Source organism: Dendropsophus ebraccatus, chromosome 9, assembly GCF_027789765.1.
Source record: "Dendropsophus ebraccatus isolate aDenEbr1 chromosome 9, aDenEbr1.pat, whole genome shotgun sequence".
Taxonomy (NCBI): Eukaryota; Metazoa; Chordata; class Amphibia; order Anura; family Hylidae; genus Dendropsophus; species Dendropsophus ebraccatus.
Genome location: NC_091462.1, coordinates 26,644,667 through 27,118,988, shown reverse-complemented (window position 1 = coordinate 27,118,988; position 474,322 = coordinate 26,644,667). Strand labels below are relative to the sequence as shown.

General features: G+C 42.0%; 4 protein-coding genes and 1 long non-coding RNA gene across 8 annotated transcripts; 2 read left to right on the top strand and 3 right to left on the bottom strand.

The window, feature by feature from the left end:
- Positions 1-14,539: 14,539 nt before the first annotated feature.
- Positions 14,540-68,205, top strand: LOC138800787 (dipeptidyl peptidase 4-like). 2 transcript variants are annotated; one of them, XM_069982817.1, is made up of 26 exons: positions 14,540-14,860; positions 15,078-15,165; positions 38,212-38,313; positions 39,168-39,262; positions 39,354-39,428; positions 40,167-40,219; positions 41,521-41,593; positions 41,775-41,895; positions 43,195-43,355; positions 45,613-45,716; positions 49,671-49,800; positions 50,494-50,532; positions 54,830-54,928; positions 55,213-55,280; positions 55,383-55,430; positions 56,650-56,771; positions 58,163-58,210; positions 58,309-58,407; positions 60,443-60,512; positions 61,160-61,354; positions 62,280-62,334; positions 62,557-62,656; positions 62,820-62,884; positions 65,547-65,619; positions 66,240-66,313; positions 67,256-68,205. In XM_069982817.1, the coding sequence occupies exons 1-26, from the start codon at positions 14,855-14,857 to the stop codon at positions 67,352-67,354; spliced, it is 2,262 nt and encodes a 753-aa protein (XP_069838918.1). In that variant the 5' UTR covers positions 14,540-14,854; the 3' UTR covers positions 67,355-68,205. The 2 variants fall into 2 exon arrangements, with proteins under 2 accessions (XP_069838918.1, XP_069838917.1); XM_069982816.1 differs by having other exon boundaries at positions 14,541-14,860; positions 55,210-55,280.
- A 9,280-nt stretch (positions 68,206-77,485) lies between these two features.
- SLC4A10 (solute carrier family 4 member 10) lies at positions 77,486-271,565 on the bottom strand. 3 transcript variants are annotated; one of them, XM_069982813.1, is made up of 25 exons: positions 271,369-271,565; positions 199,968-200,049; positions 174,573-174,725; positions 170,058-170,196; positions 169,396-169,556; positions 156,907-157,095; positions 128,286-128,377; positions 123,236-123,393; positions 120,218-120,305; positions 115,912-116,058; positions 114,236-114,336; positions 112,224-112,398; positions 111,982-112,115; positions 110,605-110,850; positions 109,026-109,131; positions 103,835-103,996; positions 102,771-102,884; positions 99,774-99,935; positions 99,387-99,638; positions 95,520-95,588; positions 93,410-93,583; positions 93,006-93,128; positions 92,076-92,143; positions 86,605-86,721; positions 77,486-78,894 (listed from the first exon to the last, which is right to left on the bottom strand). In XM_069982813.1, exons 1-25 carry the CDS (start codon positions 271,414-271,416, stop codon positions 78,828-78,830), a joined length of 3,327 nt encoding a protein of 1,108 aa, XP_069838914.1. In that variant the 5' UTR covers positions 271,417-271,565; the 3' UTR covers positions 77,486-78,827. The 3 variants fall into 3 exon arrangements, with proteins under 3 accessions (XP_069838914.1, XP_069838916.1, XP_069838915.1); XM_069982815.1 differs by lacking the exon at positions 271,369-271,565 and adding an exon at positions 225,171-225,252; XM_069982814.1 differs by lacking the exon at positions 86,605-86,721.
- LOC138800786 (uncharacterized) lies at positions 192,276-219,221 on the top strand. The gene is made up of 3 exons (XR_011364524.1): positions 192,276-192,411; positions 212,649-212,841; positions 217,733-219,221. It is a non-coding gene; the product is annotated as an uncharacterized lncRNA (long non-coding RNA).
- Positions 271,566-351,566: 80,001 nt separating the features above from the next.
- TBR1 (T-box brain transcription factor 1) lies at positions 351,567-358,583 on the bottom strand. Its single transcript, XM_069985110.1, has 6 exons — positions 358,051-358,583; positions 356,229-356,383; positions 355,877-355,998; positions 354,778-354,936; positions 353,778-353,839; positions 351,567-352,401 (listed from the first exon to the last, which is right to left on the bottom strand). The coding sequence occupies exons 1-6, from the start codon at positions 358,566-358,568 to the stop codon at positions 351,567-351,569; spliced, it is 1,851 nt and encodes a 616-aa protein (XP_069841211.1). The 5' UTR covers positions 358,569-358,583.
- Positions 358,584-378,400: 19,817 nt separating this feature from the next.
- PSMD14 (proteasome 26S subunit, non-ATPase 14) lies at positions 378,401-444,592 on the bottom strand. Its single transcript, XM_069985109.1, has 11 exons — positions 444,456-444,592; positions 434,333-434,384; positions 413,110-413,181; positions 410,038-410,157; positions 408,158-408,228; positions 406,255-406,405; positions 389,288-389,395; positions 383,282-383,356; positions 381,336-381,461; positions 379,671-379,733; positions 378,401-379,060 (listed from the first exon to the last, which is right to left on the bottom strand). The coding sequence occupies exons 2-11, from the start codon at positions 434,378-434,380 to the stop codon at positions 378,962-378,964; spliced, it is 933 nt and encodes a 310-aa protein (XP_069841210.1). The 5' UTR covers positions 434,381-434,384; positions 444,456-444,592; the 3' UTR covers positions 378,401-378,961.
- Positions 444,593-474,322: the final 29,730 nt, after the last annotated feature.

Below are 474,322 nucleotides of genomic sequence, written 5' to 3'. Positions count from 1 at the left end.
AGTGCTATAAAGATGGGAATAGAGCAATTTTAAACACATTTTGTTTTTTTTAAAAGGTTTTAATTTTTTAAAAGCCATCAAATAATTTAAAATTTATACAAGTTGCATATGGTTGTAATAGTACTGACTTGAGGAACATAGATAACATGTCAGTTTTACCATAAACACGAAACCCCACAAAATAAAAGGAATTGCACCTTTTTTTTCCAATTTCACTGCACATATAATTATTTTCTGGTTTTGCAGCATATTTTATAGAAAAATTTTGTAGTTGCAAAGTATAATTGTTGTCGCCAAAAATAAGGGCTCATGTGGGTCTGTAGGGGAAAATATGCAAGCGCAGTGGCCTTTTAAAGACTAGGATTGGCTCCGTCCTCAAAGGGTTAATTTAAATATTTCTCCATATACCCCAATAGGGAGAGAGCTATCACCCAATGGGGTGGACATAACTTGCTGGCGACTGCTTTGATGACGTCTCAATTCTTTCGGCGTATGGAGGAATCTGCTCCAGCATCGAATGGAGTCTATGGCACGGGCGGAGAGTCAAGCGAGAGCACACAACATCCGCTGGATGTTCTCTGCGCGGATTTCTCAGTGTGCACTCACCCTTAGGTGGCCTTTCCTGATAGCCTGGATTGAAAGATTTCTCCATATACCCAGACAGGGAGAGAGCTATCACCCAATGGGGTGGAGATAACCTGCTGGGGACTGCTTTGATGACTATGGTTTTGGGCAGCAAGAAAATGATGACAGGTTCCCTTTATGGCACTTCCATCAGTTTGCACCCCAATGGTGGTGGTACCGCAACGGACACACCCAGGGCCAAAGTGCTTGAGATTGCCATATTGAGTTTTGTATTGTGAATAACATATTGTTGCATTTTCATTAGGACCTAAGAGTTGTAATGTTACATTTGTTTATTCTGTGGGCTAAATATTGAGCAAACTTTTTCCATCCTTAAAATGATCAGCACTATCGAGATAAGTGCTTTCTATCTTTGTCCTGTCCCTACTTGACATAAATAGTCGACCTTACATCACGTGACACCCAAGGGACACATTTTTAGGAGTTGCCAACGTTACAAGCTCGGTTTTCTGGGTCATATGCAGATGGTTTACGATTGCTACATTCTTCCCACAAAGGGTGAACCAGTTCACGATGTTCTTTGCTTAAAATGTTTAAACACACACACACACAAAAAAATGGAACTGGAGGAAACTTTTCCCTCGTAATGACTGTTCAGTATATGTGATATCTATATATCAGTCTATGGATGTATCCATGTTTCCCAGGACTCCCTATCGCTCCACCTAACTTCAGCAGCCACCGCTAATCAAACACTCGGGTTCGAACAAACCTCAACATGCTCTACGTTTGCTCAACTCTAGTTATTTTGCACTTACTTTTCATAGCCCTCAGACATATCAAAAGTTACTAATCGCACCATGTCTCTCTCCTGAGACCCCTGCAATCCCAAGATACAACCGGAGGGGGTGCCTGACAGATGTTCCACTCCTCAGCCAGTAGAACATCCAGCTAATTTTCTCCATAGATTATAATGAAGTGATAAAATCAGTATCTTTGGATCGTGGTGAGTCTCAGGATCATCAGACATGTCAAAAGTTGCTGCAACAGTACGTTTTAAGGCATAAGGCAGACATAGTATTTCCCTCAGTCTTTTTTTAACCAAAATCAAGAGTGGAACTGGCAAAATTATAATGGAAAGATTTGCCCAGTTATTGTGATTTCAACCCATTCCTGGTTTTGGTTGGAAAAAATACTGACCAAATGACTGATGGAAATACAAGTTATTTTTTTAGTGGGTGGGTCCAAGGGGTCTGGTCTAGGGTAAGTATACATTCTAGGGGTCTGGTTATGTACAATCAGGGGCGGATTAACTTTATCATAGGCCCCGGGCTGTTCACCAAGCCTGGGCCCCCCCCACCCCACTGTAACTATGGCGGCACTAGCCTGGCGTTCATAGTACAGGACAGATAATGTCATGATGTCCTGATTTGTGCAAAATTGCCATAAAAAAACTGTGATTTTTTGCAAATTATGGCAGAAGTGTAGCCAGGAGACAGTTCACCATTGAAAGTATAAGTCTTTTTGGGTGGTCATGGGCCCCCCAGGAGCTCAGGGCCCCGGGCTGCCGCCCAAAACGCCCCTATTATAATCCACTACTGTGTACAATTAATATGTACAATCTAATGATTGCATTTATAAAGTGTAAAAACAAAACAAAAACAAACTCCCTGATAAAAGTTTAAATCACCCTCTTTCCCGGTATACAATATATATATATATATATATATATATATATATATATATATATATATATAAACAAGTAGACAACCGCAGCACTCGGAGTAGAATCAAAAAAGTGCTGCAGGACTCTCTTATTTATTATATATATATATATATATATATATATATATATATATATATTTGCTATCGTACCGTGCAGCATTGTCCGATCTAGTCAAATATAATAATATTGTTCCCGAAAAACGGTGTGAGCACAAAAACCCATCAAAGTAAAAAAAAAAAAAAAAAAAATACTTCCCAGAAAATATTTTACAAAAAGTGATTAAAAAAAAAGTCACAAACAGTATATGGAAGTATGGTACAGATAAAATGTACAGATTATGGCACAAAAAATTACGCCTCACACAGCTCCATAGACCAAAAAGTAATAAAATTAAATAAAATTGTTGTAATCGTAATGAATGGTTGTAGGAACTTAGATGACATGACAGTTTTACCAGACGGAACCAGTGTAAAGATGAAAAAAAATGCAAAATATTTAGCTTGATCATCAAGGGGTTAAATGAACACTGGTGTGGGGGGGGGGGGGGGGGTTTATCAACCCCCTAAGTTTTCAGTTTGGAGTGAAAAAGTCACACATTTATGCACAATCATTTTCCAATGAGTCTGTGAGGAATGAAAGGTGGAATCTGATTGGTTGCTAGGGGCGACTGAGCCAGTTTCACTTTACACCATGTTTGATAAATCTCCCCCTATATTTTTAAGGTGGCCTTCAGAGTGGAGAGTATGGGGCATATGTATCATTCATTTTGTGTCATTTTTTTGGCATATATTTTTCCGATTTTAATAAGCTTACACCAGCTGTGTTTTTTTTTTTGCTCAGAGGGGGTGTGGTTTTTATCAGTTCTTTTTTTTTTAGCCAGATTTATTGTGCAAAAGTTGTTGCATAGCAGTACTCCAGTCAGACCCTGGCGTAGTGTGTTAACCTTTTTTTTAACCAAAGGAAAAAAAAAAAAAAATATGTATCAAGGCCCATGTTTCTTATGATAATTTTTGTGCGGCAGAGAAAAATTGTGTAAGCAAAAAAAAAAAAAAATACCCCCTATATGTTTAAGGCGTCTGATATGTAGTATGTATTCATTGTAGGATGTGCTAAGGGGGTCAAACGGTATATAAAGTGCCATGCTGGAGGCAAGGAAAAAAGAACAACATACAACAACATACTACACAGGCCTCTTGTGTTCATGTTTGGGAATCTCCCTTATGTCCCTTCTTAAAATTTGGCAAGAGTGCTCTATAGAAAGGATATAGCGAGGCATGATTCACCTGATATAAGCCGCAGAACAGGTTAGGGGAGCTGGGTCAGGTCTTCCTGCAGGTGATGTCTGAGCTCACAGCAGGTGAATACTGTTTTTGTTAGTTTCACTTCAGCTCGTTCCCATTGGTGTTTGCAGCAGAGCTGGTCTAGATCCTAATGTTGTATCACTATGGCATATACACGGCTGGTAAGAGACCCCCTCCGCACGGATGGTAAGTGACATGTCCTATAGCATCCTGAAAACTTCAAGTAGGGGAATGTGAAATCTTTTTATTGTATCACTATATATTGGTGTTGCTGACCATAATAGTGCATAAGGTGAGTGCCTGTAACAAATTATTGTGACTTGCATTGGGGTCTACATGGTACCAAAGTGCTGTTGTACCTTGTGACCAAAAACTGGGCCCCATTCACACAATTGTGATCAGAATGGAGCTAAAGTCAGAACCTATTTTGGCACCAATAACTGACGGATGTTTAAGAAATGGATGATGCATGTTTTTGGATGCATGCTGATAACAAATGTAAGAACGCGCCCTGAAGCTGGGTGCACACCTGGCAGATTTCCAAGAAACATTGACATGCTGAAGGTTTAAACATCTCAAAAGTTCTTTAGGGTACAAACCCACACACTGTATACGCAGCTTATTTACTGCTGCGATACGCAGCAAATACGCAACAAATACGCAGCAGATTAGATCTAAATAACTGAACACAGCATCAAATCTGCACCATCAAATCTGCTTCAAATCTGCTGCGTTTTTGTTGCGTATCTGCTGTGTATACGGTGTGTGGGTTTGTACCCATAACCTGTTTTTTTTTTTTTTTTTTTTTTTTTACCCCATCCATAGAGGGATACAGAAAAAAAAAAAAAGCAAAAACTAACACACACAAAAAAATAAAGTTATGTTATGATCATTGCATAACTGTGTAAGCTTTTTAAAATCTGATCCACATGCTGGGTAATGAAATCCACTGCCGATTTTTGGCTATGTTCCCACATTGTCTTTTTCTGGCCATTTGCTGGACGTCTTTTAGGGTATAAACCCACACACCGTATACGCGGCGTATTTACTGCTACGATACGCAGCAGATTAGATCTGAATAACTGAACACAGCATCAAATCTGCTGTGTATCTGCTGCGTATATTGTGTGTGTGTGTTTGTACCCTTAGGACGGCCATGAGAGATGAAAAAACTCCAGTCTGATGGTTTGACATTTGAATACCAGTACCTGAAGCAAAAGGGTGGGTTCCCACTACGGAATAGGGGCGGATGCCATCACTCATGCGCATCGCTGCCCGTGCCACAGACTCCATTCTATGGTCCGCCAAAAGAATTGACACATCACTCTCTTTTTCGGCACCCAGTCTTAAAGTACAATAATAATACCGGAAGTAACATTCGGAATTTGAACTTTGCTCGGTATCTGAACGTTTTAGCGAGTATGGATGGTGGGTTGTACCTGGTGAGTTTAGCAGAGCTACCACTGTATTCAGTTTCCCTGCAGTGCCTCCACAGGAATAATGGGGCATTACACAGCTATTAATTAATAAATCTATAAGCTGCCTGAATGAGGGAACCTTTCTCAGAGGACATAGATTTTTTTTTCCTAATAGGGTATATAAACATGAATTTTCAATATCAGACAGCCCCTTTAAATTAAAGCTCCGATATATTATTGTCAGTCGTTCCCCGCACAATATGATTTTATATTATGACTTTTTGGCCACAAGTTAACAGACGTTTTTTTGAACTCGTAACTTGTAGGTTAATTCTAACCCTTAGATCCATGAAAGGAGTGGAATTGGAAACATAACGTAATCGACTGTCCAGCCAAGTGGCATTGTGTTTTACTGTGCTGGAAAGGAAAAGATTCTTGGTTTAACCCCATTGCTGCCAGAAACCATTGAATCCATACAGTCAATGTCAACCTTGCCTCCAAAATGAGATTTAGTAATACAATAGGTATCAAATGTGTTTCCTGCTATAATAAGGAAGCGAAGCTGTTAGAATTGGCATGATAGAGGAAACCACCGACTTCCTCACTAACAGTAAAGTAATTTTATTGGTCATAGTCCGAGTAAACTGCCACATGCTAAAAGTCTAATAACTATCGTACAGCCTTTGCAGCTGTGCCATAATGTTTCCAGCAGACTTTCAGTTAGGTTGCCTAGCAACATGCTTCCTTTAAATTTCTGTGACCACCAATTTGGCACACGAACTGATATTCAGAAATAATCTGCTATTCTAGAGACTCCTTCAGGTTACACAGATTTGTTTTAGACATCTTAAAGGGGTACTCCAGCAAAAGTCTTTCCTTCAAATCAACTGGGTATGTAATTTACTTAAAAAAAAAAAGTCTTCCCATACTTATCAGCTGCTGTATGTCCTGCAGGAAGTGGTGTATTCCTTCCAGTCTGACACGGTGCTCTCTGCTGACATCTCTGTCCAATATGGGAATTGTCAGAGCAGCAGCAAATCACCGTAGAAAACCTCTCCTTCTGTGAAAGTTCCGGTCTCGGACAGAGGTGGCAGCAGAGAGCACTGCGTCAGACTGGAAAAAAAGCAACATTTCCTGCAGGACATACAACAGCTGATAAGTATGGGAAGACTTGAGATTTTTAAATAGTAGTAAATTACAAATCTATATAACTTTCTGAAACCAGCTGATTTGAAAGAAAAATATTTTGGCTGGATAATCCCTTTAAATGAAGCCAAATTGGATCCAGTAGATTGTGGTTAGAAATGTAATCCATTGTTTGTTGACATTTGAAAGGCTTAAGACTTGCGGCATTAGTGTTGACATGGTTTATGGACTTTTAGACACTTCCAGGGAATCTAGAATCTGGATCCAATTTGCCGCCTTTGACGTTTTGTAAAGTAATACTAGTGACGGGATCCCTGGCTTTGCGCCAATTGAGGTAGAGGTGAGACGGAGATTATACTTTGTACAGTATTAGTGATGAGCGAATAATGAAATATTTCGAATATTCGATATTCGTACGAATATCTCTCTGATATTCGACTATTCGATCGAATATTTGATCCCACTAAAGTCTATGGGAACAAGTATTCGATTATTGAAAAACATCTATTCGACCACTTGGAGGTCAAGTCCACAATGACACCTCAGGGAAAGGGGATTTGAACGCTTATCGAATATTCGGTGTACTATTCCATAATATTCAATACTATCGAATACCTTACTATTCGATTGGATATCTTTTCGATCGAACAGTATTCGCTCATCACTATACAGTATAGATAGGCGTGCCTTTAAAGAGTTACTGTCACACAGAAATGTCAAAATCTTTTGTGTGTTCCATCCAAACTGAGCTTTTCCACCATTTTTTTTTTTTTTTTAATTATAAATTTTTATAACTTTACCCTCACTGATTAAAAGTTCAATCTACATGTTTTTGATAGATCATGACAGATATCTGAAGAAAAAAATGTAACCTGTTTTTGGGGTGTCTGAAGAGCATGACTCCAGTGATAATGGATCATATGTTTTTTTTGGCTTATTTCCAGCTGACTGTTGTAGTTCTAAAACAATTGGTTTATTGGTCTGAGATTTAGAAGGGAAGTAGACTGAACATTGTTATGACATCTACATATTTTATCTAACTGGAAATTTTATTACTTTCCGTATTATTATACTTCTACTAAACAACCCCAGCTTGTAACACCCGTGACAAAAAAAATACAAAAGTTTATGCTGTGATCTAACAAAACTGTTTTGTACAAAACCCTTTAGTAAAAGTAAGGCTATGGACATGCCAGTAAACAACATTAAATTGTTTAAGGTTTTTAAAATTTCTTTCATGCTTAATTCAGTGTTACACATTTACTGTTACGGGTGTTACCATTCACACTCGTAACACTCGTAACATAAACATGCATATGTTTGAAGCCATTCTACTTTAGCTGGGCTAGTTATTGGCTGAATATTTCTATTTAACACAATCACCATTGTTTTCAGCAGTGGTCATTTATAATTTTTAAAGCACAATGTGATGGCTTTGCGACACAACATTTTCATTCAAACCTAGCAAAATAAAACAAAAAAATTCCTAAGATTTTGCTTGTGGAAAATGCTATGCTAAATTGATGGTTACGCTTGCTAAGGTTAAACTTTAGGTGTCACCCTGAAGTTGGCACCTTAACTGTTTAAAACTAAATTTTTTTTATTTTTTTTAGAAAAATTGGTTTAAGGGTGCCTTCACACCTACCGGATCAGCAGAGGATATCACTTCTGCGAATTTGGAGCGAGATCCACTGCGGATCCGGTACCATTCACCCTAATGATAGCACATAGCCGCAGCGGGATTGACATCCTGCTGTGAGTATGAGCTTTAACCCCCTGGCGCCCGCATCCCCGCTGCATCCCCGCCTCCTGCAGCTCCGCCGCTGCCCCCATCAGCCCCAGCGCCCGCATCCCCAATCGCCGCACGCAGCCCGTCCGCATCCCCCATCATCCCTGCAGCCAGCACGCATCCCCGATCACCGCCCGCCCGCATCCCCCATGATCCCTGCATCCCTGCTGCGGGGATGATGTGGGGGGGGGGCGGCGATCGGGGATGCGTGCCGGCTGGGGTGATGATCGTTAATGCGGACGGGCTGCAGAGATGATGGGGGGGATGCAGGCGGCGATCGGGATGCTTGCTGGCTGCGGGGATGAATGGGGATGCGTGCGGGCGGCGATTGGGGATGCGGGCGCCGGGGCTGATGGGGGCAGCGGCGGAGCTGCAGGAGGCAGGGATGCGGCGGGGCTGCGGGCATCAGGGGGTTAAAGCTCATACTCACAGCGGGATGTCAATCCCGCTGCGGGTATGTGCTATCATTAGGGTGAATGGTACCGGATCTGCAGTGGATCTCGTTGCAAATCCGCAGCGTGAGGATCCACTGCGGATCTGGTAAGTGTGAAGACACCCATAACTAAGTTTCAAAATGCAAATAACATAAGGTCACACAGGACCTTAAAGGGGATATCCAGCGCTACAAAAACATGGCCACTTTCTTCTAGTGACCACACAGTGGTGCTGTCTCTGGAAGAAAGTGGCCATGTTTTTGTAGTGCTGGAAAACTCCAGTAATAAACAGTAAATAAACTTTTTATATTGACCATAAAACAGTTAGAAATGAAAGTCATAAAAATGTACTATAAAAGAGAAAACAAAAATACATAAGAAATATTACTAAGTAAAAAAAAAAATGGTTGCCTGATGATGTAATATAGCGACAAACATCATATAATGGTATTTTCAGGAGCTGTCAGAGTAGTTTATTCACATTTAGAGGAGATGTTGAGCATATGTAATAGTTGAGCATATGTAATAGTAAGTGAAACAATTTAATTACATATATTTTGTTATACAATTCATAAAGAATTACCCAACATACAGATAACCCAATATTCAGACCACGGGGCCCAGTGAGACTTAACTAAGGCATAATGATTAGTTTTCCGTGCATGAAAAAGTTCCATAAGACTGATTGACTAATCTAAGAGTCTGGGAGAGGAGGGAAGTTTCTATGTTTCTGCTATAGTAACCTAGCCGCCAATATTATATGACTGACCACTATTCTTACTGGCGGGGGAATACCTGTGGGATTGAGAAAACACACAGCTAAAACTGTGTCTGGGTCTAAACTGTTTTTGGCTAAGGGTGGTATTGCACCGGCCGATGGGGGCCCGATAATACCTGTAAAGGAACGCCGATCTGCTAGATCGGCGCTCGTTTACTGGGCCTATTACACAGCCCGATAATCGTTTAACAAGGGCTGCAAGGACATAGTTACCGATGTCCTCTCAGCCCTTGCTTAGACTATATACTTTACCTTTGCAAGCTCCAGGGCGGCTCCTGCGTTCCGCTTCTCCCCAGGTCCTGCGCACTCCAGCTTCAGAGCGGCCTGTGATTGGCTGAGCGGCCCTGAAGCTAGAGCGCGCGGGATCGGCACAAAAAGCTTTAAAAATAAAGAAATCACCACTATGTACGGGACCGTATGTTACGCTACGGGCGTAAGTTACGGCATTTTCGTCCTCAAACAATGGTCTGGTTCATTTTTTACGGCGCCACGTACGATCCGGCCGTAAGTTCTTACGTAGTGTGAACTGTGCAGCCGTAAATGGTATACGGCCGGAAACTTACGTAGTGTGAACATAGCTCAAGAGTGATGTAATTCTAATTCTCATTTTCTACAGTAAGGCTATGTTCACACAGCGTAAAAGTACGGCCGTTATTGCAATCAACAACAACGGGCATACGTTGTATGCCTAGAAACGCTGCATGCTCTTCTATAGGATCCCGGCCGCAGCGTATACACATAGTATACGCTCCGGCCGGGATCCCATACGGTGCCTCAAACAACTGACATGTCAGTTTTCTGCGGACGCAGAAAGCTCTGTCAGTTCACACAATGAAGCGAACTTCTCCGGTCGCTTGCCTCATTGTGTGCTGTGAGGTGTTCTGATGCGGGCGCACGCTGATTCGACCGCATCAGAACACTGTGGCCGAAAAGACCATTGCAGTACCGGCTGGGATGATCTTTTCAGAGACCGGCCATTCCGTGACCCGGCCAGGTCACGGAACGGCCGGTCTCATACTCCGTGTGAACATAGCCTGAGAAGGTTTATCCTCGTTATTAAGCGTCATAAGTGCCCCATAGGATTTAGAGATCCTAATATGACATATTTTTTTTATCATTCTGGCCCAGTAAATGGGATTTGTATTGCCTTAACAGTAACTATTTCAAGTTATAATAAACATCTAAGATACAAATGTAAAAAAATTACTTTTTTTTTCCAGTAAATGTGTTAAAAAAAATGTCCCCACTTAAAAACATATAAAGCTAAGGGTGGCCTAAATGTGTCTAAAATTGAGAGTATTACTTTTAGAAATCACAAGAGACTGAAAACATTTGCACTACATTTACATTTCATGTAACACCCATAACAGTTTTTGTAAAAAAAAAAAATTATAATAATTATGAAATAAAAATAAATATCTAATAATATAGTATGGGATATCTAATAATATAGTATGGGATCTTAACTTCAACCAGTAAAAAAAAAACTAAGCATAATTATTATCCAGTTAGCTGAGTTTGGAGCTTTTCTTACTCCTATCAGGATGCTAGGTATTTTTTCGTAACACCCGTATCACCTAGTTAAACATTTTTTAACAGCTAATTAAAAAAAACTGCAATTTAACCACATTAAGTTAAAAAATATACATTAAGATGCATCTGTATATACCATAAAAACAAATGTAAAATATGTCCTTATAATTTATATATACATTTTAACCTGTGAGAATGTAACACCCGTAACAATGGAATGTCCCTGAATGCTTCTGTCCCAGTCTCCCTGCAGTGTTCAGACTCTATAGTCTATGGAGCCTGGACCCTAATTGGAAACAACATATCTATAAGACCAAAGTTAGGGAGAGGGTCCACGCCAAGTCCTTGCATCGGGGACTGTAAACCTGTAGCTTTGCCCCTGCTGACCGGGCATGATGGGAATTGCCGTTTTGCAACAGCCAGAGGGTTGACGGTTTCCCACCCCTGCTATACAGGATGCAATTGTATGGATGGCAGAAAATCAATGTGAATAAAAGTAGGCTTATGGGAGTACAGATTTTGCATTGGGCCGCAGAGATTCAAGGTACTCCAATTATAAGAGTCAGTTCACACATACAGACTCGCAGTGTAATAAATCTCACTGCGAGTCTGTCAGGTCCTGGCAGTTCACTGTCGCTACATACCTGTCTCCTGCACGGGTCCGGCGTCCTGCTCTCCTGCCCCGCCAATCAGTGTGATGCCCAGCCGCAGCCACTGATTGGTTGGGCAGGAGAGCAGGACAGCGGAACCCCGTGCAGCGAGGACAGGTAACGTATATACAGACACAGCGGGGTGACAGAATTACATACTCGCAGCGGTCGTTCAGACTGCTGCGAGTATGTAGTCTCAGGGAACTGCCAGGACCTGACAGACTCGCAGCGAGATTTACGCTGCGAGTCTGTACGTGTGGTCCGACCCTAACAGTCATTCAGTTACATTTCTTATTCCAGTAAATGCCATAATCTCATAGTATAGAACCCTATTAGGTTCTGATAGGTGGGTAACATTGCCACAATACAGATATTAAAGCTGAACTAATAATGAAAATACTGATGTCACACTTGTCAATTCTGTTTTCCAGTTTGACATTTACACAGCTTCCTTGTGGTACCGGGTGTCCGTTTACTTGGTAACCACATCCTATAAAAACATGGTTAATGTTCCTGGTACTCTGATGTGTTGAGCTTTTGTAGATTAATCCACCTACCCCCCCCCCCCCCACACACACACACACAAGCACCACCACCACCACATCACTCCATAATAATATATAGAAACATAAAATGTAATATGTAATTATCAAAGACCATTTATAGTGATGGTCCCCGGCTATCTATTGCCAAGGTACTCAGATTGAATATACCCCATTAAGGTGATTCCACATACATCTAAATGTTTTAATGCAGAAAACATCATGTGGTCTACATGCAGATTTACCGTGGATCTCACTTCAGCATAATGAGAATGCTGCTGACAACCATCTCCAACAGTCGGAGTTGGGGGTAACTTGAATCCTAGTTTGACCCCTTAGATGCCTTTGTCAATAGCAATCATGGCATCTAAGTGGTTAAATAGGAGTAGGAGTTAAGGGGTTAAACGTTAATCAATACATTATATATAATCCAAACTGATGTGCTAGAGAGGACACCATACAACCCTCCTACTGATACACTGCTGCAGATATTACAGATACTCTCTGATTGTGGCGATACAAAAATGAATGAAAATTCCTGCGGTCCTCAGTGCCAACTAGGTTTGGCCCTGAAGGGGTTAAGCAGCAGTGTTTTTGGAGCTACTCAGCAATATATTGTACAAGTGGAATAAGAACAGTAAGTAAATATAATTGATTTTAGAACATTACACTTTATGTGTTCGTTACTTGGGATGGAAAGTAGAAACATGAGATCCGCCCTTGATCCTGTGCCCGATCCTTCATACAAGTAGCAGAATAAAGCACCAGGAGCTGTCAGGAGGTGGTGGAATAGGTCATCCTGATATAAACTGCTCACCCTATGTGCACTTTCATTAAGGGGTTGGCTGAAAACCAGAAACAGCGCCACTCTTGTAGAACTGGTTATGTCAGGCACTACAGCTCATATCAGAACAATCCACGTGTCTGGCCTGCTCGCTCTCTGCCTCTTCTTGGCTACATAGGATTACCAAAGGACAAGGTCCTCCATTGTCCAGGCTGACCGGCATTTTGGACATAAGCACTGCATACAAGACACATATAGGTAATAAATGCCTGCTTTGCATAGAAAAAGAATATCTCTACTCTGAAAATAGCCTGTGGCCTAGAAGTTGAGTGGCAGGGCAGAGAGCCAAGGCTGAAGTACCCTCCATTTAATGTATGGGCACACACACCAGTGCACTGATGCAGAACCTATAGTAGATGGCTCCCTGTGTAGGTCCTACTGTGTAGTCCCCCTTTAGTAGATGACCTCTACTTTAGTTCCCCATTTAGTAGATGGCCCCAGTGTAATTCCCCTTTAGTACATGGCACCCATGATAACAAATATTGGGGAAAAAAGCTCCACTCCCACACACTCCCCGTGACTGCAGCTCTCCTGGCATGGGCACAGCACTTCTCTTCTGGCACAAGCAATGTCTGTGTAAGATGCTGCTTGCTCTGGAAGTCATGGCTACCTGTCAACATTCAGGGATGTTCCTGCAGCTGCAATTCATTAGGGGACCTACCAGAGTAAGTCTGCAGGACAAAAATCAAATGTGTGTGTGTGTGTGTGTGTGTGTGTGTGTGGTGTGTGGGGGGGGGGGGGGCGGGGGGGGGGGGGGGGGGGGGGGGGGGGGGGGGGGGGGGGGGGGGGGGGGGCGGGGGGGGGGGGGGGGTCACCCAAATCACCCAAATCACCCAAATCACCCACATTATAATACACCATTGGTTCTGACACATAAAAAGGGGTTAAGGGCATAGCTAAAAGTTCATGGGCCCCTGTGCAAAAGCTTGGCATCATCTTATAGAAACGCTTTCTCCAATCAGTACACTCGCACATACACGTGTCCTTTTGTTTATCGTGAGAGAAGCTGCCGGAAGAAACAGAATTTGGGGAGAATCAGTGGACCGCTAGGCGTCTGCAACTGTAGGCTTATGTACCCGTGGTCATCCACAAGAAGAAATTGCACCGGCACTACCAGTCCCAGACCGTTATATTGTGTCAGATAACAGATATTCTCACCTAAGTGGTGAATGGTGGTGCTCTATTCATGATAGAAATTACATATATAGAAGAAACAATGGAACGGCACATCACCATAAAACTTCACCTTTATTTTCTACGGACAATACAAAGCAGGAACATCTGAGAGGCGCTCACTCCCCGTCCGCACACGTTTCTCGCCATCGGGTGCTTTCTCAAGGTTTATGTACCTGTGGGGTTGCAGCTGTACCCTTTGCTACCACCATGTAGATATCGCATGTGATGGCCAAGATTCTCGAATAGGAAAGGTTTCATGTATTCCCACCTCTTAACGTTAAGCCATAATAGGGACAGATGATATCCAGATGTGTCAAAAATGTGGTGCACACATGAGCCACATCTGCTCCATACTACTATCTGCAGAACTTTCTATAACTCTGCCCTTTGTTCTTTGCAGCACCGGTCGATCTTTAAGATGATCACCGCTCTTATCAGTCCATCTCCGCCCCTCATTCTCCTGAATCATACCCCCCAACCTCTGAGTATCACTTTATGTAGAGTCTGATAGGACTTTGCATTTGCTCTCATTACTCTCTCATTCTCCCCCCCCCCCCCCTCTCCTCACAGTCCGAAACAGCTGGCAGAAACTTTCTTCTATCTCTTCCCTGTTCTGTTTGAAGCTGATCCTATTACAGGCTGCACTTTTCCCTCTTCTCTATTATATAAGCTGCCTCCAGACCAGAGTTTGTACTGCAAAGATCATGCAGCCGTAGTAGTGGCGCTAATAGTAATAGAGTGCCTGCGAGCGCCCAGGACTATGCCCAGCCTCACATCTGGATTTACTCTACTAATGTTTAACCATTTGGATTGGAGCTGCTGAATGGTCACGGGATAAAGAATACTTAAACTTTTTTTTTTTTCTTTTTTTCTTCACTGCTGTCCTTCACCCTGGATCAGGGGAATACATTCCTCAGAAGGAGCCAAAAAACATGAAGGTAAGTCCATACATTTTTAGACTATTGTTCTACATGCAAACTCCCTATTCCTTGTCATAGTACTGTATATAGTCCAGTTGGGGAGGCAACTAATCCCGACAGATTTAGTCAAATCTTAGAAGTTTGGGCACCTACTACTGACGGGAGTTGCATTAAATTTTCAGGAATTACAAAACCTATAAATGCCAGGCGCTGATTCTGTCCATGTGTTTTGCAGTCATGGGTGAAGTGGTTGATCGGACTGCTGGTGGGAGCAGTGGTTGTGGTTGCCATAGTCGTTCCTGTGGTTCTGCTGGCTAATAAAGGTAAGGACAAGAGATGTGTCTGTAAAAAATAAAACGATCCTCTGTAGTGAGAATCTACAGTGCAATTTTTTGTATTTTTTTTTTTTTTTTTTTTAAACAGTGTTTCCATATAGATTTTTTTTTTTCTCCTATCCTAGTGAGCGCTATGTAGGAGCATGCAATATTGCATCTACCAGAGCAGAAATGATAACTAATACATGTTTAAATCCAATCGCAGTTGAGGATAGAATTGAAACCCGTTGGGGCAATTGGTTGATTTCTGTTGGCTTTCTAGCTTAGCAGCATATGACTTTTTATAAATGGGTAGCTCAGGGATGTAACGGAATCCGTTACAGATTTCATCTTTACCATTTACATAGCAGACATTGTGCCATCCTCTCCAGTCATTACAATAACAAGACAATTATTTTTACATGGCCCGTTACTGTATACGGGTTGTAATTGTGTATATTACTCCCTATCCTCACAATGAGATCTCTCAGGCGTCAGCACACGACATACATCCAGACCAACGTCAGGAAAAGTTAATTAACCTTTAGTTCGGGGTCACGCATTGAATAAGTGACACATTTTTGTGGCCAGAATACCCTTTAAGCTGACAAATGTTAAATGCTATGTGACAGCAAACAATGTTTAGCTATAATAACAATTGTGAAGATGATAAATTCAACCAGATTAAGATTTGTTCTATTGGGCAGAACTGGTACAGGGCTTCCTATGCCCAATAGAATGAAAAACCAAGTAGCTGCTGGTCTGGCATAAATCCTATAGTATTAGCCTTAACTATATAATGCATTTGACCAATCTCCTTTACCAGGGGATAACACAGACAAATACTGTTGAAAGGGATGAAAGCCTGAAACCTTTTGTCTAGTTGAATAATATACAGTGATCCCTCAACTTACAATGGCCTCAGGTTACATTATTTTCAACATACAATAGTTAATTCTGCACAAACGTAACTTCAGACCAGACTCAACATACAATGTTATAAGCAGTCACAATCTGCAACACGTGAATATCTAGATGATCGACCAACAAAAGTGGCAATTGTACTGGTAAAACCCCAGTATTAGTAAATACTCTCACAATACAGTGTGATACTACATGTCATGTACTGCTAAGTGTCTAGGATCTCCTCTGCACAGTACAGTGTGATACTACATGTCCTGTACTGCTGTGTGTCTAGTATGTCCTCTGCACAGTACAGTGTGATACTACATGTCCTGTACTGCTGTGTGTCTAGTATCTCCTCTGCACAGTACAGTGTGATACTACATGTCCTGTACTGCTGTGTGTCTAGTATCTCCTCTGCACAGTACAGTGTGATACTACATGCCCTGTACTGCTGTGTGTCTAGTATCTCCTCTGCACAGTACAGTGTGATACTACATGTCCTGTACTGCTCTTTACCTGTGCCAGGATGAGATGCTCCTTTGGGCACCAGGTGAGGGCGGCTTCATTTTATTTTTCTGGGACCCTGTGTGATCTGTACAGAACTTTAAAAACTTTCTGTTCCTCTACATAGAAAGTAATTTACAGTCTCCGGTAGCTCTTTTGACTGTTGTATATAAGGACTTGCTTTATCTATATTAGTTATCTGCTTTAGTTTTCTTTTTATCTTCATTATTTCTCATTTTTGGATGTCATCTTGAAGGCTTCAGAACTAATTACCAGTTTTCTATAGAGTTTTGGTCTCACCATACCATGGTCCCTCCAGAACCAATTAATATTGTATGTTAAATGACCACTGTATTAGAAATTAGAAGAGATTTGCACTAGACCTGCAGATAGTTTGCTTCCCACAGTACTACCATAGGACCATTCTTCTTTCTCGGGAAGACTTTAAAGCTAAAGTGATCCCATGTACTATGTCCATAACATTGTTTCCAACCCAACCACTCAACCCAAAATGTTGACATTGCCAACAAGCACTATTCTACGAGGCGCTCTACTGGATGCACTTTCTAGTATACTGTATGCCTTTCTTAAAAACGGCTTTCCAGTAGTAAAACACTGGTCAGATTGGGACATCTTGTCGCCTATAGCTACTTATAGGCCGATCACTCAATAACATTGCTTTGACAATATCTGATTGCTTGCTTGCTTGTTATGAACTGTTTTTTTCTCTAATGAACACCTTCAAATAAATGATTTTTGGTAGCAAGGTGTTCATCATCAACCAACCAAAACTGTGATATTGGGTCAGTTTCATTGTTCAAGGTTAAGTGGCTTTTTAAGTGTGCCTGCCATGATGGTCACTTCCCGATCAGCGGTGAGATCCACTGTTGATCTGGAAGTTTGGGTCTCCATGGATACCCAGACACAATTATTGTAATGCTCACGACCCTCATTGGATTTAATGGAAATCACGATTCCATTGGAAACAAGTTGTGAGAAAGCTAGGTGGGGTAAGCATAGTGGGGGAGTGTTCTACCAAGACAGCACAGACGGCCATCCTGAGCACAAACTGACCTTTTGGGGCATACTAGTGTTTTGTATAATGTGTTGGTTAAAGTTGGTGTTACACAGCTGTTCAAGAGCATCACTTGCCACCTGTCTATATGGAACCATCAAGCGTGCTCTATTTCTTTAAGAGAAGATGAACCATTCTAGAGTAGGACCAGCCTCTCACGTGCAGACACAGATGACATCTTGTAATAGATCTGGCGTGTTGCCTTAAGTAATTGCAGGTATTTAATGTAATTTGTGTAATTATAGCTCTGTCAGCTACAATGTTCTGTGGCCAATAAAGTGATAAAGTTTATCACAGGTTGTTATTTAAGAACCCTTCGCTTGGTTATCCATTACATGTACGCAAGGCAAAGCAGATTGCTATACGTCTTCATATTATTACAGTGTGAAGTTTGGTCAAAGTTCAGAAATACTTTGCCGTCCTTCCTTCTCTTTTTGCTTTATAATTGGAAGTATTCTTTTTTTTTTTTTTTTTTACATTACTTTGTTTGAAGGAGAAGTGCGTCAAAAGTTTTTTTTTTTTTTTTATAGTATTGTATTGCCCCCCAAAAATCACCAATATACACTTATAGAAAATGCTCATAAAGTGCTTTTTTCCCTGCACTTACTACTGCATCAAGGCTTCACTTCCTGGATAACATGGTGTTGTCACTTCCTGGATAACATGGTGTTGTCACTTCCTGGATAACATGGTGAAGTCACTTCCTGGATAACATGGTGATGTTACTTCCTGGATAACATGGTGATGTCCCTTTCTGCATAACATGGTGATGTCAATTCCTGGTTACATGGTGATGGCATGACCCGACTCCCAGAGCTGTGCGGGCTGTGGCCGCTGGAGAGGATGATGGCAGAGGGATGCTCAGTGTCCCTCCAGTGCCCTGTGTCCCTCAGTGTCCCCCTGCCATCATCCTCACCAGCAGCCACAGCCCGCACAGCTCTGGGAGTCGGGTCGTGAGATCACCATGTTATCCAGGAAGTGACATCACCATGTTATCCAGGAAGTGACATCACCACGTTATCCAGGAAGTGACATCACCATGTTATCCAGGAAGTGAAGCCTTGATGCAGTAGTAAGTGCAGGGAAAAAAGCACTTTACGTGCATTTCCCATAAGTGTATATTGGGGATTTGTATAATTTTTGGGGGGCCATGCAATACTTTAATAAAAATGTTCTTCTTTAAAATGTTTAAATCTACAGTACAATAAACTTACATTTTGGTTTTCACCTTACCGATAATCAGTAAGTTAGTTTATATGTCTATGCTGCTTAACCATCCCTGTAGAGCTCAACTGTTCCATTGGAGGACTACTCGAGGACTATACCATTCATTATTTGAGGGTCTGAAGGTGGGTGTTAAATTTGGTGGATGTGCCATAAATGTCAAAGATGGGAATACCCCTTTAAAGGAGTTATCCAGCGTTAGAAAAACATGGCCATTTTCTTCCAGAGACGGCACCACGTTTGTCTCCAGCTAAATTGCAAACTGGAGACAAGAGTGGTGCTATCTCTAGAAGAAAGTGGTCACGTTTTTCTAACACTGGATAACCTTCAAGATACTTTCTGTACACTCTCCCATCTTTCATCGCAGGATTTCCCTGATCATTGATCTTACCATCTAATGCTGGGATTACACGGAGCGATAATTCGTCCGATTGTACGATTAACGATTTCGAAGTAGTTTTTTTTATAACGATTAGTGTTTAGACGGAACGATATATCGTACGGAAAAAAATTTTTGCAATCATTTTGCGATCGCTTAAGCCTATCTCACACGTAGGTTAAATCGGTGAACGACTGTTTACACGCAACAATCTGTGAATTTTTTGCGAACGACCAAGGACGATTTGAGAACATGTTCAAAGATCAAAATAAACGATTTCTTGCTCGTCGCTTGATCGTTTGCTGCGTTTACACGTACGATTACACTGGTCAACAACCAAAAAGGTTCCGAGATGAAAACAGTTGGTCTTAGCTAATTTTGGGGTGCTGAGATCGAAAATGATGTTCAGATTTTGAAATTGGCTCTAATTTTCAAGATATAGACGTACTTTCTATACTTCTCACAGCCTGTGATACAATACTGGGAAAAGTTTGCATCATCAGTACTGCATCATCAACTGGTATATTGCATCATCTTAGAATGGCCAATATGGAAAAAAGGTATCAGGGTAAGGCTATGTTCACACTGCGTTTATGCAATCCATTTTTTTTTCATCCTTTTTTTTTTCAAAAAACGGGTGTATTTGTGTGCATCTGTTTTGATCCGTTTTTCCATTGACTTACATTATAAAAAAAAACAATCCTTTTTTTAACGGACACAAAAGTAGTGTCAGCTACGTTTTTTTTGTCCGTCAAAAAAACTAATCTGTTTTGATCCGTTTTTTTTTTTTTTTATAATGGAAGTCAATTGAAAAACGGATGCACACAAATGCATCCGTTTTTCATCCTTTTTTTGCAAAAAAAATGGATTGCAAAAATGCAATGTGAACCCATCAATGCTTGCAGATTACTGTTGGACAGTTATCAGAGACAATCCCATGTATGAATACAAAAGATATGTGTAAATGCACCGAGAAGCCATTGAATAAGGACCTAAATTCCAGAGTTCAATAAACATAATTAATTTGTAAAAATTCTTAGATCTGCCTGTAAATTGTAGTTGATTTCAGATAGAACTAAGTTTCCTATGAATATATTTCAAAAGTTTATGAACAGTAAACTTGCTTCCTTATGATTGCAGAAGTAATAAATATGTCGGCTATTATACTGTATTCTATACAATTCACAAAACAGTTACATGAGAACTCTTCAATATCATAGAGCCAATTAACATTTTTCCTTGTGATATTTGAATTCAGCACATAAAAATCATCAAGAAATGGCTAATTTTATTTCTGGACCAAACAACTTTTGAAAATTTGTTGGCCAGTGTTATCGTTCGAATTCGATAATCGTTCCGTGTAAACGCAGCATTAGTAACCATCATGGTGATAATCTCAGTGGTGATTGAAATGTCCTGTTTGTGGTTTACAAAAAAATTTCAACTGGTGTCCTTCCAATCTACATCAGCACCTTCCTATAATGAAATGTGATGACTTTTGATTTTCTCTGTTATTTTATACTTTATCATTTGTTTACCTTAAGACAGTAGGAGGGAAGGTAGATTACTTTGGAAAGAAACCAAGCACAGACACTACCAGCTGTTCTATAACACTACTTGTACAGAAGAACATATCTGAACGGGTGATGTTTACTAAGATAGGATGGAGTCTGGTGTTCTCATGATATTGTAGGAATTTGTGTTCTGCTTTTTGAGATAAAATTGTATTCGACCAGTTGACCAGGAGATAACAATCCCAGTATAAAACCAGAACAGTAAGGGGAAAAATTCTGTACTATAGCTACACACCTAAAACAAAAAACGAATACTCATGCCCTATTACACCAACAGATTATCTGATTTTTTTTCAGCCAAAGCCAGGAACGAACTATAAATAGAGAACAGGTCATCAAGGAAAGACTGAGATTTCTCCTCTTTTCAAATCCATTCCTGGCTTTGGCAGAAAAATTCTGTCAGATAATCTGTTGGTTTGATAGGGCCGTTAATAGGTATTAAAGAAAAAAACAACTAAATGGTTTAAGGGGAACTATCAGCAGATTAAACAACTCTTACCTGCTGCTTAATGTGCACAGGGTTCGGTGAAGGAAGGTTTGTCTCTTTGCTTCATTCCTGTGCAGTTAGTTGTTGAATCCAAGGCTTGGAGCACTGTTAGGAGCACTGCCCCCTCTTCCATCGCGCCGAGCCGGCCCACGTGATTTAAAGAAGCAGTTCAGTTTTTTTCAGCCCCCTGGGTAGCCGCTGTCATGTATACTTCCAGAAGATGAGCTGTGTCCCGTTCCCGTTGGTCAGTTCCCGTCCCACGGTGCCGTTCAAATCGGGCGTGCTCACTCCCGCCGGCTGCTGCGAGTCCTCTTCTCTGACCAGTGATTATACGCCGGAAGTCACTCGCTTCCATGCATTCTCTATGGAAGCGCGTGACTTCCGGCGTTCAAATTACAAGGCCGAGAAGAGGAGTCACAGGACCGGAGCTACGCCTTGGGACACCGATCATCTTCTGTAAGTATACGTGACAGCAGCTACCCGGGGGGCCGAAAAAAAACAAAACTGAACTGCTTCTTTAACAGTGTTCCAGGCCTTGGATTCAACAACTAACTGCACAGGAATAGCACCAAGGAAGACATTGTTTCCTTCTCCGCACCCCGTGCACATTAAGGGGGCTATCAGCAGGTTAGATTTGTCTAGGTTTCAGCCATAATGCATATTACCTCTAATAACATCATTATTAAAGTTTTGTTAGGCCGCAGATGTAACACTGTGGGGGAGATTTATCAAGTGAAACTGGCTCAGTTGCCCCTAGCAACCAATCAGATTCCACCTTTCATTTTCCAAAGAGTCTGTGAGGAGTGAAAGGTGGAATCTGATTGGTTGCTAGGGGCAACTGAGACAGTTTCACTTTACACCATGTTTGATAAATCTCCCTCTGTATGTCTATAAATCAATTTAAATGAAACCATAGATGTAATTTCATATTGTTAGCAGACTCTATTTCTTTTTAATAGTTTTTTCCCCCCGGGGGTGTATGAAAAGCAGATGCTGTTGGGTTTACAGCTCAAATATTATCATATCTACGTGACTATTGTGCAGATACAAGTTCTTAGAGATGTTTCCCCATTGCCAGAGGAGCGGAAATCTACTGCAAAAGACTACAAACCATCTAATGTTTAATAAAGATCACGTCCGTTCTCAGGGACTTGAACATTTTTCTTTTAAAGGAGAAGTTGTGACGGGAAGTAAAGAATCATTATGGGCAGGGGGTGGGGGGGAAACAAAAAAACAACAAGTTATCTTTCCCGGTGTCGGGTCCCGGTGCCGGGTGGAGCTTCTTTTGAACCCTGCCGGCTGTCTTCTGAGCTCCCCACCTACTAGGTCATGACCTGCCTGATGGAGGCCTCACTCAGCCAGTCAGTGACTGGGGCGGGACACTGCTGCACTCACTGGCTGAGTAAATCTCACCAGTCTGTGATGTGGATCCCGGTCGTGACTAGTGATAAACGAATATCCAGATGTTCAGTTCAGATCCCGAATACAAACATAAAAAAAAATCTTGGTTCTTGTTCGCCAAACATTCACAGACAAATAATCAACATACAGTAGAAGCGTACGTTTTGGTCTATGCACGTGCGTAGCATGTTATTTGCATTAATTTGCATACAGATTGCGTACGTTTCGATCTAGAGTTACACACATGCATACAGATTATTGAGCGCAAATCTTAAATCACGCAGTGGCGTACGTTCGCTATCTGCATTCTGCTCATCAGGTTGCAGGCTTTGAAGTCTGCTCCGCTCTGTGCTGCTCCTCTCCGGGTGCTGGGAAAAGATGGATCCATTCCTGGGAAACTTCTCCCAGATGGCCGCATAATGTACAGTAGATCTATGGGGCCGACTAGGTCGGAAAAGGACACAGAGTAGGGGTGAATGCACAGCGCGTGGACTTCTCCCAACTCACTCTCCTGAACGGGCAGGGTCTGAATACTCATATCACTGCCAATCAAAACTTTGGTTATGTCAGAGGGACATGTAAAATAACATGTCCAATGGCACCAGGAACGTTGCATTCTTTGTACAAGATTCTGTGAAATAAACATCAACTTTTAATTTACTACAGATGCTGTTGGACTTTGTAATTTTTCATGTGTCTCTCTCTTTTTTTTTTTTTTCCATAATAGTGCCCAATGCCCATTTACCCCTAGACGACCAGGTGACTCTGAGTGTACCGGTACATCCAGACTGCATATACCGCTATGAAGTGAGCCCAGAAGCCTAGCTCGCATCATAGTGATGTCCAGAGGGGACAGAATTAGGACAGTTATGGTGCGTTTACACAGACAGATTTATCTGACAGATTTTTTAAGCCAAAGCCAGGAATTGATTAGAAAAGAGGAGAAATCTCAGTGTTTTCTTTATGACCTGTTCCCTGTTTATAGTCTGTTCCTGGTTTTGGCTTTAGCCTTATCCCTGGTGTCTAGTGGCCGGATCTCTCCACCCCCCCCCCCTGATGCGATCGCAGGGGGGGGGGGGGAGATTCGCCAGGGCCGCTGATCCCGGCATGGCATTCTATATATGTGGTCTGCAGCAGACCATCATAATAGAGCACCGATCTCATGGATAAATGGATAAGAGCTCAATCATATACACAGCATTGATTTCAAAGGGAGATCAGTGCTGTGTATATAGAAGTCCCCCAGGGGCCTTTATGTGCAGAACCCTGATAATAACTGGCTAATGCTATGCAAAGTCGTAAACGAAATAGGATTTTTTTTTGTTACATTATATATAAAAAATAAATAAAAAGTGATCAAAATGTCCAATCTACACAAGTATGGTATCAATAAAAACTAGAGGTGCAAAAAATGACACCCCATACAGCCTCATAGGTGAAAAAAAATAAAACAGTTATAAGAGTCACAATACAGCCAATTATATTTAATAATATTAATTTGTAAAAAAAAAAAAAAAAGAAAAATAAATCTGTATAAACCTGCATATGGTTTTGTTCGGACAGACCTATAGAGTAATGGTATCATTTCATTTTTACCGTAAAGTGCATTATGTAGACTCAGAACCCCACAAACGTTACAATATTGCTTTTTCCCCCCCCCCCCAACTTCACCAATCTTTATTTTCCTAAATATTTTTCCCGTCATATATGTTATGGTACACCTGTTTCTAAAAAAAATCTAGCCCTTACATAGCCCTGTAGATAGAAAAATTAAAGCACTACAGCTCTAGGAAGGCGAGGAGGAATAAAAAAAATTAAAATTGGTGTGGTCTTTACGCCATTTTGGGCCCAGTCATGAAGGGATTAAAGGGGTATTTAGCCGGGAAAAAAATTATTTCAGATCAACTGGTTTCAGAAATTTTATATAGATTTAAAAATACCTCTAGTTAAAAATCTCAATTCTTGCAGTACTTATCATCTGCTGTATGTCCTGGACGAAGTGGTGTACTCTTTCTAGTCTGACAGTGCTCTGTGCCGCCACCTCTGTCCGTGACAGAAACTGTCCAGAGCAGGAAAGGTTTTCTATGGGGATTTATTGCTGCTCTGGACAGTTCCTGACATGAAAAGAGGTGGCAGCAGAGAGCACTGTATCAGACTGGAAAGAATACACCACTTCCTGCAGGACATGCAGCAGATGAGAAATACTGGAAGGCTTGAGATTTTTTTAATGGAAGTAAATTACAAATCTATATAACTTTCTGACACCAGTTTGTTTGTTTGTTTGTTTTTGGCTGAAGTACCCCTTTAATGTCTGACATGACTAATGTTGGTTTGCTAAATTAGTTATTAGTTGCTTTTAATTAATGATTAGTCTTCGTGTCTGCATTAGAAGGGAACTTATACAGTAAAAGAGTCTCCAAAAGGTTGATCTCTGAACTTTTCCAGACCAATGATTTTTGACACAAATAACCAGTCCTTGTGGAAGAGAAAATATTGTATATAGCGTGAGTTCATATGAGGACAATGTGCAAAGGTTACAGATAAGCAGTGAGAACAAACAATACATGAATTTGGTAAAAAAAAAAAAAAAAAAAACACTCAAAACACAATTAAGAAAATAATGCAAGCAATGACCTTTTTCTTTAAGGGGTATTCCACGCAAACATAACTTTTTATATGTTTCTGCCCATGGTGAGAACAACAATTCCTTCCATACTTGTTGTTATCTATTCTGTCTCCTTTCCCCAGTTCTGAGCTGCTGCTTTCTGCTGAAGACAGAAAAATCTGTGTAAGCTTTTCTCTCTGTCTCCCCCTCCCCCTCCCCCTCCCTTCTGACAAGTCCCTATCTGCAACTTTGTAATGCTGGGAGGATTAATCACAGTGAGTTCTTCACCAACTTGACCTCAGATTAAGCCTCCCTTGTTTACATCAGCTGTCTCAGAAAGAAGTTTTTGGGTCTTCAGTAGAAAGCAGCAGCTGAGAACTGGGGAAGGAGACCAAATAGATAACAAGTATGGAATGACTAATGGTACTTTTACACGGTGCAATAATTCACCCGATCGCACGATTAACGATTTTGAATGAACAATGTTTTTTTTATAACGATCAGCGTTTAGACGGAACGATACATCGTACGGAAAATTCGCTATGCGATCGCTTAAGCCTATCTCACACATAGGTGAAATCGCTGAAAGAATGTTTACACGGAACGATCTGCGAATTTTTTGCGAACGATCAACGATGATTTGAGAACATGTTCAAAAGTTCAAAATGAACGATTTTTTGCTGGTCGTTTGATCGTTCGCTGCATTTACACGTACGATTATCGTTCGAATTCGACCGCTATCGTGCAAAAACGAACGATCAATCTTCCCGTGTAAAAGGACCATTCGTTTCACCATGGGTAGCAACATGTGAAAATTTGTTTGAGTGGAATACCCCTTTATCCCGTTATCCCCAGCAGCCGTCGTATCACAGGAAACCTCTCATTGATGCCTTAATAAGAGAACTTGAGAAGGTCAGAGTCAAATGTTTTCCTGTGCTGCTTATCTTTATTATGTTCTCCTATAATCCTAATTGGTGCATAGTACAGCGAGCTATGAGACCGTAGATAGTGTAGATGGTGGTCGGCAGTGATTTACTCTTGTTGGCACCGTTAGTCCTCATAGTAAGGCTGGTATTACATGGAGCGATTATCGTTCGAAAAATCGTTAAATCGTTCGGATCTGAGCGATAATCGTTTCATTTAATAGCAGGCAACGATTAAACGACCAATGAGAAATCGTTGATCATTTAATAGGATCCGGACCTATTTTTATCGTTTGTTTGTTCGCACATCGTTCGGTGGAATAAGAATTCGCAGCTGAAATGTACGCAATACCGACGACTAAACGACCGCAAGAACGATCATAAATAATGATCATCGTTCCATGTAATTGGGCAAACAATTTGGGGTCGTTTGCCTTAGCGTTCGTTTTAAGATCGTTTATCGTTAGTCGTCGAAAAATTGCTTGGTGTAATAGTACCCTAAGGGACTGCAGTAGGCACTAGAAATTTCCAAAGAGAAGGAGATCTTACTAGGGAAAACTTCACTTTCTCCTACTGTAAATACTAGACGTCATCACTTAGATATTAAATAAGCTAAGAGGTAGAAACATAACATAAGTACATAATCCTTCCATGTGCAAGTTACAAGACCTATCTCATCACATGGCTTGTGTTAGTCAAAATGTAAACCCTCAGACTTAAAGGAGTACAGCTGAGAAAATAAATGGCTTTTAAATTAACTGGTGTCAGAAAGTTATATAGATTTGTAAATTATTTCTATTTATAATACTCCAGTCTTCCAGTACTTATTATCTGGTGTATGTCCTGCAGGAAGTGGTGTATTCTTTCCAGTCTGACACAGTGCTCTTTGCTGCCACCTCTGTCCATGTCAGGAACTGTCTAGAGCAGTAGCACATCCCCACAGAAAACCTCTCCTGCTCTGGACAGTTCCTGTCACGGACAGAGGTGGCGGCAGAGAGCAATGTGTCAGTCTGGAAAGAATACACCACTTCCTGCAGGACATACAGCAGCTGATAAGGAATCAGATATGTAAATAGAAAGTAATAAAGACTTGTACTTAACTTCTGACACCAGTAAATTTGAAGACTATTTATTTTCTCCGGTGTACCCCCTTTAAAGGTGTTGTCTACAATGAACAATACCTATTAATAAGCAGATTCCCCATATGGTAAACTAAATTTAGGAGGTCCTGTTCCTTAGACCCCAGGAATAAGCTGTACTGTGGAAATTCAGTGCCATAAAGTATTTACTTTCTCTGCAGGAGAAATAAGGCGTTACACATTTCCTATAAAAATTTGTGAGCTGTCCAGGACGGTATTGGATCCTCCATAGAGAGAAAGACTCTATCAGGTCTAGATAATAGATGAAGGTCCTTCACTGAAGCAGCCATATAATAATTCAGCATTTCATGGACCCCATATATGATATGTGTCAGCAAAACCTGTTGATTTAAGCAGGACCAGGTGGCAACCTAAAGAAGATAGGGCCTGCTTATTGATTTTTCCTTTGCCTGATCCTTCCTTTCTTTGGGATTCCTGCAGTGGCTTACCCCTTTCTCTTTAGTCACATGAAAGCTTGGCTTACCCAAGGCAGTATGGTGGAATTGGGAGAGATAGTGACTAATAGCTATTTGTATGTGTTAGCCGGAAAACAGGGGTTTATATAACCCTTTAAAACCCCAAGTGCCCAGGGGGTGTTCCCCAGCACAGCAATAGCCCAGTTAAGTCCAGCTCATATCTTCTTTATCTATTGACTGTAAATCCAACAGATTAGCCAGGTGTAAGCGGATATAGAGGGATAGCAAAGAGGACCTGAGCTGGACTTTCCTGGGCTCTTGCCATGCTGGGCAACACCCTCTGGGCACTCAAGCTTCATTTGCATATTTATAAAAATCTCATCTCGTTAATGGAGAAGACTATTAAAATAATAACGGTTTGTCCAGAATCATGACGACTGGCTCATTCTAGCCATCGGCTTATTTCCATCCCAGTTTGCTTGCTGACAGGTTGGACTTAATAACCAATTTCCTTTAACTTCTAAAGTAAAGAGTAGAGATGAGCGAAGCAGACGGAAATTCATTTTGCAATTTCCGACAATTTTAGGTCAAATTTTTTAATATTTGCGAATCGAACCTTAATGAATTTCAATAAAACAGCCAAACTATAGTAGCTACAATACTGGGACTATTACAGAAGGACAAAAAGTTGTTAACGCATGTTCTTGTAAAAGTGTAAAATATTGGAAAATCACAATTTTAACCCTTAGGCGACCCTGGACGTACTGCATGTGTTCAGAGCGGGGCCATGCAGCGGCCGCGCTCTGAACCTTCGCGGTCCCGGGTGCCGCTCGTAACCCGGGACCGCAGCTATTAGTGGGCACGGTCCGATCGCAGTGCCCGCTAATAAAGTAATCTGATGCAGCTGTCAAAGTTGACAGCTGCATCCGATTACTTGATGGAGCCGTTCCCTGGTGACTAGTGGGGTGGATCGCTCCTCTGGGACGTTGTCCTGGAGGAGCGATCCACACATCTTACTTCTTCCGGGGTCAGCACCTTAATGACTCTGATCCCGGCTCGGCACTCGATTGCCTCCGGCTGCAGCAGCCGGAAGGAATCAATGTGCCTATCTCATCGATCTATGCTGCATATCTATTCAGCATAGATCTCAATGAGAGATCAGTGCAGTAAATAAATAAACATGTTTGGTATCGCTGCGTGTGGAATCGCAAAAACTATTAATTCATCACATTCCTGATCTTGCATGGTGTATGGCGTAAGCGATCAAAAAGTCGCATATGCGCAATCAAGGTACCCATAGAAAGAACAGATCATGGCGCAAAAATTGACACCTCACACAGCCCCATAGACCAAAGGATAAAAGCGTTATAAGCCTGGGAATAGAGCGATTTTAAGGAACATATATTTGTTACATATTGTTGTAATCATAACAACTTGAGGAACATATATTACAAGTCAGTACGGTGTAAAAACGAACCCCCCCCCCCCCCAAATAAAAGAAATGCGGGGGGTTTTTTCAATTCCACCACACATTGAATTTTTTTCTGGTTTTGCAGTGTACTTTATGAAAAAATTCAGCCTGTCATTGGTAAGTACAATTAGTGATGCAAAAAATAAGGGCTCATGTAGGTTTCTAGGTGAAAAAATGCAAGTGCTATGGCCTTTTAAGCACAAGGAGGGAAAAACGAAAACACAAAAATTTAAATTGGCCTGGTCCTCTAAGGGTTAAAAAAAAATGTCAATCAGCCAGTCAATCATTCAATCTAATGAAACCCAACTTGTATAACACAGTAGGAGTGGAGTGTGAGCACTGGTTATGTAACCTGCACGCTCCATTCACTGATCCCAGTAAATTGGTATAACTCTATAGGAGTTTACAGTGCCCAGTGAATGAATAATATGGACTGTCTTCACTGATCCCAGTGAATACCTATAGGCTCCCAGTTACTTAGTAAACTGGACACTTGGTTGGTACAACAAACAATCCCCCACAATCAGCCCTCCTCTCCTCTCTGTCCCTATATCGCTCTGTTAGTCTCTCCCTGCTCTGCTCTAGCTGCCTGCTGCCATCCTGATCTCTCCTCCACAAACAACCGACTGGCCTCCTCCATTACCGAATCTCTTTATATAGAGGGTAAGGGGGAGGTGTTGACATCACAGAGAGGCCTCCAGCTGATTGGACGTGCGCTAGGGATTATGGTCAATCCCTTTCTCCTGTCCAGTGACGCTCCAGACAGCATGTGCGGCACACAATTTAAAAAAAAAGAATTGCGAATTTCCTTAACGAATTGAAGGGAATTTGTTTCACAGAACGAAGTTGACAGCCCGATTTGCAGCGAATTTTGAATTGCCTCGCTCATCTCTGTCATACAGAACCATGTACAGATTCATTACAGCTCTCTTTACTACAGAGGGACAACGGTATCATTAGAAAAGTGTATCTTTTAGATATTAGTCTTGAATTTTCATAGACTAAAACCCTATAGCACAGTTGTAAAATCTGCTGCCCTCCAGCTGTTGCAAAACTACAATTCCCATCATACCTGGACAGCTAAAGCTTTGGCTTTCCAGGCATAATGGGAATTGTACTTTTGCAACAGCTGGTGGGCTGCGTCTTTGATGCCCCTGCCTTACGGTGTCTAAGATTGGGGATGCTTTTTTTTATCTGTCTCTTTACCCCTTCCGCCGCTGCACAGTAAATTAACGTCGCTGCAGCCGTGCCATCCGTGTCCCAGCTATCAGTGATAGACGGGGACCCGCCGCATCTCTCAGCACCGGAGCCGACCGCAGCATCTATAGGGCTCCTGACAGAGAATTCTCCCTCTACAGAGGGAGGCTGGGGGAGGGAGGGAAGGCAGGGCGCTCTGCCCCCTCCCCTCTCTCCCCTGCCGCTGTCACAAGATTGTGACAGCGGCAGGAGACAGAGGAGAGGGGGCAGACATAGGGACATCAGCTTATGGGATCATTATGATCCCAAAAGCTGATGTCCGAAAATGACCTGGGCATTGATGTATCCATGATCCTAGGTCGTGAAAGGGTTAAACTCAACTCGCCTTGACTGATATACTGCAACCCAGAAATATACATTTTTCCACTTACTTTCTGCCATCCTATGCCTCCTATGAATTCAGCCTCTTCTCATTGTACAAAAAAATAATAATAGCATGTTCCCGTTATCCCGATCCTGGGCATTTTCTAAGTTTTTTTTTTTTTTAACAGATGTCTGAACATCTTCTTAATATCTGTCTCTGGAAAGCGTGAGTCACCATAATGAGAGGCAGGTCTGGGTTCAGGGTGCGGCATACAGGCCTATATTTACCAAGGCATAAAATTGGTCCCCTGTTTTTGATTATTTTTGTTTTTTGTTCTTATATATTTCCAGTGTCTTTAGCCTTTGCTATTACATACTAGGCTTATTTATTGGGTTGTTATTCAACTTATGAACCAGATGGGAAATTCTAAGCCTTACTACTTGGTTTTCTTTGAATGATGGGGCACGTGGTTATCATTTTATTAAGCATTGGGGTCTATGAAGGCCTTTTTATCCCGTAAGGGCACATTCAGACTACGAAATCCACGTGAAGAACATCCTGTGGATTTCGACACTCTCCCCTACTTGACTCTCTGCCCCCATCCCATAGACTCCATCCTAGGCTCAGGTAGACTCTGCTGTCCACCCAAAGAATTGACATGTCGATTCTTTGGGCGGATAGCGGAATCTGCCCAAGCCTAAAATGGAATCTATGGCACGGGCAGAGAGTCAAGTGGGGGCGAGTGGCAGAAGCCACGGTATGTTCTTCACTGGATTTCATAGTCGGAATGTGCCCTTAGTATAGAATAATTGTGGATAAAGGACGTTTGAAGGGAAATTACCATTATCAGTAAGACTTATTATATGGCATCTGTACGCTAGTGTGGATCGGGCTCGAATATTACACAGACAGTGCTTGGGGAACCTCCAAGAGAATTCTAATTGACAGGACATGTGAAAGTATAAATCTCATGTGTCCTTGTGTCTGTAACACGGCTCTGGTTTTATTGCCGGAAATTCACAGCTTGGAATGTTGTAGGAATTCAGACGGCTAATGCACTTATATTAAAGGAATTCATGGGAATCTGATCATCTCACTCTCCCGCTTCGTGTAAACTAAACATGATATGGATTTTCTGCCTCCTCCAGCATAGTGTTACATTCATTGGAAACTGATGGGAATAATTACAAGTATATATAAAAAACACCAACTACCAACCCCAGACTAGAATAGATATCAATGATGAAATCGGTATAACCTCTTTTTTTAAAAAACATCTTATTAAAACGACGAATTACAAAAATTCTAACAGCCTGGAACACACACACAAAATGTTTATTGTAGAATCTGATTATTTGATTAATAAAGGGTTATATGCTAGAAACGCGTCAAGATGAACCTTTGTAATCTGCCAACTAAATAAGATCTTTTTAATGTAAAAGATTTTGTTTATTTTGTCTTTAATATTAAATTGCTGGATCCCAGTCCCATTCACTTGCATGGTGCTGAGCTGCAACACCAAACAACATTGCCCAGACACTTTAAAAAAAAAAAAAATGAAAAAAGTTAAAGGCAAACCCCCCCCCCCCCCCCCCCAAGCCCTACAACCCATTTAAATTGGGGTTACTTGGTAAAATTTATTGATGACCTATCCTTAGGATATCAGATTGGTGAGGGCCAACAACCAGCACATCCCAGCTGATCAACTTTTTGCCAGAGCTGTGGCACAATCATACACAGTAAGCCAAAGCAGGAAACAAACAGCGCTGTACATTGTGTAGTGGTCATTCTGGGTTACTGCAGCTCAGCTCTCATTTAGTTCAAAGGTTTCTCAACTGCAGTAACCCAGCTTGTCCATTACACGAAGTATGGAACTGTCTGTTTCCTCCTTTGGTTAACTATCTATGCCAATGGCCAGTGGACTTTCAGCACCACAGCCAACTACTAATTGACTGTCGTGCTGATTTCCAGGCCTCACTAATCTGATATTATTGAGGATATGTCGTCAATAAATTTTAACTGGGAAACCTCTTTTATTCTGCCGTAGATTGTACTATTAGTGCCCATTACTTTTTAATTTCAGTTTTCGATCCAATAGTTTTGGTGCCATAGAGAGACATTATTGGTTGACTTAAAAAAATTGCAGGATTGTTGCACCGTGTTATATGTGAAGTCCTTCTATATTGAACAAAGTCCCTATACTAAGGGTCCTATTACACAGAGCGATTTTTAACAATTAACGACTAACGATAAACAATTGCAAACGAGATTGTTTATCGTTAACCTAAAATCGTTCACCATATTACACAGAACGATAGTCGTTAGTTATGGTGCGTTTACACAGAGATTTATCTGACAGATTTTGGAAGCCAAAACCAGGAATCCATTTAAAAAGAGGAGAAATCTCAGTCTTTCCTTTTTGACCCGTTCCCTGTTTATGGTCTGTTCCTGGCTTTGGCTTAAAAAATCTGTCAGATAAATCTGACTGTGTAAACGCACCATTACGATCGTTACTACGATCCTTACTGCGATCGTTACTATGATCGTTTATTACTTCTGATCCCAGCAAAACAATGAACAATGTGCAATTACACTGAACAATTAGTGAAAAAATGCGGAACTTGAGCGAACGAATGTGGAATTACAGAGAACGATTGACGATAATTTTAGGTTCAGATCTAAATCAATCATCAACGGCATACGAACGATTTTTCGATCGTTGCCTGCAGTTACACAGAATGATTGTTTAATTTTGAACAATATATTGATTTTTGGCACAATAATCGTCCCGTGTAATAGGGCCCTAAGTCTCTATACCAGGGGTACTCAACAACTTTTAGTGAAGGTCCAGTTACCGGGGTCTATTGTCAGGTGAAGGTCTGAGCTGAACGTCAGTAGGGAAAATGTTTTGTTACTTTTCACAAAGGGTGTTGAACTATTTACATACAGAATTGCTGCTTATTAGTGGGAAAACTGGCATTTTCTCTCTCTCACCAGCCCTTAAAGATTAGGTACACAGGGGGTGACTGCATTAGTAGTATATAGCTCCCCCTGTAGTATATAGCCCCCTTGTGTCCTCTCCCCCTCTAGTATATAGCCCCCCTGTGCGCTCTCCCCCAGTCGTATATAGCACCTGTGCGCTCTCCCCCTGTCGTATATAGCTCCCCTGTGCTCTCTCCCCCAGTATATAGCCCCTCTGTGTGCTCTTGCCCTGTATATAGCCCCCCTGTGCGCTCTCCCCCTGTATATAGCCCCCCTGTGCGCTCTCCCCCTGTATATAGCTTCCCTGTGCGCTCTCCCCCTGTATATAGCTTCCCTGTGCGCTCTCCCCCTGTATATAGCTTCCCTGTGCGCTCTCCCCCTGTATATAGCTTCCCTGTGCGCTCTCCCCCTGTATATAGCTTCCCTGTGCGCTCTCCCCCTGTATTTAGCCCACCTGTGCGCTCTCCCCCTGTATATAGTCCCCCTGTGCGCTCTCCCCCTGTATATAGCTTCCCTGTGCGCTCTCCCCCTGTATATAGCTTCCCTGTGCGCTCTCCCCCTGTATATAGCTTCCCTGTGCGCTCTCCCCCTGTATATAGCTTCCCTGTGCGCTCTCCCCCTGTATATAGCTTCCCTGTGCGCTCTCCCCCTGTATATAGTCCCCCTGTGCGCTCTCCCCCTGTATATAGCTTCCCTGTGCGCTCTCCCCCTGTATATAGCCCCCCTGTGCGCTCTCCCCCTGTATATAGTCCCCCTGTGCGCTCTCCCCCTGTATATAGCTTCCCTGTGCGCTCTCCCCCTGTATATAGCTTCCCTGTGCGCTCTCCCCCTGTATATAGCTTCCCTGTGCGCTCTCCCCCTGTATATAGCTTCCCTGTGTGCTCTCCCCCTGTATATAGACTCCCTGTGCGCTCCCCCCCCATATAGCATGAAAAAAAAAACACGTCCTTTTCTCTTCCTCCTGTGGCCCCACTGCAGCGGTCACTAGAGGCCGCTCTCCCCGCCGGCGCAGGAACGTCACTCGGCGCCGACACCAGAGGGGGAGTGCGGCCTCTTGTGACCGCTGCGGCCATTGAGAGGTGACTGACAGGGAGGGAGCCAATGGCTTCCTCTCTGTCAGCGCTGCCGCTCGGTATCTATGAGCGCTCATTACGAGCGCTCATAGATACTTACTGTGCCGGGAGCAGCGCCGCAGCCGGGGTCCGGACAGCTGGCCGCCGCGGTCCGGGTTCGGACTGCGGTCTGCCAGTTGAGGACCCCTGCTCTATACTATATTGGTGAAAGCTTTGCCTATTCCCATATATTGCTATAATGTTAGCATTTAGCTTCTGGTAGCAGTTGTCATGTGTCACACTCTTCCGTGATCTCATTGCATCTTAGGAAAATATATGGCCGCACAGAACAGAGGGACATTCATCTGTTTTTAATGGGCATGTGAGTTTCAGAACAACTAAGAAGCATATGGTATTATTAACAAATCTCCAACTTTATAACTTTCTTAACAAGTTGGATTGTATCCAAAGGCTCTGACAGCTTATACAACACAAGTTGTGTACCCCTAAAGATGCCGTGGATAAACAGAATATTCTACTTCAAATTAATTACTTTCACATTCTCAGCTTCTTATTTTTTGTTGAAGAGGATTTTTTTATTATTACTTTAATGTAAAATACATCCAGACACTGAGATGGCCTCAGTCTTGATTTATTTAAAGGGAATCTGTCACTAGGTTTATTTCACCTTAAATGAGGGCAGCATAAACTAGTGGTAGAAATTTTGAACAGATCGATGTATTACTTACATAATTCTTTTCAGCTGTTCTCCTAATATGCAGGAGAATAGGATTCTTGCCACACCCCTCCCCCCGCCCTCCAGCTGCTGATAAACTGATTGGCAGTTATCTATCCATGCCGTGTATAGGCAGACAATCAGCAGCTGGTGGGCGGAGTTTTTTGCTTCTCATGAATATCCAGGACTACTGAACTCATGCTCATAATGATGAGGCCTACTTATTGTCCATGATATTCAGGAGGATATCTCTGAATCAGCTGCACAGAACAATGTAAGGGATACATCATCCTGTTCAACTTCTCTGCCACTAGTTTATGCTACTTTTAGATAGGACACCATAAAAAGTGGCACTGCTTTTTATGGTATTGCAATTCCACCTTATTAATGGTACAATATCAGACACAACCCATGAACAAGTTTAGCATTGCCTGTGGAGGGAAGCAGGCGGGCTTTTGTAATCCTAACAGTGACTTTAGGTCTCCTAGAATTTCTCATTATTGCCCTTTTACACAGGCTGATTATCTTTAATGAGCATTCCTAGGAGCGCTCATTCACCCGTGGTCTTGGGTGTCAGCCCGCCTACGTGGTCTTGGGTGTCAGCTCGCCTACATGGTCTTGGGTGTCAGCTCGCCTACATGGTCTTGGGTGTCTACCCGCCTACGGAGTTTTGGTTGTCTGCCTGCCTAGGTGGTCCTGGGTGTCTGCCCGCCTAGGTGATCTTGAGTGTCTGCCCGCCTAGGTGGTCTTGTGTGTCTGCTTGTGTACGTGACCTTGGAGGGGTTGGTCATGACATATCTAATCACATGGTATACTAAAAGCATCAGAACTTAAATTTCATAAAGGGAATTGTGGGAGGCAGATATGATTTCGGAGAAATTAACCTTTGTGTTCAGTGAAATGATTAGTCTATTTGTCAATTTCTTCACTATAGCACTATTAATATCTTAGCAACACCATCTAGCTTGGGAACAGGTAAGGAACAAATGTAAATAAAAGTAGGATTTATTTTAACCCCTTGGCGACCCATGACTTATCTGATACATCATGATGCCGCGGGGGGGAGTTCAGAGAGGGGTCCCGCCGGGACCCCGTTTTGGATGACGCCGCTCCCGGCTGATATCCTGCAGCCGGGGAGCACCTCTATTAGCCGGCACGGTTCCCGTTGCCGCATCGGCTAATTAAGCCTCTAAATGCAGCTGTCAAACCTGACAACTTCATTTAGAAGCTTTGCGCCGCGCGTCCCTGGTGTCTTGTGAGTCGGATCGCGCGAGGGGCGACTTTAGGGGGAGGAGGAGGAGATCCGTCCTTCTGCCCGTGCCGGGCCTTAGCGTCGCAATGACGCATTTTTGGTCGCATCAAAAACAGAAAAATGTAATAAAAAGCGATCAAAAAGTCACATACTGTATGCGCAATCAAGGTACGTACATGGAAAGTACATGTCATGGCGCAAAAAATGACACCTCACACAGCCCCATAGACCAAAGGATAAAAGCGCTATAAGCCTGGGAATGGAGCAATGTTAAAGGGGTTATCCAGTGCTACAAAAACATGGCCACTTTCTTTCAGAGACAACACGACTCTTGTCTGCAGTTTAGGTGTGGTTTGCAATTAAGCTCCATTCACTTCAATGGAACTGAGCAGCAAAACCCCGCCCAAGCTGGAGACACGAGACCTGCTGTCTCTGGAAGAAAGTGTCCATGTTTTTGTAGCGCTGGATAACCCCTTTAAGGAACATATATTTGTTAACAATGGTTTGAATTTTTTTAAAAGCCATCACCTTAAATAAAAGTTATACATGTTACATATCGTTGTAATCGTAACAACTTGAGGAACATGCATAACAAGTCAGTTTTACCCCAGGGTTTACGGCGTAAACACGAAACTCCCTGAAATAAAAACAAATTCCTTTATTTTATTTTTTTTTCAATTTGACAGCGCAAATTATTTTCTTCCGGCCTTGCAGCATATTTTATGGGAAAATAAAGTCTTTCACTGCAAAGTACAATTGGTGTCGCAAAAAATAAGGGCTCATGTGGGTCTCTAGGGGAAAAATTGCAAGTGCTATGGACTTTTAAAGATGAAGTGGAAAAAGCAAAAGCACAAAAACAAAAATTGGCTTTGACCCTAAGGGGTTAATTAACATTTTGGAAGCCGATTACCAAGTTTTGTCGGGAACTCCAAAAGTCCAGGCAAATTTTTAAATATTTTTTTATTATAAAGGGTTTAAATATATCGCATACTGTTAGTCTTTATTCCCAGTTGGGCTCTAATTCCATAGTGTAGTAAATCTAAGATTTCAGTAAGAGAAAACTATAGTATTATGCTGCGTTTACACGAAACGATAATTGGCCCGATCGTACGATTAACGATGTCGGAGTAATGATTTTTTTTTTCATAACGGTCAGCGTTTAGACTGTACGGTATGGTTTGACTCAGGTGGCATTGTGTTCCATCAATGTAATGCCATCTAGTGTCTGCAATAAGATAAATTATGTTTCCATGCGGATTACCCTGCTGTGGAAGAGAAATAAATCAAAAATTCATAATATCTATCAAGTATCATACGGTAGAACACGCGTCATCCATAGTTTTAACTCATTGCTTTCTCTGTCTCCAGGAGAGGAAAATGAAGAAATAGACAGTCGACGGACATACACATTGGATGACTATTTTGGTGATCAGTTAAGGTATCGATCCTACGGACTGCAATGGATTTCAGGTAAATGGCTCCGATTTGTGATCATTTTATTTAACTATTACCATATATATTAAAGTGTCATTGTCACTTTAAATTTTTTAAGAAAAAAAGTACCAGCGTTTTAAGAAACTTTGAAATTTGGTTTATTAGCCGAAAAATGCATTTTTATCATGAAAAAGCAGTTTTCTTCATGGTTCTCTTATGGAGAGGGAAGGGAGAGGAGGCACCAAAACAGGACGAGGAGTTAATTTACAGCTACATCACTGGGCTAACTCCTCTGAAGTCAGCACTGACCTCTCTGACCTCTGAATACCGACTTTCACACAGGTCCCCTGTGTAATCCTTTGTTCTCTTCTCTCTGCTGGTGACTAATCTCCCTCCTCCCCTCTCCATAGGTTACACAGGGCTCGACTGATGTAAAAGAGTCAAGATTTCCTGATTATGAGCAGTGGATGAGAGAGAGGAGGGAGGGGGGGGGGACCTGGGGAAAGTGTTTTTGAATGCAGAGAATGGCATATTTGCCTAATAAACCCAATTACAAAGGTTCTTAAAATGGCCTGGACTATTCTGCAAAACAAAATATTATTATTATTATTATTATTATTATTATTACAGTGACACTTTAAGTATGTTTCACTGGATTGCCTAGTTTATATGAACAACCAAACTAAAACCCCACTAAAGAAGCCAACTTTTTTTTTTCCCCCACCAAATGTAAAACTTGATCACCAAAAGTAGATTTGGTGATTTGATATAAACCATTGGACCATGCAGTGTCCATATCACTGGCAGAGTACAGAGAACGGATCATGTTGCTTATACATCTATATAAATGCTCAGTTCCTTCAGTCACTTGAAGTATGATTGCTTTTCAGACAATGAATATCTCCATCGGACTCGGGACTATAATGTGATTGTACATAACGTGGACACTCAGGAGACAACCGTACTTCTGTCAAACACCACAATAGTATGTCCTGGCTGTAATCTGTCTCATGTGCACCAGTCTGGTCATACGTGTTCCTTATTGATTTTTATTTTATTTTTTAATGTATCCCCAGGATAGAAACAATGAATCACTCTACGAGCTGTCACCAGATAGGAATTATGCATTGCTGCAGTACAATTATGAAAAGGTAACAGAATCTTGCATTGCCTTGTATCTTTCTAGACTATTCTGCAATCTGATATTTGTTATATTGGGGCAGATTAAAGGGGTACTCTGGTGAAAAGTTTTTGTCTTTGAAATCAATTGGTTTCAGAAAGTTACATAGATTTGTAATTTACTTCTATTTAAAAATCACATATTCCAGTACTTATCAGCTGCTATATGTCCTGCAAGAAGTGGTGTATTTGTTTCAAGTCTGACACTGTGCTCTCTGCTGACATCTCTGTTCATTTTAGGAACTGTCCAGAGCAGTAGCAAATCCCCATAATAAAACCTTTCCTCCTCTGGACAGTTCCTGTCATGGACAGAGGTGGCAGCAGAGAGCACTGTGCCAGACTAGAAAGAATACACTACTTCCTGCAGGATATAAAACAGCTAATAAGTTCTGAAAGTCTTGAGATTTTTTAATAGAAGTAAATTACAAATCTATATAACTTTCTGACACCAGTTGATTTGAAAGAAAAAAACAATCACTGTGGTACCCCTTTAAAAGGATGCTTGCCCCCCCCCCCATATCAGATAACCCCTTTAAATCCATGCCCACTTGACTATTCAAAATTAAAGCTCAAATCAAATTGTAAAATCTGTGTTATTTATATAGAATACCTTCACCACAATATACTTACACACGCCCCGTGCTACAGTACATTGCTTTAATTGGGTTGTAATTTAATGTTACTTGTCATGTGCCGATATCTCGTTTCAGGTTTGGAGGCATTCATACACAGCTTCATACCGAATCATTGACGTTAATAAGAAGTAAGTAACTTTTAATTATTTTAGGGTTAAAGGGAGATGTAGAATTAACACTAGACATTATACATTTCTTCGAGGAAAAAAAATTGGGTAAATATATCAAGTTGTGGGTAGGCTTTGGTGTAAAATTGTCTCAAATCGCTCATTTGTTTAAAAATAATTGTAATTTTTAATTTTTTTTTTCCATGCCTTGTCTAAAAACTTTAAGAGCATTGTGCAAATTTTTTGACTTTTTTACACAATATTTCTAGTGCAATTATTGATAAATTTGTCTTTCCTCCAATAAAAATTTTCATTTTAAGGCTATGTTCGTGCGCTACATAAACAACGGCTGTTCCCCGTGAATGGTCATTATTAAACACTTCCTTTTGGCCAGAATTAATGATCATGTTTATTAATTCTGGCTGTAGGTAGCGTTAAACAACAGGCGTTCATGTGAAATGGCCGTTGTTTCTACAGCATGTGAACATAGCCTTAAAGAAAAAAAAAAGCTATAAATAATCTATTGAGAACCATCTTACTTGCAATCGATAGAACGTCTACAGGCTACAAAAACATAGGGGGAGATATATCAAACTGGTGTAAAGTAGAATTGTCTTAGTTTCCCGTAACAACCAATCAGATTCCAGCTGGAATCTGGTTGCTAGGGGCAACTAAGACAATACTACTTTACACCTATGTGATAATACTCCCCCATAGTTTATAAAAAAAATAAAAGAAGTGCAATAAACCACAGCAGAAAAACAGTTATCCATGGAATGAATGAAGATGAATGAAACAATTTGGCACAAATTGGATTAACTTCCAATTTCACAAAAATTTAGATTCTTTGGAATCCAATTTTTTTCCTGCTAACAAGCAATAGCTCTTAAGGTAAACTTCTGGGGCAGGAATGGAGCGTTATAACATTATGACCTTATGACTCTGCCTGCAAAAAACGAACAATTATTAGTACAACATAATAACAAATTATAGAAAACAAAGGAACTGCTCCAAGCTTGCTAGGTAATAGATAGTATAACTTTATTGTACATACAGAGGTTAATGATGAGAAATTGTCTATATCCTACATTTTTACAGTCATTTACGATAAAATTTACAGTCGTAATACATCGGAGCCTCCGTAATGAGTTGTCATAAAGACACAAAGAAGGGGCCATAAAGTGCTTATTGCCCGGACAACATCCAATCTTATCCATTAACTGCTTTATGATACTGGTATATTCCATTTTTAGTGGTTTCCATCGTACTGCTACTTTTATCACCCATTGTATGGTTTTATTTTATTTTTTCTTGTATTTTAGAGAGTACGTAACTGCAAATGAACTACCTCAAAGGATCCAGTATATTACGTGGGCTCCTCAGGGTAGTAAACTGGTAAGTCCATTCAGCTGCCTACACAAAAGATCACATTTTAGGTTGATGACCAACAAAACGAATGTGTTGTCATGTCGGTGCTTTATGGTTTGGATGGAAATGCTTAAACAAACCAGCTTGGACGAACCAGATTATACATCTGTTTTTATACAGTATGTTTTATTGTATTTTTCTATTCTAGATATATGTCTGGGAAAATGACATTTACATCCGAGAGTCTCCAGAAAAGCCGAGTGTTAGACTTACATCCAATGGTCAAGAAAATAAAATCTTAAATGGAATACCGGATTGGGTGTATGAAGGTGAAGATCTTTAATTTGACCATGATGTGACCTTCAGTATAAATTTTACTGTAACATTTATATATAGACTTCTTGTGGTGAGGTAGAAACAGGGAGCCTATCATTATAATGTCAGCACGAAATGTAGGTGAGAGGCAAAACCAACATGTAGCCGCAGATGTGAGGGCTGGAGACAAAATAAGTGAAAATCTTCATATTAAAATTGTAATTGTCTATCAATGAATACCATTTAAAGGGGTTCAAAAACATGACCACTATCTTCCAGAGACAGCACCATTCTTGTCCCCAGTTCAGGTGTGGTTTGCAATTATACTTTATTCACTTTGATGGAACTGAGTTACAAAACCTACACCCAAACTGGAGACCAGAGCGGTGCTGTATCTGGAAGAAGTGGCAATGTTTTTCTAACACTGGATAACCCCTTTATCTATAACTTCCCGATGGGCCTGATGGGAGTTGTAGTTGTATGACAGCTGGAGATCCACAGACAGAAGATCTAATGCTCTGTGCACATAAATGTATGCCTAGTGTGTGTAATTATGTAAGTATGTGTGTAATTATGTATGTATGTATTTTATTCAGGATGGCTTCAGACTGAATAGTTATGGAGCTTAATAAAATTTACAACAGACCAGTCGGGTATAGTGCCTCTTACCCTCAATCAGAAGATAAACTCTTATTTCAATCTGTCACTTCAGCGCTCAGCTTTATTCTTTATTTCTATAAAGTAGGAGATAAAGCCCACAAGCATTCCCCTGGACTGAAAATGGAGAGCAATGTTCAGACCCTTCTTTCCCAACATTTAGGTGAACACCCCATGGGATTCATCTTCATTCCAATTTGCATAAAACCTTTAGAGTTTATATCTCAGCGCTGGAGCAACAGATTGGAATAAGAGCTATACAGTATCTCCTGATTCAGGATAAGAAGCCATTTTGTACATTGCCTTTACTTTAGTCAGCAAAAAGCTACTGACTGGTCTGCTATAAAAAAGTACCTGACCCTTATAACCAAATAGCCACATATTAGAGAGTTGACTGAGCCTGCACATGGTCCTCTCCATTGTTTTATTATACGGGAAAGACCTGTGCATGGTTCTGATAAGACACCATAGTTTCCCTAGTTTACCCTAGTTTCAACACTTGGTTTGCATAGACCCATTGTGCCTTTTATTGTGCTGCCTATTGTAGTAGTTTAGTAAGATGCTAGAATAGTGGCCAAATTATAACATTATATGTTAAAATTGACCCATTTTGTATATAAAAAAAAAATAACACAATTTTTTCCCCAACTTTTTAGAGGAAATGTTTTCATCCAATAACGCTATATGGCTGTCACCCAGTGGTATATTCCTGACCTATGTTCAGTTTAATGACACAGAAGTTCCTATTATAGAATACACATTTTATGGAGACGAATCTGAACAGTATCCCCAGACAATTCACATTCCGTATCCAAAGGTATGTAATCTTTATAGTGATACCGTTATACTGTATGATGTACAGGAATAATTATTCTATTCTGTGGTTACATGGAACCTTGGGTAACATTGGCCAATGGACTTGCACAATAATTCAACAAGTGATGTGTTCCTGCTTTTAAAGGGAACCTGTCATCCCCGTGCCGGGGTGAAGGCCGCCCGACCCCCCAATAAAGCCCCATCTCGCCGAGTCCCGTTCCTGGAGCTGGTCCCGGGACGGAGATATCCTTGTCGGAAGGCCGAAGTGCTCGCTGCATAGATGCCCATAGAGAATGAATGGAGCTGTTTAGATATATAGTATGGCAGTAAGAAAGGCTATAGTGTACTCCTTCCTCTACTAGACAACATTTAGCAATATGTTTTACAGCAAGCCTCATGGACATAGAGAACAATAGACATAGTCCGTCCTCTTGATGAATGTAAAGCATTACTGAGTGTCATTCCACAGGGAGCTGCTATTGTCTTCTCTATGTACTGGTGTTGCCTATCACTGTAATGCTGTACAGATCACTTTACAACAGACTCCTCTTATCACAGAAAAAAAACAGGAAATCTCAGCTTAATTTACACCTAGTGGTTGGAAAGAAAACTGAGAGATTTCAGGATTATTTTATAATATAAATAATAAATGGAAAATCAGAAGAAAAAAAAAATCACCAAAAATATGTTTACCATAAAAACTTGATCAAACATGCCTTTCCTTTAAAGTGAATCTGTACCCACAATCTGACCCGCCCCCCCCCCCCCAAAAAAAAAAACCACTTGTACCTTCGAATAGCTGCTTTTAATCCAAGATCTGTCTTGGGGTCCGTTCGGCAGGTGATGCAGTTATCCTAAAAAAAAAAAAACAACTTTTAAACTTGCAGCCTGTGTCAAATTGCTGTGGCCTAGAGTACCCATGCCCTTGCATTGCGACACCCCGCCGACCCTCCTTCTTGCCCTCTTCATCATTAGGAATGCCCCTAGAACAATTTCTTCTATTCATCACCTCTGTGAACGCTGCGCATGAGCCCGATTGTTAAGGCACCTGTGCAGTGTTCAGACAGGTAAGGAATAGAAAAAATACTGCCCGGGGGCTTTCCTAGTGTTGAGGAGGGATGGAAAGGCAGTGTAAGCCTAGGGCATAAACTCTCTAGGCCACGCCAATTTGACACAGGGCTGCAAGTTTAAAAGTTGTTTTTTAGGACAATAACTGCATCACCTGCCGAATGGACAACAGGACAGATCTTGGATTAAAAGCAGCTATCTGAAGGTACAAGTGGTTTTGGGGGGGGGCAGATTGTGGGTACAGAGTCGCTTTAAACAATCATTTCTAAAGTGTTCACTAGCGCTTTCCCATAGGGCACATGTGTTTAAACTTACAGCCCGTTAGCTATTGCAAAACTGCAACTCCCATCATGCTTTGCCTGTCCAGGTATGATGGGGATTTTAGTTCTGCAACAGCTGGAGGGTGACACGTTTGAGACCTCTGCCATAGGCGTTATTAACCCCTTCAACATGCGACATATTTGTACTCCTCTGTATATACAGTAGGGTCAGACCAGTGTTACACCCGTCCTATAAAAACACATCTTTTCTTATAATCCAACTAAATTCCATCCACCCTGAGCCTCTACATCTACAATTATAAGTTGTCAGGAAAAGCGCACGGGTAGCCAGGAAACAACCATAGCACTTTTGATGCCAAGTCAGGCACAAATCCGCCACAGGAATGTTGGCACACGTCCCTCTTGCAGAGGTGATGAAATGTCAGGCATATGCTTAAAGCGTCTGTACAATGAATCTAGAAGCAAATTGGATTGTATATCACTACCCAGAATGCTTTGGTGTCCTTATAGTGTCCAATTCTGCAGCCTGTCACTTGGTTTAGAGTATTCAGAAATCATTGCGGTATGTAACATACTAGTGGCACCCACTAAATGGCCATTAGAATGCCAACCAAGAGACCCTCTCCTCTCTGCTGTCTGGAGTCAGCAGAATAGTGACGACTCCTATATGTCTCTCAGCAATAGTCTTATCATGGGGCTCCCATTGTTTGAGCCCCCTTTGTAATTACAGGACATATGTCGGGGGTAGACCTTATCTCTGTGGGAATAAAACTCCACACAACCTAAATGGTGCACAATAACATGCAGCCGAGACCCTACTCCTTATTGACATACAGTATATAAGAACTGTTATAAAACATTGGCTCCACATTATTATCATTGAACTTTTCTCATATTTTTGCATTTAAGGCAGGAACTAAAAACCCCACGGTGAGGGTGTTTACTGTGAATATAGCGTCTCTGGACAATCTATCACACATGGAAATATTTGCACCAGACGACATAGGATCTGGGTAGGAAATTATTATTATCCCTTATTATTTGCTGTATTATATTATGTGTAGACTGGGGGGGGGGGAGGAATTAATTCATTCAGGTTTCACCTCAGGCAGCAGAAAACCCAGAATCAGCCCGGCCACATGTAGGTTAGACCCCCCGCAAACTCATTCTTGTAAATAGGGCACAAGTAGATTTAAATCTGAAAACCCCTTTAACTAAAGGAAAGGTAAGGATGGACACACCTGTAGGTCTGCAGCACTTGTCGTAAAATGACAACATCTAATAAGCAGAACAGTAGCTGAAATGTATTAATGCTGTTACATAGATTGCATACACTTACTGTGATACCATCATGTAACCACTGTTTTGATTGATTAAGGCCTGGGTGTTCAGACACACCCCGATATCACCAACTTTTTGTTAGAAATGCGACTGAGTTTGTCTGTTGTTTGCACTGAATGTTGTCTGAATTGTGTCTTACTTTCCAGCCACACCTGCCTTGCCTGTCAGACTTCTGGCGGTGCAGGGGTTACTGCACTGCTAGGCATGTTCAGCTGAACTTGGCGCATGAATCAGGGCTGGTCCAATCAGCTGCTGGACCTAATCTCTGATCCTGGTCAAAAAGCAGTCAGTTGCTCACTTCCCTGCTGGCTATTAGTTGTTACTAGTCCCAGCTCCCCTGTCCTAATACCCTTGCTATTGCTCTGCCAGTTTTCTGACCTTTTGCCTGACCTCCGACTATCCGCTCTCTTTCTGATTTTGTACTGCGTTGTCCATTTGGTTTTACTTGGCTAGCTGACTATCCTCCATTTTGTTTGTTTTTCTGTCTACGTTCTGTGTGTTCACCTACTCAGCGTAGGGACCGACTCCGTGGTTGTCCCCGGCCATTTAGGGCCGTGCGTGGCAAGTAGACAGAGACATTGGTTGGGGCAAGTTCAGTGCTTACTGTCTTGTCCGTGTCTCCCCAGCCTAACAGAGTAGCCAGCAGGGAAGTGAGCAACTGACTGCTTTTTAATCAGGATAAGAGACTAGGTCCAGCAGCTGATTGGACCAGCCCTGATCCTAGCACCTAGATCAGCTGAACAGACCTAGCAGTGCAGTAACCCCTGCACTGCCAAAAGTCTGACAGGCAAGGTAGGTGTGGCTGGAAAGTAAGACACAATTCAGACAACATTCAGTGCAAACAACAGACAAACTCAGCTCCTCCTTGGCTGGCCGGCATGGACCAAGGAGCGCAAAGTCACATTCCTAAAACTTTTGCTTCCTATAACAACTTTGACATGTCTGAAGAGCCCATAGGTTCTCTCCTTTCTGGTTTAATGCTAGTCTGGTGTATCAAATACTTGCTAGACAAAAAAAATAAATCACAATGACTATTGGGAACAAAGGGGGAGGAATATTATGGAATGTTCTCAGGTTATATTGGGTCAAGACCTAAATACTTAGGGGACCTCTGTTTAGATTTCAAAATTTTGGTATGCATTTTTCTCTTCTCTATGTATAATAATGATGCATTTTTGCATATGTGTGATAGCTCCAAATCCCAGGCTGATCGCATTTTTGATGACCCAAACTGACAGCAGTCATCATAAACTTGGTCAGGCTGGGATGTTTGGCCATAATACAGTTGCAAAAATAAGGCTTGTGTGATCATACTTTATAATCCTTAATTCTGACCTGAGGGTAGAAATAATAATATAACACGTCAAAAAACAAATAAGGTAATTAATAGAGATGAGCGAACCTCGAACATGCTCGAGTCCATCTGAACCCTAACTTTCGGCATTTGATTAGCGGTGGCTTCTGAAGTTGGATAAAGCCCTAAGGCTATGTGAAAAACATGGATATAGTCATTGGCTGTATCCATGTTTTCCAAACAACCTTAGGGCTTTATCCAAGTTCAGCAGCCCCCGCTAATCAAATGCCAATCGTTCGGGTTTGGATGGACTCGAACTCGAACCCGGTTCGCTCATCTCTAGTAATTAACCCCTTAAAAACGCATGACTGGTATACCCGTGAGCCCTCTCTGCAGCCCGCGGTCCCTGGTTGCTATGTGCAGCCAGGGACCACAGGTATTAGCCGCTGCGGCCAGCTAATTAACTATTCAAATGCAGCTGTCAAAGCTGACAGCTGCATTTAAATAGTGGTGGTGGCCCCTCTCCCTGGTGTCTAGTGGGGGATGTGATCGCGGAGGGGAGATCCGTTGTAATGAGCCCGCTGGGGCTCAGCGTCGGAATGACGCTGATCCCGGCTCTGCAATCCATGTGTATGGTCTGCAGCAGACCATTATAATAGAGCACCGATCTGATGGATCATTGCTCTATTATATACACAGCATTGATCTCAATGGTAGATCAGTGCTGTGTATATAGAAGTCCCCCAGCGGGATCAGTGCTGTGTATATAGAAGTCCCCCAGGGAGATCAGTATGTGTATATAGAAGTCCCCCAGGGGGCTTCTAATTACTGTATGTAAAAAAAAATTAGGTGTTTTTATTAATAAAAAATCCCCTCCCCTAATAAAAGTTTGAATTACCCCCTTTTCCCATTTTATAAATAAAAATAAATAAACATGTTTGATATCGCTGCGGGCGTAATCGCCCAAACGTTTAAAAGATTACATTCCTGATCTTGAACGGTAAATGGCGTAAGAGCAAAAGCCCGCCAAAGTGAAAAATTGTGCATTTTTGTTTACATTAAATCCAGAGAAAATTGTAATAAAAGTGTTTATAAGGATGGGAATAGAGAGATTTTAAACACATTTAGTTTTTTTTTAAAGGTTTACATTTTTTAAAAGCCATCAAATAATATAAAAGTTATACAAGTTACATATCGTTATAATCGTACTGACTTGAGGAACATAAATAACATGTCAGTTTTACCATAAGGCAAATGGCTTAAATATGAAACCCCTCGAAATAAAAGGAATTGTACCTTTTTTAAAAAAAATTAATGAATTTCACAGCACATTTTTTTTTTTTTTTTAAGCATATTTTATAGAAAAATGAAGTCAGTATTTGCAAAGTATAATTGGTGTCGCAAAAATTAGGGCTCATGTGGGTCTGTAGGGGGAAATATTTAAGCGCAGTGGCCTTTTAAAGATGAGGAGGAAAAAACAAAAGCGCAAAAATGAAAACTTGCCCCGTCCTTAAAGGGTTAAAAAAAAATAAACTATAGGCACAAAACCTAAATGAACATGATTATTTATAGTAATGGATGAAGTGGCAGATATGCAAAAAATGAAGTATAAGAAAATTCTACTGTATGTGATTGTATGTATGCAGTTAGTATAGATGCACTGCTCCCTCTGCTGGTTTGTATGATAAACGCAGGAGAAAATTCCTACTGTAGTAATATATTGCTGAATGGGGAGAAATGTTAAATTTGGGCTCACCCCATTGCTATAGGAGCTTAGGAGTAAGACCCAATGCAATCTTTAACTCTTAAAGACATGCCAAATGTTAATTTATTTGACACAGCCACTATATGGTCCCTTTTTATCATGTTTTGGGGTATACATTAGAATACAGATTATTATTTTTTTATGCTATTTTTTTTTAAACCTATTTTACTGTTGACTGCATCTATTATATTTTCTGAACGTATACCATTTTGTGCACTTAAGATCAGAGTCTACTACTCTTTTAAGTCCGGATGTAGTCGATCTATTAAAGTACATGTATTCTCTGCAGGAATGCCATGGTATATCACCTATACTCTTTAAATCCCTTTAGTAAGTAACTTGAAAAAATTCTGTGCTCGAGACGTGTCTTTTGAGGTGTGTGTTTTGGATTGATAGGCAAATGACCCGCTGTTATGTGAGCGTATACATTTTAGTGCACAATACGGCATCCAATGGAACACTTTAAAGACCCACAAGGAAGGTGTTGATCATGTACCCTAAAGATGTTCCCAGTTTTCTTGCACCATATGTTGTTCTCAAACTGATTCTGGACTTTCTTGTGATCAGAGACCACTACGTGAGCGGTGTAACGTGGGCTACAGATCAAAGACTGTCCATTCAGTGGCTCCGAAGGATACAGAACGTTTCGGCTCTTCAGATGTGCACCTATTTAAACCCCAATTGGTCCTGTGAAACAGTACGTCCACTTAAGTATTTTTATCTTTTTTTGTTATTTAGAAACTCGCAACGATGTCTGACCATATAAAGCTTTAAGATGGTTATTGTTAAAAAAAAAAAACCCTTTCACAACATTGCACCAGGAAATGTACCTACAGAATTATGTGTCTTCTGAATAGATCCAATATGACGGCCTCTTATCCTCTATCATTATAGTGGTTGGAGCAAAACTGTCTTGATACAATCATCAAATCTGCTTCTCGATGTAGAAATATAGTTGCAACCTCTTTCTGCCGTAAGATTTATTTTTTGCAATCTTCGTTCCAAAATACGTTCCAAAATAGTTTACTATTTTTGCTGTCGTGGTTAGAGCAACAAACTGGTCCCATTAAAAGGAGCTAGTTGCTGGCCAGCAGTATTCTCAGAATAAGCATTGGAAATAGTGCATATACCCATTGAAATTAATAGGGAGTGCATAGAATCAATTTTTCTGCATATATTTTACAGCATTACACTGCTTTTGGAGTGATAATTTTTTCCCTATCGATAAAGGTTTATTAGGGTTTTTTATTTTTTTATAGATATGTGGTATATATCAGCATATGGTTTGACCATAAGTGTATGTCTAGGTTTAGACTGTGAATGTATTGTAGAATCTGTGAACATAGCCCAACGTAACTGATACAGTCATCTGTGTTTTTTTGTAATGCAGCTTGCACGTGAAGAGAGCACAACCGGCTGGGTCGGAAATGTAAGTATTCGTATTCTGAGGAATCTAGATGCACTCATGCTCTTCTTTTGCATATTCATGTTTCCCAGGGGGCAATGCACCTAGGACTTCACTGCTTTGAGCGCTTTCGCTAGCAGCCGGTAGTGTTGTCGTTTGGCTAGTCTCCCTGAGATCAGCGATCTGTTTCTCTTATGGCTTTACTAGGCATTGCTCCCACTTAACCAGAATCCTGCTCCACACTGATGAGGGGCAACACCCCGAAACGGCTGTCTTTGGATGGAAACCTGGCCTTTGTTTTTCTCTTGTCATTACATTGAGTTACAGGCCACTAAATATTATGGTTATGGTGGTTTCCTTACAGGAGCCACCCCTTGGCTGGGTCCTTCCTGGAGGGACATCTGGCTAGTCCTGTGTTTTGAGACTCTTTGATGAGTCTCCACGGGCTCTTCTTTTGCATATTCATGTTTGCCAGGGGGCAATGCACCTAGGACTTCACTGCATTGAGCGCTTTAACCGGTAGCCGGCAGTGTTGTCATTTGGATGGTCTTGGATGGTAGAAAGTTTGGACTCGCTGGTTAGGCTATCACCAAATGAATAGGAATCGGCAAATGGAAGAATAGGTCATGGCAAATAATTTTCACAATTAGGACCTTTAACACCATGGTGAGCCTATTGTGTCCCCCACCTGCTTATATGATGTCTACTTGGTTCGCTTGCTGCACATCTTTGACTCCTTGCGTTTACAGCACTTTTCTAACCCACTCTTAACCCTCTAAATAAAACATTCTATGACAATAGTTGCTCCAAAAGTATGGCACAGTGGGTGACATGAGTTATGGTTTTCAGCTACCTGATTTTGAAGGTAGTTTTACCTGCAAAACCACAAAGCTTTTAAGGAGGAGGAATAATAATAATCCAGGCTTTGTTCATTTTCATAAACGTCATCCTGTCAGCGCTGTCAGTGGACAGGCGGGTGCGCTTATCAGTGATGATGGCACCAGCTGCACTGAAGATCCGCTCTGAGAACACGCTAGCGGCAGGGCAGGCCAGCACCTCCAAGGTGTAAAGCGCCAGTTGGGGCCACGTATCAAGCTTTGAAACCCAGTAGTTGTAGGTAGCAGAGTGATCGGGAAGGACGGTGGTGTAGTCAGCAAGGTACTCCCTCACCATCTTCCTGAAGGCTTCCCCCCTACTCTGTCTAGACTGGGGACGGTTAACATAGTCTTTCTGGGGTGCCATTAAACTGTCAAAGGCCTTGGAGAGTGTTCCCCTGCCCCTTTACAAGCCGCCTGCTCCACCGCTCCTCTCCCCCGCTCTTTGGCCCACAGAACTAGGTCTTCTGGCGCTAGTGGTGTCAGATGGGAAGTACATTTTCAGCTTCTGTACCAGGGCCTGTTGATATTGATTCATTCTCATACTGCGTTCCTCAGCAGGAATGACAGTGGAAAAGTTCGGTTTCTACCAAGGGTCCAGGAGAGTGAACACCCAGTAATCTGTGTTGTCCAAAACCAGTAGTCAACATGGATGCCAGTTAAGGCCCAGCAGTAGCCAACATGGATGCCAGTTAAGGCCCAGCAGTAGCCAACATGGATGCCAGTTAAGGCCAAGCAGTGGCCAACATGGAGGCAAGGGCAGGCACACCAGTAGTCAACATGGATGCCAGTTGACTTGCGGAAATGCCCACAGATGCAGTGCACCTTGTTGAGCAAGTCAGCCACATCGGGGTAAGTTTTAAGGAACTGCAGCAACATTAGGTTGAAGACGTGGGCCAGGCATGGTACATGTGTGAGGTTGAAGAGCCGCCACCAGGTTCCGCCCCTTGTCACACGCAACCAAGCTCACTGCTAATTACACACGAATCCGGTTGCTGACAGCTAACTGGCTAGGCCAGCTGACAGTCACCATCAAGGGTACACCTGATGCCTCTCGACCGGGGGTGGTGAGGCCCCGACCATGGCTAGACCAAAAAAACTAAAATCAGCTGGCTGGTTGGCGGGGGCGCGACTGGTGCCCCCCGGCAACCAGTCTTGCTCCTCCGCAGACATAGTGTGACGTCAGAGCATGGCAGTGAGGACACAGAGAACAATACAGTCTGCTTAAGAGGCTACGGAATTTGATCAAATACACTTTCAATCCTTTAAAGAGTCTCTAAGAAACGGCAAGTGCGGTAGCCTGTGTATTAAAAAGACCTGGTCGATCCTGCCTTCAAAAAGGCTACTACAACATCCAAGGGAGGAAAGAAGCTTCTGGTAAAAGGCCTGGTCAATCCTGCCTTCAAAACGGCTAAAACATCCACGGAAGGTAGAATGTGCTGCAGCAGTTTGAGCACCGCCTGTTGGCGCTTCCCCACGGCAGTGCTGCTGCGCCTAAAACTAAAATAGTCGTATTATGGCTAGATTTAGCCTCACACCCTCATGCAGTTGTGCGTGATAAGCATCTCTTTGGAGGTAGGGACGAAGAATAACAATACAGTCTTCTTAAGAGGCTCCGAGCTAAAAAATGAAAGGACGGCAGAGAACCCCCGCAAGTTCACATCCACAGATTATATGGTTTGAAATGGATAACACAAGGATGCTAAATTAGGATCCACCATTATCACTGTCTGTTCCTTTGAACAGTGACGTGTATCTTGGAGATACAATAGATGACCAGACAGCCCTGCAAAATTGCACTTGAATTGAAGTCTATTTGATTTTAAAATTTAAATTGAAGGTTAGAAAATGAAAAAACATAAAGTGGCCATTACCGGCCTTTAGATGAGGCAGGCGTGGAACCTCACAAAAATTAGGCCTGACACAGTAGAGTAAGAGTAAAAAAAAATAAATAGCTGGCTGGTTGGCGGGGGCGCGATCGGCAGGCCCCCGACAACCAGTGCAGCTCCTCCGCAGACGTAGTGTGACATCAGAGCATGGCAGTGAGGACACAGAGAACAATAAGAAGTGATACAGAAGCAATACAGTGTAGTGCCCACTAGTTTAGGGGGGGGGGCTTGACGGTGCTATCTGGTATGGGCAACAACTGTACACATTTTGTCACCCCAATACAATATGAGCAGTGAAGTAAGTTCTATGCAGGGTGCACTACAAATCCCAGCTATACAGTGTAGTACACCAGTACCGCCAGCCCCAAAATGAAAAAGGAGTACACTGAGCACTTCTTAGGGTGTGTATGCAACACCTCATGTCTCCTTTCTGCCAGCAGCTGGTCACCACAGTGTGCTGGTTAAATCGCGGTAGCAACTTCCAGCCAGCAGTCTGTATTAATAGTATTAATAAAAGCTTTGAAGCCCTGAAAAGGGCTGTTTGTTTATATTGCTAGTATATACCCTGCCTACTGGAAACCCTACACTGACACTCTCCCTGACACTACACTGACACTCTCCCTGACCAGCAGCAGCTCTGTCCCTAATCTCTCACAGCATGCGTCTGAAGCGAGTACTGCCGGCGCCGAGTTTTATATGGCAGGGTCATCTGATCTGGCCAACCAATAGCTGCTATCGACATGTATGGGTTCCACGTCATCGCAGGATGTACCAAAGAGTCTCCTGCATGTTTATTGGCTGCGAAAGAGCGCCCAAACAGGAAACGGATGATGAGATTTCCTCGAGTATCTCGAGATGCTCGTCCGAGTAACGAGTTCGCTCATCTCTAGTCAAATAGACTAGAGATGAGTGAATTTACAGTAATAACAATGCAAATCGCTTTATCTTGGCTGCCTTTAAACTCGCTGCCGTTCCTCGCCGGGTGCTGGGAAAAGCTGCAGGACTGGATCCAGCTTCTCCCATTACTCGGCAGTAAATTAGAAGGCAGCCGGCTGATACACAGACTTCCAAGATAAAGTGTCTCACTTCATTATTACTGCAAATTCTTTCATCTCTAAAAAAGACTATATTTGAGTCTAGAGGAGAACCAACAAGGGAATCAACGATTGGTCTTTGTGGTGGAAGCTGTATGTCTACTCTCCACTCTTGCAATATTACTCCTTCTCTGAATCTTTTCTCTCACAGATAGCAATGGTTTTACAAAGTGCTGTCGTTCTCTCCATTTACTCAGCGTAATACAGGAAACTGCAGTAAAGGGAGCCAATGGCTCCGAGCTCTGCCATAGTTGTCAATAGTATCAACATCCTGAGGTCATGGAAATACCGGGGCTTGTTGAGAAAGCATTGTTTGTCCTACAGTTAGAATGACCACGTGCAAGCCTCTATCTTTCAACATACTGGGATATAGTGGTCCAAGCTAGGCCCAGAAAGAGGGCCCATTTATATTTTTGCTGTTTGATGCCAATAACCTGGATTAAAAGTTTTTGTCTTTTTCTAGTTTCAGCCCAGTGATCCATATTTCACCTCAGGAGCTAGGTTTTATAAGATAATAAGCAACGGAGATGGTTACAAACATATACACTCCTATATTTCATCGGTAAGTAAATCTAAGTAATCACGTACGGTTTTAATGGGAATATAACATGAAGTGCAATTTTTGTAAAGAAAAAAAAAATTTCCTTATGACTAACCATAGCATAATTGCTATGGAAACATTGCTGGTTTCACACTGGCCACTAGGATCTACAATACAGTACATAATTGCAGCTGCCAAAAAGCGCACACCTCCTGGTATGTTTGATAACAATACATTTATACTACATCGGGGATTACATCTATGTTCAGCTCAGTAATAATAATTTTTTTTTTATTTCTTAGCAGCTCCCAGTTCCAGTAACAAGTGGAAATTTTGAAGTCACCAGCATAGTTACAGTAGCTGGTGATGACCTGTAAGTACTGGAATTGGCTGGTAATATACTGTACTCTATGGTTTATGTGCAAAAGTGACATGACGCAAAAAGATACATCATTTTTTTTAATTGTTCCTTTAGGTATTATATAAGTAATGAAGAAGGTCCGTCAAAAAGACATCTATACAAGTAAGATTTTGTAGTGAATGTTAATATTCAAAAATACATTATGGAAGATGCAAATGAATAAATATCCTAAACAAAGTCCCCCTATTTTGAGTATTTTGAGCTGTCTTCAGTCTTTCTAGCTGCTGCTATTCCTGAGTTACAAGTTTTTCTAAAGTTAAAAAAATCTAAGATAGGAGACAACATTTCCCATCATGCATTTCCCTTATTGGTCCATTTGCGTACTCGCCCCCTTAGCTTTCTTTCCTGCCCACTGCTGCCATTACTATTGCACAGTAAACACAGAACTGTTGTGTTTTTGTTTTTTTTTAACTGATTTTGCATCACATCACCCCAGTATGTATTCTATACTAGCTGATGATGTAGCAGAGCTGCCACATGCATGGTTGCCTCAGTGGAGTACTAAAATGGTTGTATATAAGAATATTGCCTCTTAAATAGAGATGAGCAAACAAAATATTCCAAACAGAGATTATTTGCTGACGTGCCTCTGTCATTGATTGGCTGAGGGGGATTTTGGTGGCTGCACAGCACACCTGTGAAGGACACAGAAGGAGCATGGATAGGTAAGTATAAATGAGCACATTTTGTAAACTGTACTAAAACCACTAAATGTCTACAATCTTTTAGCTGTTTTAATACAGTTCATATATGGTTCAGATAAACCTAAACTTTATGTCAAAGTTTGGCAAACCCGCCAAACCGAACTATTAAAAAGTTTGCTCCTCTCTATTGATGCATATGAGCAAAAAACAATTGTCAAAAGCACATGTTAGTCTGGTGTGTGTGTGTGTGTGTGTGTGTGTGTGTGTGTATATATGTGTGTATATATATATATATATATATATATATATATATATATATATGATTTTTTTTCTTTATTGTTAATGATGAGATGTGTTTATATCATATTGCCTTGTGATAAGCAATGCCACAGTGAGAGGAGCAGACTGGGAATGAATACAGCAGCTGCAGGCTTACTGGCTGTGTAAAGAATTCTTTATTTTGCTCTAGCTCTGTGCAAACAGGCAAGTGTTGTGGAAGAGGAGTTGGCAGGGTGTGAGGGCTGTAATGAAGAGTTGAGTAAAAACAATGCATTCTGGGAATTTTAGTACTAAGAAACTGACATTAGAATATTCCTTTTAATAAGTGTTCAAATGTTTGTACGCTGTCAGCTCTCTGAAACAAATGTAATTTTTTGGAAAAAAAACCTTCCTCACAGGATGAAGCTGGTTTACCCACATACCACACAGTGTGTCACCTGTAACCTGCGTCCTGAAAGATGTCAACATTATTCTGCATATTTTAGCAAAAATGGAAAATACTATACACTAAACTGCAATGGTAAGTTGTAAATGTGTATACCCTCACACTGTTATTAGGGTTATTTGTTTTTAAACTTTAAAAGACAAAAAAAAAATTCTTGTTACACAAGACTGACTGTGTTCCCACATTTGCCTTGTGACTAGCATTACCAGGCTTCATTACTGGTGTTTTTCTTGTCACACACAATCTGATTAAGCCTGGTAATACTGACCACATAATCAATTAGGCTCTTATTATGTAAAAAAGAAATGCAACAAAACTGCAGATGTGAAAACACATGTCACAAGTTTTAATCTGTACAGTCCCGATTCTGAATCCTTTACGGACTAATAAAATGGAAGGGTAGAAGTAGCCATGAAATGCAGTTTAGCCATGACGAGCAGTATGGCAACTGTCTACCAAGTTGCACCAACTTTCCCTTTACACTATTGTGAATATTACTGTTAAAGGAGAACTTTGGCGTTTTTCTTTCAGATCAGCCAGTGTCAGAAAGTTATATTGATTTGTAATTTCCTTCTATTTAAAAATCTCCAGTCTTCCCATACTTATCAATTGTATTTTTTTCCAGTCAGACTCAGTGCTCTCTGCTGCCACCTCTGTCTATGTCAGGAACTGTCCAGAGGAGTAGCAAACTCCCATTGGAAACCTCTCCTGCTCTGGACAGTTCCTATCACTAACACCATGCTCTCTGCAGACACCTCTGTCCGACAAAAAAGAATACACCACATCCTGCGGGACATACAGCAGCTTATAGGTACTGGAAGACTTGAGATTTTTAAATAGAACTAATTTACAAATCTATATAGCTTTCTGACACCAGTTTAGTTTTTTTAGTATAGTTTTTCAAATAGTATTTTTTATATTCAGTTAAAAGTAAAAATATTAGGGGGAAATTTATCAAGGGCTTTGCGCCGATTTTTAGCTGAATAATTGGATTTTTCTCCCAGTTTTGGTCTAAGTTCTATTTATGAACCAGTATTCGACAGGTGAATATTTTTTAGATGCAACTTTTTATTTAATCTGCCTGTATTCACCCAAAAGTTCCCATAATCCGGGATTGGCGTCCAATTTATCATTTGCGACTTTTTAAAAAGTCGCACAAACAGGTGCAGGCCTACGTCTGGTCAGTACCAGGTCAATATACTTGCACAATTATTACATTTTTGAGACTTTTTTTGCAACTTTTTACTTAGATACATTTACTATGGCTGTGCTACATGTCAATAAATCAGTCACAAGATATTGGAACAAAATACACACCAATCCCCATTAGAATAGTGGCACACATTACACTCCTTAGTAAATGTCCCTCTGAATCTTCAATTTTATTTAATTTTTAATTTTTGAAGTTGACCTGTATGTGAAGCCAATTAAGATTATATGCTTACCTATGTCTCCTCATTCAATAGGCCCAGGAATCCCTATCTATACTCTTCACAACAGCACCAACGATGCAGGTAAGCACCCTGTAGCTACCTAGAATAGGCTAGGTAAATGGGGAAACTATTAATAATATAAACAGTAATTATCTTCTTCTTTTTTTTTTTTCTTACAGAATTAAGAATTTTGGAAAGTAATGAAGAATTAGGAGTCTTGCTTAATGACATTCAATTACCGACAAAAGAAATACACAGTGTAACTCATAAGGGATTCAGTAAGTCAGTTAGAGGGGTTGTGCAGGGTTAGAAAAACATGGCTGCCTACTTCCAAAAACAGTGTCACACTATAGCAGACAGCGGGTGCGGACCCACCACCAAAGTACTCCCCAGATTTTCACCATAGAGGGTGTTAAGGGGCCCGCTGCATGAAGGGGACTAGTGGGCTGCTCCTGAAATACAATGGTCTCTGAGCTGAAGGCTGATAAATGAGTGCTGATCATTGAGATCAGTGCTATTAGTTTGCCACTAGAGATGAGCAAATTTGCAGTATAAGGCTACGTTCATGCTGCGTTTTTCCCATCCAACTTATACGTTTTATGTAAAAAAACTGCAATTGGGTGCCATCCGTTTTAGATCTATTTTTCCTTTGACTTTCATTATAAGAAAAAAAAAATTGCTTGGATGCTTTTTATATATTTTTTTCTTTAAACATTCACAAAAAATAGTGTTGACTAAGTTTTCTCTTCGTTAAAAGTAACCAATTAAAAAGGATACGATGAACGGATAGGAAAAAACGCAGTGTGAACTCAGCCTAAGGGCCAGTTCACAGTGAGCAAAATTGTCGGGTTACTGCCGTTTTTGCTAAGTGTGAACTGGCCATAAGTGAAGTGCTTTGTTATCTTGGCAGTCTGCTTATCAGCCGACTGATTTTAAACTCCATGCCGCTCTGCCCTGGGTGCCTGGTAAAGCTGGATCCAGTCCTGGGAAATATTTCCCACTTTCCCTGGACTGGATCCAGCTTTTTCGAGCACCCAGGGCAGAGCGGCATGGAGTTCGAAGTTGAAGACTGATTAGCAGCCTGCCAAGCTAACAAAGCGCTTTGCTTCCTAAAAGAGGTAGTGTGGCGCTAAGAAATTATTCACAAAATAACACTCATTACAAAGTTATAAAACTTTGTGATGTATGTTATGTATGTGAATCGCCCCCTTCCCCGTGTTCCCCCACCCCCGCACGTGGACCTGGAAATGTAGTGTACCATACATACCTGACGCGCGTCGTCCCCGATCTTCTGTCAAGGACGTAATCTTCGGGAGGCCGGTCGAATCGCTGCAGCCATCCCTGATGCCAGCCCCCCTCTGCCGCGTCTTCGGCGATTGGCTGAGCATAACTGTGCGCAGCCAATCGCGGCAGAGCAGCTGATGTCGTGGCAGAGGGGGGCCGGCATCAGGGACGGCTGCAGCGATTCGGCCGGCCTCCCGCGCGTCAGGTATGTATGGTACACTACACTTCCGGGTCCACGTGCAGGGGTGGGGGAGCACGGGGAAGGGGGCGATTCACATACATACCATACATTACAAAGTTGTATAACTTTGTAATGTGTGTTATTTTGTGAATAATTTCTTAGCGCCGCACTACCCCTTTAATACTGTAAATTTGCTCATCTCTATTGCTCACCATCAGGCTATGTTCACATTACGTAAGTTCCACAGAAATCACGGCCATTGTTACAACAGCCGTGATTTCTGCAGTACTTATGTACTGTATGAGGGAATCCCGGCCAGAGTGTATACACATAGTATACACTCCGGCCGGGATCCCTAGCGGCGCCATAGAAAACGGACATGTCAGTTTTCTGCGGCCGCTATTTACTGGAAAACCCCGTCAGTGGACACAATGGAGCGAGCGGCTCCGGCTGCACACTGTGCTGTGGGGAGTTCTCAGTGGCGCTAAAGATCATCTTTTCTGAGACCAGCCATTCCGTGACCTGGCTGGATCACTGAACGGCCGGTCTTATACAGCGTGTGAACATAGCCTCAGCCTGTGTAAAAGGTCCTTAACACTCTGGGCCAGTAAACCTAGAATACAAGCTGTCAGGAGCCGATTTATTATAAGGAAGACTGAGTACAATGTCCTAGCGCTGCATTACGCATATAACTATTATTTTCTACATGTATTTTTACATTTTTGAGCCTTTAACCTTTCATCATGGCTTAGGGAGCAGCCTATATATGTGGATATATTCCTATCCTAAGGTCTAGCCGTGATCTTAATTCATACAGATATATAGAAATGGTTGTTTTCTTCTTTCAGACATGTGGTATATATTGACCCTGCCGCCTCACTTTGATAAGTCAAAGAAGTACCCTTTACTGATTGATGTGTAAGTACTGTGAAAGAACATGAAACATAGCTATACTCCAAAGGGATTTCCCATGTAGAATATTTTTATAGCAAAGGCTGGTGGTGCAGTCCGTAAATATTCACAATGGAAGTCTATGGGAAATTGACTGAGATGCCGGCCGGGGAAGGTCGTGATCTTTCCCCAGGTATATCTTCTGATTAGAGCATGAGTGTCCACCTCAGCACATTTACTGGGGTGGACACAGTAAAATTATAAAAAAAAAAAACAGTGGGATATGTGAGTATAATTATTCTGGAATTTCAGGTAGATCCAAAAATGTTCAGATTTTACATATGTACAAAACAATATTTTTCACTGGAAAACCCTCAGTTAAGACTCGTAACTTGTTTAGAGGACCTGTTACCTTCTGAGCAATGGATGAATAGAAAACTAAAATGTAAAGTTTCGTATTACAATCTATAATAAGGAAAATTAAAGGATTTCCTCTAGAATATAGTCATAAGGCTCTAGCCCTTTAGAAAAACAGAGACTGGAGTCAGCAGGTGTGACGGATCACTAGCCTGACCGCTCTTCCAGACTTCCTGCTTCTAAGCTAGAAAAGTCTATTGTCGGGGGGATTTTCTGGTTATTTGTTATTCTCCTAACAAATGTGTTACTCTCTACAGATATGGAGGTCCCTGCAGTCAGAAAGTTGATCAATATTTTAGACTTAACTGGGCCACCTACCTTGCCAGTACTGAGAAGGTTATTGTGGCCAGCTTTGATGGCCGAGGGAGTGGCTATCAGGGAGACAAACTCTTACACCAGTTATACCGACAGCTCGGAACAGTAGAGGTTGAAGATCAGATCTTTGCTGCCAGGTGAGTTATATTCTGTTAGCAGTAATGATAGGAAAGTAGCTTTACTCCATCTACCAAATTGTTAGAAATCACTATACATAGATATAAAGCCATTGGACAGAAATATCTGTGATCAGAATACAGGGGTGTCTAAAAGGACACTTGCACAGGGTCCACCACCTCCCAATTCCTACCAGCATTTTCCAGACGAAATGTCGAAATTAATTTTTTTTTGTGTCTCCAAAAATGTACATAATAAAGGAGTTATGTAGGGAGCAGAAAAGATGTTGCCTGGTCTACTTTTGGGCGCTTGGAAGTATAGTATATAAAATGATGGGGGGGCTGGGGGATGAAAGTCTTTGTCTTCAAAACCAAGCGCATGGTGTCCAATAGCTGCCTGATGTTACCAATGTCGTAATGGGCATGGTTTCATTTACATGGGATTCTACCTATTGAGAGCGTGGAAGTGGAGCAGGACAGGTACGGCTATTTCTGCTTCCTGGACAACCCTTTTGAGTTTAAGGTAGGCATTCAGTTATCTCTCTCTGCCTCCCCATACACAGGAACATTTGGCTGTTTTTTCTATGGGAAAAGGAAGTTGCTCTGGTGGCAACTTATCTCTTTAAGAACAAAGGGGATAGGGTAGTGAAATTCCATTATGCCTGCCTGACCCCCTACCTACACCAGAGTTGGAGCCACATTTGTGCTGTGAATAAGAAGGTTGAGCCAGTTTTATTTCACCATTGCAATCATGGTCTGGTACTGCGGGAGAGCACCTCTTTACCCTTCAATGCCATTTTACAGTTTGTGGGTGTTGTCCCTTAGAAACAGATACTTAGTCTTATTTATTATTATATTCTTAGGCTGTTCAATTGCTTTGTCTAATTGCGGTATATTATTTATTCTTTAGCCTTTTTCTAATTGCGGTATATTATTTATCCTTTAGTCACTTCAAGTCTCTGGGATTTGTTGATGAAAGTAGAGTAGCTATATGGGGATGGGTAAGTAATAAAATACTTTTATTACTGTACTGAAATTTAGGTTACGATACATTGATGATTTATTGTGTATTTTAGCGTACGGTAACACTATAGATTACTGCCTATTTTAGGGACCATACTAAGTGCGCACTAACTCAACCTCTATTTTTCCATGAACGCCTTTAGTTAATGTTGGTTAGCAATCAGTGTGAGAAGGTCTCATAATATCCTATGTTTTCCCAGTCGTACGGTGGATACGTAACATCGATGGTGCTCGGCAGTGGAAGTGGCCAGTTCAAGTGCGGAATTGCTGTAGCCCCCGTATCAAGCTGGCATTACTATGGTATGTTTAGGATTGCTGATAAATTCACTCTCCATGTGATAGAAATATTGATAAAATTTATCTGGCAAAACGACTCCTTGAGAAAAGTAGCCAATGTAAAGGTCTTAAATGATCCATAGGCGTTAAATGTTCAGCAATGTCATGTTTATTCTTTCCAATCCAGACTCTATTTATACGGAAAGGTACATGAGCCTTCCCACACCTGAAGACAACCTTGCAAATTACGAGGTAAGAGAAACAGAACCAATCCTATGATGATTTATCGATCATATGTCTATAATGAAATATGGTGTAAACCGTAGTCATCCTCACCTGTTGACGAAGATGTATAATAAAGAATGTATACTTACCGTTCCCTGTGCCCCTGCAGTCAACAGGCTCCTGGATTCCTGCCAGATATCATGGTACATCACAACCCGCTTAGCCAATTAGTGACTGCTAAAGGTGTTCCGCCCCAGTCACTGACTGGCTTAGCGGGGAAGCCATCAGCCAGGTTGTGACTGAACAGGAGGATGCCGGTAGGAGTTTTTGTCAGTAAATTGCTGGCCCTATTACAATGGGTCATATTTGCCGGATTTTTAGTTGTAAATCGACCTGTATAAAAGGACCTTTCAAGTCTTTATTACCCAACAATAATAGCTAGTCTTGTTAGCTAATGCATCTGCTACAACTGATTTCAAACATTTAAAGGGAAATGAGGGCAGCATAAACTATGACAGAAATGCTGAACTGATCAGTGCATTACTTACATGGTTCTGTTCAGCCATTCTCCTGATATGCAGGAGAGTGGGCATCGTGCTGCGCCACTCCCTCTGGCCTCCAGATGTTGACTGTCTGCCTATATACAATATAGACAGACAACTGCCAATCAGCAACCAATGATTGGGTTGAGTTTGCTGGTTCTCATAAATATCCAGGAATCATGAGCACATGCACATAATAAAAGCGACTGGTTTGTCAGGCTGTTGTCAGTTGTTGTTATTCAGGGGGTTATCTCCTAATCAACTGTACAGAATAAAATAAATGATACATCAATCTACTCAGCTTCTGTCAGCTTCTAGTTTATGCTCTTCTTATATAGGGCAGCATAAAACTGCTGACAGTTTCTTTAAAATATAATAAAAAAAGATGAACAAATAGCTGGTAGATCCCTCATCTGTGTATACGTACATCCGGGCTACAACATCCTGTTTTGGGACACCAACCTCTCACTATGTTTTGGGGCACCATGTCTTTATGCAGTGAGTCAGACCCATGTGAATCTTTATAGCTTTAATAAAAATTATTTGTTTAGGTGATTAGCCTAAGACAGCTACAATAGAGATATGGATAATCTCACTACTTGCTTAGCTATGTCGTCATGTGAGCACTTTGCAACGTCTTTTGTAGCCGACATTATCCCTTTTAAGGCTGAGTATGTCCTCAATCTTACGTTCATTAGGAGTCCAGGACTCCTCCAGTAAGTGTGGCTGCATGGGTATTGAGCTCATAATGCTGTGGACAGTACACCTTTCTTTATAATTGCGTGATATGTACTGTGCTTGGCTTCATTCACAAAGTGAACACACCTAAAGCTGCTTATGGGCTCATCTCCAGTAAAATAAATATTAATAAACGGCTAGGCAGCTATGAGACACTTAAAGGCGAAATTTTTTATTAAAGTATTGTGGCTGCTGGTGAGGATTATGGCAGGTAGAGATGAGCGCACCTGCCGGATTTCTGGTTCGTACGAACCAGAGATCTCCGCATCTGACTCCCGCTGTCTGCCGACTCCGTGCTTATGGCATGTATCCACCCGCTGCACGGAGCCGGCAGACAGCGGGAGTCAGATGCCGAGATTTCTGGTTCGTATGAACCAGAAATCCGGCAGGTTTGATCATCTCTAATGGTAGGGGGACACCGAGGGACACAGGGCACTGGAGGGACACTGAGCATCCCCCTGCCATCATCCTATCCAGCAGCCACAGCCCGCACAGCTCTGGGAGTCTGGGCATGACATCACCATATTATCCAGGAAGTGACATCACCATGTTATCCAGGAAGTGACATCACCATGTTATCCAGGAAGTGACATCACCATGTTATCCAGGAAGTGACATCACCATGTTATCCAGGAAGTGACATCACCATGTTATCCAGGAAGTGAAGCCTTGATGCAGCAGTGCAGGAAAAAAGCAGTTTATAACTTTATAAGCATTATCCGTAATAAGTGTATATTGGTGATTTGTATAACTTTTTTGGGGCAATACAATACTTTTAATAAAAATTTTCTCCTTTAACTCCAGCTGCCTAGTTGCAATGATGGTTATTCGGGATTAGGGGCTTTTCTCCCCCCAAAAGACAGTGCCACACCAGTGCTCAGTTTGTGTGTGGTATTGCAGCTTAGTGCCATTAAAGCTAAAGTACCACCGGTACATTTTTTTGAATAGACCAGCGCCGGCACGGGAATGCCGAGGTCCGAGGTTTTGAACCACACATGGCGCCAATTTATTACCTAGCCCCGGCCGTACACGAAGCACTGAAGGCCCGACAACGACCTCCAGTGCTTAATGCCCAATCAGTGCTCAGTAATAGATTGGTCTATTAATGTAAAAAACACTGGTCTTACACTTGCTTTAAAGTAAGTTGTAATACCACGCGTGACATGAAAACAGGGGTGGTGCTGTTTTTTTTTTTTGGGAGGGCGGGCGAAGGGGGAAGGAGCTATGTTTTTCTAATCCTGGATAACGTCTTAAAGAATAAAAAAAGAATTTGTGCTGTCAGAATGCAGAAAACAGAGTTTTCAATCTGCTGATATATCTGAGTATATGATTTTACTTCTCAAAAAGGGACACTTTAATTAAATCGCAGCATTGTCAAAATCATTAATTTTTTTTTGTGTGTTTTGCAGAGTTCAACGGTCATGTCTAGAGCAGCGAAGTTTAAGGATGTGGGATACCTTCTCATCCACGGCACAGCAGATGGTGAGCCTCCTCTAATTAGTCTTCTAGTACCCGTGACAGATTTCTAGCATCAAAACTGACAAAACAGAAACTTGATGGCCAAATGTTACATCATGATGACCGAGACAGAACTCTTTATTTTAACACTAATTGTCTGCAAATGTAAATTATTAGCAATGTAATTATTTCATGGGAATCAAAGTCTGGATCCATCGTGATGCGAACACATGTTCACTTTTAACCAGTTTTGCTCCTTCTTTCGTCAAATGTCATTAAAATACAACAAAACCTTTTTTTCAGGAAACCAACCATAATTACAATACAGTAAAACCTCTTCGAGAGGACCCAAAATTGCATGGTTTACTATGAGGGTGGTCTTCTTGAAGAGACTTGCCACTCTAGAAAATGTTTGGGAGACTGAATATCCATAGAACGAAATCTGGTCTGGATAAGAAGATAAAAAAAAAAAAAAAAAAGGTGTTCTTCTGGATTAGTGCCCAATATGTATTGGCTGTAAGGGAACTGACATCAAATCTAAGAGATCTTCAAAAAAAAAAAAAAGTGGGGCAGTTCATACCATAGGATTTTAAATTCTTTCTCTTTCCACCTTTTCACTATGACATTTTTATTTCTTTTCTTAGACAATGTTCACTTCCAACAAGCAGCCCAAATTTCCAAAGCCCTTGTTGATGCCGGCGTGGACTTTGAGACCATGGTAAGTTTATTAGATTTTTTAGAATGTCATGTTAGGCAATGTCATGCTTCATTGAGAATGTATAAAACTGATTTGTTCTTGGATAGTGTTGAGTGGATCTGTCAAAATGTTAAGGTTCGGCAACGTTATTTGAACACTTAGCGTTTGATTCTCCGTGGCTGCAGAAGTTGGGTGCTGCTTTGGGGCTGCCAGGAAAACATGGATACAACCTATGGCCTATGGCTGTATCTATGTTTTCCAGGACTCCCTTAGGTGGCATTCAACTTCTGCAGCCACAGGAGAAGTTTCCCAGGACTGAATCCATCTTTTCCCTGCAGCTGGGGAGGTGCATCACAGAGCGAAGCAGACTTCAAAACTGCAGCCTGATGAGTAGAGATGATCAAACAGCGCTAATTTTCAGGTTCGTTCCAACTTGAACCATCACCATTAGACTCCCGATGCCTTCCCGTTCCGTGGGGAAGGTGGAAACAGCCCGAGTACCGCCTGGAAAACAGGGATACAGCCTAGGTAATAGGCTGTATCCCTGTTTTCCAGGCTGTCTCCACCTTCCCCCCAGAACGGGAAGGCAGCGGGAATCAAATGCCGATGGTTCAAGTTCAAAAGAAACCTGAAAATTAGCGCTGTTTGATCATTTGTACTGATGAGCAGAATCCCGATAGGAATGAAGCACTTGGCTTAGTTCCTACTGTAGACTTGCTCATTTCTAAAAACAACCGCAACACACTAGTCAAACAATATGGATTGTATACTAAAATGTGGTCATTCACCTGACCTTGAACCACAGCCCTGATTGTATTAAGCCCCAATTGTATTAAGGATAAGGAGATGTGGCCCCCAAGACCATGTGTCTCATGTCTGTGATTCTCAGTTGGAGATGTGACAGTGACTAATGTTGACCCCATATAAAAAACCTCTTACAATTTTATACTTTTTCCTTTTTAGTGGTACACCGATAAGGACCATGGAATTGGAGGTCTGGCCAGCAGACACATTTACACCCATATGAGCCATTACATCAAGCAATGTTTTAATCTTCAATAACAGTGGACAAATCCAATATGGGACATTGATCTATACACTGTGACAAATAAAGGGACACTCTTATTCTTGTAAATAACCAAGGATTAATACATTCAGAACCAAAGTCTAAAGCCAAGGACACAACTTTTCTTAATACTGTATCAATAAATATAATAACACAGTCTACTGGACATACAGTACACTCCTTGTAGGATATATGAATTTTAAGAAATGAGATCCTATTACGTAATTTATAGCGGATGAATAATTAGAAGGAAGAAGTATTTGTGTTGATGTAAACTCCTCAAATGACAGGAGGAATTGGCCGCATGAATATACATATTCCTTTATACTGCGAGAGATGTGATCTTCAGGGAATACTCAAACACTTGGAATTGTTCTTCATGTTTATGAATTTTTAACCAGTGTCTAATTAAAACAGAATGTACTCAATAATATTGTCTTAATTAGCAAACCTATTAGGCTTGTCTTAAATTCAAGAAAAATCGAAATGGGTTACGGGCAGATCATTTCAAAGGGAAGTTTAACCCATTACTTTACTATTTGCAAACTTAGAAGTTATAAGGAAGCTGTGCCAGCCAAGTAGGATCCACACAAGTCTAGTTATTGTACGACTGGCAGTCGCTGCTCCTTTATTTTTTATTTTTTTTACTTTGAGATTTTTGAAAGTTAACCTGAAGAAAATCTGTGGAAATGCCAAACCCTTTTGTATGAATATATTTTTGGATGTTCAGTTGTTGCTTTGAACACATCGTTGTCAGTCTTTGGAGGTGGCCATTATTTGTACGGTAAATATTTATAAGTAAAAAAAAAAAAAAGTTGATCAATTAAAAAGAAACCTACAACATCAATTTTTTATGTGATTTATTACCATTGCTTTTGTTAATAAGTAATGCAAAAGTAAGCAGTTTTGCTTTTCATTAGCAGAATTGCCTAATTTTGCAGCCATGCTAGGTCCCCTATCCCCATAGTTGACAGGCCATTACAGAAACGTGGCATTACATATCACCTTTTTAAATTTTAATGAGCATCTCACTATTCTGGGTCATTGATAAGGGGTCCATGACTAGAGATGATCGAACAGCGGAAAATCTTAGGTTCAATAGAACTCGAACCTTGTCGAACCTTCCGTATTTTATTACCGATCTGTGGGGAAGGAGGAGACAGCCCAGGTACCGCCTGGAATTCTGGTATTCAGCCTAGGTAATAGGCTGTATCCCGGAATTCCAGGCGGTACCCGGGCATCGGGAATCAAATGCGGAAGGTACGACAAGGTTCGAGTTCTATAGAACCTAAGATTTTCTACTGTTTGATCATCTCTGTCAATGAAAAGCAATCCCCTGCTTGGATTGGATTCATATCTTGTAAGATATCCCTAAGCCCTTAAAGAGACAAACTTCAACCTTCTAGTTGTCAGAACTGCTGAATTTGAAACATTTCCTGTTTTACTTAACAATAAAACAATATTTATTAGGTCAAAGGGAATGTGTCATCAGAAAATGGCCATCAAATTGACTTTGATTTTCAAGATATTTTTCTAAGAATTTTTTATTTTATTTGTTTCTAATTTTCCATTTTTCTATTTTTTTTTTAAATAAATCCTTAAATGTTGCAGTTTTCATTCTCACCACTATGCCTAATACTATAGCTTTCAGTTCTGTCTGTACTGATGAGCAGGACGCTGCTGTGGGATGACAGCTTCAAAAATGATACAGCATGTTCAGCAATGTTTCCCATTCACGTCAATGGGACAGATCTTACCTGTTGTTGTCTATGCCGATGTAAATCGGATTATTAAACGCTGTCAAAATATCTCAGAAAAGATCACTGCCCCATAATAATGTACGGGAGAAAAATAAAGTAGATTAGTAAAAAAACAACATGTTTCAGTATCTGGCTATTATAAGTTAAAAAAAAATCTAAGCCATATATTATCTTTCAATATATTTTACTGTTCTTTATATAAATAGGGCATCTAGTAATATGAGGGCTTGTCTACATATAAATAGGTCATCTAGTAATATGAGGGCTTGTCTACCGGGGGTAATATATTTTAATGTTGTAATGATGATCAAATACAATACAGGTCTATAATGAGTTGTAGTTAAAACAGGTCACGACACAACCTAGATAGTTCTACTAAATATTTATTGTCACATGACAGAAATGTCTATGCAAAAAGCACACAATACATAAACATTTGTATTAAATTACATCCAAATCTGGGTGATATTGACAAAGTAATAGAAAATTAAAAAGTAATTAAATGTAAAAGTTGCAATCAGCTTCTCTTTTTTGCAATGCAATTTTACACAGCTGAATCTAATGGTGAAAATGTATGTAAAGGGGCTATCCGGAGGGAAAAACAATACAATGCAATGCATGGAACGCAGGAGGAGGCTAAGACTTGTAGTCTTTTCATTTCAAGTCCTATCTCCAAAATAACATTTTTTCACATTAATGAGACATATAAATAATGATTTATTGTGTTTTAAACCTTTTATATCAATTCTCCAGATAACCCCTTTAAACCTCAAACTATTCTAGAAATGAAATAAAGTCAATAAAAAAAAATGCAGTGATACTGTATGCAGTATATTGACCTTCCCAGCAAGTTGGGCTATCTAGATAGAGAAAGTCTAGTCTGATCCTTCAACATGACCACATTTTTCCAGTGTTTTTCAAAAATTACTTCATAACAGATCAGTTGATCAGTGAAGCCAGGCAGATCTAGTCCCTTTTTTGAGTGGACATGTGCAGGAAGTATAAATGCCAAAAAGAGATATTGGCCTTATTCCTGATTTAAAAAAAAAAAAAAAAATACTAGAAGGAAGGGACCCTTTTAAGTCCATAAAAAATAGGTAAAAGTAAAAAAGAAAATTAGGGGCAAAGATTTGGTACAAAGTGGGTCATGTTGGAGGGCCAGGGTATTAAGTGTTTATATATTACAAATAAATTAACATTTAAACTTTTACATAAAGTATCTTAATAACAGAGAGTTCCATGACTATTGTTAAATTATGGTCATCTGATTACATTGTAAGTTACAAAAAAAATGCAAGGTTACACTAAAAAGTCTATTTTGCTGGAGTTGTCCATAGATAAATGCACTTCATTTTCTTGTGGCCCAACAGACACATACAACAATAGTATAAATTAATAACAACATTATAAATTACCTTTTGGAAGCTGGCAAATTTTTCACTGGTTAACCAAGAGAAATTTTTGTTTAGAACTAAAATTAAAGAACTTCCAACCAGATGTAAATTCACAGTTCACATAGGAAAGCTTAAAAAGCATCTCCATCAAAAAGCCAAAAAGTTACCAACAAACTCTAGTACCAATAATCTCCAAAACTGGAACACCATTGTGAATAAATCTACGTCCAACTTCTCTTCCCCTCATTGGTACTGTTCATGTAAACTTTCCCTCTTCCTGTAGAGTAACCAGTACAATTTGATTGCTGAGGAAACAGAGGTCTGGCTATGACATGCGATGATGAAGTCTAAGGCTATGTTCACATGGTGGAAATCCAATAAAAAATCTGTCATTTAAAGAGATGTTCCAGAAAAAAACGAATTCCCACCCCCCATCCACAGGATAGGAGAAAAGTAGGAGATCAAGAGGGTCCAACCTCTGTACCCCCCGCCGTTTTCCATATTGGGTCCCGGCTTCTGTATTATAAATGGAGTCGCAGGTAGGGCACATGACCCGTGGCTTTATTCTTTCCTATGGAGAAGAGTGCAGCGCTCTTCCGGATTACTCGGCTCTCTACGTCGCTCTATAGGAATGAATAGAGCCGCAGGTCACTCGCTGTAACCACGACTCTATTCATTACAAAGAAGCCAGGGCCCAATACCGAGATCAGCAGAGGTACAGAGGTCGGACCCCTTGCAATCTCCTACTTTTCCCCTATCCTATGGATAAGGCTAAGTTCACACTATGTAAGTTCTGCGGAAATAACGACCATTGTTACAATGGCTGATTCCTGCAGCACTTAAGTAGTGCTGCAGCCTGAGTCAATCCTAGACGGAGTGTATACACATAGTATATACTCCGGCCGGGATCCCTAGCGGTGCCATAGAAAACTGACATGTCGGTTTTCGGCAGCTGCTATTCAGTGAATAGTGGCCGCAGAAAACCCTGTCAGTTCACACAATAGAGCGAGCAGCTCTGCATCAGGACTCTGCGGCCTGAAAGATCATCTGGCTGGTAGTTCAGTACAGGCTGGGATGATCTTTTCAGAGACCGTCCGTTCTATGACCCGGCCAGGTAACAGAACGGCCAGTCTCTTAATAAGTGTGAACATAACCTTAAGCTGATTACTAGGACTTCAGCATTCCTTAGTCAACTACCAAAACACTGTTAATAAGAACTCCACTACCCCCTTTCAAAAATAAAAAATAAAAAAATCCATAGGCTGTGTTATTCCTAACATATTTGTAAATCACTTAATTTGCCAAAAATGACTCCTTAACCCAGAAGAATAACTCTTAAAAATAAAATCTTGGCCACTGTTTCCTTTCCCTGCAAGCTGCTGTCCACTGACTGTTATGGGAAATCTGTTTCTAGTAATGGCTAGACCAGGACAGGACACATAATGTGGAGGAGGGCTTACCATGTGCTATGTGCAGGAGAGAATGGAAGAGAGCCTAATAAAGCCAGTCTGCTTGTTGAAGATGGTCTGCACTGTTCCTTAAAGGTAAATCAAGGTCTCCCTCTCATCTCACTATCCACAAAGCAAAGCTCAGGACAGCTCTCTTGTGTAAATATCTGTGCCCCTACTGCTGTTAGTACATAGTGTTGCAAAGTAATACCCCCCTCCCTTTACATTCTCCACAGCAGCTCAGTGATGAGTGTAACCCCTTTTTGTTGTAATCCTGCTGATATTTCTTTGCTTTCTGCTCACATAGCACATTACACAGCAAGTGCATCAGTAACCCCTTCTCCCCCCACCTGACATCGATAGTGCTGTATTGTGTAAATCTTCCTCCAGCACAGTGCCAGTCCGGTGCACTTTCCAGCACTATGTCATGGCCTAGCAGAGAGGACGGTGTGCTGTTCTATGATTGGCCAGAGAAGTAAGAGAAACAGCAGAAAGTGAGAATACAGAGAATGAGAGAGCTCTTATGGCTCAATATCAACAATAAGAGTACTGAAATCCTTCTCCCCAATTTGAATGGTTAATCTAGGAAAACTATGCAGGTGCTTTTAAATCTTTGAAATTACATGTAAGCGTTAAGAAAATTACAAAAATGTTAAATATTTCAAATCTTTAAAATTGTTAAAATTCGGTATAGAAAATAATATATCTTAATCATTTCTCCAGTTTAAGAATCTTCAGATCATTTTCATTATTGGTGGTCCCGGGACCTGGCATGTCCCGGACCACCAATGTCTCTTTTGTAAAGAGATTCTAGTACTTGGGGAATGTTTAGAATCCGATCTTTTCAGCTGCATTGACTGTCATCTCATTTTTGTAGGGTAGTTGGCAGTTGTATACCCTATGCTGCTTATCAAGAAGTGTATGTGTTACTTGGCAGTTGTGGCCCCGTAAAGAACTTTGGTGTTATGTAGTGTTTTATGGTATACACTAAACCAGACCTCAACGGAAAGTCAACAACTTTTTTTATAAGCACCGGCTGCTGGCTGACTCAAGCTACCATATATTACATGGATAACCATTAACATTTGTGGTTATGTAGTACTAAGTGTCCCTTTTGCAGGAGAATTGGCTGGCCATGACTTTCTTATCCACAATCAGCTATTGGAAGAGGAGTACCGGGAGCCAGACTCATGGAGATCCCTGGAGAACCAGCCAATAGAAATCAATAAAAAAAAAGTTCAGGGACTCTACAGATATGACTATACAGATTGTCAAAACCTAAATGGCCCCCAATATTCTTTCTTACCAAATTTCAATGGCATGTCATTTGGGTTGTGATGAACTTCTAGCTTGTAAATCCATTGCCTTGTACTAGAAACATTTATACACTATTTAAATGCCTAATGTTAGGGTATGAGCACACTAAGGAATTCTCGAGGATAACTTGCCGTGGATCTGCCCCCCCCCCCCACCCCCTGCTCCCGCTTCACTCTGTGCCTGTCCCATAGACTCCATTCTATGGTCAGGCAGATTCCGCCATCCGCCCAAAGAATGGCCATTCTAGAAATCGAGAGGTAGGTTAAAGCTGAAGCCCAAATGTCTTCCCTTTCCAGATATATATGATTTATTTGGCTAGTAGAATATTTCCGTGACCAAATTCAACTACTGAGTTACTAACCTTTACTAGCTACTAAGAGGTGTTGCTTTTTATTTATTTGCATTTATTTGAAATTTGGAAACATTTAAAAAAAATAAAGATATAAAAACTGAATCTAAAAAAAGGAACTAATAAATTAGACCTAAAGTTGCTGGTAAACTTATATACATACATATTTATCTGAGCTTAAAGGGGTTGTCCGATAATTAAACCTATTTTCAGTTGTCTATTAAATTAACATATATTGTTTTTTTTTTGGTTTTTTTTTAAGTTCTTTTACTATATTTCTGTGGTCTTTCAAACTTTTCTACTGCTTGACATGCCTACTCTATTGTTTTCAGCTTAACATCCTGTCTAGTATACATTCTGTAACAGACTTCCTGTTCCTGTGTAGGACACTCTAGCCAGGAATTCAGCCAACTCTATCTCCCACTATACTTTTTTCATCATAACTCCTCCCCTATAATGGAAGGCAAAAGAGGTGGCTAAATTCCTGGCTAGCATGTCCTGGACAGAGGTACAGGAAGTCCATTACAGGATGTAGACCAGATAGGAAGTTGGGCTAAAGACAACAGATAAGACAATTTGCATTAAATGCAGTAAGACCACAGGAAGGTAGTAAAATAACCTTATTTAACCTCGTCCCGTCACCACACTGTAAATTAACATTGCTGCAGCCTATGCCTGATGCTGCTGCGATGTTAAGGCGCAGGAGCTGCGCCTGTGTCATCAGCTGCGGGTCCTGCTAGGGCTCCTGACAGAGAATTCTCCCTCTACAGAGGGAGAATTCTCTCTCTGGTGTCTATCGGGGTTCTACGAAGTGATCACAGAGCCTCGAAGGTAGCCATGGAAACCAGAAGCCTCAGGCTTACGGTTTCCTGGCTACAGAGGCCGGCGGGGGGAGGGAGGGAAGTAGGGTGAGCGCCCATGAGCACTGCCCCCTCCCCTCTCCCCCCTGCCGCTGTCACAAGATTGTAACAGCGGCAGGGGACAGAGGACAGGGGGCAGACACAGGGACATCAGCCTATGGGATCATTATGATCCCATAAGCTGATGTCCTAAAACGACCTGGGCATTAAGGAATCGATGACATCACATGAAAGGGTTAACATTATATATGTTCATTTATAAAATTGATTTAATCATGGGACAACTTCTTGAAAGGTTATCCAGCGTTAGAAAAACATTGCCTATTTATTCCAGAGACCGCACCACTCTTGTCTCCAGTTCAGGTGTGGTTTGCAATTAAGCTCCATTCACTTCAATGGAACTAAGTTGCAAAACCTGCACCCAAACTGGAGACAAGAGTCTCTGGAAAATGTCTGATTTACTATTTGTACATGCACTAACAATGTGCAGTTAAATGTGCTAACATAATAGTCTTTCGGTGTATGTCTTGGTTATTCTACAACTATTTACAGACTGTGTTATATTCTGGAAATGTCATATATACTTTTAGAAAAAGTACTTTCTATTATTTCAATTTACAATATATTAATATGGCTGTAAATCGGAACTGCAGTTCCTTTATAGTCTGTAACTTAAGTAATACTGCTATAAATAGATTTTTTTTCAAATAATTCAAATGAAAAACTCTAAGGGTATGCTCATGTGTTTTTGAGGTAGAAATACGTCTGTATTTTCACCTTGGAAAACGTGTGATCACACCCTACATGTAAAAAATGCTTAAAAAGTAATGGTTGTAATTTAATTTTCTGTAAACAACAATTTTTTTAAATCTCAGAACAGAGAAGCGAAAACTGTGCATTAGTATTTAGGAATTATAGGATGAATGGGCCAATAATTTTAGTGTAAAAATTTCAGCCACCATAGATCAGTGATAGGGAGCCTTTGGCCCTCCAGCTGTTGCAAAACTACAATTACCATCATGCCTGGACAGCCAAAGCTTTGTCTCTCTAGACATAATGGGAATTGTAGTTTTGCAACAGCTGTAGGGCCAAAAGTTCCCCATCCCTGATATAGATTGTTCAGCCAAATAAGTCATTGTTTGTAAGCAACACATCTTCATGGGTGGCTCCTCACTCACAATAAGTGGTCTGTATAAGGGCTCCTTTTTAGTATGTGTCAATCGACTCGTCAACTGCTCATTCTGGGGGGGGGGGGGGGGGGTCTGCCTGTGTAAAAGGACCCTTAAAGGGGTTGTCTAAACGCTTTTTTTTCCCCACAAGCAGAGCCTTTTTATGGTCTATGGGCTGTGTCCCAGTTTCAAACTTGCCTATGTGTGAATAATTCTAACTACAAAATCTCATGGTCCATAGTGTTCACAGCACAATTAACTAAACTTATATCATTACAAGTTCTAAACGAGAAGTCCGGCCATTTTTAAAAATGGGCAGCCAGCAGGGGGGAATGTAATAACGAGTCCTAACTTACCTCGCCCTGTGCCCGGGGTCAGTTGCGGGACCCCTGCCAGAAGAGGGGGGGGGGGAGAATGCCTGCCCCGGCTGATGGACTGATGATCAGTTACTGACTGGCTGAGTGGCCAGTGTATCAGCTGGGTTGTGTCATGTGCAGTGTTGGAGTTCCGGGGGGCAATTCAGGGCTAAAGAGGCACATGGGAGGGGTGAGTTAATACTTAATAGGCTGGACTCCTTTAGGGTAAATTCACATGGGCGGATCTGCCAGGAGTCTCACGCACGAAATCCGCAATACACGTATTCATAATAAGAAGAATAATACGTGTATGGCGGATTAGCTGCGTGAGACTCCCGGCGGATCTGCCCGTGTGAATTTACCCTAAAGCTTCCTTCCTTTCTGGTAAAGAAAAGATGCTCACTCCTTATCTTCTCTTCCTCCTTCTGATTTTGAAACTGTAGCTGCATCTCCCTCCTCTCCACCCCTCCTTGAGTTCTATTTACAGTAGATTAATTTTTGGTGCTTGAGGTGGATATTATTATTATTATTATTATTATTTTTAGTAGTATATGTATGGCATGCCTATATATGCCCGTCACAACCTCCCAAGCTTACACATGTACAGGAGATATTTTCACTTATAAAACTGTAGAACACTGGATACCTCTCATCACCAATCAAACCTGGTAACTATTATTGTACTTTTTGGAAAAAATGTCACCATAGAATGCAAGAATGATACAACCAACAATTATATTCTGTGACATAGGGGCAGATTGCATAGGTACGGCATGCTTTGCACTTATAAAATGTAAATTTTTCAGTGTTTCACCTTTAAAAATAAAAAAAGTGGGAGTTGCTTAAGAACAAAATTCCAGGAATCAAAATGAAGCATTGATTTCTGATTTATGACATATTGCAGTAAAGAATCTCGCTTAGCAGCCCACTAATAAACTTGACAACAGTAGACCACCCACATGTTGTTATGAATTATATTCAACACTGGTGTATGGTAGTACAGTACATGGGCAGTCAAAGGTTTCAGACACTTTTCCTTTCCTCGATACATATGGAAAAATAACAGAACATAAAACGCAATCAAAACTATACATTGATCTCTAAATAAATAAAAATAAATTAAGTTTTAGAGCTTACGTAACCGTCACTAGTATAACAAATATATTGTGATAGTTCCCCTTTAATAAATAGACTTTGGGTAAAGTTGATGTGTACAGAAAAGAAGAATGGGTTAGTACATTAAAGATTAAAGAGCGTTGTTTGAGCTGATCTTATTTTACATGATGCTCAGGGGGGTTAAAAAAAAAAAAAAACACCTCCCATTTTTTGCTCCCCTCATTGTGGCCGAAATCCTGTGGTTCTGGTCTCTGCGGTGCCTCTGGGTCTGTACACAGGGTTCCGGGGATGTTGGAGGAGTAGGGAAGGTAAGTAAAGCCCCCCCCCCCCAAACCCACACCTCCCTGAGTATAATTTGTAAAATATGGTCAGCCCAGACAACTCCTTTAAAAACAGAGAGGCAAACTGTTTTTTTGCTAATTATATTTAATCTTTTTTGAAAATTTAAAAGAAGTTCTCCTAGATTTGCTGATGGACAGCTGGTGGATTCTAGGGTGGCTACAGCGTAGCTACAGAGCACACATCCTACTCTAGAGGACCTGGACAGTTATTGATTTTAATAGGGATTGTGTGATGCTTCATTTCCACTGTGGTGGTGCTGGAGAGAAGCTGAAGACTTGCTGCTAAATACCTATCGTAGACATCAGATCACTGGAGATCCCTTTGGAAAGTCACCCTGTGATCTAGGTTTTTTTCTTGTTAAAGAATCCTGAAAACTGCTTTATTAAGGGTCAAGAAAGCAGGACACACAGCAAAGTGGCTGCTGGACATGATTTACTCAAATTTAACAACACTTTTTTTCGGGGTGGTGGTGGGGTTGACTGACTGTCTACAGTGTATAAAGGCCTCCCGGCACTTCCACAAATAATGATGTAAGGGGAAAGAAGGGTCGGACAAGTTAGATTTCAACTGCCTGAGCTGTTTGTTCTCAGAGTGGTAAGCCGCTACTATAGCTGTCTGGCTGTGGCTTATCTCTCCCCTCTCCATAGAGACCACATAAACATTTGACTGTACTAAACAGTCATGTCAGCTATGGCCATCTTTAGGATATGGAGAACCTCCTTTAAATCAATTTCTGAAAATAATATTTCAGTATTGCTCTCGCCGCATACAAATAACATGGAAATGGGATTGAGCAGAATAACAGTAAGACAAATTCCCATTCAACCATTTCCAGAATACTCCAGAAAACTATATCACCTATATACAGGTAAAGCAGGCATTTTATTGAATGTAATATTCATGGAAATCTAATGGAGGAACCTGTGACAACTCTAAGCCAACTGCCTCATTCCTTGGTGATGTCACTGCTCAGAAGAGATCTGATTGGCTCCTCCATTGTCAATATCCATAAAATGGCTGCCTGCACTGGGTATAGGCGTCACATAGAAAACGTTTAATCTTGACTTTGATATGGATGATAAGAACAATGTAAAAGTAAGAACAAGCCTAAGTGTTACAAAGAAATAAAGAACTATGAGATCCATATAGCGGTTTCTGAAAATAAAGATACAGTAATGAGTCTCCCCTTCTGCCGGGAAGTCCTCCGACAGCGAGTGAGCTAATACATTTGTTAAAAAAATATTGCACTGCTATATATTGCACTGCTAATGGATGTGATGATTTACAGTGTAAAGAACCCACATAGAGCGACAAGTATATTCTTTAAATTTGCTTGTAAAAATAGACTGAAGAGCAAGTCAGAGACATGTCTCCCTGTCGACACCTTTCCCTGAGGCAGCTTTCTTCTCTGTCTTGCTTTCAGAACTGGAAAAAAAACAGAAATATAAAAAAAAATTAGTCAAGTAAAATTTTTCTCCCTTTAAATAGTCCATAATGTAGTAGAGGAGGCCATTTTGTGGGCTGTACCGATAGTTATCCATTTCATGCACTAGAAACCAAGGACATCGCTGAGGATTTCAAGGGAGCCATTGGCCATGGTCTTGACTAATATGAAGTCTTAACCATGATGTCACTTGTTCCTAGTCACCAGCCTATGGTTTTCATATCGATTCAAGACCCAAAATGGCTTCATCTATGGTATGTATGACATAAAATTTTAACAGCTTATACCACGATAGGCTTTGATTGAATTTTACAGCAACATATTAGCCATGCCATGCCAGACAATCTGCAAGCAATCAACATGGATGCTGGAAGGAAGGTATAGTAAGCTTTTTGCATAAGAATTAGGTCTTTGTAAGGCAGCGGCGGCGGCATGCAGACAAGCAGATGCATAGATTTCCATTTATGAAAGGCAAGCTGATTGAGTAGTACTCCTGCATGCGTACTGTTAGCGGTTAGATTGGTTTAAGCATTCCAATCATTTTCAGCAATCACGAGACTGGAGATATTCCTCACGTAGATCAGGACTACACGGAAGAACCGATACTGTTGGCGGCACATGGCTCCTGTATATAGTACTGTCAAAGATTTAACTCCACCTATTGTTGCGTAGACTTTTCAACATTCCCAATGCATTTGACTCTTTGGCACATTAATCCATAGCTAAGGTCCGTGTTCTTCAACCTGTGGTTTCCCTGCTGCCACAAAACTTCAAATACATCTGTACTAGAGATGAGTGAACCTCAAGCATGTTCGAACCCGAACTCTTGCAATTTAATTACCGTTGGCTGAAGAAGTTGAATGCAGCCCTAGGGAGTCCGTTAAAACATGGATACAGTATATGGGCTATGTTTTCCTGGCAGCCACCAGTAATCAAATGCCAAGAGTTCAGGTCTGGACTAACCCAAATGTACTAAAGGTTCCCTCATATCTAAACCATACATTGACAGCTGTTGGGTGTCAGGGCAAAATTGGAGTTAAAGTAACATTTTGCAACAGGTAGAAAGCCACAGGTTGAAGACCACTGGTTTAGGCTGGGTTCCCACCTGCATTTTCTTTTTCATTGTTTTGCTCTGTCATTAGAACAGAACAATAGAAAAAAACTAAACATGTGGTCCTAATGCATGCTATACACCAACAGAGTCAGGCACACCCCCATGACTCCATCAAGCCTTTGTCATGGGGTATCACATGTTAATGGACAAAATAGTTCAACATGCTGTGACATTTTGTTCAGTTTTTCTGACAGAATCTACATGAAAGTCCCCAGACTGATCTTCATCTCCAATGCAGGTGTGAACCCAGTCCTAGGCTGTAGTCATCAGTGGCATATAACTTCAACACATGCTGTAACTAGGTCACTTCCTCATTAGCATTTAGAGATTTATGTAAATGTATGTAATGTATGGATATTAAAGAAATCTTACTTTGCTAGAGTTGTAAAATTTAAAGGGGACCTGTCACATTACACACAATGTCCGATCTGCAGACAGCATGTTGTAGAGCATGAAGAGCTAAACAGACTATAGAGAATAGTTTTGAAGGAAAAATTCTGTGGCTTCTAATCAGCAGTCAAGTGGGCGGTCTTATTAGTAAATAGGACGGCCCACTGAAATCTTAAGATCAGAATGAACAGGAATTAAAATGAAAATGAATAAATAGCAGTTAAACTTTTACCACAAAACAATAAATCATTGTTCTCAGTTTCTCCTGCTCTATAACATGAAGCACTCCAGGAATTCCAGGCGGTACTCGTGCTGTCTTCTCCTTCCCCACGTACCGGCAAAGGCATCGGGAATCAAATGCGGATGGTTTGTCAAGGTTCGATTTTTATAGAACCTAAGATTTTTGCTGTAGGATCATCTGTACTCATCTGTCCCACCCTACTGACCAAGGCAAATACACATGTAAATGGAGGCGCTCGCCAATCTGTTTTTTAGCTATACAAAGAGTATGGCTACTTTATTTTTCTTTAGCCTACTCACATTCAAAGATTATTCCACAAATCTAGGGATTTTATTAGTGATTAGTAGCTATGGTGCTGCGTGTTGCCTATCTAATCCTAGGATTATTACTGCAAAAATGTTTTGCTAGTTGTGACAGACAAGTACAGATATATAAAGAAGTAGCATGCCAATTGTGGGACCACAACAAAATGGAAAGCAGATTTTCAGATCCGCAATACATTCTTACCGGTTCAATTATTGAGTCACTGGCACTGAAGGAATTTTTTTTTCTTTCTTTAAGTATCAATTTTTTTATTATGATTTTTTTATGATATGAATTCAATCAGAACCTGATGACACCAAATGTTTCTACAACTGAACTTAGAGTCCCAATTTTGTGCATTTAGCCTGATTTCCTTTTATGTAGTCCCAATGGTAACCCACTGCAGTGTTACGAATGTACATGGAGGTAGCCATCTCATACTCATCTGTTATTATATGGGTTAATTGGATGACAGGGAGATCTTACCTTTAGGGATCAGCTTCTACAGTGATTATGAAGGGGAGCTTATGACAGAAATGTAATATTCAATACATTAAATACAGTAGTTTTGCATGTATACAAGAATTCAGATAATGCTGAGTCTATCAGGTAGCATGCAAATGGAGATTGTGAGTTATATGGGGTGTCTGCCTACTGTATAGTACAGTTAAATTGTATGGATATAATGTGAATATTTGTGAGATGATTTCATTGTAATTGATGAGGCCATATAACATTTAAACATGCCCAGAATAAAGAATAATGGGCCACATTTAACAGAACTGTAAAAAAAAAAAAAATTGAACTTTTTTTTTTGTAAATGCCAATGAATCGGAGCTCGTTTTTTGCAGGGGTTGTCTAGTTAAAAAAATTTCTACATATCCCATTAAAGAATTTTGAGTTAGTAGATGGTGGCCCTCCTTTTATGATTCATAGGTTGGGGCTACACAGTGGCTTTAACCATGACACTGTTTAATGCCAGTGTTGCCACACCGATAGCCAATGGATTGAAATCTGCATGGAAAACTCTTGATGCAAACTTTTATGTGAACGGGGTTGAGGAAACTCGTATTAGAGACAAAGTTGTGTGAATTTTTATAATTGCTGTCCCCCACAGAAGGCAGGTGTTTCTGTCAGTCAGATATTGATCTATCCTGTAGATTGGTTACCAATAGAGATCAAACAGCGCTGATGTTCAGGTTCGTACGAACTTGAACCATTGGCATTTGGCATTGGCATTCCCGTTCCGTGGGGAAGGTGGAGACAGCCCGAGTACCGCCTGGTTCAAACCTGAACATCAATGCTGTTCGATCATCTCTAGTTACCAATACATTTTGCACTGAAATCGCCTTTCTGTCAATACCCTCAAGGTCGGTATATAGAGAAGAGCTCAAACTTTCAAAAATTTTTGTTCACACAAACTGGGACGATCAGCATTTGAATCCCGCTAAACTTTCGGCAGGTCTGCTCATCTCTATTGGTACATCTTTAGTAGTATATATTTATTCTAGGCTTTATTCACACAACGGATTTACACCAGTATTTTAAAGCCCAAACTGGGAGTGGATCCAAAGATGTGAAGTATAACTCTTCTCATTCTATTTCTATAGTAGTTGGCTTTTTTTATACTGTTTCAAAGAACTGAGCAAATCTGCTGCTGATTCCGATGACCTGACTATCGTACTGTGGATGGGCTCGAAATTATCATGACATGGAAATGATCACATCACTATTCACAAGATCAGTAATATGAAAGAACATGCAACTGGGACAATACCACTGACTGGCCCATTTGGCTTTGTATCATTTATGGATTAATATTATCTATAACCTCTAAAAGCTGAATAGAATCAATGGAATCGTGAGCCCATAAGGGAATATTTCTCAAACATGGTGTAAAGTGAAACTGGCTCAGTTGCCCCTAGCAACCAATCAGATTCCACATTTCATTTTCCAAAGAGTCTGTGAGGAATGAAAGGTGGAATCTGATTGGTTGCTAGGGACAACTAAGCCAGTGTCACTTTACACCATGTTTGATAAATCTCCCCCATAGTATCTATATTGATGCTTATAACCAAATTAGACCTTTATCTGGACCCTGGGCCCCTGGTCATGTGGTATTATCTACTATTATTATTGGGATTCAGGGAAGGGGTGTCTCTTAAATGCAATAATCACAAATTGCTTTGTAAAAATAGCAATTTACTTTATTTAAATTTTCACTTTACAATATGTTGATTTAAATTTAGACAGACTATAACTTAACTGCTATGTGATTCGTATTTTACACCAATATCCAACACATAAATGACCACACTTTCTTAAAGGGGTTGTCCAAGATTAGAGTAAATGGGTTAGCTTCCCCCCTGGAACTACACTCTTTATCATGGGCTGTGTGTCATATTGTATCTATTCACATGGATGGGGGTTATACAGTATGTAATGCCATGTACAGTCTACGAATAAGGATGGTGATGGTTCTGGGGGAAAAGCGCATGTACAACCCCTTTAAGAATTGCTCATAGCATGAATAGGCTCAGTGCGACTCATCAGGAGCAATAAAACAGACAAAAATGCAAATAGGTTTCACAACTAGAACAAGGTAAATGATCCTTGGAAATGGAAAAAAAACAGTAATGGAAGAAAATGAACAAGTACAGACAAAGAACATCATGGGTCTAGCCATCGTCTGGGATGAATACAGTGATACTACATGTAATAGGAAAATTATAACTGGACAAAGGACAATGACACTAGCCAAATCCCTACAACTTAGACTAACCTAAAAATATGTCACATCCCACCCTTGGGCCATTTTAATGATTTTATGAAGGAATTGCATGCGTAACAACCCAACATACTTTACTATGGTCAAAATCACTACTTTTATGAAGGGCTTTTTTTTTTCTGTTTATGATGCTTTTTTTTGGAGTTGTCCCGTTTAGAGATGAGTGAAACGGGTTCGGGTTCGAGTCAATCCGAACCCGAATGTTCGGTATTTGATTAGCTGGGGCTGCTGAACTTGGATAAAGCTCTAAGGTCGTCTGGAAAACATGGATACAGCCAATGACTATATCCTTGATTTCCACATAGCCTTAGCGCTTTATCCAACTTCAGCAGCCACCGCTAATCAAATGCCGAAAGTTTGGGTTCGGATCGACTCGAGCATGCTCCAGGTTCGCTCATCTCTAGTCCCATTCTTTCCAATTCCACTTCTGACCTTAGCTTGAGAAGCAGCATCAAAAATGAAGCAGCATCAACTGATTCAACAATAGGCTGCGATCTGAAGAGATTTTTCTATTCCTTGCCTTTTCACGGCATTTGTTGTAAGGTCAATGTTGGAAATACTTATGGCAACCTGTACTTAAAATTGTAATGCATACAAGATCTGCATGGACAGAATTTAGTTATGTATTTTAGACATTGCTAACCAGCACAGATCAATAGCAATGGGGTCGAAACTCCCTGCCGGGTTATTACCCAATTCTGATGATTACACAAATATGCAATTCCTTTGTAAAATCTTAAGTCCAAATCCAAAGATGTAATGTTATGCCCTAGCCACAGGATAAGTCCCAGTGGTCTGACCCCCACCAATAAATTAGTTATCCTGTATCCTGTAGATAGGGAATAACTTTGCATCTTGGGATAACCCTTTTAAGCTTGAAGAGGTTTCCTACCTGATGCATTTATGACTAGTGGTGAACAGACTTGAGGAAACTGTCCGGGTTCATCAACCTCTCTAAACCTGAATGCTCAGCATTTGACTCGGCGTCTTGAGAAGTTGGATGCCCCTCTAGGGATTCCCAAAATACGTGAATACAGCCTATGGCCGTATCTTTGTTTTCTTGAAATATGATCCAACTTCTTTGCATGACGGGAGTCAAATACTGAACATTAAGGTTCAGAGAGGTCGCTGAACCTGGACAGTTTCATCAAGTCTGCTCACTACTATTTATGACATATCCATAGTATGTGCCATGGCTGTCTGGTAGAGATAAGTCACAAGTTTTTAGCTCCCACCTATTGGGAGAACAGAATATTCTGACCCCATTTTGCCAATGCAATTCAGTCACCAACTGGCTTTGGCGTTAGTGGAGAGATAGATATACTGTACTACAAGTTCTATTGTAATTGTGGAGAAAGAAGCACATAAGCATGGTCATGTCTTTACTGAAGTCAACGCAACCAGTGGGTTCTGCAACTACAGATGTGTCTACCCTTATTTAGTTAAAGTGTCACTGTTGTTACAAAAACATTTGGCATCTCAGTCCTGGACTGAACAAAACTTTTGACATGTCTGTCTGAGTGTTCAGATCCTGAGCGATCGTGGGACAAGCTGGGCTCATAGACTTTCATTGTGGGTCCGACTCATCACTTGACACAGAGCTGGGAGAGGAACCTGCACAATTGGTCAGGATTACAGATGATCGAACATCTAAAAATCTTAGGTTCTATAGAACTCGAACCTTGTCGAACCTTCCGCATTTGATTCCCGATGCCTTCCCGGACCGTGGGGAAGGAGGAGACCTAGGCTGAATCCTGGAATTCCAGGCGGTACCCAGGCTGTCTCCTTCTTCCCCACGGACCAGGAAGGCATCGGGAATCAAATGCGGAAGGTTGGAACTCTATAGAACCTAAGATTTTCCGATGTTCGATCATCTCTAGTCACGATCAGAACACTGAAACCTGGACTGATAAAAAACTTTTGACATGTCTTTCCGAGTTTTTTTTTAAAACGAAAGAGGCACTTTAAAGCACTTTTTTTTAAAACTGTCAATCTTTAAGCGACACCGCCCACTGGACTGCTAAGCTCAGAAAGATCAGGGATTTCAAAAAAATTGTAGTAAATATTCCCCCCCCCCCGGAAATTTTTATATATATATATATATATATATATATATATATATATATATATATATATATATATATTCTCAGCTCCCCTTGCTCTATAACCTGATGTAAGTAAATTAAACAGCATTATACTGGTGACGGTTCACTTTAAAGGAGAAGTCCGGCCTTAGGGTTTTTTTTTAAATGGCAGGGAACGAGGGGAAATAACAAACAGCACTAACTTACCTCTCGCCGTACCCACGATCCGCCATCTCCTGTACTGGCGAAGTCACTGATTGCCGCTCCACTAACTCATTGGCTAAGTGGTCTGTCCATAAGCTGGGACAGCCATTCTCCCCAAAGTTGTGACGTCATCAAAAATGCCTTCCGGCGGGGGCCCTGATGCCAGTCGGATGGTGGATTGCGGGCATGGGGAGAGGTAAGTTAGTGCTGTTTGCTGTTTTTACCCTTTGCCCTTCCATTATACAAAAAATAAACCTGAGGCCAAACTTCATTTTTAAGGAAGGGCATATGGGTACTTTGCATTAGCAAATGGGAATCAGAGGGTCGTGGATATCCTGATAGATCAGAGTCCTACAGGGAAGACCCCAACAATCAGATGTTTAGGCCATATTCTGTAGATATGCCACCAATGCTTCAGATTAGAAAAGCCCTCTACTAGATATTTACTGTGAAATGCAACTAAATATAAAAAAAATGATGCTCTGGACGTATTACAGAAAAATGTTCGACTCTACTAGAATTATACAAAACAAGGAATGAAAATACTAAGAAAAAAAAAATTAAAACCTTTTAGAAGAAAAGCTTGATTCCTTAGTCTTTGCATTTTCTGAGGTTATTAGCAGAGTCTTCCACACAGAGGTTTTTGCCATTTCATCAGAAATGTTTATTACTGATGGGTCCTCTCTAGACAGAATTAACACAATAATGCACACAGTGAATAACCGGACTCAGAGTGGCCCAGAGATCCCAGAGTCCCAGAAGTCACCAGGTGAAAAGATAAAAAGATTTGCTAAAGAAAATTCAAGTTTCTGTTTACACACACCCACCGTTTTTACCCGCCTAATGAACAGCAGTTTTTAAGCCAGTTTTTTTGGCTCCTTTGTTAACTATTTTTATGATTATATTATTTTTTCATTTGGGACATATTTTCATTTGGAAAAATTATAGACCATCCATGGCCCAAAATATGCGCTTGAATACAGACATATTTTGGCATTTAAATGGCCCCTCCCACTAAAGGGCTCAATACGCTTATGGTTGTAGCCATGTACAGCTGTAGGAAAAAAATAACAGCCTTTTTTGAGCCTTAAAGGGGTAGAAAAAAATGTTTTCAAATCAACTGGTGTCAGAAAGTTGCAGATTTCTAAATTAATTCTATAAATAAAAAAAAAATATATCAGTACTTATTGTATCAGCTTTAATATGTCCTGCAGGAAGTGGTGTATTCTTTCCAGTCTGACATGGTCTAGAACAGGTGAGGTTTTCTATATTGATTTGCTACTGCTTTGGACAGTTCCTGTCATGGACAGAGGTGGCAGCAAAGAGCACTGTGTCAGACTAGAAGGAATACAACACTTCCTGCTGGGTATACAGCAGCTGATAAGTATTGGAAGACAAGATTTTTAAATAAAAGTAACTTACAAATTAGTATAATTTTCTGACACCAGTTAATTTAAAAATATTTTTACAGGAGGCACATGTATAACAATGCATCATTAGGTCTTATGTGAATGATCAATTTACAGGATGTAGGTTTCCATTAGGCTCAGAGAAATGTTCTAAAACGTCAATGAAAGGAGAAAAAGAGATACACATATTTTCAACATCATTTTATTGTAAGGCGTACAGTAGCCACTGGAGGATATTAGGGTCTTACTGCATGATTTTTTTTTTAAATCCTTTAATGTGAGCTCCCCTAGAGGTTACAGCAGCCAGAATGGTAAATTTACCACTTTGCATGTCTGACAGCATTAGAAAAGTTTTTGACAGACAACAGAGCTCCCACTCATAGGCTATGTTCACACAACGTTTTTTCAGCTCAGTTTAAAATGACATCCGTTATTTTGAGTCTAAAATAACAGACGTTATTTGGCTGTCTGGCCTCCCCTTAGTGCAATGACTGGTGTTTGTACATTATTCTAGTTTGGGGTTACTAATTCGCCTTTGGGTGTGGCTTAAAGGGATTGTCCAGCGAAAAACTTTTTCTTTCAAATGTACTGATATCAGAAAGTTATACAGATTTTTAATTTACTTCTATTAAAAAATCTCAATTCTTCCCATACTTATTAGCTACTGTATGTCATGCAGGAAATGTTGTTTTATTCTCAGTCTGACACAGTGCTCTCTACTGACATCTCTGGCCGAGACAGGAACTGCCCAGAGCAGGAGAGGTTTTCTATGGGGATTCATAGAAAACCGAGACAAAGTTCCTGTCTCGGCCAGAGATGTCAGCAGAGAGCACTGTGTCAGACTGAAAATAAAACAACATTTCCTGCATGACATACAGCAGGTAATAAGTATGGGAAGACTTGAGATTTTTTAATAGAAGTAAATTACAAATCTATAAAACTTTCTGATATCAGTTGATTTGAAAGAAAAAGTTTTTCGCTGGACAACCCCTTTAATTGAAAAGTCCATTGAATTTAACAGTAAAAACAGAGAAGGAACGGTGGAAAAAGAAAAACTGAGAAAAACAACTAATAAAAAACGTCCACTGTTTGCAAAACATATCCAAAAATAATGATCATGTTCATTATTTTGACGTCCGCGGCAAAAACATCCGTTATTCAATACATTGTGTGCATTGGACGTCTGTCTTCCAATGGACTTCAATGCATTGCCATTGCAGTCAGTTAAAACGCGGCAAAAACTTTTTTTCAAATATCAAAATCGACTGCCTTTTCTCTATTTTTGACGTTGTGTGAACATAGCCATGTAAAGATTTCTTACACATAAATAAACAGTATTGTTCACATATTAGGACACAACTTTAGACTTAAAGGGATACCTATCCAAACTTATATAGTTATACTTGTGGGACTTGTCAAGTTAAATAATTTTGCGAATACATTCACTAAGCAAACTTGTCTCCTCCTGGTATGCTGCTCTTCCTTTTCATTATTGACAATTGAATATATATATATATATATATATATATATATATATATTTTTTTTTTTTTTTTTTTTTAGTACCCCATAAGGATGATGTGAGATCAAAATTTAGTAAAAAGGAAAAACTAAAATTCTATGTATATATTCAAGCTCTTTACACTTAAAGATCTGCTCTGACTCCTCCCATTTCTGCTCATTTACTCTAAGATGATTTTGCACCCTGATTGGGGTCACCTGTGGTACAGTCAGCTGAATGGACAGGATTTGGGAGGACAAAGGATAGTGGGTATAACGTCTCACAGCTGACAATGTATATCAGAGCAACAGCCAAGCCATGAGGAGGAGAAAACCACCTGTAGAGCTCAGAGACAAGATTGTATGGAGGCACAGATTTGGAGAAGGGGACAAAACTATTTCTGCAAAACTGAACATTTTTAAGATCACAGTGGCCTCCATAATTCTTAAATGGAAGTTTGTAACATTTAGGACTCTTACTAGAGCTGACTGCCTAACCATACTAAGTAACTGGGGAAAAGGGGCATTGGTGATCAAGAGATGACCAAGGACCCAATGGTCACTTTGGACCCAAAGGATCCAAAGATCCTGTGTGCAGATGGAAGAATATTCCCAAAGGCTACTTATCACTTCACCTTCCACCAATCTGGGATTAATGGGAGGGTGCTCAGAAAGAAGCTGCTCCTTAATAATAGACATGGAAGCCACCTGGAGTTTTGAAGGAAGCTGAATGGAGCAAAGTACGGAGATATCCCTAATGATAACCTAATCCAGAAAGCTCTGGACCTCAGACTGGGCTGAAGCTTCAATTTCCAACATGATGCTGTCATTGACAAATACACAGCCGAGACAACACAGGAGCAGCTTAGGGACAACTCTGTGAATGTTCCTTAGTGGCCCAACCATAGTCCTGACTGAAACCCAAATATCTGACACTGATGGTCCCCATCAAACCTGACAGATCTCAAAAGGGTCTGCAGAGAGGATTGGCAGAAAATTCCCAAATCCAGGTGTAAACCTTGTGACCTCTTACATCAGTGTAATATTTTAGTTTTTCCTTTTTACTAAATTAGCAAAGTTATTTACCATACTGTTATCACTTTGTCACTATGGGATATTGAGAGCAAAATGGTTGGGGATTTTTTAATTTTGGGACACGGCCACAACGTAACAAAATGTAAAAGATTTCGCAAAATTTATATTGTATATAAGACTGTAAGGGCCCTATTACACAGGATGATGATTGAAAAAAAATAAAAATAAACTGTATACATTACCCCTCCATGGTCCCGGGTCCCCCAGAGCTGCTGCTGGAGCTTTAAAGCGGGTCTCTAAACTGACAGGCTGCTCAGCTAATCATTGGCGGTGTCAATCCCTGTCAGGGATTGGCTGAACAGCCTGTCAGTTCAGAGACCCGCTCTAACAGTGGCAGCTCCAGGAAGCAAGCAAAGGACAGAAGACCGGGGGTCATGGAGAGGTAATGTTTAAGGGCAAGGGCTGCACAGACATCGTTAATGATAAGGGATGGTCCGAACCTGCCGAGGTTCGGGTTCGTACGAACCCGGACTCTCGGCAATGATTCCCGCTGTCTTAAACCTCCGTGGAGAGGGTGAATAAAGCAGGAAGACCGCCTGGAAAACTGGGATACAGCCTATGGCTGTGGCTGTATCCCGGTTTTCCAGGCGGTCCTCCCGCTGTATCCAGCCTCTGCACGGAGGTTTAAGACAGCGGGAATCATTGCCCAGAGTCTGGGTTCATACGAACCCATCCTCGGCAGGTTCGGACCATCCCTACTAATGATGTCTGTGCAGCCCTTTCTATATAATTATCAAGACATGTAATAGGCTGGGTAAGTGAGCACCAATATAGCAGATGGGCGCCCACTTACAAGAGGCATTGGGCCATTTAATAGGGCAGTAAGATGGATTGATAAATCTTCACCATTGTTTAAAAAAATTGTAGAAAGGTTTGGGTATTCCTTACTGTAGGTAGGTAGAGAGGAGATAAAACAACTAAGCCTCCGGGCAATCTTTTACTTTAGCTTACAATAAATTACATTGATCTGCTAACAACCGACTACATGTATGTGATCTGTAAGGTGATTCACATAAATGTAGTCAATGGGTGATGCAATGTTGTAGGATACAATGTAGCCATGTGGGGGTGGCTGTACCCCCTGGAATGATTCAGGCTATGGCGGTTCCTTCAGATATTCCTAGGCTTAAAGGGGTTATCCAGCGTTAGAAAAACATGGCTACTTCCAGAGACAGCACCACTCTTGGCTTCAGTTTGGGTGTAGGTTTTGCAACTCGGATTGCAAGTGAACAGAGCTTAATTGGAAACCACAACTGAACTAAAGACAAAAGTTGTTTTGTCTCTGGAAGAAAGTGGCCATGTTTTTCTAATGCTGGATAACCCCTTTAATTAACATGAAGAGATTCCCAACTGTATATGATGAAGCTTAGAAAAATACATAGGGTGTTTTAGTGAATGCTATATCATAACTCACTGATTATAACTGTGGTGTACAGTATATTCCCCGGATTTGTTTTTTTTAGTGGCCCACGATCTAGAAAATCATAGTCTCCTGCTCTTTTCCATAGATAAAAGAAACATTATGGCAAAGCATACCATCCCGAAAGAGACCAAAAGTGTGTTCTTATAACCTCCACCAGATAAATGAAGGACCAGGTAACTTTTTATTATCAAACCTATTGGATAAGGCCATAATAGGACATATGGGCATCCTAGTGAGGAGGTCAGAACTCCCTCTACTCGGCCTCATGTATATTGAGTTATTATCACTCCTTTCTGCATTGAATAGGGGGCATTGAATTCTCTTGTATCTTTGTAAGCCTCTGACTTCATACAAAGGTATAAGCAGGCATCATTTTGGATTTGTATACAGTCACACATTCTATATAAAGATATTAGTCTTCCCTAGAGGCATCAAACACATGAAGGCTTTGTATGGACATTTCTGCCCCTATGGGAGATATTTGTGGTCAGGTATAGTACATAGTGAACACTGCGGGGGTCTACATATACAAATTGGATTCTGCTGTATTAATTGTCTTTGGCGATAAAGTAATAACACATAGTATAAAAGTACCGGAACATCATACGATTACCTGCAATTCCCTTCCATTGGTAATTGAACAGTTGCTTCATCTTCCAGCACAAGCATACTCTGTTCCTCCTAGACGGACACAAGGAAACAGCGTCAGGCAAAATAATCACTTATAAAAGTTATACTACTAAGCAATCCCAGAGAAGAATTTTACAGTGTTCTTCTAGAGTCTTTTATCAGTGTTAACCGGAATAACCGTAACTTCCTCATCACTTGGGAGCATGGGAAAGCCTTGTTGACTCTTTGCACTTAAAGAATCTCACACTAGGTTTATGCTGCATTAAATGGGGGCAGCATAAACTAGTAAAATATTACTTACATCATTTTGTGCATCTGTTCTCCTAATATGCAGGAGAATAAGATTCTTGCTGCCCCTGCCCACCAGCTGCTCATTGACAGGTGACTGCCTATACACAGCATGATAGATAACTGCCAATAAGCAGCTGATGGACAGAGTTTTCTGCTTCTTATGAATATCCAGGACTACTGGGCTCATGCACCTAATGGAGAGGACTACTTATTGTCCATGTTATTCAGGAGGATATCTCTGAATCAGATGCACAGAACAATGTAAGTGATACATCATTCTGTTCAGCTTCTCTCTCACTAGTTTGTGCTACCCTGAGATAGGACACCATAAACCTACTGACAGAGTCTCTTTAAGAATAAATGCATTTTTCTCTGCTATGAGTCACAGATGAAAGGTAGTATGTGAAAATCACTCTATCTAGGATTTACAGTATAAACAATATATAGTCAATACAGTGAGATAGCTCTGAACAGCAAAATAGGACTTTGTGCCTTTGCAGAGTTTGAATATAGAGTCAGTAATTTTTTAGGAATAATTTCTGTTCTATGCGCCCCTCTGGATTATTAACCAAAGGTTTATCAACCCACCATCTTACTACGAGAATGCATATAGCGTACATACCTCTATTTCTGCATCTTCCAATTTCTTTTTCTTACTTTCGGGCATTAAATCATCTAACCAACTCAATTCCCGTTTGGTAAAGAAAAAGTCCATCAGTTTCCTCACAAACACCAATGCCAAGACCTGATCAAGGAAGCAAATAAAGTCATGAAAGTCAAGAAAACTATGGATCAATAAGGGTATAGAGAAACACAATACATCATGTCATTAAATTTATTATGAATATATTTGAAGGGATTTTACAGGTTGTCAAAATTAATAGTTAACTCTTAGGATACCAGATTGGTAGGGCCCATTTCCCAGAACCCCACTGATCAGCTGATTGAGGGGTCATTTGGCTTCACTGTGCGCCACAACCCCTTCAACAGGCACTACCTTTGGATGTAGTCAACACAACTTCTCACCATCATAGGAAACACAATGGCTGCCCGGGATGCCTTGATGACCCACAGCAGTATGAGACAAGTCAGCTGCAACACGGTGAACAGGTGAACCTTGCGTAGGGGAACATGTCTCAGGTAGATGAAGTCTGGCTGATGTTTTGCTGGCATCCAGAACAACAAGATTCGATCAAAGAACTACAAAACAGAATTGGTTTAATTATTTCCATTATTCATCTATATCTATTGTTTCCCATAAACTACTGAACTGAACCAATGAGGATCAAGGTGGAATTTCTGAATTTTAGGGTTCCCCAATTTTCTAGAACACAAGGCAGACTGTCTAGATCAAAGGGAACAATACAATTAGCAGTTCTTAGATATGGATGTTTGGGTTTGCTGATCTATTTTCAATATTTTTGGTACGGTCTACAACATTAAAGTGTCAATGTCGTTTGGAAAATCTTTTGACATGTCATAGAGACATGTTAAAAGTTTTGATCAGTCCAGGTCTGAGTGTTCAGACCCGTACTAATTGAGAGAACGAGGCGGGAGAGGACACGATGCAGCGCAGTCCACTCCCGCTCTGTGTTAAAATTAGAAAGTAATCAGGCTCATAATGTAAGGCTGGGTTTACATATATAAGTTGGCGTCAGTTGCGTTTTTTCTCAAAAAACTGACCACAACTGATGTCACAACTGATGCCAAAAATGCATCAGTTGTCATCAGTTTTCCTATCCTTTTTTTCATTAAAAACCATCAGTTTCCATCAGTTGCCATGAGTTGCCATGAGTTGTCACACTTTGCTCTCATCAGTTGTCATTTTTTCCCCCCTATGTTTTTCTGTCATTTTCAATGGGATTTTAAGGTCCTCGCAGCGTGATGACAATACGCTGCGAGGACCTTGACAACTGATGAGCGCAAAGTGTGACAACTGATGGTATAGTGGCAGCCCCCCCAGACATCAGTGCACACAGGGGGGCTATATACTAATGGTGGGGAGCACACAGGGGGGCTATATACTAATGGTGGGAGCTCACATGGGGGGACTATCTACTACTGGGGGAGCCACAGGGGGCTATATACTACTGGGGAGCCACAGGGGGCTATTTACTACTGGGAGAGCCACAGGGGGGCTATATACTAATGGAGGGAGCTCACATGGGGGGGTTATCTACTACTGGGGAGCCACAGGGGGGCTATACACTACTGGGGAGCCACAGGGGGGCTATATACTACTGAGGGAGCCACAGGGGGGCTATATACTACTGGGGGAGCAACAGGGGGGCTATATACTACTGGAAGAGCAACAGGGGGGGCTATATGCAATGGGGGGCTATGGGGAGGGGGAGAGCACACAGGGGGAGATATATGTTTATTGTGCTGCTATTTGCCTCAACGCCGGATGCCATGAGCCGAACGGCATGCGTCCTGTCCGGCGAGGCATTCGGCGCTCCATTCACTTTAGTGGATGCGGCGCCGCACAGCCTTGCGGGCCGCACGGAAGGACGCTGCATGCTGCGTTCTCCTGTGCGGCCGGTCCGGCGGTGCGGCGTCAATATTTACACGCCGCATGCATTGAACGATCCCATTGAAAATAATGGGATCAGTTCAATAATGCGTTTCCCTCCGGTGCTTTTCTCATGCGCTGGAGGGAAACGCCGCCGTACCGCCGGACAAATGTAAACCCGGCCTAAGTCTATAGAGCCCAACTCTTTTTTTTCATACAAAGAGCGGGGAGAGGATGCGCTGCATCTTGTCCTCTCCCCGCTCGTTTTCCCGATCGGTGTGGGTCTGAACCCTCAGACCTGAACCCATCAAAACTTTTGACATGTCTCCATGACATTTCAAAAGTTTTTCCAACAGACAGTAACGCTTTAAGTATTCTAATCTTTTACAATACATAATGCAACATAGATGAGAGTCAAGGTAAAAAAAAAAACTAAAAAGGCAAAAAAATTCCAACAGGTCCTGTGAACTAAGAAGTTAATATCTATCCACTGGTTAGGAGATGACTACTACATTGGTTGGAGTCCAAATGGCTATTGAAACATTACTACCCACTGATGACTACAACAGGGATCAAGTATATGTGCTCTACTATATAAAGTAGGGTTTATTCGTATTACATTACCTGAATTCCCTTTAGTGACGAGGCACCCATATACAGAAAGACGCCATAAAGAACTGGCATAGGAATAAACTAAACCAAAAAAAGAGCAAAAAGTTTAATACTTTATGCATATAGTATATGGCACCATAGATAGATAGATAGATAGATAGATAGATAGATATGAGATAGATAGATAGATAGATAGATAGATAGATAGATAGATAGATAGATAGATAGATAGCTGGTGGAAGTGAGTGGCACTACAGGTCCCAACGAGGTGGGTGCCAGCTGATATGGTTCCGACCAGGAACTTCAATCAATAAAGTCAACGATGATCAGCGGCACACCAGTATCGTGAAAAAGTATGAAAATTTATTGTTCAAAAAATCAGAACATATTATGGATGCAGCACAGCAAAGCATGACGTTTCGGCGGGGTAACCGCCATTTTCATGTGCAACGTAGTGAACTCAATATCAGATTTAAATATCCACACATGGTGAGAACTGTCAAACGTGATAGGTGCTAGAATCTGTCAATCGTAGTAAGAGACCAATCGGTCCAAAGTGCTAATCAAGGAGATTCAGGTGAGTATAACTTGTGGCAAAGTGAAATATATTTACTAAAAATACATAGTGCAAAAGGTACTCAGTACAAAAATACAGATTTCACTTGAAATATAACATAACATATTATACGTATAATCCGTGGGTGAAACACACAGTGTCTGGGATTGTCTAGAGAGACGCCACATATACATTTGCCATGATGAAATAAATGGTAGTTGCTGAATATTCAAATAGCGGCATCAGGAGCAACAGCCCACTATCTTCATTATCAAGAATCTGCGTTTTTATTATACATGGAAATACCGGTGTGAATAGATGACTTGTATATTACAGCCGGACCACCCACTGGTAGGAGGCTCCACCTATCCTCTTCCCAAACAGGACGAGTCATCAGCGGGTAGGAAACCAGATCTCAACAGTCGCACGGGAACCGCACGAGATGTGTGAATCGGTTCCAATCCTCCATCCAACTTGTGAGTATTTGTCCAGCCGATAAGAATTAATGCAGAAGTGGTTGTAGTGGCGTAAGTCTCTCTCCCTCCCCAGTGTGTTCACTCCTGCGGTATGATTAATATCTGAAAAGATACAAAGAATTCGGTAAGTATACATAATTAATGTCGTTTGTTGTACAAATATATAATATAATAAAGTTCACTACATGTACCCATTCCATGAGTAAGAGTAAGATCCTGGATGAGATAGAAAAAGACTCTACCTGAACATCGATGTAGTAATTTTATACTCTACATTTAGACCCGCAGGTTGCAGAGTATTTAATTCATAAATCCAATACAATTCCTTCTTCATTAAGATTGTTTGTCTATCACCCCCTCGTCTCAGTGGTTCTACCCTATCCAGAGCCATGAATCTCAGATCCCTCTCTGTGTGTCCCTCCTCTGCGAAATGTTTGGACACTGGTAGATCAAATTTTTTCCATCTAATAGAATAGCGATGTTGGGCCAACCTTGTTTTTAAATCATATGTGGTTTCTCCCACGTATAATTTATTGCACGGGCAGGTCAGTAGGTAAACTACCCAATCAGATGTACATGTCAAAAATTGTTTGAGATGATATACTTTTTTGCTTATGGGATGTGTGAAAGTCTTCCCTTTGATCATGTGCTTGCAATTCACACAACCGAGGTACGGAAATGACCCTGTTCTTTTTGTTGTCAGGTAAGTTTGTCTGTCTGTTTGTCTTGTCTGTTTGTTGAGTTCTGTAGTGACCAGTCTATCTTTTAAATTTCTGCTCCGTCTGTAGGACATAAGTGGTGGGCGTGTCAATTCTGGAATGTTATGATGATTGCGAGCAACAATATTCCAGTGCTTCAATATGATGTTATTGATCTGCGGAGAAAAATCAGTGTATGTGGTTACAAAGGGAATTCTGTCAGTCTGTTTCTTAGGTTTCGTCACTAATAAGTCCTTGCGGTCTAACCTCAGTACCCTCTGTCTGCAGGATTCAACCACTTTTGGAGGGTACCCTCTCTCACAAAAGTTACTTCCCATATTGTTTAAGGCAGTGGTCAACAGACTGACAGAATTCCCTTTGTAACCACATACACTGATTTTTGTCCGCAGATCAATAACATCATATTGAAGCACTGGAATATTGTTGCTCGCAATCATCATAACATTCCAGAATTGACACGCCCACCACTTATGTCCTACAGACGGAGCAGAAATTTAAAAGATAGACTGGTCACTACAGAACTCAACAAACAGACCAAGGACAGACAAACTTACCTGACAACAAAAAGAACAGGGTCATTTCCGTGCCTCGGTTGTGTGAATTGCAAGCACATGATCAAAGGGAAGACTTTCACACATCCCATAAGCAAAAAAGTATATCATCTCAAACAATTTTTGACATGTACATCTGATTGGGTAGTTTACCTACTGACCTGCCCGTGCAATAAATTATACGTGGGAGAAACCACATATGATTTAAAAACAAGGTTGGCCCAACATCGCTATTCTATTAGACGGAAAAAATTAGATCTACCAGTGTCCAAACATTTAGCAGAGGAGGGACACACAGAGAGGGATCTGAGATTCATGGCTCTGGATAGGGTAGAACCAGAGACGAGGGGGTGATAGACAAACAATCTTAATGAAGAAGGAATTGTATTGGATTTATGAATTAAATACTCTGCAACCTGCGGGTCTAAATGTAGAGTATAAAATTACTACATCGATGTTCAGGTAGAGTCTTTTTCTATCTCATCCAGGATCTTACTCTTACTCATGGAATGGGTACATGTAGTGAACTTTATTATATTATATATTTGTACAACAAACGACATTAATTATGTATACTTACCGAATTCTTTGTATCTTTTCAGATGTTAATCATACCGCAGGAGTGAACACACTGGGGAGGGAGAGAGACTTACGCCACTACAACCACTTCTGCATTAATTCTTATCGGCTGGACAAATACTCACAAGTTGGATGGAGGATTGGAACCGATTCACACATCTCGTGCGGTTCCCGTGCGACTGTTGAGATCTGGTTTCCTACCCGCTGATGACTCGTCCTGTTTGGGAAGAGGATAGCTGGAGCCTCCTACCAGTGGGTGGTCCGGCTGTAATATACAAGTCATCTATTCACACCGGTATTTCCATGTATAATAAAAACGCAGATTCTTGATAATGAAGATAGTGGGCTGTTGCTCCTGATGCCGCTATTTAAATATTCAGCAACTACCATTTATTTCATCATGGCAAATGTATATGTGGCGTCTCTCTAGACAATCCCAGACACTGTGTGTTTCACCCACGGATTATACGTATAATATGTTATGTTATATTTCAAGTGAAATCTGTATTTTTGTACTGAGTACCTTTTGCACTATGTATTTTTAGTAAATATATTTCACTTTGCCACAAGTTATACTCACCTGAATCTCCTTGATTAGCACTTTGGACCAATTGGTCTCTTACTATGATTGACAGATTCTAGCACCTATCACGTTTGACAGTTCTCACCATGTGTGGATATTTAAATCTGATATTGAGTTCACTACGTTGCACTTGAAAATGGCGGTTACCCCGCCGAAACGTCGTGCTTTGCTGTGCTGCATCCATAATATGTTCTGATTTTTTGAACAATAAATTTTCATACTTTTTCACGATACTGGTGTGCCGCTGATCATCGTTGACTTTATAGATAAATAGATAGATAGATAGATAGATAGGAGAGAGAGAGATAGATAAATAAATAGATAGATAGATAGATAGATAGTTAGATAGATAGATAGATAGATAGATAGATAGATAGATAGATAGATAGATAGACAATAAAATGTATTCACACACCTGAAGAACCCTTGTCATAAAAACTGATGAGCCCATAAGAACAAAGATCATGAGTCCTGTGACCCTTTGTTCCCGGATTCCTAAAAATTTTGGCTGTTCTCCTGGAGCGGAACACTCAGATTCCAGTTTCAGACTGTTGACGTGTGTTATAGAAAGGACAGTGGCAGCGACGAACCAGGGTAATCCCATTATAGAGCACACACCGAGCATGACCCCAACCATGAGAAGGTCAAGATGGTACCCACAGGCTTTCTGCATTGAAAAAAAAAAAAAAAATATATATATATATATATATATATATATATATATATATATATGTATATATAAACCAATTAAAACCATGACAAAACCACGACTGCTTTTACACTCATGTGATCATATTTGTACCTTCAACTTGTGTTCTTTTCTATTAATAATGACTGCTGTAATTTGTTGGTCCATGAAGATCAAAATGGTGCAGAGTAGAGAAGGGATAACAGCAGCAAGCACGGTCCACCAAGGGTTTGGACCTAAGGGGTTAACAATCCAGCCTCGATCGTCTCTAGTGGGCTGCAAGAGACACCAAAGAAAACAACATTATTTCCCAGCGGTATAATTATAATAGACATTTATATAAGGACATTTTATGGACACTTGTATCTTCATGTTCCATTCATGTTCATGTAGCTGCTAGTCAACACAGTTTAAAGGGTAGGTTCACTTTCATAACCATAGCCATTTCATTGGTTAACTCCATCTGAAATTGAAATGTAATGCAACAATTTAACAATTTACCAAAAAGGTTACAAAGTGATGGTTGACCTTCTGGAAGTTTCTCCCTTCTTCCATACAAGATTTTTGGAGTTCAGCTTTGGGTTGTCACCACCTAAAGATCCCCATACAACCTATACTTTTAAACTCGGTATAAGGTGCATCAGGATCTCCCAACCGTCCACTAACATATGGAAAATCACAGCCCGGCCCTTTTGCTCTTGTAAAAATAAGCTGCAGTTGGAGCTGTCTGGCTATGGCTTACCCCTCCCCCCCTATAGAAAATGCAGAAAAGGTCTCCCGTGCCAAACGTTCCTGTGTATGAAGATAACAGACGAGATAACTAAAGGATGGACGATTATTCGGTTGTCAATTATTAAAGGTGTATGGACACTTTAATGCATCTCTCCCCTGATTACTTAAGTTTAGTGGGGCAGCAGATCTAGGAAGAGACATGATTGTTCCAAACTTCTTCCATCTAACAATGGAGGCCATTGTGCTCTTGTGACCCTCCAATGCAGCAACATTTTAATGTACCCCCACACAATCCTGTCTCTGAGCTCTACAGGCAGTTCTTTCCTCCTCATGTCTTGGTTTTTGCTCTGATATACATTATCAGCTGTGAGATCTTTTATACATAGGGTTATATTTCCTGAATCCAGTACAATCAGCTGAATTTACCAAAGGTGACTCCAAGGTACACAAAGATCACAAAGATGATCAAAGGAAATGGGAGGAGCCAAATCTATTAAGTGTCATAGCAAAGAGGCAGAATACTTATGTCTAGGTGAAAGTTTTAATTTTTCTTTTTAACTAAATGTGCACAATTTTCTAAAATTCCGTTTTCACATTTTCAGTTTGGGGCATTGAGCGCTAAATGATGAGAAGAAAGTAGATTTTTTTAAAATTATTAATTTAGCGCACAGCCGCAACATAACAAAATGTAAAAAAAACTAACAAAAAAAATCATCGCTGCTTAGAGATTGCGATTTCCCAATGTTGCCATTACTTATTTATTACGTTGGTAAAATGTGTTCTGCTTGATGAATGGTTCCCCGCAGGAGTTTTAAAAACAGATTATTATAAAATCAAATGGATGCAGAAATATATACAGTGACAGGTACTTTAATATATTCATATTCATGGTAATATAATACAAACACTGAAGGCAAAATCCATTTATATTCTAAAACGAATGTTTCTACCGAACCACCACCCCTGAGCTATACCTTTCCTGTAATAATCAGTCCTAATGGTCTGCAGTGTATTAAAGGGGTAGTCCAGTACACCATGGTTGCTCTCATTTAGGAGTGTGTCTTGTACAAAGTGAAAACCCTCAAAATATAGTAATGAAACTTTTTCAATAGCTTCCCATGCAATCCTTCACCACTTACTGCAGTGTTTGTTTTGTAGGGTAAAGGGGTACTCCAGCATTTAAAAACTTTTTATATAGTGCTGTGTTGTATAGAAAATAATAAAAAGGCTATTCTTACCTCTCTACACTCCCCTGGTGTCTTTCTGCGGTGACTCCAGGTTCCCCTATAAATGATTTTGCTGCCACTTCTGAGACAGACTTGTCTCAGCGGTGACAGCCTGCTCAGCTAATCACTAGCCACGGTACTGTCCTGTCAGTGACTGGCTAAGTAGGCCGAGGTAATGGAAGGTATTAGCAGCACTCATGGTCCCTTGTGTTTCCAATCACGGTAGGATGCCCGCTAGTTAACCCACAACCCTGGGTGGGAGTACGATATTGGTATGGAGAAAGTCCAACAGCATCCAGGAGGTTCTTTCCAAAAGGTTTATTGGACACCAAGTCTACATGGATATGACGTTTCGACCCCTACTGATCAAGTATGGCTGAGTGGGCTGTCACTGCTGAGTCTCGGAAGTGGTGGCGGAATCGTTCAGCAGGGGTCCCAGAGACACCACAGGAGTACATGGGGGGAGCGTGGAGAGGTAAGGATAGCATCTTCATTGATTACTATATAACTGCAGCAATATATAAGACGTTTTTAAACACTGGAGTACCCCTTTAAGATCTGCGGTTCAACTTCAGAATGCTGATCGCACATGCTTAGTTGCAGCATTATAATTGTAAGAGGTTGTGAAGTGAGGGGGCACAATATTGGGTGCAGAAGAGACTGGAGACCTTGGGGGAAATAATCAAAAACTGTCTAAAGGAAAAGCTGACAGCAACCAATCACAGCACAGCTCTCATTTTTCAGGAACAGAATTCAAAATGAAAGCTGCACTGTGATTGGTTGCGATGGGCAGTTTTTCTTTTAGATAATTTTGATAAATGAGATCAAAGGAAGGTTCATGTGAGGGTCCATGTGAGAATGGCTGTACCTGGTATTGAATAATCCCCTTTGAGGTGAACGGAGTTGAGCATGAGCTCTAGTAGCAGGCACAGCAACAATTGTATGGATGCCCCTTTGCAGGGTATGTTCAGTGAAGGGTCCATGGGGGTCTCTCTGTGTGCGCATTGGTTAAAGAGAACGTTTCACCCCGGCACCATGGGCAGAGCCTGCCCGACCCCCCCCCCCCCCCAGTAGACCCCCAATGATTATTGATTGATCCCAAATTAGCCGATGAAACTAACGGTTTTGACTCTAAATTGCTCTTTTCTGTTACCTTGAAATCACTGGGAACCTGAAGCTTCGGAGATGGAATTCCTATAGCGTAATCTATCAGGACCATTATCATTATGGTAAGGAACACAGCAAAGTCACTGATAATGGAACGGACCTATAGATAAAGCGAAAGGAGTCAGATATGAATCTGTAGCCCCATGAGTCCCATAATGAAATGTGATAAATCATGCATAAAAATTATTCAATTTAAAGGGGTTTTCCAATGTAAAAATCCAGTGGAAAGAGGATAAGTATGAGATCACAGGGGGTCCGACCTCTGTGCCCCTGGGGATCTCTCTATCGACGACCCAATTCCTTTGTTAGGAATTGAGCTGTGGGTCGATATGTGACCTGCGCTCCATGTATTTTCTATGGAACAGCCGTCCCTCTCAAATGTGTCCATAGAGAGGGAACGGAGCCGTGGGTCACACCGACAGTTAGATCCCTGGGTGGTGCGTAGGTTGGGCCCCTAGCAATCTCATATCTGTCCCCTATCCTGTGGATAGGGAAAAGTATTTTTAAATTGGAAAACCCCTTTAGGCTATGTTCCCACACAGTATTTTGCAACCAAAATTGAAAAAACAGAAAGGCTATGTTCACACACTGTTGAAATTTAGTGGATGGCTGTCGTTTAATGGCAAATAATTGCCATTTTTCCATAATTTGAAATAACCGACGTTATTTGCCGTTTAAGGATGGCCATTCACTAAATTTCAACAGTGTGTGAACATTGCCTGTGTTTTCAGTCCACTCCTGGTTTTGCTTGCACAATGTTGACCAAAATACTGAGCAAAAATACTGTGTGGGAACATAGCCTTAATAAAATATTTCACTAACGTGAGGACAGTGAGGTACAACATGTGATAGGTAACATATAGGGGGAGATTTATCAAACATGGTGTAAAGTAAAACTGGCTCAGTTGCCCCTAGCAACCAATCAGATTCCACTTTTCATACATTATAGACTCTTTGAAAAATGAAAGGTGGAATCTGATTGGTTGCTAGGGGCAACTGAGCCAGTTTCACTTTACACCATGTTTGATAAATCTCCCCCATAGTCTGTACCTTTGTAGGAAAATATCGGCTGGTTTTGAATTGTTTCAGGGTTGACGAAAGTGTAACAGTAGCGAAGAATAAGATGATTGACCAGAACAGAACATCGGGTACGTATGGGCCTTCATGTCCACAGGCTCTGCCCACAAAATCTCCCTTATATTCATGGCATTCCTGTCAAAATAGAGTGGGTATTAGTAACTTGTCTCATGCAGAGTATACACATACATACATCTGACACATATAGGGTTACACTTGGATCTTAAGGCTCCCATTAGATAAAAGCGAATTAGAGCAAACTCAGGTTAATCCAAACCCGAGTGTTCGGCATTTGATTACCAGTGGATTAAGAAGTTTGATGCAGCCCTAGGGAGTCCATGTTTTCCAGGCAGCTTTAGGGCCACCATTAATCAAATACTGAGAGTATAGGTTCATACAAGTGCAAGCATGCTCAAGGTTTACTTAGCTCTAAGCAGTGGCGTCGCTAGGCAGTTTTATTCGGGGCTCATGCCCCGAATAAAATGCCTGCTGCCCCGGATCTCTTCTGCCCCGCTCTTGCGAGCCAGATGCGGCTCTTTTGATGGCCGCATCTGGCTCGCAGATTGCCGCTGCTGCTGTCCTCCTTACCTACTGGCCGCCCGCAGCGCCCGGACACGCTCCTCCATCCAATCAGCGGAAACCGGGAGTGTGGGGCCGCTGCGGTGGGCCGTGGTGCACGCATCCAATTAACGCGTGCGCCACGGCCCACCGCAGCGGCCCCACGCTCCCGCTCTGAGCTGATTGAGTTGTAGGAGCACCTCCGGCCGCTACGGTGGGTGAGGCGGACAGCAGCAGCCGCGATCTAGAAGGAGGTGAGCAGGCACGGGGGGAGAGAAACGGGCGAGAAGCACAGGGGGAGAGAAGCAAGGGGGGAGAGAAAGAGGGGAGAAAAGCATGGGGGAGAGAAACGGGAGAAAAGCATGGGGGAGAGAAACAGGGGAGAAAGCATGGGGGAGAGAAATGGGAGAAAAGCATGGGGGAGAGAAACAGGGGAGAAAAGCATGGAGGAGAGAAACAGGGGAGAAAAGCATGGAGGAGAGAAACAGGGGAGAAAAGCATGGGGGAGAGAAACAGGGGAGAAAAGCATGGGGGAGAGAAACAGGGGAGAAAAGCATGGGGGAGAGAAAGAGGGGAGAAAAGCATGGAGGAGAGAAACAGGGGAGAAAAGCATGGGGGAGAGAAAGAGGGGAGAGAAACAGGGGATAAAGCATGGGGGAGAGAAACAGGGGAGAAAAGCATGGGGGAGAGAAACGGGAGAAAAGCATGGGGGAGAGAAACAGGGGAGAAAAGCATGGGGGAGAGAAAGAGGGGAGAAAGCATGGAGGAGAGAAACAGGGGAGAAAAGCATGGGGGAGAGAAAGAGGGGAGAGAAACAGGGGATAAAGCATGGGGGAGAGAAACAGGGGAGAAAAGCATGGGGGAGAGAAACAGAGGAGAGTAACAGGGGAGAAAGCATGGGGGAGAGAAACAGGGGAGAAAAGCATGGGGGAGAGAAACAGGAGAAAGCATGGGGGAGAGAAACAGGGGAGAAAGCATGGGGGAGAGAAACAGGGGAGAAAGCATGGGGGAGAGAAACAGGGGAGGAAAGCATGGGGGAGAGAAACAGGGGAGAAAAGCATGGGGGAGAGAAACAGGGGAGAAAAGCATGGGGGAGAGAAACAGGGGAGAAAGGATGGGGGAGAGAAACAGGGGAGAAAAGCATGAGGGAGAGAAACAGGGGAGAAAGCATGGGGGAGAGAAAAACGGGGGAGAGAAACAGGGGAGAAAAGCATGGGGGAGAGAAAAATGGGGGAGAGAAACAGGGGAGAAAAGCATGGAGGAGAGAAATGGGAGAAAGCAACAGAGGAGAGAAACAGGGGAGAAAAGCATGGAGGAGAGAAACAGGGGAGAAAGCATGGGGGAGAGAAAGAGGGGAGAAAAGCATGGAGAGAAACAGGGGAGAAAAGCATGGGGGAGAGAAACAGGGGAGAGAAATGGGGGAGAGAAACTCAGAGGGCCCGGGCCCCGGATGTTTTAAGACCCTAGCAACGCCCCTGGCTCTAAGGCTGGGTTCACACTACGTTTTTGCAATCCGTCTTTTTCAGCCGCGTTTTTTTTGTGTTTTTTTTTAAATGGATGGAAAAAACGGATGCACACACACGTTTTGATTCATTTTTCCATTAAAAAAAAAACGGATCAAAATGGATCCATTTTTTTTAAGGGACACAAAAATGAGGTCGACTACGTTTTTGTGTACGTTAAAAAAAACTGATCGGTTTTGATCTATTTTTTAATAACTCACATGCATCCATTTTTTCCATCCGTTTTTCATCTGCTTTGCAAAAAAAACAGATGGAAAAAAAAAAAACGGATGAAAAAAACGGATGCAAAAACATAGTGTGAACCCAGCTTAATTCCCATACGTTTTCAATTATTTTCCATTTTACTGTCAATATTTTAAAATAAAACTTAAATCTTGCATTTTCCTTTTAGTAACATTTAGTAACATTTCCTATTCATGCCAATGGGACAGGTCCTGTCTATTGTTGTCTATGTCCATGGGGTTTGCAGTAAAGCAAATTGCTATATGTTGTTAAAACAGATGGTGGTCCCCATAATATTGTAATAAATAAATTTTGAAAAAAAATAACAAGAAATATTAGCACAGATGTAAACCTAGCCATAGAGTATGATGTGAACAGGTATATGTGTTAACTACAATGTGGCTACAACAAGGTCATAAGATAACTATGCATCCACACATGACCCCCCATCATGAGACTCTTCCTTCATTATTGTACATCCAAAACAAGACTCAGATTTCCAAAATTTACACATACAGCTAAAACGATATGCTCGATATGCTACGATTACACAGGAAGAGGAGCTTATGATAAGCTTAGGAACTGAAAATAAAAAAAAATTGTTATATCTCAATAAATATCCTGAACAGCTGGAGAATAAAAAATATTTTAGAGGAAATATGAGCTTTTGGAAACATTTTAGAGTAGTCTGACGGCGCCATCTGTCACGCATCAACAGAAATCCTCTTTGTTCTATGATGTTTTTATGTTGATTTTGTTAAAAAAAAGAAAAAGGAGAAAACACAACAAAACATATTTTATTAGCGTGGTTTTAGGTTTATCTAAAAACAGCCATAAAATGTGATGTATGAGATAGTGGCGGATTTTATTCCTATTTAAATCACAGTTTTAGTTGACATAAAGAAGCTCATGCGGGCGCCACACAAGACGCTAAGCTTATTGGCTTTGACCCCAGAGAGAATTTTTACATAAACAACAACATCTCTTTAGAGATCACTAGAAACATGAGATTTTAAATGCAGGATTGGTGGGTGAAAGGCAATTCACACTCGGTCTTCCTTGTTTTAATTTACAATTTACAATTTTTACAATGTGTAAATTTTTAAAGGAACAAAATCTATTAAATAGTAAAATTGAATAAATTATCATTGGATAAGGATGAAGGTAAAGATTAAAGGAGAAGTCTAGCATTTTTTTAATTTAAAAATCCAGCAGGGGCGGGGGAGCAGGGGCGGGGGAACATCATAAGGAACAACTACTTACTTCTCCCTCTCCCTGTGCTCGAAGGTACGGGATCCCCGCCGGGAGGGAAATTCCCCCCGAGTTGTGATGATGTCACGACCTGGGGGAAAATGCCTGACCCGGCTAATAGACAGCCCGCTTCAGACACTGACTAGCTGAGAGAGCTGTCAATCAACTGGATAATGACGTCGGCTGAGAAGAAGATCCAAGAGTCCGGTGGGGGTCCCACATCGGTAATCCAGTGCTGGACAGGCACAGGGACAGGTGAGTAGTGGTTGTTATTATGTTCCCCCCCCCTGCCCCTGCCTTTTCCAAAAATAAATGGATCCCCAGACTAAAGGGGTTGGTTTTTTTTTATTTTATTTCTGGACTGCCATTAAAGATGTCCCAAGGTGCCCCAGGGTTCTCGCCCTAAGTCACTTCTCCTATATCTGCCTGTGACAGGATGTCAGGCAGGGTTTACTTCCCATGGGTGGAATGGAGGTTCTCAACAACCTTTAGCGGTTGCTGTCATGAAAAAAACATTTCTGATATGTCACAGAGACATATCAAAAGTTATTTTCGGACGGGTTCTAAAGGACTTCAATTAAAGCCTGCTACCTCTTGACAAGGCACTATATGCGGAAACATGTTGAGGGTGGGTGGTAGGGCGAGTGAATATTTTTAATATAGAGCATTGAGATGTGATATTTAGGTACGAGATTGGATTGCAGTTAACTTATCCCAAAGACACGTATACTGATAGATTACTATGGCGGCCAGTTGATACTCACTTCTCCAATATCAGTTGACCTGTCCATCTCTCTGCCCATATTTTAAGTGTGTAGTTTTGTCAAGTTATGTTTTAATAACTTTATAGGGTGTTGGCAAATTTAGAGTTTTATTGTGGCCACTTAGGTGGTGTTAGTTTTGTACTCTCCTGACTCTGTGAGTGGAGAGGAGCGTGCATCTCTCCCCACTCATTCTACTGAGCACATGAAACCCCAACTGGTTTTGCCATTAATATTAAAGCGAATGTAGCATCAGTACATTCGCTATAAGTTTTGCATATGGATAGAACGGCTCCATTGAGTCTAATGGAGCCATGTCATAGAGGGGCGAGAATTTCTTCCCACTGGGGGCAGACCGGCCCCCCTCCAGTGCTTCACCCCCAGCCGGTGCCCGGGAATAGAACATCGCCATACTGATGTACTGATGCTACACAGTTGCACAAGTGCCTCATTGCATTTCTGGTACCTGCACAGGCTTTAGGAGACCAGAACATTGGGGGAAATTTATCAAAGGGAGTAAAATTTAGACTGGTGCAAACTGCCCACAGCAACCAATCACAGCTCTCTTTCCTTTGACCAGAGCTGGAAGCTGAGCTATGATTGGTTGCTGTGGGCAGTTTGCACCAGTCTAAATTTTACACCCTTTGATATATCTCCCCCATTGTGTTTTCATATTGATATGCTTCCTATAGTTGGACACTTGACCTGGCAATTGAAATTCAACATGCCTGATCCATCTACGCTTCAACATCATCTTTCGAGAAAAAATCAGGAGGACCCTATTTATATTAATTTTCTCTAATGAGTTTGGCTGCCTTCTTTTGTTATAAATTATGATACATAACTTACACTAACGGTCAGGTTACTCCATGCTATCTCTGATGTGGTTATATTTGCTTTATCCCAATATTTCAGAGTTTCATTACTAGGGTTATTGGGCTCCGCACAACTGCACCTAAAAAAAGACACAAGACAAGAGACAAGATCTTTGGGAGATAGTTTGACTAAGGGCGCAGAGGTAAAATGCTAACACTTTCATCTATCTGAATTGATTTGCTCAAGCTAAAAACCCTCCAATGTAAGAAAACACTAACATACTGCGCTCAACAGAACTAGTATTAATTTGCTGCATGGTGACATATGTTCTGTTTGCTTTATTTTGGATTTTCTTTACTCCGGGGCTATTAATTAATCCCATATAGTATCAGCCGACCTTGTAATCACCCAACATATTTCTCAAAGCAAATAATGAACTAGTAATAAGAGCATTTCTAATTATCAAAACTGTAGAAAAAAAATCTGAATGAGTTTACATTGGAAACATTTACTAAAGTCTGAATTGAAAACCTGCACACTAGATATATATATTTCACTATTTTATATATATATATATATATATATATATATATATATATAATATATTAATGAGGTTCATTCCTATGCGTCAACTACCACTGATTTGCCAGGAAAAGCCGAGACCAAGCAAGAATTTTACATGTATGGTTGTCAATGGATGTTACTGCTAAGACTTATGGGGAGGCGTCCATGCTATGAACCCTGGCCTGTGGCATTCCCATCATACCTAGATAGCTAAAGGAGAAAAGGGGTGCACATTGTTTTATTTTGACTGGTGGATATGTGCCGTGCCCATACATTGCCCATACTGTACATTGTGCCAATATTACCTTGCTGGGTAGGGCCACCTTAAAGGGAACCTGTCACCCCCCATGCCGGGGTGAAGGCTGCCCAACATCCCGCTAGAGCCCCAGATACTTACCCCATCTCGCTAAGTCCCAGTCCTAAAGACGGTCCCAGGATGGAGATATCCCCGTCTGAAGTCGGGTGTGCGCTGCTGAGATGAGTCTGACGCCCATAGAGAATGACGGCTTCAGATGGGGATATCTCCATCCCGGGACTGGCTCCAGGAACGGGACTTGGCAAGATGTGGTAAGTATCTGGGGCTCTAGCGGGGGGTCCGGCCGCTTTCACCCCGGCACGGGGGGTGACAGGTCCCTTTAAGGCTAATGAATCTGCTAGTTTAGTTAGTTGCCATTTAATTAGTATAAGACAAGTTGCCACAACCCCACCCCTACATATTTAAAGGATAAAGGTTGTTTAATAGAGGAGGGTCTCCTGTTTGGGACTTGCCTTTCTCAACAACAGTAGAGAGTGTCTTGACAGGTTGCTACCAACTGAATGACTAACAAAAATTATTGAAGTTTTGGTGGCATTTTTTCTTTTTTTTTTTCCATTTCAGACTGTAATAAATCTATCCCATGTCAATGCCATCTATTAAATGTAGTGAGAATGGGCCAGTGATTTAGGGAGTATGTACTATGACACTGGCTGACATTCTAATGCTACAGACCTCTAAACCTCTCCCTCCCTCTGGAATTCAGAACTTAGAGGAAAATGAGACTGTACTTACGAATACTGTGTTAGAAGTTCCAAATTATTATTCATGTTGATTGGATGTTTCTCACCTAGTTGAAACAGCTTTTCTAAGGCCTCGTAAATGAAAATGATGCAGATGAGAGCCGCAAACGCTTCCTCAGTAAACCGTGTAATGTAACACACCAGGGAACTTGCATCAGTGGCCACCAGGACAATACAATTAAAAGCCGTCCAGAGACCTATGCTTGCTCTCAGCGAGAGGTACGACAGCCCGTATTCCCTATGGGAGAAAAGAAACTGGAGTAAGAAACTAAGTAAAGAAAGTAAAATAGAAGATAGATAGATAGATAGATAGATAGATAGATAGATAGATAGATAGATAGATAGATAGATAGATAGGAGATAGATAGAAGATAGATAGGAGATAGTTAGATAGATAGATAGATAGATAGATAGATAGATAGATAGATAGGAGATAGATAGATAGATAGAGTAAAGAAACTCTGCGGCACACTTGTAGTGAAAAAAACGTGCAATACGTGGATTTATTCCATCAAGCAATGTACAGCAACAGCATAAGTGATACACGACGTTTCGGCGTCTCCTACGCCATTTTCAAGTGACACTTTTTTTCACTACATTTTTTTTCACTACATTTTTCACTACAAGTGTGCCGCAGAGTTTCTTTACTCTATGTGAACTGAGCCTTGGTCTGGGACCCGTCTGCAGGCACCTGCTCGCTGCTCGTTGGAGTGCTGCATATATCAACTACATAGATAGATAGATAGATAGATAGATAGATAGATAGATAGATAGATAGATAGGAGATAGATAGATAGATAGATAGATAGATAGATAGATAGATAGGAGATAGATAGATAGGTAGATAGATAGATAGATAGATAGATAGATAGATAGATAGATAGATAGGAGATAGATAGATAGATAGATAGATAGATAGATAGATAGATAGATAGGAGATAGATAGATAGATAGATAGATAGATAGGAGATAGATAGATAGGAGATAGATGATAGATAGATAGATAGATAGATAGATAGATAGATAGATAGATAGATAGATAGATAGGAGATAGATAGGAGATAGATAGATAGGAGATAGATAGTAGATAGATAGATAGATAGATAGATAGATAGATAGATAGATAGATAGGAGATAGATAGATAGATAGATAAATAGATAGATAGGAGATAGATGATAGACGTTTCGACCTCACTCTGAGGTCTTTTTCAATCAGTGCTTGAAAAAGACCTCAGAGTGAGGGCACAATAAACCACTAAAGTTTTTTCCACTACTTTGGAGGGCTGCAGTGTTTCTAATATTAGATAGATAGATAGATAGATAGATAGATTACAGTTGTTATACTAGTAAACTGCTTTTTATTACTTACTTACAAAACTTGAACAAAATCTTTTCAAACACCAGTACGGGTCCTGTGCTTCCCAGAATAGTAAGAGGTTGACCACCAAACAGGGAAAACGCTATCCCTGTCATTGAGGCTCCAAACAAAGATTCTATTGCACTCTAGGTAGAGTAGAATGAAGCAGATATGGGATCACTGGTCGACTCAATAAGCAAAACATTAAAAGTAAGAACACCATATGTTATAACTGTATAAGGTGCAACACCTACTATACGACCTTCAGTTGCCTCTCCAAGAAGACCACCGAATGTGATGACAGGGGACATGCATGCACAGTACAGGAACAGAAAGGAAGCTAAACACTGGAGGCTAAAAGCATCCCTGAAGTCGCTCCAGAAGAATGGAGCTTTCCTCTTGACATCTAGGACCAAGCCCCCAAACAGCCTATAAGGAAAAATAAGATAAAGTCAGGAACTGAAGAGCTTTCTAAAGGGTGGGCAGTTTTAGAAAAGTTACTCCTTTCTAAAGGAGCGCCATACCCGGCCATGGGTGGTATCTGATACCGCCGCAGCTCAGCTACATTAAAGGGGGCCTATCATCAAGTTTCATGCTGCTCAAAGCCCAGGCAGCATGAACCAGGGCCAGACTCCATTATTACAAATGTCTATGACCTGGTCTGAAGTGCTGCAAGGTTTCAGAGAAATGTCAGTTTAAATACTGGCCAGGAAAAGTGCAACTATGGAATATACAATATATGGGGGGGGGGGGGGGGGAAGCTGTCCGTCACTAACGCTCTGAGCGCAGCAGCCTCTGCACAGCAAAGATACTCTCAGTCCTCCTTCTGCTAGAGCCACTACTCATGTCTTGAGACATGACTCTACGGCCTCTAGTCCTTGCTTGACCACATCACCTGAAGTGACAGCTGTCAGTGTGGATCATCAGACCCATGATCAGAGTCGTCTGTATTGTTCTAGAGTGAAACCTTGGCCTTAGCGAGAAATCTTTTCATTTACCACCATATTGTTTTACGTCCAAGATTTCATGCTGACTAATTTACAAATATGTCTTCATAACTCATAAGCCTCTGGTTTATAGAGCTTCAAAGCCCTTTATAAGGTCGAAAAGTTATACAGTGGTACCTTGGTTTAAGAGTAACTTGGATTAAGAGCGTTTTGCAAGAGCTCACAGTTTATCAAAATTGTAACTTGGTTTAAGAGCATTGCTTTGGTTTAAGAGCTCCCTGTACTGGGTTGGAGGGGGAGTGGGGAAGGGGCATGGTCTGCATAGCGGGGTCTACAGCACTGTACTCTGACCCAGGAAGTCTACCTCACCTACCAAATCATAGCAGATCCACTTCAGGCTGGGGCTTACATCAGGGGACAGGACAGTGGAGGTAATCTCTTCATAGCTGTAACCCCTCTCTCCCTGGACAGAGAGTGCTGCATGTATGTGCCCACATCTGCCCTGCTTATTTTTTCATACTACTGCAGTCTCTTTCAGCCCTTGTGTTTCCCATCCTCTCCATTCCTGCTATAATGTGCCTGCACTTACACTCAGCTATACACACTGCTGCTATAATCTGCCTGCACTCACACTCAGCCATGCAAATTGCTGCTATAATGTGCCTGCATTCACACTCAGCTATACACACTGCTGTATATGAAGTTTCTGTCTCTGTCCTCCTGAACAGCTCTGTGGTTCTCACTTCCTGGTCCATGCTGAACACCCTCCCCCACCTTCCCCATTGCTGTCATGTGACCACACAGACTTCTGACAACAGCCCTGCTTCTCTATTCTAGCCTTCTGTACTACGTTCCTGCCTCTCCATTCTGTATCTACAAACTGCTGCTATTTTTTAGGTTTGTGCACTTACTATACATTAATTTTCTTTGGTTTAAGAGTAGATTTGGATTACAAGCGCGGTCCCGGAACAAATTATGCTCGTAACCCAAGGCACCACTGTATTTTAAAATGTTGGCTACCTAAAGATGTCACTAGAGGCCGCTCAGCAGTTTACCGAAGACTGTTTGTAAATTGATTTCAATAACATACCAGTATGCAGTCAGTTCCTAAGCTCCTCTGGTGGCATTTTCATGCAGCTATGGTAGGATGTATTCTTATGAGGGACAAATCTGCACTAAATACTAAATACTGGAAGAGAATATGAAAATAATGTACATTTTTGGTCTCATTTTTGGTCTGTTTCCTGATTACCTTCACACAAAAGGACTGTACCAGGAAATGAACTAACCTAAATATTATAAGATATAATTGAACCAACCTTCCAGTCCTTTGTAGCTCAGGACCGCTGTGACCCTCGTGCTCTTCTGCCTCCCCTAATGCTGCTGTCCCATTGGGCACGCCTGGAGTTTTTCTCTTTTCCTAAATGAAATTGCAAAGTAATAGGTTTTATTTCTCAAAATCGGGAGACTCCCATACACATTAGACTGGCGACAATTCCTGCTAAAAAATAAATTTTTTATTTATTATTTTCAAATCGACTGGTTTCAGAACGTTTGTAGATTTGTATTTTACTTCTATTGAAAAATCTCAACAGTACTTATCAGCTCCTGTATGTCTTGCAGGAAGTGGAGTATTCTTTCCAGTTTGACACAGTGCTCTCTGCTGCCCCCTCTGTCCATGTCAGGAACTGTTCAGAGCAGGGGAGGTTTTCTATGGGGATTTGGTGCCACTCTGGACAGTTATTGTCATGGACAGAGTAGGCAGCAGAGAGCGCTGTGTCAGACTGAAAAGAGAATAACATTTCCCGCAGGACATACAGCAGCTAATAAGTATGGAAAGACAAGATTTTTAAATAAAAGTAAATTACAAATCTATGTATATTAACTTTCTGAAACTAGTTGATTTGAAAGAAAAAGATTTTTGCTGGATAACCCCTCTAAGTCAAGAGCATAAAAGCCCCAGGGGCTTCACTTAGTAAAAACTGGAGCATTGTTTTTACTTTGGATGATAAAGACGAGAGAAATCAGAAAGAATGGGTCCTTGGAAGGCATACTGTGGGGGTATTTTCACCTCGAAGTAATACTTTTAAGTACAGAAGAATATCTCTGTAATAAGGTGAATCCATCAGGCGGCACACAGAGTGCTTATTGCTTCTCCATGACACCTTAGGCCAGCGACCTTCCAGAACTAATAGAGCAATTGAGCATGAAGAAGAATATACTGTTCATTTCATAGTAAATTTTCCACTGTAGTTTCCTTCAGTGAATATCACCAGCTTGTCGTGTCACAGATGACTGAGGCTTATCCCACACACTGAGGATGTTGTCCTAATGTGGTCTTATGCCGGCAACAAAGCTGATAATGCAGCTACCCTACTGCTGGCTCCACTAATGTATATAAAGTCTACTGGGGATAGAGAAATGCTAAGATACCAATGATGAAACGCCAGATACCATCAGTACTCCAGGCCTCTACAGCCCAAGGCCATGTTCACACAACGTAAGTTTCCTATAATTCACGGCCGTTGGTGCAATACAATTAATAGGAAATTTATGTTGTGCTGCCGCCTATGGAATCACGGACGGAGCGTATACACATAGTATACACTCCTGCCGGGATCGCTAGTGGCCCCACAAAAAAACTGACATGTCAGTTTTGTGCGGCCGCTATTCATTGAATAGCGGCCGCACAACACTGACAGCTCACACAATGGAGAGTGTGGTGTTCATCTGGCTGCAGTACCATCCGGATGATCTTCAATAAAACCGGCCATTCTGTGACCCGGCCGGGTCACAGAACGGCTGGTGTTTCACATAGTGTGAACCTGGCCCAAGGCAGTATTCTGAGTTGCAATTTCCCAAGCAAATATTCCTTGTGGTTACATTGTAGAGAACTTTAATCAAATAATGTGTTCCTTGTAATACTTGGTTCATCTAAAATCTGAGAAGAAATAGCAGAGACCATTGTTTTCATAAGTAGACTGGTGTAACTCACTTGTGATGGGACGCTTTTTGGTGGCTCAATACGGATCGATGGGTCCCATTCCCCTGGGGGTAGAACTGTAACTTGGTCAAGAAATTCATCTATTCCAGAGACCAGATCATTACGATCCTTAGCTTTGTACGCAACATCATGAAATACCTGTTATGGAAAATGGAAAATGATGCACTTAAAGTGGAACTGACTGAATACTAAAAAATCAGATTAAGAACAAGAATGGTTAAGATGTTAAAATTATGCTATGTCGCACCAATGCTGGGCTGTTAGTAAGCCCCATCAGTGAATAACACTGTAAAGAATATAGGTGAGTGGAGGCCTCCAAGCCAGTCCTAAAGTATCACTGTTCTTTGGGCAAACTTTAGACCCATACCGATCTTGAGAATAAGCCCAGATAAGATGCACTAAAGAGCGTTCTCTCTGCGCTCTGTGTTAGAAAAAAGATTCGGGCTCATATTATAAGTCTAGGGAGCCTGCTTATACAGAGCGGGGAGAGGACAAATGCCGCAGCTCGGTCCTCTCCCTGCTCGTTCTGCCGATTGGTAGGGGTCTGAACACTCAGACCCAGACTTATCAAAACTTTTGACATGTCTCTATGACATGTCAAAAGTTTTAGTGACACTTTAAAGTCTGATCTTTGGGTTTGACACCAATTGGAGAACCCATGAGTGTCTTCTAGAAGGCTTGTCCTGCAGCTATCCCAATGCTCAGGTCCGAGATAACTATTGTTGTAATCCAATGGGAACCAAAAGCAAATAGTATGTTAAATCTGCCATCATGGCGCAGTGAATAATGTATTACGCAGGTTCCTGGGTGGGTCACAACATCCACTGTCTGGGATGTTAGTATACAAACTGGGTGCAGGAGTGGCCAGTCAGAAGATGCCCATGAATCCCCCAACCAGGTGTTCAAGTTTGGTGATAGTTGTCACTTGAAGTCAATTTTGAGATGTATTCTTAGAGTTAAAATTACTTCTTTTCTATCACACATGTGTACCACTACTCCATTTGTTCTGATGGGAGTTTTTCCAGAATAAAAAAGTATAGTAGCCATAAAGGGGTTTTCAACGTTTTAAATTGATGGTCTATGCGTATGATAGATTATCAAATTAGTGGGGGTCTGACTCCTGGCACCCTTGCTGTCAGCAGATATTGGGGGCACCTATATCTGGTACTTCATCCCGTTCAATTTAATGATGTGGGCTGCAATATAGATACAAACTCCTTTCTATGCTTACTATATGGCTTCCTCTTCTGCATGTATAACCCTATTCAGAACAAAACAAGTTACCAACATTTTAATGAAGAACAGATTGGTAATACTCATATTCTTCTTTTTCCAGGCAGAAAACAATTCTCAAGTTCCATATCAAGTGCTGATTGACGTAAAGGAGCCTGAGTCACAGACTAGATTTATTCCTCCTTCATTGGGAGAATTAGGAGCAGTGCTCAGCCTCGGTATTTACAGCATGATTCTCCAGCGGATTTAGGAATATCTCGCTTGGATGTGCTTGTCATTCATTATTAATGAGAATCATTCGTAACCTATTTACAGCAGGGTACATCATATCTCCAGAATGATTCATTTATTTCCATTAGGAGCTGGTAAGGCCTAGTACAGACAGTCTGTCTTCTGCCCCCATAAACAGAAGAGACACATCCATTTGCACAAAAATAAATTGTTCCGAATATTGAGAAACAGTGGAAGATGCTCCTCTGTTTCAATAATTTTTATTGAAAGAGTTTTTTAGAGGGTTTATAATAGACAAAGTAGGAAATAGTACAATATAGTGAGATGTGTGTCTCAAAACATGTCCAAGTAGCATCATCATAGAAATAACGAAAAGGAGACAATATGTATACAACTGTTTCATAGCTGGAAAAATAACACAAGAGGGATAAGGTATGCTGAACAAGTAGCATGCAAAGATATAACAGTACAACAGGGGACAAATAGAAACAAGAGGGTGCAACAGGGGTAGGACAGGAGCACATCGGGGAATAACACACAATGTTGCAAAAACAGGTAATAAATAGTGACTCAACGTGTTGCTATCCATTCTGAGAGTCAAAAGTGTTAACTAAAGTAGCATAAAACCTAGATATGAAACCACAAGATGAAAAAATATAACGAGTCACCCTATGTCGCTTGTAGAGGGGTGCCAGATTACTGCGAAGAATGCCAGATGTTGTTCACTTCGCAGTGGCTGACTAAAGACAGGAGGGCACTAAGTCCAGTTCAAGCTGAAAGGTGGAATGAAGTAAAGAAGAAGACGATGAATAGGGTCTGCTGAGACAAATCCTGTATGGGCGAAAACCAGTCGCCGTGAATGAGAAAATTAACACACTAAAGCTCCGTTCCGAGAAGATACGTTAGTGTCCACATCTTGGCGCGAGGGTTGAGGTGTATTCTAAGATTGCAGAAGAAGGGTGCCTGCTTCCACATTGGAGACAGTGACATGTCCCAAGCTAGCCGAGGTAGCCGTAGATACAAAGTTGCTGTTCGAGGAGTTGATAGCAACAGGAGGAGATGACACAGGACGAGATATCATAGTCGGGTCCTCAGAGAATAAGTCCGGGAGGCACGGGTCGGACAGCGAATAATGTGACAGACACTCTGCAGAAGGAGAGGAAGGGGGAACCAGGGAGGAAGCTACAGATGTGGAGAGTTGCTTCCGATCTTCCTTGGTGGTTGACCGAAGCTGATATGAGTTCGTACCTGCAGACCTGTGCTTTCGATTCCTTCTTTTTTGAGCTTTAGTGGGGGTCTGATCCCTTTCAAGATTCTTTTGTTGCTGCAAAACCTTGTTGGGCGTCAAAGGGGTCTGCAATGCCTCCTCCGCACTTGCCAAGAGAGAACGCAGGAAGTAATCCGAGATGGAATCGGCGCCATCTTGTCGGGCCCTGGCCGTAGGCTGTGTTAGCTGTATTTTCCTTTTTGCAGCTGCCGATGCCCGTCTGGAAGTTGTAGCCATCTCGGACCGTGTACCAAGGCTTCAGGGTGTATCCCCAGTAGTAAGAAGAAAAGCGGTGGAGCAGATAAATGCTATGAAGTCGCTAAGTAGACAGGAGCTCAGCGGGCATGCGACTGCTTCCTTCAGTGGCAAACCACGCCCACGGAAGATGCTCCTCTAAGACCTCAACCTTAAGAGGGCATTAAACATTTTACTTCCCGCTATACGGAAGGCCCCACAATCATACGGAAACCTCAGGAAACCTGTCCATTAGCAAAAGTATAAGGCTGAGAAAGAATGGCTTTCATATTCAATGGCCATCTATTCATTTGAATGTAATACTACATGTGTCCACTAGTGGCTACTGCAGGAGAAACGCCTTCCTTTTAGGATAGAAGCACACACATCGGACCTGCAGCGGACTTCACACTGTGAATTTGCAGTGAAATATGTGGCAGATCCCTTGGCATACATACTTGACATATTGACATCCTGCTGCGAGTATGTACAGTAAGTGATAGCCCCCTTAACCCCCCGCCGGCCAGACCATACATTACACGCTTGGGCTTGCTTCGGGGGATTTCCGGCTGGACGTCCCACTCAGCCAATCAGTGCACTGCCCTGCCGCAGTCACTAGTTGGCAGAGCAAGACGTCCAGACGTCGGGAGCCTCCGAAGCAAGCTGGAGCGTGGAGCAGGTAATGTATGGTCCAGCTGGCGGGGGGGTTAAGGGTGCTGACACTTACATACTCTCAGCGGGATGTCAATCCCAGTGCGAGTATCTATTCTCATTAAAATGACCGGCAAGGGATCCGAAGTGGATTTCGCACAAACTTGCGGATCCGGTGTGCTTCTATTCTTAAAGGGATATGCCTATGCCCTGCACCCCATCCCGATATAATATAAAAATTTACTTTCAAAAAGTTTTGCTCTGTATGTGAACAGGGCAAACTAGTTATTTGGGCGTTGTGACTGCGGCAAGTAGTCACAGTCCCCTAAGCGTGCTAGCCGGATCTGAAGACCGGATCTGAAGTTTCAGAAGGCAGAAGTGAGGACACCGGGGAGCATGGAGAGGTACGTATGAGGTTTATTATTTTTTTACATAGTCGCGTATCACTATTACACAAAGCGATGCGCACCCCAGCGCTGATGTTTTTAGGCTGGAATACACAACAAGGTTCAGCCGATAATTATTTCATCAGCTAATTGTCGTCTTTATTACACGGAGTGATAATTTGGCGAATTGGCCTGATTTAGTAGATTATTGCTTCGTCTAATAGAGCTCTTACACAGTGAATTGAACAATCCCTTTAATAACATTTATACCGAGAGCTTAATAAGTTCTAATTACCTCGTCTGTCATCAACGTGGCTATTGAGCGTCCAATCTCATGATACTGCTGTCCCTTTCCAAGTGGCCCCAGAAGTATGAACAAAAATCTGCAAAAGAGGAAGAACATTATAAGGCAATTTTCTTACACATGTCTGAAAACTTAAAGGGTTTAAAGAATCTATCCTGCTGATATCTCCCTATAGCTATGGATGATGGTAAGTTTCTTACCTTCATCCTCGGCACCATTTTTTGTGATATTAGCAGTTTACCCACTATGCTAATGAGGTGTTTTGGTGCACTGGGGGTAGGACTACCCAAAGATGTGCACCGATCTTCCTGAGGCACTAAAACGCCTTGTTAGTACAGTACATTAAGCTAATATCATGAAAACAGCACAGAGGATAAAGTAAGGAACTTACCTTCATCCTCAGCTCCACTTGAGCTATAGGGAGATATCAGCAGGTTAGAGTCCTCTAACCTGATGATAGTTTCCCTTAAATTAGTAGTAATAATGGCGATAGGGGAAATAGAATTCTCATCCCATGTTAGGCTGGGTTCAAACACAGTAAGACACTGGCCGTTTTGTGACACGGCCGTGTCAAAAAAACAACCGGTGTTAGTGAAGTTTATCCCGGCCAGAGCTGCACTTTCCATTGTGTGAACTGACAGTTTTGTACAGCTGCTATTCAATGAATAGCGGCCGCACAAACCTGACATGTCAGTTTTTCCTGCGGTTGCTAGGAATCCTGGCCGGAGTGTATACTATCGGGGAGATTTATCAAATATGGTGTAAAGTGAAACTGGCTCAGTTGCCCCTAGCAACCAATCAGATTCCACTTTTCATTACTCGCAGACTCTTTGGAAAATGAAAGGTGGAATCTGATTGGTTGCTAGGGGCAACTGAGCCAGTTTCACTTTACACCATATTTGATAAATCTCCCCCTATGTGTATACACTCGGCCAGGATTTCTCTGACTTCAATGCAATTTGCAACAAAGGCTGTGATTAATAGAAAATATACATTGTGTAAACATAGCCTTAGGGTAGCTTCACACACCGTATCTCAGCTGATTTTTGATCTAAATAACTGAACACAACATCGTATCTGCACCATCAAATCTGCTGCAGATCTGCTGTGGATCCTGTACGTGTGAACGCACCATTTGGCTATGTTCACACAACATATTTTTTCGTACTTATACAGCCGTTGTTGCCGACTGCAACAAAGGCCGTAGTTAATACGAGAAAATATGTTGGCCGGGTGTCTATGGGATCCCAGCCGGAGTGTATACACATAGTATATTCTCCGGCCGGGAGCCCTAGCGGCACCGCAAACAACTGACATGTCGGTTGGCCGGTCTCTTACGCAATGTGAACATGGTCTTAGGCTGGGTTCATACTGCATTTTTGCGTTTTTTAAAAAAAAAATGAGGTATTTGTGTGCATTCATTTTGATCCATTTTCCATTGACTTCCATTAATAAAAATGTATAAAAAACCACATCACAACCAGATCATGTTTTTTAACGTACACAAACATGTGGTCACCCACATTTTTGTGTATATAAAAAAAAAAAAAACGAATGCGTTTTGATCCTTTTTTGGTCTGTTTTTTTTTTTTTTAGAATGGAAGTCAATGGAAAAACAGATCAAAACAGATGCACACAAATACATCAGTTTTTCATCCAATTTTTGCATAAAAAACCTAAACGTGTGAACCCAGCCTTACAGAAGATCTTGCGCTACTACATGAATGCAGATGATAAGCCGTACATAACTGGTTTCTTTATTTAGAATTTTAAGTGCTAATTTATAGTATAGTGTTGTGAATAAGCCTCGAATGTGTTTAGCTTGTTAAAATAGGAATATCCTACCCAAGTAAAAGTGTATGAAATCTTTTATGTTTATTTATATCAATTGAGTTGTTCTGGGCAGATTAGTCATTGTTACTGTCATGTAAAAAAAAAATCTCTTGATGTCTCTTGAATCTCTTGAATCTCTTCATAGAGACATGTCAAAGTTTTTGAGGTCTGGGTCGTGAAACCCCCACCGATTGCTGAACCTTGTGCTTTCTCTCCTCACCTTTTCCTTACCAAAGGAGAAGGTGGGAGAGGAAGTTCTCTTGACCTGATCAGAGGGGGTCTCTGTACATAGACCCTAACTAATCAAACCCTTTGAGGTCTCTATGACATGTTAATAGTTTTTTTGTTTTTTATATATGAGATTGACAACTAATATGACTAATTGCCATTCTGCATGCTTGCTGAAGGTTTCCAGGTAGCTTCATATTTTTGTATATTACACAACATAAACTAGACAATAAGTGGAAACAGCATAAGAAAACAATTAGGGTACACACAGAGGTAATAGATTTTTGTAACATCCAAGCCTGATAAGACTTTAGCGCCATCCTCTGTCCATAAAGTAAGGTAGAGGATGCCCTGTTGACCATGATTTCAAACATTTATTGTATTTTTGTCTTGCACTGGTCTGAACACTGCTCTATTTCACTCTTTGTTGTGGTAATTGAATCCCACCGCACCCGTCTGTTTCTCCTACTGTTCTGATTGACAGTTTCTTCCTTACTAGCCTTTGATCTGTGTGGCCTGGATATAAGAGGGCCAGTCCAATCATGCCCTGGATTGAGACTCTGATATCCCATAAGAATACCACTGGTTTGGACTTGGCTGGCCTTTACCTGGATTGCTATTTTGGATTTTCTGGCCTCTTACTTGCCTTTTTTTCTCCGACCCCCCGTTTCTCTGCTGCTTTGGTACTGTATTTGCCCATCTGGTCTTTTCACCCATTTCTGTATGACCATTCTTCAGTGTTTGTTTGTCTTATTTTCTCTCTTTGGGCACCTTGGCATAGGAAGGGAACGTAGAGCAGTTGTGACCAACCACCTGTCTAGTCTTCCCTACCTATTCACCATACATTCCTACCAATTTTACATTTATAAGGCATCATTCTCTCTTGTGAAAACTAGGAACATCATAAGAATGTTAATTTATATTTATTGTACATATTATAGTTAATACCTTGAGGGAATGGGGACTTCTGTCAGACCAGAAAGCAGGACTGCAGGAGAAAGCCGAACAAAAGCAACAACGGCGCGGTCTAAAAATTCCAGTTCACCAACTAAGATGTTTGATGCTTCTGCACCAGGAGGAATCTTTTTCATAAAATGCAAATCAAACTGTATTGGAGGTAAAAGACAAAACAAAATTATATTTAAAAACAAATCTACATAACATTTCACAGCTCTAGTTACATTACTACATACTCATAGAGGTCATCAGGTCATTTTACTAGCCAACAATTTATATAATGATACAATTTTCCCCATTCCTTCATATCATTACATTAAGTTTGGGTGGAATTTAAGCTAAGGTAGATCCCATCTGGACTAAGTTTTCCATTAAGTTTAATGGGATGACTGTGATTTTTTTCTGAGTAATTTTTACACAGAAATTTCTGATGAGAATCCAAATTCCGCCTAAAGAATTGACATGTCAATTGAAGACGAATTCGCAAGTGAACATCCATAGAAGTCAGAAGTTTGCCATTGTGTGTGTGAAGACTATGTTTGTCGAGTGTTTTATAAGACAACCATCTGAAAACCAGCTATGGGATATAATAATACCTGATTTGTCCTGGTTTCAAAATAGATAAATCTATAAACTAATCAAGAAGAACTAAGAAAAAAAATGTTTGTCCTTTCTTCACTCTTGGGCTTACTGAGTATCTGATCTCAAGATGATCTCACGAGCTTCAGATCTTGGCTTCAAGTCTTGGTCCTCAGTTCTTTCCTTGACCTCCCTTCCTACATTCAATCGTTGTTGGCCATAGGCTCATTCGGCTAACAGCTATCTCCTACAATCCCTCCATTCCACATGAATACTCAATAGTCTTCTCAAGAACGAAATCCTTCTTAAGAGTTTCCTAATGTATTAGATGGCGACTGGTGCCACTAAGTCAACGGGGTCAACCAGTGTGTTTGGTGGCCATTATTTTCCAAATGTTTTTATGTCATTCCTTCCAGGTGCTATTTTCCAGGGGATCTTGCATATGGGGGAGGGGGTTCCATGGCTAATAAGCATGCTCTAGCATTGGAGGACAACAGGGTCAGACAATGTGTTTGGTGGCCATTATTTTCCAGATGTTTTTATGTCATTCCTTCCGGGTACTATTTTCTATGGCTTCATTGCAGAGAACTTACTGTACATACATCTGCTATGCTGGAGCTATATTTATCCCTAATACATTCTAATAGGTGCTAAAAATATCAGTGAAGCACAGTCACGCCGAAATGAACATGAAATATATAATACTTCAGTTCCATTACAGATGACCTCATCGCGGCCAAAAATAATTATTGAAGTTCAAAAGTGCATTGTGTGATGCATGGAAGCAGACGCGACACTGACCAGATTCCCAGCTCTACTATAAGAACGGACATTATGTTTAGCATGTTCCATCAGCCATCTGTTTACTTAGATACCGGCGCACATTGTGTGTTAACATTTACAACATTATCCATGCAAATTTCGCTGGCATCTCCCCAGAGTTTGTGAATACGGCACCAGAGATTTCTGTATTTTGTAAAATATTTATACATGTGGTGTTCCAAAAAAAATAAAAATAAAATGAAACAATATACACGTAGCACAGTCAGACACGTTGAAATAGGCAACACACTTTCAACAAACTTGGCATAAATCAATGGTATGCATGAAGGTAAAAAACTTTGCATTATATCTTATCAGAGAAAAATGCCTCTTTTTCCACTTTTCAGGCTAATTTCCTGCTCCTTTCCTTTCTCCTAAACTCATTATTCACTGGGAAAAAAATTCTCAAATCTGAACCTGAACCGGTCCGAGGTTCGGGTTCGTACGAACACAAACCATCGGCATTTGACTCCCGCAGTCTTCCCGTTCTTTGGGGAAGGAGGAAACAACCTGATTCCTGCCTGGAAAACAGGGATACAGCATATGACCAAGGCTGTATTCCTGTTTTCCAGGCAGGACATTCCCCATGGAACAGGAAGACAGTGGAATTCAAATGCACATGGCTGGGGTTCGTACAAACCCCATACCTCGGTCTTGTAGGCTCATCTCTAACAGCTACCCATAGTAGACTATAGATAAGGGAGGGGAGACTAGGGGGAGTAGATGTAGAGAGTGATGGAATAAGGCCGGGTTTACATTTGTCCGGCAGTGCGGCGGCGTTTCCCTCCGGCGCATGAGAAAAGTGGCGGAGGGAAACGCATTATTGAACTGATCCCATTGTTTTCAATGGGATCGTTCAATATATGCGGTGTGTAAATAGTGACGCCGCACCGCCGGACCGACCGCACGGGAGAACGCAGCATGCAGCTTCCTCCTGTGTGGCCCGCAAGGCTGTGCGGCGCCGCATCCACTAAAGTGAATGGAGCGCCGGATGCCTTGCCGGGCAGGACGCATGCCGTTCGGCTCTGGCATCCGGCATGTAGCAGCACAATGTAAAAAAATAAACATATATCTCTCCCCCTGTGTGCTCTCCCCCTCCCCTATAGCCCCCTGTTGCTCCCCCAGTAGTATATAGCCCCCCCTGTTGCTCTTCCAGTAGTATATAGCCCCCCTGCTGCCCCCCAGTAGTATTGAGCTTCCCTGTGCGCTCTCCCCCAGTAGTTTATAGCCCCCCTGTTGCCCCCCAGTAGTATTTAGCTTCCCTGTGCGCTCTCCCCCAGTAGTATATAGCCCCCATGTGCGCTCTCCCCCTCTCAAATAGCCCCCCTGTGCGCTCTCCCCCTCCCATATAGCCCCCCTGTGCGCTCTCCCCTTGTAGTATATAGCCCCCTGTGAGCTCCCCCAATTAGTATATAGCCCCCCTGTGCGCTCCCCTGCAAATCCCATTGAAAATGACAGGAAAACATACTGGGGAAAAAAATGTCAACTGATGAGAGCAACTTGTGACAACTGATGACAACTGATGGAAACTGATGGTTTTTAATGAAAAGAAGGATAGAAAAACTAATGGCAACTGATGCATTTTTGGCATCAGTTGTGACATCAGTTGTGGTCAGTTTTTAGACAAAAAACCCAATTGATGCAAACTTATATGGCCAGGTTTACATATATGCGTCGGTGCGGCGGCATTTCCCTCCGGCGCAGGAGAAAAGCGCCGGAGGGAAACGCATCACTGAACTGATCCCATTCTTTTGAATGGGACATTTCAAAATATGCGGCGGTGAACTAGTGGTCACCGCATCGTCGGACCGTCGGTCCTTTAGGACGTGTCTTGCAGCGTCCTAACGCACCGCCGCTCCCGTGATGCGGCGCCGCACTCATTCAAACAAATAGAGTGCCGGATGCCTCGCCGGGCAGGACGCATGCCGTTCGGCTTTGGCATCCGGCGTTCAGCCAAAGAGTAGCACAGTATACAGAAATAAACATCTCTCCCCCTGTGTGCTCTCCCCCTCCCCTATAGCCCCTCCTGTTGCTTTCCCAGTAGTATATAGCCCCCCCTATTGCTCCTCCAGTAGTATGTAGCCCCCCTGTGCGTTCTCTCCCAGTACTATATAGCCCCGCTGTGTGCTCTCCCCCAGTAGTATATAGCCCCCCATGTGCGCTCTCCCCCTCCCAATTAGCCCCCCTGTGCGCTCTCCCCCTCCCATATAGCCCCCCTGTGCGCTCTCCCCTTGTAGTATATAGCCCCCTGTGAGCTGCCCCAATTAGTATATAGCCCCCCTGTGCGCTCCTCCGCAAATCCCATTGAGAATGACAGGAAAACATACTGGGGAAAAAAATGTCAACTGATGAGAGCAACTTATGGTAACTGATGGCAACTGATGGAAACTGATGGTTTTTAATGAAAAGAAGGATAGAAAAACTGATGGCAACTGATGCATTATTGGCATCAGTTGTGGCATCAGTTGTGGTCAGTTTTTAGAAAAAAAACCCAACTGATGCAAACTTATATATGTAAACCCAGCCTATATGTAAACCCAGCCTAAGACAGGCAGAGGCTTCAGCAGCTTATAGTGAATGTTAGCTCTTACCCTAGTGCTGGATTTACACGGCACAGTACTACTCCATAATGTCCTCTGTGCTGCTGCTTCTGAGTGTGAACTATAGAACTTTAGGAGAATAATAGGATTTCCTCTTCTGTATGTATGCAGTGTATAGGAGACTTCATAGTAATTAGTCTCCACTCAGTAGCTTAGAGACAACTGAAAATTAAAAATGGAATATACTAAGGGAAAAACTGGTGAAAAATAATATTAAAGGGCTTCTACATAAAGGTCTTTGAATTGCCCTGTTTAGTTGTTACTTTTTTTTTTTAAATCTATTTTGTACACATATCTTTCTGAAAAGTTGGATGACAACCAAACGTCTGCCACCTAGGGCACCAAAAGACCTGGAAAGGCCAAGAGGACCCTAAAAAGATAATGTGAGATTAGGAAACAGTACTATTCATGTCTATGGGCTGTGGTATTGTAGTTCAATCCTAGTCCTGGGAATGAGCCGTATAACCAGATATAACCTACACACTGTTTTAGATAAAAACGAGACAATGTTTTTCTATTCAAGATTCCCTTTAATACGCCAGTGGAAAAAAAGTCTTCATTTAAAATGGTGTCAGAAAGTTATTAAATTATTTAAAATGACTTCTATTTAAAAATCTTAAGTCTTCCAGTACTTATCAGCTGCTGTATGTCCTGCAGGAAGTGGTGTATAATTTCCAGTCTGACACAGTGCTCTCTGCCGCCACCTCTGTCTATGACAGGAAGTGTTTAGAGCAGGAGGGAATCCCCATGGAAAACCTCTCCTCACCAGAGAGGGCAGCAGAGTTAAATGAGAGGCACTGTATCAGGAAAGAATACACCCTTTCCTGCAGAACATACAGCAGATGATAAATACTGGAAGTAATTTACAAATCTGTATAACCTTCTGTCATCAGTTGATTTAAAACCTTTTTTTTAGTTTTCTAAAGTACCCCTTTAAGAATGACTCGTCATATGTAACCCTTGTGTCACATACTGTACAGGTTGTCCTTTAGATGAGAATTTCTCTCTCCATTTCAATGATTTTCTTCCGCATCACTCACCTTGGTAACATCTAAAGTGCTGTTTTCTCGGCTGACGTCGTTCTTATGTTCGATGCAAGACGGAGCCGACTGCGGGGACACAAGCTGACCTGCTAAAAAACACAGACTGTTATTTTCTAATCCATCACATTACAACCCTTCACAAAAAACCTTTCGCGTACAGAGTTCCTATACGCACCATGTATTTTACTACATACATACAGAACACTAGCAGCATGGCACATACATGACGACACTACCTGAAATATACAGAACAATAGCCTTAAAGTGCTCCGGGTGATATTTTGGTGGTGGTCCTTTGTTGCTAGGCAACGCTGGTTCCCAACATGGTTTACTGAGAAGATAATGAACTAGGAGGACAATGGCAGCAAAGATTTTAGATGATGGATTTAATACTTGACAATATAGCATGTTAATGGGGGAACTCTAGCATTGTTTATGGGGGGCTACCATGGCTAGTAAGCATGCTCAAGCATAATTTTTTTTTAATAATAATAATAATAATAATAATAATAAACGTATATAAAGAAACAATTTCATATTACCCTCCCAGCATAAGGCTATGTTCACACAACGTAAGTTTTCTATTAATCACGGCTGTTGTTGCTTGTTTTGCAACAACGGCCGTGATTAATAGGAAATTTATATTGTACTGTCTTCTATGGAATCAAGGCCAGAGTGTATACATATAGGGAGAGATTTATCTGTACAGGATTGCAGCGACAGGTGACACCAGTAGATAGAGGAGACAATAGCAGCTCCGTGTCGAATGAACTCTTCACAGGTCACAGAGCACGCTTAGTAATGTTTCACATTCATCTCAAGAGGACAGATTCTGTCAATTGTCATCTATGTCCATGAGTCTTGCTGTAAAGCAAGTTACTGAATGCTGTTAAAAAAACAGCTCAGGCAAGATGGTAGCCCCCATAAAAATGTACAAGAAGGAAACTAGAAAAAGATTAGAATAAAAGAACTTATTTTAGGATCTCTAATCAGTAAAAGAAAATTTATTTGATAGATTACCTTTAAACAGAGATTTATTGCCCCAGCACCGCACCATTCTATTAACTCCACTCCATTCACTGTCTATGGGACATCTGCTCTGTAATGTTTGGAAATCCTATAAACTGTGAATTGCATGGTAGATGAGCATGCCCACTGCAGATTTATTCACTCTTTAAGCATGACCTCTATCCTTATTATTAGAGGGGAGTCCCAGCAGGCAAAACCCCTCCGATCAGCTAGTTATCCACTATTCTGTGGATGGGGATAACTTTTAATCTTGGGATAACCCCTTTAAAAGGTTAAAGGGGTAGGGAGGCACTAAGAAATTATTCACAAAATAACACACATTACAAAGTTATACAACTTTATAATGTATGTTATGTATGTGAATGGCCCCCTTCCCTTGTTCCCCGACTCCCGGGCGTGGACCCAGAAGTGTAGTGCAGTATACATACCTGATCCGTGTCGACCGACCCCGTCTGTAATCATCTTCGGGAGGCCGGCCGACCCGCTCCTGCCGTCCCTCATGCCGGCCCCCCTCTGCCGCGTTTTCAGCTGCTCAGACGCGATTGGCTTAGCATAACTGTGCTCAGCCAATCGCAGCTGAGCACAGTTATGACGCGGCAGAGGGGGCCCGGCATGAGGGATGGCAGGAGCGGGTCGGCCGGCTTCCCGAAGATGATGTCTTTGACAAGATTACAGACGGGGTCGGTCGACACGGATCAGGTATGTATACTGCACTACACTTCCGGGTACACGGGTGGGGGTCGAGGAACACGGGAAGGGGGCCATTCACATACATAACATACATTATAAAGTTGTATAACTTTGTAATGTGTGTTATTTTGTGAATAATTTCTTAGCGCTGCACTACCCCTTTAATCTAGCACTGTTTATAGGTCAGACCTCAATATGGCTGTCTACATTACAATATAGGCAGTATAGGCGGAAACTTTATGCCGCCTGACCCACTGAACACCAATGACTGCTGTCAAAACTGTTTAAATGCCGTGATCGCTATTGATCCTGGTCTCTATACAGTTAAATGGCCGGCATCAGAGTGATCTTCGAAGTCTTTCTGCAAATAGTAGTTGATGCTCCCTCACCCAATTCAAATCAAAACTGTACGGGTTGAGAAGGGGTCAAAGAATTTTCAGGAACTTTTATATTTTTTTTATATTAAAGAGGTTGTCCAGCAAAAATCTTTTTCTTTCAAATCAACTGATATCAGAAAGTATAATAGATTTATAATTTACTTCTATTAAAAATTCTCAAGTCTTCCCATACTTATTAGCTCCTATACTGTATGTCCTGCAGGAAATGTTTAATTTTCAGTCTGACACTGCTCTCTGCTGCCACCTGTGGCTGAGACGCGAACTTGGTCTCGGTTTTCCATGAATCCCCATAGAAATCCTCTCCTGCTCTGGACAGTTCCTGACATGGCCAGAGATGTCAGCGGAGAGCACTGTGTCAGACTGAAAATAAAACAACATTTCCTGCATGACATTTAGTAGCTAAGTATGGGAAGACTTAAAATTGTTTAATAGAAGTAAATTACAAATCTATATACCTTTCTGACACCATTTGTTTTGAAACAAAAAGATTTCCGCTAAACAACCCCTTTAATTTGTGGGGAGACAACACCTGCCATGATCAGCTGTTTGCCAGAACAGCCTATGGATGAATGGGAGCTAAGACTCAGTAATACAGCACGGCCACCATAAATGCACCATGGCTCTGACAACCAGCTCGTCCTTAGAGGTATCTGATGTCAGACCCCCACCAACCAGATATTAATGGCCTTTAGTGAGAACAAGTCACAGAAAACCCCTTTATCAATACATATGCACATACCCATTTAAAGCAATTAAATTACCATTCTACTGTAGATATCATTCTATCTCCTCATCCATTGTGCACTGCAATAGGCTAGGATCACACTATGTAAACATGACATCGGTTCTTAAAAGACGGCAGTAATTTTTTTTTTCAGTGTGAACCTAGCCATATAATGCACAAGCTACATACTAAGAGACAACACATGTTCTGTATATGGACAGCATGAATATGATTGCATATAAAGCCTGTATAACGTATATATATCCCCTAGTGCTGAGACAATGGTAATTTTACTTATTCTGTCCCCTGGGAAGCTCCGTCAATGCCGAGAAAATGTGAGCTGTCAGCTGTACATCACCCAGCAGGTGGCGCTGCACCAATATCATAAAGCACAGTGCACAGTATACCAACAGTATCATTAACAATAACATCACCCATAAATAAGCTGGGACTAAATGGACTGATATCACATGAATGCTTTAAAAGCCAGGGAACCAATTGGTGCTATACAGAACTTTAGGAGATGCTGTAAAATGTAATTAAAACCAGACAGGATTCATGTGTACGGTATCTCCTTTATCCTACATGTGTGATGGTATAGACATATAGAAAAAAGGCAGCATTAGATGCCGTCTAGTCCTGTTGGAGGGTTCCCTTATGCAGATCTGCTATGTTTGCAGTGCTAGAGCACAGTTTACTATCAATGAAGTAGGGGCTCAATCCTTTTCTTGCTATCAGGTACTTGCATCCCTACCGTAGAGGTAGGATACCTGACCCTATGGGGCCATTGGTGTGAATGGGCCGGGGACTGAGGAGCTTCTTTTGTTTCTACCTACAGATGCCATTAGGGGGAGCTCCCTGTATTCAGATTTATTAGTTCTCATTAAAGGGGTTTCCCAGGATTTTTTAACTGATGGCTTATCCTGATCCATTGTTCGTCAGAGTCACGGCTAGTTTATTGTGTAGTGGTACTGGGATATTTCAATGCAGCTCAATGAGTGATGAGCTGCAGTAACCTGGCGCTGCCACTATACAATGAACGGCGCTGTATACCTCTGTTCCTGTTTATTACGCATATGCTGGAGCCAGCCGATTGGCCGAGAGCCGGGGGTACCCTGCCTATCAGACATGGATGACCTATCCTGACTATAGACAATCAATGTAAATGACCAGGAAGATCTCTTTACAGGGGTAATCCAAAGATTAAAAGGGATCCCCTATCAACAGAATAAACTACCTAATTGGTGAGGTCTGACAGTTAGGACCCCCATCGATCATGAGAACACTGGCCACTGGTCCCCCAAGAATAGAGTTCTTCTTTGCATGCTCATCTCCTACTCTTTTCTCTGTCTAACATGTGCAGTTTGGAGATTGTACAAATAAATTCTTTTTACTTTTGTCTGATTTCTCTGCTGGCTGTCACCCACCTTCCCATGCAGATTATGTGGTCATACCCTCAGAGTGTACCTTGTCCAAATTACCCAATTACCCATATGTTACAATATTTAAATGCCCCCCCAAAATGGGCACTTACTCTTAGAGTTTGTTTTAGACACCTTCTATCTACATAAAATGGGTACCCTGGATGAAAAAAATAAATCAACTGGTGTCAGAAAGTAAAAACAAAAAACAAAAAACATTTCTTCCAGTACTTATCAGCTGCTGCATGTCCTGCGGGAAGTAGTGTATTCTTTCCAGTCTGACACAGTGCTCTCTGCTGCCACCTCTGTCCATGTCAGGAACTGTCCAGATCAGTAGCAAATCCCCACACAAAACCTCTCCTTCTCTGGACAGTTCCTACCCCTGTCATGTGACCTTTTGCTATCGGAGACCGGAAAACGCCTATTTATTATTTTCCCGAAAAATCCCTTTAACTGAAAAAAGAAAGGATTAAAGGAGACGCCAGATCGTGATGGGATAGAGGAATCATTTGCATTAGAGAATATATAACACGGAGATGCGCAGCATTTGATGTCTATTGTTGGGGGATGAACATGTTATTCTCGCGGGCGGGTTCACACGCTGCTATTGTGACTTCAGATGGTGAATAATTATACAGGAAGGTTTAGACGCAGCCATCAGCAATTTTCCCCTCCGAATCATTGATCACAATGGGACATTAGCAGACCCAATCATTGCTAATCAGATGACGGGAATAAAAGACTCCTATCTACATGCAGCAATGGAGATCAATCCCCGAGATGTGATGTTCTTCCTATTCATACACTGCTTATTTTTCTGTGGTTTCTGCATCCTGATATAGATGCCTTAGAGGACCTGTCACCACTACTGAAACGTCTATTGTCGTAATCATTGTTTTCTCTTTTCTTATACTATTGCATTGTTCTTCTGTAGAGGAGAATTCTTTTCTGCCATATTCATTTGAATGTGGATACATACGGCTATATACCTTCACTGGGCTGGATGTGAAGGCATTGGTTATTATAAGCATACAGCATTGGCATTGCTGCTGACATTCATTGGGCCAGGCACATTTGGGATAGGAGGCCACAGTAGGCATATACAGGAACAACAATGGCTCCTGCTCTTGTATACTGAGCAGTGAGGCATAAAAGGTTTGCCTCTCTGCTCAGTTGAAGCTGACCGAGCTGAGTGTGTGCAGTGAGTACATGCATGCAGCATCACCACTGACCTTAAATGTGAGCCGAGTATGAAGGTGTACATTGTATGCCTGGCTGCTCAGTGTAAGGAGCAGGAGCTTCTGTTATTGACAGGTGTCCCTGCTCCCGTAAAGGATTCATGGTGAAAAAAGAATCTCCAAAGATTCAAATTGAGATTGATATGTTTTGAAAATTTTTGAACACTTTTTGAAGGATAGCATTCAAAAGCAGATGGCAAACTCAGTTCTTCTTATTCATCCAATTGTGCAGAAACAGGTATAGGACGCATTAAAGTTACTGCACTTAATCAGATCTCCAAAACTGATGTTTCCTTACTATTTTCTTACTACACATGTAAAATCTACCTGTATTGTCCTATATCTGTCTATTAAAGTGATTTCGGCAGTTTTGTGTTATCAAAGACTTCAGAAGAGAATGATTTAGGGGAAGTGATTTCTGACAACCTTACAGTAAGTCAACAGTGCAAGCAGGCAGTAGGGACAGCGGAAGCTTTAGTTTTGGCTGTCCAGGCATGATAGGAATTGTAGTTTTGCAACAGCTGGAGAGCCGAAGGTTCCCCATTCCTGCTTTATAAGGTAATGGTGACGCCCATTTGTCATTGTTTCGCATAAATTTAACAACAAAGGATCAGCACAATGAGATTTCTAAGAAAATGTGCTCCAGAATTGTTACTTCATTAAAATACAAGCATTTAAAACAATTTTACCAAGAGATCAGACCAACGCTCTTTCCTTTCCTTTGTAAGTGTACCTGTCGTTATAAAAAACCTTTCACATGTGATAGCGACATGTCAAAAGTTTTGATTGATTCGGTCTTATAGTGGACTCCTATGGAGTATGACTCTCTTTTTTTTTTTTAATTAAGAGTGGGGAGCAGACGTGCTACAGCTGCCGTCCTTTCCCCGCTCTATGTCCTGATCGGTACAAGTCTGAACACTTAGACCCGGACCAATCAAAAATTTTAACCTGTCTCTGTGACATGTCAGGAAATTTTTCGTTACAGGTACTTTTAAGATATTTAAGATCAATGTATCGAAATGGAAATTAAATATATTTTAAATGCATAAGCAATTGTTAAGAAGCACCAACATATAATTACTACCCCCCCCCCATATGTCGGCTTTGGTTTGATAACATGTTGCTCTTTGTTATGACCACTTTATAGAATCAACTAAGGTGGTCACACATGCTCAATTCCACTGCAATCTTCTGGTCCCAGTAAGGTGGCTTTGGAAAAGTGTTTGCAATGTTTTACCGCACAGAGCTCAGACACAATTTAGAAAGGGGCAGGGAGTGATTAGTTTGATGGTGAAGGAGAGGTATACAGTGATGTCCATTGTGTTACTTAAAAAATAGCACATTTGTTCACCATTGTACTATACTTTACACAATGTGGCCATGTTCATACTGCGTAAGAGACCGGCCGTTCCGGTTTCCGAAAATGCGGGCGCATAAGAACTCTGCGGCCCTTAAGATCATCCGGTTGGTACTGCATTGCCGGCCGGGATGATCTTTAGGGCCGCAGAGTTCTTATGCGCCCCCATCAGAACTCCCCACTGCACACTATGGAGCTCCACTGTGTGCACTGACAGAGCTTTCTGCCGCCGATATTCAATGAATAGTGGCCACAGAAAAATGACATGTCAGTTGTTTGCGGCGCCACTAGGGATCCCGGCCGGAGTGTATACTATGTGTCCCATAGCAGCAAGGTAACGTATGACATGGAGAGAAAGGAGCTGCTGCACATCACATAAAAACCAGCACCAGGATGTTGGTATATAACTTGATCAAACCATATTGCCTCATGTACCACGTGCAGGTCTCCTGGTTCACACGGGTCCCTACACTAACTCCACATTGTGTCGAATTATATACCAACATCCTGGCGTCGGTTTTTAAATGTAGCTGAGTGGCATTAGTGTCAGCCATAGGTGTGAGGTGCAGCAGCTCATTTCTCTACATGTGTTTTATTTTTCTCCCTTTTCTGAGCAGTTGGCACTCCCCTTCATAAGACCCACATGACCCAAATTAGCAGGATACACCTGTGCTCACATGTCAGTACCTCATATATTTCCCATTCTATCTGCAGCAGTAATGGTGAGTACAAGAGCATGTTCACACTTGTGTTGTTTGGCGGCAGCTTTCTCCGCCGGTGGTGCCAACTGGGTTTTGGGGGGGCACTTTGGGTTTGGTCCTGTGACATTGGGGTTTCAGGACCATTCCATGGCCTCCCTTCCCTGTTTGTGCACACTTTGCAGGGTTAGCAGTCGCTGACCGACACAGTGTGGAGTTAGTGTAGGGACCCATGTGAACCAGGAGACCGGCACGTGGTACATGGGGCAATATGGTTTGATCAAATTATATACCAACATACTGGCATTGGTTTTTAAATGTAGCCGAGTGGCATTAGTATCAGCCATAGGTGTGATGTGCAGCAACTCCTTTCTCTCCATGTCGTGCAAGGTAACATATATTTTTGCAATAATCACGTCCGTTGTACAACGGACGTCATTTTACCAAAATATACGTTGTGTGAACATAGCCTGTACCTTGAACACACTTGATTTTAGCAACTTAGCTTAATGGGAAAACCCCTAGAACAAGACTGCTTTCTAGACCGATCACCTACAGTATCTTGTTCATCTGCAGTGCTATTGAAAGAAAGCAACTTTGTTTCCTAATCTCGGAAAATCCAATTTAATAGTATTTTTATCTACCAAATATAATATTAAGGAGTGAGTGGAGAAACAGTTTCTACTATTAAGTAGATGGACACGAACTGAATGGCCTTAAAGGGGTACTCTCTGTCCTTGTCAGGAACTGTCCAGAGCAGTAGCGAATCCTCGTAGAAAGCCTCTACTGCTCTGGACAGTTCCTGACATGGACAGAGATGTCAGCAGTGAGCACTGTGTCAGACTGAAAATAAAACACCACTTCCTGCAGTACATACAGCAGCTGATAAGTAGTGAAAGACTTGAGATTTTTAAACAGAAGTAAATTACAAATCTTTATAACTTTCGGAAACCAGTTGTTTTGAGAGAAAAAGATTTTTGCCGGAGTATCCCTTTAAGGAAATTACACTGATGGCCTATCCTTTGAGGAACCCCAATGATCAGTAAAACAAAGAGAGCACAGTGCTCTCTGAAGCATCATGGACCCATCAATATTAAGCCAGACACAGTGTCTGTACATTTGTCTCTATCTGGAACTGCAGCTCAGCCGTTTGACTCGCTGAAGTGTGTCCCAAGGGTTGAACCTTCAAAGATCACACATTGCATTTTCCTAAAAAAACCTTAATGTGTTTTGAAACACTTAAAATGTCACTTTTGTTTTAACTTTCCTACACTTGATAATCACTTGTAAGTCATTTTCTAATAGTGGCTTTTTACCCCAAGAAAAAAGTCATAATGTCTTGGTCATTAGGTGTTTCACTTGTCTGGGATGTAATGTATGCGGCCTGTTGTTAGGGGAAATCTGTCTCTAGTAACAGAAGCAGCTATATACAGTAGAAGGAGAGAACTTGGGTTGTGTAGCTGTAACCAGTGAATCTGTCTCCACCTTCCAGAGGATCCACAATGTCCCTGAAAGGTAAACCCTGGTCTAAGAGTAAACCCCACCTTCCAGAGGATCCACACTGTCCCTGAAAGGTAAACCCAAGTCTAAGAGTAACCCCTTCCTTACTGTGCTACTGCTGTTTCTTTCATTTAAAACTTACATAGAACCTTGCAAAGTCAGTGCACCAGTGATCCATTTTCCTCCAAAAGCCACCTCTACTACTGTACTATGTAAACTTAGTACAGTGCAGCCTATTTAGTCCAGTGTACCTTTTTCTGCAATATAGGGGTGGATTGGTGCTATGGGAGCAGCGCAGTGCTCCTAATAGTCCATCCTTGCAGGCTCCATATCAGCAGGTCAGAGTTATCTTATTCGTGTTTAAGGAATTAGAACATGTCTTTTCTATCTATATCTAAACCATCCTTAAAGCTTGGAGACTTGAAACAAGAAGAGCTTATAGTATCTGTCATCAAACTGATAAAAATTCTAGATTAATAATAGATAAATTATCCACATTAGAGAAAGATGTTTCATTCGGCCAACATATTAGCTATTCCTATTAACATTACACTCGTATTTAACTTTGTCTTCACACCAATAGCTGTGAATAATAGAATATTCTAATATTATGGCCATTCTTAGTGTTTTCACACCTTACATCTCAAGACCGGCAGGTTAGTCAAGGTGGTGGAAGAAGGGGGGGGGGGGGCATTACCCCAAATACTTCATCTTTATTCAGCGGAAAATATTGTAATCCGATTAGCCTATCCCTGAGGAAGAATTTGGTAAAACCATAATTTCTCAAGCAGAATCCTATGGTAATAGCTGCGGAGTGATATCCCAAATTGTGAGACAACCCCTGATGAGGAATCACAATGCTGATTGAGGTCAGCTCACCTGCTGTATCCACTCACGGTGCGCGGCAAAGCCCGGAGCCAGGGCAATAAATGCAAAAGAAAAAGTCCAGCACCAGTGTAGCGGATAAAAATATTATCGTCCTTCTTTATTTGCAAAACTTCACATGACAGGAAACAAACATGCGATTGTTGACGCGTTTCGGCGTCTCTCACGCCTTGTTCACAACATAGTATACCGTATACTGTTCCCCACATCATTATATGGGCGGTATCGGACATCACATGACACTTAATTAAAATCACAAACACATGGTTTAAAAAACGCAAGTTGGGTACAAGATACAAACCGCAACAAAAACAAGAAAAGATAAGAAACAAAGCTTCCATTTATAGTACAAAATGTGATATAAACATACATAATTAATGGGCAGTACTCAACATTTAGTACGTCAAGATAAAGTCGTGTCTAGAGTTTAAACCACCAGGAAATCTGCTTCCTAACCTAAAGATCCAAAAAGACACACTGGTGCTGGACTTTTTCTTTTGCAACCCCTGATGAGGAGTCTAAAAAAAACTATGAATATAATAAAAATAATAAGCACAGTAATATTATTTAAAAACAACAACATATTAATAAATATAAACCAAGAGATTTTGCTTTTAAAAAATTTTTACATGTCAACCAAACGCGTCATAAATGTCTGGACAACTGGGACCCTCTAAGTCAAGAATGAACAATCTCCGATGCCAATGAGTAAAGAGGTCTTTGAGGTACAGTAAAACAGATTGATGGCCTATCTGCAGGATAAGTGATCAGTCACTGATCAGCAGGGTGCAAACACCCAGCACCGCTTCCCATCAGCTGTTTAGCACTCACATTGCACAGTAAACAGGGTTGGAAGCTCTGTGTAGTGGCCAGGTTTGGTAACTGCAGCTCAGCTCCCACTCAAGTAATTACATTTTGCCACTTCTGTATAGTGAAGGAAGCCAGCTGATTGCCGCCCCATTTACTGCATAGCACCAGTGTCAATGAGCTGAGTGGCAGGAATTCCAGGTATTGGCACCCCGTGTGAACAGCTCATCAGTCATCCTCAACTGTTAAGTTTTTTCATTTGGCACAGGGCTGCAAGTTTAAAAGTTGTTTTTTAGGACAATAACTGCATCACCTGCCAAACGGACCCCAGGACAGATCTTGGTGTAAAAGCAGCTATCCGAAGGTACAAGGGGTTTTGGGGGGGTCAGATTGTGGGTACAGAGTCGCTTTAAGGAAGAAGAAGACATCTCCTAAGAAGTGGTTGGAAACTCTCCATGAACCGGAAATAAGTTGAAAACCACTGGTATAGACAATGGTGTGTATGTTTTACATTACCAGGAAGCTTAAAGTGTATTTATCCAACAGACAAAGAAAGTAGGCTTCTCTTCTAGTATGAGTCATCTCAGAGGTTTCAGGTCCCCATAGATTTCCCCATACATTGGCTACCTGTTATATGTCAGGGCTGCACATTTACATTATCCTTCATAAAACCCAAAACGTCAATGAAATAGACTTAAAGCAGACAAGATGACATCAGACAGATAGCAATATGATTTATGTTATCTTTATGTTAAATTCAGGAGCAGATTGGCAGAATATTCCAAGCTATAAAGAATTTTATGATCATGTAATGGATATTGTTATCAATATGGTCATCAACCTTGTCCATAGAGACCATACTGTGTAACCAATTGTTCCATAGAAGCGATAGAGCCTTCAGTTAGGCTGAGTTCGCACTGCGTTTTTTGCAATCCGTTCAACGTATAACTTTTTAATTGGTTATTTTAACGGACAGAAAAACATAGTCAACGCTACTTTTGTGTCCGTTAAAAAAAATGCATCAGTTTCAATCCGTTTTTGTTTTTATAATGAAAGTTCTTTTTCATAAAACGTATACGTTAAACGGATTGCAAAAACACAGTGTGAACCTAGCCTTATCGGCCACTTTGTTAGAGGTGGACCATATCTACCAATCTGTCTCTGAAGAATGTAACACTTGTGAACATCTAGTAGTTAGTTGCATGCCATATACACATAGTAATAGTCATCTAGAGTCCAAATGTGTAGTTTTTACACTACCTCAAAGGCCAAGGGGAGGAAGATGAGAGAGGAACAGAGATGAGATGATGAGCCTGTTAGAGACACATACAACAAAGACAGAGTAAAATAAAGAAAGGTACAATGAATGACAAAAACACATAGCATATAACATACATGACCTCACCTCTTCTATTGTACTGCACAGGATTACACTCACATGACAATACTGATTTTATGAAAGTTTTAAAAGATTTTCTGAATTTTGGGGTGAAATCAGGTCAAACCAGAGTTCATTTACAGTAGCAAAAATATTTATCAAATGACAATTCTGGAGCATATTCTCTACACTGTTCTGTTATTCCTCTTAGGTATAAAAGGACAACTGGGTGTTACCAGTTGAAGGGGGTGGAGCTAAACATGTTAATGCTGACTGTGTAGGGACACGCCTATTTGACAAAAAAAAATTATGGGCGTATAGTCCATAGAGCTTGAAAGGCACCAATAAGAAAATACTAAAACCTACAAAGGCTGTAGATAGGGAGGGGAGCACACAAGAGGCAGTTTACAGGGGAGAACTGTATAGGCTGTGTACTAGTGTAAAGAGAAATGAGAAAACTATGGAAAAAAGGAAGGAGTGTGAGTTCAACTGCTTAATTGACAGATCTAACGAGGTAAGCCTAGAAAGTTCCTATACCCCAAGGAAATAGCGAATAGACAATAGAGAGAAATGTATAGGTCCTCAAGTTAGAAATGCACAATGTTAAAGTTTAAAACATTTATTATAAGTATAACAAGAAGCACAACGAAGGTCCTCTAGTTAGGATGTGTTACTGTATATGAATAAATTTTATGTTGAAAACTGAGACATGAGAAAACTGTAGAAGTGGTAGATGGGAAACTAAGCAAAAATTTTAATTTAATTTTTTTTTTAAAGCAATTTAAAGGTATACAGAGTCTTTAAATATTCTTTGTCACCAGGACACCTCTTTGAATTAGTTCCCCTATGGGAATAAGCTAGCTCCTCTGGATAAGAAAGGAGGTGATTTTTAAGAAGTACTGAGGTTTGGACTTTTAGGTATTTTTTTTTAATCATTAGATTTCTATATATAAAGCAGCTTGTATTTTCTCAGCAATAACTGTTATAATAAAATAGTTCTTGCCCCCAATACACAGTATCCATCTCTAATCTTATACCTCTTGTTCAGTGATTTGCTTGGCTGAGTATTCCAATTTGTTCGGGTAGAAATTTCGTGCAATATAACAATGCTCTAGAGACAACATTAATACAATGAGTTCCGTACTGCAGGATGAGATAGCACAGATAATATTCAGATCAGGCCCAATAGACGACTATCCCGATCCTCGTCCGAGGAGACGTTCTGCCTGGCTTCTCACTGTTACACTCTCAGGTGCTGCTATATTGAATAGACTAAGCTTGGGGGACGTAAAAATATTTAGTGGTAATGCTGGACACATTGGGATTTAGTGACAATGGTGAATGACGGTAAATAAACATAATGTACATTTACTGTAAATTATACACCCTAAGCATATTCCCTATCTTACACTGGGGGGAGGTAGCACAGGCAGTTCTCTAACTGATGGAATATATGAGAATATTTAAAGCTATAACAGCTGTATCAGAGCCATAAACATCGTAGACCTTTGTACAGAAACTTTCTAAGCCATTCATGATAGAACAGTGATCTCTATACTGTGGCTCCTCAGCTTTCCCAATACTGTACCCATGGGTGAGGAGCTGGTGTGACTACTGGGGAAGTGGGGGAAGGGGCTGCTGTGGCTACTGGAGAAGTGGGGGGAGGAGCTGGTGTGACTTACCATTACAGGGAGGAAAGAACTGCTGTGACTACTAGGGAAGTGGGGGAGGGGCTGCTGTGACTACTAGGGTAGTGGGAGGGGGGGCTGATGTGACCACTAGGGAAGTGGTAGAGGGGCTGCTGTGACCACTAGGGAAGTGGTAGAGGGGCTGTGACCACTAGGGAAGTGGTAGAGGGGCTGCTGTCACTACTAGGGAAGTGGTAGAGGGGCTGCTGTCACTACTGAAGTAAGTAGGGGAAGAAGCTGCTGTGACTACTAGGGAGGTGGTACAGGGGCTGCTGTGACTACTAGGGAAGTGAAACAGAGGCTGCTGTGACTACTGAAGGAAGTAGGGAAAAAAGCTGCTGTGAATTCCTACTAGTGGGAAGAGAGGTCACTGCTGTGACTACTGGGGATGTGAGGGGAGGGGCTGCTGTGACTACTGGGGATGTGAGGGGAGGGGCTGCTGTGACTACTGGGGATGTGAGGGGAGGGGCTGCTGTGACTACTGGGGATGTGAGGGGAGGGGCTGCTGTGACTACTGGGGATGTGAGGGGAGGGGCTGCTGTGACTACTGGGGATGTGAGGGGAGGGGCTGCTGTGACTACTGGGGATGTGAGGGGAGGGGCTGCTGTGACTACTGGGGATGTGAGGGGAGGGGCTGCTTTGACTGCTGGGGAATTGGGGGTAGGAGCTACTGTGACATACTTCTAGAGGGAAGAGAAGGGGCTGCTGTGACTACTAGGGAAGTGGAGGGAGGGGCTGTTGTGATTTACTACTAGAGAAGAGACTGACTACTTGGGAAGTGTGTGTGTGTGTGTGTGGGGGGGGGTGCTGTTGTGATTTACTACTAGAAGGAAGCAGGCACTACTGTGACTCTCGGGAAAAGCTCAGGCCACATGTAAGAAAAACTGTGCAAAAATAATACTGTACTCCATTAATAACGTTTTTGGTGCTAATTTATCATAGTTCTGTTCTGTTAAGTAAATCTCTTCAAGGGTATGTTTACTGTGGAACAGTCCCTTCATATTACTGTAGCTGCAAAATAAATGAGGTTTTTATAAATCTCATCCAAACACACACTGCTAAAAAAAAGCTTTATTGCTGATTTTCCATAATAATTTCAATAAGAAATCCCCAAATCTGCACCATAATTAGAGTAACTGCAGATTTTACTGCTGAAACACTGTGATTATGCAGATTTCGAATAATTGTTCATTGAAGTCAATGGGTTATCTGTGAAATGCATGCACCAAGTCTTCCACAGTGAGAGAGATGCTCTTAGTAGCCAATTTCAACTCGACTTTGCTCTCTCTGTCTCTCTCTGTCTTTCTCTATTAAGGCAGGACTCTCTAATAGAGTGTTTGACAATTATGTTTTCTAAACCAGACAATCCCTTTAAGAAACCTGCAAATAATAAAGCAATCCAACACTACAGTCATATAGTAGCCAAGCTGCATCTCACTTGGTAGACGCATAATATTTGCCAATTATATCTGTGAGACGTCCTGGCAGGGATCTAGTCATTTATCATATCACCTAAGGGACAAATCACTAAAGATTAATAAAATGATGAGGAATGACATGGCTTCAGGGCAATCTATGACACAAACCTTGGAGGCTCTAGTAATTTCCATGGTTAGCTGTCACGCAGAACATGTTTGTGTTTTTACTGTATGCAATAAATAGCAGGTAAGTTGTAAAAAGCAATGAGCTGTAGAGAGAATTTATGATGTGATTTGTGCACAAATGAGGAGAACAGATTTCCTAGAATCTGTATGTGATGCACTTAACTGTTGATGTAAAGATACAAAATAAGCCATCGTACCACTAGTGACCACCAGGTGGCGCTTCTTTTGCACAAATATATATATATACAGTGGTACCTTGGTTTAAGAGTAACTTGGATTAAGAGCGTTTTGGTTTAAGAGCTCACAGTTTTTCAAAATTGTGACTTGGTTTAAGAGCATTGCTTTGGTTTAAGAGCTCCCTGTACTGGGTGGGAGCGGGAGTGGAGGAGGGCATGGTCTGCATAGCGGGGTCTACAGCCCTGTACTCTGACCCAGGAAGTCTCCCTCACCTTCTAAATCATAGCAGATCCACTTCAGGCTGGGGCTCCCATCAGAGGACAGGACTGTGGGGGTAATCTCTTTATAGCTGTAACCCTTCTCTCCCCAGACAGAGAGTGCTGCATGTATGTGCCCACATCTGTCCTGCTCATTCCTTCATGCTCCCTGCAGTCTGTTAATCCTGATTGGTCCATGCTGAATACACACCCCTCCCTTATTGCTGTCATGTGACCACACAGACCTCTGACAGCAGCCCTGCTTCTCTATTCTAACCTGTTGTACTACACTACTACATTATGGGGATCTGCAGTTCCATCCTGTATCTCCAAACTGCTGCTGTGTTATCAGGGTTATGGACTTACTATACATTATACTCCACATGCTGATTGCTGTATTATACAGTAACTTGTAATATCACATATTCAGCCGTTTCTGATTGTTTGTTTCATCTGTTTTACATGTTATTCAGAATATAAAATCATTATTTTTGGGGTGTGGAATTTCAGTCATTTCTTATGGGAAAATTTGCTTTGGTTTAAGAGCGGATTTGGATTACGAGCGCGGTCCCGGAACGAATTATGCTCATAATCTAAGGCACCACTGTACTGTGCATATAGCAATAGTACAGGTAAAAATAAAAAATGTAATATAGCTTAGCAGAATAAAATGCAAATGCATATTCCTCCACTTACTAGGTTCCTTTCCTTCCCCTCTCCTAAATGCATAATTCATTGTGCAAAGAACTGCACACGTTTGTATGAAGATGGATTTATTCAATGGTGAACTACCAGGTTACAGCTGCCTATTGAAGTCTATAGACAGAGGAAGGGCTGGATTCACAGCTTATACTGCTTACTACTGTTCTATGATGTCCTCTATGTTGTTGCTGCTTATGAGGGTGTGGTACTGTATACTGACAGATGTGGGGATCTGATCATTGGGTCCCCCAAGGAATCACAAGTGTGAAAGTTCTGGCTTCTGTGTATTTAGCAATAGTACAAGTAAATGTAAGAAATATTGTAATATATCTTAGCAGAATAAAATGCAAATGCATCTTCCTCCAATTTTTAGGCATCTCTCCTCCCCACTCCTAAATGCGTAAATGATTGTACAAAAACTGCACATGTTTGTATGAAGATGGATTTATTTAATGCTGAACTACAAGGTTACAGCTGCCCATTAAAGTCTATAGACTTTGATTATTGATTCACAGCTTATACTGCTTACTACTGCTCTATAAATGATTGCACACATTTGTATGAAGATGGATTTATTTAATGCTGAACTACAAGGTTACAGCTGCCCATTAAAGTCTATAGACTTTGATTATGGATTCACAGCTTAAACTGCTTACTACTGCTCTATGATGTCCTCCATGCTGCTGCTGCTGCTTAAAAGGGTGTAGTATAGTGATAGATGTGTGGATCTGTGGGGATCTGATCATTGGGTCTCCCACCAATCACAAGAATGGAAGTTCTGGCTCTACTATACGGAATGAAGCAGAGGTCAGACATGCATAATCTGTTTGACTCTATGGGCTCAGTGAACAGATTGTCACACAGTGCTCCCACCATCATGGCCATGATGGAAGGGAATCCTATAGGGCAGTAAGTGAGCATGTTGGACTGTATAAGTACCTTCCATAGAGTTGTACAGTTCATGGTCATTTAGTAGATCATATAAAGTCACAGCTAGAATCCCCCTTTAATATTGGATTTCTATGCACATGACTGTAAAATAATATTGTGTCCTCAGACTAAGGTTTTTCTCAATTGAATGACTCATTTTTCTTAAACTCTGATGCATTAGCGTCATGCCCTAAGAGAGCACAATCCGTCGTCCGTCATTGTAATGGCATGATTTAGCGCAGTGACCTGCAGATCAATGTTGCTGTGGGCACTGTGAAGTTTCCTCGCTGCTAATCAACTTTAATGTCGCATCACAAGAAAATGTCATCATCTCATCCAGTCTGTATAATATGGACTGATGTGATTATGATGGAAAGCTGCGGAATAATAAACGGTGACTACATTAGGAAAGCCTAGTAGGATTGCAGAAGGATCCTGTAGTAATACAATACATTATTCATGAATGTACAGTCCTACAAGAAGAGGGAGAAGCGGAAAATGTTTGGAAGGTTATAACATACATTATAGAATGTAGATGAAGCAGATAGCCCTAGATAGTCTCTAGAAGGTATATAGATGACGCATCACCAGCAATGAAAAGAATCACTGGTTCCCAGAGTCAAAGGAGTACTTTGACGAAAATCTTTTTCATTCAAATCAACTGGTTTCAAAAAGTTATATAGATTTGTAATTTACTTCTATTAAAAGATCTCAAGTCTTCCAGTATTAGCTGCTGTATGTCCTGCAGGAAGTGGTGTATTCTGACAGACACAGTGCTCTCTGCTGACATCTCTGACTGAGACAGGAACTGTCCACAACAGAAGCAAATCCCTATAGAAAACCTCTCCTTCTCTGGACAGTTGCTGACATGAATTAAACAAGTAGTGGGACTGTGGTTGAATCGCTATAATAATTCTTATAGCATGTATTTATTAACATATATACAAACGCTTAAACACAAACACATATATACAAGTTAGGTGACCCCCTAGACTCTCCAAAGTCAGTCAAGTACTAGATATGGGGAGTAAACCCCTATGGTGGCCCACACATGTGGACGCGCCTCCCTCATCACGGACCGCAATCTATCGGACGTCATCTATTCTCAGCACCAGTGATGCCACAATGGAGGGAAAATACACCTCTGTACTAGATTGGACCAGACATCACCCTGGACTAAAACCACCATAGGGGTTTACTCCCCATATCTAGTACCTGACGGGCTTTGGAGAGTCTAGGGGCCACCCCCCACATCTGAATTGGGGTGATCCCCCACACCTTGGTGACTAACATCTTAGTGGGAACACTAGTCTCCACTGGATCAGACCATTTCCTCAACCAAGGCATATCCTAACTATTTACCAACACTCTTTCTATTCCCTGAGGAACTTGTCGCTACAGAAAAAGGGAAACGCGCTGGAAAAACGGAAGAAGGGATATCATAACAATAACTTACAACCCATCTCTATACCTGCCTTTCATACGTCATATATCAATCTATTTATACCTAAGACTGTTGACATCAGTGACGGGACAGATAATCACAACCCTAGTATAGGGTCAGTCCCTTCTGACGTTTGGGGACGCCTAAACCAGGGGGTCCCACCTCAGCAACAGGGGTGACCCATCCCTCACCTTGAACCTCTGCAAATAACTATAATAATAATAACCACCTAACTTGTATATCAGTGTTTGTGTTTAGTTTATACACGTTTGTATATGTGTTAATAAATACATGCTATAAGAATTATTATAGTAATTCAACCACCGTCCCACTACTTATTTAATTCTGTTTAGAAGCTTACGACTGTGGGAACTCAATACCCACAAATAACTTATGGGTTCCTGGACCCAACCATAGAACCCAGTTGCTGACATGGACAGAGGTGGCAGCAGAGAGCACTGTGTCAGACTGGAAAGAAAACACCACTTTCTGCAGGACATACAGCAGCTTATAAGTACTGGAAGACTTGGGATTTTAAAATAGAAGTAAATTACAAATCTATATAACTTTCTAAAACCAGTTGATATGAAAGAAAAAGAGTGCCCCTTTAAGGAAATTAAAGGAGACTAGCAGCATCATATTAGTTTTAATTGCCAAACTGTATCAATAGATATATGGATTACAGTAAAGATCTGCTTGTTTTGATTGGCTCCTATGTATTAGCGGAAGCCCACCCTAAGCTCACCTGGAAATTTAATATCTATTATAGCAGGAAATCATAAAATTACAAACAATTGAGAAAAACATTGTAATGCAAGAGGTTGACTGTCCGAACATTTTTTACTCTTAATTTATTATGGTGCCTACAACATTTTCTACATGGGTCTTTAAAAAAAATGCTTATTTTTGCTTCTATGGCATCTGCAGCCAGTCATGTGAGCTCTATTTTCACTCTATACTGTACACAGCCTATATGATTCTCCATGCCTATAATGTGCTCTTTCTCTAGCTGTCCTCCAGGATCCCCCTCCCCTGTTCATTTTGATTTTGCCAAAACTGAGAGAGGAGAAAGTCTATCAGACTCTAACAAACGTATCTTTCTCTAAGTAGCAGCTAAGTGGTAGGGAATTTTAATAAAGACTTATTAACTTTAGAAACAAACTGACAATAAAAAAATCTATGTAAATGTGTTCATAGCCTTTAAATTCCAGAAAGGAGAATTCCCATGAAAAAGAAAAAAAATACAGGCAGGCAGAGGGGTGGAGGAAAATAATAAACAATGTTAACCTACCAATCTTCGTGCCCCGTAGGGTTAATTTGGGGTCCCGTTCACAGTCGCCGATGACCTGCAGCTCTCCTGGGTAAACAAGTATATGCCTGCAGAATTATGACTGCTGCTCTAGAAGTAACTTAAAGAAGTCCCAAAAAAAACTAAAACGGTAGGTGTGGGGGGGATGGCGAGATAAGCAAATAATTAACAGGTAAACCCATCACTCCTCATGTCGCTCCATGGTGCCGTTCACTGCATTCGGCTGTCATCTTCAGCTGGAAACAGCAGCAACGTCACAGCCCGGGTGAATGATTGCCTGCTCAGCCAATCAGTGACTGGGGCAGGACACATTAAGTTTCTTCCAGAGCAGCAGTCATAATTCTGCAGGCATACTACTTGTTTACCCAGAAGCTATTCCTCCTGACTCCACTATAAGCTTGCAACATACATGCTTAGGTTGGTGAAGAGCTCATCTTTTTTCAGTGAGTGAAGAAGCAGGAAAATAGGTAAGAATGAGAGGTCTGACACCTCTAAAGGATTGGGCACTACGTCCCCATATGCATTAGATAAGCCCTCAAAATACATGGAGAGGGAGAGAAAAGTTACGGGGACTATCCAGTATTAGCAAAAAATCTAGCTGTCCACAGGTTGTGTGTGGTTTTACAGCTCTGCTGCATCCAGTTTAATGGAATTCAGCTGTAATACCACACACAACCTCAGGACAACAGTGGCGCTGTTTACCATAGAAAGGAGCTGTGTTTTCTAATCCCTGATAACCATTGTAAGCAGACTATGATCTAGCTCGGTTTAGGTGGCCACTATTGCAACCCCCTGCCGGCTGTCCTGCTGTAAAGCATTGTAGGGGGGACGTGATCTAATCCCCATCCCCGTACTAGAGCTACACTCCATTAGAATTCATCTGATGACAACCTATAACAAATGCTTCATATCTCCTGACAATCAATAAGAGAAAATTATCTCCTGACTTAATTAATACTTCTGAAGTTATTGGAGATTAAACCTACCAAGAAGCAATTCCTTTTAATGGCAAAAAAAAATAAAAAATCTCAAAAGCCGAAGCTGTTCTAAAAATAACTGGGGTTGTGCTGGAACAGAACTGTGCTGAAAATGTCAATTTGTCTTTACATTTAGATATAAAAATCCTTTTTTTTTTTTTTTTCATGCGGCTTAAAAGGGATCTGAGCGTTCAATTATAGCCGAGCTTTGCAAATGATTTTATTACTAATGTGAATATTACCGTGATAATGCCGGTTATGTCAGGATATATGACCTTTCTCAGTGACCTACAAATGGCCTACAAATATACACTAGCCAGACCACTGCAGTTAGAGCAGAGTGGTGTTCTGTAACCTAGACAACGAGCTGTCAACAATGGGAGGGTAAGAACAGCATATCAGGAGAAGGAGGCTAAACAAATGTATGTGCAGAGATTAACTCATAGGACTCAACTCCACCCATCTGAATTGTAATATTAGCACATATGTGAGTCCCCTTTAAGATGAGATGAGTTCACTAAATCATTCATTGCAGACCCTCTTTTTTGACATTCATATGTGCTAATAAGACACATGGACAGCTGTTGTCCTAATGGAAGAACCTACCAAAAAGAGGGGCAGTAATGGAACAGCCCCCATAAGGAAGTGCAGTGTGGGAACAACCTACATAAGGAAGCGCAGGACTGGAACAACCTGCATAAGGTAGTCCAGTAATGGAACAACCCCCATAAGGAAGTGCAGTGTGGGAACAACCTACATAAGGAAGCGCAGGACTGGAACAACCTGCATAAGGTAGTGCAGTAATGGAACAATCCCCATAAGGTAGTGCAGTAATGGAATAACGCCCATAAGGTAGTGCAGTAATGGAACAACACCCATAAGGTAGTGCAGTAATGGAACAACCCCCATAAGGAAGTGCAGTAATGGAACAACCCCCATAAGGTAGTGCAGTAATGGAATAACGCCCATAAGGTAGTGCAGTAATGGAACAACCCCCCATAAGGTAGTGCAGTAATGGAAAAACGCCCATAAGGTAGTGCAGTAAAGGAACAACCCCCATAAGGTACTGCAGTAATGGAACAACCCCCATAAGGTACTGCAGCAATGGAAAAACGCCCATAAGGTAGTGCAGTAATGGAACAACCCCCATAAGGTAGTGCAGAAATGGAATAACGCCCATAAGGTAGTGCAGTAATGGAACAATCCCCATAAGGTAGTGCAGTAATGGAATAACGCCCATAAGGTAGTGCAGTAATGGAACAACACCCATAAGGTAGTGCAGTAATGGAACAACCCCCCTAAGGTAGTACAGTAATGGAACAACCCCCATAAGGTACTGCAGTAATGGAATAACGCCCACAAGGTAGTGCAGTAATGGAACAACCCCCATAAGGTAGTGCAGTAATGGAAAAACGCCCATAAGGTAGTGCAGTAATGGAACAACCCCCATAAGGTACTGCAGTAATGGAACAACCCCCATAAGGTACTGCAGTAATGGAAAAACGCCCATAAGGTAGTGCAGTAATGGAACAACCCCCATAAGGTAGTGCAGAAATGGAATAACGCCCATAAGGTAGTGCAGTAATGGAACAATCCCCATAAGGTAGTGCAGTAATGGAATAACGCCCATAAGGTAGTGCAGTAATGGAACAACACCCATAAGGTAGTGCAGTAATGGAACAACCCCCATAAGGTACTGCAGTAATGGAACAACCCCCATAAGGTACTGCAGTAATGGAACAACCCCCATAAGGTACTGCAGTAATGGAAAAACGCCCATAAGGTAGTGCAGTAATGGAACAACCCCCATAAGGTAGTGCAGTAATGGAACAACCCCCATAAGGTACTGCAGTAATGGAACAACCCCCATAAGGTAGTGCAGTAATGGAATAACGCCCATAAGGTAGTGCAGTAATGGAACAACCCCCATAAGGTAGTGCAGTAATGGAACAATCCCCATAAGGTAGTGCAGTAATGGAATAACGCCCATAAGGTAGTGCAGTAATGGAACAACCCCCATAAGGAAGTGTAGTGTGGGAACAACCTACATAAGGAAGCGCAGGACTGGAACAACCTGTATAAGGTAGTGCAGTAATGGAACAACCCCCATAAGGTAGTGCAGTAATGGAATAACGCCCATAAGGTAGTGCAGTAATAGAACAATCCCCATAAGGTAGTGCAGTAATGGAATAATGCCCATAAGGTAGTGCAGTAATGGAACACCCATAAGGTAGTGCAGTAATGGAACAACCCCCCTAAGGTAGTACAGTAATGGAACAACCCCCATAAGGTAGTGCAGTAATGGAACAACCCCCATAAGGTAGTGCAGTAATGGAAAAACGCCCATAAGGTAGTGCAGTAATGGAACAACCCCCATAAGGTAGTGCAGTAATGGAACAACCCCCATAAGGTAGTGCAGTAATGGAACAACCCCCATAAGGTAGTGCAGTAATGGAACAACCCCCATAAGGTAGTGCAGTAATGGAACAACCCCCATAAGGTAGTGCGGTAATGGAATAATGCCTATAAGGTAGTGCAGTAATGGAACAACCCCCATAAGGTAGTGCAGTAATGGAACAACACCCATAAGGTAGTGCAGTAATTGAACAACCCCATAAGGTACTGCAGTAATGGAACAACCCCCATAAGGTAGTGCAGTAATGGAACAACCCTCATTAGGTAGTGCAGTAATGGAACAACCCCAATTAGGTGGTTCAGTACTGGAACAAGAAATAAAATAGTTAGGTAATAAAATCACCCCCATATGAGTGTAGTACTGGGGGAAAAAAACATAAGGAAGAGTAGTACCGGAAAATCCCCCCATAACGTAGTGCAGTAATGGAACAACCCCCATAAGGAAGAGCAGTACCGGAACAACCCCCATAACGTAGTGCAGTAATGGAACATGCCCCATAAAATAGTGAAGTACTACAACAACCCCCATATAAGTGTAGTACACGTGTAGAGCAATACCGGAACAACCCCCATAAAGAAGAGCAGTACTGGAAAATCCCCCATTAGGAAGTGCAGAACTGGACCAACCCCCCAAAAGGAAGACCAGTACTGGAACCACCCACATAAGGAAGTTCAGCCCAGGAACATGTGATGTAGTAGACAAGATGGCCTATGAGCAATTCCCGTCAATGCAAACCTATACAATAAAGCTCTCACAAACTGATCTATGCAAACTGAAGAAAAAAAGGATAAAGTTTTTTTGTGCACATATTCCTAACCTCATTAGGTGGTAGATACAAGGAACTGAAGAGTCGCACATAATGCCGTTAGCAAATTATAGCATTATTGTTCCCAAAGCCTGAAGCCTTCACCCCCACACAATGAGCTCACCGCATGACAGCAATTGTTTTTCTGGTGATCAACTCTGCAATCCCGGCCATTCTCTAGGTAGTTACTGTGTAATTTGTTCTTGAATTAACAGTATAAAGCAAATTATACGATGTACATAATTAATAACAACTCGCTATTATATAGCATCCACGGTTCTCTGCAGAAAGTCCTGAACATAGAATTTGGAAATTATTGTGTATAATTATTTTTTTTTACTTTAGGGTGCTGCCTTAGTGAAGACATTGATAACATAACATACAATTTGTCTTCTGTTGGCTGCGCTCAAGGTCTTAGCTAAATGTTCAGGGTCCCCATTGCAATTCGTATCTCCTCTGCTCCTGTCAGTGAAGCACAGTCTTGTTTATTACAGTAACTGGAGAGAATGGAACGGCTGCACATCCCATCTATGGCTGATACTAATGCCGCTTGGCCTATATTAAAAATCAACACCAGAGTGTCTGTATATGAATTGATCAAGCCATATTGCCCCGTGTACCACCGCGCAGGTCCTCTGGTCCACACGGGTCCCTATGCTAACTCCACACCGTGTCGGTCAGCGACCGCCAACCCTGCAAAGCGTGCACGTGCAGGGAAGGGAGGCCATGGAACGGCCCTGCAACCCCAATGTCACATGACCAGACCCATTGATACACAAAATTCTGATGTGTTTTTTATTTAACCTAGGGGCATTAGTGTCAGCCATAGGTGTGAGGTGCAGCGCTCTTTTTCTTCCGTGAACCGCATTTTGTTTCTCTCTTTTCTCCGTGTTTTGCACTCCTCCTGGTGAGACCCACATGACCGCAATTAGCAGGAGACACCTGAGTGCACATGGTTTTAATCCCTCCTGTCTTTTCCCATTCTGTCTGCAGCAGCTATGGTGAGCGCAATACCTCATCCAGACTTGTGCTGTTTGGGGGCGACCTTCTCCGTCGGCGGTGCTGGCCGGGTTCTGGTGTGGTGTGTTTGGGTCTGGTCCTGTGGCATGGGGGTCGCAGGGCCGTCCCATGGCCCCCGTTCCCTGACTGTGCACGCCTGCGGGGTTGGTGGCCACTGACTGGCACGGTGTGGACTTAGTGTAGGGACCCATGTGTATCAGATACCTGCACGATGGTACATGGGGCAGTATGGCTTGATCAATTCATACACAAAATTCTGATGTGTTTTTTATTTAGCCTAGGGGCATTAGTGTCAGCCATAGGTGTGAGGTGCAGCGCTCTTTTTCTTCCGTGAAGCACAGTCTTGTTTATTCACTCTGACCTGTGTGACACCTCTGCTTCTGTCAGTGCTACTGCAGAGACCTCCACACACTGCCAAGCATTGGAGCTTAATTTTAGCACGTCAATCATAACATTACGAGGGGGCGTCTGGGACGCTCTTATTTATGGGCCCAGTTGCAGTTGCCACCACCACGACCCCTATCCCTGCTCCACTGGCTCCTCTTGGCTTCAGGCCTCATGGTCACCATTGACTATATGGATGGGCAGACTATCCAGAAAATGGTCACTGGAGACTAAGGCTGCTCTTACACAAGCAAAATATGGACACATGCTTTTATTAAAGTATTATATTGCCCTCCAAAAGTTATACAAATCACCAATATACACTTATTACAGGAAAAGCTTATAAAGTGCTTTTTTCCCTGCACTTACTACTGCATCAAGGCTTTACTTCCTGGATAAAATGGTGATGTCACTTCCTGGATAACATGGTGATGTCAGTTCCTGGATAAAATGGTAATGTCACGCCCCAACTCCCAGAGCTGTGCGGGCTGTGGCTGCTGGAGAGGATGATGGCAGAGGGATGCTCAGTGTCCCTCCAGTGCCCTGTGTCCCTCAGTGTCCCCCTGCCATCATCCTCTCCAGCAGCCACAGCCCGCACAGCTCTGGGAGTCGAGTCGTGACATCACCATTTTATCCAGGAAGTGACATCACCATGTTATCCAGGAAGTGACATCACCATGTTATCCAGGAAGTGAAGCCTTGATGCTGTAGTAAGTGCAGGGAAAAAAGCACTTTATTAGCATTTCCCATAATAAGTGTATATTGGTGATTTGTATAATTTTTTTTTTTTGGGGGGGGGGGCAATACAATACGTTAATAACATTTTTCACCAGACTTCTCCGTTAAGTCCTAGCCTGACCATGGACTAGACCAGAACCAAAATTTCACAGTAGTCTAACCACATGATGTCTTAAGAGATCAGCAGTGATAGTAGTGATCTGACCTCCACAGCATTGAGAAAAATCTTTATAAATTACTTTTTCAACCCTTTTACCCACTATCAAAATTAACCGCTATAAAATTAGGATATGGCTAAAGACCAGTTTCCATTTTCAGAACCACAAATGGGCTAGTCACATTTGACAATCTGTGTCAATAACTTTAACATAGCCTATAACTTCAACAGAATGTACAGTCAATGGAAATTGGTCTTGTTAATGTTAAAATTAAATTTCCTATTTCCAATGGATGTGTCTCTTTAGCATTATGGAGGATGCATCGACTGAATTTGCTGCGTAAGTTCCTTTCTCCTCTTAACCACAAAAAAAATATATATAAAAAAAGATATTGTGGCATTTGGTTACTAGAAGCAATCATAGTATACATTGGTTATTGGTCAGCTCTCTTCAGAGCTACCTCTGCCTCCCTCTTCTCCTCTACAAGATACACAGCAGCCTGTCAATCACCGCTAGAATAGGGCAGACAGAGACGAGAGTAGCGATCACTGTGTGAGTACAGCTGACTCATAACTTTGTGCCATTCGGGTTATTTCAGCTGACAGATCCAGTTTCCTGTTCGGAGGAACTTAATGTTCCCGCTAATAGGAAAAAAGCCATCTTGGTTTTCAGCTGATCTTTACTGTGACAGTGATTGAGTGGCTATGGCCAGTCCCCCTATCATTACTTTCTTGATCAAATGTTTAAAAGCAAGGACTATAACAATGGTGGAGTAAATCAGTTATGGTATTTCACCAAATGGGATTAAAGCATTTACAATTCTAAAGATCTGCAAAAAAAAAAAAAAAAAAAGTAGTTTGGAGAGTAACGATCTTTTAATTATTTAAGTAAATTGCTTTAATAAAGTTATATTATTTTGTATACTTTTTTATTCATACATCAATTTTACGTTGAGTAGCAGCAGTAAGGGGCAACATGGGACTCTGTACTGCCACCAATATTTGTCTCAGGAATTGCTGAGCTGTCTAAGTCCCAGTCCTCACCCACTTTCCTGCTCTGATCCAGTGCTGCCGAACAGCGCTATTGAGTCAATTTGTCCTAAATCCTCATAGGTAACCCTTTGAAGTATTTCTTAAAAATGTGAAATAGAACTAATCTAATAATGATTTGTAATTGTGTTTCTTTTAAAAAGTAACAGTAATGAAAAAAAAGTTTTGACATGTCAGAGAAGCATAGTAGAAAGGAGTCCAAGAGCATCTAATAAGCTTCAAAGTGTCAGGACCTTATTCCATCGTGAAGAAAAAACAGCCATTTTGCCTTGGTGATGGAATGAGTTCCTGACACTTTGAAGCTTATTGGATGCTCTTGGACTCCTTTCTCCTTCAGCATTTGCTGGTCAGTACTGGGATAGCTGACCTTCCAGCGTAAATCCCATTATTTTTTGACCACCTATTGGACCTGGTTCCTCTGTGCTGTTGGACTTTCATCCATTAATATGTCAAAGAGACATGTTAAAAGCTTTGATTGGCCAGGATCTGAGTGTTCAGACCACCACCGATCAGTGGCCTGGACAGCAGCATAATGTGAGTCTACGGTGTTAGAAATTGAAACAGAGCCAGGAGTGAACACGCGTCTTTTCCCAGCTTGTTCTCCTGATCATCCGTGGTCTGATTCCAACCAAGCTTTTGACACATCAAAAATGTTTTTTCATGACTGTGTCCATTTAGGACAACTCAACTGTCACATGATCTTCATCCAGTTGCAGGACACGGCACTAGACTTATAATGGGGCTGGCCCTCTGACAAATGGTTGGTATAATGAGGCGGACAATTTAATCACTATCAAAATCTATCACTAAAAATAAGAATAATAAGGAAATTTACCATTTTTGTCCATGGAGTGGGGCTCTGACTGTTTCTTGCCAATGTCAGCAAATGAGCGCACGATTGGGATTCTGTTGCTGAGCTTCTTTTGGTTTTGATGATAGTGCCTTTTAAGAAGAGCTTCATGAACTCTATGACGGACGTCTTCACTGAGCTGCCCAGAGGCGACTTGCTGATCCAGGATCATATCTGATTGAGAAAACATTGGATACATGTTAGATATTTCATTGTATGGAATAAACATTTGGAATAAATGTTGGTACTCGTTGGGAGAGACAACACCCAGTATAATGTGAAGAACCAGGACACTCAAATTATCAAAGTGTTGCAGTTCATAAAATTTTTGTTCAGCCTCTTAAAAATGAGTTTGTTCAATTTTTTTTTTTTTATTGTAAGAAATGTATGAATCCAGTGTCGGACTGGGGTATCTGGGGCCCACAAGAGGAAATGATCCTGGGGGCTCACCAAGGAATAACCAGTGAGAAATACAGACGCTGAAGAAAAATTGTTCTGGTTTGCTTTCAGATAGTCGGTAAGGTAGAAAAAAGGACAAGAGGCCATCAAGGTCAACCTATAATCCTACTGTGTTGATCCAAAGGGAGGGTTATGTGGTTCAGAGAAAAAAAAGTACATATCCCTGCTTGTCTCATTCACTACAAATATTTGGAGAGAACATTGCCCACTGTCCTAATTGTTTTTTTTTATTGGCTGTGAACAACTGGATTGGTCTAGTGGATAATGGCTGGTAATATTTATTCTACTTTCTCCTAAGCTCCTCGTGTACAGACGCTGTCACATTTAATGACACAAGATCAAGACATAGTGCGTGAAGACATGCACAAAACCCCAATGATAGACAGTATCAGGACCTGGTGCGGTGGTGCTTAGACCTGAAAAGGAGCCCCAGTTGGGTATGAACAACTTTTCTTTTTTGGTCTGGTGTCTGAAAATGTATTTCTATCTCATTAGGGTATTCAGCTCAAAAGTTACTTTAAATATGTTGCTGCCCTAGGAGAACATAACATACAACTTATTCTTACCTCTCTTTGACCCCCCACTGACCTCCTACGTGATCTTCAGGCCTTGGGTGAGCTATCCTGCCTCCACTTCAAAGACTTCTCAGCAGTGAAAGCCCGCTCAGCCAATCACTGGCCACGGCGCTGTCCTGTCTCGGTCAATGATTGGCTGCCAGACAAGTCTATCTTGAAAGTGGAGGCGGGATTGCTCACCCGGGACCCTAAGATGACAAAGAAGGACACAAAAGGAGCACGAAAGGGTAAATATAGGCCGTTAGTTATGTTTTCACCAAGAACAGCATCATATTAAAAGTTTTTTTTTTTTAAGGAGTACCCCTTTCAGTTATTCACTATGCACAGAATAGGGGATGACAAGCTGATTGGTGGAGGTCTAACCACTGGGACCCCCACAATCCCTACAAAGAGGACATAATTGTTCCACATATGAATGGAGCACACCATGGCCAACAAACCGTGGGGCCTGACAAACATGTCTGAACACAACACAAAGACAAGAGCAGATACAAGTCTGTCTGTAGGGGAGAATCTTATTGGTTGAGTACAATATAGAGTGAAAATAGAGCTTATATATTCCATTATAGAGGCTGAAAAGACAAGAGCAAGCTAAATTTTTAATAAAGACATGTAGACACTTTTTGTTGCACCATAATAAGTACAAAGCAAAACAAACAAAGTGTCACTTATATTTTTGACCTTTTGTTTCAATGATTAGTTGCAAATTCTTTGCAATCTGCAAATAGTTTGGATGTTCCAATACATTAAAAGCCTTAAACAATATCCCTAATGGATTTCCACTAACTAAAGAGCTACTGTCCTGGAAAAACCGGGACACCTGGCAAGCCAACCCTAGTTAATCCAGACTTGGCCACCACATTGCAGTCAAGCCACTTTCCCCTGGTATAGATAATGAGCATTTATTATAGTATGCACAATAAATTCTGATAATCAAAGTGGATTATTCCTAAAACTTGGCTTTTGCTAAAGTTATGCATAAGCGTTTCATTAGATGCATGCCATGCAGGAACAATATAACGTGTTTTGCATAATGCTAGGGCTATGATTTTGATCCGTGACATTAAATATGGAGATTAAAGAAAAACCCTGTTACATGTCAGCAGAGAACCTAAGCGCAGATTACATAACATGTGCTGTTCCACCGCAGAGGTTCATTTAGGAATCCTGTCAGTTTTCGGAGATCTTATTTGAGAGGCTCTGCCTACAGTGTATTTCATTCCACTAATCTCCTTCCAGCAAATTCACAATGTTTCATTTATTAAAACCTTGAATAATTGTAAAATATCCAAGCCGCATTTAAAACACACAGTGGCTGTTGGCACAGAAAGCCACATCGAAATGAACTCTTAATTAGAGATATAGAACAATCTGCAAAGCTTGGAACAAACAACAGGATTTTTCCAATAAAAATATTCTCTATTTTATCAATTTTAAGCAAAGTGAAGGCAAACGATTTTAAAGGCTATAGACACATTTGAAATGCATTTTTTTCATTCTTAATTTGTACAATGATGGTTCAAACTACATTTTCTCTATAGGTCTTTATTGCAAATTTTGCTTAGTTTCTCTTCTACAGCCTCTACAGTTTGCTGTGAATACTTTGATTTATATGATTCTGCTCTGTAGACTGCCTTCTATCTGCTTTCTTCTTTTTCTCCAGCCTCTTTGAGTTGCCCTTCAAAATCAACTGTCTAAGCTGGCATGTAATCCCCTGCCTGCTGCTCTAACACAAGAAAAGTGTCAGCTAAGTGGCAGAAAATGTTTAATGAAGACTACTTAGAAATTTTTTTCATTTAGCATCTAAGAAACAAGTCAATAATAAAAGAAAATCAATGCAATCATCCTGTCCAGATGGGGCTTGTTATGGCGCTTCCTAACCAGATACATATTCAGTTCTTTAGTGCATGTGGATTTGACACCTATAACATTTCTTCTTCTTTTGACATTCAAATAATTTTGTGTGCCATTTTTCAGTGATAACTCAAGCTTTTTTTTGGCCATTTTTACTTTAATAAAAATGTTATTCTTAGTGGTATCAGGGAAAATAAAAAATAGAAAAAATAAAGAACTATTTCTCTTTACTTGTGTTTACTTTTATTTTTTAATATTACCACAGGTACTTTTTAAATTTTCTGTTTTATTCTGTATATTTTCTGTATCTGTCATTTCTGTATAGCGGATGTGTAGTGGCAGGGCCAAAAGATTTTTAATTGCTGACTTCCCTTGTTACTGGGGCCAATATATTGGCCACACTTATATGAGGAATATAGTCCCCTGACATAACAGTTGTCTTCTCCTGTAAAGAAGGATATTTAATTGGAAAGTCAATGTGTAGCAGTGTAAATTAAGCCATGATACAGTATATTTTTATTAAGTTTTTAAGAAATTATATTAAAAAAGAAAAAAAAAATAGAAAGTCATACTTGTCATAAAGTTGAAGGGTACAAAGTAAATTTCCTTTTTTTTGCATGAATATTAAAGGTTTGTTTGAAGAACTTAAAATCAAAAGAAAACTCTAGTTATTATGCAATTCATGATGCTTGCCAAAAAAGAACAATCCTGTATAAAGAAAGCTCATTGAGCCTATGTTCAGCAAACTTTAAGTAAGATGCAACTGAGAACAATAAAGGAAATAAATACAAAGGAAAGGACGTAAAGGGTGGGAGGTAGAGAATACAAGTAGAGTGTAGAAATGAGTGCAACTTGAGCAAGCTCAAGTCCAATAGTTCGGTATTTGAATAACAATGGCTGAAGAATCTGGATGCAGCCTGCTAAGATATGACAGCTGCATTTAAATGCCCTGTGGGGCCCTCCATGGTGATCTAGTGAGGGATGCAGTCACAGAGCGGGGATTCTTTCTCCTTACCCGGCTGGGCCTCAGCATCGAAATAACACTGATCACAGCTTGGCAATCGATGTATCTGGTCTGCAGCAGACCAGAGTAATAGAGCACTGATCTAATAGATCAGTGCTCTATTAATACACTGATCTCTATGGGTCCCTTTAAACACACAGATTATCTGACAGACATCTGTCAGATTTTTGCAGCCAAAGTCAGGAATAGATTTGAAAAGAAGAGACAACTCAGTCTTTCCTTTATGACTTGTTCTTTGTTTATAGTCTGTTCCTGGTTTGGCTACAAAAATCTGACAGATATCTATCGGATAATCTCTGTGTGTAAAGGGACCATATGAGAGATCAGTGGAGTTGTATTAGAAGTCCTGCAAGGGGACTTCTAATTAATATCAATGTTAAAGAAAAGTTTGTTTTTTTTATAAAAAAAAATCCCTAATAAAAGTTTAAATTGCCTCCCTTTTCCCATGTAATAAAAATAAATAAATAAATACATAAACAGACAGATTTGGTATCTTTGCGAGCATAATCGCCCAAACTATTAAATTATCCAACTCCTGATCTAGTTTTTTTAAAAGATTTAAATTTTTTACAAGCCGTCAAATTAAAAGAAATAAGTTATGCAAGTTGCATATTGTTGTAATTGTACCGACTTGAGGAACATAGATAACAAGTAAGTTTTACCATAGGGTGAACGGCGTAAACACAAAACCTCCAAATAAAAAAAATTGTGTTTTATTATAAAAAAATTTCTGGTTTGGCAGGATATTTTATGCAAAAATTAAGTCTGTCATTGCAAAGTACAATTAGTGGCACGAAAAATAAGGGCTCATGTGGTCTTTAGGTGAAAAATACAAGTGCTATAGCCTTTTAAACACGAGGAGGAAACTAAAGTGCAAATATGAAATTTGGCTCAGACCTTAAGGGGTTGATATAACTCACTAAAATCAATAGGTAGCCCACTGTGCAAACCATGCCACCATATTCATGGCTGCCCCCCATCCACAAACACACTCCCCATCCTGGCTGCCCCCCATCCCCACACACACTCCCCATCCCCCCACACAATACCCCACCTGAACCCCTAGTGGTCCTCCAGGTCATCAGCATGCCCAATGCCACGATCGTGAATGTATGACCGCCAGGTGACATCCCGAGGTAGGGCAGGAGAGTGGCACCGCTGTGGCCGGCCATTGCTCACATATCCAATTCGGGATGTGGGGCGGGCCGCGGCTGCTGGCATCTCGACGCTAGAGGGCGGTAGGTGGCAGGACATCTGATCATGCACCTAGGGCATGGGTAATACATATCACCTATGTGGTGGGGCCCAGGGCAGTGGAGGGGTCCACTAGACTGAGGCTCACAGTTTGAGCCTGAATGGCCCTCTGTTGGCCTGGGACCCTGTGCAGCTGAACAGGTTGCACAAGTGATATGTCCACCACTGGACATGGGACCTATTTTGGGTCAAATGCATAAATATTTGTGAATAAAATCTTAATGAATTTCAATAAAACAGCCAAACTTTAGTAGCTATAGTACTGGGACTATTACAGAAGGACAAATTTGTTAATGCCAGTAACTTGGTATAACTCAATACAAGTTTACAGTGCCCAGTGCCCAGTGAGTGAATAATACGGACTGTGTCTTCACTGATCTCAGTCAATTCCTATAGGCACCCAGGTACTTGGTAAACTTGACACCTGATAGCCAGCTACAACAATCCTCCACAATCAGCCCTCCTATCCTCTCCTCTCTGTCTCTATATCGCTCTGTTAGTCTCTCCCTGCTCTGCTGTAACTGCCTGCTGCCATCCTGCTCTCTCCTTCACACACAGCCGACTGGCCACCTCCATTACCGAACCTCCTTATATAGAGAGGGAGGGGCTGATATCACAGAGCGGCCTGTAGCCGAATGGACGGGCACTAGGGATTATGGGAAATCCCTTTCTCCCAACCAGTGATGCTGCAGACAGCGTGTGCAGCCGCCATGTTTGTTGCAAATTTCTAAATGAATCCATGTTAATTTACTTCACTCCCTTCTAGTTATAATGACAGTGACACTTTAAATAATACCATACAGTGCCAAATAATAATGTTGTTATGTACTGTGTAACACTGCCTTGTATTGCTTAGATACACCTGTCCATGTATACCAAATAACTTTCATTATCTAATCTTAGTCATATGGTACAATCCTTTAAAAATGTACACTTTTAATAATCTCTACAGTTATACAAATTAACTGAATCCCGGTAATTTTTCTGTGTAGTAACAAATAGTAAAGAACTCCAACTGTATTTTCAATAAACAGCAGGACTAGATATAGTAAGCTGTTATGGCCGTCTTAATGCGATTGAAGGCGCGGCAGCTGGATTTAGACGATAATATAAGAACATGTTCTGTTCTGTTTCCTTTTTCAAAAATCTAATTATACCAAAAATCGAAGCATTGTCCTCATTCCTTCCAATTCTCCTCCATATAAAGCTCTCCTGATCACAGACGCGCTGAAAACTTTGATCAAGATTAAAAGGTATGTCTATTTTCGGTCGGTGAATAATTAATTTTTCTCATGGAAATGTAATATGAAACGAAACCTTGAAAATAGTTTGAATTATCTCTCACTCTGGGACCATTCATTTCAAGTTCTTATTTAAAAGGTGACTATGAATTTAAAGGGGTTGTCAAGGCCTCTTTTTTTCTGCCTTAAAGGGGAACTATTAGCAGGGTAGACAAATCAAACCTGCTGATATGTCCCTATTGGGCAAGAGAAACATTGAGGATGAAGGTATGTGTCTAATCTTCATCCTCGTGGCCGTTCTGGTTCAGTTAGTCGTAACATTAATAAGACCCTCAAATCAACAATCAGGCCCGCCCATGGTCTGCCCACTTCATTGACTATAATTAGAAATGGGCAGGCAGACCAGGAGCGGATCTGCGCTGTGGGGCGGGGCAGTGCTCCTAACAGTTTTACTGGACCATGGATCAAACAACTAGATGCACCGCAACGGCGCCAAGGATGGAAGTAAGAGACATACTTTAATCCTTAGTGTTTCCTGTACATGTGCAGATCTTCTCTGCTACATTGTGTGGAGATAAGCTCTGCTACATCATGTGAGAATCAGCTCTGCTACATCTGTAGTCCTGTTTTTACTGTGCTACAGTAATGACAGCAGTGGGCAGGTAAGAAAGCTAAGGGAGCGTGTACGCAAACCGACCAATCAGGGAGAAGCACTCCATGATGGGAAAAGTAGTTTCCCTGCCGACACCATCTTGAATATAGACAGTCTTTTAGAAAAAACTTTTAACTAAGGAACTGAAGCAGCTAGTAGGACAGGAGAAAGCTCAAAATACTCAAGGGGGCCTGGTGAGTAAAACCAGCCAGGTTTGGTACCAATTCATTTTTTAACTATTGAGCGGAATACCCTTTAAACACTCCCCTCCCCCTTCAATGATTGGGATCCTAATAAAAACAGAATCGCCAAAAGCATAAAGCCCTTGAAACTGCAGAATGTATTAGAATAAATAAGATTCCATTACTTGTAGAAAACATATTTCGTTGATACAACTTTAGGCAGATAAAGTCATTTTAGATGAATACAGTTAAGTATAACATCTGCGGTTTCATCCCGTTACGGACAGCAGTTGTCAAAGCATAATTGCTGAAATTGTCGAGCCCAGTGAATTGGAGACGTGGAAGCTGTATCACATCACGTCTTATACGACTTTACCCAAATGGGATGTAGAATCGGGGAAAAAACATTACAGAAAGAAAAAAAAAAAACAAGAGGTTCACATCTGCAGACAGCATCTGAAATAAAGAAATGAATATGGAATTTGTGATAGTGTAATTACGCTCTTCTTAAAGTATTTCGGGTAAAAGCCTATAATTTTTAACAGAAGCTTCTTTCTGTTTAAAGAGACAGAGCTGTCGCTTTTAGTACAGACCCTGGAAATGGAAGAGCACTAGAATGAATATGCATCTCTGCAGACCTGCAGAGCGTCAGGTTTATATTTTGAAATTCCAGTCTTGACAACCACACTCGTTATTTTTGCATTTTTAATGGTGACAACCTTCTCTTTTATAGAAGCTGAAGTATATCTCCAGTTATTTACAAGTAAACTTGCAGAGCACTCTATTGGTATACAGGAAGGCCGTCCCACAGCAGAAGGGATGTATATGCTGACACTGTGTCGTCAGCGAACGCCAACCCAGCAAAGGTTGGCGTTCGCTGATCGGTACAGTGTCGTTTAGCGTAGGGACTCATGTATCAGAACACCTGCACGTGGTACATGAGGCAATATGGTTTGATCAAATTATATACTAACTTTTGATGTTGGTTTTTAATGTAGCTGAACAAGCTTTCATATCAACCATGTGCAGATATTTATGTTCTTCAGGCTTGTGCATTTTATGTATTCTGTCCCCTTTCTTTGTGGCTAGCACTCCTTTGTAAGACCCATGTGATCCAAATTAGCAGGAATCACCTGTGTACATATGGGAAGGACCTCCTCTTTCTCCCATTCTACCTGATGGTGCATTGGTGAGTGGTAACAGCTTGTTCACACTTGTGCCATCTCTGCCGCTGCACATCGCACCCATGGTTGATACGAAAGCTTGTTCAGCTACATTTAAAACCAACATCAGAAGTTAGTATATAATTTGATCAAACCATATTGCCTCATGTATCACGGGCCGGTCTCTGATACACGAGTCCCTTACCAAACAACACTGTGCTGGTCAGCGGACACAAACCCCGCAAAGCACGAGCAGGGAAGAAGGGCCACAGAATGGCCCTGCAACCCCAATGTCACAGGACCAAACCCCAAAGGCCACCCAAACCGAGCAGGCGCAGACGACGGAGAAAGCGGCCACCAAGCAACACAAGTGTGAACAAGCTGTTACCTCTCACCATGACTTTTAATTGAAGTAATTACAAATCTGTGAATCTTTCTGGTATTAGTTGATTTGAAATTTTCATTCTTGGGATCAGTGGGGGTTCCCATGGTCAGACTTCGACAGATCAGCTACTTATCCCTCATCACCAGATTTCCACTCTGGAATCTTCTAATTCTCAGTTGTTCCTAAGCTACTGGCATATCCCTCATACAATGCAGAGACATAGAAGACAACATTCTGCTCCCCTGTATCTCTGTAGCACACCCTAAGAGGGAGCAGCAGCATGGAGGACATTATAAAGCATTTACTGAGATGTATAGCCATGAATCAATCACTGGGTGATATTTAAAGCTCACTGTATAACCTATAGTCTCCTTGCAGTGTCTCTATATACTCTATCTACCCACCCCACCCTAACCTGATTCCATACACATCTTTGGGTAGCATGTAACCTATCTCTCAGTGAGCTGATATTTAGTCTCCAGTCTGAGAATAGACAGTGTTGTACCCCTACCCTAGACCACCAGTAGGGACACTCTTAAGGTTAACAGACCCCTCAAAATTCTTCTGACAAAGAATAGACAGGTTAAAGTATATTTACAATCAGGTACATTCGCTTTAAGTGGAAGGAAACCTCCGCCCCTCTATGATGTGGCTCCATTGGGCCGGGTCCGTTCTATTCATGTGCATCACTTAAAGTGAATGTACCTGATGGTACATTTGCTTTAAATAATTGAAACAAAAATTAAATGAACATGTTGAGTGATATAAGCTAGGACAACGACCAGGTTTTTAAAAAAATAAATAAAAATAAATTGATAATTGTTAGTTCCTTGATGATCCCCATAGCACATATGTCTGGAGATTACTAATACTAGTTAGGTAAAAATATTATTGTTGACCATAGGGCTTTTCAAAATTGTAGACCCGATGAATGGTCACTGCACAAAAACATTCTACGTTCTCACCATAATGTTATGTTCAACATTGAGCAATAAAGCAATAAGTCAATCATAAATGCACACAGCAAAGAAGTGAATCCTGATGCAAACTACTGACCAAAACTGGCAAATGTCCTTGAAGCCTAAGGCCTCATTTAGATGGCCACATTTTACCATCCGTATTACGGCCACTACTGAGTCTAATGACCCAAACCAATTCTGGTAGACCTGTGGTCAGGCCACATTTCTGCCAGTTGGTCAGTAGTTGTAAGCTACAACCAGGACTGGTTCTGCACCAAGCAAGTAGTACAAACATTTCTTTAATACTTTAACCATGAAACAGTAGCCTGAGTTAGGTAGAAAGGTACTTGTGAGGAGGTCTGAAAGGAACCAAAAAAAAACTTATTTAAACAATTTAGCATATAACGAGTGAACTATTAAAGTAGAACTCAACTCAACTTAAAATCCACTGCCACCACGGGGGTGCAGGAACATAATAAAGAATGTGTACTTACCAGTCCAGCGTGCCACCGCATCACTGCTCCCGGACCCCCGCCAGCCTCTTATAGCTCCCAATCTTGCAACGTCATGACTAGGCTTGATCGAACATCGGAAAAAGCTAGGTTCGATCGAACTCGAACCTCGCCAGACCTTCCGCATTTGATTGCTCAAGCCTTCACGGTCCGTGCGGCAGGAGGAGACATCCAAGGGACCGCCTGGAATTCCAGGATACAGCCTATTACCTAGGCTGAATCCCAGAATTCTAGGTGGTCGCCAGGATGTCTCCTCCTGCATGGACCGTGAAGACATCAGCAATCAAATGCGGAAGGTCCGGCGAGGTTCGAGTTCAATAGGACCAAGCTTTTTCCAAAGTTTAATCAAGCCTAGTCATGACCCAGGCTCAGGAATGCCCGCTCAGCCAGTCAGTGACTGAGGTGGAACACGACTACAGACACTGATTGGCTAAGTGAGTACTTTCCTCAAAGTCATAACGTACAAGGAAGTCAGGAGTAAATAAAGTCAGGAGGTGGTGAGGTGGCGCTGTGGTGGCACGGCGACGGGTATACATTCATTATTAGATTCCTGCACCCCTGTGGCTACATATGATTTTTAGTTGTGGTCGGACTTCTCTGACCACATCTTGTAATTTAAAGAAAAACTTTTGATATTGAGAGATAGACTTTCAATAAATCTGTACAACGTGTGTCTGGGTTAGAGAGTAAAGCCAATGAGATGGTGTCAGGTGAAGGAGCAGAACACTTGTGAGGGCCTGATCATCACATGAGAGCATATCCTACAAATCCTATTTACTATGGTGTAACAATTGGGGAAGTAGTGAAATACTCCAATATTCCATGCTAATATAGAGTGAAACCTGTCTATAAGAACACCCATTAGAGAAGACAGTGCCCTTGTGCAGACCAGTTTTTGCATGACTGATATTTGGCTCCAAGATATATTATGCCTAATTACAATTTTCTTTAAGGGTCTGTCCGAAGAGGTTAAGGGGGTGTCAGAATTACATACTCACAGCGGTCTTTCAGACAGCTGCCAGTATGTAGTTACAGGGAACTGCTAGGGCCTGCCAGACTCGCAGCATAAATCTCGCACTGTACGTGTGGACAGACCCTAAAGATAAAAAATAAAAAGGCCACCTCTCTACAAGACCACTTTTTATTTCAATTTTGAGTGGTCGTGTCAAAAAAGTTTCCCTGTAGTGAAAACGTATTGGGTATATTTGGAGACTAGAGTATGAAAAGATCGGACTCCAGGATGATCTGAGGGTATCAGTCTAGAACAAATAAAAGAGTTATAGAAAGAGCTGAGCAAACCTTTCAAAAGTTCAGTATGTCAGAATTGCCAAACTTTAGGCTAGATTCACACTGAAGGTATCCGCAACGGATTTCACGCTGCAAGTTCGCAGTGAAATCTGATACGAATACCTCTCCTGTCACTTCCAATGTGATTACATATTTGCAGCAGGATTGTCATCCAGCTGCCAGTATGTAAGTCCCGACCTCATTAACCCCCTGCTGCTGGGATGATACATTACCTATTTCACGGTCCGCCCGCATCTGAGGCACCCGGCTCCCAGAGGTCCCACACAGCCAATCATTGCACACTCCTGCTGCAGTATGTTATCACATTGGAAGTGACAGGAGAGGTATCCGCTGCGGATACATCCAGTGTGAATCTGGCCTTAAAGTAAAGGTCGGCTTTGTCCAAGCCGAACCTTAAACAGACCACACTAACACAGCTAAACGAATGCAGGTGTTTAGCTGTAACAGACCCAAAAATGTGCTCATATATTGCTCAATACTTACCTGTCTGCACTCCTCCTATGTTCTGCTTCTCTGATCTCTGATGCCCCCCACAGCCACCAAATCCCACCAAGCCGATCACTGACTAAGATGGGACAGTTACTATTGCCTGCGGCACTGTCCTGTCTCAGTCACTGTCTAGCTGAGCAGGTTATGATCAGTGGGGGACACCAGAGACTGGGCAGAGGACCCTTTTTTGTTTTTATGCATACAAAATTGTGTGGTCGCCATCTTTAGGAACTTGTTCTAAACTTTCCAAAAAGTTTGGTTTGGTACCGAACTGAACTTTTTGCAAAGTTCGGAACGATTCTTGGTTCGTAAAATTCGGTTCGCTCATCTCTAGGTATGGGATCATTTAGGGAACATCAGAAAAGCAACATGAAGTGCACTGTTACACAGGTCATCTTTTTACAAGTAATACGGTACCTGCAATTTCTTCTAATGTGTTGGCTCTCATGTCCAACAAGACAGTCCCGTGGAGAATACAACTTCTCAACTCAAACAAGCTATGAAGAGACAATGTAGCTACATAGGGCTTGCTCCACCTTTCTCCACCGTCTTCAACGTCTTCTTCAAACTTCAACCATCTGTTAAAACAATAGATGGATAAGTACAACCAAAGCCACAGACTGGTTACACAACCACACCCTTCATGTCCTACATAGTTAGGGAAGGGCGTTCTTAGTTTATCTTGGATAACAACTTCCCAAAAGCTAACATAAATTTACATTTAAAGGGAAACTATTTTTTCAACAACAAGTACCAGAATGGTATATAAATTTGGAAATTAATTCTATTGAAAGATCTCAAGTCTTCTAGTAGTTATCAGCTGCTGTATGTCCTGCAGGTAGTAGTGTATGCTTTGCAGTCTGACACGGTGCTCTCTGCTGCCACCTCTGTCCATGACAGCAACTGTCATGGACAGGTAATCCCCATAGAAAACCTCTCCTGCTCTGGACAGTTCCTGACATGGACAGAGATGGCAGCAGAGAGCACTGTGTCAGACTGCAAACAATACACCATTTCCTATAACTCATCTGGAACCATTTATTTCCCCACTGTTCACTCTTTGTTGCATAACTACAGACCTTGCCATCTCTCTCCACTCAGCATCATCTCCTTCACGTAAGCATATTTCATCCAGCTCTGTGAACAGGTCGTGGGGAATGTGTTCTTCATCATCATCTTCTGTTCCCAGGATGAACTGGACCCTCTGTGATGGAGTGTCTGCAACAAAAAAAACAGTTAACAGTATAAACCAACAACCTGCTTTTATCCATAAGCATGCCCCATGTGGATGTCCGAGTCACCTTAGCCTGCTTGTGTTTGTAGTGTCAATAAAGGGGTATCCTGTTCAAACATAACTTTTCATATGTTGCTGCTCGTGGTGACACTAGCAATTAATTCTATACCTGTTATTATCTATTCAGTCTCCTTCCACCAGTTCTGAGCTGCTGCTTTCTACACAAAAAACTGTGTGAGCTTTTCTCTCCGTCTCTCCCTCATCCCCCCTCCCTTCTGAGGTGGCTGGTGTAAACAAGTCCCTAGATGGCTGAATTTGTAACTTTGTACCTTCTTTGCAATGCTGGAAGGGTTAAAACTGAGGTCAAGTAGCTGATGAACTCCCTGTGATTAATCCTCCTGGCCTTACAGAGTTGCTACAAAATTGCAGATAGGGACTTGTTTACATCAGCCGTCTCAGAAGGGAGGAGGAGAAAAAAGCTCATGCACAGATTTTTGTGGTGTTGGTCAGAGGATCGTCCGGTCACTTGCTAGATGGTCAGTTGTGACTCCACTCCGGGGTGGTTGACCGAGATACAGCCGGACCTTAAGATGTTAACTCGTGACCCAGTGCCTGGATGGCACACAGGTGTGATGGCACGTCTGCTTCTATTTATAACTTGTTTGAATAAGTTGTCTCAGAAGCAAGGGGGATGAGAGGGAGACCTGAGAGAAAAGCTCACACATAGTTTTTTGTGTCTTCAGCAGAAAGCAGAAGCTGAGAACTGGGGGAAGGAGACTGAATAGATAATAACAAGTATGGAATGAGTTGTAAGTCTCACCATGGAACGCAATATATAAGTTATGTTTGAGTGGAATACCCCTTTAACCTCCACATAAGCATACTCCTAAGTGGAAGGTACCTTGATTCCTTGTATTTGAATTATTTGATGTGACATATAACTCTGGCGATGGTATGTTTTGGAACTGACACATTGTTGAGCAGGTGGAGCTTTTGGAAAGTGGACAGTACCTCCCATATAGGAGAAGGTATCGAGATCATTGTTTATATGTCTTGTGATGATCTGTCCATGTTTTATCTGAAGGGATATTTTAAACCACAAAAAGCATTAGAAAGTTGGACCATATAGGAGTTTGGATTTAGCTCCTGGTTAGTGTGTGGACCCCTGTACTTCATCCTTATTTGTGCCTGCAAGGGGAAAGTCAGGAGTGGCAAAGAAAATATAAGTGTAAGAAATAAAAATATAATATATCTCACACATTTATACTATATAATAACCAAATATTAGAGATGAGTGCAACTCGAGCATACTAGAGTCCCATCCTTCAGCATTTGATACCAGTGACTGTAGAAGTTGTATGCAGCCCTATGGAGTACGGGAAAACATAGATAGTCTAGGGCTCATGGCAGTCTCCAGACATGTTTTCCAGACAGCCTTAGGACTGCATCCAACTTCTTCAGCTACGGATGTTTAAATGATGAACGATCAAACTTGAGCATGCTATAGTTGTGCTTAATTACTGCAATTCCTGGTAGTAATAATACATGTAGCTGCTAGGACCATGGAGAGCGATACATCCATATTATTTGCACATAATACAATGCAGAGGACTTTTCTGGTCTTATCAAACTAAAACTTAAACACTGTATGATAAAATGGTATGCACCTTTTTTATATAACTTGTGTTTTCTATCATTACCATTATAGATTTCAGTTAAATGGCTTGTCTAGGCTTTTTCTTCCAGTGACAGCACCACTCCTGTCCTCAGTTTGGGTGTGGGTTTTACAACTTAGTTCCATTTAAGGAAATGGAGATGAATTGCAATCCTACACAACCTGGGACAGGAGCAGTGCTGTTACTGGAAGAATGCAGACATGTTTTTGTAAGCCTAGACAACCTAATTAAACCTAGAGGTTGAGAAAAGGCCAACATCAGAGCAGTACTGGCAGTACTGCTGTCAGGGGCCCTGGCCCAAATGATAATCATGGCTCTATGGAGGGCTGACCTTCTAATTTATAAGCTCCAAGGCTCAGCATACAGTATCTTTCTTGAGGCAATATGGTTTGATCAAATTATATACCAACATTCTAGCGTTGGTTTTTTAAAGGTAGCTAAGAGGCATTAGTGTCAACCATAGGTGTGAGGTGCAGCAGCTCCTTTCTCTCCATGTCCGTATTTTACTTTTCTCCCTTTTCTGAGTGCTAGCACTCCTCCTGGTAAGACCCATGTGACCCCAATTAGCAGGAAGCACCTGTGCACACATGGTAACTACCTCCTCTTTCTCCCATTCTACCTCCAGTGCAGTGGTGAGTAGAAAGACCCTGTTCACACTTGTGGTGCTTGGTTGCCGCTTTCTCTGCGGGCGGCGCCTGCTGGGTTTGGGAGGGCCCTTGGAGTTTGGTCCTGTGACATAGGGGTTGCAGGGCCTTTCTATGGCCTCCCTTCCCTGTTTTCGCTCGCTTTGCGGGGTTGGCGGTCACTGACCGACACAGTGTTGATTTAGTGTAGGGACTCATGTGGGCCAGGGGACCTGCATGTGGTACATAAGGCAATATGGTTTGATCAAAATATATACCAACAGCCTGGCGTTGGTTTTTAAATGTAGCCGAGAAGCATTAGTGTCAGCCATAGGTGTGAGGTGCAGCTGGCTGCCTCCTGCTCTCCTCTTTAAGCAGGACAGATGAAGTAGGGGAGAGTTGGGGGGTGCAGGGCTGTAAGTAATAGAAGCCCTGGAGCTGATGAATGCACACAACCTGGGGTCCTCTTGGGGGTTCCCTTCATAAAAAAGTGTGTGTGTTTATTTGTATTAGTGCTATCAATGTAGATAAGTAATGTGCATGTGTGTTCATCATATCTATGAGCCCTTTCACACAAGCTGTCTGGCTGCAGAGTGCTACTGTCCGTGATCATTGCTCATTTGTTGAGACTTCACATGTGTCAATCAGACATGCTGCGATTGCAAGCTATACCTGGGTGAAGTAAGCAGCAGGTGCTTCATCCCTCAGCCGGCCACCCGATTTGGCTGATGCACTACATTATAGTGTATGGAGCGCCTCAGTGGGATTGGGCAAATGGCCAGGGACTGGCTGCTCTCTTACCTCACTGAACAGCACAATGTGAAGTTTAGTCCAATCTAAACATTTGACAACTCTGAACAACATGTAAAAAGTTTATATGAATAACAGTACTGATTTAAAGAAGGAGAACATACAAGACGATATTTATAATGGGTACTCCGAAATCTTTTTTACTTTTTTTTTCATTTTGCTAATACTTTGCTTTAATAAAGTTATATTACTTTGTAATATAACTCCCTTGAAATCATTGTACACTTGTATGTACCATTCAACCTCCATTGAATTACAGCAGTAAAGGGTGGCACAGGCCCCTCTGCAGCCACTAATGTTTGTGTCTCTATCCAAGCCCTGCAATCCCCCATCCCCTGCAGCCCAGCAATATACAGAGCGGGGTCCCGTTTCCCGCATGCACTGTATATTCATATATACCATACCCAGGGGGGAGGCTGCCTGACACAATCGCTGTGTGCTGCAGCCCTATAACTGCTGCAGCTGCTGCACCGCTCACTATACTAGAACCACTAGCAGAGGGGATGGTGATAGCAAACAACACTCGCAGTGCGGAGGCTGCAGCAGACAGCGACTGTACTGTATATAAGAATATAGAAAACACTGAGGAAGGGGACCTGTTCTCTACAGAGCTGTGCACCAGGGTATGGGGAATGGCAGGGCAGTTCCTAATGCAAACACTGGTGGCAGCAGAGGGGCCCATGTTGCCCCTACTGTCTCCAGTAAACAGAAGATCAGTAATAGTGAAAAAACACTATACATTTTTTTTAGTTAATTTTTTTACAGGAATTGATTGGCACCGGTGCGGGAATGCCAGTGCACGGTTATTTTTTTAACCAGCACCCGGTTCCCATGCACCGGCCCAGCATGAAGCACTGGAGGAAGATCCCCCAGCTCCCACAGTGATCTCCCCACTGTGACGCGGCTTCATTAGAATCAATAGAGCCACATCACGGAGGGGAGTGGGTCCCGTCACGCTGGGGGCCGCCAGGCCCACCCCCAGTGCTTTATTCCAGGCTGTAGCCCAGGAATACACCGCCACTGTGCATGGGAACCGGGCGCCGGTTCAAAACAAAGGACAGTGCCACTGGCATTCCCGTGCCAATCTATTCATGTAAAAAACTTAACGCGTACATTCATATTAATGAAGTGAAAGCAATATAACTTTATTAAAGCAACGTATTAGCAAAATAATAAAAAAAAAAAATTAGTCTCTCACACTTTCCTTTAATCAGTTCTGCTCTCTCATTAAAATAAATAGATTTCCATTACCATATGTAGGAGAGTCCCGTCCATCTTCTAGACCTGAATCCCGTTCCCGGTCTCTTTTTCTGTGTTTGTGTCCACGATGTCGGTGACTGTGGCGACGATGGCTTTTTCGACCTCCGAGAGGTACATGAACTCCAATAAACAATGTGCGATGTCCTATTAAAAAAAAAAATGGAAAAATTATGTTGGAATAATGGAAAACTGAAGAAAAAAAAATATAATCTATACCCCCTGTGGGCTTCTACAACTCCTATAGGACTGACAGAAACCTGGAATGATACTTTAGACATCGATAGAATATTTCCTTCCACTTGTTGTTCTGTACGTGTAAAACAGACCAAAGCTCATTAATTGATCTAAATAAAGTGAAGAAAAGTGGAGAAAAAAACATAGATTTCTCAACACTTGACTGGTACTTACAAGACGGCGTGTTTTCATTTTATTCCCATTTCCCCAAGATATAGTATAATGATCCGAAGGCTGACAACCATATAATGAACACTAGGATTTCTACATAGAAATATCACTTGACGCCAGCTGTTGGCTCCTAAGAAGCACACCATGTTCTTGTCCTGTTTTTGAATTACAATAAAACATTTAACAAAGATGAAATTTTCATTGTGTGTGTAAAGGAAGCAGGACTCACAGGCTTTCTCTATGTGTGGCTGGAGGAAGGAGGACTCACAGGCTTTCTCTATGTGTGGGTGGAGGAAGGAGGACTCACAGGCTTTCTCTATGTGTGGGTGGAGGAAGGAGGACTCACAGGCTTTCTCTATGTGTGGAGGAAAGAGGACTCACAGGCTTTCTCTATGTGTGGATGGAGAAAGGAGGACTCACAGGCTCTCTCTATGGGTGGGTGTGGAAGCAAGACTCACAGGCTTTCTCTAAGTGTAGGTGGAATAAGTAGGACTTACAGGCTTTCTCTATGTGTGGGTGGGGGAAGCAGGACTCACAGGCTTTCTCTATGTGTGGGTGGGGGAAGCAGGACTCACAGGCTTTCTCTATGTATGGGTCGAGAAAGGAGGACTCACAGGCTTTCTCTAAGTGTGGGTGGGGGAAGCAGGACTCACAGGCTTTCTCTATGTGTGGGTGGAGGAAGGGGGACTCACAAATTTTCTCTATGTGTGGGTGGAGGAAGGGGGACTCACAGGCTTTCTCTATGTGTGGGTGGGGGAAGCAGGACTCACAGGCTTTCACTAAATGTGGGTGGGGGAAGCATGACTCACAGGCTTTCTTTATGTGTGAGTGGAGGAAGGAGGGCTCACAGGCTCTCACAGGCTTTCTCTATGTGTGGGTGGAGGAAGCAGGACTCACAGGCTTTCTTTATGTGTGGGTGGAGGAAGGAGGGCTCACAGGCTCTCACAGGCTTTCTCTATGTGTGGGTGGAGGAAGCAGGACTCACAGGCTTTCTCTATGTGTGGGTGGAGGAAGTAGGACTCACAGCCTTTCTCTATGTGTGGGGGGAGGAAGGAGGACTCACAGGATTTCTCTATGTGTAGGTGGAGGAAGCAGGACTCACAGGCTTTATGTGTAGGTGGAGGAAGCAGGACTCACAGGCTTTCTCTGTGTTGGTGGAGGAAAGACTCAGGCTTTCTCTATGTGTAGGTGGAGGAAGAAGGACTCACAGGCTATCTTTATGTGTGGGTGGAGAAAGGACTCACAGGCTTTTTCCTTAAATCCTGACAGCAATTAAGCCACTTTTTATATTAAAAAAAAGGATGAAACCATAAAAAATCTCTGAGATCAGCATCTCCTCCTTCTTTATTCACATCAGTAAGTAATCTTTATTCTTCATCATCATTTGGCTCCCATAATGCACAGTAACATACGGCCAAACATAGTCATCTGCTGTAGCTCGTGCCAGTGTTCTAATAGTTGTTACCAGTATAAAGTGAGTTAATACAGTACTTTCTAGTTTTGTTTTTTCCTTAAAAACTGTAATATTGGAAAAGCTGTGCCCACATTATCACTGGCTCTTCTCTGCTGCCGGTATAATGTTTTTCTAATTTACGAATGACCTTGAGTGACTTGTAATATTCTCCTAATCTACAGTATAGTACATGCTGCTCCTCCATAGACCGGGCTTTGTAAAACACTCACTTGAATTGAACTGGTGAGAACTTCTGGTAAGTCTGATAATCTTTCAATACATTGTAAACAATTACTTATTACATACGTACAACGCGCACAGATCTTAATGAGAACATGATTGAGGAAACGTAGTCCGCCGACGGCCTTAACTGCAATGTCACCTTCAGCAATCACAGCAAATTAAATCGCGTAATTAAATCAGACCAGTTTTAATCAGGTAACACATTTCTGGGATAACTGAGACAAAAGTATATTGTTCATGTAAGATCTGCACACAGGGGCTGTAAGCTGCTTTTGGCCACTTGAGGTTTTGCTGCACTTTTTATAGGAGTTTTTTTTCTTTCTTATTACACACAAATTCGTAATCTGGCAGGGATAAAACAAAAACCTGGAAAAAAAAAAACCTTCAAATTTTTAATGGATTTGCAACAAAGATGCATTAAAGTTTCTGTCTGATAGAGTCAACACCTGTTATCGCACCCAGATCCAGGAAGGATTATTGATTATTGAAGACCCTGGCCACACCTCCTTGTCAGTTTCTGGTCAGCGGCACCTAAAACTAGGGGTTTCCATGGTTGTTTTTGGTGGTGATTTCTAAAGGCCTTATTACACGGCGTGATTAAAGTTTGCTATAACAATCAAAAATGAGTGATTATGTGCCTGAGTAATAACACCCAACGATCAAACAATGAATGAAAAATCGTGTATATTTGTCTTGAAAATTATCGCTGGTAGTTTGCAGGTCATTTGCATATCTGTCCGTGTAATAAGTCGCTCACCGATAAAACCTGTTGTTTTGAGGAACGATTTGCGACCATATAACAACGTAAAAACAATCGTCCATGACAGTAATCGGTGAATGTAATAACCTCAGAATCGTTTGCTACAAAAATGCTAGTTTTCACTTGCAATCGATCGTTTAAGCAAATCTTTAAACGATAATCTCTACGTGTAATACGGCCTTATGGAAGGACTGTTAAGCTAGATCAAGGACAAACCTACCAATCAGAATCTTCCCCCAGCCTTGATGATCTAACAGAATGGACAGTATCGGGAGTAAGCGTCCTATTCCACGGGCCGTGCAGGGCCCGATCAATGATGTAAACAAGCCCCGATCTGCTAGACCGGCGCTCGTTTACTGGGCCTATTCCACGGCCCCGATGATCGTTAAGCGAGGGCTGCAGGGACATCGTTACCGATGTCCTTGCAGCCCTTGTTTCATACATTACTTGTCCGGACTGCAGGTCTTCTCCTTTTCTCTTCCGGTCCAGCACCGCAGCAGCTTCAGAGCGGGGCTGTCTAAACTGACAGACTGCTCAGCCAATCACTGGCCGTGGCGGTTCCGGACAGTGATTGGCTAAACGGTCTGTCAGTTCAGACAGCCCCGCTCCGAAGCTGCTGTGGCGCGGAACCCCAGCAGAAGGAGAAGACCTGCGCCTGGACAGGTAATGTATGGTACTGCTGAAATTGTCAGTCGCCACTGCGCACCACTATTCCACCGTAGCGATGCGCTGGTGGCGAACAATGAATTTAGGTCTGAACCTAAATAAACGATCAGCAGATCGATCCACAGAGCGATAATCGGCCGAATCGGGCCGGTTCAGCGGATTATCCCTCCGATATGGCCGATTATCGCTCCGTGGAATAAGCCCCTAAGGGACTGTATCTTCCAGTACCCTCACATGACTCCGACCTTTAATTTCCCTTTCAACTCTGTCCCAGAGAATCCTTTGTTACAATCTTGTCTAAGGGCCTTATTACACGGAACGATTATCGTGCAAAAAATCGTTATATCGAATTTAAACAATAATCATTCAGTGTAATTGCAGGCAATGATTGAAAAATCGTTCGTATGTCGTTGATCATTGATTTAGATCTGAACCTAAAATTATTGTTAATCGTTTGCTAATCGTTCGCCGTAATTTCACATTCGTTCGCTCAAGTTCCGCATTTGTTCACTAATCGTTCAGTGTAATAGCACATTGTTCATTGTTTTGCTGGGATCAGAAGGAGTAAATGATCGCAATAACGATCATAGTAACGATTGTAACTATTATCGTTCTGTGTAATATGGTGACGATGTTAGGTTAACGATAAACAATCTCGTTTGCGATCGTTTACCGTTAGTCATTAATCTTTAAAAATCGCTCCGTGTAATAGGACCCTAAGGGCCCTATTACACTAAACGATTATCGTGCAAAAAAACGTTATATCGTTCAAATTTAAACAATAATCGTTCTGTGTAATTGTAGGCAATAATCAAAAAATAGTTCATATGTCGTTGATTATTGATTTAGTTCTGAGCCTAAAATTATTGTTAATCGTTTGCTAATCGTTCTCTGTAATTCCACATTCGTTTGCTCAAGTTCCGCATTTGTTCAATAATCTTCAGTGTAATTGCGCATTGCCCATGGTTTTGCTGGGATCAGAAGGAGTAAACAATCGTAGTTGACGTGTTGAAAAAAGTCTTACATGACCAAAACGTCTCTTGTGTGATATACTAATCTGCAAACTTCTCCAAATGTCTGTATATTTGATGTACCAATCCATATAGAAACAATCCATATAGCATGGGAATATTAAATCTGTGAATAAATTACATGGCCTAAAGAGAATTACAAATCCTGTTGTGTGCGGTTGACAATTCTTCATATAGTATTTACTTCATCAACTTGCACCACCCAGGAGTGCGCTATGATAACTTCTTCATTATAGACTAATGCTTATTGACACCCTCCCCCCAGCCCTCGAACAGCAGCATCACAACCACCACATAGACAGACACTTATGGCCTTCCTCCCCTCTCGAATCTCTGCAATATTGCTGGTGTAATGCCAGTTACCTGGTAAAGGGATTGTGCTAAGAGGTGTTTCTGTGATTCACACAAAATCACAGAGAAATGCAAATTTACATTTAATTTGATTTGTGTAAAACAGAGGAAGGTGATGGCAGCAACAGATGCCCATTTAAAAAAAAAAAAAATGTCCCAGACCCCTGACAGCAGTACTACCAGTACTCTCTTGATGGTGGCCTTGGTCATGACCACATCTAGTTGCTAGTAAACTGGATACTTCCTCCAGTTTTGCTTCAGAACCTGTCTGCGGTGGGGGCCGTGGGGAGCTGCGGGGAGCTGCCAGGGCACTCCTTAAATCGTACAGACAGCCCATAGAAGATAGTGGCAGCAACAGGTCGTTGCTATCCATATCGCTGTTCTTTCAACATGTTAAAAGACATTAAAAGACAACAATCAGCCAGCATTGTGCATGTCGGATGATTGTTGCCTTTTAATACACAAAGCAATTATTGGCTATAATGGCCGTTAATCAGCCAAATACGGCCAATAATCGCTTTGTGTAATAGGGCCTTAAATCGGTGCCCACCAGATTACCAGAAGATCAGTCTGATCCCTAATAAAGAATATATAATTGTCAGAGCAGGATTAACTTTACTATGGGCCCCGGGCTGTTCACCATGCTTAAGTCTTTTTTCTCCATTGTGCAGCCTGTTAAGGACCTCTGGTGACATCATTGTCACATGATAAGGTCCTGATTTGTGCAAAATTGCGGTAAAAAGCAGCAATTTTTATGCAAATCATGGCTGAACTGTAGTCTGGAGATAATGCACCACTGAAAGTATGTCTGTTTGGGTGGCCATGGGCCCCTCAGGAGCTCAGGGCCCCAGGCTGCCGCCTGAAACGGACCTATTATAATCCGCTACTGATAATAGTATACAGTATATAACATTAATAGTCGTGATGATAACAATAATTACAACGTGCACTGCCGCCTAAAGGAAAAGCGACTGAGATTTACCGAGCCGCACTGTCACATTCACTACTCTCTACTGAGCAAAACATTATTACAGGCCGTTCATTCAGAACTCGTTGTTCTAGATAAAGAATTTCCCCAAGCCGTGCCCAAGCCCATTACGAAAACACTGCAACTTAATAAAACAGGAATTGTTTTGCAGAACATTGTAGACTGAATTTGCTGCATTGATACAAAAGCTCTACGTTTGGGAACACTATGGTGCTTAATACAGATTCTACCATAATGGTTTCATTACATCTAACAGATGTTGCGTACTTGAAGTGAAAAACTGGGATTAGCAGTGCAGTGAGCACCCTCGCAATCTAAAGCTAGACTCTTACGGACTATCTGCTAATTCTTAAGATGCAGTCTCAAGTGCATTGTAATATACCTAATTAACATGGCTATTGTTTTTGTATGGACAAGCCAATTCACACTAATCAGCCAATAAAGTGAAACCATTAAAAGGGGAACTCCAGAAAAAAAAATTCAAATGAACTGTCATCAGAAAGTTTAATTCATTTGTAATTTATGTCTATTAAAAAATCTCAAGTCTTCCAGTACTTATCATCTGCTGTATGTCTTGCAGGAAGTGGTGTATTCTTTCCAGTCTCACACAGTGCTCTCTGCTGCCACCTCTGTCCAAGACAGGAACTGTCCAGAGCAGGAGAGGTTTTCTATGGGGATTTGCTACTGCTCTGGACAGTTCCTGACATGGACAGAGGTGGCAGCAGAAAGCAGTGTGTCAGACTGAAAAGAATACACCACTTCCTGCAGGACATACAGCAGGAGACATGGGCACAGCCAGGTTGTGATGGCTAGGTGTCAGGGCATCTCAAAAATTGCAGGTCTCCTGGGTTGTTCCTGGTATGTAAAAGTTAATAGCTTTCAAAGTAGTCCAAGGAAGGATATGGATGTAGTCCAACAGGGTTATGGATGCCCAAGGCTCACCCCTGTGAATAAGAAGCAAAGGCTTTCCCCTCTGGCCTCATCACACAGACAAACTACAGTAACACAAATTGTGGAAAAAGTTAATACTGATTGCCTAGGTGACCCCTGTCCACTGCCATTTAGGCCTCAGGCCTGTGCTTGTAATAATCATATTGACAAAAAGAGCCATATCGTATGGATTAAAATGTACCAATGGCCGAGTGTGTGTGTGTGTGTAAGGGGGGGTCGCAGCTTTCTATATATAGAGCATAAATAAAAGTCACAAACATTTCAGGTTTTTCCAGTCATGAGTGAAATTTTTAAACATCTCAAAATTGAAGTTCTGCCTAAGTTCTTTGTTCTTATCATTTTTGAATGAAAGCCAAAGCAGTGATCATCTGGGAGAGACGGAAATGTATCACTATATGGATAGTCAGGCTTACCAGAATGAGGGATGCTCTTGGCTCTCTATTTTGGCACATTCAGTGAAGTCTCAACGATCTTCCTCTATACTAGTGTTTTTCAACTCCAGTCCTCATGGCCACCAACAGGTCATGTTTTGAGGATATCCATTACAAAGAATCCTGTGATAATACCTGATACGCTGAGTATAATTATATCGCCTGTGAAATACTAAGGGAATCCTCAAAACATGACCTGTTGTTGGCCATTAGGAGTTGTGAAACACTGCTCTATAGCTTAGTAGGGCATATGGAAAGGAGTTGTCGAGGTGAGGTCTTACAAAATAAGACTTGAGGTGAGTTTTACAAAGTACTTTCTGTATCAATTTCTCAAGAGCTCTGCTTGAAGTATTTGTATGAAACATAGCTGGGACACATGGGTAGGAGACCCACATATTCCTGAAGAAGGACGGGAGGCCTCACAAGGAACTCACAAAGACTGACACGTCCACTGTCAACTCAGAGAATCCAGGCCTGAAGATAGCATGCATCTAAGAAAAACGGCACATAACTTCCTAATAGGCTCAGCTTTTCAGCATTACAGGCTGCTACAGACTAAGGGCCCTATTCCACTGGACAATTATCGTACAGATTATCGTTAAATCGTTCGAATCTAAATGATAATTGTTCGGTTGAAATGCAGTTAACGACTAACGACCGAAAGAGAAATCGTTGATCGCTTTATAAGACCTGGACCTATTTTTATCGTTGCTCGTTCGCAAAACGTTCGCAAATCGTTCGCATTGAATAAGACATTGTTTGGTCGTTTGCAATAGATACGAACGCAATAGCAAATAAATAGCGAAGAAAAACGATCGCAATTACGATCATAAGTAACGATTATCGTTCCATGGAAATGAGTGAACGTTTTCAGGTCTTTCGCAATAGCGGTCGTTTGAGATAGTTAATCGTTAACGATTATGCAAACGATAATCGTCCGGTGGAATAGGGCCCTTAGGCTATGGTCACACATATTATGAGACCGTCCGGGTCACGAAACAGTCGGCCTCAGAAAAGATCCTTAGCGCCTCTGAGTTCTGATGCGGGCGCATCCGTGCGCCTTTCATAATATTCCATCCACCGTACTTCACCTCTCTGTATATAGGGAACGATGCTTTACAGTAAATCATAAGGCACTTTATATTAGGGCACCTATGTGACTTTCGGCATATCAGGCTGGGTTCGCACTATGTTTTTGCAATCCATTTTTATCATCCGTTTTTTAAAAAGAAAAAAAAAACCGATGGAAGAACGGATGTATTTGTGTGCATCCTTTTTGATCTGTTTTTCCATTGACTTCCATTATATGTTTTGATCCAATTTTTTTAAAGATGGAAGTCCATGCAAAAACGGATCAAAATGAATGCACACAAATAAAGTTTTTTCCATCCGTTTTTCATCCATTTTTGCAAAAAACGGATTACAAAAACATAGTGTGAACCCAGACTTATTAGGCTGCATTCACACGTTCCGTGAAGTTGTCCATGCGCACGGACAATTTTACAGCCCATTGCTTTCTATTGGGCTATTCAGACGTTCCGTGATTTCACGGATCCGTGCCGTTAAAAAATAGGACATGTCATTATTTGGAACGGATGCACGGAAAGGATTCACCATAGAAATCAATGAGATCTGTGTTTTTCACAGATGTACACGGATGTGACATCCATGTTGGTCCATGAAAAACACGGATGTGATGTAATGAATGTAATGCTTTAAAACAGATCCATTAAAAAAAAACAGACAAGGATGAAAAACGGATGCAAAACGGACTGTTTTGCACGGATCACGGAGGTAGCTAGCAGACCACAATCACGGACCAGGAAAAACACTGAACGTGTGAATGCAGCCTTAGTGAATGAAATTGCTGATATTTCTTACATAATGTGAAAGGATTGTAGTTCATGTCCCCACTGAAATACTATAAGGTTAATAAGTAAAATGTGAGAAGCAGTTTGCCTGGAAAAGTGGGGAACAAAAAGATAATTAAAACATGTGGAATAGTAAGTGCTGGAGTAATAGGCACAGAGGCCAAAATATTCTAAATGTAACAGTAATAATAAAGCGATAATCTTAGTGATTACATTAACTTTGTTCTGTTGAGCGGCGATGGCTCAGGACTGAGTTACATTATTAGATATATGTTAACTCATTTGAGGATAATCTACAGTACTGCCAAAGGATGAAAAGGTCATTGGCAAAAACGCGTCAACTGAACGGTGTCAGAGGTGGCAAATCATCTTCAAAGTGAGCTCTAACATTAAGAATACACTGATCGGCCAAAGCAATATGGATCTGCCTATATTGGGATCTAAGGATAAAGCGTGTTTATTTTTGTTTTTCCATTATTACATTCCACGAGGTGGCGCTGTTTTGCAGGAAAGTAGCCTGGCTTTTTCTTATCCTGTATAAGTTGGAATAGAGAGGGCTAAGGACTTGGCCCACTCTATATATATGGCAACTCCTTGGCTTATGGCCAGAATACAGTAATTGCTTTTTAAGCTATTTAACCCTTTAAATGGGAACAAAACTGACAGAATGACCAAAAAGCGTTACTAAATATTGTTGTTGGCGCCATAGGGAGTAGATTAGCTTTCTATGATGTAATATAAGCCTTTGCCAGGCCTCCATAGCTGCTGGAACTCACAGACTTAACAGAGTGCAGATCTCATGGATCAATGCAGTACATATGTATTTAATTGATCTGTAGCAGCTCAAACTAGTCTCCAGGCAGCACTAAAAAAAGTTAAATAAAAAAAAATAGTTTTTAAAATAATAAAACAAAAGCTCCCTTTAAAAAATTCAAATTATTAAAAAAAAAAAAAAAAAGTTAAGGTAAAACCTAACATACTGCATGGTGGAGATGAAATATGCTCCTCAGTCGTTTTTGGGTTTTTACTCTAGGCACTAGATACCCAGATGGCTAATCATCGTTATGACTTATGCTACGATTAAGATTATCGCAGATCGAAACGCGTCAGATATTGTCAGGTCTCACTGTTTTTCTGGTATGCTTCAATAAAGAAATAGTAATGGATGGTTGCAGTGCTGTATTCTCTCCCTACGATATAGAAAAATCATTACAGTATTGTGACCATTCCTTCACTATAATTGTTTTCTGTATACACTTATTGGCGATTGGAGGTAGTGCCAACCACAGTGTAATGTTTGCTCTCACACTTGGAAGGAAACTTGCTTTAGCATGGAAATGATGGTTGTAGACCAAGTATAACTTAGCCTTTATTCACACGTCCGTGTATCTTTGTGGATCATATTTTGAGCCCACAACTTTCTGTCTGCAATCTGCAAAAAAAATTTGTGGATCCAATAAAAGTGGTCAAAATGAAGACACTAGCTAAAATTGTGGATCTATTACGCAATTTTGCGTCATTTTTATTTGCGTCACGGAGGCCTAAGGTCTAACGTTCACATTTTCAGTAATTTTTCAGGACTGTATATTATGTCCACAATTGTTGTCTGCAAGCTGCGAATCTGCAAAAAATTGGAAGGTGATCATTTGAATTAAGATGATGTGTATTTTAACAACCGTTAAGTCTGCAGAAAAATGTGGATTCCATAGACTATTATTGGTTAATTTTTCTGAAATTAAAGTTCATACTGGGACATGTCCTGTTTTTTTGCAATAGAAACAATAGAAATCAATTGGCCCTAAGTGTATCCGTAACTGTGGGTCGCCAATTCTGCACAAATTTACAAACGCGTGAATAAGGCCTAAGATTCAGAAGTCTCATTACCCAGGTCCATAGGATAATACACCATACCACTACTCCCTCAGGAGGTCAGGTTGTATCTAAGATGGCTGATGACTTTCATCAAAATTAATTGTGCGCCTCATGGAGTCTACCCCCTTATATATTGCCAAGTTGCACCAGCCTTTTTATACAATAGCCCGACACTTCCAAGCCAGCCTAGGCTTCTACATTTGTAAAGTATTTTTTTGAGCACCCAAAAAACTCCGACACTTGGGTTTTTAGGTTAGAATGGCATCCAAGGGCAACACATGGTAAACACAGTTTCGTTACAGTGTCTCTGCCAGACACACCTCCTCTTCTGGAGTATCACTTTCAGCAAACTCTACACAATCACTAACGCAGGAAATCAAATAACTTCACTTCTCTGAGAGAACAGTCATTTTCTCTTTTAAGATAATTTCGGTCGCTTTGACCGTCTGGCACCTCTTGTACTTTTACTAGTTTTAGAAGGAAGGTAAATTACAGATTTCGAATTATGATTCAGTCTAAAGTGCAGATGCATTTTATTGTTCCTCCAACTGCATATACACATCTGACGTACTCTATTATGACAACCGGCCATTACTACGAACTCACCAACATGGCATCCCTGGTTCCCTAGAAACTGATCTTCCTGACTCCTTTACACTACAGTCTTTCTTTATGATTGTACTGTAGCTCACTGGCTACTTTCAGTGATATCTTTGAGGGCCTAAAGGCTCTATTATACAAAGTGATTATTGGAGGTGTTTGGCCGATTGTCGTCCGTTACGGGCGATAATCGCTTTGTCCAATAAAAGCGATGTTGAAAGACAGAAAGACAGAAAACACTACAGCAATGATCTGTTGCCGTCACTCCGTGCAATAGGAGCGGCAGCAGCAGGCCGTCGCTATCTCCTATGGGCTGCCCGAATGATGAACGATCTGATAATTGCACGGAACCCCCCCCCCCCCTTCCCACCACTGCCTGCCCCCCCCCCCCCCCTGCACTTACCTGCTCGTTGTCAACACGTGTAATAGTGCCAACAGCGAGTAGGGAACGAGGAGCAAGCGAGCGCTGACCTGACAGGTCGGCGCTCACTTGCTCCCTCTGATCGACCTGTATAAGTGTGTCCTCCTCACAATCCCAAAGGATCCATGGATCCCAATGGCAGCATACACCTAGCCTTAACACAGCTGCATTTCTGGACCTCAACTGCTCACAGCTTCATTCAGGCACTCTATCACACTCAATTAACAAGCAGTATGTTCCTTGGGGGCTGGCTCAGGCTAGACCTCTGAACATATGTCTTTATATTGTCTTTTTGCCTCACTGTACAATCATTTACTTGGTGTCAAACACACACACTCTTATGGATCCCACTGACAAAGACCATGGGGGCAATTTATGAATTATGGGGTCTAAAATTAGGCCCCATCCCCTTTACCACAGCCAGATTCACTAAGAGGCGCACGCCTCTTAGTGAATCCGACCAACTGGGCGCCCGAACCTGCACCCGGGGTACCAAATTAACACCTGCTTTTAACAGGTGTAGATTCGAATCATGATTTAAACCTGCTAGCCACGCCTCCTCCCCACCTTGCCGTGCCTCCTGAGCCCCTTCTGCCTGCCTATGAGGGGAGCGGGGGATATGGCAGGTGTACCCTAGGGAGATGGGGCAAATCTCCCTTCTCCCTTCTCCCAGGCGTACTCCTCAGGCGGACCGTTCATACATGTCCCCCTATGACTTTCCTTTAGAGATTAGTGAATTTACAGTAAGTTCGGGTTCGTGAAACCCCAAACGCTCTGTGTTTTACTGCCGGTGGCTGACAAAGATGGATACAGTCCTAAGGCTGACTAGAAACCATGGATACACTCATAGACAATTTGGTCAGACTGTGGATTGTTGGATTATTATGTCTTTAACTGTGTACTGATAATGGTGGAGATTCGAGGTAGCGCCAACCACAGTGCATCTGCCTTTTTTAGACTCTACATAAACAGTAGCTTTGGCCCCGGAATTAAAGTAATGGAAATCACAGCTTTAAGTATATTTTATAATGCCATTAATTAAAAACTGATTTGTTTAATGAAGCCTGAACATCCCACAAGTTAAACATGGTTCCAAGAAATCTGTACACATTGGTAATAGCAGGTGCTCCTGAAAAACAATGATAATTGGAGACGGCTTCACTTATAAGGGCACAATTACTCTTAATACCATCTGGTTTCATTTCATATGTAATTAGAAAAGTTATTTCCCCAGACTGTGCAAGCTGCTGATGACGGATGAAGATCGTAAACTCACGATTTATATCCAATAAGAATGTATCTACCTAGAATTTAAAAAAAGCATCCCTATCGACAGGTTGGGTCCTACAGCAGTGGCCCCACTGCCACGTGCTAATGAGCCTATACACCTTTAATAACTGTAGGCCAAATGGTCATTCGGCCAAGAGTTATCCCTCTCGTTTACCCCATACGTGTGAATATTCGGCACGGCTAAACATTCATGTCTTCTCCATGGGTGGGGAGATCTCAGTTGCAGCCAAACAGCCTTGGCACTGTTTTTTTCCTCTGAGAAGCAAAGGGTAGGGAGGTAGGAGCGTTAGGAGATTCCCATACACCTTATACTGTTGGCACCAGTGCATGGGCACCTTGAAGCGAATGTACCACTAGGTACATCACTTTGTGTTATTTACATGAACAGACCAGCACCAACACGGGAATGCCAGTGGCGGAGTCCCTTTTTTGAACCACCACCCAGTTCCCACACACGGAGCCTGTCCATTCCAGAGCACCAGCCTGGCAAGAAGCACTGGAGGCGGGCCACAGGCCCCCAGTGCGATGAAACCCCCTCCCCTCTTACAAGTGACTCCATTAGAATCAATGGAGCCATGTCACAGAGGGGAGGGGAGATTGTCACACTCAAAAGTTTTGTTTCGTAACACTGCCTCTTTAAGTAAATAATGTAAAAATTCTACATCCAAGTTCAATAAATTCTAGGAAGACAAGTTTCAAGTAAAAAGAAAAAAAAATCATGGTTTTCCTCTTACAAAATATTTTTGCTATAAAAAAAAAAGAATAAAGAATGTTACACATAATAAAATACTATTATTTCTCCTATGCTATAAAAGAAAACAACCTGCCAAAACAATGCCAGAATTGCTGGTTTTATTTGTTTGTTCACCTCCACAAAATATAGGGAAAAAAAACAATCAAAACGTTGCATGTTGCCTAAAATACAGTCGCATCAACACAAAAATAAAACTGTTATTGTTCTTGGAAACACAAAAACAAACGCCCTTGAGCGTTTATTGTCTAAAAATAGTAGAATTACACAAATTTGAATTGCTGTTACCACATAATATAGCTACTATGCTACAAATAAATATTAGAGCTACTATGTAATTTATAATGTCATCTCTCTCTCTCAAGCACATAGCACTAGTTAAAGCCTGTCCCCACTTCCTGTAATCTGTCCTGATCTAGCTGTTACATACATAACTATCCGAGAACAAGCAGTGGACATAAGACTGCAAAAAAGGAGACACCTAGCGGGACAAGTAAAAAGGTCACAAAAAAAGTTGCAAACAAATTCACCTGATACTGACCAGAGGTAGGCCTGCACCAGTTTTTGCAATTTTTTTTTTTTTTTTTTTAAGTCTCGGATTAAGCAAATTTTGGGGTGAATACTCAAAACAGGCAGATAAAGAAAAAAAAATATTCACCTGTCAAATACTGGCTAATAAATAGAACTTAAACCAAAAATGGGTGAAAAATTCAATTATTCACCTAAAGATAGGTGCAAGGCCTTTGATAAATTTACTAGTGTCCAAGACTTTAGATTCTTTTCCCCTGGGGTAAGGGGTCCTCTTGGTAAATGAAGTGATTCACCAATATGTTAGAAATCCCACTGGAGGTAATTTTTTTTTAAAACAAAATTGACCATTTAGGACCCATAATAGGTTAGTCACTAGAGGGTTAAAGGGGTACTCCGAGGGGGGGGATTCAAATCAACTCATGTCAGAAATTTATATAGATTTGTAAGTTAAGTTTGTATTTAAAAAGAATCTCAAGTCTTACAGTACTTATCAGCTGCTGTATGTACTACAGGACGTGGTGTATTCTTTCCAGTCTGACACAGTGCTCTCTGCTGCCACCTCTGTCCGTGACTTGAACTTTGCAAAGCAGTAGCAAATTCCCAAAGAAAACCTCTCCTGCTCTGGACAGTTCCTGACATGGACAAAGGTGGCAGCAGAGAGCATCTTGTAAGAAACCATACACTACTTCCTGCAGCACACCTACAACATAATACGCCACTTCATGCAGGACAGACAGCAGCTGATAAGTACTGGAAGACAGAAGATTTTTAAATAGAAGTAATATACAAATCTATATAACTTTCTGACACCAGTTCATTTGAAAAATATTTTTCCCTCTGGAGTGCCCCTTTAAACTGGTTCTCTATTTCTTAACAGTAGAGGAGAAAAGAGCCTTGCTGGATTCCGCACCCATCTAATTTAATGCAGAAGCTCCTATAGATGCCCTTGGTGTTTGCTAGTTATTTAACATGTATATCTTTAATGGTATAATGGGTGCGACATGGATCATCATATCTAATATTATATACAGGTTTTACATTGGCATAGGCTGTAGAATAGGACACAATTTTCCAAGCCTTCTGTATTTAGCAGCTAAATGCCCTTTTTTCCTGACCATCATGGCTGCTGTAGATGTGACATATAACCTGTGTTGTGTCTTTGGACGTTATATAACCATTGGTCTTTCAGCAATAACACTTTATTCACAGCTTGTCTGTACCATTTGAGATTGTGCTTCTGGCACGGTATCCTCAGACTAAGGTCATCAGTCTGATTTAGAGGGAATGTGTCAGTAGAAAATGACTTAATGTTTAAAGGATGTTTTTATGTTAAACTTTTTTTTTAGTTTTCCATTTTTCTATCAAAAAATATTCCTGAGATCTTGCAGTTTTCATTCTCACCACTAGGGCTAAAACTAAGCTGAGACTTCCTGTTGTTTCTGTAGTGAAAAGAGGAGGCTGCCATAAAGTGATCTGTACAGCATTGCAGCGTCATGTGACACCAATAGATAAAGGAGACAATAGCAGCTCCCTGTGGAATAGAGTCTGTCTATTGTTGTCTATGTCCATGAGTCTTGCTGTAAAGCATGTCTTTAAATGCTGTTAAAGACAGCTCAGGCAAGATGGCAGCCCCCATAACAATGTACAAAAAGTGAAATAATAAAAAATTACAGCCAGAAAATAGAAACAGATAAAAATAAAATAACAAATCTAGGTGATACAATCTCTTTAAAGGCCAAACCAATTTTGGGCTTGAATAGTCACATTTGTATAAATCAGTTGTTCAAGTAAATATAAGATACTTTGTAATATATCTTATCAGAGAAACAGAATCCTCTTTCTTCCCTTATCAGTCTCTTTTCCTTGCCATCCTCTCTCCTAAACTCTGAAACACAATGGAAATTCATCTTTAAATAGATCATCTCACTAAGGGATCAATTACACGATGTCCATAGACGTCTAAGAAGGGGGGGGGGGGGTGCCAGAGTAAAGCATACAGATATTCAATAAAAAGTTCTTTTTATATATATATTATAGTGATATATTGCACCCCAGTGCAGGATTTACAGTTTACACTGCCCAATACTACTCCATAATGTCTTCTATTGCATCTATAGCTTTTAAGGCTGTGCTACAGAAACACAAGGAAGCAGATGTGGGGTCAATAACAGAAAAGACCTCCTTAACATGACATGTGGGAGATTAACTCTTCTTTGTATCTCTTTTACATACTAAATCAGAGCCCTGCATTGTAACATCTTAAAGAAAACTAACCCCCCCCCCCCCCCCAAGAAAATGCCCTTACCCTTTAAACATAGGTAAATAGTACTGAAGTTGGGTTTAAATCCAACCTAAGGCAACATCTGCAAGACCAGTTTGTATGAAAACATACATGTAGGCATGTTGGCTGTCATATTAGTTTAAGATAGGAAAGTTGGGGACATGTCACATGAACTAATGGGGGGGAGGATAACAATCTCTGTATAGTGTTGATAGGCTCCGATGGTGGTAGGCTCCAATGGGTATAAATGGCAGTGTTATAGTCAAAAGGTGTTGAGGGAAGGAGAAAGAGATGGCTGAAATCCCAGCTAGCGTGTATAACAGGAACAGAAACCCATTTACAGGGGCAGTGGAGAGAACAGAGCACACATTTTGCATCAGGAGGAGATGAAAGACATGTAAGACCACAGAAAAATAGTAAAATAACTTTATTTACCAATACATGTTCATGTATTAGCCTGTTGAGAATAGGCACAACCCCCTTTAAAAGCACTGAATGTAGTCACGACCTGTTCATCATCAAAAATTACAACTCCTTCCTGAGGAAAGAACGGAGCATCGTTCTGAAACGCGTCTAAGAGTTGCAATATCTATCAAATACAGTAGAAAGACGCACTGTGCTCAAACTTTCACTACCAGTCCTTATCACCCATTCTGTTTATTGTACACTGGATACATTGGAAGCACTCCCATACCGGCAGCAACCAATGGAGTAGCGCCCCGTCAAGGGTGAACGCCCAGCCACATCGGGGGAGATATTCAGACATCAAGCACATCTCTCTGAGCTTTACAACGCTCAAGATAAGATCTCTGCCGGACATTCCGAGGAGAGCTGCCCGATTATAACACCCTCGGGCCGGGGAAGCTTTACATCTATCTATACGCTCCCCGTAACCTGCGGCCGCAGAGACTACAAATACAGAATCTTCAGACTGGTGAGAGGTGTACTGACACCGTTTTTCTCTATTATCCTAAGTGTATCACCTCTGCAAAATACGGGAACAGTTACTACTAATTGATACAATATTTCCCAAACTGACAAATAGAGAAATAACCATTTACTCAATACAAGCACAGTGATTAGAAACATTGCGACCTGCAAGGGCCCTGCAAAGTCGCATATGGACATAATTCTACTGTCTACGATCATTTTATCAAATATACCACACAAGGATATGTTTTAAGTCACATATATATTTTTTATGCTAGGAATTCTTCCATATTTTCTGCATATACAGTATGGTGGTGACAGCCTGTTTCACGCTCTGAGGCGCTTCTGCGGACCTCCAGAGGTCCATAGAAGCGTCTCAGAGTGTGAAACAGGCTGTCACACGTCCGTTCACGTAGCGTCTGCTCAAGTTTATGTCCGCACTATGTTCGTTTTTTAAGAAGAAAAACTAAAAGTTTAAGAAGACGTTGTGGGTGAGTGCAACTTCTTTTCTCTATACTTTTTTGAAAGACTTAAAGAAAGATTAGATCGGTTGCAACATTGCTTTACAGACATGAAATACTGGGGGTTAGATGGTATAGGCCAAGCTGCACTTTTTACACATTCAAGAATTGTTAAGATACCAATGTACCACTCACCCCCTTCCTTTTTTTGGATCTGATCCTAATTTTGGGCCACATCAGTGTACTGTGCGGCTCCCATGACTGAGACATGGTGTGATACTAACCTTTAACATGTCTAGACAACCTAACCCATGGAACATATTCAACAGCACTAGAATAGAATCTATAAGTCATACTAAAAGTCGAAAGGCCAACAGCATCCACGAAGATGCCAATCTTTAAGCTATTCATTACGTACCCAAAGACACGTGAGGTATGTTTTGTCCCCTCCTGTGATTTTTTTTTTATTCAAATCAATTGCCAGAGATTTGTTATTTATTTTTATTAACAAAATATTCAGTATTCCAGTACTTATCAGCTGCTGTATGTCCTACAGGAAGTGGTGTATTCTTTCCAAACTGACACAGTGGTCTCTTCTGCCACCTCTGTCTGTAACAGGAACTGTCCAGAACAGTAGTAAATCCAAATAGAAAACCTCTCCTGCTCTCCAGGTTGCACAGAATACACCACTTCCTGACGGATGTACAGCAGCTGATAAGTACTGGAAGACTTGAGATATTTTAAAAGGAGTAAATTACAAATATCTAGCACTTTCTGGCATCAGTTGATTTCAAAGATTTTATTTATTTATTTATTTATTTTTTCTGGAGTACCCCTTTAATAAAGATTCTCTAATGTCGCTCACAAGCGATAGCTTTGCACTTTCCTAGATGCTGCTTGAGTTCCACAGTACCCAGACATCCCACTTTACTTTTTTCCACATCGATGTCTTAAAAAGGTGTGGGTCCCAGTGGTAGGACCCACATCTATCAGCCATATGCTGTGGATATGGATATGGCAAAATGTGACTACTCCTTTAATATTCATCATGTGCCTAAAATATCCTCTATTTAATGTAGTGATACATAAATGTTCCTTTCATCAGCTGCCCTTCCCATATAATCGCCCATAAACACAGGCCTATTGTGCCCATATGAAAACACCTATAAATCTAGGATCACAATAGCTATGCAAAGGACTATATTAGCGTCCCCACATGTCACCTAGACCAGAATACACCAAAAAATACATATGGGGAACCCAAAATGATAAATGATCGAATCACAACATACTTATCAAAAATACAAGTTTATAAAATCAATCACAGAAAAAACAACATTAAAAACAAGACCTGGGGAGGTGGGAGACCAACCTCCCCAGGTCTTGTTTTTAATGTTGTTTTTTCTGTGATTGATTTAATAAACTTGTATTTTTGATAAGTATGTTGTGATTCGATCATTTATCATTTTGGGTTCCCCATATGTATTTTTTGGTGTATTCTATTGTGCCCATAGCACAGTGATGGGCAACCTTTTGAGCTTGGTGTGTCAAACTCGGATGGTGTGTCACTTTGAGAAAAAACACCATCATTTTGTGATATTTATAGTGTAAATAACAAAAACATGTAATTGTAATATATTACTGTATTTAATAAATCTAAAAATAAACTACTAAGTAAACTACAAAAAGAAAAATGTTTTAAAAATTAAGTCACTGAGTACCAACCAGTAGTCTACTGTCACTATTAGGGACATAGACACTACCCCACCTGACCCTTCTACACACACTACCCCACCTGACCCTTCTACACACACTACCCCACCTGACCATTCTACACACACTACCCCACCTGAGCCTTCCATACGCACTCTTCCCCACCTGACCCTACAACACACACTACCCCACCTGACCCTTCCATACGCACACTTCCCCACCTGACCCTTCAATACACACTACCCCACCTGACTCCCATCCCCACACACACTACCACACCTGACCCTTTTACACATACTTCCCCACCTGATCCTTCAACACACACTAACCCACCTGACTCCCACCACTCCCCACACACACACTACCCCACCTGACCCCCACCCCTCCCCACACACACTACCACACCTGACCCTTCGACACACATAACTCCACCTGACCCTTCCACACACCACCCCATCTGACCACACACCCCTACCCACACACACATACCCCCCACTTGAGCCTTACAAACACACACTACCCCACCTGACCCCCATCCCCACACACACTACCCCACCTGACCCCATCCCTCACACACAAACACACACACTACCCCAACTGACCCCCATCCCTCCCCACACTTATTTACAATACTCAGTGAGGCAGTCCAGGATGCCTTTGTGAGGTGAAGCTCAGCGGGCTGTGGTGCTGGGAGATGACACTGGAGCGTGCGGTGCGAGGCAGGAGCAAGACGGGACTGGTGCGTGGCACCGCTGTGGCGCCGGCATCAAATGGACGTGTGCCATCACAGTAGCTGCGGCCGGTTTGCGGGAAAGGGAATACATGGTGGGGTCAGGCCGCACTGCGGCCTGGCTACTGTAATATCGGTGGCGCCAGGGCTGTTCTGGAGCTGGCATGTGGCCGCATACTCTTCTGTGGCAACTGTGTGTCAGCGACCATGGCTACGCGTGTCATAGGTTCGCCATCACGGCTATAGGTTATTGCAGCCCTGGTTTATTTTTGTGTCCATCGTGGTTTTATGATTTCCTGTATTAATATTAACTCAAGAAATCTCCATTTAGGTTTTTTCAGGACATGCTTAACCTCAGCGAATATCAAAGTGGTCACGACACGACCACTTTATCCAGCAGCCTGGCGGCTGATCTGTATACATTATGCCGTGTATTAGCGCTTTACGTTACATTATAGAATTAGGAGGATGAGGTCCAGTTACTTCCGCAGAGTTTTAAATAGAGCATCATAGTAGAAATATAAGCTGAGCAGATTTTGCATTAATAGAGAATCTAGGACGTGCTGACAGATGGCCGTGGTTATGTAGCCAGGCATTCCCTACCCAGGGTGCACAGAGCCATTAGGGGTCTCCAAGGCAGGATGGAGTTAAACGTGTAATGTAATTAAAAGAAATTTACTTGTTACAGTTTGATTAAATCGCATCAGGTTAACAGATTAGAGCTCTCCCCGCGGAGAGTTGCGGGGAGCTGCGGGGGCTGCCCGGGCGATCTTTAGATCTTTAGATACATGGAGCAACGGCAGCAGATTGTTGGTATCCTAGTGGTTAGTCTTTCAACATGTTGAAAGAGAAGGATCAGCCGACATTGTACATGTCAGCTGATCATTGCCTTTTATTACACGAAGCGATTATCGGCCGCCGACATAACTGTTGGCCAAACAAGCTGTGTAATATATGGTCAGCTTATGGCTATGTTCCCACAATGTAAAAACGATGGCCATCTTTCCGCAAAATTTGCAGTCGTCATTACCGATAGATTTGGCACTAAAATGATGGCTCTCTAGAATAATATTAATAATAATAACAATAATGATGGCTGTCTTAGTCATAAAAAAAACATCCTGTATGGCTGAGAAAACATAATACATAAAATGTAATACATTGGATAAAAATTATATAAAAATGTTATTAAAACACAAAAAAATATATAGTGTAATGTCTAAAAGACCTTAAAAATGTAAGGTATTTATAAAACCCGTCTGCCAGCGTACAAGGTCCTTAAAGTGTCCCTCGAAAGTTTAACTTCCACTCCAGTACTAATCTGCAGGAAGTTGTGTATTCTCTCTAATCTGACACAGTGCTCTCTGCACCCACCTCTGTCCAGGACAGTAGTGAATCCCTATAGAAAACCTTTCCTGCTCTCCAGATTGGAAGGCATCCCACTTCCTGCAGGACATACAGCAGCTGATAAGTACTGGAAGTATTGAGATTTTTTTTAAAATTAAAGTAAATTCAGTCTCTGGCACTTTCTGACAACCCCTTTAATGCCAGCATTCATTGGAACATCTGTATGAAACCAATAGCCCTAGAGGTGCAGTATGAGCTTACAGATTTTTGCACCAGTGTTTTTGGCTGTATTTCTGGGCCCTATTTCCCCCGTGTTCTCTGATTGTGTAGTAGGCGATTTCTATGCAAATACCTTATACCAGAATACTCATTCTATCATCATCAAATAAAACCTGAGCATTCTGCAAACACAAAAGGCAAAAAATAGGATAAAAAGAAATAAAATTATCTGTTATCAATACGATTTGTCCACAGTTATTTTAACCGTATGCGAGTCGTGTAATACCCAGCCCTATGCATATGACATTTCTTTCTAATTGTATCTGTCACGCCGGAGAAAGGCCATTTGTATAGGGTTTGACAAGCTCATTGTTTCTGTGTCTATACAGCAAGTATGTGTCACAGATAATGTACCACACATGCAATTTACTCTAATGGCACCGAACATTTACGCATAAAGACACTGAAGAAAATAACTTCAAATGTTCAGTAAAAGGCGAACAAATATGCAGACCGGGAAAATCTGAAGCTGCAGAGGGAGGTAGTTGCCAAGGGGAGATCACCAAACCACCCTGATACGTAGCCGCTTAAAGGGAAACTCCAGGTAGAGGTTAAAAAAAATGAAACTTCTGCAGAAGCATAATGCATTACTTACCTGTCTATCCCAGTTTTGAAACTACTAAAAATCCATTTGTTTGGGGTTGGGGGGGGGGTCTGTATTGTGTTTCTGTCCTTCCTGGTTGAGCAGTTCCCAGAATGCAATGCTTTTCTTCAGCTGGTCATCACAGTCCCCCACCCATCATAATCAGTAAAATCAGTGCAGCTGCTGCTTCTGGCTATTCAGAGAAGGGGAATCACTCAGGGGATTGGGTTATCCAGTGCCGCCTCCTGTGAGATCACGCCCTGCCCCCTGTCTGAATCATCAGCCTGTGCTCAGCAAACACACACAATGTGAGACAGAGACATGGAATATTTGTTTCCTAAGGGGGGAGAGCAGAAGGAGCAGGAGACAATGTGAATTTGCACAGGGGCCATTTTTTTAACTTCCTGGATTTCTATCAGCTACCAGTGTGGAAGAACTGTACAGCTATGGTAATACCTTGTATAGACACATCTATATAAACTTTTAATGTCATTTTAGTAAAAAAAAAGTTTTTCTTTTCCGGAGTTTCCCTTTAAGTCCCACTCGGTTGCGAGTATAGGAACATAAATAGGGAAGTACCAGGGTGGCCTCTTTTGCGTCAAAATGTCTAACTCATTGGTGAGTATTGCAACATGACAAAGGTTTACTAAAGTCAGGCACCCATCCACATTCATTTCCCCTCATCAGTGTGGAGCAGGATTCTGGCTAATGGGGGGCCATGAAAAGTAGACCAACAAAACACAGCAGTCACTGAAATACTCAAGAGTCTCCATTGATACATTTCCACTACGGGGTGCAGTATATGTAGTAATTACATGTAAAAAAAAAAAAAAACATATACTGCGCCCCCTGCTGGACCCTTCAGGTATAGACCGGGTCGTGATGTCACATTTCATTAGAGAAAATGAAGCCCGTCTGATCTACTAAAATGATGGAAATAACACTATATTTGCATTTCCCATAATTAGTGTACATCAGGAATTTGTCTGACTTTGCTTATGTAATAACATTAAAAAATAAATTTTGGCTGGAGTTGTACTTTAAGTTGTTCACACATAGAACTTTATTTTCACCATCCTTTGTATTAAAATCAGTGGACCTTTTAATTAAATACAAACCCAAAAGACCATCTTTGACTTTGAACTAGAATGATGTTTGGTACTCAAAACAACAGCTGCTATTTTGAGTATTAAATAACGGCCATAGGAACATGTTGTCTGAACATAGCCGTATATATATATATATATATATATATATATACATATATATATATATATATATATATATATACATATATATATATCTTTTTGTTCATGGTGAGATAAGCTCTTGCAGAGGTGAGGCTTGGTCAGAATCGGGCAGGGGGTAAGTGCAGACCTATGTACATGTCCGGGCCTAGAGCTAAAGGTCCAGCAACCATAATGTAATCTTGCCCTGGCCATAGCTTTAATTTATAAAACCAATCTATATAATAAAGATGTAACAATGATTTTTTTAGTAACCCTTGTTAGTAATCGGCATAGGCAGATACCAAATTGAGAGAAAGGGGTCAACACACAGGGAGGAATTTATCAAAATTATTCTAAACGGTAAGTGGTCTGTATTAAAGGAGAAGTCTGGCGAAAATTTGTATTAAAGAATTCTTTTGCCCCCGAAAAATTATAGAAATTACCAATATACACTTAATACAGGAAATGCTGATAAAGTGTTTTTTTCCCTGCACTTACTACTGCATCAAGGCTTCACTTCCTGGATAACATGGTGATGTCACTTCCTGGATAAAATGGTGATGTCACAACCCGACTCCCAGAGCTGTGTGGGCTGTGGCTGCTGGAGAGGATGATGGCAGAGGGACACAGGGCATTGGAGGGACACTGAGCATCCCTCTGCCACCATCCTCTCCAGCAGCCACAGCCCGCACAGCTCTGGGAGTCGGGTTGTGACATCACAATTTGATCCAGGAAGTGACATCACCATGTTATCCAGGAAGTGACATCACCATGTTATCCAGGAAGTGACATCACCATGTTATCCAGGAAGTGAAGCCTTGATGTAGTAGTAAGTGCAGGGAAAAAAGCACTTTATAAGCATTTCCTGTAATAAGCGTATGTTGGTGGTTTTGGGGGCAATACAATATTTTAATAAAAATTTTCACTGGACTTCTCCTTTAAGCCTTTTGCCTTTAGAGCACTTTTTTACCACACCAAATTTATCAAAATGGACCCCTATAGCTACACCACTGCTAGAAGCTTTTAGCCATCAGCCATATAGATCTCAGGAAGAGGAGGTACAATATGACACATGTAGCTCCAGTAACAATATAACCCGGGTTACTTCAGTGCATTTGCTTCTAGAGACGAGACATCACACTATTGATTTGCCTGCGGGTGTCAGACACAACAAAGTAGCAATGACACCATAGTACCAGATCAGCCCAGGGTCCTTACCTTCTAAATCTTCTTTCTCAAATTGTGTTTTAAGAAGAGAGCGTGTCCCTCCTCTGTCCACGACTGCCTCCTCATCGTTTCTCTGAAAATAAAAAGAACAAAAAAAATATATATAAGATGATATTCAATAATGTGTAAAATAGAGGAAGTAATACATACATCTATGTGGCTGATATGGATGTCGCTAGAGACAGACCTTTAGAGGTAAACACGTTGCCATTTGCTTCAAAGGTTGGCAAAGAAATGACAGTCACCCCCAGGGTAGTGATTAACACTAGATACTGAAATATAGTTTTTAAAAAATATTTTCTGATTGTTAATATTTTTATTTTATGCTTTAAGAAAATGTACCATCAGGTACACAGCTTTGGCTTTTTTACGTTAATGAATCATCGCCAGCGCAGGAACGCCAGTGGCCTGGTCCTTTTTTGAACCGCGTACGGCGTTGGTCTACTCCCGAGGACGGGCCCGGCACTGATCTCCCCTCTGTGACGCAGCTCCAATAGAATCAATGAAGCCACGTCACAGATGGAAAGGGGTTGCCTGCCTCCAGTGCTCCACGCCACTGGCATCCCTGTGCCGCCAACGTTAACGTTAATGTTAATGTTAAAAACCCAAAGCGATGTACCTGGTACCATGGTATATTTGCTTTAAGTACATTATCATGGGGGCATTCATAGTATCCCAGTATTTTTTTTTTTTAACAATATTTAGAAATATGCCCCATGGACATAATCACAATGGTCTGGAGCTGACCCTATTCACTAAAATGAGGGGGTTTTCTAGGCTTAATAACCCATTTTCCATGCACCCTATTACAACAAGTGCAGTTGATTCAGGAGTTCTGTCATTTGCTAATGCTCTATACTGTATACATGACCAATTCCGCACCTATGGAGTTGCACGGGGGGGGGGGGGGGGGGGGGGGGGGGGGGGGGTATGCTTCTGATGCTTCTGACTTGATAATTCAGACTTGATAATGCCCTATGGAACAATACCTATTTTATAAGGTGTGAAAAAATGGAGCACCAACAGCAGCCTCAGCCCATACAATCTCCATGTACACAGCGTTTCCATATTGATGATACCATGATACCAAAAGCTAAGGGTTGGTCGTCAACTATATACACCATATACAATATAAATGTTCCAAAGCAAGAATCTTGCCAGGGGGTCTCCTCCGGAAAAGTAGAGGCATAAACCACAGTAGAAATCTAGACTTGCTCCGGATTAGGTGTAGATTTTTTCGCCCTGCAACAAGCACAGCTCCTGCCAGAGGCCACTGTTATAAAAAATCGGTTCTCACTGTTTAATAAGTTGACATATATTGGTTAATAAAGTAATTATACTGATCTTTCATGCTTTCCTTCTGCTATTGGTGCAAACTATATGCTCTGATGTCTTCATTGCCCCACTTCCTGTCTAGTGCACATCCTATAATGGACTTCCTGTTCCTTGTGTACACTCTGGCTGGGAATTCAGCCAATTCTATATCCCTCACACTATGTGGGAGTATCCTGTGGATGTAAGGGGCGGGGTTGTAGTGAAGAAGGTGTCACTAGACAGGAAGTGCTCCAGTGAAGGCAACAAAACAAACAGTTTTCTTAAAAAGCAGAAGGAAAGCATTAAAGACCAGGGAAAGTTAATACAATCACTTTATTTACCGATATATGTTCATTTATTAGACGGTTGAAAATAGGTTTCTCCATCAGAAAAACTCTTTAAGTCTTTCTTGATTATCCTCGTGAGGCCAGGCTCTGATGTAAATAGCCACATTTTTCTTCCTGTCCCTGGCATTTTTATTTTTTTTTGCTCCATGTCTTTAGTCATATCTTACTAGGCACTGACACATAATCATCTACTCACTTGGTGGTTTTCCATATGTACAAGTATTTCAGCCTGGATTCTGCATACATGCCTCTTCAAGGGAGCTGACAAGTCATTGTCTGACAAGTATCTTGGCATGAGTGCTGGTTTAATACAGACATACACAGTGACATATCCAGAGCCTCCCATGAACAGCCTGGTTACTGAGTCAAAAAATAACCTTGTATAACTTTTCATTGTATACAATCGTATCGATTTGCATGAAACTGGGGAACCCCTTTAAATTCAGGGCTCAGATTGCTTTGACATCAGCTTATCTTTTTGAGAACAAAAGAGTCTGCCAAGGAAAATTCATCACATTTAACCCGTTGACATGATCTGTCCGTGGAGAGTCAGGAAACCTTATGCTGTCTGACATACTGTACCTGCTGATGGTAGCTGGTACAGCCAACTTTAGTAAAAAGTGTATGGGTATCTTAAAGGGGTAGTTCACTCAAAAAAAACTTCTTTCAAATCACCTGATGCCAGAAAGTGCCAGAGATTTGTAATTTAATTCTACTGTCTTCCAGTATTTATCAGCTGCTGTATGTCCTGCAGGAAGTGGTATTCTTTTCAGTCTGAAACAGTGCTCTCTGCTGCCACCTCTGTTTATGACAGGAACTGTCCAGTAGTAAATCCCCATAGAAAAGCTTTCCTGCTTTTGACATTTCCTGTTGTGGACAAAGGTGGCAGCAGAGAGCACTGTGTCAGACTGGAAAGAATACACCAATTTACAAATCTATATAACTTTCTAACACCAGTCGATTTAAAAACATTCCTGTGGAGTACCGCTTTAATCATGTTTACGGGTCAGATACTGAATTAAAGGGTGAGTACTAGAGATGAGCGAACCGGGTTCAGGTTCGAGTCCATCCGAATCCGAACGATCGGCATTTGATTAGCGGGGGCTGCAGAACTTGGATAAAGCTCTAAGGTTGTCTGGAAAACATGGATACAGCCAATGACTATACCTATGATTTCCACATAGCCTTAGGGCTTTATCCAACTTCAGCAGCCACCGCTAATCAAATGCCGAACGTTCAGGTTCGGATCGACTCGAGCTTGCCTGAGATTCGCTCATCTCTAGTGAGTACCTATAAGTGACACTAGGTAGACAGCCCATAAGACTCCATACTACAGCGTGCCTCTGCCAATGAAGAATTGTGTTTTTTCTTTTGTATCTTTTTAATATTCCCTTTGTTTTACTGTTGTTGTTGTTGTTTTTGACCTTTGAAGCATCTCATTGCCTAACATGGTGCAAACAATAAGATACTATGGGAATATTTGCACTGTGATCCCGGATACTTTACTTTGCTGTCTGTATTGATCCACAGTATGACACATAGTATAGTACACAGTGCTGCGTGCTCACACAGCCACGTTCTGTGTATATAATGAGAGTTTCCATAGTTAAGGTTAAATGGGTTATTAAAGTACATTGCTGGAGATGTAGGTTAGGGAAGCCAAGCAATTTACAGATGATGAGAACAGATGTCACGGCTACTTATTTCTACATCAATGCCATAGATCTGTATAACCTATAGGATAACTGTATGTTATGTCACGTGCCAAGGTCGAATCTAGTCAATCAATCTGGAGTCAATGGGGAAAGTACCACATCTGACTGAGGAAATAAGCTGATTCTTCTCTAAACCATCCATCAGCAATGTGCACAATAATAAAAGTCTATCTGCCGGCAATCTGACAGTATTCTACTACACCTAGTACTGTATATAGCAAACACAATATCGATAATGATGAAGGTGCTATAGAAATGTTTACAGATTGAGGATGAAATCCTTCATTACTAATTAAATTAAGCATATAACCCCTTGATTTCTGCTAAAGTCACAATCTATTGTAATATGTAGAGAAAATTTCGGCACTCACCAATAATTTTCTTTTATTTATTCAGTGCAGATGAATCAATAGTTACAATCAGTACGTGTTCCAGCCATGCATGGCCTTCATCAGCTAAGGTATGATACCTAAGCTTAAGGCCATGCCTGGCCGATACATGCACTGATTGTAACTATTGATGCATCTGCACTGAATAAATGAAAGAAAATTATTGGTGAGTGCCAGGATTTTCTCTACTTATTGCTGGTTTCCCCACCATGAGCACCGCCAACCAAAGGAATGCCTTCCTTCTACTTAAAAATCTATTGTAGTTGCTATGAGATTTTTTGTGATGTAAGGCTGGTTTTCTGAATTCGTATTGCGGTCGCAGGTCTTGGTCCGACCGCTGTTCCGATGACCTGTGCTAACAAATGTGTTCCAAAACTAATATGCAAAAGAGTCCGCAGAGCCTCAATTAAGAGTGTCACAACACATGACTAGCTAGATATCCCTCCAGGGAAGAACCTAGCAGAGGGGTGGCCCCTTCAGTCAATATTCAACTCAATTAGGAGTCTAAGGACATGACCAAAGTCAGATATCCATCCACAAACCTGTTTTGGTGTGTTGTCCCTCATCAGAGTGGAGTACAATTTTGTCTAGGCAGAAGCAAATGCCTTTTAGACCACCATAGCAAAACAATCACTGACCTCAGGGAGACTGGCTAACAAATACATTGTAGGCTCAACACAGCGAAAACCTAAATGCATTGCCCTATGGAAAATCTAAATATATAAAAGAGTCTGTGAAGCCTCAATTAAGAGACTCAAAACATGGGACTAGCCAGATATCCCTCCAGGAAAGGACCTAGCAGAGGGGTGGCTCCTGTTTCAGTCAATATCTAATTCAATTACGAGTCTAAGGATATGAGAAGGGAAATACCAAGGCCAGATATCCATCCACAGACAGCTGTTTCAGGGTGTTGCCCCTCATCAGTGTGGAGAAGGATTCTGGATAGACAGAAACAATACCTAGTAAACCAACACTGCAAACCTTCAATTACTCCGTAGTAAGAGTACATTCAAACTAAGCAAAATCAGCGGAATTCCAAGCAAATTCTGAGCAAAACTGTCGGAATTCTGCTCGCCCTCCCATAGAGAGACTGTGGGACACTGAGGAAGGCGTGATTCCGCCCATTTTGTTCAGTGTGAACGTACCCCACAGGAGCATCTAGCTAATTATTTTTGTTGCTGGGCCCCTACAAGTACCACAGGTGATGTGTCCCATGTGGTCTTCTAATAGCACTGACTGTTATCCATTTATGTACGAGGGCTAGTCCTGAAGACTGGGGTCTATGTATGCAATAGTCAAATACAGATACTTGTTTCAAGAAAAATAAAGATAAATTGAATGTACCATGTTTGTGCCTATGGGACCATATTACCATACAATGAAGACTATGCAAGGGAAGGTAAATGTGATGAAGGTGACAGGTGTGAGAACAGCAAACACCGTATACCATTCCCAGAGCAGCACAGTAGTGACGCTTTAAGCAGAGGTTACAATATATGAGGGGTTGTCAACAATCGTCTACTTTAGCGCACAGCCTGTGTTGTTCTATGTAAAGAATGCCCAAAAGCAACCTTTATGCACAGCCAAAAATGACTGATTGCTGGACTGGAAAAATGCGAGGACACAACGGAGAGAATAACAAAGAATAATTATGGATTGGATGTGAAATAGCTGACAGTTCGCTCTAGCCTTTGGCAAACATAAAAAATTAGTTTTAATCCTGTGTGTGCACACAAAACCCAATACCCATATCTGATAATCACCTCCATGGGCGATAATTGTTGAGCTTTGGCTCTGAATTCTTATCTTTATTGCTATAAAATATATAATACACAAAATGAAAAAAATTGAAATGTCAGACACTAGGTCTTGTCACAAGAAGGTCTAAAAGTGTTTCCACTGCTGCCTATCACAAAAAGGCTCTCAGAGGCTACCCTACGGTAGTGTACCTATAGACGAGAGATGGCAGACTGCTACACATGCCTCAACCGGGATGGATTATAATCTGAATGGTTTTGGCGGCTGCCTGAGGCTCCTGGGGGGGCTCATGGACGTCTAAACACCCCACATCATCACATACTGTGAGGTGGTACTGCAGTGCGGCACATCACTCAGGGGATCAGCGGAGGATTCTCCAGCGGGCCCCTGAGAGATGTGCTGACCTGCAGCACCATTCTGAGACATGTATGCGCCCCTTTAAGGAACTGCTTGTTGGGGCCCTCTGCTGGCTGTATTGTTGGGGCACTCTGCTGGCTATATTGTTTGTTGGGGCACTCTGCTGGCTGTATTGTTTGTTGGGGCACTCTGCTGGCTGCATTGTATGTTGGGGCCCTCTGATGGCTGTATTGTTTGTTGGGGCCCTCTGCTGGCTGTACTGTTGGGGCACTCTGATGGCTGTATTGTTGGGGCCCTCAGCTGGCTGTATTGTTTGTTGGGACACTCTGCTGGCTGTATTGTTGGGTCACTCTGCTGGCTGTATTGTTGGGGCCCTCTGCTGGCTGTATTGTTGGGGCACTCTGCTGGCTGGAATGTTTGTTGGGGCACTCTGCTGGCTGTATTGTTGGGGTCCTCTGCTGGCTCTATTATTTGTTGGGGGCCTCTGCTGGCTCTATTGTTTGTTGGGGCACTCTGCTGGCTGGATTGTTTGTTGGGGCACTCTGCTGGCTGGATTATTGGGACACTCTGCTGGCTGGATTGTTTGTTGGGGCACTCTGCTGGCTCTATTATTTGTTGGGGCACTCTGCTGGCTATATTGTTTGTTGGGGCACTCTGCTGGCTGTATTGTTTGTTGGGGCACTCTGCTGGCTGTATTGTTTGTTGGGGCACTCTGCTGGCTCTATTATTTGTTGGGGGCCTCTGCTGGCTCTATTGTTTGTTGGGGCACTCTGCTGGCTGTATTGTTTGTTGGGGCACTCTGCTGGCTGTATTGTTTGTTGGGGCACTCTGCTGGCTGGATTGTTGGGGCACTCTGCTGGCTGGATTGTTTGTTGGGGCACTCTGCTGGCTGGATTGTTTGTTGGGGCCCTCTGCTGGCTGTACTGTTGGGGCACTCTGCTGGCTATATTGTTTGTTGGGGCACTCTGCTGGCTGTATTGTTTGTTGGGGCCCTCTGCTGGCTGCATTGTTTGTTGGGGCCCTCTGCTGGCTCTATTATTTGTTGGGGCCCTCTGTTGGCTGTATTGTTAAGGCACTCTGCTGGCTGTATTGTTGGGGCACTCTGCTGGCTGTATTGTTTGTTGGGGCCCTCTGCTGGCTGTATTGTTTGTTGGGGCATTCTGCTGGCTGTATTGTTGGGGCATTCTGCTGGCTGTATTGTTGGTTGGGGCCATCTGCTGGCTGTATTGTTTGTTGGGGCACTCTGCTGGATGTATTGTTTGTTGGGGCACTCTGCTGGATGTATTGTTTGTTGGGGCCCTCTGCTGGCTGTACTGTTGGGGCACTCTGCTGGCTATATTGTTTGTTGGGGCACTCTGCTGGCTGTATTGTTTGTTGGGGCACTCTGCTGGCTGCATTGTTTGTTGGGGCCCTCTGCTGGCTCTATTATTTGTTGGGGCCCTCTGTTGGCTGTATTGTTGGGGCCCTCTGCTGGCTGTATTGTTTGTTGGGGCCCTCTGCTGGCTGTATTGTTTGTTGGGGCACTCTGCTGGCTGTACTGTTGGGGCACTCTGCTGGCTGTATTGTTTGTTGGGGCACTCTGCTGGCTGTTTTGTTTGTTGGGGCACTCTGCTGGCTGTACTGTTGGGGCACTCTGCTGGCTGTACTGTTGGGGCACTCTGCTGGCTGTATTGTTTGTTGGGGCACTCTGCTGGCTGTATTGTTTTTGGGGCACTCTGCTGGCTCTATTGTTGGTTGGGGCCCTCTGTTGGCTGTATTGTTGGGGCACTCTGCTGGCTGTATTGTTTGTTGGGGCCCTCTGCTGGCTGCATTGTTTGTTGGGGCCCTCTGCTGGCTCTATTATTTGTTGGGGCCCTCTGTTGGCTGTATTGTTGGGGCACTCTGCTGGCTGTATTGTTTGTTGGGGCATTCTGCTGGCTGTATTGTTGGGGCATTCTGCTGGCTGTATTGTTGGGGCATTCTGCTGGCTGTATTGTTGGTTGGGGCCCTCTGCTGGCTGTATTGTTTGTTGGGGCACTCTGCTGGCTGTATTGTTTGTTGGGGCACTCTGCTGGCTCTATTGTTGGTTGGGGCCCTCTGTTGGCTGTATTATTTGTTGGGGCACTCTGCTGGCTGTACTGTTGGAGCACTCTGTTGGCTTTATTGTTTGTTGGGGCACTCTGCTGGCTGTACTGTTGGGGCACTCTGCTGGCTGTATTGTTTGTTGGGGCACTCTGCTGGCTGGATTGTTTGTTGGGGCCCTCTGCTGGCTCTATTATTTGTTGGGGCACTCTGCTGGCTGTACTGTTGGGGCACTCTGCTGGCTATATTGTTTGTTGGGGCACTCTGCTGGCTGTATTGTTGGTTGGGGCCCTCTGCTGGCTGTATTGTTTGTTGGGGCACTCTGGTGGCTGTATTGTTTGTTGGGGCACTCTGCTGGCTCTATTGTTGGTTGGGGCCCTCTGTTGGCTGTATTATTTGTTGGGGCACTCTCCTGGCTGTACTGTTGGGGCACTCTGCTGGCTGTATTGTTGGGGCCCTCTGCTGGCTGTATTGTTGGGGCATTCTGCTGGCTGTATTGTTTGTTGAGGCACTCTGCTGGCATAGGTTTATCATATAATCTGCTCGCCTTATTGTTCATAAAGGGTGGGGCACTCAGCTGGTCCTGGCGTGGGTGCTAATTCCTCCGAGCCTTCAGCAGCAGGGTATAGTTACCATAGTCACTGTAGTCTATGAGAGTCAAACAGCTACTATACCATGTTATCTGCAGACCTGTAGTACATGGGTACATGGTGTTACCATATGATACTTGTAACTTTTTTTTTACATTTATCAATAGTTGTAAAAGACAAACTTGAATATGCACTGACAGGAATCTCACCTCAAGGCCAAGAAACAGAATGTACTCATGGAAACTAATACATTGCAATACAGTGAATACATTCCAGCAGATTAAGACGGGTTTTGTGGCCAATGGAAAGGTATACTGCGTCTGGTTCTAAACTAATCACGCTTATATCAGAGCGTTCCTATTAAATCAAGATTGTAAGCTGGATAAGCAGATGGGAGAAAATGCTAAATGACTAAATATCAACTGGCTGGAAAGAAGAGTTTAATTAAAATATTAGAAAGATTGTAAATGATTCCTAATATGGGACAGGAGGGAATCTGCTGGAGAATGTTTATGCAGTGGTGGCGTCCTGTCCTCACCGGTGTACCGTCACTCCCAGCACTCCCCATCACCGAAGCTCCAGCTCTCCCCATTACCGGATCTCTATGCCTTGCACTCCCCATCACCTGATCTCCATGCCCTGCACTCCCCATCACCGGATCTCCATGCCTTGCACTCCCTATCACCAGATCTCCATGCCCTGCACTCCCCATCACCGGATCTCCATGCCTTGCACTCCCCATCACCAGATCTCCATGCCCTGCACTCCCCATCACCGGATCTCCATGCCTTGCACTCCCCATCACCGGATCTCCATGCCTTGCACTCCCCATCACCGGATCTCCATGCCCTGCACTCCCCATCACCGGATCTCCATGCCCTGCACTCCCCATCACCGGATCTCCATGCCTTGCAGTCCCCATCACCGGATCTCCATGCCTTGCATTCCCCATCACCGGATCTCCATGCCTTGCACTCCCCATCACCGGATCTCCATGCCCTGCATTCCCCATCACCGGATCTCCATGCCCTGCACTCCCCATCACCGGATCTCCATGCCTTGCACTCCCCATCACCGGATCTCCATGCCTTGCATTCCCCATCACCGGATCTCCATGCCCTGCACTCCCCATCACCGGATCTCCATGCCTTGCACTCCCCATCACCGGATCTCCATGCCTTGCATTCCCCATCACCGGATCTCCATGCCCTGCACTCCCCATCACTGGATCTCCATGCCTTGCACTCCCCCCACCCCCCACTCCCGCTGCCTCTCCTCCTGCTCTGGGCTGTAGAGTGCAACTACACACACTTAAATCTGTCCTGCACTTAATTTAAAGGGGCTATCCAGTGCTACAAAAACACAGCCACTTTCTTCCAGAGACAGAACAGATCTTGTCTCCAGTTTGGGAGCAGGTTTTATATAAAAAAAAATGGCAGTACCTCTATGCCTATGTTCACACTGCAGGTTGCACGCTGCATCTGGCTTACATTCAGACAAAAAAAAAAACAGAAAGTGCAACAGCAACTTACAGGTACAAGAGCTTACCATATATACTCCCTCCGGTTTACACACAATAAAAACTTGCTCTGTAGATATTTAAAAATAAGGATCTTAGCAAACTATTTGATCAAACAGAGCGTACCATGTCACCATGTTAAGGCGTCCTCGAGACATGGTCCCTACTCTAGCATTATCACACTAGCAATTCAGCCCTCTCCTGGGCTGAATAAGCCTACAACTGGGCAGATACTGTAGGTGCCAAATGCTGCTGGTATGTGACCCATTCAACTTCACACTACCAGGATCTGCAGCAGATTTGGCTGCAAACTCGCAGCGTGAAACCCATTGCGGATCCAGTACATGTGAAGCTACCCCTAAACACTTTCTACGAGATGCTTATAACAGTTGTTGTCTAGGGGTCCAAAGATAAAGGGTTTGGGGTTTCCAAGACACAAAGAATTGGCTAAAATGATGAAATTCTTCAAAATGGAAATGGTGGTTTGCAGATTCCATCCCATTTAGCGACAAAAACAGACAACTCATTGGAACGAGAGATGAGCAAACCCGAGCGTGCAGCTGTTGATTACCAGTGGCTGAAGAAGTTGGATGCAGTCCTAGGGAGTCCTGGAAAATATGGATACAACCATAGGCCATATCTATGGTTTTTAGGCAGCCTTAGGGCTAAATCCAACTTCTTCAGCCACTGGTAATCAAATGTTGCATGCTCGGGTTCACACGTGCAAGAGGTTCGCTCATCTCTAGTTGAAACCAAATCATAAGGAGAAGAAAGAAGAATGGTAAAATGGAAGAAGACACGCAGGGAACTAAGGAGGGAACAAAGAAAGGAAGGCCGCTGCAATAATAGGATGGAAGAGGGTACAGAGGCAGGCGAGATGTTTCTTTATGTCTGCGTTATAATCGGTACATTATTCCGCTCATGTATATTCTTTCTCCACTTATCTTTCCGCCTTAAAATGCTGCACAGTCTCATCTTTTATTTTAGAAAATATTCAGTTAAACTGTAGACTATTATTCCCCATGTTTAATATGTATTAGTCCATGTAGGACGTGCTCAGACTTAACACGGTGCATGAAATGACTTTTTTTTTTTTTTTCATGGAGCGTAGAATAATGAAAAATCCACTTAATTTCAAGGTTAGTGACAGTCTGTGTAATCGTCATGGCCGGCCTTTGTGCTGAAGAGATAGGAATAGCATTTATCCTGGAACCATTGAGGGACATTATGATCCCAACATCACATCTAGGGCTGAGGTTACAGAAGCTACAACACATAGGAATTACAGTACCGAAATAACTGGCCTTGTGGATCTATGAGGAGTCAAAGGATGATTGTTCTGTGGTTGAAAATAGCGTAAAGGCTATGGTATCATGGTATCATTTATGCATTCGTCAAAAATATGATGTCTGATTTACGCGGGGCCCATACTCAATAGGTATTGAAGTGCTGCAGAGACTGGATGGCGGGATAACAGAGGAAGTACAGTCTCTATTTCTGTACAGTCTCTATTCCTGTGGCAAAGTACAAGTACAGTCTCTATTTCTTTTGATGCCTGATGGAGAGGAGGGTGGCCTCCTCCAAACGCAAATAAAGAACTTTTTTCACCAGAACGTAGAGTCAGTGTCTGGTAACATTGAAGAAACCTAGTGATCCAGACATTGGACTCCTGGGCCAGATGGACTGCACCAGGAAAGCCGCTTTTTACACTTTTTCTTTGTTCCATCTCTTCTGTCATACAGCCTGGGCATATCTATCTAAAAAGATTTTTTTTTTACTGGACAACCACTTTAAAGGGGATATCCGGGTACCAGAAACAATATTCTAAAAAATCCCCCTTCCCAATACCACTCTATGTCTAATATACATGTATACCATTTCTGTGTTTTTTTTTTCTCATTCTTATCCGCTCTGGACGTGTAAAATCATCTCCTCTCGGTCCACTCTGACCATGCTCAGCTCCCTCTTCCCCCCCTCCCTTTGTAGTCACAAAACATGTGATCTCCACTCTGGGGGCCAGGTTAGCTGTCTATTGACCCCCAGGAGACATTATCTACATCATCTCCATGCACCTGTGCTGCTTCCATAGACTTCCATGTGTCCCTGAGCCTAGGTTTCTGTAATATGAAAAGGAATAGTTCAATCTCTGCTTGCTGTCAGTGAATGCATATGTACCTGTCTTTGTGTCACGGCTCTGTATATTGTAAGTGTTATAGATGTTTTCAGAGTCTGGATAGAACTAGAATGTTTTCATTCACATTCATCAAGCAGAGATGTAAACCTACACCATGTGCACGTCAGCTCTGCTACATCATCAGCTAGTATGAAATACACATTGGGGTGATGTGATGCAAAATAAGTGAAATTAACTGTCCTGTGTTTACTGTGGAATAGTAAGGACAGCAGCGGGCAGGAGAGAAAGCTAAGGGGGTGAGTACACAAATGGACCATTAAGGGAGATGCATGATGGGAAATGTAGTCTCTGATCTTGGTTATAGATTGGCTTATAGAAAAACTTGTAATTCAGGAACGGTAGCAGCTAGAAAGACAGGAGACGGCTCAAAATACTCAGGGGGACTTGGTGATTAAGACCAGATAGCATTTCATTTTTTCTGCTCTTAGGTGGAAAACCCCTTCAAGAACTATCTTCAGCATAAAGGACAAGGAGTCCTGGAGGTGATGATATGGCTGCACAGAGCCCTGACCTCACATCATCCAGTCTGTCTGGGATTACATGAAGAGTCAGAAGAATCCGAGCAGCAAAATCCATAGATCGGGGTTACTTCTCCAAGATAATGCAGAGTTCCTTGATACTGTATGTTACCGAGACGAACTAACTTACATTTCTCTTCTGTTCTTTGCATTTCGTTAATTAATTAAATGAAAAAAAAAATCCCGACCCATGACAAAAATGTTTACATACACACATCGGTGCGGTGGCCGACGCTACAGAAACAGGTGATGAATTGCATAGTGACATCACTGCTATGTATGGTGGTGGGTGGGCTGGTGCACTGGTTCACTGTTTTTATTTTTATAGGTTTGAAGCCTGTTAGTAGGATATTTTTAGGGACTGGAGAACATCTTTGAAACCTGGCCTGCATGGTCAGGTACTGTATTCTTCTACTATTGCTACACTCCTAAACTATACAAACTACTGGGATCAGAATATAGGCCAAAATTGAAAACTAAATAGATCAGTAAATGATGGTGCTGTATGTGTTTAATTTTTGTAAGGTAAATCTCCACGATGTGATAGCATATCGCTAGAGTATGCCATTACTTTATGATCAATGGAGGCGCAACCTCTGTGACCATCAATTCTCAAAACGAAGGGATCATAGTAATGGCACCGTAATATGTTCCCCTGCTCAGTAGTGCCTCTGGCAACAATTGCAGCACTCAACGGCCCAATATGGGGCCCTTTATGGAAGCAAACGAGCACCGATCAGTGAGATTGGCGCTCCTTTGCAGCGCCTTCCAAAGGCACTATAAGTCGCGCAGTTGGTCCACATGAACAATCACTGCATTGTTCGTGCAACCACTATCATTTATTGTTATCTGCTGCACATCTCATGTTTACACACAGAGATGTGCGGCCAATAGCGATGCATCAAGTCAGCTGAGGAGCTGGCGTTTTCCCACTCATCGGCTGATCACTGGCACTTTTACATGGACCATTTATTTAGCTTCATTTTCACAATAGGTCAGACCCCCACCAATCCTAGTGATAAGCCATCACTTTATGTCAGTAAAGAAGAACATATAGCCCTTTTCACTTAGTTTGCTTCTGCTTTCTGTGAGGCCGGGAGGGTGAATCACAGTAAGGTCACAAGTAACTTGCCCATCCCACATTAAGGCACTATTATACTAAATGATTATTAGCCGCGTTTGGCCGATTATGGCCCATTTAGGCCAATAATCATTTAGTGTAATGGCGCGTTTACACGGAACAATTATCGTTTGAATTATTGCAATAACGATCGCATTTGAGCAATAATGGGCTCGTGTAAACACAGCTAACGATCAAGCGACGAGCGAGAAATTGTTCATTATGATCTTTCAACATGTTCTCGAATCGCCATTGGTCTTTTCCTAAAAATTTGCAGATCGCTTTGTGTGAGCAGTCTTTCACCAATTCACCCTATGTGTGAGATAGGCTTAAGCGATCTAAAAACGATCGCAATAACGATTTATCCAAACGATACATAGTTCTGTCTAAACGCTGATCGTTATAAAAAACACATTGTTACTTCGAAATCATTAATCGTTCGATTGGGCGAATTATCGCTTTGTGTAAACACAGTATAACATCACATGTTGAAAGGCAATGATCAGCACATGACTGCACAATGTCGGCTTATCGTGGTTTTCCAGCATGTTGAAAGATCAGCAATGGTCTGCAGTGCGTTGCTCCGTGTAATAGGACTGCCACTGACATGAATGGGCGGCCCCTCTCACTGCTCCCCACTCGCTGTCTGTGCGTGCAATTACACAGAGGGGAACGAGGGGGAAGCATGTGTAAAATATCTAGAGGTGTAAAGGGGCCTTTACATGGTGCAGAGACAGCCGACCAGGGAAACTGTTCACATAAACCGTCTCGCAAGAGAGGGGGAGGAAGCGGAGTGAACAGCTCACACAGTTTTCTGTGTCATCAGCAGAAAGCAGCAGCTCAGAACTAGGGAAGGAGGCAGACAAGGTAATGACTTGTATGGAGTGAATTGTTATGGTCCATTTACACAGAGTGATTATCGTTCAAATCTGCATGATAACGTGCATTATCTGTTCGTGTAAACACAGCTAACGATCAAGCAACCAGAGAGAAATCGTACATCGTGGTTTTTCAACATGTTCTCAAATCATGAAGAATAAGAATTCTTTTAAACGATTTATCTCTAAATGCTGATCGGCATAAAAACCAAACGTTTCTTCTAAATCGTTAAATGATCGATTGAGCAAATTATGGCTCCGTGTTAAAGGACCAGGAGGGGGGGGGGATGATTTAACATGTTCAGTGGTGCCTTGGATTACGAGCATAATTCGTTCCGGGACCGCGCTTGTAATACAAATCCACTCTTAAACCAAAGCAAATTTTCCCATAAGAAATCATAGAGATGCAGACATTTAGTTCCACATCCTCGAAAATTATGATTATTCTGAATAACATGTAAAACAATTGAAACAAAGATTCAGAAACAGCAGAAGATGCGATATTATAAGTTACTGTACAGTAATGGAGAGGATGGAAAACACAAGGGCTGACAGAGACTGCAGGGAGCATGAAGGAATGAGCAGGGCAGATGTGGGCACATACATGCAGCACTCTCTGTCCGGGGAGAGAAGGGTTACAGCTATGGAGAGATTACCTCCACAGTCCTGTCCCCTGATGCAAGCCCCAGCCTGAGGTGGATCTGCTATGATTTGGAAGGTGAGGAAGACTTCCGGGGTCAGAGTACAGTGCTGTAGACCCCGCTATGCAGACCATGCCCCTCCCCCACTCCCACTCCCACCCAGCACAGGGAGCTCTTAAACCAAAGCAATGCTCTTAAACCAAGTTACCATTTTGAAAAACTGTGAGCTCTTAAACCAAAACTCTCTTAAACCAAGTTACTCTTTAACCAAGGTACCACTGTATTTTACCTAAGTAAAATACCCCTTTAATCTTGTAGGGCTCAAGTTAAATTTTTTTGCAAATACATTAATTAAAGGGGTTATCCAGCGCTACAAAAACATGGCCACTTTCCCCCTACTGTTGTCTCCAGTTTGGGTGGGGTTTTGAAACTCAGTTCCATTGAAGTAAATGGAGCTTAACTGCAAACCGCATCTGAACTGGAGACAACAGTGGGGGGGGGGGGAAATGGCCATGTTTTTGTAGCACTGGATAACCCCTTTAGGCAAACTTGTCTCCTTCTCCTGATATGCTGCTCTTTCCCTCCCATTGTTGACAGTTCGTTGTCTACCACTCTGCTGTAAAAGCAGTGATCTGGTTGGTGTATATATAGTTAAAATGGGGCACAATTATTAACTTGCATTTTGGTGTACGCCACAGAAAAAGCGGAAAGGTGGGGGTGCGGAAAGGCGGGGGAGGCGTGGCTTCCTGATTTATCATGGTTTACACCTGCAAACAGGCACAAATAGGAGCAGACACCGACACCTGCTCTGGCATGTGTAGATATCTGCACCCATCATGCGCCTGTTAGTAAATCCAGCAGGGTGATTAGGACCGGAGTTTGTTTTTTTTTAGCTATAATGGGGGAGATTTATCAAAGATGCTATAAAGTGAAACTATCTCAGTTGCCCCTAGCAACCAATCAGATTCCACCTTTCATTTTCAAAATAGTCTGTGAGGAATGAAAGTAGGAATCTGATTGGTTGCTGGGGGCAACTGAGCCAGTTTCACTTTACACCATGTTTGATAAATCTCCCCCAATATGTATATACTTTATGATATATAAATATGTATACTATCAGTCAAACCCCTGCTTTTAGAGTAGATGGGTGGTTGGTAACCTAGACAATGAGCTGTTAATGGGAGGGAAAGAGAGGCAGATCAGGAAAAGGAGAGACGTTTGCTGAATTACTGCATTTGCTAAATATTTCACTGGAGGAGACCTATAAACATATCTTTGTTAGTCGAGATGGGATACCATACCCCTTTAGGCCATGTTCACACTACGTATATTTCCGGCGAATATACGCACGTAGTTATGAGGTTGATGCGTATGCTGGAAAGTATACGATATACGCCCGCACAGTGCACACTACGTATGAGCTTAGGACCGGATCGTATACGGCGCCATGAAAAATGAACAAGACCATTGTTTCTGGCCGGAACTGTTCCAATTCACAGCCGTGGATTTCAATGCGGTCCCGTACGCAGTACTTATTTCAGCCAAATTTAACTTGATTTTAAGATCCAGAAGGTTCTGTGTGTTTTATTGGGCTGGGCGAAGATTTCCAAGTAAATTACCTGTTTCAGATCGCTTTGAAACAAGCTAGGGAAGCATAACTGTACTGCGGGCGTATGTTCGCGGTTCGCCCGCATGTTCGCAATCCGTCCGCATGTCTATTTTTCCCACGGCCCTAGTTTCAGCCGCACATATCCGGCCGCGTACGAACTACGGCCGGACATATACGTAGTGTGAACATAGCCTCAATGAGCAAAATGCAATAGAAAATTTTATAAACTTGTTTTTTGTTAAAAAAAAAAATCAGGTAATGGTTAAAAGAAGTTATAATACCAAATCTATGAACAAAATGTGACATCTATGCTGCAAAATATTGAAAGAAATGTATGACAATGGCCACTTCTGCTGAGAAACAGAGGCAATGAGACGACGTCAGGAATGACAATTACTTTATAGGGAAAGATTAGACCAGGGATGGGGAACCTTTGGCTTTCCAGCTGTTGCAAAACTACAATTCCCATCATGCCCGGACAGCCGAAGCTTTAGCTTCGGCTGTCCGGGCATGATGGGAATTGTAGTTTTTCAACAGCTGGAGGGCCGCAGGTTCCCCATCCCTGCCTTAGACTCCCGTCCCACTTTAACCTGTCTGGTCCCCTTAATATATATCAATGCCATCTCACACGTCGATAAATATAGCTCTAATCTTCTACCAATAATTACAGATTCACTTTTTATTTATTTTTTTAGTCTAAGTTCTTTTGGTCTCTGATAACAAAAAACTTTTTGAATATTTTTCAGATGGACACATTTTAGCACCTACATGAAAGCTCTAAGATCCAGAACCCTACAAATCAACAGACGGAACCTGGATGACCTCAGGCTTCTACGGCAATCTAATTTTAGTTCACTCGTACGTCCTTCGAGTGTGACATGGAAGCTAAATGCATCCATACTACGAACGAGGCCTTAGGATTGTGAAAGCACAAATCGACTCCTATCCACAGAATATATACTCTGAAGACAATATACTCAGTATGTATCATAAAAAAAACGAAGGCGTCACCAGCCTGGCACCAAACGCAGTACCGTAGACTTGGCCATGTTTATGCGCACATTAGTTAACACTTTGGTGACTGGACGGCTCTAACCATATGACCTAGTAACAAAAGTATCATTGAAAACATTAGGTTTCCAATCGTTGGAATCACAATTATTGGCCATACAAGCAGGGACGTCAATATTTAACCCACAGGTCTTGGTATAGACGGATTAAATATTTATCTGTGACATCTTGCCTATTCCACACGGGACAACAATCCAATGTACTATGTTCATAAATGTAATAAAAAAAAAAAAAAAACATAGAGTCCAATAGGCCTTACCTGGTGACAAAGTGCCTGGAACAAGTCATTGCTTGCAGACAGCATGGCTCCACTATTAATAGACGCCTCTATCAATTGTGTTTAATGTCTCCGCACAATGTCCAAGACCCATTTATCTTCCTATTGTCGTCAAATTTCACATAGATGGAAAAAGTGGTGTTTTCATGTCAGTGGCCTTAACAGATCGGCGCTGCGAAGCCCACCAATATGTGCTCGGTGGTAACGCTAATGCTATCTGAACAGGCTAAGCTTAGTGCCCAGAGCTATGCAGCCTCGGCCAACGGGAGAGCATCTTTCAGCTCATCACTGTCACAGGAAAATCCATCTTGCTGCCATGGATTTATTTCCCTGCTATCTCTGTACCCAAACCAAGGGAAGGCAAGATGCACCGGTCAGCTGGTAAATATCTGCCGAGGCTGAAATTAACGTTACCCTGAGGATTTACGGATTAGGGGAGAAACAGAAGAAGACCATCCCGGGGAATATGACAAATATAGAAGAAGTTAAAGTGTAGTGCCCCCTCCCCCTCTGCTTTTTACGTGGTGTTCTGTCACAGAGCTGAATGGTGAATTTCTTTCAGTGTGACAGATGCTCGCTCATGTAACATGGGCCCTCCCCCATCCTGCATCCCGGACTGCTGGCAGTCCACAATGACTAACAGCATGTGTCAGGAGAGCCGAACGAACAAGGATAGAGGAAAGTGGAGATATGAGGACTAGTCAAACCTACAGCGCTGAAGAATACAATGTATTAACCCCTAGCTGACCGGCCTCTTTTGGCCCTTAATTTTTTATTTTTTTTTCATCGTACATTGTTATTTCTTCTTTGACACAGGCTTATTTTCTGCAAGAACGAGTTGCATTTTTCTATGGCGCCATTTTGATCTATTTATTTTTTTTCAAAGAGGAAGTAAAGGAAAAACAGCAGATCCACCAATGTTTTGATGGGGTTTCGCTATTCTGCATTAAACGTGCTATATAACAACAACAACAGCAGTAATAATAATATTTATTTGTATGGCGCCAACAGATTCTACAGCACTTGTATAAATAACATCATTCAGGTTTATACAATTATGACAATATTATATAGTATATGGAAGGGGTAGGGATCCTTGGCTCTCCAGCTGTTGCAAAACTACAGCGCCCATCATGCCTGGACAGCCAAAGCTAAAGCTTTGGCTGTCCAGGCATGATGGGAGTTGTAGTTTTGCAACAGCTGGAGAGCCAAGGCTCCCTACCCTTGGTATACAGCTTTGTCTGTTTGGCTACGTTAAAACACTTTAAGGAGGTATTCTGGCAGAATTTTTTTTTTTTCATTTTTATAACTTTTATAACTGTAAAGAAAATGTACACTTTTTTTCAAACTTTTATACTGAGTAGCAGCGGTAAGGGTATGTGCACACTGAGGATAACACACAGAGGACTTGCAGCGGATTCCGCTGCTCATCCCCGCACACTCCTGCTTCACTCTCACGGGGACGAGTGGCGGAATCAATCGCAAGTCCTCTGCGTGTTTTCCTCTGTGTGTACACATACCCTAAGAGGTGATTTGACCCCTTTGCTGCCTCCAATGGCGATGATGGGAACTGCAGTCTGCACAAGTCTTGATTCCGAAACAAATACATATCGCTAGCGCTGCTATATGCTGATACTGAGCTTCGCCTGGTGTCTTTTCTAATGCATATTAGCATTAGAATAAACGTTACATTTGGGAAGTTGTCTGTGACAGTAGTGCTGCAGGTGCCGAAGCCTGTAGCAAAGCAAGTGTTTTTTTGCCCCATAAGGGTATGTTCACACTGAGGAATAGGCAAAGAATTTCAAGCTTAATCCATGCTTAATTTTACGCGTATTCCGCTTATAATTCTGCCTGTAAAATATGAACAGAGCAATGTCACATTGTGTTCAATGGGATTTCCGCTCTGTTGTTCACACGGCAGAATTTACACGTGGAATGTTCAGCCACGGATTCACCTTCCGCCTACAGAATTGAAATGCCAATTCTTCAATTTCTTGAGAAATTCCACAGAAATCATTATGGCTTTGAATTTCCGCTTTCCACTCCAAATCCAATTCTGAACCAACTCTTCAAATCCTCGGCTATTTCTCAGTGCGAAATACTTGAAATACTATTTATCAAGACCTTATTATAGAGTGTGATAATTTGCCAAATCTTGTCCTAATTTTGTTCTAATTTCTCTATTAATGACCCTATAGCAGAAATCTCCATTCACCATCATGCTCTGCCCGGGGTTACAGGACTATTACTAATATGTATAAAGTAATGGGATTTCCTTGTTCTTTTAATGCAACTGAACACACAGGAAAATGCATCCACACATTGCCAAAAATCAATGCTCTTATCATGCAGGGCATTGCCGTATGGTAATCCACGTGTGCTCGAAGTCTATTAAGGCGCTTGCTATTGTCACAGCATCAGGGCAAACCAGTACCATATGTTTCTAATATCTCGTATTAAAACCCATTGGATGGGCTGAAATCATATGAAGATAAATGATTGTAATACATGGTACACATCTATAGTGTAGGAAAGCCCCAGTACTCAGGAAACATGAGGCTATCAGGTAAGATGGAGCGGTATGTAGCACCTTCTACCGGTGCCCCCCATTACTACTGTGTACAATATATTACCCAAATAACAACATTCATACAGTGTACAACTACACCGCCCAATCTATAAACTGGGGATACAGCTGCACATTGAGTAGATGCTTTTACATGAGTACAGGAGCTAATAATCTGGAACAGTGATCTTCCATTTAGTAATAATAACTGAAGCGCCTATCAGTCGGTAAGTAGTATCACGTACTATGGGAGAAAATCTCTGGACAAATAATGTTTCTGAGCCATGTGGTTCTAGATTAGTTGCACTTATTTAAGGGAAAGGAATATACAGTCGTACCTTGGTTTAAGAGTAACTTGGATCGTTTTGCAAGAAAAGCTCACAATTTTTCAAAATTGTAACTTGGTTTAAGAGCATTGCTTTGGTTTAAGAGCTCCCTGTACTGGGTGAGAGAGGGAGTATGGGAGGGGCATGGTCTGCATAGTGGGGTCTACATCCCTGTACTCTGACCCAGTAAGTCTCCCTCACCTTCCAAATCATAGCAGATCCACTTCAGGCTGGGGCTTACATCAGGGGACAGGACTGTGGAGGTAATCTCTCCATAGCTGTAACCCCTTTCTCCCCGGATAGAGAGTGCTGCATGTATGTGCCCACATCTACCCTGCTCATTCCTTCATTCTTCCTGCAGTCTCTGTCCGCCCTTGTGTTTCCCATCCTCTCCATTACTGTAAAGTAACTTATAATATCACATATTCTGCTGTTTCTAAATGTTTGTTTCATTTGTTTTACATGTTACTGAGAATATAAAAATGATTATTTTTGGGGTGTGGAACCAAGTGTCTGCATCTGAATAATTTCTTATGGGAAAATTTGCTTTGGTTTAAGAGTGGATTTGGATTACAAGCACGGCCTCGGAATGAATTATTCTCGTAATCCAAGGCACCACTGTATTCTAGGACTAGTACTCATCAACCGGGTAACCACTAGAGATGAGCATACTAGAGTCAGATCATTCAATATAAGAATACTGGAGGCTGACGAAGTTAGATGCAGACCTATGGCATCTTGAAAAAGATGGATACAACTATAGCCCCTATCCATGTTTTCCCGGACTATATAGGGCTGCATCTAAAGCCCCTATTACACGGGCCGATGATGAAGAGCAAGCAAGTGCCAACATGTCAGATCAGCGCTCGCTTGCTCCCCGTTCTCCGCTCGCTGTCGGTGCTATTACACACGCTACAGGGATGCATGTTTGCTGATCGTTGCCTAGTTATTACACCAAATGATCATCGGCCGTATCGGCCGATAATCGCCCAATAAACGCTTTGAGTAATAGGTCAGACGGGAGAGAATACACCACTTCCTGTAGGACATACAGCCGCTGAAAGACTTGAAATTTTTTAAATAGAAGTTAACTACAAATATCTGAAACTTTCTGGCACCATTTGATTTGAAAGAAAAAAAATTGGGGTGAACAACCCCTTTAATATTTCAATGAAAACTGGATATATATTTGCCCATATTTCATATAAAAATCTTCATAAATTAAGTTTTTTCTTTTGTACTCTGTCGACTTTTTGGGGGCCATGTTCACAATGTGGACATTCAGTTGGCAGTCTATGTCTAAAACAGAAGATTAATACATTCAATCAGAATTTTTTTGATAATTATTTGGGTGTTAAAATAATTCATTAATATGGTGATTAGTGGCAAGGAATCAATTGAGCTTTGCCCTCTGCATTTGCATAAGCCACAGATGAAGCGGTTTTTGGCATCAACAAACTTTGAGCTCTGAAATGCCCACGTGGAGATCTGCGTGCAGAGGTGTTGGTGAAGTTTCTCTCACATATTTCAGTCGTTTTTTACAAACCAAGGTGACCTCAAGCGTTCCCACAAATGTAACCTCGGTCCTTGCAGGTGACCGATAAATACTGGAACATTTCTATTGGTAAAACGGATAAGGCTGGGTTCACACTACATTTTTGCAATCCATTTTTTTTCATCCGTTTTTGCAAAAAACTGATGGAAAAACTGATGCACTTGTGTGCATCCGTTTTGATCCTCTTTCCATTTACTTCATGTTAGGACTCGGAGCATGCGTTCTACTCCTGGCGTCGCCGATGCGTGTGGCAAAAGCATTCATAACAACCGCTAAGGCCGGCTGCTGGGGGCGCGACGACGGCGTCTATAGCAGCCGGACTGCTTCTCATGTTTTTCACCTACTCTGCTCTGCTGTTCTGTGTTGTAGCAGAGGCCAGGGTTTTACTCCCTTGGCTGATCAGCATAGGTGTTGTGTGTGCTCACTGATTGTTGACTGACAGCTGACTCACCAGTAAGCTGTCAGTATCTGTGCAGCACCTGGAGCCTTAGCTCCAATCAAGCCTGGGTCTGGGACTTCAGGCTCCATAAGTACCAGCATTTATATCATGTTCTTGCCTGCAATACTATCTAGCTCCTAGTTTCCTTGACCTAGTGTTTTCCTGCATTTATTCTCTGGTTACCTGACTTCTGCTATTAACCCTTTGACTACCCCTTTGGACACAAATTTGGACTTTGCTGCTCGGTTGGTTTTGACTTGGACTCCTGACTTTCCCTTTATTGTGTTGTGTATATTCTTGCTTTGTTCTGTGTTCCACAGGGATTGCCGTCCAGTTGTCTGTTGCTATTAGAGCTTCTGAGGTAGGGACAGCGGGCGGGTGCCAGCTTCAGGGCTCACCTGTCCTTTTGTTTCCCTGTCCCTATCCTAAGACTTCAAATATTAAAAAGGGTCAAAACGCATCTGGATGCAAAAATTAATGCGTTCTGACTTCTGACTTCAGTAGGATCAACCAACTGTCTAATGTGTATGGGGACTTTCAAACTCTTTTCTCACAGATGATGTCAGAGGACAGTAGAATTGGGCATGTTGGATTTTAACAGCCCGATCCTGCTCCCAGAGAGCTGGAAAGAAGTCTGACAGAGTCTTACCCCTACTTTCTCCATTCAAAACACATGATCGCTCCACCCACTCAACGCATTGGGAGGGAAAGCTGTTGGCCGAATGAATTTTTCGACCTAGACCTAGCTTGTGTATAGGTACAAGTCTAATTTACTTTCCACTAATCTGAAAAGTCTGATCTTTCAGCAACTCTCCAGACTATCAGAAGTTTACTTGCAACTGAAATTGAATTTCTAGTCTTTTCCGTCTTTTCTAAACGCTAATAACATGATGAAACTTCTCTGAAAAGGAAACAGCTTTGCTTGCACCATTGGATTTTCTATCAGAAATGTTTTCCTAGATTTTCTCAGCGCTGGTTTTATGCCAGTTTAGGTTTTTTTTTTCTGTGCATAAGGAATTTTAATTCTCTCCCACTGCTACATGATAGCCAATAATAGATCCGGGCAAAAATCTACAAAAGTTCCTCTAAGAAAAAGACTTTCTAATATAAATATATTCAAAAATACATTTTGTGCCATGTAAATAATTTCATAAAAAAAAAAAAAAAAGATTATATTTATATTATACAATGTGAACTTTAATGCTCATCCTTTAGTTTAATTCCTAGCGGTCACAGCGCCGAGCCCTTAAAATTGCTGACATTACTGATACCTTTTGTTACGGTCACATAACGATTGAAATGTTGTATAATGTCTTGAGCACTGTAAGGGTGCATTTACACAAAAAAAAATTTATCTGACAGATTTTGGAAGCCAAAGCCAGGAATGGATTTGAAAAGAGGATAGATCCCAGTCTTTTCTTTATGACCTGATCCCTGTTTATAGTCTGTTCCTGGTTTTGGCTTCAAATATATCTGTGTAAACGCACCATTATGCTAAGTTTACACGAGGCGATTATTGGCCCGATCGTACTAATACGATTCCGAAGTAACGATTTTTTTTTTATAACGATCAGCATTTAGATGGAACGATATATCGTACAGGAAATTCGTTTTGCAATCGTTTTGCGATCACTTAAGCCTCGGCGAATTTTTTGCGAACGACGATTTAAGAACATGTTAAAAGATCAAAATGAACGATTTATCGATCGTTCGCCGCGTTTACACGTACGATTACCGTTCGAATTTGATCGTTATCGCGAAAATTCGCCCGATAATCGTTACGTGTAAACGTAGCATTAGGGTCCTATTACACAGCCCAATCTGCTAGATGGGTGCTCATTTACTGAGTAATTACATGGGCCAACTATCACACAGCAAAGGGCTGCACAGACATCGTTAGTGATATCTGTGCAGTTGTTGCCTTTAGTGTAAAATAAAGTATTATCTCACCTTTGTTCTCACCACGTTCCCCTGTGTCCTCAGAGGCCGTCCCCACTGTCTGCAGCTCTGCCTTCTGTTTGGCTTTTCATTCCTCACAGACTCTTTGGAAAATGAAAGGTGGAATCTGATTGGTTGCTAGGGGCAACTGAGCCAGTTTTACTTTACACCATGTTTGATAAATCTTCCCCTATGTCTACCTGTATTATACATATTGCGCATGTACATGAAATATCTGAGCTACTGTATGGAGCCTGACTGGGTCATGTATGTATGTGCATTTGGGGGCCCATACAGGATTCATGGGGCCCTGTACAGTTTCCTGATGGGGGCCCCCATGAATGCTAGCTATGCCTGTGACTGAAATATTAAATGATTGATAGATAGATAGATAGATAGATAGATAGATAGATAGATAGATAGATAGATATGTACATACCAGACAGACCACTGCTTTTAGAGCAGAGTGGTGGTCTGTAACCTAGACAATAAACTCTCAGCAATAGGAGGGAAAGAGCAGCATATCAAGAGAAGAAGGCAAGTTTGCTAAATAACTATAATAGCAAAAATATTTAACTTGAGCCCTACAAGTGTATGATCAATTGTCTATACCAGCGGTGGGGAACCTCCGGCCCGCGGGCTGCATCCGGCCCCTGAAAACCTTCCGATGCGGCCTGCAGTCCGCGGCTCCCCTGTGATGTGCGCGCCGCACTGGTGGGGCAGCAGCCGGCATACACAGCATCTTCTTGTGTCTGTGACAGCTGCCAGACACAGGAGGATGCTGTGAGTGCCGGCCCCTTCCTCACCAGAGCAGCGCACGTCTTCCTTCTCCTGCAGGCCGCGCGCAATGACTTCACTTCATCGCGCGCCGCCTGCAGAAGAAGATGGGCACAGGCTAGAGGGGAGAAGAAGACCTGGGACAGGTACTGGGGGGGTTACCTAGGCTACCAGGGACATCACTGGGGGGTTAACAAGGCTACCAGGTACATGACTGGGGGGTTAAGTAGACTAACAGGGATATGAATGGAGGGGGGGTTGATTAGGCTACCAGGGACATGACTGGAGGGGGGGTTAATTAGGCTACCAGGGACATGAATGGGGGGGGGTTAACTAGGCTACCAGGGACAAGAATGGGGGGGTTAACTAGGCTACAAGGGACATGACTGGGGAGTTAACTAGGCTACCAGGGACATGAATGGGGGGCTGTTAACTAGGATACTAGGGACATCACTGGGGGGGGGGTTAGGCTACCAGGGACATGACTGGGGGGTTAACTAGGCTACCAGGGACATGACTGGGGGGTTAACTAGGCTACTAGGGACATCACTGGGGGGGTTAACTAGACTACCAGGGACATGACTGGAGGGGGGGTTGATTAGGCTACCAGGGACATGACTGGAGGGTGGGTTAATTAGGCTACCAGGGACATGAATGAGGGGGGGTTAACTAGGCTACCAGGGACAAGAATGCGGGGGTTAACTAGGCTACCAGGCACATGACTGGGGAGTTAACTAGGCTACCAGGGACATGAATGGGGGGGGTTAACTAGGCTACTAGGGACATCACTGGGGGGGGGGGTTAGGCTACCAGGGACATGACTGGGGGGTTAACTAGGCTACCAGGGACATGACTGGGGGGGTTGACTAGGCTACCAGGGACATGACTGGGGGGTTAACTAGGCTACTAGAGACATCACTGGGGGGGTAAACTAGGCTACCAGGGACATGACGGGGGTTAACTAGGCTACCAGGCACATGTCTGGGGGGGTTAACTAGGCTACCAGGGACATGACTGGGGGGGTTAACTAGGCTACCAGGGACATGACTGGGGGGGGGGGGTAACTAGGCTATCCGGGACATGACTGGGGGGGGGTTAACTAGGCTACCAGGGACATGACAGGGGGGGTTAACTAGGCTACCAGGGACATGACTGGGGGGGTTAACTAGGCTACCAGGGACATCACTGGGGGGGTGTAACTAGGCTACAAGGGACATCACTGGGGGGGGTAACTAGGCTACAAAGGGCATGACTTGAGGGTTAACCAGACTACAAGGGGCATCACTGGGGGTTAACTACTGTACAATAGCAGGGGCACTAGGGGAACAATACTTTGCCTTGCCCCAGGTGCTGCAAACCGACCACACATGACTGTAAATGAGAATTTGTGAAGCCAGCCAGCACTACTTGTTTCTGCCACTCAGTAAAGAAAGCCCCCGATGAAGAACGATCGGCGCTTCTTTACTTCTATTGCTGCGTAATTTGCTATGGTTTAGAGTTTATTTGTAGCCAGTCCTCCATTCAATCTTTTTTCATGTACAGAACAAATCGGTTCAACAGGAAAATGTAAAACACAAGGACATGGAATCATAACATATGCAATGGACGCAGAACAATCTCTATACCACGTTAACAGTGAGAGAAGTCTTTGTTCTGTTATAAAAATAAGCCATTAAGGGAACGCGTTTGATGTAAGTCATTTGCACTTGTGGTTAGTACAAGACTCCTTTCATAGTACGGTACACAAAGATTCAATGCAGTCAACACCTGAGGCACTGAACTGGTAGAAGGCATACACAATCCCTATGGCTCCATATTGCAGGATCATAGGCACTCCACCTGATACCATTTGGTGCCTTGATACTTCATATTACAGAGATATTCTGCCCTTGAAGAATTGCAATGAAGCATACTGGGATTTCATTCCATTTTTATTCTACAAAAGTTTGGAGAACAGTACAGTTCTAAGAACTTATTATAGTGCTAAGTACAGCTCTGTTGTCTTCATTAGACTTATTTCCTAGCCTGTATAGATCCTGTAACAGACTTCATGTTCCTGTGCCGGGAGTCAATCAACCCTACCTCCACTATGTGGGGGTGGTTATAGTCAAGAAGGTGTAGTGGGAGGGAGAAAGAGTTGGCTGAATTTCAGACTAGAGTGAACAGCAGGAACAGGAAGTCCCTTACAGGATGTACACTAGACAGGAAGTGCTTGTTGCCCTAACAACTTCCATATGCTTCAGTATAGTCCTAAGACCTTGTGGGTACTGTATTATTGCTGGTGTAGAGATGTAATATACACTCATTGACAAAAACTGAACTGAATGATACGTTTCCATCTGGATGTATTATATACCTTTGGCCAAGTCTCTTTTCTCATGGATTGTGCTTTTCTATACATGTTACTGAACTTGTACGCCAGTCTTAAATTAGGCCCCTCCCAATTTTCCACAGTCGGATTCACTAAGAGGCACACGCCTCTTAGTGAATCCAGCCGAGTGCCCGATGTCCGAAATCTTCACCTGCTTCCAGCAGGTGTAGATTTGGATCATGATTTAGGGCCCTATTCAAAGGGACGATTTTCGTTCAGAGTATCGTTAAGTCGTTCGAATCTAAGCAAAAATCGTTCGCTTGAATAGCAGTTAACGATTAACAATTGAACGAGAAATCGTTGACCGTTTAATAAGACCTGGACCTATTTTTGTTGCTTGTTCTCAAATCGTTCGCACTGAATAAGACGTCGTTCGGTCGTTCGCAGACCACAAGAACGATCATAAGTAACGATGTAAATGGGTGAACGATTTCGGGTCTTTCGCAATGATTTCGTTAACGATTATGGGAACGATAATCGTCCCGTGGAATAGGGTCCTTACTCCTGCAAGCAGGAATAGATCATGATAAATGAGGGGCGGGAGGAGGCCGCGTCTCCTCCCCGCCCTGCCCCCGCCCCTCCATCGGCAGAGCATACGGCAGGCGTACCTTTCAGAAATGTCCCCCTATATGTGCACACGTCTATCATGTAACATACAGACCCGGATGACCTGTTGCCAGTTTGGAATTTTATAAATAATGGATAATAACAACGACTATAATAAAGTGATTCTACAAATGATCGCCATTTTTTCTTTGCACTTATATCCTCACTACATAGTTAATATAAATCCTATAGCCATAAGCTGAGGACTGACTTTACTACAGTAAAGTGCTGAATTTACAGCTGTCCAAGAGAAAAACACATGTGGGATATAGAGCAATTTATAAAATGAAAAGCTGTAACCTGTAGCAATGTGGACGTGACCTATCTATCCCCAATTTATTACACTCTTTATTTTACGAGAAGGACAAGTTGGGCTGGGCCATCTATAAGAGGAATTCTCTTTCATAGATCCTCTGAGACTTTGGTAGGAATCTTAATGGAGACAGTTTTTAACCTTGTACATCCCTTATTCATGGACTGTGTCTCCACTTATCTCTTCGCAGAATAAAAACATCCGACATGATCAGATCCTACAAGGTCTATTGCTTTTTCTGGCAACATCTGCCATTAGGAAACACAGAGCAACCTATACCTATGTCTACCTGTATTATACATATTGTGCGTACACATCCTATATCTGAGCTACTGTATGGTCCCTTACAAATCCATAGACATACGTGTTAAAAAAAATCATCTCTATTACTGCTCTTTTATGGGTAAACAATGTGAAGCCAGAGGTGAGAAAGCTGAAGTCAAAAACAGTATTTGAGAAGCTCTCGTAGGGACCACAGAATCTGGAGAGTCAGCCAAGAGGTTAGTGAGTATGGGAGAGACTGTTGTTCTCTTGACCTTGATCATTCAGAAATAATTTGAATGGGTTATCTGGGTGGGAAGGCTATTTGTAACTGTCTAATAATTAAACATATTTGGTAAGTAAATGATTGTACTCGCTTTCTGAGGTCTTCTATGCTTTCTTTCTGCTTTTTTGAGTCTTAAAGTGTCACTGTCGTTAAATTTTCTTTTGCAGAAATCAATAGTACAGGCGATTTTAAGAAACTTTGTAATTGGGTTTATTAGCCAAATATGCCATTATCTGCATGTAAAAAGCCTTTTCCCAGACCACCCCCCCTCCTCTCCTTTCTGTCATCCACTCCTCAGAATCAGGAAATCTCGACTGTTTTTTCATCAGTCGGATCTGTCTGGTCTATGAAGAGTGGAGGGGGAGGGGGAAGGAGAAGATTAGCGGGCAGCTGAGAGCAGAGAACAAAGGATTGCTCAGAAATAGAGGTCAGAGAGGTCCATGGTGACTGTCACAGGAGAGAGCCCGGGATGTGAATGTAAATTAACTCTTTGTTGTCCTGTTTTGCTGCTTTTACTTTCTCTCTCCATAAGAAAACCATGAAGACAGGGGGAGAGCTTCAAACTGCTTTTTCATTATAAAAATTTATTTTTCGGCTAATAAAACCAATTTTCAAAGTTTCTTAAAATCGCCTGTACTATTGATTTCTGCAATAAAAATTTTAACGACAGTGACACTTAATTAGACTCATTTCCTAACCTGTATACATCCTGTAATAGAATTCCTCTTCCTGTGACTAGATTCAGACAACCTTACCTCCACTAAATGTTAGTGATTATAGTCAAGAAGATGTAGTGGGAGGGAGAAAGAGTTGTCTGAATTCCAGACTAGAGTGTACAGCAGGAACAGGAATTCCATTACAGGATGTACACCAGACAGGATGTGCTTGTTGCCCTAACAGAACTTTTTTTTATTTCTTTTGTTTATGTTTGGACCGTAACATTGGTAAGGCCACCATTTATGAGTATATTATACCTAGTACAGTATATTCTAATATATATATATATATATATATATCAACAGTATATTCTAGCTGTTTTACCATTTTAGCCAAACCCTCTCTTTTATTTCAATCCAACAGGAGAATGAAACATATAGAGAGAATAGGGCACAATAGGATTGGTAAGGGGTAAAGGCCCTATTACACTAAGTGATTATCGGCCGTATACGAACGATGTCGGTTTTCTGCAAAAACCTCAACACTCCATCGGAATTCCATCCCATATTTTCCTTTTTTTGAGAGACAATCGAGCCGTCTGTACATATAGCATAGGACCACAGACCATACCTTAGCATTCTACATATCAGTATTGTGTATCAGTAAATATAGACTTTTCCCAGGAGCCCATACTGATGGATCCCCCTGGCATCACCCTCCTCATTTACTAATGTACCAGGCTCCCTCCTAGTCAGTGCATAAGGTTCCCTACTATTATATCTTGGCTCATCCCCAAATATCATCACATTTGAGAATAATGACACATAATTTCATTCTGCTGCACATACTTGGGCCTATTTATGTCTTGCTAAGTGACATACTTAATGCGATCCCATCGTTCTCTTCAGGCAGACTCTTCCAAGAAACTATCTCCACTGTTTGCCTTATCTGAAGGATTTATGCAAATTTCTCATTCGTCTTTTCCAATAATCTATTTGGAACACGAACATTTCCTAGAAACACCCGGACACTGCAGGGCTACTGTAGCCTTGGAGTATTCATTGAGGCTAATATGATAAAGGTTAAATTCCATGTGAAATTTGATTAGCCAAACCCTTGCTTTCTAGGTAAAAGATACAAGCTGGTTAAGGTAAGGACTCTATGCAGCCATTTAGATAATCCTTATATATCACTTACCTATGTGCAGACTGTGACTATTTTGTAATAGATGAGGCATGGGGCAGATGCATTGCCCTATAGAATACAATAGGTTTGATACTGTCTGTGATTGTAGATTATAAAAGGTACCAAGGGGTAAGGGGTCTGAAGGGAACCGATCCCCCACCAATGGCTAAAACTAAAGGGACAGAAGCCCTGTGCCAAGCTGAGCAAAGCAGAAACAAGCAGGCACACCACTGAACAATTTTGCCCCTTTGTTTTAGCGATGAGTGGGGGTCTTTGCACCCAGGCCTTTCTGCAACAAGCTTCTGAACCTTCCTTGCCATAGCTGTCATTCAAAGGGGTATTCCCATCTAAACCATTATATTCCTCATCAAGTTCAATATTTTTGTAAATGAATTAATTTAGCAAACTTGTCCTCTTATCCTGACTCCCATTGTTGACAGCTTATTATTTACCAACCACCACTCTGCTCTAAAAGCAGTGGTCAAACTGATCTAAACAGATATAGTGTAGATGTATAGAACTAGAGTGTGTACATACTGTATACAGTGGCATAGCCACCATGGAGGCAGACCACGCGACTGCTACAGGGCCCGGGCTCCCTCAGCGAAACATGGTCTTCCTCCATGCTGGCCACAGCACCCACTCCTGCCTGTCTCTCTTGTTTTCACAGAGGCAGCATTGCACCTCCAGCCACAAGAGCCGCCCCCCCCCCCCATTCACATACTCACATGACCTAGCGGACGGCCAGACCACTGCTTTTGCAGCAGAGTGGTGGTCTGTAACTTAGACAATGAACTCTCAGCAATGGGAGGGAAAGAGCAGCATATCAGGAGAAGACAAGTTTGCTAAATAACTATAATTGCAAAAATAACTTGAGCCCTACAAGTATAACTTAGTTAAGATGAAATACCCCTTTAAACTCAGACTGTGTGAAGGTAAACAGGGGATTTTAGCTTTATAATTGCCAAATCAATCCTAATTATGGCACTTTTACATGGGTTGGATCTATAAGCAGAAAATCCACAATAGGGTAAGTCAAGTAAGTCAATATTTTTTTTTTCAGATAATTTTGGAGATAACAGATAATTTCTTTGTCAGTAAAAAAAAGCATCTGTCCCCCCCCCCCCCCCTATAAACCATGTGACTCTTGGGCTACATCTGGTGCTACAGTTCAGCCCTATTAACTTGTCTTTGTCACAGAGAAATAATCCATTCTTGTTTTACCGACAACAAATTAGAAATATCCTCAAACATCATTCTTCAGCTAGCGATCTTGAATGCTAAAGCCATTTATTTTCATGAACTGCCTTGCTTAAGGTTAAATTAGTAAGACTTACTGGATAAACATGGCCAAGGCTGGACAATGTGCCCAGAAGGCTCCTCATTTGTACACACAATAATGCTGGGAATGAAATGTCAAAGTTATTTTTAGTGCGGTCGGACATAGCATTAAAAAACAGAAAAGAAAAAAAAAACAGTAGGTGTGAGGGGTCCAGCGTTGCTTGGTGTAATATGGGTGAAAACATCAGGTTGTATTGTAGTTTCCAATACTATGTATGCAATTTATTCCAAAACTATTGGAGACACAACCAAAGTGTAACCAAACTAAAGCCAAAGCCAGAAAACTACGGCACCTCAAGTTATTCCAGATTTGAAAACAACACTGGTATGAATCTTAAAGTGAACCTGTACCTGTGATCTCCCCTACACCGCCGGTACCATTTGAAGGCCACATTCAATCCAAGTCCTGTCCTGTGGTCTGTTTTCTTGGTGAAGCCTTTGATTCTTTTATACCAGTGGTGCAGTGTCAAAGAGGCAGGGTCTACAGCATCTGCGCCCCTCCAGTAATACCTCCTCATCCTCCCTCTCTAAAACGACACCCTCTGGGCAGGTTCCTCATCTTCAGTGCCAGGAGAATCCAGCGCACGCATCACTGCATCCTGTAGGCACAATGAGGAGACCCGACTTCTTTGCTCTAGGCTACCTTGTCATCGCACCTGAGCCAAAGAAGTGACAGATCCCAAGACAAGAGAAGTAGATGGCGCAGGCACAATGACAAGGTAGACTAGAACAAAGAAGCTGGGCCTTATCAGCATGTCTGTGCCACCTTCGGGGAGCAACAGCGTATACTGTGCTAAGAATGATGGCCCTGCCCGGTGGGTGTCACTTTAGAGAAGAAGGGTGAGGAAGAAGACCCAAGAGGCCCTGCGGGTCTAGGGCACAGATGCTCTTGCCCCGTCTGTTTAATACCGCGCCACCAGGATAAAAGATGATTTTTACGAAAACAAAGGTATCAGCAGGCAAACGGACCACAAGACAGGACCTTGATTGAGCATTGCTTTCAGATTCTGCCAACAGTGTAGGTGGTGGGGAGAGAGGGGGGGTTGCATGGGGCAACGGATTCACTTTAAGGCATACATTGCACAAATATATGGCTGCAATTCAACAATGTGCCCTATTGTATGCTGTATCAATTTTTGACTTTTTACTACAGCTACTTTTCTGCAGGTCTTTGCATGCTAAGATGATAGGAAGCATACAGAACTCCTCAACACAACCATGAACCAGGTACATCCTCTTGAATTTAAGACACGGATAGATCGGCGCCAGCATGGGGAAGCCATTGCCGCAGCCAGTTTTTCGAACTGCAGACTGGTTCCCGTGTCCGACGCCGTTCATGGAAACCCGGCCGTGGTTAGAAAAACGGAATGCGGCACCGGCTTCCCCATGACGGTGCCGATCTATCAGTGTGTTAAATTCAAGAGGATGTACCTGGTGGTAAATCCTCTTTAACAATCATTCCCATAGGAAAAACTTTCAGGCCTGAATCGCCTAAAACACAAAAACTGATTTGTTGGACAGCATGAGTAAAGTTTATCAACAGTGATATAAGCGACGTGGTTACCAGTGGTGTTACCGATGATGGAAGGTGTGCCAACTTATTTTCTCTAACCCCTGTGGTGGCTCTCTGTGTAAACACACCATGAGGGCCTTATTACACAAGGCAAAAATGGGTGAATAGGCATTGTGTGTAATAAGGCTAGTGATCAGACAATAAATGGAGAAATGCTGGTCCGTCAGCTGACATGCCCAAAAATCATTGGCTGTTGGCCATGCATCTCCCCTTGTAATAGGAAATGTGCGAAGAACTAATTGCCAGAATGGGCTGTGCGCACAATAAAGCAACCATTCGTGCAGTTCAAGTGCACCACTGATTGAGAATTGCATGAGTGCCAATCACCGAGATCAGGTCGTCCAATAAGGTCCTTAGCTTTAAAAGCATATGAACAGAGGCTGTCATCGTAAAACAATCCCTTTAAGCATTTTACAGGTATTTGCTTACAATCTATACTAAAATAATCTGCAAATAATCTGCAAAATTGTCCGGTTCCACGCTGACCAGATTACGGGCATTTTCGTAAACACATGATTATCCATTCTTCTCACCTAGTTATATTTAGAATTAAACAACTCTATATATATAAAGAAGCTTTACTGAAGGCCGGGGTCGAGTATAATTAGTCTAGAATTACTTAAACCTGGCTTACCAAGAATGTTGTACCTTAAGTCTTTCTTATAGGAAAATATTAGATTTTCTCAGACAATGGGGGGGGGGACCTTGGAATGTGCACATTATACTTTTACATCTATAGCATTCTCTTACATTAACATGGCTGGAGTCTTAAGCTGTTTAATGTATTTAATGTCACACAGGGAACTTTACTTTTTCCATTTATTAATAGAAGTAGGAATTTCATGTTTCCTCTGTTGGCTACAAATTAGACAATAATTGGAAATAAATCTAAGCATGTACAGAACTAGGGGAAGGAGGGGATAGAACAAGAACAAACAAGCCCCTAGAGAATTTTTTTATCCTTTAAATGAACTATGGCCATCTACACAATTCTTTTTTCCATGCACATTCCGACATGGGTTCCATAAAAGAATCGCAAAACAAGTGAAAACCCCTTTACATTGTGTTATGTTGGAATCTGTGTCGAAGGGAGATTTCCCCCCCTTGGCTGAAATTTTTCTGGCAATAAATTTCATCACATGAATCCATGATATCGACTGGATGTATAAGACGACCCCCAACTTTTCCAGTTAAAATAGAGAGTTTGGGATATACTCGCCGTATAAGACTACCCCTCTTGCATCGCACACCAAATAAAAATTAATAAAAAACATCAGGCAGCAGCGAGATCTGAGAGGCAGAGAAGGAGGTACAGTAATACCGGTAGGATAGAAGGGCGGGCTAGATGGGTGAAAACCATATCTCTTTTTTTCCATACCTCGGACAACTGAAGCTTGCTCTGCCCTTCATACAGTCATCGCATATGTTGGAGATGCTACCATTTCTTAGACCCGCCCACTGCAGTGACTGCAAATTCTCCAGTCCGGTTATGAAGTTTTTCAGCACCCATCCTACAGAACGACTCCCGGTATATAAGGACCAACCCTGACTTTTGGGAAGAATTTCCTGGGTTAAAAAGTAGTCTTCTACACAGGAAAATACAGTACTCCATACCCCATTCAGGGCTCATCTATTGGAATGAGTGTCTCTTATACAATAGGACCCGGCACGTTAATGCGTTGATTTCAGGAACTGTGCAACGGTTTAATTCCATGATGGTGCCAATGTCATGGAAATGAAAACTTACTACAGGACTCGATATAAATACTAGTGATAGAAAGATGCAGACAGCCAATTGTACAGCAATTCAGCCCCATAGACAAAAAATTACCAGAAAAATAGGCTGTACTGCCAAGATTGGGTGACTTTCTGTGTGGTGCTTTCATTGGATGCCGACTTTTGAAAAAGTCCTAAACCTGATATAGGCTGCAATGGTATCCAAGTTTGCAAAGGGTTTCAGCTAGAGATGATGGCAACTCGGCCCACTAGAGTTTTATCATTCAGTATTTGATTACCAGTGGCTGAAGAAGTTGGATGCAGCCCTAAGAAGTCCAGGAAAACAAGGATACAACCTATGGCCTATGGCTGTATCCATGTTTTCCAGGACTCCCTAGGGCTGCATCCAATTTCTTTGGCTACCAGTACTCAAATGCTGAACAGTCGGACTTGGGCATGCTTGGGTTGTGCCCATCTCTGGTAACCACAAAGTTGTATACAACTCTATTATTCCACAACATAATTTGTCTGGGCGCAAATTGCTGTAAAATTACTTTTGGAGATGCCCAACATGTGCACAACATCAATGTCTTCCTACGGGAGGAAAAAACTTGTGACAAATAACAGTCAACGGAATCCGTCCACAAAATCCCTACAAGATAACATTGCTGATGTGTATGCGTCATGGTAATGGTGCAGTCTTCCTGGGACTTAAAGGGGTTGTCCAGCGAAAATCTTTTTCTTTCAAATCAACTGATATCAGAAAGTTATATAGATTTGTAATTTACTTCTATTAAAAAAATCTCTTCCCATACTTATTAGGTGCTTTATGTCATGCAGGAAATGTTGTTTTATTTTCAGTCTGACACAGTGCTCTCTGCTTACATCTCTGAAGTTCCTGTCTCGGTTTTCTATGAATCCCCATAGAAAACCTCTCCTGCTGTGGACAGTTCCTGTCCCAGCCAGAGATGTCAGCAGAGAGCGCTGTGTCAGACTTAAAATAAAACATCATTTCCTCAATGAAATTTTGTAGCTAATAAGTATGGGAAGACTTGAGACATTTTAATAGAAGTGAATTACAAATCTGTATAACTTTCTGACACCAGTTGATTTAAAAGAAAAAGATTTTCACTGGACAATCCCTTTAAGAGCCCATCATGGAGCCCATGTGCTCTCCATTGTGACGCAGCCCTAGGGAGTCCTGGAAAACATGGATACAGCCATAGGCCAATTCCAATCTTTGAAACACTGACAAGGGAAACAGGCTTCATAGCAGATGTTACTATGACTAATGGCCCTGGTGGCCTGAGACACATAAACGGTGCTCCTCTGCGTGGATCTGATAGATATTTTATGAAGATTTAATAAAGCTGTAAATATTTGACCAGATCCTGGATCTTCTTCATGTTAGTTTAGAGCAGATGTGAGGTTTATTATCCTAGTTAACACCAATCACATATTAAAGGGGTACTCCAGTGGGAAAAAAAAAAATCTTTCAAATCAATTGGTGTCAAAAAATTATACAGATTTGTAATTTACTTCTATTTAAAAGCTCAAGTCTTATCAGCTGTTGTATGTCCTGCAGGAAGTGGTGTATAATTTCCAGTCTGACACAGTGCTCTCTGCTGCCACCTCTGCCCATGTCAGGAACTGTCCATGTCAGTAGCAAATCCCCATAGAAAACCTCTCCTGCTCTGGACAGTTCCTGACATGGACAGAGGTGGCAGCAGAGAGCACTGTGTCAGACTGGAAATTATACACCACTTCCTGCAGGACATACAACAGCTGATAAGACTTGAGCTTTTGAAGTAAATTACAAATCTGTATAATTTTTTGACACCAATTGATTTGAAAGATTTTTTTTTCCCCACTGGAGTACCCCTTTAATATGTGATTGGTGTTAACTAGGATAATAAACCTCACATCTGCTCTAAACTAACATGAAGAAGATCCAGGATCTGGTCAAATATTTACAGCTTTATTAAATCTTCATAAAATATCTATCAGATCCGCGCAGAGGAGCACCGTTTATGTGTCTCAGGCCACCAGGGCCATTAGTCATAGTAACATCTGCTATGAAGCCTGTTTCCCATGGCAGCAGAGAGCACTGTGTCAGACTGGAAAGAAAACACAACTTCCTGTAGGACATACAGCAGCTGATAAGTACTGGAAGACTAAAGATTTTTAAATAGAAGTAAATTACAAAACTGTATAACTTTCTGACACCAGTTTATTTGAAAGATAAAGTTTTCCACCCCTTTAATACCTATGAATTTGGAAAAGGAGAAGAAAATAGGGATGTAATGGCTCGGTGCCTATATACCTTATCCTACTCATAATAATACACTGGCAGTTAATATAAATTATAGCCGCTGTAGTTAACGCTTCTTCACAAAGCGACTTGTATTTTATATCCTTAGGATCTATTTTTTGCCATAATTTTCCCATCCCTTTTATCTGTAGTTGTGTGTGGGAGGGATAGAGTACTGAAGCATCGGAAACTCCCGCTCTCAGCTATGGAGATGTAAGAAGCAGCATCCTGCATCCCAATGGATTCCGTACCCTACATTTCTGCGGTGAACAAGAAGAAAGCATGTTCTTGTATAAGGTCATTGATCAATACTGTATGATGTGTGATGTATAGCCGGGGGAATCCTGTGCTGTAAATTATACTGTGCATGGGTTATTTATTTTCTTGTGCGTCTTGGCACGTCAAGGCACTCACTGCATGCACTGCAACATTTATTGTTGGCCTGTCCTCAATATTGGTCATCAATATCAAATTGGTGAGGGTCTAAGATCTAGCACCCCCTCCACTGATCACTGAAACGGAGCAGGAAGCAGACAGCTCCATCTATTGTACAGTGGCCAAAAGCAGTTACTACAGTTCAGCTTCAATTAAAGAAGAAGTCCAGTGGAGGGGGGGGTCATTATGGGCAGGGGGTGGGGAAAATAAGAATAGACACTAGGGGCCCTTTTAAACAGAATGATAATCGGACGATTATCGTTCCCTTCAATAAACACAACGATAAGCAGATGACAACGATCGTTGATATAGGTTTGGACCTACATGTAATAGCGGTGCGCGGGGAGCGACCGTCGATTCCACAAGCACTATACTTTACCGAAGCATGCTGCAGGTCTTCTCATGTGCTCCTCTTCCTCACGGTCCCGCGCACAGCAGCAGCTTCGGAGCGGCCTGTCTGAGCTGACAGACCACTCAGCCAATCACTGGCCAGTGATTGGCTGAGCGGTCTGTCAGCCGAAGCTGCTTCTGCGCGCGGGACGGGGAGGAAGAAGAAGCGCAGGAGACCTACAACATGGTTAGGAAAAGTATGGTGTTTAAACAAGGGCTGCAAGGACATCGGTAATGATGTCCCTGCAGCCCTCGCTAAACGATTTATTGGGCCGTGTAATAGGCCCAGTAAACGAGCGCTGATCTAGTAGATCGGCGCTCGTTTACATTATTGATCGGGGCCCCATTGGCCCGTGGAATAGGACCCTAAGCTTGCTTGTCCCTGTGCCACATGCCCGGGCTCCCATACCCCACCGTGTCTCATCTTCTCCCGCGTTCTGGGTATGTCACAACTCAGCTGAAACGTCACAAGTGGGTGGGATTTAGCCTGCTCAGCCAATCAGTGACTGCAGTGGTCTCCTGTCCCAGTCAATGACTGGCTGAGCAGGGCATCTGTCAGCCGGGTCGTGGCGAAGCTGGAGGACAGCTGAGAAGACAGCTGGATGGGTTCTCAGAAGTGGTACGCAGCACTGCGCAGGCACTGGGAAAGGTGAATATGACCTCTTTTCTATGTTCCACCACCCCCATCCGAAATATTTTTTCTGCCCCGAGCCAGCCAGACTTCTCCTTTAACTTCAATTGCACTAACCAATCTTGGCCACTACATAGTGGATGGAGCCGTCTGCTTCCTGCTCTGTTTTATTGCTGATTGATCAGGGTGTAAGGTGTTAAAGGGGTTGTCCGGCAAAAAAATCTTTTTCTTTCAAATCAACTAGTGTCAGAAAGTTATTTAGATTTGTAATTTACTTCTATTAAAAAATCTTAAGTCTTCCCATACTTATTAGCTGCTGTATTTCATGCAGGAAATGTTTTTTTTCAGTCTGACACAGTGCTCTCTGCTGACATCTCTGGCCGAGACAGGAACTGCACAGAGCAGGAGAGGTTTTCTTTATGGATTCCCATAGAAAGCCTCTACTATAACTTTGAAAGTAAAAGATTTTCGCTGGATAACTCCTTTAAACCCAATAATCTCATGTACGTGACTTCCAACCTCAATGGCAGATTCGATTTGACGTCCCTTTAAGGCCAGGTGATCTCTAGCAGTAGCCGGAAAACTTTGGCTCTCCATCTGTTGCAAAACTACTGCGACAGCCTCCTGGGAATTCCTACTCTATAGTCATGGGAAAAAATTCTAATACTGTAGTCCGTATACATTAATGTTCAATATATATTCAGGATATATTACACTGTATTATGTATGTTATATCTAAATATTAATCAACCAGGCGACCTTGAAAAGACCTTGAGGAAAAGATGTTCATATGAACTGGAACCCTCATTGAAACTATGTCGGCATCTGAAGCCCCCTAAATACTGATGTAGAGAAACGTTATGTTACTATTAGAGATGAGCGAGTAGTGAAATATTCGACTTTCGAGAATTCGAATAGAATAGGCACCTATATTCGACTATTCGAACGAGTATTCGATCCCATTATAGTCTATGGGGAAAAAATTTGCGGCACTTGGAAATCAAAATTCGACCACGTGGAGGTCACCACGTCCCCCATGAAACCTCCCTAAGGGTGCCTTCACACGTACCGTATTGCTGCGTTTTTAACGCTGCGTTTTAACAATGCGTTTTTATCGCTGCGTTTTTTACATGCACGTTTTCATTTTCACATGATTTTCATGTGAAAATCAAAACTCGCATGTAAAAATCGCACCAAAAACGCAGCGTTAAAGACGCACCGTTAAAAACGCAGCAATACGGTACGTGTGAAGCTACCCTAAAGATGCAAACACCTCCGGAATGACACTGGGACATTAGGGGGAGCATGCCTGGGTGCACCCAACACCCCAAAATCGCAGTATAATGCCACTCTCTGCAGTTGCGAAGGAAAAATATTTGCAAACGCTTTACGAACATTTATGGCAATGTTCACACATTTCGTTCGTATTTTTTACGCAGTGTTACATACATGATTCCAATGTGAATCCGCAGAGCGTCATGTTATTTGTGCGTATCACGCGTAATGCTGTTCGAACCTTACTGGAACAGTATGTATGACGTGCCTTTTACTGGGCTACTGGAACAATATGTATCATGTGCCTTTTACTGGGATACTGAAACAATATATATCAGGTGCCCTTACTGGGCTACTGGAACAATATGTATCATGTGCCTTTTACTGGGCTACTGGAGCAATATGTATAACGTGCCCTTAGTGGTGTTAAACAGGGACACTATAAGTCACTTGTACACACAGAGTACTGGAATGAATGCTGCTGCTGTTATATCATCTATTTCTTAGCACTGAGAAGTGCTTTGGATTCAGAGATGACTTTTTCGCTGGATCTTAGCCCTGAAAAGGACTTCTGGGTTCAGTAGTAATCCTGCCTAACCAAAACCTATCTCTCCCTGCTGCAAGATCTCTCCCTGACTAGGTTATAAGCTCATCTGCGGTCGAGAGGCGGGAGCCAAGTATTTAAGATTCAAGGTCATGTGCTTCAGCTATCCAATGAGGGTATGAGGGTAGACGCCGTTTTCGCGTTGCGTGCGTACTCCCAGGGTCCCTCACGGCCTCCTTACATGGTGATTGGTTTAAAAAAGCGCCAACTGCGATGGGAGGGCTTTCGAATATTTCCTGCGTATTTGCCTCACTACTTGATTGAATTCGAACCTTTCGAATACCGCAATATTCGATCGAATATCATTACGATCGAATCGTATTTGCTCATCTCTAGTTACTATATCATTATATGTTAGATTTTCAGAGTTTTTTTTTTTAACCCTGTATTTTCCTGCCGTTTCACTGTATCCCGATGGGTTTGTACTCACGTTCTTTTTGATACACTTTGATGTTATTCTTTGATGGAAGCAAAACTGTATTCTGTTCTGTAGCTTCATGTCTTTACCTGCATCACCGCACTCCCCATTAAGGAGGGATATGCTTCTACCTTTACCAAAAAGCCAAAGGCCTAGGATAAAGACCGTCACAGCTAAGAAGCTTCTGAGACTCCGAGATGAAGTATGAAATTAATTAGAAAGATTTCTCAGATAAGAAAGTAATAGTAGTTAATTGCTGATCATCATACGGCCAGCTCTGAATCCAGTTTCTAATCTGCAGATTATTTCCATCACTTTTTGAGGCTTTTCTACGGTTTATTGCTTTCTACCACCATCTCCTTAAAGGGGTACTCCAGCAAAAAAAAATATTTCAGATCAGCTGGTTTCATAAAGTTATACTGATTTGTAAATGAAAAAAAAAAAAACAACAACAACTTCTATTAGAAAATCTCAAGTCTTCCGGTACTTATCAGCTGCTGTATGTCCTGCATGAACTGATGTATTCTTCCCACTCTGACACAGCACTCTCTGCTGCCACCTCTGTCCATGTCAGGAACTGTGCAGAGCAGTAGCAAAACCCCATAGAAAACCTCTCCAGCTCTGGATAGTTCCTGTTTCGGACAGAGATGTCAGCAGAGAGCACTGTGTGAGTGGAAAAAATACATCAGTTCCTGCAGGACATATATCAGCTGATAAGTACAGAAGTAAATTACAAATCTATATAACTTACTGAAACCAGCTGATTTTTTTTTAAAAAAGGATTTTCACTGCAGTACCCCTTTAAATCGGTTGTCCAGGCTTAGAAAAACATGGCCGCTTTCTTCCAGAAACAGCACCACTCTTATCTGGGTGTGGGTTTTATAGCTGAGTTCTATTGAAGTGAATGGAGTTTAATTGCAATACCACACACAACCTGAGGACAGAGATGGTGCTACTTTTTCAGCAAAGGGGCTGTGCTTTTTCTAATCCTGGATAACCTCATTCAAAGGGGTTTTCCACTTTGAATTCTTTCCCATGATTTCATGTTTTGTTGCTGGGACCCCAGGAGTAAAAAGAAAGAGTTAAAATATCCTGCAGCGCCTCTACAGGAGACATTAGGCATTACAGTGGCCAAAATATGCTCTTTGTAGCTACTCTACGTTAATAGAAACCATGGACATGAACACTTTTTCTTACTTTGCCTTTTTGCCTTCTGGCAGTGATAATTTTTTTTATTCTTTGATTGACATACAGTAGCTATATGAATAAAAATATTCTTATATTTATTTCTCACTTGACAATCACTTTAAATCAGTTTTATTACTTTCTCTACTCTTTTTAGAATAACTCAAGGACAAGAAGACGTGGTGAAACATAGCGTACTATAGCAAAAAGAGGATGGAAAAACAAAGATCCAGAAGCACACCTTAAAGAGTACCTGTCCCAAATGCTTTATGTTACGGAGATGTTACACAGCTAATGTAAACAAGTCTCTGGAAGGTTTTATCTGCAACATTGTAGCTTCTTTGTAATGCTGGAAGGGATTATTCGGAGGTCAAGTTGCTGATGAACTCACCCTCCCGACATTACAAAGAAGCTACAATGTTGCAGATACAGCCTTCCAGGGACTTGTTTACATCAGCCGTGTAAGGAGGGAGGGGAGAGGAGGGGGGAGACAGAGAGAAAAGCTCATACACACAGTTTTTTGTGTCTTCGGCAGAAAGCAGCAGCTGAGAACTGGGGGAAGGGGACTGAATAGATAATAACAAGTATGGAAGGAATTGTTAGTCTCACCGTGGGCAGCAACATATCAAAAGTTATGTTTGGGTGGAATACCCCTTTAGGGTCTTTTTTGGCTGGGCAAACATGTAAAAGACCCAGTCTTTAGCCGACATACAAAATGTGGCACTTAAGGTCCTCATCTGTTGGCAGCACATCTCCCCGTGTAGCACGATCCCAAAAAGGGTGTGCCATACAAAAGAACTGACATTTGACCGTATACACATGGCAATATAGAAAATGTGGTACCATACTACATTCTGTACAGATGCACCAACTACTCCTTTTACTGTAATTATTCTGTATGATTTAGGCTGGGTTCACACTGTGTTTTTGCAGTCTGTTTTTTTTTTCTTTTTATGCAAAAAAAAAATGAAAAACGGATGAAAAAAAAGGATGCATTTGTGTGCCTCCGTTTTCATCCATTTTTCCATTGACTTCCATCATAAAAAAAATGATTAAAAGACGGTTCAAAACGCATCCTTTTTTTAACGCAAGAACGTGGTCAACCATAACTCATATATTCAAATAATTCTAAAAGACATCTACATGATTTTCAGGTTCTACGTCTAATGGACCATTATCTAGAGGATTCCTATTGTTGAAGAGTCAACAGTGTTTTGGCACCTTAAATGGGCACTGTCACTTTAAAAAAACATTTCATATGTCATAGAAATATGTAAAAAAATTTAATCAGTGGGGGTCTGTGACTTTAGATCTCTGCCTATCTCTAAGCATGTTCTCTCCCAGCTCTGTGGCCTGTGGGACACTCTCAGAGACATGCTTCTCTCCCCACTTGTTCTATCAATCAATCGAGGTATAAAAGTTGTTGACATGTCTCTAGAAGAAGTTGTCTGGTGATTTAAATATTTTTTTTTAAGGAGTCATACTAGCTTAAAAAAATAAAAAAATGAGGGTTACTCACCTACCATCCTCCTGCCACTGCTGTTCTGCTCCTCACTGCATCCCTCCTGGTCACCACTCTCTCATCTCCATCTCAACCCAACCTGACCCATTTTCAATAATATTTGCCCATAACAACCTCTTTAAGCGTTTGCCCCTACACAAGGTCATAGAGCTGAGAAAGAGCTATTGGACTTGTATCTCCATGGGCACTATAATATTAGTAAACAAGGAGGGGGATAACTGACATTGGGGTCATGGTATAATTCTAATTTACTACAGGTTGAGATTGAGGGGACTGAACAAGCACCACAATGCCCTTCAGGACCAAGGTATAAGAATAGTAATCGAGTGGACCAGCATCTGCAAGGGGACTATCTATTCTCTATGTACATCTTCTGTTATCACCGGCCTCTCATCCTCTCGGTAGCCTATTTCACACTTCTGCAGACTAGCGAGTACCTATAAACAGCAAGTATGAGAGACACATTACACAAAAGCTGAATTACCTGGTTTCCTGGGAAATAGAGTTGTCTTGTTCAATCAGTGATTCCCTATTGTCGGACAGGTCTTGGTTTTGACTCACAGAGTAAAACATACCTTGGCGTTCATTCAGCAGCAGTAGACTACTAGTACATTTGATTAACCCTTTCTACTACACCCAAGAGGACGTCCAGGGTTAGGAAAAACACAACTGCCTTCTTACAGACAATGTGCAAACAAGTTTTTTTAAAAGCAATAAAATCCTAAAATTATAGGTGAATTTACAAGTGCTTTTTGCATGTATGCTTTTTTTTTCACTTTTTTGGTAGTTGTTTCTTGGGCTGTAGTAAAATGTATTTCCCCAAAAATGGCCTTTTTATCGGGACATATTTTGGGCCTTTTATGACCAGATTCCGATTTTAAAGTGAGCCTCTTTATTTAGACATGTGCCATGTGCCGAAATAAAATTGTGCCAAAAAATGGCTCACTATGTTTTCCCAGTTTAAAAGAATTCATTAGAAGAAAATATGACTACTTTTTAGGCTACAAAATGTATATATTACTGTCTATTTATATAAAAAAATTATAGTTTGTTCTATCTCGGCCTGCCACTGGTTAAACAGCCGCCATGAAGGTAAAAGCATGGTTGGCCACAATGCTTCGAAAATCCCTACTGTCTGCACATCCCATACCATTACACCATATTCACCAACTTAAAGGGGTTATCCAGCGCTACAAAAACATGGCCACTTTCCCCCTACTGTTGTCTCCAGTTTGGGGGGGGGGTTGAAACTCAGTTCCATTGAAGTAAACGGAGCTTAAGGGTGCCTTCCCACCTACCGGATACACAGCGGATCTCACTTCTGCGGATTCGAAGCAAGAACCGCTGCGGATCCGGTATCAATTCACCCCTATGATAGCACATATTCGCAGCGGGGTTGACATCCCGCTGTGAATATGTGCTTTAACTCCCTGGTGCCCGCAGCCCCGCCACCGCATCCCCGCATCTGCGGATCCGGTAGGTGTGAAGGCACCCTAAAGGGGTTATCCAGCGCTACAAAAACATGGCCACTTTTACCCCTACTGTTGTCTTCAGTTCAGGTGCAGCTTGCAATTAAGCTCCATTTACTTCTATGGAACTGAGTTTCAAAACCCCACCCAAACTGGAGACAATAGTAGGAGGAAAGTAGCCATGTTTTTGTAGCACTGGATAACCCCTTTAATTGCAAACTGCACCTGAACTGGAGACAACAGTAGGGGGAAAGTGGCCATGTTTTTGTAGCGCTGGATAACCCCTTTAAATGTCCAAAGAAGAGTCCTTCGATCCATGGTAATTGCACTACATTGTGCCCCCCCCCCTCCCTATCGGCATGGTGCTACATGAATTCAACTGAAAAGGCATTGGTATTCTAATGCTCTGTAATCCAACTTTTGCACTCTTTTGCGCACTGGGGTCTTGTCGGTTTCCCTTACACAGATATGGCAATCAAACTATTTGTCTACTGTCATGGCCCAGACTGTACTAAGGAACGATGAGTTGTACTTGCAGCACCTGCAACACAATAATTGACCTCCTTCTCATTTGGTGAATCGTTCCTATCACCAGAATACCCCTTAAGTACACCATTATACCAGTATACTCTCCATATCATTGAATAAGGAAACCTCACAAAGTTGACAGTGTTTAAAGAGACTCTGTCAGCAGGTTTGGGCTGTCCTATCCCAGGGTAGCATAAACTAGTAACAGCGAAGCTAAACAGAATGATGCATTACTTACATTGTTCTGTCCATTATGTGCATGAGCCCAGTAGTCCTGGATACTCATGAGAAGCAAAAAAACTCCGCCCACCAGCTGCTGATTGGCAGTTATCTATCCATGCTGTGTAAAGGCAGTCACCTGTCAATCAGCAGCTGGAGGGCGGGGGGAAGAGTGTGACAACAATCCTATTCTCCTGCATATTAGGAGAACGGCTGAACAGAATGATGTAAGTAATACACCAATCTGTTAAGCATTTATATCACTAGTTTATGTTGCCCTCATTTAAGGCAGCATCAACCTAGTGACAGATCCCCTTTAAATCTTGCCCCTCGGCTAGTCTTGTACTGATGACCAAGCTTCTTTTCACATCACTCAGATCACTTGATTTTTTCCATTCTAATATGAACGGTTCACTTGTTGTTATGCCGCACCCTGGGGTCTTTGGTCAAATTGGGAAGCAAGTCGTGAAAGGGGCAAGGGTCTCTAACAAAATGGCCATACAGTGTATAGTCAGTGATAAACAGACAGATAGCTGCGGATTACTTGACCCGTGTTGGCTGCTCTAGTCATTATTAATGGAAAACAAAAATAAAGTCAGGGGAGATTTAATGCATTTGCAGAACATTTTGGAACAGCTTTCAGGGCTGGAGAATGAGGCGCACTTTAATTTTCTCATCAACAGATTGATTTTACATCAAATGGCAGCTGCTGTCCAGAAAAATCAACCAATTTTAATGAACACTTAGATAGTTTCTAATGTGCCGCTTAGAGCTTTTTTTAATCGAGGACTGAATTTTCATCTAACATCAGAGCAAGGCGGCTTATTAACCACAGTACAAAGCTACCGTGGGGATCAAAACATTTGCGTGGGTTACATAGGTTTTATTTCACTTAAAAAAATCAATGGCAATGAACTGAGTACAAGTTGGTCTGTATTAGGATGTAGATATTTTCCTTAAAGGTCAGTTCTTGTGATTCTTTGCTTATAGGGAATGTGAATTCTAAAAAAAAAATGTGTATAAAAACATACATCTTTGTTTAATATGGCTCCCATGTAGATCTATACATCGTCATGGTAACAGACTACAAACATACAATGTAGTCTGACTCTGTGGTCATATTTGTTCGCTCCATCTGCTCCTTTTTTTTTGCTTATCAGCAAGGAGGACAGACGGAGTTAAATGAAGTATCGCATGGCTGCAAGATCAGACTACACACAGAGATTGTTTGCAGTCTGTTACCATGAAGACATAGATGTCTGGATAGGAGCTGTATACAAGAAATAGCAGGAGTTTTATCATTGAGATTATTTAAAAAATGGTCTAACTTTAACAACTGCTAGATTGGAGCAAAACATGATTGCATAATAAGTGAACATTGTGGCATTAAAAGGGTTGTCCAGAATTAGAAAAAGCAAAGCTACTTTCTTGAAAAAACAGCATCACCCCTGTCTTCAAGGGGTACTTCAGCAAAAATATTTTACTTGCAAATTAACTGGTTTTAGAAAGTTATATAGATTTGTAATTTACTTCTATTAAAAATTACAAGTCCCATACTAATCAGCTGCTGTATGTCCTGCAGGAAGTAGTGTGTTCTTTTCAGTCTGACACAGTGCTCTCTGCTGACATCTCTGACTGTGACAGGAACTTTCCAGAGCAGCAGCAAATCCCCATAGAAAACCTCTCCTGCTCTGGGCAGTTCCAGTCTCAGACTGAGGTGGCAGCAGAGAGCACTGTGTCAGACTGAAAAGAATTTTAAATACACCTTGTATGAGGGGTGACATGTCACTGCCTGATGGGGAATCTGTGTACATCCAGCCCAGAAACTGAGGTAGCTACATGCAGATAATCCCACTAATAATCCACAGCATAGCCACTGAAGATATCCAAGAAATCGCTTTGGTTTTCTGCTGCACAGTTGAACTAGTTGGTTAAAAAAATCCATAGTGTGTACGCACAGATTCTACGGGGCTTATGTATAAAAATAGGACACTAAATGTGCTCACAATTTCCGATAAGTGAAGAGCAACAGGTTGAAGAACATAGATTATTATCCATGTCTGCCGAGAATCTCTTCCTGTGAGTCACAGGCTGCCAACTATGAAGGGCCAATTTCATTTTCCCTGCAAGGGATTAGTAATGTCCTATCAAAACTTGATTCTTTCCTAAACCTATTGCTTTCTTCAATAAGATATCATTTTTTTTAGCAGAAAATGGCCCAGAACAGATTGCAAGTCTATATAATACAATTCTTACACTTCAAAAAAATAAAATAAAAATAATGTTGGCTCCAAGTATGGCTCCATGTATAATTATGGGATTGGTGAACTTGCCAAAAATGTTTGAAGGACAAAAGAGCTGTTATGCATCTATTGTAAAAATAATATACAGGGGACTTAAAAGTACTTAAAGGGAACCTGTCACCCCCCGTGCCGGGGCAGAGCCCGGCCGACCCCCTCGATGTAGACCCGTATACCTACTGCTTCCACAAAGTCCCAGTCCCGGAGCCCGTCCCGCCGCCGAGAAATCCCTGTCCGATGCCACGTACGCGCTCATCAGAGATGAGTCTGACCCCATAGAGAATAACTGGGGGGATCGCCTTGCCTTTTTTATATGTACTCTTCTTTATGGCACAGCCAACACAACAGTTGCTAACCCATGTATACATTTCACTGAAGTTAGGTTCCACTCTTAGGGTACGTGCACACTACGGAATGGCGATGGAAAACCCATTACGCCTTCCGCAGCTCGCACCTGCTCGCTGACTGTCTCCGCCACGGTCATAGACTCCATTCAATGCACGAGTGAATTCCATCGTCCGTCTAAACAATGAACAGAGGAACGAAATGTGCACCTACTCTTAGAGTGTCATGCCACAAGTTTTTTTGGGTGATAAGTTTGCTTGTTTGTTACTGACATATCTGTACCTTTTGACCTATTAATCAATTTGTACCTGCTGTGGCTACAGAACACGAGTGCATCGTAAAAAGGTGTTATTAGTACTGCTCATGGAAGTCTGAACCGTTTGGCAGCAAGAGTATCTGGCGAGGTAACTACTTGATTCTATGTTTTACTATATACTCATACCATCACGATCTATCTCAAGCCAAGAAAGATCGCTGTCTGCACATACTTTTTAGGTGGTGATTAGAGATGAGTGAACCGGTTCGGGCGGTATGGGATCCGGTTCGGATTTTTCCAAAAGTCCGAGTCCGGTCGGATTGAGATTTTTGGAAGTCCGCTCCGCTTTTTTTCTTTTCTTGGTTTCTAAAATAGCAGCCATCATTTTAGAAAGCAGGAAGTGTTCTGGGCGGGAAAAGCGCTTTCCCATGAGGCAGTCTGCACAGAGAGAGGAAGGAGACTGTTAGCAGTGCACAGAGCTCGTCAGTGACAAAACGCTGCTTCTGCTGTACGCTGCAGTACTGACTACTGAGAAGATATTGTACAAAAGCAAAGACCAAAAGATTATTAGGAAAGTGGAGAGGAGAAACATATAGTGATTGAGAGAGAAAAATAGAGAGGGCAAAAGATAGATAGGTAGATTAGGCATAGGAGAGCAAAGGGTGCACAGAACAGATATACAGATGCTATACTGTCACCCTTGCAAGAGTGTATATGACATAGGTGTTTTCCTGAGGCACAAATATATACCTCATGCATGTGTGTAGAATAAAACTAAAAAAAAAAGTGCTATACAGATATACAAGTACTATAGTTGGACCCTTGCGGGAGTGTATATGACATAGCTGTTTTCCTGAGGCACAAATATATACCTCGTGCACGTGTGTAGAATAAAACCTTTTTCCTGCATAGACCCTGTAATGGCGAATTTCCTGCATAGACCCTGTAATGGGGAATATCCTGCATAGACCCTGTAATGGTGAATATTGAAGTCTATAAAAAAAAAATTGACTTTGAGATATTGAAAACATAATGATGTTACTGACATGTAGAGCCCTAAATTCAACCAAATACACTACCCCCGTATCATATAGATGCTTTAAACTATGAAATCCGAAGAAATCCGAAATTCAGTCGAACCATACTTTTTAAAAAAATCCGGAAGTCCGGTCGGAACAAACTTTTGAAAGGTTCGCTCATCTCTAGTGGTGATGTGATGCGAAACCACGGACATACGCAACCGAGCGCTGTTAATGCTGTTTGTTACCTTATCACTCATGTATACTATAATCTGTATTCCGCTTACTGTGGAAGCATTATTGTAAAACCCAATAAAATTATTTAAAAAAAAAAAGTTGAAGGTTTTAAGTAGATATTATGCAAGTGGCAGTATTTGGTTTTGGAGGGGACCTTTTAGGGCTTCTTGCAGGCCTTTGTAGAGGATGGGGCCAGTGATAAAACCCTCTCAATTTTTATTTGCTTTAGGTAATTTTTTTGACGCTCAGTGGATGATTTGGCTGATGTGCTATATTAATGGTTGTAGTAGAAGCACTTGCCCCATCCTGTAGTTCCAATATACTGTCTAGGATCTACATTAACTATCTTGTATACTGCACCAGTCTCCAACATGGGCTGGACAACCTTCTTTCCTTCTCGTGGCTATGAAAGTTAAAAATATTCTAGATGCTATATAAAACATCTTGCAAGTAACAGTTAAATTTTGTGTAATTGGGGGAACATGTGCTATGTAAACGTGTCACTTTGAGGGTTAAGTACTCGCTAAGCACTGCAAAAAATATTAATGCATAAATTATTATGAAAATATGTACACATAGAAAACACCTATACCTTAAAATATTCCTAACTTAGGAAAAATCCTCATGAACATCTGACACTGACGTAGCCCTACTGAGAATATGTGCCATAGGATGTGCTTGGCTTCATCTCTGATAGAAGACAGGCGCACAAGTCCAGCTTCATCTCTCATTCCAGCTCATTGAGCCATAAGACACTGCTAAATGCAAGGCCTGACATACAGATCACGACTGTAGTAAGTCTAGCATGCCGTGACCATTACTGTGTAATTCAGACTGATCATATAGAAATTCAACCTATCCGAGTACTGAGCCTTTGGGGTAGGGGGGGGGGTATCTTAGTGGTAAAACAGGGTTGATCTCTCTACCCAGATACTGAGAATTTGGGAATGGGCAAGCAGACAGAATTGGGGTTGAAGAGTGTTGTAAAGGTATTAGTTGTCCCAAGTCCCAACTGCTCCATAAATAAACATTCGGCATGGCTGAACGTATACGTTTCCTCCATAGGGAGGGATAAGAACAGGCCTCAAACCTTCTCTCCACCAACATCATCTGAAGATGGAGAAACCACCATACACCTTAGACAGTCAGCCAAAGCCAGCAAAGGTGGTTTCTGTAAGGTATATGGGCAGCTTTATTGAGATGGTGTCCAAATATGTTAAGTGAGATGTCTTAAGGTCCATATACACTTTATACTTTGGTTGGTAGGTTCAGTCTTCATTATACAATGTACGGGGTTCTTTCGACATTTCACCAACAGATGAGGTTCTCAGATAGATAAGCTGCCACTAGTGGCCTCTAGCTATGGCTTTCTCCTCCCTATAGAGAACAAAGGAGCAATCAGCTGTGCCGGATGTCCCTGTCTATGGGGAAGATGCGGGATGATAGGAAAGATAAAAGGTGGGCATACACTATTAAAAACTGTTGGTCGACAGCTATTGAAAGCGTATTCGAGGTAGGCTGATCCAATCACTGGGGACTAGAAATAAGCAAATTTGGCAAAAGTTTGGGTTCGCACAAACCTTAATGATCAGCGTTTGAATCCTACTGCCTGGAAAAAGAGGATGCAGCCCGGTTGGGAAACATTGATACAGCCAAAGGCCATAGGTTGTATCCATGTTTTCCAGTTTGGGTTCACATTTGAATCTCGGTGCCTGGAGAAGGGGGATGCAGCCCAACGCCTGAGGACTGCCTGGAAAACATGGATACAGCCAAAGGCTCTAGGCTATATCCATGTTTTCCAGGGAGCCCCCAGGCTTCATCCACCTTCTTCAGGCACCGGGTTTAAAAAAGCTCATCATTTGGGTTTGTGCAAACCCAAACGTTGGCCAAATTTGCTTCTCTCTACTGAGGACTAGTATCTAGAGCCAAGAGCTACACCCTCAAATTTTACAATGAACACTTATTTTTTTCTTACGGAGATCCTCAAATAAAATATGGAACTTTCCTTGTAGACTGTATCCTATGCAATGGAGTGTATGACTGCTCGATTATCTAGGATATCCACTACATTTCGAGGATAGAAAATCCTGCTTTAAATAGCTGCCTACAGTCATCTCTTTCCCGTGCATCCTTCCCTTTAAGCTGTAGTATAGTTTTGGCATCAAAAACTCACACCCTGAAAACTTGCGAAGAGTTTTCTTAACAACATTTAAAAATAAACCCCCCGTACCATAGATTCTAATGGTTAGTAAGTATATACAATTAGTCATCGCTGTAAGACTCAGCAATTCTAATTGTAACTATTCTGGTGAGACTAATTTTACATTTAACGCCCTATATTCCAATGTTCAGATTCTCATTCTGTTTCATCACAAAATAAATCACTTTATGTCTTCATCGCAGATAAAATATAGATTGGATATGCTTTGGAGTCATGTTTAGTGCTGGGCTTGGTTGGGACCATTGCTCCCCTAACCACTTAGAACTGGAAGCTTGGTGCTTGCGTTCCCCATCTTGCTTGCTTTATGGTAATTCCCATATTGTTTTTGGCTGGACCAGTGACACTGGGATTAGAGATGTCACACTCATCTCTAACTGGGATCTACACACAGGTTCTCATTATCCGTTACAATAAGGAATGCATCGGAGCAGCTGTGGACCCCCTAACATCCACAAGCTTTGCATCTATGGTAGTTATTGATTTATTGGAGATAGTTATAGCGGCAGCTCGGTCGTCAACTATAGCTACTAAGAGTCAACAGTCGAAATTGCCAATGTCATTGTATATAATGCTATTGCATGTTGTGAGTTTTGGATGAATAAAGTTTAACACAGACTGGGGCCATCATCAGTTACAGCTGGGAGACGTAATCGCCTCAATGCCAATTCCATCAACTATACATAAAAGCTGTTTCTATGGAAATATATCACGTTTAAAAGACCTTGAAAAGTGACTAAAAGAGGAACGCTGGTAAAGTCATCATGTAATAGGGAAATGTGCAGGCTCATGTATACTGTAGGTGTGTTACTGGGCCCAGAAGCCAGAACATCAAGGTGCCATTTAGGGACCAGAAAAGTGCTTATTAAATATATCCCTGTCTTCAGTGAGGGTCTGAGCTATTCCTAGAACGTAATGTTATGTAATTCCTCACAGGCCAGATACTAGGGGGTTGAATACATGGTGGTATTATGGATCTACATTGTATGGATCTGTATTTTGGGACCCATGGCCTATCATGAGCTTAATCTGCACCTCTTTCTGGTCCCTATTTTCTATAAAGATGGTATACTATTATACTAAGATCTTCTGCCATACAAGTGGAAAGAAGAAGACATCTTGGCACAGAGTGCTCATGAGTCTGAAATATGGACCTGTAAAGACTTTATGTACTGGACCATAAGGAACTGTGGCCCCAGGATTTTGGGTGGAGTGGGTATTTAGCAGTTAAAATTTTTACATTTTGAAAGGTCATGTTATAGATTAATCTGCCGAGAAGAAAGATTCTCCTTGTTTCTGCATAAATAGTGCCAGATTATAGGCACACAAGACGTAATCCGGGGTCTCCGCCATGCACCGTTCATACCCAGGTTAGTTATTTTTACAGCATTATTAATATTACAACTGGTTAAGGAGAACCATTAGTCAGGTACAAGCAAGTTTTCGATCTCTTCAAATATACAACATACATTGGATATATGTTACAGACGCAATTTGGGTAAAACATTGCTTATCCATAAGAGATTTCAATGCAAGATGCAAGGCGGCTTTTAAATTCTTAATGTCCATTTACCTTGTGGGACGCAGACTTAGAATACCTTTGTGGTCCTCTTACACAATGCGATAATCAGCCGAATTGACCAAAACTGGCCGATTATCACTCCGTGTAATAGAGACAACAATCAACCGATGAAACGATCATCAGCTGATCGTTTCTTTACACCCAGACCCAAAATCTTTGGCTGCCAACTGCACATCGCTACGAGTAATACAGATGCGCAGCCAATGGTTGACGATTGCCCAAACAGTTACTGCTTTAACTGCCCCCATTGCCGGTCTTCTCCTGCGCTTTGTATGCATCCCAGCACCGCACGCTGCAGCTTCAGAGCGGCCTATCAGCTCAGACAGGCAGCTCTGAAGCTGTGATGCAGGGACGCATGCATAGCGCAGAAGACCGGGAGCATGGACAGGTAAAGTATTAACTGTTTGGGCAAGGGCTGCATGGACATTGCTAACAATGTCTGTGCAGTCCTTGCTAAACGATTAACGAGCCGTGTAATAGGCCCAGTAAACATCATTGGTCGGGCCTTCATCGGCCTGTGTAATAGGACACTAAGTAAGTTGAAATGTAGAAAAGAAGACTTATGGTGCAAGGGTTGGGAAGATAGACCGCCATTTCTCTAATATGTGGCTGCACTAAAGAATCAGGTGGTGGAGAGAATCCCAGTATGACTATAATACAGAATGTCCCATCTAACTATAGACTGCCTACACAGGTTAGAGCCCTGGTGTCAAACTCATGCCCCTACAGCTGTTGCAAAACGACAATTCCCATCATGCCTGGACAGCCAAAGCTAAAGCTTTGGCTGTCCAAGCATGATGGGAATTGTCGTTTTGCAACAGTTGGAGGGCCACAAGTTTGACACCCCTGGGTTAGAGGATAAGATATCTTAGTCACTGGGTTATTTTTCAGCGGCTCTGAAGGTTGTGTTAGATTTGATTCAGTAAAAGAATGTGATGTGTTAAGTCAATGTCTTAGTGGATGTCTTAATAGAAAATCAAGTCTGAGAAAGTATTAATCTTGAGTATCATTAGGAAAACATGTCATCTTGCTCCTGGCTTATCAAAGCAATGTCAATCCAACCTTGAGGCCTTCCAAATATAGCAGAGTGCTGTAAGGGAAGCGGGGCAGAAGCCTGGCTGTGTATAGAGATGCTTACGTCATGTAGCTATGTATCCATGTATAACCACAATGCACAATGTATACAGGAATTATGGTCAATGGACATACCTGCATATCACGGTTTACTGAATGGAAAATGTTACGGCAGCTTTTAACCACCAAATTTTTTACGGTCCATATTCTGAAACTAAAGTCATTGAGAAGAATTAAAACTGTATACATCCAATATAAACAGTAGATACTGAAAGTACAATTCCTTCAGTGTTACCAAAAGACTCACTCATTCTGCATGACCCCCAGATCCCCCCAGAACCAGTTTTAATCTACAACCAAAAATAGTCAGAATTGTTCACAGTCTTTTCTTGTTTTGCAACTACAAATTAAAGCGACTCTGTACCCACAATCTGACCCCCCCAAACCACTTGTACCTTCGGATAGCTGCTTTTGATCCAAGATCTGTCCTGCGGTCCGTTTGGCAGGTGATGCAGTTATTGTGCTAAAAAACAACTTTTAAACTGGCAACCGCGTGCGCTATGGGCGTGGCCTAGATTGTGTATGCATTAGGCTGCCACAACCTCTCTGTCCCTCCTCCCCACCCTCCTCCTCATTAGGAATGCCCCAGGCAGATTGTCTCCTATTCCCCACCTGTGGCAGCCCGGCACATGGGCTGGATCGTTAAGGCACCTGTGCAATGTTTAGCATGCAGAAAATGTTCCAGTATCATTCCTAATGATGAAGAGGGTGGGGAGGAGGGACAGAGAGGTGGTGCAAAGTTAGGGCACAGATATTCTAATCACGCCCATAGGGCACAGGTCTGCAAGTTGAAAAGTTGTTTTTTAGGACAATAACTGCATCACCTGCCAAATGGACCCCAGGATAGATCTTGGATTTAAAGCAGCAATCCGAAGGTCCAAGTGGTTTGGGGGGGTCAGATTGTGGGTACAGCGTTGCTTTAATTTGTAGTTGCAAAACAAGAAAAGACTGTGAACAACTCTGACTATTTTTGGTTGTAGAATAAAACTGGTTATGGGGGGATCTGGGGGGCTCTTAAAGGGGTAGTCCACCAAAAAAATTTTTCTTTCAAATCAACTGGTGCCATAAAGTGCCAGAGATTTGTAATTCACTTCTATTAAAAAATCTTAAGTCTTCCAGTACTTATCAGCTGCTGTGTGTCCAGCAGGAAGTGGTGTTTTCTTTCCTGTCTGACCCAGTGCTCTTTGTTGCCTCCTCTGTCCATGTCAGGAACTGTCCAAAGCAGCAGCAAATCCTCATAGAAAACCTCCCCTGCTCTCCAGACTGGAAATAATACAACTTCCTGTTGGGCATACAGCAGCTGATAAGTACTGGAAGACTTAAGATTTTTTAATAGAAGTGAATTACAAATCTCTGGCACTTTATGGCACCAGTTGATTTGAAAGAAATTTTTTTTGGGTGGACTACCCCTTTAAGGGAGGCATTCCGGCGTATAAGACTAACCCCAACTTTTCCAGTTAAAATATAGAGTTTGGGATATAAGACTACCCCTCTTCCAACGCACACCAAATAAAAATTAATGAAAAACATCAGATAGCAGCGAGATCTGAGAGGCAGAGAAGCAGGTACAGTAATAACGGTAGGATACAAGGGCGGCCAGATGGGTGAAAGAGGTGTGCTTTTCTGGGCGCAGCGCCACTCTAACATATCTCTTTTTTCCATACCCTGGACGCCTGCAGCTTGCTCTGCCCTTCATATGGTTGCTGCATACAACGGGGATGCAACTGTTTTTGAGCACCGTATGCAGTGACCACAGATTCTCCAGTCCGGTTCCGAAATTTTTCAGCACCCGCCCTATAAGACGGCATTCTGCGTAAAAGATAACCCCTGACTTTTGAGTAAATTCTTCTAGGTTAAAAAGTAGTTTTATACACAGGAAAATATAGTAATATTAGATTGGTAGGGATCGGTAATGGGGTGCTCCAAAAAATACTGCACCCCCTTCATCGTAGACCAGATTAGATGGGGAGTCCAAAGAAAAGGAACCTGCATGTAGTTCTGCTTACAAAGTATATAGCAAACTGCAGCCTGGAAGCCTCCCCAGTACCCTCAGGGGCTTTCCGTAATGAAGTCTCATCCACGGAGGAAGAGAAGAAGCATCTAAGTTTAATTAGATGTACAGTAGTTAAAGGGAATCTTTCACCTGTAAATTGAGAACTAAAGTGATGACAATGTTATATAGTTCTTGGGAAAGGATTCACATCTTACCTTTCATTTTGCTTTTTGTGACTGTAGTGTGCTAAAAAATACTATTTTATTTTGCAGCAAAGTGCCTAAGAGGTGTGGCTTGGCAGTTCAGAACTTCCTGTGCCACGCCTCTTTGACACCTAACTGCAGCATGCAACAGCAATTTGTAGCACACTGGCATTACAGATCAACCAATAATTATCTCTCCCATGCTCCCAAAACATATGAAAGTCTGACACAGCCTCTGCTCTCTATAGGGAGGGGTAAACTGCAGAAAGACAGCTCTGGCAGCGCGAGTTATCTCTCCGAGAACAAAGGGGCCATGCTGTAAAAATCCATTATGCCTGACCTCAACTCTACCGACATCATCTGGAGACTCAGGAGGCCCTCATTTATACTGACAGACATCAGTATGAAGTATATGGAGACCTTAACACTTTCAGCACTTTGGTACTGCATTTCAAGCTGACAGGTTCACTTTAAGTGAGTTGTGTGACCAATGTAGTCCCTTTATCAGAAACAATAATACACCTTTTCCTAGAATGATTGTATAGATCATATTCAGGGAAGCCATTGTTATATTTGCATGTTTACTGAGTCTATTGTGTGAGCGCTAAATTGTGAGATCAACACATTGTAGTTTGGAAGTACAATGACGTAATTCATACAAGCGTGATTGGTAATTCTACTATACATGATATTTCTCGCCTTGGGAATTTGATCTGAAAGTAGTCCATTATGGGTGACGATTTAACAACAAAGGCTAATGGATTTTTTTTCCAGTTGTGAACCTTCCTCTGGTTTCGATAGGACCAGTTCTCCTAATGCAATCATGAACTCCTTACTTGTGTTGTCTCAAGTAGCTCAGAGTCCAAACATTTTTGAGTGTCAACCATGTAATGTGTATGGGGCCTACCATGCCTTCCCATGATGGATGATGTAGAGAGATAGAAGGATCATGAATGTTGTATTTCAACTGCCTAATCATCTTTCTCTTACCACCAAGGGATTCTGGCAGTGGCTTATTTCCTCTAAACATTTGGCCAAACTAAACAATGATGAGTACTGAGTAGTGTCAAACAAGCATGCATAGTGCTTGACTGAGCCTTATGCTGAACCGAGCGGTATTCGGCATACCGCCAAAGTTCTAATGTGTCTTGCAGTAACCTATTGTATCTTTTTTATTCTAATTTTTGTACATTTTGTTTCCACATCCCTTGAAGTTCGGGCAGCACGGTGGCTCAGTGGTTAGCACTGGGTTCAAATCCCACCAAGGGCAACATCTGCAAAGAGTTTGTATGTTCACTCCGTGTTTGCGTGGGTTTCCTCCGGGTACTCCGGTTTCCTCCCACACCCAAAACATACAGATAGGTGAATTTAGATTGTCAGCCCTAATGGGGACAGAGAGCAATAATTGGCATAACTATGTAAAGTGCTGCGGAATCTGTGTGCCCTATACAAATAAAAGCATTATTATTTAACAAGGCTTTGCCGATCAGGAGGAACCTGGTTAAATGATCAAGTCTCCCATTGATTTCATTGGGGTTCGTTACTCCAGTCAAGAACTCGAGCATTGAAGAATGGGTAATGATCACTCAAGCATTTTAGTGCTCGCTCAACACAATTAAGGGATCTAAAGAGAGAGGTGCTCACCAAACCACTATATGACTGACAGCCATTGTATGGCTATGCTGAGATATAGGTGTAGGTAGCGGTACAGTGCCTCACCCAAACAGCTTATCGGTAAGAATACCGGGGCTGTCTCTCTTCCATTCTTACATTTGAGGCCTATCCTCTAGATGGACCATCAATGTTATAAATCCCTTTAGGCTGGGTTCACACTATGTATATTTGAGGCTGTATTTGTGAGGCTGTATAGCAACCAAAACCAGGAGTGGATTGAAAACACAGAAAGGATCTGTTCACATAATGTTGTAATTGAGTGGATGGCCGTCATTTAATGGCAAATATTTGCTGTTATTTTAAAACAACGGCTGTGGTATTGAAATAATGGCCGTTATTTACTGTTATATGGCGGCCATCCACTCAATTTCAACATTGTGTGAACAGATCCTTTCTGTGTTTTCAATCCACTCCTGGTTTTGGTTGCTATGAGGACCTGACATAAGGAACAAATACAGCCTCAAATATACATAGTGTGAACCCAGCCTTAAGGAGTAGAGTAGAGGATCCGACAAAGGGTCACTTTCTAGAATATTGCCTATAGCTCGGTATTACACCCAGTCCCTAAGATTTGGATAGGGATCTGACCAACAAAACACAGGGAGCTCAGCGATTGCTGTGTTTTGTTGGTCTATTTTTCATTGCCCCTGTTAGCCAGAATCCTACTCCACACTGACGAGGGGCAACAACCCCGAAACGATCGTCTGTGGATGGATGCCTGCCTTGGTAAACCCTTGTCATGTCGCAATACTCGCCACAGAGTTAGACTTTGACGTAAAAGGGGCCACCCTTGTATTTCCCTATTTATGTTCCAATACTCGCAACCGAGTGGGACTTAAGGGGCTACGTATCAGGGTGGTTTGGTGATCTCCCCACTGGGAGGCACCCCCTTGGCAATAGGCTTCCCTCCCCTGGAGGGATATCTGGCTATTCCCGTGTTTTGAGACTCGTAACTGAGACTCCACAGACCCTTCTTTTACATAGGGATCTGACCAGCAATATTAATCACAAATCATTTTTTTCTAATCATTAACAAGACCCTTAACTGGTATAATGTTTGTTCCTTTGTAAGGTTATACCTAGGCACACAGAGTCCCTGAGGGTGTATAACGCTGAAGTATAGGTCCTCTGTGAGAGACCACACTCCAAAAGTAACTCTCCCATGAAAACAACGGCACCCACCACAATATATGGAATACAAGATTTTTAAAAAATCTGTATTCTTCAATAAATTACAGAAGTAAATTACAGGCCTTGTAGACGTCTCCATGTACCATATTACAGCTACATAGATCTTTTATGGCTCTGTATTATGCCTGTGTTCTTCAGCCCTTATTATTACTCAATTTATATAAATATATAGCAACTATAACTTTGCTTCTTAGAAATATGGTAGTAATATAGGTTTAGTCATTTTCATCAGTGTTTCACTATACTATATATGCCATTACTATGCCTAGCGGTTGCCCATTATGGCAGAAACCACAGGGACGCCATTGGAGGCTAAAAGCTGAGAAACAGCTGGCTCCAGTTCTGAATGCTGCACTCTTCTCTGTGATTTTAGTGCAAAACAGCTTTAAAATGGTGGTGACCTAATTAGATTTATTTCCGGCTATTAGACAGGAACCTCCAGAACTAACTGTATCTTCCTATTTTCTGCTCTTAGAACATAGCACGGCATGAGATATAAGAACCTTTGCAGCTTGTGATTCAATGCAACGTTATCATCTCTGCACTGCGGCTTTCAGACCTAGCACTAGATATATGAGGGTCCCTGAGCAATAGAGTCACAATAGCCCCCCTATCTACCCCTGCCTCAGCTTGACAAGTCTAGGGCCCTGCTTTGCTGAATACAAATGTAATGGAGATAGTTAGCAGGTGACCTTACTGTCACTTGATAAGTATTATCAGAGCATTTTAAAATTTCAGCTAACATGACATACTGTATGGCTGACGGGTTATGGATGTAGGTAGCATGAATCATTTCTATCAATGATAGGGACTATACACTGAATGATCATTTTATTAGAGTCCGCTGCCTGCTAGCCAGTACAGATATTAGACATGTGATCCTGGAGTGAAGCGTCAAATCAGTGTAATGTTTTTTTGTGTTGATCGGATTCAGTGTGAATTCACATTAGATTGGGAGAATAGAGTGATTGGAGTAACTTGGAGTGAGGTTTGGTCATTGATGATGGACAGTGAGGGAAAGGATAGTCGAATAAAATTTGTTTGATTGGCAAGCGGCTTATCAGCTTCCTGACTTTCAACTCTGTTCCACTCCTCCCCCAGTGCAGGAAAAAGCTTGTTCCAGTCCGGGAAACTTCCAGCTTTTCCCAACACCCAGGGTGGAGCGACAAGAGACGGAACAGAGTTGAAACAACTTGAAAGGCAGGTGGCTTGCCGATCAAACAAAGTATTTTGCTTTGTTTAGATGGGAGATTTGCTCATCTCTACTTGTATCATTCATGCAGCCCTGAAAACGCAGAGCACAGATATGTATATAGTATATGTAACTATCCGTGCTGTCAGTTTCCAGAACTGGCTATGCAGTCCGTTCACCGGAGAAGGTGGGGCCTGAAGATAAAGCTGATCACAAGCAGTCAGTTTGGCTGGTAAGCATAGACTGCTGCTTGTGATCTAGAAATGACAGCATGGATGTATACATATCCTATACACATATATACATATCTGTGCTTTCAGGTACCCTATATCTTTCTCGGCCACACAAACCCCAGTTTACACAGGGAGAAGTGCAGCCAATAAAGATACATTTTTAAGCAGGCTCAAAAGATGCGATTGGCTGATAATCCGACATTTGTCCGGTCTTCGGCTGATAGCTGTCTATTTTACAAGGGTCGAATATCGGCTGCAAGGAGCATTTCTAGTGATGGCCTTGTAAAAGGACCATTAAGGAAACAAAAAAGAAACACTCCAATGTGCAAAAGAGCTGCAAGGGTCATATAGTCACGAATTGGTTTAGGAACATGACTTTTCCTTGTTTTCCTGGCCCTGCAGCCCCCAGACAGTAAACCCATATAGTATTTCTGGGACAAAGTAGAATGGACTGCCCAGAGTTTGTCTAATGTGCGGCAACTACAACAGCACCCTGTACGAATTGGCCGATATTCCCACAGAATGGTTTCAATACCTAGAACAGGGTAGGGGAACCCTCAACCTTACAACCGTTCTGAAATTACAACTCCCATAATGCATGGACAGCTTTGGCTCTCCAGGTATGATGGGAATTGTAGTTTTGCAACAGCTGAAGGGTCGCAGGTTCCCCATCCCTAATCTAGAAGGATCTATGTAATTACTATGGTAAGGCTCCAATAAAGAGATCACTCAGGGCATATAGTTATAAGCAATAGTCCATGAAATATAACAAAATATTAAATAAATTCTAAATATATTTAACAAACAGCAAGCTTACCTCTCCCTGGCATACAGACTACACAACCTGCTGGTAGGGACCTGGCGATATGCCGCAGTAATTAAAATCAGCTATGGACAGATGGGTGCTGGGCCAAAATTAAGGAGATCACTGTTTGATTAAAAACGTACTAAGAATCTTATCTTTATTCCAGATATTACATTACATGGTAACATAGTAAACATCTATTTCTCATGTGCACTTAGTATGACATATGGTCCTGATACTCTGAAGTGAGTGGAAAAGCCTCGTTCATAACGTATTATGGCTCCAGCAAGGTTCTTTAGAAGTAGGATAGGCGGCGTGACTCTAAGTACAGTACAACCTAGGGATTTCATAACCACAGTGCCATTGCTATATCTGAAAGAGAAAAGGCAACAAACACAGAGGACGGCAACTGGTGTGATAGCGTTTGTCATAGGTATAGAGGATAGACCTCTGGATCAGATGAAGCAGTTCTCCCCGAAATGCATAATCATGTGTTTATGAGATTTTATGTGATTATTCCCAATAAATTTGTTTTTATAGCCTACTTTTAGCTTATTTTTGGAATTATATTCCTAAGGCAGCACCATTATGGTCAGTATTTTTTATTCATTTTGCAATTGCAACATCTGCACACCCTATAAATGCACCCCTAAGAAAGAACCTTGTTACTGTATGGCTATGTCTCTAACATGTCTGGTCTTCTCTAAAACTGCTGTCTTTCTTAAAGAGGTTATCCAGTGCTACAAAAACATGGCCACTTTCCCCCTTCTGTTGTCTCCAGATTGGGTGGGGTTTTGAAGCTTAGTTCCATTGAAGTAAATGGAGCTTAATTACAAACCGCACCTGAACTGGAGACAACAGTAGGGGAAAAAGTGGCCATGTTTTTGTAGCGCTGGATAACCCCTTTAAGGGGGTTATCCAGTGCTACAAAAACATGGCCACTTCCTTCCAGAGACAACACCACTCTTGTCTCCAGTTCAGGTGTGGTTTGCAATTAAGCTCCATTCACTTCAATGGAACTGACTAATGCTGTGTTTACACAGAACGAGTATCGTTCGAATTTTCGCAATAAAGATCGCATTTGAGTGATAATCGTTCCGTGTAAACACAGCCAACGATCAAGCCATCTTTCAACATGTTCTCAAATCGTCGTTCATCGTTTGCTAAAAATTCGCAGATCGTTTTTCAAAGATTCACCCTATGTAAAAGATAGGCTTTTAACGATTTTTCTTACAAATTTTCTTACGATTTTTCTAACGATTTATTCGTCTAAACGCTGATCGTTATAAAAATCAAATCGTTTCTTCAAAATCGTTAAATGATCGATTGGGCGAATTATGGCTTAGTGTAAACGTAGCATTACAAAACCCCACCCAATCTGGAGACAAGAGAGGGGTTGTCTCTGGAAGAAAGTGGCCATGTTTTTGTAGCGATGGATAACCCCTTTAACTTCTAAGTAACAATGTAAAACTTTCCAAAGCTTGTCAAACTTCCATATTCAATTCAATTCTCATTTCACTCAATACTATATTAAAGTGTGGATTCAGACTCACACAAATAATCCCTTTGGCCTTTAGCTTCGGCTGTGCAGGCATGATGGGAATTGTAGTTTTGCAATAGCTGGAGGGCCAAATGTTCCCCATCCATGAGCTAGAACATTCCCAAACTAATGTAGAAAGGAGCAATGATATAGAAATTTTATTTACCAAATAGGGACGTATAGGTGTAGTAAGCTAAGGCCACCATTGGGAAGACCAGAAATGATTCATGGAGGATTTCTATGGTGGCTGCCTTTAAGCGACAGCATGATATCAATCCATACTGTCACACCCCTTACTCTATGTGCAGTTCTCCACACTATCCACAAGTTTAGATGCTGCACATACGATATATGCTTGTATAAAACTTGTCTGTGTCTTCTTTCTGTTCTAAAATCAATGACTTCCTTTCATCGGTGGACAGAGTCACCTAGGCGGGGCTTTGTAGTAGTTGGGCCCTCTCCCCAGCAGGGAGATGGGGACAACAGCTGTGAAGCCCTGCGTAAATGACACTGTCCACCGATGAAATAAAGTGAGAGTAAGGAGGGTGACAGTATCACTTTAACAGTATGTTCACACCGAGAAAATCAGGTGGAATCTCCGTGGAATCCCGTCTCCCTCAGTGTGCCATAGTCCGTCTATGGAAGAGCGCGCATTCCTCTACTGCCACCGCTCTCCGCTCAAAGAAGTGATGTGTGACTAATGGCAGATCCATGACAGACAGTTTGGTAGCTATAGATACAGTGCCTCATAACTACAGACTTTACTATGGGGTTGCTAAGAAGCACTTCCATAGCAACCAGGTTCGGCAGCTCTCAAACCCAACTTTATATCTTAGATCCTCGAATTTTGAGGCTATGAGGGAGATTTAAGTATTCTTATATCAAGATGGCCCTTGTTGCCCATAGTAACCGATCACTGCCGATCTCAGCTTTTGTGTATTCATTAGCTCTGATAAAGTGAAAGCTGAGCTTTGTTACTATGGGCAACAAAGAGAACCTTACTATGAGGGTACATTCAGATGTACCATTTCTGCGATATTCATGACCTTTAAAGTCTACGTTGCTCCGTTCTCACATCAGATTTTTATTCCACTGCAAGAATATATAGGGCCACAGCCTTGTAAGAGTTAACTATTAAGCCTTTGTGGCGTTAAAAATAATAAATAGATAGGGGGAAAATTATCAAACTGGTGTAAAGTAGAACTGGCTCAGTTGCCCCTAGCAACCAATCAGATTCCACTTTTCATTCCTCCCCCGATACACCCCTGCTTGCTTCTCCAGGTTCCTCACTCAGTGATGGCCCACTCAACCAATCACTTTGCAGTCCCGCTGGCTCGTACGTCACCTCCTTTTGTCTCTGAGGAAAGAGATGTGGCTACATAGATAAATATGTACAAGTAGGAGGGGACATACAAATCAGCGGTTGGGCGGGACAGTACATTGAGGGGCAGAGGAACGCCCCCAGTGCACCAAAAGGACTAATTAGAATACAAAACAGTGACACATAGAAGAATAAGTAGGCCAGTGCCAGTGGGCTCTAGATTTCATATCATAGGATGTTAAGAGACTTATTCTGATTGCCATTTTGGAGTCGGGAGGGAATTTTCTCCCTTTGATGGGGCAATTGGCATCTGCCTCATAAGGGTTTTTGCCTTCCTCTGGATCAACACTGTAGGATTTTTCTAGGTTGAACTTGATGGACTGAATGAGCAGCCACAAGTACATATTAGCAGGATCGTATGTAAAAACCAGTTTCCCTTTAGGAGATTGTAACAAATAGTGTAGAAAGTTGCACTCCACTGATCATGATGATTCTTTATCGTACACAACCACCCTGATGTATATTACTCACATTACTTCTGCAGCCAATGGGAGTTATTCTGCTGATGGTATATTAGGAGATTCCATAATATTTCATAATAAGTTCTTCCAAATAAGTTGAACCTAATTCAGAGAGTACCATCACCAAACCTCCTGAACATTCTTGTAAGACATATTACATCCAGATCTGGATTTACAGCTCGCTCTGGCCTAGGTACTCATACTGAATACGCCCTATTAGGGTGATCTCACATGTTGAATTTTTTTTTATGCAGATCTGTCACAAATAGGATATGTTCACACGTCTTTTTAGCTCAGTTTAAAATGACGTCCGTTATTTTGAGTCTAAAATAACAGACGTCATTTAGCTGCCTGGCCTCCCCTTAGTGCAATGACTGGTGTTTGTACATTATTCTAGTTTGGGGTTACTAATTGCCCTTTGGGTGTAGCTTAATTTAAAAGTCCATTAAAATTAATAGTAAAAACGGGGAAAGAATGGTGAAAAAAGAGAAACTGTGTGTGAACAACTAATAAAAACGTCCGCTGTTTGCCAAAGAAGTCCGAAAATAATGATCATGTTTATTATTTTGCCGTCCGCGTTATTCAATACATTGAGTGCATTGGACGTCCGTATTTCCATTGACTTCAATGAATTGCAGTCAGTTAAATCGCAATAGCGGACACCTACAACCAAAGTATTTATAATATTTTTTACTTTTAGGTGCTGCCTCCTCTACACCACTGCCCTAGGCTCAGGCCCACAGGTGCCCAGTGGAAAACACAGGCCTGATTACATCACCAACTGGTGGAATGACCTAAATTGTAAATGTGAGGACTAATAAAATAAAAATTCCCCAATAAGGTTGTCAATACATTTCCTTCATCAGTTTCATGTTTTCAAAGAAAAAAAATGAGCGACAACCTGATTTCCCTAATTTTTCAATGCACTGTGCACCTATTACTACACATAGGGGGAGATTTATCAAACATGGCGTAAAGTGAAACTGGCTCAGTTGCCCCTAGCAACCAATCAGATTCCACCTTTCATTTTCCAAAGAATCTGCGAGGAATGAAAAGTGGAATCTGATTGGTTGCTAGGGGCAACTAAGCCAGTTGCACTTTACACCATGTTTGATAAATCTCCCCCATATTTTCCACTAAAGCAATAAAAAAGCAGGGTGATAATCCCTTGAAGAGCCATAATGGCAGCCATATGGTTTGCGACTCATCAACTTAAAGGGAAGGTCGCCATTTAATTCCTATGACTCAGGGAAATACATTCTAATTATCCCATAACCACAATCAAGCCTCAAAGAAAGAACTCCATCGTCGCCTTCTAATACGACCATTGCTGTACATTTACCACACCATGACATTGGAAAGTACAGAAATTGCTTAGCAAGTGTGCAGCAGAAGAGAATAACCACAGAGGGAGCCTTTCCTGGCCGTGTCCTTTCTCCAATGAACTCTACGTCTGAATCCTTGACTATAATTATAGACGTCTATGAGTCAGGAACCAGGTCTTTTCTGAGGCTGTTACATTGGAATAATCATCTGTGCCAGCTCTGATTAATTGACTGATTTAAGCAGCATGGGGCTCTTTGTCCCTGCTGAAAGTACATGATCATTTCCTACATTTTACACCCACACATGGTACCCGGTTCAAAGCCATTGCAACCTAGCCATCAGGTTACCTGCAAAACCATATATTCTAGATCTAGAGCACATACGGCAAGGTAGGGGGTACATTTCATGTATGCAAACATATGCATCTTATATATGAACAGTGTGATAGTAGTCATATCTGAATGCATGGGGTAGGCATAGTATAAGGACACACTGGTGTGAACCATGTATGGGGTGTATATAACATATATGAAGACAATACATGTTATATGGACCGTATAAGAAGGTATGGGCTGTGCACTATATACAGAAACACTGGATGTGCGCCATGTGTAAATTGCATGTTTAATACCATATATAAAGCACCTGGTAGTAGCCATATATGAATGCATGGGGTAGGCACCATATATGTGTATTCCATATGTGAAGACAATGATTTTCCCCATAAATGAAGGCACCGCTTATGCAAACTGGAACAGGTACCATATAGGAAGACTTGGATTATACCATAGGTGGAGACACTTTATATGCGCCACATTACTGAATATATGAAAAGTGTGGTAGTAGCCACATATGAATGTTGGTGGTATGCAACATCTATGAAGGCATGGCATATACACAGACACATGAACAGACACTATATAGACACGCTTGTACTATGCACTATTTATGGAGACAATGGATGTGCATCACGTGCAAATGCATTGTCCAAGCCATCCTATAGGGTGCCTGTTCTGCTTTGCATACACAATTTAATACCATATATTATATAGTGCATATGTTATGCACCTTTTAATAAGTATGTATATACCAGATATGAAAACTAGAGAAAATACCATATATTAATGCATGGGGTATGCAAATAGTAGTATGGACCATTATAGGATAAAATATAGGAAGACACAGGATATGCACCATATATAAAGGCAGCACTATGGATTATATATGGAAACATTGGTGGTGCAGCATGTATAGATGCATGGGATATACACCATACATGAAGAATATGGTATAAGAAAGACATATACTCAGGGTCGTATTTACCACTAGGCACCCGTGGTCCGGTGCCTAGGGCAGTACCTTGCAGGGGGGCAGCACCAGGAAGCAGGGGGACAGAAAAAATAATTTTTTTTTGTTTTTATTTCTTGTTTCCCTCCTCCTGTTCAGACTTGCCAGTAAATCTGGTGTCTTTTCCGGGGGGTTGGGGGGTATGATGGTATTAGTCAGGTCTGATATCGCCAATAGGTGCATGAAGATGGGGCGTCTTCAGGTTTAGTGCCTAGGGCAGCAGCAGCTGTTAATACAGCCCTGCATATATTTCAGATATAAAGACTATCATCTTGTTTGCAGCATATAGGAATGTGCACAGTATACAACATGTAAGGATACAGTATAAACCAATGTAAAGATCAAGGTAAGCACCATGCATTGTCTATTATACAAGAAGTCTATGATATTTCCCACATGGCTTCTGCACCATACATGGCTTATACACCAGACCTGAAGGCATGGTTTCTGCACCATATATGAATGCATAGGGTATGCAAACTGGGGTGAACATATATGAATGCATAGGGTATGTAAACTGGGGTGAACATATATGAAGGCATAGGTTATGCAAACTGGGGTAAACATATATGAAGGCATAGGTTATGTAAACTGGGGTAAACATATATGAAGGCATAGGGTATGCAAACTGGGGTGAACATATATGAATGCATAGGGTATGCAAACTGGGGTGAACATATATGAATGCATAGGGTATGCAAACTAGGGGAAAACATATATGGATGATCAACCTTGGTGCATGCAGGTAATATGAAGAAATGAGATGCATAGAATACATAGGGACATGAGTATGTATCATACATGAAGGCATAGGGCAACTGGAGTGTGCACCATCTGACATCATGTCATGCACCAGATAAACAGATACTAGATATGCATCTATTGCACTACAAAATACAATGTATAATACACAATAATAATAATAATAATAATAATAATAATAATAATAATATACTACATGTATCCTTTCTGCAATATTACTAAGATATTTTCCATTTTCCATATGACATTCTATATATATATATCCAGGGATGGAGGCTCCATGGCTGGTGAGGGATCCTGTGCTGTGTCCTTGCACCAGGCAGCCCCCATCATACACATCCAGAGCAGCCCCCATCATACACAGAGCAGCCCTCATCATACACATCCAGAGCAGCCCCCATCATACACATCCAGAGCAGCCCCCATCATACACAGAGCAGCCCTCATCATACACATCCAGAGCAGCCCCCATCATACACATCCAGAGCAGCCCCCATCATACACATCCAGAGCAGCCCCCATCATACACATCCAGAGCAGCCCCCATCATACACATCCAGAGCAGCCCCCATCATACACATCCAGAGCAGCCCCCATCATACACAGAGCAGCCCCCATCATACACATCCAGAGCAGCCCCCATCATACACATCCAGAGCAGCCCCCAACATACACAGAGCAGCCCCCATCATACACATCCAGAGCAGCCCCCATCATACACATCCAGAGCAGCCCCCATCATACACAGAGCAGCCCCCATCATCCACATCCAGAGCAGCCCCCATCATACACATCCAGAGCAGCCCCCATCATACACATCCAGAGCAGCCCCCATCATACACAGAGCAGCCCCCATCATACACAGAGCAGCCCCCATCATACACAACCAGAGCAGCCCCCATGGCCGGGCACCTCCATGCCCCGGGGTGGCATCTTACCGTTGGCAGCAATGGCTCCATCTGTGCCCCTTGGTCCTTGATCTCCATGGCTGTGGAGTGTGGATGTCTCCGTGCTCTGAGCCGTCTCTGCAGTCTCCGCTCTGCTTAGTATTCGGGTCAGGTGCTGTGTATGTACAGAGGAAATTACACACTGCCAGTCCCGGCAGTCACATGGCGCTGTGTGTATGGAGGCTGAGACTACAGGAGAGCGCAGCCAGGGATCCCCACAGGCTGGACCTGCCCCTGCCACTGACTGCACCCTGCCCCCTGCCACTGACTGCACCCTGCCCCTGCCACTGACTGCACCCTGCCCCTGCCACTGACTGCACCCTGCCCCTGCCACTCACTGCACCCTGCCCCTGCCACTGACTGCACCCTGCCCCCTGCCACTCACTGCCCCCTGCCCCCTGCCACTCACTGCACCCTGCCACCCACTGCACCCTGCCACTGACTGCACCCTGCCCCCTGCCACTGACTGCACCCTGCCCCTGCCACTGACTGCACCCTGCCCCTGCCACTCACTGCACCCTGCCCCTGCCACTCACTGCACCCTGCCCCCTGCCACTCACTGCCCCCTGCCCCCTGCCACTCACTGCACCCTGCCACCCACTGCACCCTGCCACCCACTGCACCCTGCCACTGACTGCACCCTGCCCCCTGCCACTGACTGCACCCTGCCCCTGCCACTGACTGCACCCTGCCCCTGCCACTGACTGCACCCTGCCCCCTGCCACTGACTGCACCCTGCCCCCTGCCACTGACTGCACCCTGCCCCTGCCACTGACTGCACCCTGCCCCTGCCACTCACTGCACCCTGCCCCCTGCCACTCACTGCACCCTGCCACCCACTGCACCCTGCCACTGACTGCAGCCTGCCCCCTGCCACTCACTGCAGCCTGCCCCCTGCCACCCACTGCACCCTGCCCCCCTGCCACTCACTGCACCCTGCCACTCACTGCAGCCTGCCCCCTGCCACTCACTGCACCCTGCCCCCTGCCACCCACTGCACACTGCCCCCCTGCCACTCAATGCACCCTGCCTCCTGCCACTCACTGCACCCTGCCCCCCTGCCACTCACTGCACCCTGCCCCCCTGCCCTCCTGCCACTCACTGCACCCTGCCCCCCTGCCACTCAATGCACCCTGCCTCCTGCCACTCACTGCACCCTGCCCCCCTGCCACTCACTGCCCCCTGCCCCCTGCCACTCACTGCACCCTGCCACCCACTGCACCCTGCCCCCTGCCACTTACTGCCCCCTGCCACTCACTGCACCCTGCCCCTGCCACTCACTGCACCCTGCCCCCCTGCCACTCACTGCACCCTGCCCCTGCTACTCCCTGCCCCCTGCCACTCACTGCACCCTTCCCCCTGCCACTCATTGCACCCTGCCCCTGCCTCTCACTGCACCCTGCCCCCTGCCACTCACTGCACCATGCCTCCTGCCACTCACTGCACCCTGCCCCTGCCACCCACTGCACCCTGCCCCCCTGCCACTCACTGCACCCTGCCCCCTGCCACTCACTGCACCCTTCCCCCTGCCACTCACTGCACCCTGCCCCCTGCCACTCACTGCACCCTGCCTCCTGCCAGTCACTGCACCCTGCCCCCTGCCACTCACTGCACCATGCCTCCTGCCACTCACTGCACCCTGCCACTCACTGCAGCCTGCCCACTGCCACTCACTGCACCCTGCCTTCTTCCACTCACTGCACCCTGCCCCCTGCCACTCACTGCACCCTGCCACCTGCCACTCACTGCACCCTGCCACTCACTGCAGCCTGCCTCCTGCCACTCACTGCACCCTGCCCCCCTGCCACTCAATGCACCCTGCCCCCTGCCACTCACTGCCCCCTGCCCCCTGCCACTCACTGCACCCTGCCCCCTGCAAGTCACTGCACCCTGCCTCCTGCCACTCACTGCAGCCTGCCCCCTGCCACTCACTGCGCCCTGCCTCCTGCCACTCACTGCACCCTGCCCCCTGCCACTCACTGCACCCTGCCACTTACTGCACCCTGCCTCCTGCCACTCACTGCACCCTGCCTCCTGCCACTCACTGCCCCCTGCCACTCACTGCACCCTGCCCCCCTGCCACTCAATGCACCCTGCCTCTGCCACTCACTGCACCCTGCCCCCTGACACTCACTGCACCCTGCCCCCTGACACTCACTGCACCTTGCCTCCTGCCACTCACTGCACCCTGCCTTTCACTGCCCCCTGCCACTCACTGCACCCTGCCACTCCCTGCCCCCTGCCACTTACTGCACCCTGCCCTCCTGCCACTCACTGCACCCTGCCCCTGCCACTCCCTGCCCTTGCCACTCACTGCACCCTGCCTCTGCCACTCACTGCACCCTGCCTCCTGCCCCTCACTGCACCCTGCCACTCACTGCACCCTGCCCCCCTGCCACTCACTGCACCCTGCCCCCCTGCCACTCACTGCACCCTGCCCCCCTGCCATTCACTGCACCCTGCCCCTGCTACTCCCTGCCCCCTGCCACTCCCTGCCCCCTGCCCCCTGCCACTCACTGCACCCTGCCCCCCTGCCACTCACTGCACCCTGCCCCCTGCCACTCCCTGCCCTTGCCCCTGCCACTCCCTGCCACTCACTGCACCCTGCCACTCCCTGCCACTCACTGCACCCTGCCCCCCCTGCCACTCACTGTCACCTGCCCTCTGCCAGGGAACACATAGATAGAGAGATGCCACTCACTGCACCCTGCCCCCTGCCAGGGGACACAGAGAGATAGATGCCACTCACTGCACCCTGTCACCCTGAGATAGATAGATAGATAGATAGATAGATAGATAGATAGATAGATAGATAGATAGATAGATAGATAGATAGATAGATAGATAGGAGATAGATAGATAGGAGATAGATAGATAGATAGATAGATAGATAGATAGGAGATAGATAGATAGATAGGAGATAGATAGATAGATAGATAGATAGATAGATAGATAGATAGATAGATAGATAGATAGATAGATAATAGATAGATAGATAGATAGATAGATAGGAGATAGATAGATAGATAGATAGATAGATAGATAGATAGATAGATAGATAGATAGATAGGAGATAGATAGATAGATAGATAGGAGATAGATAGATAGATAGATAGATAGATAGATAGATAATAGATAGATAGATAGATAGATAGATAGATAGATAGATAGATAGATAGATAGGAGATAGATAGATAGATAGATAGATAGATAGATAGATAGATAGGAGATAGATAGATAGATAGATAGATAGATAGATAGATAGGAGATAGATAGATAGATAGATAGATAGATAGATAGATAGATAGGAGATAGATAGATAGATAGATAGATAGATAGATAGATAGATAGACAGATAGATAGATAGGAGATAGATAGATAGATAGATAGGAGATAGATAGATAGATATAGATAGGTAGATAGATAGGAGATAGATAGATAGATAGATAGATAGATAGATAGATAGGAGATAGATAGATAGATAGATAGATAGGAGATAGATAGATAGATAGATAGATAGATAGATAGATAGATAGATAGGAGATAGATAGATAGATAATAGATAGATAGATAGATAGATAGATAGATAGATAGATAGACCTAAAAGTACAACAATCTGTATAGAAGGAGAGTGTGGCACCCCCCCCCCCCCCCCCCCCCCCTGGCTGTGTAACGCTAATTAGACATTTTAGTGCACTGGGGGCTGGGACCACCATCTACAGTGCACCGATCCCCCCACCCCCACCCCCCATCAGTATGCTCCTCCTAATAATCAGCAGAGCTGGCCGGGGCACTGGGGTGGTGGTAGATCTAACTGAGTTCTTGAACCTACTGCTAAAGTCACCCATAGTCACTGTGCCAAGGAGCCGGGATGGCCCATGTTAAGCTCACATGGGTTTTTATCCTCTCTACAGGGTGGTCCAAAAGTAGGTGGACAGTATGTGTAATAGGGTTATGATTGGTTGCCGGGGGCAACTGAGCCAGTTTCACTTTACACCATGTTTAATAAATCTCCCCCATGGTGTAAAGTGAAACTGGCTCAGTTGCCCCTAGCAACCAGATTCCACCTTCATTTTCCAAAGAGTCTGTGAGGAATGAAAGGTGGAATCTGATTGGTTGCTAGGGACAACTGGGCCAGTTTCACTTTACACCATGTTTGATAAATCTCCCCCGAAGTTTATAACCCTATTACACATACAGTCCACCTACTTTTGGACCACCCTGTATATAAAAGACACAAGAAAGTCCCCATTCCCTTCTATATAGCGTGATCTTGGTTAAAAACACGGGGAGATTTATCAAACTGGTATAATTCAAAGTAGAATTGTCTTAGTTGCCCCTAGCATCCAATCAGATTCCACTTTTCATTCCTCACAGATTCTTTGAAAAATGAAAGGTGGAATCTGATTGGTTGCTAGGGGCAACTAAGCCAGTTTCACTTTACACCAGTTTGATAAATCTCCCTCACAATGTATATAAAGTTGCAGAATTTTTTATTACATAAGGAAGAAACTTTGGTGCCAAAAAAAAAAAAAAAAAAAATGTAAAAAGCGTTTTAAACAAAGTTTTTATACTGCAGTCATTGTATGTGATGAAGCCGTGATCGTTCTTTATTGGAGAATGTGTATTGTGTGTATAGAAACAAAGCTTCAAGGGGAGAACATCTCTGTTATACAATATACAATGGAGCCTCAGTTCACCTCTATATTAAGTTTCTGACACGGAGTTTCAGTAGAGCATAATCTATGGGTGCTGAATTATGGCTCAGAGGACTGCGGAGCTGTAATACATCTAGAATCTGCTTTTACAATCAGTTTGCATCACCTCCTTCCAGATCTTTCTTTTTTAGCAAAACCAAAAAGACAGTTTTCTGCATCGATGAACCCGATGAAAGAAAAGAAAAAATAGACCTGTCAGTGATTCTGTTTCTCTATCAGTCCTCATTGCATTTAATAGAATTTTTCATTTTTAGTTGGAGGGGATTTTGTGTCTCCTTAGGGATATGGCCCAGCTAATGTAAGGAGTCTTATAGGTTATACAGCGCTCTCCTCTAGAAGAAGGACTTGCTCTCTAGTGCCACCTATTGGATGTAGCCTCCATGTAAGACCAAAGGTTATAACTAGAGATGAGCGTGACTCGAGTTGAGCATACTGGAGTCGACTCGCTCAGCGTTTGAATATCGGTGACTAATGAAGCAGGGCTGTATCTATGTTTTTCAGGACTCCTTAACCCTTTAAGGACGGGGCCCATTTTCGTTTTTACGTTTTCGGTTTTTCCTCCTTGTGTTTAAAAGGTCATAGCACTTGCATTTTTCCACCTAGAAACCCACATGACCCCTTATTTTTTGCGTCACTAATTGTACTTTGCAATTACAGGCTGAATTTTTGCATAAAGTACACTGCGAAACCAGAAAAAAATTCAAAGTGTGGTGAAATTGAAAAAAAAAACGCATTTCTTTTATTTGGGGGAAATGTGTTTTTACGCCTGGGGTAAAACTGACTTGTTATGCATGTTCCTCAAGTTGTTACGATTAAAACGATATATAACATGTATAACTTATATTGTATCGGATGGCCTGTAAAAAATTCAAACCGTTGTTAACCAATATAGGTTCCTTAAAATCGCTCCATTCCCAGGCTTATAGCGCTTTTATCCTTTGGTCTATGGGGCTGTGCGAGGTGTCATTTTTTGCGCCATGATGTGATCTTTCTATCGGTACCTTGATTGCCCATATACGTCTTTTTGATCGCTTTTTATTAAATTTTTTCTGGATTTGATGCGACCAAAAATGCGCAATTTTGCACTTTGGGATTTTTTTGCGCTGACGCCGTTTACCGTACGAGATCAGGAATGTGATTAATTAATAGTTCGGGCAATTACGCATGCGGCGATAGCAAACATGTTTATTTATTTATTTATTTGTTTACTTTTATTTAAAACCTGGGAAAAGGGGGGTGATTCAGACTTTTATTAGGGGAGGGGGCTTTTTACTATTAACAACACTTTTTTTTTTTTTTTACACATATACTAGAAGCCCCCCTGGGGGACTTCTAGTATATACACTGTGATCTCTCATTGAGATCTCTGCAGCATAGATATGCTGCAGAGATCCATGAGATCGGCACTCGTTTGCTTTCGGCTGCTGCAGCCGAAAACGAACGAGTGCCGAGCCGAGGACGGCGCCATCTTGGACGAGTCCCCGGCCGGCATCAGTAACGGAGATCGCTCCTCCGGGACAAGGTCCCGGAGGAGCGATCTCCCTCACTAGACCCCAGGGAAACGTTGCCTCCGGTAATCGGAGGCAGCTGTCAACTTTGACAGCTGCCTCCGATTAGCTAATTAGTGGGCACGGCGATCAGACCGTGCCCGCTAATAGCAGCGGTCCCGGGCTACTCGCGGCACCCGGGATCGCGGCACTTCAAAGCGGGGCCGCCGCGCGGCCCCGCTTTGAAGTGCAAGTGAGGACATATGACGTAGGGGTACGTCATATGTCCTTAAGAGGTTAAAGTGTAACTGTCATTTTTTTTTTTTTTTTTTTTTTTGCAGGAATCAATAGTTCAGGCGATTTTAAGAAACTTTGTAATTGGGTTTATTAAGCAAATATGCAATTATCTACATTTAAAAAGACTTTCCCCAGGTCCCCCTCCCTCCCTCCTCTCTCTCATCCACTGCTCATTATCAGGAAATCTTACATTTTACAAATTTTACATCAGTCGAGCCCTGTGTAACCTATGGAGAGGGGAGGTCGGCAGCAGAGAGCAGAGAACAAAGGATTACACAGTGGGAGCTGTATGAAAGCCGGTATTCAGAGGTCAGAGAGGTCAGTGCTGACTTCAGAGAAGATAGCCTGGTGATGTAGCTGTAAATTAACTCTTTGTTGTCCTGTTTGGTGCCTCATCTCCCTCCATCCCTCCCCTCTCTATAGACAACCATGAAGAAAGAGGGGAGAGCTTCAAACTGCTTTTTCATGATAAAAATGCATTTTTCAGCTAATAAACCTAATTACAAAGTTTCTTAAAAATCGCCTGTACTATTGATTTCTGCAAAAAAATTATTTTTAACAAAAGTGACACTTTAAGATCCTAGGGGTGCATCCGACTTCGTCAGTCACCAGTATTTAAATGCTGATTGAGCCGACTCAAGTATGCTTTAGTCACGTTCATCTCTAGTTATCACCCAAACCAGAATCTCTTCCAAAAGGGACAGTACCTATCTGTATACAGCTTCAATTCTCTTGCTCCTCACTGGCATAGGGAGCTGGTTGGATAGCTTTAAAGTGAATCTGTACCAGCATGCAGACACCCCCAAACCTCCGATACCGTGTTGTACAGGTCCTCAGGCCATGTCCAGTTTGGTGGTTAGCATTTCTTCCGGTATTTTGGAGACCGGGTGAGGCGGGGAGTCAATCTGGCGTGGCTTACAGCATCTGTGCCCTAGGCCTGCAGCGGCTCTTTCCCCACCTCCATCCAGCCCAGGGGCGTGTGGAAAATTAATCCTGGAAAACATGGAACATGAAACAAGCCATGACTGTGAGCGTGGAAAGAACTTTGATTTCCTGTGTTTGGTCTCTTTTTTTCGAACAAAGACTAAGTATCAAGACAGAAGGAGGATGGACAGTTTGACAGGAAAGGAGACACCTAGTGGCCATATGTATAACATTAATTTAAACAGAGAAAACTTAAAGGGAACCAATCAGTACGATTGTGCTGATATGGTTCCCTCAAACACCATACAGAGCTACTGCCTCAGCCGATGCGTGTACGTTCAGCAGTAGCTCTATACGGTACTTGAGTGAACCATATCAGCACAATTGTGCTGATTGGTTCCCTTTAATAAAAATTAAGCAAGTATATTGCAGAACTGCTTGTGATCAAAGCCCCTGTTGATTTCTTAAAGAAGAATTTTTGCAACAGTGCCTCTTTAACCACCAGGATCCACATGTTGTTGTCCCGGCTGCTGCTGGTGGGTGTCAGGGCCAGACTGGCCATCTGACATTTCTGGCAAATGCCAGATGGGCCTGTGCCCTCTGTGGGCCACTCTTCTCCTCCCAACCAGTGAATCAAGTATTGATTCGAAAATCATAACAAAACCTATACAGACTTATAAGTAGCTAGAAGCTAGAGCTCAGCAGGGACAATCAGTAACCACAAGCTTAAAGGGGTACTCCAGCGGGGGGCACTTTTTTGCTGGGACCGGGGAGGAGGTGGCCAAGGTAAAAGACGTCCACTCACCTCCCCGGTTCCAGCGGCGGGTCCCGCATCGCGGCTCTCCGGTGGCTGGTTCCCGGCCGCTTCCGGGTGTCTGACGCGGGCCCGAGATGTTACGTCTCAGGTCCGCTCAGCCACTCAGTGAAGGAGGCGGGATCTGTTTCAAGTCCGCTCAGATCCCTCCTCTGTCACTGAGTGGCTGAGCACACCTGAGACGTATCGTTTCGGGCCCGCGTCAGACACCCGGAAGCGGCCGGGAACCGGGCACCGGAGGTCCGCCCCCCCCCCCCCCCGCGCTGGAGTACCCCTTTAAGGACCTTTGCATGAGAAAGAGAATGAGGCAGTGAGGAGTCAGCAAGGAAGCTTTGGTAAAGGTAGAGAGGGTCATAGACACAAGTTGGGGGTGGTGGGCAGGGGTCTGAAAATGAGGCTTGGTTCACACACAGTATATTTTAGTCAGTATTGTGGTCCTCATGTTGCAACCAAAACCAGGAGTGGACTGAAAACACAGAAACGCTGAAAAAAATATGGCTACTTTGGTCATTTTAGGAGTCAGACCTCCTAATCTTCCTCTATTAGGTGTCTCTATTCATTCTGGAACTAATGTGCATCATTTTTTATTGCTTGGCTTATAAGGCTCCTTCACCAACTTGCCAACATCTCCAAGGAGAGACATTACCCCCTCAGACCTCAATGGCCTTTCTTCCTATACAGGTCTTCTTATGAGGATTTCCCATACAAGGAACATCTGCTGTGATTCCTGATGTACTATAATTATATCACCTGTCAAATACTAAGGAAATCCTCGAGATGTGAGCAGTTGGGGCGACTTGAGGACTGGAGGTGAGAAACACTGGTGCAGGGTTTTTACACTGTCCATGAATATTAGATCAAGACTTCTTTAAAATCTCAACAAATGCAGCAGGGCAATGCTACCCAATAAGGGTTTTGCACTCATACAGCACCTTACACAGCCAGCACAACATTAACCCTTCATATGCTATCTATAGAAGCATACTGTAAATAAATCACCATCACAGTGCCAGCCTTTTGGTCCAGTGCATTTTCACGAACTCTATGTTACAGCATAGCAGAGAGGAGTATGACCAGAGCAGAAATAGAAAGTGGGAAGTGTGTACTACTGGCAAACAGCCAGTTCTGGCCCTAAAATGGAGAAAAATATCATCCCTACAATTGAAGGAGTATTTCACCTAATTTTTTTTTGCTTTCAAATCAACTGTTTCCAGAAAATACCAGAGTTTTGTAATTTATTCCTATAAAAAAAAAATCTTCAGTCTTCCAGTACTTGTATTGTTGTATTTGAAGTGTTGTATTCTTTTAAAGGGGTAGTTCGGCACTCAGCACGTGTACCCGGAAGTGTGGTGAGCTATACATACCTGATCCGTGTCGACCGACCCCGTCCGCCATCTTCTTCAAAGACATCATCTTTGGGAGGCCGGCCAACCCGCTCCTGCCGGCCCCCCTCTGCCACGACATAACTGTGCTCAGCCGCGCTTGGATGAGCACAGTTATGCTCAGCCAAACGCGGCTGAGCAGCTGATGATGCTGCAGGGGGGGGGGGGGGGCGGCATGTGGGATGGCTGCAGCAAGTCGGCCGGCTTCCCGAAGATTGCATCGACAGAAGACGGGGGTCGACACACGTCAGGTATGTATATTGCACCACACTTCCGGGTACACGTGCGGGGGTGGGTGGACACGGCAAGGGTGCGATTCACAGACATAACATACACTACAAAGTTGTATAACTTTGTAATGTGTGTTATTCTGTGAATAATTGCTGAGCGCCGCACTACTCCTTTAAGTCTGACACTGTGCTCTCTGCTGCCACCTCTGTCCATGTCAGGAACTGTTTAGAACAGTAGCATATCCCCTGCTCTCAAGACCAGAAAGAATAGCACTTCCTGCAGTGCATGCAGCAGCTAATATATACTAAAAGACCAGATTTTTTTTTAAGGCTACGTTCGCACTAGTTGATTTGAAAGTTGTTTTTTTGTAAACTACCCCTTTAATGACCCATGCAAACTGGTAACTACTAGATGAGCCACCTATTGAGTATAATTCATCGAATAATTATTGATTATGAGAAACAAGCAACTCAAGTCCTTTGTTCCCTTGCTTTATGGTGGTTGTAGCTCAGATGCCATTGACTAGCCCTACAGTCTGGCATGTTGCCTGTACGGCAGTGCCCATACATACCCTGTGCACTGCTGTACAAGACCCATTGGATTCAGTGTGCACTATGATATTCCCTAAAAAGAACTCTGCGATGGAGCACAGCACAATTGGTTTTCTTTTCTAGACTCCTGCCATATAATATAATGGATTCAAATATAGTAGAATACAAAATATTCCACCAAAATATAATACAGATCAATAATGTATGATATAAAGAACCTCTTAAATAATTCATGCTATTAACCATCTCGGTGTGGGAAAAGCACTCATGGGGTAGAAGCCGCCATACTAGAAATTATACAGACAGCAAATACACAGTGATTTCTTTGAAGGTTACAGGCACATAAACACTGCCAATGACAGGCGACTTGGAAATACGGCAGCGTCTATGAGGCTTCTGAGGAAAAAAAAAATGAGCACTTAAATGTGGGGGAGGGGAAGAGAAACCCAGCACAATGTTTCAAGGGAAATGTCAGCTGTGAAATCCATTGTAAGACAAAAAGATTCTAGGTCATCTGTGCAGCAGCAATGACCATGCATGTTATCTGCTGCTCGCTAGAATTAAAAAGATATATAATAATAATAATAATAATAATAATAATAACAACTTTTATTATAATAATTATTATTTAATATCATTATTTAAGTATTCAATTAAATATATGATAATCAAAATAATAATAGTAATAATTATTATTATTGTAATTTTTATTTAATATAAACATCTAAGGCCTGAAATGGCCTTAAAGGGAACCAATCACGCCGAAATTGCCCCCATTGATAAGGAAACGTTCTGGTACATCACCCAGCACGCTTCCCAAACATCCCCCTGTCCCCTCCGTCCCCTCCTTTATTACCCCGTAATCTTACTTTTGTGATGTCCCGCGCCGTATGCTAATCAGCCCCAACTAGTCAAGGTGGGCTGAACTAGTCACGGTCCTGGGCGCTGTAATCACGCCCAGAGGGGCGTGATTCAAAGTCCTGCACTCCGCCGATGTCATCTCTGGCCCGCGATCTCGTCGGCATGCGCTTTACGGCGGGAGAAGACGCTGACGTACTGCGCGTGTGCGGCGTGCGGAAGACGTCGTCGCGCAGCCGTCTTGGAGCGCAAGCGTTGCCGACGTCTTCCGCACGCCGCGCACGCGCAGTACGTCAGCGTCTTCACCCGCCGTATTGCGCATGCGCGGCATGCGAAAGACGCGCCGCGCGGGCCGACGTGAACGCGGGCCAGAGATGACGTCGGCGGAGCGCAGGTCTTTGAATCACGCCCCTCTCGGCGTGATTACAGCGCCCGAGACCGTGACTAGTTCAGCCCACCTTGACTAGTTCAGCCCACCTTGACTACTTGGGGCTGACTAGCATACGACGCGGGACATCACAAAAGTAAGATTGTGGGATAATAAAGGAGGGGACAGGGGGATGTTTGGGAAGCGTGCTGGCTGATGTACCAGCACGTTTCCTTATCAATGGGGGCAATTTCGGCGTGATTGGTTCCCTTTAAGGACCGGGCCAATTGTGACTTTTGCGTTTTCGTTTTTTCCTCCTTGCCTTCTAAGACCCATAACGCTTTCATTTTTCCACCTACAGGGCCATGTGAGGGCTTGTTTTTTTTGAGAGCAGATGTACTTTGTAATAGCATCTTTCAATCTGCCATAAAATGAATGACGGAACCCCCAAAATATCATTTATGGGGTGAACTTGTGTAAAAAAATGCGATTCGGCAAATTTTGGGAGGCTTCCACGTTTACGTAATGCCCTTTACGGTAAAACTGGCATTTTTCCTTTATTCTATAGGTCGGTCTGAACACGAGAAAATGCAGGTTTACTAGGTTTTCTTACGTTTTACTATTTTTATTAGCAGTAAAACTTTTTTTTTTTGCAAATAGGCATATTTAAAATGGCCCTATTGTGACTCCTATAGCGCATTTATTATTTCACCTACGGGGTCGTATGGGGCGCCATTTTTTGCGTCATGATCTCTAGTTTTTATTAGTAAAATTTTTTTCTACATCAAATGTATTGATCGCTTTTTATTAATTTTTTTATACATAAAATTTCATTAAAAAAAAGGCAACCTTTGTGTATTTTTACCGCTTTTTTATCACGACGTTCACCGTGTGGGAAAAGTATTGTTTTATTTTAATATATCGGACGATTACGCACGCTACGGTGTATTATATGTTAATTAACTTTATTACTTTTTATGTGTTTTATGTATGCAATGGAAAGGGGGGATGATTTTCACTTATATTGGGGGAGGGGCTTTGGGGCACTTTGCAAAACTTTTATTTATTTATTCTTTTACACTTTTATAGTTCCCTTAGGGAACTATCACTTACATATATTGGATTGCTAACACTGATCCCTGCTATGCCATAGCATTGCAGGGATCAGTGTTATCTGTGATCTTCTGATTCAGCCTGCCTGTGGCACGGACTGCACGGAGGTAAGCAGCAGACCTCCGGCAGTCAGAAAAAGTGATCGGGACCCCCACAGACACGCTGCGGGGGTCCTGATCGCTAAGTGACCGGAGATGCTCCGGTCACTTATACTTAAACTATCGCGGCGTTTAAGGGGTTAATGGCGGGCGGCCGCGCGATCGCGGCGACCCGCCATTGAGGGTGAGGGCCTGGCTGCAGATAGCAGCCGGTCCTCACCCGGTATGGGGCGGGCTCAGCTCGTGAGCCCGCTCCATAGCCCGGGACTGCGTCAGGGCGTACATTTACGTCCTCCTGCGTTAAGTCCCATGCAGTGAGGGCGTAAATGTACGTCCAATGTCGTTAAGGGGTTAAATTAAAACATATATAATGATAAAATATAATAATAAATAATAATAATAGTAATAACAACTTTTATTATTATTGTCATTATATAAATATTTATTCATTATTTATTAATTTAATTAAAACATATATATATATACATATATATATATACATATATACATATATATATATATATATATATATATATTAATAATAACAGTGATAACAACATTTATCATAATTTTATCATTTATGCAGCACCAACATATTCCGCAGCGCAGTACAGACATTATCATCACACACATCAGTTCCTGTTCCCAATGGGATAATGTAAATTCCAAATTCACCTATCTGCATGTTTTTAGAGTGTGGGGGGAAACCAGAGTATGCGGAGGAACCCTAAGCAAATACAGGAAGAACATGGAATGATTGGTTAGGGGTGAAAACTTAGCTGCAAATTTATCATCTGTGCCCATGGCATGAGCCCCACTTGCCTGATGGGTGGAAGGGGGAGTGTGGCAAGGCAGAGAGGAGGCATGGCCTCCTCCTGGCCTTGATTTATCATGGTTTACGTCAGGAGGAGCAGGTGTAGATTTTTGTTCTGGAGCAGGTGTAGGTTTCTGTTCTGTAGCAGGTGTAGATTTCTGTTCCAGAGCAGGTATACATTTCTGTTCTGTAGCAGGTGTAGGTTTCTGTTCCAGAGCAGGTGTAGATTTCTGTTCTGTAGCAGGTGTAGGTTTCTGTTCCGGAGCAGGTGTAGATTTCTGTTGTGGAGCAGGTGTAGGTTTCTGTTCCAGAGCAGGTGTAGATTTCTGTTCTGGAGCAGGTGTAGGTTTCTGTTCCAGAGCAGGTGTAGATTTCTGTTCTGGAGCAGGTGTAGGTTTCTGTTCCAGAGCAGGTGTAGATTTCTGTTCTGTAGCAGGTGTAGGTTTCTGTTCCGGAGCAGGTGTAGATTTCTGTTCCGGAGCAGGTGTAGTTTTCTGCTCTGGAGCAGGTGTAGGTTTCTGTTCCGGAGCAGGTGTAGGTTTCTGCTCTGGAGCAGGTGTAGGTTTCTGTTCCGGAGCAGGTGTAGATTTCTGTTCTGTAGCAGGTGTAGGTTTCTGTTCTGTAGCAGGTGTAGGTTTCTGTTCCAGAGCAGGTGTAGGTTTCTGTGCCGGAGCAGGTATAGATTTCTGCTCCGCAGCAGGTGTAGTTTTCTTCTCTGGAGCAGGTGTAGATTTCTGCTTCGGAGCAGGTGTAGGTTTCTGTTCCGGAGCAGGTATAGATTTCTTCTCTAGAACAGGTGTAGGTTTCTGCTCTGGAGCAGGCATAGATTTCTGTTCCGGAGCAGGTATAGATTTCTGCTCCGCAGCAGGTGTAGTTTTCTTCTCCGGAGCAGGTGTAGATTTCTGCTTCGAAACAGGTGTAGTTTTCTGCGCCGTTTGTGCAGCAGGGGCAGGTCCCACTGAATTTAACTTTTTCCAGCCAGATGTTCATTCCGTCAATCTTTTCCCTATAGACTTATGAGGGAGTGCATTGATCTTCTGATTAGAGCGGGTCTCAGCAGTGAAACCTACTGTGATCTATAACCTTTGTCTGATGACATGGCATAAGTTATTTTTAGTGACGGGTATAGTGTACATTAATTTTTCCTGTGGTGGCGCTGAAGAAAAATGAATGAATTTGGAGGAAATTTATCATGTGCAGTGTTATTGACATCTGGTCTTCCTGTAGTATATTTTTAGATTGTCCACCTTATTTATTACATTGTCAATTAGGCTTTGATAAATGAGAGCCCTTTTACACGGACTGATCGGTAAAGAGCATTACTAGGAACGGCCATTTACCCAACAGTGTTGTATAGAACACCATCACCTACTATATTATTCCACCATATTCCAGTAGTATACTGACCATATAACAGCCAAGGCAAGGCCAACAGGAATCTATATGTATGGTGATGATGTTGGTATCTCTGTAGATACAAGAGTAGGAAGGTATTATACAGTACAGTTTTTTTCTCCACTACTACATGGGGACATAGACGCAGCAGGTGGTATTCATTTCTATTTCATGTGATACTTGTTATTTCAGTTTTCTACTATATTTTGGTATGTTAATAATTTTTCTGTATTAGCCTGCTATACAGTCCTTTCAGGCATAGTCTTGCACGTGACAAGACCTGTAGTAGTGATGCACGGCCTGCATCAAGAGGCTGTTGACGTTTTCACCATTTTAATTGTTTTTATTGTTTTTTTGTTAGCCTGATTAATAAAGCTATTTTATACTTTATTTCTGTGCATTGTGATTCATATACCTTATATTTCTCTGTCCTTTATACAGTATTGTGTCATAAATTAGTAATAGTATTGTACCCTAACCATCCATGAAATGGTGGTGTTGTATTGTTACAGTATGGCAGTGCTATCTAATTACAGTATGGTAGTGCTATCTAGTTACAGTATGGTAATGCTATCTAGTTACAGTATGGTAGTGCTATCTAGTTACAGTATGGAAGTGCTATCTAGTTACAGTATGACAGTGCTATCTAGTTACAGTCTGGCAGTGCTATCTAGTTACAGTATGGTAGTGCTATCTAGTTACAGTATGGTAGTGCTATCTAGTTACAGTATGGCAGTGCTATCTAGTTACAGTATGGTGGTGTTATCTAGTTACAGTATGACAGTGCTATCTAGTTACAGTCTGGCAGTGCTATCTAGTTACAGTATGACAGTGCTATCTAGTTACAGTCTGGCAGTGCTATCTAGTTACAGTATGGTAGTGCTATCTAGTTACAGTATGGCAGTGCTATCTAGTTACAGTATGGCAATGCTATCTAGTTACAGTATGGTAGTGCTATCTAGTTACAGTATGGCAGTGCTATCTAGTTACAGCATGGCAATGCTATCTAGTTACAGTATGGTAGTGCTATCTAGTTACAGTATGGCAGTGCTATCTAGTTACAGTATGGCAATGCTATCTAGTTACAGTATGGTAGTGCTATCTAGTTACAGTATGACAGTGCTATCTAGTTACAGTATGGTAGTGCTATCTAGTTACAGTATGACAGTGTTATCTAGTTACAGTATGGCAGTGCTATCTAGTTACAGTATGGTAATGCTAGCTAGTTACAGTATGGTGGTGTTATCTAGTTACAGTATGGCAGTGCTATCTAGTTACAGTATAGCAATGCTATCTAGTTACAGTATGGTAGTGCTATCTAGTTACAGTATGACAGTGCTATCTAGTTACAGTATGGTAGTGCTATCTAGTTACAGTATGACAGTGCTATCTAGTTACAGTATGGCAGTGCTATCTAGTTACAGTATGGTAATGCTAGCTAGTTACAGTATGGTAGTGTTATCTAGTTACAGTATGGCAGTGCTATCTAGTTACAGTATGGTGGTGTTATCTAGTTACAGTATGACAGTGCTATCTAGTTACAATATGGTAGTGTTATCTAGTTACAGTATGGTGGTGTTATCTAGTAACAGTATGGCAGTGTTATCTAGTTACAATATGGAAGTGTTATCTAGTTACAGTATGGCAGTGCTATCTAGTTACAGTATGGCAGTGCTATCTAGTTACAGTATGGCAGTGTTATCTAGTTACAGTATGGCAGTGTTATCTAGTTACAGTATGGTGGTGTTATCTAGTTATAGTATCACAGTTCTATCTAGTTACAGTATGACGGTGTTATCTAGTTACAGTATGGTAGTGCTATCTAATTTCAGTATGACAGTGCTATCTAGTTACAGTATGACAGTGTTATCTAGTTACAGTATGGCAGTGCTATCTAGTTACAGTATGGTAATGCTAGCTAGTTACAGTATGGTGGTGTTATCTAGTTACAGTATGGCAGTGCTATCTAGTTACAGTATAGCAATGCTATCTAGTTACAGTATGGCAGTGCTATCTAATTTCAGTATGACAGTGCTATCTAGTTACAGTATCGCAGTGCTATCTAGTTACAGTATGACAGTGTTATCTAGTTACAGTATGGCAGTGCTATCTAGTTACAGTATGGTGGTGTTATCTAGTTACAGTATGGCAGTGTTATCTAGTTACAGTATGGTAGTGTTATCTAGTTACAGTATGGCAGTGCTATCTAGTTACAGTATGGTAGTGCTATCTAGTTACAGTATGGTAGTGTTATCTAGTTACAGTATGACAGTGCTATCTAGTTACAGTATGATAGTGTTATCTAGTTACAGTATGGCAGTGCTATCTAGTTACAGTATGGTGGTGTTATCTAGTTACAGTATGGTAGTGTTATCTAGTTACAGTATGACAGTGTTATCTAGTTACAGTATGATAGTGTTATCTAGTTATAGTATCGCAGTGCTATCTAGTTACAGTATGGTGGTGTTATCTAGTTACAGTATGGCAGTGTTATCTAGTTACAGTATGGTGGTGTTATCTAGTTACAGTATGGTGGTGTTATCTAGTTACAGTATGACAGTGTTATCTAGTTACAGTATGACAGTGCTATCTAGTTACAGTATGGAAGTGTTATCTAGTTATAGTATGGCAGTGCTATCTAGTTACAGTATGGCAGTGCTATCTAGTTACAGTATGACAGTGTTATCTAGTTATAGTATGATAGTGTTATCTAGTTACAGTATGATAGTGTTATCTAGTTATAGTATCGCAGTGCTATCTAGTTACAGTATGGTACTGCTATCTAGTTACAGTATGGAAGCGTTATCTAGTTATAGTATCGCAGTGCTATCTAGTTATAGTATGGCAGTGCTATCTAGTTACAGTATGACAGTGTTATCTAGTTACAGTATGACAGTGCTATGTAGTTACAGTATGACAGTGTTATCTAGTTACAGTATGACAGTGCTATCTAGTTACAGTATGGCAGTGCTATCTAGTTACAGTATGACAGTGTTATCTAGTTACAGTATGGTGGTGTTATCTAGTTACAGTATGTCAGTGCTATCTAGTTACAGTATGGCAGTGCTATCTAGTTACAGTATGACAGTGCTATCTAGTTACAGTATGACAGTGTTATCTAGTTACAGTATGGTGGTGTTATCTAGTTACAGTATGGCAGTGTTATCTAGTTACAGTATGACAGTGCTATCTAGTTACAGTATGGTACTGCTATCTAGTTATAGTATCGCAGTGCAATCTAGTTACAGTTTGGGGGGTGCTATCTAGTTACAGTATGGCAGTGTTATCTAGTTATAGTATGGCAGTGTCATCTAGTTATAGTATGGGGGGGGTGTTATTTAGTTACAGTATTGTGGTGTTATCTAGTAACAGTATGGTGGGGTTATCCAGTCATGGTATTGTAGTGTTATCAGGTAACTGTATGGTGGTGTTATTTAGTTACAGTATGGCAGTGTTATCTTGTTAAAGCATGGTGGTGTTATATGGTCATGGTATTGTACTGTTATCAGGTAACTGTATGGTGGGGTTATCCAGTCGCAGTATACTGGCGTTATTCAGTCCCAGTATGCTGGTGTTATACACCAACAATATGTTGGTTTTATCGCAGTCCTAGTATAGTGGTTTTATCCAGTCCTAGTATGGTGGTGTTATCCAGTCCAAGTATAGTGGTGTTATCTAGTCTCAGTATGGTGGTGTTATCTAGTCTCAGTATGGTGGTGTTATCCAGTCCCATTATAGGGGTGTTATCCAAACCCAGTATGGTGGTGTTATCCAGTCTCAGTATGGTGGTGTTATCCAGTCCAAGTATAGTGGTGTTATCTAGTCTCAGTATGGTGGTGTTATCCAGTCCCATTATGAGGGTGTTATCCAGACCCAGTATGGTGGTGTTATCCAGTAACAATATGGTGGTGTTATCCAGTCTCAGTATGGTGGTGTTATAAAGTAACAATATGGTTCTCTTAACCAGCCGTGGTATGGGTTATCCAGTTGTTATATGGTGGTATTATCCAGTATAGATGCTGGGCTAATCTATGCATGCAAACTTTAGAGTCTGTGACAGACTGGTGTGCACTGTATGTCCCAGAAGCATTTTGGGGATCACAGTCCACATCACTAGACATCAGGAGCACCTCGCTGTGCACTAGACAGCAACGTCTTGAGTAAAGATCACTATAAGCACCATTTATATGTATCTGTCATTTAATAATTATCAATACAATTACTCATAACATAGGGGACATGGCAATAAATGTGTATACATGAGTGTTTAATGGAGGTGCGTATAGACTTAATGCCAAGGGTATTTTGTGCTGTGTATACAGCCCCCGATCTATGACCTGACTCATAGATTACGCAGCGTTCTACTGCATTTCTGGATGATATTTGCAGTTCTAGAATCTATGTTATTACTCACATTGTGTTGGCAGAAATTTTGGGTATAGTCTAACTGTAAGCTATGTGTAATGCATTCTGCCTGTAGATATATGTGGCACAATACTGTAAAAATAAGTGTCATCTTCTACGTTTTGACACTTAGTGCAACTTGACCCTTGGATCATGCATTATAACACCCGCACTAAGGGAAAAAGCTGCATTTGTATAGATGGGGTTGAGTAGTTTGTTGCTAAGTTTATTGCTCCTGTTTTATTGTGCTGTTTTCTATGTACAATATTGAGCAGTTTGCTGCTAGGTTTATTGCCTATGTTTTATTGTGCTGTTTAGTATGTACCCTATACATGCTTTCATTGTCATTGACAGGGCTTGTTCATAAGACTGTGCATGTGAAGAGAACTCTTTTTCCCTTGGTTGGGGCTGATACTGTTAGGGGGGCAGCAGTGTCTGGTTTATGTGATGGACAATGGGCAATTCTAGAGACCACATGCTGTTAACTCAGGAGAGTCAAACATAGACTTTGAGTCAAACATAAACCCAAGACACTGTCTAGGAACAATGGTGGTGCCGTAAGTCAAGGGGTACTATCAGAATCCACTTTAGTAGCTGTTTTTGGAACATTTTTTTTTTTTTAATTGAGAGAGGAGGACTGGATGTCATCCTTTTAGAGAGTTGCCAAATCTCATAGTACTTGTAGTGGCAGCTGGGTGGAGCGGAGGAGACCTAGGACTAGTGTTGAGCGGACTTGCAAAGCTTTTCAGGCTTGCCAATGCTCCCTGAAACAGATCACTGGGCCTTTGACTCCCAGCGGCCAGAAAAGTCTGGCAAAATTTTTATATTAAAGTATGGTATTGCCCCCCCAAAAATTATACAAATCACCAATATACACGTATTACGGGAAATGCTTATAAAGTGCTTTTTCCCTGCACTTACTACTGCATCAAGGCTTCACTTCCTGGATAACATGGTGATGTCACTTCCTGGATAACATGGTGATGTCACTTCCTGGATTACATGGTGATGTCACTTCCTGGATAACATGGTGATGTCACTTCCTGGATAACATGGTGATGTCACAACCCGACTCCCAGAGCTGTGCGGGCTGTGGCTGCTGGAGAGGATGATGGCAGGGGGACACTGAGGGACACAGGGCACTGGAGGGACACTGAGCATCCCTCTGCCATCATCCTCTCCAGCAGCCACAGCCGGCACAGCTCTGGGAGTCGGGTCGTGACATCACCATTTTATCCAGGAAGTGAGGCCTTGATGCAGTAGTAAGTGCAGGGAAAAAACACTTTATAAGCATTTCACGTAATAAGTGTATATTGGTGATTTGTATAACTTTTGGGGGGGCAATACAATACTTTAATAAAAATATTCCCAGGACCTCTCCTTTAAGACCGATAGTGAAAAGGAGGAAGTGCAGCAAGGACTAGGATTGTATTCACACATTCAGGTTTTTAGTTGCAATCAATTGCAAGGTCATAAAGGAAAGACGCTACTAAACTACTTTGGCCATGACAAAAGTTTTGTGGCCAAAGATGGCAGTGTCACCTACCTGCATCACAGGCAATGAAAGTAAAGGGACCACATTGCAAAATTCGAGGTACGGCAACTATCAGGTCACAGTAATGGCAACTTTACTTTTATTTACATTTATAGACTATGCTCACACAACGTAAAACAAAAAGAGAGAAAAGGCGTCGGCCTTTCATATTTAAAAAGATTTAACAGATTTCAATGCAATGCATTAAACTAAATGGAATGACAGATGCCCAATGCACACAATGTATAAAATGATGGACGTTGTCTGCATGGACGTCAAAATCATGTCAATAATTTTCCAATGTCTATTGCAAACAGCGGACATTGTTGTTAGTTGTTCACACACAATTTTTTTTTTTCACCGTATTTACTAAATTCAATGGACTTTTTCTTTTTCTTTCAGATCTGCTGGTTTCAGAAAGTTATATAGATTTGTAGCTTACTTCTATTTAAAAATCTCAAGTCTTCCAGTACTTATCTGCTGCTGTATGTCCTGCAGATAAAGCTGTTTTCTTTCCAGTCTGACACAGTGCTCTCTGCTGCCACCTCTGTCCGTGTCAGGAACTGTCCAGAGCAGTAGTAAATTCCCACAGAAAACCTTTCCAGCTCTGGACAGTTCCTGTCTTGGACAGAGGTGGCAGCAGGGAGAACTGTCAGACTGAAAATAAAACAACATTTCTTTAGGACAAACAGCAGCTGATAAGTACGGGAAGACTTAAGATTTTTAAATAGAAGTAGATTACAAATCTATACAACTTTCTGATACCAGTTGATTTGAAATAAAAAGATTTTTGCTGGACATCCCCTTTAAATACACATGCAAAGGGCAATAAGTCCATCTAAACTAGAATAATGTACCAAAAGGCGTCATTGCACTGCCGGCGGCCAAATAGCGCAATGACGCCGTGTGAACATAGCCATTAGCTGCATTGCAGGGAATGCAACATAACCCTTATAATCCATCTCCTCTATGGGTTTATAATCACCTGTATTTGATATAATCAGATATTTATACACACATGTGCCAGCCATACTGGTTTACTCAAGCGCTTAGGTAATATTTCACCGTCTGCACTATATCTTCTGCACACTCCAAAGTGATTGCCATTGGTAAGCGATAGCCGGGGAGCAGGCGTATCAAATAGAGAAGGAAACAATGTAATGAAATGGTTCATGAGCGTCTCAAAGGATTAAATGCTTCTAAAATGCATTATTGTAATGAATTGTTTTGCATGCGATTATTTTTTATTGCACGTGACTTTTAAAGGCCATAGGGAAATCTGGTTAAAATTCCATTTAATCTGCACTAAAGCGGAAGGAGTAAATAAAGTCATACATGAAATGCTTGTGATAGGGAGATAAATTCATGTTAAGCCAATTTATAGCTAAGTGTCAACAGGTTAGTTTAAAGGGGTACTCCAGCAAAAAAAAAAAATTACTTTTGAATCAACTGGTGCATGAAAGAGCCAGAGATTTGTCATTTACTTCTGTGTGGGTAGGACACAAGACACAGGTTCCTGCTGCAGTGACAACTAAGTGGGCCTGGCTTTGGTCAGAACCTTGAGCAGGGACTACTCCTTTTTTCTCAGCTAGGACCAAGTAACTAGCTAAGATGCAGTGCTAGACCCAAGAGGTGGGATAACCAGATCATAGGAGGGACACCCTTGTCTACGCCATCAATGTACTTTAGTCAGGATAGTCAAGCCCTAAGGAAAAGGCAGAGGGACTGATCCCCAGTAAGGGCCCTATTCCACGGGAGGATTATCGTTCGGATAATTGTTAAATCGTTCGGAACAAAGTGATAATCGTTCAGTTGAATAGCAGTTAACGATTAAACGACGAACGAGAAATCGTTGATCGCATAATAAGACCTGGACCTATTTTTATCGTTGCTCGTTCACAAAACGCTCGCATGAAATAGGAAGCCGTTCGGGCATTCGCAGTAGCGACGATCGCAATAGCAACGACAAGACAACCGCAAGAACAATCATAAGTAACAATCATCGTTCCGTGTAAATGGGTGAACGATTTCAGGTCATTTGCAATAGCGGTCATTTGAGATAATTTATTGTTAACGAATATGCGAACGATTATCGTCCCGTGGAATAGGGCCCTACGTCAAAGAAGCTAAGAGCCGAGGCAATTTACTGATGTTCGCTCGTCCACTTGGGGTTAGGCTTCAGTGGGAGCTACACCTAGAGACAAAGACCTAGGACTTGTACTACCTCTCAGGGTGGTCACCATTACTGGGAGGCAGAAGGCGGTCAGATAACACAGATTAATCTAAATGTGAGTGTGAGAAGTTCACTACAGTCAATTTTTTCTTTACACCTGGTGGCAGAGTACTGTATTAATTAGGCAAGGGCTTCCACCTGGCCCCTAGACCACTCTCTCAAGACAAGTCTTCTCTCTCTTGCTCTTATCATTGTATGCTCAAGTCTACCTCTAAAGTTTTTAAAGCGAGTATTTTTTTGCACTAGAACTTGTACTAGTACTTCAACAGGACTCTGTCATCTCTGTTACTGCACCTGCACCCTCACTTGCACCTCACAATTGTTCTATTAAAGATCCAGAACCCTTGTGTCTGGGGGTTGGTGTTAGCACTCCTGGCCACCGTGACACGTAGCCCCAAAACACCAGAGCCCACCAGCTGCACACAACATCTGCATTAGCACCCCGAACCACGGCAAAAGGACTCCCTTCGAGTGTAGTATCAGACATGCACCATATGACTGACCGGTATAATCTGACATGGCCTTTAAAGCTGCAACAAACAATTAGTATCTGCAGCTCCTTCCAGACAGCTGTGTATAGGACATATGTTTCTACCTTTCCAATAAGACAGAAAAGGAAACATATGCTTCCCCGAGCAGCCTGATTACCGATCATGAAATGACTTTAGCTACACACTGAATTTTTTTTGTTTTTCTCCAGTAAATGAATTACATTGTGCTGGCGCCTAACACCTACTCACAGCCTGTCTAGTGACTCATGAATAATCTAATACAGGGGGAACAAAGAGTACTGCGTACGACACACACTTCTTTTCGTCTTATTGATGGCGCTGGAGAGCCCGGAGAAGCCGGAAAGAATTGCCCCTGTGCTTATTCAGAATGAAATGGTAATGGTTGCACTGGTCAAGTGCTTTATAGAGTGAAAGAAAGCTGAGGATATCGCAAAGGCAGTAAGAGAGGACAATAGAAAGAAGAGGTGAAGGGGGGGTAGGATTTACATAATAAAAGCTAAATAATAAACCATTTACTCATCAATCAGGACACACGGGGCAGTTGTAATTGGTACAGAAAAAAACATGCACTATTATTATAATATATTATAGTTCTTAGGATAGCCTGGCATATTATACTATGAATGCACTGTGGTCGTGGACACAAGAAAGGGGTCCATGGAGCCTCGGTTGTGAGTATCAAAACACGGGAATAGTCAGATATCCCTCCAGTGAACGAAACCTTTTGCCAAGCAGTGCCTCTTAGTGAGGAGATCACCAAACCCCTTAAAGGACAACTCCGACGAAAAATTTTTTTAGCTTATTTAACACACATTACAAAGTTATATAACTTTGTAATGTGGTTAAATACTTGGTCTGGCCCCCTTCCCCCACTTTCGGACCCCCGACCCCCCCCCGCCCGGAAGTTAAAGAATGTATACATTACCTATTACTATCGTCACGGTCCTCTTCTCCCGGGCGGCATCTGGTGATGACGACGTCAGAGCCGGCGGGCGGTCCGGGTCTTCTTCCTCCTCGGCGTCTTCATAGAGAGTGAATGGGACGGAAAAGGCTGCTGGTGCACATGCGCACCAGCAGCCTTTTCATTGGCTGGAGCGCATCACATGGCTTCCAGCTTGCTCAGCCCTGATTGCCTGAGGTTGCTGGAAGCCATGTGATGCGCTCCAGCCAATGAAAAGGCTGCCGGTGCGCAAGCGCACTGGCAGCCTTTTCCATCCCCAGGACCCGGAAGTCAGAGACATTGCTGGACGGCGGTGACGGTGAGGCGGACGGCGGGCGAATGGAGTGGCGATCGTCACCGGAGGGATGGTGAGTATGGTGTCTGTGTGTGTCTGTGTTTTAGTTTTTTTTGGGGGGGTCCCGCCGGAGTTGTCCTTTAAGTCCCACTCAGTTGAGACTATTGGGACATAAATAGGAAAATACCAGGGTGGCCTCTTTTGCGTCAAAGTCTAACTCAGTTGCGAGTATTGCGACATGGCAAGGGATATACCAAAGCCAGGTATCCATCCACAGACAGCTGTTTCGGAGTATTTGCCCCTCATCAGTGTGGAGCAGGATTATGGCAAATGGAGAAATGAAAAGTAGACCAACAAAATACATTGATCACTGACCTCAGGGGGATCAGAAAAAAAAATGCAGTACTTAGTCAAGAGACTCCATTAATACATTGCTCCCTATAAAATTTTAATATGCAAGTAAGGGGTCTGTGAAGCCTCGATTGCGAGTCTTAATGGAAAAGCAAAAGGAACCACTCTGGTATTTCCCTATTTGTGTCCCAATACTCGGGCTTAAGGAAGTCTTTAGTATCAGGGTGGATTGGTGATCTCCCTACTGGGAGGCACTGCTTGGCAACAGTTTTTCCTTCCCTGAAGGGATATCTGGATATTTCCATATTTTGAGACTTGGAACTAAGGCTCTACGGACCCCTTTCTTGCATATTCAAATTTTATAGAGGATAATGTACCAATGGACACCCTTGAATGAACAATCCATTGGAATATTTTTGCTGATCTCCTTGAGCTCAATGATTGTTGTTGCCCTGTTTAAAGTGACTCTGTACCCACAATCTGCCCACCCCAAACCGCTTGTACCTTCAGATAGCTGCTTTTAATCCAAGATCTGTCCTGGGGTCCGTTCGGCAGGTGATGCAGTTATTGTCCTAAAAAACAACTTTTAAATTTGCAGCCCTCTGCCAAACTGCCGTGGCCTAGAGTATCTGTGCCCTAACTTTGCACCACCCCTCCGTCCCTCCTTCCCACTCTCTTCATCATTAGGAATACCACTGGCAGGATTTTTCCTATTCCTCTGCAGTGAACACTGCACAGGTGCCTTAACGATCCAGCCCATGTGCCGTGCTCTCACAGCTGATGAATAGGAGAAAATCTGCCTGGAGCATTCCTAATGATGAAGAGGGCGGGGAGGAGGGATAGAGAGGTTGTGCCAGCCGAATGCACAGACACTCTAGGCCACGCGCTAGTTTGGCACAGGGCTGCAAGTTTAAAAGTTTTTTTTATGACAATAACTGCATCACCTGCCAAACGGACCCCAGGACAGACCTTGGATTAAAAACAGCTATAAGAAGGTACAAGTGGTTGGGGGGGGGGGGCAGATTTTGGGTACAGAGTCACTTTAATGGATCTTTCCTGAGCAATACATTTGGAATAAATCACGTCACTTATTTCATTTATAAGCTCAAAAAATGTTGCATAAAATAAATTAAACGTGCATTGGCATCCACTAACAATGACACAGGTTGTGACAATTGCTTTCCCAAAAAATAATGGTTTGTACATTCAATGCTCTTTGCATTTTAATGAAGTGTAAGGTTATGCTCTCAGACCTTATTTGCACCTCAAAGAAAAAGGGCTGAAAAAATGGCTTGTTTTGGACTGTTTTTAAAGGGAACCTATCGCATTGTACATGTAGTCCAGTGGGTGGTCCTAACAAGGGATGACACAGCCCACTGGACTCCTAAGAATACATAGAGCAGAGAGTGCAGTCAGTAAGTTCTACTGAATCTTTTCCCACAAAGATATATATCAGCTTGGCTCCTCCTGCTCACATGATCCTGATAGATTAGATTGCACTTTAAGGCTAGGTTCACACTATGTAACTGTGCGGCTGTATTTTTTATGCGGCTGTAAATGTGCGGATGAAACTACGGCCGTGGGAAAAAATAGACATGCGGCTCAAAACATACGGTCATTTACTTGGAAATCTGGTTCAACTAAAAATAACAAATAAAATCTTAAGAAAGTGATGGAAACACCTCTGGATGCATCTGGGAAAGCAGGGAACACAGTTTACATGAATTGCTATTACCGGGGTTTGCGATCCTCTGCACTAATGTCAATGTCTCTCATGGTTAATCTATTAAAATAATAAAACACATTTTCGTTGTAATAAAGTGCCTTTCGTTGTTCAATAATTAAATTTAAACTAATCCATCATTTTGCAATTAAATATACTGTTAAAATAAATAGATATATAAATAAATGTATATTTATATATATATATTTATTTTTTGACAGTATATTTAATTGCAAAATGATGGATTCGTTAGAATTAAATTATTGAACAACGAAACTGAATTTATTTAATCGAAAATGTGTTTTATTAATTAAATATTAATTAGTACAGGAAGCTCCATAAGCCGTTAATTCATATTGCCGGCAATAGAGCTTTCTGTACTAATCATCACTTAACTTTAATGAAAACATCAAATGTTTCTTCTAATTATGTTATCACAATAGCATTATTAGAAGAAACATTTAGAATTATATGTGCGCTCAGCTGATTGGCTGATCGGCTGAGCGCACATATAATTAGCGAGTCCTCAGCACAGTGACTTCATTGTGCTGCAGACCAGCGAAGAGGACACATCGGGGTGAGTATAGAGCTCTCCCCACCCCCTCCCCAGCACTGCTCCCCTCCCAGCAAGGAAGGGGGGTCACTTAACCCCTTCCTTGCTGGGATGGGTGCAGTCTGACATCAGTCTGGCCCCCAAGGGGTTAAGGGGGATGCAATACATCCTCCCTTAACCCCTTGGGGGCCAGACTGCAAGCAGCGATCTGTAAAGATGCTGCATACTGTAAGGTGCACAACACCGCTCACAATGATGGGTGTTGTGCTCCTGTTTGTGTGTTTTTTGTGTGTTTCTCCCTTTTTGTTTTTCAGATATCGGTATCCTGGGGATTACGTCGGATTCCGTGGACTACGTCGATGACCAGCGTTTTTTTATTTATTTTTTAATAAAATGGTCAATGAGGGGTGTGGGGGTGTTTTTATTTGAATAAAAAAAAATTTTAACTTGTGTCTTGTCTTTATTTCTTTACTTTATAGACTTAGTAGTGGAAGCCGTCTAATAGACGGAATCTATTACTAAGTTGGGGCCTAGTGTTAGCCGGTATAAAATGGCTAACACTAACCCCCTATTATTACCCCAGTACCCAATGCCACCAGGGGTACTGGGAAGAGCCGGGTGCCAGTGGTCCCGGAGCGTCAAAATTGGTGCTCCTGAACCGGGCGGCAGCAGGCTGGTAAGATTTAGGCTGGGGAGGGCCTAAACCAATGGCTCTTCCCACCCTGGTGTTACCAGGCTGCTGTCGTTTGGTTTTTAACCCGACTGGTTATAAAAATAGGGGGGACCCTATGCGTTTTTTTTTTATTTATTTATTTATTTATTTAAAAAAAAACCCGCATAGGGTCCCCCCTATTTTTATAACCAGCCGGGTTAAAAACAAAACGACAGCAGCCTGGTAACACCAGGGTGGGAAGAGCCATTGGTTTAGGCCCTCCCCAGCCTAAATCTTACCAGCCTGCTGCCGCCCGGTCCAGGAGCGCCAATTTTGACGCTCCGGGACCACTGGCACCCAGCTCTTCCCAGTACCCCTGGTGGCATTGGGTACTGGGGTAATAATAGGGGGTTAGTGTTAGCCATTTTATACCGGCTAACACTAGGCCCCAACTTAGTAATGGATTCCGTCTATTAGACGGCTTCCACTACTAAGTCTATAAAGTAAAGAAATAAAGACAAGACACAAGTTTAAAAAAAATTTAATCAAATAAAAACACCCCCACACCCCTCATTGACCATTTTATTAAAAAAATAAAATAAAAAAACGCTGGTGATCGACGTAGTCCACGGAATCCGACGTAATCCCCAGGATACCGATATCTGAAAAACAAAAAGGGAGAAACACACAAAAAACACACAAACAGGAGCACAACACCCATCATTGTGAGCGGTGTTGTGCACCTTACAGTATGCAGCATCTTTACAGATCGCTGCTTACAGTCTGGCCCCCAAGGGGTTAAGGGAGGATGTATTGCATCCCCCTTAACCCCTTGGGGGCCAGACTGATGTCAGACTGCACCCATCCCAGCAAGGAAGGGGTTAAGTGACCCCCCTTCCTTGCTGGGAGGGGTGCAGTGCTGGGGAGGGGGTGGGGAGAGCTGTATACTCACCCCGATGTGTCCTCTTCGCTGGTCCGCAGCACAATGAAGTCACTGTACTGCGGACCGGCTCATTATATGTGCGCTCAGCCGATCAGCCAATCAGCTGAGCGCACATATAATTCTAAATGTTTCTTCTAATAATGCTATTGTGATAACATAATTAGAAGAAACATTTGATGTTTTCATTAAAGTAAAGTGATGATTAGTACAGAAAGCTCTTTTGCCGGCAATATGAATTAACGGCTTATGGAGCTTCCTGTACTAATTAATATTTAATTAATAAAACACATTTTCGATGAAATAAATTCAGTTTCGTTGTTCAATAATTTAATTCTAACGAATCCGTCATTGTGCAATTAAATATACTGTCAAAAAATAAATATATATATAAATATACATTTATTTATATATCTATTTATTTTAACAGTATATTTAATTGCAAAATGATGGATTCGTTAGAATTAAATTATTGACCAACGAAAGGGACTTTATTACAAAGAAAATGTGTTTTATTAATTTAATATATTAACTATTAGAGGCATCGGCATTCGGCATCATTGCCGGCTATTTTTGAAGTACTCCGTACGGACCGCCTGTCAATCCACGGCCGCATGTCCAGCCGCAAACAATGGTCTTGTTCATTTTTTACGGGTCCGTTTACGATCGGGCCATAGATTCATACATAGTGTGCACTGTGCAGCCGTATATCCTATACTTTCCAGCGTACGCATGAACCACCAAAAATACCGCCGCACAATTACAGCCGCAAATACAGCCGCACACTTACATAGTCTGAACCTGGCCTTAGGCTATATTCCTACAGCATCTTTTTTTGGTTAAAAAAAACAAACAACTTTTTTGTAATGACAACCGATAAAGGGGAACTATTGCACACAGCGTGCAGAGGATGAAGCAATGTCTCTTACCTTAATCCTTAGTGCCTTCCCAGTGCAGTTTAAATGTAGTCCTCTGTCCAGTGAGGCCACTTTGAGCACTGCCTTGCCCCCAGAGCAGTGATTCAGCCCGCCCCTGGCCCTGGGCTTGGTGTTGAGGTGTACCGACTAGGCACTTGACAAGGTGGCCAGGATAGGTTTGCCCACTAACACTGGCTTTGTAAAGGTAGAACTAGGTGTGTAGCTGCTGGTGTGAAATGACCACAGAGTCCAGGACTTGACCAGGAACAGTTCACTTAGCAAAATCTTCAGTGCAATACAGCTTATACATTTGAGGACGAGGTGCAATAAGGAATTACAAAAATAGAACGGTCCTTTCTCTTAGTGGACAACACAGACTAGTTAGTTTGGGTGCTTGAGGTATCTGTAGTAAGATGTTACTCGTATGGAATAAGGCTAAGACGCTGTCTTGGGGCCTTATCTAGTAAATACAGAACTCTGCTGGAGAAACTTGTAGAATAATGTAGTGACTTGCCTGTAGAATCTCGTACTCACGGTTAGGAGTGAAGAAAACCACCTTTAGCCTAAAGAGTCCATGGAGTGTCAGGTCAGGTAGTACAAGTCCCAGGCTTGAATGACTGGGTGTAGCTAACCTCTCAAGGTTCCCCGAGGTGGTTGAGCAGGAATCAGTAAAGTTCGTCGACTGACATGCACTTTGCTCCACTGCAGACAAATCCTTTATTGCTTGGATTCTCCTGACTAGGTGGTTCAGAGAGGTGACCCCTGGTGTAGACAAGATTTTTCCAGGTGACAGTTACCCCACCTGTGGGTCTAGCACTGCATACTTACTTTCACAAAACCTCTGACAACTAGAACTCCTTTTCTCTCTCCAATTCCAACCAACAAAAGACCCTCCTACCAGGAACTAGCTATCCTTTATAAGGGTTACCAGGACTAACCTCCTATTGGTGGAGAAAGTGCTAGAAGGGAGAAGTGTCAGTGTTTGATGGGTAGAGAAGTGTGAGACACCCAAGTTACTGATTGGAGAACAGAAAACAGTAAGAAGAACATAGTTAACCCTTAATAGACCTTAGCTGTGCCACAAGTATAGGGGAGAGTGAGACACCAAGTGGTGAAAGCGCAAAATGGCAATCTTCATCCCAGAGTGTGACACCTGACAGAGATACTTTGCAACAAGCGGAATACAAACTTAGTGGCACACCTCTTGTGGGACACTACAGTGGTGGGCTGGCCAGGGGGGTTGGGGGTTGGTCTGGTGGCAGGGCAGTGCTCCAAACAGCCTTACTAGACACAGGATTACATTAAGGCTGGGTTCACACTACGTATATTTCAGTCAGTATTGTGGTCCTCATATTGCAACAAAAACCAGGAGTGGATTGAAAACACAGAAAGGATCTGTTCATACAATGATGAAATTGAGTGGATGGCCGCCATATAACAGTAAATAACGGCCATTATTTCAATATAACAGCCGTTGTTTTAAAATACCAGCAAATGTTTGCCATTAAATGGCGGCCATCCACTCAATTTCAACATTGTGTGAACAGATCCTTTCTGTGTTTTAAATCCACTCCTGGTTTTGGTTGCAATAAGAGGACCACAATACTGACTGAAATATTCGTAGTGTGAACCCAGCCTTAAACTGCACAGGAAGGTAAGAGACATACCTTCACCTCAGCACACTGTGTGCAATAGGGAGATATAAGCACATTGGATTTGTATAACCTGCTTATAGTTCCCCTTTAATACTGTTCATGATTGGTATTAACAGCAAAAACTTTTATTAAAGTATTGTATTGCCCCCTAAAGGTTATACAGATCACCAATATACACTTATTACGGGAAATGCTTATAAAGTGCTTTTTTCCCTACACTTACTACTGCATCAAGGCTTCACTTCCTGGATAACATGGTGATGTCACTTCCTGGATAACATGGTGATGTCACTTCCTGGATAACATGATGATGTCACTTCCTGGATAACATGAAGATGTCACGACCCGGCTCCCAGAGTTTCGGCTGCTGGAGAGGATGATGGCAGAGGGATGCTCAGTGTCCCTCGAGTGGCCTGTGTCCCTCAGTGTCCCTCTGCCATCATCCTTTCCAGCAGCCACAGCCTGCACAGCTTTGGGAGTCGGGTCGTGACATCACCATTTTATCCAGGAAGTGACATTACCATGTTATCTAGGAAGTGACATCACTATTTTATCTAGGAAGTGACATCACCGTGTAATCCAGGAAGTGAAGCCTTGATGCAGTAGTAAGAGCAGAGAAAAAAGCACTTTATAAGCATTTCCAGTAATAAGTGGATAGTGGTGATTTGTATAACTTTTGGGGGGCAATATAATACTTTAATAGAAATATTCGCTGGACTTCTCCTTTAATAGATATAAATATTCCTGCTGTAGTGTTAGTGTGTGCAAATTTGGTCAAGAACTACAGAATACATCTGACCTCTGTAATTGCAAACAAAGGTTTCTGTATGGAATATTAAAGAGGTATTCCAACAAAAAAACTAACTTGTCCCTTATCTACAGAATAGGGGACAAGTAAGAGATTGCGGGGGGGTTGACCTCCCACGATCTCTTACTTTTCCCCTGGGGATAAGGGATACGTTTAGTTTAGGTTTGAGCTGGAATACCCCTTCCAGTTCTATTTTTATTTTGTATAAAATACTTAAAATGCTAAATGAATATTTTAAAAATCATACAACGTGATTTTCTGATTTTTTTTTATAGATTCTGTCTCTTACAGGTGAAGTGTACCTGTGATAAAAATTACACACCTCTTTCTTCTTTTTAGCTGGGAAAACTTGCCAAATCGGCAGAGTATCACATTATTTTCCCCACACTATATTGGAAATTGCAACTACACAGAACTTTTCAACAAAGTGCTGATGCTCTCTAGTGGTGCAAACTATTAGTAAATCCACCTCCACCAGACAAAGGGCTAAACCCAACCAGACTAGTCACGCCAGCCATCACAGCACTCTAAGTCGATGTCCCTACAATAAGAAGCCAATGAAGTCTGCATTTACAGGTTGTTATTTTATATTTCTTTTATGAATCTGTTCTATCTTCCTTCTTTCAGAAAACAACATTGGCAGAAAGCTGTCTACGAGATAGAACTGAGGCGTGCAAGAAGACTGCAATGTACAGGTTATCAAGGGTGGAATATTATGGTGAGAGCAAAGTTGAGGGTTTTTTTTTTTTTTTCTTTGCAGCCATCTTTTCCTCAAAAACAGTCCGTCTTTTTTATTTAGTAAGTATCATTAAAAGGGGTTATTGAGGACTAGAAAAACATGACCACACCTGTGCTCAGGTTGGATTTGGTTTTACAGCTCCACTTCATTTACTTCAATCAGACTGAGCTGCAGTTCAACAAACTGAGAACAAGAGTGGCGCTGTTTCTGGAAGAAAGCAACAGTTTTTTCTAATTCTCAATAACACCTTTAAATAATACAAAGTGCATACAATTAAGTTCCATTGAACTCAATAACTAGAAAAAGTTGACCATTTTTTGTGCCGTAAAATGTAAAAAAAAAATCCTTTCCTTGATGTGCTTTACTTTGCACTATGTTCACTACACTTCATACACAGTTTTTAGTCACAGTTTTTAGTCTTGTCTTTTTACCTTACGGCTATGTTGACACAAATGACACCCTATTATTGGACTGCCGTCATTTAACGGCAAATAACAGCAACTGTTTCATAATAACAGCCGTGATTGTGAGTATAAATGCCCTTAAATGACAGCTGTCCTATAAAAATGGCTGTAAAAGACTTTTTAATGTTTTTTGCACAGTAAAGCACTCTCGGACTATGCTCACACAAAGTCAAAAAGACAAAAGTTTTGTTGGACGTCCGTCATATAACAGCCGCTGTCTTATAACATCAAGCCTGATTATGTCTTTTTGACAGTGTGTGAACATAGCCAAATAGTGACCGCCCTTAGTACATAAGACAGGATAAAAGAAACGTTGTGTGAACATAGCCTATGACTGATATGAACATCATGCTGATTTCACAGGTAACCCCACTGATCAGTAGCAGAAAAGCAACTGATATACAAAGCTAGGCTTGGGGTTCCCTCTGTCAGATTGTCACTCCCTGGCTTGAAAGACCTTTGTAGTATAGTCATCTATTAAAGCGACTCTGCACCCACAATCTGCCCCCCCCCCCCCCCAAACTGCTTGTACCTTCGGATAGTTGCTTTTAATCCAAGATCTGTCCTGGGGTCCGTTTGGCAGGTGATGCAGTTGTTGTGTTAAAAAACAACTTTTAAAGGGGTTATCCAGCGCTACAAAAACATGGCCACTTTCTTCCAGAGACAGCCCCACTCTTGTCTCCAGCTTGAGTGGAGTTTTGCTGCTCAGTTCCATTGAAGTGAGTGAAGCTTAATTGCAAACCGCACCTGAACTGGAGACAAGAGTCGTGTTGTCTCTGAAAGAAAGTGGCCATGTTTTTGTAGCACTGGATAACTCCTTTTAACTTGCAGCCCTGTGCCCAACGGCCGGGGCTTAGAGAATCTGTGCCCTAACTTTGCACCACCCCTCCGTCCCACCTCCCCACCCTCTTCATCATTAGGAATGCCACTGGAACATTTTCTCCTTTCTAAACATTGCACAGGTCCCTTAATGATCCAGACCATGTTCAGTATTCACACAGCTGATGAATAGTAGAAAATCTGCCTGGAGCATTCCTAATGATGAGGAGGGTGGGAAGGAGGAACTGAGAGGTTGTGCCAGCCTAATGCACAGAAACTCTAAGCCACGGCCGTTGGGCACAGGGCTGCCAGTTTAAAAGTTGTTTTTTAGGACAATAACTGTATCGTCTGCTGAACGGACCCCAAGACAGATCTTGGATTGAAAGCAGCTATCCGAAGGTACAAGCGGTTTGGAGGGGGACAGATTGTGGGTACAGAGTCGCTTTGAACCCCGCAATCAAGAAACTTTATGTTAAATACGCCTAGGGGAGTAAAATTAAAAAACTTCAAAATAAAAACGGCGACCACTTCTTTTTTTTCCCCTTTATCGCATAATTTTAATTCACTTCAGACGTCATTTGCACACAGTGTATTAAATTATAGACGTCCTTTGAGGCAGACATCAAATAATGATCATGAAAATTACTTTCGGACGTCTTTTGCAAACAACAGACGTTATTTTTAGTGGTTCACACATAGTTTTTCTTTTTTCACCGTCCTTACTATAGAATTCAATCAACCTTTCAATCAAAGACACCCCCAAAGGCTGATCAGTCCACTTAAACTAGAATAACGTACCAACAGCCAAACCGCAAAATAACAGATGTCATTTTAAAAATTTCTGAAGAAAAAACGTAGCCACACAGTGACCATATAGTGGTGGATACCAGACTTCTCGGTTACATGCGGGCTCTCAGAAGTGAAATCTAGTTTTTCTAACTGGCCCAGACCACCATGAAGTCTTCTTCTCCCATAAAGTTGTATCTGCAGAATTCGCTGTCCAGACACGTTTCTCTATAGGTTAAACTTCATCACTGTACTTTAAACTGTAAACCACAGGACTGGTATGAACTAGTATTATGATGTCGTCATATGTTAATGGTGCCGTCCCATCAGAGACAACCTCTTTCAAGATGCAGCTTTGATGGCGATAATCTGATCAGTGTCGATTCTGCTCTTGCAATCCCTTATTGTCAAGGTGGATTCCTTATTTTTCCTATCCTGTAAATCCTCCACTATGCCTTATTTTCGGAGGATGTCTTATTTTCGGGGAATCAGGGTATTACACAGTGGCTACTCCATTGAATGGCTGTCCATGTAATGCAAGAACAGCAGACCTGATGCAGCTTATACAGACTGGCTGTCCATTCAGTCCCAAGTGGGTGATCCCGCTCTGTGATGTCCATGTGACCCAACAGGACATACGGACAGGCATTGCCTTTATGCGCTGCCCCTTTAAATAAAAATACACTCCACTCACAAGGAGGAAGGGGATACAGAAATGTGGGCCACGCTGCTCTTATCTTCTACAGCATTAGTTGTAGATTCTGTTTTTCCAGCCATACAGATTTTGGTCATCTCCCCTCGTAATACCACAAGCCTGCTCATGTTTATGGAAAATATTTGTCTGAATATTGGTAAATCCTCCATGCATCTGTAACACATGATCGGGGGATCCTAAATCCCAGGAAGGCTTTAAATGTCTGTAAAGAGGCTAAATGGGTATTTTTAAGAGGGCAAAAGTGCATGGGAAATTATATGCAATATGTCAGCGAGTCAAAGACCCTGATCCACAAAACATTGTACAGTCCAATACATTATGCTCTATGTAGCAGTACGAAGCAAACCCCTATCACACCAAGGGACCCTCTACCAGTATAATAGATTGGAGATAGATAAATAAATAAAAAGACAGATAGATAGATAGATAGATAATAGATTGGAGATAGACAGATAGATAGATAGATAGATAGATAGATAGATAGATAGATAGATAGATAATAGATTGGAGATAGATAGATAGATAGATAGATAGATAGGAGATAGATAGATAGATAGATAGATAGATAGATAGATAGATAGATAGATAGGAGATAGATAGATAGATAGATAGATAGATAGATAGATAATAGATAGATAGATAGATAGATAGGAGATAGATAGATAGATAGATAGATAGATAGATAGATAGATAATAGATAGATAGATAGATAGATAGATAGATAGATACATAGATAGATAGATAATAGATTGGAGATAGATAGATAGATAGATAGATAGATAGATAGATAGATAGATGATATATAGATAATAGATAGATAGATAGATAGATAATAGATTGGAGATAGATAGATAATAGATTGGAGATAGATAGATAGATAGATAGATAGATAGATAGATAGGAGATAGATAAAGAGATATAGATATCCAAAGATAGTCTGCATCACATTTGTGCACTGTTTGTGAGTTGTTACACTGCATTTTTGTTTTTTTATGGAATAAAAGGAACAAGTTTTTTTCAAACACTAACTGGACTGCTGCGGACTATATTTGGATATATTTGCAAGCTCGTGGTCTGAGCAATCTGCTGGCACCAAAGAAATCTTTCTCTATGATGGGAGAGTGTTCCACCAGCTCAGAGGGACCGCTATGGGGAGCCCTTGTGCCCCACATATGCGAATCTCCTTCTGGGCTGGTGGGAGGATATGGTTGTCTTCCCTGAGGAACAGAAATGGTGGGTGGATCTAATCCCCTTCTGGACTCGATATATAGACGACGTTTTGTTGATTTGGATAGGTACTAGAGACGAATTTACCAGATTCATGGATGAATTAAACAATAATTTGATAGGTCTTACATTTACTAGTGAAATTAGAGAAAATTCAATCTGTTTCTTGGACTTACAACTAACTTAGGTAGACCATGGTCTGGTATCCTCCCTCTATCGAAAACCTATGGCCTCTAATAATTTGTTGCATTGGAAAAGCCATCACCCTTACTCTCTAAGAAGTGGGATCCCGAAGGGCCAATTCTTGAGGGTAAGGAGAAATTGTACACAGGACAATGACTTTCGGAATCAAGCCAAAAGAGATTCCAGGATAGGGGCTATCAGCACCAGATATTACATCAGGCCTACAATAATGCACAACAAAAGGATAGATTAGAATTGATGACACCTAGAATTAGAGAAAATAATGACACCCTTATCAGACTAATAGGCACATTTGATAATCAGACAACAGAGGTACGCCATATCCTGAACAGATATTGGCCGATACTTAAATCAGACCCGGACATTGCAGAGGTACTACATGAGTACCCGAGCATTACATTTAGGAGGGGACGTAGCATTGGTGATCGTCTCGTTCATAGCCATTATAATCGTCCTCGACAACAAGGAACATGGCTTGACCGGCAGATACCAGGCTGCTTTAAATGTGGAAGATGTAATGCATGTAAGCACATTAGGAATACCAAGGTGTTTAATTCGGCAGTCACAAATAAAGAATATGTTATACGTGACTTCATTAATTGTAGAACAAAGGGTGTCATCTATCAGGCTACCTGTCCGTGCACCCGTAACTATATAGGCAAAACATTTAGGGAAATGAGAAGGAGGGTTTTGGAATATCTATGCGATATAGAAAACAAGAGAGAGACTCCGCTAGCCCACCATATGCTACAGTGCCACCCGGAAACACACGCAGTATGCGCTCTAATACAACTGCAGAGATCCCTGACATAGGCGTGCGATGCATGGTGCGTCCCAATACACGGAAGTAGGTGGTACTGAAGTATCACCTGACTCATATTAGCAAACTACATCCTTGAATTAAGCCGGCATTTCCGGCAAGAAGCTGGAACGCTGAGTGCGTTCCACCGAGTATAGTGAGTGTCTTGGTGCGCGTATCAACAGCTCCCGCCCACACTTTGATGACATCAGTGTATTAGGAGGGTTGTGTGCAGTAAAGAACATAGCTGAATGGTCCGGGATACAACTCTCCTCCCCGCTGGTCCCTGCTCCGCCCCCTGACGTCAATCCAACCATCCCTGCCACTAGGTATTTGAATCACTCGTTGTAACCGCGCTGTTGCCGGAATCACCATCTCTGGCACGCTGGGGGCAGTGAGTGATCCCCGAGGGGACATGTGTTGTGCTGTATATTGTAGCTGTTTGACCAGAATGTAACATCTACCTAAGTGCTATATGACACTGGATGCGGGGAATTGTGCAGGATTTATCTAATGCCGCCCTGTATATTTTTGTTGGAGATTATGGAACAGTTTGGATGCCTTGCTGGGTATCACAGTTTCTGCTGGATGTAACCCTTTCCTATCGTTGATCAGCTCTCCTCTAACAGTGTGTTAACCCTGCACAATATCACTGATGCATTATGTATCTGTCTAATTGCATCATCTTGACCAGGCGCTCCAAGTGCTGATCGGGGGCCGATCTCCTGATGATGCAATGTACAGCTGATAACACATATTAATAGACATAAGGTACTGCCTTGGCCCTACATATCTCACATCCCCCGTATAGGTCTGTATGCATACACTGCCCGGCTGGGCTGTATGCGCAATTTAGCCTATTTTATATCTTTTGTTGATAATATGTATGTTGATGAACTTTTATGTTATCCTATGGTCTCCTGATGATCCCAGAGTAACATTTGGGAGAAACGCGTAGAGACAGAGATAAAGACATATATACATCTTTGAGACCCTGCAGTGTATATCTATACCAGTATCATAGTATGTGGTCGGGACAGGGATTTTGGAGACTCAACACTCCAGCATTGTTGTGAGGTGCCCATTTATTTGTTTTGTCTTGTTTTGGTAGATTTTTGTAGTTGATTTGTTTATTCAACACTTTTAGACTAATTATTAAAAGTTAAATTTTAATACGTGATTCCGGTACCTATTCACCAAAGAAATCACCTGGTAGTGCTGCTTCAGTATTGTATACTTAGATAGATAGATAGATAGATAGATAGATAGATAGATAGATAGATAGATAGACAAACAGAATGCAGGTGCGCCATCTACTGTTGGATCCCTGCACTAAAGGTTACATTTTCGGGCATAGCCCATGCACTGTGTATAGGAGAGGATAAAGGATAACTTCCTAAATATTGTGTACATAGCAGCAGCCCCGGCCATCCAGCTGTACAGGGAATTGTAGCCAGTTGGGGCAGGAGAAAACACTAAAACAGCTCTGAGGCCCTTTAATTCTCAGGATTAATAAGGGCCAAAAGGACAGCCCCAGAGTACTTATAAAGTGTTAGAATCCCTTAAAAACAGTGGTCCCACATATATGGCTCTTCAGTGGTTATAAAACTACAACTCCCAGAATGACAGGACATGATGGGAGTTGTAGTTTTGACACCTCTAAAGAAGAGTTTGAAGTTGGGTAACTCCTTTATCCATAACATGGCATTAACCCTGTAACCTTGCACCAGTGTGTTGTGATAGTCTGAACGGCAGGGTTTTTTGTGTAAGTCATGTCATTTGGCGCCACCTAGTGTGCACAATGTAAAATGGAAGAAAAACTTGGATCTCTCTATAAAGACTATATTAACCCACACAACAGCCCATTATGTGGTGCGCCCAACGCATATGGCTCTGTTCACATCTTATCCTTCCAATGGAGAAATATATATATATATATATATATATATATATATATATATGTATATATCTTTAAAGCAATTTGCCGATTTAATCAACAGTATTCACTGCATTCCCAGCTTGTAGGGTTCAACTGCAAAAAGAAGAAAATGCTTCTTTCCCTGTCTTTCTCTAATGAATAATGTGTACACTATTTTATACATAAAAAAAAAAAAAAATCAGCTGTATGGTTATGTTCAACATGGTGGTCAAGGAAGATGGGTTACCCTTTAAAAAAAGGATTGCACACAGTAACAGTTAAACAAATGACCTTTCTTTTGCAGCACAAGCAGCACGCATTTTTTGTTTGCAAATACATTAAATGGCTCATTATCATTGCCATTTTATAAAGCACAGTATGCTTGCTTGTTGCAATACTCTCACAGTTCAGTTATGCTTGTTGGTTACTGATCATACTTGGTGGGGCAAAACATTCTAGAATGTAATTTCACTACAAAATAAAAAAATAAAATAAAACTTTCCAGAACTGGATGCTTTGCCTCCTAGTTTTTATCCTAGGAGCCCTCCCTGAGCCATCCGTCCACACAGAGCCAAACAATCCATTCCATCCCGTTCGAGCCCCAGGCTTTATGTGACATCAAGATGCCTTCAATCCCACCACCCCCACCCCTCAAAAAATGCTCACTAAGGGCCCTATTTCACTGGACGATTATCGTTCAGATTATCGCTTAATTGTTCGAATCTAAACGATAATCGTTCGGTTAAATAGCAGTTAACGATTAACGACCGAACGAGAAATCGTTGATCATTTAATAAGACCTGGACCTATTTTTATCGTTGCTCGTTCACAAATCGTTCGCATTGAATAAGACGTTGTTCGGTCATTCGCATTAGTGACGACAAGATGACCGCAAGAATGATCATAAGTAACAATTAACGTTCCATGTAAATGGGGGAATGATTTCAGGTCTTTCGCAATAGCGGTCGTTTGTATTGTTTATCGTTAACGATTATGCGAACGATAATTGTCCCGTGGAATAGGGCCCTAAGTTCTTTTTCTTTCCACAGTGGTAGGGGACCTCTGGCTATCATGTGGCTTCAGCCACACACTGACACATTTGCTATATATATATATATATATATGTATATATATATATATATACAGTATACACACACACACAGTAGACATCTAGTGGTAGCATTTATCATTACAGTATCACTGAGGCTGGGTTCACACTACGTATATTTCAGTCAGTATTGTGGTCCTCATATTGCAACCAAAACCAGGAGTGGATTGAAAACACAGAAAGGATCTGTTCACACAATGGTGAAATTGAGTGGATGGCCGCCATATAACAGTAAATGACGGCCATTATTTCAATATAACAGCCGTTGTTTTAAAATAACAGCAAATATTTGCCATTAAATGGCGGCCATCCACTCAATTTCAACATTGTGTGAACAGATCCTTTCTGTGTTTTTAATCCACTCCTGGTTTTGGTTGCAATATGAGGACCACAATACTGACTGAAATATACGTAGTGTGAACGCAGCCAAAACATAAGAAGTAACAGAAAATAACAAGAAAGACACATGGTTAAGGATTAGTAGGCTTCCCCTTCTTTTATATTCAGTGTTAGAACCCCACCAATCATTAGACTGGGATAGGAGAAGCACTCAGCTGTGAGCTTCACTCTGCAGCTTGCTATATTCTCTGTCCAGCTGCAAGTGACAGGATCATAGACTTACAATTGTGTCATGTTAGAAACATTATCCTTGAACACTAACACTTTCATTGGGCTATGATTGCTAGGTATGAACCACAACATGTCAGGAACGCCACTCAAGACCTGGCTCTTATGTTCATGACTGTTCAAACTGTAAAGTATTTCCAGACTACACATTTTGCCGTGATTCAGTGTTCATGTTTTCTACCAGCCTGAACTCTAAAGTCTTATTCCAGCACTTGCTGTCCAGTGATTAACAGGTTTCACTACACAGGCCTGCTTTCTTCTGCTAATCTTTGGCTGCACAGGCATGATGGGAATTGTAGTTTTGCAACAGCTCGGGGGCCTGAGTTTGACCCCCCCTGGTTTAGACTGAGTAGTAAAATACAGTTGTCTTCTCCACTTATCTCCCTTCCCTGACAGTCTGTGTTCTGTGTAGTCTGAATGTCAGAGGGCTGGTCCAATCACGCCCTGGACCGGGACTGTGGCATCTCACAGAAGTCTACTTGGAATTGCTTTCGATTGTCTCTTCTAGCTAGTGCTGGCATTTTGCATTGGGTTGGATTGCTTGGTCTTCTGACCCTTTTACCTCTCCTTCTTAACTCTATTTTTGCCTGCTGTTTTTTTTTTTTACTGTTCTTCTATCTCTGGATTAATCTATATCAAGCGCTGCAGAATCTGTTGGCGCTATACAATTAAAATTATTATTATTATTATTATTATTATTATTATTATTATTATTATTAGTGCCTGACAATTCTTTATTATCTTTCTCTGTCTTGTCTCGTTTTGTGTTTGAATTACCCAGTGTAGGGCCCATCACCCAGTTGTCGCACAGGGTCGGACTGGCAAGTAGACAAAGACAGTCTTGGGGGGCCTAACACTAGTACTTACACTATCTGTCTGTCCTTGTATTCCATCAAGGTCCTGGGTTCCCTTACACTGCCATTACAGAGATGCCCTGACCTAGTCACCTAGTCATCACAATTTGCTCAGATCCTTACACTTGCCTATAGTTAATCATTGGAGTGAATAGTATTACAAATTACTGAATTGAATTTTTTTTTTATCAAAATGTTTTTTATTTAGATTTTTTGCAAACAATAATACAACAGCAGGGATGGATGACACACAGGAGTCCTATCCCCACAAAAAGAAAACTAAAAACAAACTAACTATACAAAACCATTTGGCAATGTTTTGTATTCTGCATTAAAAATCCAGTAAAGATGTAGTAAGGAAATTACAATAAAACATACAACCTAAAATTTGTCTTGGTGTCCTCCTATTATATGAGAACTATGGGGGAGATTTATCAAACATGGTGTAAAGTGAACCTGGCTCAGTTGCCCCTAGCAACCAATCAGATTCCACTTTTCATTCCTCACAGACTCTTTGGGAAATGAAAGGTGGAATCTGATTGGTTGCTAGGGGCAACTGAGCCAGTTTCACTTTACACCATGTTTGATAAATCTCCCCCTATGTATTTAGAAAGGCCCATAGAGCCCACAATATTACCTTCTTGTGTACAATGTCCCACAGATAATAAAAACTTTAAACTGTCAATGAGGGAGCGGTCCTGTCCAGTGTAAGTGATGAGGGTGACAATCCCGGAGTATCAAGCCAACAGGCCCAGATTTTTTCAAATATTTTTAGTGCCTCTCCTTTCTTGTAGGCATATTTGTCATTGGCTCTGAGCCAATTAAAGGGATTATCCAGTGCTACAAAAACATGGCCACTTTTGCACCACTCTTGAGTTTGAAACCCAGTTCCATTGAAGTAAATGGAGCTTAATTGCAAACCACACCTGAAATGGAGACAAGAGGGGGGCAAAAGTGGCCATGTTTTTGTAATGCTGGATAACCCCTTTAACTTTTGCTATCAGAGTGGAAATCACTGGGGGTTTCAGGTCATGCCAGGATTGTGCTATTAGTTTCCTAGCCATGTATAATTTCTCAGGGCTGGTCAGATCTAAGTCTTCCCCATAGCCCAAAACACATACCAGGGGGATTGTTCTAATTGAAGAGTGAACACTCTCTGAATAGTGGAGGCAACATCCTGCCAGAACCTTGTCAATTTGGGACAGCGCCAAACATATGGAGGACCCATAAGCGAAATTTGGGGGGTGCAGGGGGGGCAGTGGCTCCTGGGCCCACACTGGCAGGGGCCCACTGAGGTCTCAGAGGCTTAATGCTGTCTGCAAAAGCTATTTCTTTTGCCGACAGCCTGCAGAGCGATGAGGAAGGACCTGTGGTGACGTCATAAGGGGGCGGGGCTGAGAACTGGAGAGGATTCTTGTGGATGAAGGACCTGTGGTGTGTGATCAGTGTCCTCTTATATCTCCTCCTGTAATGAGATGATAGATAGATAGATAGATAGATAGATAGATAGATAGATAGATAGATAGGAGATAGATAGGAGATAGATAGGTAGATAATAAATAGATAGATAGGAGATAGATAGATAGATAGATAGATAGATAGATAGATAGATAGATAGGAGATAGATAGGAGATAGATATAGATAGATAGATAGGAGATAGATAGGAGATAGATATAGATAGATAGCGCACTTAACTTGTTGTGCTGTGCTGCACATTATGTGTGAATAAACACTTTTTCTTTATCACGAATTGGAGTGCTGTGGGCGATCCTTTTGAATAGATAGATAGATAGATAGATAGGAGATAGATAGATAGATAGATAGATAGATAGGAGATAGATAGATAGATAGATAGATAGATAGGAGATAGATAGGAGATAGATAGATAGATAGATAGATAGATAGATAGATAGATAGATAGATAGATAGATAGATAGGAGATAGATAGATAGGTAGGAGATAGGAGATAGATAGATAGATAGATAGACGATGGCAAAAAAGGACAGACACCGAAGACCCCGAGAGTGCGGGTCACCAACAAACGGAATACAAGGAAGAACACGGACAACAATCAGGACTGATCACAACTGACGCTGATACCACGGTGGTAAATATCTCCTCTTTTTCATTATCTTGTGATCATATGGAATTATTAAGCAAGGGACTGTCTTTTTGTCCAGATATAGCCACACCATGGTTTAATGTTGAATTAGATTTGTTTTCTTTTTTTCGTAGACTAAAATTACGTGTTTGGTGTGAGACTGTGACATCCACTAATCAAATGACTACTGACATACAGTGTGAACTGTCTCTTAGGGATTATGGTCTGTTTAACAAAAGTGACTTTGTACCAATTAATACTTCTCATCCTATTGAAACATATATTCAGTTGGTCAAACAAGATATTGCCACACTACGAGAACAAACACCTGAAGGGTTCATTAGGAAACCAAACTTAAAATCACACTTATTGAGAGCATTGAAAGAACTCACTGAAACTCACATGGATACTTCAGCTTATGTGAGGGAAGTTCAGCGCCAACTTGATGACACTGATGTTTATCTGCCACTTGCATGTGATCCTACCAATAATGTCAAAACCAAATTACGGGCTATACTTGATGAGGCGAGCACACAGGGTTTGATTGACAAAAAACTGAAAGATTATTTATGGGTGGAATATCCCATCATCCCGAGGCTTTACATATTGCCAAAAATTCACAAACGTATGAGAGATCCCCCAGGCCGTCCTATAGTCTCGGGACGGGACTCATTACTCAATCACACATCCACCTTTGTGGATAAAGTCTTACAACCCTATGTGCTGGCCATGAGGTCTTATGTGAGGGACACTACTGATTTTGTGAATAAAATCAAACACATACATGTACCAGACAACGCCATTATTGCTTCACTGGACATTGCATCCCTTTATACATTCATTAGCCATGATAAAGGGATGAGTGCCATTAGAAAGAAACTTATGGGCTCTACATTGTCAGAACAATGCCAAACTTTCATCCTCTCTCTCATTCATTTGATTTTGACTAACAATTTTTTTATCTTTGACAAAAAGTTTTTTCTCCAACAGAAGGGCACAGCCATGGGCTCCAATATGGCACAGGCTTATGCCAATCTGTATGTGGAACTGATGGAGGAGGAGTCTGTCTATGTGTCCCACCATGCCCAGCATTTGCTGGGCTGGTGGAGATACATAGACGACGTCTTTCTCCTTTGGTCAGGTGGTGAAGATGAACTTATACAATTTTGGGGGTTCCTTAATCAGATAGATCATGACATACAGTTCACTCTTACGCATTCTAAACATGAAGTTGTCTTCTTGGACACCGTAGTGTACATTGATGACCACACACTCAGAACGAATTTGCACACAAAACCTACAGACAAGAACACACTGCTACGATACGAATCCAACCACCCGACGAAGATGAAAGACAGTCTTCCTAAAAGCCAGTTTTTGAGAGCCAAAAGAATCATAGACGACACAGTACATCTAGAGCATGCATTAAACAACATGACTGACAATTTCTTGAAGAGAGGGTATCCACGTAGATTGCTTGAACAACATAAAGCCAATGTCACAACAATTGATAGGGACACATTGTTGAATCCAAAGATACAACAACATAAATCCATTAAACCTGTACATATTCCTTTCGTCACTACCTACAATTCAATGAGCCCGCAGTTAGCCAACATTATCAACAAACATTGGCACATACTTGGCAGGAGCTTTCCACATATAGAAGAGCTCAACAACCGTCCCCTTATGTCTTATAGGAGAGCCAGCAATTTACGTGACAGATTGGTGAAAACGGAGATTGTTCCTACTCCTACTGTTAGACACACGTTCTTGGGCCCCAAAAGTACTGGGTGTTTTCCATGCTTCAACTGTGTAAATTGTAGGCATATGCACAAAGGTGATCGTTTCATTCATCCATCCACTGGAAAAATATATAAAATCACTAAATTTTTGACATGTACCTCTGACTGGGTGGTGTACATACTATGGTGCCCATGCAATCTCTTCAGGGGCGGATTAACTTTACCATAGGCCCCGGGCTGTTCACCAAGCCTGGGCCCCCCCACCCCACTGCAACTATGGCGGCACTAGCCTGACGTTCATAGTACAGAATAGATAATGTCATGATGTCCTGATTTGTGAAAAATTGCCATTAAAAACTGTGATTTTTTTGCAAATCATGGCGGAAGTGTAGCCAAGAGGCAGTACACCACTGAAAGTATTAGTCTTTTCGGGTGGTCATGGGCCCCCCAGGAACTCAGGGCCCTGGGCTGCCGCCCGAAACGCCCCTATTATAATCCACTACTGAATCTCTTGTATGTAGGGGAAACCACATACGACATGAAAACAAGATTAAATCACCATAGATACACGATCAGAAAAGCCAGGCTAGATTTACCAGTTTCAAAGCACTTCACTGAGGCACAACATACAGAACGAGACCTACGTTTCATGTTGAATGATCAGATTCCCCCTCCAGCTCGGGGTGGAGATCGACTATCAGCATTGAAACGCAGAGAACTTGAATGGCTATTCAGGCTACAAACTTTGAGACCAAAAGGCCTCAATGTAGAATATAAGATTTTGCCCAAATATTGTATCTAATTTTATAATATTCCGTCTCTACCATTATTTTTATTTCTACATTTTCATACAAATATACCTGTAGATCATGTGGAGTGGAGTCTCCCCTGGGTATCTTCTGAACAGATCTATTACCTTTTGTTCTGTGTAAATAGATGAACAAATCATTATTAAGGCTAATATTTTATTCAATCTAATTTTTTACGTGATTTTCATTCTTTTCTCTTGTTTTCCAGATCACTATTTTCAAGCATTTTTGGAACCAACTATGAGACAATCACCTAGGTTACCCTCTCTGCTATTCATTTATTTTCAGTCTGTGGGCATTCATCAGGACATTGGAGCTTTTTTGATACTAGCTACTTTATGGTGTGAACAGGACCTAAGGTACACTGTGGCCCCCACAGCGATTCTTTGGTCACGTGACCATGCCTCCGGGTGACATTCCTTACCTGAAGATGACGGTGAGCGTGATCTGCTGTGAATGGAGAGCCACTATACAGTGACTACATAAGCCTGAGGTCGACACCAGCGGCATCTGCACATTTGCTAAGATTATTAATTCAGAACCCGTTATGTCTTTTTCTGACTGGACCAACCACAGTTAATACACGGAGACACACGCCCTACAGCTGGGCCATTGGTGATCCCCGAATAGCTCCTCCTATGTCCATGACGTCTCTGGCTGACTCGTGGAACGTATACCGCCCACACATGCGCACAAGTTGCGTTCCATCTTAGCGGTGCGGTCCAGTCATACATGCCTCAATTCAGACTGGTTGTGAACCCACTTGCGTCTTTTCCTTCTTACAGCAGAGGGTCCGGTACGGTGAGCGTCCATCAGTAGTTCCATAGGTGTTTTCTATTTGATTAATGAATTTCTATTTACACTGATTTTCACTTTATCACTGTCTATATGCATTGTATTATATTATCATTCACATGTATTTTGCAGAATGTTGATGATTCACATTTGTAATATATATTTATCTAAAAAACACTGAATTATACCACTATTTTTTCACTTGGATACATTTGATTGCACAATTACCTTGATTGCATACACTGTTGTATATATACCCCTTCCGGGGCTTGATTTGTTCACTGCTTGAAAAAAGCTCTCATTGTCAGAGCTGAAACGTCGCACTGTGTTTCATGGGCTAATAAACCAACCGACTTTTTTCACCACATTTGGAGTGCTACGGTCATTTTTCTACTTTATCAAGTGTTTACCGGTGGTTCCCAGGAACGACCGCAGGCACCCGCCTCATCACTGACCGAGTGCAGCAGCATTTTGTTTTTGTATAGATAGATAGATAGATAGATGATAGATAGGAGATAGATAGATAGATAGATAGATAGATATATAGATAGGAGATAGATAGATAGATAGATAGATAGATAGATAGGAGATAGATAGATAGATAGATAGATAGATAGATAGATAGATAGATAGGAGATAGATAGATAGATAGATAGATAGATAGATAGATAGGAGATAGATAGATAGATAGATAGATAGATAGATAGATAGACAGGAGATAGATAGATAGGAGATAGATAGATAGGAGATAGATAGATAGGAGATAGATAGATAGATAGATAGATAGATAGATAGATAGGAGATAGATAGATAGATAGATAGATAGGAGATAGATAGATAGATAGATAGATAGATAGATAGATAGATAGGAGATAGATATAGATAGATAGATAGATAGATAGATAGATAGATAGATAGATAGGAGATAGATAGATAGATAGATAGATAGATAGATAGATAGATAGATAGATAGATAGGAGATAGATAGATAGATAGATAGATAGATAGATAGATAGGAGATAGATAGATAGATAGGAGATAGATAGATAGATAGATAGATAGATAGATAGATAGATAGATAGGAGATAGATAGATAGATAGATAGATAGATAGATAGATAGATAGGAGATAGATAGATAGATAGATAGATAGATAGGAGATAGATAGATAGATAGATAGATAGATAGGAGATAGATAGATAGATAGATAGATAGATAGATAGATAGATAGATAGATAGTTAGATAGATAGATAGATAGATAGATAGATAGATAGGAGATAGATAGATAGATAGATAGATAGATAGATAGGAGATAGATAGATAGGAGATAGATAGATAGGAGATAGATAGATAGATAGATAGATAGATAGATAGATAGATAGGAGATAGATAGATAGATAGATAGATAGATAGATAGATAGGAGATAGATAGATAGATAGATAGATAGATAGATAGGAGATAGATAGATAGATAGATAGATAGATAGATAGATAGATAGATAGATAGGAGATAGATATAGATAGATAGATAGATAGATAGATAGATAGATAGATAGATAGATAGATAGATAGATAGAAGATAGATAGATAGATATAGATAGATAGATAGATAGATAGATAGATAGATAGATAGGAGATAGATAGATAGATAGATAGATAGATAGATAGGAGATAGATAGGAGATAGATATAGATAGATAGATAGATAGATAGATAGATAGATAGATAGATAGATAATGGATATCTAGCAGATCATCACATATCTTGGATTGTACATGTATGATCACAACCAGCTCACCCCTTTGAGGCTATGTTTACACTGCGTATGTTTCTGCACGTAGTTTTGAGGTTGATGTGTATGCTGGAAAGTATACGATATACGGCCGCACAATGCACACTACGTATGAGCGTACAGCCGGATCGTATACGGCGCCGTGAAAAATGAACAAGACCATTGTTTGAGGACGGAAATGTTCCAACTCACGGCCGTGGATTTCCATGCGGTCCCGTACGCAGTACTTATTTCAGCCAAATTGAACTTGATTTTTCAATCCAAAAGGTTCTGTGTGGTTTACGGGGCTGAGCGAAGATTTCCAAGTAAATGACCTGTTTCAGATCGCTTCGAAACAAGCTAGGGAAGCATAACTGTACTACGGGTGTATGTTCGCGGTTCGTACGCATCCGGCCGCATGTAGATTTTTCCCACGCCCGTAGTTTCAGCAGCACATGTACGCCGGCGTACGAAATGCAGCTGGACTCATACGCAGTGTGAACATAGCCTTAATGTCTAAAAACTTATTACCTATACCACTATTATTTTTAGGCAAAGATAATCTGGTTAAAAGGGTTCTCCAGAATCAAGAAAAAAAACATAGTTGTTTTCTTCCAAAACAGCGCCACCCCTGCTCTTAGGTTGTGTGTGGTATTACAACTTGGCACTATTCACTTCAGTCGAATACGACACGCAAACTGAGGACAAGAGTGGTGCTGTCTGTGGAAGAAGGCAGCTATATTTTTCTAATCTTAAGCACTTTACATTTTTTTGTGGTTCTATATGTGAAATGTACAGAAGCTTCTTACACTGCTCTTTATCCTTATCCACTATGAGTAATGTAGAAGAATGAGTAATGTAGAAGAATATTCCCTTTATTATTCAGAAAGCCTTGTCACCTGCTGAGGTTCCCTATGGGTAAGGTTGGTTGGGGGCCCACTCAGACTCACTCGCCCTCCTAGGCTGAACCCCTAGCTACGCCCCTGGGAGGACCCCTCCCTCATGTCTCAGGCATCAGATCGAACTCCCATTTTAAACAAGAATGCAGGGGTTCTATAAACTCTGTGCAGTAGGTACAGTAGCCAAATGTAATAGTTTACTTCAACCTAAAGTAGTAAAAAGGAGGAGGAGCCCTTTAAATACGGCCATGCATGAACCTTTGTAAAACGCCCATATCACACAACAGATTCCGTGGGCGTTACAAGAGAACGAGACCCAAAGTAAAGGCGCCAGTCTATAACTTTTATCGGCAATGCATTTGTACAGAAGAGAAGAAATTAGCAAGTAAATAAAAAGCGTGTAGCGCGCTGACAACGCCATTATTGTGATCAGCATTGTGAGAGGTGCTAACTTCAGACGCTGTAACGCGCGCACAAACATTTGGCCAAATTCATCACTCAACGCTCCCTTTATGTAACTAAACTACAATAATTCTAATCTTAGAACGAGACGTCTCTCTTTTTCTGTGATTTTTTTTTTTTTTTTTTTTGCAACTTGAAAACATAAAGAATAAAATAAAAGAAATCTTCTAAAAAATTTAGTTGGTTAATTTAAAAAAATAAATAAATAAATAAACTTTTATCTTCTCACTTGTTATTTGTTTGTGGAAAAAAAATGCAGAAAGGAGATGAGAATCCAGGCCCTGAATCTTCAGGAACAGTTGGTGACTGTGTAATTTATGGCGAGTGACCATATGTTCTCCAAATGTTTTTTTTTTCTTCTTTTAGTACATAATAGACATCATTCATAAAACGCAACCGAGGTGTAGTGTAAAATATCCGTGTGTGTGCACCTGTGATCCAGCAGAGGAAAGTTACTAGTTCATTTTCTTTTAAAGGGAATCTCTAAGCTCAGAGCTGCAGACACGGGCAGATAGCCGATAAGAAAATAACTCAAATGATACCTGTCTCTAAGCTGATGGCTGTGTGCAAAGTTATAAGATCATGTTTTCCTTCTAAGCTCAAGAATTATAGAGGCTGTGCTAAGCTGCTGCATGTACAGGGCACACTCCTAAAAACCAAGCAGGAAGGGCTGGGGAGGGAAAAGGTGTGCATGCTACAGCTCAGCACAATATCTATGACACTTGAGTTTAGAAGAAAAACATGATTTTATATTTGCCATCAGCTAAGAGAATGGTATCATATTTTTTATCTCCCTATCATGCCTGCAGCTCTGAAGATGACATACAGCGGACACATTTGCTTTGAAAACATGAAATAAATTCTTGATTTGCTATCATAAGCCACCCAGTATAGCTATTACAGTGATATTATAGCTATTATAGTCTCTCCGGGTTATAAATGGTGAATATTTTCACTGTTGCTAGTTATGCAGTGACATAAGAATAGCCAATGTACACTCTTTAGGCGGTACCGGATTTACTACACAGAGCACTGTGCACAACACAGCTGCACAGACTGCACCTACATCTGCAGCCTGCATGCCCATCTAGCAAGGTGGTAAAAACAGCATGGGCATGCACATGCCACGTGATGAGACCAGATGGCGGGATTTCAGATGTGGTCTCACTAGAAATCTATACAGCGGGATCACAATCTCCCTCTTCCTACTGGTTATACCTCTAGCTATACACCCCAGCATACGATTTGTTTTCCCTACCGCCTGGTTGCACTGGTGAAATCACTACCCCTAAATCCTTCTCTTCTGTAGTCTTTGCCAACACAGAACTGCCGATGTGATACTCGGATAAAGGATTCCTTCTCCCCAAGTGCATTATTTTACATTTGGAAACATTGAACTGCAGTTTCCATTTTTGGACCACATATCTAGCAAAGCGAAATAATTTTCCATATTACTGACACCTCCAGGAATATCTACCCTATTGCACACTTTTATATCATCAGCAAACAGACAAACCTTACCTACCAAACCTTCCCTTATGTCGCTGTCCTTACCTTCCAAACCTTCTCCTATGTCACTATCCTTACCTACCAAACATTCTCCTATGTCATTAACCTTACCCACCAAACCTTCTCCTATGTCACTATCCTTACCCACCAAACCTTCTCCTATGTCACTATTATTCCTACTAAACTTTCTCCTATGTCAATATCCTTACCTACCAAACCTTCTCTTATGTCACTAACCTTACCTACCAAACCTTCTCCTATGTCACTATCCTTACCTTCCAAACCTTCTCCTATGTCACTGTCCTTACCTACCAAACCTTCTCCTAGGTCACTATCCTTACCTGCCAAACCTTCTCCTATGTCACTATCCTTACCTACCAAACCTTCTCCTATGTCACTATCCTTTCCTACCAGACCCTCTCCTATGTCACTATCCTTACCTACCAAACCTTCTCCTATGTCACTATCCTTACCTACCAAACCTTCTCCTATGTCACTATCCTTACCTACCAAACCTTCTCCTATGTCACTATCCTTTCCTACCAAACCTTCTCCTATGTCACTTACAAACACATTAAAAGAATAGGACCCAGAACAGAACCACTTGTAACCAGTCTCTGCCCGCAATATACACCATTAACAACAACCCTCTGATATCTATCCTTCAGCCAATGACAAATCCACTGAACTATCCAGGGATTAAGTCCAATTTTCTCTAACTTCTCTATCAGCTCTTTATGGGGAACTGTATCAAAGGCTTTGCTGGAGTCCAGATAGGCGATATCCACAGCACCACCTTCATCCAGCACTTTTGTGACATAATCAAAGAAATCAATGAGATTGAGATGAGATTAGTCTGACATGATCGGCCCTCAGTAAAGCCATGCTGGTTTGGATCCATCAAATTGTTGATTCTTAGGTGATCCATTATCTTGTTTTTCAGTAGTCTTTCCATCATTGTTTCCATAATTTTTACTACTACAGTGATATAGGATAAGGCCATGTTCACATGGTACATGAGTCCGGCCGAACTGCAAGTGTCAGAGAAGATCATCCCGGCCTGTACTGCATGTCTGTGCGGCTGCTATTCAATGAATAGCGCCCACAGAAAACTGACGTGTCAGTTTTTTGTGCGGCCGAATAGAATCCCGGCCGGAGCTCTGACCTACCAGCATAGAAAAAGGTATAGGGGGAGATTTATCAAGTTGCCTTGGGCCTTAGTCACATGTTCCAGAAATTTATTGCGGTTCCACAATAATGGACAAACTTAGGGCCCATTAATTTCTATTAGGCTATTTACACTGTCCATAGTATTACGAATCCCCAATCTGTGCCGCACAAAAAATCAGACATGTCCTAGTATGGGCTGTAATTGAGGCCCGGATTCTCACATTGAAGTCATAGAAGACAGCACAATAAATCTCTTCCACAATCTCTGTGTAAAACCACAGAGAAAGGATGACTCAGGAATAACAAAGAAACTCCATTGTAAAACTCGGGGGCCACATACAATTTCCCACACCTACTGTCCACTGCATTTTATACTTGAGTGGAAACGGGCCCATAGTTGTTGGGCCCCATAGCAGCTGCTATGACTGCGACTCCAGTAGTTATCTTCATGGGTTTCACTATTTCATGCCTATTTCATACCACAATTTCATTGGTTATTTCCTGTACAAGTTCCTGTCAACCAATAGGAAACTGCATAGGGTCAACCAATACTAGGACCTCTCTAAATAACGGGCCCCTTAGCCATATGGGCTGCCACAATGATACATCTTTGATTGTAACCTATTAATCTCATATTTTACAGACATAAACCATCTTCTGAGTCGTTTTTTTTTTTTTCTTCTTTCTGGCGCTTCTAATTTTTATAGGTTTTTTTTTTTTTCATGTATTGTTGCTTCAAATGTTCAAGCCAAACATACTGTGCAGAAAAACTGCCACCAGGCATCTATCAAAAACAGCAGAGATTTCTCTATTTCCCTATTTTTGGACATAAAACAAAAAGCTAACTGGCTGCTACATACGAGCAAGAAGAGGTCAGCTTAGCATCTGTCTTCCTTTGCAATGCTAAACAGATAGCGACATCTTTTTCTCTCCAATAACACACATTTGTTGCTGAATTAAGAATTGGCCTCCAGCGTTGTATTCCCACTGTTGGCATTTAACTCCTTCCATGCTCCCAGATCACAAAATCTGGTGCTGATGGAAGGTTCTTATTCTCTCTGTTTGACGGGGCTGTCTGGCCTAAGAAATCCATCGTTATATACCTTGTTAGGAGATTGGGAGTTAGCAGAGTCAGAACTCTTTTAACCAGAAAAGAGAATGAATGTGAAAAGTGTCTCTCCCTACTGGAAGACCTGCCCCGTCCTTTATTACACACAACTCATTGATTTGAATATGTGCTGTGTAATTCTGACTTTCCCCTGTAGTAGCGCTTTAGGAAAACTGAACATTCAGGGGCTGCTTATCGGCCAGGAGTGTTGCTAGAAATACTCCTTCTGCTGATAATGCTAGATTTTAAAAAAAAACTGATTTAATTTGGGTGAATCGAACAGAATTCGGGACTCCTGTCAAAGACAGGTGTCCCTGCTCCTGTATGTACTGAGTGGTAAGGCATCCACTGACAGTCCGGAGCAGTAAGGCCATTAGTCATACAGCATATGCTTCACTGCTAAGTACTTACAGGAGCAGGGATTGTGACTTAAGGGCCTGATAATCGGCCCGTGTAAAAGTGACGGCAATCAGCTAAACACCTGATCCTTGGCTGATCGCATCTTTTCAGCGGGCTTTAAAATGTATTGTCATTGAATGCACATCTTCCTGTGTAAACAAGGCATGTTCGGCAAATAAAGGGAAACTAACAGCAAAGATATGCATATATCCTTGCTGACTCAAAGGCACACAAGCTGCATATATACCTTTTGCACTACTGTGTGATCCGACATCTGGCTCTCCGGTTTCCTGGCCACCGCTGTATCATGCGGCTGCCACCTCCTCCAGCATGATTGACAGTCAGAGGAGGATAGCCTGAAGACACAGCAGTGGCGGAGAGCCGGAGAGCAGGATGCTGTATCACACAGCAGCATTGTTCATACAAGGAATCTTACTGTTAGGCTTAGATCAATATTATAGGGGGGGACAGCAGTGGAACACTTTGGGGGGATTTATTTATTTTAGGCCCCGACCCCTTTTCCCCGGCAGGATTCACTAAGAGGCGCACGCCTCTTACTGAATCCGCCCAGCCAGGCGCCCAAATCTGCGTACAAAATCTACACCTGCTTTCAGCGAGCAGGCGTAAATCATGATAAATGAGGCGCAGGAGAAGCCTTTGGGCAAGCGGGGTGTATGGGAGCCATACGCCAGTAAGAAGGGGCAAATCTGCACCTGGCTTCGTAGATCCCCCCTTTGTGATCAGCTTATTGTTTTCTATCCAGTAGGGTTTGTCCAAAGTGGAGAATCCTTTTAACAGATACTGCGGTTAAAACTAGAGTACATTACAATAGAAAGTCTGAATGATCTTTAAAAAGGAGTAGGACCTAAGGATGGTAAGGACCTAAGTATGGTGGTGGTCATGCTTCAGCTCCGAGTTTTAGTGGCTAGAACAGTAGAGAGGGTCCTGACAGCAAAGGACTAAAAGGAAGGGTTTCAGGGATTAACAAGAAGTTTGATACAATCAACATACAGTGGCATATATTGATTTAGATGTTTACACCCGGTTTTGTTGTGACCGTTGCAAAGAAACGTGAAAAATAGGACATTTCTGAAGCTTTTTTTGGGGGAAAAAAACTCTTTTCTCTGACATTTTAAAAAGTCACTAGATAAGCCAATGTCATCTACACTGAGTGGTCATGGTCATTATAGGGGTACTCAGGTAAGAAAAACAGTTGTTTGGGTCTGGTTGAGGAGCTGCTCAGCACTATAATTCCTAAAATGCATTGCCTCCCCTTAGCTCTTCAGTACAGTCTTCCCACCCTACCCACTCCCCTTATTAGCCCTCCTGTCAGTTCCCCACCAAGAAATATTGCATTTTAATTTACAGAAGGTTCTGTGAGTTGCATAATCAGTAAAGTTGCTGCACCTGCTGCTCTCACTCCCTGTCTGCTCCTCTTTCTGTGGCATCATTCATCACAAGGCAGGATGCTGTAAATACACCTCACTCTTCCCAGAATGTGCCCATAAAGATATATATATATATATATATATATATATATATATATATATATATATTTATTTATTTATTTATCTATATATATATGACAGGGAGATGTGATATGATGTAGCCTGGAGAGGATGATTTATTGTTTACAGAGAGAGTGAAGAGCTGGGATGCCCGAGACAATGAAAGAACAAGCAGCTTCCTCTCGATGGTGAATCATGTAAATACACAGTATAGTTTGTAGTGAACATTATGAACAGTTTACTATTTAGCCGTTGTCCGCGAAACACTATTACATGTAACGATGCGTGCCCAACGCCCCATGATTTTAGCTCTGGACCTAAAGAAACAATTAGTGGATGATTGTTTCATCGGCTGATTGTTGTCTCTATTACACAAAGTGATTATCGGCCAAATCGGCCTGATTTGGACGATTATCGCTCTGTGTAATAGACACTTACTCGATGTGATCCCAGTAAATTAAGGAACGATGTGGAATTACACTAAACAATTATCAAACGATTAACGATGATTTTGGTGTCAGCACCAAACGAACAATAAACGATTTCTTGTTAGTGGTTTGATCATTGCCTGCATTTACACAAAATTATTATCATTAAAATTCAAACGATATAACAATAAATCACACAATAATCGCCCAGTGTAATAGGGCCCTTTTGTATTGAACCCCATCTAAATCAATGATACACTTGAGCTTTTAACCAGGTGCTCCCTGCTTGGCAGACTGGAGGGTGCCTGATTAACCTATTAAACTTTTTCATAAAAAATTTTTAATATTTTGTCCATTGAAGAGACAAAATATAAAAAAAAATTGAGAAAAAATATAATACAGTAGGTTTCAGTAAGAGACATTAGAACTCCGGTGGTATGGTGACTGATGCAATGTGGAAGACCTGTGATGGTACATGGGCAGGATGAAAACCATCGGGACTCAAGGAGCTGTCGCATAATGACTAACATTTTTCTGGACCTTATCCACAAAGTGAAGGTATCTCACATGAACAATTTACACACAGTACCTGCAATGGCCAATGGTAGGTAGCACTGAAGGAGGTAACCCATGTGGAGTTAGTGAGGTCAGATGTAGCTTCTAAATAGTAGATTCCCTGAATTCTCTGGTAGAAGACTACTGGTTGGCAGGAGAATGCCAACAATGATGTCCACAATGGCACAGAAGGGGCCTTCAAAATGTATCTCCTCAAACTTGGAGTCTTAGTCCTTCAACTCATGACCCTGGTAGTCTTGGACAACTAGTTCATGTAACTCAAACTCCAAGGCAGCAGCTACTGAAGACTTGAGACTCAAGACTATGAGGTCAAGAAAAGCTGGGTATTTATAAACTACTTAGGCTAACTCCAGACCTGCAACAGTGGGTTCCAGCCCTCAGGGTATAGAGGTTTGGACCAGGGGATTCCTCCATTTCATGCCGGAGGGAAACTAACATTTCAACTGATCCCATTCATTCAAATGAGACAGTTTAATCTAACCAGTGCTTAAATCTGGATGCCGGATCCCTGGACACGAGGAGGGAAGAGTGCATTTTGCAGCGTTCTTCCATCAAACAACTGATGGTTCATGGAAAAATAAATAGGAGGCCTGATGACGACTATTTTATTTTTGCCATCAGTTGTGACACCAGTTTATGGTAAAAGAAGGATGTCAGACCACCTTCTATATGTGAACATGGTCTAATACTGTCTACCTTGGGTTTTCAATTCTAATTCAATTTATAATGTTTTGCTGTTTTCTGCATAGGATAAAGTAATAACATTTGCTAATTGTTGCACTTATCCATTTTTAGGTTACAGGTTACTATACTGTTATTTATATCCGTTCTGACATCATCTTTATTTTCCAGCCTCTCCGCCGTTCTCTTCCCTTCACTACACCCAGGTACATCTGAGTCTGAAATCCAATAATTAACATCTGGCCTATAACCCAGTAGCGTCCACATCCTTCTAAGGGTCTATATGTGAAGTGAGAGGACTGGATATAGGTGGGCTCTGTGGATACTTACAGCTGCTAAGGCAACAGAAACAAGCTGTAACCTGTACATTGCCCGCTGGGGTTACATTCAACACTTGGATCGAGCTAAATATTGTGGTTTTAAAGCATCTGTACATTGCATACATCTGTCTCTACAATTCTGAGCTTCGAAAAATGGAGGAAAATGTTTTTTTTGTTGTTTGTTTTTTGCTGATATTTTTTTCTGTACGTGATAAAAAAAATAGTTTGAACTGGAAAAGAGTAGTATAGGAGGAATTTATCATTTGTGGCATTTTTCTCTCCACTTTTCTAGGATGCAACGTTTCCCCTTACGCTGATGTCAAATTTTACAAATTGTTCATATTCTTAAACAATACATAATGATTATTTGCCGCATTTTCCATTGGGTGTATTTGAATTTTTACATCGCTCAAAAAGTGGAGCTTGGAGCTTGAGCTTGAACCTGAACACCATTTGATTACCGGTGGCTGAAGAAGTTGGATGCAGACCAAAGGCAGCCTGGAAAACATGGAAACGTCTACAGGCGATAAGTTGTATCCATGTTTTCTAGGACTCTCTAGGGCTGCATCCAGCTTCTTTAGCCACCACTAATCAAATGCAGAGCGTTCGAGTTCAGATGGACCCAAGCATGGTCGAGGTTCGCGCATCTCTATTAATAATTAGTGATGAGCGAGTACTAAAATGCTCGGGTGCTTGGTTCTCGAGACAAATATTTCCCGATTTCGTTTCCAGTAACGAACCCCAATGAAGTCAATGGGAAACTCAAGCATTTTTGCAGGGGACCCAAGCTCGGCCCAGGGAAGGTAGCGTGAAAACCTGTCAACCTCAGAAAATTATAGAAACACCACGGAAATGGACAGGAAACAGCAGGGGCAGCATATATGGATGCCTCTGAGGCTGCCTAATTGCACCATTACGCCAAATTCTGGGCAACAGCCTGGTGGTCAACCTCAAGACAATAGTGCTGACCCAGACCAAGATGGGAAGGCACATGCCACCAAGGTCAAAGGCCTGAAAGTCACTTTGAAGGTCAAAAGCCTTGGAGAGTGTTCCCCTGCCAGTGCCTGACAAGCTAGCTGCTCCCCTCCTCCCCCCTTTAATAACTGACTTGTCTTTTTAAGTTAATAGACTGACCAGGGCTGGGGCATGACACCCCCTGACTACTTTAGCAGTTGGGGTAATTTTCCCAGTATCATGTCACTCACCACTTCTCCCAACCACTTCTGTTCTGGCGACCGAATTTAAAATCTATTTATTTATTTTTTTTAAATTTGAATTATAATTTGATTTTGAGTTTAAATTAAAATTTGAGTTTGAATTCGAATTAGTCTAAATTTTGAGTTTGAAGTTTGATTTTTTTTTTTATTCAAGTTTGTATCCAGCAATAACATGGTATAAAATGGACAATACAATCATCCAATAAAAATAGCCTGATTATGGCTAGATTTAGCCTCACACCCTCATGCAGTTGTGCATGAGAGGCAAATCATTGGAGGTAGGGACGAAGAAATAACAATACAGTCTTGTTAAGAGGCCCTGGAATTTGAATGAATACACTTTTAATCTTTTAAAGAGTATATAAGAGAGGGCAAGTGCGGTAGCCTGTGTATTAAAAAGACCTGATCAATCCTGCCTTCAAAACGGCTACAACCTCCAAAGAAGGTAAAAGGTGCTGCTCAGCAGTTGGGGCACTGCCTGCTGGCGCTTACCCACGGCACTGCTGCTGTGCCTAAAGCTCCCGACTGATGGTGGTGAGAACACAGTGAACCATTAAAAACAGAGGTAGCATATGAACCACCTAAAAACTTAGCCTGACACAGCATGGCGGTGAGAACACAGGGAACCATTAAATATGAACCACCCAAAAACTTAGCCTGACACAGCATGACAGTGAGGACACAGAGAACCGATAAGGTAACCAAGTGAGGTAGCAGGTGAGCCTTCCAAAAATTCTGCCTAACGCAGCATTGCAGTGAGGACAGAGTGACCAAAGTAGATGACGTAGCAAGCGAGCCTTCCAAAAATTATGCCCAACACAGCATGGCAGTGGGGACACAGGAAACAACAGCAGCACAACCAGCCACAAAGAAATAATAGTATTGAGGACTTCTTTGGGGTCTGTATGCAACACTTGCTGTCCCCTTTCTGCCAGCAGTCGATCACTACAGTGTGCTGCTAAAATCATGGTAGCTGCATTCCAAGTCCCAGCCAGCAGTCTGAAGTAATCCAAAAAAAATAAAAAATTTTAAGGGCTGCTGGGTTTCTCTAGTATGCCTGCCTATAGGAACGCTAATTCCCTTCCTAACACTGTTTCTGGCAGCAGTTGTTTACCACAGTGTGCAGCTAAGATCATGGTAGCTGCACTGCAAGTCACAGCAAGCAGCCTGGAGTACTCCAGAAAAAAAAAAAATTACGCCCTTACAAGGGCTGTTGGGTTCTTTGTCTAGTATCCCTGCCTACAAGAACGCTAATTCCCTCCTTAACACTCTCCCTGACAGACAGCAGCCCTATTCTCTTCCAGCATGCGAGGCGAGCACCGCCAGCCCAGATTATTATATGCCCGGGTCATCTGATCTGGCCAACCAATCACTCCTATCGACATGTAAGGGTTCCCACGTGATCGCAGGATGTACCAAAGAGTCTCCTGCATGTTTATTGGCTGAGAAATTGCGCCCAAACTTGCAGGAAAAGGATGATGAGATTTTCTCAAGTATCGCGAGATGCTCGTCCAAGCATTGAGCACCTTTGAGTACCTTAATACTTGAATACTTGAGTACAAAGCTTGGACGAGCATGCTCGCTCATCACTAATAATAATACATACATATCAGAGGGCTCCGTGGGGTATTTTGCTGCTTCAAATGAGACAAAAAAAAAACAGACAATAGGCCTTTCCAATGATGAACTCCCCATTTATGAAATTTCAATACAAAAGTCACTGTGATGTCGTAGCTGTGAATATCCCCCTGCATTTCCCTTCGTTTTCAACAATGATCTCCCTTCACAAAACTATATTTTCCACCTTTAAGGAGTAGCTGTCATCAAAACTAATCGGGCATTTGAAAAGTTATTGATCACAGCGGATCTAACTGCTCAAGAGATATAGATGGGAAGAGAGCACAGCAAAAATGCAACCACTCCCCAGCTGGCCACTAATTTCGACCATGTAAACTTATGTTGTCATAGACTTATATTGTCAAAATAAGCTGCTACAGAGTGGCTAGCACCGCTGCTGCGCTCCTTCTCCAGCTTTATCTTCCAATCACAGCAGGTGTCAGCAGTTAGACCTGCTGTGATCAATAACTTGTGTCATCTCTGATGACATATTAAAAGTTATTTGTAATGACAGTGACTGTTTGAAGGTCGTGAGTCAGCTTTAATCACAAGGAAAAATCAGTGGCCATACTTTTAGGAAAATAGGCTTACCACCCATTCATCTGTGAAATCCTCAATCCATGCAAAAATTGTTACTGCTACAGCGCCACCTATTGATGAGTTTTTGAATAAAAAATTTTATTCAAAAAATAGTAAGCGTCATAGAGCACCAGTGTCCTCCAGAGTTGGCAAAGTTTAGTTTTGATAACCCTATGGGGGATATTTACTAAGGAGTCTGATGTGTACTATTCTAATATGGGTTGGTGTTTATTTTGTTCCAATATATTGTGTGTGATTTATGGAAAAGTCGCACTGTCATAGTAAAAAGACACACACACATAAAAGAAAATCACCAAGTATTGACCAGACGTAGGTCTGCACCAGTTTTTGGAACTTTTTAAAAAGTCACAAATGATAAATTGGGCACAAATCTGGAATTAAGCTAATTTTTCGGTGAATACTCAAAACAGGCAGATCTTTAAAAAAGTTGCATTTAAAAAAAATATTCGCCTGTCGAATACTGGTTCATAAATTGAACTTAGAGCAAAAATGTGTGAAAAATCCAATTGATGGGGGCAAAATCCTTGATAAATTTCCCCCCTATATGTCTGGAAACCTTACACCAGCTGAGCCTGCCCTCTAAATCAGCTGAAAAGCAAAGCCCTAAGAAAGATGCAAGTGTGCTCAAAAGCGCCCTCCTCTGGAGCCTTCATATGTTGCTGCCTGGGAAAATGAGCTGAACGTTCAGTTCTCAGACTTAGACAAACAAAAAACTTTCTTGTTGACACATAAGATGCCTGTAGCTTGCTTGGCACAGGAGAAAAACTTTAAAATCCTATCTCGATGGTACAGATATCTACAATTTCTGCACCAATGCTACAATGAAGTTCCTGATACCTGTTGGGGGTGCGAGGGAGAGATGGGTTCAATGGTGCACATCTGATGGAGCTGCCCAGTCCTGAAACCGTTTTGGGACGCCATCTTTGAAATCTACACTCAAGTTACAGAGAAAACTGACATGCCTACACCTAGTATAGCTTTGTTATCCTTGATTCCGTGCCCTTCCTCTGTCGTCAGGAAGGGATTGCTAAGTCATTTTCTCACGGCCGCTCGCACGCTCATACCCACAAATTGGAAATCGACCTTTCCACCTTCCATTTCTGAATGGGTTGCCGAGATGGATTTTCTTCACCGCATGGAGTCCCTGATGGCAAAGGAACATGCTCAAGGAACTAAAGTGGATGGACTGTGGCTACCCTGGTCCACTTACAAACATGGTGCCCTTTTTGCTTTTTGATTGACCGTGTAGGCATGGGCCCCCCAGCCTGATGTTCTATCCCCCGGAAGCCTACAATAATCCAGATATTGTGGCCCTCTTGGGTCTACTTTCCTGCTCCTTTGTCTTTTTTCTCTTCTTTTAATTCCTCTGTATCTACTACTTCCGCTTTTTCTTGCCTTTTTCTGGGTTTTTTTCATACCCTTCTGGTTCTTTTTCATGCCCGTCAGCACAAGGATGTTTGTTGTACTTTGTCGTTTTGTGTCTTGCTGACCCGGTCGTATTTTTCAGATATGGCCGGGGAGGGGGTGGTTATGGATGGCAGAGGTCACTTACCTCCCCAGTTTCAGCGCCCGGTCCCGGATCGCAGCACTCCATATCCCCATCCCGCAGCCGCTTTCTGGTCTGAGCTGCCGCATAAGACGTGACTTCTCCAGGCAGATCAGCCATTCAGCGGCCATTGCGGAGTTCCACCTCGGCCGCTGAATGGCTGAGCTGCCTGGAGACGTCACGTCTCGTGTGGCAGCTCAGACCAGGAAGGGGCCGCGGGACGGGGGTATGGGGCACCCTGATCCGGGACCCGGCACTGGAACCGGGGAGGTAAGTGACCCCCGCCATCCATAACCACACCCTCCCCGGCCATATCTAAAAAATACGACCGGGCTGAAGTACCCCTTTAATACTATTGCATTAAAGATAACACCGGATGCTTTTCAAGATGGAGAGGCCTAACAAACTACTTGATAGGAAGTCTGATCCTTGTACATCGTGCATGCATACTTCATGTTTGGCTTCCTAGAATATCTAGACTCACCCTTTATTGAGTTTCGCCCACTGAATGATATTGTTTGTATGGCTCTTATGGAAAGTTTCTACTTCTCATTTTTTCTTCTGCATAAGTGATGTATCATATTATCACACTTTTTCACACAGTAAGAAGGCAATATTTACTTTTAAATTGTAACTTTTATTTGATTAAACAAAAAATAGTCAAGCATTATTTTCCCCAAAATGTCATCAAATCGGTGGACTAGCCTTAGAAAGGAATATTTGCACCTGTGTGGTTGGTACATGGGAACATAATTTGTTTTGGCTATTAAGGACCCAAATAGTGTAGATACTAGCGGTTTACTAACTTGGTTGTCTTGTCTGCACAGTTCTATAGCTGCTCCCTCCGTCGCAGTACCAGCGTTCTCACAGATTTTTGCTGCTTCAGCATCATTTCACATGAGGAAAAGCCGAACACATCACATTATTTAGGCGGGAAACAATATGTCAGGAATCAAAAATGTAAACACATATTCCAGTACCCGGTACCGGCCTGGCAGAGGCGAACATAGGACTCCATACAGCATCCCATCCCTCACATCTTCTCTCCACCCAACAACAATACACACAGCCATATTTAAGCAACACATGTTTACGAGAAAAATATTAACATATTGAGATTAATATTTTAATAAGTAAACAAATTGAAAATAATGTAAGAATGTATTTGTTTTTGTTGTCTCAAATAGATTTCATTCCAAGATAAGTCAAACCACATAAAACACAGTAAAAGTGAAAAAGAAAAAAAAAAAAGAAAAGAAAAATGAAGCCAGATATGGCTGCTTGTCAAACCCCCTCATTTTACGTTAACCAGATGGTAAGTAATGTGGAGGTGTAGAAGACTTAATACAGATTTACTTATAGGGGCTTTGATATTTCATCTCTATTATCTGTATATAAAAGGTTAAATAGTAATTCCAGCCAAAAACTATATATATATATACACACAATCTATCTCCAAGTCCATCACGCTTTTGTGAAATCAACCTGTCCAGTTATGATCAGTTATGAAACTAATTGTGAATCCATTCCTCCTACTCTTGTGCAAATGTAACAGAAAACAGGTAGAAATTATCAGAAATTAGCAAGAGTGGTTCTGCAGGTGGTGACCACAGACCATTTCTCTGCTCTCATCCCTTTTGGCTGTTGTTTTGGTCACTTTTGCACATTGTCATTGCTCTCATCCCTAGACGTAGCATGAGATGTAGTCTACAACCCACACAAGTGGCTCAGGTAGTGCAGCTCATCCAGGCAAGCTGTGGCAAGAAGGTTTACTATGTCTGTCAGCACAGTGTCCAGAGCATGGAGACAGGCCAGTAGACCAAAAGATATGGAGGACAACAACCCAGCAGCTGGACCACTACCTCCACCTTTGTGCAAGAAGAAACAGGAGTGCCAGAGCCCTGCAAAGTGACCTTCAGCTGTCACTGATATCCATATATCTGCTCAAACTGTCGGAAACAGACTCCATGAGGGTGGTATGAAAGCCCAATGTCCATAAACGCAGGGCACTGAGATTGACAGATTCAATATTAGGACATGTGACAGATGTGGCAGCGTGTGGAGACGTCATGGAAAACGTTCTGCTGCCTGAAACATCCTCCATCATGACCGGTTTGGCAGTGGGTCAGTAATGGTGTGGGGAGGCATTTCTTCGGAGGGCTGCACAGCCTCTATGTACTAACCAGAGGTACCCTGACTGCAATTCGGTCCTGGGGTGAGATCCTCAGACCCATTGTGAGACCATATGCAGGGCAGTGAGCCCTGGGTTCCTTCTGATGCATGACAGTGCTAGACCTCATGTGGCTGAAGTGTGTCAGCACATTTGGGACATCATGTCGCCTTCCATCCATCATCTCCTTTTTACCCCACAGGAGTTGACCAATGCTTTAGGGCCCTATTCCACCGGACGATTATTGTTCAGATTACGATAATCGTTTGGTTGAAATGCAGTTAATGATTAATGACCGAAAGAGAAATCGTTGATCGCTTTATATTTTTATCGTTGCTCGTTCGCAAAACGTTCGCAAATCGTTCGCATTGAATAAGACGTCGTTCGGTCGTTCGCAATAGATACGAACGCAATAGCAAAGAAATAGCGAAGAAAAAACGATCGCAAATATGATCATAAGTAACGATTATCCTTCCATGGAAATGAGTGAACGTTTTCAGGTCTTTCGGAATAGCGGTCATTTGAGATCGTTAATCGTTACCGATTATGCAAACGATAATCGTCCGGTGGAATAGGGCCCTTATGGTACTTTTACACGGTGCGATAATTCGCCCGATCGCACGATTAACGATTTTGAATGAACAATGTTTTTTTTATAACGATCAGCGTTTAGACGGAATGATACATCGTACGGAAAATTCGCTATGTGATCATTTTGCGATCGTTTAAGCCTATCTCACACATAGGTGAAATCGCTGAAAGAATGTTTACACGGAACAATCTGCGAATTTTTTGCGAACGATCAACGATGATTTGAGAACATGTTGAAAGATCAAAATGAACGATTTTTTTACTCGTCGTTTGATCGTTTGCTGCGTTTACACGTACGATTATCGTTCGAATTTGACCGTTATCGTGCAAAATAGAACGATAAATCGTCCCGTGTAAAAGGACCATTAATCTAGGTCTGGGAGGAGATTCCTCAGATTCCTCTCCTGATCTTTTGGGGTCTCGACAGTGACCGATCAAAACTTTTGACATGTCCCATTTAACATAAATTAGACTGAGTAGGTGAGTTACAGTATCCTTGCTATCTAGCCCCTTGACTTTAAAGGGAACCTGTCACCCCCCGTGCCGGGGTGACAGGCTCCCGACCCCCCGTTAGAGCCCCCTATACTTACCTAATCCCGCCGGGTCCCGCTTCTGGAGGTGGTCGGGTGATGGAGATCTCAGCCGCTGGACTCTCCTGTCATTCTCTATGGGTGTTGGACTCATCTCTCAGCGCGCGCGCCGGGCTGCAGCGGCTGAGATCTCCATCACCCGACCACCTCCAGAAGCGGGACCCGGCGGGATTAGGTAAGTATAGGGGGCTCTAACAGTGGGTCGGGAGCCTTAAAGGTTCCCTTTAAGTGTACAAATACAGCTCCTATTATAGAACTTCATAATACCTTGTGCTATATGGTCCTTTGTATCTAATTTGGACCATACTTGTTACTGTATCACATTGGATGGTTATTGCTCTCGCTATATGCTTCTTTATTGGATTCCTTTCCTTTTGTCAACTAATTGGGATGAATTAAATGATTGATTTTAAAATTCTCTTTTGTGGCGTTAACTCTATTTTGGGGAAGTGTGAACTCTTTTTTATCCTGGTAGCATTTACCCTGCTTTTAATCGGGTTATATTCACACTCCACCATCTGCATTAACTCATTAACTTGTTTGTACAGAACACAAAGTCACAGAGATGTCATTGCTCCTGAATAAGCCAACTACTTTTTGTTTTATTTGTTTTGCATCTTTATAACTTTGTGGGGGTTTTTTACAATTTTTCAAGTAACCGACAAAAAAAAGTTTCATTTAAAATGAAAATACATTTTATTTGGGGGGAAGCTGACAGCATTAAGGTATTCTATGTCTAAGGGTCCTATTACACGAAGCAATGTTTAACGACTAACGATAAACGCAAACAAGACTGTTTATCGTTAACCTGAAACTGTTCACCATGTTACACAGAACGATAGTCGTTAGTTACGATCGTTACTATGTTCGTTATTGTGATCGTTACTATGATCGTTTATTCCTTCTGATCTTAGGAAAACAATAAACAATGTGCAATTACACTGAACGATTAATGAACAAATGAGGAACTTGAGCGAACGAATGTGGAATTACAGCGAACAATTAGCAAACGATTGGCAAATGGTTAACGATAATTTTAGGTTCAGATTGAAATCAACGATCAACGACATACGAGCGATTTTACGATTGTTGCCTGCAATTACACAGAACGGTTATTGTTTAAATTCGAACGATTTAACGATTTTTCGCACAATAATCCTCCTGTGTAATAGGGCCCTATGAGTTTACTATTTGTACCTGTGTAACCTTAAGTAACGAACCCCCTTAAAATCAATGGGAGATTTCACCATTTAAACAGATGCCCCCTGCTCAGCAGAGGGAATGATGCCTGGTTAACCTACTGCATTTTTTCGTTCTAATTTTAGTATATTTTGTCTCTTGAAAAGATGTTTGAACGAAATATACAAAAATTAGGGTGAAAAAAATGTAATAAGTTTCAGCAAGACGCATTAGAACTTTGGCCGTCTGCCGTCAATTGGGTGTTTCCTGTCAGTTATTGAGGTGTATGGCATCGAGCTCGATCAAGCATCCTGATGCTCAATCGAGCACTATGTTCTACCAAGTACTATGGGGGAGATTTATCAAAGCGTGTAAAATTTAGACTGGTGCAAACTGCCCACAGCAACCAATCACAGCTCCACTTTCCTTTCATCAGAGCTGGAAGCTGAGCTGTGATTGGTTGCTGTGGGCAGTTTGCACCAGTCTAAATTTTACACCCTTTGATAAATCACCCCCTATATTCTATTGAGCATATTTACTTAACACTAATGTAGAGACAAGGGTGGTACCCAATCGATTTCCAATTAGAACCTTGGAGCAAATAAAAAAGTCAGTACGTTGTACGATTTGTCTACTGTTCTTCCTCTTTCTTTACTTCTTCCTTTCCTCTTCCTTATTCTTCTCTTTTTTTGCCCCCATGTCCTTCTCTTCTTGTTCTTTCTTTTCACTCTTGTCCTTCTTTAATTTCTACAGATTAAGTGTACCATTGAGCAAGCATTTAAATGCCTGAGTACTCATTACTCGAGTTGCTCTACTATGTAACGTACCCCATGTAAATCAATGGGAGACTCAATCAATTAAACAGACACCCCTTGCTCAGCAGAGCAGAGGGTGTCTGGTTAACCTCCTATATTTTTCCTTCTAATCTGTGTATATTTTGTCAAAACATCCCTTCAAGGGATAGAATATATAAAAAATATTAGAACACAAAAATGTAATGTTTCTCCGACGAGAGATATCACCGACAGCCAAATGATTGTTCGGCTGTCAGTTATTGAAGGCTTATGGCCACCTTTACCCGAGGACCACCATTATAATCCTGATTGTTCCTTCTTGCTATAGACAGACAGGAACCTGTGCAGGACACATCATATAGAAGTGTATTGTTGGCAGTAAGGAATGTGGATTTGGGTCAAGGGTCCTGGTCGGCAGCACCAGGCACCATGAAAAATACCTATTTTATTCTTTGCCATTAGGTCCACACTCTTCTTTGTACACTACTCCCCTTCAAAGCATGTTTTGGTAAATGTACTTATATTTCTTCACTAAATTTTCCCAAGTGAATTTCCTTTTTCTCTTTGGTTGCAGCAGGACCCTCCCCCCTCAGCAGCAGAACCTTCCCCCACTCAGCAGCAGGACCCCCCCCCTACTCAGCAGCAGGACCCTCCCCCCTCAGCAGCAGGACCCTTCCCCCCTCAGCAGCAGGACCCTCCCCCCTACTCAGCAGCAGGACCCTCCCCCCTCAGCAGCAGAACCTTCCCCCACTCAGCAGCAGAACCTTCCCCCACTCAGCAGCAGGACCCCCCCCCTACTCAGCAGCAGGACCCTCCCCCTCAGCAGCAGGACCCTTCCCCCCTCAGCAGCAGGACCCTCCCCCCTACTCAGCAGCAGGACCCTCCCCCCTCAGCAGCAGAACCTTCCCCCACTCAGCAGCAGGACCCCCCCCTACTCAGCAGCAGGACCCTCCCCCCTCAGCAGCAGGACCCTTCCCCCCTCAGCAGCAGGACCCTCCTCCCTCAGCTACAGGACCCTCCCCCCCTTAGCAGCAAGACCCTCCTCCCTCAGCAACAGGACCCTCCCCCCCTTAGCAGCATGTTGTCTAACAGATTTCTATTTGGGTGTTTGTTACAGCTAGATACTGAAAATTGTTTCCACCAACAAACGGTAGGATTAAGATTATCTCACAGAACGATTTTTGGTAATGAGCATTCCTAGTAATCTTCCTCTCTAAACAGGGGATGTGCAACGATAACAATGGACACACAAACCATCCATCTATCGTTTTTTGCTGCCCAGCCACACGTTTTATTGAACCTTGTGAAGGCACAACACATTATCTTGCTGATCGGCACTCATTTCCTGCCTCCCATCGGGCCATGTACAAGTGTCATTCATTCACGTTTTAAATTCCTTTAAAAAAAATTACCGCCTTTCTAATGATAAGCTTAACAACCACCAATCAGCTACATATGTTTTGGATTGGGAATAATTCTTTATCTTGCCATAACCCCTTTAAATTCCACACGTGATTCCTTTGTATTACCCTAACAACTCAGAGGTGCAACGTGAGGTTCCTGGGTCCCAATGTGAAATCTTTATCCCCAACTATTTAGTGTCTTTGGTTTTCTCCTCTGGGACAGAGAGATACTTTGGACCTATTAAGCTCTTAATCTTAGGTGTGACTGTAAACTTTGTACCTCCTATAGCTACACCCCCGAGGAGGGCAAATGTTTAACTCTCCTCAAAATAAATAAATAAATAATACTGAACAAATCACATGAGTTCCCAAGAATTCTTTTCTTTTCTCATGCACGTTCTGTTTTTTTTTTCCTAGTGTTAAATATTTGCATCATAATGCTTGTTCTGCTACTGAATACATTTGACATCTGCTATCATCTGGTGATGTACGGCACATTCTGTTTCTCAATAATAACCTCTGTTTTTATTATTATATTAATAAGCTTTGATACAATATGACTATTACTATGTCTATCCAGCTTCATACAGGATCCATCCACTCCTAGCTTCAGCTAAAGGTGTCAATGAAGAGATTTAGTCAAGGGTAATGTCCTCTTCTAAGGGCCCTATTACAGGGGACGATTATCGTGTGAAAGATCATTGTATCATTCGAATCACGACAATTATTTTTTGTAATTCAGGTAATGATAGAAAAATCGTTTGTGTCATTGATCATGCATTTAAAGCAAATGTACCATCGGGTATATTGCTTTGTTTTCTTTACCTGAAAGGAACGGCACCCATGTGGGGCCTTTAGCTCCATTAGAATAAATGGAGCCATGTCACAGAGGGGAAGGGAGATCACCACACCGGGGGCCGATGGACCTGCCCCCAGTGCTCTGGGGCAGGCCATTGCTCGGGAATAGACTGGTGCCATGTGCGGGAACCGGGCGGCGGTTCAAAAAAGGACCACGACACCAGCATTCCCACACGGGCGTCAATCTGTTAAGGGAAAAACCCAAAGTGATGCACCTCACGGTACATTCGCTGTAAAGCTGATCCTTTGCTAATCATTGTTAATCATTTGCTGTAATTCCACATTTGTTTGCTGTAATTCCGCGTCCATTCGCTAATCATTGAGTGTAATTCCACATCGTTCCTACACTTTCTGGGATCAGAGGGAGTAAACGATCATAGTAATGATCATAATAACGATCGTAACTAACAACTATCGTTTTGTGTAATATGTTGAGAAATTTCAGGTAGCACTAGTTTGCGATCGTTTATCGTTAATCTTTAATCTTTAATTGGTAATAGGACCCTAAGTTCAAACAAAACTTCGGACTACTGATTTTTGCATGTCTTGCACAGACGTGACTGGTTGCTTCTCCATCCACGTCTACTTAGTACATGAGAACAGTCCAAATGAAGAACCTCTTAACCTCTTTCCAGCCTAAAAGGGCTGCTGCCCAAGAAGTGATGGTGGTTTTACAAGTTTGTCATTCAAATGGTTGATCATTGTATTGATGGATAGGGCAGGTCCACTTTTGTAGCTTTGGCTCATAGAGAAGGATCCTTAGGCCATATGGCAGTGATGGGTCACCTGTAAAGAAAAGAAAAACTGAATGAAATATGATGTGCCTGGAAGGAATACACTAACCTTGTGAGACAGTGCAATAAATAGGTAGAATGCTAATAAGTGCAGTTGATAGATGTAGCCACTACGGGGTCAGGACAACAATGTGGGACACTACTCTGTAGCCTAAACCCAACAGAGATGGGTGCAGATGGCTCCAAGGATACACCAGTGTTAATTTTGAATTGCAATGTGTTTTGGCTCTAAGAGCATCACAGAGCATTTATCAGGCATCTAATAAAGGTGTAGAGAGCTGAAATGCGTTGCATCGCATCTCTGTTGGGTGTTACTGCTCCCTCTGACCAGGTCCTTGGAGAGTGGTGTCCCCTATTGGTTAACTATAGTGCTAATTTTGTAACAGCTGGTGATCCATGGGTTGCAGGACACTGTGATATGGAAAGATATTATTATGGTAAGACAAGTCCATTATCTTTAGATTTAAAAGTCATAGAAGGAAAACATCACATGAAACTAGAGAACCTGGCCGATGACCGCCATTATGACCAGTCACCCTGGGATGTTAAAATCCAAAGCCGAAACATAAATGCAAAACTGCAAATGTTATAATATAAAAATATTTCTTCTCATCTTGAACTTTATTTACAATCTTATATATATAATTAGTTAAAACTATAGGAACCTATGACATCAATGAGAAACCTACCCTCATTGTGTTTAATGAATAGACTACATTGAAGACGCTTTTTTTTTACTTATCATGCAAATATACCCTGAAGGGTATATCTAGGGAACAGAAGACACCTTAAGCCTTCTGGTCCCTGGGCTCACTTCCTGTGTAATTTGAGACAGAAGGGGACAGGTGAATATCCTGATCATCGGTGACATCAGCTATTAGTCATTACATGCAGGTGTGGTTTCACCCCCACACGATAATCAGGATATACACCCACCCCTATATGTCTCGGTAGGTGTATCTCCAAAATGTTGAAATACAGGAAGTGAGTGCCGGGGACCAGAAGGATTGTGCTATCTTCTGCTCCTGCGGTGACCCCTTTAATGGCATATGCAGGGTTTTTCAAATAAGGTTGCGAAACACAGTAGAGATGAGCGAACCTCAAGCATGCTCAAGTTTTTCCAAACCCGAGTGTGCAATGTTTGATTACCAGTGGCTGAAGAAGATTGCTAATAAATCATGGACCATAGGCCATAGGCTGTATCCATGTTGTCCAGGACTCGCTAGGGCTGCTCCATTGGCAATCAAATGCCGGATGTTCGAGTTTATACGACCGCGAGCATGCTCGAGCATCGCTCAACTCTACACACTAGGTATATGCCAGACAAATCTAACAATACCGGCATGAGCATCCATTGTATATGGTGGCCTCCCAACTCTCCCCCATTGAGATTAGCTGTTGCTCCATTGGCCCCTCTCTCCATACAAGACGGATGAGTGTTCATGTGTAGGGGGTGATCAGGAGAGATAGATGTTTGCTGTCTTATATGTATGGCCAGCTTTAGACTTCCTACACAGGTGACTACCAATAACACGTAGCATCTTGTACTGAAAAGAAGTTACATCTGCTATACACCATACTGCCTTTCTCAGGCTTGTTTTTTGCTCCCCCCTTTCAGCAACAAGAAGCATAAGAAAACTGTAGAAGAAATAATGTGGTTTCAGGATATAAGACATGTAGGACAAGAAGGAGATTTTCTGTACATATAATTCCTTATAGCTCAGGCTTCTCTGACCCCTATCATAGCTGAGGAGGGGACCCACACAAGACCCCCCCATATGACATCCATATTCCCCAATAATGCATATAAACTGGTGGAGACAAGCCCATAAGTAACTCCTGGGCTATTGAATGTCATTGAAGACACAGTCTATCTGTGTCTTTAGATTAAACACTAAACTTCCTTCAACCGGTAACATCAAGTATACAATGTAACCTCTTTAAGAAGATCATCCAAAATTGGATTGAAAAGGGTCTTCTAGGGTTATAATGATCACAAAAATATATGTATAATATACGGCAAAGCTGAAAATCTCTTGCCGGAAATGTGTTCTGGATAACGGGTAATTTCCCTTGGAAAATATACATCAAGTATGTATTATGTCAAGTACATGGCATTGAGCTCTTCCAATAACATTATAGATTGTAGGTTAATCTGAAATATATATATATATATATTTATTTTTTTTTTATTTTTTTTTTTTTTTTTTTTCTCAAATGAGATCTTGAAAAAGTCAACATGTTTGTTCTTCTCTAACAGCACAAAAAAACAACCTTTTTTATGACCTATGGTTATTCTGATTAAGAGAATATTTTATAGCCGAGGGCCATGAATCTCTCGTCTTGGTAAATAAATTCACGTTATACCTGAAAACTATTCAAGGTTAATAAAAAGAAAGAAAAATGTCACTGAAAAAGGAGAAAACGGCATAATAAGAATAAAAACGAACACAGGTACAAAACAATAGACAACATAACCCATAAATGCACAGGTTTAACTAATATTATTATAAAACCGCCATGCTATATCATATAATAATAGTAGAGGCATGGGTCAAATATCACAACTTAAACCTAACTGTATACTATTCATTTTAGCTCCATTCAAGCACGGTTAACAATAGACAATATTTCCATTACGGTTAATGTACACGCAGCAGGTTTGCCCCATATATTTCTGTTCCATTGATCCGACAGGGATTATTTCTGCAGCAAATACATAGTTTTCTGTAAGCCTCATCCACATAATAGTGACGGCGACAGAAACTTATTGCAAGGTGTAAATTCACCCCTATACTGATGTTACCAGTACAATAAAATTGGATGTAAAAATAACATTTTGCCAAAATCCCATATTTTTTTCAGTACACAATATTTTCAAAACGACAAATTAAAAAAAAATTATATTATTAATGCAGGAAAATTCATACAAACTGGTAAAAATGTATGCTTCACAGAGAGAACATCATTCATAAAACATCATGTCATTAATATACTTATTTAATTTGTTTTTCAATTTTTATTTTTTGTATGTATTGGTAATGTTATAAACATATAAGAATAAAGTAGGTTATTCTAATAGTAAATTAAAAATAAATGTTAAAAAATGTTATATAGATATATATATATATATATATATAATTTATATAAAATATATATATATATATATAAATATATGTGTTATTTATATATATATATATATATATATATATAATTTATATTAAATGTGTGTGTGTGTATATATATATATATATCATATATATTTACTTACATATATATAATACATTTTATATATATATATATATATATATATATATATATATATATGTGTGTGTGTGTGTGTGTGTGTGTGTGTGTGTGTATATAGGGTTGGGGTAAAATCAGTGAAATAGATCTACAGGATGAATTACTCTCAAATGATAAAGCTATGGGGTGACTTTTTATATGGATTCCTATTGACAGATGCACACAGAAGACAAAAAATTGTGTGAATTATTACTCCATGTTTATATGTTCATATATGTATAATTCTATTCACATAATTGGGGTGCTTTCCCCCCTTACTCCCCATTCCTTAAAGGCAGCAATCACCACCCCCTCCCCTTCTCTCACTCATACAGCAATAAATAAGAAAGCAGGAATAGCTATGCAGAAACTCCATGTAAAATGTCAGCATATCCCAGGCTGCTGATACTTGCACATTTGAAGCTTTGATACAATATCTAGTATTGAGAAGCATATGTCATTATCACCAGCTCAGCCATCAGTCTCACTTGGAAATGAAAAATTGGGCGCTCATTAAACATTTCCTGCCCATTCGGCCTCTCAATGAGCAGGTCCCTTAGAGGAAGCAGCTACCTCCATCTATCACACTCCCTAATCACAAATTGCCAACACATTGGAACCCAAAGGTGAGAATGGAAAATATTTTTATCCATAACAGAGTCGCTTTTTTTTGTATATCACATTAGTATTAGCTTAGAGAAAGCCAACATACATAGTGAGGAGCCAGGCCAGGGAAGGGTTAACGCCTATAGCAGCTCCTCATTGCTTTATATAGTTATTATGTCTTCATAGAAAATAAATGACATATACAGGCGAGAACATAAAGAGCTAGGTGTATGCACTGAATGGACAAGCAATAGGATAAATGGGAGTCAAAGAGAAGGGAAAGGGGTAAAATACAAGGAAATGTAAGGAAATATGGAAGGAGCATAATAAGTGGGGAAAGCTATAAAAAAAAAAAAAAAATAGATTGTGAAAATTATAAAAATACAGAGACTGGATCTGTGTCCGCTATACTTTAATATAGATATACTATACGATAGATAGATAGATAGATAGATAGATAGATAGATAGATAGATAGATAGATAGAAAGGAGATAGATAGATAGATAGATAGATAGATAGATAGATAGATAGGAGATAGATAGATAGATAGATAGATAGATAGATAGGAGATAGATAGATAGGAGATAGATAGATAGATAGATAGATAGATAGATAGATAGATAGATAGACAGGAGATAGATAGATAGATAGATAGATAGATCTATAAAAAGACAGAGATATACTACTTAAATGTGAATAATAGAAAAATACACTTCCCCCTCGTTAATGTATCTGTATCCATGTATTCTGAATCTGTATGTAGACATAGGTAACAATGTTTGTGTGTTGAAATAGAGAGTGTGGTCTGTATATAGGTAGAGCAATAGAGAAAGAGAAGAAAGCAATAATGAAAGGATGAAAAATAAGTGATTATAGATAGGAGATAGACAATAGAAAAATATAAATGAGATATAACTATAGATTTGATATGAGATAGATAATAGATAGATAGATAGATAGATAGATTATAGATAGATAGATAGATAGATAGATAGATAGATAGATAGATAGGAGATAGATAGATAGGAGATAGATAGGATAGATAGATAGATAGATAGATAGATAGATAGATAGATAGGAGATAGATAGATAGGAGATAGATAGGATAGATAGATAGATAGATAGGAGATAGACAATAGAAAAATATAAATGAGATATAACTATAGATTTGATATGAGATAGATAATAGATAGATAGATAGATAGATAGATAGATAGATTATAGATAGATAGATAGATAGATAAGAGATAGATAGATACATGATAGATAGATAGATAGATAGATAATAGATAGATAGATGATAGATAGATAGATAGATAGATAGATAGATAGATAGATAGATAGATAGATAGATAGGAGATAGATAGATAGGAGATAGATAGATAGATAGATAGATAGATAGATAGATAATAGATGATAGATAGATAGATAGATAGATAGATAGATAGATAGATAGATAGGCAATAGAATGGAGTGCACTCCCAGGCTTGGTGTATAGAGTGCCAGCAGTGGAGACTGAATCCACGTCCCCTCTTCCAATAAAAGTATGAGGCTGCAGCACATCCAAAATAGTGAACAACTTATGGTGTTTATTGATAAATCATCAGCAAAAAAATCAGCAACGTTTCTGTCTCATCTCATGGCTTGAGAAAGGTCTCGAGATGAGACAGAAACGTTGCTGATTTTTTTGCTGATGATTTACCAATAAACATCATAAGTTGTTCACTATTTTGGATGTGCTGCAGCCTCATACTTTTATTAGATATATAGATAGATAGATAGATAGATAGATAGATAGATAGATAGGAGATAGAGCAATAATAGATAGATAGATAGATAGATAGATAGATAGATAGGAGATAGATAGATAGATAGATAGATAGATAGATAGATAGATAGACATGTGATGTGCATGTTAACATTACAATCTAACAATCTAATCTGTATAATAAATTGTATCTACGTCATGATGTGATTTCTCATGACTACGTCATTCTAGCATTACAAAAAATAAAAAAATAAAAAACAGTAGAAAACTCCACTTTAAAAGACATTTCCATGTATTTTCTGAATTTATTTTAGTAGCCGAGATACAGACAATACAAACAAGAGAAACACATCTATTTCAACGTATCGATCTTACAGACAAATAAATAACATAAAAGCAGATATCTACAAAACTCTATCATGAAAAAAAAAGTCCATCCCGTAGACAGAGGTCTGTACAGAGAGAGTGTATTATCTTCCAGATTTGGGATATTAATAATATTATTATTATTATTATCATCATCATTATAATGTATAGCTGTAGAAAATAACATGAATGTAGCTGGGAGGAAAGGATTGTGCGGTTATTTAATTATTTATTTATTTTTTACATTGATAAACTTGACCTAAATAAAAAATAAAATAATAAAAATAAAATAAATAAATACAGCTAGACTCATCTTTCCCGACATAGAAAAAGAATGACAATTTTTACCTAGAATGTATATAATATACAATTCACATTTTATTTCCACTACAGTAGGTCACCAGCAGTCCAGGGGGAAAAAAAAAAAAAAAAAAACATTTATAAAAATTATTTTATACAAAAAAATGTTTTATATTGACTGCTAAATTTTAATTCTAAATTAAAAGGGAAAAAATAGGATAAATAAATAGAATACATGAAGCCATGGATTATTTTCTGCACGTTTGTGTTTGGCAAAGTGTTGTTTGGCACAATAAATAAAATATAAAATTATAGAATGGGGAAATAAATAAAAAAAAAAGAGAGAGAATAATAAGACACAAATGTTTTCTATAGGGCTATGGAATACAATACTCGGGTGATTTCCACTATGTAAACATTATTCTTTGTAAAGTGGTCAATACACCAGAATTGATGCAGAAGACAAAAAAAAAAACACATAAAACAAGAATAAGGAGTAAATTATTTAGTGAATAGGACAAGATAAAATTTGCTGGTGACTTCACAAACAAAAAAAAAGTACAGTCATATCAGTGGATCATTGACAGTTTATTCAACATCCCTACCATGAATGATATTTGCCATGGGAGGAAGCGCTGTATGATGTAAGGTTGGGAGCAGACAATATCTCCAACAAGACTTGCTACAAATAAAAGCTGCCATGACAAGGCAGCTGAGTGCACTACTAGGTCCTGTTCATCCAAGATCAAATTCAGCTGCCATAGCTTTCCATAGTGCTGGACCAACCACTGTCCATGGTGCTGGAACCACTGCTGTCCATGGTGCTGAACCTGCATTGTTCATGGTACTGCTGAACCCAACAATGTCCATGGTGCTGAACCCAACAATGTCCATGGTGCTGAACCCAACAATGTCCATGGTGCTGAACCCAACAATGTCCATGGTGCTGAACCCAACAATGTCCATGGTGCTGAACCCAACAATGTCCATGGTGCTGAACCCAACAATGTCCATGGTGCTGAACCCAACAATGTCCATGGTGCTGAACCCAACAATGTCCATGGTGCTGAACCCAACAATGTCCATGGTGCACAACCACATTTAGTTGTGGCTTGGCACATAATTCAAGGTAGGAAACTTGGTAGTGAAGAGGTGAAATGCAAAATAGAGGATTAAATAGTCGTCAGTGCTGTGACTCAAAGAGTTTTAGGACGTGTTTCCAACTTGGCAGCGAAACCTAATGGTTGGTGGCCTTAAGCACCATCTAGTACTTCTTGTTGTGTGCAGAGCCTGCTTTAGTTTCATCAGAAGATGTAGGTGAAGTTCTAAACTTGGTCATTCACTGTCCTCAAGGTGGCAAACCTTGGCTGATGGGCTAACCTTCAGCAGTGGCTCATTTAAGTGTGGGCGTAGAAGCCATAATAACCAAGGTCTTTGGCACAGTTCTTCTCACAGTCTCTAGAGGACAGAACTTCACTTTTCAGAGGTGAGGAACTACCAGACACAGCCGGGTCGGACGGAGAGAGTCGCCTTCTCTTTGCTTGTTCATAAATTCCGGAGTCCGAGGAGTCCAAAGACTTGATAGAGGGAGGTGTTTCAATCCAGCTAGAGTCAGATAGGTCTTTGGGTTTGGTGTCCTCTCCCAGTGGGGACCTATCTGCCGCTAATGTGTCGGCTTCTTCTGTAGCAGATAGGTAGGGGTTTGATGTTCCTACTCTGGCCCCTGGGGCCCAGCAGGACAACACGGATCCGGTTTTGGTGCAGTATTGGGGCGGGCTCCGCGCTCCCCACCCGGTAGGATCACTGTAATAACCCAAAGGGCGCCCCGCGCAGGCGGCTGTTGGCAAAGGAAGAGCCTTCACTCCCGCCGCCGCGTAAGACAATAAAGTGGCCGCGTTACCGGCAAAGTCTGTAGCAGTGTCATAGGCCGATGCAGCGGTAAAGTCCAGCCTATTATTAGCCGGGGTCACAAACCAGCGCTGCGGAGAAGGGGCCCCCGGGTCCTCACCTTGCTGAGGGGAAAGGAGCCCGTTGGTGTGAGGAACACTGCGGTCTGTACCCGGCCCTGGCACAGATCCGGGAGGGTGGAAGCGAGACTTGGCATAGTTACTGACGAACTGGTCTTGGAGAAAGGAGGTGGCCATAGAGTACCGGGCACCGGGCACTATCTGAGATCTAGGGGAGTCATTAGGTGACGGGGTTAAACGGTCCAGATCACAACCGGTGTAGATCCTGGAAGACAAAGGGTTCTCCTTCAATAATCAAGTAGAGATAGATAGATAGATAGATAGATAGATAGATAGATAGATAGATAGATAGGAGATAGATAGATAGATAGATAGATAGATAGATAGATAGGAGATAGATAGATAGATAGATAGATAGATAGATAGATAGATATGAGACAGATAGATAGATAGATAGATATGAGATAGATAGATAGATAGATAGATAGATAGATAGATAGGAGATAGATAGATAGATAGATAGATAGATAGATAGATATGAGATAGATAGATAGATAGATAATAGAAATTCTACCATCAAAGAAGCTTAGGACCCTCTCTTTATTCCCTGTTACAGCACTGTACAGTTTTATTATTCCTGAGTAGGCATTAGGCAATTTAGGGTTAATATTATATTTTCTTAGTAAATAACGATAGACCTCCTCGATCGTGATGGCAGGAGGAGAGTTATAAAGAATCTGCCCTATTCTCTGTAGGTTCAGATGAAAAACAAAGACGTTCTAAAATGAGAATACTCTAAAAAAAAATCTCCAAAAGATTCTCAGAGATTTGTAAGGATAATAATAATAATAATAATAATAATAATAATAATAATAATAATAACAACAAAAAAGGAAACGATAGTATGATGATGATGATGATTATCATTTTAATTATCATCATCATCATCATCATCCGTTTGTACAATACAGAGCTCAGGTTTGGGGGACACCTAGTAGGATCCTATATTCTGCTTTGTCATCTTTCTCTACTTAAAAAAATGTTCTTTAACCCCTGGTATGCCAGAACAGATTATAGCATTACAAAGGTTTTATTTCCAGAAATATCTACCAGTTATAACAGATAGCGGATTATTTCCACATTCTTTACTCCACACATTTATAAACTTTCCCTATCTATAACTTTTTTTCTTATTTGTATATCCTCTATAGACATGCGTGTATATGTTCTGTCTATGCAGTAAAGGGAAAATTCTCTATTGATTAAATTCAAAAATCCATTGGAAACATCCAGGGAGCGAATCCCATAGGCCATTGTTCCTTGCCTCTCTAGCTGTTGGAAAACTACAACTCTCAGCACTCCTCTGACTGTCAGGGCATGCTGGGAGTTGTAGATTTTTAACAGCTGGAGACCAGTTACAGATTAGGAGTTGCTGCTGTGATAAGAGAAGCTCTACAGAAGTATATAATGATAGAATCCATACTGGTAACCAGCGTGATCAGGTTATTGCCCAAAGATAACTGACTAATAATCAATATAAGCGACATTTTGCTGGGGGGAAAAAGTACGAATTCTGTACATTGTATTTAATTCTTCATATTGCATTGTTATTAATATTATTCGCCATACTCTTTTACTTACGTGTCATAATTGTCCCGAAATCCTTTGGCAAACGGATTATGGTCGATTTTTAACTGTGTTATCTAAAAGGCAAAATAAAATCGTTTAAAACCAACTTATTTAAAAAAAAATTGAGTTGGAAAAGGAATAAAAAAATAAAAACTGAAAAAGGCGTTGAGGACAATAAATACTTTATTCCTAACAGATATATAATATATGATTGAATAATTGGCAGATAAATAGATATGTAATAGATAGATAGATAGATAGATAGATAGATAGATAGATAGATAGATAGATAGGAGATAGATAGGAGATAGATAGAAGATAGATAGATAGATAGATAGATAGATAGATAGATAGATAGGAGATAGATAGATAGATAGATAGATAGATAGATAGATAGATAGATAGGAGATAGATAGACAGGAGATAGATAGATAATAGATAGATAGATAGATAGATAGATAAATATATAGGAGATAGATACTAGATAGATAGATAGATAGATAGATAGGAGATAGATAGATAGATAGATAGATAGATAGATAGATAATAGATAGATAGATAGATAGATAGATAGATAGATAGATAGATAGATAGGAGATAGATAGATAGATAGATAGATAGATAGATAGATAGATAGATAGGAGATAGATAGATAGGAGATAGATAGATAGATAGATAATAGATAGATAGATAGATAGATAGATAGATAGAAGATAGATAGATGGATCTTCTCCTGTATAAATAGTGCTTTATGCCATCTATGTGCCACGTTGTGTACAGCTGCATAATAATAATAATAATAATAATAATAATAATAGCGATGATGTTACTACTAGTACTATTGTTACTATTGTTACTATTATTATACTTCGACTACTACTAGAATACTACAACCACCGACCTATCTTTATTAGGAAAGGATTGTAATTTATATACAAGATATTCTCCTGTATCTATCACTATCATAGTCCCCATGGTCCAGGCATTCATGATATACGGATATAATAGTTACATCAGTATTCTGGTAGGCAGTGACAGCAATAAACTGCGTCTCCGGGAAGGTGAAGGTCTGCACTCTGCCAGGCTGGCTGCTATCCTCTGTGCCATCTTCATTCACCTCTACAACATGGAGCCGGGGCTGATACTTGTGTAAGGACTGAAGCACAACCATCTAAGAAGACACCAGGAGAAAGCAGGTTACAGCACTGTAAGGTATCAGTATACACTGTGCGGTATCAGTGCGGAAGCATGCGCTATGTAGTTTCTGAAAGATGAGATATAGATAGATAGATAGATAGATAGATAGATAGATAGATAGATAGATAGATAGGAGATAGATAGGAGATAGATAGATAGGAGATAGATAGATAGGAGATAGATAGATAGATACAAGATAGATAGATAGATAGATAGATAGATAGATAGATAGATAGATAGATAGATAGATAGGAGATAGAAGATAGATAGATAAATAGATAGATAGATAGATACAACATAGATAGATAGATAGATAGATAGATAGATAGATAGATAGGAGATAGATAGATACAACATAGATAGATAGATACTGTAAATAGATAGATAGATAGATAGAAGATAGATAGATAGATAGATAGATAGGAGATAGATAGATAGATAGATAGATAGATAGGAGATAGATAGATAGAAGATAGATAGATAGATAGGAGATAGATAGATAGATAGATAAACAATAGATAGACAGAAGATAAATAGATACTGTAGATAGATAGATAGATAGATAGATAGATAGATAGACAGATAATAGATAGAGTAATGCTTATTAGCCCATGGCTTAGGTACACAGGCCCCCTAGATAACTCTGTGAGCCCCCTATGAGCCCCCTATGTGGAGGCAGCCCTGGTATAGTGCAGCAGCCCCTGCACACATGCACAGTAATTTATTCCAGGCTGGTTTGTGTATCTGTAAGTGTTTGGAATGGATCTTGCAGATGGCGTACAATGACACACATGCTATAAATATATCCCATGCTGGGTGATGGGAGCAGGCTGGGGACTCAGTCCAGGGGCTGCACTGACATACACAAGTGCTGCTGCTATCAGTGTACCTTACAGTGAGGGGACAGCACTGACCTGGCCATTGTTGTTGGAGGCCCCTTTATTGTTGGTGAGCTTCATCTTCCCAAATGAGATTTCCTGCCGCATCCAGTGAGCTCCAGTGTTGGGGGAGTCGGGGTGCATGTACACCCTGTTACCTGTGTATATACCAAGGTAGAAGATGAGCCAGGAGCCAGGCATTGTCCCATCCCTGCAGCCTTCATTAGAGTTACATCAATTCCATCATTTGCATATGATTTTCTCCTTTTCCCTCTATCATCTGCTCCTACAATCCCAGGCTTTTTCCACATTACAAAAGCCTCTAATTAAGGTTTCTCACCTAAAAGAGTGTCAGAGATTAGAGGAGGAAAGTGTTAATTGGACTTGCCTTGTACATTGGTGTCCGCTTTGCCGCAAGGAACCCATTTGCCCCCTTGAAATCTCCAGTGATTGGGATCAGCAAGAATCACATCTACAAAGATATTATAATGTGCTGTGGGGTCCAGACCCGAGATGTTAAAACTTAGGAAGGGGAACATACGTCTGGGGCACAGAAGAGGGAACAAAGAGAGAGAGAGAGAGAGAGAGAGAGAGAGAGATTGGTCAAGTCAGGAATAAAGTACACTTTATAATATACAAAATGAGAGTGTGTAAATAGTGTGTGTGTGTGTATACAGTGTGTATATATATATATATATATATATATATATATGTGTGTGTGTGTGTGTGTGTGTGTGTGTGTGTGTGTGTATATATATATATATGTATGTATGTATGTGTGTATGTATATATATGTATATATATATATTTATTTGTGTGTGTATATGTATGTATGTGTGTATATATACAGTATGTGTGTGTGTGTGTGTATATATATATATATATATATATATATATATATGTGTGTGTGTGTGTGTATGTGTGTACTGTATGTGTGTATCTTTGGTATTGCCAAGCTACCTGTAGCGTATGTGTTTGTGTGTATGTATGTATATCAATGTGTATAAATGCAATATCTATATATAGAGTATAGAGGTATCTATGTATGTATGTATGTATCTATCTATCTATCTATCTATATATCTATATATCTCCTATCTATCTATCTATCTATCTATCTATCTATCTCCTATCTATCTATCTATCTATCTATCTATCTATCTATCTATCAATCAATCATATATCTACTTATATATCTATCTAGTAAAAGGAGAATATTGTTTAATACTTTAAGAAATGTAAGACAAATATCATGGAGCAAATAATATTGTGTATTATTATTATTATTATTATTATTATTATTATTATTTATAAAATAAGAGTAATGTACCGTAAATAATAAAAAAAAATCTTTAAAAAAGTTAAAATAAAATTAAAATAAAAAAAAAGTAAAGAACGATCAATTGAAAAGAACAATTGTAAATTCGGTGTGTAAGAAAAAATAACCCATAGCTATAATAAGGAAAAAATATAACAAATACACCATATCCAGCATGTGTGTGTGTCTGTCTATCTATCTTTTATCTATCTATCTATCTATCTATCTATCTATCTATCTATCTATCTTTTATCTATCTATCTATCTATCTATCTATCTATCTATCTATCTCCTATCTATCTATCTATCTATCTATCTATCTATCTCCTATCTATCTATCTATCTATCTATCTCCTATCTATCTATCTATCTATCTATCTATCTATCTATCTATCTAAATATGTTAAGTATGCTTTGAAAGTGTGTGTGTGTGTGTGTATGTATGTATGTATGTATGTATGTATATGTGTACATATATGTGTATATATATATATATATATATATTAAAGTATTTTGACAAATACTATGTCAACATGTTTAAAAAAAATAAAGTAATGCCCTCTGTTAATATATATTACTATAGTATAAAATAATAATAATAATAATAATATAAAATATTACAAAATATTATATTATACACAATTTATTGTTGTTAGTATTATTATTATATTTGTGTTTTTGTCAATAATAATAATAATAATAATATTTATAATATTTATAATAATAAATAAAACAACAACAAATAAGTGTAATAAAAACAATATAACAATGAAAATAAATAACCCTACTATAAACAATAGGAATAATAATTTTTTAAAAAAAGTATTGAAACCCTAAATAATGTTAGTTGCCAGTGAGTAGTAGTGTTGGGTCTGGCTGGCATGGTACCCACCTGCCCTGCTTGGTGATGATCATCTCGGTCTGGTGCCGGTGGAACTTGAGCCATAGTGGCCTGTTACACAGATAGACCTGCGCCTTGCCGGGCACCAGTCCGGGCTGCGCGCTGGAGAACTGGTAGAAGGGGGCTCCCTGGTAGGAGTGCCCGTACTGCTGTGTGTAGGGGTAGCCGCTGCCAGGGTAGCCGCTGCCAGGGGAAGCATTGCCCAGGAGGCTGTTGTAGGCTCCATTGGTGATGACTGGGTGGTGAGCCATGTAGCGGCTGGGGCTCCCGATAGAGAAGGCTGGGTGAGCCGGTCCATGCTGACTGGGATAAGGGAACATAGTAGTTGGAGCTGCAGAAGCCTGGGACTGACTGGACTGAGGGAGGAGATAGCGATCTGCTGCAGATCCATCGAAATTATGACGAATCTCAGAGACCCCATCCAAGACAGGAGACAGCTTACTCCTCTGTCCGTCCCCTGGTGCCTCCTTGGAGTCAGGGAAATTGTCTGGATCTGACTGATTCGTCATCCCCCTGGTAGTTTTTTTCAGAGGTGAACTTCTCTCCAGGTTGTCAGAAGTGGAGATAATGGGATGTAGCTCTGAGGCTCCTGGATGGGGGTAGCTGCTGCTGCTGCTGCTGCCGATGCTGCTGTTGCTGTTGCTGCTATTCACACTCAGGAATTTCTTGGAGAGCATCCTAGAGGGAGAGCTGCACTGATCCAACTGCCTAGCTAGCACCACACTAACCCCTCTACCCCCCTTACATAGAGAGCACCCATCCAGGGGAACAATTCATGCCTCCTAGTCTCCAACCCTTGCTGCTGCTGCCTCTCACATCCACTTTTTTTTTTTTTTTTTTTTTAATTCCAGGGTGGGGGGGCTTCACAGATTGGCCAATTGACTCCCATGCAGCAATAAACCAACATTGTGTGATCCTTTCTGCAGGGAGAAGTGATGATGAGACGGCTGCTGCCATTGGTTGTCTGCTGACAGTCATTTAATTAGATAGGAATTCATTAGGATAATAATCACCTGGCAAAATGAGAGAGGAGTTTATCATTGTGAGCAAAGGAGAGGAAGAAGGGTCTGGTGTTTTACTTTACACTGGGAAGAAGGAGCTCATCACCTTTAGCTTAGAGGAGCTGTGAAGGACTGCTAAGAATGATGTCTATTTAGTGTGACACTGGTGCAGCCCTCTTAATTTTTTTTTATGGGGGTGGGTGAAGTGGGTGGGGATGTTATGGTGTTACTGGTTAGGTGCAAATTGTTCTGTCTTGGCCAATGCAGTCACAGTGGTCATTGAGTTTTACAAGATCTTATTATCTGAGCATCTGAGCATCTGAAACTCTTCTGCCTCTTCTCCTTCTTCTTCTTCCATAGGGATCTAGCATCTGCTGGGGCTGTGTGATATCAGGCGAGAGAGAGAGAGAATAGGGAGTCCTTGGATGGGATCTGAAATAATTATAAGCTACTGACTTGAAGTGACTTGATGCATTTGTAGTGATGTTTGTGACATCTCTGATAAATAAATATTTCATCTAATGCAGGAGGAGGGAGAGAGAAGCTCAGACCTGTGTGAGATGGGGGATAGGAAAGAACTCAGGGCTTTGTTCTATCAGGATATAAAAGCAATCTCTAGGCATGATGGGAGTTGTAGTTTTGCAACTGCTGGAGAGTCACAAGTTGGAAGGCACTGCTGTATACAATATATATAGAGCCAAAAGCTGCCTGGGCATGATGAGAGTTATAATTTTGCAACCGTTGGAGAGACACAGGTTGGTGAACACTTCCCTATACTGAATTTAGAGGGATACTCCGGTGATTTTTTTTTCCTTTCAAATCAACTGGTGTCAAAAAGATATATAGATTTGTAGTTTACTTCAATTTAAAAATCTCCAGTCTTCCAGTACATATCAGCTGCTGTATGTCCTGAAGTAAGTAGCATATTCTTTTCAGTCTGACACACTGCTCTCTGCTGCCACCTCTGTCCATGTCAGGAACTGTCCAGATCAGGAGCAAAGCCCCATAGAAAACCTCTCCTGCTCTGGACAGTTCCTGACATGGACAGAGGTGGCATCAGAGAGCACTGTGTCAGATTGGAAAGAATACACCACTTCCTGCAGGACATACAACAGCTGATAAGTACTGGAAGACTTGAGATTTTTTAATAGAGGTAATTCCTTAATCTGTATAACTTTCTGACACCAGTTGATTTTTAAAACTATTATTTTTCTCTGGAGTAGCCCTTTAATTGGTGAAATAAATAACATTTATTATCTCATGACAATAATACCTGTGACATGACAAGACACAGTATTCAGATTTTTAAATAGAAGTAAATTACAAATCTATATAACTTTCTGACACTAGCTGATTTGAAAGAAAGTTTTTTTTTTTTTTTTGCCGGATTAACCCTTTAAGTGGCAGCAATACGGGGTGAGACAGACTCTCTGCTTCCACCAATGCTTTATTGGGAACCACAGGGTTGCACAAGCCTTGGTCGTGACACAGTAACATATCACTAGTGATGCAGCATGCAGTGTTAGCAATACTGAGCCTCCCCTGATGTCTACTGTAATGTATGTTAGCATTAGAATAGGCATTACAGTTGGGGAAGCTGGCTCTCAGGGGCACTGCAGGTGCGGCACCGTGTAGCAGAGCAGTGACTGACAATATATCACTCTGCTACATCATGCCACAGCAGCACTTCTGACACAGGCTGCTCCCCCAAGTGTAAGGTTTTTTTTTTCTAATGCTAACATGCATCAGAATAGACATCAGGGGAGGCTGCTACCACTCAATTGAAATATATATTTCCTTTTTTTATATTACAAAGTTATAAAACTTTATTAAAGAAATATAAAATAAATAAATACATTTTTATCACCAGAATAATCCTTAACCCCTTCTGGACCCGGCTCTAATTTTTTTTTTTTTCGTTTTTCATTTTTTTTCCTCCTTGTGCTTAAAAGGCCATAGCACTTGCATTTTTACACCTACAGACCCACATGAGCCCTTACTTTTTGTGTCACTAATTGTACTTTGCAATGACTGGCTGAATTTTTGCATAAAATATGCTGCAAAACCAGAAAAAAATTATATGCGCGGTCAAATTGAAAAAAAAAAAACACGCAATTTTTCTTTTTACGCCGTGTGTCCTATGGAAAAACTGTCTTGTTATATATGTTCGTCAAGTCGTTACGATTACAACGATATGTAACATGTATAACTTTTATTTTATTTGATGGCTTGTAAAAAATTCAAACCATTGTTAACAAATATATGTTCCTTAAAATCGCTCCATTCCCAGGCTTATAGCGCTTTTATCCTTTGGTCTATCATTTTTTGCGCCATGATGTAACAATTGGCAGGTGATGCAGTTATTGTGCTAAAAAACAACTTTCAAACTTGCAGCCCCGTGCCCAACGGCCGTGGCCTAGATTGTGTATGCAGTAGGCTGGCACAACCTCTCTGTCCCTCCTCCCCACCCTCCTCATCATTAGGAATGCTCCAGGCAGATTGTCTCCTATTCCCCACCTGTGTTACCGCTGCACATGGGCTGGATCGTTAAGACACCTGTGCAAATGTTCAACATGGAGAAAATGTTCCAGTGTCATTCCTAATGATGAAGAGGGTGGGGAGGAGGAACGGAAGGGTGGTGTAAAGTTAGGGCACAGATACTCCCGTAGGGGATACCAGTTTAACCCTTTAAGGACAGAGCAAATTTCGATTTTTGCGTTTTCGGTTTTTCCTCCTTGTGCATAAAAGGCCATAGCACTTGCATTTTTCCACCTAGAGACCCACATGAGCCCTTATTTTTTGCGTCACTAATTGTACTTTGCAATGACAGGCTGAATTTTTCCATAAAGTACACTGCGAAACCAGAAAAAAATTTAAAGTGTGGTGAAATTGAAAAAAAAAACGCATTTTGTTTATTTGGGGGAAATGTGTTTTTACGCCATTCGCCCTGGGGTAAAACTGACTTGTTATATATGTTCCTCAAGTCGTTACGATTAAAACGATATGTAACATGTATAACTTATATTGTATCTGATGGCCTGTAAAAAATTTAAACCATTGTCAACAAATATACAACACTTAAAATCGCTCCATTCCCAGGCTTATAGCACTTTTATCCTTTGGTCTATGGGGCTGTGCGAGGTGTCATTTTTTGCGCCATGATGTGTTCTTTCTATCGGTACCTTGATTGCGCATATACGACTTTTTGATCGCTTTTTATTACAATTTTTCTGGATTTGATGCGACCAAAAATGCGCAATTTTGCACTTTGGGATTTTTTTGCGCTGACGCCATTTACCGTGCGAGATCAGGAATGTGATTAATTAATAGTTTGGGCGATTACGCACGCGGCGATAGCAAACATGTTTGTTTATGTATTTATTTATTTACTTTTATTTATAACCTGGGAAAAGGGGGGTGATTCAGACTTTTATTAGGGGAGGGGGATTTTTACTATTAACAACACTTTTTTTTTTACTTTTACACTTATACTAGAAGCCCCCCTGGGGGACTTCTAGTATAAGTGCTTTGATCTCTCATTGAGATCTCTGCAGCATAGATATGCTGCAGAGATCCATGAGATAGGCACTCGTTTACTTCCGGCTGCTGCAGCCGGAAGTAAACGAGTGCCGAGCCGGGGACGGCGCCATCTTGGAGCGGTCCCCGGCCGGCTTCATTTGCGGAGATCGCTCCTCCGGGATAACATCCCGGAGGAACGATCTCCCCACTAGACACCAGGGATGACGCTGCGTCCGGTAATCGGATGCAGCTGTCAACTTTGACAGCTGCATCCGATTACTGTATTAGCGGGCACGGCGATCGGACCGTGCCCGCTAATACCTACGGTCCCGGGCTACACGCGGCACCCGGGACCGGCGCGGTTCAGAGCGGGGCCGCCGCGCGGCCCCGCTCTGAACTCCCTTACCGGCATCAGGGCGTAAATTTACGCCCGATGTCGTTAAGGGGTTAAAAGTCATTTTTTAGGACAATAACTATATAAATATATATATTTATTCTAGAAAACATGTAAAGCAAAGTAAACATATATTTAAAAAAACTGCATATGTCATATTATTAAGTTACTGTACAATATAGTAATCAGCAATGTGGAGTATATTGTATGGTTAAAGTTGGCGGTGGTATTGAGTAACTGCATAAGAATGAAAAAACAGCCGCAGTTTGTAGATACAGGATGGAACTGCAGATCCCCCAAATGCAGTAGTGTAGTACAGCAGGCTAGAATAGAGAAGCAGGGCTGCTGTCAGAGGTCTGTGTGGTCACATGACAGCAATAAGGGAGGGGTGTGTGTTCAGCATGGACCAATCAGGAAGTGAGAATCACAGAGCTGTGCAGGAGAACAGTGACAGAAATTCTGCAAGTGTTAGTGCAGGCAGATTATGTCAGGACTGCCATGTCAGTTTTCTGCGGCCGCAATTCAGTGAATTGCGGCCGTAGGAAACTCTGTCAGTTCACATAAGAAAGCAAGTGGCTCCGGCCGCTTGCTTCATTGCGTCCTATGGGGAGTTCTGATGTGGGCGCAGGCTGATGCGCCCGCATCAGAACACTACGGCCATAAAGATCATCTGTTCAGAGACCGGCCATTCCATGACCCGGCCTGGGTCAAGGAGCGGACGGTCGTTCACATGTTGATATAGCCTAAAACAGGAATGGAGAGCATGGGAAAAACAAGGGCTGTCCAGGGAGAGAGGAGTTACAGCTATGGAGAGATTACCTCCACAGTCCTGTCCCCTGATGTAAGCCCCAGTCTGAAGTGGATCTGCTATGATTTTAAATGTGAGGTTGACTTTCTGGGTCAGAGTACAGGGCTTTAGACCCCGCTGTGCAGGCCATGCCCCTCCTCCACTCCCCCTCCCACCCAGTACAGGGAGCTCTTAAACCAAAGCAATGCTCTTAAACCAAGTCACAATTTTGAAAAACTGTGAGCTCTTCTTGCAAAACGCTCTTAAACCAAGTTACTCTTAAAGTGACACTGTCCTCCCTTTTTTGCATTCTGACTTCTCTACACAGGTGTAAAGGGTAAATTTAGCAGTTTTAATACCTTATTTTATATCATATGCCATGGTGCTTGTTCAAGTAAAAAGTGATCTTTTATCAACTGCAGATTGTGTTAAGTGGTCGGAGAGGGGGTGGGGCCTATGTGCCTATGATGTCATGGAGAGGCGGGGCCAGCCGTGGTGCTATGGACAGGGCTAAGTGGCACTGTTGAAGCCCCGCCCACATCACTACAGTTGGCTCGCCCTTCCATGACGTCATAGGCACATAGGCCCCACCCCTTTCACCGACTATTGGAAACGGCTGGCCTAAAGGTCTAGGCCCCACCCCTTCTAGGTCAGCCCATACCAATGATCGTTGAGGGGACGGGGCCTAAGTACAGTTGACCTCACAGAGGGGCGGGGCCAACAGTGATACTGTGGGTGGGGCTAAGTGGTGATGCTGTCGTGAAGCCCCCCCTATTTAGCACAATCAGCAGTTGATAAAAGATCACTTTTTGCTGGAACAAGCACCATGACGTATGATATAAAGTACGGTATAAAAACTGCCAAATTTACCCTTTACACCTGTGTAGAGAAGTCAAAATTCCAAAAAGGGGGTGACAGTGTCACTTTAAACCAAGGTACCAGGGACCAGGACCGGAGGAGGACAGAGGAGCAGAGTGCGTAGCAGGAGGCAGCATCACACAGCACACGGGACCGGAGGAGGACAGAAGAGCAGAGCGGGTAGCGGGAGGCAGTATCACACAGTACTGGGGACCGGAGGAGGATAGAAGAGCAGAGCGCATAGCGGGAGGCAGCATCACACAGTACACAGGACCGGGGGAGGACAGAGGAGCAGAGTGGGAGGCAGCATCACACAGCACACGGGACCGGAGGAGGACAGAAGAGCAGAGCGGGAGGCAGCATCACACAGCACACGGGACCGGAGGAGGACAGAAGAGCAGAGCGCATAGCGGGAGGCAGCATCATACAGCACACGGGACCTGAGGAGGACAGAAGAGCAGAGTGCGTAGCGGGAGGCAGCATCACACAGCACACGGGACCGGAGGAGGACAGAAGAGCAGAGCGCATAGCGGGAGGCAGCATCATACAGCACACGGGACCAGGAGGACAGAGGAGCAGAGTGCGTAGCAGGAGGCAGCATCACACAGTACTGGGGACCGGAGGAGGACAGAAGAGCAGAGCGGGAGGCAGCATCACACAGCATACGGGACCGGAGGAGGACAGAGGAGCAGAGCGCATAGCGGGAGGCAGCATCGCACAGCACACGGGACAGGAGGAGGACAGAGGAGCAGAGCGCGTAGCAGGAGGCAGCATCATACAGTACTGCAGACCGGAGGAGGACAGAAGAGCAGAGCGGGTAGCGGGGGGCAGCATCACACAGTACACAGGACCGGGGGAGGACAGAGGAGCAGAGCGTGTAGTGGTAGGCAGCATCACACAGCACATGGGACCGGAGGAGGACAGAGGAGCAGAGCGCGTAGCAGGAGGCAGCATCATACAGCACACGGGACCAGGAGGACAGAGGAGCAGAGCGTGTAGTGGTAGGCAGCATCACACAGCACACGGGACCGGAGGACAGAGGAGCAGAGCGCGTAGCAGGAGGCAGCATCACACAGCACATGGGACCGGAGGAGGACAGAGGAGCAGAGCGCGTAGCAGGAGGCAGCATCATACAGCACACGGGACCAGGAGGACAGAGGAGCAGAGCGCGTAGCAGGAGGCAGCATCACACAGTACACAGGACCGGGGGAGGACAGAGGAGCAGAGCGTGTAGTGGTAGGCAGCATTACACAGCACACGAGACCGGACGGGATGAGGAGGACAGGGGAGCAGAGCAGGGAGCAGGAGGCAGCATCACACAGGGGGCCAAGCCTTTTCTCCCTGTTCTTCTTTCTGTCACTCATATGTGTATATCTGAAGACGGTTTTATTCCCCTCCTTAAAGTGGTAGTTCACAGAAACATTTTTTCTTTCAAATCAATCGGTTCCAGCAAGTGCCAGAGATTTGTAATGGTGCATTTACACTTTAATCAAAGTCAGGACTATAAACAGAGAACAGGTCATAAAGGAAAGACTGTGATCTATCCTCTTTTTAAATCCATCCCTGGCCTTACCTTAAAAAATCTGTCAGATAAATCTCTCTGTGTAAACACTATAATTTACTTCTTTTTAAAAAACTAAAGCCTTCCAGTACTTATCAGCTGCTGTATGTCCTGCAGGAAGTGATGTATTAATTCCAGTCCTACACAGTGCTCTCTGCTGCCACCTCTGTCTGTGAGAGGAAATGTCCAGAGCAGGGATTATCCAGAGTAGTAGCAAATGAGCAGCTGAGAATCAGACTGGAAAGAATATAAATTCCTGCAGGACATACACCAGCTGATAAGTACTGGAAGACTTGATATTTTTTAATAGAATTAAATTACAAATCTCTGGCATTTTCTGGCACCAGTTGAACTGAAAATAAATAAATTGAATAGCGGCCGCAGAAAACCCTGTGAGTGCACACTGTGGAGCGAGCAGCTCCATAGTGTGCAGTGGAGAGTTGTAATGCGGGCACGCACGGATGCGCCCGCATCAGAACTCAGCAACGCTAAAGATCATCCGGCTGGTACTGCAGTAGCAGCTGGGATGATCTTTTCTGAGACCGGCCGTTCTGTGACCCGGCCGGGTCACGGAACAGCTGGTCTCTTACAAGGTCTGAACATGGCCTTAATCTGTTTTGCCTCCTTCTGTCTAATTTTATATGTCTCTCTGTCATCTACACCTCCAGCCTCTTTGTGCCTTCTATAGGATTACTTTTTTTCCCTATTACTATAGGCTGAACATCTCTAGTAAACCATAGTAGTTCCTGCTTCCTTTTAATTTTGCTAGCTTCTCATACATATAAACTAGTTGCTGTTAATATGGCATTTTTAAAGAGGATGTACCACCAGGTACATCCTCTTTAACCTGAACCCACGGATCGAACGGCACCGGCACGGGGAAGCCGGTACCACGGTCTGTTTTCCGGACCAAGGCCCGGTTCCCGTGTACACCGCCGTTCTATGCACCGGAACCGGCCGATGCTCAAGCACTGGAGGTAGGCCGGGCCGCCCCCAGTGGGAGGGAATTCCCTCCCCTGTATGACGCGGCTCGCTTAGAATGAATGGAGCCACGTCATACAGGGGAGGGAATTCCCGGCCCGGCCTACCTCCAGTGCTTCAGCACCGGCCGGTTCCACTGCATAGAATGGTGCCGTGCACGGGAACCAGGCCTCGGTCTGAAAAACGGACCGCGGCACCGGCTTCCCTGTGCCGGCGCCGTTCAATCAGTGGGTTCAGGTTAAAGAGAATGTACCTGGTGGTACATCCTCTTTAAGTACTGCCCACTGAACTCTTGTCCCGGATGTTTTATCCCATTATTTTAGTTAATTATTTAACCCCTTCAAATTTTTCTAACTTCAAATGTGCTGCGGTCACTGTGCAGGTTAAATTATTTGATAATTTTATTGCCAGCACCGTTACGCATGCAACAATACTAAATATGTGTAGTCTTTTATTTAACATTTTTTTATACAATTATTATCTGCATTGGGAATATAGGGACTATGGGGAAGATTTATTAAAGGGTGTAAAATTTAGACTGGTGCAAACTGCCCACAGCAACCAATCACAGCTCAGCTTCCAGCTCTGGTGAAAGGAAAGCTGAGCTGTGATTGGTGGCTGTGGGCAGTTTGCACCAGTCTAAATTTTACACCCTTTGATAAATCTCCCCCTATGTGTTTATTGCACTTTATTTATTTCATTTTTGTGTTTTTAAAAAAAAACATTTATACTTTATTTTACTGTCCTGCCTTGGGGACATCACTGTCGGATGAATTACATTGCGGAGCTGATCTGCACTGCATTGTATTCTATTGTGCCTGTCATAATCATAACTGATGAGACTATTGCCTTAGGGCTGAGACTAATCAGCTTCCGTAGCCATGACACTGGAGGCCCCCAGTTGTCATAGGTACCACTGAAGCCTTCTGTTCTTCACAATAGATGCTGCAACCATGCTGAATGCAGCATCTATAGGGTTAACTGCTAGGATCCAAGTGTGGCTCGGGTCCTGGCAGTTGCGGCGAGGATGTATCAGAAACCTGAAGGAATACTTTGGTTGCAGTATAGGGCTATGTTCACACTACGTAAGTTTCCGGCCGTAGCGCGTTCCGTGAATAAGCGGCCGGAGACTTACGTAGTTTGCGTACAATGGAAAGTATACAATGTACGGCGGCACAGTTCACACTACGTACGAACTTACGCCCGGATCGTACACGCCGGCGTAAAAAATGAACCAGACCATTGTTTGCCGACGAAAATGCCGTAACTTACGCCCGTAGCGTAACATGCGGTCCCGTACATAGTGGTGATTTCTTCATTTTTGCAGCTTTTTGTGCCGATCCAAAAGGTTCTGTGGGGTGTCCGGGGCTAGGCGAAGATTTCCAAGTAAAAGACCGCTGTCAGATCGCTACGTAGGGCGCTCGGGAAGCGTAAGTAGACTTCGGGCGTAAGTTCGCGGTCCGTACGTAGCCGGCCGCAAGTAGCGTAAATCCCCGGCCGGAGTTTTCGCGGCCGGACATATACGCAGTGTGAACATAGCCAATTTGTATGTCCAACCATAAACACTGGTGATCACTGGAACCAAAAAGTTTCTTCTACTCTAACTACAGACACCTGATTCCCATCAGTGAAGCCATTTATTCTCAAACTACTGTGTTTTGACAACCATAATGACAACCAAAAACATCCAAATGACCCTGATCAAAAGTTTACACACCCCAGTTCTTAATACCGTGTATTGCCCCCTCTAACATTAATGACAGCTTGAAGTCTTTTGTGGTAGATGTGGATGAGGATGTGGATGGTAAAGCTGCCATTTCTTCTTGGCTAAAAGCCTCCAGTTCCTGTAAATTCCTGGGCTGTCTTACATGAACTGCTCGCTTGATATCTTCTTAGAGTGGCTCAATGATATTGAGGTCAGGAGACTCAGGAGGCCACTCTAGAACCTTCACTTTGTTCTGATATCCAAGGAGTTGATAATGCCAGTCAGCAGTGCTCAACCTCCGTAAAAACCAAACCACAGTCAGGTAGACAAACAAAAATTTCAGCCACAACTGCCAGAAAAATTATTCGAGATGCAAAGACCCACAAATAACATCAGCTCTAAAAGCTCAAATAACATCAGCTCTAAAAACTAGCGGTGTGGCTGTTTCAAGATGCACAATAAGGAGGTCCTTGAAGAAAAATGGACTGCATGGTCGAGTCACCAGAAGAAAGCCATTACTGCACAAATGCCACAAAGTATCTTGCCTACAATATGCCAAACAGCAGAGACAAGCCTTAAAACTTCTGGAACAAGGTAATTCAAAGTGATGAGACAAAAATCAAACTTTTTGGCCACAACCATAAACGTTACATTTGGAGAGGTGTCAACAAGGCCTATGATGAAAGGAACATAAGCTACAAAGGCACAGGAAACTTGATCAAAGTTTAAGGAAAGATGAATGAATGCAGCACGTTATCTGCAAATACTGGAAAAACTACAATTTGCACTCATCAGCCCGGAGGCTGCACATGGGACGTACATGGGCATTCCAACATGACAATGATCCAAAACACAAGGCCATGTCGACCTGTCATTGGCTACAGCAGAACAAAGTGAAGGTTCTGGAGTGGCCATCTAAGTCTCCTGACCTTAATATTATTGAGCCACTCTGGGGCAATCACAAGCACACAGTTCATACAGTCCAGGAACTGGAGGCTTTTAGCCAAGAAAAATTGGCAGCTTTACCATCTGAGAAGATAAAGAGCCTCATCCACAACTACCCCAAAAGACTTCAAGCTGTCATTGATGTTAGCGGAATACATGGAATTAAGAACTGGGGTATGAAAAACTTCTGATCAGGGTCATTTGGATGTTTTTGGTTGTCATTATGATTTATAAAGAGAAAACACAGTAGTTTGACAATCAATTGTCTTCACCCAACCACTAACCATGAGTGGAAAAAAAGGACAAGGAAAGCAAAAATTCTGCCGGGGTATGTAAACTTTTGAGCACAACTGTAAGTGCCGAAGGGATTTTCCTATCCACATCCGGCATGTTGAAGTCACCCACAAGTACAATGTCCCCTTTTACAGACATTTTGGTAATTTCATCCTTCAACATGTTATCATAGTCCTCAGTTTGCCCCGGAGGCCGATAGATAACACTTCTCCTGGTATCAGTTCTTAGACTCATCATACCACAGTTTGGTGAGATCTATACCTGTTTTTTGCAGTTTTTCATAAGCAGATATACAGGTGCAACTATAATCCAGAGGCTAGGTATATAGGGCCACTGATCAGGATTCTGGGCATACAGTGCCCCCTTTTGGACAAATAATCCTATCTTTGCTGTGGAGCCCCTTCCGTGTTATTATTCATTTGCAGGAAGAAAAGAATAGCGCCAGCTAATCACCTGTGTGCAAAATCTCTGTGACAGTTCCCACTCCAATTGTGTGCAGAAAACTCTTGGAGAAAGTTTCACATGGGCCAGCGATGAAAATGCCCAATTTCTTTTTTTTAAATTAATTCTTAGGTTCCATAAAAATTCCAACGCATTTCCGATGCAAACAAATCCTTACTCATAAAGATGGGTTTGCATCGGAAACGTGTTGGAATTAGTCCAGAGAGCATGTGAAGCTGTCTCCTGTGTTTTTATGGATCCTAAGAATTAATAAAGAAGAAATTGTGAATTTTCATCACTAGCCTATGTGAATGTTTTCCTTATTATTGGTGTCTTTTTTGAGCCTCTGGTTAATGTTCTCCTTGCCTGGTCAGTATGTTTTGGTGGGTGTTTTCTATTGTCAGGGTTGAAACTGTGCTATATTCCCAATTCCATGGCTCGTACCCGTTCACGGCGGCGTGCGTATTCGCCTGTGCCATAGACGCAATTCTATGGCGGGGCCAATTTCGCGTTTTGCCAAAAGAACTGACATGTCTATTCTTTTGGCAGAACACGAAATCGGCCCGGCTATAGAATGGTGTCTATGAAGCCGGTGGATATGCGCGTGGCTGTGATCAGGTACGAGCCACAGAATCCGCCGTAACTTCTCCGTGCGGATTCCGTAGTGTGAACCTACCCTTACTTCAGACTGCATGGTGGCAAACTGACTGGCTGCGTTTTCTGCTACCAAGTCAACACCTGCTAGTGCTGCAAAACATTCAGTAGTGGCCTACTGCGTGTCCCTGCTAACCAGGAGCGGTGGCCAGGGATCCTGCACTAGGTGTTCTTGTTCTCCCTTAGCAGCAGGTTCTGTTTCAGCATGCCCAGGCCCATGGCTTCTGCCCGCACCCTCATCAGTATGCCCACATCCTAGTCCTTGTCCCTTTACACTAGTCTTTCCTAAGTTTCCTGGTATCAGCAGATTACACACAGTATACAATGGCGTAAACTCCCCACCACTAGACTGTCACTGGTTAATCTGTATAATACCGGTACTTTTCCAGAATACCAGTTTATTTTCCAGAAAGGGATAACACTAGTCAGAAAAAAGGAACAGTTTTCAACTTTTTTGTGGTAGTGTGTAAACACATTTTGGATAGTTGTGGATTACTATGTTATGCACCTGGGTACTAATAACCCGCATGCATCATATGTCCTGGGGGGAGTTACACTGGGAGAGTCGCTGATGGAGAAGGATCTGGGTGTACTTGTAGATAATAGACTACAGAACAGCACACAATGTCAGTCAGCTGCTTCTAAGGCCAGCAGGATATTGTCATGCATTAAAACAGGCATGGACTCACGGTACAGGGATATAATATTACCGCTTTATAAAGCTTTGGTGCGGCCTCATCTGGAGTATGCCGTCCAGTTTTGGAACCCGATTCATAAAAAGGATGTTCTAGAGCTGGAGAGGGTACAAAGACGGGCAACTAAACTAATAAGGGGAATGGATCATCTTAGTTATGAGGAGAGATTAAAAGAATTACATTTGTTTAGTCTGGAGAAGAAAAGTTTAAGGGGAGATATGATTAACTTATTTAAATATATAAATGGCCCCTACAAGAAATATGGGGGAAAGATGTTCCAGGTAAAACCCCCTCAAAGGACAAGAGGGCACTGCCTCCGCCTGGAGGAAAAAGGTTCAATCTCCGGAGGCGACAAGCCTTCTTTACCATGAGAACTGTGAATCTGTGGAACAGTCTACCACAGAATCTGGTCACAGCAAAAACAGTAGAGGGCTTCAAAACAGGGCTAGACAAGTTCTTAGAGCAAAATAATATAAATGCATATGTATAGAACTTATCATCCCTCCCCCTTCCCTGTATGCATCCCCTCCTTGGTTGAACTTGATGGACATGTGTCTTTTTTCAACCGTATTAACTATGTAACTACTATGTAACTATTAGTAGCTATACACCATTGTACTATTTCATACAATAGTGGTATATCGAGTGCCTTCAAAATGGCTGCCTCCGAGGAAGTAAAAAAAAAAGTTAAGTTTTTACATCTAATTAAATAAAAGAAAAATAAATACATAGATGTCTTGTAACCCCTTCCTTTTATTACCATCCCGCAAGGGGCAGAATATGAAAATCTGCATTAAAGGGGTTTTCCAGGACTCAAAAAACTTCCAAAAACAGCACCACTCTTGTTCTCAGTTTGGGTGTGGGTTTGCAGCTCAGTTCCTCTTAGGTGAATGGAGTTTAGTTTATTCTGGGTAACCCCTTTGACCCCAAATGTTTTAGTTTCCTGGTGTAAATGGTAATAATTGTGTCCCTGAGTAGATTTTGTAGTCAGATGCCCTAGAAATAAGGCACATATAGTAATATACATGGTTCATATTGCACATTTTTAAGTATCATGAACCACAAATAGAATAAATACGTCTTAATGTAATCTGCATGCCTGGGTGTAGGTTGAAATTTCTGGCACCAATACCTATCGCAATGCTAGAAATTCAATAGGGACCCTCACGGGGAGGAGTTAGTCCAATTAATGAAGTGTAAATTAGGTAGAAAACATATTTGCCTTGGGGAGCCGAGTGGAGACGTATCTGATGCCAATGAAACTGTAAATTCTGTGCGGTGCGGTGCGCCTTTTATGGAAAGCGAAGCAATGCAATTATTACAGCTACAACTGGAATAAAAACCACATACACAATCATTCCTAGAAACGTAACACATTGCAACTACTGTTAACCACAGACAAGGAATATAATTGCATCGTGTGATGAATATATTTTTACATAATATTCATAGATCTAGGGCATCTTTCAAAATTAGAAATGAGTCGGATGAGATTAGAAAAAAAGATTTTTTTTTTTCTGTTGAATTTATGTCAATGTAAAGGGAGAACTTTATTTAAGACTTAAAAGTGTTTTCCAAGGATAAAAAGAATTTGTGGCTGGGGGTTGTATAAAACTAAAAAGGAAGAGATACTCGTCTACCCTGATCCCCTGCAGTAACTGCTCCATTGTTCCCGTTCCCTGCTACTTCCTGCGACATGTAATCCCTGCTAGAAATGTAGCAGGGCTTAAAGGGGTACTCTGGCCCGGCCGTATTTTTCAGATATGGCCGGGGAGGCGGTGGTTATGGATGCCGGATGTCACTTACCTCCCCGGTTCCAGCACCCAGTCCCGGATCGCGGCGCCCCGTACCCCCGTCCCGCTTCCTGGTCTGAGCTGCCGCACAAGACGTGACGTCTCCAGGCAGCTCAGCCATTCAGCGGCCTCCGAACAGGGCGCCGCGATTCGGGATTGGGTGCTGGAACCGGGGAGGTAAGTGACATCCGGCATCCATAACCACCGCCTCCCTGGCCATATCTGAAAAATACGGCGGCCTGGAGTACCCCTTTAAATTGAATGTACCATGAGTACATTCACTTTAAATCTTGCACTTAAAGTTGGTGGATGGCACCGATGCCTCGGTCCTTTCTTTGAACAGCGCCCCAGTTCCCGCGTACGGTGCCGTTCTATTCTCGGGCTGAAGCACTAGAGGCGGGCCAGCCCACCCCCAGTGGGAGGAAACCCCCGCCCCTCTATGATGCGGCTGCAGCCCAGGCCGGTGCCCGGGAATAGAATAGTGCCGTACGCAGAAACTAGGCCGCCGTTCTATCCATGTGCAAAACTTAATGATGGCACATTCGCTTTAAGCTGTATGCTACAAGTAAAATAAATCCAGACACTTGCTGTTCTTAGATGTATCAGGTATATTTAACTTATATTTAAGTCTATTAAGTTCACTCATTACTATTCTCCTTCCGTGAGAAGCGCTTACACTGACAGTGCCCACCTTCGGACTGTGACTCAGCTTTATGTTACATCTGACACCTGCTCCTATCTATACATACTGTAAAGCCGCTAGACTCAGTTAGGAATAGTGTCAATGCTGATCACAAGGATAAAGACAGGACTCTGACTGGGACTCTCCTCGGTCATCTCACTGATGTGTTGTCACAGTCACATAGCTGCTGGTCAGACAGGCAGGGGCTCCGCTGAAGGAGAAGCATGTGGTGTTGGCTGTGATGTGACATCAGGAGATACAGTAAATTATTATGTAGTCTCCTGCTGTAATACAGAAAGTGTGACCTTTACTGCTTGGGCAAAAGATTTGCTCAGGACAACTTAGAATCTGCAGTCGAGATTTTATTATATTTGATAACCTCATATGATCCCCTTTAAAAGTGGGTATCCAGGATTAGAAGAAGAAGAAAAAAAAAACTACTTGTTTGCAAAAACAGTACCACCCCTGTGCTCAGGTTATGTGCGGTATTACAATTCACCTCCATTCACTTTGATGGAACTGAGCTGCAAAATTACACCCAGACTGAGGACAGGAATAGTGTGGTTTCTAATGGCTCAAGCATCATTGAGGCCATACAGGGCTTCAGCATGCACACCTCCCTATTCTCCGTCTGGCATGACTGATGTACAGGTTTTGGCTTTCAGAATCTCAATTACGTAGGGCAGTGGAGAAGGTGGAGGAGAGAGAAGACGTGCATGCTACAGCTCAGCACACTATAACACCTGAAGAAGTTTATTTCATAACTTTGAAAACATCGGCTAAGAGATGGGTACCATTTGTTTTATTACCCTATTTGTTCTCTGCAGCATTGAGTATAACATTCTGAGGAAAGTTAGTTCACATTAACCCCCTCCTTGAAATGGATTAGATAATGGAAATGTAATTCTTGAACTTCTTATATCATCCTTGATTGTTATCAATTTCTGACAACTATGGACCAGATACCAGGTGTTGCCAGGTTGTCTGCACCATCTAAGAGGAACCCAGTGCTATAAATGCACATCTTCCGCTATATCCCATATCTTGTGTGAGCTCCTCATTGATGGGTTTATTCCTGCGATAGTATTCATGAGGTTCTTTTTCCCATCATAAGGTTAGGGTTACAGCATGAAGTTGCCCAGATAAAAGGCAACAATCACAAAACTACTGCAACTTATGTACAACGTTGTTTTTCTATAGTTGTGGTTGCATTTTCTGTATAATAATAAAAAAAAAGTGAAGTCACATACCGGTCATCCTAATGCTTCATGCAACCAAACATTGCTGTGGAGCACTAGGCTTAAAGTGTCACTGTTATATATATATATATATATATATATTAGACCAACAAAACACAACAATCACTGAACTCAGGGAGAACAGTGAAAAATTCCAATGGAGTACTCATTTAAGAGTCTCCATTGACTGTCCCATACAAAAATTTGAATATGCAAAAAAGGAGTCCGTGGAGCCTCAGTTCCGAGTCTCAAAACACGGGAATAGCCAGATATCCCTCTCTCCAGAGAAGGAAGCCCATTGCCAAGGGGTGCCTCCTAGTGGGGAGAGCACCAAACCACCCTGATACGTAGTCCCTCAGGTCCTCACTCTGTTACGAGCTTTGGGCGAGTATAACGACATAAGACAAGGGTTACCAAGGCTAGGCATCCATCCACAGACTACAGTTTCGGGGTATTTGCCCCTCGTCAGTGTGGAGCAGGATTCTGGCTACTGGGGCAATAATAAATAGACCAACAAAACACAACAATCACTGAACTCAGGGAGAACAGTGAAAAATTCCAATGGAGTACTCATTTAAGAGTCTCCATTGATTGTCCCATACAAAATTTGAATATGCAAAAAAGGGGTCCGTGGAGCCTGTTACGAGTCTCAAAACACACACATATATATACTATATATATATATATATATATATATATATATATATATATATATATATATATACACACACATAAAAAAATATATATATATGTATAATTTATTTTATTTTTTTTGCATAAATCAATAGTCCAGGCGATTTCAAGAAACTTTGTAATTGGGTTTATTAGGCAAATATGCCATTATCTGCATTCAAAAAGACTTTCCCCAGGTCCCCCCCCTCTCTCATTCACTGCTCATTATCAGGGAATCTCAACTCTTTTACATCAGTCATGCCCTGTCTAACCTATGGAGAGGGGAGGGGGGAGATTAGTCGCCAGCAGAGAAAAAAAGGATTACACAGCAGGACCTGTGTGAAAGCCGGTATTCAGAGGTCAGCGCTGACTTTAGAGGAGATAGCCCGGTGAAGTAGCTGTAAATTAACTCTTTGTTGTCCTGTTTTGGTGCCTCATCCCTCTCAACCCCTCCCCTCTCCATAAGGACAGGGTGTAGAGCTTCAAACTGCTTTTGTCATGATAAAAATGCATTTTTTGGCTAATAAACCCAATTACAAAGTTTCTTAAAATCGCCTGTACTATTGATTTCTGGAAAAAAAAATTTTAAACGACTGATTTGTGAACTTGACCACACTCTTTCTATCCAAGTCTATGACCATTGTGCGATGGTCCGAAACGTGATATGAATGAGACCTGATTGGTCAAGCTTATATACGATTGTATATAGTCTACACAATCTTAAGTGGGCTAAATGCATCAGCAGCACGAATACTTCTCTTGTTAATTTGTTATATGTATCAGATCTGTTTATCTCACTGAGGATTATCCAGACTGGATACAAGTAAAGTGAATCTGTCAGCAGCTTTTTCACAGTGTAATGTAGGTAATTTAATACCCATTAGATACATATGCGTGAAATGTGCATCTGAGTAATGTTTTCAGCCATTAACTTTGCTGTCTGTGTTGTATGTAAGTAGAAGTGTCTGGATATATGGACGATGTGCTACAGAACAGACTTCGGAACTCCCGTAATAATCATCCTTCATGATGATGCCAAAGCTGTTTAAATCTTCACTGACACATATACGAACCCTGCGCGGAAGGTATGAATGACCCCCTAAGTCATGGAGTCATCTCTCTTCATTCATCTTTCCTCCTACCGCAAGCACGCCTCTTGCCTGATTATTGACTTAATGGCTATGAGGCGTGCTTACAGCAGGGGGATATGAGTGGACAGATGAGTACAGCTCAGCTCATGCCAATAAAGTGAATAGAAAAAGCTACAAATCCAGGTATAGCAGCTATGGAATGTACACAGCTAGTACAGCATGAAGAGGTCGTGGCACTCACAAGCACCCGCATTCCCTAAAACAGCCGAATGGCAGAAAGTGGACGTCCACTGACTGAATACTGGCGACTAGAGACGAGCGAACCTCGAGCATGCTCGAGTCCATCTGAACCCCATTGTTCAGCATTTCATTGGCGGTGGCTGCTGAAGATGGATAAAGCCCTAAGGCTATGTGGAAAACATGGATATAGTCATTGGCTGTATCCATGTTTTCCAGACAACCTTAGATGTTTATCCAACTTCAGCAGCCACCACTAATCAAATGCTGAATGATCAGGTTAAAATAGACTCGAGCACGCTCGAGGTCCGCTCATCTCTACTGGCGAGCCATCCAAAGAAAAGTCCATCATAATAGATTACTGGGAAAACCCTGGCTAATCGATGGGGCTCGCACTGCTGAGACCACACTGATTGCTAAAACAGAGGTCAATCGTCCTCTGACTAAATGGGGCAGCAGTGCACATACTGGACTGCCAAGCCATTAATTCTCTATGAGACTTCGAAATACTATGATGTGTTGGACGGGACCATGTTTGGAACACAGACAGCGAAAGTAGTGATGCTGCCATTTCATTGCCTTTGTGGATAAATGACCTCTGCTCTCGCCAGTGTGGGTCCCCAGTGGTTGGATCCCCACCGATCAGCTAGCTATTCCTTATTCTGTGGATAGGGGATAATATTTCCTCCCCGGGATAACCCCCTTTAAGTTTCATTTACATAAAATGGGAAAGCTCATTTATGATAAAGTTTAAAGGGGAAAAAAACAAACAAAAAACCAAGGACTCAAAAGGTGTAAATGTATTTTTTTATTATGTAGCAACACTTGCAGCATGGATTCCCCATATATTAAATGCAGACTTAATAAAATTTGCCCTGATGAATGTTTAAAGAACTTTGTAGTCTGTAAAGTCGCTGACATCTAGGAACAGACGTAATTACACAACAGAGACGGTGAGGTGTTACTGCGCTGCTCCCAGGTCACCCACAATGCCAGATGTCCCCATCTGAAGTAGCAGCTCCTGTTCTTGGATGTCTTTGAGTCAAGTGGAACTGAGTTTATAACTGATAAAGAACAAGCATTAACCCCCTCGCAGCCAGCGGCTTTAGACGCGAGCCTGATTTATGTCTGTATAACCCATATATTTACATAGGATTTGACCAGAATAGGTTCATTTCATAACAAAACACTAAATTGCATGAAATAGTAACAAAAAAGAAACAACCTGTGAAATGAACCTTATTGCAGTTGATACAAAGTATTATCAAAGAACGAGACAGTCTAGAAGGCTGACTGCAGTTTTCATATATAACCCACTTAAGAAAACCAGAAGGCGCGCTCTCAAGTCTATTGGTTATTTAAATACGACCGTGTCTAACATGGCGGCTAAACACTGGACAATGTTTGAGGTCATCAGCACATCCACGTGCTCTTCCAAATGGCGTTTGGGATCCTGTGAGAAGAAAAATAAAGTCAGTAACCATGATCCATGTAATAATATCACTAAGGTTACATACAAGTCTCATCTCACACACTGGTGCCATTAACTAAAATGGTCATCTATGCGGCTGGCTGGTAAAAGCAAAGTGGAGCCGGCAGGAGTGAGCAGTTCTAGAGTTGATAGCATTTCTGGCAGTAGTCGTTGGGAAGGAAGACAGACGAAACCCCCACCATGTGTGGCATATCCTAGTGAGAGGATGGGCTCCTACTGGTGTGAGGAGAGCGCGATAGATAGATCACACTTTATTGTAGGAGATGGGATGTATTATAAAAGTCTATGTAGTGCATCTTCTGCAATCAGATGGACGCTGCTCCGACCTCTGGCTGTATCTAGAGATCAGTGGGGCAATCGGCACCAAGGCCCTGACCGGTCAATACTAGAGATGAGTGAATTTACAGTAGGAACAAAGTAAATTATTTTTTTGCTATCTGCATTCTGCTGCTCCGGCTTTGAAGTCTGCTCCCCTCCATGCCACTCCACCTCGGTAACAGTACAAAGCCACAGAGCCCTTCACAACTACTACAATGATCATATTTAATGGCGGAGTATAGAAGTTACTTACCTGTTTCCCAACATTTTTTATGGCAAGCTGCTCAGGTGTCATCTTATCTTCCTCTTCCACAGCCTTAATAGAAGGGAGGGGTAGTTAGAAAATAACTTATTGCTGTACATACAGGAAATTACAAGGATCAACAATAACATGTAAAAATTGCACAATTTCTGTATTCTCAGAAACCTCTTTAGGTCTAGCTTCACAATTTGAGGGATAATTTGAAGGTTTAGTTGCCGGGAGGAAATTATTTAACTTAAGTTCTATAATCTCTGGGCAAAGGAAGGGGGCAGAAGCAGACAAGTGCATGCTCTGTGCCCCTTCATCTCATCTCTGAACACAGAATTTTATTAAGCGTCTATGGCACTTCTTGTATAGGAACTGAGGGAAAGTCATTATAGCTATTTCTTATTGCATTGTGCAAAACTTAGTATCATTACATCTATTTATAGCGGCACAATAAATACGGCCACTGCGTTCCTACCTCTATATTTATTACAAGCTTTCAATTGAAGAAATGTGCACCTACTAAATCTGACAATCCAGAAGTAAGAGGAATATTTCCCTCCCGTCTACTGCAGACTGTGACTGTGAAACCACAAGAGAGATTTCACCTACCAAAGCTACGTGGAAAGCTTCTCAATGCCATGCCTGACACCCACTCTCATCCACTGGCAGCAGCCACATCGGGGGAAAAAAAAAATGAAATGACAACACAGGCTACAGGCTGAGATATAATCCGAGCCCACTGCACGGTGACTGGAACGTCTGTCTGATATATGTAAATAGGCTTTAGTAATGAGCTAACATAGAGGGGAAGCGCCGCCATCATAACCGCTTCTATCAGCCTGACATTAGCCTGGGCTGCTGCAATAAAGATGTCTGCAGAGGCTGCATAGGTTCACTTGGTGCCCTGGGCAGGACTTTCAGCATGAGTCCTCCCACCTGACAGAGAGCAGCTGTCAGCATATCAAAAAGGGGGGTCCCACCTCAAGAGGTTGTCCACGGTAAAACAATGGATCAAAAGTTGATTGGTGGCGCCCGTACTACAGTGAGAACAGAGGCAGAAGTAGTTGGCCCTTGTTCCCTGTGTAGCGGGGTCACCAGTGTACTGCAGCCTCTTCTACTATTGAAGTGAATGAGATGCCATGCCATGAGATTCCCATGATGCCAGAGAGAGTGGAGTCGTATCGCTGCACAAGTCCTAAGTGCAGTAAATGATAGGTCAGTGACACAGACTTCTGTTACCTAACTCAAACTATACAGTCTCAGTGTATTCCTATAAGATAAAGCTTCTTTGTTCTAACAAGCATGAAGCAGGGAAGAGTAGTGTCAAGCTGCATCTTATAGTATACAGAGAGAATTCTGAACACAGCAGAGCGGGTGTCAAAGGACTTTTGTAATATTGCAGCTAATCAATGTATGGACTCCTCCACTATATCACTGCACTACTGGTATCACACTTAAGGCAGAGATATTTGCAAGATTTTGTGCATGTGGTGACATACAGACAGACATATATTAGCATCACTTTCTCCTGTAAAAAAAGATTCTGGGATCCTAGTTCTATACAGCTATATTTGTTAGCTAATATAAGTCGGTCGCTTGTAGGATTGACTAAAATGCAGCACATGGAACATGTAGACAGAACAGGTAGACAATAGCACATGCTGATACCTTGTTATAATTCTTGGCAAGTTCTAACATCTCCTTCACCACAGTCTCATTGAGTTTACAGTGTTCACTGTAGTCCTGAAGTGTCAATCCTTCCATCCAACTTTTCTTGTGTAAGTTCAACAGCATCTGCAAAAGAAAATATTAGCAACGCTAAAATGACTGAAACAAACAAAGCACTGTTGTCACTGTCAATAAAGTTATTATAAGATGCAAAATTTGCAGAAAGTTACTAATTACTTAACAAGACATGTATGGAGGGACCTGCCTGACTTAAAGAGGCCAAACTAAAACAAAGGAGATAGCAGGGATGTTGGGTTTAAATATACACAGATTATCCATAGCAAGGAAAAGGTTTACCCACACATACATACATAATAAAGATCCTATTCTTACCTCACCATGCTTCCCTGGTTTCCTCCTGCAGCGTTTTCAGGTCCTCCGCTGAACGCTGGCATTTCCGTGATGGACTCATGTCAGTAGTGACAGCCTGCTCAGCCAATCACTGATTGAGGCAGGAGAGCGCTGTGGCTAGTGATTGGCTGAGCAGGCTGTCACTGCCAAGGGGAGTGTCTGAGAAGTGGTGGCTGGAGTGTTCAGCCGGGGACCCTAAGATGCTGCAGGAAGACCCTGGGGGGAGCTCAGTGGGATAGGAATAGGATCTTTGTTATTTTGTTAGGATCTTTGTTATTTTGTATGCAGCCATAGCACTATATACAAATTTTAAATGGCCAGAGTGCCCCATTAAAAGTTATTTTGTATTTACTGGTAGCAGTGCAGAACTACTCTTAATATGTGGGTGGCTCCTGTGGGCCAAGATATATTTAGGTGGGTGAACTGGGAGGAAGATTGAGTAGGCTGGATTCCTGGCTAAAGGGAACAGCAGGAACAGAAAGTCCATTGCTGAGTGTACACTAAACAGAAAAAACAGCAGAACCAACCGTACCCATTAAAAGGAAAGCATCAAACACAACAGAAACATAGTAAAATAACTATCAATTTATGTTAATTTATTAGACACCTGAAAATAGGATTAATCATCGGAAACCCCCTGTAAGGTACATTCACAAGTACAGTATTTACTAAGTATTTCATGGCATCAAATCTACAGCGGATACGGTAAATGTGAACACAGCTTTACACTACTTCTGTGGTTCATGTCACATAATATGCCTAAGAGGTAACGGACAACACGAGTCAGGAACGTTCACAGGCTCATTACCTAAGGGACCTAATACTGCAGTAATGACATGCCATAAAGCAACAGGCATCAATTTACAAATGTTATTACATCGAAGAGCGGCACAAACAGCACGAGGTAGATAGTCCTCTATACAACTGACATAGCTTATTCTTCATGTGGATATCTACACCCAATGGTTTGCAATTCATCTTTTTACCTACGTCATCATAATAAAATATTTTTACTACTAACATACTACATATGGCGCAAGTCTAAAGGATTAAAAATTGTTTAGTTTACTAAAAAAACAAAAAACAAAAAATAAAACTCAATATAATAATAATTATTATTATTATAGCAGCTATATACATCTACTCTATTGGTGCAATTCTCTCTTTTTTTTCATTCAACAGGAACAGGAACTGACCTGGCTGGGCAGACAGGTCCTGTCCTAACAAATTTCACAGGAATTAGCAGTCAGCAATAAGAGCCAGGTAGGGTTAGCAGGGGAATCAGGGTAGGGGGGTATAGCTGCTTTTTATATTGTCTCTGTACCAAAACACATTAGCTTAAAGGGGAACTATCAGCAATGTAACCTGCTGATAGTTTCCCTTTAAAAGAACTGCCAACCCGCAAAACCTCTTTTAGCACATTTATCAGTGTTGCTTTGTTGTTCTTTCTACTGTTTCTTGCAGACGGTCTTCTGTATTGTGAACAATATGAATACACAGATGAACCATTTGTTAATGGCAATAGTAACACTCACCTTTTGTTCCAGCTCATTCTTCCTGTAGTTAATAGTTATAGAGTAGTAATGTCTGTTCAGACCGTGGATTAGTGCCTAAGAGAAAACAAATTGGCCTGAGATAAAGGTTATACATATACAGCTCCAAGCTGGACGCTTTATTTTCCATAGGTTCAATTGTTAGGTCGTACAGTTTGTTCCTCATTACAACATAAATAAAAATTCAGACTTGGTTAGACATATAACCTGACTGAGATGTAAAGTTTGTTCTTAAAGCGCAACTGTCCAGTTTCTGCTTAGCTTTCATCTGATTGCTAGCTTGGCTTCTACTTTGTGTTACTGTCACTAAAAAAAAAAATCATATTAATTTGATAAGTCGCACAAACATGTCAAAAGTTTTGATTGGTTGGGGTCTGGGTGTTCAGACCACTACTGTCAACCAGCTAGGGCCGGAAGATGCATGTGTCTGGGCACTTCTTTCCCTGGCTCACTGCAGGAGTCAGGTTCTATAGTTAAGTCTATGGGGATTTGCTCCGGCTCTGGACAGTTCCTGACACAGACAGAGGTGGCAGCAGAGAGCACTGTGTCAGACTGGAAAGAATACACCACTTTCTGCAGCACATACACTACCGTTCAAAAGTTTGGGGTCACACTGAAATGTCCTTATTTTTGAAGGAAAAGCACTGTACTTTTCAATGAAGATAACTTTAAACTAGTCCTAACTTTAAACAAATACACTCTATACATTGCTAATGTGGTAAATGACTATTCTAGCTGCAAATGTCTGGTTATTGGTGCAATATCTACATAGGTGTATAGAGGCCCATTTCCAGCAACTATTACTCTAGTGTTCTAATGGTACAATGTGTTTGCTCATTGGCTCAGAAGGCTAATTGATGATTAGAAAACCCTTCTGCAATCATGTTCACACATCTGAAAACAGTCTAGCTTGTTACAGAAGCTACAAAACTGACCTTCCTTTGAGCAGATTGTGTTTCTGGAGCATCACATTTGTGGGGTCAATTAAACGCTCAAAATGGCCAGAAAAAGAGAACTTTCATCTGAAACTCGACAGTCTATTCTTGTTCTTAGAAATGAAGGCTATTCCATGCGAGAAATTGCTAAGAAATTGAAGATTTCCTACAACGGTGTGTACTACTCCCTTCAGAGGACAGCACAAACAGGCTCTAACCAGAGTAGAAAAAAAAGTGGGAGGCTGCGTTGCACAACTAAGCAAGAAGATAAGCACATTAGAGTCTCTAGTTTGAGAAACAGACGCCTCACAGGTCCCCAACTGGCATCTTCATTAAATAGTACCTGCAAAACATCAGTGTCAACATCTACAGTGAAGAGGCGGCTGTGGGATTTTGGGCTTCAGGGCAGAGTGGCAAAGAAAAAGCCATATCTGAGACTGGCCAATAAAAGAAAAAGATTAAGATGGGCAAAAGAACACAGACATTGGACAGAGGAAGACTGGAAAAAGTGTTGTGGACGGATGAATCCAAGTTTGAGGTGTTTGGATCACAAAGAAGAATGTTTGTGAGACGCAGAACAAATGAAAAGATGCTGGAAGAATGCCTGACGCCATCTGTTAAGCATGGTGGAGGTAATGTGATGGTCTGGGGTTGCTTTGGTGCTGGTAAGGTGGGAGATTTGTACAGGGTAAAAGGGATTCTGAATAAGGAAGGCTATCGCTCTGCAACGCCATGCCATAGTCAGTGGACAGCGCTTGATTGGAGCCAATTTCATCCTACAACAGGACAATGACCCTAAACAAACCTCCAAATTGTGCAAGAACTATTTACAGCAGAAGCAGCAGCTGGTATTCTATCATAGGTAATGGAGTGGCCAGCGCAGTCACCAGATCTGAACCCCATTGAGCTGTTGTGGGAGCAGCTTGACCGTATGGTACGCCAGAAGTGCCCATCCAACCAATCCAACTTGTGGGAGCTGCTTCTAGAAGCATGGGGTGCAATTTCTCCAGCTTACCTCAACAGGTTAATAGCTAGAATGCCAAAGGTGTGCAATGCTGGAATTGCTGCAAAAGGAGGATTCTTTGACAAAAGCAAAGTTTGATGTAAAAACAATGTTATTTCAAATACAAATCATTATTTCTAACCTTGTCAATGTCTTGACTCTATTTTCTATTCATTTCACAATGTATGGTGGTGAAAAAGTGTGACTTTTCATGCAAAACACAAAATTGTTTGGGTGACCCCAAACTTTTGAACGGTAGTGTACAACAGCTGATAAGTATGGTAAGACTTGAGATTTTTTAATAGAAGTAAATTACAAACCTATATAAAACCTTCGAAAACCAGTTGATTTGAAAGAAAAAGATTTTCGCAGTAGAACCCCTTTTAACCCTTTGAGGACTAGGCCCAAAATGACCCAGTGGACCGCGCAAATTTTAATCTTAGTGTTTCCGTTTTTCCCTCCTCCCCTTCTAAGAGCTCTAGCACTTTCAGTTTTTTATCTACAGGCCATGTAAGGGCTTATTTGTTACAGGAATAGTTGTACTGTGTAATGGCGTCATTCATTTTACCATAACATGTATGATGGAATTCCAAATATATTATTTATGAAGATATAAATTGGTGAAATCGCAAAAAAGAATGCAATATGGTAACGTTTGGGGGGTTCCTGTGTCTACGTAATGCACTATATGGTAACAGCGACATGATACTATTATTCTATAGGTCAGTCCGAACACAACCATATGCAGGTTACACAGATTCTCTAATGTTATATATTTTTTTTTAAACGAAATCCTTTTTTTTGGCAATTAATTATAAATAAAATGGGCCTATTGTGACGCTTATAACTTTATTTTATTTTTTCACCTACGGGGCTGTATGGGGTGTAATTTTTTCCGCCATGATCTCTAGTTTTTATTAATACCATATTTGTGAAGATCGGACGTTTTGATCACTTTTTATAATTTTTTTTTTATTAATAATGTAACATAAAATCGGTAATCCGCGCACTTTTTTCCCTCTTTCCGTGTACGACGTTTACCGTTCGCAATGACGCTTGTAATATTTTAATAGATCGGACAATTACGCACGCTACGGTATATTATATGTTTATCTATTTATTTATTTTTATATGTTTTATTTATATAATGGGAAAGGGGGGTGATTTCAACTTTTATTGGGGGAGGGGTTTTGGGGTTGTGTGTTAGTGTTTTTAACTTTTTTTTTTTTACACATTTGAAGTCCCTTTGGGGGACTTTTACATCCAGTACTTGGATTTTTACACTGATCATTGCTATGCCATAGGCATAGCATTGATCAGTGTTCTCGGCGATCTGCTCATTGAGCCTGCCTGTGCAGGCTCAGTGTAGCAGATCGCCGATCGGACCACACGGAGGCAGGTGAGAGACCTCCGGCAGTCCGTTTTACTGATCGGGACCCCCGCAGTCACACTGCGGGGGTCCCGATCGGTAAGTGACAGGGGACTCCCCCTGTCACTTACACTTAAACGCCGCGGCGTTTAAGGAGTTAATGACACGCGGCAGCGCGATCGCTGCAGCGTGTCATTACCGGTGAGGTCCCGGCTGCTCACTGCAGCCGGCCCCCACCTCCTATGAAGCGTGCTCCGCTCCGGAGCACGCTTCATAGCGGGAGAAACACCCAGGGCGTACAGTTACGCCCTAGGTCGTCTGGGGACAGACTTCCATGGCGTAACTATACGCCCTGGGTCGTCTAGGGGTTAAAGAGGAATTCCCATCTCATAAGGCAATAGTGTATTGATACAATGAGGTAACACTTTACTAGCTGTGGACATCCCACATAATGGTGATTTGTCTTTCCCAGCACAGTGCCATCCACTGCATTTAAGTGACCGGGATCAGAATGTGACAGTGTATAGCAATACCACTTTAAACTGGATACCAATTATTCCATGCGGGTTCCAGCCACGGAAAGTGATTATGTTACTAATAAAGAACTAATTCTGGTGATAATAACATGAATTTCATCATATCTGGGTATTTGTCTCATAAACTTTGATATTATAATAATTCACAGTAAACAGATCGCTGTATGCAGGGAACGAAGATGCTTTATGGCAGACCTTTTACAGCATAATTACTGGCTTTTATAGGGAACAATTATAGGAACTAAAAAAAAATAAATTAGACTAATTATTTAACATGGCGAAAGCCGGCACTTGAATCCTCAATTAGGATTGAGCCTAAAGGTGCAGCCAAGGACTTTGCTTCTTCCAAGAGTCGGAAGCGTTGAATACTCTTAACCCCTTAAAGCGATAATAAAGGAACAAAGTGTTTACGCTGAGGGTCATTATACGCTGGCTGAAGGGTCCGGAGGATTCTATTCTCTAGAAACCAGCAGGTACGGACTTGTCCGACCTCACTTAAAAACATCAAGACAATTTCTCTTCTCATTAGGATGGAGTTTTTTTTTTCTTCCCTTCTATAAACTTTGTGTTATTGAACTATGGCAGGGAATGAAGAACGGATATGTCACTAAACACTTTTTTTTTAAATCTGAATGGTGGGAAGAAAAAAATAAAACGCTATAAAACAAGAACTCTAAACCTTAAACAGATATAATCAGGCCTCAACAATAGCTTGTAAACCACAAATCCCCAGACGGTGGACTCAAACCACCACAACACAGGGATAGGATTTCAGCTTGATGGAAACGGCAGTGATCATTACTGGCCACTGAGGAAAAGGATTATGCACATGGAGGGTTTTTTTTTTTTTTTTAGAATGAGCTAGAAAGACTACTACAAGGCGGCCCTCCAATTTAACATCAGCGTCTGACCCCTGCACTTCTGTGTAAATGGTGAAAAATTCCCAGACACCTCCAAAATCTTATAGAAAGTCTTCCTGGAGGGCAAAATTTTTTATACCTGCAAAGAGGGGACCAACAGCACAATAATGTCTATGGATTTAAAAACTTTCTGAAAGCTCCTGTAGGTGTAATTTGTAGGTACCGCAAAATTTTTTATCCATATAGAGTACTTTTCTATGACCAATAATCCTGCACCCATCAGATCCCATTGTTAGAGGGGTTGAGTATTTTTTGGTTACAGTGAACTGCTTAAAGTCCTATTCCAAATCGATTTCGATGGGCAGTGTCTGTTTTGATCATTCCGGATCCGTACAAGAATACGAGAATAGGCCAGGTGATGAGGGCATTCTTAACTTGTTCTGTGTCATGTGACTGAGATGGACTCATTGTAAGTTTAAGGGGCTGTCGTTAGATAGTTGTTGTTTTTTTTTTTTTCTTGATAGGTAAAATTGAAAAAGAGAGCCCAAATGCTGTGAAGCCCTGCTTTAGTGACACTGTCCATGCAAAGTGATTTTAGAGCAGAAAGAAGACTCTTTATCTTTGGGGTAGTAGGTCATGTTAAAAAGGTACCAATCAGCCATGCACAATGTTGGCTGATCCTGGTCTTAAAACATTGTCATTGTGATAGGTAGATGAGGTGTAATAGGAGTGGAAGCAGTAGACCACCACTCTCTTCTATGGGCCACACGGTTGACCTATGGATTGACCGGGCAACCCCTCCCCAGGCGATGTCTATGCATGAAATAGTGCAGGCACCAAGCAGGAAACTAGGAGAAAGCAAGCTCTGACCTGACAGGTCGGCCCTTGCCTGCTCCTCAGTATCGGGCTGTGTAATACGGCCCCTAAGGTAGTGACAGTATCACTTTAAGAATAACAGTTAATCAATTATAATCAAGTTAAATGTGCTCCTAATTATTTCCATTAAAAAACTCCAAATGCAACTCAACTCATTTAAGTAAAAAAATACAAACAAAAAAAACAACATTTTTTCATTGCCTGGTCAATAAGGGATTAATTATTCAGTACATGTTTCTTCTTAATTTTCTAACACTGATATTCCTTACAGATTTTGAATTTAATTAAATTTGAATAAAAACTTTAAATAAAAAAAATTATATATAAGAAAATATATATGTTATTCAAATTTAATTAAAGGTTACTGTTGGAGGCCTCGTTTAGTGATCCTTTGTTCCGGCTGACCTACCTGTATAGAAGGCTTGTTTAAGTGGCCCAGATTGGAAGTGGTTTGTCTTGGTTCGTGTCCCAAAACCATCATGTTGGCATTGATTAATCTGAAGGCGTCAATAACAACCTGTAAAAAAAAAAACAAAAAAAAAAACTCGTCACATCAATTCCTTGTAGGACACTAGAACTGAACAACAGTGGTCACTGCACGATCCGCTCGTATACATCTTGGCACAGTTTCCAATACTCATTTAATTATAATATTAATAAAAACAGCCCCCCCGCCGTGTGAACCATCAGGACACTTCTCTCGTTCTGAAAGCAAAAATAACCATAAATCACTGTGGTTTTGCTCTTACAGAGATACAAATAAGTACAAATAGTTCATGTTTAAGGTGATTTATGGAGTACGGTTAATGCTTTCCATAGCTCTGACACCTAAGCACCATCTTATCCTCAATGTCAGGGAGAGGCTAAACATGAAAGTGAGCACAAGCTAAGGGACCTGGTTTGGGCCCAGCCCTGTCACATCAATTACAGTAGGAAGATATGTGAAATGACAACAAAATTATAGCCAGCTAGGAACAATTCTCCAAATCAGATGGCTTTCATAAGTTCTGGCCAACAATGTCTATCTGCTGACAATCTGCTTTTTTCAGCTGTTTTCCCTAAATACCAATGCAGCTCTTGTGCACGAGATAAACAATATATGCACAGAAAGTAGATGGAAGGTTAGAAAAGTATAGAAGTGCCGCAAACACAGCCAAAGTGTCAATCAATCTCGACTTGAGCCGGGGCATCAGCTGGATTTATGCTTTTCTGCTATGTAGATCACCAATCTGTTGTAGACAGTTCACACAGCTATCATGGAAGTCAAGGACCTGTTCAGTCCTTTAACTTTAAGGGATTTATTGCGACTGCCCGTAATGAGTCCAATGTGAAGACATCCCCTTCAAAGTGAGCAAATCTACAAGCGGATTACTTCATCTAATATGCTTCACCTGTTGATGCTTCAAATTCAGAATACCGTAAATTTGCCCATCTTAATCAGCCAATCGCTGTCTTGTGTGGTGAACATAAAGGAACAGATCACATTCAATAACGTGCTGAAGCGTCATTTGAACAACGTATGTTCAGTCATCACATCGGGCCCAGGAGAAATGGCCAGCGGTGGTGGTGTAAATCTTTCAAAAATCACAGAAACCCTTATAATGGTGCTCTGAGAACAGTAGACATCACATTAAGTGTATGGGTATGAAAGTAACTAGAGCCTTGTTCACACTAGCACCATGGTGGAGCTTTATTAAAACAGGACTTTAATGGTATGGCTCCAGCATCTATGACTATGCCAAAAATACCATAACCACCAACAAAAGCCATGAAAATGAAAAGGGTCGGCCAGTGCTTGTACACAGTCAGAACAGGTGTGATCACCATACACAGTCCTGATTTCAATGGGAAAATCCTTTGGTGGTGGGCCGCTAAGAGGTCGGTTTTATACAAGCCGCACCCAATAAGTGGTTTTAGGGTTGTTACGGGACACTTTGTGGTAGAGCACTAAAACATCCAGGATATGGCTATTAAATGTCGGCAACTGGTAGTGACTGTATAAAGAACTATAAACGCATTCACCCCCCTCCTGTGTTCCTAATCTGTATTGTGTTTCGGCATCAAACGTATATTGCCTTTCTATATCCTTTATTTTTTAAGATGAGCTGCATAGCCTGGTGGAAATTATCTCCAGATTATCACAATGAAATCCTAGCATAGTATGAGGATGCTGAACAATGCCAGAGCAGTCTGTGCTTCCTTGGCTCCTGGACGCCGCTTTCTTGTCATCTCTCTACACTTGATTGGTCTCCCACAGATTTGAAAACCTTATGTACAACTTTTGGATCTGGTCCTGATTTTTTATTTGCTTGGAAAAACACCATTACAGCAGGATAACAAGTCAGATTTTTCTTTTCAATGACTTCACTAAACAGAGTATAAAAGAACTCCAATCTACAATGGATATCCCCAGTAGGGCAGGCAGAAGCATCCACATATGGATGCCATAGACCATATCAGAAATAGACCGTAACATACTAGGAAGCTGAAGAAAATGACATCCGGCAACTGTTCCCAGGCCTTCAGCTTTCACGGCATAATGGAAGTTATAGTATTACAACACTAGAGCCAAAGGTTGGAGAACTATGTTTCATAGGGAAGTAAAGTAAAATAGTTTTCAGCTATCTATAAGTTTATGGTCAACTTTGCCAGTTCAGTCTGACTGCTGTGCATAAGCAGGAGTCCACTGTGTAATCCATTGACAGAGTTTCATTAAGACACCGGTGTAGGGCCATGAGTTTGAAACCACTACATCAGAACATAGACAAAGTTATGAAACTATAGTAAAAAGATGCAAGTGAACTATTGAAGAGGTCTACAACTGGCTTCAGAGCTCCACCACCACTTACAGAAGCTTGTATATTGCAAAAGCATTGGGAGGACAGAAATACAGAATCTTATTTAATGCACGTTGTAATGCTTCACATCCTAAATACTGCCTGGGGACATCTGGGCATTCTGGGAATTGTAGTTTTACAACAACTGCATAGTCACAAGCTGCAGCCCTCATAGTCAATAACATAGCGTAATGGTAGAACGGGTACTCGCTCCTTTTTTTGTACAATGCAGGGTACTACCGTCACTAAGCTTTAAGGCAAAACTACAAAAACATGGAGAAAACTTAACAGACTGCTCGGCATCAGAGCTCTGGTGCACAATTTAAATTTAGACAGTGCTCATGATATTAGTCCCATATGTCACAATCTCTGACACAGAGCTTAACTCTAGTACAGAAATAGCGTCGGGAAGAAACAAGCAGAACTTTAGAGAAACATCTGGACATTAAAGTCTTCTGCCGTAATTAATACATTACTAATTCTGAATAAGAAAGGAAAAAAATTAACTCTACTGTAGTGATAGAAGTTGTTGCCTAAATGAAGGGTTAGGTGCTACTCTCAGTAAGTGAAAGCAATCACGTTGGTGATGATGGTGTCGGCGCCTTTTGGGCATGCACATGCTAAGAGAGTACCTAAGGATTTTCATGTGTGAAACCTCCTTAAAAGTAATATACCCATGAACTTACCCCATAGGATAATCCTAGTGTATGAGCTCCATATCAGGGGTATAAGCCATAGTAAGCTTCGGTTGTAGTATTATGGTGCTATAAAGCACAGATCTGTGAACATTGTGGTAGAAAGCAAAGGCTACCTCTAGGATTTTGCATTAGGTTTAGGACACTGTTCATCCAACAAATCAGCAAGTGCTTGTTTATCAGGTGACTGCGGGTCTTTTAACGTGATTTATTGGCCGTATGTAGCTGTGTAATAGAGGATGAGCAGCCATCGAATGATAGAGGGACTGCAAGATTGATCCAGTGGTTGTAGGAGTGGCACTGACTGCAAACCAAGCCATGTGATAGGCTTGTTAAACAATCACCGATTTTAGAAATGGGTGCTCATATTGGGCAGTTGGACAGGCTGTGAAATAGAGTCCTTTAACACGCACACATATCTGAAAGATTTTTGAAGCCAAAGCCTAAATCAAAGTCCAAATATCCCCAGGTTGGCATAACCATATTAGATCAGCAGGGGTCCGGCTTCCCCCCCGACAAGTTTGAACTAGAGCTTGCCTGTAGGAATAAGTAGTTTGTGAATGATCAATTTAGAGTGAACTAATCTTCAAAGTGAACTAAATGATCTAGTTCACTTTCCTGGCAAAGATTAGTTCATTGTGAACTAAAGCCAGGAGGTGAGGTGTCCAGCACAGCAGCAACAAGAAAATAAAAAGTCTGAAACTGCACTGCCTATACACAGCTCATGTGTGCTATAATCTGTGTGTGAGAGAGTACGTTCATCCAGCTCACCTGTAGTCTACCCATCTTGTTAGCCCAGAGCTCCAGTCTTGTATGCTCACTCTGTGCTGTATATGCTACTTGCGGCTCTGCGTCAGTACCTCTAACCACCATAGATGTCACTGCCGAGCTCAGTCATATTCAGTCTGATTGAACTAGACTTTCCTGATTGGTTCTCCTGGCATTTTGGCTCAGTAGTTCATAGGTCACATGATGATGCATCACCTATGAGGCTCCTTAGGACAGTGATTTTCAACCTTTTTTGAGCCGCGGCACACTTTTTATACTTAAAAAATCCCGGGGCACACCACTAACCAAAATGGCACAAAATGACACTAAAACAGTACATATTATACATATAGTTAATAATATAGATTCTAAATGTATTTATACTCACTCAGTGTGAAACCTGGGCCTGTTTTCGTCTCCTCCCTGTGCTTCTCTCCTGTGCTTCTCTCCACCATACTTCTCTCCTGTGCTTCTCTCCACCATACTTCTCCCCCCTGCTTCTCTCCCCCATGCTTCTCTCCTGTGCTTCTCCCCCCTGCTTCTCTCCTGTGCTTCTCCCCTGTGTTTCTCCCCCCTGCTTCTCTCCTGTGCTTCTCCCCCCTGCTTCTCTCCTGTGCTTCTCCCCCCTGCTTCTCTCCTGTGCTTCTCCCCCCTGCTTCTCTCCTGTGCTTCTCTCCCCCGTGCTTCTCTCCACCATACTTCTCTCCCCCCTGCTTCTCTCCACCAAACTTCTCTCCCCCATGCTTCTCTCCGCTGTTTCTCTCCCCCATCCCCATGTTTCTCTACCCCCTGCTTCTCTCCCCTGTTTCTCCCCCATCCCCAGGTTTCTCTCCCCCATTGTTTTCTCCTGTTTCACAGTCGAACCATAGTTTGGGGAACTTTCCCTGTGGCACACCCGACCATGTGTCGCGGCACACTGGTTGAAAATCACTGCCTTAGGACACAGAGCTGTAAGCTAGAGCCATGATGGAGCCTGTACTGTACTTCTCTTAACACCACCAAGTATCTGGATCTTATTACGATCTTTAGCAATGTTTTATTTTTCGTCATTTTGAACCCTATAGAGGATCTTGGGAAGAATGGCATAGCCAGAGCGGGGAATTATTTTGAGAAACTATCATTGTGCTAAAACATGGCAAGGATACAAAATACCCTGTGGGTAGGAGGGGTATGACATCTCATATCACTATATTGATTCCCAGCTAATTTATAAATGCAGGGTTTATGGACAAAAATGTAATAAAGTTTCAAAAACAGAACAAACGGAATTCTTACTCAGATTTTGACTCATTTATATATTACATAGCACATAAAATTATAATTTTGCAAAGTTCAGTATGAGCTTGTTGTATAAGCCATTGCATTAACAAAAACAACTAATGAAATGATCATTTCAAAACATCTTATTCAAGCAGCTGTTACTAAAGGCTCCTAGTGTAATAGAACAGATCTGTTTCTAGTGACTTCTTATCAGTATCCCAGAGCCAGAGAAGTAATCAACTAAAGAACTAAATAAGCGATCTTTTGAACTACTCTTTTAAATGAACTAGTTCATGGTGAACTAATCCACAAAATGAACTAGATTTCCCATCACTACTTGACTGGGGAACAACTGTACAGCTACTATGAAAGGTACAGTGGCCCAGATTGATCAAACTGTGTAAAAAAAAAAAAAAAAGAACAAAAAACAAAACAAGAACCTGCCCACAGCATGATGTGTTTTAGTAAAAGCACATTTAGTACAGATCACTGTGGTCTCTTCACAAAGCAGATTGGCAGGGCTGATTGAATTTGGCCCCCACCAATGTTATATTAGTAGCCTATCCAGTGCATAAGGCGTAACCCCTTTAAAGCGACTCTGTACCCACAATCTGACCCCCCCAAACCACTTGTACCATCAGATAGCTGCTTTTAATCCAAGATCTGTCCTGGGGTCTGTTCGGCAGGTGATGCAGTTATTGTCATAAAAACAACTTTTAATCCGGAAGCGCTGTGTCTAACGGCCGGGGCTTACATTTGTATATGCATTAGGCTGGCACACCCTCTCTGTCCTTCCTCCCCACCCTCCTCATCATTAGGAATGCTCCAGGCAGATTGTCTCCTATTCCCCACCTGTGTGTATAATGAACATGGGCTGGATCGTTAATGCGAACAAAAAATGCAAAGTTCACCGCATCAACCAAAAATTATGTGCTGCGAGATCATACATGTGCAAACCTGTTCTGGCCGTGTTCCAAAGGTATCCAGGGAGGTGCACTCTACACCTAGAAGCTTGCTAGGACAGCATCAGCAATCCAAACGAAAAAGTCCATGTGAGGCACTCCGTCCCATAAAATCATATACCTTTATTAACTGCACACCAATATAAAATCCACATAAATAGTGTATAAAGCCTAAAGGCTTTATACACTATTTATGTGGATTTTATACTGGTGTGCAGTTAATAAAGGTATATGATTTTATGGGACGGAGTGCCTCACATGGACTTTTTCGTTTGGATTGTGGATCGTTAATACACCTGTGCAAAGCTCAAACAGTAAATGTTCCTGGATCATTCCTAATGATGAGGAGGGTGGGGAGGAAGGACGTAGAGGGTGTGCCAGTCTAATGAATACACAAATGTAAACCCCGGCCGTTAGACACAGCGCTGCAGGATTAAAGGTTGTTTTTAGGACAATAACTGCATCCCCTGCCGAACAGACCCAAGGACAGATCTTGGATTAAAAGCAGCTATCCGAAGGTACAAGTGGTTTGGGGGGGGGGGGGGGGCAGATTGTGGGTACAGAGTCGCTTTAAGGTCAGAACAAACATAACTATAGGAAGCCGTGACTCAAGAAGCATCTTTATGTTTTATCTACTTTCTTATTTTTAATTAGCCAATAAAATAATAATACAGAACAGATCACTTGCCTCTGTGCTGACTGGTAGTTGTGACTCTAACCACCAATACCGACTAAGGCTGGGTTCACACTGCGTTTTTGCAGTCCGTTAAACATATTCGTACTTTTAATGTACAGAAAAACGTGGCATCGTTTTTTATATTTTTTTTTTATACAATGAAAGTCATTGGAAAAACAGATTGAGATGGATTGCACAGAGTTGCATGTTTTTTTTTTCTATCTTCCGTAAAACGTATACATTAAACGGACTGCAAAACCACAGTGTGAACCCAGCCTAACAAAACCAACTTAAAATCCTCTATACCTACTCAGGTATTTAACATAAATCCATCGATATTTCCATATGTATACATCCAGCATTAGCATATCTACAAGCAGATTGTTTCCACAAACAGCATTTTTTTGGGGAAGTTCAAGTAAATATGGCATCACGATAATCACTATAGCAACAGCCTTCAAAGAACTAGTACGCTATACAAGCTGCAATGTAAAATTAGAAACAAAAATGGTGCGCATATTATTTATACTTCACGTATACATGAATGTATAGGAGTACAGGCACATCTACAGCTCTCTAGTGATGGGCAGGCATGGCACATGTAAGTTTCTGTAAGGTTATAATTGCTTCTGTGCACAGTGAGACGCCCGCTCCTTCTTTACAGCAGAACAGCAAAATAAATCCACTCACTCGTGTCCAGAGCTTTAATGAGTTGTGGGCAAAATAGGTGTTAATTACACTACCAGGAAAATGCCCCAGTGGGCATTTGCAGTGGGGCTCGATGAGCCCCTGCATGCACGAATGTTGTTTTTATATCTTCATGTAGTGGAAAAAGAAAAAATATATAAAATAATAATAAAAATAATAAATAATAATGTTTATTTAAATTTTTTAATTTTACAACAAAATAAATGGGACATCTTTAATCTATAGATTAGTCTTTCTCCTAATTTTCTTTTTAACAAAATATTGTCTAATTACATTTGCATGAAACAAATGGGTAATAAAACTTACATAGTAAAATGTCAAAATCTGATCCAAAAGAGAAGCATTAAAGGGGAGTTTATTATTGGTAATTTGACTGGCCTGGCGTAATACTGAAGAAAAAACAAAACACATACTCACTTTCCCTACACCACCGTCCTGATGAAGACTGTTCCCACTGTAAAGGTTTCAGCCAATCACTGACCACAGTAATGTCTCACCCCAGCCAGTGATTGGCTGAAAGGGTAATTTCCTCTACCAACAAACACAATGAAGTGCTATGAAGCGGAACCAGTCAGAATGGCTGTGGTGGGGGAGCAGCAAAGACAAATGTATGGTTTTGTTTAACAATTTTAAAGGGGTTGTCCAGGCTTATAAAAACCTTCCAGAAACAGTACCTTTCCTGTAGAGATGAGCGCACCTCATGCACGTTCAAGCCCGATTATTCTGCATTTGAATACCAGTCACTGAAGAAGTTGTCTATGGCTCTATGTTTTTCTGGACTCCCTAGGGCTGTATCCAACTTTTTCAGCCACCAGTAGTCAAATGCTGAATGATCAAACTTGAGCATGCTCGAGTTGCGCTCATCTTCGTTCTCCTGTCCTCACTGAAGTGAATGCTGCTGAATTGCAAAATCACACACAAACCTGGGGACAGGGTTGGCACTGTTTTCACAAGAAAAAAGTTGTGCTTTTTTAATTCTGGATAACTCCTTAAAACCAGCACTAGGAGAATTAGTGATAATTAAAAAAAAAAAAAAAAAAGTCCTCAAAATATCTTAAGCCTTACGTTATACTTTTCTGCGTTTAACACCTTCCCCTGAACGACAATAATTACATCCTTAATCTTATCATAAAACATACTAAAAACAGAAGAAAAAAAAACACCAAACATTTCTAGGCCAAAATTGTAAAAACAAAAAATTCTGCAGTTTTGAGCCTATTAAGGGATTTTGCTCGTTTGTTTTATACTTTGCAATAAAACTGATATGTAATCTTTTTTTTTTATAGGTCAGTACGATTACAGCGATTTTACATACTTTTTTTTTTCCATTAACTTTAAAAAATAACTATTAAAAAAATGTTTTTGAACAGCCATATTATAACTTCTATAACGTCATATTTTTCCATCCATGGAGGGGTAAAAAAGGCCTATTTTTTGAGCTATCAGATTGCATATATTGATCAATGCTATGCCTCTGCATTGCATTGATAAGTTAACTCGGCACTCTGCTCACTAAGTCTGCTTGGTGCAGCCACAGAATGTAAGTAAGACCCTCTGGCAGCCACAGCAAATGATCGGCACCCCTATTTTTCATGCGGGGGTGCCGATCAGTCCCCTTACAGGTCCAGCACCTGTCAGGTTACACTGTGCACGATGCGCTCAATATTGAATGTGGCATGCACACAGGGTTAAACTTCCAGGATTGGTCTAAAGTCCACTCCCAGTAGTTCCAGTCAGGTGAAAGCCGACACCCACTGCATATTGGCGATCATTAACAGGTTAAGAAGCCATCTCATTAAAGTAAACCAAAAATACATAAATAAATAAAAATATTAATCCAGTCCCAAAAAAAACGTTAATGATCCATCCTGTCAGACAAATAAAAAAAGATAATTACAAGTTAAAACTTGGCATGGTTGGCATGCACTGATCTAATTGAGAAAACTACTTCTCCATTTTTAAAGATTTGACCCTTCTTGAATTTTTTTTTTTAAAGTAAAGATTTTAATAAAGCAATAGTTTTAAAGAAGGCAAAATACGTTTATGCATGAAAATAGAGGAAAATTAAAGCCCTGTATATGAGAACTATACAAGGAATCAATGAGGCTTTGTTAAAAACTTGCAGAAACGTAAGAGCTACCTCTCCTGGAAGAACCGAGGTAACTTCCCACCCATCAGCCCCTCCATAAAATGTTATCTTCAGTACATTTTCCTATGCGCCTGGAGACTTATAGGGGTCATTGTTGGAAAAGACAATTTATAACAAAGCCATTAGCGCTGGGCCTAGCATGGGGAAACCTCTTGTTATTAACACCGCATGAATCGGCAGAACATGATAGTTTCTAATTCCATCGGCTTGTTAAAATTACGGCTAAAGGTCTGTTTGCGTGTTGAATGCATTTTGTTCATATAACGCTGCCTGTTTCATACGCTCAGTCTTTAATAGCACCTTTGGTCTACGCATAACTCGCGGATCAAAACACTGCACTAAAAGAAGGGTTGATGATGCTATTTAAATGTGTGATTCCTGCTGTCTTCTTGTTAGTAGATTTAATATAATAGAAGACCTTGTCTGTTTTGTAATTAACACATCTTTACGGCGGAGATATTTGGAAGTGATTGCTGTGAATATACTGGTTAGTGAAATAAACACAATGGCGCGCGCGCACGCACACACACCAATTCCTGTTATCAGACAAATTTGTGAATTGTACACATTATACTCCAGATCAACAAACTGTGATCTAACAGCCAAGTTACAAGACACGCGCATTAATACAGCCCTTTTATTTCTCTGAAAATATGTATTTTCTCTGACCTCGCTAACATAATTAGCTGGTGGGATGTGTGCTTGGAGTACCATGGCTTGCTGTACTAATTGCAACTCTTGGAATTAAATACTAAATATTTGGAAGCTGTCAATAGGAAAATACAAGCTACATCTTTTTTGTACATCTGTGTTCGCTTGGTGGAATCATTATGGCTTGGAAATGAAAAAAAAAAAAAAATAATTAAAAATTAAAAAGTGACATGAAATGCATATTTATCCTATACCAAGATGGCAGGTGACTGACCCATGGATTAATAACAAAATATTTTCTTTAAAAACAAAAAAATATGTGCCAAGCAATAATACAATCCAAATCTCACTTCACAGAAAGAAAATATACAGAATACAATTTATTTTTGGGTCATCTGTTTTGTATTCGAACCACAGAGCACAATGTGTGTTCATATATAGAAGACTAAATAGCAAAAATTTGCAATCTCTTAAATTTTAATGTATATAACCATTGTGCTGGGTTACCTAGAACTTCGATGACCAGTCGAAATCTAGCACCCTAAATCAGGGATGGGGAACCTTTGGCTCTCCAGCTGTCGCAAAACTACAATTCTCATCATGCCCTTAGCTTTAGCTTTGGCTGTCCAGGCATGATGGGAATTGTAGTTTTGCAACAGCTGGAGGGCCAATAGTTCATAACTATACATAACTGCCCCGCCACCCCAAACCAAGCTTCCATGTAAATTTCTATGGAAACAGTGAAACCAGCCAATGACTGTGTGTCATAGCGTATGGTTAGAGAGCAATACCTAACAATTGGACATTCTGGACAACCAGGCGGAGTCCAGTGAATGAGGAAAAAGCAGAGCAAAGTGCCAAGTCTCAAGACAGGAAAACATTACAGCACGACCTAAAGCCTGATCTAGCTGATCATCGCTTACGTCCTTGCATAGTTCCCCAGTATCAGCGAGTGTAAAAGGACCCTTGCACTCTAAAATAAAGCAGAATACAGTCTGCTGTAAACAGATGTAATGACTGTGAGAGGAAAGAGGACTCATGTCCATTAACATCAGTAATTTTACCAATAGAAAACCCTGGTGGCATCAAAACAAAGGTGCTATGCAGAGATGGGCAAAAGAATAAAACTACTTTAGTCTGAAGTTTACATTGTAACATAAATGTTTCTATTTTTAAATTGATTTGGCTACAACAAATAAGACTATGCAAGATAAATATCATGTTTCATGTACATCATCAACCACACCTATCAAGAGAGACATGTAGAAGAAGGCCAGTTGCCCATGGTTGGTTTAAAGGGATCACAGTCATCCTATCATTATAGAGAGTCCATTGATCCATTGAAAATTTTGAGCTGTCAACTTCAGGATACGATCAGACAAGAAGTTAAAGAGAAAAACAAAACAGGACGTGACAAAAAAGAAAAAAAAAAAGAAGAACATCCTGGACTGCAAAAGAGTTCTAACCCTTTCCGTGTCACCCAGAGACATAACACCAGCTTAGTAGTAATAGAGACAAGTCACACAGATACAGAATAACACCAACGGCAAATAATGGCAAGTAATTTATCACTTCTCAAAAGACTGTGACACACAAGCTACGACGACAAACCCAAACTATCGGTATGCGAAAAACCCCAATAACACTAGTAAAGAGGACAAAATACAGTGAAAAGAGCAAATGGCTCACCTGTTAGGAACCATGAGGACATATTGTGGACTGTTGTCTTGGGGACAAATTAACACTCACCAAGTTGAAAGAAAGTGCTGCAAGACCCTAAAATTATACGGCGGTGAGCCGGATTAAGTGGAAATCTGGTTGAACACTGCACCAGCTATATACTGCTAGAAGGAAATGTATCTAAGTAAGGCTAACCTTTACTTGCAATTAAAAATAATTTATAGCAATGAATATGTATAATGCTGGAGGCTTTCGATAGGTCTTCTGAAAAGGTTGTGTTGGAGATCTGGGGCCACCAAACAATGAGCCGTCACATTACATCTCTGCACTTCCACTAAATGATTCAGGAAGTGTACTCTATGGAGACCGCATGTGTATTACTGTACTCCCGATCCACATTCGCGGGATTCAGCTGAATTGTTAGACACAACAGCAAGGCTATGGTCACATCTAGTAATGAGCGAACTTACAGTAAGTTTGGGATTGTGCAAACATGAGCGCTCAGCATTTGACTCCCGATTGCGGAGAAGATTGATGCAGCCATAAGGGTTCCTGGAAAACATGCATACAGCCTATGGCTATGTGACTGGGATGGCCTCATAACCTATAAGTTTATGGGTCATTTTGGTCCCATGTATGGATTCCACTTCTCTCCCCCTTGTTCTAGCCATTGGTGGGGGTCTGAACAATTACACTATGACCGATCATAATGTTTCTAGAACATATGAAAAGTTTCTTAAAGTAACAGGTACACTTAAGAGATTTTCTGATAATCACTATCCTGTAGTGTCCAGTTACTGGAGGCCCCACAATTTGGACCGCTCATTACAAAACCCCATTCATCCTCACTGAATGACTATGGTGAGAAATTTGAATAAAGAGGTGGTTGAGGATGTTCGCTACCACTGAATGACCACGGTGAGGAAGAGTTTAAATCAACCTCTGGTCGACCATGCTCGCTACAGCTCCATACAAAGGCCATGAGACAGATATCTAGGTACACCACATGGTTATCTCCATCAGTCCCATTGACTTTGATTACAGCAACTGTACAAATGTTTGACCAACACTTAAAATATTCCTCCCCACGTGACCATGGGACCCCTATTTTAATGACTTGTGGGGGGCCCAGTGATTACTTATCACCTGTCCTGAGGACAGGTTGGTTCTGGGAAAAATCCTTTAAAAGTGAATGTGAAACCTGTGATTTTTTTTAAGTTCTAAAATTTTGGGACATTATTTCTTTATAATATCCTTATAGTGGTTGGAGCTCCATTCAGGCGACCACCAGCAAAAGTATAAAGAAAAAAAAAAAAAGATAAAATGAATTGAAGAGATGAGTATTGTAGCCTCTAACTAGGACCGCAGTATACAATAGAACCCGCTACGATCATACCATACTCCTCAATAGACTATGCACATACAGCAAGATTATATAGCACTGCAACAAGAATGTCTGACAGTTCCTTTTAGCAAGGATATCAAAGCTATACTTGACTCGCCACTTTAAGGAACCTGCATGCACAGATGTGATTTCCAAGTCAACCATGTTATAGTAATGTATTCTGTGATCACACGTGCATTGTTGATATGCCAGGTGTGGAATAAGAAGTAAAACAACAACTAATGTCCCTTCTAAACATCTTTTATCACCTGCAACAGATCAGCTATCAGCTAAACTTGCAGGATATTTAAACATTCATGGTGGACATGTGACCCTGCGAGCGCAGCTCCGGGTGCGTTACTTCTGCTGTCGTGCACTGTCAGGCGGCCACGAGTGAAAAACATTATCCCCCCCTCCTTCTGCCGTAAGCCCCTTGGCATAAAAAATTCAGAGAAATCAGACTTTTTATGCCATTTTCGCTGGAAAGCACAAACAACTGAAACTGACTCATGCCAAAGGAATCTCAGCGAAATGATGTGATTGTGCGCTCAAAGTTATGGCGCACTGAAATTATTTATACAATGTCAATTTTAGCTGCAGAAAACAGATTCCTTGGAGTATGTGCATTTTCTCACCGCTTCCTTGGAGGATTCATCGCCAGAGCTCTATTTACTAAACAACTTGGAAATACCTATAAGTGGCATTCAAGATTAACCCCTTCAACGCGGCTATGGAAATAGAGGAGACATGGGGCACAGCAAAAAGGTGCAAAATTATTTGCCATAACACGTTCACATCCAATGCAAAATAAAAAAATAAAATTTTTTTTTTTGAGTATACATTTTAAGCTGTACATATAAGATCTACCAGTCTTCACAGATGTATATATGGTCATCTAGACTGTTTAATTCCATCACCAGATTGTCCAATCTTTCACACAGTTTCTATGGCTGGAAACCTTCGTCAAGACCAGTTTGTTAAAAGGGTTATCCAGCGCTTCAAAAACATGGCCACTTTCTTTCAGAGACAACACGACTCTTGTATCCAGCTCAGGTGTGGTTTGCCATAAAGCTCCATTCACTTCAATGGAACTAAGTTGCAAAACCTGCACCCAAACTGGAGACAAGACCTGGTGCTGTCTCTGGAACTGGCCATGTTTTTGTAGCGCTGGATAACCCGTTTAAGGCTCTTTAACTGGCTTGATTATCTATCAAATCAGGTAGATATAGTACTATGTAATAGGGCCAGTGATCGCTCAATTCTGACCCCGTAAAAAAAATAATTCTGCTGTCGGACGGAGATCACCCAGTGTATTAGGGTGTGTGTAGCTGACAGATGATAATACCAAAGGGCCATGTCAAGCCACATAAAAAACTTTTGTAAACTAGCACAGATTTAGATTGGGGCTACTATACTTTGCGTAATATGGCCTATAGAAACATCTATCATGTCTTATCTACTTACCCATCATAAAATCTAAATCTAGCCAACCTATCTAGACATCTGTCTATCCCAAAGCTGACCATATACATAAAACAGCAGTAGGATAGAGAGAGGAAAGAAAGCAACTGCTAGACAAAATCTTATTTTCCTGAGAACATAAAAATCAAAAAGTTGAAATCAAAGCACCTGGTTACTCTAGCCCCTTGCATCTACCATTGGTTGGCCGTTCCTGCAAAAGTTGTTGGATTCCACTGACATATCTAATGTGTATGCCAGTTCCTCTGTTCCAAGATCCATCCATCCATCACCTATCTACACAGACAGTTCTATACCGATTGTGCAAGGAATATGGCCATGTGTAATAAAAGTCTGAAAAGACTTTATAATTCGTTTTGGTATGAATCCGTAAGCAAGATATCAGTATTCAGCATGTGCCATTATATTCTATACCATAACGCTACAATAATACAATATATATATTTTTTTTTGTTTATGCTTTTATTTCTCTCCAAAAAAATCAATAATCTATCCAGGGTTGTGATAAATTTTGGTTATAATATGGCAAAAAAATATAAAAATAAATAAATAAAATACACACTGAACAAATACACCCAGGCATCCAATTCTAAGTAACTTTTGTATATTCTGCACCTGTTCCAATCCAGTCAGAAAATACGATCAATGCAGGAATTGTCTCCTATACATATACACACATATCTATATATATCTATAAATATCTATCTATCTATATATATATATATATATATATATATATATATATATATATATATCTATATATATATATTACACTACTATATAATTTATTACACTACCCCTGTTTCCACGCTGGACATGTGTGAATTCACCAATCCATCTCCTCCCCGATAAGGGTCTGTGTAATCCTATATGGGCTGCTAAGCATTTCCTAAATATTATCCATCCTGAATGACCCCAGACAGCGATTGAATATGTTTCCTAATTAAAGCAATTAGTTTATTAGTTAATTAAAGAGCCAGCCGTGCAAGATTTGGTGCCTAGACCCACACCCCCTCCCATCCCCCATCCCCCCCACCCCACAATAGCAATTACTTCTTGGGTAATAAACTCCATTCACAGCAATTAAAACTTAAGTCAACTTGTGATATAAAGGTTTTCCTTCCCCCCGGTGAAATATTCCAATGAAACACGGCCACGTATCATCTACCTTTCCCTCCCCCCCCCCCCCCAAAAAAAAAACAGAAGAGCGCCGGTGCTGGCGCGGTGGCAGGCGATGTTTAGCGAGATACATAATGATGGGCTATTTTAAGAGGAAGGCAAACTTCTCTAATAATGCATTGCGATCATTTTATCATATCTATTATTTTACATTACAATGGAAGTGACATGTTCCAACAAGACACCTCAGCAGTATTTTAAAGCAGTAAACCATTCAAGCCAATTTCAGGAGCTTCTGAGTTTTTCTAATCCACTCTCCCTGTGGCTGAGCAAAATCGAATTGCCTCTCACATTTGCAGACAGCTCTGTGAAGGTGATAATAGACCTGCACCCTGCTGTCACGAGGCAGGAAATAGGAAAATGGCATATGGGGCTGAAGCGAAATAAAAAAAAAAAAAAAAGAAACCAAACAAGAACAAAAGAGATTTAAACAAAGGACAACTACAACCCAATATGCTTTGCAAGTTAATTTCTTTTCAGATGCAATAGACGTATTCAAGTCATTGGTCGGCTCCTTCTGAGGTGCTTGGGACGCGGGTCCTTGGGGGAAACTGTAATTGTCTACCAGTGTAGAGGCTTCATAGTGAAGCTGGGTTGTAGTTTAGGAAGGGGGGGCGTCTATGGCTCGATGTGATTGGGAAAGGACCTGGTAATTCTGAAAACTTCTTTATGGATGCATGTTCTTTTTTTTTTTTTTTTTTTATGTTAAAAATAAGAATTACGCCATCATGGCGGTAGGAGACGGCTCATTTAAGCTGTATAAACTCTCTCTAAACAAGGCTCTTGGGAATAAAGCGATGTATTAATTATGTATTGAAGCGTGAAAAGAAAAACGTAAGAAAAAATAAAGCAGAAAAAGTGGAAAATTACAAAAAAAACAAAAAAACCAACACACTCCACAGACTGATTAACAAGACTGGGCTGGTAAACAGACAGCTTGTACTTTACCTTTCCTTTTACACTCTGAATGGGATCGACTACCACGGCTACGGCTCTTTCGGATAAGGCTTCGAAACTCTGCTGGGTGTTGATATCGACTCCGGAGAGCCAGCAACCGAAGCCGGGGTGACTGTGGTACCAACCGACCACCATCTCAGGCCTGGAATGAGAAGACGGCGGCTCAGACTCCCAAACATGGTACGATATGAAGGAGGCATTAAACTAACAGGGTATAAATTAGGACTGGAAAGAAGAAATTTGACGGTGTGAAGGAGGCACCATTAGGAACATTCACCATAGTATCATTGTGAAAGCATGAACATGAATAAGTGTGACAAAGGAGTGCTATCATTAAGGGATACACATTAGCGATAGTAGATGGTGCTTTCAGTATTTCACCCTGTTACCACACCTTCCCTGAGCCAGTTTTTACCCTTTCAGCACTTGAGTAAATATCTTCTCTTTAAATATCAATTAAACCAGCAGTACAACTAGGAACCCAGTCAAAAAGCAATTTGCACTGTTCCGCTCAGCTGCTGAGCCTTTTGCTAACATTAATTTTGAAGTTTTTTTTTTTTCGCAGTAAAAGAATTTTGAGCGTGCACATGACAACTGTTGAGAGGTAAAGAATAAAACTGCATAGAAAATGATTTGCCGTATTACCGCGTGCGCTACGCTAGACAGGATTGTTTGCTAATAAAGCAATTAAGAGCAAGCGTGACGGCAAATCTTTAACTACCCGCTCATGTGCTTACAGGAAAACAACGCTGTATAAGAGTAAGTAAAAACAGCAACGCTGGGGTCTGTGGGATAGAAAATACACCAGACACCTATGGATAGCTGCTGAGGTATAAAAGCAAACTGTACCTTTCCTAGAGCTGACGGTGGTTGCCAAATTTTTAACATCCCCTTTTAATCACTTGGTCAAGTGTCAAGGAGGTTGAGACGAGTGGCCTAAAGGCCATATCCTTGCATGCCTCCTTGCTTGGCGTCATATTTGTGCCCCTCCCTGACGTATGTAAAGAGCTCCGTATGTCAGTCAAAGAGAAGCTTAAAGGTGTGGGTGAGTAAGAAAGCATGCCAGGCTGTGGCACTTGACCATCTTGGCCCAACCTTCTTGACACTTGCCTAAGTAGTACAAAACGGAGCTTTTATAAAATTTGGCAACCATCATCAGCTCCAGGATAGGTATAAATTTGTTTTACAACTCAACAGTTATCCAACAATGTCTACAATAGAGCCGACAGAATACCTGGAGCTTCGTTTGATCATCACTCGGCTCATCGAGCCCGCAGCGTTTGTGCTGCTCCGCCCCCCTGCCACTCCTCCCAGGGTAGCAGAAAAAGCTGGATCCAATCCTTGGAAACGTCTCCCAGTTTCCCAGGATTGGATCCATCTTTTTCCCGGCACCCGGGGTGGAGCGGCAGGGAGCGGAGGAGTGTTGAAAGGCTGCGGGCTCAATGAGCCGAGTGATGATTAAACAAAGCGATTTGCTTTGTTGAGATCAGTGATTTGCTCATCTCTTACCATCACCATCTTCTCACCTGTACAGGTGCACTATAGGGACCCATTTTGAGTTAAGTTGTTCTATAGAGACATACAAGACTTAAAAGATAAATTCTGTTTGAATCTGTAACAGGAAGTCTGAACACATGGCTGTTTCCATGGTTTCAGACTACAAAGAAGCCTATGTGTAGTCAGATTCTGCAGTCCTGTATATTTTCCTTATACTTGTTTACTCTTCTACTATATGTAGGTCACCAAGAAGAGGGGATAGTGGGATAAAGCAGTGCGAATCTGAAAATTAGGCTTTAAACATTGATCAATTGTCAATGTCTGGGAGACAACAAGTAAGTGTAGACCATGTATATGATTTATTATACACAAAAATGATTGCAACCAAGGCCCTTACCTTCCCGTTTGCTTCAACATGTCCAACATTTTAGCCTGAAACACCGGATCCACAGCCTCCACACTGACACCCTATAAAACACAACCCCCCCCACAATCATTTCAGATCCTTATGCACATTCTTATCAGAATTCCTAAAGGATACTGATTACTTTTTTTCTGAAGATTTGCAATGTGCATAAAATGAGAATATGCACAATTTATTTCAATATTTGCAGCAAGGAATGAAAGTTGCAATCCAAGCTGTTCAGATATCTAATAGTAAAGGGTTATCGCTGTTACAAAACAAGACACAAAACTGTTAAAGGAAGCAGGAATCATCTTCTAAAATCAAGTTAATTAGCAAATGGAGCAATTTGTGACAAACATGACAGTTTTGTAGAAAGCCTACACAGTTATGAGTAAGGCCAATCCAAACATTAGCGATGGCATTATGGAAAGAGGCTGTTTCAGCGGCAATAAATCTATTATAGGAGCCTGATCTACAACAGAAGCTTGGTTTGAGTCAATGGGAGGCACTTAATGGGTCAGGGTATGAACTGCACGTATGGCCAGTTGTGGTGTAACAACAACACAAACATGTGATAGCTCAAGAAACAAATTTTGCATTACAATTAATTGTTAATACATAAAATTCTTTGTCTGAGACAGAGCTCCAGAGAGTTATCGATATAATGTTGGGTGACTACACCAGATGCTTTATTACTGAGTTCAATTTATAAGTTGTATGCTGTGAATTCCAGAGCTGCCTCTAAGTGTATGTTCACACTACGGAATAAGCGAGGAATTTCAAGCAGAATCTGCGCTGTGCATTCTGCTTGAAGTTCTGCCTGTCAATGAGATTTCTCAAGCAAACCCCAGTAGCTGAACAAGCTTTCGTATCAACCATGGGTGCGATGTGCAGCCTTTTCTGTTCTCCAGGCTTGTGCATATACTTGAAGTGAGCCCGATGAAATTAATGGCCTGACTGTACTGTCCTAATGACTTTTATAGGTATGCTAGGCCCTGTTTCTGTGTTGTATAAAACAGGCATACATCTGGGAAATGGACCAAACTTCGTTACTTGTGGACTGTGCTTAGTAGGCACCATCCATCAAGTACATCGCTTTTTTTAAATTTTTACACCTTATTCACCAGAATCACCGACATGGTGATCCTGGTGACGTGGACCTTTTTTTGAAACGCCGCTCAATTCCTGTGCTGGCCACTGTTCTTTTCCTGAAGATCGGCCCGCGGCCCCCAGTGTGACGAAACGCCCTACATTCTGTGACATGGCTCCATTAGTATCGATGGAGCCACACCACAAAGGGGATATGGTCACACTGGAAAAGAACGGCGCCCGGGAATCAATCGGCGTTTCATAAAAAAGGACCACGCCACCGCGATCACTGTGCCGGCGCCGAGTGAATACGATAAAAAATAAAAAAGTGACGTACTTGGAAGGTACTTTCACTTAAAGCGGGCGATTAAAACGTCAGGGGGTAGGATGCTAAATGATAGACACAGATCGGGGGCAGGAGTTACCCCTTGTATAAATCTGGACACTCCTTTTTCAACTGGCCATTTATAATTACAGGGCAACTTATCAGCTGCCACTGGAGAATGTGCTTGGACACATACATGCATTATTATTATTTGTCACATTTTACTATATAAAACTAAAAACCTGCATTAAAGCAGATTTCAAGGTTTGTGATTCTGAAGGTATGGTTGACACAAATGCATTGCCTTCTATAATTTACACCTGTAGACAAGTACTAGGACATTTGTTGATTTTTTTTTTACTTTTGATTGAAATGTTTACTTTTCCGCAGTGCTTTCAGTGTAAAATTAACTATTAAACAGATGCACTTTATCTGTTTAGGCAGTAAAAAGACTTACAGTTCCAGACTGGGGCATGGCAAATACATCAATGACCCTGACTGTGTAGTCATCCACAAATTCCCCCAGCATCAGGCCCATGACTTCCATGGGGACACCAGCCCGGCCATGCTTTAGCATCTAGAATGAGTAAAAAACACCATTAACAGAATGCTTGTGACTTCTACCTAACTGGAGCATGCAATTTATTTCTATATACTTCCACATAACAGGAGTCCCCAGGATGGGGTGTTGCATAATATATTATATAAATAATGTTGGGTGCATCTGTAAATACTGGATTTTTATTTTTTTTTTAAATTAACCGATATTAAAACAACTTTTTCATATCTGACTCTTCGCTTTATTTTAATCTATGAAGCGAAAGAGTTGGAACTCAGGATCTCAGGATTGCAGTGGGTCTCAGAAGTAAGGCTGCATTTACACGTTATGTGTTCCGCACGGAACATGGACGTGGAATGCCTGTAACAGACTTTTCTCCCGCCCAGGCAGCATTTGTGATAAGGTGCTGGGAGCGGGGGAACTGTACAAATATGTGCTGCGCTCTAATGACAGAGTCGCACGGCGCATATCTGTACAGTTCCCCCGCTCTCAGCATCTAATCACAGATGCTGCCCAGGCGGGGGAGAAGTTCCTTACAGGCATTCCACTTCCGTGTGGAACAGGGAACTTGTGAATGCAGCCTAAGACCTGGTGCAATCTAATGATATGTCAACAGTTCTTACAAATGACAGTAATGATTTTCTATCAATAGGGGGAAGACACCTTTACAAACAATAATCCAATAAATATCAGAATTGCTGTTATCTAGTTGTCCCATAATCTAGGACTGTGATTTGAGTTCTATTAGTTCATGGTTCTTTTTTGTACTGCATTATGGAAGAATGAGACTGCTTGTTTTGAAAACTGCAATACCATGTCTCATAGCAGGTTAAAGCGAATCTGTACTCACCAACCAACCCCCCCAAACCATTGGTAACGTTAAGACAGTAAATCCTTCCAAGTCATGTGACTGAAAATCCACCTGGTGCAGTGGTTGGGGGGGGGGGAAAAGGTTTTATTCATGAGAATCGGTGTCAGTGAAGCGTGGCATAGGGCATCCGTGCCATAGGCCTACAGCGTATCTAATCCTTCTTCCACTTACCCCCTTATCTTTAGTTCCACCCCTGGGCTGTATTCTATTAAGCCCCGATTATAATACTGTGCATACATTGGCGCGATTGGAAGCGGCACAGGTGCACTGACACAACCTAGCTTCTTGTTCTAAGCTACCATGTCTAGTGTGTCTGCACCATCTTTACCCGTGTTTGGGATCTGTCACTTGTGGTGCCGGCTCCACTTAGTCACCCTCACAGCGATTCCACTTTGCAAATTACAGATCTCGAATGCTGGTTAAGACAGCGCAGGCGCACTAAACATGGTAGCCTAGAACAAGAAGCTTGGCCATGTCAGTGTGCCTGCACCACTTTCGATGGTTCGGTCGCATGCACAGTATTGTAACCAGGGCTGGATAGAAAAAATACAGCCAAGTGTTGAAACTAAAGACGAGGCAGGAGGAAGGAGAAGGAGAGGCGTTGCTGGCCTAGCCACGGAGGCCTTAGACCATGACACCACTGCTCATAAATTAAAAGCATGCTTTTAACCCCAACAACGGCACCAGGCGGATTTTAAGTCACAAGACCAGGGAGGTTTTACTGTCAGCAATCAAACGGTAGCAATGGATTGAGGAGGTGGGTTCGCGAGTATAGATTCACTTTATGGTACAACAATACCTGTGAAAACCATCAAACACATGAGGTGCTAATATAAAACACTCGAAGTGTACATATCATGTAAATAAACTTGTGACATGTTAGAGCGACATGTCAGAAGTTTGTTTAGGTGGGGATCTGACACGCCCACTGATCGCTAAAGCAAAAGAGCAGCACATGCTCCACTCCTTCTCCACTTCAAACAGCTAACGCAAGCGGTCTATGGTTATAATGGAGCCATTGGAAATTCTGGTAGTCAGAATTGCTGGAAGTTCCATTGGCTTCCATTATAATTTCACTGACTGCTACTTATAGCAGTTTGAGCGGAGATGAAGGTGCAGAGTAAGCTCTGCCGATCGCATTTGCCTCTCTGTTCTAGCAATCGGTGGGAGTCACAGCACCCGGATCTCCACCGATACACACCTCTGACATGGCGCTATGTCAGATGCTTTTCTCATAGGTACGCGGGATAACTCATCAATCACTGATTGGCGGGACAGCAACATCTGGCACCCGCACTACACAGTGATTGGAGTTTGTCTCAATGTGTAGCTGTGGCGATGTGCAACTGGAGCTCAGCTCACTCCACGGCTACACAGTGAATAGAGACTAACTGCTTCCGGCCCTGATAACTGTAGTGTGGGTGACGGCAACCTGCTGATCAGTTGGCAGCAACAAAAAAAATAAATAAATAAAGGTTAATAATAATAAAAATAAAAAAGGACCATGCCCTTTAAAACTACCCTGCTGAGATTAACCCCTAGACAAACTAGGACATTACTGTAGGTCCTGGCATTGCTAAGGGAGTTCAGAGGGGGGGGGGGGGGGGGTCGCTCGGAACTGCTGTGATCCCGGGTGCTATATGCAGCCTGGGACCGCGGCTATTAGAATTTAGATGCAGCTTTCAAAGTTGACAGCTGCATCTAAATGCTTGCTGTCCGCCATCATTGGGTGGTTTAGTGGAGGGATCGCCAGGAACATATGTAAAAAGTCAGTTTTACCCTGGGACGAACGGCATAAAAACAACCCCCCCTCCCCCCCCAAAAAAAATTCAATTAAATTTCACCACACATAATTTTTTTCTGGTATCACGGCATATTTTAAGCAAACATTACGTCTGCCATTGTAAAGCACAATTAGCGGCGCAAAAAATAAGCGCTCATCAAGGTCTCTAGGTGGAAAAATGCACGCGCTATGGCCTTATGAAGGAGGTAAAAAGGAAAGTGCAAATATTAAAACAGGCTGTGTCCCCTAAGGGTTAAAACAAGGCTTTGCGGCGTGGTTCAGGAAAGGAACTTGACATACAGACTCAGATACTTACTTTAAGCAATGCTAATGAAGAAATATACACTTGCTCGGCGGTGTCCACTGCGGGAGCATCGGTGGGAGGACCCTACAGAAAAGAGAAAAAACAATTGTTAAAAAAACAACATCTGACCACACCCATGTCAGTCACAGACAGCACTAATATATTTTGGATGAATACACAAACATCTGGCATAGCAGGAAGAGACACTAACATTGGTCGGTATCATAGGGATGTAGTTTCCTACAGCTGCAAAATACTTTTCATTTCCCAATTATCTCCATCACGTCTGGCGGATGGTGTGAATGTGCGCCATGTTGTTAGCCTGCGATCATTAACGCATTTCAAAACAATTTAACTTTGCATCGCTGCAGTGGAATGAAGGAGGGACGCAGCCAAGGGAGATCTAGCTTCTTCATACGATTACATAACCTCATATCAAAAACTTCAGCTTAGCTCTAATAAGTCTATGTTTACACAGGCATATAATGATGGCTTTTTTTTCTATCGACAAGTGAGCTTAATGAACACAGTAAATAGATTATTATACCATCTGTTATAGGGATGTATTTAATGCAGGTAACTTTTTTTCTTTAATGAAACACAGGTGCTCATGTTAAAGGGGTACTACCAGAAAAAAGTAAACTGGCGCCAGAATGTTAAATAGATTACTTATCTTTTTTTTTTTTTTTTTTTAACCCTTTGAGGACCAGGCCCAAAATGACCCAGTGGACCGCGCAAATTTTGATCTTAGTGTTTCTGTTTTTCCCTCCTCCCCTTCTAAGAGCTCTAGCACTCTCAGTTTTCTATCTACAGGCCATGTAAGGGCTTATTTGTTACAGGAATAGTTGTACTTTGTAATGGCGTCATTCATTTTACCATAACATGTATGATGGAATTCCAAATATATTATTTATGAAGATATAAATTGGTGAAATCGCAAAAAAGAATGCAATATGGTAACGTTTGGGGGGTTCCTGTGTCTACGTAATGCACTATATGGTAAAAGCGACATGATACCATTACTCTATAGGTCAGTCTGAACACAACCATATGCAGGTTACACAGATTCTCTAATGTTATATATATTTTTTTTAAATGAAATCCTTTTTTTTGGCAATTAATTATAAATAAAATGGGACTATTGTGACGCTTATAACGGTTTTATTTTTTCACCTACGGGGCTGTATGGGGTGTCATTTTTTCCGCCATGATCTCTAGTTTTTATTAATACCATATTTGTGAAGATCGGACGTTTTGATCACTTTTTATTAATTTTTTTATATATATAATGTAACATAAAATCGGTAATCCGCGCACTTTTTTCCCTCTTTTAGTGTACGCCGTTTACCGTTCGCAATGACGCTTGTTATATTTTAATAGATCGGACAATTACGCACGCTACGGTATATTATATGTTTATCTATTTATTTATTTTTATATGTTTTATTTATATAATGGCAAAGGGGGGTGATTTCAACTTTTATTGGGGGAGGGGTTTTGGGGTAGTGTGTTAGTGTTTTTAACTTTTTTTTTTTTACACATTTGAAGTCCCTTTGGGGGACTTTTACATTCACTACTTGGATTTTTACACTGATGAATGCTATGCCATAGGCATAGCATTGATCAGTGTTATCGGCGATCTGCTCATTGAGCCTGCCTGTGCAGGCTCAGTGACCAGAGCGCCGATCGGACCGCACGGAGGCAGGTGAGAGACCTCCAGCGGCCCGTTTTACCGATCGGGACCCCCGCAGTCACACTGCGGGGGTCCCGATCGGTAAGTGACAGGGGACTCCCCCTGTAACTTACACTTAAACGCCGCGTCGCGGCGTTTAAGGAGTTAATGACACGCGGCAGCGCGATCGCTGCAGCGTGTCATTACCGGTGAGGTCCCGGCTGCTCACTGCAGCCGGCCCCCACCTGCTATGAAGCGCGCTCCGCTCCGGAGCACGCTTCATAGCGTGAGAAACACCCAGGGCGTACAGTTACGCCCTAGGTCGTCTGGGGACAGACTTCCATGGCGTAACTATACGCCCTGGGTCGTCTAAGGGTTAAATAAGTGTCACTCGTTTAATTTTTTTTTTTTTTTTGCAGAAATCAATAGTACAGGCGATTTTAAGAAACTTTGTAATTGGGTTTATTAGCCGAAAAATGCATTTTTATCATGAAAAAGCAGTTGGAAGCTCCCCCCCCCTGTCTTCATGGTTTTCTTATGGAGAGGGGAGGGGTGGAGGGAGATGAGGCACTTAAACAGGACAACAAAGAGTTAATTTACAGCTACATCACTGGGCTATCTCCTCTGACGTCACCACTGACCTCTCTGACTTCTGAATACTGGCTTTCACACAGATCCCGCTGTGTAATCCTTTGTTCTCTGCTGGCGACTAGTCTCCCTTCTCCCCTCTCCATAGAACAGACAGGGCCTGACTGATGTACAACAGTCGAGATTTCCTGATAATGAGCAGTGGATGAGTAGATGAGAGAGAGGAAGGGGGGGGGCCTGGGGAAAGGCTTTCTGAATGCAGAAAATGGCATATTTGACTAATAAACCCAATTACAAAGTTATTTATTTCTGAAAAAAAACAAAAAAACAAAAAACAAAACAAAAACAAAACCAAAATGACAGTGACACTTTAAAGCTAAGTCTTCCAGTACTTATCAACTGCTGTATGTCCTGAAGGAAGTGGTGTATTCTTTCCAATCTGACACAGTGCTCTCTGCTGCCACCTCTGTCCATGTCAGGAACTGTCCAGAGCAATAGAGGTTTACTATGGGGATTTGCTACTGCTCTGCACAGATCCTGACATGGACAGAGGTGGCAGCAGAGAGCACTGTGTTAGACTGGAAAAATACACCACTTACTGCAGGACATACAGCAGCTGATAAGTACTGGATGACTTTAAGTAGTAACTTGCAAGTCTGAATAAACTTTACTCTATGCCACTGTGCTTGCTTCTCCTGTGTTGGGGCCTGTCACTTCTACAGAAGTAGATGGCGCAGACCCAACGACAAGGTAAGAAAAGGAAACCAAGCCTAGTCAGTGTGACTCCACTGCTATGGGGCGCAACAAGCCCTTTCACGCCCAGCTAATGAGTGGTTGCAGCAATGTCCTGCCACTGCCGCTGATGGACTGAGCATGAGGTTGCTGCACTTGCAGCAGGGACTGAAGCCCCTATTACATGCGGCGACTGTAATGAGCACTGTCAGCGCTTGTTTGCTCCTTGTTCCCCATTTGCTGCCGTCGCTATTACACGTCGGCAGCAAGCTGGTGAGAGACAGGGAGGCCGGAGAACTGTGGGGGGGTGCCCTGGTGATTGCTTGATTGTTCGGGCAGCCCATAGCAGCGGTCTGCTGACGCCGCTTCTATTCCACAGAGCAGCAGCAGGAGATCGTTGCTATATGAGTCGTTTGTCTTTCAACATGTTGAGAGACTAACAACTACAACGATCAACAGACATCGTTCATGTTGGCTGATCGTTGAGTTCTATTACACAGGACGATTACTGGCCGTAACGGCCGATAATTGTTCTGTGTAATAGGGCCTTAACAGATAGCAATGAGGTGTGAGGAGGGTAAATATAGGTTTATTATTTTTCCATTCAAAGAGAACTTCTATCCAACCTAAAAAATATTTTTTACAGTTTCTTGATACACCCTCCCTTTTCCAAGATATGCAGGTTTCTAGTTTGTCCGACAATTCAGTGAATAGTAAAATGGGGGTGAACATAAAAGGGTACTCCGGGACAACTTATTTCCTGAGGTGTATCACAGCAAATCAGAAGTACTGTGTGTGAAGAGGAGGGCGGCACAGCTTGGACTGTAACTATACAGTAAGGGGTGAGTATTAGCCATACATAACTATTAACCAGATTGTTAGACAAATTATCAATCAACTAAACAGTGTCTGGTACTTAAAGGAGAAGCCCGGTGAAATTTTTTTGATTACAGTATTGTATTGCCCCCCAAAAGTTATACAAATCAGCAATTTATACTTATTACGGGAAATGCTTAAAAAGTGCTTTTTTTCCCTGCATTTACTACTGCATCAAGGCTTCACTTCCTGGATAACATGGTGATGTCACTTCCTTGATAAAATGGTGATGTCACTTCCTGGATAACATGGTGATGTCACGACCCGACTCCAAGAGCTGTGCGGTCTGTGGCTGCTGGAGAGGATGATGGTAGGGGACACTGAGGGACACAGGGCACTGGAGGGACACTGAGCATCCCTCTGCCATCAGCCTCTCCAGCAGCCACAGCCCGCACAGCTCTGGGAGTCGGGTCGTGACATCACCATTTTATCCAGGAAGTGATATCACCATTTTATCCAGGAAGTGAAGCCTTGATGCAGTAGTAATTGAAGCGAAAAAAAAAGCACTTTATGTGCATTTCTTGCAATAAGTGTATATTGGTAATTTGTGTAACTTTTGGGGGGCATTAAAATACTTTAATAAAATTTTTAGCCAGACTTCTCCTTTAAGGCTCCATCTATACATTACAATCAGACCAAAATACATAGGGATTAAAATGAGATTATAAAAGCAGCAAAGGATAAGGAAATTAGAACAAAGTAAATTCTTCTGCTTTCTGGCGAAAGGTCAGTTACAAGACACTCGAAAATCGATCTGACTGATTTCTCTCTGTAAAAAGTATAGCCGCTACAATCTGCCTTTAACTGTCTAAAAGTGTTATCCAGTGAGCTGACCTGCCTGCAGGGCAATAATCACAGCCTTCACTCAGGAGGTAGAAACAATCGGAAACCTGGAGCGTCTTATCCCGGGCTTCCACTAACTCGCAGCCCAGGATAATGATGATATCATGATAATGTAATTGGGAAGAACAGAGAAAGTCATTTCAGTTCTCCTATGCTCAGGACTCATTTCTACTCCCTACGTTTTTTTTTTTTAAGTTTTTTTTTTTTATATAGAACGAAAGACTGGAACAATCAAGTCTTCTACTCACTGTTTTTCTTTTTGTAAAAAAAAATATATATGTATAAATATACTTGAAATATATCATAATAGCCCAGGGATTTAAGAGAAAGAAAAAAAAAAAAAGACTAATGTAAAAATATTGCAGTATAAACAGGGATTAAAGAGTACTCTACTTTTGATGTCAGAGATATATTAGATTTTATCAGTCAGGGTTTGAGTGTTCAGACCCAGACTCATCAATAGAAGAAGCTGGGAGGCAACCGCGCGCTCCTCTTCTTGCTCCGTGTCTATGACCTGGATGGACCCCATAGACTTACACTGCAAGTTAATTTAGGTGCTGTGATAGAGATGGGAGTGAATGCGGTGTTCGTAGGCTTCTCCTGATTGGCTGCGCTCTGAGGACTTTTGATATGTCTCTATGAGTTTTTCTTATAACAGTGCCCATTTAACCAAAAAATAAACTGAATAAAATTAGTTCAGTAAAGACCACCTATCACGGAGAAAGGCTGTCTAAACTTGGTTTTGGTGGAACTGGACAAGTTTCGCCAGGGAGGGGTGAAAAACAATGACGTGTACTCATTTCCCCAGCTCCAGTGCTGAGACCTGCATCACGCTGCTACGATCCCCGGCCACTTGCTCTCCTGAGGCTGGATGTGTTAGGCCCGCTCAGCCATTCAGCAGCAGAGGCGGGATACCACTACAGCTGCTGAATGGCTCAACTGGTCTGCCAACATCACATCTCAAGGCCTGTCAGACCAGAAAGTGGTCAGAGACCAGTGATTGGAGCAACAAGATGCAGGCCCCAGCGCTGGAGCCGGGAAAATGAGTGGACGTCATTGTTTTCATCTGCCCCCTCACGGCGATACTGAAAAAAGGCCTCCCACGCCCTTTAAGGACCCTATACAATATATACTTCCATCGACCATCTGTCGGTTCGTATAAAGTGTATGAGGCTCTCCTAAGACTCCACTGACCGAGGATCTTGGTAGAGTCTGGGTTCGGGTGTAATGGAAAATCCCTGCCCAACCCCTGTTCTCAGCAAATAGTAATTCAAGGTATATGCCCATCTTTACAGCCCTTTTAGACGGGATGAACCTGTAAGTGCAACTCAGATACAAGGATTTTTTTCTTCCTGCCAAAACAGGGCCCTTATAATAAAAATAAATGTATTTTTATTGGGACATTTAGAGAAAATGCGTGTTTAAAGCATGCTGCCTTGTAATGAATGATGCCCCAGAAAGAGGAGCAGACAGGGAATAAAGGCAGCAGGTGCTGGAGCCTCACTGACTGTGCCACAGTCTGCTGTGAGATAAGATTTTCTGCAACAGTTGTGGATGGGAAACTGGCAGGAAAACTGTTGAAAGGGAGAAAGAAGGGTGGGAAAACTGTGATTAAGAGCTGACGAGAACCACCGCTTTTTGGGTATTGTAGAACTGAGCAACTGCTCAACCAGAAAGAATAGGACTAAGACACCCAAACAAATGGGACTTTTGGTAGTCTCTGAACTGAAGCAGGAAGACATATCCACAGAGTTTAACCCATTTATTATGAAGAAATACCATTGAAATTTAGCATCTGATGTTACATGAGCGTCTAGAGCAGTCATGTCAAACTCTGGCCTGCGGGCTAAATCTGGCCCGTGGTGCCATTATTTTTGGCCCGCCAGGCAATTCAGAGTTTTAATTACATCTGGCCCGCCATGGCTACTATATAAGAGACTATGGGGAGGGCTGGCTACTATATGAGACTATTGGGGAGGGCTGGCTACTATATGAGAGACTACGGGGGAGGGCCGGCTACTATATGAGACTATTGGGGAGGGCTGGCTACTATACGAGACTATTGGGGAGGGCTGGCTACTTTATGAGACTATTGGGGAGGGCTGGCTACTTTATGAGACTATTGGGGAGGGCCGGCTACTATATGAGAGACTACGGGGGAGGGCCGGCTACTATATGAGACTATTGGGGAGGGCTGGCTACTATATGAGAGACTACGGGGGAGGGCTGGCTACTATATGAGACTATTGGGGAGGGCCGGCTACTATATGAGACTATTGGGGAGGGCTGGTTACTATACGAGACTATTGGGGAGGGCTGGCTACTTTATGAAATTATTGGGGAGGGCTGGCTACCATTTGGGCACTATTGGAAGGGCTGGCTAGTATGTGGGTCAATTTCTGGGGGATTGGCTGTTATATGGGTTGGGGTTTAATCATGTCATAGCAATTTATCATGTCATGTCATTTATCATAGTGCACGGGGCTAAGAGACGCACTGACAGTGCCAGGAACAACGCACGCTGCTCTGACAGTGCCAGCACCGCGGCATTCACACTTTAATAGTTATCAAGGTTGGCCCACGACTTTGGTCAATTTTTTTTTTTGGCCCACTGTGTATTAGAGTTTGACACCCCTGATCTAGAGGTACAGTATCCACATTCATATTTTACAGATGTCGTACTGGGGGGAAAAAAAATAAAAATATATATATATATATATATTATATATTTATATACACACACATACATATATTTATTATAGGAACAAGACGGCATTACAAAAATAAGTGACTAAAAGTGGTTTGGTTTATTCACCCAACCTGCAACGTTTCAATCTTCTCAATGATATCTTTGGAAAGCAAAAACATGTCATTGAGAAAATTGAAACGTTGCAGGTTGGGTGAATAAACCAAACCACTTTTATTCACTTATTTTTGGAGTGCCGCCCTGTTCCTATAATATATTGCACTTTATCTCTGAAGCTCAAATGTCCAGGCAGAATTTTAGTTCTGCAACAGCCGGAGGGTTGCAGGTTTGACACGTGTGCATTGAGGATGAGCAGAGGCTTCCAGATGGGTTTCTCTTTCCTTTAGTATTACTTTAAGGTGGATTTGATTATCATTATCACTATTGGTTCCAGGTTACTAAAGTTTATCATCCGAACTTCAGGGTACTCTTTGGGGGAAGGGGGGGTTGCGGAAGCGAGATCAATTCACACCCAATGGTTTTGCTTAGTCTAAAATATAAACTAATTTTTATAAGTATGTCATTAAATAAAATGTGCTGGTGGTGGATTACGCAGGAAGCCGGTGTACCGCCTTGTCTTTTCACATGGGCAGTACTTGTTGACAAAGTGCTACAAAAGGCATTTCAGATGGTAACAGCACAAACCTAATGTGTTATCTGCTCAGGCCTTTTAGCAAATTTATTAACACTATTAGCCGCTTTGCTTCACCTTCCTGTTAGTGTGAACTTCTATCACTTACTTAGCCAGGTTTATTAAATACCTGCTGATTAAACGCGAGTCAGAACGACTGATAAGAAAGCTGTAACCAGACACTGAACTGTGTTTGCTGTAAATAAACCTACAAAGTAATGAATATTAACAAGGGCTACAATAAAGATATACGCTACTTTTTATTTATTTATTTTTAACTCCATTTTATGCATTTTTTTTACCTACTGTATTTTTATTATTTGATTTTGGACAATTTTAAGGCGACAGAAAAAAAAATCCAAAAAAAATGGGGGGGGCGGGGGGGGGGGGGGGGGGGGGGGGGTTGTACAAAGATAAAACGATCACCGGATAATGAGTGGTGACATTAATATAGGAAGAGATGAGCGTTCAGCTCCATGGTTTTGCAGACCGTAAACTTTGCAGCAATTAAAATCTTTACATTTCTCAATGGTTACTTTATAATAGTAGTAAAAAAGTGCGGGGAACTCGTACACAAATATATTATATATATATATATATATATATATATTATATATATATATATATATATATATATATATATATAGAGGACTATGTCTGTTTCGTACTCGGGGAGCCATCCTTTTAATGCTTTAATTTTGTAAGCATTAAACAAGTAGTGTGAAAAACAAGCTGCATGTAAACTACCGCGGCTGCGTCTGCTTCAGTGCTGAGCGGAGGCAACCTGTTATAGGAGGTGTTAATTGGCAATAGGAGTACAAGTCAGAAGCATGTTCCCCATTGTCCAAGCCCAGCAAGGCTTAGGTCATTAAAGTGGAAATGAATTCTTTCCTGCTGGTTTAACCCTTTGCAGGTCTTACTGTTGGTGCGCAAGTCTGGCAAGGAAAATTTAACTCAGGCGATGTTAAAAAAAAAAAAAAAAAAAAAACCCACAAAAAAGGACAATATTTTCGACAGCCGATGCCTATTTTCAAAGCTGGTCATTGATGAATATAAAACTTAATGCTGTCTGGAATACTAGTAAATCTATGGTTATTAAAGTAAAAATAAAAAAAAAAAAGTAAAAAAATAATAAGACTATGGTTATCAATTGTTGTTTATAATTTTTAACATTATCTTTGTGGCCATCTTAGGACGTCTTGGGAATTGTCGTACACCTAATGACAGAGGTTATACAGAGTACTGCCATTACAGAACTTTATACTACACATAGGCAAAATAAATTTAATGGGCTGAATCTATTAAAAAAGAAAAAAAAAAAATTGTGAGAGCCGCCAAAGAAATCAGCTGAACATTATGGAGTATGGAAAAGGAGGCAGACCCCAATCAGTTGCCATTGTCTGACTTCTGGAACTATAAATAAAGGCATTATGTGATATGCTTGATGTATATGAACGTACATGGAAAAGAGAACTTATACAACTTAAAAATAAGTGAAGAACAATAATCCCCTGTACCGCTATGTGAACTGCAAGGCATGCGGAGGTACAGTACAGGCCCTCAGGGTGTCACATGTATGAGCCCATAGTTTATTTTCAGTCCAAGGCAGATGGATAAAGACTTGGGAGCACAACATACAGCTGCATGTATGTCAGTATGTTGGTCGTTCTTCTAAGTAACGTCAAGGTGTCACCTCCACAGCAGCACCAGACTAGGGGATGCAGCCTGTTCCTATGCAACCTCAGTGCTTTATATAGACTGGAAATCATCATCTGGATAACACATAAAGAGCCTGAAGGAAACGTGTGTATGAAGTACATGGATAAGGAATAAACCTTTTATAGGTAACAAAACATATATACAGTGGTGCCTTGGATTACAAGCATAATTCATTCCGGGATTGCGCTTGTAATCCAAATCCACTCTTAAACCAAAGCAAATTTTCCCATAAGAAATCATAGATATGCAGACAATTTGTTCCACACCCCAAAATAATAATTTATTATTCTGAACAACATGTAAAACAAATGAAACAAACATTCAGAAACAGCAGAATATGTGATATTATAAGTTACTGTACAGTAATGGAGAGGATGGGAAACACAAGGGCTGACAGAGACAGCAGGAAGAATGGAGGAATGAGCAGGACAGATGTGGGCACATACAGGCAGCACTCTCGGTCCGGGGAGAGAGGGATTACAGCTATGGAGAGATTACCTCCACAGTCCTGTCCTCTGATGTAAGCCCCAGCCTGAAGTGGATCTGCTATGATTCGGAAGGTGAGGGAGACTTCCTGGGTCAGAGTACAGGGCTGTAGACCCCGCTATGCAGACCATGCCCTTCCCCCACTCGCCCTCCCACCCAACAGGGAGCTCTTAAACCCAAGCAATGCTCTTAAACAAAGTTACAATTTTGAAAAACTGCGAGCTCTTAAACAAAACAAAGTTACTCTTAAACCAACATAACACTGTATATGTTTTTAAATTGATGATGCACTGGAAGGCTGGAGTCAATGTACACAAAATTTACCAAAAAAAAAGGGAAGAAAGAAAAGTCTATAAAAAATAGTTACATAAGGATTATATAAATTGTGAGGAGAAAAAAAAACAAAAAACAAAAAGGAATATATATAATATATTAAATAAAAATTAAAAAACGATGATCTCCTAAATAAATAGCTACCTAGTTACAAAGGGGTTTCCCAGCAAAAATCTCTTTCAAATCTAATGGTTTCAGAAAGTTATATAAATTTGTAATGTACTTCAATATTAAAGTCTCAAGACTTCCCATACTTATTAGCTGCTGTGTGTCCTGCAGGAAATGTTTTCATTTACACGCAGTGCTCTTTACTGACACCTCTGTCCATGTCAGGAACTGTCCAGAGCAGCAGCAAATCCCCATAGAAAACCCACTCCTGCTCTGGACAGTTCCTGACATGGACAGAGGTGGCAGCAGAGAGACTGTTTCAGACTGAAAAGAAAACATTCCTGCAGGACATACAGCAGCTGGAGAAAGTAGTAAAAGACTTGAGATTTTTTAAATAGAAGTAAAAATAAATAAATATATATATATATATATATATATATATATATATATATATATATATATATATATATATATATACACACATATACATACATATACACACACATATAGAAAATTAGTAAATATTTTTGTGTAGCATGTAAAAATTAAATAATAAAAAATGGCTGTGGTCTATGAACAGTTTATAGCAGTACACACACACACACACACCCACACACACCAATATATATTATATATATATACACACACACACACACCAATATATATTATATATATATATACACACACACACACAAAATGCACAGTGTGGGGGATCTAACCAGAGAGCTCCCATCACGTTCCCCTCCTAGAATTTGCTTATACCGACATTTGCATTAGATTGGCTCCCATGTTACCTTGGAGAGTCACATGGTACAGGCTGCCCATATGCTGTAAATATATATTAACGATTGTTTTAATGTGCACCAGGTTTTTTTTCCCCAGTTACTTTGAAGACAAACAATAAGTAAATCACCAAGGGAATCAAAAGGTGAGACAAGGAAAAAAAAAATTAGTCCTTAATGACCCTAATGGCGTCAAACGTCTCCTGTGAGCGGTGCTTCCTTGGGCATTGGATAACTAGGACAAGGGTTGCCCGGCACAGTCCAGGCAGAGAGGCTTCCCCATCTTCTAACACCTGCAACAGTGTGGGTAGGAGGGTATATTATTGAGAAATATAGGCACTTGTGAATTTACATGTGTGATTGCACAATGGATTAGGACTGACACTAAAATTTACATGGGCGATCATCAGGTTATGACCACTAAGGGCCCTATTCCACGGGACTATTATCGTTGGCATAATTGTTAACGATAAACGATCTCAAACGACCGCTATTGCGAGCGACCTGAAATCGCTCACCCATTTACACGGAGTGATGATTGTTACTTATGATTGTTCTTGCGCTAGTCTTTTGGTTGCTATTGCGTTTGCGAACGAGCAACGATAAAAATAGGTCCAGGTCTTATTAAGCGATCAACGATTTCTCGTTCGTCATTTAATCATTAACTGCTATTAAACCGAACGATTATCCATTCGTTCTGAACGGTTTACCGATCATCTGAACCATAATCGTCCCGTGGAATAGGGACCTAAGCAATGCCGCACCTGTAGATGTGATCTATGAGGTCCGCCTGCTACTCCATAGCAGAAAGCAGTTCCTCGCCAGTCAATAAGGAGCAGATGAGAATTTGTGGCAGGTCTTACAGGTCTGCATATATATTATGACTGCGTTCACAAAAGCTGAGGAAAACTGTTTCTTTCTTAGCTATTCAATGACAAGCCCCATGCCTCAGAATTCCCTCTCCAAGTGATAAGGTTTGAGTGCCATCCATGTTGCCCTATCCTGGACGGATCCCAACTATCCCATCTGATAAAATACACTCACAGATGGGAGAACATGATAGATAATTGGCAACTACCTAAGGAAATCTAGTGGCTATTGCCATGCGAGTCGACTACCTCGCCAAATCAAAGAGCATGACACTTATCACAAGCGGGATGAGCTCTCCTGATTTAAAGGGGATGTAGCAGCCATCCGCTCGGCCCGCAACAAAGAGGAATCAGGACTGGGGCCAATAAAGCTTTACAGTCTTATTGTATACTTACTGTATCAATTCTTTACGATATGTTCGATCTCAGATTATGGTCAATAGAAACCAAATTAAAAAAAATCTAAATATAACTCAATCTGTCCTTGTCATGTGATGGACGCTCATCTCTTAGTGGGGTCACACCGTTTTGGGGCTTATGTTCGTTCAGATCATGAACTAAAATAAATAGAAATTAGGCACCAACCCCAATTGTTTTAACCCTTAGAGGACCCGGCCAATTTAAATTTTTGCGTTTTCGTTTTTCCCTCTTTGTGCTTAAAAGGCCATAGCAGTTGCATTTTTTCACCTAGAAACCCACATGAGCCCTTATTTTTTGCGTCACTAATTGTACTTTGCAATGACCGGCAGAATTTTTTCATAAAGTACACTGCAAAACCAGAAAAAAATTCAAAGTGTGGTGAAATTGAAAAAAAGGCAAAACGCATTTTTTTATTTGGGCGTTCGCCCTGGGGTAAAATTGACTTGTTATGCATGTTCCTCAAGTCGTTACGATTACAACAATATATAACATGTATAACTTTCATTGTATCTGATGGCCTGTAAAAAATTCAACAAATTTATGTTCCTAAAAAAATCGCTCCATTCCCAGGCTTATAACACTTTTATCCTTTGGTCTATGGGGCTGTGTCAGGTGTCATTTTCTGCGACATGATGTGATCTTTCCATCGGTACCTTGATTGCGCATATGCAACTTTTTGATCGCTTTTTATTACAATTTTTCTGTATTTGATGCGACCAAAAATGCGCAATTTTGCACTTTGGGATTTTTTGGAGCTTACGCCATTTACCGTGTGAGATCAGGAATGTGATTAAATAATATTTTGGGCGATTACGCACGCGGAGATAGCAAACATGTTTATTTATTTGTTTATTTTTATTTATAAAATAGGAAAAGGGGGGTGATTCTGACTTTTATTAGGGGAGGGGGCTTTTTACTAATAACCACACTTTTAACTTTTATACTTATACTTGAAGCCCCCCTGGGGTTAGAGTTATTCCCCCTGGGGTTAGAGTTATTCCCCCTGGAGGACTTCTAGTATAAGTGCACTGATCTCTCATTGAGATCTGTGCTGCATAGATATGCAGCACAGATCCATGAGATAGGCACATTAATTGCTTCCGGCTGCTGCAGTCGGGAGCAATCGAGTGCCGAGCCAGGATCAGCGCCATTACGGCGCTGACCCCGGAAGGGGTAAGATGTGTTGATCGCTCCTCTGGGACAACGTCCCGGAGGAGCGATCCTCCCCACTAGACACCAGGGAACGGCTGCATTCGGTAATCGAGACAGCTGTCAACTTTGACAGCTGTATTCGATTACTGTATTAGCGGGCACGGCGATCGGACCGTGCCCGCTAATACCTGCGGTCCCGGGCTACGAACGGCACCCGGGACCGCGGCAGTTCAGAGCGCGGCCCCGCTCTGAACGCGGTGAGGCAGCCCTGGACATATGGGTACGTCCAGGGTCGCCTAAGGGTTTAATAGGAGCACATTGAAAACTGAATTTTACATACACCAGAACACACGCAGCGGAAAATCTGTACCCTATCCGCTAGTGGAAATGTTGCATATTTTCTGTATTTAAAGTGTCACTGTTTAAATTATTTTTTTGCAGAAATCAATAGTACGGGCAATTTTAGGAAACTTTGTAATCGGGTTTGAAGGTCTGCCTTGTCTTCATTGTTTTCTATAGAGAGTGGAGTGGTGGAGGAAGATGAGGCACCAAAACAGGACAACAAAGAGTTAATTTACAGCTACATCTTCTCTGATGTCAGCACTGACCTCTCTGACCTCTGAATACCGGCTTTCACACAGGTCCCGCTGTGTAATCCTTTGTTCGCTGCTGCCGACTAATCTCCCTCCTCCCCCCTCCATAGGTTATACAGGGCACGACTGATGTAAAAGAGATGAGATTTCCAGATAATGAGCAGTGAATGAGAGAGGAGAAGGGGGGCTGGGAAAAGTCTATTTAAATGCAGATGGCATATTTGCATAATAAACCCAATTACAAAGTTTCTTAAAATCGCCTGTACTATTGATTTCTGCAAGAAAAAAAAACAAAAAAAAACGACAGTGACACTTTAAATTCCGGTGTAGTTACAACTAGAGAGCACTGCAGTAAGTGGTAATCATGATTGCAGCTCAGACATTTCTTGCTCTCAGGTTGTGTGTGGTATTACAATTCAGCTCCATTCACTTTAATGGAACTAAGCAGCAAAACCGACACCCAAACTAAGGACAGAAGTGGTGCAGTTTCTGGAGGAAAGCAGACATGTTATTCTAAACCTGGGTAACCCATTTAAAGGGAATCGGTCAACTGCAATTCACGTTGCAAACTGCTAACACTATAAGATACATGTTTGAACCAGGAGACATTGTGTACATTTCATATATCTGTCTGTGCCTCCATAATGTAGAAAATTTCTATAGTAAAAGTCCGAAGCTCCTGAAGTGCAGCAAACTGTAACACCTCCTAAGGGTACATGCACACTAAGGAAATCATGCAGATAACTTTCTGCGGATTACATCGCTTGCCCTCCACGCTCCCACGGGCTTCATTCTATGGAAAGGCAGATTCTGCCGTCCGTCCAAAGAATTGTCATGTCAATTCTTTGGGCGGACGGTGGAATCCACCTGACCATAGAGAGAAAAATAAATGAAGGGTACCATGTGTCTCCCTGACCAGTCTCCCTGTTAGCAGTTTAGAACGTGAATTTGGTAATAGAAAAGTTCACATGGGTCCAGCTTCTGCTGCAAATCCGCAACCAATATGCAAGACACTTCTGCAACAAATTATATGGCTCTTTGAAAGGATATGGTGCTGTAGATTTTTTTTTTTTTTTGCACATTATGCAAAAAAAAAAATGAAAATAAAAAACGAAACATGGATTTGGTTTCAAATCCCACAGATAATGCACAAAAATATAAGAGCTTGCAGAAGCCAATGTGATGACGAATTCACTACTGACACCACAGGTCAGTCTCTGTGCAGAAAAATGTCTGTATTCTTTGGATGGGATGTGTAAATTCTTATCCACTTGTTTGGTATTGTAATCCACAGTGGATTTTGTCTGTGTATGCAAACCTGCTGCATTTCTGTCCCATGTGAATTTAACCTGACGCTTACAACTGAGTGACAGCAAGGAGAAATTGAGAGCCTTCTCGAAATCTTGAAAGCCAGGAGGAATTGATACAGAATGTTTAAAGAATAACTGAATATATATTTAAAAAGAAAAAATATAAACACACACATATATACATATATATATATATATACACACACACACACACACACAACTTTTTCTGTTTCTGCACTATCATGGTCTCCTATATTGGTCACATATACTTTCAGCCCAGAAATAAGTGTATGCCATAAGTTGCTTACATCTTCCACAGATGTATAGTTTTTTTTGTGCTTTCCCCCACAATACTGAAAAGGGTACGATGATGCATACAATCTGAACGTATGCCAATAGAACACTTTTGGCGTGCATCTAAGCTTACAGATGCATTCAGCATATGCCAAAAATGAGATGTGAACGGCCTTGGAGATGCTGGGTGACAACCATCATTGGCAGCCATAACAAGGCTCATAGCAGTTGTCGCCAAGTTGTCCTCAGATACTAAATTTTATGGAGTCCCCCCCTTTAATAGTGAACCGCTGGCATTCTATTCACAAACCAGCAATGCGGTCTCCAACCTGTTGCAAAACTACAACTCCCAGCATGCCCAGAGAGAAGATGGTTGTGCATGCATGCTGTGAGTTGTAGCTTTGCAACAGCTAGGGAGCACTGCCATGGTATGTATACCTGCTTAGGCTAGGTTCACACTGCGTTTTCAGCATCCGTTTAACGCATCCGTTTTTTGCAAAAAACGCATGAAAAACGGATTGCAAAAAACGGATTCATTTGTTTGCATCCGTTTTTCCATTGACTTCCATTATAAAAAAAAAAAACGGATCCGTTTTTTTTGGCGGACCAAAACGGACCAAAAAACGTTGCTGACCCTATTTTTCTGGATGTTAAAAAAAAACGGATCCGTTAAACGGATGCTGAAAACGCAGTGTGAACCTAGCCTTAGGAGACCAAAAACCTGGATTAATACAGATAAAGTTAACTATGTGTAAGTAAAGAATATAGGCAGCGCCTAGGGGGAAAAAAAATGCTTTGTCAACGTAAAGACAACTGCAGACTATAGAGGACAGGAAAGTGTTATTTGTTGCACCGTGCATATGATTTACACTACATGTTTCCTAAGGAGCACCGAATTAACATTTTGCTAATTTCTCGGCAGAATCAATTGTATGAAGCCCATATGTCGACCTTTCAGACACATTTTCTCACATTTCGAGAAGACAGATGACAGAAGCTGGAATTGAGGAAGTTCATTATGACATCATTAAAATGCGCATTGAGCACTCCAACGGCACAAGCAAGGTGAGAAACCCGTCCTGACCTTACACCAGGGGTCGAGAGAAGTGGAGACAAAGATCACAGGCGGGTACATCATCTGCCCACCTCCAGGGTTAGGCTGTGCCACCAGATGTTCTTTAAAGCAAATTGTTTCATGCCAGATGAGGCCCATTTAATAAGCATTGACAAAAAAAGAAAAAAAAAAAAAATCAGGCATTTTGGGTCATTTTACTCAACTACTTTTCCAAAAGGGGACACTCAAAAACGTAACGAAATGGAGTCTCCTACGGTACGTTCGCGGCAGCAGGATGTCTACTAGTACTGCTTCATACCAGATTTTTCTGAAGATTTAAAAAACATTTGGAAAGCGTAATGATTAGAGATGCAGAACTAGGGGTCGGGGAAAACATGGATACAGCCATTGACACTACACATGTTTTTGCAGATTCCCTAGGGCTGCATACAACTTCTTTAGCCACCGGTATTCAAATGCTGAACGATCAGACTCGAGCTTGCTCCAGTTGTGCTCGTCTCTAGTAATGACTTTTTGTCATATCTCCCATTGCACATGGAGATCAGCAGCCAATAAGCATGACAGAGTTTTTGGCCATATCTGTCTGTCTGACTGGCAACGCCCGCGTAATAGCACAACTGACGGCTGACCCACTTACTGTAGACTCACTCATCTCTAGTAAGGAGTTGTGCATGGTGTCATTGAAAGCATTGTCGATACCTAGTTTTTCTTCTCGCTGGGCATAATAGGAACCCGATGACGAACCTATTACCTGCTACTAATGTTAATTCTGCATCTCAATGTGCTGTAATTTTGGACCTCAGGTGCTTAAAAAAAAAAATTACAAAAAATAAAACACATTTCTGCCCCAATCTCCTTTCGCTGCCATGCTGATGATGTCCTGTCCTTGGTGCGTTCCGTTTTTTTTTTTTATTATTATTATTGACATGCCAACCCCACAAAAACTGCCTATTCAGTCAAACACTGACTGAGGCGAGTCACCACTGCAGTGAGAATCAGGCACGGCAGCAGCAGGGAATTAGGGCAGATGAGTATGCTTTATTTTTTTTTGTTTTGGCACCATCTTGAAGCATTTTACTACTTAGGGTGCGTTCACACCTACAGGATCTGCAGCAGATTTGATGCTGTGTTCAGTTATTTAAAGGAAATCTGCTGCAGAAAATCAGCTGCAGATCCTGTAGGTGTGAATGCACCATTAAGGTTTTGCTATGCTGTTTTTGTATGTACAAGAACAGCCCCCCCCCTCCAAAAAAAAAAAGTCACCCCCCCCCCCTCCAAAAAAAAAAGTCACCCACGTTAAGAAACATCATAAGCTACAAGCAACTTAACATTATTGGACAAGAGTTCCGCCTTAAAGTGACACTGTCACCCCCTTTTTGCATCATGACTTCTCTACACAGGTGTAATGGGTAAATTTAGCAGTTTTCATACATTGTTTTATATCATACACCATGGTGCTTGTTCAAGTAAAACGTGATCTTTTATCAACTGCAGATTGTGCTTAGTGGGCGGGGCTTCATGATAATAGTGCCACTTAGCCCCGACCACAGCACCACCATTGGTCCCGCCCCTCCATGACATCATAGGCACATAGGTCCAGCCCTCTCATCAACCATTGTAGCAGGCTGGCCTTAAGGTCTTTGGGCCTATGTGTCCATAGAGTCATGACGTAGGATATAAAATAAGGTATGAAAACTGCTAAATTTACCCTTTACACCTGTGTAGAAAAGTCAGAATGCAAAAAGGGGGTGACCGTGTCACTTTAAAGTTGAAGGAGAAGTCCCAACAAATTCAAAAAAGGGAGGAAGGCCAGGGGTGCAGGAAAATCATAAACAAAGTAACCTTACCTATCCTCGTACCCCGTAACGATGCTCCTGGGTCCCGTTGATAGCCACCAGTATCCTGCAGCTTTTCCAGCTGCAACGTCACATACCTGGCTGAGCGTTTGCTTGCTCAGCTAATCAGTGACTGGGGCAGGAAACCGCTCCAGTCACTAGCAGGCTGAGGGGACAATCACTCAGCCAGGCTGTGACACTGCAGCTGGAAAAGCCGGGCACATGACCTACCCGGTAAAACCGAAGGCAGTCAGCGGGACCTGGGAGTGACACTGTGGATGCACAGGGACGGGCAAGTTTACTTGAATTGGTGGGACTTCTCCTTTAAGGACCTGGATCTATCATTACCGAGATAGGTATGAAACCACACACTAGTAATATTATAGAGAACATAGTAAAACTTGTTGATACTTGAGATACTCATTCTGACAATGTTTTTATTACATCCTTTATTTAGGTCTTTTTCAAATTCTATTTTTTGTTTTACTTCTTTGTACTCCATAGCTAATTGTTTTTTTCTGTCATTGCCTGGTCCAACAACCTATAAGTCTACAATATTTGATCAATATCTGGATTATTATACATGAAGCTAATGACTATTTCTCTCGGGTACTTGCTTTATTTTTATATCTTTGGTTGGCTTTGCTACTCTTTATGCAGCGCTCTACCTACGTGTTTCTCATTCTTCCAGCTACCTTTATCGTATTCTTGTTGGCATCGTCTGTATGAAACTGCACAAAATTCTTGGGTCTTCTACTTGGCATTGTAACTACATTCCTTCCTACATTTCTTTTTCTACTGTGTCATCGCTCTAGGTTTCTAAGCGTTACAGCTTTGGAATACCAATAAAGATTTTTTTTAAACAAATTCTGTATCTAAGCCAAAGTTACGGTGCATTTAAATGAAATCTGTCAGGTTTATATCAGGCTCAGATTTGCAGACATGGGCAAAAAGCAGATAGGGGAATCAAACCAATGATCCCTGTCATAGAGGCCGTGCTGAGCATCACATCCCCTGTCTATTCCACCAACTAGAGTCTTATACGGTAACCCTGGGTTATCCTCTACAGTACAGTTGCTGAAATGTTGTGTAAATGTGACCTTACAGTCAGCCTCGTTGACAGTGCATAGGCGACATATACTGATATTAACAAAAATACCCAACCAAGGCATGAAGGACCCTGGCGGATAGACTCCCATTAATCAGACACATCACCTATCCTGAAGACAGGTGATGATTGTTACTGGTAATACACCATGTTTGTGCTGTATATTTGCCATATGCATCAAGAAATCTTCTGATGTGTCAGGCATATCCATAGATCCCCATCATCTGGCAAAGCCAAGAAAACGGCAATATCATCTTTCATCAGGATTCCCATTTTTATACTTGATAGAAGTGCTAATCTATAGACCAGAATTCGGTATGAAAATGTATACTGTAAGTCAATGTATGGAGGGCGTAATCTGTTATACCTTTATGGTGGAGGTATATACTGCAAAGCCCCTTATTGTAGTGTCTGGAGGAAGTGTACATTAATACAGTGTGAAAAGACGCTTAGGGCCCATTCACACTACAAAATCAGCAATGAAATTCCGCTCTGAATTCCCGTCCGTGGACTCCACGCTGAATCCGGCCTGCTATCTCTTTCAATAGGAGGCCTCCCGCGCCTCCGCTCCCTGCTCAAAGAATTGACATGTCAGTTCTTCGAGCAGAGAGGCGCGCGAGGCATCTCAAAGAGGTAACCGGCGGGATTTGGTGCGAAGCTCAGACGGGGGTTACCGAGCGGAAATTCAATGCCAACTATGTAGTGTCAACGGGCCCTAAGGCTACATTCACATGTTCAGTAGGCTGTCCGTAACAGCAAACCCACAACTACAGATTCACAACCTATTTGTTAAAGAATCGTGATCTGTGTGGAAATTGCAGGTCCATACTAGGACCAGACCGTTTTTTCTGCGCCATGGATCACGGCCCTGTAGTCAGTAGTGCTGTCCTTAGTTGCAGGCTGTAATGCTGTCCTTAGTTGCAGGCCGCAATTGCGGACAACATATAGAACGTGTGAATGTAGCCTTACCTTATAGAGCCAATGCTTTATAATATATAAGAGGAAGCAAACAAAAATGGAGATAAAAAGAAAAAAAAAAAAAAAAAAAAAAAAGTCTACTGACCTGCCCCAGCCCCGGCATTCCTCCTCCGAGCCTCAGTAGTCGGTCCATGTTCCTATAAGATAAAGAAATAAAATAAATGGCCTGCACCTTATCCGTCAGCCTCCATTTACCTTCCTCCACTCATGATGCCAGAAATATTGGTGGTAATTACAGCACAACATCAGTCTTCCTGTTAATTAACGCCACATATTAATTCCAGAAGCGTCTCTCCACTCATTAACAGACAGTGTTTGCTTCTTTAGGTTTACTTACCATACGTCAGGAATAAAGTTGTTTTTAATGGAAGATTTTAACTGAAAAGGTATTTTTTTTTTCCCCATTGCAAGAGTGTGTCGGAGCAGCGTTGCCTGAACGGCTTACTTCTGATTCCTGAGCATGTGGTTAGAATAGAGACGCTGGCTCGTGGATCAGATGAACGTTCTCATTAGAAGATCCTTCACTAATTAACTTTACGCTTGTCACTTCTCATCAAAACTGCGAGTGAAGGATAGCAGGAGAAGAGTCAACTCCCAGGCATCCAGAAAGGGCCCAAATTACCAGACACCTCGCTTTACTGGATGATGAAAAAGTTTAAGGAGGATGTTGTAATATTGGAAAATAGAGAACAGGTTACTCCCATACAACCCATGCACTCAGGTCATGGTTTGGGGCTCTATTGCCCGCATACTATAATGCTGTCTATGCTGCCACATACACTACGACATGCCTGGAGCAGGGTCATAAATGTTCATAGATCAAACACAGTCTACTACGCTTCTTTTATCCCACAAACAAAAAGGTACAAACAAAGCAAACAATTTGCCTAATAAACCCAATGACAAAGTTTCTTAAGTTTCTTAAGTTTTCTCGTCTGTACTATTGATTTCTAAAAAAAAAAAAAATTTATATATATATATATATATATATATATATATATATATATATATATATGACAGTGACACTTTAAGAACAAGAGGACACAGTGAAAGGTTATTGGGGGGAAAGATCAGAAGCAAGGTAAGAAAATGTTACTTTACTGAAAAAGTAGTAGATGCTTGGAAGAAACTTCAAGCAGATGTGGTAGATAAATCTACAACAACAGAATTTAAACCTGCCTGGGATAAACATATTTATCCTATCAATTTTAAAAAGGCTTGATAACCTGTTTAAAGTAAGCCCCTAACTTATCACTAAAGGGCCTTTTACACAGGCTGATTATTGTGCAAAAAAATTGTTAAATAGTTTGAATTTAGGATAACACGGCAGCAATAAAACGCCGAACAATGTATGTCATTGATCACATCTTTGGAGCCGACCACAAAATAATTGTTAATCGTTCTCAAGTCTATTAGTTAAAAACACTTATCGTTCACAGTATATGGATACGAACCCAATTACAATATTTACACTAAGGGGCCTATTCCACGGAGCGATAATCGGCCGAATCGGAGCGATAATCGGCAGATACGGTAGAATAGCGGTGCGCGGCGGCGACCGATGATTTCAGCAGAACCATACATTACCTGTCCGGGCTGCAGGTCTTCTTCTTCCGGGGTCCCGCGCGCAGCAGCAGCTTCGGAGCGGGGCTGTCTAAACTAATAGACCGTTTAGCCAATCACTGGCTGTGGCGGTTCCGGACAGTGATTGGCTGAGCGGTCTGTCAGTTTAGACAGCCCCGCTCCGAAGCTGCTGCGGCACGGGACCAGAAGGAAGAAGGAGCAGACCTGCAGCCCGGACAGGTAACGTATGAAACAAGGGCTGCAAGGACATCGGTAACAATGTCCCTGCAGCCCTCGCTTAACGATCATCGGGCCGTGGAATAAGCCCAGTAGCAGATCGGCGCTCGTTTACATCGTTGATCGGGCCCTGCTAGGCCCGTGGAATAGGACCCCAACGCAATTCCGGATGTATTAGCAACTTTTCGAACCAATTCTTCTTGTCTAAATGCCTATTGTTTAAAAGAAAAAAAAAAATAAATTGCTTGTTGTCCGCTAAATGAGCCCTTAAGCAATTTACCTCAACATGTAATAGGACTCTACAATGGACAATGTTTATGGGTAGGTGTACACACATTAGGAACGTCCTATGGAGATGGGTTTGCAGCAGATCCAACTGTAAATGTCATCCCTATGTTTAAGGAGAAGTCCGGCCAGACCCATTTTTTTTAGCAAATACGGAAGAGGATAAAAGAAACGACATGCTCTTACCTTCCTTGCTTGCTTCCCCAAGTCAACGGCGGCTTCCTGGTCTGAGCGGGGATGCAGATTGTGATGTGTAAGGTGCCCTTAGCCAGTTAGCGGGGTCTCGCCTTGGCCGCTGACTAGCTAAGCGGACCGCACATGCCCTGACTCAGACAAGGAAGCAGCTGGGGACCCGGGGACTGAAGCAGCGGTATGCGGCCACCAGCGCTGGAGAGGGGAGATAAGAGCACTTTATTTATTTCATCCTCCTCAACACTTGATATTAAAAAAAAAAAAAAAAAAAAAAAAAGGGGGTCTGGCCCGACTTCCCCTTTAATTTACAAAGAAAAAAACTATCTGCAGCAAGTGGATGGGATTTAGAAAAGCATCAATATACATATGGCTGCAACACCTGCGTCACCAGCGTCCCTGTCTCCGGAGCAGAACTGCTACCACACACTGTTATTACAGAGAAATCATCATCCATTAGAATGACAAATACCAACATAGATACGCACAATAATATTTATATCTGTATATTTCTACATGAGAAAGAGAAGATCTACCATCTAATAGCAGATGACATAGAAAAGCCCGAGATGTGGCTGTGGGAACAATTCTATGTTTTGTAATTCGTCTTATTTTTAAAGAACACATATGCTCCTGAACTGGAGAAAAAAAAAAAAAAACTCTTAGCATGGAAGTCGTCCAACATCTATGTCTACCACTACACTGGAAGAATGAAGTATAGTCTGACATTAAGGGAAGACTGACAACAGACACAGCGACTCCGAGAGCCTCATCCCGGATGTTTCTATGTCACAACCATGCATTGATAAGGACGCTCCGGGCTGTCACATCTCAGTCATTGTTTCCATAAGGTGACAATGTAAAAGATATTTCACGGCTCTAAATAAAGCTGTCTCGTTCACTAAAACAGTGGCTCTGAAGCCAATGCAAGACTACAAATCCCAGCATTCAATGCTTAGAGTTGTAGTTCTTTAATGGGTTGATTAACAAATAGAACAAAGTCTTAAAGGGGTTATCCAGCGTTACAAAAACATGGCCACTTTCCCCCTACTGTTGTCTCCAGCTTGGGTGGGGTTTTGAAACTCTGTTCCATTGAAGTAAATGGAGCTTAATTGCAAGCCGCACCTGAACTGGAGACAACACTAAGGGGAAAAGTGGCAGTGAATCATGGCAGATGAGTATGGGTGTGTAGTTGGTTGTTTTCTTTTTTTAATTTCTGTTGGTGGGCAAAGAAAAAAAACAAAAAAAAAAACAGGCGTATATAGTCATGGGTGTAAATAATTTACATAGAGGGACATGTATGGCTTAGGGTCCATTTACACAGAAAGATTATCTGACAGATTATCTGCTAAAGATTTGAAGCCAAAGCCAGGGATGGATTTGAAAAGAGAAATCTCAGGCTTTCCTTTATTATAGTCTGTTCCTGGCTTTGGCTTCAAATCTTTGGCAGATAATCTGTCAGATAATCTTTCTGTGTAAATAGACCCTAACACACACTGCCGGACCTGATATTCGCTCCCATTACAAAAATGGATTTCACGCACATCTGACTGGTAGAAGGTAAAAAAAAAGCTGGAATAACAAATACAAAGTACGGACAAGAGCAGTGCTATTTCTGGAAGTAAACAGTCATCTTTTTCTAATCCAGAATAACCATTTTAAAGGGGAACTCTCAGCAGGTTAGAAGAATCTAACCTGCAAATATGTCCCTATTGCACAGGAGACGCTGAGAAGGAAGGCATGTCTCTTACCTTTTTCCTAACCTGTAGTTAGTCTTTTGCTCCACGGTCCGGTGAGACCTTTAGGAGCACTGCCTGCCCTTATAATCTGGCCTGCCACTGGCCGATCCGCTCCATTCATTATCATTGGAAAGGGATGGGACAGATTGAGTGGAGAAAAAGACTACACCGGAAAGGAAGACTGCAAGCATTGCTTGTACATAGTGATATGCATAGTGCAGATCCTAATGGGGTGGAGAATGAGACTCTTCAAGGCCAAAGAGAGAATCCTTGTTGCGCTCCACCCCTACACTATCCATAACACAATTACAGCTGTTATCTCTGAAAGTAGATTTATAACTTTTCTACAGGATGGGTGATCCGCAGATCACCGCTATCACAGTTGTTTGTCTTTCAACATGTTGAAAGATAAACAACAGCAACAATCAGCGACATCATTCATGTAAGCTGATCGTTGTCTTCTATTACACATGAGGATAATTGTTCCGTGAAATAGGGCCTTAACACTCCATGAACTGTTTATGGAGTGGACAAGGTTAGTGGAACACTGCACTCACATGCCTCAATCCCTGTTACCACTGACTGTGCCGTTTCTGCAGTCCAGCACTGCCTGGTCTAGAGGAAGGGCCCCCTACAACCAATCAATAGCCTCAATGATGACCCATCTCAGTTAATGATTGGCTGAGCAGACACTTCCTGAGCAGCAGGACCAGGTACCATCAGTGGCTGTGGGGAATTGGGACAGGCAAGTGGACTTATTTTTTTTTTTAATCCCAAGCTGGCCATCTTAAAAAAGAAAATCCCCCAAACAATTCCTTTAAGATTTATGAAAACTAGCATAGGGCTAAGGTGGAACATCATGAATGCTCTAAAGTTCAGCCAGGACCCGAAGATAAAGTAGGACAACACAGAGGGAGCATGGAAAGGTAAGAATAGAGTGTTAGTATGGCATAAAGCTGGCCATACACATAACTAGCAGAACCTACATTATCACTGTGACTCGACTACCTAATGTGTATGGTGGTGTCCCTATTACCATAACAGCAGATGTCAGGCCCCCTTCACACGTCCGGAAAAACCATCCGGATTTCCTATCAGGAAATCCAGACGGATTTCCGGACCCATAGACTTGGTCACGTACACCCTTCCGGATTTTTCCGGAAGGGTGTCCGTTCCGGAAAATATATCCGGAAAAAATAGGACATATCCTATTTTTGTCCGGAATTCTGGCCCGGACGCCCCCATAGAAGTCTATGGGAGCGCCGGAATCACGGGCACTTTCCTGATGTACATCAGGATAGTGCCCGTGATTCCGGATGATTGACAGCCCGCCGGCACACCCGCTGCCCGAACGCCGCGCCGCCACCACCCCAAGGGATCGGACAGGACATCAGCTGCCCGCCGCGCCGCCCCGCCGCCGCCTGATGACCCCGCCGCCACTCCCCACCTCTGTTGCCCTCCCCCCCCCCGAGACCGCAGCAGGTTGCACCCGCCCGCGACTCCCACCAGCTGCCGCCGCTGTTCTTCCGCCGACAGGTGAGATACACAGCCCCCTCCCCCCCCCCCCAATACTAAAACTCCCACCATGCCCTTCTAACAGGCCATGATGGGAGTTGTACTTCTGCAGCCTGTGGCCATCCAGGTTGCAGAAGTACAACTCTCATCATGTCCCTGTTGGCAGGCCATGATGGGAGTTGTACTTCTGCAGCCTGTGGCCATCCAGGTACACTAGAGGCAATGTGGGAACACTTTTTACTCATCAGGAAATCCTGAAGGTTTTTCCTGATGGTTTCCTGATTGTAAAAATGGATTACTGTCAGGAAATCCTGATACTTTCCTGATGACTTTTGAGGTCTCCTGATCAGGATTTCCTGACAGTAAAAACTGACACGGAAGTGTGAATGGGGCCTCAGAGAGACCAGGATTACTGCATTTCAAAGTGTCTGATCCTGTGTTCTCAGAAGAGGTAATCTGACAACAGAGGGGTCTAACAGCAGCTTCCTCCCCTCTCCGTACAGAGCCATGTTTGGGGGAGTCAGAAGCAACAGCTGTGGACAATAAGCATTTAGTCAAAAATCAAGTGATGTGTACGGTACTATTGAGGGACCCGGAATCGAAGGTTTTGTGAAAGCTGAGAGACCAATTTTTTTTTGGGTGTCAATCAAGTGACAGCATTTTTAAAGTAGTACCCCAGCCAAACCTCATCAACTGTGTTATGCCTAATGCAGAGCCTGACACAGGGATCCTCTGTGGAGCTGTGGTATTCCTGTGGAGCCCTTTAGAGATTAGAGTATATTATAATGTATTAGTTGGACCTTTAAAGGGGTATTACGGGAAAGTCTTTCTCCTAACTTAAAAACCTTCCCGCTGGCATCTTCCTGTCAGTCCCTTGCTGCCGCAGTGTCTCTGCACAGGAAGATGTATGTGATCTGTATTATTTCAGTAATCCACAACAGCTTTATCCTATACTTAGGCAGGGAAAGATCTATAAATGTAAAGTCCAGGAACTCCCTGCCTACTTGGAGCCTTGTTCCTAGCCGATGTTATAACCAGCAATGCTCTAAAATGCTGCATTGTTTCAGAGTGGATAAAACATCATTGTTATAAGGAAATGTGTCTGTTGCATGCTGCCCGAAACTGACAGCAGGTTACCTTTCAAGGGAATCTATAAGCTGTGATTCAGGTTTCAAACAGCCGACACTGTTAGAAAGCTGTTAGGACTAGGGGACACATGGTACCTTACCTATATCCAGCGGCGCTTCCAGAATGTAGTAAATGTCTTAAACCTCAGGTACAAGAAGTCAAAGGGGATTTTCCAAATTTCAGATCTGCTGCCAGCTGGATGTCTCCTTTTAAACCCTCCCCCAACCAACCCATAAGCTGAGAAAAAGATATATGAAAGGCACCAAGTGTCTCCTAGATCTAACAGTGTCAGCAGTTTGGAACATGAATTGCAGCTGACAGATTCCGGTTTAAAGGTGAAGTCCGGTGAACATTTTTATTAAGTATTGTATTGCCCCCCCCAAAAGTTATAGAAATCACCAATATACACTTATTACAGGAAATGCTTATAAAGTGCTTTTTTCCTTGCACTTACTCTGCAAGTCTTCACCAAGTTAAAATGGTGATGTCACTTCCTGGATAACATGGTGATGTCACTTCCTGGATAACATGGTGATGTCACTTCCTGGATAACATGGTGATGTCACTTCCTGGATAACATGGTGATGTCACTTCCTGGATAACATGGTGATGTCACTTCCTGGATAACATGGTGATGTCACTTCCTGGATAACACGGTAATGTCACGACCCGACTCCCAGAGCTGTGTGGGCTGTTGCTGCTGGAGAGGATGATAGCAGGGGGACACTGAGGGACACAGGGCACTGGAGGGACACTGAGCATCCCCCTGCCATCATCCTCTCCAGCAGCCACAGCCCGCACAGCTCTGGGAGTCAGGTCGTATCACCATTTTATCCAGGAGGTGAACCCTTGATGCAGTAGTAAGTGCAGGGAAAAAAACACTTTATGTGCATTTCCCATAATAAGTGCATATTGGTGATTTGTATAACTTTTAGGGGGCAATACAATACTTTAATAAAAAATTTTGCCAGACTTCTTCTTTAAGGGCTTGTTGACGGATCAGGCACTTCCCCTAAGAAAGGGTAAAAATCTGACCCTTAAAGGACACGGGGGGTGACAGGACACGGGGGGGTGACAGGCTCCCGACCACATTAGATCCCCCTATACTTACGTTATCCCTGCCGGGTCCCGCTTCCTGAGCCGGCCGGGTCCCGGAGATATCAGCTACCGAAGCCCGGCGCGCGTGCTGACAACAGTCTGACGCCCATAGAAAATGAATGGGGAGTCCGATGCTCCGTCATTCTCTATGGGCATCGGACTCATCTCTCAGCGCGCGCGCCGGACTTCGGGCGCTGAAATCTCCGGGACCCGGCCGGCTCAGGAACAGGACCCGGTGGGATCACGTAAGTATAGGGGGATCTAACAGGGGGTCGGGAGCCTGTCACCCCGGCACGGGGGGTGACAGGTCCTCTTTTAAGGTGTATTCCGAAAAAGTTTTGCATCTGTGTACTGAACACTGTTAAACACAGAATCGGTTAGAAGTCATCTTTGCCAATTCCTAAAAACAGTGAAGTAGGTTGAGCGGGATACCTCAGACAATACAAAGTAACCAAATGGACCCTAATATAGCCAATGAGGGCTCTCTGTAATGGATCTGGAACTGCAATTATTTCTATTTTTCAGTTCCTAAAATGGAGCAAAACACTGAAAAAGGTGTGTGGACCTAAACCTGACCTAATGCTTGCCAGTACAGTTTGCTCCCTCTGGTTATTCTGAATACTGGTGTGGGGCAGGGGCTGGCACAGACACCTACTGATTGCGGGCATGGGTGCCACACACACAATGGTACAGGGCATGGGTGCTACATACACACACTGGTGCAAGGCACAGACACTATACACACACAATGGTAAAGGGCATGGGTGCTACATACACGCACTGGTACAGGGCATGGGTGCTACATACACGCACTGGTACAGGGCACAGACGCTATACACACACACACACAATGGTACAGGGCATGGGTACTACATACACGCACTGGTGCAGGGCACACACAATGGTACAGGGCATGGGTGCTACATACACGCACTGGTGCAGGGCGCACACACACACATGGGTACAGGGCATGGGTGCTACATACACACACTGGTGCAGGGCACAGACGCTACATACACACACTGGTGCAGGGCACAGACGCTACACATACACACACACATGGGTACAGGGCATGGGTGCTACATACACGCACTGGTGCAGGGCACAGACACTATACACACACACACAATGGTACAGGGCATGGGTGCTACATACACGCACTGGTGCAGGGCACACACACACATGGGTACAGGGCATGGGTGCTACATACACGCACTGGTGCAGGACAGGGGCTGGCACAGACACAATGGTACAGGGCATGGGTGCTACATACACACACACTGGTGCAGGGCACAGACGCTACACACACACACACACAATGGTACAGGGCATGGGTGCTACATACACGCACTGGTACAGGGCACAGACGCTACACACACACACACAATGGTACAGGGCATGGGTGCTACATACACGCACTGGTACAGGGCACAGACGCTACACACACACACACAATGGTACAGGGCATGGGTGCTACATACACGCACTGGTACAGGGCACAGACGCTACACACACACACACAATGGTACAGGGCATGGGTGCTACATACACGCACTGGTACAGGGCACAGACGCTACACACACACACACACAATGGTACAGGGCATGGGTGCTACATACACGCACTGGTACAGGGCACAGACGCTACACACACACAATGGTATAGGGCATGGGTGCTACATACACGCACTGGTGCAGGGCACAGACACTATACACACACACACAATGGTGCAGGGCACAGACGCTACATACACACACTGGTGCAAGGCACAGACACACATGGGTACAGGGCATGGGTGCTACATACACACACTGGTGCAGGGCAGGGGCTGGCACAGCCACAGACACATGGGTACAGGGCATTCTGCTAGTAAACAATGACAGGCTGGCATACACACACGTGGGACAGGAGCAGAACTTTTATAATTAATATTACACAGGGTTTTAAGGGGCCCCTTCACTTTCTGCCTCCACAGACAAATAATACAGAGGAAGAATAGTTCCCATAGCAACCAATAATATCACTGCAGTTATTTTACAAACCCCAGACTAGGAGCCATTGGTTGCTATTGGCAACGACTCCACTTTCACCTCTTAGACGTTACTGTAAGGCTCCCTTCAGTATCTCTTGTAGCTGTCAGTGACTGGAGGATGAAGATGCTGCAGAGAGCAGAGGACGAGCAGTGCGGAGTCTATGGAGCCGGCAGCATGAGTCGGCATTTCCCGGGCTCGGCTTCTCCCTCCCCCCTCATCACCGGCCAGTGACGGAGACTGGCGAACAATACGAAAAATCTCACAGAAGGGCCAGTAACGTAATACAGCGGCTCCGCACAACAACTACTCGAGTCCCAGGTCGAACCTGCGGCCTAGTGCCGACCCTCACTGCCCCGTCCTCCTCACTGACAGTATCTTAGGTAAAATGCCGCGGTAATATGGCGTTTAGCTTCCGCTTTACCTGTTAATAAACTATAATGGAGAAGAGCGAAGATTTTCAGAGTATTCCTCCTCCGGCAGCCGCAGTGAATCAGCCGGATTTCATTCAAAGCAATGCACGCAGTGTACTTCCGGGTGCAACTCTACGTCACATCCGTTCCATTCTTGGCAGCCAATCAGGGGACGTGTTAGACTCACTGTTGCGTTACGCTGCCGGCTACGTAGGTGTCCTATAGATTGCCAGAGTGAAAGCGGTAGTTATACCACGTGTCTTCATTACAGGAGCCATGTTTGCCGCGTCTTTGTGTATCATATACTCAGCAAAATGAATGCTACGAGAAAATGGCCACTGCCCATAAGGCTTTTGTTTATGTGCTAAAAGTTTTAATCCTCCATTAGATGCTTTGTATCTGAAATAAATAGGTACAACTCAATATCATACATAATACATACATACATAAACGAGTGCCGCCATATTAGTGAGATCAGCTCTGACTGTATATAAACACAGCTAAAGAGCAACAGAAACACCAGCAGAAGTCCTTATATCTTAGTAACTGCCATCAAGAGTACCCCTGAAAGTGTAAGCCACAGTACTACAATCAATGATAAGATTACTACGACCTCCGCCCACCATAAGATGTAATATACTATGACCCCCCTTAATAAGATAGAATACATTACCATTAATGAGATATAGCTAATATATAACAGGGACATGGTGTATAAAATTATAAACTTTCATTAAAGTGTCACTGTCGTGAATTTTTTTTTTGCAGAAATCAATAGTCCAGGCGATTTTAAGAAACTTTGTAATTGGGTTTATTATCCGAAAAATGCATTTTTATCATGAAAAAGCAGTTTGAAGCTCTCCCCCCTGTCTTCATTGTTCTCCTATGGAGAGAGCTAAAGAAAAGACCAAAACAGGACAACAAAGAGTTAATCTACAAATCCCTCACAGGATATCTCTACTGACCATCACCAGTGACCTCTCTGAGCTCGGATTACAGCTGTCACCCAGCTCCATGCCTGTAATCCTCTGTTATCTGCTTTCTGCTGCCGGCTAACTCCCTCCTTCCTCCTCCCCCCTCCCCTCTCCCTAGAGCAGACAGGGGACGTCTCCTGCAACAAGTCACAATTTTCAGATTTTTCAGAGTGGATGAAAAAGAGGAAGGAGGGGGGGACCTGGGAAAAGGCTTTTTACATGCAGATAATGGCAGATTTGGCTAATAAACCCAATTACAAAGTTTCTTAAAATCGCCTGGACTATTGATTTCTGCAAAAAAAAAAAAAATACGACAGTGACTCTTTAAGGAGTGGTCAGGCCGAGCAAGCCTCCTGGCATCTACAAATGTCCCTTTAACTGAAAGCACTCCTGATGAGCGCTTTCAGTGATGCAGTTATGACTCCACTTGACGGCTTATGCTGCGTTTACACAGAACGATAATTCGCCTGATCGTACGATTAACGATTTCGAAGTAACAATTTTTTTTTTTAGAACGATCAGCGTTTAGACGAAACGATATATCGTACGGAAAATTCGTTTTGCAATCGTTTTGCGATCGCTTAAGCCTATCTCGCACATAGGTAAAATCGGTGAACGACTGTTTACACGGAACGATCTGCGAATTTTCAAAGATCAAAATGAACGTTTTCTCGCTCGTCGTTTTGATCGTTTGCTGCGTTTACACGTACGATTATCGTTCGAAACGCAGCATTAGTGACCAGTTGGAAAGGGGGAAAACCCAATCAAAAGTTATCTATGCTATGGGATCCAGCCATTTCTAGTCATACCCCTGCCTGCCCTGGCCCTCCCCTCCTGTGCTCCAGGGAGGGACAGTCTCTTAATTCCTTCTGAACCGGGCTGATTTTGACATTAAAGATGCACTCTGGGCCTGGGGGTATTTTTGAGGATCGCCGGGGAGGGGGTAAAAATTGAAGCCGGAGGTCACTTACCTTCCCTGTCCCGCGGCCGCTTCTTGGTCAGAGCTGCATCATGAGACGTGACGCCTATAACTTATCCAATGTGATTCTGGGACTATTTTCTCCTGACACATTGTACTTTAGGATAGTGGTAAATTTTGGCCACTATCCAAACAATTTGTTTAGTTTTTCTCATTTTAAATGTTCTGCTGTTACAGTGTTGGTTTAATCATACAATAATTTTATTGCCAGCGTCATTACACACACTTTTCTTCCCTCTACATTTATTTTTGTATTGGGGGCTATGGGGATTTGTGGGGAGATTTATCAAACATGGTGTAAAGTGAAACTGGCTCAGTTGCCCCTAGCAACCAATCAGATTCCACCTTTTATTTTCCAAAGAGTCTGTGAGGAATGAAAAGTGGAATCTCATTGGTTGCTAGGGGCAACTGAGCCAGTTTTACTTTACACCAGGTTTGATAAATCTCCCCTTATGTGTGATATATATATGCGCACACACATTTTTTTTTTTTTACTTTATTTCATTGTCCCACCATGGGGCCTTAGGCTGAGCCTGATCAGCTTCCGTAGTTATGACACAGGAGGCCTTAGGAAAGCCTCCTGTTGCCATAGCAACCAGCAGGGCTGTGCAATCATTCCTCACACCCGATAGGGTAGGGTGCTACGATCACACTGATGTGGTCTCGAATAGAACTAGCCTATAATACCCAGGACAGCGGTAAGGATTGAGTTATGGGTTTACCCAAACTTGTCTTTTAAGGAGAGAAAGTTGGTGTGATGCTAAAGTTCACTTGGTTGGCAACATTTCTGCACTCATCAGGCAACCTCTGCTCTTCACACCGTCCAGGCATACCCATAAGCATAGCTCCCAACTGTCCCGGATTCCGCGGGACAGTCCTGTTTTCGGGGTGCTGTCCTGCGGTCCTGGAACGACACCCAGTGTCTCGAATTATATGTGGCCCCACCAAAAAAAACAATAAACCAGTAACTCACCTGTCCGCCGGTCCCAGTAGCTCTTCTCCCGGCAGAGCGCACACTCCCGTCATCCTCCGGGGCGGGCAGCGGGGTACAGAGACACTGACTGTATCGGAAGTGATCTGCAGCCTCTGTCATGAATTACTTCCGGCACAGTCAGTGTCTCTGTACCCCGCTGCCCGGCCCGGAGGATGACGGGAGTGCGCGCTCTGCCGGGAGAGGAGCTGCTGGGATCAGCGGACAGGTGAGTTACTGGTTTATTGTTTTTCTGTTCGGGCCACACAAATGGAGGGATTGGCTACTATGTGGGGCACTATATGGGGATTGGCTACTATGTGGGGCGCTATATGGGGGATTGGCTACTATGTGGGGCACTATATGATGATTAGGATTGGATACTATATCGGGCACTATTCAGTCAGCAGCATGTGGTGACTGTAGGGGAGTGGCTATGGAGGGTTGCTATAGGGGCGTGGCTATGGAGGATGGCTATGGGGGCGTGGCTATGGAGGGTTGCTATGGGGGCGTGGCTATGGGGACTGCGGCGCACATGTCCCTCTTTGCTCTTTGCAAAAGTTGGGAGGTATGCATAAGTAATAGGGCCACATAGCAAAACTAAGTCCCATCTTTTTCTGAGGGCTTGGCACATGTATTTATACTGTTAAAAAAAAAATTCTGTACAAATATGTAGGTATGCAGTATCCCAGAACACAGCCTATAGGATGGTACCTGTTATTCTAATTATTTCATGTAATGGGATGTATTAATGTTTGTGTTATGTATCCTCTGATAGCAGTGTTACTGGCAGCAGTGGATGGGTTACAAACTGTCACACACACCTACACCTGACAGGAGACACAGGTGACAAGGAGAGGGGAGCACAGCTGGAGGGGTGACAGGAGAGGGGAGCACAGCTGGAGGTGACAGGAGAGGGGAGCAGAGCTGGAGGTGACAGGGGAGGGGAACAAAGATGGAGGTGACAGGGGAGGGGAGCACAGCTGGAGGTGACAGTAGAGGGGAGCACAGCTGGATGAGTGACAGGAGAGGGGAGCACAGCTGGAGGTGACAGGAGAGGGGAGCACAGCTGGAGGAGTGACAGGAGAGGGGAGCACAGCTGGAGGTGACAGGAGAGGGGAGCACAGCTGGAGGAGTGACAGGAGAGGGTAGCACAGCTGGAGGTGACAGGAGAGGGGAGCAGAGCTGGAGGTGACAGGGGAGGGGAACAAAGATGGAGGTGACAGGGGAGGGGAGCACAGCTGGAGGTGACAGGAGAGGGGAGCACAGCTGGAGGAGTGACAGGAGAGGGGAGCACAGCTGGAGGAGTGACAGGAGAGGGGAGCACAGCTGGAGGAGTGACAGGAGAGGGGAGCACAGCTGGAGGAGTGACAGGAGAGGGGAGCACAGCTGGAGGTGACAGGAGAGAGGAGCACAGCTGGAGGTGACAGGGGAGGGGAGCACAGCTGGAGGTGACAGGGGAGGGGAGCACAGCTGGAGGTGACAGGAGAGGGGAGCACAGCTGGAGGTGACAGGGAAGGGGAGCATAGCTGGAGGTGACAGGGGAGGGAAGCACAGCTGGAGGTGACAGGAGAGGGAAGCACAGCTGGAGGTGACAGGGGAGCACAGCTGGAGGTGACAGAAGAGGGGAGCACAGCTGGAGGTGACAGAAGAGGGGAGCACAGCTGGAGGTGACAGAAGAGGGGAGCACAGCTGGAGGTGACAGGGGAGGGGAGCACAGCTGGAGGTGACAGGGGAGGGGAGCACAGCTGGAGGTGACAGAAGAGGGGAGCACAGCTGGAGGTGACAGAAGAGGGGAGCACAGCTGGAGGTGACAGGAGAGCAGAGCACAGCTGAAGTTGTTACTGAAGAGAGTGGTTAGAGGAGTTCAGTCAGTGAGTGCAGACAGGGAGTCTAACACTGTTCATGAAAGGACTGAAGAGAAGGAGAAAAGCAGCCAGAGAAAGAAGGATGTCAGTACATTTTATGTGGTAGCAGAGATAACTTTCCAAAAGGAAGATTTGGGATATTGGATATTGGATATTTTTAGGAACCATTCTTAGTTGGCTTCCATGGGCGTCTTGTTGGCTTCCGTCCCAGCCTAGAACCCTGTCTAAAGGCTCCCATGACTAGAGTTGGGAAAGACTTAAGGCCCTATTACACGGGTCGATTATCGTGCAAAAAATCGTTATATCATTCGAATTTAAACGATAATAGTTCTGTGTAATTGCAGGCAACGATCTGAAAATCGTTCGTATGTCGTTGATCGGTGATTTAGATCTGGACCTAAAATTCTCGTTAATCGTTCGCTAATCGTTCGCTGTAATTCCACATTCGTTCACTCAAGTTCCGCATTTGTGTACTAATTGTTAAGTGTAATTGCACATTGTTCATTGTTCTGCTGGGATCAGAAGGAATACACGATCATAGTAACGATCGTAACTAATGACCATCGCTCTGTGTAATATGGTGAACGATTTTAGGTTAACGATAAACAATCTCGTTTGCGATTGTTTATCGTTAGTTGTTAATCGTTAAAAATCACTGTGTAATAGGACCCTTAGATCCCACTGGTTAGTGGCGCTCTTTGTTGCAGGCAGCTGCAAACACCTCTTCACACAAGTACAGTAACTAGAGATGAGAAAACCTCGAGCATGCTCGAGTCCATCCGAACCCGAACATTCGGCATTTGATTAGCGATGGCTGCTGAAGTTGGATAAAGCCCTAAGGCTATGTGGAAAACATAGATACAGCCAATGACTATATCCATGTTTTCTACATAGCCTTAGGGCTTTATCCAACTTCAGCTGCCACCGCTAATCAAATGCCGAATGATCGGGTTCGGATAGACTCGAGCATGCTCGAGGTTCGCTCATCTCTAACAGTAACCCATCTTAGGCCGCCAGCCATTATAAAGAACTGTAAAAGGACTTCATTGTATAAGTGCCTATGGCAAAGTAAGCTGTTTTATGTTCCATGCCATCTTTTCATACCACCAGGCAGCAGTATCAGGGAGTTGCCCCCACGGAAGCCACAAGGTCCATTCTACTGACCACCATTAAAGAACATAAGGAGCAGTTTCTGTCTAAAACCTCTACAGCAGACCTCCAAGAAAGCGTGTTTAAAGGAAAACATCAAAGAACAGTCTATGCCTTCCTGCCGGAGCCCTTAGCCCATCATCCAGTGACCGTGACAAGTCTGTGGCACACTACAAGACACAGCCATCCAACAAGTTTTGGTCGTCGCTCTCAATTACTTATCAACAATCCCCTTGTTCCTGAGCTTAGGCACTATAGACCAGGAAAGAAAGACTTTAGTCATCCAGTGCTAAAACTACTACTAATATCATCATCCTCTCAATCATCATCCCTTGTCACTCTCTTCCATATATCTGGCCTGTTGCAGGCAGACAGACAGACAGACAGACAGACTGGGATTACCAGAGGATGGAGTATCCCGGTGGACCACGCTATTTTTCTATTGGCTAATGTGTCTATATTGGTCATAGGTCCTCTTTTAGAAGCTTCTTATCTTTCTGTAGTCCGTGATCCTGAATTTAAAAGATAATGTCTGAAATACGTATATATAATCAGTAAATACATCACGTCACAATAGGAAAGATTAAGATACCACGTGACTTCTTACCATAGGTTTTACTTGGCCCTAGGATCATGGTCTCACTTGAGATAAGTATAGAAATGTCTTTATCGGGTAAAAGGTAAAGCAACAAGTAAAATAAATGTAAGAAATATTTTATTTTCAGCTAATATACATGCATTGTATGTATACCTCTTGCTGAATCCCAGCCGCTTGATGGTTTTTTTTTTAAAATTTCAACTGAAACAATGGTGCCTGCACAAGGGGCATGTAGATTCGGAGCAGAGCCAAGGTGATATACAACCCCAATGATACATGTGGGTGCAGTGAACAGACGTTACTTGCTCCCCATTGATGTATACCTCCATGCAGATGAGGCAAGATGTAAATTCATCATCCTTTGTAAATTGGTGAGATGGGAGTGCTTCAGTATTCTTATTTCTTGTAGTGTTCATGGCTAGCTTTGGTCCTAAGCAGTGGTTTAGGGTGGGTTCAGGGTCAGCTGGCACTGGGATAAATGCATTCCCCTCTGATGATCCATGGGCGGTCTGGGATGCCTCAATAGAAGTAAGCCTACTGGTTTGCATTTTATTTCTCTCTCAATGGTTAGGAGGATCCAGTTGGAGAACATGGAAATGGATTCTGTCCTCTGCTTTCCTCTACTCAGTCACGCTGTGGAGGATAGTGGTGTCATCTACCTGTTCTTGCGGGTAGAGGTACTGAGGATTCACTAGTATTCCTACTTTAACAACGTCAGCTCAGGCCTTTCTCTATTACCCCAGAGTCTCAAAGGAATAAGGTAGTGATCTAAAATTTTTTAAATTTATATAGTAGTTTAGCTGAGACATCTTTACACCAAGTAAGATTAACCCCAGGGATCCCCATCCCACTATATAGGAAAAGGTGTCTGTCAAATAATATTGAAAGCTCCAAATAATGATCATTATTTGCTGCCATCAATGTTAACAGATGGCTGCCTTCCCGTAGTGGGAACACAGCATACACAATAACTGGTCTTTAAAAGTTTGCTTACCTTCATTTTGGACTATAATCCTTAATACAGTATAAATTTAAGGAAAACATGAATTAAGCCAGCTGACCTACAAAAGTAAAAAAAGAAAACCTGTTAGTTGATATCTATGTGATTGGTGTTAATGCTATATGAAACAATGATATAGAACCCAATAGTCTATGTGGTCCCAGTGAAGCGATGTTACTTGCTGATGTTACTTACTTGATGCTACAGATAGAACAAGTTGTCATTTCTTCGCTCTCTGTATATAAGTGAGAAGAGAGGCCTTCAATTCTCTGCATTCTTATGGCAAGCCTTGGTCCTAGGCGATGGTTTGGGGTGGGTTGAGGGGCAGTTGGCTCTGGGATAAGTGCATTCCCCTCTGATGCTCCATGGGCGGCTTGGGATGCCTCATTGGCAGTAAGTCTCCTGTCCTGCCATCATTTCCCACCACTGTTGGTCGGGATGACCCTGTAGAAGAGCGTGGAGATCGACTCCGTTGTCTTCTTTCCCCCGCTCTATCACAGTGTGGAGGATTGCGGCGGCGTCTTCCTCTTGCTGGTAGAGGCTCTGGGGATTCAGTACTGTTCCCACTTTGCCACCGCAGGCTTATCCTTCTTTGTATCATCCACGATCTGAGTGTCAGAGGATTGAGGTAATAATCTGAAAAAGAATCATTAATATAGTAATAATGTGGTAAAGGGAGACATCTTTACACCATACTAATATTATCCCCAGGGATCCCCATCCCACTATATAGAATAACTGGTCTTAAAAAGTTGCTTACCTTGATTTTAGACTACAAATATTGGTCTGGTGGAGGTTAAGAAGCTGGAGACCATTCATGGAATATTTGGGCACGACCTAAGGTTGATAACAGATATGGTGGTTATGGGGAAGATTAAAACCTGGGAACAGGTCAGGGCAGAATATGGTTTTGCTGGCACCCGTTGGTTTGACTATCTGCGTCTGTCTAGGGCGTTAGAGATGGATCTCAGAAGGACGGAATATAGACTTAGGGCGAACATAACATTGGATAAGTTAAGTGGTCTCAATATTGTATAAATGTTTTCTTCTAGAAAGAAAGTGGGATTTTGGGAGCCAGGGCGCCTGGGAAAGGGACATTGGGTTGAGGGTAAACTGGTCATTAGTTTAAGTAATATTAGAAAAGTCCGCCTGCGGCGAGTCATTAATTGATTCAGTTTAACATTGTACATAGATTATACTACACTCCTTCTTTCGTATGTAAAATCAAAAAAAGAGCGGACAATCTTTGCCCTAGATGTCAAAGGGAAGTGGGAGATTTTGTGCACATGCTGTGGTCGTGCGAGAAGTTGAGTCAGCTGTGGTCCGGGGTCTCCCGGGAGATAAATAGGGCTATAAGCTTGTCCCTAGGAGAGTACCTCCGTCTGTATGTTCTGGGGGATACATCGGGTCTGCCTGCCTGGACAACGAGGAAACAGAGAAAGTGTTTGCTGAAAATGTTGTTCTGTGCGAAACTATTGATTATGAGAAGATGGATATCTCCTCAGCCACCCAGCTTGGTGGAATGGGCTCAGTGTGTGAAGCGATATGAGTGTGAGAAGGGAGAGGAGTGAGGCTGTTTGTGGTTTTGTTGTTTTTTTTTGTTTTTTGGGTGGTGGGGGGGGGGGGGGGTGGGGGGGTTCCCCATGCGTGCTCTCTGTTGGGGTTGGGGGGGGGGGTAGGGAAAAGGGACTAATGTGGAAATATGAGGTGATACAAATAAATTTGTTTTTCTTGGGTGGAGCGGGGAGGGGGTTGGGAGGGGAAGGGGGTGGATGGGTGATTTGTATTGCTATGATTTTAATAGTTTAGACTTTTAGTCTGTTGTGTGAGTAAAGGAAAAAAAAATTTGAATAAAATATTGGAATAAAATAATAGTGCAGGCAATTTAAAAAAAACAAAAAAACATTGTGTGAACAGAGCCTTTCTGTGTTTTCAATCCACTCCTAGTTTTGGTTGCAATATGAGGACCACAATACTGACTGAAATATACGTAGTGTGAACCCAGCCTAAAACAGTGAAGCCTGCACAAGGGTCATTTGGATTTTGAGCAGAGCCAATGTGATATAAAACCCCAATGATATATGTGGATGCACTGAAGGGATGTTACTTGCTCCTCATTGATTTATTCCTCCATGCAGATGAGACGATGTCTCATCAGATCAGAAGATGTCATTTTACCATCTATGTGATTGGTGGTAATGCTATATGAAACAATGATATACAACCCAAAAGTCTATGAGGTCCCAGTGAAGCGATGTTACTTGCTGATGTCACTTACTTGATGTTACAGATAGGACAAGTTGTCATTTCTTCGTTCTCTGTATATAGGTGAGAAGAGAGGCCTTCAATTTTCTGCATTCTTATGGCAAGCCTTGGTCTTAGGCGATGGATCCTAGGCGATGGGTTGAGGGCCAGTTGGCTCTGGGATAAGTGCATTCCCCTCTGATGCTCCATGGGCGGCTTGGGATGCCTCATTGGCAGTAAGTCTCCTGTCTTGCCCATCATTTCCCACCACTGTTGGTCGGGATGACCCTGTAAAAGAGCGTGGAGATCGACTCCGTTGTCTTCTTTCCCCCGCTCTATCACGATGTGGAGGATTGCGGCGGTATCTTCCTCTTGCTGGTAGAGGCTCTTGGGATTCAGTACTCTTCAGTACAGGCTCTTGGCATTCCGCGATCTGAGTGTCAGAGGATTGAGGTAATAATCTGAAAAAGAATCATTAATATAGTAATAATGTGGTAAAGGGAGACATCTTTACACCAAACTAATATTATCCCCAGGGATCCCCATCCCACTGTATAGAATAACTGGTCTTAAAAAGTTTGCTTACCTTGATTTTAGACTACAAATATTGGCCTATAATTCTTTTTAGGAATTTAAGGAAGCCGGCTGACCCATAAAAGGTAGTCTAGTAGTTGAAATCTATTTGACTAGTGGGAATGCTATATGAAACAGTGGCGCCTGCACAAGGGTCATTTGGATTTTGAGCAGAGCCAATGTGATATAAAACCCCAATGATATATATGTGGATGCATTGAAGGGATGTTACTTGCTCCTCATTGACTTATTCCTCCATGCAGATGAGACGATGTCTCATCAGATCAGATGTCATTTTACCATCTTGTGTAAATGTGTGAAAAGAGAGGCCTTTATTCCAATGAATTCTCTGCATGCTTATGGCCAGCCTGATGGTCTATGGGATGGTCTGGGATGCATCATTAGAAGTAAGCCTGCTGCTTTGCCTTTCATTTTCCACTCCTGATGGTTAGTAGGGTCCAGCCGGAGAACGTGGAGATGGATTCTGCTTTTTGCTTCCCCCGCTTTGTCGCGTTGTGGAGGATAGTGGTGTTGCCTACTTGTTCTTGCCAGTAGAGGCACTGGGGATTCACTAGTATTCCTTCTTTGATGTAAGCAGCCTTATCCTTTCTTTATCACCCAAGCCCTGGGTCTCAAAGAAATGAGGTAGTGATCTAAAAAAAAATAAAAAATTGATTAGTGATTTAACTGAGTGGTAAAGGGTGACATTTTTACTCCAAACTAAGATTAACCCCCAACCCACTATATAGAATAACTGGTCTTGAAATGTTTTCTTACCTTGATTTTGTACTACAAATGTCATATGAATGCTATTTGAAACTATGCTGCCTGCACAAGGGGCATTTGGAGTAGAGCCAAGGTTATATACAACCTCGATGATATATGTGGGTGCAGTGAAGGGATGTTACTTGCTCCCCATTGATGTATACCTCCATGCAGATAAGACAAGATGTAAATTCATCATCCTTTTTTAATTGGTGAGATGGGAGGTCTTTAGTCTTCTTATTTCTTGTAGTGTTCATGGCTAGCTTTGGTCCTATCAGATCTCATCAGATCAGAAGATGTCATTCTACCATCTTGTGTAAATGTGTGAAAAGAGAGCCCTTTATTCCAATGAATTATCTGCGTACTTATGGCCAGCCTGATGGTCTATGGGATGGTCTGGGATGCATCATTGGAAGTAAGCCTGCTCATTTTCTACTCCTGATGGTCAGTAGGCTCCAGCCGGAGAACATGGAGATGAACTCTAATTTTTGCTTTCCCCCGCTCTGTCGCCTTGTTGAGGATAGTGGTGTTGCCTACTTCTTCTTGCCAGTAGAGGCACTGGGGATTCACTAGTATTCCTTCTTTGATGTAAGCAGCCTTATCCTCTCTTTATCACCCAAGCCCTGAGTCTCAAAGAAATGAGGTAGTGATCTAAAAAAAAGATTGATTAGTAATTTAACTGACATTTTAACTTCAGACTAAGATTAACCCCAACCCACTATATAGAATAACTGGTCTTAAAATGTTTTCTTACCTTGATTTTGTACTACAAATGTCATATGAATACTATTTGAAACTATGGCGCCTGCACAAGGGGCATTTGGAGTAGAGCCAAGGTTATATACAACCTCGATGATATATGTGGGTGCAGTGAAGGGATGTTACTTGCCCCCATTGATGTATACCTCCATGCAGATGAGACAAGATGTAAATTCATAATCCTTCTTATTTCTTGTAGTCTTCATGGCTAGCTTTGGTCCTAAGCGGTGGTTTGGAGAAAGACTCTTATAAGGATGGAGAAGGACTCTTATAAGGATTCTAATTTCTTGTAGTCTTCATGGCTAGCTTTGGTCCTAAGCAGGGGTTTGGGGTGGGTTTAGGGGCAGCTGGCACTGGGATAAATGCATTCCCCTCTGATGATTCATGCGCGGTCTGGGATTTCTCAATAAAAGTAAGCCTACTGGTTTGCATTTTATTTCTCCTGATGGTCAGCAGGATCCAGTTGGAGAACATGGAAATGGATTCTGTCCTCTGCTTTCCTCCGCTCTGCCATGCTGTGGAGGATCATGGTGTTTTCTAACTCTTGATGCCGATAGAGGCATTGGGGAATTAACTAGTATTCCCTCTTTTACTACCTCGCTTTAACCTCTATCATTGGAGACCTGACTCTCTTAGTCCCAAACTAATATTATCCCCAGGGATCCCCATCCCACTATATAGAATAACTGGTCTTAAAAAATTTGCCTACCTTGATTTTAGACTACAAATGTTGCCCTATAATCCTTTTTATTAATTTAAGGAGGCCAACTGGACCATAAAAGTTAGTCTTGTAGTTGATATCTATTTGACTTATGGGACTGCTATTTGAAACAATGGCGCCAGCACAAGGGTCATTTGGATTTTGAGCAGAGCCAATGTGATATAAAACCCCAATGATAAATGTGGATGCAGTGAAGGGATGTTACTTACTCCTCATTGATTTATTCTTCCATGCAGATGAGACAATGTCTCATCAGATCAGAAGATGTCATTTTACCATCTTGTGTAAATGTGTGAAAAGAGAGGCCTTTATTCCAATGAACTTTCTGTGTGCTTGTGGCCAGCCTGATGGTCTATGGGATGTTCTGGGATGCATCACTGGAGGTAAGTCTGCTGCTTTGCCTTTCATTTTCCACTCCTGATGGTCAGAAGGGTTCAGCCGGAGAACGTGGAGATGAACTCTGCTTTTTGTTTCCCCCGCTCTGTCCCGTTGTGGAGGATAGTGGTGTTGCCTACTTCTTCTTGCCAATAGAGGCACTGGGGTTTCACTAGTATTCCTTCTTTGATGACAGCAGCTTTATCCTTTCGTTATCACCCAAGCCCTGAGTCTCAAAGAAATGAGGTAGTGATAAAAAAAATTGATTAGTAATTTAACTGAGTGGTAAAGGGTGACATTTATACTCCAAACTAAGATTAACCCCCAACCCACTATATAAAATAACTGGTCTTAAAATGTTTTCTTACCTTGATTTTGGACTACAAATGCCATATGAAACTATGGGGCCTGCACAAGGGGCATTTGGAGCTGAGCCAAGGTAATATACAACCCTGATGATATATGTGGGTGCAGTGAAGGCATGTTACTTGCTCCCCATTGATGTATACCTCCATGCAGATGAGACAAGATGTAAATTCATCATCCTTTGTAAATTGGTGAGATGGGAGTTCTTTAGTCTTCTTATTTCTTGTAGTCTTCATGGCTAGCTTTGGTCCTAATCGGTGGTTTGGAGAAGGACTCTTATAAGGATGGAGAAGGACTCTTATAAGGATTCTAATTTCTTGTAGTCTTCATGGCTAGCTTTGGTCCAAAGCAGGGGTTTGGGGTGGGTTCAGGGGCAGCTGGCACTGGGATAAATGCATTCCCCTCTGATGATTCATGCGCGGTCTGGAATTACTCAATAGAAGTAAGCCGTGAAGGGATGTTACTTTCTCTCCATTGATGTATTCTTCAGTGCAGATTAGACAAGATGTCATTTCTTCATCCTGTGTAAATGGGCAAGAAGGAGGCCTTTATTCCAATATATTCTCTGCAAGCTTATGGCCAGCCTGATGGTCTATGGGTGATCTGAGATGCCTCATTGGTAGTAAGCCTGTTGCTTTACCACTCCTGATGGTCAGTAGGGTCCAGTCAGAGAACATGGAGATGGATTCTGTCTTTTCCTTTCCCCCACTCTGTCACACTGTAGAGGATCATCATGTCGTCTTCCTCTTCTTGCCAGTAGAGATACTGGGGATTCACTTTTATTTCCTCTTCGAAGATGTAACCCTCTCTATTACTTGAGTCTCAAAGGAATGAAATTGTGAGCTAAAAAAATTATTGATATAGTAGTTTAACCAAGTGGGTAAAGGTAGACATATTTACACCAAACTAAAATTACCTCCCCCATTCCACTATATGGCTTTGTTCTCACTATGGGATCATAGCAGGAAAAGGGGACTGTCTCTTAATATTGATGGCTGCAAAAAATTATTATAGGGAACATAGCTTATACAATAAGGCCGGGTTTACATATGTCCGGCAGTGCGGCGGCGTTTCCCTCCGGCGCAGGAGAAAAGCGCCGGAGGGAAACGCATCTTTGAACTGATCCCATTGTTTTCAATGGGATCGTTCAAAATGTGCGGCGGTGAACTAGTGGCCGCCGCATCGACGGACCGTCGGTGCGTTAGGACGTATCTTGCTGCGTCCTGGCGGACCGCCGCTCCGGTGATGCGGCGCCGCACCAATTCAATCGAATAGAGCGCCGGATGCCTCGCCGGGCAGGACGCATGTCGTTCGGCTCTGGCATCCGGCGTTCAGGCAAATAGTAGCACAAAACATATATCTCCCCCTGTGTGCTCTCCCCCTCCCCTATAGTCCCCCCTTGGTCCCCCAGTAGTATATCACCCCCCCTGTTTCTCCTACAGTAGTATATAGCCCCCCTGTTGCCCCCCCAGTAATATTTAGCTTCCCTGTGTGCTCTCCCCCAATTAGTATACAGCATTGCTGTGCGCTCTCCCCCAATAGTATATAGCCCCCCATGTGCGCTCTCCCCCTCCCATATAGCCCCCCTGTGCGCTCTCCCCCTCCCATATAGCCCCCCTGTGCGCTCTCCCCTTGTAGTATATAGCCCCCCTGTGAGCTCCCCCAATTAGTATATAGCCCCCGTGCGCTCCCCCGCAAATCCCATTGAAAATTACAGGAAAACATACTGGGGAAAAAAATGTCAACTGATGAGCGCAACTTGTGACAACTGATGGGAACTGATGACAACTGATGGAAACTGATGGCAACTGATGGTTTTTAATGAAAAGACGGATAGAAAAACTGATCACAACTGATGCATTTTTGGCATCAGTTGTGACATCAGTTGTGGTCAGTTTTTAGGCAAAAAACGCAACTGATGCCAACTTATATATGTAAACCCAGCCTAACTGGTTTTAAAAAGTTAGCTTTCCTTGATTTTGGGCTGGAAATATTGGACTATAATCCTTTTTACAGTATGAATTTAAGGAAAACATGAAAAAAAGCTGTCTTACCTATAAAAGTTAGTCTGGTAGTTGATATCTATGTGATTGGTGGGGATATTATATGAAGCAATGGCGCCTGCTCAACAGGCATTTGGATTTTGAACAGAGCCAAGGCGATATACAACCCGAGGATATATCTTGCTGCAGGGTGAGAAGTGAGGCCTTTATTGCAATGGATTCTCTGCGTGTTTATGGCCAGCCTGATGGTCTATGGGCAGTCTGGGTTGTCTCATTGGAAGTAAGCCTGCTGCTTTCTCTTTTATTTTCCATTCCTGGTCAGTCGGGTCCAGTAAGAGAACATGGAGGTGGATTCTGTGTCTGCTTTTCCCTCGCTCTTTCATGTTGTGCAGGATCATGGTATCATCTTCCTCTTCTTGCTGGTAAAGACACCAGGGATTCACTAGTATTTCCTCTTTGACCATGTCAGTTTTACCCTCTCTCTATCATCCTTAACCGGAGTCTCAAAGGATTGAGGTAGTGATCTAAAAAAAATAATTGGTATAGTAGTTTAAATGAGTTGTAAAGGAAGACATCTTTACGCCAAACTAAGATTAACCCCAGGGATCCCCATCCCCTATATTGCTATGTTCCCACTATGGGATCATAGCGGGAAAAGTGGACTGTCTCTTAATATTGACAGCTCAATTTAAAAGCCATCAGATTTAACAGACAGCTACTTCTTCCTGCTATGTTCCCATAGTGGGAACATAGTTTATACAATAAGTGGTCTTAAAAAGTTTGCTTACCTTGAGTTTGGACTTTTTGGACTTACCTTTGGATTTTTAGTTGCCTGCTTTCCTCCGCTCTGCCATGCTGTGGAGGGTAGTGGTGTCATCCACTTCTTGCTGCCCTTAGAGGCAATAGGGATTTACAGGTGTTCTCTCTTTAATGACTTTGCCTTAACCTTCTTTCTGTCATCTGAGACCTAAATCTCAATGGAATGAGGTAAAAAAACCAAAACATTGATATAGTAGTTGAACTGAGTGGTGAAGGAGACATCTTTACACCAAATCAAGATTAACCCCAGGGAACACCATCTCAATATATAGAATAACTGGTCTTAAAAAGTTGTATACCACCCTGATGATATATGTGGACACAGTGAAGGGATCTTACTTGCTCCTGTTGATGTATTCCTCCATACAGATGAGACAAGATGTAATTTTATCATTCTGGGTAAATGTGTGAAAAGAGAAGCCTTCGACTTCTAATGAATTCTCTGCTTGCTTATGGTCAGCCTGATGGTCTATGGGATGGTCTGGGATGCCTCATTGGAAGTAAGCCTGCTGCTATGCCTTTCATTTCCCACTCCTGATTCAGTCGGAGAACATAGAGGGAACATAGCTTATAACTGGTCTTAAAATGTTTTCTAGTATTAGACTGAATCCTAGTATTAGACTATATTGCTTTTTATAGTATGAATTAAGGAAGAACATGAATAAAGCCGGCTGATCCATAAAAGGTAGTCTGGTAGTTGATATATATTTGGCTGGTGGGAATGCTATATGAAACAATGGCTCCTGCACAAGGGGCATATGGATTTGGTATGGAGCCAAGGCGATATACAACCCTGATGATTTATGTGGGTGCAGGGGAGGGATGTTATTCTCTCTCCATTGATATATTCTTCAGTGCAGATGAGACGAGATGTAAATTCATCATCCTGTGTAAATGGGCGAGAAGGGAGGTCTTCTCATGGTCTATGGGCAGTCTGGGATGCATGATTGGAAGTAAGACTGTTGCTTTGCCTTTTATCTCCGACTCCTGATGGTCAGTAGGGTCCATTCAAAGAACATGGAGAAGTATTCTGTCTTCTGCTTTCCTTCGTTCTGCCATGCTGTGGAGGACCATGCTGTTGTCTTCCTCTTCTTGCCAGTCGAGGCACTGTAGTATTTCCTCTTTCCTATTTGATGACTTTGACTTAACCCGGTTTCTCTCACCTGAGACCTGAGTCTTAAAGGAATGAGATGAGTGAGCTGAAAGAAATAGATACATATATGAGTGGTAAAGGGAAACATATTTACACCAAACTAAAATTAACCCCAGGGATCCCCATCCCACTATATTGGTGCGTTTACACAGACAGATTTATCTGACAGATTTCTTAAGCCAAAGCCAGGAACAGACTGTAAACAGAGAACAGGTCATAAAGGAAAGACTGAGATTTCTCCTCTTTACAGATCCATTACTGGCTTTGGCTTTAAGAATCTGGCAGATAAATCTGTCTGTGTAAACGCACCATAACCTTTATAAATGTATTACACCTTACTGTTTCCCATTTCCCTTACTCCATAAGTGGAAAAGACTGAGGACACTGGGTTAGTATGCATGATATACATGCAACATCGCAGTCATCATGTAGCACATTGTTTGATTTCCACTTTTTGATCGGTGATACCTGATGAATGTCGTTATTGCAGAAGGTGCCTTAGTTTTTGATATCCTTTTTGCATCATAGGTTTAACCCTTAGAGGACCGGGCCAATTTAAATTTTTGCGTTTTCATTTTTTTCCTCCTTGTGCTTAAAAGGCCATAGCACTTGCATTTTTTCACCTAGAAACCCACAAGAGCCCTTATTTTTTTCGCCACTAATTGTACTTTGCAATAACAGGATAATTTGTTCATAAAGTACACTGCAAAAGCAGGAAAAAAATAAATGTGTGGTGAAATTGAAAAAAAAAAAAAAAAGCATTTTTTTTATTTGGAGGGTTTTTGTTTTTACGCCGTTTTCCCTGGGGTAAAACTGACTTGTTATATATGTTCCTCAAGTCGGTACAATTACAACGATATATAACATGTATAACTTTTATTTTATTTGATGGCTTGTAAAAAATTCAAACCATTATTAACAAATATGTTCCTTAAAATCACTCTATTCCCAGGCTTATAGTGGTTTTATCCTTTGGTCTGTTGGGCTAGGTGAGGTGTCATTTTTTGCACCATGATGTTTACTTTCTATCGGTACCTTGATTGCGCATATGCGACTTTTTGATCACTTTTTAGTACAATTTTTCTGGATTTGATGCGACCAAAAATGCGCAACTTTGCACTTTGGGATTTTTTTTAGCGCTTACGCTGTTTACCGTGCGAGATCAGGAATGTGATTAATTAATATTTTGGGCGATTACGCACGCGGCGATACCAAACATGTTTATTTATTTATTTTTATTTATAACATGGGAAAAGGGGGGTGATTTAAACTTTTATTAGGGGAGGGGGCTTTTTATTAATAAAAACTTTTTTTTTTTCTACACTTATAATAGAAGCCGCCCTAGGGTTAGGGTTATTCCCCCTGGGGGACTTCTAGTATAAGAACACTGATCTCTTATTGAGATCTATGCAGTATAGTTATACTGCATAGATCAATGAGATTGGCACTGGTACGCCCAGGGTCGTCTAGGGGTTAAGGTACATGTAATTTAAGGCTACTTCAGATACATTATTATTATGAGATCATCTTTTGTTTACTTCTGGCACACAGGGCCGGCTCCAGGTTTTTGTAGGCCCTTGGGCGACAGAGCCTCAGTGGGCCTCTAATCCATCCACTGTGCACCCATCATCCACACACTATGAACAATCAATTGAGAAACCACTAACATACAGAAACACAGACATTACTGACTGACAAACATTACTGACTGACACACATTACCGACTGACACAGACACACATATTCACACATTACTGACAAATATTACTCACTGACACACGTTACTGACTAAGGTACCAGTATGTCTGCGCACACTCTTAGGGGTGGTGCCAGTTGAACAAAATTGTCATAGAAAAAGAAATATCAACTGCACACATTTAGATTGCCATCATTTTTGGGGGGTTATTTTTGCATTTAGAGTTTTAAACAGTTATCAACACAGGTAGTATGGTGCTCAAAGCATGTTTTCAGTATACCATAATATTGCTGGACGTTTCGGTCAACACGACCTTTATCAACAAGGTATACAAGTTCTATGGACAGAGAATAAACCGTGTTGTAACCTGAGTAAGAGTGAGGATAGCAGCCAGCCATGCACCATACTACCCGTGTTGATAACTGTTTAAAACTCTAAATGCAAAATTAACCCCCCAAAAAATGATGGCAGTGTAACACCTGGAGTAGTGGATCCACTGGACCGTCACCAGCGATGGCACTAACCTCACCAGGGAGCGGAGTCTAAGGGGCCGCTGGTATTCACCAGAGCCCGCCGCAAGGCGGGATGGACTTGCTGCGGCAGGCGACCCCCAGGTCGCTACCCCTGGCTTGGTTGCTAGTGACGGCAGGCGAGGCGTGGCAGGAGCAGTAGGCAGGAGATAGTGCTGGCAGAGGTCTGTAGGCGTAACCGCAGGTGACCGGCTGAACACAGGAGCAATGGAGTGACAGGGGAGCAGGAACCAGGAACAAGGACTAGGGACCAGGTAGCGGATAGGAATCAGGAACAACAGGGGGCTGGGCCAAACGCTATGGGAAGCATGTAGAGGCTCCAACACAAGGGACAGGGCATGCTGGGATTTATAGGGAGTGATAGGTGCAATTAACCAATTAAGGGCGGACTGGCCCTTTAAATCTGAGACAGCCGGCGCGCGCGCGCCCTAGGAGGCGGGGACGCGCGCCGGCCGGCCGGCACAGACGGAGACAGAAGCGGAGGAGAGGTGAGGCGCCCCCAGGGGCCGAACTAGCAGCAGCGCCGGGTCCCTGCACAAGGACGCCGGCGGCTGCATGGGGCAGGAGGAGGTTGCGGCGGTGGCCCGGAACACGGGACGCCGCCGCGGCCGTGACAGGCAGTCTAAATCTGTGCAGTTGATATTTCTTTTTCTATGACACGTTACTGACACAGGCACACATTACTGACACACATTACTGACTGAAACACACACAGCACTTACAGCTCAGTCTTCTCCCTCTTCCTCTCTGCCAATCTCCACACTGTAGTATTGAGGACCTGTGGGTCATGTGATCAGGTCCTTCATCCCTCTCTCTTTAGGACGCTGACAGGTCCTACTCTTTTTCTGTCTTCTGATGTTTAGCCCCTCACTCTGCACTACAGTGAGTAGGCTGAACATCAGAACACCAGGCTCCTCTCCCTCTCTGGGCCCCTGGAGGCGCTGACGCCAGCACTGCACTTACACATTACTGCAGAATTGCATGAATTTTATGGTCTCTGTATTGGTTTTAATGATGTCTTTTTGTTTTGTTTTTTTTGTTATTAGTCATGTCATGTCTATTATAAATGTATAATAAAGATTAATTGGTATTTACTATAGTGTTGCTCATTATTTGGAACCAGGGTGAGGTACAACCTTGTAGGTTATACCTGTACACACCACTGTCATAGGCTCCATTTGGAACTTACGTTTGTAATCCCGTGAGATTTGACAGAAAGAAAAAGTGGTGCTTGCTGCGCTATTCGTTCTATCAGAATAACACATATATCGGAAACTGAAGTCAGTGGCACTGTCGTATGGCGTCCATTGTAATAAAAGCTATCATGGCCCTGTGAACTGAGTTTTACTTACTGCATGCACCAGTTTATGCAGATTCACCTATCTTGTCCATATCAGGTATACATTAGCTTACAGTGTACTTTTTTATGTGGGCTCTATGCTTCCATCTACAGGACAATGTTTCACCCTAATGCCATAGATGAAAGAATACTCTTTTAACATATATATATATATATATATATATATATATATATATATATATATATACACAACACACACATATAGTAGTGGTGCACAGGTAATACTTTGGCTCTCTTTAACTTAAAGGGGTAGAGCGTAGCTTATCTTTCTGCCCTTTTTCTGAAGCCACAAACATTCTTTTTCTTTAGGGTTCTGCATCCTGTACCTCCTGGTTGAGCAGTTGCTGAGTACTACAGCTCCTAAATTGCATTGCTTCCCCTCTTCCCTTTATTGAGGCTGCAAGACCTACTGTGGTTATTCCCTGTGTGCTCCTCTTTCTGTGGCATTGCACAGCACAAGACAGCATGCTGCAGTCACACCTCATTCTCCCTAAATTAAAACTGTCAGAGCAGAGAGCCAATGGCTGCTTTTTCTGTCGGTCCACTGTATTTAAACTATAAGGGATCATTAGGAGAAGGGTTAAATATGGCAGGGTTAAATGCATACTGTAGGTGAACAAGCAGACTACCTTTTGCTTAACCCCTTATGTACTGCATTGTGTGAGTGACCCGATGTTCTCTTACATGCTGCAACACAAAAAAAAAGAGTTAAAAAGGTAGACAAGGAGATCTCTGTTTCACTGCTCCTGCACTGACAACCCCTGCCCTCTGGATGGAGCTCTGCACATTTTCCTACTTGATTGCAGCAGCTGGAGAACAAAGGTCAGGGGTTATCAGAGCAGTGAAGCAGAGATCTCCTTGTCTTCTACTTATTAACCCTTTTGTGTGTTGTATATAAGTGAACACTGGGTCACCTATACACTGCAGTACATAAGGGGTTAAGCAGAAAGACACAGGACAGTTCTTATTTTCCCTGTGCATCCCTGGGCCCCCCTCCCCTACTTGCCCCATAGCAGCTGTCTACCCTGCCTTTATGGTAGGTACACTACTGAGCTGCACCTCTGGGTGGCGCTGCAGGTAAATTTAACACACATCAGTGATTTTTAAAAAAGATGTAATCCCTTTAAGAGTCTCTACAATTTATTCTGAAGCTTTCCTTATAAATACTAACGCTACCCAGAGGAGTTTCAGGCCGGCAATAATTACAAATCCAGAGGGTGGGATAAAAATGCTAATAAAATGTTGATGTTCCGGTGAAGTCAAAGACTAAATGCAGGCTATATTAAGAGAAAATCTGTGAATTCGGCACTGGTATCTGTGAGTGCGTAATGTGTTCTCTGGTAATTCAGTGCCGCTCCTTCTCACTGCTATATTTCTGCTCCCATCTGTTTATGTTTGCTTATGTTAGGATGACTATTCCTCATGCTATGTGTCCATTTCTTTTCCAGTTTTGCAGCTGTCTGTCTGTCTCTTTGCCATTTCTTTTCTTAGTGCAAATTATTTGCATCAATAATATTCAGAACATGCCGGAGACAAGTCAGTTTGGGGTTTTATTGATAAGCGCAGTTTATTATTTTACAAGAAAAATAATGCATACAATTCCCTTCATTGTATATACAGTATGATACAAGAAATAAAGTGCAATGTGTGATATTGAGTTCTTTAAATATTCTCCTGTGTGTTATATTAATTACATTTGTGAATATTTCGCTTTACTTATCTTGTACTGATTTTGAGGTCAGTGATTGTTTCTTCTCCATTTCACATCCAAAGCTAAATTTAGAATTGTGTCTCCTGTTACCTGTAACCAGAAAGGTAAATTGTATGGTCACATGTCTAGTTCGAGGTTGTCCGATTCCAAGGACTGGCAGAAAATTTTAATAGTAAAAAATTTTATAGTAAAACAATCAAGAATAAACTAAATTTGACATGAAATTCTCTGTGTTATTAGACAGTCACTTGCAAGGGTAGAGAAGAATACCCGACATAAAATGTTAAAGGAGAAGTCTGGGGATTTCGAAAATCCTGAAGCCGACAGGGGGGAATTTAATATTGGGACTGGCCTCCGGAGGGAAGTCATTTCCCTCTGATTTGTGATGACCATAGTAAACCGTAGTTAAAAAAATAAAATGTTTCAAAGGGTTATTCCTATCTGAAGGCTTATAACATTTCCATGTGATATGCTACACATGTCTGATAGATGTGGGTTCCACCTCGGGTATCTGTCTCTAGACCAACACCTCTCAAACTTTTTCTACTAGAGCCTCACCCAACAGACAAAATGATGCCTGGCCTCAGGGCCTGACCAAGAGGATGCTGGGGCCTGGGGAAGTCAATACAAATATAAAAACTATTGCTCAGTCTACCCTTTATTTGTCTTTTAAACTTGACATTACCTTAAAATAAGTATAAAATGATAAAATGAGTCAATGAAGTTCCTAAACCAGATATTGTTGCAGTCAGGGAAAGGACCATGCAGCTTATAGTCACTTTTGTGAAAACTGCCCCCTTAGCTGTGCCCGTTTCAGAGTTTGAAGAGCACTGCTCTAGATCAAGGGCCTACCTGGTCTGTTTGTGAAAAAGAAAATAAATAGCGAGGATTATTACAATATTATATAAAAAAAGTAATATGAATATTCTTTAAAACACTCAAATACTAATGATGTTGAGATAATCACAATATTAAAGGGTATCTGTCAGCTGTACGCCTTGGTCAGAGCTGAAGATATAGGGAGATAAAACCAATGATACCTGTCTTATGCAAGGGCATTGGTGGTGTAATGGCCAGGTTCCTTGACCTGAATGTCTCCCTGCTCTAAGTACCCAGTAGAGACTTATGTCTCACCAACCGCTCCACCTTCTGTCCCTCTGTACCCATGACTTGTGTCCCGCCAGTCCCTCCTGTTCCTGACTCTCAGTACCTATGACTCATGTCCCGCCAGACCCTCCTTATGGCTCTCAGTACCTATGACTCATGTCCCGCCAGCCCCTCCTGGCTCTCAGTACTTGTGACTCATGTTCCACAAGCTGCTTCTTTTCCTGACTTTCAGTACCTATGACTTATGTCTTGCCAGCCCCTCCTGACTCTCTGTATCTATGACTTATGTCCTGCCAGTCCCTCCTCCTGGCTCTCAGTACCTATGACTCATGTCCCGCCAACCCCTCCTTCTGGCTCTCAGTACCTATGACTCATGTCCCACCAGCCCCTCTTGATTCTCAGTACCTATAACTCATGTCCCACCAGCTCCTTCTCCTCCTGGCTCTCAGTACCTATAACTCATGGCCCACCAGCCCCTCCTCCTGGCTCTCAGTCCCTATGACTCACACCCCGCCAGCCCCTCCTGATTCTCTGTACCTATAACTCAGGTCCTGCCAGCCCCTCCTAGATCTCAGTACCTATAACTCATGTCCCGCCAGCCCCTCCTCCTCCTGGCTCTCAGTACCTATGACTCATGTCCCGCCAGCCCCTCCTCCTCCTGTCTCTCAGTACCTATGACTCATGTCCCGCCAGCCCCTCCTCCTCCTGTCTCTTAGTACCTATGACTCATGTCCCGCCAGCCCCTCCTCCTCCTGTCTCTCAGTACCTATGACTCATGTCCCGCCAGCCCCTCCTCCTCCTGTCTCTTAGTACCTATGTCCCGCCAGCTCCTCCTCCCCCTGGCTCTCAGTCCCTATGACTCATGTCCCGCCAGCCCCTCCTCCTCATGGCTCTCAGTACCTATGACTCATGTCCCGCCAGCCCCTCCTCCTCATGGCTCTCAGTACCTATAACTCATGGCCCACCAGCCCCTCCTCCTGGCTCTCAGTCCCTATGACTCACACCCTGCCAGCCCCTCCTAGATCTCAGTACCTATGACTCATGTCCCGCCAGCCCCTCCTCCTCCTGGCACTACGTCCCTATGATTGATGTCCCACCAGCCCCTCCTCCTCATGGCTCTCAGTTCCTATGACTCATGTCCCGCCAGCCCCTCCTCCTCCTGTCTCTCAGTACCTATGACTCATGTCCCGCCAGCTCCTCCTCCTCCCTGCTTTGATTAGCGACATCTCCTCTATTGTAACAAATGACTGAACGCGTCTAACAGTAAAAGAGATGGCAGTCAACAAACATCTCGCTCTGTTTAAAACATAAAAGCAACATTACCATCCTTTTATTTATTTTGTTTTTTGTAGCATTTGCATTCGATCCGTGTTTAGGAGGAGGCTTTGCTACAAGAATATTCCCTTGCACAGACCTTTATATAGATATGCATACAGATGGTTTTTCTCCAGATACAACATGCCTTTGCACAGTTGTATAAAAATAACACGGTGTGACATATGATGGTGTTTTTTCCCTTTCGTATTCTTCTTCTTCCAAATCCTTCCCAAGTGCTTTAATCAGAGACTCCCTCCCCTCCTAGAGCAGAGAGCCGTATAGCTATTCACTATAGGGTTAGGAGAAATAATAATGGAAATTAATGTTACTGCTTTTGCCTTTTTTTTTCTTCCCTCTGTGGTTCTGTAGGCGTCCTCATCCAGTTAATTGCTTCTTCTCCTTCAGTCACATGTTCTCCTCCAACTACAGATGCTATTGACTGTTTATGCCTTATTGTAAGTAATGTTGATTTTAATTAGACATATGCCGTCAGAGCGATACCTATGGAGGAAACGTACATCCTCTAAGTATCATTATCCCTTAATTATGTAAGGCCAGCATCTGGATTCCTGACAGGACCAATCCATAGACATTGCTTTGTTCCTACATGTCATGCAGATGAGAAGACAAGGAGGACGTGAGCCCTGCACCTCACTCTAACACCGCGGCCCACCAGCTAATTACTATAAATTAGCGGGATGATATTGCTCTCTATTACGCGTATTCCACATTATTTATTGAATTAATTTATTGAAGTCATTATCCATATAATAAGTAATTTTTAGAGGAAGTTGTAATGGTTTGTTGCTGTTATCGAAGAGACCCTAAGACCATTGTGTTATGTTAGAGTAGGCTTGTGCGACTAGATCGCCTTTTATTTCTGTTTAAGCAAACTATAGCTTTTTTAGTTGTTGAAGTGATCACATTTTTATTGTTTGCTTTGCTTATCTGCTAACATTGCAACCATTTTTTACTTTATCACTAGGATATGGCGATAACTGGGACCTTTCAGTGCCATAAATTCATCTCATATTTTCCTCCTGTGCACAGTATAACATGCGCAACGTCTTTGTATGTTGTGCCCGGTATAGCATTGTAATGAACATAAAATAATTTAGGCCACTATGACATACTAACATGATTAGCTGATGGGACGTTCACTAGTAAGTTCACAGTTTGATGATTTGTGCTAATAAAAACATGGCGGCTTCCTTCCAAAAACAGCACCACCCAATGTTCTCAGTTTGGATGTGTAGTTTTGCAGTTCTGTTCCATTTAATGGAACGGAGCTGAAATGTAATACCGCCCACCCCCTGTCCTCAGCTGTTTTTGCAAGAATGTATCTAGTTTTTTCTAATCCTGGATCCCTTTAAGACCAGCAGAGGCCTATGTACAGTAGAAACTGCCCATGCAGAGGCAAGTATTACTCTTATAACCCCTTTAAGACCAGCAAAGACCTACGTACAGTAGAGACTGCCCATGCAGAAGCAAATATTATGATTATAACCCCTTTAGGACCAGCAAAGCCCTATGTACAGTACACATTGTCCATGCAGAGGCAAGTATCAAGATTATAACCCCTTTAGGACCAGCAGAGGCCTCAGTACAGTAGAGACTGCCAACACAGAGGCAAGTATTACGATTATAACCCCTTTAGGACCAGCAAAGGCCTCAGTACAGTACACATTGTCCATGCAGGTGCCAGTATTGCCTAATAATAAGAACCTGCACAGAGATGTGGTATCTACAAGTGCTGCAATGTTAAGAAGGAGGGTGGAATATGAGATGGAAGCACTGGGACTTACCATTGCAAGACCTTTAGGAGTATTGTGGTTTAAAGATATATTTGAAAATCACTATATTTTTGATTGTTATGGTGTGCCCCATAGTCATTGTATACTGCAAAAAAAACAGCTTATGCATAAAACTAGCGCAGATTGGAAACTCACGTACTTGTCAGAGCCGTCACCATGTGTGACTTGATGGTGTATCACAGGTGCTAGTTTACAGATGTCATACTCTTGGTCCTCCAGCTGTTGCAAAGGTAAAGCTTAGGCTGTCCAGGCATTATGGGAATTGTAGCTTTGCAACATCTGGATACTGCGAGTTTGACACCCTTGATGTACTTGCGATACCTCTGTAACATAGTATGTGAGCAAAACATGCTTTGGGCCCATGATATTACAGCATAGCCAATCGCATTAGCCCAAGTCATAGCTAATGCTTACTCTGGGCACCATGTGAACATGGATGCACACACTCTTTTGCCCTGGACTCCTGTGACCATAACCCTAAGAAAACATGATTCTAAGAATGACTCTAGCCAGTACTTAATCTGGTATGTATATGGGAGTCAAAATGTGCACCAACCTCTAGAATAAGGACGATGTATAACTCTATTACAGCACCATACCACTCCAGCCTTCATTGACTTCTCAAGGTCACTCCCGAGAGATGCTGTCAGGCCGCTATACCTTATGGCCCAACATCATCTCTTTTGGATGAAGCCATAGTAAGCTGAGAAGTTCCAAGTGGACAGGGCACTCTGGTTTGTTTGGTCACAGTGTACAATTGTAGACATGAAGCACCACCTCACTTTTTAAAATAGCTGAGCCGTGTATTATAATAAGAAACATATTTATTATGATAAGTTATAAAAAATTCTAGGTGATCCATGATCTGAATAAGTGTACTCTACCTATAGACAGTAGGTTAATAGATTTCTTCCTTGGATTGAAAGAGATAATTCTAGCATCATCCCTAATACCCCATGATGGCAATGTAACCTTTGTAGTATCTCACGATGCATATAATGCCTGTTGAGGTTAATATTGTCCATATACAGTGTAACATCTTTGAGATGACCATACAACTAGATGTGTGCTCTAGTCAAAGAAGATGATGATCAATATGCACATGGTGGAACTGAAAATCTGGTGCACTAATTCTGGTCTGGATATAGTGGTCTTCTCAAAGGGGTTGTCTTTTGGAGAGGTTTCATTATAGTGCATTCTAAGTAGAACACGATCCATATCACCTCATTGTAGGTGTCATCAAATAATTTCTCTTAAAGGGGAACACTGGGCAAAGGTAAAAACCAGGGAGGGCAAGGGATGGTGGGAACATAATAATGAAGTGTAACTTACCTGTCCTGTTGCCCTTGCAGCTGCAGTGCCAGCAGTTCACTTTTACCCTCTGGTCTCTTGAATCTCCTGGGTACCTGTGTCGTCATGACACCACAGGAACTACCCGCTCAGGCAGTCAGTGATGCCCTGCTTCAGTCACTGAGCAGGCATTTCTGAGTGGGGTCGTGACATCACAGGATCACTGCACTGTGGATGCTCTGGGACAGGTAAGTATCACTTCATTATTACATTCCCACATCCCCTACCCTCCCTGTTTTTTTTTTGTTTTTTTTTTTTACTTTTCCCTGTAGTTCTCCTTTAATCCCTGTTCATGCCTATATTGCTTGCATACTATCCATATCATCCACATCATGTCTCCCAGAATAATAATCTCTCTTGATGCCATCATAATGCATATAATGCTTGTTGATGTATATATTGCCCATACCAACTGTCAAGAATCTGCAGTGCCTGGTGTTTGCTTCTCAGCTTCCGGCAATGCAGGAGTTAAGCTGAGAAGCTTTTGGACTTGATTATGCACCTGTCTTGTCTCAGTGATTGACGGTTTCTCTGCCTGTCTGTAACCTGGTAGATCAGAGCGCCAGTCCAATGGGAATCCGGACCGGGCTCTTGGTCAGCATAAAGCAAAGCTGAGGCAGAGTCCCAGCGCTGGCTATTAGGTTAACTCCCTGGTTCCAGCTTCCCTGTCTACTCCTGCGATCCCCGTTCCTAATCCCTCTGTTTTGCTTGTCTCGTTATCTGACCTCCTGCCTGACTTTTTGACTATCAGATTGTTTACTGATTCTGTACTGCGCTGCCTGTTTAGATTTGACCCGGCCTGTTTGGCTATTCTTTTGTGTTTCTTTGTCCGTCTTGTTCCGTGTGCACGTATTTAGCGTAAGGAACGTCTATGTGGTTGTCCAAGTCCGCCTGGGGCCGACTGAGGCAAGTAGGCAGGGACAGTGGGTGGGTTCAGACCTAGGGCCCACTGTCTTGTCATATCTGTACCTCCCTATCCTGACACCGTCATAATAAAAACCACATTTTTTTTTTCATAGGTTTTACCTGTGAGGAAATAATACTGTGCAAATTTTAGGCCTTAATGCTATTGGTAGTGTCTTTTTTTTTCCTCATCAAATTCATTTATGCAGCACACGCCCTCCATAAATCTGGAAGGTTTTTCACAGGACAAAACTAATACCTGACCATCTTGCCACATTAGAAGTGCCTGGTTTTTAGTATAGAAAACCTGAAAAAAAAAAAAAAAGACAGTTTGCTTAATAAATCTGTTGATTGTGGTGGATTTTAAAGGACACACCCATGACACACCCAAGACACGCCCACTTGGCGGGTTTTTGGACAGAAATGACAGGTTTGTGGGATTTTTGTTGGGTTGTGTCACAAACCTTTAGTAAATGTGTTGGAACAACAAACCTACAGGGATGATGGACAAAAAAACCAAACACAAACATTTGCTATTGGTCATGTAAGTAAATCAGCCTCAATGTCTTTCAGTGTCATCCATATAATGTCTCTCACGCACAGCTGACACTACTTCACTTCTACAGTCCATATAAAGTCTCTTGATGTCAACATCATCCATATAACGTCTCCAATTTCTACTTCTAAGGCGCACACATAGCTGAACAGCATGCCACTTTTTGTAGCACATGTCTGGATCTGAGGCTGTTTCAGGAAGCCCCCAGAGGGTAATTA

Bases quoted from the DNA above. Each gene is read 5' to 3' on its own strand.
- LOC138800787 (XM_069982816.1), top strand. The intron at 39,263-39,353 runs GTATGTCCTGGC...ATGTATCCCCAG, and splicing joins TTCTGTCAAACACCACAATA to GATAGAAACAATGAATCACT. The intron at 45,717-49,670 runs GTAGGAAATTAT...TCTTGTGATCAG, and splicing joins CCAGACGACATAGGATCTGG to AGACCACTACGTGAGCGGTG.
- PSMD14 (XM_069985109.1), bottom strand. From the start codon at position 434,380: ATGGACCGACTACTGAGGCTCGGAGGAGGAATGCCGGGGCTGGGGCAG. The intron at 413,182-434,332 runs GTCAGTAGACTT...TCTTTTCTGTAG, and splicing joins GAATGCCGGGGCTGGGGCAG to GGTCCTCCCACCGATGCTCC. The intron at 410,158-413,109 runs GTAAGTATCTGA...TACTCATTCTAG, and splicing joins CTTCATTAGCATTGCTTAAA to ATGCTAAAGCATGGCCGGGC.
- TBR1 (XM_069985110.1), bottom strand. From the start codon at position 358,568: ATGACGAATCAGTCAGATCCAGACAATTTCCCTGACTCCAAGGAGGCA. The intron at 355,999-356,228 runs GCAAGTCCAATT...GTATATACACAG, and splicing joins AGCGGACACCAATGTACAAG to GTAACAGGGTGTACATGCAC. The intron at 354,937-355,876 runs GTCAGTGCTGTC...GTGTCTTCTTAG, and splicing joins CCTCCAACAACAATGGCCAG to ATGGTTGTGCTTCAGTCCTT.
- SLC4A10 (XM_069982813.1), bottom strand. From the start codon at position 271,416: ATGGAGATCAAGGACCAAGGGGCACAGATGGAGCCATTGCTGCCAACG. The intron at 123,394-128,285 runs GTGAGTGATGCG...CCTCCAATACAG, and splicing joins GCACTTTAGATGTTACCAAG to TTTGATTTGCATTTTATGAA. The intron at 99,639-99,773 runs GTACAAATATGA...TTTTCAATGCAG, and splicing joins GAAAAGAACACAAGTTGAAG to AAAGCCTGTGGGTACCATCT.